Source organism: Phascolarctos cinereus, unplaced genomic scaffold (assembly GCF_003287225.1).
Source record: "Phascolarctos cinereus isolate Bilbo 61053 unplaced genomic scaffold, phaCin_HiC Scaffold_726;HRSCAF=1367, whole genome shotgun sequence".
Classification (NCBI taxonomy): domain Eukaryota; kingdom Metazoa; phylum Chordata; class Mammalia; order Diprotodontia; family Phascolarctidae; genus Phascolarctos; species Phascolarctos cinereus.
The window spans coordinates 182691570-183268285 of NW_027556098.1; the positions used below are offsets into that span (position 1 = coordinate 182691570).

The 576716-nt window shown below is 36.8% G+C and overlaps 1 protein-coding gene across 1 annotated transcript; it reads left to right on the top strand.

The window, feature by feature from the left end:
- Positions 1-53489: 53489 nt before the first annotated feature.
- Positions 53490-279307, top strand: SATB2 (SATB homeobox 2). The gene is made up of 11 exons (XM_020993640.2): positions 53490-55036; positions 56332-56559; positions 79756-79932; positions 140602-140728; positions 142285-142408; positions 154755-154857; positions 176079-176551; positions 201040-201252; positions 206710-206865; positions 233750-233947; positions 276135-279307. The coding sequence occupies exons 2-11, from the start codon at positions 56391-56393 to the stop codon at positions 276594-276596; spliced, it is 2202 nt and encodes a 733-aa protein (XP_020849299.1). The 5' UTR covers positions 53490-55036; positions 56332-56390; the 3' UTR covers positions 276597-279307.
- The last annotated feature ends 297409 nt before the right edge of the window (positions 279308-576716 follow it).

Consider the following 576716-nt stretch of genomic DNA (forward strand, 5'->3'; position numbering starts at 1 on the left):
TGATGGACTGCTATAGGGATATTTAATTTTTTTTTATTTACATTGTCATTTAGGTTTACAAAGTTAATGAAATTCAGTAAGCATTTATTAAGTGCTTACTGTGTGCTAGGGTACTGAACACATAAAACAACAACAAAAAAATGTTCCTGCTCTTAAGGAGTTTACAATCTACTGGGGGAAGCAACATATACACATATAAGTAAAAACAAAATATTTGCAAGATAGTTTTATGTTCATCGACATATATATATATATACACACGCATATATATATGTACATGTATATATATATATATATATATATATACACACGCATATATATATGTACATGTATATATATATATATATATATATATATAGTTTTTTTGCTCTTCACAACAACCCTTCCACTTCATAGAGAGAGTATCATAGTTGTTTCATTCTTATTAGGAAACTAAGGCTCAGAGAAATTAAATGACTTATCCAAGGTTATGCAGCAAACTATTTGAATCAAGACTCAAAGGTAGGTTTTTATGACTTTAATTCCAGTGCTTTCCAAGGTTTCCTCTACAGCAGTTCTTGAACTGGGGTCCATAATTTCGATTTTTAAAATATTTTGATAACTGCATTTCAATACAGCTGGTTTCCTTTTAATTCCTATTTATTTTACTTTATGAACTGAAAAAAATTATTGTATAATTTCTGAGAGGGGGTCCCTAGGCTTCAATAGACTGGGGAAGTAGGGCCATGTCATGAAAAGGGTTAAAAATCCTTAGTCTAAGGTTCCAGTCTATCCATCTCCCCTACTATCTACTCATTGTGATTACAAGGGCTTTAGGCTACCCACAAAGCATTCCAATTTGGAAGCATTAGTAGATTGACCCTTACTCTTTGTAACTTACTAATACTAAGACATCTTTCCAAACAAGTTGTTTAGCTCTGAGTTGGGTTCCAAAACCACAAAGTGGGAATGTTCATAACAATCATGCCTAAAATTTGTTTAAAACAGTACCAAAGTTTCCATACTTCATATTTCATCAACCAATCAATCAACTAGCATTTATTAAGCATCTTTAATGTGTCAGGCACTGTGTCATTCAATACTATCTCTTTGCTGCCTATGGTTTACTTTTCATCACCTTTACCCACTCAATCTGAGTTTCTGTGGCTTGGCCCCATGTTGCTGATGCTAAGCACTGATTCAAGGAGGCAGGAATGGGAGGAAGAATTGGATGTGTTGGTAGGAGGGGTAAACTCAACCTTGATATTCTCAATCAATCTCTATTACCAAAGTAGGCTCGCTTGGGATGCACATGTTTTTAAGATGAACAAGAGTGTCACAGTTTAACATGCATCCAATCATTATATGTGTGTGGCCAGACCCCAGCTGTCAACAAGGTTCACAATCTCTGCACAGGGAAGCAGCTGGAGTCAGGGCAGAGGAGCTCACAAGAGCAAGGATAGCCAAGCGATTGCCCTGGCAGGCAGCCTACTGAATTTCTCCTCTCTGCTCTGCAAGCTTAGTGAATAAAAGGGAAGGAACTCAAGGGCTGGCTATGTCAATGAAAGATAATGCTGTTAGGAGTTAGGGATCTTAGATGGGCTCCTATGGGACACGCTTAATATTAGGCATTAGGGATGGGGGAAAGAAGAATCAACTAATAACAGGGATAAGGAAAAAGACCGTAACTGAGGAGAATGAAATCCTCTCCCAGGAAAGAGGGGCAAGAGGCTAAATCAAAATTCAATAAAGCAAAAAACAAAAAGCCAGGCTGTGCCAGTCTTAGAGTTTCTTGAAGGGACCAAAATCCAAGGAGAGACAAAAGCCAGAGATCCAATACAGAAGCAGAGGCTTGGGCTGGGAAGCCAGTTCCAGATAAAGTGGCAGGACATAGGAATAGACAGGGAATTAGTTTACTGTTTACCTGATTCAATGTTTCAGACCTTAGACTTCTTTTTTTAATAATGGTGTGTATTCTGACAGTTCACTAGGTTGATGTGTCTCCTGCTGATTCAATCATAGCAATAACCCAATAGGCTCTGAAAGAATGTTCAGTCATGGAGGGGCCTGCTCTGCTAGACTAGCCCTGTCTTCCTCTAGAAGTTTGCATAAGGAAATGATTGTAGAAGCTAGGCTATTTCTATCCTCCCCTCCACCCCCCCCCCAATGCTGGTGGATGGTTTGAGGTTGTGTCAGTTTTAGTTCAGATCCATCCTGTGATTTTACTGATATAAGGAATTAGAATAAGAACCTTCCAATAAGGAAACTCCCTCTATCAATGAAGACTGCTAACTATTCCACACTTTATAGTCTTAAGATAGTCTCCTGGGACACAAGGAGGTAAGTGAAAGAGTCAGTCACACAGCCAATATGTCAAAGGCTGGAAGTGAACCCAAGTCTTCTTAATTTCTGTAATTGTTTCTCTATCCATTAGCCATCCTGCCTCTCCAGAGCCTGTATCTGTACAATATAAAATAAATAGAGATTTAATCATCATCTAGTTATTCTATAATTTAGGTCTCAAAATGGACTTTTTTGAGTAGCCATCCAATGATGATAATACCATCCCCAAAATCTACCTTAGAACCTGAATATCAATTTTGGATGAGAATACTGATCATATTTGATTCCATTTGCCGATGGAATTTGCTCATTCATTGTCATCTGGTCATCTCTTATGCAATAAACACTTTTAAGGTACATACAGTTGTGGAAGGCTGGATATAGATAAAGGTCTTTGGTGGAAAATGGAAAGAGTATTGGATATGGAGTCAGGGGTATGCTGGTAAATGTTTAATATCTAGCTCTGAGAAAAGGCATGATATACTTGTAACTTCAATGTGTATTATTAACATTTTCTCCTTCACTTTATTAAGACTAGACAACCAATAAAAAAGTAAATGAAGCCTGGACTAGGTCCTCAAGGATAGATGCATAGATATTCAGTAATTCTCTTATTATCTTTGCTTCACTTTGTGTTATATAAACAGTGGAAGTGATAGAATCATTAAGTCCTACTATTTAAAGTCTCATTATTGGAGTTTCAGGGGTGCCTGAAAGACTTTCATGGGACAGGTATTGCAATACAATCTATGGCAGTGAATGATCCCTGGGCACAGCTATCCCTGCCCTGTAGACCCACAGACATGTTGTATAGGTGGCTTCCTGAACACTCAATGAGCAAAGGCGAAAAGTCACCATTTGTGAGTTAATTCAAGACTTCCACAATGCATTCCTCTATTTTTTGATGGGTAGGGTTGGGGTTTGGTCTGGTAATTGTTTTAACATTAGTGATCTATGTGAAAAAGAAGAGGTTGTTGGATTTTTTTGAAATGTGTCATTTCTCACTACTCATTGGTATAAATAAATTCTATTGAAACCATTTTTCAAATGAGTAATCCTTCCAAAGATTTTCCCTTAGAATGCATTTTGCTATTGATATTTTAGTTCAAAATATGTTGTGTCTTAATTCTTTGTTAAGTGCTCAGCAGAGCATGCACAGTATGTAAGATGTAAGTTGGAAGTTTCTCTGGAAAGGAGTGTCTGGAATGGAACTGGTGGTTTAGTAATGTCAATCTAGTTAAGGGGTGGGGGAAGGTAATCCAAAGAATGTTTTGTGTTTTCTGAAGAGATTAAAGTTACAAGGGCATTGTTTTTTTCCTACTGAATTCATAGATGTTGCTATTAAAAGACATAGAATAAGTGTATTACAAATATTTACATCCCAAGGGACAATTCAAAAAGATTCTAAACATGGAAAATTTATGGAGGAATCCAAAAAGCAAATTAATATGCCAGAATTTGGATTCTAGCTTGGATTTTGGACCTGCTTTCCCAGATTACAAAGGAATTTTGGTAAGGGCCTCCTTAGAAAACATATATGATTAGTTTGAATGAGTGGAGTAACTGGAAACCTTTACAGTTGTGTCAGATTTAAATGCCTGTAAGTTTAGGATTAAGATGTTAGATATGCTCTGTCCTCAAACCTTTTTTGCTATAATTACTAGGTAAATTATTAGTGAATCCATCTATTGATCCAGCCCTAATCTCTCTCCTGAGTTTCAGTGCCTCGTGCCCAACTGCTTGTTGGACAATTCCCTATAGAAAACTCAGTACATCCAAAATGGAATTCATTGTCTTCCCCCTTAAACTCATACTTCTCCTAAACTTCCATATGATAATGGAACTCAAGGCAATGAAATTCAAGAAATATTTATTGAGTTCCTGCTAAGTTGTGGGTACTGTGCTAGTCCTGAGGATACAGAGAAAAAAAAAAAGGAAACAGTCCCTGCCATAAAGATGCTTACCTCATTGTATCAGCTTCTTTATTTGTAAAATGTGTGAGGCCTTTCTCACTCTAAATCCATGTTGTTATGTTATTATATTTAGTCATTTTCAGTCATGTGCAACTCTTTGTGGCCCCATTTGGGATTTTCTTGGCAAAAATACTGGAGCAGTTTGCCATGTTCTTCTCCCATACATTTTATGGTTGAGTATCTAAAGCCAGATTTGAACTCAAGTCTTTCTGACACCAGGCCAGGCACTCTATCCACTGCACCACTTAGCTGCCCTCTAAATCCATGATCCTCTTGAAAGTTTCTTAGAGTATGTTATATAGATCACTCCTTTGACATTAATGCACTCTACTTCCTATCACATGCTATATCTGCACCTACCATAGTAAACCTACTGGAATAATCTATAAATGTAGATGGCTTTGTTTTATATAGATTGAAAAGAAAATAATGCATATTTTATTTATTTTCTTGTCTCTGTACTTTGAGGGGAAAGCTCAGCTATTCTTCAAGACTCACCCTCACTTTCAATGAACTCTTCAGTGATCAATCCTCTCAGAAATGCCTCTTCCTCCCTCACCCAAGTGGCATAGCTTGTATCATATTTATGCCTTAAATTGGGAAGTAATTGGTTATGTTGACATCTCATCTCTCCTTCTTGATTGTAAATACTTTGAAGTCAGTGACAATGTCTCATACTTCCTTGTATTCCTTCCAGTTCCTAGCATAGAGCATCATGTATCAGCAATAATTATTGAATTAATTAATGTGAATGGCAAACTTTTGAGAGATTTTAAGTTGACTTTAAACCGGGTTGTTGATGAGTATTCTTTATCTAATCTCCACCTTTCGAAAGTCAAGATATATATGTGTCTGTATGTGTGTGTGCGTGTGTGTGTCTGTATACAAGTCAAGATGTATACATGTATATATGTATGTGGGTATATGTTCCCAATTGACTGGTCTTATCAGTCAAAGAAGGAAGTTGGTTTTCTGATAGGATTCGTTCTTTATCAAATCATGTTAATATTATCTCAAGCCTGAGATCTTCTACATGGTTGTGGAAAACTTGTTCTCCTGAGTTCCCAGGCAATAAAGCACATGGCAGTAAAGTGGGAAAAAAATGCCATAAATGATTTCTATTGTTGAAAAATATAAATACCTACATCAAAGACATGACTGTAAAAGGCCGATTTCATAAGCCATTCTCAAAAAACTTTGTCACTTTATCATCATAGGTCATAGATACATTTATGCATGTTATTTAACAAAAGCCCTTAAATAACCCCAAGACAATTCCTGAGCATGTTTCTACAAATACCATATCCATGACTTCCTTCTTCTGCTCTTTTCTTCCTATTAACACTTTGTTATCGTTCCCTACCATCTCCACCTTCAATAGTCTTTTATGAAGAGATGTCCTTTCTCTTTGCCAAAGCTTCCAAGAAAAAGGAATTACTATTAGTCACAGTCTATACTCTGCCTTGGTCAGATCACACCTAGTTCTGGACCCCACATTTTTTGGAAGGATATGAATAAATTGATAGAGTATATCCAAAGGAGAGCCATCAGGATGATGAAGGATTTAGAGTTCATCCCATCTGAGGACTGATTTCAAGAAGTGAGGATGTTTAGGACATAGAAAAGAAAATAGAGTGGAGTTCAGGATGGCTGTCTTCAGGAATTTGGAGAGCCATCCTGAAGAAGACTTCTTCTCTTTGACCGCCTGAGGGTAAAACAAAGTAATAACCGAAAACTGCAAGAGGCAAATTTAGATTTGATGTCATGAAAAACTCTCCTACTTGAGCTGTCCAAAAATCAAATCAGCTGCTTTAAGCAGTGGTGGGTTCTCCTATAATGGAGATCTTCCAGCAAAGGCTAGAGGCCCCTTTTTTCAAGATGGGTTGGATTAAGTGACTTCTAAGGCCCCTCCCAAATCTGAAATTCTGTGATTCTGTGAAGTCAAGGTAAGGACATAAATGCAAAATAGGTAGGGGACTTTCTCTAGAAAGACAAGATGATTATTTACTTGACAAACTCAAGTGAAGGGATTTTTGTTTTGTTTTGTTTTGCTTTAAGGATGAGAAAACCCGGATATAGTCGTAGGCAGAAGGGAAGGAGCCTGTAGATCAGTAAAGATTGAAGAGAAGAAGTGAATGAATAATAATAGAAGTTGTCTCACAAAAGAAAGGCATCAAGTCAGTTAATGAAATCAGAACAAATGGCCTCTCTTTTCTTCATAAAGCAGGAGCCAAGGTTTTCTTCTTGGGGGGAAGGAAGTGAGGAGGTGGCATGGTAGTCTTGAAGAGAGACCAATTTTGAGACAGCCACTGTGAAGAATGTAATAGTTAGGGAAGAATAAAATTATTGCATGCAGCAGTGAAGGCTCAATTGAGATTAGATAATAAAGTTACAGTGGAAAGCCATCAACCCATCAATTGTTTGATTCTCTAGAAATATTGTTCCTCTGACAAACACAAGCCAAAAGGCAAATGTTGGGTGTAGCAGGATTGACGTTTGGTAAGTTATGAGCTTCCACAGGACAAGTCATCAAGAGATTCGAAGTTAGAGGACAGTGAATAGGGGAGCTCTCTGGGTCAGGACCATAAAGAGAGGAAAGTAGAGCCAGAGGCCAGGTGATGTACTGGAGAGCCATGAGAGGTATGTGTTGGAGTGGGAGGGGAGGAGGCTGGCCAGTGGAAAGGGAGGCACTGAAGATGTTTGAGAGAAAGGAAATGATTGTAGGACCTAGCTAGAGTGCCTTATTGAGGGTTAGGGATACATTTTTTTTAACTAAAGGGAAGGAAAAGGAAGTAGGTAAAAATGACAAGAAGATTTGATCAATGAAAAAAGGGAACTGAGGAAGCTCATGCCAGATGCCCTTAATCTTCTTAGTGAAGTCAGGGTTTAGACTACCTAATTAAGTTTTTTGCTGGTGGGGAAAGTGGATGAAAGTCAAAGTTTGTAACAGTCACTATAGGGAATGAGATAGGAAGTCAATAATGGTAAAGTAAAATAGTTGTCAGGTAGCACTGAGGACCTAGCTGGCTTAGGGTCACATATATCATAACATATGTCGCACCTTGATCTTACCACCATCTAATAGAACATTAGGACAAATACACAAGGAACTATACTACAAATCTCAACTTGTATTTGTGTAGTACCTTATGGCTTGTAAACCACTTTTCTCCCAACAATTCTATGAGGCAGGAGTACAAGTATTATTACTCATTTTACAGATAAAGAAAACTGAGGATCTAAGAGGCTAAAAGACTAATCTGTAGCATTGCTGTTCAAAGTGTGTGTCAGAGACAGTACTCAAGCTCAGGTCTTCTGACTTGTTCTTTCTGCTAAACTCACTATCTTTACCATAATACTGGTAGGTACACAAGAGAGATATGATCAAAGTCCCTCATGAGGCCCAAAGGAGAAAAGTCATTACAAACTGAAGGAATAAAAGAAAGCTTCTTTCTCCACCTTGTTCCAGTAGCCTTCCCCTCCCCCCCGTGGAAAATACCTGCACCATGTAACCCATTCCTCTGATTGGTGAATTCCTCCTGGAATCTCCATTTTAAGGAAGGGCTCAGATAAACCACGTTCATTCCTTCATTTCTCTCTAGGTTCTATTCAGTGCCTCTCCCGACTTCTTTTTCCATCTAGTGTGTAGGTACCTTTTCCCCTCCAATTCATTTATGCTTTTTAGCTTCCTTCTATATCTTGGCTTTTCCCAGTTAGAATGTAAATTCCTTGATTCTTTTCACTTGAACGTGTATTCTCAGGGTTTAGCACTGTGGCTGACAGTGATAAGCACTTACTAAAATGTTTGTGTCTTTGAGTTGAGAGGATGAAGGGGTATATTAGCAGTTTAAAAAATGGGTTGGAATCTTTTTTAGATAAATCATGGAGGTCTTTGAAATGATGGGTAAGTTTTCATTTTATTGATTAGGTAATGAGAAGATATTTAAGATTTTCAAGCAAAAAGAGATAAAAATCTCCTGCCTCTGTGCCTTTCATGATGGCATACACACACACACACACACACACACACACACACACATCCCTGCCTAGAAGACATTCCTTTCTCTTTCAGAGATTTCACTTTCAGATTTAAAAAAAAAATCTCCTTCAAGGATCTGCTCAAGTGCTACCTCCTATGTTTAAGCCAAGTCTGTAGCCTCATATGTTCCAATCCTCCCACTAGAAAGTGTTCTCTCCCTTCTCATTGCTTTTCTTGGAGCTCTCTTCCTCTATCATTCCCTACCTTATATTAAATTGATCTGGATGTGTGCCACATCCCCTCCACCAGTCTCAGTAGAATATAAACTCATTGAAGTAGGGACTATGCAATTAAAAAAAATCTTTGTATCCCTAATGCCCATTCTAGTGCCTTGTAGATAGCAGTCATTTGAAAAATGTGGAATTGAATTGATCAGATCTAGGCCTTAGGATGATCAGAATCACAAAATATTGAAGCTGGAAAGAGACCTTAAAATAATTTAATCCAATACCTTTCATTTTTATATATGAGGAAACTTGATCAGACAGGTTTAGTGACTTTCCCAAGGTCACAGAGCCAGAAAGTACCAGCTGGCGGCTGGTAGTTTATAGGATAGTTTGAAGGAAGGGAGAGACTGGAAGCAGGGAGACAAGTTAAAAGGCCAATGCCATAGTCTAGGCAAGAGGTAATGAGGGTCTGAAACAAATTAAAGGGAGAGGTTCCATCTGTAAATCAATTTTTTATAATGCTACACACATTAGCATTTTTCCAGGAATGGAAGTTAATATGATTAGTCTCTAATTTCTAGGCCCACCCCCTCCATCTCCCTAAAAAAAAAAATCCTTATTGCCACTGACTTTTTTCCAGTTGGTGACTGACTACATTTGTGTTCTATAAGTTATCCATAATCATTGCTATTGGGTTTTGCCATTTTCTTTTGTTCTTTATAAATCCTAATACTGAAATTATCAAGATCTATGGATTCAAACATATCTAAACTTCAATATCTAATCTTAGAGGCCATATCCTTCAGTTGCTGTGATCTGTTTTTTAGGTGCTCTAATGATAGGCATATGACAACAGACAAAGCATTTGGAGGCCCCATGGCACCGTCAGATTTGGTGTCAAATGAACCTGATTTTGAATATCAGTTCTGCTACTAATGCTGTGTGACCCTGGGCAAATCATTTATTCTCTCTGGGCCTCCATTTCCACATCTGTAAAATGAAGAGTCTGAACTAAAATACCTTTAAAATCCCTCCCTGCTTTAAATCTAGGACCCGCTAGGGAAGACCCCCCTCAGAAACTAGGCTTGAGTCTCTCTCCTTCCCTCTCATTCAGCCCTCCTCACACTTCTCTCTCTCTCTCTCTCTCTCTCTCTCTCTCTCTCTCTCTCTCTCTCTCTCTCTCTCTCTCTCTCTCTCTCTCCCCCCTCCCTCCCTCCCTCCTGATCTTCCTTTATTTCAGTCTGAAGAAACACCATATCAGAAATCACCAGATTCATTTCTTATATCAGCTCTTAGTGACTTCATCCTTGTAAACATGGACTCAGTTGGTCACTTAATGAATACTGTTCTATTAAAATGATTTGAACTATGCTATTGATTAGGTTGCCCACACAGCCTTTTTTCTTTCCATTGCCGGTCACTTTTGTATAGTTGACTAATAAGCAGATTGGGCAATAAGCATAGTAAAGAGAGTTGCTTAAAGGGGGAGAGTCCTTAATAAAAACAAAAGGAGGAGACATGGCTGTCTGTAGTCTCTTGTTTGTGTCCTTGTAATTTTTATAGGTTTGAGGGTGGAGAAAGCTTGTGCTTTATGGAATATAATCAGCTGGGCAAAGTCCATCCTGTACTGGGGCTTCCTTTTGGAAGCTGATCAGAGGTGTGTTTTTCATTATGCCATATTGGATTTTCTCATTCGAGAGTATAATTACCAAGCCCAGCCCTCAAACCACTGCACAAACATCACATGCTTCTCACACACATTTTTTCCTTTCAAACTGGCACTCACAAGCCCACCAGGGCCCTGCCCACAGTAGGGTTAGTTTAAAATTCTTTTCAAACTCAGTTGTAACATGACATAAATCCACAATCCAAGTATTATCAGCTGTTAAATCAATAGGATTATTATTATATTACAGATAATTAGGTGCATTTAATGTATGATATTTATTATATTAGTCCATGAGTCAGATTCTCCCAGCTTATAAACGGCTCCCTGGGCGTTGGGTACTTTGGAAAACTGCATTAGTTAACTCTTTCAAATCAAAAATATATTTAGTACAGAAGTCAGCAAGCAGCCTTTGAAGAATGGAAGACTATAATTAAGTACACACAATATATACGCATATAATCCTCTTTTTCTATTGTTCTTTGTACAGTGAAATATTTTGTTGGTATTTATTAAATTCCTATTAAAATTATAATAAAAAGAATGGGAGGCCAGTTTGCTTCAGGGTTTGAACCCTTAAATTTATGATGAAAACTGAAGTTTGGATATGGAGGAGAGATTCCATTTAGAACTTGATCAAGAAGCATTATGTACAGTAAGTAGAGAGATGACAACAGGAAGATCTACATTCAAGTCCTGACTACACTTACAAGCCATGGGACATTGGGCAGTTACTTAGCTTCTAGTTTTCAAGATTATATATTGCAGAGCTAATGTACATTGGAAGAGGGGGTTGTTTTTCGTTTTGTGTTTTTTCTTTTGAGTTCCCTACTCCTGAGAAGTCACAGGTCTAGTTAAACAAAACAAAACTTGGCAAAATTAGAGATCCACTTTCTCCTCTCCCACTTTGTCCCCCCACCCCTGCATAGGACAAGGAGAAGCTGGGAGACACCTGCTTCCTGCCAGTCCACCAAAATCAACCACACCGTCATCTACAAGACTGGGAGTCATTTCCCAGTGAAATTCTATGAGCTCTTTCTCTTCTCCCTGAAGGCTTGAGGATAAGGTAACTTCGACTGATCAATTCTAGTCCAGTCTGAAGTCTACGGACTTCTTGTTGAATCTCCAGAAAGTAGACCTTAGTGGCCTGAAAGAGTTAACACAATTTTTAAAAGTGGTTTCCAGGCTGCAGTTGATGCACTTAGGAGGGTGTGGCTCATTTTTAAGGTCTACAGGAGAGAACATGGGTCTGTGACAATGATTCTCTGGCCTCCACGATCTGAAGGCCAGGTTTGTTATATTTCACCCTACTTCCAGGGTTTTCCAGTACCTAGGAAGGGAATCTCTCATCTTTACCAATGGTTCAAGCTCCCATTGATCGTGTTCTACCTGACCCAGTTCTAGGCAACCAAGTACCTTGCCTATATTAATCCACTTGGTAGATTAGCTTTTAGATAGAAGCATTTACTTCAAAGGTATAAGGAAAGCAAATATGTCTCCTCACCCAGTGCCTCAGGGGCATACTTTCCCCTACATCACCTGAGTCTCTGGGGAGAAGAAGGAGATTAGATTCCCAGTTCAACTCAGTTCCTATATAACATTATTTCCTCCAAAATTCCAAGTCCAAAGCCTCGAAGAGGCTTGTGTCTCAGGGCCCTAGATTGTTAGAGCTTTCCTTCTGGGCTGATTGCAACATCCAGCCTGGAATGCTAGGCTCCAAGATCCTGGTGGCTTGAGATCTTAGGTAAGGGACTGGAAGTCCTTTACGTAGAACCGAAAAACGAGCAACCTAACAAACCAAAACAAAATCCAAAGCCCATCTCTAATTGTTGCAGGGCCTAAGGAGAAGGGAAAGTCCCTGTTTCCTCTGTAATCCCCTCCCTTAGTTTACGGCTTGGTGCTGAAAGAGAAAGCAACTACGCCTTAACGAGGCAAATTAAAGAGCCAGCAGCTCTGACTAAGCAGACAATGGAAAGAGGCTGCTCCTAACATTATAAGAGGCTAATGCAGAAAGTCTTCTCCCAGAAGCAGGCTCCTAACATCTCCCACATGGGTGTGTGACATACATCTGGACATATACCAAAGCCAGGGTACAGGTCAAACTGAAGTAGTAGTAATAATAATAATAATGATAATGATAGTAATAATAATAATAATACCTCAAAGTTTGACTTCTGCTAACAGGATACAAAAGCCAGAAGGTACAAGGTTAAAGTGAGTCGAGGCTGCCTAGAACGTGTTCTTTTCCTTCAGCTCCAATAGCCTCATTCCTACCTACTATCATTTGCTCTAAGTGATTCACACTGATCAATTAAAACAAAATCATCCAAGAGAGCAGAAGCGAAGGTAATGAGTCAACATGTACTCAAATGTATTTCCAGCTCTGGACCCTTAATTCTGTGTCTCAGACCTCTGCTCAGGCAACAGTGCTCTGGAAGATTTGTCTTCAGGCTGCTAGGTTGTACAGTGGTTGGAAGGCTGAACCTGGAGTCAGGGAAACCTATGTTCAAATCCCACCTTAGACACTTACTATCTGTGTGACCTTGGGCAAATCACTTAATTTCAGTCTGCCTCAGTTTCCTCCTATGTAAAGTGAGAATAATAATAGCACTCATAGGGTCTTTGTAAGAAACAAAAGAATTAACATAGGTAAAGTGTTTCTCAAATCTTAAAGCAATATATAAATGCTAGCTATCATTATTATCAATCAGCAAGCATTTATTAAGCACCTACTATGTTCTAGGCACTCTGCCAGTTGCTGGAGATATAAGGACAAAAATGAATATATATGTGTTATGTATGTATGTTACACACACCCATATATCATTACAGAAAATCACAAGTTTAACTGAATAAATGTAAGAAATTTTGTTTGGCATAATGCCCAGAAGAAATTTTTTTTTCTTTTCTTGGTGTGCCAGACTGGTCTGTCAGTCCAAGACTAGGCTAAATTCTTCCCATGCCTTTTGTGTTATTCTCACCACTCCTGTTTTAATTGTTTTTGAAAACACAGGAACATTATAAAGAAACAAGAAACCATTTACAACTGAAGCTAATTGACTGATTCTTCTCTCCTTTTGCAGCTTGGGATAAAAAAAAACTGAGAAGGCTAGCAAACTTGGACACCAATGCCTGGGGGAGATAAATAGCCTCATCAGAATTTCAGCTTAAAAATTCCATGCCAAAATAGGAATATTCTCAGTTAGGAGTTAGAAGTAGAACCTGTTGCCAGTAGTCTTGATCCTACCAGACTTAACTAGCTGAATTAGAGTGAATGCTGCTACATCTCCCACCCACTGACCTATTATCACCTCTTCTTCCCCATTACTTGCTGTTTTCCAAGTCCTGCTGTCATTGGCTCTATCCTCCCAAGGGTTTTTTATGCTCCCACACCCCTTTGCCATCACTACTTTACCCAAATAAATTGATAGAGCACAGTCCCACAGTTAGTAAGTGACAAGCCACTCCCTCATCACTACTCCACGATGCCCATCCTCTCTTTCTAATACTTTCCCTTCTTCCTTCACAAGGCCAAAGTGTCAGCCAATATTATCACAGCAGAGCCAGGGATAAGCTAAACAGCAGCTTGCTGCTTGCCTTCCCCTGCTTAGCCAAAACTCGTGCCTCTGCTCTGCGATTTGGGATTTCAGCCAAGAGACAAGTTTCTCTGCTTCTTCTCCTGTCAGCTTGCCCCTGCCTCTACTTAGGGAGAGCTTGGAATGAGAAGGAAAAGGAAGACGGAGAAAAGAGGAGCCTCCTTAAACTCTCTTTGTCATGAAGTTTTATTTTTTTAAAGACTTTCTATATTTCTTTTCTTACAATACTGATTTTTTTTCCCTTCATCAATTTTTTTTTGTTTTTAAGTTGGGCATATTGAAATAGGATACTGTGGGTGAGGCTACTGTTGACCATTGCCTAATTTACTTTGGTAGCAAGGACTATGGCAACTAGTGTCATGCAATCAAACACATCAGCCATAGCTCCGAGGCCTCCATAGCTTCCCTTTTGGCTCTGCCCCTCACGGGTCATGGCACAGCATCTTCTTGTATTTAAGAGATTTGAATCCAATCAGGCTTTTGGATCTCACAGCCACTTCTTAGTAAGAAACTCTGTTCCAAGTGGGTTCTTGAATTTCAATGCCACCACTCACCAAGAAACTCCACCCTTTGACCTGTTTTGAAGACATTCAACTTTTGAGGCCATTCACAAATGCCTGCTGCCTACTGTTCTTTAGTCATATTAGAAATGAGTCAAACCAAATTCTTCAAAGCCACCTGAGGAAGCGTCTCTTACCAGCCTGTGAATGCTCCCCAGACCAGACAGCCACCATCTTTTGTCTAAAGAAAAGCAAAAACCTGAGAGCTCAAATCCTTCTCTCTGTCACTCTTGTGGAGAGATAGCAGGTTTTTACAGCCTAGAGCACTTCCATTCATGGAAAACCCTTCCAGAAGGTGGACCTCTAGCCAGTAGATGGGACTTAGGAACTCAGGGCTTTTCAGGTGGTCTCTGAATCTCAAGGCAGTTGGGACTGGGCTTTGTCAGCCAACTAGAGCAGAGGCTAATTCTTTCCTCTAGGCAACCCCACCTCAATCTCTACTCTCAGCTCACCCTGCATTCATTCATTGCTTTCTGTTGGGCCTGGCTCACAATCAAATTGGGTTCAGCCTTTCTATCAAGGACTTAGCATTAAAAATGGCTAATGGGTGAGAATCAGGTTAGCTTTGTACTCGGTTGCCATTCTGGTGTTCTTATTCATTTGTACCAAAATCCATTCTATGCCATCCCATACCACTTACCCATGGCATCTCTCCACACAGATGTTTTGTGGACCCACCCTCTCTTGTGCCCACCCCAACCTTCTCTTCCTGCAAATGTGATCAGTAAGCTCCCAACCAGCACTTTCTGCCCCAGTCAGTTAAGGAAAAAGGATTACAGAAATAAATCTCTAAAATCGCTTAGAATTTTGGGCTTCATTTTCTTAGTTTTCTTCTTTACACAATTCCAACAGCCATCTAGGCCTGTACCCAAATGAGCATCTTCTCTGTTGTTGTTGTTGTTGTTGTTGTTGTGTCTTTTCAGTCATGTCCAACTCTTTGTGACCCCATTTGGGGTTTTCTTGGCAAAGATGCTGATGTGGTTTACCATTTCCTTCTCCAGCTCATTTTACAAATGAGGAAACTGAAGTAAGCAGGGATAAATGACTTGCCCATTTAGTTAGCTAGCGAGTGCCTGAGACCAGATTTGAACTCAAGAAGAGTCTTTCTGATTCTAACCCCAGGGCTCTATCTGCCACCTAATAGTAGCCTTCCATCCATGACTTGAAGATTTCTAGTGAGAGGGAGCCCAGTACCTCTTTAGGCAACTCTTTGCTTGTTGGGATCATTCCAATCATTGCGATAACTCGAAAAGATTTTCCTGACATCAATCTTATTACTGTGTTTCTGCAATTTCTAATTACTGCTTCTGGTTCTTGCCTCTCATGCTAACAGAACAAGTGGAATTCCTCTTCCGTTTATCATGACTCTTTTCTCGCCCTCAAAAATCTTCTCTTCTCCAGATAAAATATTCCTATTTCCTTCAACCAATAGTTCTATTGCAGATGCTCAAGGCCCTATCACTCTCTGGACTCTCTCAGATTATAGTAATCCTTTTAACATATTTAGAGGTGAACATAGTTCTCCAGGTGTGTTCTGCCCAAGACAGAGTACAGCAGATCTTTTACTTCCCTAGCCCTGGACACTACACCTCTCCTAATGCAATTCTGAGATTATATTAGCTTTTTTTTTTTTGCTTCATACTGTTGATCCATATTGAACTTGTAGTCCATTTAATCTCTAAGGCCTTTCTTTTTTTTTTAAGAAAATCTATCTAGTCATACTTCCCAGTCTTGTAATTTTGATGGGTTTTTTTTATCCAAATGGGAATCTCTCTCTCTCTCTCTCTCTCTCTCTCTCTCTCTCTCTCTCTCTCTCTCTCTCTCTTTAATATATTCTTATTACATATTATGAATTTATTATAAATGTATATGTGTTTGTGTATATACATACATACATACATACAAAAATATGCCTTTTACATGTCATCTTCTTGGATTTGGCCCAATGTTTGTTCTATCTAGGCTATTTAGATCTTATTAGACACTGATAATGATGTGAAAAATGAATGTTTTCACTGGTGGTGCCTAGGCCTGGAATATCCCCCCTCCTCATCCCTAGTTTCTCTAGCTTTAAGTCTCATATACGTCCCAATTTCTAGAAGAAGCCTTTCCCAGTCCTCCTTAATCTTAGTGCCTTCCCTCTGAGACTATCCTCAATTTATCTTGTGAATGCATATGTGTACATATACATATGCATATACATATACATATACATATACATATACATATACATATACATATACATATACATATACATATACATATACATATACATATACATATACATATACATATACATATACATATACATATACATATACATATACATATACATATACATATATTGTTTGTACATGCGTAGTTGCATGTTGTCTCCTCCTTTAGACTGTGAATTCCTTGAAAGCAGGATTGTTTGTTATTGTTTTGGAGTTGTTTGTTTATATTTTGTGTTGGTTCTTTTTTTTTAAATTGCCTTGTAAATCACGCTATACAAGTTGTTCCAAAAATCTTAGTTTAAATTTAAACTTTATTAACTACTTAAGCTATTTTTTAAGCTATTAAAGCTAAAAAAAAAGACAATAAGACTTCTGGGACACCCTAAACTCAAAGAAATGAATCCAAAGAGGCCTGATTATTAAACTGATTATTGATCTAGAGGGAGGTCACCAGGAACACATCTGAAGGCTCGTCCTCATCTCTGTCCCCTTCAACAATTTTTGTCAACGACTTGCTTATCAAATATGGCAGCAACAAAACTCAGAGGACTCACTCACACTGTGATAACAAAATGAAAATTTGGAATCATTTCGACAATACTGAATTGAGGTTAAAAACATCAGTTAGTCAAGTACAGGATGAGAGAAGATCTGGAATTCAAGCAGGTCATGTGGAAAATACCTGGTTGATTGTAAGTTCAACATGAGACATCAGGGTGAGTTAATTGCTTTTAAAAAATGTAATGTCATTTGAGACTGTAATGCCACAGAAGCAAAGTATCCAAGCAAGAGAGGCCAATGTCCAAATGTAGATTTTACTCATCAGATCTTATCTGCAATAGTGTTTTCAGTTTGGGCGCCATATTTTAAGAGGGAGATTGAGAAACTGGATTGTGTGTAGAGAAGAGTGATCAGAATGGAGAAGGATGTGGAAATTATGCCATACAAGAAAGAGTAAAAGAAACTAGATATCCAGTTATACTTACCAGCTGTGTGACTGTGAGCAAGCCACTTAGCTTCTGTCTGCCCCAGGTTCTTCAAAATGGGGATAACAGCACCTACTTCACCAGGTTGTGGTGAGGATCAAATGAGATAGTATTTATAAGGGTTTTAGCACAGTGCCTGGAATGTAGTAGGTGCTTAATAAATGTTTGTTTCCTTCCTGTTGTTTAGAGAATAGAAAACTAAAAGAACATAACACTGATTCCAATCTCCTCTTATTGTCATTGTTCAGTTGGTCCAACTCTCTGTGATGCCATTTGGAGTTTTCTTTCTTTCTTTCTTTCTTTCTTTCTTTCTTTCTTTCTTTCTTTCTTTCTTTCTTCTTCTTTTCTTTCTCTCTCTCTCTCTTTCTCTCTCTCTCTCGTTCTCTCTTTCTTTCTTTCTTTCTTTCTTTCTTTCTTTCTTTCTTTCTTTCTCTCTTTTCTTCCTTCCTTCCTTCCTTCCTTCCTTCCTTCCTTCCTTCCTTCCTTCCTTCCTTCCTTCCTTCCTTCCTTCCTTTCTTTCTCTCTTTCTTTCTCTCTTTCATTAGGCAATGGGGTTAAGTGACTTGCCCAGGGTCACACAGCTAGTAAGTGTTATGTGTCTGAGGCCGGATTTGAACTCTGGCCAGTGATCTATCCACTTTGCCACCTAGCTGCCCCTATTTGGAGTTTTCTTGGCAAAGATACTGGAGTGGTTTACCATTTCCTTCTCCAGCTCATTTTATAGATGAGGAGCAGAGGCAAATAGGGTTAAGTGATTTGCCCAGGGTCACAGAGATAGCAAGTGTCTGAGGTCAAACTTGGACTCATGAGGCTGTCTTCCTGACTTCAAGCCCAGCACTCTATCCACTGTTCCACTTAGCTGCCACAAGAAGCCTTTCCCTCCACCCTGCCAATACCTTCACTCTGACACTACCTTCCATTTATAAAGTATATATTTTAAACATGCATAATTATGTATATATTATATCCTTCATTAGAATATGAGCTCCTTGAGGGCAGAGATTGTATTTTTGCCTTTCTTTGTATCCCCATTACTCACCACAGTGCTTGGAACATAGTAAGTGCTTAATAGTAAGTTGTTGACTGACTGACTAACCGATTGCTGTCTTCCACTCTTTGAAAGATTGTCATGTGCAAGAGGGTGTCAATGTAACATACATAATTCCAGAAGACAGAACTAGGAGTGTGTGAAAGTGACAGGGAAATGAGTTTTGGATCAACATGTGGCAGAATTTTCTAACAGTCAGAGGAATCCAACAATAAAAAGTCGCTAGGTTTGCAACTTCAGAATCATCCCCAAATGATCTCCTTCACCTCCCCTCCAATATCTGATCAGTTGACACGTCTCCTCAGTTCCACTTCTACCACATTCTTGAAAACGTTTTCTTCTTTCTAGCCACATGACTACTACCCTAATTCAGTCCTTCATGACCCTTCTCCTGACTATTGCAATAATGTCCTACCTGGGAACCTTCTCCTACCCATCCTCCAAACATATGGCCAAATGACTATTTTTTTTTTTGGCGAGGCAATTGGGGTTAAGTGACTTGCCCGGGGTCACACAGCTAGTAAGTGTCAAGTGTTTGGTCTGAGGCTGCATTTGAACTCAGGTCCTCCTGACTTCAGGGCCGGTCCTCTATCCACTGCACCACCTAGCTGCCCTTCAAATGACTATTCTTAAAGAACAGGTCTGTTACTCTCCTGTTAGAGAATCACCAGCAGCTCCTAATTGCCCCTAAGATTGAATATAAAACTCCTTCTTGTCATTTAAAGTCCTTTACAAGCCAGCACCAGGCTACATTTCCAGACTTAACGCACCTTACTCCCCTTCATTCACTTTCTGTTACAGCAAGCTTTTGTTGTTGTTCAGTCGTGTCTGACTCTTGGTGACCCCATCTGGGGTTTTCTTGGCAAAGATACTGGAGTGGTTTGCCATTTCCTTCTCTGGCTCATTTTACAGATGAGGCAACTGAGGCAAACAAGGGTAACTGACTCCCCCAGGGTCATCCAGCTAGTAAGTATCTTAAGCCAGATTTGAACTCAAGAAGATGAGTTTTCCTGACTTCAAGCCCAGCACTCTATCCACTGTGCCACCTGACTGCCTCTAGAGCAACCTAGCCCAGTTCCATTCCTTGTATAGAGCACTACCCTTCTTTACACCGTTAAACAGGCTGGTCCCTCTGTCTGAAACCCATTCCCTCTTGGATTTCATCTTTTGGAATCTCTTGTTTTCCTCAAGGCTCAGCTCAAGTGCTACCCCTGACCCCAGGCCTATCCAAATCCCTCAGTTGCTAGTACTCTTCTCACTGGAGATTACTTTCTAGTTTCGTTTCTATTTTTTATATTTTATAAGATATGTAAACATATTTCAGATATTTACATGCTTATTATATAAACATTTATATGTTTCTATTTATATGTACTTTGTAAATATCTAAGGTTTACTTGGGTTTTTTTAATTTAATTTTTTCAATGAACAAAAATCTATTTTCTCTTCTTCCTACTTACCTATCCCTCCATTGGAAAAAAATAAAGAAAAATTAATCCCTTGTAACACATAAAAGCAAGGAAAACAAATTGCTGCATTGTCCATGTCCAAAGAATATCTCATTCTGCATCTTTCTGTTCTTCACCTTTCTGAAAGATGTTAGGTAGTATAGCTGATCCTGTGGAATCTTGGTTGGTTATTGTGTTGATCAGAGTTCTTAAGTCTTTCAAAGTTGTTTTTCTTTCTAATACTATTTTTCTTGTATAAATTATTCTCTTGATTTTGCTCACTTTACTCTGTATCAGTTCATACAATTCTTCCCAGGTTTCTCTGAAACTATTATTTCTTACAGCGTCAATTTATAAAAATAATATCTAAATTTAGCTTACTATGTGCCAAGCACTGTGCTAAGAGCTTTATAATTATTATTTTGTTTGATCCTCACAACAACACTGGGAGGTAAGGGCTTTATTATCCCCATTTTACAGGTGAGGAAACTGAGATAAACAGAAATTAAGTGATCTGCCAGGATCAGCTGAGTGTCTGAGGCCAAATTCGAACTCATATCTTCCTGACTCCAGGTTCTGCTCTCCATTTATTGCACTGCCTAGCTACCCCACATACAATACAACAGTATTCCATTATAATCATGTACCATCATTCTCCATTTGATGAGTACTTCCTTAGTTTCTAGTTTTTTTGTCACCACTAAAAAGCTACTATTGATATTTCTGTGCATTTTCCCTTTTCCTCTTTCTTTGATCTCTTTGAGGTGAAGGCCTAGTAGTGGCCATTGCTGGGTCAAAGAATATACATAGTCTAGTACTATGCATGGTTCTAGGGACACAGGGACATAGTTCTAAATTTCAAAGCTTATCTAAGTTGTGTCACATGGAGTTACCAAAGCTATTTCTGGTCAGGGAAGTCAATGAAGGAGCTTTTTAGCTACAAGGAGAGCCCAGCAGAGGGTGCTGGGAATCTACAGCAGGAAAATGTTGGCACAGAACTCTAAACTCCTTGGCAACTGTCCCCAGGGCATGCTGGGAGGCAAGATAGAGGAGGGAAAACTAATGAAGCTACCGTGATAAGAGTCCATTTCCTCAGTTTATGAGTTCAGAGTTTGGGACAGACCAAGAGCTCATAAAAATAATATTCATGCGAATATTAATGGTAGCAACTATGGCTAGTTTTGTGATGGTGAAGCAGGCATGTGCTCATGCAGTATGATTTAAGGACTGCTCACATGGCTATAGAGTTTATAAATCCCTTTCCTTGCAAAATTCTATGAGATTGGAAGTGTACATAATATCCTTATCTTACAGGTAAGGAAACTGAAGCTTGGAGAAAAATAAAGTGGCCCAGTGAGTATCAGAGCCAGGATCCAAAGAAAGGCCTCCTGACCAAATTCAGACCTCTTGTTACTGTATCAGAAAAGGTGATTCCTTTCTGGAAATGTGTGTATGTGTGTATACACACACACACACATACATACAGACAGACATGTATTTCCACTAGCCTGCCATTCCAACATTGGAGATGCAGTCCTTTGAATTAAATCATTGCATTCTCTAGAAATACTCTGTTGAAATTTAAATACTCATCGAGTTGAAATGTAAATGCCCATAAATGAATAAGCAAATGAACAAATAAATGAATGAAAAGGCATTTGTTGTTATTTCCTTATCAGATTACAGCTGTCATTTGTAAGAGCCCCTCTAGAGAATGAAACAAAACCCTAGCACATTTTTTGGGGGGTAAAAAGTGGAAGAAGGAGATTCAGGACATGAATTACTACTCAAATGGAGCTCCATAAAAGGGGCCCTCTTGGTAGCCAAAAGCTAGTAACAGGGAATCAAGAGGAGTGCACAAAAGGGAAATGGAATAGCAGCAAGACAAAACTTCCTGGTAGAAGTAGGCTCAGTAAACCTGGAGTGGGATATACTGTTTTGTTTTCCTAAAGACAGGAAGTACTTTTTTTTTTTTGGTGAAGCAATCGGGGTTAAGTGACTTGCCCAGCGTCACACAGCTAGTAAGTGTTATGTGTCTGAGACTGGATTTGAACTCATGTCCTACTGACTTCAAGGCCAGAGCTCTATCCACTGCACCACCTAGCTGCCCCTAGAAAAAGTATTTTTATAGACAGTATCTTAATTTTACAAAACCTCCTCAGGGAAAGGAAAAATATAGGGAAAGGGGCCACTGTTTTAGTATGATTGTTGGATATCTGACTCTCTGACTGAAGCCATTTTGGTGTAATATTCAGGTAAGAAAACAGGAGGCAATTTACAAAAATTGGAGATGCTATAATCCCACAGAAAGGACCAGTCCAACACATAATAATTAATAATGCAAACAATTAATAATAACTATAACTTATATAGCATTTTTAAGATTAGCAAAGTGCTTAACAAAAAAATTATTTTATCTTTGCAACTACCCCATTTTACAGATGAGGAAAGTGAGGTAGAGAGAAGTGAAGTGACTTATGGAGGGTCACCCTGCTAGTGAGTATCTGAGGTTGGATTTGAACTCAGGTCTTCCTGATTCTAGGTCTACTATCTATTCATTATGCCACCTTGCTGTTTTAACATATGCCAAGGCTCTGGGATCTAGGGACTGGGTCTAGAACTCAGGAATCAGCTCTGTTAAGGGACTCATTCCACTCTAGAGATGATTCCAAGGTTGGATCTAAAATTCTCTAAATGAGCCAGGGTGATTTCAAGAATTGTTGGGAGTTTGGATTTAATCAGAGTCCTCAGACTGAATCAGTAGTACTGTTACTCCCTCTCTGTAAACACTGATCCCTAATTCCCAGCATAGTTTTAAAATTCATTCAAATGGCTTAGTACCTACTTGCCCAAGGCAAGACTAGCTCTGAAGATGCCATAATAGCCTAGGCTTTAGGGGATGGAGTTGGGTAAAGGTGCTCAAATGCTGAGCACATGTGTACACGTGCTGATTTCCAAGAATCAGATCCTAGGCCATGGGGGAATCTGTTAAAAGTACTCAGAGGTCAATTCACTGCTAAAAATTAAGGTTTAGGGGCAGTTAGGTGGTTCATTGGATAGAGCACTGGCCCTAGAATCAGGAGCACCTGCGTTCAAATCTGGCCTCAGACACTGGACACTGTGTGACCCTAGGCAAGTCACTTAACCCCATTTCCTAGCCAAAAAATAAATAAAAATTAAAGTTTATTTATCTTCCCCACATATTTAAAGAAGACAAAGGTGAGGCCTTATAAGTGAAATTTTCTGTATACCTGATGATTTAAAGATTGATAAAAAAAAACTGATCTCACCAACAATAATGACAATACAGTCACAGAAGGTAAGAGCTGACTGGGACCTGAGAAATCTACAGTTATCCCTTCAATATCATAGGAGTGAGGGATGGACTCCCCATTAATCTAGAAAAATCCTCTCTCTGTACCAGAGAAGAAGTCTGACTTTTTTTCTTTTACTTTTATGGGATGTTTGCAGTATCTTATTGTAAAATCTGGGTTAAGTATTTAGTCATAGGCTCTATGTAGGTCAATGTTAAGTAAAAATACTGTATGAAAAAGAAAATTTTAAAAATACTAAATAAACATGAAAATTAAAAATGTGCTGGAGGAAGAGGAGGTGAATGTGCAGAGCTATGCCTCTAGGGGTAGGAGGTGGGAGTAGTAGAAGTGTAGTTGCCTGCAAATAGGTGGCAATTTCTTGTGTTGACTCAAAAGTCGTGATGTGGAAGGGATAACTGTAGTCCAATCCATCACAATGCCTATGAGAAAACAAAGGTCTAGGAAAAGGACCTAACATGCTCAAGGTCACAAGGCTAATAACTATTTAGCACAGATCTCTCAAATGATCTGAAGAAAGAGCCATAATGGACATGACTTCTGTCTCCAAATATCTGAAGTGTTGTCAGGTGGAATGAGCATGGGACCCAGTAGGCAAAAGCAGGATCCAAGGGTAGAGGTTCTAGAGGAGCAGATTCTAGATCCATGTAAGGAAAAATTTCTAACAATTAGAGTTTTTGCATATGGGCTGCTTCAATAGGTAGTGAGCTCCACATTCTGAGAGGTATTCAAGAAGAGGACAGATAATCCTGTAAAGAAGAATCATACTTCAAATAGGGATTGGATGAAATTACTTCTGAGACACCTTTCAACTCTGTGATTCCCTAATTCTATGAAAAATACTTACCCTCACTTGCCATGCTGCCCAAAATTGATACCATTATTATTTTTTACCAAAGTGTTTCTAAATCCAGGATCAGCAAACTATAGCCTGAAGGTTAAGGCCAGTCCTGCCACCTGTTTTTGTACAGCCAGTGAGCTAAGAATGTTTTTTACATTTTAAAATTAAATTAGAAAAAAAAATTCTTAGCTCGTGGGCCCTAGAAAAACAGGCAGCGGGTTTGGTCTGCGGGTTGTAGTTTGCTGACCCCTGTAATCTAGAAACATGAGCATTGCCTAGCCAAGCAAGGTCTGTATTTTATTGTCTGAGGACCAGCCTATCTAAATTTGGATATATTCATTCCCATAAGGCAGGCTATCAAATGATGCTGTTTGTTCACAGAAACTCACTGATTGTTTACTAAGGAATAGAGGTGTTCCATTCTTTTGGTACAGAGCATACTGACCTGGGGAAGCCAGAGCATCCTAAGTGTCTAAGATTCACCAAGGACCACAACAAAAAAGGTATTCGGTTAAATGGAAAAGGCACTGCATTTAAATTCAAATACACCACATGCAAATCCCTGTTTGATCATTTACTGTGTGACCTTGATCAAGTCATTTATTATCTCTCAGCCTCAAGTTCTTGATTTGTCATTTGTCAGAAGGAGATGACCACAGAGGTTTACTGGGAATATCAAATAAAATAATATAAATGCCATCACAAACTATAAAATGCTACATAGATGTAAACTATTACTAATATTATTGTGAAAATAGACATTTTCTGCTTCACAATTTTACTTGAGGCTGGCTCTGGCACTATCCTTACCATGGAGATTAAAAACATCCAGACCCAGTGGGCTGACAGTCCTTTTGGCTGCTTGTTTAAAGATTTTGCTTCTCTAACTTGGCCTTGATTTTTTGTAATGGGCTGCAAGCCATTGTGGTTTGGGTCTGATTACAACAGTTATTTAGGTCATTTCTTCCTGATCTGAGAGGAGGACATTTTAATAGGACTGCTGTAAGTCATTCTAAAATGTATTAGTTCTTAATCACAATTAATGGCGAGAGAGAGGATAAGCTTTGTTCTTGAGTTGGCAAATTCTATCTTTGGTTCTAGTGTATTTTGTGAATGCTTTATGATTTTGTTGTTGTAGTAGTCATTGTTGTTGATGATGACTGTACTTTTCAATGGATTGGAGTGAAAAAAAAGCTTTCTGGTTGTAGCATTTTAAACTAGTATTTTAGAAATAAAGGGATAAGCGGACATAGCAGTCATGTTGTATATGTCACTGAATGGTCATCTTTAAGATTATTGAAACTAGGGGCAGCTAGGTGGCGCAGTGGGTAGAGCACTGGCCCTGAAGTCAGGAGGACCTGAGTTCAAATGCGGACTCAAACCAAACACTTAACACTAGCTGTGTGACCCTGGGCAAGTCACTTAACCCCAATTGCCTTAAAAAAAATTTTTAAAAAGATTATTGAAACTGGTGACATGAGCAGGAAATTAAACCTACTGCTTTAAAGTGGAGGGTTTTTTGTTTTTTTTGTTTTGTTTTTTTCTCTGTTTTTTTTTTTTTAGTGAGGCAATTGGAGTATTAAGTGATAGGCAATTGGAGTGTTAAGTGACTTGCCCAGACTCACACAGCTGGTGAGTGTTATGTGTTGGAGGCTGGATTTGAAGTCAGGTCCTCCTGACTCCAGGGCCAGTGCTCTATCCACTTCGCCACTTAGCTGCCCCTATCGTGGAGGTTTTAACTAATGTCATTCTCTACTTCAGGATCACCTGCTATATGTATGCAGATGAAACACAAAGCTAACTCTTTAAAAGTTTTCTCCCACAAATCAATTTTTTAAAGAAGTAATATTTTATTAGTTTTTTAAAAATATTGTCATCACATGATTACTGTCCTATACTTCCTGTATAACAAGGAAATATATGTTTGCAAAACAAATTAGCACACTGGACAGGCCATCAATGAATACCTCATTATGAATCTATGGTCTATCACCTTTGTCAAAAAAAGGGAGACGCATTATCCCCATTACCAGGTTCTTCAAAACATTGAATCTATAAGACTTCTCCAAATAGACATCTCAGTGAATGTCCATCTAGATGCCGAGTACTGGTAGAGAGCAGTATAACTAGACGAGGGACAAAACTACTTATCATTCCTCCATAACACTCTCCCAGGTTCAGTTTTCCTACCACAGTGGACAAATATAAACTGATGCCAGAAACACTGAGGTATTTTTTTAAAGTCACCATCATCTTTTACTATGGACATATTTGCCAAACTTGCCTGGATTTTACTTCACAGATCTGTGGCTGCTTTATATCCCACCCTTTTCAGCTTTATATCCCCTGAATCTATCCCCTCCTCTTCAGGTCAACAGTCCCTGCCAGGCTTGTCACCCTAAGTAAAATCGAAAAGCAGCTGAAATTTGTCTTTGGTGCCCCTACCTTTCTTTTTCTCTTTTCATACTGTTTTTAATATCCCTTCTCCCACATCTCATTCCCCCTGGTTCTCAGTGCTCTCCTTCCTCAGGCATGTAAATTTAATAAACATTTATTGGTTGGTTGATTGAGCAAAGGGTTTGGGAAGAAGAAGAAGAAGAAGAAGAAGAAGAAGAAGAAGAAGAAGAAGAAGAAGAAGAGAAGAAGAAGAAGAAGAAGAAGGAGAAGAAGGAGAAGGAGAAGAAGAAGGAGAAGAAGGAGGAGAAGAAGGAGAAGGAGAAGAAGAAGAAGAAGAAGGAGAAGGAGAAGAAGAAGAAGAAGAAGTAGAAGAAGAAGAAGAAGAAGGAAGAAGGAGGAGGAGGAGGAGGAGGAGGAGGAAGAGGAGGAGGAGGAGGAGATGATGGTGATTGATGATGAGGAGGAGGAAGAGGATGACAAGGACAACAATATAGAAGAAAGGAGTGATCAAAGAATTAGATGTTGAAGTTTCATAAAAACTAAAAGAGAAGAAAAAATTTCTTAAAGTCCGCTCTTTTTCAGTCAATTCAGTTGTGTCCAACTCTTCATGACCCCCATTGACTACACTGTCCATGGGGTTTTCTTGGCAAAGATATTGGAGTGGTTTGCCATTTTCTTCTTCAGTGGATTAAGTCAAAAAGAGGTTAAGTGACTTGCCCAAGGCCACATGACTAGTATCTGAGGCTGGATTTGAACTCAGGCCTTCCTGACACTAGGCCCAGGGCTCTATTCACTGACCCACCTAGGGGCCTAGTAGACTGGTCAATAGTTTCAATTAATATAGAGAAGTTAAGTAGAGTAAACGCTAAGGAATAGCTACAAGAATGTCACTGGAGACTTTTAAAAGAATAGTTTCATTTAGTGATGTGAAGAGACATTAGTTGTAAGAGGAGTGGGATGAGCAAAAAATATTATGAATGAGTATGAAGGAAATCACTGGATTTTTGAACTGGAAGAAACCATAGAGATCATCCAGTTAAGGGGTTCTTAACCTTCTTTAGTGTAGTGTATCCTTTTGGTAGTTCGGTGATGCCTATGGATCCTTTCTCAGGAAAATGTTTTTTAAATGCTTAAAATAAACTACTCAGCATCATTACAAAGAAAACAAATTATATTGGCATATGACTATCAACAAATTTTAAATAGTTCACGGACCCCAGATTACTAGCTGCTGATTCTAGTCTAATGCCGTCATCTGAAGGGGAAGGAGGAAATGAGAGTTCAGAAGCCAAATTGTGTTAAATAATTTGCTAAAGGCGGCATAGGTAATAAGTAGAGGCACTAGAATTATTTTGACTGCAAATCCAGGACTCTTTCTGCTAGCTAGAAGGCTCAAGAAAAGGAGTTTATAGGGATACTGTAGCCCTGAGCATGTCTGAAGGCAGAAGGAGAGAGGCCCATGTAGAAGCAGTATTTAAAGATAGTGAAGAAAGTGGAGGACAGTTATGGAAGCAATTACTTAAAGGAGGTGAAAACAAAGGAGAGCTAAAGAAGAGGTGAAAAGATTAGTTTTAGAGAATGAAAGGAAGGGAATAAGCATTTATTAAGCACCTATTATGTGCCAGGCACTATGCTAAGTATCCATTGCTACCTAACTTCCTACCTTTAGGGAAGAGAAATAGCTTGTTTTCTCTGAGTTTAGATGGGATCCACAGGCATCACCAAATGCCAAAGGGGTCCATAACGCAAAGAAAGGTTAACTACCCCTGAACTGGATAATCTCTATGGTTTCTTTCAATCAAAAAATTCAGCAATATCTTTCCTTTTATGGTCTATATCCATTCCCAATATTTTTTTTCTATTTCCAGTACAACTAGTGTCTCTTCCTACCACTAAATGAAATTGCTGTCTTAAAGGTCTCCATTCTTGTAGCCATTTCTTAGCCCTTATAGTATTTAACTTCTCCATAATAATTGAAACCATTGGCCCACCTAGACTTTAAAAAAACAAAAACAAAAACAAAAACCTCTCCTCTTTTAGTTCTTATGGCACTGGACCATCTCATAATTCCCTGACCACTCCTTTCTTCTATATTGTCTCAGCATTGGCTTCTTCTTCTTCTTCTTCTTCTTCTTCTTCTTCTTCTTCTTCTTCTTCTTCTTCTTCTTCTTCTTCTTCTTCTTCTTCTTCTTCTTCTTCTTCTTCTTCTTCTTCTTCTTCTTCTTCTTCTTCACAAACACTTTGCTCAATCACCAATTAATAAGCATTTATTAAGTGTAAAAGCTCTGATTCAGTCATTTATCCTCTTTGTACATAATCTCTTAGAGTTCATCTTCTCTCATGGTTTCTAAGAACCATATGAGTTAGAGCTTAGAAGGAAATCACCTAGTCCAACCCTTCCATTTTACAAATAAAGACACTGAGGCCCAGAGAACTAAAGCCAATTGTGTGGGGTTACTCAAGTGGTGAGTAATAAAGTCATGGGTCTTCTGATTCCAAAGGTAGTTTCCTTTTCTATTACACTATGCTTTTTAACATCCCCTCCATGCAGATAGTTCCCAAAGCCAGACCAAGTCTCTCACTTGCACTTCCAGTTCTCTTTCTAGCTATCTATAGGATACTTCAGTTTGGATGTCCTGCTGTCACCTCAAATTCAACATTTCTAAAACTGAAGCCATAGAACCATTCAATTCTTAGAACTGGAAATATAATTCAGGTATATATAATCTAGTCTCAGCTACCTCATTTTTACAGATAAGTAAACTAAAGCACAATACTGCATCAATAATTAATGATAGGGGTGCTACTGGATTTCAAGTCTTCTAATTCCCAGTCTACTTTCCATGTTTGGCACTAATGCATCTTCTGCACCAAGGTAATTCCTTTGCCCTATTACATCATCAATGGAACTATCACTATCTGAGCTTCCCAGGCCACAGCCACCTCCCACTCTTACAAACCTTCTATCTAATTTGTCACCAATCTCTGGCAATTCTTCCTTTGTCACATCTTTCAGCTTTGCTTCCTTTTCTCACTATGCCACTATTACCTTCCTAGTCCAGATCCTCATTAACTCTTACATGAATTCTAACAGATTATCTCTCTATTTCTTGTCTTCCTTTCCTTCAATCTTTTCCTCACACTAGTGCCAGACTATTCTTTCAAAACAACATTTTCTTTAAAAACAAATTTCTTTTTATTAATGCCATTTGTTTTTCCAGGGGCAGCTTAAGCCCAGGCCCTGAAGTTAGGAAGACTTGAATTCAAATCCAGCCTCAGACTCTTACTAGCTGTGTGACCCTGGGCAAGTCACTGAACCTCTGTTTGCCTCAGTTTCCTCATCAATAAAATGAGGATAATAATAACACCTGCCTCTCAAGGTTGATGTGAGGATCAAATGAGATAATAATTGTAAAGCACTTAGCACAGTGCTGGCACATAATAAACACTATGAAATGTTAGTTGTTATTAGTAGTAGTATTATCATATCATCTTCATTTCCAAATATATTCTTCCCCTTTCCCTTCCCTAACAAAACATCCATTATAATTTTTTTTTTTTGGTCTAAGCAATGGGGTTAAGTGACTTGCCCAGGGCCACACAGCTAGTAAGTGTTATGTGTCTGAGGCTAGATTTGAACTCAGGTCCTCCTGAATCCAGGGCCAGTACTCTATCCACCAAACCCCTAGCTGCCCCTATAAATTGTTTAAATAAAGAAAAAGAAAAGCTCAGCAAAACTAACCAACACATTGAATGTCTGATGCTATGTACAGTATAGCCACAGTCCCCTGCCTCTGGGGGCCATCTATCCTGATCTCTATCTTGCCACTGGACCCAGATAGCTCCAGAGGAGAAAGTGAGGCTATTCATCTTGCACAGCCCTCCCTCACTTAAATCCAATCCTCTTGTAAGTCATAACATCATCTTCCTGATATCATGGTCCTCTTCAAGAATGAAGGACAAACAACAATCCTACCTCTGCAATGAAAGGAGGTACATTTTTCTGTCTCCTTTCCTGGATCAAACTTAGTCATCAGAATTACAATTTTACTTTACTTTCTATTCTATTTACATTGCTGGACTTACTGTGCATTTTCTTTTCCTAGATATTCTGTCCATTGCTTTGCTCAGACCGCCCTATATTCTTAGGACTGAAATGAATTACAATTACACAGTAGATGTCTGAGTGTATGAAGCTAGATTTAAACTCAGGTCTTCCTGATTCCAGTCTCAGTGCTATGAGCAATAGAGCCACCAGCCACCTCCATAATGATAACTGACTTTCATAAAGCACTTTCAGATTTGCAAACACTTTACATACATCTTATCATTCAGAACAACTCTACTAGATAAAGGCTACAAGTATTACTGTCCCCATTTAACTGATGAGGAAATTTAGGCTCAGAGCCTTTAAGTGCTAAATTAAGTGGTCACAAAGCTAGCTAGTAACTGCCAAAGGTGGAACTGCAGCCCAGGTCTCTCCTGATTCTAAGTCCCCTACTCTTTCCAGGATGTATTGAAAGAGTCTTTAATGCTCCTCTTTCTACATAATCATGTGACTTTCTGGAAGTGAGTCAGAATAATTTGTAGGTGACTCCCCTTGCCTCTGCTTTCTCTTTGTCTTTGTTTCTGTTCTCTCTTTTTTCCCACCAAATAAGAACATGCATGTTCATAATAAAACAGATAATAGTTTTTCAGGAGTGGAAAGGAAAGAAGAATAGTGTGTTATTGCCTCAGGCAATATATAACCCTATTGGCCTATTATAACTCAGCAATTTTTGCTTTAGTGTATGTACTCCTGACCTTTCACTGGCGTGTTCTTTTCATATTCAATACATTATTTACTGGTATACAATATCACCTCAGTAAGCAAAACAATAGTAGGCATTTGATTTGTGGGCGTGAACAAGATCTGGGAGTTCATTGAAATTTTATTGTCTGGCCTGATGTAAATATGTTGACTGAGCTCATAAAAGGCTAAGCAGTGAATCAAAGTGAGAAACTGACCGAACAGTACCTTAGGTTTTTCCTTTCTTGGTGTTCTAGCTCTGGACCCCAGAATTTCTATCCAGTTCAGTTCCAGCAAATAGTAGCAAAGTATGAGATGAGGTAAGTGAAAGGTAACTTGTCTTTTTGTGTGAACTCTGAGAAATAGAAGGACACCAAGGGAGAACAACACAAATGGGCTTTAAATCATAACCTGTAAAGCTAGAGTGGTTTCCACTCAGTGCTAGCCAGTCAAATCTTTGGTTACTCAAAGTGGATTTTCTTGTTGAAGACCCATGCCCTCAAATGTGTTGTTTCTGGTGAGCAAGATCAGAGCATTAGCTGCTCCCTGGACTACTCTGTGGTTTCCCGGTCTGCTCTTTAATGGGCTAGCCTTACCCTGGAAGAAGCAGAGAAATATAATAGGGAAAGGCTGTTTCAGTTGTGATGATACCTGAAGCCTGCTACCTATCCCTACCTGTTGTGACTGGTTCCTTTTTAAAGAAAGCCAGTTGGTCATTACAAAAAGAAATACTTTCCTCCTCAGTTTTCTAAAAAATTAATATGGTGAATAATAATAGTGACAACTAACATTTATATAGATTTCACTGCATGCCAGGTACTATGCTAAGCACTTCACAATTTTTATCTTATTTGATACTCAAGACAACCCGGGGAGTAAGGACTATTATTATGCCCATTTTACAGGTAAGGAAGGTGAGCCAAACAGAGCTTATATGACCACTTGCCCAGGTCACATCCCTTACAACTGTCAAACGTTGGATTTCAATTTAAGTCTTCCTGAATCCAAAGCCAGTCCTCTATCCACTGTGCCATTTATGACACTGATCAATCTTAAAGAGTTGCTCAGTGTTCTGATGGATGCTAAGAACAAGCTTTGGATTATATTCTGTCTCCCCATAACAGGACAGGAAGGGAATTTAAGCCGTTAACAGGCTGCCCAAGAATTATTATCTACCCTATGCCAAGAAAACAAAACAAAACAAAAAAAAAAAACACATACTACGATTGATCTCCACAATTGGATGACGAAAAGTTATATGTAGCTAAATGTTGCCCTTGCTCCAACCGTGCCAGGGGTGTTTGCTACATGTAATCAGCACTGTGTCCTCAGAAAATGCCTGTCAGCTCATAACTAGCTCACTTTATCCCAGGGAGGGACCCTGACCAAAGGAACAGGAATAGGGGATTTGCTGAGGAAGTTTTGAGGAGGACTAGGCATAAAAAAATTTCACCATTCTGCCAGATACCCAAAAAGCATGACCCTTCAGCTATTTGCTCTAAGGAAACTGAACTGTTTTTCACCACCTGAAGCAAAATGTCCACCTCCTCATCCGTATTTTAGAGTGACCCTTAAGAAGAAGGAAAGTCCATTCATGAAACCTGTGGCCCTATTATCATATGCAACAGGGAAGAAACTCAAAGCAGGAAGCTTCATTCCTCTCATAATTATAAAATAATAGAAAGAAAAACTCTTAATAACCCTTTAGGTTACCCTCATAAAGAATTTACCATAAACAATATTTTATTTTACAAACTTTATGTATGCTAATCTTTAAAAAACCCAGAAAACAAAACAAAACAAAACAAAACAAACAAAAATACATAAGTGCTCTCTTCCCAAGAAAACAATTACAAATTTCCTTTTTGTTAACCACAACCATAACTGAGGATAAGCCTCCACTAGAGTCCAAAAAATCCCCATCCCCTTTACCATAACCACTGTCTACCTACTATCTGACCATTTTTAAAAATTATTTGGGAGATAAGTGGGACTGATGATCAAGATGATAACGTTTTAGCCAGAAAGTCAATTCTCAGGCTGGTCCCAAGTTCCTCTATTCTAGGCGTCACTCATTCAGTCTCTCCAGAAGAAAGGCGGAAACTAGTCCCAAGTGGGGATCCATGATTGGGGTAAAGTGCACCACATGCCATGGAAACACACACCTCCCCTGCTGGGTTGAACCTCCTCTTCATGACAGTGCTCCCAGACTCTTTCCATGATACAGACTCTGAGATGAGTATCTGGCAAGAAGGCAGAATAAGGTCGGAACTTACCATGGTGAGTAGGGTTTTCCTAGATCATGGTGCTAAGCCCAGAGGATTGAGTTAAATGAATAGAAAGCTGTGGAGGGAAAAGATATTTACGTCCTTTTTTTGTTTTGTTTTGTTTTAAGCAAAGTAGGAAAAACAAAATAGCTAATGTGAAGTTGTATTTAGAATACATTATAGTAAATTTTCTGTTATTCAGTCCAGCTCACCCATATAGAGTTTTAAGGGAGAGAAAGTCTGAGGTTTGTTTTTATTCACTTATTTGTAGCTTTGCTGTAGATACTGTTGAATATGTGGTAATTTCAAGGCAGATGTTAAAATTCAGTTTCTCAGGGAAGTTTAGTTGGCATTTTTTAACAGGACTTGGATTAAAAGTCTTTCTCTTCCCCCCTAAAAGGAAAAAACAAACAACAACAACAGCAATAGTTTAATGATTGGGGCTGACTGGAGCCCTGCTTTGAAATTCTCTCCTGAAAACTAGAGACAATTAGAGAAGCTTTAATTTTCTTTATTTCCATGAATCAGCTCTGAAGCATCACAGGTTTGGGATAGAGGAGGCTGTTAGGGACCCCCCAGTTGGTAAGTCCATTTCTTGACCTATCAAGTCTATGCTTGGGAAAGTCACTGTAGTACTCCAATTAAGCTGAGTTTTATGATTGGGTCCAACAGGATTCATGGGGGAATCCATTTGAAAACAATAGGGATAACTCCTTTCCTTTTGCGAATAAAACTGTCTCTTTCTCCCTTCATTTAAGTTTTCCCTGAATGGCTCATTCACTATTTTCTTTTTTTTTTTTTTTTGACAGGAATGAAATTAGATAGAGAAATAAAATGGTCTGAATAGGGGGGAAAGGCCAGTAGAGGATATGAGATGCCCCAATGCCACCCCATAATAACAAGGACTTCTGAGCCTTCAGTCTTATTAGCCAAATGTAATTTTGGCTGATAGGATAAGTATTGCACATCTCAGCCTGAACTGTTTTTTCTTCTTCTACCCTATTCTCAAAGGACTTCAGAGAAGTGGAAATCAATAAATCGATCAGGAACTTGTCTCATACCTACATCAGTAATATCACAGCCCATTTTCTAAAGAATAGTTGTTCATTATGGAGACTGAAGCATCTCCATTTGACAGCTTTATCTGTTTTTACTATAGTACAACAAAAACCAATGAAATCTTTTAGAGTGACTTCATAAATAATATTTTTAAAAAGCTTAAATCCACAAAAGGTTTACATATATATGTCTGTGTATATAATGCTCACATAAATACATATACACATGTACATATATGTACATATGTAGAGACGTATATATATGTATACATACATATATATATATATATACATATACATATATGGAGGAAGGGAGAGGGAAGGAGAGTAAAGGGGGAAAATGTATTTTTGATATTTAAAATTTTAACAATGTATTTTTAAAGAATTTATTAAACACCCACTGTGTGTTTGGTGCACCCTTTACAAGTATTATCTCACTTTGTCCTCACTACAACTTTGGGAGGTAGGTGCTATTGTCATCCCCATTCTACAGATAAAGGAAACTGAAGCATATAAAGTTAAGTGATTTGCTGAGGGTCACACAACTGTTCTGTGCTACAGGATCCATATGAATTCAGGTTTTCCTGATTCCAAGATTATCTCTCTATCCGCTAACCTCTGTTGATCCTTTGCTGCTGGTAGTGATAGGGCAAGGGGAGTCTTTTAGCTATTACCATCTCACATTTATATAGCACTTTAAGATTTACAAAACCCTAGGAAGTTTACCCAAGTATTTTAATTCTCATTTTACATTATAGAATTTAGTAGCAAAGAGTTTGAGAAAATTGCCTAGTCATGAGGCCAATAATAAATAGCAGAGACAGAAAGTGAACCCAAGCCTTCTGACTCCAAGTCCAATGCTGCCTTGCCAGAATACTTTGGGGCAACAGCCTTGTGAGGGAGGGAGGACAAGCATATTGCATCTTAGGTGACAAAGCAGAGGTTCACAGAGAATTTGGTCATTTATCCAAGGTGACATGGCTACTAAATGCTGGAGCTGGAACTCAAACCCAGGTATTCTAACTCCATGACTAGGGATTTATTTGTCTTTCTGCCTTTCCTTGCCAAAAGTCATACTGCTCTTAAGTATCTCAAGTCAGATTTGAACTCAGGTCCTCCTGACTCCAGGGAAGGTGCTCTATCCACTGTGCCGCCTCTCTGCCCAGTGATCTTTTCACTTTGCCATGACATGATTACAAAAATTTAAGTAAGTGTGAGGGATCAATCCAATGGACTTTCTCATAAAAAATTGTTGTGTGAGTTGCCTGTCAAGCCTATTAAATTCTTAGTGCTTCCAAACATTCTCTAAGAATATAAATTGTGAATAGTTACTGATCACATTGGTAGTCAGGGTTTCCTCATTAGGAATTCCCTATACAAGTGAAATTATACATCCAATTTTCTCCTCCCCCCTCCATCCCTGTGATAATAATTGACAATTATATTATGTAGTATATGCAGGGGTGTACTAGAGACTGCTCAATTGTGAAATTTTCAGTGTGATCATTTACACCTTAGAAATAGACAAATGCTACAAATCAGGACTTGATGTATTGTTTTGTTGATTGTCTAGACTTAAAGCAGTAGAGAAAATGCTAATAATACAGATTAAACTTAAAAGTGTGCATTCCCCCCCCCTTTGGAGAGATGGTTGTGAAACATTTGCCAGCCCATGACCATATATCACTTTGAATTCTTGCAAGGTACATTACATTAGAATCCCAAAATTTGTGGCGATAGGTATAATATTAAAACTGATCTTTATACTAGATTATGAACTTTTTTTAACAGGTTAAAAACATCAAGAGGGAAGGAGCTGTCTTAATTTTTTAGTCCTCCTATTCCTCCCCAATCTGTCAAACTCTTCTTTGTGTACAGTATTTGTTTAATAATTGGCAGCTAAATGTATCAGTGTATGTATTAGTGAATATCCCAGCAGCAGAACTATCCTTTCAAATCATTCCCCATTAGTGATGATAGATTTGTTCTCATCTTGAATTTTCTTGCAAAGGCCCCTTTGGTCACCCAGGGAATCCTCTGGGATCAACAGAACACCTTACCACACAATAGTGATATGGTCTATGTATATAGAGTAAAACTGATGGCCACAGAGATCTAGCATAAGCCCTTGTCATTGTTAGCACTGTCTTTTCAGTGCCTAGGCTGGTCAACCATACATTTGGGATGAAAATGTATATAAATCATATAAAGCTAAAAATTGAAAGCTTCTGAATCCATCTATGGTTTATGCTGTCATCAGGAAAGAGAATTTATTTGTGCAGCTACTGGGATAAGAGTGGCATTTGTGCAGACAGCAATACATTTGGGGCTATAACTTAGTATGAGTATGATATCGCGTTAGAAGTGCTGCATTTGAAATTAAGGGACCTCATTTTGAATCTTTGCCTTGTGAGTTACTGCCTATAGCATTTAGAGCAAATCATGTCATCTTTTTAAGCCTCAGTTTCCTCATGTTTAAACTGTGAGATTTGGACTAAATTACCTCTAAGCTTCCTTCCACTTTTAAATCGATGATGACCCCAAAACTTTGGTTCCAGTTTTAAATCTATGATCTTAAGGCTTGCTTATGTGATAAAAACAACAACAACAACAACAAAAAAACTAGTTCATAGTTTAATGAGCGCTTATAACAATATATGTTTGTGGAAATAATAATCTGTGGAAAATGTCATGATACAGGACTGAACAGCAGGAAGAATACTGAACTAGGAGTCCATAGATCTGGATTTGAATCCTTCCTCAGACACTGACTGGGAAACCACTGATGAATCATTCAAAGCCCCCCTTTCCTCTTGTGAAATGGGTCTAATACTTGTGCTATCTATTTGACTCAGTTGTTATGAGGAAAGTGTTTTCACAAATTTAGGTCACTATGTAAATGTGTTATTAGTAGTAGTAAAAATGAAAATATCTCCCCGACTATAGATATAAAACACAAGTTGAGGGACAGAAAGCAGTTCTCAACCAGAGAGATCTTTTTCTTCTTTGGATGTAGCCAGGGAAGATGGTCTACTGATTTATTCTGCCCTTGGCTGTCTTTTTTGAAGAATCAAATTTCGTATTATTACATTTGGCCCACAGTCCTAGCCTAAGTCTTTTTGAATCCTTCCTCTGTTATACAGTGCTGCTTCGACTATCCCTTTCACTTTGTATCATCTGCAAACACGATGAGCACTCTATTTTTGCCTTTGTCCAAGACCATTTCTGGGGTAACAGTCTCAGATTTGGAGCTGGAAGGGTCCTTATATGCTTTCTAACCCAACGTCCTCTTTTTACCGATGAGGAAACTAAGGCACAGGGAGGTGGTGACTTGCCTAAGGTCATATAAGCAGTAAATGACAGAGAGGGAATCTGAACGCAGATTCTCTTCTACCTTCCACCACAACATTCAGCCTCCAAAAGCTGTGGTGAGGATTCTCACTCACTCTCATTCAGATGCAGGTTGGACTAGTGTCTCCGATGTTCCTTCCAATTCTGAAATTCTTTGAGTCTTTGCGTTCATTTTTCTCTTAGCTTTTCCTCTTTTACAAGTATTGTCTTTCTTTGGCAAGAGAGGATCCTAGAGTTTTCCCTTTTTCGAGGGGTTTCTAAGACAGGACTTGTTCTAGGAGGCAGGTAAGGTGCCCTGTGGCCCTATGCTTTCCGGTTGGCCGAAGTAGTGTAACTGATGACAGTGGACCCCTGGATGAAGGTTAGGGAGCTTGGCTCCGGCCTCTTCCTATTTCTTTGAGGCTGGGGGCAATGAGGTAACAGTGCCTTGTTATGCTTCCCCCTAGAGAAAGCCAGGGGTAGTGTCGGTGGCGGTTACCCAAGTAGCAGAACCGCCCGCCCGCCTGGCTAGCTCCCTCCCTCCCTCCCAAAGTCTCCCCGGGCTCAGCCGGTGCGATCAAGAAGCTGCTGCAGGCAGAGCGCACCATCCAACCACTCCGCCTTTGCAAGGAGCCTTTTCCTGCACAATGCAATTAGATCCGAATAAACATTCGAAACAGTCACTTTGTAAACAAAGTGCACAATAGCTCCCCAGTGTTCTGCTGCTCAGGGGTGAAAAGGGGAGCAGTGAGGAAGAAAGGAGGGGTGCAGTGTGGGGAAGGAGAAGGGGAAGGGAACGAGAGTCAGGTTGCTGCCTGAACACTCGCGGAGACAAGAGGGCTCCCTTAAGTTTCTAATGAAGTAGAAGGCTGTCCCTGGAGATTAAGTTCACATTCTCTGTAACTCAGTTACCCACCATGCCAATTCTGGGTAAGAAGAGGTTTGTGTAAGGCCCACAATCGTGTGTATACAGTACAGATCCCCATTCTTGACACCTCAGTCACCTATAGATACTCTGACTTCTGGTCCTTGCTAGTATCTGATTCTAGCTCGGGGTATGAGTTGACATCCCAACCACCTTGAACGTCCACTATGTAGTAACAGTTTTCTTGGAGTTCCTAGAAGTCAGTCTACTTCTCTTTGCAGAAAGACCAGATATCCAGGGAATAGAAAAGATCCCCTCCTATCCTATCCCCGGTCTCCACTGGGCCGCAGCTGTAAGAGCCTTGGCTCGTTTCAGCTAGGTGAAGATGCGCCTGGAGTCAGAGACCTGGGGACAGAAGAGCTCTAGTTCGTCGGGTGTCTTGAGTAAAGCATGTGACCCCCGTCGAACACCTACTTGCACAGACGCCTGTGACCACGCAGCAAGGCCCACCTCAGGCGTGTGCGGAGTGTTATTTGTGGGGCTCACGCAAGTCCAGGACTGGAGACCTTTGCAAGTGGCGTGAGTCCCGAGGAAATGAAAAACCGACCGTTGAAGAATAAACCATTCGAAAGGGAAAACACAAGCAGGACCTCCTTTAAGCTCACGCACAATTAAAGCCACAGTCTATGAAACAAGGACATGAGCTTAAAAAAGGAGGGGAACATAAAGGGGTCCTTGTTTTCTGATAAAGCAGGCAGGTCTATAGGTGCGTCTTTTTTGTCTTCGTCCCGCCTGCTCTGTGGTTTTCTCAGGAGCCGCGTGAGAAGTAAGGACAAAGTGCCGTCCGTTTTTGTGAGTAGGGCTCCAGGGTAGGGAAGGCCTTGATCACAGTGATCAGACTCGGGGCCCAGCTAGTACAGTCTAGTGCCTCATAATATCACCTGAGAGGGAAAGAAGGACCCAGGCCTAAATTCTGGGGTCGTTTGGCCAGGCTAGGAAGAACGGGCGGTGGCCACCCTCAACCTCAATCTGAAAAAAGAATTCGTTTTCCTCTCACTTATTAGGGCCGCCTATACTTTGGTGAAAAGGACACAGATGTGACCTACACTGCCTCTCAGGACATAGAGTAGTGCTGGGGTACCAGGATCGGGTTAGTTGGTGGTCGGGAGGAGCTCCCTGACACAGTCTGGGAGGTGAGACAGAAACGTGGAAGAGATTCATCGACTCTTTACCTTTCTTCTTCTTAAAGAACAATTCGGGGCAAGAAGAGAGAGAGGCCACTATTTTTTAGGTTATTTTTTTTTGTTCTTTCCTAAACATCACTACCTGTCCTAGCAGGAGTAAAGGACAGCCGGTTAGTTTCCTTCGCATTGGCTGAACAGGTTCTCAGGCTGATCTGAGCCAGGCATTCTGAAGTACGTCGAACCCATTTTATTTTTCAAAGGTGTATCCCTATCTACATCCAGGATAGTTTCTTCTTGGGTGCTTTATCCCATTCCATCCCTACATTCCCCACCTTTTTTTCCCACATATTCAAGTGATTTTGTGTTTCGACAGTCACTCGGATCAAGACTTCCCAAACTTTTCCCCCCTCCTTCGTTGGAGGTGGTACAATACCTCCCACCCCTACCCCCCCCCCCTTTTTTTGCGGAAAATGTGGGTAATGTATGTGAAACGCAACTAATTCACTGTGTCTAGCAGCGCTACAGACATCACAGGGGGAGGGGGCTTATTTAAAGAATTTGGTGTTTCTCTCTGAAGTTACCGAGGTGCCCATTAAAAATAGGAGCTTGTCTTGTTTACATCTGAGATGCTGGATCTCCGGGTCTGAGGTCTCCCAGAGAGAGAACACCTTGTTAACAGAGCTGCAGAAGCTACAAGTTGTCACCCGGATGCACTGATGTGGTGAGTACCTATGGGGTTATTATATACCACCCTTATTTATGCTCCAGCATGTGACCCATCATCTCTAAATGGCTTATTGCGAGTGGCAGGAATCTCTATATTGGCAAGGCGGGCTAATTAGGTGGCTATTACTGTCTAAGCTTTCAAGAAGGCAGAAGAAGCAGACAGGTAATCTATCTCCTCTCCTCTCCTCTTCTTTTTCTCTCCTGTGCTCTCCTCTCTCCTCCTTTTCTTCTCTCTCTCTCTCTCTCTCTCTCTCTCTCTCTCTCTCTCTCTCTCTCTCTCTCTCTCTCTCTTTCTTCAAAGATAGGGGTTTGTGACAGGGATCCTGGGTGATATCTGTGTTTCTTGTTTAGGAGGGGCAGGGAGAGAGAAGGAGGATCATCATCTTCTAAATGATCAACAATATTTCACTTATATTATATCTGGGGAGAAGAGGGTGCTATGAGACAAGCAGAAAGATGGCTGGTTGGCGTCTTACTGGGAAAGTGGTCATTTGGGAAGTTTATTTGAAAGACATCTCAGATGGCAACTTACTTTTTTCCCTGATGGAGAAAAGGCTGCAAGTGTCATTTTGGTTTATGAGTTTCTGTGTCTTTTTTTTGGGGTGTGGGAAGGAAGTAGCCGATTTCCAGGTATTTGATCTTGTACTTTTAAATTATAGAATGATCCGAGTTTATTGAGTCATGTAAGTATTTCCTTTGATTTTTTCTTAGAGGAGGGGAGGACGATACATATTGATAGTCACAGTTCGAAGAGCACTGAATTCCGCGAAATAAAATCCTGCAGTTGGGAGGAAGCTTTGGCGATGTTTATGGGTCCCCGCTTTACCTCTTCATCACCCCCTCCCCCTGAAACTACTTCTATGAAATTTACCAGATTCCAACCTTAAGGCAAGGGGAAAAAAAGTGTTTCATATACAAAACGATCGGAGTATTTGCAGATAATTGCGAATGTCAAATACTGCCGTGTGATGACAAAGTGCAGAGATCCCTGGAGCTCGAAGTCTTAAGGGCCAGGGGCCAGCGCTCCGGGCAGGACCTCCTTTGGCCACCTAAAGCCTGTCGGGAGTCAGGGAGCCGCTGCAGGAGGGATGGAGAAGGCAAAGGCCATGGGTGGGGGTGGGGCGGGTAGCAAGGAGGAGAGAGAAATTAAAAAGCAATTGTAGACAACTCTTTTAGCCCCTGGAGCTTCTCCAACCACTGAACAGTTTAGTATTCATTTTATCCACACTTGATCGTAGAGAAGGAAAGGGGGATAGGTTTACAGGAATCACCCACTCACACCTACATGCTCACTCACTCACTCACTCAGTTGGGAACCAGATATTAATAAATGTACAGACCTTTAGGGCCCCATACTTAACTGAGGAGGCTAGAACAGCACCTTCCTTTCTTCACACTTCCAGTTAAGAAGAGCTTCAGAGTTCTTGGAACTATTCTCTAGTGGCCACTTAAAAGACTGGCGTTTCTTTCTTCACACCCCACCTCCCCTCAAAATGGAATGATCTTGAGATGCTTTCTGCCTTAAGCACTAGGCATTATTAAGCATTATTCTAGTAGTTTTATGAATAAGAACAAAGATGGGGGGAGGGGGAAATCTGACCTTTTCCCTCCTTGGGTTTTCTGAGAGAATATTGGGAACCTTCTGGGAATTGTTCTGCAGTCTCACAAAAGCAAACCCCTCAAAATTCAAAATAAACAGTAGAAGGCAGGCCCCCATCTGCTGAGAATACTGATCAAGGAGCATCTATGAGGCAGTTGGTTGAGAAGGAAACAACTGTTTCTCGATTTTACAGAAAGTGAGTCTGTGGCTCCCCCTCCCCACTTTTAAGATTACAAACCTGTTAAAAATTGAAGGGGGTGGGGCTTAATCCTTGGGAAGTGCTAAAAGGATATCCAGGTGAGAGGTGGAGAGATATAACCTCCCTCACAACCCTAGCAGTATTATGTAAGGACCTAGTAGGGTCTTTGCTTCTGTCTGTTGGTGGAGTGAATCTGAAGGAGATGGACTGGCACACAAATACCTTTTTGCGTGAGGGCCAGGAAGAGATACCATCTTAGCCCAGTTCTACAGGGGCCTCTGCCAATTGGGCCTCCCATATAGAGGCCCTCTAGCGAAATCATTCAGTGAGCACTCATCAGTCAGCCACTGACAGATCCACTTTCTTTTTGAAGGATTTATTCAGGATGGGATGCATGTTTTGCTCAGACTCCAGAAGGTCAGGGAAGGGGTGGGTAAGTGTGTATTGGTATTGACAAAAGAATTGTAAATGCTCTGAGAAAGTTCATGTGTATATTTCATAGGCTTGCACTCCTCTCCCCATTCCACCTTTCTTCTTCCTCATCGAATGCATACATGTCTATATGTTAAGTTATTGGATGGAAACCCTTAAAATTTTACCCTATAGTTGTCTGGGGTTTTCTGTAAGGATAAAAGTTTTTTTTAAAAAACTGCCAGTCTACAGTACCAGGTACTTTGGGGGGTCTGGGGGAGATGAGGTGGGATGGAGAAGAGGAGGAAGAAAAAAGAAAAAGGAATTGTCTCTTCAAATTACCCCAATATTTCTTACTTTCTATTGCACTTGAATTTGAGGAAACCAAGACCAAAAAGGCTAGAAACCAGAATGTCTCCAGCAGGGGAAGCCCTGGCAAGCAGGATTATAAGGAGCCTGGTTTCTTTGAGCAGGATAAACAGTCTTTCTCTACTTGCCCACATCCTTTTAAACAATTTGCTACTATAGCCTCAGTCTTTGTATGGTAAGATTTGCCGGGACAAACATAAGCAAAGTTCAGGGGCAAGATACCTCACTTTAAAGGAGGCAGTCACCTGGTCAGCTCAGTGGCAAAACAGTCAAGGAGTCAGCCATTCGGGCTTCAAGTCTTATTAGGGTTGTTGTAAACTTTTAGTGTCTGTCCTGGAGCCTGAGTGGGACTCAGGCCCCAAACATGTAAGATCTGATTCTGTTTGACTTTCCAAATCAAAGTGCATTGATTGGGCCCAAAGAGTTCATGGTGCATAAATACTTTAATTAAACCTGCAGTAAACAGACAAATCACTTCTCACTCTTCCATAGAGAAGTTGGGCAGGTCTCCCTGTGTCTGGCTGCAGATCTTGAAGCTGTTTAGTAAAAAAAAAAAGTGAAAAAGAAAAAAAAAAGGAAAGCAGGGAGGAGGGAAAGACAGAGACAGAGAGAGAAAGAGAAGGGGAGCTTGTTACATGGGGGGAAAACCATTATTTCAGCCCAGATAAACTAAAAGGAAAAAAAAAACACCTTCCCTGTGAACTCCAGGTGATGATGTCAGAAAGGTGTTGAATTTATCAAGCTTTGTTTCTTCTCTCAGTATGTGCTTATGTCACCTTTCATCTTCCAATATACTTCTAAAAAAGGAAGGCAAGGATGACTCCACATTGGGACAATTTCTCTGGGTGTGCTTGAAGAATTGCTGAGATAGTAAAATCTCAGAGCATTTCTTGATACTCTTGGGCTGCCAGTTTGAGTATCAATTTCTCTAGTCACCTCCCCTCTTTCCCTCCCCCTCCCCAGTCTCTAACTCCTCCTTTACCAGTTCCAGTTATTTTTAGCACTAGCTCAGATCCTCAGGTTGTTCTTGGCTGTGGGGTGCCTTATAGTCATCGCCCTTTGGTTACCCCACGTATATTCCTGATGCTGCTTCTTTGTTGCTAGCCAAGAAGCCCTGCCTTGGCTACAGTGGAGCTCTCTGATTGAGGTGCTGGGGAAGAAAGAAGTTCTGGCATTATGAGGCAAGGAAGCAAATCATGAAAGGAAACTTTGGTTCCCCTGGGGTAGGCAAAAATGAGTGTTAGATCTCAGTGGCTTCAAAATCGCCACCTTCTCCGCCTATTCCCTCCGCTGCCTCCGTCGAGCCCCCCCCCCCGCCCAAGTTATGAAAGTTGGGGGGGAGAGAAAATTAATCAAGGCTGTGAAAAAGTGGTTAGGGAAAGTGTTTTGATGGGGCTCGCCTTCTTGAAAGTTGAAGGGAAAACAGAAGCTTGAACTACTCCCACGTCATCAGAGTGACTTTAAAAGTGGTGGTACTGTGGAAGCGGGTTCATATGAACAGTGCCAACAACTCCACAAACCAGTGTTCCTGGAGATACAATTTCTCAGCAGACCTAATTTCCTCAGTGGGTCTCGTAGCCTGAACCCAAATCTTCTAAAAATGATAGCAGTGATTTCAGGTTAAGAAGTATAAAAGAATGAAAAGAAACCCAATGGGTTTTTCAATCGTCAGTGTCTCAAACTCTTTATAATATGAAGTTGATATGGCTCAGGAAATAATGTATTCATTCATACATATATATCACATACATTCATGTACACACATTACATGTATCATATACACACACACAGATATTATATAAATATGTGACATATTGTATATATGTGTGCTTTCCCGAATGAGGCCAGTTTTCCATTCGTTTACATATTTGGATTCGATTTTTAAAATTGAGTGCTTAACATATGAGTCTAACATATCTGTTTCAGAAATATTACTCTTCATTTCTCTCTTGTATTTCACTAGTGGGGTCCTAATTTAGTAACCACTGACTTGTTCAGGTGTGGCAAAGATTTAACATATTTTTATCCCCCAAACCTGTCGTCCTCCATCTTACCCAGCAGAATGTAAGGGAAATAAAGACCAAATTGCATACATTCTTTAAAAGACGTTTTGCCACTAACGTTTGGCAAAAATTGAGTTTTGATTTCATTTCAGTTTTTATGCAAAATTCCACCGGAACTTACTAATCAGACATTTGAAATGGTTATAGATAAGAATATGTTTAAATAGGGAGATTGAGGCAAGATGCCCAGGTGGGAAAAAAATGCATGAAAAGTTTTAAAGATTGTCAGAAAAGGGAAAATTATTTTAAAACAAACATCTAGAATTTATTAGATCATGGAAAGCTTAACTTGACACTGCACAATCTCCTTATAGGGCTGAAATTGACCAACCAAAATGTAGTAAAGTATCTTTCTATTAGCAAGTGCATTTTATAGCTATCCCCGATGGGCAAATCTAGTCGTTTTTCTATGTATGTTATGTAAACATGACAACTTTATACGAACCCCTATATGTTGTTCATTTCATTATTTCTGAATTGTGTTTTTAATGATTTTCCTTCCCAGAAACGCCAAAGAAACACTTTCCTACATTTCCCGACATATCTGGACCCAATATAAAGGAGACACTGATCTTTTCAAATTTTTTTTTCCTCTCAAGGGCTTTCTTAGAAAGTTACTTCTGCGCACGCACAAACGCGTGCGTTTACCAAATTTCGAAAATCCTGCCTCAGAAAACAAAGAGAGAACAAGTTGGAGAGCTCGTACTCAATTAACAAACGAACGCTAATTTCTTAGCTTTATTGGGCTACTCGTAAAAAGTTGTGATAAAAAAACAACAAACAACTTTTAACTGATTATCTAGGAATGGGAATCTCTCTGCTTGTTTCTAGCTAGTATTCTGAGCACAGTCACCAAAGTCCCTTCATTTTTTATCCAAGGGCAGAAGGTGTACGGGAAGTGAGGGTTCGTGGTAGAAACTTTTCTATCACATCCTTTCCATTTAAAAGAAAGAGAAAAACCTTGAAGGCTCCAGAACCGTGTACACACACACACACACACCACACACACACACACACACACACACACGTGTGTATATGTGTATATACGTAGAACATATATATATATATTATGTTATATATATATATACACACACACACACACACACACACACATAGATACATATAATTTTTAAAGCAACGAAAAATATGGCTTCGGGGCCAAAATGCCTTGCTATGGTCGAGGTGTCAGCAAAAAAAGGCGTAGTTTTGCGGTGGAGATACAGTAAAGCCGAGTGCCAACAGAAAGGGTCGGGCCGCGCTGGTTTTTTGCTCCATGGAGCTAAGGTCTTCAGTGAAGACTCCGGGCCTCATAAACCAGTAGACAACTTGTCCTTAGCTTTCCTGGTCCCGGCCAGGTGCGGACAAGCGAGCGTGAGACTGCCAGCGGGCAGGAGTGAGCTTGAGACTCCTATTTGCATCTGCTTTTGGACCAACCACAAAATTGAAGGGCACGTTACATTTTATTAGCAGCAGGAATATTTTTATTTTCTTTTGTGCCGAGAGCGTATTTGGAAGGATATGCAGGGCGGCACTCTTTTGCGCTCTCTCCAAGCATTTTGTCGTTCTTGTAGTGGAGAACTGTCAGTCTTAAATTTCCCTTTAATGGACTATCTTATTAAAAATTAAACACCTCAAGACCTGGCCACAGCCGTGTTCTACTCCTGGCTCTCGTGCTTTTTCTTCCCCCGGTAGCCTAGAGCTCTGAGGGAACAAAGCAAAGCGAGACATCAAGGCCCAACTCCTCAACCCCAGGGGGCAGAAGAGGAGCCTGGCCCCTGCCTCAACTCCACGCTGGAAAAGTGCAGCAGTGTGTGGGTTGGAGCTAGGACCAGGTTGCAATCAGGTTTCCCTCCGTCAACACCTCCTCTCCCTTCCCCAGTCTCTCAAACACGGACATTTTGAGGGGTTTTGGAGAGGGTCATTTTAATAAAAGAATAATAAAGAAGAGGATGGGTGACGAGACGAATAAGAGAGATATGAAAGGAAAAGGAAAGAAAGGAAAGCAAGAGAAGGAAGAAGCAAGGGAAGACAAAAGAGAAAGAGAGAAAGGAGGAGGAAAAAGGAGAGGTCCAGAGAGAAGAACGAAGGAGAATGAAGGAGTAAAGGACAGAGGGAGAGAGAGAGCGAGCGAGCGAGCGAGAGAGAGAGAGAGAGAGAGGGAGAGAGAGAGAGACACTCATTGTATCTCGGGCAGACAGGTAGGGCCTGGCTCGTACTTTTTGCTCTCTTTCCCTTCTCTCCTAGTGCCGCTACCCTTTCCTTTCCTGCTCCCACCTTCCTGGGTCTTGTGTAAAGCCAAGCTAGGTCAGGTATAGGAATGTGAAGAACCCCTCGCCCGCCCCCTCCCTTCCCTAAATGAATGCTTTAGAGGACAAAAGGATTGCAGAATTGCCGACATTCGTTAATAAAGGATTAGAAAGAAGGGTGGGTCATTAGATGGGGGTCTCGTAGCCTCGAATTTCCACCAGTCTTGGTGAATTAGATTTTGTCTGCGTGCCTGCGCGAGTATGTGCAGGGGTTAAGATACTGAGGAGCCCTTCTTTCTGTTAGCTAGGGCAGAACCTACTGCTGCTTCTGTTGCATCGTTTTGCGGGATTGGCCCCAGAGCCATTAACCGAGGCGAATCTTTCAGCTAGCTGAAAAAGTCAGGTGAGGTCTGCAGGCGATGTTGGCCCAGGACTGGGTACTATCTGGCTCAGAGCTGACTCTGTGCCGCTTTCCCCCATTATAGCCCACGCGGTGGCGCTGTTTGGAGACGGAGCCACCTCGGGCACAAGGAGCAGGGCCTGGTCATCTAGGGGCGAAAGAGAAGTGAAGTCTTGGCCGGGGGGCAGAGTGCAAGGACCCACGCTAGGCTGCGGGGTTTAGGCGCGTCAGCAGCTGCAGAAAGGACTGAGCGTGCGATTCAGTTGCACGAAAATGCTTTTTCGGAGGAGAAACATAATACCCGGGCTTCTCCCAACTCAAACCCTGGTTGATTCAGAGAAAGAGAGAGAGAGAGGAGTGGAGCCTCATTTTTTGGTGTTTTGTCTTCCCCTTCCCATTGGTTCTCTCCCCCTCCCCCGCCCCATTTACTTACAAATAGACCCGATTTACAGAAATGCATTCTCTCCAGCATCTTTAGCAGATGCCGATGTAGCAGTTAAGCTGCTTATTCTTAAAAAATGAAATGAACTAGGGACCAAGCTCTGGGTGATTAGTTCTCTGAATCTGGAGTTCTCTCCGGAATCTTCTTCCTTTACCCCAGTCTTTCACATCTACTAAGAAAGACGTAGAAATTCTCAGCCCTTTTCTCCAAAGCTTATTTTCTTCCTTATACGTTTACCTGGTATACTCGAACCTCCCATATCTTTCTTCCAGTTCCTTGGTCCCTGACACTGCGAGTTTTTGAAGACCAGCCTTCCAGTTTTCTCGTTTGTCATGCCTCCCCACTTCTCTATTTTTCTTAGGTTCATTTCTTCTCCCCCACTTCCATCTCCTTTGTTTTGTTCACTGTCTATATCAAAATGCCACCCAAACCTAACTCCTACCCCGTCCTCCTCTGTCCGCGCCCCGGAAGCAGCTAGTCACAGCTGATACATAAACTTTATCTCTGAAGCAGAGGATATTTAGCTATCTACTCTTTTAGCACCCCTCCCCTCAAACCTCCTTTCACCTTGTTCCATCATAGTAGCATAAGATTCTTTTTTTTTTTTTCCTTTTGCTTGCCCCTTTAGAAGTTTGTCTGGCTCCTGTCATCAACACGGGATCCGTGCTGATAATGAAATCCGTGGGCTCTCTGACCTTTTTCTTGGGTTCCCTGAGGATCTTTTCCCCACCCCCTCCACCTACCCCATCGGATCTCAGGTTCTCCACCACCCTCCGGTGCAACTTGGGAAACCAGTTCTTGTCCAGTCTTTTTTCCCCTTCCTTTTTCTAAAGTGGACACGCCTGCCAAGGCCCAGTGCGGGCCGTCGGCTCAGCCTGAGAGGATCTCGAAAGATATGTGCCAAGCTCAGATTCATTTCTTTTCCCTTCCGGCCCACCCTCCGAGACAGTAATGTCGAACACAGAGAAGCTGTAGTAACTCTTTCCAAAGAAGTGAGCAGGAAGAAGAGGGCACTAGGAGCAGAAGTTGAGGGCCGCATTTGTGAGAAAACATTTCTTCCATTTAATTCTTCCTTCTCCGAGTGCTAAGTTTTCGCAAGAAGAGAAGGACCTATTCCCATTCCCATTCCCGTTCTTATGAGCATTCAAATACAATCTGATCTTACTCTTCTGGCATGCTTTCCACACACGTAGTTGGGTCAGGAAAGATCGGACACGGGCTCCAGGGATGTCTTAACTAATCACATAAAACAGAAAAAAGGTTTCCCGGTCAGCCGGGGCATGTCTGTGAGTCTGGGAATGGGTTGCTTAGATTTCTCAAGGAGTCAAGAAGGTGGCACGAAGTTGCGCAGTCTTTCTAGACAGGACCTCTTGAGCAGCCCGAAGCATCATCACCAAAAGAAAGATTATTTATCAGAGGACTGAACATCGAGAAAACCCTGCCCCAAGAGAAAGAGGGACATTGGGCAGAGTTAATAGAAAACAGAGGGTTAAAATAGAAATACAGAGGGTTAAATAGAAAATCGGTTAATAGAAAAATTCTGTCGCTGAGTCGAAGGCAAAAAGCAAATGGAGAAAAGAGAAGAAAGAGAAAATAAAAATAACATTTAAAAAACAACAAAAGTAAATGTGTTTGAGTTCAGGTACCAGATAAATAAGAAATCTGAGTCTAATTAGTAAGGGATAGTCGACTGCTGTACGTTTTCTTGTTGACCAAATGACCAAAAAACTTTTCCCTCCGGGAGGGAAAAAAAAGGGGGGGGGGAAATTCTGATAAGCACCAGATAATTATCGGAGAGAGCATTCTGAAAGGGAAAAAAGTGATCCCCAAATGTGGGAATTTGATTTTATATGCTTCTGAACCTGATAACACAAGATCATGGAATTTAAAGCAGTATAAATGCATTTCGGATAAATGTATTAAAAAGACATAATTAAAACCAAACCCTTTCTCTGATTTTGTTGGAAAATCTTTAGAAGTAAATCACTATGGATTAGAAAAAGAAACCAAGCAAAAGAATAATCATCCTCCATTCGTCCACTGCTTTAAAAAAGTGGAAAATTATAGTGTAACATAAAATGTTATTTGAAAATTTTTATTGTAAAAATTAAATACGATGAAAATGATGGGTTGCTTCAGTTGAAATAAGGTCAATATGAAAATTATGCACTGAAAAGCGTATGTAATTTGAAACAGAAATGGCCTTTATTAGGAAAAGAAAAAAGAAAACCAGGAAAATACAAAACTTTCTAGAATTCTCATTTTAAATCGAAAGTGTAAAAATTATTAAGCAATATATATTAATTATAAACTTTTTTCCTATAGTGGTAAGTACTCTTCCGAGTTTTTTTGTTATGCTTTGACTTATTGCCCTGTGCAAATCCAAAGTTTAAAATATTTTGAGATTTCTCCCCAAAGAGCTAAATTGAGCAAATAACTTAAAAAAATCTTAATAGTGAGAAAACTAACAGATTAAAATGTTGTAAAATAATAAAAAAAAAAAAAAAACAAATTGTAATCTACATTTAGTTGTATGCTTTATTTAAATCACCCTGCTCCTGGATTTAATCATTTAGAATCATTGGTTTCCAGGAAAACTTTATAAAATATTTACACTTTATAAAATATTAACCGATTAACAATACGGTTGCGTTATTTATAGAAGTTTAACCAGTACTGTAATCGTGCTGTCGACATAACTCTCTTAGGCTAGCAAGGAGATCTCATTCGAGAAATGTAAATGAAGATCTTCCGACAGTGGTGTTTATAAAATAGCTCATTAATGGTTTTGGATTGAATCGTTCCAACCATCCGCATCATCAGTTATAATAATAGTGACGAATCAGACAGGAAAGATTCTGGCTAAATCATTTGCATTTTTTTTTCCAGAAGTACTGAAGTCCTAATATCACCAATTCTTCTAAGTTTCTGGACATTGATCTGGAGGATTTCGTAGATCAGCAGCAAGGTAAGAAAAGAAACAGTATATTATTATTATTCATTATTAAGGCATTAGCGAGAAATAAGTTTTAGAATTTGAACGGTACAAAGTTTTACTTTTTTGTTCAATTTCTTTGATTCAATTTCCGACGTGATATTACAGGGGAAAAAATAAATTGGTTGCCCAACTTAATTTCTTTGCAGCCAGTAAGTTAAACTTTTAAAGTACTAACTCGGGTTGATGTAATTCAGCCAATCTGCTTTCACCGACTCCAAATTCTGCATGCCCTTTACCCAACTGACTCAACTGTATGGAGACTAAGGTGTTGGGGGAAAGGGGCAAGAGAGTGGCATGGCTTAAAAAAAAATGTATCGCAGCTCATTTCTTTCCTGACAATCCTTTCGCTGGGGCCCTAAACCCAACTCTTTCGTTGGGCTATTGGAGGTTCTCTCCTCCGAGGCACCGGCCAGATGTGCTGGGGGCCAAGGCTACGGAGTAGGCGCTTCCACGGAGACCTTTCTTTCTCCAACAAAATTTCTCCCCTTTCACCGTTTCATGTCTTGGGGGAACCACAGCAAGCTCCGCTGCCGTGTTGGGCACAGCGTGTGGAAACGTAGCCCCCTCTTTCTAAGTTCTGAGATTCCTATTCCTCCCCCTCTCAGCCAGCCTAGCCCGGCTTTCCAGAGGTGCCGGCTCGAGTGCGTTTCCCTAAACAAAACTTGGTTTGGCCCTCTGGCGCCGCCATACAGGCAATGCTTCTTAAGGGGGACCGTCTGTTTTGGGAACCACAGGCTTCAGGGAGCCCTGGGGGAGAGGTAGACGTGTGGGGGAGAAAGAGAAAGAGAGTGGGAGGAAGTCAGGCTGGGAGGGGAGGGTGGAGAGAAAGCTTTGAAGGATGCAAAGGCTCTCTCAGCCCGCTTCTCTGGAGGGAGGGGAAGCCCCCCCCCCGGGCATCTCCCAGCTCTTCCCCTTTCCTCCCCATCCCCCTCCCTTCTTCTTCCCCCCCCCCCACGGTGTGGCGCGTGTGCCCGGCCGGCTTCTTGCAGGGGCCGGGACCCCTTCGCCCACGTGCCCACTCTTTAAGGAAGCCCGGGCCGGAGGACCAGGCCCGCGGAGACAATAGCAATGGCCCGGAGCGTCTGCCCGGGTTGGGGCTCGCTCCACCTTAAATTGGGGCTGCGGCTGAAGCCGCCGCCGCGGCTGCCACGGCGGGGACACGGACCTCTCCCGAGAAAGGGAGCTAGAAAGGAAAAGTTTGGGGTGCAGTTGGGTGTTTTCGGGGACCGACCCCAGGTTGTTCCCGTCCCCTCGTTCCATCTCCGCCCAGGCTCTTCCCTGCCCCGTCCCAGTGGCTCTTCTTCAGCCAGAGAGGCGCCTAGAACCCCGTGCTGTCTACACTCGCCTCCCCCGAACCCTCCTAGTACCCGGGCCCGATCCTCCCTAAGGAAGCCCGAGTAGTCCAGGGGCTGGCTGTGGCCGCGGGGAGCGCGGTGGTAGGGAGTCGGGAGAGAAAGAAGGGAGACAGACCCGCCGCCTACTCCTGCAGTGCTACACTGGCTTAGCCACGATCCCCGGTCACCCACCCTTAAGCGCCGTCGCTGCACTCTCTTCATAGCCTCCCCCAGACCTGTTCCACCGCCCCTACTGATGCTCTCCTCTCCGGCCGCCTCTCGCCGCGGCCCGGCCAGAGAGCTGAGGGAGCTTCCGAAGCAGCGCCCAGCGCTTAACGAGAACACCTCGCCGCCTTGTCACCCGCTATTGTTCTCGGACACTTTGCTATTTCCCGTATAAAGCGTGAACGTTCATACGTGTCTATCTCGGGGACTGGATCCTTAGCTGGCCCCTGACGGCATGCTCCGGGCTGAGGGAAGATCCCCAAACACACAGGGAAAAGTTACTCGCAGGGGCGGAGGAAGGGGTTGGCGGGCGGGAGGACTGGGTAGGTGGGAGCTGGAGGGGAGTGAGGGGAGGGGGAGGGTAGGGTGAGGGAGGAGGTGATCGCCCTCCTATCTCCAAAGTCGAAAGTACTAAGCGCAGTTGACAGAAAAGGAAGCTGCGAAAAAGACGCGGGCTGGTCTGGGGCTCCTCGGGCCGAGGTGAGGGGCTCGGCGCCGGCGCTGCTGCGGCTGCTGCTGTCGCTGCTGTCGCTGCTGTCGCCGCCTCCACTTCCCGCAATCCTGGAGAGGCGGCCTCTGCTGTGGAGCGCGGCGGCGGCGGCGGCGGCGGATCCGAACACCGGAGAGCAGCGCTCGCTTCACTAGTCCTGGGTCATCCCCTACCACCGTCCTTGGCTCCCCCCCCATCCGTGTCTCTGTTGTCTATCCCCTTCTACTCCTTCAGCGGCGGTGGTGCCACCCCTCTCTTCACTTCCCTCCCTTTCCTACCCCTCCCTGGGCTGCCCTGAGCCTCTTCACCCTCCAGCTCCCATAGACTCCAGCTTTACCCTCCTCCTCTACCCCCTCCCTTCCCACCCTTCCTACACGTACCCCCACCCCCCGCTTCTGCAGCCACGGTGCATTTGGGTCGCTCCGAAATGTAAGATTGATTGATGTTTAATTTCCTGCCAGGCAGGTACCCCCTCCCTCCCTCTATCCCTCTCCCGAAACCTCCCCAGTCCCCCTCCCTGCCCCTGCCCCCACTCACTTCCCTCCCTCATTGCGGTGGAGGAGTCTGGATTGGAGTTTTTGGTCAGCTTTTTTTTTTTGGGGGGGGTGCTTGATCCCGAAATATCCCAGAGACTTTTTTTTTTCCCTTCTAAATTATTATTTTGAAGGAGCTAGATCTGGGGACTGAAAGGAAGGGGGGGGGGGAAGGAAATCGGAAACCAAGGACAACCCAAAAGGACTCACTTTGCCTGATGACTCAACGCAACTAATAATCATCTCCCTCTCAGAGTGTCTCTCTCTGTGGCGTGTCAGTGAGTCCGGCTGGGGCTGCTGCTGCTGCTGCTGCTGCTGGCGGCGGCAGAGGAGGGAGAGACTGAAAGTGACATATCTGGGGCTGCTGCTTTAGTCTCTCCCTTTCTCGCCCCCCCCCACTTTTTTCCTTGATTGTAGCACCCGCTCCAGCTGCTGCTGCTACTGCTTTTCCTCTCCAGAATAGCAGCCCCTTTAGCAGCAGCAGCGGCCGTCGCGGTCTCTCGATTTACCCTGCTCTTTCTCTGTATGTATTGGTTTCCTTCCTGAAGGTGTGAAAAAGCCTGTTTTCCCCCTTGCCTTCGTCTTTCTTCACCCTCCCCTTTTCCCTCCCCCAACCTCTCCGCCACGAGCTCTATTGCCCCTTTGGTAGAGCCCTTCCTTCTTCTCCTCCTTCTCTCCTCCCTCCCCCCCCAATCATCATCAACATCACCATCATCACAATCATCTCACAAGAAGAAGACATCCTGACCCAGGACCTTAAAACATTAGGACTGGAGGAAGAGGAAAAGGCAAGGAAACAGAAAGGAAGAAAACAAGAACATTAAAAAAGGAAACAAGAAACTTTCCACCCTGGATTCTCTACTTTTGATCCATGGACAGAGCTCAGCTCAGCCAAGTTACAGACAGACTATAAGCAGTAAGTACAGAAGATAAGACACTCATACTGTATAACCATCTTTTATGAGTTACGATAAAACACTCTGGGTCAGATATAGTTTCATTCTTGACTCCCCCCTCCTTCCTTTTCCTTCTAGTAGCTGAATTAATTGGGAATGAATCGGTCCTGTCCTCAGTCATCTCTCCTACTCTTTCCCACCCTCACCTGGTTTCCAAAATCTTTATCGATGCGGCTTTATCAACCGGTGAAATCCTCCTGCGAGTGTTTCTCGCGCAGTTTGTTGTGTTTTTACTACTTTGTGAAGTTAGCTGGCAAACGTGAACGCCGTTTAATTAAGAGCATTTTCCCCTTCTTTCCACCCACCCCAAGGCCTCCTCCCTACCCTGCCCCAATAATTGGTGCGACCTGCAGGTTCTGTGATGAGAATGTTGGAAGTGAAAAAGCCCCAGGAAAACTTTCTGAAGCGTTTTCTGAATATGAATTTTATGCAGTTTGACATTTCATCAATGAATCAAAATGATTTTTGACCTTGTACTGTGGTGTGGATCCCTTTCCCCCTTAAATTCTGGGTTAGACGAAGATAAAAATGTTGCAAAATAATAATTGCCGTCTCTCCCTCTCTGTAATAGAGATTACTCTGGTAAATACCCAGAAGCACTTTGAATGCTGATTACTGTTATTATAGATTTGGGTCTTTGCAAAGTTATTTGTGTATTTGTATCTGTTTTGTTTTTTCTTCCTTCTAAAATGATTCTGAAAAAGATAAAGGGGAGTTTTAAAGGATGCTGTGTGCCCTCACGTTCGTGCAGCATGGCCACGCAGCACCGAATGCATCCTTCGTTTGGTGAACCGGGTTATTTGATAGATGTGCGAATGTGTGTGCACACCCCTCCCCCCTTTCAGTGTGTGTAGAGTTTTTCCCGAAGTTCAGATCTTCTCCCGCCCTCACCCCGAGCACGGTCAGATTGTCACGCCCAGGAATGATTTATGCCAACGAAGTTCAAATGAATGGGCCACTTCTGGGAGCCTGGAGCTTGCCCGTGCCCCAGCCGCACAGTTGCGAAGTCCTAGGGAGCCGGGCTAGTTTAGGGGTAAAAACACAAGCTTCCAATCCACTTCTGCCTGACAAGTGCAAGTTTGTGTGCTGTATGCACTCTGCAGCTTGGACTTTATTTGGCTAACGCGGGAGGAGGAAGTTTGTATTTATTTTGTAAAGCAATGTATAACTGGCTTGAACATCTATCACGTGTGTGAGCAGTTTTTCCCTCTTTTTTTCCCCCCTCTTTCCCTCCTCCTCCTCCTCTTCCCTTTAGGTCCTTGCTCATTTTATTGCGATCTGCCTGTGGGAACTTTGTCTCCGAGTCAAAGTAGCATGGAACGGAGAAGCGAGAGTCCCTGTCTAAGGGATAGCCCAGATAGAAGGAGCGGCAGCCCTGATGTCAAAGGTCCTCCTCCCGTGAAGGTGGCCAGGCTCGAACAGAATGGCAGTCCCATGGGAGCCAGAGGGAGGCCCAATGGCTCCGTGACCAAGTCAGTGGGAGGTAACCATCCAATAGTATTAACGTTCACATAACAGACTGGCAGCAAAGTGATAATGGCATCAGGGTGTCAGGGTTCATGTTGATTAAGCTTTTCTTCTTGGTGTAGGATTACAGGAAGTGGATTCCAGATTGTTAAATAATGCTCCACTTGCCTCTCATCAGCAAGTAGCAGCTTCATCTGTATAGTTAAGACAGAAAGTGGTTTACCCAGAGGGTGGCATTTTTTGGGCACTTGCCACTGTGTGCTGAGGTGTTGGCAGGTTTATGTCACAGCCAGCTAACTGTTTCTAGCTTTTCCTAGAGAGCATTTTTTAGCGATTTTACTCTTTTCTTGAGCCTAAAAGGGTCTACAGGAGAGAATAAGTTTAGATGTGTTTGCTTTCACATTCTGGTCAGTAATGATCAATCTAATGTACTCCACAGCCTCGTTTTGTATCTGTGCCAGTGCTTCAAGGTAGAATAATCTCATCATTACTCTTCTTTGAGCATCTGAAAGTTAAAAAAATGAATCACAGAAAATTTGTGTTGTATTTCATTTTGGCTTTCTGGATACTTATTGCTACCTTTTCCCATATGCCAATAGTTACTTGGGGGGAGGGGGAGAAAGAAGGATTGAAGCTTTTAAAATAATGAATTTGTAACTTAGTTATAGACTGTATCATAGCCTTTAAAATTAATGGAGTGTGGGCATCAAGCACGTTCATTCATTCATTCATTCCTGAAATTTTCATTTGAAGAAAAATCTATGGTAGTATTTTGCTTGTAAGCATAGTTCCTTTGCAACTGAATGGAAAAAGTAGCCTGAAAAAAGCCAGATAGACTAGGGCCTATCTATGTTAAGGAGGGTTTTAGTAGGAAATTGCATATTTTTCATGTATTTTTTATTTCTACGATGTTGTGTCTTGTTTTTAGATGTCAAATTCTGCTTGGCTTGAAACTTTGAGTACTTTAGGATATAGCTTACTATAATCAGTTTCATTTTTCCCTTTTTTCCTTAGTCAATAATTCAAACAAAATAATTATTGTCTGATCTTTAGGGGGGATGTTAGAAGATGTAACCTGATGGGAAAGATTGAAGTTTTTTTTTCTTTGTTGTAGGTGGGCAGATTGTGTGTTTCTAAGTGAATAATTTGTCAGCTCTTTTTTTTAAGTGAATAAGTTGTAAACATGTGTAAAAGAACTTGTTATTTATTTTACCATCAAACCCCCTTCCTCATTACTCTATTGTGGAAGTGTAGCACTTTAGACAGTTACCTAGCTTAATTGCCCTCCCATGTGGGAGGTATTTACTCCCTAAATTTCTGTAGCTTAGCCACAGACTGAGAATTTTAGTGATTTGAAAATTTACTTCAATAAACTAAGAAGAAATCTTTATGGCTTCTTATTTTCAGTAGCATTAAATTAATGGCCAGTGTCATAGAGAAGGAGGGAGTAACTTGGCTACGAGTCTCCTAAAATATTCTAGTGAGACTATATTTGAAAAAAAAGGTCTCAATTCTTCACTGTTGCATAGTGATAGCTCATTATTAATTTGATTTGAAAATGTTTGTAATATACCAGTAAGCTTAGAAAATAATAAGTAACCTTTTTGAGACATAATGAAATCCCAGAGGCCTTGTGATTAAGGAAATAATGGGAATATGAAAGTTTTTTATTTCCCTTATAAGAAAACAATGACAAAACATTTTTTAGGCTATAAATTTTGTTTTATTTTTATAGCTCTACTTTGTAAGAAGAAATATAAGGGGATTTTGTGATTACATTAGTGGTTCAGATTGAAGCTGACCTATTTAAAGGAGAAGAATTTCATTCAATTTTACATTAACACCATCATGCTTAAAATTAAGGATTGAAAAATAACCTAATAGTATGTACTCTTTATAATATGACATGTAAGCTTGATTTAAACTGAAGTTTTAATGTCTGGGGAAAGATGTTAGTTATGTTTTACCAAGCTGTTCTTGTGCTTCGTCATTTTCCCAGACTTTTATAATACTCTATATTTACTAATGCTTCGGAAAACAAAATAGAAAAATGAATTTACTTGTTTAAATTTAAAATATCTACAATAATCATTGTTAAACTAGTTAAATTATACATTTGGTAGGATGACAATTAAGATTTTTTAAAAAATATAGCTCTCAGCAAAAATAGCACAAAATATTTCCAGTTATATTCCAAAATGCTATTTTAAATTGTTGCCTTTTATTCAAAATAGCCAAGCTTTTTCAAGGTTGTATATACTGAAGAGGATTTGCAATCACTTATTTTGTAGATTTCAATTCATATGAGGTTCCAAAGTAAGCACTATTATAGTAATACTTGTGGCCTTATCAAACACTGATCAGATCTATAAATTGGAGAACAACATAATTAAATTACATTTTAAACAATTTTTGGCACATATTTAAAGCTGTATTTTTTAAAGTATGCAAATGTTCATATGCAATTTAAAATATTCTGTCTCCAGGTGTTTTTATATAATCACCTCAATAATTAAAAAACCTTTATAACTTGAACCCTGGTATTAAAGGATAAAGAATACTCTTCTGCCACCCCATCTCCTTTTACTTTAGCTTTCTTCCAGAAGTATTATCAATTTATATTACTTCAGAAATGCATATTATAGATATTTCTTCAGTGATCATTTCTACCCTGTGAAGACAGATATAATCAAAAAGTGCAAAAAGAGAGTGAGATGTCTTCTTTTAGGGAAACAAGTATTTAATGAACTTTAATGGGCTTTAAAAAATTCTCACACAAAAGAGGAAATATTAAAATAAATTGAATTAGAAATGGTTATTTCTGTTGTTGATTTTGACAAGGACTGAGGTGGAAAAGCACACCCATTTTTTATTGCGAAGAGAAAATTCTAGTTGGTGTTTTTTAATCGTTTAGTTTTTTGGAGTGACTTTTATGAAAATTTAATGAATGTAAAGGAAATATTATTATGGTGACCATAGTAAATTAGTTTCAGTAATAGATACATAATTAGTATCTTTAAGGTTTTTTTTATAGGTAGTTTAAAAGTTTGATGTTTACAGTGTGGCTAATGTCAGCAGGATATACTAGAAAGTAGATCAGTTTTTCTTTGTGTAGTCCAACACTTTCTAGGATGTTTCAGCAGTTATCTAAAAAGACTGTTTTAAAGCATGTTTGTAATAAAATATAAGTGCTCAGATGTGTATGACTGGCAGGTTTTATAGAGGGTCTTCGGAAAAAAGGCTAATATCCCTTTAAAAAACATATGAAGCCTGGGAGAGAGTTTAGAGCAAGCAAGAGCACTGTGGTGTTGACAGCTTTATATCCCTGTTGGGTAACATTCACTTACTAGAATTGGCGTCCCCTCACAGTTAGTAATTCACTCCATAAGGATTTTGGAAAAAGGGATGATTAATAGTTAGGATATTCATATTTGTGAAATCATTGATTAAAACTTGTGAATCTGAATTTTTTAAAGGAGAAGATTATTAAGGATTTTGAAAATAAGAGTTTAAGGATCCCTTAACATATATTACCATATGCACCAAAAACATCCTGCTGTAAGTAATGCTTCAGTATGGCAAATTAGGATAGAAATGTATAGCAATGCTAATGAAATATTAGGGAGAAAGCAGCAAAACATTGTGCTCCCCCCCCCAGATTGGATTAGTAGGCCAACTAGAGTTTTAATAATTCTTGTTTTTCATTCCATTATTACTGCAACTCTTTTCATTTTTAATGATTGATTTAAGGAAAAAAATGACTTTCATATGGACTTATTTAAACTGTATGGACAGTACTTGAATGCTCCAAATTATTTAATTATTCAAAAGAGGTTTTAAACATAAGATATCTTTTTGACCTTGTTCAGTTTCATATCTTTCATGAGTTTTTTGGTTCAGTTTTCAAAGAAAATATATTGATGTCTATTTTGGTGTAGGGTGTGAGTGTTATGACTTTTGTTTTCTTGAATTAGGATTTAATATGCTTCTCAAAAAAATTTATTTTGTTAAAGGATTGTCTGTCCAAATGACTATTTCATAGGTAGTTTCTCCAAAATGGATGAGCTATCCTTCTCTGATACCAGGCAGCCATAACTGTCTTGTTGTAGGGAAAAAGAATTGTTATATAGCATGTACTGATGTGTTCAAATAGAAAAGCAAATGTGATCAAGATTGTTCGGCAGGATCTCATTTAGAGTTGAATGTTGTCTGCAACAACAGTTAGTTTAATTGTCTACATGTGGAACATATCCGTATAAGTAGATAGAGTAAGGATTAAAGTAATAGATGTTACACATCCATCAGGTTAGGTATAGTAAATATAATAACTATTCTAGTGAGAAGTTTCCCTTTATGAAATGATTGTGTGTATGAAAGTTTGTAAGTTACTTGGTAGATTGGAAATATATTATCATTTTTATCCAGGCTTGGACAAAACTCATTAAATTAATTTTAATAAAAAGATGACCATAATATTTATTTCTCTTTATGATAAAATTCAGTGTCATTTCCTAGAAAGAGAAAAGAGTCTTTTGAAAAAGGTCTCTTCCTTCTCCTATTCTAGCTTTATTTTAGACCTCTTAAATAGAATCATCTTAGCCTGTGGGGTCATGTAGCATAGCCTCTATTTTTTTGCTGAGATAGAAAAATAGCCCTAAGTGTTTTCAGTCTTTGGTCTGTTATTAAAATAAAGACATATTTGGTTAAAAAATATGTGCAATTGAACATACATATTAAACAGAATATAGGGTATCCACCCATTCAGTGTCCTAGGCATAATTTGATGTTTAAAGTATCTTTGGAACTTTTGAATTCCATCTTGAGAAACCCACTGACCATTATATATTTGTGTTTTCAAGACCATGTATGGTGAAATTTAAAAAAAAATCTATTTAGCAATCATTTGAGACATATCTTATGCTCACAGAAAATGACCATTTTATTTAGCATGTGGACAGCAATGAGTAAGCCCAGGACAGTTGGGATATCCAGTGGTAATTAATTCTTTTTTCCCTTTATGAGGATTCGTGCCATTTAAATCAATAAGAAAGAAAGGCAACTTTATTGACATTTATTGGGCAATTAAGTTAGCATGTTATTGATATTAGTTAAGTTCAAGTAATTCTACAGACTGTCACTGTTAGATGCATCTAAGAAGGTGGAAAGCAATGGGGAATTTAGCAGGAAAATTATGCTATGCATTGATAAATTTATTCTCATGTTTGTTTGTCTTTAATGTGAAATGTCAGGGCATAGCCATCCTCAGTTTATAGAGAATTTATAAAAGTTTTTTTCCCCCCTGCTTGAACCACTCTTTCCTTCTGACACCTTTCTATTCCAATTTAACTTGCTACTAAAAATACACCAAGAAGCAAAAATATCTATAAAACCATAGGTTAGTGTACTTGCTCTAGAATTGGATGACCTTAGCTCAAATCTCTCCTACCCTACTTGCTATTTATGGGACCTTTGGCAATTGTCTTAATCTCTCTGGTGTTCAGTCCTCACCTTAGTAAAATTTGTGTGTGTGTGTGTGTGTGTGTGTGTGTGTGTTGTGGGAGAGTGGAATAGATGGTCTCTGAAGTCTTTGTACCTTTGATCCTATAGCCATCGACATACTGTGTATACAGTATTAATCGTTCAGTTTATTTTTCATATCAGCAGCCTAAGTTTGTGCTTAGTTATTTATAGTATTCAATACAATAGAAAATATTTAATTTCATTTTTGCTAGTAAATGGAACTTTCTCCCCACCTTTGTAACAATGTGCCAGAGTCTGGTAATATTCATTTTTTTCCTCCTTCCCCCCCCCCCATAAATGCTGAGATACAATGGCATTTTGGAGCATATTTGAAGATGGAGTATGTGACAAAAGTTGTGTGTGTAACAGTTTGTCAGTGAAAAGTGACAAGTGGTAAATGACAAATGAAACGCTGGCACTGCTACTCTTTATTTTGATAAAAATGTCTCAATTTGCTGTGATATAATACTGTTTCATATTATTTCATGAGTAGTGTTAGATGCATAAGTAGAATTTAAATTTTGTGAACGGAAAATTAGCAGCCCAGTTATCTTTTCAGAAGCTTTGGCAGCAAGTTTTTCCCAATCCCTTATCTCCACCCCCAGAGGATAAGAACAGCAGTGAAATATTGGACCTGACCCATATATTTTTTAACTCCTTATCCTTCTTTCTTTTTAGACTAAAAAAAATCACTTCTGAAATAACTGAAAATGGTTACAAATAGGACACCTTTCAGTTTAGCTTAAAATAAGTTAGAAAGTTTGCCCTTTAGTTTAAATTCTTTTATAAATATTTCCCTTTAAAGTAAATTCTAACTTGGATTGTATTAGTTCTTTCTTAATAGTAGCAACCACTGCAGTTCCTTAGTAATTTAGAGTGCTTATAAAGAAACTTATGAAAAATAGATCTTTTGTTGTTGTTAAAGTTTCTAAAACATTTAAGGATATTAAAATCATCTTTTCATATGTAATGGGTTTATGATCTGACCACATAACTGAAATGATATGAATACTCCAAAGTAAAGTGAATGCTGTAAGTACAACATAGTTGAGACAAAAAAGAGTCAAATCTTTAAGGATTTTGGGGGAAAACACTTTACATCCCCAAACATATTGTTTTCCTTTTTATATTTCATAATGGCTTCTTTTCCAAGTAGTACATATTTCCTATTTAGCATTAAATGTTAAATATTGCAAAGTATTGCAAATGCACTTCTAATAAAAGAACTTATACAAAATTTTGTTGACATCATAAGACTTGTCACTTTTTAGTTTTTTTAAATCAAAATTGGCACTAAGTGACAAAATTTATTTCATTTAAAAATTAACATTTAAACCTCAACAAAAGTAACGAAAAGAAGCTGGTCTAACCAAGTGTAAGTGAAAGATAGAGCTGATGATGGCTTTCTATTTGTGCAGATCTTTTTACTTTGAGGGGAAAAAAGAGACATAATTGGAGCCGATAAAGGTTGGGCTTTTCTCAGTTATTTTACTATAGCATTCAATTCATATAATGTAATTGGGATATCTTCAAAAGCAGAAATAAAACTTATCTTTTGGTGACAGTTTTTTTTCTTTTAAATTTGTGTCTATTCCTAAAATTAAAATTACTTGAAGTTGTAATTACCTGTTTGTCAAAAAAAAAGCAGTAAGAATGGGGTTGTGAAAACCAACTACCTGAATACCTGTTAATAACCTATCAATCAACAAACATTCATTAGGTGTCTACTATTTGACAGGCACTATGCAGTTATATCCTAACCAGATATAAAATATAGGAAGGGTCATTTAGATGTCATAGTGGGGACTCAAATGTATTCATTAAAATACAGTGTAGAAAACAAAGCATTAAAATTGGCATCTGTGAGAACAGTGATGCTAATAAAAGGTCAACTGCAATGACAAGAGCTCTGTGCTGAAACTAATCAGGCAATTACTAAAATGGAAGTCAAACTAACAGTTTTTTTAAAATTGTAGCACAGCATATGGTTATACACAATCTTAATTTTAAAAAGTGTAATAAGGTATTTGAAATAGCACCATCAAAGATAAGAAATTAAGAAGCAGAATAAAAGGCAATACTTTCAAGCCACTATGTACCTGAAATTAATGCCTTTTTATACCTTAGTAATTGTATAGTGTCCACTAAGGACTGCTCAGTCACTGAAATATGCTTAGCTAGTTCAGTGTCTTCCTTTTTTCCACTGAAGACTTATGCAGAGATGGGGGAAAATGCCTAGAGATTCTGCTGAGAATAAACGTTTTCCAAAGCTTTAAAATCTGGCAGAGGTGATTAGTAGGAATATTTTTATAGCAATTTGAATTTGATCACATTAACCACAGATACATTTTTCTTTCTTTTAAAAGGTAATTTTTGCTTTTTGGCTTTTCTTTGTGCTTGGAAGCAAATGTATTAGGCTACTTTTAACTAACTATGATCAATATTTTGTTGCTTTTAAGGTTTTTTTTTTGTACTCAAAACTTGGTTAGTCTGCATTTTTTCAATGTGATTTTCAGAATGTGCAAAACATATACCATTTCACAAACTCAAAAGGAATATCAAAGGAGACACAGTTAAAATTATTTTCATATCTAGTGATTGAACTGTGTGTTAAAATAAATAATATTTTCTTCAAACGATGTTTCCATTATTCATAATGTTACAGTGGGCAAAATTTAACATTTTAAATAGTTATTAGGCAAATATGTGCCCATTTTAAAATTCCTTGAATTAGATGACATTATTCCAACTTACCAAGAACTTGCTTTTGTCATAATCCAAAGATGCTATCAGTGCAATATGATAAATGTCTCTTTAAGTGTCGTAGTAAAAGAAAATGACTTGTATTCTGAGGCAGTGGATAGTTTATGTTGTTTTGGACCCATTTCCCAAGCAGTGATCGAAAACAGATTACAATAACAATTATACAGTCAGAAGATGCAATATCCATTTCTGTTTTAATTGAGTGAAAGAATAATAAAAACATCGTTAAGAAAAATGAGGTGGACCTGTCACACAATGTACAAATTTTTAGACTCAGAGAAGATGCAGAGTAACTGGAGTGCTTTTAGTTTACTTTATCACATTTATTAGCTAAAATTGGTTTGGTAGAAAAGAACATTCAGCTCTGACTCTTTATAAAGGTCACTGAAGGAGTCCATGAGAACTGATTGTTAATGAGACATTAAAAGTGGCTATTAGTCTTGCCTTTTCGTTCAGATTTGGAGAACAGTTTACCTTTTCTTGTTCACCTATCATTTCTACAACCCCCTTTTTTTTTGTTTTTGTTTAATTTGAGGTAGTGATAGGAAGCTTACCCAGCTAGGTAATTCCAGGTTTACCCCATGTTGACTGAAGTAGGAGCTTTGCCGCTATGACACAAACATTGTAACTCAAGAGAGGCCTAGCTAGCTATGAATGTAGCGCTCCTTCACCTTCTAGCCACACCTTCTGACCCAATTGAAGGAGAACACTGGAGTAAAAGGGTTTTATTGACTGAACAGGGGCTATACACTTCTTTTTCTTCAGCATGTACATGCTTGGGGGTGATTGGGAGATGAGGGGAGGGAAATTGAAGCCTTTCGTTTTACATATCAGGATAACTCTACTTGTCACACGAGACATAGCAGGCTCTGAGCTCGATCAGCAATAATTTGGACCATTAAGTTGATAATCTCTAACATTTCTGGGCTTCTTGCTGACACTCCCCAGAGGTGTCCTTTCAACAGCTTATTAGGGAACAGGAATGGAACAAGAAGGAGGAAAGAAAATCAGTGGCCAGTTTTCCACTTTTCTAGATCTTGAGTTTCTTAAATTATTCACACAGACTCTGAGTTATTAGGAGCTTGGGAAGTAACACAAGACAACATGGTAATGTGAAGACATTATGGCATGAAATAATTTTCAGTTTTGTAATAGCTGATACCCAAATTTGGACTCAGTTGGAAAACAGGTGTACAGTAAAAATTCCTTTTGCTTGTCAGTGAACCCCTTTTTTTTGGCCCAGCAGTTTAAGACTTTTCATGGATACTGCATGAAACGACTGAAAGAAGTAAAGGAAGAAGCTAGAGTTGACAATTTTTGGTAGAGACCTCAAAATCTCAGGACTGATTAAAGCATGTCTCTCTGTATTGTTCCCAGAAAGAGGTCCCCAGTGCCTACTTCTACCCCCAAACATACAACATAGCAACAGTCCTTGTTGTTATATCCCAGTGTGGCTATTTCAATACCGGAAGACTAGTTAATACTGCTTTCATTAAAATACTTTTGTTAGTGAAGTTTTTTTAACTTTAAAATTTACATGACATAGCACCATTGACTAACGCTACAAAAGGTATGCCCCATAAGTGGTTCCGTTTTTCAGGTCATCATAATTTAACCATAAATGTTAATTTTGGGTGAAACTTGACTTGTAGTTTCTTCACCCTGGAGGGAAATTTTTTTTTGTTGAATAATTTTTAAAAAGGTTGTTTTTTTCATATGTACATAAGATTGCCCTCCTGAGTAAACAAATTATAGTCTACGGCTACCTTAAAATACCATTTTAATACAAAGTGGGAAAATTTCAGTAATTTTCCATGAATGAGTTCATATTGTAAACTAGTGCTTTTAATTAAAAGAAATCCATTTGGTTCTTTAATCTTAGGAAAACAGCTGAGGTGCTTGCATGGTTTTTCAGGTACTTTTGCTGTAACTACTGTCATAATTTGAATTTCTTATTTTTTCACCCAGTAATAATTGATTCTTTGTTGTTGTTGTTGTTTAATTGATACCCAAGGAATTTATATAGTAAAAATTATTTGACAGAATTGCATTTGGTGAATTCCTTGAGCTCCTGACAAGCCGTTCCTCTAGTTTTTTTTTTTGTTGTTGTTGTCGTTGTTGGAAACTGGGTATATGGGGCAAATTCAGATTATTTTATATGCTGAGTTTCCATATTGACTTCAATAGGATGGAAGAAATTGATCTATTAGGAATCAGAATATATTGGTATATTATGAATTATTTTGAACTATAAAACTTCTGTGTCATCTGTTTAAAAACAAACAACTTCTGAAACCCTTATGTAGATGAGAGCAAGGAGGGAGGACAGTTTAAGGGAGGGTCAGTGGGGTTGTGAATAGAGCAACTATACCAGCTTTGCCTAAGTTACAGGGCAGTGATGTTGCATTCAAGTCTCAGTGGTATAAAGAAATAATTTACCTTTTTGATTTATCAGGCCGGGCATTAGAAGACCAAAAGTCATCCTTGGGTGAAGGTAGCCCCCCCCCAAAAAAAAGGAATTATAATCTCACTAGAAATTTAATGTACCTCAAGACCTAGGAGAAGACAGTTTAGAAGGATGAACAAATTGTCCCTGGTTTTACTTTACTACAAATCAATCACTAAACAATAATATAGTGTAAGATTGCTATAGATGGATGTCTCTTCAGCCCCTTACCCCTACTGTCTGACTCCTCCCCTCAAAATAAATCTCTGTTCACAGTCTCAGACTTCAAGTCGGTGTCTGAAACAGGCTTTTACAACTAACTTAATAAAGACCTAAAGAGTAGGATTAAAAAAAAATCATTGAAAGACTGCCAGTGCTGTCACAAATGTCCATTAGTTTTGGCTTTGAAAAGTATAGGAACTGTAGGGAAAAATGCTGTGACTTTACCAAGCTTTTTAGCTGCTATGAGCTATTTGGGGTAGGCCAAATAGGTTTGTGATGGACACTATGCATTCTTCTGTTTAATGTATAGAATTCCAATTAACACTAGCTCGGTGTATAAATGTAACTCTTTTCACACTGTTCCAAGTAGTTAGTCAAAAACAAGCCACAAAGTAATTCCCCAGGCCCCCAATAAAAAGATTTACAGCAAAATGATTCTCAGCCCCATAATGGGACTGTTGTAGGTTTGTGTTTGATATTTATAAGGCTGAAATATAGTCCACATACCCAAACCCAGCATTTATTGTAAACAAGTTAACTGCCAACAGCTTATATTATGTCAAACACAATTATGTTGAAGATTGATGCATAACTTGAAAGTAAGTTTGGGAGAAACTGATAGTTATTACCTACTAAGGACTCTCTGAGTCCCAATTTTTCCTTTGATACAGTCACGTGGTAAAGCCAACTTTCTTACAGTCAGTTGCTCTTTAGCATAAATAATATTGCCATGTTTATTCTCCAAAAATGGGGAATTCTTGTCTATTTCATTTTATCATTTGTATACCGGATTTGTATTTTAAAATTATGTCCCATAGGCACTTTATGCATAGAATTCTTTGGCTGAATCTATATAGCGAATTAAACAAAATGGCATTAAGATAACATGGCTGTTTCACCATAATGGATACTGAAAAGGCATTTTGGACCACCTTAGGGCATAGTAAACATATGTCAGCCTGAAAATAAATCTTTCATGTCCACAAATTATTTTTAAAACGAAATTTCAGAATTTCATTTCAGCATTTCACAGTGGTCATACTAAAGTGTGAGTCATTTTGAAACTGTAGCTTCCTATACATACATATATGTATATGTGTATATATACTATTATTTTATTAAAAGATTAAAGAACCGTAGAATGTCAGGAATTTGAAAGAAATGAGATAATTCTTTGATCATTGCAGAGTCTCAGGTTCAGAAATACTCAAAGTTTGAGAAAGACTGTTCTCCAGCTGGTGCTCTTTCAATGAGGACTTAGTACATTTTTTCTCCTTGGAATAAGGACTTGCCCTCCTGTTTGTTCTTAGCCTAAAAAATTGCCTCTGTGTTGGTGGAGTGTTTCAAATTTAGTAGCAAAAAGTAGTATTCCTCTTTGTTGCCAGTGGTGTTGAAAGCTATACTATTAAGTCAACTTAGGATAAAAATAGAATTTTAAGGATTTTGTGTAACATTAATTTTTTTCACTGGTGTGTTTCTCTATTTGTTTATTTCTTAAAGAATAATATTTCCACTGTCCCCAGGAAAATAATCCTACTGAAGAAAAAAGACGTTTTAGAATCAAAGTAGAGAGGGACATTTGACTTTTTCCACAAGAATGTTTGATTCTTATTTTTAGTCAGATGCTGTTTTTTATTAATCTTTTTTCTTTTTATTAATCTAAGAACATACCATTAATGGTATAATTGAATATATAAATATGGTGATTTTGGTTATATTCTTCTTGTAGGGATACTTGTATTTCTGTTTCCTTACTTTTGTAAGCAGTACTTTTTTTTTAATTGAACCAGTCCCAGTTACAATAGTAATACCTCAATGATTGAAAACCAGAGATGCCAATATTCCCTAAAGGAAGTGGAGAATATTTATACAGTAATTTTGTTCTTACCTCCCTTTTCCTCTTCTTCCTCTATCTATATCCCCTGTAAATATTTGCCTTTTTGAGAGCTTGATTTAGGATTATCTTTCTATGTATTGATTTCTGATGCAAAACTCAGAATCCACACCTGTTCAGAATGTCTGCAAGAATGGCTTTAATGGTCCTTTTGTTTAAAGGTTTGTGAATCTTGCTTTCATTTTGTAGTGATAGTCCTCTAGAAATCTATTAAGTATCAATACATTATCTGTTGTTTATACATCTAATCAGAGATATGATTTTTTTTCTTATAGGAGGCATTCTCTTGCATTGACTGTTGCTGTGAAAACTTCATTTTCTACTTTTTTATTTGATAAAAATCTCTTTACTACAGTATGATTTCCTTTGGGATTTTGTACGAGCATTTGATCTCAATTTTTAATAATTTTGGTGGGATTAGCTCCCAGAAGAAAACATACTTGTGCTATGTTATATTCCCACTAGGAGACTGGGTAGCCTTAAAACCTTGTCTTGCTCAGAACTGAGAACTTGGTGGTTTTTTCTTTTTTTTTTTTTTATTAATTCCTTTTCAGAGAACCCAAGTACTGCGGATCTTTCCATAATACCACAATGTTGAAATTAATCAAGCTGTTTGTGAAATTGTTTAAATTAGCTGAAATAATACCCAGGCAGACCCGAAACCTGGACTTAGAACAAATTAACTTTAATCTGAAGGCACTTGTTATGGGCTTTTACTCTAATTGTGGTATTTATTGGTGGTAAACAAACAACCCGCAGTGGATGGAGGGAAAAAATAGGGACCTCCATTAGCTTCATCATTTGCTTGGTGTCACTTTTATTACTTTTTTTCTTTGAACCTATACTGTCCAATCGTATTTGCAGAATGAACAAGGAGCAGAAGTCCTGTCATTAAAGGATAAGATTATAGATCTTTGTATTTTAATTATTCAAGAATTGCAATGTATCCCTCCACATTGTTGAAGGAAAGAATCCCAATTATTTTTGAACTAGAGATTTTTAAACAGCTGTTTGAGATTTACATTTTATGTTGACTTCCAAATAACATTCTGCTATTTTCCTTTGTCCACCTTCCATTTACTAGACTTGAAGTTAGGAGGTTTGTATTAGTATAGTGCATAAATAAAGTTGGATGGAGTTGCTGGTGTAACTGTCATTGACTTCAGGTTCTCTACAAGCACAAATCCAGTGCACAATATATGCCGTGGCATCCTGCATCAATGCAATGTCATGCCTTAGAGATGATAAGTCAAATCTTGTTCGCCAACAGTGATCATGTATGGGCCTGTGATCTGTCAGCCTTTCATCAGAGAAGATGGAGAAAATTCCTCCATTTAGTTGACCTGCTGATCCATTTGTATTGCCTAGAAGCATATTAGGGTCAAAGTGCTTTGTACATCAGAAGTGTTCCACATGTGTAAAGACAATTGAAGAATTGTGAAAGAAAAGCAAAATTGATTAGTGCTTGAAGTAATGGATTTCTTCAGGCAGCCACCTGAAGTCAGGATGGATATCTAACTAAATTTTAACATGCTTGTTATAAGCATCAATTTAGGAATGGGAAAGGATTGTTATTATTTTTATCCATCCTGATTAGAAGCCTGTATGCAATGTTGTGGTGCATTGGAGATTTCAGGGCATCTAGGGTCAATGTCACATTTTTTTGCTGAAGAGACTTGTGAGTTAGATTATTAGGTCAGGTTGGACATGGCAAAGTAGTTAAGACTTGACTTTGATTATTAGTTAAAAAACCCCCCAATAACTATGAAGGACTTTTTCTTTCTACAGTGACTAGACTTTATTTGGTCATTTCTAGGCCCAACTTAATGAAATTTCAATTTTCAATGTGGGCAAGCCACACTGAAAATAACCTTAGGAGAATTGTATATGGTCTAATCTTCAACCCTCCAGACTATGCTTGATTCCTTTTCAGGTCATTTTTAACCACTGGGATCTCAGAAACTGGATTGACATATGTCAAAGGATCAAAAAATACAGGGGAGGATGTTAGAGGGGGGCAAGGAGTTGAATGCCAAATAGATGATTTTATATTTGATCCTGGTGGTGATGGGGAGTCATTGAAGTCATTGGGGGGGGAACAGAGACGGGGACATGGACAGACCTGTGCTTTAGGAAAACCACTTTGACAGTTGATTGGAGGATGAATTGGAGTGGAGAGAGACTTGTGTCAGGCAGACTGACCAACAGGCTGTATACTTCAGGCTAAAGTGATGAGGGCCTGCACCAGGGTGATGATAGCTTCACAGGAGATAAGGGGACATGAATCAGAGATGTTACAAAGATAACAAAGGGTCCAAGCTTTGGCTTCTTTTTTCCTCCCACAATAATGATAGCAGTAGGTCTAGTGGTAGGGGAGAGGGCAGTATAAGGACAACAGTAAAATCTGTTGATATACATCATTTGTAGGTCAGATTGCCTTGACAGTGAAATTTTGCCTGAAATTTTGACAATTGCATATTCCCTTGTGAAATTTCCACTTTTTCAAATGCAAATCCCTTTGCTTTGACTAAGTGTCTATTAGATGTATACCCCACCCCTTAGTATGAATGAATTCTTTAAAATTGCTTTCTACCCTAATACCTAATACCTAACGGAGGTATTAGGACCCAATTAGGACCTTGCCTAAGCTTAGTTTCATACCCTAGAAGGAATTTTTTTTCATGTAAGTTTATTGTTTTCTGACTCCAAACTCCGACTAATATCACTAATACCATGAAATATTTCTATGTTAGATCTTCACTTTTATATTTGTATTCCTAGCAGTTGTTATCACAGTTCTTGGAAAATAGTATTTAACAATTTTTTTTTCATTCATTCATTCATAGTTCAGCATTATGGTTTAAAGGCTAGATTCATGTGGGTTGCTCCAGGGAACCTATCATTTATAACCCCCCCCCTTTTTTTTTCTACTGGAAGATGTGTTCCAAGCAACTAATGTACAAACTTTTGGAAGGGAATTTACTTGTAAAGTTGAGAGGTCCAGGGGTGGGGGAGGGAGGTTTTGTAGTACAGAATGACCTTGATTCATAGAGTTCTTTTAAATCCCGTTTCTCAGTGGAATTGTTCTTCAATGTACATAGCCAGAGATTGTATTCAATGTATAGTGCTGGGAAATGGGTTTGACAGTGAATGTTGGCAAGATGTTTCTATTCCTATCTTTATGTGTGTGTATGGAAAAGTTGTCTAGCAGAGTTTGTTGACTATTCTTTTTCTAGTAAATCTGCAAGAGAAAAAGTTTCTTTCTAGAGCACAGAATTATCTGAAAGTACCTATCTTATTTTACTAGTTGATTTCTTAAGATAGAATTAGTTTTAGTATTTCTGGCAGTAGTTTCCCATATTTTATTTATTTTGCTGCTTTAATGTCCTTAGCACTTTATCCCAGGTTGAGTTCTATTTTCAGAGGACAGATATGAAAACCCCTGCCCCAAAGCCTTTGTAATCTGCAGCCAACACTAGGAGTACACAAGGTGAAAGGCCCAGATATGATGCAGGCAGCAGAGAGTGGGAGCTAGTCCTTGTAACTGCAGTTCTTCAGGAAACAGATGGGTTTTTAGGAGTTTTTCAGAAAAAGGGAGGAGAAATGCTAGATGCCTATCATTTTGAAAGGCTGGACCCCTATCATTTAGGAGGCAGTTCTAAGAATAAAGAGTGGCTCAGAAGATTGTACAAAGTCATTAGTGGGTGAAAGAAGGAAAAGTAGCTCTATTCTAGACCATATTTGCAACAGACTTTATCCTGTATATCCTGTCCTTTTCCTCCTTTACTGAACACTGAAAAATTGCTAGTTTTTTTTGACATTAATAAGTAACCTTTTAGCTAACGTTTACATATCAGATTTTAAAGTGGTACTTATGTAGTTATTCCCCCCCCCAAAAAATGCCAAATGTTGGACTTTTGTGTTTTCAAATTTTGGACATCTGTCCGTCATCCCGGGTAAGGCTGTCCATTCACTCTATCCCTTTCCAGAGCATTAACGTGGGAAGTTGGTGGGGGTGAGGGTAGCTACGGGGTAATTCCTGCATCATATTTTTCTGAAGAATAGATAGCATAATTAAAATGCTTCATAAAAGCTTTTTTAAAAGATATTTTAGAAGTGATGACTTTAATACTTTGATCCCGCAGATGACAAATTAGCCATTTCAATGAATGTGCCAGAACATTGCCCCCCCACACCAAGTTATCCTTTCCCTAACCTCAGCCTTATATTGTCAAAGTTAACCTTCATAATATTATAAAGGGGCCATCTCCAAAATCACTTGCCTATTCACTGCTGTGCAAACTATGCAAACTTGGCTTAAGAATTTTCGTTTAGAGGAAAAACACTGGAAAATTTAGGTTAATCTAGTCATAGATAGGAAGAACAGACTGCATTCATTTTAGGATAGAGACAGTCATAGATTTAGACCTTTAAAGGAGCTCAGAGGACACCTCATCTAACTCCCTTATGTTATAGGTGAAGAAATGGAGGCCCAGAGCATGGCTATGTGACTTGCCTAAGGTTGCACAGGTAGTAACTAGCACAGGTGGGATTTTAACGCATGTCCTCTGATTCCAAATCTAAAATACTTTCAATTAGATGATTCTTATGGACTTTTTTCTGTTTTGCTTTTCGGATTTACTCAGTAGTGTTGGACTCATATATGATGTTTCTCAGCCCACAGAGGTGTAGAAGAGAGGAAGAGAAATAATTGGGATTACTATAAGTGTAGTCATATTCATATTTTCAGGTATCCTTTATGGAGGGAGGTATTCTGTTGAAACACTTTGTTGATATTTGTATGTTGGTAGTCAGCTTTTAATATGGTGCTATCAATGCCACTCCCCTTTTGCCATAGAGCAAATTGTATAAGGTTTTTTTTTTTTTGGTGAGGCAATTGGGGTTAAGTGACTTGCCCAGGATCACACAGCTAGTAAGTGTCATGTGTCTGAAGTCACATTTGAACTCAGATCCTCCTGACTCCTAAGCTGGAGCTTTATCTACTGTGCCACCTAGCTGCTGCCCCCCCCCCAAATTGTATAAGCTAAGCAGTTTTTCTCACAGCATTAATGAGTGAGGCCACTCATATATTATCAGTCTTATTCTTAGACTCATTTTCAAGCTTATGATATGAGTTGTAATAAGAATTTTGGTATGTGTAGTGTGCTGAGAATTATACAGTATACCACAGTGATCTGTCCGTGGTAGACTTTAAATATCAGACTACATGCCTTACTGTGTTTTAGATTAGCCCTGGGAAATGTCTGACTTAATCTCATTTTCTTCATCTCTAAAATGGGTATAATAATGACCTGCTTCATAAGATTGTTTCAGGGATAACACAAAACTCTGGTAAATACTTTGCAAAGAAACAAACAAACTAAACTTTAAGAAAGTTGGCTTTGATACTTTGATAATACAAATGACAAATTGATCTTCACCAATAATGGAACAAACATGATTATTAGTAAAAATAAGTATTCATTTTAAAGGGGATTCCATGTTTATTATGCTTCTATGACAATGAAATTTACAATTTGTTCCAACTGCAAGAACATTTATTTTTTAGCAAATGTTTTGAGCCTATCCTTTAAATTTAACTCCCTCAGTTGTAAGGAGCTTAGCAAGATTTATAATCAAAGGGTTCAGAGTTCTCTAATTGATCATCTGAATATAGGCTTGAGCTATAATTTTAAAAATGCAGAAAGTTGTATGCTGTAGAGTTGCCATATTGGAAAGCTGACTTTCTTTTATCTCCTAAAACATTTCCTTTTAACTCTTGCTGTGATTATATTTTCATTTACTTCTTCCATGTTTGCTTATTTTAATTTAAAATTTTAAAATATTTTCTCAAGAATGGTGAGTTTCATGCTGTGCTTGTGCTCGTAATTTAATATTTTTCTACTTAGGGTAGGCAGAATACTTGAGTCTCTGTCTCTCTCTGACTGTTTCTCTCTCTCCCTCCCTCCCCTCTTCTCCCTCTCTCCCTCCCTCTTCTATTTTCTTTTTATAGTTTGTTCCAAGGGGATTTCTTATAAAGGATTTTTGAGTCTACCTCTCTACTTCCTTTCCCCCTAATCTTGTGTTTCAGTGTTATCCATTTCCCTTGTGGTAGTATTCAGTAATTGCATTTCTTTCTACCTTTGTAAAGATTGCATTCTACTATAAAACTTTTATTTTTACATCATATACCAGTTAAAAACATCTTTCTTAGGGATTAACAAAGGTCAATTGTAATTCCTTTTATGTAACCCTTTCATACAAGGGGCTTCAGTTATTTTAAATATATTAGTTCAGAAATTATCTCTAAATCCATGAGATGAATGGCAAGTGTCATCACCACCCTCTTATAAAAAAAGAAACTAAGGCATAGCAAGGTAAAAGTAACTTACTCCAAATCTCATGCTTACTTCTGTCAGAGCCAATCCTGACCAAGAGCTTATGACGTCGTTATCATTTCATAGTACATGGAAAGCATGCTGGATTTGGGGCCATAGGACCTGTTTCAAATCCTAGCTTGTGGCCTTAGACAAGTAACATAACCTGTCTGAGACTCAGTTTCTTCATTTATAAAATGTGAAAAGGTGGTCTTTAAGGTCCCTTTCCAGCTGAAAATTTATTATCCTATGATATTTATCAGTTGTATGATAATGTGTAAGTCACAGCCTTTCAGAGCCTCAGTCTTTTCATCAGGAAAGGGGGTGTAATAATACTTGTACTTCTTCACAAATTTATTAGGAAGAAATCACTCTGAAAATCTTACAAGCACTATATACATATAAAGTGTTATCTTGTTTTGTCATTGTACAGCTAGTATTTATTAGACACTTATGTATTCATGGAGCTGTCTTAACCTTTGGCAGCAACTAGCTAATGCTTCCATGAAATTATCACCAAGAACACTGATCTGAAATATCTCAAAAATATCATTGGGCTTGAAGCCACCATCACAGCTAGCTCTTTGAAAATAATATCCCATATAGATAGTGTATATGTGTGCATTGGTTATTAATTTCATGTACATTTTCATTTAATTTCTAGTGCTTCAGAAAAACAGGGCTTCAAGATTTTTAGTTATCCACAGAATTAAGGCCTAGCCACTGAACATGTTATAAAGTTCACAGAAATGAATTCTTTAAAATTATTTATCTGTTATTTCTGACTGTCTCTTAATTATTGACATCAAGAATGAGAAATAGATTTATAATTTTGAAACCAATGTATACTGAGGTGTTGGCAGTGAAATAACTTATGGCACTAAAAACTCTATGGCACCACTGTACATATTGTGTGTTCTTGAATCATTAGGAATCAATAGGCTTTCTTCAATTCAACAAATATTAAGTGTCTATTGTGTGCATGGCACTGTGCTAAGTGATGTAAAAGGATCATATATGTATTTTTTTATCTGAGAGGTGACCTGTTTGTTTCATTGTCATGAATAATACCTCCTTTCATGTCTTATCTATCTAAACTAGAAATGCTACACATGGGACATATCTATTCAACAAGTTGGAGGTACTGTCTGATTTTTAAGACTTCCAGGTAGTGTACCTTTGTATCTCTCAGGTTGTCTTGTTTTTTTCTTTGTCTTGATATAAAGATAGCAAACTGACCCATGTCCTTTTCTGGTTGTACAAGTCCTCATTGTCATTTATATGGTTTCTCTTTCTGAAGATGTCATTGCTAAAGTGCTAAAGCCTATAATTATGGCCAGTTGATTTTTCTGAGATTGTGGCATTCATTGATTTGCCATTCTTTTGCAGAATCTTGGTGTTAATGAGGGTTGTTGTTGTTCTGTGGTAGTTAATAAATTTGGACTTTTTGAAAGTGCTTGGTTTGGCCAATGTGACTAACTGTATTGGCTATCTAATTGCTAGCCAAGCTTATATAGAAAATAATTCATCACCAGAAAGTTGGCCTGCCAGGTAATTCAGATTTTTGTCCATGAGATTCCATGAAATAGAGCTAGGAGTTAAGAAGTTTACGTAAGGAGATGTTGCATGACAGTCAAGCTCTATTGTGAATAGTAGAGGAAAGTTTCTTAATTTTTGCTCAGGAAATTTTTATACTCCTTTGGTTAGCTCTTGAAAGTTTGTGGATTTGAATAATTGTGGAGTAATTACATTCTCTCATATATTCTAATAATCACACCCAGTTAAAACAACAATGCATTTAATACCACATCATTTAACCAATTAAAAGTTCTTGTTTTTCTTAAAAAAAAAGAAATCAATCTGCTTTTTTTCTGTCTTCATCCAAAGTTATCTCTGTGTGTATGCAGACACTGTAGAGACTAATGCTATATTGCTGTTCTTAAAAATTAACCTTCAGCAGTAAGTCATTGGTATGGTGTGACTTGTTAGACTGTTGTATAGACTTAGTGATAAAGATCATGATATTTTAATGATAACAATTCTTAATGAGTATTATTACCATTAATAATTATTATGTTTAATAACTATACCCAATACTTATTAGCTTTAATAATAATAATTATCACATGGAAACTAGTTGAACCATTTTATTATCTTTCGAACAAAAATCTGAATCGGTTTCACTATAATTTCCAGCATGTTGTCTTCTACCCTCTGGCTTTCAGAAGAACAGAATAAGTCAGTAGATTCCTTATTAGGGATGTTAGAGGAAGAAACCTTCAAAATCACCCTGATTATATGCATTTACATGTGACTTAGACTTATAGGTGCTTTACAAAACAAGTCATTTTCAGAAGGTAGCCTTTCCCATCTGTCCTACCTTCTGAGTTCACAAATGACACAAATAAATGCATACATAAGTGCACATTCACATTCTCTCTGTCTCTTCTTCCTTTCTTCCCTTTACCTTCTTCACCCTTCCAACTTTGTATTATTTTGCTGCCACCGGCAAATAGATAAAGCCAAAACACCAGTGATATATCAATGATATATCAATATGTTTCATGATATATTAATAACAGTGGATCCTGTAAGAAAATATCAGCATTCATTACCTCTCTGTGGGTATAGCCTTGATCTTCTAATGTCTCTGCTGAGTTTAGATTTAAAAGCCCCTCTGACTTTACACTAAAAAGCAGGTTTTTTAAAAAAAAATTAAAAACCTCAAGTGAATTACACATTGCTTAACATTTCACACTTTAATACAAAGCAGAGAAACATTTCAATGACAACAGATTTCCAATTAGCCTCTAAAAGCCAAAAAAAGAGATTCCCTTTTCAGCTGCACCTGGTGTTGACAGTGCATTTTCTCAAAATATTTTGTAAGTATATGCTAATTTTAACATAAGTTCAATATAAGATAAAAACATCTAGGGTCAGGGGCTTGAAGGAACTTCTTTTATGTCAACTAATGACCAAATAGTTCATGGAAGGAATGATGGAAGGGACCTTAAAGGTCATTTAGTTTAGCAAAGGAAACAGGTCAGAGAGGTTATCTTGCTAAGGTTATACAGACAGTAAGTGACAGTGTTAGAATTTGAATCCAAATCCTCAACCTGAATCCATTACTCTTCCTTCTTCGAGGTTTGATGAGAATAATAAAAATAATTAAAAGGAACCTTTTTCCAGATTCTTACTAGATTGTAAGATCTGTGAAGGTACAAATTGTGTTTCATCCAAACTTTGCATCTGGAACAGTGCTCCATACATAATAGTTATTTGATAGATGTTGAATGGAATTTTATTTTTAATACTTTTTTTTTTTGCTTTTTTGCACATTCAGCAGAACAGTGCTGGTTCTGAAATAATAGAATAGCTGTGGTCGATGTTTTAGAGTTACATTTATTTTTAACTGGGCTTCTAGGCAAAAGTAAGCCTGAGCCAAAAATATTAATGTTGAACAATAAGTAGTTTCAAATTATAGAAAATCAGAGACCCTAAAGATCTTTCTGCTAACATTAACTTATAGTCCTACAGTAAGTATACCAATGATTTGTCCAATCTAGTTTTAAATGAAGTAATAGGGTTTGTACCACAATCTTTAGGCTAATATGCTGCAGTCTGCTAGTAATGATGGGGAAAACTCTCTCTCTCTCTCTCTCTCTCTCTCTCTCTCTCTCTCTCTCTCTCTCTCTCTCTCTCTCTCTCTCTCTCTCCTCTCTCCCTCTCTCTCTCTCTCTCTCTCTCTCTCTCTCTCTCTCTCTCTCTCTCTCTCTCTCTCTCTCTCCCTCCTTCCCTCCCTCCCTCCCTCCCTCCCTCTCTCTTCACACAGATTTCCATTAGGCTGATGCATCCAGGAGGCATGTTTAATCTAAACCATTTTCAAGCACAGATGAGTGACTTTTATAACTGTCTCTCCCTCATCATTGTTGCTGATATTTACTTTGTAATGTTTTTGTTTTGCTTTTGAATTTTTAAAAATCCATCCAGGTTTGATGATTCCTGTTTTTTGCGTGGTGGAGCAGTTGGACAGCTCTCTTGAATATGACAACAGAGAAGAACATGCAGAGTTTGTACTGGTTCGAAAAGACGTGCTCTTCAGCCAGCTGGTGGAGACAGCACTCTTGGCCCTTGGGTATTCCCACAGTTCTGCAGCTCAGGCACAAGGTATTCAAATACTCTTCTCTTTCTTCATGCTCTGTGTGTTTATTTGAGAAGCTAAGTTTCCCTGAAATCATCTTCTGTGAAGGGGATGAGGAATGATTTGTAGTTTTACTCTCTGGAGAAATAGCTAATATAACCTTTTTTTTTTCTCATTTGGTCACTGGAAAGCCTTATGCCTTTTGCTTGTTCTGCAAAGCATTAGATTAGAACCTTCTAGAGGTGCCAGTAGTCTTTCTGGAGTCCCCCATCCACCTTTTCTAAAACTGTTCTGGTATCTAAGTCCTAAGATCTTTTGCTTAACACTCATCAAAACTGCTAAAAGGTCAGACCGCCTAGAAGGTTAGGGAGCTATTGCTATATGATGTGACCGAGTTAGGCTTTCTCTTTCCTTTGGGTTCATGACCTCTAAGTTTTACGGACAGATTTTTTAGTAATAATGATAACAATAATAAAAACATGTACCCTTATTCTTTTTTTGTTTTTAAAAAAGACAACAGCTCTATGCATAAAAAGCACTTTGCAAACTTTAGCATGCTACATAAATGCCAATTACTCTGTGCTCGCTACTTTTATGATGATTTCATTTTACCTCTAATGAAAATGACATACTTCAGCATGTACTACTATTCTATGGACCCCTCCTCTAGAAGCAATCCTGTAACTCCATTGTTTCATTCTGTAGCCTGGGTCATTGTTCTACAATGCCACAGAATATAAAACAAACAAAACTATTAGGAGAAGGCTGAAAAAGTTGTCCCACTGAAATGGTTATCCTTATGTAGCAACAGAAATGCCTGAATGACAATTTTATGAGGGCTGTTATATTATAGAGAAGAGGTCAAAGTATTACTTTTACTTTATATTTGTATCGCTTTCCCTGTGTTCAGAGATTTTTGTTGTCATTTTGATTGATTCCTCTTCACAATATTCTTTTGAGCTTGGTCAGTAATATTTCCATTTACTGGTAGGGGAGCAGTAAGAAGCTAAGATACAAAGCTATATGGTAACTAAGAAATAGAGACTGAAACTCCTGAGTCATGGATTTTTTATTTCTGTAAATAAATCACAGACTTTAGAACATGTTTTAATTATTTTAACTGCTACTTAGTCATTCCGATATGCCACCTTCCTTCCCCCTTGCTCTAAACCAAAGATTAAAGAACCCTAGTCAAAAACTGATGTGTTCTCCATATTGGAAGAGAGCACCAGTGGAGTCTGAATTCAAGTGGTCTGCAAGCTTGGGTCCAGTAATGCTAGCTTAATCCTAGAACAAACTACTTTAAAAGCAGCATGATAAAGGATGATTCATTTCCTTCCTCTGACTACTTTCCTTCTTGTGAGAGGGATTCAGTATTTGATCCCCAGCAAATTGCATACAGGGCGACACTGCTTTTATTTCATGCTTTGCACTTAAATGCAATAAAAGAAGGGTTTACCCCCTTCTTTTTTTCTTAAACTCTTCATGCCATTTCAGGGACATTTTTCTTTCAATGTAAAGGTCATCGTATCCCACTGTTTCCATCCTGTTGTGCCAGCTTCCTGTTTGACAGCACTATCCATCTCAGTTAGCACGGCTGCTCAACATGTTGTGAGCTAACATGTGGAACACAGAGCATTAAGTGGCCAAGATTTGATTTTTGGCACCCAGTGAAGAAAAGGGCTTCACTGGCAACTTAGAACAAGGTAGCTGTCTGCTGAGCCTGGTTCTGTAGACTACAACCTCTACTCTTTGGAGCAATGGAGAGGCACTTTAACAATATTTTATGTAGTGGGAGTGAAAAAAAAAACATAACAGCAAATAATGGCTTCTCTAACAAGAGGCTATTTCATTTTTGAACACCGAGTCAAGAACTCAGCAAGTGAAAAAATCAAATATCTATATGTTCTATCTTTTTCCCCCCTTTCTGAATCAGTACCCTATATAATACTACAGATGGAGATACTTTATTCTGTAGGCAAGAAAAAGTTTTTTTTTTCTCCTTTATTTGACCTCTTTTACTAGGTCCTGCATTTCAGTACACTAGACACTATTGCCTTGGAAATATATGGCTGAATGAAATGTAATATTCTTTTTCTCTTTAAAGTAGGCTATAGATCTTAATCTTCCTTAAGTGAGTAAAACTATAGTGGATTACTTCAATATTAATTTATTAAATCTTAATTTCATCCAGATAATTGAAACATGCTACTTGCTCTATAATTTTAATAGGACAAACAGCACGAGTATTTTAAGAATTTATTTAAAATGTTGCACATATAATGCTGGATTACATATGTATGTGTGTATGTGTATATATATATACATATATATTTAAAGCTAGATAGTCTTTTTGTATATTGACTGTGAGAAGCAGCACAACACATATATGATTGTAAGCATAGGCATGCTACTAAGCAAATGTAAAGTTTCAGTCATAATATTTTATAGCAAGTATCTCTTTTTTTTTTAAATGCTTAAGCAATTGTCCCTATATGAATGGGGCAGCTAGGTAGTTCAGTGGATAGATCACTAGACCTGGAATCAGGAAGATCTGAGTTCAAATCCAGCCTTAGACACTTACTAGCTGTCTGACCTTAGGAAAAACACAACTCCTGTTGCCTCAGTTTCCTCATCTGTAAAATGGGAATAATAACAGCACTCTGCTTCCTAGGGTTGTCATGAGGATCAAGTGAGATAATAATGGTAAAGATCTTAGCACAGTGCCTAGCACATAGTAAGGGTTATATAAATGTTAAAAATAATTATAATAATTATTATTAGAATGCTGATTGCCTATTAATAGCCAGAGAATATGAGAACTGCCCCAAGTTTCTGAGCTGGAAAACATTTAAAAATCACCATTTGAATTTTGAGAGAACAGTTAATTGTTGGAACAAAAGCAAACAGACTCATGTCACTACCTATCTGAGTCTATTCTAAAAATGGGAAATTTTGTCAATAAAAGAATGAGTAGGAGGAATTTTTAAGAATAGTACCTGACAAAGGATTTAAGAGGATCTTTTATGGAAAAATGGTGCAGAATTTAATTGCTTGGGTAGGGAGTTACTTTATGAATAAGTTTCTGTGATTGAAAATTAGACCTAGTATTTTAAGCATTTGAAGTATACTATCCACTCACAGAAATCAGCTCATTTAGATGGGAGAGTCTTCCTTTGAAAAATCTATTTATTGCTAAAAGATATAATTAACAAAATGTCACCCAGAAAAAAGTCATAGTTACTTAACCTAGTTGAACAGTTACCATGTAGGCAAATTAAATATGAAATATTAATTATTACACAGATATGGATAAGGAGTATAGATACTGCTGTCATAGAAGCTGGCTTTTGAATTATTCCTGTTTCCCTGGTCCCCACCTCTTAACCTCACCCTACTGCCATGATGCCAGTGCCTGTAATTCCATAGTATGTGATTAACAAGTCGTCTGACCAGCTGTTTATGTTTTTGCCAAGAACAGGATGATGACAGACTTCTTGCTTATCTCGGGAAAGATACCATTTGAGGAAGCATATAATATCTTGTTATCCACTGAAGCCTGAATCTAGAGATTCATAGGAAGTTCTAATGATTTGAAGGATAAGCAACCTGTGGCAGTGCTGCCCCTCAGTGGTATCTGCAGCGATGGCTGCCAGCTAATGACCACTTCCCCACCATAGATGGGCACTTTCTTTTCTTTCTTCTTATACCCTATCACCTCATTTGTTCTTCTCATTTTCTTTTGCTTTCTACCTTTTTTTCTCTTTTATTTCTGTCCTAGGCTTGTCAGAGGCATTCATAGGTCCCCGTAGTGATGATCAACCACTTGGAGGTTGTTGACTCATATTTTAGATATCTTCAGGTCCTAGAATACAGATAACAGAGGTTTAGGAGGCTTTCAGACTTTCTGCTTTCACCAGACTATCTGCCGTGTTTCTGGTGTGCAAAACTGACTTCTTATGTAAGTGGACTTTTAGTCATTTCTTTTAGTTTCTGTAGGTGATCATGGCTCTTTGTTTCTACTCAGAAAGTTGTAAATGTTCTTAGTTAATTAGATGGTACAGTGCATATAACATGTATGTACAATAAGTATTTTATTTAAATATTATTTTAAAACATTTCTTCACCTACAATGACTAAATATAGTGTCTTGGTGCATATTACTGATGTTTTATGGATAATTAAAAAATATTATATGTAGGCATTTTTGAAAGAAATAATATCTGAAGCCTGGAATGTTTTAACTACAGGACTGAGTAATTGAATATTTAGTATGAGTAATGACTTAGAACTAGGTTAGACACTTCCAGAAATCCAGTTGAAAAACAAAGGGGTTGTTTTAAAAAGTTTTGAATAGTTGATCAACAGGGACTTCCTCCTTATTTTCCTGATGGCTGTTAACTCTTCCTCTTCCTTGTGAGTCCATCTGCTTGGTTGCTTCTGTAATTGTTAAAATTAATTGTTTAAATTAAAGAGAATAGCAAATATAAGTGCCAACTTATAATAGTACTAGTACTTTAATTATTGGCTGATAGATAAAACATTTCCACTTACCTTCATTCAGAAGGATAAATATTAAGGAAAAAAACCCATTTATTTATTTATTACTTTGTTTTTGTGAGGCAATTGGGGTTAAGTGACTTGCTCCAGGTCACACAAGTACTAAGTGTCAAATGTCTAAGGTGGATTTGAACTCAGGTCCTCCTGACTCCAAGGCTGGAGCTCTATCCACTGTGCTACCTAGCTGCCCCTAAAACAAATTTTGAACCAAAATTTTCTTTTAAAAAATACAGTCACATTCAGGGGGAAAATATATGCCTGGTACTGTGTTTTGAGGTAAGATGAACATATATTTTCTTGAGTCATAAAGCAAATCTCAGCAATAAGAATATTTTCCCCTATCAATCAATTCATTAACAAGCTTTTATTTAGTGCCTATTATATGTCAGGCACTATGGTAGCCTAGGGGATGCAAATACAAGGAATGAAACAATTCTTTTTAACAACAAACTTACATTCTTATGTGGAAGATAAATAGATAAATAAGTCAACATAGAATAAACAAAAAGAATAAATACAAATTTTAAGTGGTTAAATAAAAGGATTTGGGAAGCCAATCTAAAAAGGCTTCTGTAGAGGAAGGAGGCTTTATGTAAAAAGGCTTCATGTTGGAAAAAGAGAGGGATTCTATGAGGCAATTAAATGAGGTGGAAAGGAGAAAGGAGTATATGCCAGGCATGGGGAATAGCCAGTGCCAATGTACAGAGATGGAAGGTGGAGTGTCATGTGTGAGGAATTGAGAGAAGGCCAGTTTAGAAAGCAAGATGGGGATTTACTGAGGCTGAAAAGATAGATTGGGTTCAAATTATGAAGGGCTTTCATAGTTAAACAGAAGAATTCCTATTTTATCCTAGAGGAAATAGGGTGCACTGGAATTGGAAAAGGAAAGCAGCATAGATAGATCTATGTTTAAGGAAAATCACTAACAGCAGTGTGTAGAATGGATTAGAGTAGGGAGAAATCTGAGCCAAGAAGACCCTTCAGTAGGCTCTTACAATAATCCAGGTAAGAGGTGATGAGTGTCTGAACTAAAGTGAAAGCTGGCTAAGTAGAGGGAAAAGGTATGAGAGATGAAGTGGTAGAAACAGCAAGATTTGGCAACTTATTGGATTCTTTGGGGTGAAGAAAAGAGAGGAGTCCAGAATAATTCTGGGGCTATGAACCTGGGAGATTAAAAGTATAGTGGTGTCTTTTAGAGAAATAGGGGAATCTAGAAGAGGAGAGGGTTAGGGCAGCAGGAGGAAGGAAGAGAGGGAAAGAAGGACAGGAGTTCAGTTTTGAGCATGTTAAATTTGAGATGTTTTCAGGACATTCAGTTTGAAATGTCCAATAGACAATCAATGATGCAGGACTAATGCTTAAGGGACATTACCTGTGAGTCACCTGCATAGAGATGAAAGTTAAATTGTGAACACTGCTGAAGGGAGAGGTAGGGAGAGAGAAATTTCAGTTGAGTGAGGTCAGAAGTCAGATTGCAAAGGGTTGAAGAGTGAGTGAGAGAGGAAAGGAGGTAGAGGTAGCAAGTTTAGACCGTTTTTCAAGAAGTTTGACTGTGAAAGTGAGGAGAGATATAGGCAATAGCTTGAGGGGATGGTAGGCCCTAGTGTAGGTTTTTTAAGGATGGAGAGGATGGGAGTATTTGAAGGCTGTAGAGAAGGAACCAGTAGTTAGGGAAAGGTTGAAGGTGAGAGGTGGAGATAGAGGGAAGGGATAACTGAGGAACCAAAGGCACTTGTAGAGGGTTTGGCCTTGTCAAGTAGAAGTGCCACCTCCTTCATTATCAGAGACTAGGGGAAAGAAAGGAGGAATGAGTGAGAAATGATGTCAAGGGATTTGAGTTGGAAAGAACGGGAGAAGAGGGAGCTCATCTCAAATGATCTTAATTTTCTCAGTAAATTAAGAGGCAAGGTCCTCAGCTGAGAGATGGGAAAGGGGGAAGGCATGGGAGGCTTGATGAAGGAAGAGAAGGTTTATAATAGCTTCTATAAGAAGTGAGATAGAGAATCAGTTAGGAAGGAATTAAAAAAAAACTGCTGCAGTGAGGGTCTACTTGAAGTTGGATAGAATGAATTCATATCTGGTTGCCCCAACTGTGTGATTTCCTCCAGCTCTATTCAGTAGCAGATGAATAGGAGTGGAAGAAGCAGATGGCGGGAGTAATCCAGAACTGAGGTTTGCTGATAGATAAGACATAATAGGACAGGGGGATGAAGAATAGGAGAACAGAGGAGATTGTAAAGTTGAAATGACTAACAATAGGGTCCAGATTAGAAGGAGAGGAAATGAAGTTGGAGCGGGGGCAATGACCAGAGAAAATACTGAAGAGAGGAGGGTTTGAAGGTCACAGTGAGGGCAAAATATAGTTTTATGAGACATGGGGAGAGATCAAATAAGAGAAGGTTATGATCAGATGGAAGAAGGTAAATTTCTGATTCGGGAAGTGGAATACTTGTGGCTAATGGTGAGATCTAGTGTGTTAACTTTCCTATATGTGGCTGAGGTAGAGTAAAAGGTAATAGGATTTAAGATGTCTGTGAAATTGGGAGCTTAGGGATTTAGACAAGAGCTTCAGTGTGTGATTATTGAAGTCTCATAGTAGAAGTCAGGAGGTGAAGTACAGTGGGAGACAATGGGGCAGGTGTTAAATGCCCTAAGAAAGTTAGCATTTGGGATGCATATTTGTGGTTGAAACACCTTGAATAACTTTGACCATGTCACACTACCTGTCTACTATCTGCCCATCACTTACACGTAATAGTAAGATTGTACTCCTTTGTCATCCATCTTCCCTCCATTTATCTATTCCTTTTTCTCATCTTCCTTCCCTTCCCCCCCAATCATTGTATAAATCTCTTAGTGAAACTGATACTGATTCTGTCCTTTGTGCAACCAGAATTTCAAGGTCATTCATCATTGCCACAGAGACTATTTAACCTCTATTGTCTCTCAATTCTTTGCTTTGCTAAATGAGCCTGTTTACTTCCTCATTTATCTATTTCACCAATTCAGGCCCTTAATGCTTTCTTTATAAAATTCCTCCTCCTCTAGGAAGTCTTCCCTGACCATGTGAAAGTGATTATTTCTGTCTTTGCTTCTAATTCTAGCAAGCAGTCCATATTTTCAACATTTCATAATGACAACTCCTTATGCTTGTAAATAATATGATTATTTATTCTTAGCTTATATTCCTACAATATCCTCTCAATAGAGTACATTTTAAGTTTGCTTGGGTTTCTCTCTCTCTCTCTCTCTCTCTCTCTGTATGTGTGTGTGTGTGTGTGTGTGTGTGTGTGTGTGTGTGTGTGTTTGAGAGAGAGAAAGAGAGAGAGAGAATCTGTCTTAAGCTTCTAGAAGGCAAGGATTGTGTGTGATTTGTAGGGTATTCAGCACAGTTAGGCATAGTGAGTATATGAGAGATAAAATTTGAAAATGAGTATACTGATGTATTTAATTTCTCTGATGATATACAAAGAGAGACATGATTTCCCAGGTAACCTAATACTCAGATTATTCAATAAAACTTTTATAGCTTAAAAACTGGTACCTTGAAGCAAAGAGGACTCATTTATGTTTAAAATGTTCTTTATTTTCATACCTCATACTAAGATTAGTTATAACACTAAACTTAAGGGTAATTTTTTTTCCAATGGTAGTCCTTAGAACAATTTTTTAGTTTATTTTGGAAGTTTGAATGATGGATGGAAAATAGTTTTCAGCTTTTATGAGCATGCAACCTGAGGGCTTAGCTATGAACGAATCTTAGATTCATTTAGGAGAAGCTGTGACTCTGTCTCAGCCTGAAAGTATTGAATGTCCTAGTGGCTAGCTATCAACATATTTCCTGCCCCCCCCATTATGGGGTACTGATTTTGGATTAAACATTTCTTTTATTACTGAAAAATGCTTGACCTTTATCCTCCTATGATCTTAAGATCTAGACCACTAGTCAGGAAGTGTGGGTTCCATTGCCAGCCAACCGAGGTTTTGTTTGACCTAGGGGGAAGCCATTTTCACCTCTCTCCCCAGTCATTTTCTCCAGCTGTAAAATAGTACTAACTATACTTAGCTCTAGACTGATCCTACTGTTAAAAACCATTCTGTTTTTAGGGCCCATGCATTCTTTCAGGCCACAAAGGTAGCATTTAGTACCTTGGAAAAATGAATACATTATCAAATGTGACCAGTATACTTCCTTTCATCAGTAGGATCAGATCCATAGTCTGAAAAATATTTTGAGCCCTTTGGAAGGAAGCTACTACACAAATATAACATTTTAAAATATAATTTTCATGAATCTGCTTTTTCTCCAACGAGAGTGTTGTTTTTCTCACATATGGGGTCTCATCAAATTTATAAAAATTCTTATTTTTTGAAAAAAATATATATTAGTTTGCTTTAAAAGTTACAACTTTTCCCAGGTAATTTACCATCATGCTTAAAATGGACAATGATGGGTAAGCATGCAACAATAACCTTTGAAATGACAAATTATAATTATTTTCAAAATACTTCTGAATCCTGTCATCATATAGGTTGTTAGCAAAAGCTCTGCTTATCAGTTTAGCTTTATTAGGTTTTGTAATTGTGCTTATAGACATGTAATAAATTCATAGTCTAAGAATCTTTCAGGAGAATCTTGTATAGAAAAAAAAACAGAAGAACTTAGAAAGAATAGGGAAAACCTAAATAAGAAAGGGGGGGGCATACTACTATAGCATTGAGGAAATTTATATAAAAGAAAGATTACATTTTTTGGTCCTTTAGTATGATAGCATTAAAAAAGTATTAAAGTATTAAAAATATTAAAGGCACTGTAAAACTTACTTGAAAGTAATTTCAGAGAAAAAAATAGCTTTCATTTTATTTTTCACTGCTTAGGTGAAAACACTTCCAGTTTAAATTAACATGTCTCCTTAAATTTATTTTCTTCTAAATTTTCTTTTTTTTGGATTCAATAATGTTTATAATTCAGTTGATGATATACATGTAAAAAAGATACCTTATCTCTAAAATGGGACTAATAATAACACCTGCCTCCCAGAGTTGTTTGGATCAAATGAAATAAGGTATATAAAGTGCTTTGCAAACCTTAAAGTGCTAGCTACTATTTTAGAAGTGATCATGTCTACCTCTTTTGCGATTGGATCAGTGCTTTCCTTTCTACACTGCATCCCCACCTTCCCATCAGTTATGACATTTGTTTGTTGTCATGTTCTCCTTCCCGTAAAATAAATTCCCCAAGGTCAGGGCCTGCATTGTATTTAACCTTGTATCAATCAGTGATGGAGCATTTATTAAGTAACTACTATGTGTCAGTCACTGGGCTAAGCACTGAGGATACAAAGACAAAAAAAAAAAAAAGGAAACAATTCCTGCCTTCAAGGAGCTCATTAAGGTCTATAACAGTGCTTTGCACATAATCAGTGTTCAATAAATATTTATTGAATGACATAAAAACCAATGAAGTATGCTAGTAATCTAAATTAGTGGTTTCTACCAATTTTGCTCCTTTTTTGGTTTGTTTAAAAACAACGTGGTGTTTGGAACCAAAACATTTTTTTTCCATGCTCTGAAAGATTGAGGGGACTTTAAAGTGATTTTTAAAGACCATTTTCCCAATTAGAAATGTTTAAGAGGCTTTAAAATGAATTCAAGCCACCCACATTTGGGAGACTCTTACCAGTTCTGTCCTTAAAAGGACAACATTGGAAACAAGGTGCATATTTATAAATTTGAAAGCTTGGAAGAAAGTCCTAATGAACAAGCTGCCTTTAAAAAACAATTCTGTTGCTCTGACAAGGTATAAGAGAGTTGAAAGAGCTGTTCAGTATTTTTAATGTACCAACCTTTGTCAAAGCTCCAGTGGCCATGTTTTAAAATAATGTCTACAAACCTTTAATGATTCCCTTTTTTACTCTGTTTAGCTTTGTAGTCACAGAAGACCAGAAATCCCAGTTTCAACTAATACAAAAGTAATATCTATGCCTTTCTCTTGCCTTTACCCATTTCTGGAGATGAACATATGTACTAACTTGACACACTCAGAAAAATAAGACCATGATGTAAATGTACTGTTATCTCTCCTACTCTATCTGCCCTCTCCACCTCTATCCCTTCTTTCATTTTTCATGAAGGTCAGGGGGAAATGTTCTTGGCCCTTAAAGGAACTGTTCATCAGAGTTCCAAGTGATGGTATTCATGTTACAGGATCTAGATTTTTTTTTTAAAGAGCTCACTATTAAATATTTATTTTCATTCAGTACTTAAAGTTATAGTTTCATTTAAAAAATAAATATTTGCATTGGCAATGGGGGAAATAAAGTGGATTTTAATGATTTTATTATATGATTTCTGTTGAACTTATTAACTTGTAAACTAAGAACTTCTTTGCTATTCGGTTTAACAAACATCTATTAAGTGCCTACTCAGTACAGAGCACATTGCTTTTTGTGTTAATTCATAGATAATAGAGATAAAAAGGACAGAGCTACTTGTTTCAAGATTCTAAGCTGTTTATGCTTCAGGGTGATCTGTACTGTATTCTGTCTGTCCTAATTTTGTAAAAGCACATTTATCAAAAAGCTCATAAGTCCTTAAGAGAGCTTGTTACCCTTTTGAGTAGCTTTAAAAAATTTTTAAGACTCTCTTTGTAAAAACACAGAGCTTAAGATGTTTAGTGTAACACATTCACATTCTAACTCTCAACTGAATAAATACATAATGGCCAGGGCACTGTTTCTAGTTGCCAAGCATTTTGTAATATTAGATGGCTTGGCTGAAGTGCCATATTTCTAATTTTTCCATTTTTATTCCAAAATAGGTTTCTATCCATTGTTCTTCATGTGCATTTATATTTGTTATTTTTAGATTTTAAAAATATGTTTAACTCAAATGCTTTCAAGAACTTTGGACTGTACACATTTTATTGGTGTGGAACTAATGCCCATATTTTCATACCTGCTATATTCAATTTTTAATGTGCCAAGTGAATAATATATCAGTCTTGGAATTGTTCATTTATCCAAGTAAGATCAGCCAATTGACAGTTTATTAATTAAATATTTGAACAACTTAAAAATGTGTAGTGCTTAGTAGGGCTCTGAACATTTAAGTCACTGCTTTTCATGTGTCTGAATGGAGGTGAAAGAGAAAAGTACACTGGTATTTGTATGAAAAGAGTGTCCTGGTCACATTTGGGCACCATGGTTTTGTTCCCTAGGTGCCTTCGAGATTTCACATGTCTTTGATGGTGATTTAAACCCCAGTGCTTGGAAATGTGCTGAATTTGGATGGTTACTTTTAGAGCTCCATTGTGACCCTGTCACATCTCACCAGAACCCAAATGCCTTGTGTTTATTTAAAAGCCATAGTTGGTAAAATTTAGAACAAGTCACCAAGAGAAAACGTAGATTTTTTCCCCTGTGTCTGTCTGTCTGTTTGACCTTCTTTTATATGAACAAATATCACCCAGGACATAATAGCAAATCTGTGCTGCTGTTTTACAAACCTTTTACTCCGTTTGTAAAGGATTGCTTGCAGGAGATATGCAAATAGCTAGAACCCTATGTCTCACACAGCTTACAGTTTCACACTCTTCAGAGAAATACTTTTTACATATTCTTCTGTCAGTTTTATAAATCAAAGAATGAGATGCTGAAAAGCTTACGGCAAATTTCAAACCTCTGCCCTCAGTGATTTGGCTGTAAGCAGCCCAATAATCTTCTAGATAAAAGCAGCACTCAGTATAGTAGGAGCCAAGCTAAAAGTTCAGTCTGTTCTTGATCACAACCTCAAACTGGTTTTTACCAACTTCAGTTGGTAATTCTTCTGGAGTCTGGAGGGTCCCAAGCCCATGGTAATAAATAATAATTTTAGATTTCTTGTTTTATCGTTATGAATATAATGGTTTCTTGAAAAATGATGAAGAAAGCCTTTAAATTTTGAAAAGAACCTGTTTTGTATATCTGTATAATATAAAGGCTACATAATATTCATATGTATATGCATATCAAATATATACTTTGGGGGAAAAATACTCTGTGGTCATTAATCCTTGGAGCACTCCTTGAAGAGATGTGGCAATAAATATTTTTATTTCTACATGTAGAAAAATTAAAGCAGAGGAATTTTTTTTTCCCACATATCTGATGGAGACCTTAAATCTCTGATTCTCTACAAAGTATTCTTATTTGTTGGGATGCAGGAGGGAATGGAGAAATACATATTCATACAGTAATTATGTGCCCAGAACTGTGCTAAGTGCTTTACAAATATCATAAAACATATGATCCTCACAACAATCCCATGAGGGTAGGTTGTATTATTATCTTCATTTTATAGTTGAGGAAACCGAAGAAAATAGAGGTTAAGTGACTAAGTGTTTTGAGGCTGTTTTTAACTCAGGTCTTGACTCCAAGCTCCATGGTGGTTTTGGGAAGATAGGGCTATTAATGTGTGCTTTATATCTCTGTGTATACAATTAACACTCAATAATGTTATATTACCATACTACATATTTAGAAATCATACATTTGTTAACTTTTGACTTCTAGAACATTTCCCTGAAACCATAAGTAAGGGGGGTAAACAGGTTTTGAAGCATTGCAGGAAATAGCTATCAGAAAATCTGTGTACTTTATTTTAGAAGAGAAGTATTAGGCCATTGTTAGACCCCTCACCCCAACACCTTTGTGTCAAATTAGGCAACTGATTAGAGGCAGGCATAAACCACTGACAACAGCAGGAAGCAACAATTGACTAGCTATCAGGGGAGGGAAGTAACAGAGGTCTGGAACTATTTATCGTAAAGGCAAATAGACATATAACCCCTCAGCGCCTAAGTTCATAGCTTCATAGATTTAGAGTTATTAGAGACTTTAAAGTTCATTAAATTCAGTTTCTTCTGCCTCCATTTTACAGATGAGGAACTTGATGCCCAGAAGTATTAAGTGACTAGTAAGTAAGAGATCCAGAACTCAAACTCAGGTCCTGGAGCTCTAAATCCTGTATTCTTCCAACCATACTACAATGCCCACTCATATCATTCAATAAAATTCTACCAACCTGTGAAGAAAATGCTTTACAAACTGTCAAGTGCTACAAAAGTATGGGTGGTTTTTAAAATTTTAATTAAATTCAGTTAAACAACTATTGGTTTAAAAAAAGCTTATTAGTAATAAATTACAGCACAATAAATTGTTTAAAAAAGATAACTCCCCCTAAGCTACTAAAGAAAAGATTAATTTATGTTTAATATATTCTGTTTAAGAATACAGGTGTATTTTTTAAAAAAGGTTTGTACTCCAAATATTTAATATTTAAGCACCAAATATTTAAGCACCTAAAGGATAAGCTTCATTCATTTAGAAAATTTACTTATGTGTTAACGCCTTGTTCTTGGTGAGGTTGGATTTATGAGGCTTTGCTGAAAGTATTTCAGATTAAACTACTGTTTAGTTTGAAGGCAGTAAACCTAACTTTTTGTGTGATGGAATGTGATAATGTGAATGTGTATTTATCTCAAATAAGTAAAAGGAGTATATTCAGTTGTATTGCATAACCAAAATTCCTGTCAATTTTGGAGTCAAAGCTTTTTCTCCAAGACCAAAATTTGAATCAGTAATAATTATTTTGTAGTAAATAATAATTTTGTGATTTTAGAGGGGCTTGGTATCAATTTTTGAATTAAATAATAGATTTGTCACCATTTTAAATTACAAAATTGAAGTACATGGGATCTACATGTACTTTATATAGATATAGTATTTTTTGTTGTTGTTTAAAAAAAAAACCCAAACAAGTAGGATTAGACCTGATTTTATATGACTGATCTGCTACTTTCTACCTTCTAAGTGTGTACCTGCTATCTTGATTTGGAATTGTTGGAACATATATGAATGCTAATGAAGGAGGCCGTTTAAGTGATAATGAATATTTGTAGGGCACTAGTAAATATATCCAGTGCTACAATTCACTGTGATGATGATCTGCCTCAATTGAAGTAGTAAATATTTTTATCCTTTGAAAATAAGCTCATTTTAAATTAGGTTCATTCTAGGGTAAATGACTAGTTCTTTCAGGAGTTCTTCCTGGGCATTGACTATTTTTCTTATGTAGATTGGTATTATAGGATTACACTTTTAAAATTAGGAGAAGGCTAATGACATTGTGTCATTCAAGATGTTTTGGTTAATTGCTTTCACATTTTGTTCTTATAATAGATTTGTACTTACTCACATTTTGGCCTTTTTTTTCTTTTAAAGAAAAAGTCCAGCCATACAGATCATTGTGTGGGTAGCTCCCGAATGCTTACTAGCTTCATATTAACAGCCTTGTGCTAAAGGTGTCCTGTGGCCCCAGAATCAATGACTTATGGCAGTTTGTCTGTATGAAAAAAACAACCCAAATCCATGTCTAGCAGGATGTAGATTTTTATGCCAGAGGTTATGTGGGACTCTGGCTTGTATTAAAATCAGTCAAGTATTGGTCAGTCATGGGATATTGGATGTAGAGTTGGGCAGGACCTCTGAGTCCATCTAGTCCAAACTCCCCCTCTTTTTTTTTTCCTACAGAGAAGAAAAACGAGACCCAGTGTGGTTAAGTGACTTGTCCAATGTTACTGAGATAGTAAATAGCAGCGGCAAGATTTGAATTCAGGTTCTCTGACTCTGACACCTGATTACTCTACTCCATCTATTAAAATACGGGTCCACTCAGTGCTTCGTGCTTGTTCTATAAAAGAGTAACAGCAGAATTAAATGTATCCATGTTTACAGTTTAAACGTAAATAAGAAAGCTATATTTATATCAAAGGCTAAATTATTTTTCTATTTTATTAAAAGGCATTTCCAGTCATGAATAAGGGTAGGATAATAAGTATTGGCCGAAATTCTTGGCAGTTATTAATTTAATTAGGTAAATTAAAAGAATTGGCCTGGTTTTGTTGTAAATCCAGAAAGATTAAAATTAAAATTCTCCTTGGGAGAAAATTGTTTCCCCAAAGGTATTATTTAATATTCAGTACGGTATAGTTAACCATGTTGTCCTCAGGTGCACTAAAGGAGTTAATTCATCAGATATGAAAGTACTGTCAAGCACTGTATCTTTTCTCTTGCTCCTCACATAGGATTGACTCAATAATGTCCAGTCACCTTGTTATTTTCTTTTTATTTTAACCTCTGTTATTTTCAATGTTAGTTCAGGCATCCCTTAATAAATAACCTCATAAGGTATTAAATTTTATTTGTTTCTCATGATTAGTTATAAATACAGTTGGTCATTGTCAAGAATCTAATTTAAACATTAGGAATTTGTATAATGCTTGACCCCAAAGGAACACACTAAAATAAGATGCTAAACAATTTTTTGCCCCCTACCCCCTCCTACTACTACCATAGCAATCTGAGTTCATTCTGTTTAACCTGAAATATTTTAATGTGTCTGGAAAAATGAGATAATTTGATTTCATATATAAGTGCATAAAGGATTATAAATTATGTTTTCTAAAATACCTATGACACTAAACCACCAAATGAACAGATAAAACTGATTTGTTCTCTGACAAATCAAGATATATGGCAATGTTTTCATTACAAATGCCATTTGTGTGGATGGAGTAGCTGAATACGTTGCAATATGACACAAACCGTTTTCATTGCCTTTCATATGGGGTGTCCTGAGGTGATTTATAACCTGCATTAAAAGAAAAAAAAGGAGCTCTTGCAAACTAAAGCCTGTGTCACACTGTTTTAAGTCAGAGGGTACCTATCTCTCTTGCAAATTGTTTTTTTTTTTTAAATAAACTACTCTTTGGGAACAAGTTCTTTTATCCCATTGAAGTGAATGAATCTTTTCAAGCGACAGGGATATTATCTGTTAAATTATTTCTTCCTGCATTTAAATGTTGGGTTTTTTTTTGGGGGGGGGAAGATGTGTTGATTTTTTTTCTAGAATAGTGTTTCCTGACACAGTGTATATTATAGATAAGTAAAGTGTCTAAACTCTTGGCTGAAAATTGCTAAATTATATAGGCATATAATACACATGCATATATTTTTTGAAAGGCTGGTGTAGCAGAGTGGATGGAAAACTTTCGTCAGAATAGGAAGACATGGATTCGAGTCTAACCTCTAACACATACAGTCTGTCTGACTCTGGGCAAATCACTTGAACCCTCAGTGTTCCAGACAGCTTTTTGAGACTATATCTTGTAGAATAGTTGTTGATCTGCTTTGCTCTGGGGCTTTTGATCATGGGGAGTACCCTATAACAATGAAATCATCAGATGGCTATTAATAACTGATGTTTATATTGTGCTTTAAAGAATTTGCAAAGTACACCATATATGTTCTTATTTGATCCTGTATTTTGCAATGTATTCTTCCCTCTCCTAGAGAGCCATCCGTCTGTTATTACAAAAATGCAGTTTATCAAAACTAACCACCATATCAAGAAAGTCTGACATTATATTCAGTGTTCCATACCCATACTGCCTCATGCCACTTCTCCCCTGACTCCAGAAGCAAGGGGATATGCCTTTTCTTTGGGACCAAATTTGGCTATCATCATTTTGGAGCATTTAGTTTCACTTATTTGTTTTTTTTTTTTAACATTTATATTGTATATATTGTTTTCCTAGTTTTCTAGTTTTTCATACTTTATTTTGTATCACTTCATATGAATCTTTTCATACTTTTTATATTTATCAGATTCATTATTTCTTACAACATAATAGTATGCCATTATATCCATGAACCACAGTTTGTTTAGCCGTTCCTTAATTGTGCTCTGCTGCATTTTTATCGTTAGGAGTAGGGAGGAGTATTTTATTCACTGTTATTTTTGCTTAACAAAATCATCAATGTGCTATATATATATATATGTATGTATATGTGTGTGTGTATAATTTTCACACTTATGTTGAAATCATCCTTTTATTTTGGTAGCGTCATTCAGACTGTTATGTTGATCAATATGAAATCTTGAAATTCAGAACTACTATAAATAAAATAATGTCATGACACTATTAAAAATGAACATGTCTTACCCTGGCACTTTGGTGACCAGTGGGAGAATATGTCCCCGTTCAGACCAACATCATCTTACTGAAGTGTTATGGTGCCTTCAACCTTTGAACCAAAACACTGAGGGTTTGTCTATTCATGTACTTTTTTCCTGTTCACATAAATGAAAATAAGTTAAACTGTATTTTCTCTTGTTCATCAAGAATGTTTTTTTTCAGTTTATAGGTTTAAAGAGGTAAAAACCTTTTTGGTAATACAAATTTTGTAGACTGGTAAATTTGCCACTGACCTGGTAACTAAGATACTTTGTTCTGTAGAGTCACTTATGTGCAGCAACATTAGATGCTTATTTGTTTACTGGGCGGGAAAATATTTTCTCGATCTGAGGAATGTAGGGATATGAAAATACTGAATTTGAATATTGTGAGTTTAAGCATAGCTAAAAAAAGTCCTGTGAACTTGTGGTATTATATGGATTGTATGGATTGAATAAAAAAAGAATGACTGTAATGTAAAGAATTATATTAACTGAGATTTAACAAACTGTAATTATAGATCAAGTCCCATATATACATGTATAGGTATGTAGGTGTGTATGTATGTGTATATACACAGCAGACATACTTTGTATGTGTACCTGGCAACATGGTGCAGTGTGAAGTGTTTTGGATTGGGGGTCAGAATACCTGGATTCTAGCTTGCTAGAAAACTGGGTAACTCTGGCCAAGTCAGTTAACCTTTTTGTTTGATGATATTTTAAAAAAGGGCATTGTAGCAAATAATAATAGCCAGCAATCATATAGTTCTTTTAGGTTTGCAAAGTCCTTTACATTGGTTATCTCATTAGATTTACCTGTAAGTTCCCTTACACCCCTGAAATTTTATAGTTTTATGGAAAAATCAAAAGTGTTGCCTTTTAAACAATGAAGGTGTTTCATATATAATGTCAATAGGATGTATATTTTTGAAGTTTTTTTTCTAAGTCTGGTGATAGGTTTTTGAATGACTCAACAACACTCATTTGCCTAGTTCTCTTTATTTAATGATACCTAATCATAAAATAAAATGGCCCAGGATTAGAAATAGAATATTTGATTTTGGAATGTATTTTTCTCAGAGCAAACTGATGTGGGCCAGTAGGAATTAAGTCCATCTCTTTGTTTTTTACTGAAATGAATGTCCTTGCCTTGGGAGTCTTCTCCAACAAGGCAAATAGCAGTCTATCCATGTCATCCTGAAGGACTTCTGTCCATGTTTTCCCAAAAAGTTCACCACAGTGAGGGTGCACAAACATACTAGCTGTCTTCCTTACTATTTCCTGACATTGTGAGGGCAATAGTGAAATACTCTAGTGCACTGTCTTGTCATCCCTTATGCTTCTATCAATCTATGTTCCCATCTATTCTCACACCTACTATTTATTGTTCCATTGCCCTCTCCTTGATACTCCTGGTTAATTCTTTTGGGATGGTTGTGTTGCCTTTTAGCTTTTTTTCTTTGCGTAGTAGTAACTAATTTTTATTACTGCTTTAAGTAGTACTTTTTGTAACATATATTTTTTTAAAATAGTGTATTACAAAGACTAAATTTAAAAAGTTATAAAAACTTGTCACTTTTTATTTGTGATACACCCAAATGCAACAGTTCATTTTGGGAATATAAATAAAGCAGTTTCTTATATGGGAAGTGAAAGTGACTAATCTAGTTAAATATATAATGGAATACAAATTTGATGTAAATGTCAATTGCTATTTTTATTAATCTCCAGTTTACATTAAAAAACATATCAATATGTTTTTCCATGGAGTTATTTAGGCTGTGACTATTTTTACTAATTTTTTCACCACATCCATTCATGTTTTTAAGCACTCTGTTGGTTAAAGAAAGAATGCTTAACTTATGATAGTTAATCTTATTTGAAGTCCAGATCCATGGACCCTAGCATAAAATTGTGTATTAATTAGGCTGTGTTTCTAAGGCTGCAATGATCAGTTCTTTTTCCTTTACTATCATGCTGTGCAGAAGCCTTGTATCATTATATAAATTTATTATATTTTTAAATAGCCTGAATTCTGAGATTTCTGACATAATTTATCAATGTTCCAAGACTTCACAAAATCTGATTTCATTGGTGGGGGCTTTCCTTTCACTGGTACTGATAAAAACCTCTCTATATCTTTACTAGATTGTTTCATGAATTGCCATACTAAGAACTTAACAGTGCTAGTCTTCAGAGTACAAAAGTAGTCTGCCCTGGTAACTTGTGTAAATATAGTACCATCATGAGCCACAGTGGGGCTGAGACTGGTACTCTTTACTAGATAAAATTCAGGACAGAGATTTGATGTTACTGTGTATTGGAAACTAAGCTTTTTATAACCAGGACACCCTTTCTCCTGTATTTTTCTTCCTCTTCTCCAAGCCTGGGCTCTAGTCTAACACTGACAGGCAATAGGAATATCTGGAGGTGCCCTTCTCCAGATGTAACTTGACTGGTTACATGGCTTACATGATGTGAGAGTTGTCAACTCTGTTCCTTCTAGTAACCTAAAGAACCTCTAGGCCTTATCATCTGCTCTGACACTTTCTCCTAAACTCCTCCAGGCTTTACTATTCCCCCTGCCTCTAGGCCTTGTAGTCTCCTGGCATTGTCATCTGACCTACTTATGTAACCTAAAGACCCCTGGGCCTTCCCTTCCACACACTTGCCAAAATTTTTTTACTAATTAGACCATGAACTCTCTGAGAGAAAGGTCTGTCTCACTTTTTTCTGTTTGTATCCCTAGCACTTAGTGCCTGGCACAAAGTAGGTGCTTAATACATGGTTATTGACTGACTGATTAGTACTTACCAAGTACTTTTCATTCATTTCATTTCCCATGGACTTGAAGCCTTCCCAGTTTGAGGTTATATCTGCCAGAAATTACCCTATGCTACCTAGCATAGCCTTTGAGAACCTATGCTTAGTTAAGGCACTGAATTAGGACTGTAGTGGAGGTATTGAATTGCATTTAAAAACTTTATGCTGTTTTATGAATGTGCTAGTTGGATATATATATATATATTTTTTTTACCTTATTTGGTTTTAAAAAGTAACTCCTGGTCTTATTATGTTGCTTTGCTTAGTTGTGTAACTATCTGGAAGGAGAAAAAACAATCTACAATAACTTTTCCTCAGATAAATTATAAGCCTACGAAATAAATTCATCTTGGATGCAGGATAATTTTAGAGGAATGGACAGCCAGTAGAATTTCTTCACTAAAATCATCTGGCTGGAAATTGTGCAATATATTTTAATTAACTAACTTTAGTTACTGAGTTAAAAATCAAACAAATCTCAAGTTTTCACTGATTGTGCAAACAAGGCAGATGTCCTCTACTAAAAGTATGGGATTTGAAGTCAGAAGATTAGTAATGGCAACAACAACAGACCTCTAGGCTAATACAAGGTTTATGAAACAATTTACATATCTTTTCTCATTTGATCCTTACAATAGCATAAGTCTTCTCATCTCCATTTTACAAATGAGTAAACTGATGCTCAGAGAGGATAAGTGATGTTGGTATGGTAACAGCTAGCAACCTAGTCTATTAAGTACTTTTCTCCTTTCCTATCTACAGTTTTTCTCTCCTATATATAGCTCATAGGAGAAGGTCCAAAGAGAGTTTCCATAGGGTGTGAAATATCTTATTCTAGGCATAGTTGAACAGAATAGACAACTCCTAAGAATTTGGTAACCTAGTTCTCTTCCGACTCAGTTTCTCTTCTACTTCCTAGCTGTATGATGATGGATGGATCATTTGATCTTTCTCAGCTTGGATTCTTTCATCTGTCAAATGGGGATTATAATTCCATTATTTGTCTTCCAGTATTATTATGGGGATCAAATAAGACAGTATATGTGAAGTGCTTTATAAACCGTAAAATTGGTTTTGTCCTTCATTCTCAAAGAGGATCAAAATGACATCACTATGCTAAAGTCAAGTTTCGTTGTGTCTGACTGTGGCTGATCTGACCAGTAAGAGCTTGGGAATGCTCTATTACAGGTCGGGTACAAATGGTCCATGTGAACATTTGGGGTGGATTCTCCAAATGTGTGCATCCTGCATTTCCTTTGAGCTGTTTCAATTCTGCTTTGCTCAAAGAGCATAGCACCTTCTTTGATGTGGGCACACCATGCTGTGTGGTCCTGTGCCAGTGTCTCCTGTGTCACACAATCAAATTGTAAAGTGCTGTTATCTCCAAATATCAAGATAGTCAGGTAGTCAAGTGTACCATTTATACTACTATTTAAAAAAAATCTTATTTCAATGTCTTAAGTATCTTGACTAACCAGAATATAGCTTTTTCTCTTCCTACAAAATGCTTTTTTCCCATCCCTAAAGATCTTTTCTGGATTTTTCAAGTGGTTTCAATTATGGAATTGCCATTAAAAAAAATCTGAAGGATTACTGAGTTAGAGGAAGTGAGAAAGGTTTACTTTGGATATATTGACAAACAGTTTTAGACCATTTGGATCATTACAGAGTTAGGTTTTATGGGAAGCACGTTTTGTAGTGTTGATTCTCCATTCCATCATTCCCCTACTTGAAGTATCATAAATGGATTAGTTTGATGAATATGTTAATATTGTTGCATCCCATAATGTGTTGCTAAAGCAGTATCATTTATATGTGGTAGCAAATAGGCACTGTGACAGTTTCGTGATGAAACAGCTCTGAGACAGTAACTTGATTGGATCCCAAGTCTATTAAATACTCTTTTCCTCTCCTCTCTACAACTTTTCTCTCCTATATGTAGCTCATAGGAGAGGGTCCAAGGAGAGTTTGCATAGGGCGTGAAATATCTTCTTCTAGGCATAGTCAAACAGAATAGACAACTCCCAAGAATTTGAATGTGTATTATTTACTTAATTTTAAATTTGTGAATAAATTTTACATTCCCAGATAATTTCTCTCCTGTTAGCCTTGGACCTTCTGGCCTATATTCCTTCCCATTGTCAACTGGTATGTGTTAATTTTACTGGTAGTATGTAGATAATGTTAGCTCATTTTGGTAGATGGCTAAGAAAAAAATGTAATGAGGAAGGTAAACCAGAAGCAAAAAGAGGGATACATATTCCATAGGCAACTACAATAATAAACTGATATTTTGGATTATTAGAATAATAATTGAGCTGTATTTAAATGAAAGGCATTTTTTTTCCCAGCAGTGTATATGCTTACTTATTTCTATCCATTCAGTTTCCACAAAGATTTTTCATTTCCGTTTAGATTTTTACTAGCATTTTGAAATAGGTCAGTGGATCTGTGATCTCATTTACGTGGGTACTACCTCAGCTACCTACCACTCATAAGCCATTAATGTCTTCTGATTCTGGGGTACTTCTTGTCCTTATCGTTCCAGGAATCTTCTATGGAGGATTTACCAAAAGAAGGTAGAAACCTTCTGTTAGGCCTCTTTTGACATTTGTGGGTACCAGTACTATATTTGGACCTTTCATCTATTATTCCTAGCTATTGCCATATGACCAGCCTACATACTTTTTTTCAATCCAAGATGATATATTTTACTCTACCTCTGGCATGAAAGTCAGCATTGATAATATGCTGAAACCTATTATAACCATGTGTCTCTACATTGCCCTTTGGCTGGCCCACAATGTTAATTCTTCAGAGATTGTGGCTCTTGATGATTCAGATATATAACAAGTCCTCCTTAGATGTCTCATTACAGCATGGAGGTAACCTTGGATTTCTAATGCTATGCTAGTGGGATATAATCCTTGGAAGGTTCTACCAAGTTAAAAAGGCTTCAGATATTCTTAGGTGACAGACTCTTGAAGTTGAAGTGGTCCAATGAAGTACTGAGACATTGATTGCTAGTAGGTTGGTTACTAAGTAGTTTTAGGGCCATGGCAAACCTTCTTAGAAATGTTGTATCTGTCCCAAAAAAATCAAATATGATAGAATACTATTTATTTGTCTAACTTGGACTAAAATAAAATATTCTAATTCAATTCATTTCATTGAACAATTACTGAGTACCTACTATGTGCCAGGTACATTTCTAGACACTGGGAGGAACGGTGATGAAAACAATGCAGTTCTGGTCCATTGGGAGCCTGAATTCCCAGAATGCTGGAGGAAAACAGCATGTATAAATACGTATATAAAATGCACACATGTAGAATAAATACAAAATAACTATTTTTGTGTGTGGGTAAGCAGTAACAACTAGGTAAAATAGGAAAGGCTTTTTATAGATGAGGCAGCCTAGAGCTGTGCTTTTAAGGAGGCTGAGGATTCTACAATTTAGAGTTAAGGAGAAAATGTATTCCAGGCATAGGACAGAGGTGGGATATGAAGGATGTCACATACAGAGAAGTGTAGGTAGGCCATTTTAACTGGAACAGAGAGTTTTCCTGTACTCTTGTGCCCCTAGATGCTAAGCCCCAAACACCCATTGCTGTGCACATCTAGTCCATTGGCCACTACTCCTCAACTCATGGAAGTAGTAATAGAGGTAAGATGTAGTATAAGAACTGGTGGCATTGGAAGGAGGAGCTAAAGGCATTGTGGAAAGAGGACTGTACTGCTTGTTACTGGCAGCAAAGCAGGCTGGGAAGAAAACCAGAGGAAGGGAGTGGGGCTGGGATCTGGGTACGTACCAAAAGCTATGAGGAATATGGCATGATAGCTCAAGGTGAAGGAATAAGACTAGGTCAGTGGTGCCAAAATCCTGGAACTCCCATTTCCAGCCACTGCCCAGAATGCTTTAAATGACTGGGAAATCCAAATGGATAGAAGCCAAATAGGTGAGGCTCCATTTTACTGCATAGCTATTAAGTACTTTGTCGATCAAATGATGTATTACTCTCTCTCTTCTCTCTCTCTCTCTCTCTCTCTCTCTCTCTCTCTCTCTATCTATATATATATATATGTGTATGTATATATGTTACTCTATATAGAAGTATCTATATCCTTTCAAATAAATTACTTATATTTGAAAGTATTAGTATGCATATATTTTATCCTAATGTATATGTGAATGATTAATATAAATTATTAGTAGAAAATACTGTAGCAGTAACATTCTTAGTTTTAGAAATCATGCTATAGAACTGTAGAATACTTTAAATCATTTATGCCTCCAGTTACTAGAAAACAATTTCTGCAGAATTCTATAATACTGTAGTACTTATAATTTTTATTAATTATGCATTTCATAATGTATTTAGTATTATAAGGAGTTATTTATAAACATCTATTCTATTGATGTAAACAATTGAAATATGTTTTCCATAGTGGTCAGTAGTTATGAATGTTTGTGATGCCACATATAATATGGGCAAAAATGGGAAACATAGCTTTAATTTTGGGCCCCCAATTTTTTTTTGTATTTAAAATCATGTTTTCTCTTTATTTGTGTTATTACTTTTATCTCCTTTACCGTCTTTAAATTATTCAAATCAGTTATATTGTACTTGGTCTACAGATTGACATCTTTCATTCTTTCCCATTTTAAAAAAATCTCCATTTGTGTTTCCTTAGCATTGTTCAGTGAACTCGATTGCTCTAGATGAAGAATTTGATGCTTAGAGAGTAACCAGTTCCCTGTTAACACTTTCTCTTGGATTAGCCCCATTCTTACATAGTCTCCTCTGTCCTCTGGTGTGACAGTTGTTTTGCTGGCCTTATTTTTGTGAAACCTTGCTTACACCTGCATTCACTGAGTTGCTGTTTCATTTAGAGTTGATGAGGGAGAAGAATGCTGGCTGGCTGCAGTGTTCTCCTGAATGGAAGCCACCCAGTCCTTCAAAGCAAAAGGCACATGCACACTGTGGCATGTGACAGGGGAGGATGGTGCATGTTTTCTTGAGTGAGTGCTTTGACACACTGTGTAACAGCCCATTATCACTTGTGGTAGTGTCAAAACAATATAGCAGCCTGAACTGTAGCCCAGCTTACTTGATTTTTCCCCCTGCTGTCTGTCACACACAGTATCTTACAACTCATTACTGTTTTGGCTTGGACTCCAGGGGATCAGAGAGATCTATATTCAAAGTAGTAAAGGTTGAAGTGTCTATTAAGAACTTCTAAGCTCTATTTTTTTTTAACATGAAAAGCTATTTAGGTAGCAGAGAAATGAGAATGTACTTAAGAAAAGTCTGAACTTTTTGTTATAGTTGATTCCTTCATAATTTGGTTTCAGATTTAGAATTTTATTTTTATAAATATTTTACAGCAACTAATGAACTTAGTACACTTTTCACTGTAATTGTGATATTGTTCTCTGGGTGAGCCCTGGCCAAGCTGAATGAATTATAGCAAAGGAAATAAGAAAAGTGGAAAGCAATCTATTTGAAAAAAACTCTTTTAGTGTGATAAACTGAAATGTTGTAAAAATGGATGCATTTAAAATAAATACATTAGGCTATCCTTTGACCATGACCATTTGTATTCAGTTGTACTTGGATTTCATAAAGTGAGAGAAGCTTGAGGAAAATGATTTACTCTTAATCTAGCATGTGCCTGTTATACTAGCATTTATTTAGAGTGTGTCTATACTCAGATACTTCTAGATAATTAGGCAAATCACATTATGTATTTATATAGCTCTACTCTGGAGTACTCTTGCTAAACAAAGACAAGCTTCATTCTTTGATATGTAACCTTTATTCCAACTAGGGTTCCCTTTTATAGTGAGCACTTTAGATAGTGTGTCCTTAAAATCTTAGTGCTACATCCCATATTTTTGATTTCACAGTTATTCAGCAGGCAGTGAAAGAATTGGCCTAGGTTCACAAAATCCCATGATCTTCTGATCCTACTTATTAATAAATATTTTTCCTATCTGGAAACATTATGCTGCAAGCATGTGTAAGAGAAGTCAAACCATTACAACTACTGCCTCCCTTCAGACTTATCTTCCCCCTTCCCCCTGCTTTTAGCTCAGCCACCATCTAGGAATCAACCCTTGTAAAGATATGACTTGGTAACTACCTTTGCTGGTGCCACAGTATATAATTCTCGCAGCTTCAGTAGTCACTGCCATTAAATACAGGAAAAAGAAGTTTTCAGCACCAAATCCTTTACCTTGTCAAATGGTTTAACCTCATAAATGGTTTTTTTTTAATCAATAGAAATAAGAATAAAGATGCTGCATTATTGTGCCCCCCATCGGAATATGAGCTCTTTAGAACAGGGACTGTCTTGCCTTTCTCTTTGCCTTCACAGTATTTTGCATAGTGCCTTGCACTTTAATAAATGCTTTTTTTCATTCATTCATTCAGTCCATCATTCTTTGCTTGGGAGGTAGAAAGGTATAAAATGGAATCTTTGCTGCGTTTGAGGAGCTTATGGTATAGTCAAGGGATAATAAGGCTAACATACAAATGAAACAATCAGAAAGCAAGAAAGATAGTGTAATAATAATAACAACTAGCATTTATATAGTACTTTTAAGTTTGTAAAGTATTATATATATGTAATTTCATTTGGCCCTTACAACCACCCTGTGAAGTTGTTGCTATTATTATCTCCATTTTATAGATGAGGAAACTGAAGCTTGGAAAAGTTAAATAACTTACTCGGGGCCATATAGTTAGGATGTGTATGAGGCAAAATTTGAACTCAGCTCTTCCTAATTGCAAGTGAAATGTTCTATCCTCTGTGCCGTAGACTAAGGGTACTAAGTATTTAGTAAGGTGGAAATACACAAGGGCTTGAGGCATAGTGGAAAGAGTGCTGGATTCAAAGTCAGGAGATCTGGGTTAGAATCCTGCCCAGATTCTTGCAAGCTCTGTGACCCTAGGCCCTTTTTCCCTTCTATGAAATGGGGATAGTGAGACTTGCTTACCAATTCACAAGGCTATCATATCTGACATCATATTCTATATCCCTTTCCTTAGGTCCTACTTTTCTATCAAGCAGAGAGAAAATGTGTTTCATTATCCACTAACCCATATTGGTCATTTACATTCCTTCCTATCACCAAAGCAGTAGTTTCAATTGATTATGCTTGTCTCTCCCCAGCCCTTGTTCATCAAGCTAATTCTCACTTAACTCTTAAAACCCAAGGAATTTCCCTAGATTCTACCTTATTGAAATGTGTAATCACAATGTTCCTTCACACCATGTCCCACCCCCGTTCCCGTACCCAGCTTTCCATCAAATTTTGAGTTTATTTTTGTTTCCTGGTTAGAAAGTGCATTTACCTTTGATCAGCACAGCTAAAATAAGAGTTTTGGTTTGCCTGTCTAAATATCCATTTGAATTTTGTAATTTACTTTCAGCATGTCTTTTACATGTTAGTTGGCATCCATCTGTGTTATGTCTTTCATATAGGAATCAACCATATTTTTGTAGTGGTCTTTGAATCCTACCTAGGATAACAGTCTGTGCAATTGTCATTTGAGTACAGCATTGGTTTTTGTCTTATTTGCTTGTCTCCTCACCTATTTATTTTGAGAATAAAATTATTTTTTTCCATTTTCCCAACTCCCATCCCTCATTTCCCCCTTCTGCTTGGAAAAAGGCAACTATTACTGCTAGCACAGACTTTGCTAAGCAGCATGTACTTTGTCCTTGCCAGGACAAACAAAGGATTAAATTAAAAGAGAAGCCAGCTGCTTGCCACTGGCTAGGGGAGAGGAAGAGAGAGAGAGAGAGAGAGAGAGAGAAGAGAGAGAGAGAGAGAGAGAGAGAGAGAGAGAGAGAGAGAGAGAGAGAGAGAGAGGAGGGAGAGGAGAGGGAGAGAGGTAGGGGGAGGGAGGGAGGGAGAGAGAGAGAGAGAGAGAGAGAGAGAGAGAGAGAGAGAGAGAGAGAGAGAGAGAGAGATGGGAGGAGGGACTGGATGCCTATAACTTTCTTCCTCCTTATTTTTGTCTCACTTCTGCCTCCCTTGGTCTGGATGCACATGGTTTTTGATGTCTTTACTTCTTATCCATACTAATTATCTTTCTCTACTTAATTTATCCAATGTATTTTGGATTCTGTGTGGGGGCATATAGATAGGTAGTTGGGGATTCTGTAGTTGTCTGGTTCTTCCTCTAACTTTATGCATGGAAAGAAAGAAAATTCCAAAAGTAAATATTGTACTTCATTTCTTTTTCTCACAAGCAAACATAAATACTTAAAGTATTCTTTCACTTAAGTATGTGAATAATTGCCAAAGAAGAGAAACTTTCAGATTCTAATTGTTATTATTACTGAGTGAGATACTCTTCTCTAGTAAATGGGAGTGTGAACTTCAGATGCTCATAGCCAAGAGTGACAATACAGTAGAACATTGATATTTACATACATAACTTTGGATTCTCCCCATTCTTCCCTTGTTTGGGGATGAAAATATCAGTGAGAAGAAAGGGGAGGTGGGACCTACATTTTTTGTTGGTAAGTAAATAGACCAAATGTTTAATAAGTGACAATTATAGTGATAAATTTGAATACATGTAGTTAAGATAGACAGATTTTGTGTTACGTTTTATGTGAGGAGGAGGGGAGGGGACTTGTTATTCCAAGTAAGAAGAAAACCATGGAAGGAAATCTCAAGTTGGGGAATGAAGGAACAGCAAGGAGACTTTTGTAGTTAGATTGAAGAGGAAGGTATGAAAGGATAGGAAGGATTTGGAGATAAAGTAATATTGTCAGAATGCTGAGGTCATTTGACCTCTTCAGAAGAAAAGAATTACACCAATTTAAGAAATATTATATATAAGTATTACTCGCTGGAATTCTTAATGAAGAGTCTTCAGCTTTCCAAGATTACTTAGAGACTCTTAAGAAATGGGTGTTACCTGCTGAATGTAAGAAGCAGTGAAGATTTACATATTTTTTTTCAATTTTTTTTTAATTTAGTGGGAGGGGAGAGTTTAATTTTTAACTAAATAACAAGTAGGCAGTTTATTGTGTTGTTCTCTTTCTTAAACTTAATGACTGCATATTTATAGTAGGAAAATTCATTATAGTATATAATTTTATGATAGGCATGTGATGTCATCACTGTTGTACATTGCATTAAAAAAAGAATGACCACCAAGAGCAGCCAGTTCAAAGAATAATAGAATGTTCATTCTTTCTGAATGATAGTGTAAAATACTGCATTTGTGCTTAAAATGACTGAAACGTGAAATAGAAAACGTCATTCAGAAGGCTGCAGTTATAATTTTAGGAGAAGGTAAAGGATTTGTAAAAATGTAAAGCTCTGATATTTTGTTTTTCTTATGAAAAGAACTAATATCAGAGGTATCTACTAGAAATGCTGAACCCTTAGGAAATACAAAATCTGTGTTAGTCACATGTAAAGAGGACAAAGGCTTTGCTGGAATGGTAGGGATAGGAAGGGAAGGGTAGAGAATAAGCATTTGTATAGTGCCTACTATGTACCAGGCATTATACTAGGTGCTTTTTTTAAAATAACAAATGTTATCTCATTTGGTCTTCACAAGAATTCTACAAGGTAGGTGTTATTATTATCCTTATTTTGTAAGAGATGGAGGTAAACACAGATTAAATGAGTTATCCAGAATCACACAGCTAGTGAGTGTCTGGAGGCTGGATTTGAACTCAGGCTTTCTTTGACTCTAGTCTTTGACTGTGCCACCCAGCTACCTCCATAAAAGTAATTGAGGAGGGCATGATACTAGTAACTGGGAGGATCAGAACAGGCCTTGGTAGGAGGGGGCACTTGAGCTAAGCCTTGAAAGAAGGTAGAGATTCCATGAGAAAGAGGTGAGGAGCTAGTCCATTCACGTATAGAAACAACTTGTTCAGAGGCACAGAGATGTTTGATAGGAGGTAGTTTGTGGGAAATAACAAGAAACAAAAGGTTTTGTATTTTATCAATAGGGAGCCTCTAGAGCTCTTGAATAGAGAAGTGATATAGTCAGACCTGTGAATAAGCAAGATTACTTAGGTTGCTGAATTAGAGAATGGAGAGAAAGGAGGCAAGATCCATCAGGAGGCTATATCAGTTGTCCAGGAACAAGGAAGTTAGGAAGAATGGTAGGCTTTGTTGGAAAGATAAGGAGTTCTGCATTAAATATGGTGAGACTGAGATGCCTCTGTAATATCTAATTGGATATCTCCAATATTGAGGTTGTAGGACTGGAACTCAGAAGAGAAGACTGGGTATATAAATATGGGAGAAAGTAATTGAAGCCATGGGACTAAGTGAGATTACCAGGAGAGAAAGTGTCGAGGAAGAAGGGAAGATGGTTTAGAACAGAGCCCAGGGATTATACCTATGTTTAAGGGAACTGTTAAGAACTGTTAAGAAAACCCAAAGAAGTTTAAAAAAGGCTGATCAAATAATGTGAAAAGCCCAGAGACATGACAAATAATACTTACTGAAGGCCTAAGCAGTTTGTAACATCTTCTCTGGTGTGAAGCCTGGGGGATGAAAAGCTAGAAGAACACTGGCCTGAATCAGAAGCAGCAGTTAGAAGGAGAAGAGTTTCCTGGAATGGCAGCAAAAGAAGCCAGACATCAAGCAGATGTGATAAGGGAAGGGTGGAGGGACAATATAGGTAATTGGCTGCAGAGACACTGCTTTAGGGTAACAGAATGTCAGTCAAGGTGGAGCTGTCTATGACTGACAGCTGTGAAGGTGGACCTGAAGCAACTGGTAGCCATAGGGCAGAGAGAGCTGTCTGTGTCACTGCCTAGTATTTAGGGAGCTGCCAGTAATACTGTTCTATAGTAATCTGGGGCATCCTTCTTTCTAGACTCAGTGAAGGATTGGCTTAGTACTGTAGGAAACGGGTTCTAACCGTAACATAGGCATCCTTAGAATATGAATTCTCTACCTTTTCTCTCCATCCCTAGGATTTGCTCAGTTTTCTTCACTTCTATGATAGTTAAAGGGAGGGAGATATTTCCCATCTGTTATGAAGAATGGTCTTATTGAATGTTTTCCTTGTTTTGTTGGTATTTTTCTAGTCTGTGAGTGGACTCTACCCTCTATGGGGGCTTGAGCAGAGGATTATTTTCCTTCTCTCACCTTAAACTTAAGCTTTCAGAGGCATAGGGATGTGAGATAGGAGATTGTGTATGGGGAACAGCAAGGAACAGAGGGTTTTGTATTTTATCGATAGGGAGCCCCTGAAGTTTCTTAAACAGGCAAGTGACATGGTCAGACCCATGAACTGGGAATGTTACTTGGGTAGCTGTGGAATCCCCAGGATCATCAAATGTGAGACCTCATTATTTGCAATACATGACCAGTGTCAAGTCTCCAATGAAATTAACATGTTTTGAATGGAGAACAGTGATGTTTTACAATGTGACTCAAAATTTCATCATAGGTGATATTTACTTCCTCCTATTCATGACAAAGTTAATTTCAGAGACTGAGAATCCTGTTCAAGTTCACCAAGTCACTTCTTCAAATCAAAATTTAAGGAGTCTTTGGAAAACTTTAGGAAGGAAAGGGAAAACAACCTGACTAAAATATAATTAAGCAAAGGTTTCTTTTTTTAGTTATTTCAATCCCTCTAATAACTTCAGCTGCTAAACTAACACCAAAAAAAGAAAGGTTGTTAGTAATGTCCATAAGAAGTTGTTTGCACAAGTTATTAATGGCTCCTTGGCCTAAAAAGGGGGTGGGAGAGGTAGAAAGAAGGGAAGTAAAGAGAGCTTGATTTACGTAAACCTTCACAGTGATTCTTTGCAGACTTGTAATTAAATCCAGACTTAGAAGCAATGTCATTACATTGTGAAGATGAGCTGGAAGCTCTTTTGAAGTTAAATTTCTTAATGTTACCCCCTGCAGTAGAAAGGGCTGTCACACTGGGACCAATCTTTAAAAACAAAACAATGCCAAACAGTAAATGCATGCTCCAACAAAGATTTCTTCATGGAGATTCTGACATTCTTTGCAGGTGTTGCTAAGGCACGGTGGGAAAGAAAAATCTCATTTTGATTTTTAAAAGCAAGGTATTTAGAAATGTGAAATAGGCAGAGCTGGAGGGTACAAATTAATTTAGCAGTTATAATTGTGTTAGTTCATTGCCTTGTCCATGAAAAATAGCCATTCCTGAGGGAGGTAGCATCATTGTGCAGTGACTTAAGGAGAATGTTGCTGTATGGAAAATGCTCTCAAGTTTACAAATTATCTAAATTCATCTTTCTAACTATTATTTATCTATTTTTTGCATCAATACATTTTCTCTAAAGTATTTTTATGGATATGCTGTATATTCCTGCTGCATCTCAATTTTCAAATAAATGCAAATTTCTCTAGTAAAATTCATACAGTTGTAGTAAAATTGCAGCTTCACTGTGCTTAGGAGACTGATGGTGAAGGCTAAAAAGCTCAAATTAAATCTTTGAGGTATAGGATAAAATTTCAGAATCCTAGAATTGGAAAGGGGTAATTGTAGCTCATCTAGTCTAAAAGGCCAGCTCAGAAATTCCCTTTATAGTATTCCTGATAGCTCCAACCTCTTCATGAATGCCTTCAATGATAAGGATCTCACTGCTTTGGAGGGCAGACTGTTTTTTTGTTCGAATGTTCTTCATCATATTGAGCCAGTTGTTGCTGGTTTTGCTTTCTAGAACAATAGGAAAACTCTAAATTCTTTCTTACTTCATAACCCTTCATATAGCTGAAGACTGCTCTAACATATAAACCATCTTTTTTTTAAAAAATTACCTTGTAATATAGTTATGTATATACTTGTACTCTTCAGTTTTCCACCTTGTAGACATGAATATTATTAGACTTAGATACATTGTTGAAATCAAGATCCATTGTGAATAATACCTTCCTTTCAAATATATTAAGCTTTTTTTTTTTTTTGGCTAGGCAATGGGGTTAAGTGACTTGCCCAGGGTCACACAGCTAGAAAGTGTTATGTGTCTGAGACTGGAGTTGAGCTCAGGTCCTCCTGAATCCAGGGCTAGTGCTCTATCCACTGCACCACCTAGCTGCCCCTTATCTTAAGCTTTAATAACTTAAAACTGCACCAAGACTTTTGAAACACCCTGTATTAGCTTAGCAACTCTTCTAAAAGGAAATGAAGTTTTTTTGAAATGATTTAGTAAACCCATGCTGACTTCTAGTGATCACCTCTTTATTTTTCTAAGTCCTCACAGAATTACGTGTTAATGATATTCTAGGAATTTGCCAGGTATCTGTATCTATGTACAATTTACTTGTCTGTGGCTTCACGTTTTCTTGGAAATCAAGACGTTATCTCATCTTGAGTTTTCTGGAAGCTCTTAAAACTTCTTAGATATGTCTGACTGGTTTTCTAGCCACATCTTCAAGTTCTTTCAATTCTTTGGATTATAATTCTTCTGGGTTTGGATATATGAACCCAAATAAAGTTGTTAACTATTCTTTTACTGGCCTGTCTTCTACTTGAGGCCTCAATTCTCCTTCTCCCTCCTTTAAAAAAATCTTCTACTTCACCCAGGCTGGAAAAGCAGGGACTACTTATGGCTGATATGCTGTGATCAGCATAGACGCTTTGGAGTGCTCCATTTCCAATCTCTCACCTGCCAGGTCTGTCCTCTGTAGTAAGCGTCAAGGATACAAAGAAAGGTAAATGACAATCCTTGCTCTCAAGGAGCTTACAATCTAACAGACCATCTCAAGGGGAGACAACATACAAACAATATATACAGATACTCTACATACATAGCAAATTAGAAATAATCAACAGAGAAGTCATTAGCCTTAAGGGAGATCAGGAAAGGCTTCCTGTAGAAGGTGGGATTTTATTTGGGACTTGAAGGAACCCAGGGAAACCAGGAGGCAGAAATGAGGAGGGGGAACATTCCAAGCGTGGGAGATAGCCACTGAAAAATACCTGGTCAAGCAATGCAATCTTGTTTAAAGTAAATCAATGAAGTCCAATGTCACTGGATCAAATAATATATGGAGGTGGTGTAAGGTATAAGAAGACTAGAAAGGTGGAGGAGGGAAGGTTTCAAAGGTTTTTGAAAGCCAAACAGGATTTTATATTTGACCTTGGTGGTGATAGTGAGCCCCTGGAGTTTACTGAGTTGGGGATGGTGGTGGTAATATGATTAGGCCAATCTGTGTAGTTCATCCCTTCTCAAGTAATCTGGTAAGCTCTCTCATCCCCGCTCCTGGAGGCTCAATTTATTAATTAGGAACTTAGTGTAGGTATCTGATCATCTTGGCCCACTGTGGTTTGGAAGTCCTGAGCTCAAGAGACCCATTAGCTTCAGTCTCCCCCGTAGCTGAGATTACAGTTGTGTGATACCATGCCTGACTCCTCACTTCACTCTTAATAATGATAGTTCTACTTTTCTACTGTGAAGATTGGCCTTTCTGGAAAAGACAGAAGCAAATCAGGAGTTCACCCCTGCTAAATTGTTAGTATGTTATCATATTTCTCAAGCAATGGTCCTATTTCCTTTTCTGTTTTCTTTTTGTTTCTGCTATACTTTGAACTATCCCTGTTGTTTTTTAAAAATTGCTTTTGTCCTTAGCGTATTTTGAAAACCTTAGCCTTCTTTCTGCTTTTGTAGTTTTGTGCTACTCCTTTGTATTTGTTCTAAAGTACATGCCCTTCTTTACATTTTTCGTGTGTTATTTTAAAATAAACTTACCATGATTCTCTTAGGACCTAGGCCATCTTTTTAGTTTCTTTAGATATTTTTAGATTTTAGATATTCTTTAGATATTTAGATATTCTTTTTGTTATTTAAAATATGAGCCTTCTACCTCTCTTGAACTATATATATATTTCCCTTTCAGATTTTTAAGCCTCATTCTTTCTGGAAACTTACAGAATTTGGCTTTCCTAAATAGGTCCGACTATGCCTAGTATTCCCTTTTCTTTGCAGTTACAATTCTAAAATAATACTGTATTCTCTCAAGATTCTCCTCTTCCTAATTTCCCTCTTATTGTGGAGATCATCACCATCCTCCCAGTCACCCAGGCTTGTTGAAACCTAGATGTCACCCTCAACCCCTTTCTCTCTTATCCCCCATATCCAGTCATCTGACAAGTCCCGTGTCTTTACCATGTCACTAATTCTCCTGTATTCCCCTTTCTGTCCTCTGACACTGCCCAACACTGGGGCAGATCCTCATCATCTCACACTGGAGTATTGCAGTAGCAGCTGCCTCAAATCTCTCTCCACTCCAGTCCATCTTCCACTCAGCTATCGAACTGATCTTCCTAAAGCTGAAGTCTAAACCTATCCCCTTTTCCCCCTTATTCAATAGATTCCAATGGCTTCCTATTACCTCTAGCATCAAATATTAAATACTGTTTCTTTTTAGTTTTGTAAAGCCCTCCAATAAGTGGGCCTCTTCCTACCTTTCCAGTATCTTTACACCTTACACTGCATACCCCCTACCTTCATGCACTCTTGAGTCCAGTGACACTTAGCCTCCTTACCCTTGCTAATATAGGGCGTTCCATTTGCCAACTCCAGGTATTTTCACTGGCTGCCCTTCCATGTCTGGATCTGTCTTCTTCCTCATCTCTGTATTCTATCTTCCCTGTCTTCCTTCAGATCTCACCTAAAGTCTTATCTTTTGCAAAAAGTCTTTCTCTGTTCCCTTAATGATAGTGCCTTCCTTCTTATGACTGCCTCCAATTTATTTTCATACAGCTTATTTATACATAGTTGTTTATAATTTGTCTCCCTCATTAGACTATGAACTTCTTGAGAACAGGAACTGTCGTGTGCTGTGCTTAGCACGGTGTCTGGCACATAGTAACATGCTTAACTAACTGATTAACTTCTCTATCACTAACCAATTCTTTTTGGTTGGTGAGAATTAAACATAAGGTAGCAGTTCCTTTACTGCTTTCCTATAAATATTCTGGATTTTGGGAGAGTGAGTTGATATTTTTTCTTGTAAAATCTCCATTTATAGTAAAATCTGTCTTACACTTTTCTAAGAACAGGAGGAAATGTTATAGTAGGAAGTATAAAATGAGTTTAACAAATTAACTAAGATGTTGTTTGCCATACTTTGATACCAGTAGTACATGAACACTTTGAGTATAGAAACTGTAACTTTTTATCTTTGCATTCCCATTCCCCAGCACAGTGCCTTATCCATAGAGGAGAGAGAAGGGAGGGAATAGGCATTTATATAGCACCTACTATGTGCTATTTATGTATCATCTACTATACCTATATAATGGGTGCTTAATACTTTTTTTTTTGTTGAAATCAGCAGAATTGAAGAATAATTGAGAGTATTGAAAGTGATGAGTCAGATAATGAATAGAATTTCAGTTTAGTTGTATATAACAATTGTTTGCTACTGGGGATGCACAGACAAAAACTAAACAGTCCTTGCCCCTCAAGAAGCTTACAGTCTATTGGAAATATTCTCCTTATCCAGGAGAGTCTCCAAGGAGGAGAGGGTTTCTCTTAGCTATTGGTTTGCTTTGGCTCTCAAATAAGAAGGGGTGGCACACACATTCACACTTTATTTAGGAACATATTTATTCTCTAGGAAGTAGTTTGATAAATATGCAATAGAGGTATTAACCCAAATTTGATGGATCTGGAAAAATAAGGAAATTATGGGAAGAGATAAATTATAATTATGTAAATTAAGGGTTTCACTATGTTTTAACTTACTTGCTTTGTTATATGTCTTACATTGTTTCCCTCCCATTTATTGTTGTATGACAATTATAACAAATAATTTGCTAGCATAACTCATAAAATAGTTATGCAATAAAGAATTAACAAAATTTATTGTTTTACAATAGGAAGTCTGTAATTAACATGATGTTAGATGTGTCTCCAAAATTCTTTATTTTTGAAACGTGAACCAAAATCTTATTGACTTTATGTTAAAGATATTGAGAGTACTCTACATTCAGCCATGGTAATGAAAGCATGAAACAGTGCATGTAATAATAAGCTTAAAAAAAAGGTCTATAAAAATTCTTTGAAAGGTATTTGTTCTGAGAGCTTTTGGAAGACAGAATGAGAAATAGGCAAATTAAGCCTCACTTTTTATCATAAATAACCAAATTACAATATTTTGTGAGCATTTAACTAATTTGCATTTAGTCAAGGTCTAGAAAGATTGGGGAGGACATTGGGGAGCCATTTTTGTTTAATTTGAAAAAAAGTTCTAAAAAAAAGGAAAACCTCATTTCTTTCTACTTATCTCCCTGCATGTCTTCCTCTCCCCAATTTTCCTTTCTTTCCTTCCCTGGTCAGTCACCTCTTGGTATTGTACCTTTCCTTTAATGCTGCAGTCTTTTAGGTGAAATTTTTACCTTTCCTTTGACAAAAACATGGTTTCTACTTCTGAAGCATTTTATCAAGCTTCTCCTATATAATGTGGGAGTCAGAGAAGCACAGATCCAGTACTGGAAGGAATTCAGGCACCATCTGGTCCAAGTTCCTCATTTTACAGGTGAGGAAACTGAGGCCAAGGGAAATTAAGTGACTTTACCAAGATCACAGAGGTAATAAGCATCGGGGATAAGATCTGAATCTAGATTCTCTGATTGTAGAGCAGGAGGTCCTAACCATTTTTTGTGTCATTATTCTTAAATGCATAAAATATACATATATTCTTATTTTTAAATACATAAAATATACATAGGATTATAAAGGAAACCAATTATATTGAAATACAGTTATTGGGATTTTTTTTTTAATTCGTAGGTCCCAGGTTAAGAATCCATGCTCTAGAGTCTGTTCATGTACCACTATTCTAGTGTAGCCAGGCAGCTAGGTGGTGCAATAGATAGAGTGCCGGGCCTGAGGTAAGGAAGACCTGAGAAAAGCCTCTGTCAGATACTACCTGTGTGACCCTGGGCAGATCACCTAACCTTTGTTTGCCTCAGTTTCCTCATCTGTAAATTGGAGATGATAATAGGGTTGTTGTGAGGATCAAGTGAGATAGTATTTGCAAAGCTCTTAGCACAGTACTTGGCACATAGCAGGCATTATATAAATGTCTTTTCATTATTATTGTTATTGTTATTACCACTACTCTACAACACTGCCTCCCTTGTGACACACTGTCATGATACAATAGCATTATTGATTTAATTTTTAGACTTGCTTCAATCCAATGCAACAAACATTTATTAAACCCCTATTATTTGGGTGGCAATATGATAGGCTCTTGGGGATACAAAGACAAAGAAAATATATGATTTCTGCCCTCAAAGAGTATACAGTCTTATAGAGGCAAACTGTGCACAGATAAGCAAATACAAAATAAATACTTGGTTAATGCAAAGCAATTTCAGGAAATGGGGGGCAATGACGACTTCCATCAAGCAAGGCTGATGGTTTATTTCAGGATAGTTCTGTGTCTTTAATGGTACAAGTACAACAATCTTGTTTGAACTGAGAACAACCCTAGTTCAGGGTACATTCTGTGGTATTCTATTTGCCAATTCACATTCAGTCCATGCATTTATAATTACTCAACAGTTTCCATGCATTGAGTCACTGCAGAAAAGCTACTTCTCTGTAGAACCTCATTAAGATTTCAGCTGTTAACAGATTTTATTTTATAGCTCCAGCTTTCATGATATTTTAATAGGAGATTTGGGGTGGGGTATGTTATGTGTGTGGTATTATTTACAAGTATTAGTTCTGAGCTTTTTTGCTGTGTTACTGTCATAATTGTTTCAGGGGTACAATGAAAGTGAGGAAACATTTGAGTGGTCAGTTAACCCAACTGGAATAATATGAAACCTTGCGGGAAGAAGAAAGTAGGATAAAATAGTGCCTTTATGTTGATTTTTTTTGTTATTCTTGTAAAAGCATAAATATACTTATATGTATAAAACAATATTCCTACAAATATTCCATTTGTTCTTTTGGAATAAAGACACATACAGAGTTCTGTAGCTATATCCACAGTATTCATATTTATTAAATGAATATACTTTCTTTATACTAACAACATGGTAAATGAATAATTTCTGGCTTAAACGATACATTTTTTCTTCTGTGGTTGCAACCAAAATTATACAGAGTCCCCATGTGAAATTATAGCTTGCATTGCTCTTCCCCATGGTATTTTTAAACTTTCTTCTAAGTAATGTGTACCATTTTAATTAAGGCAAGTGACAATTAACTTGGAGTTGTTGGTTATGTCAATTAGAGGTGCCACTTATATTCTGTCTTCTCAACATTAACATAACATTTTAGACGGTCCATGGCATGAAACTGAGTTAAATCACTGAAGACAGGCCATTGTCATGACTTGGGTTCATGTGGGTGTCCTGGGGGTGTAAGGGTCTTATCTCTGCTTGCACACAATATTATTTAGGTTATTTCTTTGGAGTGCTTGTTTATCATGTGTTTTTTGTCCTATTCCATGGTTGTCCTTAGTATTTTCTGTACTAGACTCTTAACTCCTGGAAAGTGGTATCTCCCTTGATTTATAAAACAGCGAATGGAGACATTAATACACTTCTGTTGCTGCTGTTTCCTCTTCTGTGAGTTAACCTTATCCTGCACCAGTCTTGCCTTATTTTACAGAGTTTCCACACATATATAACACACGTTCTTCTATGCTCATTTATAATTTGGTTTCTAGTTTCCACATATATGTGTCTTGTTTTTCCCAGCCAGAAAACAGAATCTGTTCGCCTTTTCTCCATTCACCACACAGCTTGGCTCATTGCCACATATATATGCATATATGTACATATACAATATATACATATAAGTATATGTATGTGTGTATATATAACATATATATGTATGTATATATAACATATATATGTGTATACACACACACACACACACACACACACACATATATATATATATTTGTTGTTCAGTCATTTTTGAGTCATGTCTGATTCTTTGTTACCTCATCTGGGGTTTTCTTGGTGGAGATGCTGATGTGGTTTGCCATTTCCTTCTCCAGCTCATTTTATAGGTGAGGAAAATGAAGCAAACAGACTTAAGTGACTTACCCAAGGTCACACAACTAGTAATTTCTGGTCTTTATTTAAACTCTGGTCTTTCTGATTCCAGGTATCTATGTATGTATATAGTTAGGACTGCATGAATTGTAAATAACAAAATAGTCTTGTATTTGTACTGCCAGGTTAAGACTATTTTGATTCTTGTTGTTCATGCGTTTCAGTGGTGTCCAACTTTTTGTGTCCCCATTTTGGGGTTTTCTTGCAAAGATATTGGAGTGGTTTGCCATTTCCTTCTCTAGCTCGTTTTGTAGATAAAGAAACTAAGGCAAACAGGGTCAAATGAACTAGTCACAGGGTCACACAACTAGTAAGCATTTGAGGTTGGATTTGAACTTATGAAGATGAGTGTCTGATTCCAAGGCCAGTGTTCTATCCACTGGGCCACTTACCTAGCTGCTCCATTTTAATTCTAACTTAAGTCATTATTGAGGTTTTGTTTTTGTTTGTTTGTTTGTTTGATTGATTGTGTTTTGCTTGTGAGTTTTCTTCAGTATGGTGGCATTGTTGATAGAGTGAAAGGCCCTGGAGTAAGGGAGCCCTGAGTGAAATCCAGCCTCAGACACTAACTGTGTGACCTAGGGCAAGTGCTAGGTACATAGTAGATACTGTATTAAATGCTAACTATTCTTATTTCTATTTTTCTTATTATTATAAGAGCTTCTGCTTTAAAGTCATTTCTCATCACAATGTAGGCATTTCGAGTAGAAATAAAATGCTTATATCAGAAACTTAGACCAGTACAGTTGACTGAAGATGCCATTTGTTTTAAAGTGGCCTTTGGAATTTTGTTTAATCATTTTAGGTTGCTTTTGAGGGGAAAGGCCAGTGCTTTAAAAAAATCTAAACTCATAAATTAACAATTTGTTTTACTGCTTTTCACTTAAATATGTTTTTTTTAAAATGATGCTTCTTTTCAATTTTAAAGAGTTCAATTTGGTGATTATAACTAACCTGCAATTGGGCTAAATTTGTCTTCTGAGCAGTGTAGCTGTTAATGCACTTCATCTTCCCCTATTCAGCCAGTCATTGAGGAAAGTGTCCAACCCTCCTGTTCCTGAGGAGAAATGCGAAAGTATGACACTGGATCACCCAAAGTTAAAAGAATTCATGTAATAACAACAATATTTATTTGCTTTGTTGTTTAAAGAGTTCATAGAACTGGGAATGGTGGGAGTTAAAGAAAGTTTAAGACAGGGGTTGCAAAGCATTACTATTCAATAACTTAGTTCCTTTTTTTTGCTGATCATAGTATATATCATTTTACATCTAAAAGAATGAAATTTAAGTTCAGTAATCATATAGAGCCCAACTCCATTTTCTGTGTAGCTTTCAAATTTTACTATCTTAAAAAGGATACAAATTTGCCAGAAATGGATTAAATATCTGAATAGGATGAAATGACATCTATAGCATTGACGGCTCACACCCTTTTAAGCAGTCAAATTGGAATAAAAAAAATATATATGTATATCTATATATGTACACATATATAATTAGCTAATAAAGTCAAAGAATCTCTAGATACTTTTATTTTTGCATTTGTATTATTTAAAAATGTGGGGTTGCCATGTTTTATATAGTATTTCTATTTTTAGCTCATTATGATTAAAATTATTTTGGTGGGAAATCTTAGGATTTTTTTCATTCTCTCAATAATTAGGTTTCTATCCTCTCAAAATTGCTTTTCTTCAAGATGTGTTGTTACTTTGAATCTGTGCTGTTATCCATACTGCCTCCACCCCCTCCCCAGCTTCTACCAGGTCATCTCTTTTCTATCCTCCAAAAAAAAATAGTCAGAAAAGCCAATTTTTTTTTTCCTGAGAAAATTTCTTGAACTGATCACAGATGGTTCCTTTCATCTTTGAATTGTCTAGATAGGAACTTCCTGTCTGTACAGTTTTCCACAGACCTTATTTGCCAATATGCTCACCACCAATGTGATTTTAGTTATATATGTTTTATATATAAATATATATGGATATACATGCACAGCACACATATATTTAGTATTAATCTATTACTGTTGTTCTGCCTCATCTGCATCAGTGTGGGATATTTGAGATCAGAAACCCCTAGAGGAGAGTCCCATCTCTTTAAATTATTCTGGTTAGCAGTTATCATAGTACTATCTACAAGTAAGGGCTAGGTATATAATCCTTGGTAACTAAACATGTGAAATAATATTTTTTCTCAATTCCTCACAATATAATAGAATCATAGAATGTTTGAGCTGGAAGAGACCCTGCATACACACACACACACACACACACTCTCTCTCTCTTCTCTCTCTCTCTCTCTCTCCAGGTATACTCAACTTTTGTTATGTTACTGACCTCTTTGGCAATCTGGCAAAGCCAAAGTAGTTATTTTCAGAATGTTTTTAAATAAAAGAAACACAGAGGATTACAAAAGAAACCAATTATATTGAAATGTAGTTATCAAAATATATTTTTTTAAAAAAATTCTTAGATCTCCTGCTTATGAACTTAGGGTTAATGTTGTCAACCTAGTGATTTTACAGAGAAGGAAAGTGAAGCAAGACTTAAGACATGAAGTGTTTCATTCAGGGTGCTTTGGTGGCAAAGGTGCAAGTGGAACCTCAGGCATTCTGACTTGGGATCAAGAACTCTTTTTACTCTCACACAGCTTCTCTTTGGGCTGTTATTTAACATTATACTGTAGTCTGGGATGTGCTAGTAGATGTTTTACAACCAGCCAGTTCTTGGGAAGGAGGAGTTGTAGGCAAAACATGCTTTTTAGTTTAATTTCCATTGTTAACATTTTCCTCATCACTTTAGTCTAGATGAGGAACAAAATAAATCAGTCCCTGATTTGTAATATTTGCTAATTTCTCAGGTGTAAATGCTCACATTGAAAATTTAACAATTGGCTTTCAAGAACAAGTTCGAGCTGTCTCCAGAACACACCTTTATAGTACTTAGTAGGTCCTCTTTTCCTCAAATGTGTATGTCTGTAATTAGCTTTTTTTTCATAGAAGGCAAGGGAACTAAGTTAAAATTAATTTCCAGTAACACTTTAAGAGTATTATGAGGGTATATTTCTATTAAAAAGGATGTCCCCTGTATATCTGTTACAATAATTTGGTTTTACTGTGCAGTCCTTTTTCTAACACCTATTTTGGTGGTGTGTTACTGCTGTGTCAGTAAAAATCTATCTAGGAAGATGGCTCGTACAAAAAGCACGAAACTAAAGAATTGAAGGAAAATACATATGCCATCAACTCTTCGGCTCTCTCCCTCTGAGGTTTTATGTATGTTGTGCTTCAAAAACCAAATAAAAATGAGTTTCAAAATAAAAAAGATGAGGGCGGCTGCAATCTGCTCAATTTTATGCAGATTAGGTATGGCCCTCAGGCTCTTGTCAAGTTGCTAATATGGCCTTCAGCTGGGCAAAGTCTGAGCCCATTCTTGGTTATAATTTAATTGTACTTTTTAGGCTTAAGGTACAATGGAGTTTATTTCCTCCTTAATCACCAAGAGTCAAATTGCACACAAAGGTAGGTTCCCTTTTTGCAGGTGAGGGAGATCAGAGCCAGGCATTCATTACTCCGTTTTCCATTCTGCTCTCTCTTCCCCTCTTCGCCTCCCACTTTCTTTTGGACTAGCCTTTAAAGAAAGTTGGGATTTCTAGAAATTCGTCTTGGGGGACCTCTGTTGTCACTGTATCTACTTGTGAGGGAATTTATCCCTACTGTTAATATGCAAAATGTTATGTTTTTGTTTGTTTTACCCAATCATAGGACTTTCTGGGAGATTATAAGGGAATGTGTACCTTGAAATTACATAGAAAGAATGTGGGTATTTGAGTTTTTTGTTCTTGGTAATTATTTTGCTGAATCGGTCCAACAGTTACTCTAGATAATTTTCAGAGTAGAGTAGATGATGCATTAGATAATGATAGGTAAAATAAATAGGGAATTATTAGCCATGATTTTATGGCTATACTCTAAAAATATTAAATATCTGTATGAAAAGAAATATTTTATGGATAGAAAGGAAAAGCATCTAAGTGGCACAATAAGTAAGAATGTTATGTTTGGAGTCAGAAAGACCCGAATTCATATCCTGCTTCAGACTGCCTCAGGTGTGTAACTCTGGGCAAGTCACTTAACCTCAGTCAGCCTCAGTTTCCTTATCTGTAAATGAGGAAAATAAGAGCACCTACCTTATAGGGCAATTGTAAGGATTAAATAACAGCACATACAATACTTTGCAAACATTAAAGTGCTATACTAAATGCCATTGTTATTGTTATTATTATTATTCCTATGCAAGATAAAGATTAGTCAATAAGCATTTATTAAACACCTACTATGTTTCAGGCACTCTGCTAAGAGCTGGGAATACAAAGAAGGAAAAGAAATACAGTCCTTGTCCTCAAGGAGCTTACAATCTAACAGATGAAGGCAAAGCAAAAAAAAAAAAAAGGAAGCTGAAAAGCAGGAAGGGAAGGGAGGCAAGAAGGGAAGGCCTGGGGCGAGATGAAGTCCAGAAGAGCACAGCTGGTAGGAAATGAAGAGAGATGGGTGTCCTGGGCACCCTACTGAAGTGGAGGTTCTGGGAGAAACTCTTCACTCCTAGCCCTCTAATGGGAGGGACCGTGTGTGTATTCTGGATGAGGCATATATTCCAGGGCTGATGTGATCCTGAAGAATGCAGAAGTTCCTGAGGCACCATAGAGAAGGCCAGAAAAAGTACATCTGGCTAGGAAATGAAGATCAGGCCCCACAACTAGTTTGTATCTATCTCCAGACATTGGGCAAACAAAATAAAATGGTTAACACAGACTTAAGAATCTAAGTCGGTCATCTAAATGTGGCCCAAACTAGAAGCAGAAAATATGGCATGGCTAATATCTCTTTTGAATAAAGGCTAAATTTACTTTCTGTTGCATATGTATCCGTATTACCAAGGAAAGTACCATATCTTGAGTTTTCACACTCTGGCATGGTTAGAGAGGAATCCTAGAGAGAAGTAACTATGAATGTTTCATAAAAATTTCCTTCACGAGTTCCCAAGATAATGACTTCAGAAGTCTATTTCGTGTGAGAATAAAAGGCATGTTTCTTTTAACATTAAACTTATATTCAGTCACTGGTATCCTGCAAAAGATAAAAAGAGTAGGCCAAATCATTAATAGTGTTTTTAGAACCGTACAATGACCACACCAAAAGAGTTAGGATTAATTAACATGAATCAACCTGAAGGGAGGCTTCTAGTGGAGTGTCCTGTTTGGGGGATTTAGATTTCACTATGGCTCATTTCTGTTTGGAATTTTTGTCCCTGATTTAGAAAAAGGCATGCTTATCAAATTTGTGATAAGCTGGTAAGGGTAGCAGATATTTTGGATGTCAGAATTGAGGTCTGAAGAGATTTTCCAGCTTCTACTTTTCCTTCTCCCCATTTCTCCTACCAACTTTCATACCACTTGTGGATTAGTCATCCCTGTGTGTTGACTTGGTCATGTCACTCATCTCTTGATTTCTTTTTGAGGAAAGTTCAGAATCCTTAGCCTTGTTTTCAGTGTTCTCCATAATTTGGTGCTGCTCTACCTTTTAATTTTTTTTTCACATTGTTCCCTTTTTTTCCCCGCTGATCTGAAGTATTCATGGTCTTCCTTCTGCTTTCCCAACTATGTGATTTTTTTTCCCCCATGCTTTTGTCTTTACCTAAACATGCCCTCTATCTACTTCTCTGCGTTTTAAATTCCTACCTAAGTCCAACTAAAAATGACACCTCCTCCAGGAAGACTTTCTTGATCACCTCAATCAGTAATGAACTCTCCTCTCTGTTGGACCTTACATACCTTCTTAAATACTTTATTAGAGTTCTTTTGTATCTCTCATATCTCCCTATTGGAGTTAAACTCCCATGAGGACAGAGATTGCCTTATCTCAACTACCTCAGTACCTAGCAAACTACTGCATACCACATTAAGTGATTAATGCATACTGGACTAAATTTAATAAAGTAAAATTTAATAGGGATAAATGTAAAGTCTTATACTCGAGTTCAAATTGAAAGCAATACGGTATAGTATAAAATGTTTTGGACCTTCAATCAGGAGAGACCTGAGGCTTCTCCATGACATTTAATAATAACTGTGTGACCACAGGCAAGCCACAATTATTCTGTGCCTCAGTGTCTCCATCTAAAAAATGGGTATCATGGTATCTGTGTAGTAACTGCATCTAACTAGAGTTATTTTAAGGCAGTGCATATGAAATGCCTTGTAAATCCTAAAGAATTTGTCAGCTGTTTTCAAATATTTTATTGCATAAATAAAAGACCTAGAGATTATAACTAGACAACTGTTCATGCTGAATAATAGTTCAAATGAAAAATAAAAACCTGGGCATACAAGCTCCATATGACTTAGCAGTGTGATATGGCAACCCCAAATGCTAATATGATCTTAGGCTCGATCAGCTAGAATCATAGTGCCCAGGATGAAGAAGTTTTAGGCCTGTAGTACTTTACCTTCGTCAGACTATATCTTGAGTATTATGTTTAGTTCTGGGAGCCGCATTTTAGTAAAGGGTAGATAAGTTGGAGAGTGACCAAGGTGGTGAAGGGGGACTCAAAAACATGTTATGTAATGAACAGTTGTAGCAAACAGGGATTTAGACTTGAAGAAGAGAAAACTTGGGAACACTAGCTGACTTCAGATGTTTTAATATCTTTGTGATACCCAGAAGAAGGATTCCACTTGCTTTGCTTGGACTGAAATGGCAAAAGGAAGCACTATGGCTGTGAAAGTCTCAGAGAAGCAGATTTCAGCTCCATATGAGGAAAAACTTCCTAGGAAATAGAACTTTCCAAAAGCATAATGGTTTGCCTTGGGAGGTAGGGTTTCTGTACTGGATGTCTTTAAGCAGGGAATGGATGACCATTATTGGGAACTATGTAGATGGGATTTCTGCCCTGCACAGAAATTGCACTAGATCATTTCTGAGGACCCTTCCTGTTCTGGGAGTATATCATTCCCTCTTATACCCCCTTCAAGAAAAAGTAAAATGATACAGTAGAAATGTGTTTGGTTTCTTGAAGAATTCATATAAAAAGTTATTTGAGAGGTTATGTACCCACAGCCTTTTGCTGCCCAATTTTAAATAGAATTTGGCGAAATAATAAACATTAAAAATGATGTGATGATGACATTTTTAAAAGTTAGATAATTTTCACTGGCGGAAGGATGTGTCTAGAAAATGATCATGTTTTACACTAATTATTTGTGCTGGCTTGAAATACAACCACCTTTGAAAGGTATGACAAATTTGTGAGTGTTCTCTGGTCTCTTAACTGATGTAGATTATATAGTATATTAGAAAGTTTTGCTTAATCAGGAATTGGAAATGCTTTTGTTCTGTTACCAATTTCGCCAGTGCATCTTAATCTTATATATTATTGGGGGCAGGGAGAAAGGGAGGGTCACCTAGCTGTTTTGTCATAGTGCATATTTGATTGGCTGGTTGTAAAACTATCACAACAATAAAACAATACTGAGATAGATACAACTGAGGATGAAGAGGAAGACATACAAACCTCTCTTACTTAATGTGTTTTTTCCATCATTTTATAAGATTTAACATAAATATAGGCAATTCAATTCATTCAGAATTTATTAAGCACTTCCCATGTGTCAAGTAATATTACAGAGATTAAATTTAAATAGCCCCTGCCCTTAATCTTTTTTTACAAGTGAATATTTTTATGTCTCTACCAATAATTTGGTAAAATGTGTGCATAGTGTTTGTTTCTTTTAAAGAACATTTGAAATGGAAAGACCTGTGGCAGAAACTTTTGCAAAATTTGATTCTTTAGGCTTGTATACCTGAACATATGTACAATCTCTGTTTCTTTCTTTTCCTTTTAGAAGACCTATGGGGAAAAAATGACAGCTGTTTTATATGGGATTTGCAATGAAACATCATTCATGGTGTTAGTTTTATTTTGGAATTAAATCAAGACTCTAGGGGTTAAAGATAAAGACATAAGGTACCAGATTCCTTTAGGAGACAGAGTTGGAAAAAGGCTCCTGCCCCTATCTCTCAGGGATCAGAATATGAAATCTTGTGACACCACTGATTCCCCCTCCTGCTTTTTTTTTTTTAAGCTCTGAGAAAATGTAAACCTAAAGGGGGAGGAAGAGGTATCAATGTACGACTTCTATTTATTGTAATAATTGTGAATTGTTGCTTCCTTGTGAATTGTCTAGGACTAAAATGTTGTGGTAGACCACATTCACTGACTGAATGCATAATTTGGATAATAGATTTAAAGCTGGAAGGGATCTTAGAAACCGTTTGCATTGTTTTCCAACCTAAGCCTTCTCAAATGTATAATCGAGGGGAGAAAATCACTGGATTTCTAATAAAAGGAACGTTTTGTTTTTGCTTGAATAAACCAATGTTCATTCATCTTGGTGAAATTAAATATGGAAGATAAAAAAAAGTTAGTTCCTTTTTGTAAGCCTTGTTCTTTTCCATTTTGTCCCACATATATAGCTAGATGAAAGACACTTCTACAGAGGATGTATCCATTTATTAGATTCATAGTTATAGCTGCATAATTAATTTCGTTACCTTGATGCTATAGAAGCAGAAAATTGATCTGGTCATAGGCAATCTGACCTAAAGGTTGTATGACTTTTTTTTTTCTTAAGCATAAAAGTCTCTTCAAAACAAATGTGTTACTTAGGTTATAATTAGCTAAGACAGTAACGAACTCCAATCTTGTATTCATTCACATAAATTTAGTCTGCTAAGCCTGACAGGGTAGCTAGGTGGCACAGTGAACAGAATGCCAGGCCTGGAGGGAGGAAGACTCATTTTCCTGAGTGCAAATCTGGCCTCAGACGTTTACTAGCTAGATATGTGACCCTGGGCAAGTCACTTATCCCTGTTGGCCTCAATTTCCTCATCTATAAAATGAACTGGAGAAGGAAATGGCAAACCACTGCAGTATCTTTGCCAGGAAAACCTCAAATGGAGTCACAAAAAGTTGAACATGGCTTAAATGACCAAGGGTCTACAGGAAGCAACTTTTGTCCTTTTAGCTAGCATTGTTGTTCAGCAGAATGTTACATTAAAAAAAAAAGCAACGACAACAACAACCCTGATTTGAGTAGCATTCATTGCATTTTTTTGCTTGCTTGGTATTCCATTGCATGTTGCTTTGCTTAGTTAACTGACACATCATCAACTCCTCCAAATTTAGAAATTGTTTACTATTTTTTAAAAGCTTAAAAATGAAATTACCTCAGGTAACAAAAGCTGGCTGCATACTATTTTTGAAAAAAATGTAACTGAATGAAAGAAAAAAAAATCAATACACCAAATGAATATTGACATTATTTCTCTCATTTTTGAAGGCGTGACATTTTTTTTTAAATAAGGATAACCAATTCCTTGAAGATGAGGTACATATTTTTGTGGATTTTTTTTAAGCCATTCCACATTTAAGTGATATAATTGTTTCAGCAGATATATTGAAGTAACATAGTGGTCAATGAATGGGACTTATGCTTTTCTCTAGCCTAAAGAAAAGTGGCTTTTCACTTTTTGTTGATTTTATTTTATTTTCAACTTTATTTTCACCTCCTTTACCCTGAGAAAATTTTGCTAATCATGAATGGATGTCACAGTCATAATCACCTTTTTTTTTTTTTAGGTAGCCACCACAGGCTCATGGTGCTGTGCTGGGATTGTATAAATCAAATTAACAAGACATGACCCCTGCTCTCTAGTAGCTTATAGTCTAAAACAGATGGTAAATAGTTTTGAAAGTTTACTGACCCATAAAACACTGTCATTCATAATTTTTACCTATCTTTTAACCCAGGTTAAATCTTTTTCATGCCACTTCAATTATGGACTTAAAATAATTTACACCTCTACCCTCTACTCCTGGAAAATAAACATCTCAGACTTAAACATGCACAACTTCCTTATTCTTTCTGCTTACTTTGAATCATAACATCAGGGAACTTTTCAAGGGAAACTTCTCTCAAGGAAACAACTGTGTGGCAAATTATCACAGAGCCCAAACACTGGCTCTGTGATGTTCTTAGCCTCTTCATCTTCTACTTCATATCATGCAGATGTAGGGGGACATAATTTTTCAGCTTTGGAGCCTTCCAGATCATCTCCAGATGTTAGAAATAGACATCATAAGACTAGGGCAGGTCTCAGCAGATGACCTGGCTTTATTTTTCATCTTTGTGGCAACTACATAGCCAGTTATGCCTCAAAAATCTCTGTGTTGCTAGTTAATTTATCAGAGGTTTCTCCTGGAAGGTAGGCTGTGTGTCTCTGGAGACAAACCGGGGCAAACCACTAGGACATGGAAGTTTTCTAGCATGTTGCATTTTTAATCAATTCAGAGAAAGGTTTAGTGTCTTTAAAATTAGACCTGCTTAAGCCATTCATTTGTTTAGTTCAAAAGATACCACACACTAGGTTCTTATACAGAGAAGAACACTGTGCTAGATGGAAAAAAGATAGATAATTAAGCTGGGCATGATCTTTGCTCTCATGGAGTTCAAGGTCGACAGGGCCTTTTCATCTTGTTCCTTTATAGCTTATATAATACGAGAGAGATGAGTTTTACAGTTTCATGCAGTATCTTTTTTGAATATAAAATAAAGAAAAAATGCTTCATATTCAAGACCCACATTTGATAGAGAAAGAGATAGAGGAAGCAAAGGGAGTACACTGGAAGTATGTAGCATTTGGGAACTTGGTAAATATTGACCCCTAAGGAGTGACATTTTTCTTGTGGTCATAGAGCTGGAAGTGGTCTTAAGAAGTCTTCTAGGCCAGTCACTTGTAACCAAAAACTTGGGGAAAATGATCAGCATCATGTTAAAATCTAAGCAAGTGATTGCTTATCCCTTCAACCTACAGGAGAAGCTTATCTGCTGTACATTCTGAAAGGTTTGACATTTTTAGGGTTCTTTATTCATTTCACTTATTGAGTATCCCCACAAAAGAAATGAGAAAATAGGATAGGAAAATGTGAAACACAGTATCAGCTTAAATACATTAGAACCTAGACAGTAAAGGAGCTGCCAGGTGTTCAAGTTTTTTTCCTTTTTCCCAGGATATTTTTTAAGGGCCCCTTTTGTTCACAATCACCAAAAGAAAAGCATTGGCATTTTGTAATTGTTATTATCACATTTTGCTTCTCAGTATTACAGCTTCTCAAAAAATCACTGTGACATCAGTTGAGTTGAAAAATGAAAAAAAATATAAAATGCAAATTAAGTATACTTTTTGCCTTCATGTCCAATAGCAGCAGTTTCTTTAACACTCAGCATGCTATTGTAGCATAGCCTGTCACCCTACCTTATAGAAGTAGAATATACCAAGAGGAGGACTACAATATATAAATTTCACAATCTGTGTAGTAGATGGAATTCACAATTGTGGTGAATACAGTGATCATGTGTCCTCTGAACACTGAGCTCCTAAAGAAAATACTGTTGGAAAGTTTCAGCCACTACGTGTAATTGCCATGAAGAAATGAAAAGCAACTGTATTTTAAAATTCCCATTGATAGTTCTTAGCCTCCGAGAACACTGGCATAATTTGAGTTATGAAGGGCATCTGCTAAAATGCAGTGTAGCATGTTTGTTAGTAAACTTTTTGCTATAATTCTGATTACTTTTAGTTTAATGTTTTCCGTGCAAAATAATGGAAGGAAAATCCTTTGTATCAATATATTTTTCAATATGAAGGGAAAACTAAATCATCTTTATCCTTTCCCTTCCAAAAATTAGTCCATTAGCAAAGCTTGTGTCAGGTATTCTGTGCATTTTGGGACGTAGAATATGAAAATATGTGCTAGATGAAATATTTTTTACCCTATGGTAGTAGGTTGATGAATAAAATTTTGGAAAGAATAGAACTTAAGTAATTTTGTGCAAGGCTATAGTCTTCATTTGTTATATTTCATTTTAAACAACAATCTTATGAAATAAATAAGTGAACATCAGCCATGTTTTTTCCATATCCTGACCAATATTTTGGCTGTTTTTCAAAAGAATTGGAATTTTGAAAATTAAATAAAGGTTTCTGAAATACCAACTTCAGAAAGTTTTATTTAATTTGGGAAATTCTGTTCTTTTTTTTCCAGAGTCTTTATTAATTTAGCCTTGTTACTTAGTGCTTATATTAAATAATCTAATAAAAGTCTGGGTTATAACATAACGTTTCCCAAATGTGAAGCAGCATCTATTACATGAGACAAAATCTTTACATGGTAAGATGTAAAAGCCATGTATAGAGTTACAGGCACCAAAATGGTACTGTATATATGTGTGTGTATGTATATACACACACACATATACACATATACATACGTTGTATGTAAATGTATATATACTTATACATATATGCGTAATATACATACACATACATGTGTATATCTAATTACATATGTATGTGTATATATATATATATATATATATCAATTAGAAGACTTTAGATTCAGTCAAGAAGCAGTCAACTCTGAAAAAAACATGAAAGCTTGATTGTGCAGCTCCATGTCATCACTATTTTTTTATCCTGACAGGTTTAAAATTTGCTGTTCAGCTTCATGACCTTCGTGACCTTTCAGGTGGTCATTTCCCTTGCAGTAAGAGAGGTCTGGGTTATAAAGGAATAAAAATAAGTGCTCTTATCAACACAAAAAGTTCCTTTATTATATACAGGGACAGAAAAGTCCTCAAACATCTAACATTGCCTTTAAACTGTTTGGCTTCCCTTTGTGAATAATTCCTCACATGGTACATGTACAGTTGTCTACTGGGACAGGATATTATTCATTCAGAAGGTGTGGGTGTATTTGTTGATTTTAGATAATGTTTACATCACAATAAAATATCATAATTTATTCTTGCCTTTCTCTGAATTATTTATTATGGTATAGAGTTTGGTGGTTGGTTTTTTTTTAGGAGGGTATTATTATAACATAGGATTAGGAGAATTGTTACTAACTTGCCAATATGTCAATGAGCAGCTTCCCTGAAAACGATGTGGGTTTTATTCATTAGGATTCGTAAAGTTCCTTGTATCATATAAAACACTGAAGAGTGTTATTTCATTTTCCATCCACCTCCATACCAATATAAGCCACTTAAAATATATTGAGCCCTGAGAATTAACCTAGAGTGTATTGAAGAATTTGGTTAATTATAATAAGTAGTATTAAAATGGAAAATATGTGCACTCAGAAACACATTCATTGTTACTACTTTCTCTTTCTTCCTTGAAAAGTCATTCCCAACACTGGTTTAACAATAATAACTACAAATTATGCCTTTATGCTTCTATGGTTTGATGATATACTACAGTCAGGCCACAGGTTAGAAACACAGGCTGAGTTATTATATACTGCTGGGTAGTGATTTCCTGTGAACTGATTTATGGATAAATAATTCTATGTTCTTATTATATAGGACAGACAGTTTTTAATTTCTTTAACAAAGCACAGCTGAACAACAGAAAATTATGTGCTCCAGCATAGGGACAAGACCACTCTGAAGAGGATAAACAGATGCAATCAGTGTCACAAGGGTCTACCCTTCTTACAAGGGGCCTCATCAGCAGTTGGTGTATTGTGGAAATAATGCAGTGAACTGGGAGTCCCAAGGCTTAGTTATTCTGAGACCGGAGTTTTTATTGACAAGCATTTGTAGAGATCTTTACCAGGGAGTTATGAAATATATAAACACAAGCTTTTGGATATTAATGCTATTGTTTCATTTCCCTGGGCTAAGTTTTCATTGTGCTATCAAAATCAGTGTTAAAATGCACCTGGATTAAAGGGAAATTATTTGTAAAATGACATTTTTACACAGTAACAAGAAATGCTGCTAATAACTACCTTTGCTGATCTCTATATCCTTAACTTGAAAAATAGGCCTGTGAGTTTTGTTTTGAGATACACGATAGACTTCCTTTATCAAGAGCCTTTCTGCCTGTGCCACTTTTCTGCTAGTCAATCCATTTATAAAACTCTTTTTTTAGCCTAATCGGTCCATGCTTTATTAACAAAGAGGATGTTTCTTATCTTTGTATCGTGGGTGACAGAAGAAAGTTCCTAGGGTGAATGGTTAAAAAGTGAGAAGATGGAACTTGAAGCTCCCCAACGCCCCTTTCAGCTCTAAAATTCCAATTCTACTAATCTCTTGGTGCCTCAGTTTTCCCATATATTAAAAGAGTAATGATTACATATCTAAGGGTCATGAGGATCACTTTAAATATGTGATATAGGAAAATTCTTTGAAGAGAAGAGTAAATGCAGCATAGAAAGGCAAGATAGTTTCCCCATTGATTTGAAGAGAAAAATGCAAAATCTCTTGTGTAAAACTCAAACACTGCTCTCCCATTTTCTATGCCAGTCAAGTTGAGGATCCAAGTGAATGGAATAGGTACTGTGCATGCACTACCCTAATTTGAAGATCATCATGGTTGTCCAGCTACAAAAGAAAGAATGAACAGTTGTAGAATTACAAGAATTTAAATTAAAAAACATTTTTAATGCAGGTTAGAGACCTGTCTGCACTTTATTGAGCATTGGCTCTTGATTTAGAGGACCTGCATTCCAATTCTGCCTCTCATACTTACTACCTGTGTGAGCTTGGTCAGGTCAGTCTCCTCAACTGTAAAGTACTAGACTAAAATCCAAAGCTTCTTCCAAATCTAGAACTGTTTGTTATCTGTGATCCTGTAGGAACTTTGTCTGATCAAGTTTTCAGGTTCCTTTGTCACTGGCTTTGGCACTTGTAGCTCACGGTTAATCTTGCTCTCTATAGCTATTGAAAACAATTTAAATTCAACTTAAAATAGGCTGCTTTCCCCCCAGCATGCTGCAGAGCTTCAGTAAGATCAGTTCTATCAAGCAGAAAGTTCAACATTATCCACGGTTTTAAGTCAGTTCCTGAAAGCAAAAGCTCAAGTTTAATAATTTGTAGTAGTTAGGTTTATTATTTATCAAAGCAAACAGTATATATAAACACACAGATGTGTGTATAGTGTAGTAAAAAGAGCACTAGGCTAGGAGTTAGAAATCCCAAATGTCAACTCTGCTTCTGATTTATGTGACTTTAGGCAAATGTCTTTACTTCTCTGGGCATCAGTTTCCTTATCTGAAAATGAGAGGTGTTGGAGTAAATAATCTGAGTTCTCCTGCAGGGACAATATTTTATTAGTGTCTAGGCTATGTGGTTAGCACAGATCAACTACTTTACTATAGGGCATGTTCCTTGAGGGCAAAGACTGAATTTGTTGATATTAATCATAGTGACTTTCAAAACTGTATTGAATGAATGCATGAAAGCAATTGGTCAGACCTCTTTTTAGATTATTATTTCTTGCTTGGAGTCATTATGTTTTAAAAGTTCAAGACTTTAGGACAAAATCAGACTTTACATATACACACATATTATGTATGTTCAAGGCACTTATACACATATACCCCTCGATCTCTTTCTGTATATGTATGTATACATATGCGTATATGTATACATACATACATACATACATATATGGAAGTTCCTTGAAAAATGTTAAAACTGAATAAATTAAAAGTTCAGAGGCATAGGAAAGTTCTTGAGAGCAGGGAATATATATAACATGTATATATGTATGTATGCATTATCCCCTGCAAACCCTAAAACAGTGTAATATATTATGGACACTCAAAAATAATTGAATATATAATATTTACTGGATGATAAAAGCTCTTTCACCTTTTGGTTAAATTATATGTGGATTTTAATTCATCCTCAGAAAGTGGTATTAAATAAAAAAACCAAAAGGCTAATTAATGTCTAACAGTTAAAATGAACCAGTTATCATTATTTTTGCATGTAAGAGGTTGATTGTAATAACTTATAGCCATTTAGTCAAATATTTAGTTTCTTGGGGTAAAAATCACTCAGATAAGCACAATTATTTTTTAACATAAATATCAGCCATGTAACTGACAGATATTTAAGATATGGCTGGGTACTTGATTTTTTTGAAAGTTTTTGTCTGAACATATGTGATTTTAATTTATGTTGTACTAAATTAAGGTGATTAAAAACTATTTTGTTGAACTTCAGCTCCTAAACTGAGCTCTGTAATGTGGAATCAAAGATTTCAAACAGTACCTATCCACCTATCATAGTACCCAGCACATAGGAACTTAATAAATATTTAATGATGGTGATAAATTCCTGTTAGAAACAATAAAGTTGATCAAGGAGTTTTGTTTATGTGTGAACTAGTAACAATTTGAAAGGTCATACTTCTTAAGTATTTCTTCATAAGCACAGATTATGATCATTCCCATATTTTAGTCAAAGTAACCAGGAGAATGATGGCACTTTTATTAGAAATGAGGAAGTCACCAGGCTGACTTGATTTGGGGTGGTGGATGAGTTCAGTTTTGAAAGTGTGTAATTGGAGGACCTGGCAAAACATTCAGAAGGAAATATCTATTTGGAAGTTGGGAATGTGTGACTAGGGCTCAGGAATGAAGTCAGGACCTCTTTCTGACTTTGAGTTTCTACATAGAGGCCATCCATGAAATGTAGATATTGATGTGATCTTGGAATGAGAAAAGATGGTTGAGGAGGCCAGAATCTTAGGGAATGCCAACTGAAGGGGTGGGGAATCTGCAGCCTCAAAGCCACGTGTGTCCTTCTAGGTCCTTGGGTGCAGCCTTTTGACTGAGTCTAAGTTTTACAGAATCCTTTTATTAAGGGGATTTGTTCTGTGAAGTTTGTATTCAGTCAAAGGGCCACACTTGAGGATCTAAAGGTCCACATGTGGCCTTGAGGCTTATTCAGTTATGGGTTGGACTAGATTTCATCTCAGTTCCTTTCCCACTCTTAGGTTCTTTGATCCCATGCGGTAGAGGCGGAGAGAGAAGGCTTTTGAATATGGTTCCTCTGAAATCATTGGTGATGACCTTTGAGAGAGTAGTTTCAGAAGTAGAATGCACAGAAATTAGACAGTAGGGAACAAAACAGGGAGTGGAGATCAAGGAGTGGAAATGATGAATGTAAACTAAGGGTTTGGCAGCAGAAAGTTAGGAAAGAAAAAATGGTAGTTTGTGCAGAAGGTTCTGTAGAAAGGAATTTTAAAACGTTTTAGAATAGCAGAAACTTGAGCATGTTAGGCAGAAGAGAAAGGACTAGTGAAGAGGGAAAGATTGAAGATGCTGGAAACAGAGGGGATAATTGATGTTGGACCTTTTATTATACTTTTCTAAAGAAACCAGGAGGTCCTTGAAAGGTAAATGAGTGAATTAAGGAGGAATAGTTAATGAACCCATAAAAAGTCCTTGAGTAAACATCTTTTGAAAGACTTCATCTTCTCTTTAAACAGTAATAAATTCCCCAGACTAAAACTTAATTAGTATTTCAAATAATGTGTTATTAAAGTGTATGAAATGAAGGAGAATTCTAAAATATAACTCTATAAAAAGGATTTGCACATGTAGATTAGGTAAAAAACATTCAGAGGGAAAAAAAATCTGTTCAAATAAGCAAGTACAAGCTGGACAACATTACTGCATTGACCTAAGATCCTTTACCTATAGACTACTCTAAAACCAAGGCTCCTAACCACTACGTCGATAAGTGCAAAATGTTATGGGGGGGAAATGCACATACCACGTGAAGTTGCTTGAGAAAATAACATGTGTCAGCAGCTTCATTCCAAGATGTAAAGAACCTGAGGCAGGTGTTCTATGTGAAGACATTAAGTTTTGTGTGTGTGTGTGTGTGCAGCCAAAACAGTGTCCTTAAGAAGATAGGGAATCAGTCTAAGTAAAAGTCAAAATTTCCTGTAAGGTAATTTGCATGTTATTTCTCATAGAGCTTTGCAGTCTGATTTTTAGTACAAAGGATCATTTCCACTGTGGAATTCATTCTTAGTAACTGAAATAACCTTAGTAATCATCCCTCCCTTTCTTCTCCTTTCCCTCCAATACTGTCAGTAGCACATATTTGCAGATGTAATTCTCTTTTTGTGCTGTCTGTAATTGAATGGGAAAAAAAAGGCTTTTTAAATGGGATCAATTTAAATGCATCTTATGGGCTATCTGTGGGATGCATACTAACTTTAAAAAAAAGACATTTAAAACTGAGGAGTGGTTTTAAAAATAGGTATGTATGTATTCTTTGAAATGTTTTGTGTTATCTTTTTAGGGGGGCTTGTTTTTGACTTTGAGATAACTTATAAGAATAAAAGCAACTAAACCATGTCTCACTGTGTGACTGGCTGGTGGACTCTTGATGTTCACTTCTTGGCTGATGTATGTTGTGTGCTATGCACTTTTCATTGTCATGAGAGAGAATGTTAAGAAAACTATCCCCACAAGAAAAACAGCTTTTCTTGGCAAGGGAAATATGTCTTAAGGAGCCAGAACTAGAGACATACGGTGATATGAATGAGATCTGTGTTACTTTGCTGAATCTGAGTCCAGGCACTATTTATACTGCAGCATATTCAGCACCAGATTGTTAAATCTTAATACTGAAACAGTGCATTATTTTAATATTTTTGTTCTGTTTATTCCCTGTTTTCAAGCATTATGTCAAGCATTACACATTCATTTATTCAGTCTTGGACAGGCCCTATCCTTTCCAGAAAGTTCATTTCCTATTATTGCAGTATTGCCCAGTAGCTTGATATTTATGCAATGTGATGTTCTATTAAATCTATTTCAGTATTCAGGTGCCTTCTATCTTTGATAATGAAAACTTAGGTTTAGTAGTTTATAGAGCTGCATTTATAATGACATCACTTGTGATATTAAACCACTCAATTGGCTTATTTCTAATCTATCAATGAAACTTAATTGTAGCATAGAATAAGTAGTTTCTAATAAAATTGTGACCATCAGATTGGTGTTTCATATGAATAAAAAAGCTGTCTTGTCTGGAGAAAAGAAGTGCTATATCTTTAACTTCATCAGTACTACATGAACGCCAACCATCATGAATTGGCCATGACAGTATCATCTCAATAATAATCTCACATTTTCTTCTCTCCCTTTAAAACCAACCCCCCCAAAATAAACAAACAACTTTTAGACTCTTTCATGAAGGTAGTTTCTGTTATGAGGGTTTCTAAATGGGGGGAGGAAAGGGGCAAGGAAGGGAACACACATTTATTAAGCACCTACTGCATACCAGGCACAGTGCTAAACACTTTACAAATGCTATTTCATTTGATCTGATTTGATGAATAGTGTAAAATATGTAAAAATTTTATTAAATCTACCTCAGAGACAATAGAATAGACCTTGGAGATCATCTAGTTTAATCTTCTCATTTTTTCAAATGAGGAAACAGGTCCATGGTGATGAAATACTTGCTCATGTTTGGTCACACAGATTGTCAGTGGCAGAGCTAAGCTTCACACTCAGGGCCTCTGCCTCCAGATCCAGCTTTTTTGCCCATGCACCATATTATTTCTTCTGTTGGCATGTGTTTACAGTCTCCTTTAGGAAACATGCAGAGAAAGGGTGCTATTGTCACTACAAAGAGCTTGGGTATAAAAAGGAACTCGATGGCAACTCTGCTATTTTTTGATCTGTGGTCAAGTATTGTGCTGCTGCTTTTTGCCAAGGAAAGCAAACCCTCTGGCTGGTGAAATACAGATCTGGAAGTGAACTCTAACTACTTCATCAATTCCAAATGCTATTCTCACTGGGAATCACACCACAGTCAGGATGTAACTGCGTGCTAAGCCCACACACAGGAATTTTTCTTGTTCAATTCAAAACCAAATCTTGTATTTACTTAATTTTTTTTTTTTGGTCTGTGAAATCAGTAGTCCAGAATATTTAGTGTTGGTCTTAAGTTAGAAGGGGAAGGGCAGGAAGACTTTTTATTTTTAATATCTTTTTAGTTTTCTAATCAATTAGACAAACAGGAAAAAACATTAAGAACAGTGATTGCAAACCTCATCTTTTATCCTTACCTTCCTGTAGAGGTGGGCTCAGTTGTCAGGAAGAAAGAAATTGCTTATTTTCTGTGATATAAAAATATCTCTGAATCAGTCCTTGAATGGTAACTATTGTATGACTTCCATAACATTGAAAAGGTTTAATAAATAGCAGATGAATGTTTATTATCTTTTTCTTTCCTGCTCAGGAATAATCAAACTAGGGAGGTGGAATCCTCTCCCCCTCAGTTATGTGACTGATGCACCAGATGCGACAGTAGCCGACATGCTACAAGACGTCTATCATGTTGTGACATTGAAAATCCAATTACAAAGGTGGGTGTCTCTGAACATCTGTCCTTTCCTATTCTCTGAGCTGCTCTGTCGATCATAGCATTTCTACAGAGATTAGCACATCCTGTCTTCATTAATTTCAGGGCTTTTGATGAAATGAAAAGGAAAATGAAGGGAAGAAGGTGCTTCATCAAGCATCTTTACAGTTTACATTCCAATTGTTTTATATTTTGTTTTGTGAAGCACTGCAGTGGGAGCCTGGAGGAAGCTTGATCAATCATTGAAGATCTTCAGCCCTGAAAGGGAACTTCCATAACCTCTAATTTAATGGGTCTTCCAGGCCTGATTAAATGCTTAGCACATTGTATTTGGAAAATAAACATCTCTCCTTTTTGCAGGATTTGGATTTTGAAGGGTCTACACTGTATTTTTACAGTATGCTTAGAATGACTGGCTGAGAGCTTGAGACTTTTTCCTTTGTCTGTAGGAAAGAGGAGGAAAACTATTTCTCTGACTTGAATTGGCAATTACTTCCTTTTTTCTGACATCCTGAACAACTATGCAGCTAAACTTATTCTGTATTTTGCCATATTGCCTTAGTGCTGTATCTTTTCAGTAGATCCATCCTTTTCCCTTTTAGATATTTCTGGTAATATCACCCTCAGTGACATCACCTGCCATTTACTAATGATTTGTGTTTGTTTGTGTTTTTTTGTCCCATTGGCATGGGGGGGTTAAATTGGGTTCATGAAAAGCAAGTAGTATAGTGGATGAATGCTGAAGTTGGAAATCAAGAGCTGTGGACACTAGTATATGCTCTGCCAATTATTAGAGGGACCTTAGGCAAGTCACAAATACTTCTGAGCCTCAGTTTCCTTAATCTATAAAAAGAGGTCAGTAATATTTGAACAACTTTCTTAAACACAGTTTATGTAAGACCCAGATGAGATAATATAAGTCACATGCTCTGCAACTACAAACATCAAATAAATATGCAAGTAGACTATTAACATGGGCTTAGCAACCCCGTTTTTTGTAGGAATGTTCTGATGCTACTTACCTCAACAGACACCCTGTGAATGTGTAACTAGAGTCTTCAAATTGTACTAGAGGGGGTGAGGATTTAAGAATTTCTGTAAACTTTCTTACACTGTATTCAATAATTCAAAATGACAAAAATCCTGTTCCATATGTTTTGGCCCATATAGCCATCTCATTTTTCATCTCCAGATTAATTAAAATATCTTTTCCCTCCTCCTTTCCCTCCTTCCCCATCCTAAAAGTTGCATTGCCTAATGTCTAAAGTGACTGCTTTTCCCAGGCATTTGTGTGGCCTGATTTAAACAGACCGCACTGGTCTCCATCAAACCCCAGAGGAAGCAGCTTCGTACACATGTTACATCATTTAAGTAGAACTGGATCCCATTCTTGGCATATATGGTCATTCTCCTATTCCCGGCAAGGTCAATTCCTAACAACAGTTCACCTTGAAGGAAAAGTCTCAGTCCAAGAGGACTATGAAGGTCTTTTGTTAAGAAAACAAGTCGTTGTGCAGTAGACATTTCTGTTTCACTTATTCTTCCCCTCGTGTTTTTCAGTTGTTCAAAGTTGGAAGATCTGCCAGCAGAGCAGTGGAACCATGCCACAGTCCGCAATGCCTTAAAGGAGCTACTCAAAGAGATGAATCAGAGCACGTTAGCCAAAGAATGCCCGCTCTCCCAGGTCAGTATTGAAAGTTACTGCTCTGAGCAATGTAGAAAATTGATGAGGGTTTTCCCCCTTCTGTCTTCCTCGATGCCCCTAGTTTTCGGTTTTGGAATGAAATCTTATTTTCTGTTTGGTCACATTCTATCTTGTATTTCACTTTTATTTATGGGGCCCTGATAGGTCATAAGCAGGACCCTTAGGAATGGTGGCATGGTAAAGTAATGGATCAGCCATTTGTAGTCCTTGTCTCTCAAATATATGTATTTTTAAAATCTTAGCCTTTTCCCAGTGGGCAGACATGATTTTTCTACTTTACATTTCTGAAGATAACTTCTCCATATGAAAATATAGTAATAGCTATTAGTTGTTTCAGTCATATCCTACTTTTTGTGACCCCGTTTGGGGTTTTCTTGGCAAAGATATTGGAATGGTTTGCCATTTCCTTCTGCAGCTCATTATGAAGAAACTGAGGCAAACAGGATTAAGTAATTAGCCCAGGGGTACACAGCTAGTAAGTGTCTTAGGTCAGATTTAAACTCAAGTCTTCTTGAATCCAGGCCTAGCATTCTATCTACTGTGCCCCCTAGCTGCTTAATTTTTAGTCAACTATTTATAACCTAACTCCTGCTATTTCTGCTAGTTTTTTTAAAACCCACATACACATACATACATATGAATGGTTAGTTAATATTGTTCGGAGAGGGAGTGAAATAAAACCTTTTTCATTTTCATAGTCTGCACTTGCTCTAGGCAACATTTTTCTATGGCAGCTCAAGATGGGTGCAGTTGGAACAGGAATGTATTTTTATTATGTTGGCACTTTTAGAAAGCCATTTTTGATATTCTGTTTTCTAATGGTATTTTCAGAACTTGGTTTAGCCAATGACCTAGCTCCATTGGAGGCATTATGACATAGGGGAGTTTAACTCAGGAGTCATAGGACCTGACTTTAAATCCTGCCTCTGAAGCTTATGACCTGTGTGACCTTAAACAGGTTGCTTTGCTTCCCTGGGCTTCAATTTACTCTTCTGTAAAATGAATGTATTGGACTATATGGTCTCTGAGGTGCCTTCTAGCTTTAGAGCTATGTTAGTACAAACTGTTGAGCTTAAGAATTGAAGGGTAGGTCAGCTAGGTGGTGAAGTGAATAGAGCACTGGTTCCGGAGTCAGGAGAACTTGAGTTTAAATCTGATCACTTAGCCCCAAATGACTCCCCCAAAACAGAAAAAAAGAAGGGAGCCCGAGAAACCTGATTATATCATAAGATGAATATTTTGATTCTGAAGAATCCATCAGAAAAGATACCATAGATGTCTACTCAATATTTTACATGTGTGTCCTAAAGTTAATTTTAGAATCTGGATCCTTTGAGGTAAAATATGCTCACCCCACAGTGCTATATGAGAAGGCCCTCGTAATTTAAAGTTGTTCCCTGTTTCTAAAAAGTCTGGATGGAGCCTCTTTGGGTGTCTTGAAGAACCCAACTACCAGTCAAAAAGCCTGTATTTCTAGTATTTTTCTCTTTTACAGATTTGTATGCTTATCAAATCACACACAAAATAAACATTTAAAGTTATTGTAACAAATTGGGGCCAGATAAAGAATAAATTTGGGGTAAATTTTCAAACTTACCCTAAATCTCAATATGTCTTTTTTAAATATGGGCACAGGAAATTGCCATCATAAATTATGTTGTTCCTTGTGCAAGTTAGGGAGGTGCCTTTCACCTGTCTCCCAAATCAAAGAGAGCCTCAATTAAATGTGGGCAAACACCTGAACTGCACACAAATGAATCAGCTTTTTTAGGCAGTACACTTAGAACATATGGAAATTTTAGTGTAGACCTTGACTTCAGTTGTCACTGTTAATTGTAAATCTGGATGTCTGTGTCTAATGTCCACATAATGACCCCAACAATGTTTTGGAAGTGAGAAAAACATTGAGAGCAATGATTTAATGGTTACCAAACATCACATTTTTATTCAAAACAGAAGATTCTGCCACATTAACACAATCAAGTGGTTTTGACTCTTGCTTGATTTAAGCTTATACTCATTATCTGATTATCTGGTGCTTGGAGCTGATTGACACATGTGGTAAAACCACAGGGACAGCTCTTTAAAAAGCAGATTGATAACTTTGTAAATACATTACACAAATTTAATCACCTATCTAGTCACCTTGAGCACTCTACTTAGCTCCTCAAAGTTCCATGGCTTATTCAGAATCTAGGAGGTGGAACTATGCATCAGTTTGTTCAAACATAAATGTTGTATAAAGCTTTTATTACTGTATTGAGCTCTATAAGAAAAAAAGGGCTAAATATTTGAATCAGTAGCTTTGTGTAGATATAACCTTTGTCAAAGGAAGGGACCAAAAAAAAAAGGTAATTTGACTGAGGTTGGGTTACTCAAGCAAGGACAGGCATACCTTACATAAAATTGCTCTGACCCACAACCTTCAATAATGTGTCTAATACATCTTTACTTCCCAACTATATTGTTCTTCAGCCAATCCAGAGCAACCAGCGCAGTTTGAATATTTGCTCTTCATTTGTTATGGATCAGAGAAACAATAAACTGGTTAGACAAATAGCTCACTTATAAGGTCTGTGCCCTTATTAGGAGTAGCAAAGAAGCATTAACTTAATTGTTATACCTAACTGCTTCTAAATGTAAAGCATAAAAGTACAGAAAAAAGTCATGAGAACATTTACATTTTTAACTAAACTTCTGTAAGTTCAAAGTTATTGCCACTTTGATTGATTCACTCTTCCAGTTTTTTTAAAAGAATGAATGAAAAAGGGTTTACTAAAGGCTTCTGTGCCAAGTGCTATGTGAAATGCTTAGAATAGAAATAGAAAAATAAGACAGCTGCTGCTCTTAAGGAACTCACCCTTCAAGTGGTACAGTGTGAATGGCAAGGCCCCAGAATCCTTAGGCCAGTGGAGTGTCTGTCTGATGGGAGCTGTTCACTACCATTGGGAAGTGGGAGGTGGTCCTAATGGTTGGAGTGTAGAGGGGATTCTGGATTCACTCCAGCAGGAGTGGGGATTGGGTGGGTGGAAGTGTCATTGTGAAATTATAAGAGAGATGGACATGAAGCCTCTCCTGATTGCCCTAGTGGCCAGTGCCCCCCCCCCATTTACTTTGTATTTATTTGCCTTGGACGCGTTTATTTATATTCACATTTTCTACCTCCAACAGAATGTAAGCTGCTTGAAGGCAGAGATCACTTCATTGTTTCATCTTCTGAGTACCCATCATGGTACCTGACACACAGTTAGTTCTTAATAAATCTTTTCTGATTGATAAAAAAAAAAGAGAAAATATAAGAGGGAGGAGATTTCCAGGAAAATTGGGGATAGATTCTGGGGTGAGATGGGGTGATCACCCCTCTTGGCATAACCTGTGGTTGGTTGAAGCCTTTCAAGTACCTTTGTGGGGTCTGGGGCAGTCTGCAGTGGAAGAAGTGGGGAAGAGGAAGGGAGGCTGACTTTGACTGGTTCTTGCTGCAGGCCTGTGATGGGGAGTGGGAATGTGGGTCTTGCCTGGCACTACCTCAGGGGGTTCAATTATGTGTATAATGCATGCATGATGATGGATGCATGATATGATAAGCATATATGTACACACATGATCATGTATATATAGATTCATGTCTATAGTTGTTTTTTTAAAGCCACTGATTGTATATATCACTCTATTTGCTAGCTAGATATCAACATAGGGTTTAGCAGATTCCTGGTGAGGAAAGAATTGGCATCTCACTCCACGTATATTGTTGAATTCTGTGATTCTTGTCCTTTGGCCAACATCCTCTCTATTTTGCTGTTTGTATTCCCAAACCTCAGGCATACATTTAATGATGATTACAACATCTTAGGTTTGTTAGCCATCCAAGCAGTCTTAGTCTCACCCTCCAGAGCAATCCTGTTATAATATCCTTGCTTTATAAACATCAATTTAAATCCTTTATAGTAAAATTTTGGCTTCCCAGGAAGATATTTTCCATTTATGGCCATGACTCTGGATATTAGTGCCATACCCTACTACTGCAATACTGTTTCATCTGCAATCATGTTTTTGGAAGATCACTACTATTAAGTGAAGTATGCCTGTAGTGATGTTAATAATAACAATAATTTCATATATATATATATATATATATATATATACATATGTATATATATATCAGAAGTCTAATACTTCTGTAACTGAAACAAGAAAGTATAATTTCAAGATTAAAATTTATTCATATATAAGTTAAATGCACCACACCATATCTTCTTATTGGACAATTTTTCAATATGTCATCGATGTTTAAAACAACAGTGACTGCTACATTCTTTCCTAAAAAACCTGTACCAAATCTGTATTAATATATGCCATTTCTCAAATTGGCTAACTATGTAAAGAATGATTCCATGTTAATTGACTTGGTTTTCTGATATACTTGAATGGGCGATTATAAATGGATTTTCATAGCTATCCCTGTGGTATTCAACCAAGGTTTTTTGATAGTTTAACTTGACATATTTTTCTGTGGTTGTAAAGATTATAGTTCCTGCTCAATAAGGGACATAGCTTGATGGCAGCTGATGGTAAAATGACCTGGGTGGATGACTGGATGGGATATGAAGCACAGTCTGGTTTGGGGCCAGTTTGTTGTAGTAAGTTTGCAATCACTCAAGGCCACTTGACCCCAGGATAGTGGTTCTAAGGCTGAGCATGTTAACTTGTCAACGGACTTGGATCAGAGACTAGGGGCAACTAAATAACCCACCTTTTTATGCCAGTTCTTGAATTGATCAGACTGAAACTAATACACATCAGAAATGATCATCCTCACCCCCCTTTTTCATGGAGGTACTTTCCTAATGTCTAAATAGGAAATTGAGCAATTTAACTATTGGCACCAGGTAGTTTCTTTCAAGATTAGAGAACTTGAGCAGTAATATTGCTTATGAAAGGTAGGCCTGTAGTATCTGTTTTCTCAGGTTTGTGGAATTCCTATTTACATAATACTGATAGAGAGAAGGCAGAGAAGGGTGCTATAATCTTGGTTTAATGCTTTTGTAATTTTCCCTCAACTGAGGTTAAACTTGAATTACAACTACCAATCTCCAGGGCTAATTATACTCTGTAGGTTCATATCTATTCTTCCTCTACCCTTGCCCCACAATACAATTGTCATTAACAGTAATCAAAACCAAAATCACCAATATGATATAGGTAAAGTTGGTCTAGGACAAACAGTAAAAACACCTTTGAAGGAGAAAATAAGATGGTACAACAAAATGACAACATGTAAACTATGGGGTCTGCATGTGAGAAAGGATATTGGGGAAGTTTATAGTCAGGGCACCAGTCTAGTTCTGCCTCATAATTAGACTTTATTGATTTTTATGTGTATATAAATATATATATAAATATAAATATATATATATAAATATATATAAATATATAAATATATTATAAATATATATATATATAAATATAAAATATATATATAAATATATATATAAATATATATATGAGCCTCAATAATTTTTAAAGCACCAGCTGGCAACAACTTCATTCTCTGTGTGCTAGTTACTTGTGTACCTGCCTTTTTTCTAGTCCCTAAATTATCATAGGGTCCCATAAAGCTCAGGGTATAGGGCAGTCTCCTTGATTTTCTAGGGGCAGCTCTGCCTACTAGAAGTTGATCTGTGTGATAATTCAGTGTTAACCTATAATACATTACAGGGACTTTTCTAGAAAATGGATTCCTATCTGGTTTAGTCTTAAAAGAATGAACTCTGCTTGTCTGTGGCTCCTACCCAAATGCATACACCACTTACTCATCCCTTCTTTGATCCGGAAAACAATATTTGAAGAAATCAGTTCTTTAGCCTGGAACTGATGGGGTTTTATATCACAATATATTAAAGTTTCAGACATTGCAAAGTTCTTTCCAGATTTCTGGTATGATGAACTGTTGGCCAGTAAGTGTAAGAGAGGAAAAGCTATCATGAGGAGGGAAAAGCTTTACCTTTTGTGTTCCTCTTCAACAGTAAGTCTTAGGATAATTATTTCTTTTATCCCATTCAATATAAAACCTAGCAGGTATCACCAAAAACACTTAAATCTGGCCTGTGTGAAACCAAAATAGATCCATTAGCTTGGTCATTAAAGTCAAACTACTAATCAAGTCAATGGAAAGCAAATCAGATAAATATCCTTCTTTAGGCAAAGAAGATGATTGCCTAAATGTTTTTATTTTTAACTAATTTTTCTCACTGGATATAGAACTAAAAGGAACTTTAAGCTACCCACCCACTTTATCAAAGAGGAACCTGGGTCCCTGAGAACAAAAATGACATACTCGAGAACAAAAATGACCTACTCAAGACTGAACTCTGGTACCAGAGCCAGGATTTGAACTAATTGCTCCTCACTCTGGACTGAGACCACATTGCCACCACCACCCCTCCCCCATTTTGTGTCCCATGGACAGTCTAAAACTATATGTTGTATGGAACACCTAAGTTCACATGTGTAGCTGAGTTCAGTTATCCTTTTATTAGCCAGTTACCTGTGATATTTAAAATCTGTTTTACCACATGAGAATATTGCATTTTGTTCCTCAATACCCCTACCTCATCCTGAAGAACACATCATTCTGAAGCAGGTCTGCACAACTTGTGGCCCACTGACTGCTTACAGCCTGCCAGGGCATGCCAAAGGATTTCAAGCAGCCTTTGAAAAATGTAAAGGCAAACATCATCTACATTTTTCATGAGAAGCCTGAAATCCTTTGGTGTGCCCGAGGACGGGTAAGCAGTCATGGGCTGCAGGTTGCACAGGCCTACCTTCTCTACAGACAGTTCTTTCCTAGGTTATCAAACTGCTAATAAAGACACAGGGACTGAGACTGTTAACAACTTCAAACTTCTAATTTCTTGGATTCAAATTTAAAAAATTTAGAATTCCACTTTTATGATACATACATGTTGAGGTAAAAAAGACAGGTGAAGGCTACTTATTGGCATTGTATGAATTTGCTGCAAAATCATAATTTATCCAAATCAATTTTTAAAAATGTTACCAAACATGAAATACCATCTCAGTCCCTTGCCCCCCATGCTCCCTTTCCTATCGGCAACAAATTAGGAAGCAGTCTCCTCTGAACCAAACAGCAGAATAAATTTTGGTTTATATTGTATGTATATGTATCAAATTCTCCACATACAGAGGTATAAAAGGGGAGCATTCTGTACCTATTTTTTCCTGCCAGTGATGACCAACTTGTTAGCCCAGGAGTGCCTTTACTTGCCTAGATGGAAATTCACATTACTACTAATGGGAAATAAAATAATTTACTTTGCTCTAAAATTATTATTTCAAACAAACAAACAAAAACCCTAGCTATATTATGTACTTCCATATTTAGATGCCCTTAGCATAAAGTTGCTATTCAAACCAATAATAGCTTTCAAGCTAAAGTTTGGGAGGTTGTTGGGGGAAGGTAATCTGATTATTTTCTTTATTTCTTTATTGGTAAGAATTCTTCTTTCCAAATATGTCATACAAACAATTGTAACTTTAGTTTTTCATTTTGGCTGTTCCTATAAACTTTGAAAATTGTCGTTAGGTCACATAATTTAATCTAATTCTAAACTTCCTTATTATGATTTGTCTACAGGTAATCTGGGGTTATAATTTTACATTGTTATGTGTGCCATCTAATCTCTAACTTTCAATGAAGCTACTACACTGTTGGCTGTAGAAACTGCTGTTTCTGATGAAGTTAGTAACACCTCCCTTACTTAATGAATACTTCCATCTTAACCTTCAGAAACATCCAAAATAATGTGACCTAGAGCAGGGGTGGGGAACCTGCGGCCTTGAGGCCACATGTAGATTTCTAGGTCCTTGGGTGCAGCCTTTTGACTGAGTCTGAGATATACAGAACAAATCCTGTTATTAAGGGAATTTGTCTTGTGAAGTTTGGATTTAGTTAAAGGGATGCACTTGAGGACCTAGAGGGCCACATGTGGCTTAGAGACAGCAAGTTCCTTACACCTAGCCTAGTACATACGATAGATGCCTGGTAATTCTATTTGACTTTGGACAGGATGCTTCATTTTCTGTTTGTGTACTCACTTTTAAAAGAGATATCACCCCTCACTGTCAAAAGGGCTATACATCCTGTCAGTCAGTAAATATTCATTGAATAAACTAATTTGTTTTTTTGTTTGTTTATTTGTTTTGTATTTTGCTAAGCAGTGGGGTTAAGTGACTTGCCCAAGGTCATATAGCTAATGAGTGCTGAATTTGAACTCAGGTCCTCCTGACTCCAGGGTTGGTGCTCTATCCACTGTGGCCACCTAGCTGCCCCTGAATAAACTAATTTGTAAAGTAATTTGAGGTCATTAGAGGAAAGTTCTATTTACATATGAAAATTTATTTCATTAATTATTAATGGTAGAGTCATCATTTGCTACAGTCATCACTGTAAATGTTTTGTAGGGTGGCTATATTATCTTTGGTAGATCCCTCCCCTTTGTGTGTGTGCATGCGTATGTATGTATGTAATATAGTTATATGCATATATTAATTATAATTATATGTCTATGTAGTTTACATATATATTACATACACACATAGACCTAATTTTTTCTTTGAAACTGGATCTGCCAATCTTGCTTATGTTGAAAGTACAGAGGCCATTCATGGACTCTATCCTACTATTGATTGGTATGAGAATTTTGATCTCCATTTCTGACCTAGGCCAGTTTGTCCCTCCTCGGTTACCTGATCTCCACCTCCCCCCATAGGGGCTTATCATATTGGTATTGGTCTTAGTATGAACATATGATTGACTTTAATCCAAGTGCAGCTCAGAATTCCCAAGCTCAAACAATCCACCATCCTCAGGCTCCAGGTAGTATGCATAACATATGTGTCCTACCACATTGATTATATATGGAGACAAGAGAAGGTCTGTGGCTACTATCTGAAAATGAGTGTCAGAGAAAAACAATGTACTAAGGGACGCTGAAACCTTGAATCCTGGACCTCTAAAGAATAGAATTTGACATGAGGTCTTTCTATCTTGGATCCTTCAAAGGTGGCTTGGTTACTGAAGTTTTTAAAAGAAAAATTCCCATTTTCAACATTAAGATTATTCTACAGATGGACCCCTGGATGCTTTTATGGTAAGGTTCCATTGGATTGGATTCAAGTCATGAAAAAAATGTACAATGTGTTTTAGGGCCAATTTATATATATTTTTACCTAATTATATGGCAGAAAAGGATCTTGAAAGTCATTTCACATGTCCCTGTATTTTCATGATATCTAAAGTTTCCCAAATATGTCTATGTAATTTTTAAAGCTCTCCTGAAAAGAAGCTACTATGGCCCTTTTTTGGGAAATTCTTTCTATCATCTCAAAAAAACCTCATTATCAGGAAAATTTTCTTCATGTTTAATCTAATTCCTTTACTCTGCACTTTAAATCTTTTTCTTTTTGTTCTGTGCTAGCAGAGATGGAAACCAGCTTATTATCAATCTATGAATAATAAGCTGGGAAAATGAACAAGGCCTATTGTTGTACCTCTTTCTTTTAAACAAAGCATGTAAAATTTCTCCAGTACTGGAACTTTGATAATGGACCAGTCAGAAAAATGCTCATTTTCTTCCATATACAGCCATTGATATTAATTAAAGGCCAGAGCCAGAAGGAAGCAGGGGTGATCCACAAATAGAAGGAAAGGTAGATCGTGGAGATCCAGGGTGATTTGGATTTGAGGCTTAGAACAGTGGCTTCAAGTGAAGCCTGAGGCATCTCCTGTTTTGGGTAGCTTTGTAGTCTGACTGGCCACATAGTGAGCTCAGTGGTCTTGCTACTCAACCATGACTCCTGATGAAGGTCTGTGTCCTTTCCTGCTTGCCAGGTGGCCACGTTCACCCAGATGAAGTGACCAAACAGAAGAGTCACCAAGGCTTTTGCACTATCACATGCATGGATTTGTAGAGACTTTGTCTACTTTTAGACAGCTTTCAGATGAAAATTTTAATAATGCTATTTCTACAATGTGAAGTGTCTTCAATTCCCTTTCACCTATCTACTTATTCTGAAATGATCCCTTATTGATCTTTATATGTCCTTGTTATCTCCCCCATCAGAATGTAAGCTTATTATGACTAGGGATTGTTTCAGTCTTTGTACTTGTAAGTGCCTTGCCCAGTATATATTTAATAAATCCTTGTTGATTGATTTTCCTATATCAGAACAGTACATCAGAAGAGGACTCATAAACTCCTAGAATATTAGTCCAGAAAGGGTGCTTGATCTAGTCCAATTGCACTCACTTTTTGAAACTAATGCCCAGAGACAGATAATGACTCTGCAGTGTCATATAGCAAGTTCTGAAATAGAATTCAAATCCACAGACTACTGGATCAGGGTTTCTTTCCAGTGTGCTATGCTTGGTCTAAGCTTAGAAATAGGGGAATGGTAAGGTGAAGAGGGCTGTGAGGCAACTTTACCAGCCTGCTTAATGATCTGCAAAGGAGAGTACTGCCTCTTGGATGCTGAGGATTAATGCTTTGAGGGAAGGAGGGACATCACTGAGTTGTTAGGTGATATTAACACTTTGTTTTAGGCTGGACTCTTCAAATTCTGGGATGAACAGATCCACTCATCATGCTTTCTTTCCTTTGATAAAGACTTACATTGTAGAAATTGGTGTCAGGGGATGTATTCTCTGCATTCCACCTAAAAGGCAGTAGCAACACAGGGCTGGTAGTTATCTGCTGTGTTGAAAGGGGCAAAAAATACTTTTTGTAAATGGAACTAGTTTTTGTGGGCTCTTTTAAAGGACTGATTTTAAAGTACAGCATCAGAAAAGACAAGGAAGAAAAGAAAAGCCTCAGAACGTTGTGAATTCTGGGAAAAGTGGGAGTCACTCGAGGTTGTACTGGAGTAAGTCCGTGGGCCAAGGATGGAGTTAGCGGAAGCCCAGAGAAGATGTAAGGTCTTAGAACACAATGCCAGATAGACTGAGAGACACAAGTTTGATCTTGCAAAGGGGTAGTATTTTGAATGTCAGCTTACAGGGAACTGCTGGAGTTTGAATCTCCTGGTAAATCACTTGCCATTGTCTTGATTTATTGCCATCCCCTTTATTCCTAGCACTATGTAGAAATGTCATCAGACGTTCTGATGTTTTTGTTTTCTGAACTCATACATGTCTGTGGATGATTTTTCTGAAAGATATGATTTCAAGAAAAGATATAAAAGCTTTACATGGTTCATTTGACTTCCTGGTTTGTTTACGTCCACACACGATTGACAAAAATACTACAGCTCTGGTAGAATAAAAAAACAAAAACAAAAACACCAAACTAAAACACACGCACAAAACACCAAGCCAATCACGTGTAAAATTGAAAACTGGCACAAACCTTTCTCTCTGTTCAAATACACATGCCCCTAATGCATCCATGCTAACTGCATATATTTCTCTAAAGGAAAAATTTCCTTTTAAATATACAACTATTATTTTATTTTGTCAATTCAGGTCTCAGATTCAGGTTATGTTTGTCTTCTCTTCCTAAGTACCATAAAGCAATGGTTACAAATAAGTTGATAGACAAAATGGAAAATTTTGGGAGTGGGAGAAGAATGGGTGGGCATGGTAGAGGCAAGGGAACTGAGAAATCTGAAAGTTTCAGCTTGAATGGTTGAAACCATACAGTATTATGTTTAGTTTACTTTGCTCTAAATAGTACTGTTAACTTTTTCATTTGGTGAATTTTCACCCAAGTGCTAATCACACGTTTCTATAAATTATATTAATTTAACTTATTTGCCTAACTGTTGTTCTGCAGTGAGTAGCACGAATGTTCTCAGATTCTTGGCTGTGTGGTCTTGTTGCAGTTGGAAGCGGAACAGAAAACATCTGAAAAGCATTATTTGGATTATACATGCTGGAGCATCTCATCTTACCTTTAGGATCTGCTTCCTAAATCACAATTATTCTCACCCATTGTGTTTAATCTTTGTGTCTGTCCCCCTGTATGAGACTGCTTCTTAATAGGCTTTTTGGAAAAAAGACATTATTCAAATATAAACTGAGAGATTCCCCTAAGTTTAGAGGCATTCCTCCTTTCTTTTTACTTTAGGAATGAACTCAGTTAATTGTGCCTGACAAAAAGAAATAGAAAATAAAGTTGATTTTTTTTTTGACAAGAGTATTTTAGATTAGGACACAAGGAATGTTTGGTGTGAGCAATGTAGTGTGCCCTTCAGTGTCACTGAAAGATTTTTGGGAGATGTTTTAGAAATTTTTTTTTCTCTTTTCTAGAGCATGATTTCATCCATTGTAAATAGCACATATTATGCCAATGTGTCAGCAACCAAGTGCCAGGAGTTTGGGAGATGGTATAAAAAGTACAAGAAGATTAAAGGTAATTCACCTTAATTGTTTTTAAAGTTTCTTCTTGAATCTTTCTTAGGCAAATGCATTGTTGATTCTTTGGAATTAGTACTAATATTAAGCCCCTAGTAGTTTAAAAATATAGCACCACACATGTAATTTCTCATAAAAAGAGGATATTTAAATCTTTCTGTAATGTGGTCTAAATTCAGTTCTTTAAAATTAGTGTGTGAGAATGAAAAGTAATTTAAAGAAAATGCTTTTGTTGCATTGTATATGGCTGATAGTTTACACAGAATGGTCACCTGTCAAAAGACTCAAGCCTATATCTGTATCTCTATCTATGTAGAAAATACATAGGTAGATATATAAATAGATGTATATCTATGTGATTATATAATGAAATGATATATTATTACATATAGTATTTTTAAAAGTATAACTGGTATAGAAAATATTTTACTAGATTTTGTTCAAGAATACTATATATTTGTCTTTTTGGGCTGAAGGAGTACTTATTTAAATAATGCTGGATTTATTGGAATGATCATGATGTTATTATATCAAATAGAATTTGGTCAGGTGGTAGTACCATATTTATTTACAAGTAATTATAAAGTGAATTTTGATCTCTCCCCCAAATACCTTTTTTGCACATGTTGTTGAAGTACCAGGCCCTTTAAAATACTATTTTATTTTAAAATTTCCCTTATAGAATTTTAGGGTGGTATTAGAAAATGCTAATGAGCACATATATAATAATAATGTGTTTAAGTTAATTTCCCTGCATCTTGAGAGATCTAATTTTTTAAGATAACATTCTGATGCTAAAATGAATGTTTTCCACGTTGTATATATTTAGTGCTTATTAGTCCCTTCCCCATTATATGTAAGTGTAAATACTGCCTTATCACCAGTTAACTAACCCTCTGTGCCAGAGCAAATACCAATTTATAGTGGTGAGTAGAAACAATTGATAAATTGGTTTTACAACCTGGAGATTTTCTTTGGAAAGACAAGCTTGAAAAATAATTCTTGTAGGATAGTAAACATTTTTGTACCTATTTACAAAGTTATCTTTTAAGAAGTGCAATACTGTGGAAATATTTTTAATTGTATGAAAAGAATAATACCTTTCTATTTGAACTATATTTATGAAGAAAGTCAAGGTGTTGACCTACATATGGGAAATTAAATGCTCTGAAATTGAATTGATATATTTCTTTTCAACCTATTCTAAAATCGTTAGGACTCTTTTCTGGTTTGAGTACTTTCTATGTGGTATTATTAATATTGACCCTTGTGCAGCATACAATGAATAGTTCCTTCTCATTATAAAACATTATTGTGTGGTTCACAAGTGTTTCTTTTCATAAATGTCTCCAAGTTTGTTTTTTTTTTTAAAGGGAAATTTTTTTAAAGTGCTTGAACATATCCTCTTGGCTAAAAATCAAAAGAGTTATGTAGTTTCAAGGTCATTTGGTAGATCATATTTACTTGCTGTTATAAGCAAATTGCATCAAGCTTCCTATTTCAATAGACCAGGGTGTAATGCCAGTCTTAGAGGGACTGGAAGCCCTTCACTGTAGGGTTCTTATAGTTGCCACTACAGATTCCAAGTGTTTTTTTTTTGTGCATCTTCCACTTTCTTCCTTTCTTTCTTAGAGCATTCAATTCTTTAAGCTCCACCTGTCTCTTTTTAGTTAGTAAGTGCACAGTTAAAACTTTAAGTGCAGTAAAATCAGAATGAGACCTTGATTTCAATCAAGGGGTCAAGGATCCAAACCTAAAGAGTTTGCCTGACACTGGGTACACATACTGTTCAAAGTGATGTAGCTAGTCCTTGATGTTTCACAGTGTGTATGTGTGTGACATATACACGTTTATGTGTGTGTGTGTGTGTGTGTGTGTGTGTGTGTGTGTGTGTGTGTGTGAGAGAGAGAGAGAGAGAGAATATGAAAGAGAATGAGAGAGTAGGAGGAGAAAAGGGAAGGTTAAGGTATGTGTGAAGTAAACACAAGCTGCCATAAAACAGTTCAAGTGGTGTTGATTCATCAACCAAAGGAGTGGGAGGAAAAATAAAGAATTCATGACAGGTATAGTGATATATGGAAAATAAACATCCAGAGTACTTCATTTAAATAACTTGCAACTCTCATAAAAGAATTGTTGCATTTATTTTTTGGTATATGTGGTTCAGTACAATCTCTATTGTGTAGTTAATTTTTTCAGTCCAGGTTCACACATTTCACATGTGAAAGAGATGATTTAGTTAATACATTGGTAGTTCATATATGCTTTTTTTGTTTGTTTTTCAAAATTTATAAGAGGTCCATGATTTTCCAAGTCTGGAAAACAGTTCTAAAAAAAAAAAGGCAAACAGAAATCTGCCTGGGAATACAAAGGGCTGTGCTCTTTTCTGTGCTCTTTTCTCCATTCCCATCCCCAAGCAGCCAGTTTCTATGTACAGTGGAAGATATACAACATAGAAGAGAGTTTCAAAATAACCTTAGTGATGTCACAAGCTAAATGCAGTGTACAGTGTTAAATATGTTTCCTATTATCTGCTAATGTCTGTTTTAATAAAACAGTGGGAACTAAATGGTTGCTTCTTAATCAAAACCATGATTTCCTAAATGTAAGCTATGTGATTCCGTTACAAATTGCCACATATAGATCTCTTAGGTCAAGCTTTTTTTCCTTTCTCATAGAAATAAATAAACAGTAAAATAATTATATACTCTGAAAGATCAAAGTAAATATGACTAAAACCCAGCAAAAATAAAAGTCTATTGGAAGGAGGAAAAAAGCATCAGATTGCAGATTCTATACCTAATGCTTAAATAAATATGAGAAAGTGAATAATCAATAATTTGATATCATTAACAACAGATGTAAAAACTATATACAAATGGAACTGTATGAAATTTGAAGTAAACATTCTCAGTATGCATTTTGTTGGACTTACTGTAAATATAGCTTAACTATTTACACTTATTCTTTAAAAAGTCCTAAGTTAGTTTTGCTTAGTATGTTAACTTTCTTTTCTGTAATGATCACATTAGGATAGATTGTTTTCTCTTTAATTTCAGAGACAGTTATGGTTTACCCAGGGGTATTGGAGTTACTATTAATACTTTTTAAAAAATGAATAGGCTGCTTGTATGTTTCTATCTCTAATTCTGTAAGCCAGCTACCTAGTTGTTTTGTATGTCAGAATATTGTGGAGGGTGATACAGTGGTTAAGAAATTGCTCCTTATTATTCTACACACAGTACTACAATGTCAGTCCCCATATAGCTGGCTGTTTTGCAAGCTCATAATTTTGAGTTTATTGTTTTCCTGTAGAAAATATGGCAATGATTGTTTAATTGTTGAGAGTTTTGCTCCCAATCCCAAGTGTTATTTTTTAGTGTTGGTTGACTTGATATAATCTATCGTGAAATTGAAATATTTAGATTTTTGAAATATTATTTTTAAGATGTATGCCCTATATAATAATTTTTAGTTTTAAGGAATTTGATCAATCAAGATGAAAGAGCAAATCTTTTAAAGAATTGCCTCCCTTTATACCTCTTCTCACCATAGCATGAACTTGGTTTGTATGTACACTTATTTTATCCTATTTACTATTATACACTTTTAATGATGTAGTTTACAAACACTATTGTGGCCTAATTCTATGAAGTAACCAGACTATTAGCTGGCAAACATTTTATTAAACTCCTTCTGCATGCCACATTCTGTGCTAGGTGCCGGACAGGAGTGTGTCCCAGCAAAGAAATGCTCATATAGAATACTTCCAAATGAGGTTCAAAAGAAAAATTAATGATTTAATGGAACCTACTTAGTTTATACTTAAAATTTTTTTCTTCTACTACTACTGAGCATAAAGCAGGTTGTTTTGTAATTTTTGAGCAGTTTAGAATCTTAAATTCAATCTCATGTATAGCCCATGAATTAGTAATTCAGAGGTCATTGGCAGTTCATCTGAATGTTGTTGAAGCTGTCAAAAAATTATTTGTCACATAATACTGTTTCTAGATGTAGTGGACTAAGCGATGCCCTCCTCAAAGTTAGGGTAAAATGCATGATCACTTTATTGCCATCTTTTTTTCCCCTCTCATTATTTTGTAAGATAAATCTCTGGTTGTTAACTGTCACATTTGTGCATTTGAGTTTATTTGCAAAATGGGGAAGCTGGGGTGATTTTCAAAAGCCAGTGTTACTTACCATGACTGCTTTATTCCAGTAATCAGTGTTTTATCTGACCCCGTCTGATCCAGTCTTGTAAGATCAAACGTCCAGGCCAGCGAGCAGACAGTAAACAAAGCCCATGAAGGGTTTTGGTAAACATGAAGATTAGATGTTGAATGGAAATTAAACTCCTTGAACTATTCCTCTGCACTAAAGTGGTTAAGTGGGTCGTGATTAAAAGAAATAAGTAATTATGATCATTATAGTTGAAATGATATAAAGTTACCACATTTAAAGCACCTCTTGTACCCTAAAATGATTCTGTCATTTATAAAGTAGTAGCTCAATATTGTAAAGAAAATTCAGTGTTTCCTCTGGCTTAGGCCGCAAGAAGTTGAGGCCTTTAAATGGTAGAACAATCACTTTAATATCATTACAATCCTGTCTGAATGGCCTTGGGTACCAGGTAGGACAATCACTTTACTATCATTACAATACTGTCTGAATGGCCTTGTTTCAGATCCTGTTCTGACCAGATTAAAATAATGAAGTGTTTTTCCCCCTATGCTTGGACATAAGAAGGCTTAGGTTCTATCTGTACAGGTGCTTCTTTGGTCAGAATATTGTCATTCACAACAGACCAAAGAAGCAGGAAACAACATTGTATGTTTATGTAATCTTTGTGTCTAAGTATTTTAAAAGGGAAACCTGGCCACCTGATCACATTGCGTTTTGTCAAAGATGCATTACGGAAACACCCTTCTAGTAGACTGGTAGAAAGAACTAAATGAAACACCAGCTGCCTGCCTATCCTTGAAGCTCAGTTGGCAAGAAATACTCAGACCCAGAGAGTCCAGAGGGAGGGCAGGTATAGTTGTGATACATACTCAATTGGTAGCCCATCCTTGTGAAGGCAGCCAAGTTAGTCATTTAAAACATGCCAGTGATTTGCTAGTGATCAGTTTTATCTGGTTCCCTACCGTACCATCCCTAAAGAAGAGGCCATGTGAATCTGCTGTGAAAAGTTATGAAAAGTATGTTACAATAGGGTTTATTCTCTTTGTAGTAATCTTGTTCTTTTTTTTTCATTCTTGGAGCGTGCGTGAGTGTGTGTGTGTGTGTGTGTGTGTGTGTGTGTGTGTGTGTGTGTGTCCATCTCTCTGTCTGTCTATTTACATACCCCTTCCCTTAGATCAACCCAGACAGGTTTGGGACCTGAAATGTGTGACCTTGATATATGTTCTATTATCCATAAAATGAGGATGTATACTTTACCTCTCAGAGCTATTGTGATGAGTTTTATGAAATTAAAAAAAAACATTAAGCACTATGTAGAAATGGCCTGGACAGGTAAAAGGGCGAAAAAAACATCCTTCAGAATGTTTGATTGATCGGGCTATTAAGATTTAAGGTTCCTTGGTCAACACTCTAGTACTCTTGAATGAGTTCTGGTGAGGGCTTTTAGAATCTTAGGAGGGTCTGAATTGGATCAGTACTAAAGAACAAACCAAAGGGTCTTGTTACAAGGCCTAGAAAGTCTTGAAGGTCTGTTATATTTCAGAGGCATGTAGTGGCTCAATGGATAGCATACTGAGTCTCGAGTCAGGAAAATCTGAGTTCAAATGCTGCCTAAGATACTTATTAGCTATGTGACCTTAGGAAAGTTATTTCATCTCTTTATACCTCAGTTTCCTTAAACTCTAAAGTAGAAATAATAATAATAGCACCTGGCTCACAGGGTTGTTGTGAGAATCAGAGATACTTGCAAAGCACTTAGGACACTACCTGGCAGCATAGCAGGTGCATAACAAGCAGTTGCTCCCTTCCCCCTCCTCTTAAATTATCAAAGTAGCTCAGAGGGATAGCTGATGTTTCAGAACCACTGTAGAAGGAGATGTCTAGATTAAACTCAGGTTTCCCATAAATTCTGGTCCTAACCCAAATATTTGGGGGGCAGATTTAGGGCACCCAAAGACCTCAAGGCTGTCCTGTGGTACAAGTTTAAAGGTTTTAACTATTTCTACTTCATGCTTCTCCACCTTTTCCCATTCCCAACCCCCCCCGCCTGCCCAAACCAAAGCTACAAAAAATTTTAAATCCTCTACACCTTTTGATTGTCAGATATAGCAACAGAAATGCTCTTCAGACATTAAATACACCCCCCCAATAAATACTAATATTATTCTTTGTTTTTAGATTAATTTAGGTATGAACATATTCACTTAGCATGGGTTCTTATTTACACATATGATAAATTGTAGCAGTAATCCAATGTTCATATTTGACCTTTGAGTACAGGGTGCTGCTAACTACATTCTGTTAACTGCAGAAAATATTTCCTAAAGTAGTGAACATTACAGCAATACCGGAAGGAGATAAAGAGGTTCTAAGAGAGATCATTTGTTATTAACTAGTCTGTTGGATTAACACACATTTACTGGTAGTATGACAACTCTACTTTGGTGACAGCTTTACATTTTTATTAAATGCTTGTCAGGGTTTGCTTATGATATTTGAGTTCAGCTCAAGAATGGCATTAACACCTAAAACTAGAATAATGACCTTTCATATTCAAGTCCCATAGGGTCTCATTCTATTTCTATTTCTCAGTAAAATTGAAATAATTTGCATTTTTAAACAAAACGTGAGATTTTAATTAGTATATAGATACAATGTGGATTAATGCCCATTTGATTAACTTTTGTTTCCAAGCCTATATGGGAGAATTACATAACTAGCACACTAACAAAGGGAGAATTCTGCTGGATGTGTGTTAGGATTCCTTGATGCTTTGGAGAGATTGTGGACACCCCATTCGTGGATGTATTGCTATATGGATGTATAGCTCATACATAACGAATTCACAATGTCTCATCCATGTTACCCCCAAATCTTTCCCAGAGGGTCTACTCAACTTATTGGAAATCTTCCTCTTTTTCTCTTAGTATCTCATTGTTTTCTCTTGTGTTCTCAAAATTCAAGTGTGATTCCTTATTATATAATGAAGCACATTATTCCCCTCCTCTATTGAGAACACAGCTTCATAATTAAAATGGAAACCAACTTAAAAATATAATTAGCCATGTAAGTATTTGCATTACACATGATTTTCTCGAATATTCCTAATGAGTAAAGAAAGTAAACTGGCAATAGAGAACAATTTGAAAGTAAAAAGTGTAATAGTATTACAAAGAGGAGAATTGAGAATATTATGCTGGTAAAGTGGGAAAATATTCATTTTTTTGTCCACGCGGCAAAATAGTTTGAAGTTTTTATTACCAAATTGGCAGAGGTATCTCAAACTAAATTGCTTTATAGTCGAGGTATGTGTTTCTGTTGAGTTTAAATGATGGAAAAAAGATGCTGATAATAAGAGGAAAACACCTAAGAAAACTAGTCATGTGGTATGATCACAATGCCCACTGGTACGGCTTTGGTTCTAGGGCTGGAAGCATTTCCCTTACAAGGCTTGTTTTATTAGGGAATTATAACTTGGCTCTGACTATTCAGCCTGAGGCAGAGCCTTTCCAAGCTAGTCTCAACCCAGAAACAAATTTTCTTTAACAAATTTAGAGGGTGAAAAAAAAAAGAAACACAAAAAACTCTTTAGGTTTGGGAGTCCTAAAAGACACCCATATGCCAAACTTCGTTTTCTTTTGCCCTCCAGTCACTTCAAACTGCTTACATTTTCTTTAATTATATTTAGTGAGACCTTTTGGTAATAGTTTTTTTTTTTAATGATGTTGGTTTGATGTCTGAGAAAAAAAGATGCTGCATGTGAGTCTAAGATTTCATATTAGAAATTGATTTTTCCCCCTATATTATCTCCCTACATGAAAACAAATAGGAGTTTTTCTTCAATAATTGGGTCTTTTTGGCATTAGGACTGTGAGGTGTTGTTCTAGTATGTCAGTATGTCTAGTATGTCTAAGAGTATGTCATTTTTTCGGTAAAATAAGTTTTTAGTATCAGCAGTGGGGTTGTGGTGGTACAATTGGGTGAACAGAGCTGTTACTCATATTCTCCCCAACTCTTGGTTATTCCTTCCCTTGAGTGTGATTTTCTTCACCAGCCACTTCCTGGCTTCGTCTTCCTTTGGAAGAATGACTTTCTTTTCAGATTTAGCCCCTGGACACAATGAGAAGGAAGATGACAAAGGCCCCTCCACCTCAATACTACCTTAATAAGGCCTCCTAAAAATACACATATAGGTTAGTAGTGATTGCTAACAGTTTTTTTTTCCCACAAATTACTAGCTTAAGAAACAAAATAAATGTTTAAATATAGAAATGTAAGCAAAGTCTTAAAAAGCAGAATAAGTTTCTTTGTGTCCTCCAGGAAGGTGTTACGTTCCTGCCCTTTCCAAAGAGAGAGGAAAGAAAAGGGAAGAGAAGACAAGGAAAGACAAGGTGTCAGTTGTCCTGAACAGTTCCAGCAATACAGTCCAGTCTCCTGTCTTGTAAATAATTTGGTTGCATGACTAGGGTTCTGAAATCTCTATACCTACTTTCACCATGGCTCCTTTTGAAGCTTCTGCTCCAGGCACCCACACCACTCATCCCATAATGCTTCTTGGCTTCTCATGGTCACTCCTTAGTTTGGGAAGGGCTAGCTCATCAGTCAAAATTAGGCTCTCTCAGTGTCAAAGTGAAGACAAATCTTGGGGGTTGAGGAGGGGAATAACAAGGAAAAGGATTTCTGCAAATCTGCAGGCAATCATCTTCAGAGCCCCATTACAAGTGAATTGAACGCACTGAAAGGGGCTGGTTGAGCACTGTCTTTGCTCAGTGTTGACTTTCAGCATTTGATAGCTATGATCCTTCTTCAGTGTTTTAAGAGTTTGTTTCTTTGAAATTACTCTTGGCCTTGTCTATCTTAGGCAAATTGTTCTTTTTATTCTGGTTTGACTTTATAGCTTTCAAAGAAACGCATTATGTTTGCAAACACACACACATATGTAAAATAATAGCAAAGGCTGTCTGATGCATGATCAGAATAATGAAATTTTAGACTTACAAGGCACTTCAGATAATATGTAGTTCAACTTAAGGTCTTGGAAGGTAAGGATATGCCTGAGTCCACAGGGCTAGGCAAAACTAGGATTAGAACCCAGATCTGCCAACTCCCAGTAAACTGTTCTTTCTACGTAATCATTCTTCCCCTTTAATATGTTCTTTAAATCACATCATACCTCTATTTGCAAGCTAGTTTTTTTTTTAATATACAATTTTTTTAGCAAATTCAACAAGGAAAGATTGAGATTAATATACACATAGTCAGTATTACTTCCTACTGATGAGGACTAAAATAAATTTCTGAAATATATGACTAACCAACCAGAAATTGAAGCTATGCTATGGAATTACATCAGCTAGAAGCTTTGGTCAGATGTTTTATGCTCATTTACATGGGCCAGACATCTGGATCATTTGGAACAAATGGCAATCTGTTTTTTCATAGGCACTGTTCAAATGGGAAATCTAGTCAAATTGCTGAGTCAGTAGTCCTGACTCTTTTGATGGTGATGTAAAAAAAAAATTCACATTTTTCCCATAACCTTGCATTGTTCATTGACATATCTTCCAGAATATACTACATTGAGTTCTTCCAGGAAGCCATACATTAACCTTTATTGCTTTTATTACCTTCTAGATGTATGTGAGCATGTATATACAGTATGTACACATATCAATCATAGATATGAGGAAATTAGCCTTTTTGCAGATTGGGCAGAATTTATCAGCCTGTGAACCTATTGGCTAAAAACTGTTCAGGATTGTATCCTCATCAGATTCAGGTACATAGTTGTTTGCTTGTTGTCTCCCCCTTTAGACAACGAGCTCGTTGTGTCTTTTACCATTCTTTGTGTCCCCAGTGCTTAGCACAGTGTCTAGCATATGGTAGGTACTTAATAGATGTTTATTGATGGACTGACACTCTGAAATTCCATTCAGTTATGTTCAACAACCATTTGTTAAGTTGATACCTGGACTTTTGATAAATACAATGAGCAAAACAGTGAACACTATTAGAGGATATTTGTGAGACTTTCTGGTTTTGTAATAGGATTTTGTTGAATTTGAAGACCAGGATAGGAGATTTACTTCCTTTTCTATTTAGTGTAATTCTCTTTAAGTGTTATCCATGTGCCAACTAGTGTACTCACATTTTAGATTCCTTCTCTGTATATGAGCTACAGTATATCTTTATCTGACTCTCTCTCTTTAGACACATGTGCACATAAATCAGGCAGTCATTACTTTCTCTGTGCCAAACAAAGTTACTATGCCTTCTGGTCTTGGCTCCACTAATAACCAGCTGGGCAAGTCACTTAATCTCTCTCAGCCTTAGTGTCTTCATTGCAAGATGGAGATTTTGCTCCAAAATATTTTTCCAACCTACCTCTCAGATAGTTGTGAAATCAGGCAGTCAATAAATATTTAGTAAGCACCCACTATGTGCCAGGCACTATGTTTAGCACTGGAAGTACAAAAAAAATGACAGTCCCTGCCCTTAAGTAGCTTATAATCTTATGGGGGAAGACAACACATAAAAGCAAACTGAAAAGGGGGGTGGGTCAGAGAAGATACTGGGAAGATTCCAGTTGAAAGAAATGCAGCTGGGTGGGCAATGAAGAGATGATTGGCCTGGGAGCCATCTTTAAATGGAGGCTTTGGTATGAGTTCTTTGTTCTTATTAGTATCCTCTGATTGGACAGTACTCAGGGTATTAACTAAATGCAAGTTGTTTTTGTAAACTCAAGAGATAATAGATTCACCATGTCTTATTAGTTGGAGTATTGGGATTATTTTTGACTTTTCCTTACCTCTCATGTGCAGTCATTTACCTTAGCCTATCAATTCCAGCCCTACAATATCTGTACCTTCCATTATTCTCATTGCTATCACCCTTATATATGCTTTCATTCTCACCTGAATTATTGCTTCAGCCTCCTAAATGGACTACATGCTCTTCCCACTTCAGTTCATTCTTCTTACCACTTCCATAGTGATTTTTGTTAACCAATAACATGGTTATGTCACTCATCTGCTTAGAAATATTCAGAGGATCTTTACTGCCTTCCAAATTAAAGTTCATGCTCCCTTGCCTGGAATTTCAAGGTATTTTACAACCCAGTGCCAAACTACCTTTCCAGCCTTATGAATCAGTTTGTTGTTTTTCAGTCATTCGGTTACATCCAACTCTTCCTGATCCCATGGACCTTAACACACCAGGTCCCATACTGTTCACAGGATTTTCTTGACAAAGATATTAAAGTGGCTGACTATTTCCTTCTCCACTGGATCACCTTTTGTTAGAACACACCGCTATGATCTGTCCATCTTGGGTAACCCTGCACGACATAGCCCACAGTTTCATTGAGTTGTGCAAGCCCTTCTGCCACAATAAGGCAGTGATCCTGGAGGGGTATCAATAAGTTAACCATCATTTATTAGGTGCCTATTATGTGTTTCATAGTAATCCCTTTTCTTCAAGTCCAGAAAATTGGAAAACTGTTTTCCATATGTGTTCTCATACCTTTGTGCCTTTTTGCATAGCCTGTTTCTTATGTTGATAATATTGTTCCTCCTGTTTTTTCACCTATTGGATTCTTTCCCATTTTTAAAAGCCCAACTCCATACTAGTTCTTTTCTGATACCTTTCCTATTACCCTTGATTGATGATGACCTTTCTCTTTATAATTCCCACAATTTTTTGGATGGGTGGGGTTAACTTTCTGATGCACTTAATATGTAAGATTGCAAATTATAGCTACTGTATCTCAGTTTTTATCTTATTCTCCTACCAGATGTAACCTTCTCAAAGGTATAATAGGGATACCATATCTTATCTAAACATTATAACTTTCCAGTGCTTAATGCAATAGTCTGTACGTAGTAATTATTTGATAAATATTTATTGTGTTCTGTAGTTGTTGTGTGGTATAGCTAATAATATTAGTGAAACCTTTAGTACCAATTTATGATGATTCATTTAAATTTTCATAAGCACCTTAAAGGATATAGGAAATGTTTTTATTAAAGACATTCCCTAAATTTTCCTTCACCAAAACCATTGTATTCTCTTTCCTCTCTATTAAAAAAAATAAACTTTATTAAAGATACTTCCTCTTCATTCAGAAAGAAGTGTTTTTGAAAATTGAAAACAATTACATTTCAGAGGAAATGTGAAAAACCACAGTGTAAATATTTTCATAAAAACCTAGGGTTCTAATCTTAACATAGCTAGTTAAGGATCATTTTTAGTCTATTAATTAATAACTGATGCTTTTACCCATTAATGTCTTGGCCTTATGAAATTCTAGGTACAAGACAGTTATGATCCTCCATAAAGCTTTTCTTTCCATTGATAATTTTAGGCTTTTATAGTGGACCATATCTCAGTGGGAAGAGTTTTAGCTTTGCAGTCAGGAGATGGGTGTTTGAATTTTGGCTTGGATATTTACTAGCTACCTCAGCTTGGGCAAGTCCCATAGCTTGTCTAAGGATGTGTCTTCTCATCTCTAAAAGGGCTATGATAATCATACTACCCATTTTGGAGGTTGTTGTGAGGGAAGTGATCTGTGAAAAGCTGAAAACACTTTGGACATGTGAATTGCTGCTATGGGAATATCTTCAAATCTTTGTGGGTTTTTTTTTCTTTTCTTTTTGGTGAGGCAGTTGGAGTTAAGTGATTTGCCCAGGGCCACATAGCTAGTAAGTGTCAAGTGTCTGAGGTGGGATTTGAACTCAGATTCTTCTGACTCCAAGGCCTGAGCTGTACCCTCTGTGCCACCTAGCTACTCCAGGAAACATCCTTGGAGAAAGGTGCTTTAAGTCCTTTGCAAAGGTGTTCAAATGAGGAGGCAAGTATTGCAGGGAGAAATTGTCTTGTGAAGACTACTACCTCCACTTTCGCCCAACCTGATTGCTTGCTGAAGAGCTGGGAGCTAGATATATTGTTGAGGTGATGGTACCAAGAAGCAGGGTTCAACAAGTAACCTACCTCTGGATCCTAAATCTAGACATTCAGATTTAGGTATTTGAAAAGGAAAATTCTTAATTCTTAACTTTCAAGTTTCATGAAAGATAATCTCTGGTTTGCTTGTTAATCAGCAGTAACTTTGAGCCAATCAGGATAACATACACAGGAACCTAGAGGGGAGAAAATATATTTGGTTTGGATCACTTGTTTTTAGGGTCTAGGAATCATCCAGTCTAAATGAGGAGTCATTCATTTAGTCCAGAATTGGCTGGAGGATTCTTTATGGCTTTTAAAACAATCTGCTGTTCAACTGACACTTCACTCTTTCCTCCTTTCCTGCAGATATTTGGTGCCCTATAGACACAATTCTAATACTCATGGCATAGATCAACTAAGCATCTATTGTTTGTAGATCAGTGAGACTGTAAAAATTCAATATAAAGGATATTCTTTCTGTCCTCATAGAGCTATGTGGTCTTATAGGAAAATGGGATATGTATGTAAATAACTAGTAATAAAAATAATTTATGACAGAGGCATAAAAGAGATGTAAACAAAGTACTTATTGATGTAGAGGGATCCTTATTGCACACCCCAGATGATCATAGAAGGCTTCTCAGGGACTTTTTAAGTCAACTTTTCATCAACTTTGTACTTATCTTGTAGATACTGATTTAGGAATACATTGTTTTTTTCCATTAGACTGGAAGCTCCTTAAAGGGAGAGACTATTCTTGCTCTTTTTTTGGAGGGAAGGGAAGGCATTCCTAGTGCTTATTAAATTCAGAGGACATAATAAATGCTTGTTGACTTTATTGAGTTCATGTTTGAGGTGGTGTTTGTGCTGAGCCTTTTAAAAAACTTGAGATAGTGAGGGAGTACATTCCAGTTATGAGAGATAGACAGTCTGGGCAAAGGCATAGAAATGGGCAATAGAATATTGTAAATGAGAAGTTTTTGTTTTTGTTTTTAATCAGGCTATAAACATTTACTAAGTGCCTACTATGTATCAGGCACTGTGCTAAGTGCTAGAGACACAAAGAAAGGAAAAAGACAGTCCTTGCTCATTGGAGCTCCCAATGTAATACAGAAAGATAGTACATAAAAAAGAAGCTGAAAAGTAGAGGGAAGAAGGGGAGAAGGAGAGAGAACCCTGCTCCAGGGGTATGTTGAAATTTTTCAGCCAGTTGTTGCCTTGGACTTCCTCTGTAAATGGAGGATCTGATAAGAGGTTTCCTATATGTACCCTTCATGCTCTCTAGTCATCATCATCAAATAATCATAATAATAGCTAACATTTATATGGCACTTACTATATGTTGGGCACTATGCTAAACTCTTTACAATTATTACCTCTTTTGGTCCTCACAGCAATCCTAGGAGGTAGATGCTATTATTATCATCACTCTACAGAGGAGAAAACTGAGTCAAACAAAAGTTAAGTGACTTGCCCTGGCTCACACAGCTAGTAAGCGAGACTAGATTTGAAATCAAGTCTTCCTAACTCTAGGCCTTGCACTCTATCTACTGTTTCACCTAGGGTGCCCCAGAGGCTTAGGGTATTGAGCTATGAGTTTTAGAGTTGGTTCCATCTTACATGAAGATGAGTTTCTAGAGCCAGTGATGAAATCCAGGAAAGCAGCCAGGTGGGAAGTGATGAGCAGTTTGAGTAGGGCCATCCTCAGTAGATTAGAGGGTGAGGCAGAATGGAAATGAATAGCATGGCTGTGGTTTCTGATGATATCAAAATTCTAAATAGGCACTCACCAAACATTGAGTTGGCCTCAGTGTGGTCATAAAGCAGGCCTACTATGGATGGTTAGCATGAGGAAAAATCTCAGATATGGTAATTTTTCTTATTCATTCCCTACCAATAATGTTGATTTAGCATAAATTCCAGGAGTAGTCCATTTCATAGTTTGATTGAATTCTACTTGTCTGCAGCTTAGTGTTGGAATAAGTGGGAACAGTTTCTTGGTGATGATCACCATTTGGTAACTGAGCTGTCAGTTGACAGTGGTTGACATGGTTCATCATTTCTTCTGATAAGTTGGATTCTGTCCTCTCTAGTCCTGCTGCCAGGAAGTGAAGATTGGACAATAACTTGAGTTCTTCTGGGGATCCTCAGGGATGGATCAAGCATCTTGGAAGTATTCTTCTTGTAGGTCATTCCTACTTCTCTGTATAGTTAGAGCATCAGTTCGGGTTTAATATATTGATTCTGGTTGAACTGGGCGTGCAGTTTCTGAAGCTGTGCCTGGCTGTAGAGTGTCTTCTTCTTAACCTTATTTTCCTTAGTGAAACTGTCGATCAAAACTTGCTTTGGGCTTTGAGGAAGAATCCTCCCTATCAGATTCTATTGAGTTCCCAAGTGAGTCTTATGGGAAGACTAGACTCTTGATAGGTCTTTCATTGGGAAGTTTCTCTTTTCCTGAGCCAGTAAAGAATCATGTACTAGGACACCACCATTGTAAGGCTGGATGGGTCATGACCAGGTGTCCTAATCTGAGTTTGAAAGGGAAGTCTTGAAATGGTTTATAGTTTCCCCAGGGATTGCAATCTTCTTCTACCTGCTCTCAGGTGAAGAGCAGGGAGCTGAGCTGAGTCAAACCAAAGAAGAAGGTCTAGTGGGAAGTTTTGAAAATTATTTTGTGTTTGTATAGAAATATTTATGGATAAAGTTCCAAATGTTTTGACTTTTTACAAGATGATTTTTGTTTGTCCACCTCTCTGAGTCGAGTTTGAGTTGTTAGACCCATGGAAGGCCTCAGAGCTCAAATAATTTGCTCAAGAAGATTGCAGAACCTACTGTTATCTTCTAGTAAAGAGCTCTTCCCAACTCAAGTTTTTTTTTAAGTATTTGAGGAAAGTAAGACAAGCTAAAATAATAATTGCATTTTTTAAATAAACCAATGAGAAATACTAGGTGCTTTGGTCAAAACATCTAAATCAGGCTGGAATTAGCTAGGAAACCCAACTTGTTAATTACTGTAATTACTATACCCTTATGAAGGTCAATAAGACAGGTAGATGTCAATCAATCAACAAGCATTTATTATGGGTCTGCTATGTTCCAGACTGCATACTGTGAATTCAAATACTACAATGAATGAAACAATCCCTACTCCCAAGGAGTTTACAAATGATTAGCCACTTGTATAATTTTAGGAATATGAAATTAACTGTCTAATGTTATTTTGGATAAGATTAAGTGCTCAGTGTGTGAGTATTATAAATTGAAGAAATAAATAATTTCTTATGAAGTTGCCGTGATCTCAGAGGACAAAAATGAAAGATGAAATAGCAGAAACTTTCACTAGATATATGCAAGTTTAAAACTATGACTTTTAAGAGTGAAATGACAACATGAACTTTTTTTATGAAGGTATGAGAAATAATGACAAGCATCAGGGTACATATATGTTCACAAATGAATTTTCTAAATATATTAACAATTTTTCTTTAAATATCTTTAGAATGTTTATCAACCACTAAACAAGCTGTGATGTTTGGTTACATTTACAACATGATTAGCTGAAATGCTTAGTAATAGACTCTTCTAATAAGGGTTAAAAAGTAATTTGCCCCCCACCCTTTAAATTTTTGTTGAAAAAATTTAGTTCACTTTTCTGCCACAGTAATATATTTATTACCCCCGTTGGCTCTGTCTTTGATAATTCAGGATTTTATAGTGTCTCATCCTGAACAGCAACTCTTATTGAATACCTCTATAGTTATAGATTATGAAGGAAATTAGAATGATACAATTTTAGAGCTGCATGGTAATGCTGCATATACACTGACCTTAATATATATCCTAGAATAGAACATGGGGCAGCTAGGTGGCACAGTGAATAAAGGGCTGGATCTGGAGTCAAAGAGACTCATCTTCCAGAGTTCAGAGCTGGCCTCAGAAATATACTGGCTGTGTGACCCTGGGCAAGTCACTTAACCCTGCTTGTCTCAGTTTCCTCATCTGTAAAGTGAGCTGGAGGTGGAAATGGCAAACCGTTACAGTATCTTTGCCAAGAAAACTCCAGATGGGGAGTTGGGTCACAAAGAGTCAGACATTACTGAAAACAACTGAACAGGAATAGAACTAATTTTTTCTTTATATTCTCTTGCCATCTGTTTTTCTTTTGAAAGAAGAGAATTGGGGGAAAACCCTAATCCAGTGAATAGAGGATTTTGGTTAGTTGGATGCTAGTTAATTGAGAATTTACTATGTGTCTAAGAGAGCTACTAATTAGATGTTTAAAAAATTGCATTACAACTGTGAATTGATAGGATGACCCTAAACAATGAACCTCACCCTTTACTACTTATTTCCACAGTAAAACATAGCTAATTTGCTTGCCTAGCAAAGCTTTCATGAGAACTACTGATATGTTTGTAAATGGTTTTGATCCTTTCAGATATGACTGACTGGTAATCACAGGTTACTGTAATAATATAAAATAGAATCAAATTGACTATTACTTTAAAATAATAGATTTCTATTTAAGTTCATAGTAGTTTCTTTTTAATAATTGAATTTATAGATTAAAAAGGAAGGATGGTTATGACAAAGTAATACACATGAATGCAAGGAGGAAGTTGCATTCAGATTTATAGAATAGTAGTCATTAAAAGTATAATAAAAATTATTATATAAACAACTTAGATTACATACAACTCAGGGGAAAACTGTACCTAAGTATGTATGTTTTCCCTGTACACTTTTTATCTTGACACTAGTCACTGATATAACTTGATTTTTTAAAAAATATTCTTGGCTATCCAAAGTGCTCTGAAAATCCTTGAAATAGAATATAGTTTTGAAGCAAATTCACTCTCATTAGTAATTTAAACAAATTCCCACAGACTTTTAACTCTCTAGCTAATCATGTATGTGCTTAGAAGCCTTGAATCATTTGAATGCTTATGAGTCATTCTGAAGCACATTTGTTCTAGTCCCCTGAATGCGGATTCAGAAGACCTCTGTTCAAATCCTACTTTTGTGTTTAGTAGCCAGGTGACCATGGATGGAACTCAAATCGCTGAGCTTAAATGGGAATAATAATATTTGTACTACCTACCTCACAAGGTTGTTATGAAGAATGTACTTTGTGAAACTGAGTGGCTTATAGGAATTTGAGAAATTACTGTAACCTTGAAACCCTATATATGGCATAGCTTTCATGGGCCAGCTGTGGAGATTGAAAGAATCCCTATGTGAACTGGAGTGGTTGTAATATGATGTCTCTTAAGTTACTTGGAATGTCCAGTCAGCAACATAACTTAAGGCCTGTGAAGTCTGATCTGAAACAAAATCTTCTTGGACTCCCTTGAGCCAATCAGAAATACTAAGGGGGCCCCAAACTTAAGTAGGTTCATTAGGGGCCTCTCTTTAGTTAAGATGCTGTAACTAAGAGCAGGGAAGTCAATGAGCCACTTCTCGTATTGTCAAAGGTAGAGGGATACTACGGTCTTATGAACCAGTGAGTTGCTCCTCTGAATAGCCTCACCAGGCATGTATCTTGCTGTACAGTAGAATCACTGTCACTCCCTCACCATGCTACATCTCATGCTCTTGGAACTTGACTATGCTGGTGTGCATAAAGCTAGAAAGGTAATTTATCCCACCTTGCTTTATCTTTGCCTTTTGCCTCCAATTCGACACAAGAAACTTTTATTAGAAACTTTCTGTCCACTATGGAAATTTTTTAAGAATTTAAAATAATTTTAAAATATAATAAAATAATTAACATATTGACAATAGAAAACAACAACAAACCTCTGAACCCTAGTTAAATCACCAAATGCATATATCACTAGAGGTATCTCCAATTTAGGTTTTCTTCTAGTGTTCTGATGCATAGTTGCAGTACATTGTCTTTCTGATAAAGTTTGATGGTTCTAACAAAATTATGAAAAACATTTATAGATATCACAGTGAATCTGAAAATGAAATCCTCAAAATTTTAAAGGAAAAAGGGTTGTTCTAAAACAACCTCTCAAAATGCACATTTATGTAAGTAAAAAGGAAAATGCCATTTGTCTTCAAAAATCATTTAAGGGGAATTACTATCTATTATTGCTTCCACTTATTGAATACTCATGGATCACAAGAAATCACATCCTTATTACTAAGCAAGTTGTTTGCATCGTGGTTACATTCTGGGGAAAAATTATCTGAGAACCTGGATGTGTAGTGGTATGGACACTGGAGTCAATTTTTTGGAGTTCAAATCCTAACACGAGCATTTACTACTTTTATGACCATATGAACCTCAGTTTTCTTATCTGTAAAATGAATATAATAATATTTGAATTACCTCTATCCAGGAATATAATGAAAGTAATTTGTGTTATATATGTATTATTTTATGATAATATGAATTGTTAAAATTATCTGAAATATAAGCTTTAAAAAATCAATCCTATGTTAGCTGAGAGTAGTAAACATTTAAATTTTTAAAAATACTGCAAAGGTTCTGCTGAAGCTTGTATAAAGTAGAAGGTTTTATCACTACAGAATATTTGGAAACCACTTTTCTCTCTTATTGATGGAATATTCTTTGGCTTAGATATGCCATATTAGGAGAGAATAAATGTCATAGAAGATGATTAAGTTGTTGAGAGTTTAAATATTGATTTTAGAAAGTGGTTAGTATTGGGTCAATCAATGTGGGGTTACTAAAAGATTTTTCTCCTAGAACACCAATATTTGAGAATTCCTCAACAAGTCATGTCATTTGAGTAAAAAGAAAAAAAAAGATTGAAACGTCTGCTTTTGAATCTTTTTAAGATTAAACATCATTTATTGCTTTAACTGATCCTGGCTTAGATGAAAATATATGTTGTAGTATTAGGAGGATGGCTCAGGAGAGTGAACACAAAGCTTGGGCTTACTATGTCCTCGGTTCATGATGTCTCTACTTCATTTGCATAATGAGAATAAGAATAGTTTCCCTTTGTAGAATGTGTATAGATTAGCTCAGGGATATCTAGCTCTTTTGAATTTTCATTATGTATGCTGCTGGGTTTGGTTCCAAGAATACTTTGTTCTATATTTAATAAGTATATATTCCTTAACTAAGAGATGGTTGAAAGGTGTTGCTCATAAAAAAGCATAATTGCAAATCTTCAACAGGTTTCTGTTGGATTGTAGACTTTATAGAGGAGTATACTCAACCAAATCATTTTGAAGGGATTAAATTAGAAATTGAACTTTTAAAAAATTTAAAGGAAACTGTTGATTACTTGAGAGGTTTATAAAACACGTCAGCCTCATTCTCTCTGCTACCTCCCAAGCCTTTTATTTTAGCAAGCAAGAGCAACCTATTACTTCCTCCTTTCCAAGAGCTGATGCTTTCATTCACTAAATAGATACCAAAATGATAATCCGTATTAGGATAAATTTAATTGTATGTAGAGATTTTTGAAAAGCTCATTTTTTGTCCTACATTCATATCACAATCTTACTTAAAAAATGAAGAAACACACACAACTCTTTCTTCCTAAAAGCAGTGAGCAATTGAATAGATAGATGAAGATATACTCTGTTTTAGGGAGTTGTTTATGGTGGTGTTCATAGTTTTTATAAAGTAGGTTAACAGTTATTTTGGTAGGAGATATTGTCCTTGTCATTTCCTGATGATCATGAACTGCACTATTGCCTACAAACTCCACAAAGAGAGTAGCTGGTACTTTTAGATAAGAGTAACCCAGGGAGTTGATGGAGCTTTTGAATATGGAAAGAGTTCAGGCTGTGTAGTTGTTGATTTTTCTCTTGGTCATTCAGTAAAATGAATTCCTGAAGTAATTTCAACAAAGTGAAAGCAGTCAATAGTTTTGATTTGGAATCTTTTCTAGTATGTTTTAATTGAAGAGACTTTTGCATGTGGGTAGAAGTTATTTTCACTTACAGTGCACTAAAGGTACTTTCTTCACCTTTGTCTACATTTTTAGGTAGGGAAAAAGAAGTCCATTTGAACATACTCGTGACAAAGGCATAATTCAATATTAGCTATTTTGGTAGCACCTATGTGATTTAAAATAACAAAATTTCATTTTTATCTTTTGACAGTGGAAAGAGTGGAAAGAGAAAACCTTTCAGACTATTGTGTTCTGGGCCAACGTCCAATGCATTTACCAAATATGAACCAGCTGGCAACCTTGGGAAAAACTAACGAACAGTCTCCTCATAGCCAAATTCACCATAGTACTCCAATCCGAAACCAAGTGCCCACATTACAGCCCATCATGAGCCCTGGTCTTCTTTCTCCCCAACTCAGTCCACAACTGGTAAGGCAACAAATAGCAATGGCCCACCTGATAAACCAACAGATAGCTGTCAGCCGACTATTGGCTCACCAACACCCTCAAGCCATCAACCAACAGTTCTTGAATCATCCCCCCATCCCCAGAGCAGTGAAGCCAGAGCCAACAAACTCTTCAGTGGAAGTTTCTCCAGATATCTACCAGCAAGTCAGAGATGAGCTGAAGAGAGCCAGTGTTTCCCAAGCTGTGTTTGCTAGAGTGGCATTCAACCGTACACAGGTATTATTTTCTTTACTTTTATACTTGCATCATAAATGCTAAAGGGGGTACACAACTAGTTCATTCTGTGGTAAGAAAATGCCTGGGAAAAAATCGTGACAGTCTGACATAAGTGCTATAAATCCTTCAATATTAACTGGGTAGATTTTCAGCTCAGTTAAATATCCATAGCTAGTGGCTTCACATTATCCATATGATTATTATATTTAATGGTAATATAACATAAATTCATATTAAACTCATTATTTACACATTTTCCCCAAATAATTTTTAGATGATTTGATAATGAGTTTAATTCAAAGAAGGTTGTGAATATTCCTTTTAATTGCTACATTTCTCTCCACTAAAAGACTCCAAAGGCCTTTAGCAGCATTAGTCTATAGTGATCAGAATTGTAGTTAAGGAAGATTGCAGTCCTCTTAATAATACTATTACAATCCATTCTGGTGAGTTATCCCCAAACTAAAATCAGAAGAATGAATTTAGAATCCAATTTTGTATTTTTTATATTTGTAACATACTTTTGTTTTGCTTCTGTGAGTTATCATTTATGTACATGAAGAAGCATTTCATGGCAAATTAACATTTTATTTCCAGGTTTATTTGAAGCTCTGTTTATATGCTGGCTACATATAAAAGCATGGTTGTATGGTTGTATATCGCTTTGAATTTTAAAAGATAGGTGAATAGATTAGAAATAGGTTTATTAACTGCTTACTATATCCTAGGCATTGTGCTAATCACAAGGGGCACAAATAAAAGCAAGCAAGATATTTCTTGCAACCAAGGATCTTACATTCTAAAATGGGGAAGATAATACATAAAGGGAATCTGTGAATGGGGTGTGAGTATAGAGATTACTGGAAAGAGGCATGAGGGGAAGCTGACTGATCAGAACTGAAGACCAAGTTGCATATTCTAAGGTTTCAGGGGGGATGCAGAGAGAGTAGGAATGATTTTTGGATGATAGCTAGAGGCAGCATAACAAGGAGGTGACCCAGGGAAGCATCCAAGGCTATTTGGAGAGGGGTAGGGGAATTGTGGATAATGGCTATAATGTAGGAAGCATGGTGAGTCAGTGACTGGGGAGTTAAAATACAGTATACAATGCTTTTTATCCAAATAGAATGAGGCAGGACTAAAGACCCTATTGGTATGTTGTTATGGAGTTTGGTCTCCTGAAGGTCTTTCTTAGACTGTGACTTTTGTCCGTTTTTATGGATTAGTGATTTTTTGAGGGGAGGGCATTACCATCTTGAAAATAACAAGTATAAAAGGCTCTGATTGAATCATGGAAACATAGTTTTGTTATTTTCCTTTTTCAATTAAAATTTTAACATGGTTCTACCCAGAAAAATCACTTTCAATCAATGTGAGTTTGACTTCATGGGCTAACCTTGAAAGTATCAAGTGGAAACTAGACAGGAATGTATGTGTATTTCCTTTTAAAATTCTGTTTTTAATTTAGGAGGGTTTTTCATCCCATGAGGATCTTAACCTGTTGTGTATAAAGCTTGACATAATCAAGGTACATGATATTGACAGAGTGACATATTTTGAACTTAAGCAGGAAGTCATTGGGCCTATGACTGAGCTTCACTATCAGGTGTAGTAAGTAGAAATGAGACTATTCAATGCCCTAGGAAACCAAGCTGTGGGGTTTTTTTCTCCTTTTTATGAGAAGTCCAATTAGTAGAATCAGCTATTTATATATGGTGTAATACCTTACAGGAAAAAAAAAAGGCTAGTACAGTACAGAATAGTAACAAATAACTACTGTTTGAAAGGAATCTTTTCCTCATTCTTCAGATAGAAGTGAGAATTAAAAACTATCTTATTATTTTCGATGGACATCAATAGTGTAATCTTTGAATTTAATTGGCTTGCTCTTTAATGAAATATACTTTTAATTCATTGAGAGGTTCAGGAAATAATTCAGTGATGTCCATCATATGTCTAATATCAAGTCTAATATAAAATACTTTGTATATCTTGTTACCCAATAATTCTTATTTCCATAATCCTTTAGATAGTTGCAGAGAAAGGCAAGCTATGGTGTATTAAAAGAATTCGTGCATAATATTCACAATTTAAAAATATAGCATCATAAAATGCTTTCCTGGTTTTTCTTTTCAAAAACAACCTTTTTGAAGGAGCGATTTCTACAAAGATGAAGTATTTAATTAAGCCAAATGCTTCCTTGTAAATCTGACCCATGTCTCTTTAGCTCTCCGAGTTAAATAATGATGTAAAATAATAAATTTAATTAATAGAACTCCCCCCGACAGTCTTTAATGAATTTTAATCAACCAAGTCTCATTTTTAAACAGAAAATCATAAAAATACAGCTTGTTTGAGAAATTGACCCTCCACCTACACTTTAAGGAAATTCTACTGTTGATTCTTTGTGGAGTCAGATGAAGCTAGCTTTTATCAATATGATGGTTTATGGTTTTTTTTTTCTTATATCATCTCCTTTAATTTGATGACACAAATATATACTGTCTAAAAAAAGAAGATAAAAATAAGTAATTTCTGTTTTTGGGAAGGGAAAATTCTTAGAAATATGAAACATCAGGCTTGATTAACAGTGCCTTGGGAGACTAAATTCACATTTCCTGAAAACCACCATACCAGGAAACCAGATCTGTAACATGGGTACAGGATTCATATAATTTCAGTGGCAGTGTCTGGGAGATCATCAGAGCCTTGATCACAGAATGGTTTTAGGCTTCAGATTAGTGCCATTGGGTACCAAAAGAGCATGTGATTTAGAGCTGTATGGGAACTCACTCTTACCACCTTATTTTACAAATGAGGAAAATGAGGAACAGAGAGGTATAATCACTTGCCAAAAGTCACACAGCTAAAAAATAACAGAGCAGGGATTAGAACCTACGTTTATACCATAGTGCTTCAGCAGCAAGTTATTTTATATTCTGGCTTTCCCTCCATTTTCTTTATATTTGTCCTGAATGAAAAATTTACCAACATGTTTTTCTGTTTCTGAAGACTCTAATGCCAGATGAATTTCTGGCATAACAGTTTTCGAAAAATGATAACAGTGTAAAGTTATGATGAACCTATAATACCATGTCATGCACACAAGCAGTAGCTTAATAAAATTTATATATTATATGAATGATAATGTCGCAAGAGTTTATGTCAGGGTGACAAAGTGAGATGATATATTCAATGGTTTCAGTCCAAGTAGTACTCTATGTTCAGAACTCACAGGTCACTGTAATCTATTTTTTAGGGGACTAATGGCATGTCATCTGTTAAGTTCTCCTCTGTGCAAAAGTGTTATTTATGGCAGAAGGAAATGTGGAGTAGCAGAAACCCAAACCAAAAAACATTGTCATCAGCATTATCTTTAATTTCTTCATCCTATTGATCTTTTATAATTCAGGATGACTGTATAAATAGTAGTCTACTTTATTCCACATTGAGTTCGAAGAATGACTTATACTCTTCATCAGAATCAACCAAAAAAATAATTTTCAGACTTCAGATGTTCCTTTTAAAATCCACTCCTAAAAAAGGGCATTGGATCTGGGATAATATGATAGCCACCCAACTTCATTTAAATTTTAAAAAACCTTAATATATCTGAATATCTAATTTTGTGGGAATATTACTAGCTAGATTTTGGAGCGTGTGCACAATGGAAACAAACTTTAAGCAAAATCATATATATTTTTTAAACTAGTTCTGTTAGCAGTGTCCTGTCAGTAATGCCATTGATGAAGTCAATAGGAATAAAGAAACCCAAAGGCCAGTGCTAGCACACTAGGTTGTGGTTGCATTTTAAAATCAACCATTCTGACTTTGCTGCAGCTTGAATTTTTCTATGTTTGATATACTCCCTTTCACAGATCAGAACCATGGACTCCTGGTAATTTATTTGCCTACTTTACCACATTGACACCTTCATAACATCTCAGTTTGAATTATTTGACACCTTGTATTTCTATATAGTTTTTATGAATTATAGTCTTATGACTGTGTGAGGGCTTAATTTTACTGTAGAGTGAGTTTGGGATATACATTAACCCATAATTAAGTATAGCTTCATAAAATATGTATGGTGAAGATTGCTTAATAGATAAACTATTCTATAATTTATTTGAAAATCCAATGACCTACATATTCAAATGCTCAGAAACCCCCTCTTCCTAGCATTGTTTCTCCCCCAGGACCTTCCATCTGAACAAATTTGTTAAATGAAGTAGAGGAAGCTTTGATCCAAACTGTGCTAAATCCATTGAAAAAAATGCCTTGTCACTTGTGAGTCAGAGCAATACAATGTCAGAAAAGGGAAATCTGAGGTGAATTACTCGGGTGATTCTGATATCTTAGTACTATTATAGAATGTCCTTTCTTATCATATCAGTGAAAGCAATTATGTACTTTTTGGTTTTACTTGATAAAATAGTTGCAAACACCTGAATTATGTACAAGAGGATAGTTTTCAAAGTTGTTGCCTCATTCCTTCTTTCAACTTTTACCTCACCCCCCAAAACTTTAGCATATCACAAGTTTAATTGCTATTTTTTGTACTAGATAACCTCACTGGGTGAATTTCTTAATGCTATGATTTCAGTACAAGCACAAGTTTACTATTATTCTGTAACAGTAGAGTCACTAATTTGGAATCTCTCTTTTTCTTTAGTAACTGAAAATAATCACTGAGTTGGCACTAATTATAATAACCTTTGTTGGGTGATTAGGGAAAACATGCTTCCTAGGTCTACTCTGATAGTGTCTTAAAAAGTCCTTCTTCATGCAGCTCCTTTGCCTGACTGTCCTAATTTTGTTACTTTTTTATGGGAACATATTAAAGCTGCTGCTTACTCATCAAAAGCACATATTAAGAGGAACTTAGAGCTAGTATCACAAATACAATTTATAAAATCACACAGCAACTGGAGAATGTTTTCAATGAGTTGGAAAATTGGATATCATGGAAGCTGGCAGTTGTGTTAAAAAGCAAGGAACTTGAATTTCTCATGTAAGATGGCACTAGTTAGACTTTCATAGTTTGCTTACAATTTGTTTGTATCATGCACATGCCCCAAGTTACCAAAGCTTAAGATTTCACCAGGCCTTCCTTGATCAACATCTTGTATTTGAAAATGACACATTAATAGGACCCTTGGGAGGAGTAACATGTGGAAACATATTTAAATCATAGGGGTAAAAAAAAAAGATTTTATGATCCCAGCCTGTCAACTGGAGCTTTTATTTTTCTGGTTCTTTTTTTAAGGAAGATGCCTTTGAACTCTTTTGTTTAGTTATGCAGTCTGCTTAATGCAGTACTGAATCCATTATGTTTGTGAATTATACAGAAAGAGAAAATTTCTTGCATAATTTTCAGACCCCATTACCAAATTATATCTGCTGGTAGATATCACTGATTCTCTATAGTCAATCACATTACAGAGGCCAAGAAAGTCACACAGTAACAGAGATGGATGTATATCCCGGGAGTCTTGACTCCATGGTCCAGTGCTCTGGTTATAAGATCACAGGTGAAAACCTGTATGGAAAAGGAAGTCCATCCATTGAAAGATTGATTCTAAATATGAAATGTTGCAGATCAGGCATGAACATTTTATTGAGTTTCAAAATAAATAATATACAGGCTTTTGACTCCAAAACATTAAATTAATAAAGTGGGAATACATGATACTGCTTGCTTTTGAAAATAGCAAGTTTTCATTTCAGACTCACTGGCTTGAATTCATAGATTAAAAGATTATTATGTTAGTATTAATATCTTCCAGAATAGCAGAGTCTAGGAACTATCACCATCTGATAGCAGGATGGTGATCCAACTGGAGGTTCCATGCTATTTCCTACTGCACTGTTTCCTCACTTGGACACTCTGTTTCCTACTGCCTAAATATGCTTTTACCGTAACTGTGACTTTTACTAATTTACCCCTTTTTTTGGTTATCTCAAATGAGAAGTAGGTGTTAACTGGACTTTGTGACTAAAACAAATGATTATTGAATCATTGAATTTCTACTAGGTATAAGACACTGAGGGAAGTGCAGTTATAAAGAAGATATAATCTCTGCCCTCATGGAGCTTACCACTTAATGGAGAAATAACACACAAACATATACATATATACATGCATATATAGACAGATTACTTAATGCAGACTAGAGCACCAGCACATAAGAAAGTTAAGGAGTGCAGAGGAGGGGGAGAAAACATTAAAACTGAGGAGATCAAGGACGTCTTCATGAAGAAGATAGAAAAGGAGATGTGACTTAAAGAATCAAAAATTTCAACAGAATGGGGTATAAGAGTAAGTGCTTATATTTATAAAGATAAGACCAGAGGCACAAAGGTAGGAGGTGTGTTCAGACACTGGCAAGTAATAAAATTTAACTGGGGTGTGTGTGTGTGTGTGTGTGTGTGTGTGTGTGTGTGTGTGTGTTGGAGGGTAGAATGAGATAAAGTTGGAAAGGTGGTTGGAGCCAGATTGTGGAATGACTTGCCTGGCAGCCTAAGGCATTTGGATTTTATTTAGTAAAGCAATAGGGACGCATTGAAGTTTTTGTTGTTGTTGTTTTTTTTAATTTGAGTGGAGTAGGGAATGATTAGATTTTTGCATTAAGAAGATTAATCTGATAGTGGTATTAGACTGGTTTGGGGTATGGAGAGGGCAGAGGGGGAGCAACTTATTAGGAAGCTATCTATCATGGTAGTCTAGGGTAAAAGATGAAAGTACCTGAACTGTAGTGGTAGCAGTGGGAATGAAAAGAAGGATATAGAATGAAAAAGACATTGGAAAAACAGGAATTAGTGATTGATTTTATACTGTGTATTTTGCATATCAAAATGTTTATATTTATTGATTATTAAATTTACAATGAAAAAGAACATATACAGTTAAAGAAAGGTCAAAATGACAAGTTTTGGATCTGGATGATGAGAATGCTGTTAATAGAAATAGAATTCAAAATAATTATGCAGATTTGAGTAAAATTATGTGTTTGTAAACATGTTAACTTTGAGGCATTGGCAGGGCTTCCAAATGGAAATATTTCCCAGGTAGTTGATAATGCTAATCTGGCACTAAAGAGAGATGGTGGGACTAGACATATAAATTTGTAGGCCAGAGGATTGTTGGATTTAGATTTGAAGGGGAACTTGGGGATCATTTAGCTTAAGCTGCTAATGTTATTTTATTTGCTTAAAAAACAGTAGTAATAAAAAATATCAGGCAGTTTAATACCAAGGAGATAGATCTGCAGTGAGCATTCCCGACAATTACAGACCTAAGCAGACTACTTTGTCCCCTTTGCATCCTCCAAGGACAGAAAGTTGTTGTATTCCCAAGTGTACATTTATGAGACCTAGAGATGTCAAGAAGCAACCTTTACTAAAATAAGACCCAAACATGGAAAATTGCGTGTTCAGAACATTATTGTGGTATTTTGTAGTTTGTAATCTTCTCATCTTCTATTCTGCCATTTCAACAATATCTTAATTATACATTTATCGGATTTCTGAGAGGAAGGCAAAGACATCCTCAGCACTTTGAGACCAAATGTTGACCAGCGATTCTGCAGGAGAGTCAGTTGCACTAGCTGGTATTAACAAAGTTCAAAGTCTCATATACATTCATACATTCAGTTGGCCCTTACCTTCTACCACCGTCACCAGAACACGTCAGGTGACATTGCTCTTCCCTTCTATCTCATATTAAAGCTATTCATTTGATAAGAAGCCAAATTGAAAAGACATAGTGAGAAGATGGGAGCATCTATTGTATAATAACTTCTTTCTAGAAGTTTGACAGTGAAATAAATGCAGAAACAGGGGCACATAAATTAAGGAATTATCTCAGCTGAATAGTATAGTGTAGTGGAATTCTGAGTTTGTTTGTAGGCAGGGGAAAGGAGCCAGTGGAGAGAGAGAAATTATAAATATATTTAAAGTTCTTACCTGTATTAGAGAGAATTTTTATTTCATAGGCCGATAGCCTTAAACACTAAACATGCCCAGATACTTCTGAAGTAGGAAGTTGAATATATTAGTACCAATATAGAAAGAATTTTTTTTTAAAAACCCTGTTCTTTATATTTAGGATCCAACATGATCATCAGGAATGAAAAGATATTGTATGTTGTCCTAGGAAGTTATTGCTACTCTGACTTTTAGGATAAAGGGACACTTGACTTTCCTCTTCAAATTCAGATTTCACAAAAATGGCCAAGATGTCCTTTGTGTATGTGGTTTTATGTTTTTGCCATGAGGAGATTATCAGCTTATTTCTCACAAATCAGGGATTCTCTGTCATGTGATAATGATTTCCTCTGTTAATGATTTATTCAGATTTATACCAACATCATAGGTATGAAAGGTTTCATATTGTACTAATTGGCCAATTTCCCAAATTCTAGGGAGTGTGTGTGTGTGTGTGTGTGTGTGTGTGTGTGTGTGTGTCTGAGGATTATAGTTTTATAATCACATTTTTTAAAAAAGGCAAATCTCTAAAAGTAGGCCTATATTTTTTGGGATATAAGCTAGAATCCTTATAAAAATAAGTAATAATACACTTGTATTTCCTCCCAGCTATTTAAAACATTTTAAAATATTGGGTTTTACTTACATAAAAATATAAAATAAGCAAAGAAATTTCCTAACCTAGTCTACTGGTTCAGTTGATAATTCTGTCCTGGCTTTAAATGTGCATTTAGTAACATTAATGAAATTAATTTAGTCATCAGAAATGCAGATGGGGAAAAATATAATTGAATGTGTTTGAAGATAGTTGTAAGTTCCAATTTATTTGGATGATGAGATCATTTGCTAACACTTTTTGTGTCTAGAATGTCATCACTACAACACAGAACAATTTTAGTGTAAGAGGAATATTCTGTTCTCTTACATCAATAATTACAGAGGCACAGGCAACTTGAATGACTCAGAGGTAGGAACTAGTGGTGAAGAAGGCCTACACAACTCTATTGAATCAATCAGTAAATCAAAGGCATTTTAAATTAGTTGTAAAAAAATCTTGATGGAATCCTGGAAGGAATGAAGGCCATTAGATGAAGCAAAGTTACACATATTGGGTTTAGACCAAGGAACCATAGTCACTCTCTGTGGGGCATGTATAAAAAAGCAAACCAAGGAGCAGACAGATGGTGCAGTGGACAGAGTACCGGTCCTGGAGTCTGGAGGACCTTGAGTTCAAATGCGGCCTCTGACACGTGATACTCACTACTTGTGTGACCTTGGGCAAGTCACTTAACCACAATTGCCTCACCAAAAAAAAAAAAAGCAAACCAATTCAGATTATGGCATTCCAGTGTCAAGCCTGGATATATCCATTCCAGTCAAGCTCATGAGACGGAATCACTTAGGGAAGAAGAGAACAGCCTCTCTCTCCTCCTCTCATCCCCTTGGAACAGAGAACTTTAAAAGATCTGGAAGATTTCAGACTTCCCATTGGCATCCTAGCAGTGCCCCTGGAACATCTGGTGCAGTGTCTATATCATCAGCAAACAGCTAGACACCTGGAGGAAAAGCAGCTTCAGGAGACTGCTAAACAGTGCCAAAATGGAACAAGAATTTCTGAGTTACTCCCTTTGCCACGTGTGTTTGAAGTGTGATCTCACTTTCCCCTGGACTCTATATATACTTGTAGAAAAATGTGTCATGGACTTTTTTTGGGAGGGGCATGTTTAATAACAACTACTTTCCTTACTTTGCTGTCCTTAGTACCCCTAACTAAAAGCTGGCTCGCTAATTGATATCAACTACTATTCAGTTAGGAAGCACACCTATGAAGGTTTCTGAGTACTAGAAGACCATTCTCCAGGCCCTCAAAGTTCTTACTAGTAGTACCAACTACCATCTAGAGACATAACTTGCACCTACCAATGTGGATTGAGAGATTGACTTAAGAGCTTGGGCTCTACTCAGATGTTTTTGTGCTTGCTAACTTGCTAATATTATATTAGAATCGTGGTAAAGTAGATTAAGTGCAGGCAAGAAGGCCCAAGTTCAAAACCTGCCTCAGTCATTTACTAGGTGTAGGACTATGGGAAAAATCATATAACTTCTTTAAACATCTACTTCCTTACCTACAAAATTGGAAAATAATATCGGTAGTATCTACACAGGTTTTTGTGAGGATCAAATGAGATTATATTTATGCATATTTGTATGTATATATAGAAACATATTATATATGTATATAATTTTGTAAATCTTTATTATTATTTTAGGGTAGGCACACTCATTCCTACTCATTGATATTGTGAGTAGAGCAAAGAAAATGTAGATGAGAGGTTTGGAGGTGGAAATGACAAGATTTAGCAAGCGATTAGATTAGTGTCTCAAACTTTTTTTGTTTTAGGATTCTTTTACACTTTTAAAAATTATTGAAGACGCCAAAGAACTTTAACTCATGTGGGTTAAAAGATATAAATAATAATATTTATCATATTATAAAGTATTAGTATTATTATGAAAATACTTTTGACCTCACAGACCCCTTGAAAGGCTCTCAGGGACCCCTCAGGAATCCCCAGACCAAATTTGTGAATTGCTGAATTATATCGTAGGAGGTGAGGGAGACTGAAGAGTTGAGGATGACACTGGAATTTTAAACCTGGGTGATTATAAGAATGCTACTCTCCACTGTAATTGGGAAATTTATAAGGATTGTGGGGAAAGATGATTAGTTTTGTTATAGCTATGTTGAGTTTGAGATGCCTATAGGACATCCAATTTAAAACATTTAGCAGTCAGATAATGATATGTGACTAGATTGCAGGAGAGAGATCAGGGCTGGATATATAGATCTGGGAGTGTTCTTCCTAAAGATGATAATTGAACCCATAGGAGCTTATGGGTTCACCAAGTGAGAGAGAATGTAGAGCAGAGGTTTTTATCTCAGGGTTTGTGAACTGTTAAAAATCATATTTTGATGACTGCATTTCAATATAATGGGTTTTCCTTGTAATCCTATGTTTTTTTATCTTACACATTTAAAAGCATTATTCTGAGAAGGCGTACATAGTCTTCATCAAACTGCCAGGGTGGGGGTGTGGCCGATGATACAAAACAAGTTAAGAAACCTGGGTCTAGAGAGAAAGAAGAAGAGAGCCTATGACAGAACTTTGGGGCACACCCATGGTTAGTAAGTATAACAAATATGATGATCCAGCAAAGGAGACTGGTAAGGATTGTTCAGACAGATAAGATAAGAACCAAAATAGAGTCACCAAAATCCAGAGAGTGGGAGAGTATTTGAGTGTCAGATGCTCTAATACATTGATAAAGGCCCTTCTATAGATGCAAAGATTTTTGGTTTCTTCTTGGGAAGTCTTTTTTTTTTAGGGGGGTGAGGGTGGGGAGAGGGAGCCTTTTGACACAACCAAAACTTATAAAAAAAACTTTATGGGCAAGTAGCCAACTTTTGTTCTATTCAGGAACCTTGAACTTTTTGAATGAAATAGTCCTGGTGCCAGACACTTGATATTTCTGCAAGTTTTCTGGGTGCCCAGACCTGTGGGAACAACTTGTCATGTGGGTCTAAATAACCTGATTGCTTCTTTTTTTTTTTTCTTTTAGGGTGTGAAATGGCTAAGGTTTGATTCCTTGGTCTGTAAGTGACCAGTGTTTTCATGCTTAATGCACGCTTTTTGACTAGTACTTGTAGTTCAAAGGCAGTTGGGATACACAGGGAAGAGGGAAAGAGAAAGAAGATGTAAAAAAGATAGCTTTATTTGTCTCATTATACCTATCACTGGATTAATATAGGCAGATAGAAAATGATAAGCTAGCTTGAAATTTATTCTAAGCAACTTCTTTATGCATCTTTAAGTGTGGCTTTTATAGAAATAGTGCAGCTAAGAGGGCCTAGTGTTTGTTTTTGTTTCAGGAGTGCTTTGTATCCTGAAACCTCTTCATGTTGTTTGCTTGCTTTATAAATCCTGTGTGTAAGGTGGCAAAAGTGAGTTTTCTCTTCATGTACAAGAAGAAAAAAGCTGTCTGTAAGGAAAGTGCTTAATTTAATAAATTATAGATTTGGGGTATATGAAATATTTGTTTCAACAGGAGATTTCATACTGCCCAAAATTTCAGTTTCCATTAACTTAATTGTATTCAATAGACTGAATGAAAAGATCCTGAATACTTTGTGAGTCAGACTTTCAGTACATGCCTAACCAGAGCCTGCTGCTGGCTGCTAGGCAGAGAGGACTTCTACTCTCTAGAAATAGCGAAATTCTTCAGTGTTTGCATGCACCTTTCCTGCGATTGCTTCACTCGCTGTTTGTCTTTAATATGCCTAAGAGTAGTGCTTAAATGTGTATTCATATAGACACATTTGGAGATATGGAGTCTTTAAATTCCATCATGAATCTATTTCTAAAACAACGCATTTGTGTATATTCTGGTTGTACACATATATGCACACACACATTTATACATACAGAGGGCATTGCCTTAGGTACTCCCTCTCCTACATAAAAAAGCTATATGCATCATCTGTCTTTCCTAATAAAGAAATATTGTAATAAAAGGGAGGCCTTATTAAACTAATGCAATAACAACATTTTCTTTGAGGATTTAACACTTCATTTTTAATAATAAAAATCAAATTGTCATTGTTGTGCCCCGTATACATTTTATTCAAATCAGACTAAACACTCTGGCTTTGTGGCTAAGCAAGGCTCTCCAGAGAAAGAAGTATTTTTAGCATTAGACAAATGAGTTTTAGGAGTCAGGTTCATAGCAGAGTTGTAGGCTGTGAATATGCATCCAAGGTGAAACCTGTTTTTTTTTTTTTTGTATTTGATCACAAGAGAAAAATGACTATTAGAGGTATTTAGAAAGGAAAGAGAATGAAGACCGAGAGGGAGATTGTCTACAGCTAAGGGAAGTCAGGTTACTTATTTAGATGGTAGAATGTCCAAGTGTTCTACCGCTGTACAATTTTTTGTTGTCTCAGCTAACCCTGGATTAACCTCTAAAATCTAAGAGATTCAGTTCAGTTTTTGTGTCTGGCCTGGGCCTTTGATATGAACAGGCTTTCTCATGAGAATTCCAGTACTTCTGGCTCTGATCCCAGCTGGACCTAGGAATTTCAAAAGTGCATGAAAATGAAGACTAATGAAAATACATTAGCCACCAAGAACACTGGCGAACCCGGTTAGATGCACTCAGGGAACACACTTTTCTCTTTTTTAAAGTAACTCATTGTCTAAGGATGCTTTGTGGAGGAGTTCAAGTATGAATACTGCAAGAGGTATTTAGTCCACCATTGGAATGAAAAACCGTCACAGTCAGAACAAAGTACTGATTATAGTAGCTCCATATGAAGTATAATTTATATGTAATTCTTTATCGAAAATGAACTAAATAAAAATAATTAAAATGTTCCTTTATTGTATCTGATTTGGTTTACCCTGTATAGTTTGTGGGGGAAAGCCAGTACTTGTGCTTGGCTAGAAAACTGATGGGTTAAGACACTGGGCTCTGGGCTCTACTGTGCTCATCCTTTTGACAGTGATTCTCACACACACACACACACACACACACACACACACACTCTCTCTCTCTCTCTCTCTCTCTCTCTCTCTCTCTCTCTCTCTCTCTCTCTTCCCTGAAGTAAATGGAATTTTTATCTATTAGCCATACTTTGGCCCTTTAGCTATTAGTTTTTCCCTGGCTCCTTAACAACAATAAAAAACTCAGCTTTTTACTTAGTATCTGTTTTTGTACTTGTTTATCTTTGCACATGTTGTGTTTCTTTCTCACCTTAGAATGTAGAATGTAAACTCCTTAAGGTAAGATACTGACTTTTTTCCTCCAGCACTTACCATAGTATCTGGCACTTAGCAGGTGCTTCAAAATATATTATTTAATTGTTTGACTTCTTTGAAAATGTTTACTCTTAATAATATTCTTAAGAAAATACTAAGTCATTAAGTGAGTGAAATTAAAATTAAGCTTTTAATGATACCTTTTTCCATCTGCCCCTTACTGGACATTTTAAATCAGAATCCAAAACTATTACAAGCACCACTGACTATCTTATTCCTTTTGTTGGTGTTGGCTGAAGCATTGCACTTGGTTTATTTCATAAATTTAGTGGAAGGTACATTATCATTAAAATAACAGGTTTAAATGCAGCAAAAGTAGAGTAAAATGATTTAGATTCAGAGGGTCTGGATATGAGGGCCAGTTCATTTACTCTCTACCTCTGGCATTTTGGCAAGTCAGCTTCACTTATCTGGGCCTCAGTTTCCTTATCTGTGAAACTGAGTTTTATCTATGGGATTAAACTAGAAAATCTCAGTGGTCCCTCCCAGCCAAGGGCTATAATACTGTGAAATTTGGTCCATTCGTCAAGCCATTGTAATGAGATTTTGCAGGAGTATAGAGCAGAGGACCCTTAGAAGGAATGATAAGTTTTACTTTCTTCAACTCAGCACTTCCACTGTGTTAACTTTATAAGAGATGCTAACATTTAATCCATAGGGAAAGCTAATGGGATTTGTTCCTGTAGCAGGTTACACTTTTGTGGCCTTATTGACCATAAGAGTTTGAGGAAATGGCAGAATTACTGATATTATGACAAGGTAGTAGTATAGGTGGCATCTGGTGTCAGTGTAGATGGTGTCTGAAAGCCAAAATAGTTTTTCTTTCTCCACAGAGATTTTGTAAAGAGTTGGACATTTAGTTTGGATGAATTATGGTATTTCATATCATGGAAATTTGTTGTCAAATTCAGACCATAACAGATAGAGTTTAATTTGGTGCAAGTATAGAACCCCGAAGTAGAAATTAAGATTTTTAAGTCAATAGAATAATGGTCAGAGTTGTGACTCTCAGATTTTTAAAATAACCTTGTTTTAAGAATACTTTGTAGTCTTGAGTCTATAGATTTGCTTATTTGCTTGTTTGGGTATTGCTTCAATTAAATTATTGTCACAGGAAGTGGCCATTTCCTCCCTAGGTATCTGGGATAGTGTGTTAATATGAAACAATATGTACTTGTGAGAAAAATGAAAATTTTAGTTTAACTACAAATATAAACAAATATGATGTTATGCCATGCACATAGAGGGAACTTTCTGAACAGGACAGTCATTAAGAATTTTATTTTTTTTTAATTCAGAAAATTATTCAGTGTCTCAAATCACTGAATAAAGTGATCAAAATATGATGAGAAAGAACGTTTGCCTTTAAAATTTGCAGTGTGCAAGTATTTTTAAAAAGCTATAATAATAAGGACTCCCCCCTCAATCATCATAACCAGCTGTACATTAAAGTTAAATTTTGGCTTTCTGCAATTTAATAAATAATGTTCAACTTACAAAACTTTTCTCTATGGTAAATGAATATTTGTTGGAATGAGGTGATTTTTATCAAAGGAATGTTATAACAAATGTATATATTACAAAAATGTGTGAACTTTGAAGGTTCTCTTTACTACCTCCCATTTCAACTGCCATAAGCAGAAACATAATTTACAGAAATGAAAACAATCTCCAGCTAGTTTGAGCCTCTCTCTTAATAGAATCACTTAGGTTTGGCTGGACCAGTTTCCTCAGCACACACCTGGTGTATATCACTTTAAAAAATAAATTATGCCTCATTAAATTACAATTAAATGGAATCATGATCATTTGTTTTTCTGGAAGGAAGATGTTTTGCATATTGAAAGCCTAATTTGTTGCAGGTGACAAAAAGGCTGAACAGATTATCTAATATCACTTCATTTTTTTTTTTGAGGGGGGAGAAGTTTTGTTTGCTTGTTGATTTGTGTAAAGTTCAATAACTCAAAATTATAGACACATGAAATATCTTATGTTTTAAAATTTAAAACATTTTGTTATCAAAAACTTGATCATTTTTATTTTCTGTTGATTTAGCTATGATACTTTTTTATTTTCTTTGGACATTTAGGGAAAAGGCAGTTTTTTGATTTTACACTGTTATTCTGTTTGCTCAAGAGGCCCTTAACTCCTTCAATTGGAATAAAATGTTTAAAGATATTCCTTCATAATATTTAACAAACAACATTGACAAAAGCTCTATCCTTACATTTGAGAAAGCCATCATGGTGTTTGGGCTTCGTAAGCAAAATATGTGTAGGTAGGAGAATTGAACTCTAGGTCCTGAGATGCATGGTTAGGGCAAGTCTAATCTGAAATGCACCAGTGATAGTTTTTAATGCTCAGGAGAGTAGGTGGAAGACTCTTAAGAAGCATCTCGAGCACATTAATTTGAAGCCTAAAATTTTTAAGTTGGGAGAGACTTGAAGTATCTAAACCAATCAACTCATTTCACAAATGAAAAAAATCGAGGCCCAGATATGTTAACTAACTTGTCCCATTTCATAAAGCCATCTGAGGTACTTGACAACATTAGATTTTGCATAGGACACATAGGAGTAGCTAACATTTCCATCCTACTTTAGGGTAATAGCCTTAAAGTGATTATTAAATATTTCTATGAAACAATCCCGAGAGGTAGATAGTACAGATAATATCCATAGTTGGCAGATGGAAAAAGTGACACTTTGAGAGTTGTAATCACTTTAAGTGTGAAGTGTCAGAGCTAAGGCTTTAAACACATTTCTGTGATTTGGAATTGGAAGGACTTTAGAAGTCTCTCTGGCTCCACTATTCTACACCATGGCTTTTGAAGCTTGTCAGGGTGAGGTCTGAAAGAAGAGGACCCCAAATAGCAGCTTGAAAAACCTTTAAAATTCCTTATAAAAGTTCTATCAATAAAGAGTTAAAAGATGGCATTGGTGGTGGCAGAGAAGAAGGGATTTTGACGTTGTCAAGTGTTCTTTGAAGGTCTAGGGAGCCACATGTGATCCATCTAGTCTCACTATGAAGATTAAAATGAGCTGTTCACATGGAACATGGGAAATATATATAAAAAAAGAGACACCAGCCTAGACTATCCATTTTTGAAGGACATTTAACCAATATAAGTAATTCGCCTAAGATGGAAACCAAAAAGAGTATAGGAAATTGCTTCAGCTGATAAACAAGTGATATAGCAACCAAAGACAATACTGGCTTGAAGTATAAATTCATTTATAAGAAGGTTGTTGTGAGGCTCAAATAAGATAACATATGCAAAAACAATTTGCAAGTCTTAAAGCACTATTTAAATTATTGTTGTTGTTGCAATTATCTTATAGAGGATGACAGTGAAAGAATATGAGCAGTATTGCCTCATAAAAGGATGCGAAGCAGTATGGGAAAAAAACAAGTTTATATATAGTTTTTTAAAAGATCTAACTAAACAAAATTGTCCCACAGATATTTGACAGTGAAACTTGGAGGACAACAGACAAAAATGGAAAAGATCTGCCAATAATTCCAAAGCAAACTTCTGTATCCATCATATTTGAACTCTATTAACATAGTCTCAGATGTGCTACACAAGGAGGTAGAGATAAAGAAAATAAGAAGAGCAGCTGGACTAGATAGGCATGAATAAATGAATGGATGAATGAATGAAAAAACATTTATTAGGCACTTAACATGAACAAAGCACTATGCTAAGTTATAGGGAGACGATTAAAAAATAAGACATTTCTTGCTCTCAAGGAGTTCACATTGTAATAAAGAGAAACAACTCATATGGGCTTCAGCTACAAATAAGACGGGTAGCTAGGTGGTACAGTCGATAGAGTGCTGGGCCTGGAATCAAGAAGACTCATCTTCCTGAAGACTCATCAAATCTGGCCTCGGGCACTGAGTAGTTAGGCAAGTCACTTAACCCTGTTTGCCTCAGTTTCCTTATCTATAAAATAAGCTGGAGAAGGAAGTGGCAAACCACTTCAGTATCTTTGCCGAGATAACCCCAAATGGGGTCACAAAGACACAACTGAAAAATGCCTGATCAACAGCACCAGTAAGATTAGAAGAACTAAATAAATTGTTAGAGAATACAAAATTGATTTATAGAGCAAAACATCTCTAACACAATGGCTCTTATTAATATGTTAAAATCATATTACTCCTGAAAGATGTAATAACAAAAATAACTTTGCTTGACCTTCTGATTATTAGTATCAAATGAGACATAAAATGGGAAGACCAGTGATGTCAGCAGAGCTAAGCCACTGCCATAGAGAATGTCTAGCCCACAGTTCTATCTAGAAAAAAGGTTTATGTACATGGTAACATTCTCCATATATTTCTGTTGGCACATGACATTGTGTTGATTGCATTAATCCTCAGAACAGTGCAGAGACTATTTTATTACATCTTTAATCATTAAAAAGAGTTTGGCCTAAGGATGTAGGCAGAAAAACAACAATTACTACAATTTGATGAATTGGTTGAACAATGCCTATTGCTAATACCCAAATATGTGGCTGACAACCCATACAAGTGGCTCATCTTCTGTGTATCTCTAGCTCCATCTCCCTCTCCAAACCTGTAAATGGATACTGAGATGGGCCCTGAATTACATAGGAGGAGACTGGGCTAAATAGCCTTTGGAAAATTGTTCAGCTACCTGCTAATAACAACCTTTAAACATCTTCATGAAATGGAGTTTTATTTTTGGAATAACAGTATTCTTCTGGTGGTTCTGAATGGGGGCATGTAATAGAATACTGCAGTAACCAAAGAACTACAGTGGCACTATCCAAAGGGTGTTGAAGAGGTGGGTGGTGGGTGTGAGTTAGTTGAAGCACTTTACCCAAGAAATATCATTCAAGAATGTCAGCAGTGAGGAGGTGGGTCAGCAGTGGCAAGATTGAGGGATACTTGTGGAACAGTATGTATGTTCCTTTGGTTTCCAACCCAGGGCCAAGAAATCTAAAGGAAATCTCCCACCACAGTAGTGTATTTACAGGAGAACATGAACAAAAAATGTTCAAGATTAGAGAATATGGACAGGTTGCAATCCATGTTATATGAGGAATACTTTGTAGAGCTCACAGATCCATCGAAATATCAAAGTTGAAGGAAAAGCTGGTAGAGTTGAAAATGCTGCCTTGTCTTACACATAGGGTTAGCAGATTTTGTAGGGCTGGGGCTTGAAGCTAAATATTCGTACTGTAAACAGTTGAGGTGGGGAGCAGTTCTTATGCAAACATGGCTGAGATAGCAATGCTACTTAAAAAAAAAAGAATAATTCCTTAGCAACACAGGAAATTTAATGTGTTTGGGCTAATATGTTGATTATAGAGAAAAAAATATGTTGCAATAATATAAACAAATATTTTACTTAATATATTAAAAGCAGGAGGAATTATAAAGAATAAGGTGATTTCAATTGCTTTAAATAAATTTAGAGAATACTTTCAGTATTATTTGTGTATAACACATTCTTTAAAAAAATACTTACTTTTATAGTAATTTATTATGTCTCACTTCCACAGACTCCTTCCCTCCTCCTCCCCACTCTGGCCTCTGGTAGATCGTTAAAAAAATAGAAAACTCTTTCAACAAATATTCATAGTCCATTACCTCTTTAGCAGGAGGTGAGTGGTATGTTTCACCTTCAGTCCTCTAGACTTGCAGTTTATCATTGCACCAGAGTTCTAAAGTCTTTTAAATTGTTTTTCTTTGTAATGTTATATAAATTTTTCTCCTAATTTTGCTTTCTTAACTATTTATCAAGTCATTAAAGGTCTTCCCAGTTTCTTCTGAAACTGTCTATTTTGTCATTTCTTATTGCACTCTAATATTCCATTATCTTCTTCTACCATAATTCATTTAGCCATTCCCCAGTAGATGGGCACCCCCTTCTTTTCCATTTTTTTTGGCTACTAAGAAAAACCTATTATATATATTTTTGCACGTATGCATCCTTTTCATATATGAGACCTTCTTTCTGGTTTAAAAGTAAGTGAACTGAAGCTCTGGTTTGACATGTATGCTTAATAAATAAAAATAAACCCCAAGCAACTAGTGCAATGACTTGTACATAGTAATGTTTTAATAAGTATTTGTTAATTGATCTTTACTTATACTTCTTGAATAATTTAATTTTTGTTTAATGTTCCCCATATTCTTATTTTTTCATTTCATATCATTGCTAGAAATAATATAAACACTAATAACTCTCCAGGATTGATCTATGGGGATTTTTAAAAACATTCATTGTATGTCTCTCTTCAACACCCTATGTGCCCTGGCACATACACTTATCCAAAGATGCCCCACAGAGAACTGGTGTTAGACATTCTGTTGCCCTGTGCAAATGTCGTCTCCCATACAATAAACATGTTTCCTAGGCTTACATATCCTTGGCTAATCTGAGGAAGGAGCTGTAATCATCTGTCCCTTGAGAAGGCTATGCTAGTTGCCTGAGATGAGGAAAATACATAATGACCACTTTACTCAATAATTGCAATATGTTTTATTATCATTGATACAAAAATTTAATAAGCCATATCCTAGCTGATTTATGAATTTTTCTTAATTTACAATGTCTTCAGGATTTGCATGCTTTTTTTTCCCTGTATTCTCCACTCATCTCTTCTAAAGAAAAAAAAAAAGGTTTGCTGTATTTAGGTATTAAATGACATTTCCTTTCTCTCAAGCAACATAATCAGACTGTCAGAAATGATACTTTCTTCCTAGTTGATTGATAATCAGAGCTCTAAATGTGATGGTGGCAAATGTTTGTTAGATAAATGACTAATTTGAGGTTTATTTAAAACTGTTTTAATTTTACATAGATTCATTTTCCTTGCTAATTAAGTTCAATTATTTATTATTATTTGTTGTACATTATTTGTATTTTTGTTTTGTTTTTCAATTGAGACTTATGGTTTGGGGAACTTACACTATGATAATTTCCTCCACTGTTGCACGTTGGCACCTCATTTAGTCTTAGAGAATTTCCTGGGACACTGAGAGATTAATGTGACCCATGGTCACATAGCTACAAAGTTTAAGAAGAACTTGGATTAGGTTTTTTGATCCCAGTGTCACCCTTTGAACATTATGCGACATACTCTGTCATGATATTTATTGTATTGTAGATTTTCTCTCCCTTGATGATTTTTCAGCCAGCCAGTTCAACATTCCAATTTATGAGATTAAAAATTTAGATTCAGTTTTTCAGTCATTTTATTAATCATGTCCAACTCTTCATGACTCCACTTGGGGCTTTCTTGGAAAAGATACTAGATTGGTGTGCCATTTCCTTCTCCAGCTCATTTTACAGATGAAGAAACTAAGGCAAACAGGGTTAATTGAATTGCCCACGGTCACACAGCTAGTAAGTGTCTAAGGCCAGATTTGAACTCAGGAAGATGAGTCTTCCTGACTCCAGCTATTTTCTCCACTGTGCCACCTAGATGCCTCTCAGATTTAGATAACATCAATTAAATCTGATTATACTTTCTCAATTTAAAGAGTTAAATAAAAATAAACAAAGTAGTTCATGCACATGTAAAACAAAACACTTTTTAAGCATCCTTTAGCCACAGACTATTGAATGTGTGTAGGGAAAACAATGCCATTATGCCAAAAACAAGACTTAGAATTATTCATAACTGTTTCTGGTTCAATTAAATATCTTTATATATTTTTATTTACATTTATGTCCATGTTCTGATTCTGCTTGTACACCAAAGAAATGTATAGTTAACAATCTTATGAAGCTATGACGTATGGAGCTGGAAAGGGGACCTTAGAAATCATGCAGTTCAAATCATCATTTCCAGGTGAGGAAGCTGAAGCCCTGACTTGCCCAAGCTCACACAGGTGATCTGGAGTAGTGTCAAAGTTTAACCTTGAGTCCTCTTGTCTCCAGATTTAGTATTCTTTCCACTATACAATATTGCTCTCTAGCTAGTTATATTTCTGATTAGACCCTCAATTACATGAGTAAGACAGAAAATAGTATATTCCAGTAGCACTTTAAACTATGAATATTTCTCTGTCACCTTGAAACCCTTACTGATTGAGCACTAGTTGTCATAGAAGCCCTGTCTTCATTTTCTTATATATAAATTTATTTTCCTATGAACTTATCCAGCAGGTCAAACATCAGAGAATATATGTGACTGGAAGATCAGATATATTTAAAAGTCATACAGAATGCAACTACTTATGAATGTTACAGTATGGTTTGCCATAACTGGCCTATGATTTTTAATTAATTGAAAGTAGCAACAAAGATATAGTTTTGAACCTCAGTTTGCTAGTATAAGACAGAAAACATTTTGACAATCTGTCCATTTTCAGTACAAGACATCTACTTTGAAGGTGCATCATAATTTGCCCTCGCTATACTTACCAGAATCATCTCATAAGAGATTTAGTCTTAACAAATATGTCTGAGGTATGTTGATTATTGCCACTAAATATTAAAATTTTATATTCGATTGTAGAGATTATTGTGAGACACAAAGAAGCCAAGTTTTAATAACTTGAGATTTTCTAAAGCATATTAACTCAAACATCCCTAATTTATTTCTTTTTATCTTTGATGATGCTAGAAGTTTGTAGTGAGATGAACTCTGGAGGCAATATAACTTAAAGCAGAATTGACTTCTGATTTTAGAAAGAAAAAACAAGTTATGTAGTACAAGCTTTTCTGGGAACCAGGAGTGCCACTTGCTGCTTCTAAGAGTGTGAAATGAAGTCTGGATTTCCCCAGAACTCATTCACTTACAGGCTATTTTTACATGCATATTCACAAATGTGTGCATGCACACATGGACTTCTATAAATGTTCTTAAGCTTCACAAAATTGTACATTGAGTTCTTTTTCTTATCTCGTGAAGTAAGACCTTTGTCGTCAGTTACATTTTCATGTAAAATATATTCAATCACTTTTCAATAGGACTTCCTCTAGTAAATTTGATAAATTATTTTCTTACTAAGAATCAGTTATGCTAATTCTTCCAAGTCAAGTCAACACATCTCAAAGTATCTTGCAACCCAAGTTATAGATATATTAGGTAGCATATCAGTTGTAATAAGAACTATCTTCATTGCTTCTTTCTTTACTTTGTACATTCGTCCCTTCCTTCCTTCCATTTTTGATTAGTGAAAACTCGTGTCAGCATTCCTATAGCTGCCCGTTGTTTCATTTTGTGTCATAATATATCATATTTTACTCAAATTTAGATGATCTTATAGAATATTGCCTGTAGATCACAGTCATGTGATATTGTGTTTTTAATTCTATTATACATTCCTATTATTTATATCATATTATTATATTATTACTTTTCTATTTGTACCCATATATTAATCATCAGTTAGGGTACTTTTTAGTCTTAGCTTGCTCTTTTCATGCTTTTGTTTATTGTTCTTCACGTAGGTGATCTCAGTGTAACTGCTGACCAGCAGTGATGCTTCCATGTGTTAATTTTCCAAGTAAACTCCAAATATGTGGATTTTTGGAGTAACCTAGATTCCAGTTCTTTGAGACTGTCCCATCTTCAGGCCTGTTTCTTGTTATCCAGACCTGCTTTTACATAATTTCTATGTGAATCTTACTATGGGATATGCCCTTATTTCCATGCATGTCTGAACCATTGATATTTCATTTTAACCTGTACCTGTGATCGAATATTTTAGAAAGAATGTAACATTCACAAAACAATATGCATTTGACTATTTGGTGGCATTTGGTACATGCTAGTATGTGGAAGGATTGTTAGATTTAGAGTCCTAGGACCTAGGTTCAAATCCCAGTTTTTCTACTTACTGGTTGTGTGACCCTGGGCAAGTCATTAAAATTGTCTCAGCCTCAGTTTTTTTCATGAAAATGAAGGAAATATAAAATAAAGGGGTTGGTCTAGACAACTTCTGAGGTCTCTTCCAGCTCTAAATCTTTGATCTTATTTGTTGTTTGATTGTTTCCCTGCTGCTTTTTGAGTTATACTAGATATCCTTAGATTTAACTATCTCATCTTGTTTACTCATGGAAGCAATTGAAGGGTTAACATTTTATTCCTCTTCTATAAGGTCTTACATTTTGCTTTCTGTTACAAATTTACCGACAAGTGACATCCACAGGAAAACAGTGGCCGGTCACACAGATACTCAGCCAAACTTTTTTTTTAATCGATGTAAATCTCCTGTGCCGTTTAAATGTCGGAACTAAATTTACCAAACTTGGCAGATATGTAAAGCTGAACAGGACTGCCAAGTGTTCCCAGTTTCAAGCAGAGATAGTTCTAACAGTTCCTGAAATACTTGTAGGAGGCACCTGGTGGTAATTGCAGTTTCACAATTCTTCCCAAGCGCCTACCTTGCTATCTGGCATCTCTGCACACAGATGATTATTACAGTGATGATAAAGTGTCAGAATAGAACAGTCCCAAAATAAAGCTCAGCCCCCAGAAGATAAACACATTCCCACAAAATATCTCCACTGGAGAACCCTTAGGAATCAGATGGAGGTTCTTGACATCACATCCCAGCTGGTTATAACAAATATATTAACACACACCCACAGAGCTTCTTTAATTTTTTTTTTTTAATTTTGACCAGGGGTTGTTGTCTGAGATTCTGCGTAAGGAAGAAGACCCTAGGACAGCCTCCCAATCTCTGTTGGTAAACCTGAGGGCCATGCAAAATTTCCTCAATCTGCCAGAAGTCGAGAGGGATCGTATCTATCAGGATGAGAGAGAGAGGAGCATGAACCCCAATGTGAGCATGGTATCTTCGGCCTCCAGCAGTCCAAGCTCCTCCAGAACCCCCCAGGTAAGATCCTACTCCCATTATGCTCTTTCATCTTTCCTAGTTGACAGCTTTCTGGCACCAGTAATGCATTTCACTCCTAAAATATGGGGACATGATGAGGCATAGGTTACCATAATTCACTGAATAAATCAATATTTTAATTGGATGAACACAGGTGTATAACAACAATGATTATGCAGTGATGTAATACTTCCTTTCCTTTAGAGGGTTCCTTTAAGATAGAGTTCACTATTCCAACCTCTGTCTTACGTTCTTTTCCCTGACATAGCTGTGAAAGAGGAAGGAAAATAGAGAGGAATACTAGATAGTTGTAGCTCAAAATAATTGGGAATTTTACACAGTGCAATTCAATGATGATCTTCCCTAAGCACAGGAAAAGTTAATTTTGTGAGTCAGGAAGGTAACTATTTGTTATTACTTGAGATTACCTTCTTAGGTTGGCCCATCTATAGGATTCTGTAAGCTTCAGTGACTCATTCATCTTTCTACCCAAAATATATCTTTGTCAATACTATTCTCTGTGAGAACCTTCCAACAAAAATCTGCTTTTGGAAGAAGTCATGTGTGCTCACCAAGGTCAAGGCAATTGCAGAAGTCTGAGGTGAAAGTTCTAATAGAGATCTGAGCCTTTTCCCTCCCATTTCCTACTTTTTTTAGTAATCACATGGCATAGCCATCTTGATTTAGGGTTTCTACGGCATCTATATCATAGGTAAGTTATAATTGTTAAATTGCTTTATGTCACATGGTTTTTGCTCAGTTTTCAAATCTGATTCTGTTTATTAATACTCTAGTTATTGATGGAGCATCCTCTGAGCTAGTTAGGCACAAAGTCAGGCTTTTATTTTATTAAAAATGTTTAAGTTTGTTCAATAACATCTACATCTTGGCATTTTAATATAGTTTACAATGTCTGCACTCTACAAAGATTATGGAACCCTCTATTTAGAGCTGGATTAGGGGACGTCTAGTCTAACAACCTCATTCCACATATAAGGAAACTCAACTTCCAGGAGTTTGTGATTTGCCCAATGTCATACAGCTAATAACTATCAGAAGTGGTATCTGAACCCAGGTCCTCTGACTGCTGCTGTGTTCTGTCATCAATCAATCAACATTAATTAAGCACACACTGTGCCAGATACTGTGCTAAGTGCTGGGGATACAAAAAGAAGCAAAAAACAGCCCCTGCCCTCAAGGAGCCTCCCTTAATGAGGGAAACAATATGAAATATTAAATATATATGTGTGTGTATATGTATACATACACACATATATATGTATGTATGTATGTGTGTATATACACACACACACACACACACACATATATATGTATATATGTATGTATGTATGTATGTATACAAGCAAGCTATATACAAGATAAATAGGAAACCATTAACAGAGGGAAGTCCCCGGAATTAAGAGGGGTTGAAGAAGGTGTCCTGTAGAAAGTGAGATTTTGTTTGGGACTTAAAGAAAGCTATAGAGGTCGGTAGGCAGAGCAGAGGAGGAAGAGTGTTGCAGATGGAGTGTCTTGTTTGTGGAACAACCAGGAGGCCAGTGTCACTGGATACAATGTCACTGAATTAGGGAGTAAGAAGTAAGGAGACTAGAAAGGTAGGAGGGGGCTAGGTTATGAAGGATTCTGAATGCCAAATAGAGCATTTTATATTTGCTCCTGAGGCAATAGGGAGCCACTGGAGTTTATTGGGTGGGGGGGGGTGACATGATCAGACTTGTGTTTTAGGAAAATCACTTTAGTGGATGAATGGAGAATGTATTGCAGCGGAGAGAGACTTGAGGCAGGCAGATCCACTCACAGGCTATTGCAATAATCTAGGTTTGAGGTGATGAGGGCCTGCACCAGAGTGGTGGCAGCATCAGAGGAAAGAAGGGAAGTATTTGATAGATGTTGCAGAGGTAAAATTGACAGGCCTTGGCCACAGCTTGGATATGGAGGATGAGAAATAGTGAGAGATCCGGGAGCCTGAGGGACTGGGAAGATGATGTTTCCCTCTATAGTAATAGGGAAAGTAGGAGGCAGGAAGGGTTTGGGGGGAAAGATAATGAGTTCTGTTTTGGACGTATTGAGTTTAAGATGTTTACTGGATATCCAGTTCAAGATCTCTGAAAGGCAGCTGGAGATGTTAGATTGGAGGTCAGCAGAGAAATTGGGGCAGGAAAAGTAGATTTGAGACTCAATCCATGGGAACTGATGGTATAGAGGGAGAAGAGAAGAGGATAGAGAACAGAACTCTGAGAGACACCTAAGGTTAGAGGGTATGATCTGAAGGAGGATCCAGACAGAGGAAGAGGTGAGATAGGTAAGAGGAAAACCAGGAGCGTTGGTGTCCTGAAAACTTGGAGAGAAGAGAGTATTAAGATAGAGAAAATGATTAGCACTGTCAAGGTTGCAGAGAGGTCAAAGAGAATGAGGATTGAGAAAAGGCCATTGATTTGGCCATTAAGAGGTCATTAGTAACTTTGGAGAGAAGTTTTGGTAGAATAAGTTCGGAAGTCAGATTATAAGGAGGTAAGAAGAGAGAGTGGGGAGGGAAAATGGGGACAGCTGTTGTAGATGGCCTTTTTAAGGAGCATAGCTAAAAAGTGAAGAAAAGATGATAGCAGGGATGAAAGGATCAAGTGAGGGCTTTTTCAGGATAGACATGGGCATATTGTAGGTAGTAGGAAATGATCCAGTAGACGGGGCAACATTGAAAATAAGTGACCAAGTAAGGTTGATGGAGGCAGTCTGTTGGAGATGGGACAAAATGGGAGCACCTGAAGAAGCAGAGCATTTGTCCTTGATAAGGAGCATGGCCACTTCATCCCTTGAGACAGAGATGAAGGAAGAGAGAGTTCCAGAAGGTATTTGAGTGATAGGTGAGAAAGAGGAAAAAGAGAAAGCTCATAGTAAATGGCCTCAATTTTTTTCTGTAAAATATGAGTCAAAGTTCTCAGCATTGCTAATATCAGGATGTTTGCACCTTAGTTAATTATAACTTTTGGTTTTCATGTACAAAAAGATGATTTGAACAAAGGATTCCCATTCTTGATTGCTTTGGAGATGTGTTGCCTGGCATTCGTTTGCATTTTTTGACCTAGTTATTAATTGGAAGAGTTCTCAATTTTTACTGCATTTATTCACTAATACACAGACTCACTATAAACAAATACAGTGTTTTATAAGAAAGTACAATCATATTTTCTTCATTCAGTTATTACAGTGCTTTCCTTTTATTTATTAATATTTTTAACCACATCACTGGTTTGATTATTTTGTATTTACTCTTTTACAGTAATTTTCTAACAGAAATGTATTCTAGGAACATTGTTGAAGACATAGTATCTTTCAAGCGTAAAGCTTTCTGTACTTCCTTAAGTGGAAATAGTTATTTGCTTCCTCCACACAGTTGAAAATTCTAGTTAGAAAATTCCTAGACATAAGTATCCTTTGGAGACCAATTTAATTTCACTGGTTTCTGAGCACTTTTGAAAATAATTTTGACTATCTAAAAGTGTTGTATGAATATAGTCAAACACTATTTGATCATTCTCTTGATACTTTTAATGTCTGAATAAAAGGTGAATAATTATGCTTTCAAAATATTTATACCATTGTCTATTCAGAATAGAATGAAAACTTAGCTTCCACTCTGGAGTGACGGCAAATGGCCTAGAGAAATCACCTTATTAGCATATTTTGAGTCACATTTGCAGAAATGTCCTTTCTATCTCTAAAGCCATGAACCTGTGAGCTTAAGGGTAAGATTTTTTCTTATTATGAAGATGTAGATGGAGAAATCTTTTGGTCTGCCCTTAGGAGGCAGATAGGCTTTTCAATCAGAAAAGAGGAAGTCAAGAGTCATTGGAGCTTTATGAGGGGGTATACTGGACATGATAGATGTCATTCCTGATTAGAAGGTACCACAGAGTTGACAGGGAGGTTGAGGAAAAGGAAATGAATGTAGGACTTGTTGAAAAAATTATATGAGGAAATAGATTTAGTTTATTATTAAAAAGACAAAGGAAGTGAGTTAGACCATTGGTGGTATGGATAAAGTCAGCATTTTCTAATCTAAGTAACTTCCATTGTTTGGCATCAGTTTATGAAATTGTTTAACAGAGATCTCATGGAGGTAAAGGAAGGCATTGATAATGATAATTGTTAATTGCCAGGGCCAGCTTCAAGAAGCCATTATAGGCATTCTCAGGTGGATGTCTCAGTGACCCCCCTAAAAAATCTTTTGTACTTTACATGTTCCTCTAAATTTGTAAATAATCCTATACCATATATCCTTCCAGGCCTAGGCACAGTCCAAACCAATGGATAATTATTCAGTAGGCAGTATAGCAGATTGAAAATGTGAGATACTCCTTTTTTTCCTGTGGTAGGGGAATCACCAAGATGGTTAGGGGTTCTGTGGAGGGAGAGTAGGCTTCCTTCCACAAAGAAAACCCAAGTTTAGATGGTATCTATTATCAGTTCACCAGCCCAGGTCATTGAATATAATTTGTTGCTCAACATGTTAGCCACTGATAGTAGTTCTAAGAAGGCAACAGTTGAGGGTTGTGAAGCCCCCAGCTTGTTGTCACTCCTCATCAAAGCCTTACTGTGAAGGACCTTTATTGAAATGAGAAGCAAAATCTGTATTTGATCTTGTGGATCAAATACAAACATTTTAGGGTTATGCCAGTCCTGAGGAGCACAGATACCTTCTGTATTGTCCTTCATTTGTCTCTGAAGCTGATGGGAAATCATTCGATTAAAACGAGCATGACAGAATACATAAAATCACAATATGAGTTTAAGAAAATGAAAACGGCATGTCAAAGGCATTCTGAAGCCTGGTTTTATGAAATGAAATTTTGTTTCATTTCCACTGATTTCCTAGGTGAAATTAGGTGACTGTCTGGGTAGCATAATGATGATAATGATGAGAAACCATACATACTCAAATGACATACATATAGCTTTAATAAAGAATGAGAGAGACTCAGGGGAGTGCATTAAATTGAGTAATAATTTATTATTTAGAGACCTCTTCCCATTTACTCATTTTTTATGGGAGAATTGGTTCTTCCTTCAAGGTTTGCCATTTTTAGGAGGAAAAGGAGTAACTCAATATGGGTTTTATAGTTTAGTTTTCCAATCAGACTTTAATGATTGCTGATAGCTTAGTTTAGTGCCCAGGCTACCTGTCTTACCTGTGAACCATTCAGTAGACAATGAGTGAGAGGGAGAGTACAATGTTGACAGGGCCCTGAACGTCCTATAGGAATGCACTGCAATTATTTCCAATCACAATTAACCTGATTAGAATAATGGACAGGAAGTGTCCCTCTGTAGCTAATGCAGTTTGGCATCAGCTGACTGAAATCCTTTGATAATTTCTGCACAGATGGCTGGGCTGAAAGCAGCACTTTTTTAATTATTATTTTCATGGTCTCTTGGTAGGCCAAAACCTCGACACCGACAACAGACCTCCCCATTAAGGTGGAAGGCGCCAACGTCAACATCACAGCTGCCATTTATGACGAGATCCAACAGGAGATGAAAAGGGCCAAGGTGTCTCAAGCCCTGTTTGCCAAAGTGGCTGCCAATAAAAGTCAGGTGAGTGGTTTTTAAAAGAGCAAATGCTAGGGCTGGAATTAGACCTTTTTCCTCCTCCCACCAATAAAAATACATCTGTTCCTATAATAATAATAACAATAATAATCCCCAGGGAATCTGTCATGTTATGCCTTTTGTCTTCAGTGTGGCTTACATTATGGTTTGCTTTTACTTTCAACAGAAGACAAAACAGAGTCCAATTTATAATCCAGATTTAAATATTATATCTATATTTGCATGAGTGTATTAAATATACATATATGTAAACTTTTGTTATATATGCATAATATATAATGGAGAATGTAGGGCTACCTTTTGTCATATCTATATATATGTGTATGACATATAGATGACATGCCTTGTCATATACTATATGTAAGCATATGTGTATATGCATATGCCATTTGTCATGTAAATATATGTATACATATATATGACAAAAGGCAGCCCTGCATTTTTTATCCTTTCCAAATTCTCAGATTTGCTCTTCTTCATGTATTTAAACTAAATCTTGAATGAACAAAACAGCATACTTATAAGATTATAGCCAGGTAACATCCCCTCCTTCCTTATTCCCAGCGGAGGAATGACTTACTTTGTTATAATAACCACTTCTCACAAGCCCTAGAGACACCTTGGGATGTCAGGTGTTTCTTTTATGTGTAGTTTTTTTCCATGCAGAAAACATACATGGGGGAGTCCAGAGTAAGTGCTAAAATCCTTAAAGGGAAAAAAATAGCTTATCCAGTAACATTTTTCAGAGTATGGGAAGTGTGGTGAAAGTGGTACTCTAGGGAAAAGGATAGACAGCTGCTTAGTTTTTTGTTGGGTTTTTTTTGTGTGTGTAATTTTTGATGCAGCTCTAGTTGATAGGATATTATCTGTCTAAACTTGTTTAAAGGGGTAGCCTCTGACCCATCCCAGGATCAGTAATATTTAAGATTATGTTTGCTTATGATGGAGGCACTTCTGAAAGATGTATCTTGGAGTAAACACAATTTGATGAAAGCGTATGCCTGAGTCAGGACACTCTTTGTGCTTCAGTTCTTGGCTCTGAGTCTTTCTCTGACCTCGAATGAATAACAGGCCTCTCTAGTCTCCCATTTATTCAGTAGTGGCGTGGAGTTTGTCGACTGCCCTGTCTTTAGTTGGAGACAAAAGCAGTTTATTGAATATTTTTTAGTCAAGAAAGAAGATAATTTAGATTCAATAAGAATATATAACCAGAAACACAAAACTGAAGGAAAACTAACTAAGACATTACAAATAACAACATACTTATAGGACAAGCTTTCTCACATTGTTTTGAGAGTAATATGATATGATTTAGTTTTCAGGTATAATATAGAGGAAGAAATATTAATGGTGTTGATTGAAAAAAAGTAATTTGATTGTGCCAACTCTACATTCTAGTTAGTATTCTCTTAAGATGTTTAGTCTTATCATTGAAATCCATGAATTATAACTTATAAAACATGAAGTCCAGAAATATTATGAAATACATGAAAAGAAAATGCTATCCAAACCTCTTAAGCAGTTAAATGCATAAAATCCCAAGTACCACATGGCAAACTATAATGAGAGTTGGGGCTGCTAAATGAATAAAGCTGTTAAATGCATAATGCCACTTGGCAAAACTACTGTGTGTTTAATGGTTTTCCACTATGTAATAAATGACATATGTGGTCAATGTGCAGTGTGGATAAAAACTACACAATTGATTTTGCAAACGTGTGCCTTATTCTCCACTTCATGTAAATATCAGCATTTTACATAGTTCTCTGAATGCACATTTTTATAAGGAACCTTCAAGAATAACCAAGGACCACAGTCTGTGAAGCTTACTCAGGATGTAGACAATCTTCCTGTGGATTTTATACTCTGAGCCCTGGAAATAAGGAGTCACAAAACCACCCAAAATAATTTCGATAGCTCAGTGATTCTGGTGTCTACCAATTAGTGAAATTTCAGCTTTGCCACTAATTGCTATTTTCCATTAAGAATTAAGGTAGCAACTTTCTTGGAATTTGGGAGAAAAAGACAGTTTCTAGATTTTACTCTGAGTACAAATGAAAGGAAGCTACATTAAAGCAAAGAGGTGTGAAGATACTTTTTCGTGGGGATACCTTTTTAAATTCTCATTTAGGAATTGGAGCCCTAGCACCAATTTCTGAAGATGGTAAGTGGTCAAACTTTTTTAAACAAGATGATACTTTGCAAAATGAACCCAATTTATATTGACGGTTGATGAAAATTGTTTACTCTTATATTTTATTTTTGCTGTTTAGTCATTTTCAGTCACATTTGACTCTTTGTGATCCCATTTGGAATTTTCTTGGCAAAGATACTAGAGTGGTTTGCCATTTACTTCTCCTGCTCATTTTATAAATGGGAAACTAAGGCAGAGTTATGTGACTTGCCCAGGGTCACACAACTGGTAAGTGTCTGAGGCCAGATTTGAATTCACAAGATTGAGTCTTCCTGACTCCAGACTCGGCACTCTATCCACTGTGCCACCTACCTGCCCCTTTATGTTTTATACTTACTCATAAAGTATTGAGCTTTTCCTAAATGAGTTTGGTGAAAACCCAAACACAGTTCATTAAAGGAATCTGTGCCTTGCACAATATATTCTCTGACTTAATTTCTTTTGCTTGTATTATATATCTGATCACTGCAAAACAACATGTTGAATGCCACAGCTAGTAGTTAAGCAGGCCATTATATAGTGAAACTTAAGGGATCTCAACTAGTTTGTCCTGACTTTATGTAAAACTCAGTAAGTGTTTAAGTAGCTAGCATCTATATGGAATTTTAAGGTTTGCAAAGCACTTAATATATGTTCTTATTTGAATCTCAGTTGTTGTGACTATAAATCCCATGCATGGCACTAGATGTTGTCCCTGCTTTCAAGGAGTTTAATTCTACTGGGAGTGGGGGAATGTGTTCTTTCCTTTTAATGATGTGAGCTTGGAGTGTGAAAATAAATGAAGATGAGATAGGCCATGTCATCTTTTCACAAGTTGACTCGGTCCTGTCCCAAAAGTCAGTGGCAGAGAAGCCCTGGATTTGTAGGTGCATGACTCAGTTTCAGATTATCAGTTCACATGCCAACTTACGTTGCCTCTCTGTGCAACATCACCATTTATACTCAGGTTCATGAGGTACAGGGTTGGTTGTAAAGGTGAGAAGTGGAGGGATGGATGATGTGTGGCTGCAGGGGTAATCCTACAGTCAGTAAGTCTTCGTTGTTTGTTGAAAGTAGTGCCTAAGAGTCATGAAGAACAATGGGGTCCACCACAGGGTGATGGAAAGAGCCCCAAATGAGGAATTAGAATATCTTGGTTCTGTTACTCTCTTTATGACTTTGAACAAGTCACTTAATCTTTCAGCCTTTGGTTACTCATTTATCAAAAACTTATCCTAGGTAAATTCTTGGATCTTATCTATTTTTGAATCTTATGATCCTGCCCTGCCCTGTAGTAGCCCCTGCTTAGAGTTGCTGGCTGTGGAAATAAGACTTCCATACTGATCACTATCTTCCTTCCTTTCAGTATGTCTCTCTATTCACAGTTTGGGGGTCAGAAGGAGAGTGCTCTTTTTCTACCTTTTGGGTCCTCCCAAAGGAAGAGACATATGCATTTAGAGTAAGAGGGCTAGGCAACTCACTATCAAGGTCAGATGCCTTCTTTCTCCTGGAAAGAATGGCATATAATACTTTAATATGCAGGAGGCTAGGAAAGTGGAGTAGGGAGGGCCACTGGTAGGAGCTGCAAGGATGAAATGAGTTTGGTTAGGCAAGGAATACCTGAGATTTCTCTTCTCTGCCCCTCCAAGAAAAAAAATATATATTTTCACTCCTTACTCAGTAATTAGAGATCCTTTGGGATTAATAAATTCCTTTTTTAAAATGCAAATGCCCCCAGAAGACATCTGCTTTAAGATGGGAATAAGCTTTAACTTATTAAAATGTGAGTTGTTTTTATCGGGCAAATATAAGGATCATTTTCTAGATTAGTGAGGGAATGAGAATTTTGATTGGATCAGAGCAGAGGGAGGAGGAATTTTGTAGGGAATATCTGCTTGGAGTAGGAGGCTTTGAGCAGCTAGAGACTAGCTTGGAGGATAGGGAGATGGGCAAGAGACAGGTGTAAAATGGATGTTTGACCTTGATAATTTTGCATAGTGCTCAGTTGATAACTGATAGAGCCCTGAGAATCACTTCCAGTTGAAGGCATTGGGACATTTGGGGGAACCTTCAGATCTCGGCTTTACTCAGTTTACCCTTGTCTCCTCAGCTGAGGCTAGTCCCGTCTACCTTCTCCAATTCAGATTTTAAGTTTCCTTTAATCCCCATCCCTCTTTCACTCAGATGATGAAAAGAGAAAAGGAGGAGAAGTCACTGTTTTCTTCATTATTTCCAATGTGGTCCAGCAGAATATTCACTGGAATTTCAGTTTTTGAAGCTCCATCTCTTGTCCCCTGTGAAGACTGAGGGCCTTGTCCACATCTCTTTTGTTAAGTTTTTTTTTTAAATAGGATCATAGACTTAAACTGGAAAGGACTTTATATACTATTAAGTCTCATCTTTTCATTTTAAAAATAAGGAAACTGAGGCACAGAGAGGTTAAGGGACTTGCCCAGGGTCACACAGTTCTGAAGTGTCTGAAGGGGAATTTGAACCCAATCCTTCCTGACTCCAAGTATAGCACCCTCTCGACTATACATACTATACTCCTCCCAGTAATGTCTGTCAAGTCTGTAGTAGTAGGAAGTAATTTCAGAGCACTGGATACAAAAAGGGGGAATTTGATACCACATCTTTATACCACTCAATCATGGAGTATTACAGAATGAACAGCTGATATAATTAAATCATTTTGAAATTAAAAATATACCAAATTATGAAGTCTTATCAAATATTTTATTTAGTCCTTTATACTCTGTAGATAGGCTGAAAAAAACTCAGCCTTTATGGCCCATTCAGACTTCACCTCTTTGATCCTTCCAGGTCTACCACATTTTCTTATACTTATATGTTGCCATTCTTCATAAACTAAGATGACATTTTCAGTCACTGCTCTTTGTGTAACTCAGCTGATGTATCACATCTGTCAGTGATCTGAAGAAATATTAGTACTAGAGGTCTGGATAAGTTGTAATTTTTATTACTATTTTTGCTTTTATGAGAACATTTCTTTAAGATCCTAGGCTATGAGTTTTGTCTAAATTGCTTGACAATATAAGCCAAGTCCACAGAGTTTTGGTTTAATAAAAGTAATAGGGGCAGCTAGGTGGCTCAGTGGATAGAGCACCAGCCCTGAAGTCAGGAGGACCTGAGTTCGAATCCTGCCTCAGACCCAACACTTGACACTTACTAGCTGTGTGACCTTGGGCAAGTCACTTAACCCCAATTGCCTAAAAGCCAAAAAAAAAAGGTAATAGTTAAAATCTTCCCCCTACCCCCTTTTAAAGTCTGGTCACCTTACCTCACGCAGGCTAGAAGTACAAGGACCATTCACAGGCCCAATCCTGTAACTGATAAGTGCAGGAGCATTGACCTCGCTTTCAATCTGGGCCAGATTAACCCTCCTTAGGTACCCTAGTGGCACATCACTGTAGACCTTATAACATGGCAAATGACTAATAGCTTTTTCTGAGGAAATGTGGTATAATCCAAAGAAGACTACATATGGTAGAGGAGATATGGATTGTATAACTGAGACAAATCACTTAGCTTCTCTGAGTATAATTTTCTTATCTGTAAAAATGAGGATAATAGTGTTTGTACCTCACAGGATTGTAGGTAAAGATTAAATGGGATAATGTATTCAAAATACTTCATAAACTTTAAAGCTTAAATATATAAATGTTAGCTCTTGTTATGCTCTTTTCCTGGTGGAGTGAATGTAATTAAAAATATTAATAGTGCTTTTGGTTAGCGAGCTGGCCTCAGAGGCAGGAATATGTGAGTTAAAGTCCCACCTTTGACATGTACTGGCTGTGTGATACTGGGGCAGTCACAACCTATCATTGCTCTAGGCATTTCTCTAAGATACTAAGTTCTATTGGCAGGGGCCTGGTTAAAAAAAAAAAGTATCAAAGTATAAAAAAGTATCAAAGGCCTGGTTTAAAAAAGTATCCATTGGGGCCAATTTTAGAGGGAGCAATGATCTGTAATTAGTTTCTATCATAGACTGGGTTTCTATAGAGCTGCTATCATTTGGAAAAGTATCACATTTAGGACTTTAGATCATAAGTTTTGCATTTAGTTAAAATTAAAATTGACAGTGAAAATATTAGGTTTTTTTGGGAGGTCAGTATTCTATTCTCAGCTTATTGGCTATAATAATAGCTAGCACATATGTGTACATATGTATAAATACATTTGTATATACATATATGTGTGACACTTTAAGATTTACAAATCACTTTACCTACATTATGTCATTTGATCCTCACAACAACCCTGTGATGTAGGTATTATTGTTGTCATTTTAAAGATAAGGAAACTGAGGTCAAGAGTGTGTAAGTGACTTGCCCAGGGTTCTATAGCTAGTAAGTAGCTGATACAGGCTTTGAACTCAAGTCTTCCAGACCCCAAGTCCACCGCTTTGTCAACTGTACCATTTGGTTTCCAGCATTGAACATTTATCTCGTATCCTTCTATTACTACAGTACTTTTGTGAGAGGAGAGGCAGGACATACTGAATAGAAGACTGGCCTTGGAATCACAAAGAGGTGGATTTAAGTCCTGCTTCTGGCTTGTGCTCCTTGTGTGACTAGGGGAAGTTAACTTAACCTCTGTGTGCCTCAGGAACTTTTCAATGTTCATATGTTAGAGAGGAGTTGCTGATCTGAATCACTGAAGGGAATTTCCTTTACTGGGAGTTCCTCATATTAAAGACAAAATCAAAGGTCCAGACCAAAAGCAATTTTAAAATTCTATATATGTTCTTCACTTAAGAAATAAAATAAAGAAATAAAGATGACATAATAACAATTCATATTTATGTTTGTTTTGAGGTTTGCCTAGTTAATGCTTCATCATACTTTGGAGTTCATATTTGGTTTTCAAAGGCTTTTCCAAGGGAGTGGAAGATTTCTGGCAGGTCCTAACAAGCCAAAGAATACCTCCACCAAGGAGTCTTAAAATACTGAAGCATTTGAGGTTAACAAAATACTTTCCTTATAACAACCCTGGGAGATAGTTAGTAGAAGTAGTTTAACCTATTTTATATTACAGAGGAGGAAACTGAGGCTTAAGTTGCTGACACTCACACAACTATGCATTGTTGGAGTAGACTATAGCCCAGATCTTCTAAGTCCACTACTATTTCCACTATTTGCTAATGTCATATGGAAACTTTAAAATACACATTTCTAAGACAAGTTGAAGTCTAATGAATATAAAATCACATTTCTCCAAGGGGAATAACTATCAAGTCAAGTCAACAAGTATTTATTAATTCCTACTATGTATTGGCCACTGTGCTAAGCTCTGGGTTTGCAGAGAAAGGCAGAAATAGTCCTTGCCCAAGGAACTTATAGTCTAATGGCAGGGGAGGGGGGAGAGACAAAGTGCAAACAGCTACATACCTACAACAGAAATGCAAGGCAAAGGAGGTAATCTCAGAGGGAAGGCACTGACATTGATTGAGAAATGGAGGAGGCAGGAAAAGGCTTCTTGCAGAAGGTAGATTTAAGTTGAATCTTGAAAGAAACCACAGTAGCTAGGAAGTGGAGACAAAGAAGGAGATCTAGGTATGGGGGATGGCCAGTGGAAAATGCATAGATTTGGGGATGGGATGTCACATGTGAGGAACAGCAAGAAGACCAGTGTCATTGGATTGTAAGGGTATGTTGAGGGCATCAGATTGTAAAATGAGTGGAAAGGTAGTGAGATGGCAAATTGTGAAGGGCTTTAAAATCCCAGCAGAATTTTATGTTTGATCCTGAAGGTAATAGGGAGCTACCAGAGTTTGAGTGGGAGAGTGACATGGTCAGACCTGGCCTTCAGAATATCATTTTTGTAGCTAACTGGAGGATGTAGATAGGGAAGAAAAGGGAGACACTGGAGGCAGGAAGACTAATAAAGCTATTGTAATAGTCCAAGCATGAGATGATGACCTCAGTAGGTATATAGGAGAGGTATTGCAAATGTAGAAACGACAGACTTGGCAACGGATTGGCTACATGGGGTGAGTAAGTGAGGGGTTGAGGATGACACTTAAGTTGTGGGCCTAGGTAGCTGGGGAGATAGTGGTACTCTCAACAGAGATAGGGAAATTAGGAAAAGGGAAGAATTTATGGGGAAAGATAATGAGTTGAATTTTATACACATTAAGTTTAAGATATCTGTGGGACATCCAATTTGAGATACCCAATAAGCAGTTGGAAATGTATGATTGGAATTCAGGAGAAAAGTTAGTATAAATCAGTCTGGACGAATCAATCTGAGAATCATTTGCATAGAGACAATTGAATCCATAGGAACTAATGAGATCACCAAATGAGATAGTCTGATGGGAAGACATAAGAGAGTCCAGGATGGAACCCTGGGTACATGGACAGTGGGCCTAGATACAGGTCTAGCAAAGTAACTGGAGAAGGAATGCTCAGACAGGAGGAGAACCAAGAGAGATCAGTGTTATTGTGCTTGGGTCTTCCTTTTCCTAAAAAGATCTTCCATGACACTATTAGACTTTAGGGGGAAAAAAATCAACAATTGTAACTTATACTTTCTCATCATCTACTTGATCCTTAATCCCTTGCAGCCCTGTTTCAGTCCACACCACTGGGTAGAAACCATTGTTTCAGAGATTACCAATGTCCAAATCACCAAATTAAATGACTTATTGTCTCTGATCTTTCTGCAACATTTGACAGTGATTATTTATTCCCTCCTTCTTGATTCTTTCTCCTTCCTTCAATGACACCTCTACCAGGGTCTGTTATCCCTGAAAATTCTTCTTTAATTGTCTCTTCTTTCTAATTTTAATTTTCAAGGGACTTAATAGCTGTATTGGGGTATTAGAAGATCTGTCATCCATGTGGAGTAGGGATTAGACTTGGAGTGTTGTTGTTGGCTCCAGAAAGGCAGGGATAGTCTTAGAGAACCTAGCATCACCTTTTTGCCAAGATAAGGCAAACCTTTAAACACTACATAAATGTATATTATTATGTTACCTTTATTTCTTCTTAATCAAGGAGCATTTGCAATCAAGTGGCAAAGAGGTAAATTTAGGCTTTATGTCAGGAAAAGACTTCCTGGCAGTTAAAGCTGTTAAAAAATGGAATGGGTTGCCATGAGAGGTGGTGGGTTCTCTTTCCTTAGAGGTTTTCAGGCAGATACTAGACAGCCACTTGTTGAGTATGTTATAGTGGGGATTCCTTTCATATCTGATTTAGAGTAGATGGTCACTAAGGTTCCTTCTAATGCTCAAATTCTGTAGTTGTACAGTTCCTTCATATGGGCACTGTCCAATCTGTCCTTGACTCTCTTCTCTCTCTGTGTGTTTCTGTCTGTCTCTGGTGTGTCTCTTTCTGACTCTATCTATCTCCATATATACTTTTACCCTTTAGCAATCTCATGCACTCCTACAGGTTCACTCATCCACTCTTACCTCTATATGAACATTTCCCAAATCCCTTCCCTATGACATTATTATTGCTTTTAGTGACAAATTCGGCCTTTCAGTAATCACATATGTTCAAAATCTCACTTTCATCTTTGACTCTACTTTCCATAATCAGCTAAGATCCATGTTTCCCTTTCCATAATCTTCCTCTCCTTCTCATTGGTTCAACCCTAGCTAAGGCCTTCTTTACTTTTCACTCAAAGTACTTTAGTAACCTCCTAGCTAGTTCAACTCTATTTCTACTCCCTCTAATTCACTTTATTGTTGTTGTTCAGTTGTTCCACTTATGTCTGACTCTTTATGACCCCCTTTGAGGTTTTCTTGGCAAAGATACTGGAGTGGTTTGCCATTTTCTTCTCCAACTCATTTTACAGGTGAGGGAACTGAGACAAACAGTGTTAATTAACATGCTTAGAGTCACACAGTTAGCAAGTATCTAAAGCCAGATTTGAACTCAGGTCTTTCCTGACTCTAGGCCCAGCACTCTGTGCACTGTGCTGCCTAGCTGCCCAATTCGCCTTTTTTTACCTGCTGCCAAACAACTACCTCAACACATAGCTCTGTTCTCATCTCTCTCTTGCTCAAAACCCTGTATTGGTTTCCCATTAGAATAAAGTTCACACTTCTTAGTTTGGCATTTAAGGTTCTATACATTCTGTCTCCAGCCTTCCTTTCCAACCTTATGTCATGCTACTCCCATATGCAACAGCTAAAATGGATTATACACTATTTTCTAAATACACCTTTCCTCCTCCATGCCTTTACTTATGCTCATCCTTGTATGCTCCTGAATACCTGGCACAGTATCTCACACCTAGTAGACACTCAAGAAATGTTTGTTGCATTACTATATGTACATACACACACACACACATCTATTTAGTATTCAGGTACAGAAAACTGTTGTTATACTTATTCAATTCAACAGGCATTTTTAAAGCACCTACTATAGTCTGTACATTGGGGAAATGAAGACAACAAGGACCTGTACACAGATAAGTAAGTACAAAGCAATTTAGCAGTTTTAGGAGTGAGAGATCCCTAATAATTGGGGCTCAGGAAAGGCTTTGTATATGATAAAGTACCTGAGGTGAGCCTCAAAAGAATCTAGAGATTCTAAGAGGCAGAGGTGAAGAGGGAGGGAGTGCATTGTAGGCATGGCAGACAGTCTGTGCAAAGACACATAAGAAATACAATGTCAGGTTCAGGAAATAACTAGTGAGCTAGTTTGTCTCAGATGTAGAATACACAAAGGGGAATAATACGAAAAAAGTCTGAAAAGGTAGTTGGAAACCATATTATGGAGGTCTGTAAATGACTCCAAAGTCATGAACCTAAGTAACTGGGATGATGGTGCTGTTCTCACTGGAAACAGGGATGTTTGGAAGAGAGTAAGTTTAGTGGGGAGGATATTGAGCTCCTTTTGAATGGTTAAATTTGAAAAGCTGATGCAGTATCCAAGAGAAAATGTCCAACTCACAGTTGGATATACAGAATTGGAAATCGAGAGAGATTAGAGCTCAACATACAGATCTGGTAAGGATCTGCAGAGAGACAATAACTCAACTCGTGGTAATATTGGCCAAACAGATTGTAGAGAGAATAGAGGGGCGGTTAGGTGGTTCAGTGGATAGAGCACTAGGCTTGGAATCGGGAAGACTCATCTTCATGAGTACAAATGTGACCTCAGGCACTTATTAGCGTTGTGACTTAAGTCACACGATGCAAGTCACTTAACCCTGTTTGCCTCACTTTCCTCATTTGTAAAATAAGCTGGAGAAGGAAATGGCAAACTACTCCATTATCTTTGCAAGGTAACTCCAAATGGAGTAACAAAGAGTTGGACACAGCTGAAACAACTAAACAACAACAAAAGAGAATAGAACAGGTCATAGGACATATGTTTAAGGGTTACCCACCATTAGTGCATGGGAAATGGATTGTGATCTATCAAAAGGAACTGGAGAGCAATTTGACAGATTATAAAACTACTGTCAATAAAGCAGAAAAACAAGAGTATCCAGGAGGAGGGAATTGTTAATAATGTCAGAAACTTAAGAGATATTACATGGTATGAGGATTGAGAAAAAAACTATTGGATTGAAAAAATCAACAAGCATTTAAGTGCTTGCTATGTGCCAGACATAATACTCTGAGCAGGAAAGACAAATATAAGAAGAAAGGTAGTCCTTACCCCGAAGGAGCTTGCATTCTAGTGGGGATAAGAGAACACATAAAAGGAAAAATTTTAAAAAAAGACATGAATGTATTTTTAGAAGGTATGGTAGTATAGAGAGCACTGAAAACATAGCTGACCTGAGCATTTTCCTTAAAATTGAGATTTCAGGAGGAAGCAGACAATTAGAGGAAGGAGTTGCAGGAGTGGAATGAACTTCTAGTGTGAGGCGGCTTCTGTAGCATGATAGAGCAAGTACCGAGAATTAGGAGTGGTATCTAGAGATCAATGGTAGTCTTGGTGCTAGTATTTTGAGTAGAGTTGTGGGGTCAGAAGTCAGATTGAAGGGGTTTAAGAAGTGAGTGGGATGATAGGGTCAAGTGGAAGGTTTTACAAGGATTGGAGACACATGGGAATGTTTATAGACAGCTTAGAATTACACAAATGAGCTGTGAACAATACATTTTGGCACCCAAATTGGGCTTGGTTCTGAAAAAATAAGGCCTCTGTCAAAGCTTGTTATTCATTTCTTTAATTCCCCAAGTATACAATCTATTAGTGGTGTGTAGGTAGTGCAGTAGATAGAAAGTTGGCCCAGAGTCAAGAAGATCTGAGTTCAATTTTGACCTCAGACACTTACTAGCTGTATAACCCTGGGCAAGTCACTTAACCTCTGTTCAACTGTAAAATTAGAATAACAGCACCCACAGCATATGGTTGTTGTGAAGATCAAATGAGATAATAATTGTAAATGTAGTGTATTTTAGTTTGGGGGCTGTCATCCTGGAACAAATCCAAAGTTTATTTTTACAATTTAAAATGCATTGCCACCAAAGATACGCACATATTTACACAATGATTAAAATAAAAGCCAACGAAAGAAGAAAAACACACAAGGCTTTAAAAAAAAGTTAAGCCAAAATACTACTGAAATCAAACAAATCAAAGTTATTCAGAATCTAAACCTATATCTGCAAGCAATGTTGTCTAGCTTAAACTCAGAATTTGTCCTTTAGAATTATAAGGTCTTTATCCCTCTCCCTACCACAAACCCCAACCCAGAAGAAAAAAAATAAGGATGTCTTATACCAGGAGTTAGGATTGACACATGAAATCATGTAGTATGTAGTCAAATCAAACTCTTCCTATCCCTCTCAGTTTGGGTCTCAACCTTCATGGTATTGTAGTTGGGTTCCCCTATCCTTGTTCCTTAATTAATTATAGGAATGTTTCATGCCCCTAAACAATCCTTTGTGGGAGTACCTAATTAGTTGTTAATGAAGATGAATGACAGAGATCAAATGCATTTTTAAAAGCACAGGATGTAAACCATTGCTTTCACGCACTCATTGATGTATTTTATGTACTGGTCTACATACATGCATACATACATACATTTATTATATATATATATGTATATATATATGCATATATATACATATATATACATATATATGTATATGTGTGTGTGTGTGTATATATATATGTGTGTGTGTGTGTATGTGTGTGTGTGTGTATATATCTCCCTTTAAATGTTTCAGTACTACCTAAATCACATTTCTTTGACTGTTCATTCTACTTTGTGATGATTTACCCATTGTTGGGGTCTGAAATATTGCATGCCACTTTTTGAGATATGATTTGAAGAGCTAACAGGGTTGTGAAATTAAAAACAATGGAGTTATACTGGTGGAGGGTTTGGGAAGGAAACTTGTTTTAGATCAAGTACTTTCTACTGCTTTGGCATACAACCTACAGGTGCCTATTGTAACATTTTTTTTTGTTTAAAATATATTTTGATTCTGAACTTAGCCAACATCAAATAAAGTGTTCATTTCCATATACCTAATAGAATAGCAACAGAACATCATATATAAACTTTGGGTTTCTGTTATGTACCCCTTCTTTTATGAATAGACAGATAGACATACACCATCCTGGGCCATCTCTAGTCATCCTGATCGATGTCTGGTCCCTGGACCCAGATGGCTCTGGAGGAGAAAGTGAGGCTGGTAACTTTGCACAGCCTTCTCTCACTTAAATCCAATTCAATTGCAAGTCATGTCATCATCTTCCTGATATCATGGTACTCTTAGAGAACGAAAGACAAACCACTATGTGTTTATGTGTGTGTATGCACACATACACACATATATACACATATATTATGTAAAGTTCAACCTACAGTTTTCAAAACTGTCCTCCATGTCTGTGCCTTCATTATTTTTATTTTCTTTGTATTTTTAAAAAATGTTTCAATGGTTCTCTTTTTCATTACCCATCTCAACCCTTTCTCCTCCTCTTACCTCTTACTTCCATTAGGAAATAACAACAACAAAAAGAAAACAAAGCCTTTGTAACAAATATGCATAGTAAAACAAAGCAAATTCCCATATTATCTGTGTCAAAAACGTCTGTCTTATTCTGCATCTTGAGTCATCATTTCCCCATCAAGATATGAGTAGCATGCTTCATCGTCAGTCCTATGGAATTATAGCTACCTGTTGTATTGATAAATTATCAAGTCTTTTAGAATTGTTTCTTTTTTATAATGTTTTTGTTATTGTGTAAATTATTGCTCAGGTTATATTCATTTCACTCTGCATTAGGTAATACAGTCTTCTCGGATTCCTCTGAAACCATTCCATTCCATTAATAATTTCATTATATTACGTTACCATAATTTATTGCTAGGTAGTGAAGTGAATAGAGAGCTAGGTGTGGAGTCAGGAAGACTCATCTTCCTGAGTTCAAACCTGGCCTCAGACACTCATTAGCTGTGTGACCCTGCACAAGTCACGTAACCTTGTTTGCCCCTGTTTCCTCATCTATAAAATGAGCTGGAGAAGCAAATAGAAAACTACTCCAGTGTCTTTGCCAAGAAACCCCAAATGAGTTGTACCAGATAGCAAACTGTATTATAAGGCAGGAATCATCAAAACAGTCTGGTAGTGGTTAAGAGATAGAGCGGTGGATCAGTGGAATAGATTGGGTACACAATACCTAGTAGTAAATGACTATAGTAATCTGGTGTTTGATATATCCAAAGACCCAAGTTTTTGGGACAAGAACTCACTATTTGACAAAAACTGCTGGGAAAACTGGAAAACAGTATAGCAAAAACCAGGCAGAGACTGATATCTTACACATAATACCAAGATAAGATCTAAATGGGTACAAAATTTAAACATGAAGGGTGATACCATAAATAAATTAGGAAAAGGAATAATTTACCTGTCAGATCTATGGAGAAGGGAAGAATTTATGACCAAATAAGAGATAAAGAGCATTACAAAATTTAGAACAGATAATTTGATTATATTAAATTAAAAAAGTTTTGCACACATACACATAATACAACCAAGATTAGAAGGAAAGCAGAAAGTGGGGACTTTTTTTTTTTTACAGCATGTCTCTGATAAAGGCCTTATTTCTCAAATACATGGAGAACTGACTTAAATTTATAAGAATACAAGTAATTCTTCAAAACGTGTGCTCATTTCCTTTGACCATATACCCATTAGGAAATGACTCTTGTTCTTAAAATTTGAACCTTATTTGTCTTCTATAGCAGAGAAACTTGAAGCAGTGGTTTTTTCCAGTTACCAATTTCTCTTCTAGTTTTAACTGCACTGATTTTGTTGGTGCAAAAACTTTTAAATTTTATATAATTAAAATTCCATTTTATCTTCCGAGATGTTCTTTTCCTTATTTGATCATGAACTATTTTCTTATCCATAGATCAAAAAGGTAATTTCTTGCTTTCTCCTCTAATTTGCTTATGATTTCATATTTTATTAACATTCTCTTTTAATATAATTTTTGCAACTAATATTTTGTCTTGGTACCTAAAGTTGCCACTTTTCTTTATTGACGAAAAGCAGTTCTGATGACAGTATGGTACATAGCATGGGACCTCATCTCTGATACGTAAAGTTAAAGTTAGAATAAAGGTGTTTCATTTATTTTTATTTGGGGCTATTTTCTCTTTCAATTTTTTTAAAAAAGACGTCTTTGGCCTCAATTTTCCTTCTATGGAGAGGCAGCATGGAATAGAAGAAAGAGGGCTGTCCTTAGAGCTGGGAAGACCTGTGTTCGAGGGCTGATACTGATGCACAATAGCAAGCCATTTATCGTCTCAGTGCCTCTTTAAGACTATATGTTTGTCATTAGAAGTAGAGGTGGGTACTGGATCTGTGATTTCATTGGCACAGGAAGCTCCCTGATTCCAATTCCCTCTATCAGTGCAGATCAGCATCTTCTCTGCAGCTCTGCAGTCTGAGAGTTGCCTACAGTTCTGAAAAGTTCAGTGTGTTGCCAGGGGTCACACAGCCACTTTATGAGTTATGCAGAAGTATATAGTTGGTAAGTTATTGACAAGTGGCTTATCTACATTTGTAGAAGTCTTCACACTGAGTGATCCCTACTCTAGTGAAATCAAAGGTCCAGACAAAAAACATCCACAAAAATCCTTCCAGAGCTTAAGTGAGGAAACAAAACTAGGGAGGTGCCTCTTTACATAATAGTAGATGTATTTTTCAGCTATTCCTTTTCCCTATTGTCCAAAAAAGGAGCCTGATCTTAGCCCTTGTGAGGTCCTGCTTGCCTTAAGCTCTATGTCCCTTCAGTCACCAAAAACTGTAGTGTTCTTCTTAAATAAAATCCACATTGCTGTCAATTACAGACTCAATCTTTACAAGCATATCCACTTAAATGTTGAACTGTGAAAGATATGATGAGTATACCAAGATGTAGAGATAACAGAGGGGACAGCAGAAAATTGGTTCCCGTGAAAATATAACGTAAAATTTTATATATGATTTTGAAAAATAAAAAAAAGAAGCAGATCATTTCTAGTTACCACGTTCAAGGTATAAAATAATTAACCTTGAACTGTAACAAAATGCTTAGTATAAAGTTTTTTTACAAAGTTTCAATGACCTCCTTGTCAAGAATTCATTGAAGCCCTTGACAACTCTCCCTGGTAGTTAGCCCTTTATCCATTTCAGCTTTTTTGATTAGGTTATCTTGAATCATTAGGGGGTTTATTTATTTTAATAGACACTTATTGGATTCATGAAAAGAGAATTCGGTGACTAAGAAACAGGAGCTGAATATTATCTGGCTCATTTCACACTTCAGAAGAGTCGCAACCATCTGAAGAGAAATCCTTTCACAGTTACAAAAGTTTGTTTTGGGACTTTGTGTGCTTCCATTTAGAAAGCGATCTGTCTGTGGTTAATAATGTGTTTTTTTCTTTTGAGACACCCATAAAACATTTCTTTTTGGTTACATATGCTGACATTTTCTGCATTGAAGATGTGGGTGAGGAAATGGCCTTTTATATCGATGTTGTGAGGAGTCTTGAATCATTCTCCTTCAGAACTGTTCATTTGCCTACTCATTCATTCACAGCAGTTCCTAGAGAATATCAGTTAAGGGAAAATTACATTTGTTATTTTTATACTTAATTGTATTCAACAAACAAATTCAACAGATAATTACAATGTGCCTACTATGTGTAGAACAGTTGGGTGCTGGGCAAGATGCAGGGATGAATGAGATGTAGATCCTGCTGCTGTGAAGCTAATGATCCATCAGTGAAACAAAGTTAATTTAATCCTATGTTCGGCTTATTTGAAGTAAAGACATACTATGCATCTTTGATGCCTCATGTGTAATTGAGGCATAGCTGTTTACCTTTGTGGAATGCTGACTTTTTGGACTGTAAGAATAATAATAATAATAATAATAATAGTTTCTATTCATATGGGGAAACAGTGTAGTATAATGGATAAAGGGGCGAACTTGGAGTCAGGAAGACCTTGGTTTGTGTCTTGCTTCTGACATGTAATAGCCATGTGACCATGACCAAGTCATCTAACCCTAGGCAGCTTTCTAAGAACATGAGTTACAGAACAGCTGCTGATTTAGGGTGTGCGTTGATGAAAAGTTTCCCACTTCAGTAGTTCCTTAACTAGTGAAACCTTGGCCTGGATCAAATCTGTCCACACACGCACACACACACACACACACACACACACACACACACACACACACACATCCTAACAATTTACAAAATGCTTTTATATTAAGGATCAATGTGGTAATAGAAAATATAAACACTTAAGTAGTAACATCACCATTTTACAGGCAAAGGAAAGGGCTCAGACTGGTTAATAATAAAATAATAAAATGAAATGCACTAAAGGGCACTTGGCCAGGAAGTGTCCCAGCCTTAACTTCTTCCTCTTTGCACTTTCCTTTCTTTGTACTGCCTTCTGCTGTCTCTCAGAGACTTTAATTTCACCTTGTGATTAGTCAGATACTTTGATTTTTGCTCCCTGCATATACCCCAGGAACCAAGTGATCCATAGCAGGTAGGTTAGAGGCCTGAATGTGTATATCTTGTACATATATGTATAGTTATGTGTGTTTATATAGTCAGCTAGATGGTGCAATGGATAGAGCACTGGCCCTCAAGTCAGGAAGACCTGAGTTGGTGTCCTGACTTGGACATTCGGCAGCTGTGTAAGCCTAGGCAAATCACTTACCTTTCACTTGGCCTCAGTTTCCCCATCTATAAAATGTGGATAATAATAGCACTTACCTTCCAGGGTAGTTATGAGAATAAAACAAAACGATATTTGTAAACCATTTGGCAAACCTTAAAATGCTATATAATGCTTGCTACTATGTATTTATATAATGCATTATATGTCATATGTATATTACTTTATATGTTACATCAGTGGGAGTTATTTTCCTAACTTTTTTTTCCTTTAGTCAATAATTTTTCTTCCTTATTCTCATATAAAGTTCTCCACCTCAACTCATCTGATGTGATGTGATGTGATGCATGTGTGTCCCTATTAAAAGAAAGGAAAAGCTATTAACATTTTTCCAGGCCCCTCCCATACTCAAGGTTATATTTTCTACAATCACTGGATCATAGAATTAGAAAGGGACCACAGAGATCTAGTCTAATCCTCTCATTTTACAGGTTTTACCTAGAGAGGTAAAACTTATCCAACTTATTGACTTATCCAGGGTCACAGTGTGAGTAAGTAACAGAATTGGGAGCCGAACCCTGTTCATTGATTCCAGGTTTAGCGATCTTTATTCTATACGACCCTCTTCAGTTTCTTCTGGCAACTGTTTAGTCATCTACTTTTTATAATAGTGTTCATCTGACTCCCAGTGATACTCAAGTGTTTTAAACATTTCAGTTTTGCTCCTAGGAGCTCTATGGGTAGTCATTCTTGATTTTCCATACATAGATTCCATATCATATTTACTTTCATAGAGATTATGCCACTGCTAAGCATATTATCCTTTATGAGTTTTTTTTTCTTTTTACAGTTCTGAAGTAGATATTCCTCTTGAGGGAAAAATATTATCACTATATTCCCAATGAAGATTCTGAGGCACTGAGAGACCCTCAAGCAAATCAGAGAACCTGCTCTTGGAAACTTTACATACATCTAAAAAATCTAGTTTGCCCTATTTTATTTCTTGCTTTGTTCCATAGGCCTACTCAAGTCTCACATTTCCTTACTATTAACCAACTCACCTTCTTGAGTTTAATACTGCTTTTAAAACCTCCCCACATTAGGTCAATTACCTCAGATTATTCTTATTGTCCTCTGCCTAATAATTACCCTTTCTCATTCATTTTTAATCTAAACAAGGTTCCCTCCCCCTTAAAATCCATCAAATAAGTTGTAGCAAAAAAGAACGGAAAAGAAAACCTGATAAAAATAAATTTAAAAAAAAACCTTTAAAAAGTATGTGTTTGGTATTTGTAATATATATGCCTTAGATTGGGAGCTTCTATAGCAGGGGTGGGGAACCTGCAGCTTCAAGGGCATATATGGCTCTCTAGGTCTTCAAGTGCAGTCCTTTGACTGAATCCAAACTTCACAGAACAAATCCCCTTAATAAAAGGATGAGTTCTGTAAAACTTGGATTCAGTTGAAAGGCCCCACACAAGGACCTAGAAGTCCACATGTGGCTTCAGGTTCCCTGCCCTTGTCCTAGAGAGTAACTATCAGGTACCATTGTCTTCACAGTACTTAGTGTATTGTGGGTATTCAATAAATATTCAGTAACAGGGCATTTCAAAATGCACTCAACAAATATTTATGCATTCCTTCATTACCTCTGCTTCTTAGAGTTGCTGTCTTTCTTTAAGACACAGCTCAAGCACTATCTTCTGCATGAAACCTTTCCTGATCTCCTCAATTGCTAGTGCCCTCTCTCCCAAACAACCTTGTTTTTAGCATATATGTGTGTATATACATTTACTTTTACATATATACATGTAATATATAGCTAATGTAAACACATTACATATGTGAATAGAGAATACATTCTGTATGTTTATATGAATATACACATACATATTATCTACAGTTAATATATACATATACTCATATTGCATATATAACATGATAAATATAATTTAGAGAGATGCATATAACACAGCTAATATATATCTATATCACATACTGTATATATACATGTTTAACATATATGTGCATGTATTTGGGACCATTTCCAGTTGCCCTGATCTATGTCTTGCCACTGGACTCAGATGGCGCTGGAGGAGAAAATGAGGTTGGTGACCTTGCACAGGCCTCCCTCACTTAAACTCAATTCGCTTGGAAGCCATGGCATCATCTTCCTGATGTCATGGTTCTCTTTGAGAATGAAAGACAAACAACAGCACATGTACATATATGCAAATAGATGATATACATATAGTTTATATGTATATATATATATAAGCTAAAATGTAGTTATGTCTAGTGCATTTGTATATTATATATGTACATATATTTGTTTTTATTCACTTTACATTTATTCTGTATATGTTTTATACATGCACTTGTTGTCTGCCCCATTAGAATCTATGCTTCTTCAGAGTAGGGATTGTTTCATTCTTTGCATGCATATTCCCAGCACCTTTCACAGTGCTTAAAGACATAATATATGTTCAACAAATGTTGATTGATTGGCTTCAAAGTCAAGAATACCTGAATTTCAGGTCCTGTCTCTAACTCATTTCTAATCCACAGAAGTTGAGTGATCTACAGTAAGCTACAACCTCCCAATGCCTCTCAGCCTATAAAATATAGAACAGTTCCTGGTCTTTATAAGTAGTTTTCTTGTCAGGGAGTATGCCACACCAATGGAATCATAGATCTTGATCAGGAAAAAAAAAAGGTTTTAGGCACAGTGGTAAATCTTAGAGATACAGATACAAAATGAACTTTCCTTTTCCTCAAGGAGCTTACATTCTGATTCTCACAGGAAATCAAGACCTAAGGCTGAAAGAAGAACTGACTTGGTTTGAAGCCAGTACAAAGCTCTGTCTGTAAATCATCAGTTTGTTATATGATGCAGTTCATATTTGGCTTAGGGAAAAAGGGTTACCCATGCTCCTTATGGTGACTTGTTTTGGGACTTTGTGTTTCTACTGAAGAAAGTGAAATACTTTTTCAGAGTTTCATGTATTGATGATGTGGTCTAGTGGAGAGGCTTTTCTACATTAAAAGAATCCTAAGGGAAATGAGAAAGGATCACATTTGAGCACTGTACTTCAATGCAGTATCATTATTAATCAGAACCTATTTGGGGGTGGGGGATTTTCAAGACAAATTCTCTTCATGGTCACACTCCTGAGTTTCCATTTCTAACTTTTAAAGTGCTTTGATATTGTGAAACTTAAGTATTTCATGTTAGTTCAACCCGTATATGAAATAGCTTTTTTACACAAAAGATAAATTGCAGGGTAATTATTAGCTTTATGGCAGGATTACAGTGGGTTCTTTTAAATAACAAGCTCTCTTAGTGAGTTTAAAACACAATTTGAGTTGTGAACATTAGCTTTCTATGGAGTTATTCAGGACTTTCTTGATAGTATAGAGTGGAATATACTTGCAAAAAAGCATTAATAACACAAATGTGAACTAGTCTGTATGTATTTGAAAGCATGAGTGCATTGTTTTCTTTAGAGGGTAGTAGATATTTTTGTTTAAGAAGATGAAATGGTCAAAATGGGATATAAGTAGATATTATTTGCTTATGAATTGAATATTGGGGTACTGTTAATGCATTTAGGTTAGAACTAGAAGTGGAGTAGGATCTTTAATGGATTTTGTGAAATTTCAGATTTTGGAGGAACAATTAAGTTTTAATTGTGATCTTTTTTGGTAGTCCCTAATATGTGCTCCTATATAGTAAGTCAGGTATGTTTCTCTTTTGTGTACTTTGCTTCCACTAGAGGAATAGGAACTTTAGAGGTAGTGATTCAGCATGTTGTAGTGGGGGGAAAAAAAAAGAAAAAAAAACAACACTAGATTGGAGTCCAAAGATGGGTTGTAATCTTAGCTCTGCTGCTTAGAACCTGTGTTTCATAGATTTTAGAGCTGGAAGGGACTCTGGAGAAAATCTAGTGTAACCCACTCATTTTAAAGAGGAAACTGAGGCCCAGAGAGTTTTGGTGACTTGCCCAATAAACCCAATGTTACTCAGTAAATCGACTGTGGCCTCTAGGATAAAATGTAAACTCAACTATTTGGCTCTTAATTGCTTTCACAACTTGCCCTCCTCCTACTAGCTTTATTCTACATTATTCTCCTTTTTATTCTCTACAGTCTAGATAAACCAGACAACTTGTTACCCTTCACATGCTCCTTTCTCTTTGCTTTACCAATAGCCATTCCCCATGTCTGCAAGGTTTTTATCTCTGCCTTATAGAATCCCTTACTTCACCTTAAAGACTTAGCTCAAGCACTAACTTCTTTAAAAATCCTTTCCTGAGTTCCTCAATTGCTAATATCTTCTTTCCTTAAAGGACCTTGTACTTATTTCACATATATTCCCTAACTCCCCTCTCCTACTTGCCATCAGTCACAATAGGATGTAAGCTTCTTGATGGCAGAGTCTGTTTCATTTTTTTCTTAGTATCTATAATGCCTAACAATACCTGACACATAGTAGGTATCTTTAAATTCTTTTTGATTGATTGATCACCTAAATCCACACAGGTAGAATTTGAACCCAGGCCCTATGACTCTATACCTAGTGCTCTTTCCATGTTATCTTTGTACAATCTTGGACAAGTCTCTTAATCTCTCTGGAACTCAGTTTTCTCCTTTTGTAAAATGGCGGGTTTGGGAGGGGAGGGTTTGGCATTGACTGGGTGATCTAAGATCCCATCTACCTCTAAGTTCTATGAATATCCTATGAATCTGATGTTTCTGCTAAAAAGCTGGGGTGCTACTTTGAGTACTAGCCATTTCTTAAGCACTCATAAGTGTGCTTATTTTCTTGTCTGAAGGAAGTATAGTATTAAAAAGTTAACTTGACCATATGTGATATGTAGTTCACCTTTGGCCATAACTTAAAACTAACTCAAGCAGAGAAGAGAGCATTGCAGACGTTTGCACAGACCAGCCTTACAGTGAAAGGCCTATCAAGCTGGCCAAGACTGGACGTTGGATGAACTTCTGCATCAGCGTTTCTGACATGAAAAATAATTCTCCTGGAAGGCTCTGCATAACACACAGGGATCAACAACAACAGCAACAAAAACTACTTGAGATTTTTAACAGAAAAAGGAGATTTGTTTATTAATAATTCATGAGTTCCCATTGAACATGCACGACAGAAACAGTGCTATTCAATAGAGAATACTGTCATCTGTCACTGTTTTATTTGACATTTACACTTTTTTTTTTGCCTGATCCTGCAAAACTTTCTTGGATGGCATGCAAAGATTATATAAATGAAAAAAGGGGAAAAAAAAAATCTCCAAGCCAATCCAGGAGACTTCATTTCTTCTACAGGGGGTTTACAAACTATCATAAAGGTATTATTTTTTTTGGTAGAGCAACAGTATTGGCATTTCCCCCCTGTGTTAACCATCGTGCCAGCTAGTAATAGACTATGTATAAGACACATAAGCATCCCAATGAGTGGGGTGAGGGATGATATGAATAAGCAACTGGAGGGAGGGATGAGAAAAGAGGTAAATGGATAAATTTGTTGAAGATAAACAGAGAATACACAGAGTGAAAAGGGTACATCAGAACGAGGGGGAAACAAATAATGGCTGTTATGAGGAAAACTGACAAAAATAAACTGCTCTTTCAGACACTAAATATTTATAAGTGGCATCAAAGGGAGACCCCACTAGTATAAAACATGGGAATGTAAATCGGGCATTTAGTAGAATGACAAGTTAGAGTTAGGACCACCTTGCAATCTCTTGCTAATATTAGGCTCATGAAAATCTTTCTGCTCTGTAGGTTAGTTATTATTTATAAAAATCACAGAACCAGCTGATACATTCATAAGCTAATTATTGTAGCAGCTGGGTACACATGGTGCAATATGTCTGAGGCTGTGAAGTATCACAGATTTCTTGGGGCCTGCTGTGGTGGGGGTGTGCTGTTGAAGGCTAGATCCCTTAATCTGATCAGCCAAGCAAATACTTTGTAGGGAAACTAGATTAATAACCCTCTAAATACCATGAATGTGCTTCACCTTCAAAACTGGGTTCTCCTAAATGTGCCATTAGCTTAGTACCATCCGGGAATTGAGAAACTTCTCTAGTGTCCTAAGGATAGGGTCTTGTCTGACACTGCCTTGTGCCAGAAATTAATTTGGTTTGCTTATGTCTGCACACATGGTCACACTTGTGTCTAATCTGCTCCCTAATAGCTTCAAGGTCAGGACCTTGCATGTTGCTGGGCAAATTGAGCACTATACTTCTTAAAGACTGATGGCAGAGAGCACACAGTCCATAATGAGGCCTGTAGTGTTGTTCTAAGTGATTGTAATGAGTGCAGATTATAGCAGTGCATATAAATCAAATGCTGCAATGACTGTTGTGTGGACATTCCAAGTTTCATAAGTGGAGATACCACTCAGCTGTCACCTGTCTCATTTCAAGCTGAGGCTTCCCACAATGCAATTCATGCCTCAATCAGAACAGCAGGTGCTGTCTTCCTTAAGGCCTGGATCTTTCAGAACTTCTTCTTTTAACAGATGTAGGTTTTTGTTTTTATTTTCTGTTAAATGATTGGTCTTCATGCTCTAGCATCCCCTGGGAGATGTTAAACATACCTGTTTGAAACATTTGAAAGAGTTCAGTTGGAGACTTATTCAGATCTGTGAAAAGATAGAGAAATAGGAGCTTATTTTTTCCACAGATGGTTTAATTTTCCATTTCAGAAATTCTTTCCTTTGTACAAAGAAGCCCCTGAGAAATCACTTGGGATTAGGAGATTTTTTTTGGAAGGGACAAAAGTTGTGGAGTTTTACTTTTTTATCGACATACACATATATGTACAACACATATGCTTATGCATATATGTATACATATATGTACATGAGTACATAGACACACATGCAAATATACATGTGTGTATATATTATGTATATGTATATATGTATATATGTTTTATGTGTATACATATATGCACATACACACGCACTAGTAAGTATATAATGTTTTTCAAATGCCAGCCATCACCTGACTTTGGGGTTAGCCAAAATATCTATGAAAATACTTGGGAAGTGAAAAATTCCAAGCAGATGATCAGATATCTCCTTTTCATTCTTCCTCACCCTCTCACCACCCTCAGCTCCCAGTTTACTGCAAGAAAAGATCAGGTCTGCGCAAATGTGGCCTCTCACTTGTAAAAACAAGGCAGTGTTGTGTTACAGATTAGTTTATAAATCCCCAGTGGCTTCACAGTTCAGTGCCTACAGCTGCTGCAGATGGGCCTGGGTTTTTGTCTCTTCGCTGTGCTGCAGCCGGCAGTTGAAGGAGAAAATGGAATGATCAGGTTATTAACATGTAGGCCATGAGGAAGAGGCTGCACAATGAGAACAGCTGGTGTTGCTGTCTTGGCTGATGCAGCGGAGATAATCAAATCTTGCCTTTTTTTTTGGGTAAAGGCAGAAGACACAGTGGAGAGTTAGACAAACAACGGCTTATGATATTATATGGGGTTTTTATAATGCATGTCATGAGCTTTCATTGGCTTATGAGTTATGGGATGCATTTTTTCTTTCCTTTTTTTTTTAAAAAGAAGTAAATATAACTTCATGAGTACTAAGGTAATTGTTTTCAAGCTTTATTATTTTGGAAAGGCAAGAACAACAAGGGCACTTTTTGATTTAAAAAAAAATTAGAGCTATAGCTTGGAAATGATGGGCTAGAAAGCTAGTAGGTAAAATATTTTGACATGAGTCAGTAAGCGATGTTGACAGCATCCTCTCTATTATTTTCATATAATCCATCATTATTTGGATTACACTCTTCCTTCCTCATACAGTTGCAATAGACAGAGAACATCCCAACCAAAGCAGGGAAGGGAACCTTCTTGGTCTTCCTCAGGTAGTTGTGACCCTTAGAGAAAGGTACCACTTAAACAGCTCTTGGCTCTGAAGTCACTGACAACTGAACTGTGGTCATCAAAAAAAAAACCAATAACTGAAAAAAGATTTTGCTTTTTAGTCCCTTTTTGAATGCCATTTTTCATTTTATGATATTCTTGGAAATTACAAGAAGACTCCATTCCTCTTAATATTCTTTATATTTGGTTGTATCTGTTCTTCAGAACTTGCCCTTTTGAAATACAAGTTTGGTTTTCTGCCCCTTTCTTATGGTTGAAAGGTTGACTGGATAATTTTGCTGTATTTTTTAACGGTAGTTCACCAACGGTATCTTTTGAGTGTCTTGGTTTATTTTTTCTTATTATTTTGGGTTATTATAGTCTTTTTTGTCTTTTTTTTAGTTACTTTACACAAGGTTTCTGAAGTTCTGTAGGATGTGGAGGAAAATAATTAAGACACTGACTCATGGTGTGTAATAAGCAATTATGGTTTGGGGTTTTCAGAGAGCTTAGGGTATGGCATGAATTATCTATACAGGTAGAGGGAAAGAACTTAGAAATCCTTGAATAGAGCATGCATTTCTTTTGAGATCAAGAACATATCTGATCCTTCTGCCTTTTGGAAGTTAACTCCTGTGACCTTCTCTTTCTAGGGCTGGCTGTGTGAGCTACTCCGCTGGAAGGAAAACCCAAGTCCGGAAAACCGCACCCTCTGGGAAAACCTGTGCACCATCCGCCGCTTCCTGAACCTTCCCCAGCATGAGAGAGATGTGATCTATGAGGAGGAGTCCAGGCATCATCACAGTGAGCGCATGCAGCATGTTGTCCAGCTCACTCCTGAGCCTGTGCAGGTCAGAGCAGTAACTTTCTTACTGAATGAGACTTTGTGTTTGTAGCTGCTGTAAAACGTCCAAGGAGAACCTGGCTCCAACTTCCTTCTGCCTCGTAGGCTGTCAGGCAGAATGTGTGTAGGTATACTAATGCACATTTCATAGGCAGATGTCCTGAGTTCTGAGAATGCCCACCTGTTTATGCATCTGCGCAGAAATAGTGATAGGAAGATTTAGAGCTAGAAGAGACTCAGAGACCAACTGATCCACCTTCTTCTATGTAGTCAGGATTCAAACCCAGATCCCTTGACCCTGAATCCTGCCATCTACTGCCAAACTAGAGTTATTTTTATCTACGATATCACAATCCCAAATCCCTTCACATAGAATGTCATATCTATGCAGAATAGATAATGGTTTTAATTGCAACAGTAGACTTTCATTAATCTAGAAATATCCTCAAGGAATGATTTCGCTAAGACAGGAGAAAGAAGCAGCTACTGGGGGGTCTTAACCTAACTTATTAATGTTCTGCCTAAGTCATCTGATATCTAGGTTTTTGGTGTTTTGTCAAGATCATGATCAAATGGACTTATCTATTTACCAAATCAGGAAATAGCAATTTTTTAATAGTTTGGATTTTTTTGGTTCCTTAATTTCATCTTCTGTGAGAGAAAGGGCATTTATTTCTGAAATAAGTTGATTTACCCCAGAAAGAACTAGTAGGCTGTTCTTAGACCAATATTTCTAGATGAGGGAAGACTTAGCTGACAGATCACCAACCCCCATCTACCACCGAAGAAGAAATTCTAGGGACATCTCCCTTTGGTCCACTTCAGCTCTCAGATATTTGATCCATTAAGGAGAGGGAAAGCAAAAGAAGTGTATAGCTTCACGTGCAGACACTGCTGGGCTCCTGGCAAGAAGGGAAAGATAAGAATGTTGGAATTTCTCACATCACTTCGTTCATCTACATCAGATATAGCTCCTTCCATTGTACCTCTTCTCTCAATACTTCCTTTTCTCTTTCCTCAGGGGTGATCACCTTTACCTTGGTAAAGAGCACCCCCAAAAAAATGGGTCTAATGCAACCCTTCCTAGCCAAGCTGAGTGTTGTTCTGCTTGGCGCTTTCAGGCAATGGTTTGTGAATTTCCAAAAGAAAACTCAGAGCAAATAGTTCTCCCTCTTAGAATCATAGGCACTGAATCTGGAAGGGACTTTAGAGATCATCTAACCGAAGGGTTTCTTAACCTGTGGTCTAGTAATTGTTTTTTAAGATATTTTGATAATGGTATTTCAAGTCACTTTGTTTCTTTTGTGACCCTGTTTTATTTAAGACATTTAAAAAAAAAATTATTCTGAGGAATCCCTAGGCTTCACCAGGCTGTCAGAGAGGTCTGTGACACCACAAAAGGTTAAAAGCCCCTGCTCTATCCCAACCTACTCATTTTACAGATGGGAAAACTGAAATCTAGCAATATTAAGTAACTTATTCAAGTTATGAAACTAGTCACTGGTGTGACTAGGACTAGAAGTCAGGACTACTGATTCCAAATGCAATGTTCTTTTCTACCAGGTATGGATATGATTGATTAAATTTTTTTTTCACAGTGACCTCCAAAGCAATGAGCAAATGCCGAGGTAGTCTTCAGACTTAGTATCCATGAGCTGAGACCTATTCATTATTCTCCTTTCCTAGACTAGACAGGAGCCTCACCCAAATACCAGAACATCTAACCCTAGGATTTTAAATAAGCCACTTGGAGGGTCTTGATAATCAAGGGACCATTGATAGTCTATACTTTGAGGATAGCAAGTCTAGGGCACAATTAAAATCCATGTTGAAATGAGTAGGTACTAAGTGAAACGTAACTTATTCTAGATACCAGTGAACATGTGTTTTATAGAGTAACTATGAAACTCAGATGTTCAGAGAGGCTTTTGAAGCAAGAACAAGGACAGGATATAAGATCTCTAATGAAGACCCCTGAACCACTCCTGTTCACCTTATTCATTGTTTGTTGTTTCTCGTTACTGTGAGCTTCTAAAACTTGTGTTTTGTTTTGTTTTTTAAGTTGCTTTGCTTGAATGAAATAGTGTCAATAGGTGACTGGTGGATCTGTGGGTTTGACTATGTTTTTGATGATATGCCAGCCCTTGTAGACTCCTTTGAAAGTAGGACTAAAAGCATTTTATATGCCTAAGAAAATCATCAGGAATTGATTTGTGTCTGGTAATTTATTTATTTTGTTTTATTTTCAACTCATGCATACCTATGGCTGAGTTATTTAAATTCTTTGAGTCTCAGTTTTCTCATCTGCAAAATGAAGATAATAACATTTGGGCTCTCTGGCTCCTCAGGTTATGATCAAATACTGTGTAAATTGTAAAGAGCAATGTAAAGCTAAACAGCAATTAATTGATAAAAGATTCTATTCAGCACTTAGATCTTGCCCCCAGTGTGATTACAGATAAGGGTTTATATTTTTAATTGATGTCCTTGATAATTTAGCCTGCTTAAAAAGGAAAAAAAATTCACATAACCTTTTTTTTTTCACAATGTCTCTGAGTGATACTGCTGCATTTATATTTGTCAGCAAGTTACAAAGCTGTGGATTAATTATTTATTGCAATCATAATATGAAAAATGAAGAAAAATGAGTGGAACCAGCTGGCACGTAAATATAGCAGAACTCTTGAGACTGTTGAATGTAGTTGGCCTAGCACATGTGATCTGGGGAGGACTATTCTCTGAAAGACCTTTGCCATGTACCTCCACTGTCTGGCTTCACAAGGCCAGGCCATGAGGCTTCTTCCCTCCCTCCTTCCATGCCACCCCCTTGAGGTGATGAGATGGTTCTTGGGTGTTCCTCCAAGGTTTGAAATCACTCTATAGAGTGACATAAAGCTTTTATGTCACATGCAGTCACCCACCAATTGCCGGAAATAAACCCTCTTTATATATATGGTATCAAATTCAGTATATCCCTCTGGTACATTACTTCCAGCTCTCTAAAATGTTAGGAATCACCTTTTATTTCCTATTTCATGGACAAAGTGCTTCAAAAATACTTTGTAAAATAAATATGAGCTATACACTGAGAGTTTATAGTTCAATTTTAGGCAGTATAAACTAAGTGACAAGATATAGTCAAACATCAAGTGAAAAGAATATATTTTCTTTTCATCCCGACAGGTCTGGGGCCTAATTATAACTTGTGGTTTTAAATGTTATGGTGTTATAGTTCTATAATTGTGTTTTCAGTTGTTATTACCACCTGAGGCCCAAAAAGTTAATGAATATCCTTGACATGTGACCAAAAAAACCCAATTGGGTCAAAGTATTCATTATTAGCAACTCTACCTTTCGTTGTGAAAACTCGAGCCGAAACATTAAACCTTGCCTGAAGTCAGGGCTGGAGACTGAAGAACCAAAGAAGGTATTGACTGCTAGTCCTTGCTTTGACCACATTTCTCTCTTAATGTGGTAGAAAGCAAAGGGTCTTGTTCGTGGTATGAATGGGTCACTGAACAGGCTTGACTGGGGGCACTGGCCAAATTGTGCCTGTGCCAGTTGTGCCTTATTGCTTTATTAGGTTTCCATCAGAGTGTTTTTTTTCCGTGAGTTATTTTGTAACCATGTTCATCTTGAGCTTGCAGCTGCTACAGTTTGAAAACTAGGGTTTCTCTTAAAGTCCTTTAGAATGGGTGTCATCAGTGACAGTTACCAATATATTAAATTTGTCCTATCTTAATGTTTGCTGACCAACTTGAGTTGTTCAGGGATTTAAAAACACACGTTTAAATTTCTTGTAATTAGTGTGGAAAGACAATGTGGCATAGTGGATTACGAGTTGGTCTTGGAGTTAGGAAGACCTGTCCCTGGTACTTACTGGCTGTGTGACCCTGGGCAAGTCACCTAACCTCTAAGTGTTCCCTGGCAACCCTTTAAGTGACAGAGTGCATACTAATTGGCTTCCTAGAGTCTATGATTCATTAGGAGATTTCTACACTGGTAAAATCAGAGGCTCAATCAAAATAATTATTGGAGTACGAGAGTTGCTTTTCATTTTATAAAGGTATTTAAGTGGCCAAATAATAGCAATTTGTAAGGATGGGTGGGGGGGCATCCACAAACAACAACAACAATAACAAAACCAAACAGTTTAGTGATTCATCTAAAGCAAATTAAAAAAATAATAAAACATAGCCATACCTGAACTTGTTAAGTATATTCAGTGTCCTGTATAACACTAAATAATTGGAATGGTTGCATTCTTCACTTTTGTCCATGTGATTTGGCATCATGTTGGCATCAGACCCACCTCCAGGATGGGAATGGTATTTCTAATCCTGAAAATCATTTTGCATTTACATTACCTTCTTAAAGCTTCTATCATCCTTATCTGCATCATCAGCATGTCCTAGAAATTGTTTTGTTAATTGTTGTTACAAAAAAAAGGCAAATTACTAATACATAAATGACTAACTAGAAAAGGAAGTTTGCAAATCCAGGCACCTGGTTACTAGGAGACAGATTTCTTCCTTCTTGGATTCATCCCAGGCTCTGTGTTCAAAGCCTGCTATTTGAATGTGGCTCCAGGATTTTGAAATCCCACTCCAGGCCAGTGCACACATGCAAATGAACACTTGCTATTTTAAATGGATGAATGCAGTAGTTATGTTCAGGTGCTTTATCTTCATTTGAGGAGGTTGGAGGAGTGCCTGACCAACAAAGAAACACCACACTAGACTTCTGAATATTTACTAAATTCTGTGTTGATAGAGGAGAGCCAGCCTCAGAGTTAGGAGAACCTGGGTTAAAATTATGCATCATGAATGCAAGTTGTGTGACACTGGATAAGTCACTTAATTTCTTAGGGCCCTAAACATTTTTCTAAGACTCTAAGTTTCAGAGCAGTTGCAAATCTGCATTGATAAGAGGCAGTTGCCTAATTGGGAGTTCCCTACACTGATGAAATCATAGGTTCAAATTCTGCCTATTCTTCTTGCCCCACCTCGTCCTCCAGTAACAAGAACAACAGTAACAAACAATGTGCATCAATTCTTTCAAATTAAAAAAAGCATCCCCCCCCCCCTCCTTTGGGCATTTGGTCTGATTGACTTAAGGTTTTAAATTTGTCATTCCATTGAGATTCAGGAAATTATCAGGGGATACAGAAAGCTTTATTCTTGGGTGGGCTAATCCTAATCCTCTTGCTCACAAAGACTAGGAAACATTAGAAAGGAGCCTTTCCTGGATATCTTCATTTGTTAATGTCCAAATTTTGAAGTAAGAATTTTCTGGTAATTAGAGTAAGTAGCCAAGAAATTAGACTTTTTTTTGTTTGTTTATTGCTTTCATTTTTTTTCTAGGTGTCTTAGGTCGAGTCACTTCATATTTCTATGAAATTTGATCTCCTTTAAAATGTTTTATTGACCTCTTTTGTCTCCCTTCTCCCATTTTCCTGAATGAGCCCTTTCTAGTGATGGTGCTCATTATCTTTTCCTCAAAATCCTTACCTCTTATGAACTTTCCTCTTTCTGTGGAGGACATAATCATCCTTCCATCCACAAAGGTTCACAACCTCACCCCACATTTCCAAGTTTGACAAGTCTCATCAGTTTTCCCTTACCCATATATCTCATGTTCATCCCCTTCTTTCTGCTTCTATGCCTTCATCACCTCTCCCCTGGACTATTGCTTCCTAAGTGGTCTCTCTGTCTCTAGCTGTTGGCAAACCACTTAAAAATGTGAGAACCAATCTTACCTTGAATCTTACTTGGTCATAGTGAATTTTATTCTGAATATATCTCTGTAGACAATTTAGGAGGATTTTTTATAATTCTAAATTGAAATTGGTGTCAGGCCAAGTTTGACCCCATAGGCCGCAGTTTCCTGACTCTGTTCTATTCCCTCCACACAGCTGCCAAAGTAATAATCCCAAAGCATAGATCTGACCATGTCTCTTCCTTGCTTGATACACTCCAGTGGCTCTCTATTATCTCTAGGAAAATAGAAATAATTTTGTCTCTTATTTCTTCATGTTTATAATTTCTGATTTTGTTCTGTTGATCTTATTGCTATACCTAACTTTTCTAGAACCATGTAAAATAATTAGTGAAGAGAGGAACATATTTGCTTTGTCCTATTCATACTGGGAAAATTTCTACATTTTCCCCTTCATTGTAAAAAATGCTAGCTAGTATTTTTAAATATATGTTTTTTGATCATAATAAAGATGGCCCTTTCCATGATTGCTTTTAGTTGTTTTAAAAGTATGAGTGTTATATTTGTATTTTTTTACATTTAAGGGAATAATAATGTAGTTTTTGATATCTTTATTATTTTGAAAATTAGTTATGCTGATTGTTTTTCTAATGCTAAACCATCCTTGCATCTGGGAGTGAATTGAAACCACTCCACAGCTCTGCCAATGGTACATCAGTATATTTACATTGGGTTTACACACAGACCCTTCAACATTAGCATTTCCCATCTTTTATCATTTTTATCAATTTTTATGATGTGAAGTGAAACTGCAAAACTATTTTAATTTGAATTTTTTTAATAGTGATTTGGAGCATGTTTTCATATGCTCATTTATAGTTTGAATATTTTTTTAAAGAACTGCTTATTCGTGTCATTTGTTTGTTAATGTTTTAGGGAAGGGTTCTTGGTCTTATGTATTCAAGTCCCATACCTACATATCTTGAATCTTAGAATTTATCAGTAACATTTGATATAAATATTTTACCCCTTTACTGTTTTTTTTTTAAATTCTGTCTTTATTGATTTTATTCATGCGAAAGCTTTTAAATGTTAGAGAGTCCAAATTATTTTTTTTTGTGAATTTCTCTACGGTTTGTGTATTCAAGACTTTTCCCCCTAGCCATAGCTGTAGAAGGTAACCAATTAATTCCTTTTTTTTAATACAGAGCTATATATATACATATATATATGCATATATATATATATATATATATATATATATATATATATATGGAGAGAGAGAGAGAGAGATTGATATATCTCTCTATATATATTTATGCACACACACGCAGCTTTTATATTCAGGTTTATTTTGAGCTTATTGTGGTAAATGATGTAAGATGCTTATCTAAAGAAAATTTCTGCTAAACTGATTCCCAGTTTTTACATAAGTTTTTGTCTAAAAAGAATCTTTTTCTCTAGTAATCCATATCATTGAGTTTACCAGACACTGGACTACTCTTTTGATTTCTTTTGTTTCTTGCCTATATGGTTTATTCCATGATCTTCTTTTTTTGTTTTTTTAACCAGAACCTATTCATTTGATGATTATTGCTTTACAATATAATTCAAAGCCTGGTTCCATTTGGACTTTTTTCATACTGTCTTTTGAAATTCTAGACCATTTATTCTTTCAAATGTATTTTGTTGTTATTTTTAAAAAAATATATTACCAGTAATTTGATTGGTATTGACCTAAATTTATAAATTAATTTAGGTAATGTTGTCATTTTTATTATGTTGGTATGGTAATACCAATAATAGGGAGTGGATATTCATTTATGTAGTTTCCTTTCTTTCTGTAAAGAGTGATTTGAAGTTGTATTTATGTAATCTTGTGTGAATGTTAGTTGGTTAGCTTCCAGATAATTTATTTATTTTGTATTTCTTTTATATAGAATTCATCTTGTCTTTTCCTCCTACTTTTGTTTAATACTGTATAGAAACATTGATAATTTCATTATCAATGCAAATTATTAATATCACTTGTGAATTAATTTTGTATTTTGCTAACTTACTGAAGCTATTATTGAACACATTTTTTTTCTGATTCTTTGGAGTATTTTAAGTATACAATTATGCCACATGAAATGGAGATAATTTTGTCTCTTCTTTGCTGATAGTTATAACCTTTGATTTTGCTCTGTTATTTTATTGCTATAGCTAGCATTTCTAGAACTGTGTGAAATAATTAGTGAAGAGGGGAAACATACTTCTTTTGCCCTATTCCTACCTGTTTTTTTCCCCCAATGTAAAACAATGCTAGCTATTGTTCTAAAATATGTATTTTTAAAAATCATAATAAATATGGCCCTTTGAGTTGTATTTGCTCAAAGACTTTTTTGATTTTTTTTTGCATCTAGGGGAATAAAAATGGTTTTTGATATCTTTATTATTTTCAAAAAAATAAGTATGCTAATTGTTTTTCTAATGCTGAACAATCCTTACATTTGGACATGAATCTAACTTGGCCGTAGTGAATTACACTCTGAATTTATTTCTGTAGACAACTTACAATGATTTTAAAAAATTAATTTCAAAATTGTAAAAAATAATTTTAATCAATATTCATTCATTAGTGAAATTGGTCTAAGAACTCTTTCTCAGTTTTCTCTCTCCCTTGTTTCAGTCTTACAACCATATTTGTTTCAAAAAGGTAACTTGATAGAGTGCCTTTTGTCTTTAATTTTGAGAATTTTTTTGTAGCTTAAATTTTAATTGTTCTTATATGTCTTATGGAATTCATTTGAAAATCTATCTAATCCAGGTTGTGTTTTTTTTTCCCTTCAAGGATTCATTCATAGCTTACTGGATTTCTTTTTCTGAGATCAGGCAGTTTAAGATTTCTATTTTTTGTTTTGTTTTGTTGATTTGTTGTCTTTTTATCAGTTTCCTTTAAATGTGAGTTTTATCATCTTTTATACATAGTGGTTTCTGATCATTTCTTTTTTATTTCTTCTGTATGTCATAAATTTACCTTGTTCATTTTTTTATTTGGTACTTTTATTTTCTCGGTCTTTTTCTTGATTGGATTAGCTAATTGTTGATTAGTTTTATTATAATAGCACTTAGGTTTTTTTAAATTTCATAATCTTTTCATTTTTTATTTTCTTTAATTTTTAAGGTATCTTTCTGGACTTTTGTAATTTTTTTAGGGTTGCTAACTTTTTTCTGTTCTGTTTAACTTCACACCAAGTTAATTGATTCTCTCTTATTCTAATTTGGTAATATAAGTTATAAGTGACAGAAACTTTTCTCCAAGGAATGCATTAGTTACCTTTCAAAAGTTTTGGTGTGTTGTTTCATTGTTATCATTACCTTTAACAAAATTTTTTAGAGTTTTGATCATTTGTTCTTTGGCTGAATCATTATTTGTAATGTCATTACTTAGTTTCCATTTAGGTTTGTATTTCCTTTAAATTTTCCTTTATATGTTGCTAGTTTTATTATGATTTGATCTATAAAGTATACATTTTTATGTCTTTTCTATACTTATTTATTATAACTTTAAGCATTACTAATTGTGCTATGGTTTATAAAATTGTTGTTATTATGCCTTTTTAACCTTTATTTATGATTCTTTTATACCATGCCAAATGATTATTTTTGTAAGAGTACTATAGGATGCTAAGAAATGTTTATATTCTTTAATATTTCCATTAAGAAGTAGTCATACTGTAGTTAAATTGGGCTTATCCAGTGATTCATTCAGCTCTATATTTTCCTTTTTGTTTATCGTTTTGATGGCTTTTTCCACCTCCAAGAGAAGAATATTAACATAACTAGCTGTAATTGTGTTACTATCACGATGTTGTTTTGTTTGTTTGTTTGTTTTTTGTAATTCACCTAGTTCTTCTTTTAAGAACATAACACTATAGAATTTTGTGCATGTACATTTAATATTGCTAATTTTTCTTAAATCATCTCTGGTGCCTCTAAGCATAACATAGTTTCACTGTCAGTTTTTTATTTACTGCTGCATTGGAGATATGATTGTAAATCCTACTTTTTTAGCATCACTTGAAGCTTAACAGATTTAAAACTGTTGGATTTTGCTCTCTTATATTCTTTTTTCCTTGGAGGATTTAATTCATTCACATTTAGGGTTATAATACTCAAGTTTGTGTTTTCTTCCATTAATCACGTAGAAGAACACACATCTCACCTATTTTAGTTTGTGTCACTTGTTTTGCTTATGCTAATCTGAAGTCAGTCTCTTCTCCAAAGCCCTCCCCCCTCTTTAGCTGTTGCCCCATCCTAATTTCTTGGGTTTGCTCTTCCTTTTGCTTGCTTTGCCCTTCCCTTTCTTAGTTCAGTTAATCCTTCCTCTTCTCCCCCCCATTTGTTCTTCTGTTTTAGTGAAGTTAATTTATAATGCTCCTTTTAAAGAGTGATGTTTTCCTTCTGCCCCTTCCCTTATTCTTTTCTTTCAAAGATTCTGTAGAATTTCTCAGAAAGCTAGTTATCGATGGGAGTTCTTATTGAGATGTAAAGAAAAGTATTCTAAACCCTAGTATGGTTGCACTGAGTCTACTCTATCTTTTTCCTTTTTTCTTATTCCTTTTGATATTATGCTTTGAATTTATAATTCCCTGTTCCACCTTATTTGTACTCTGCCTTACAGATACCCAACCTCTTCCTCCACAGGTGGGTCTTCCAATTCTTTTTTTAAATTTTGCTCCATTATTTTTTTCTTCTATTTCTGTAATTTTTTTAATTTTAACTCTGCGTCTTTATTCTGGAGAAAATCTACTGTTAATAGAATGTCATTGTGGATTTTTTTTTCTGTAATAGTATCTTGTTGGGCTTCTTCATTTCTTCCTTAAAAACCCTAAATTTTCTCCTTTTTCTTTGAAATTTTCTCTTAATTCTTTGATTTTTCTTCTGGACTATTCCTGAAGTTCTTGAAATCGATCTATTATTATTTCAGGGAGCCTTGTAAAATTTTTTGTGATAGTTTCACTTTCCTCAAGGGAACTGGATACATTTTTCTTCTCAAAGTACTTTCCAATAAGGTAATTATCCTCTTCAAATGCTTTTTAATTTCTACTGCTCATTTGGTTTTTGTCTGTCTTACATAATGAGCTGGGTTTTTTTCTATAGGAAATTTGCAACAACAAAAAAAGTACTTGTTAAGAATTTTTTCCTCCAGGAGAGGAGGCTCAGTGCTGTTACTGCATTCCTTTGCTGTTCTAAACTCTTCTAGTCTGTTCCTTGAGACAACAAGGATTAGATTGTGTCCCTTAATAGTGAGGGTATCCAGATGGTACTGATGCAGTAAGATTCTGAATCACCGCTGTAACTAGCGCTATTCTCCACCTTTACCTTTTCCATTCTTCTCCCAGTGTAAGTCTTCACTAGAGTGATTGCAAAGAGAGGAATAGAGGAGTTGGAGAACAGTGCCCCAGAATAAATAGTACTTAGAAGAGCACTTTGAGAAGTCTTTGCTTGTGATTCTCTTCCCCACACCATTAGTCATACTTTATACTCCTGTGACTTGCAGTGGAGAGAATCAGGAAGAAGAGCTGAGTTCAAATTCTGCCTTACACACTCAGCCAAGTTACTTAACTTTTCAGTCTGTTTCTTCATCTGTAAAATGGCGATAATATTAGTACCTACCTCATATATAGTGAAGATCAGATAATATAACATGTGAAGTGTTTTGCAAATTTTAAAGTATCATATAAATGCTATTATTAATTATTATTTTTAATCAATTTCTAGTCTTCCCTTTCCTCCATTAACTTGTTCTCCAGGTCTTTTCCCCAGCAGCTGCCCCCTTTCCTTCTACTATAGTCTTGAAGTTGTCGTTCTGAAGTGTCAGCTTCAACTCATCTTGGTAATGGAGTTTCTCCTGAGAAATTATTAATTCCAGCAGTTAGATGTTTAAAATTGCAGAAGATTGAAGGGTTATGGAACTTCTCGTGAGTTGGTCTTCATTGATTTTTCAGTAAGACAAGTGGCCTTTACCTCATTGTTTTCGTTGGAGTTTTCTGTTTGAGAAGCTTTTTACTTATATTATTTGCTTCTGTTTCTGTCATTTATCTTGGAGAAACCTTTAACTCTGCCACCTAGGTGGCAGATTTGTCACCCGCAAAGCAAGTTTAATATTAAGATTTCCATCACAAAGCAAAATTGAAAAGCTTTTTCTTTTCTTTACGTTCAGTGCTGAGAACAAATAAGATGATGCCAAATCACAGGATGATGATTTCAAGTTCCATTTGAAAGTTTGGCACTGTGCCTTGTTAGAATCAATATGTATTTTATACTGAAAACTATTTTGTACTATGAAGATAATTATGTTTATTTAGCACAGGCTACATGGGAAAGTATTGATGATCAATGAACATTACGTACTGTGATTTTTCACTTAAATCAGAATAGCATTTCGTAAGATAAATCAGTTTTATTAGTTAAAGGTAGTTTTATTCTGCCTCAGATGGTTAAATTTTGCATTATTATTATTATAAGCAATATACTTTCTATGAGTTAGGTAGTCTGGTGGTGTGGAAAATGTGGCGCTAGGATGCTTGCTTTTAATACCAGTTCTGCCACTTATTAATTGATGTAACTTTGGGCAAGTCAGTTAACTTCCTCCATCAAATAGAGATGCTTTAAGGATTGCTTTAAGACTCGAGAGATCCTTGGTATAAAAGCACTTTGTGAACTATAAACCTTACACTTTGTTTTTGTTATCTTGGTTATTATTATAATTATCTTGTGTATCTCTACCCCCCCAAAAATACCCAGAATGAGATGTAAATTTGCCTACTACATGCAAAGCACTGTTTGAAATTATATTAGATGACTTCAGATGACTCCTTCCAGAAGTATTCCTATAACATGGGGGCAAAGTGAACTTTGGTTTCCTAAAAATTTGACCTTCTGCGAGTCATACATTTTTGTTTAAAATAACCTCATGATACTTTACATTATTGACAAAGGTAAAAATTCCTACATTAGACCTCAACTTGTGGCATATTATAATATACTCTTTAAGTCACTGTATTGACCATAGTAGAGGCAGTACGTTTGCTCCAAATCTGATTCAAGAGAGGAAATGTGGTTTAGTGGATAGAGTACTGGTTTTTGAAGTCAGGAAGACCTAGGATCATATAGTGTCTCATATACTTATTAACTTTGTGATCCTGGGCAAGTTACTTAGTCTCTCTGTAAAATGAGGGAATTGGATACAATGATCTCTGAGGTCTCTTTTGGCCCTACTTCTATGATCCTAGTCTTTTCAGTACCTGAGTGTGACCTATAATTGTGTTCTTAGTTATAAAATTACAATGAAAATCAAAAAAACATTTATTGAACACCATTTATTATGTGCCAGGAACTATGCTAAATATTGAAGGTACAAATACAAAGAATGAAAAAAAATACATATTCATAAAGAGCTTGTATTCAAAAGGTGAAGACAAGTTTGTATATAAGTATATGTAGAATAAGTTCAAAATGAATAAATACAAATAAATGCAAAGTAATTAAATACAAAGTAGTTATGTAAGAGGGCACTGCCACTGAGGGGATTAGAAAAGCCTTCAAAAATAAAATGCTACTTGAAAGAAAGAGAGGGTTTTTGTGAAGTGGAGTTGCTGAAGAACTGAATTTTAGTTATGGGGGATGGATGAGGCAAAGGCATAGAAATGAGAGTTGGAGGATGACCAGAAATAAGTCTAGTTTGGCTGGATCACAGAATGTGGGAAGGTAAGCAATGTCCAATTTGGCTAGAAAGATAGATTGGGACCAGATTGTGGAGGGCTTTAATAGGTAGACAGAAAAGTTCATATTACCTAGAGGCAATATGGAGTAAAAATCTGTAGGCAATAAGGTCTGAACTTAAGGAAAATTATTTTGGCAACAGTGTGTAGGATAGATGGGAGTGCTGAAAGACTTGAGGCATAAAGACCAATTAGGAAGCTGTTATAATGATGTAGGCAAAAGCTGATAGAGCCCTGTACTAAGGTGTTATATGTGTGAGAAGAAAGTAGAATAGGCTATGAGAGATAATGTGGAAGTAGAAACTATAAAATTTTGTAACTGACTGGATCTATGAACATGAAAAGAAAGAGTGGAGGTTAATAGGAGTTTTCGAACCTAGAAGACTAGAAGAAAGATGATGTCTTCAGAAGAGAGGTGGAGGATTTGGGAAAGGTAATGAGTCCAGTTTTTGGACATGTTGAGAACAAATAAGATGATGCCAAATCACAGGATGACAATTTCAAGTTCCATTTGAACTTGTCCATATGATTGAGATATCTCCAGAATATATAGCTTGAAATGTCTGATAGACAGTTAGTGATATGGGACTGAAAGGCAGCAGAGAAATGGGTTAATGTATAGATTTGTGAGTTGTCTGCTTAGAGATAATAGTTATAAACCCATTGGAGCTGATGTTATTGAGAATATTGAGGGAGAAGAGAAGGGGACCTATGAAAAATCCTTGGTCAGTACCTGTAGTTAGGGGGCATGATGAACTACCAAAAGAGATGAAGGAGTGGTCAGAAAGATAGGAGGAGAATAGGGAGGGGGAGGGAAGGAGAGAGAGAGAGAGAGAGAGAGAGAGAGAGAGAGAGAGAGAGAGAGAGAGAGAGAGAGAGAGAGAGAGAGAGAGAGAGAGAGAGAGAAAACAGTGTCACAAAGCTGAAAGAGGAGAAGAGGAGAGAGGCTCTAGGAGACGTGTGGTCAGCACTATCAAATACATCAAATAATTTGAGAAGGTAGAGGACTAAGAAAAGGGCATCAGATTTGGCAATTAGGCAATCATTGGTAACTTGGAAAAGTGCAGTTTCAGTTGAGTTGGGGAAGTCCAAGCAATTGTGAAGATAAAACAATCAGTGATGATACAAATGAATAAAATGTCTTCATTTGAATGGAAAGAAATATGGAATAATAGCTTACACTTGCATAACTCCCTATATATTTTTGTGTTTTACATGAGTTATATTATTTCATCCTCACAACAACTCTCTGAAATAGGCAATAGAAGTACTGTTGTCTTCATTTCTCAGATGAAGAAAATAAGGATCAGAGAAGTTGTTGCTTACCCAGTGTCACACAGTAGGAACTAACATAGCTGGAATTTGAACTTGGGCACTTTTACTCCAAGTCCTATTGTAACATGCCACTTCTTTTTTTTTTTTTTGGTATGGATATATTGTGTAATTATTTTGCATTCCCATTATTAAAAGTCAGCAAGATTTTAAGTATATGGTCTGTAATCATGAATAACCTATATTTGGACCAACATAATTAGTAAAATGACAAAATGGAGCCAAAGATATTTTGTTCAGGGTCAGCCAGAAAAGAATGCTGGTGTGATTGAAAGAACACAAGGCTCAAAGTTAAGAGATCCAACTCCATTGGGCCTAGTGCTTAACCTCATTTTTTTTTCCACCATTAGAATTTGAGGGTTAGATTTGATGATCTCTAAGGTCTGTTCCTATTGGTGACATGCTGTGAATCAGGGTTTGTGAGTCAGGCACAAAACCAGAATTCATGGACCAAGTTTCTAACAATCCGGTTTCGTAGTCATGACACTAACCCAAATGTCGTTTTCCCCCCACTAGTACATTTTGTTGTCACTTTTCTTCTGGTGATAATACAAAAGGGAATGATGTTTAAACTTTTGCCTTGATAGTTATTGCTAGTCGTTTTGATTAAAGATTACATGTGTTTATAAATATACAATAGGGGTAGCTAGGTGGTGCAGCCATTTAGAGGGCTGTGCCTGGAGTCAGGAAGGTTCATTTTCTTGAGTTCAGATGTGGTTTTAGATGCTTACTAGCTGTGTGACCTGAGCAAACACTTAGCCCTGTCGGCCTCAGCTTCCTTATCTGCAAAATGAGCTGGAGAAGGCAATGGCAAACCACTCCAGTCTCTTTGCCAGAAAACCTCAAATGGGGACACAGAGAGTCAGATACAACTGAAGCAACTCAATGGCAACAAGTAAACATGCAATCTTTTCTCTTTATCTGCTACTATTAGTTGCTATGTATGAGCTGTTTGGAGAGGGTAGACTCCCTGCATACACACTTATTTCTGTTGTATTTGTTGTATGTTTCATCCATCATTACTCTATTGTTCTTGATATTTTTATGCATCTCTTTTGAAAAATAAAGCAAGAATTGAAATATTTTCATTCTGCTTTATCAGACCATGGTATTTGGAAGTAACACTTTTTTTTTTGGAAGGATCTAGAGTATAATGAGTACCTAGTGCAAAGACTAGTAACACTTTAGGTAAATAAAGATGAGAGTATGGAGCAGGCCAGGGCTAAGAAAAAAGTGGGAATGAGAAGTTGGGAGAGAGAAAGAATATGGAGAAACATGTTAATATACTTAGAAAATGAAAGAACTATAAAAAAAGAATATGTGGCTATGCCCGCTGACCTTTTTTCATACCACCAGCATTAGAATCATGTATCCGGGGAGAGAAGTCAGAGCTTGTCTTTGTTCTTGAGGAGTGTCTTGAGGGATAGCCCATCTGAGCAACGGGGATTGCTGTATTGAATGGGAGAAATGCATAGGGAGCCCTTCTTTTAAGTATTTTTGGTAACAGACTCAAAGGGATCATGAAAGTGAATAAAGCATTAGACTAGGACTAGGAACCTCTCATTTAAGTCTTGACTCCATCACTTGCTAGCCAGGTCACCCTCAGGAAAGTCACTTACTTCTCTGAGCCTCAGTTTTTTCATTTGTAAAATGGACATAATGATATCTGTCCTGCTATTGTGAGGATCAAATGAAATAGTAGATAGGAAACCTACAGAGCATGATACAAAAGCAAGTTAGCAAAATTATTTTTTTTACAATCACTTTTAAAAATACCTGGGATGCTTTTACATTAGGTAGTTGAAATTGCATTTAGGTATCAAGTGAGGGATATTTTTTTCTAGCTGGTTTGTTTGCTGGGCTATATAGGAGTTAGTGGGCTTTTAATATGTCCTTTCCATGTCCTGTTTTTCCTAGATGCAGGACTAGAATGTTTTCAGGATGAATTGGCTAATGTCTGTAAAATGAGTTGAGCTTCTCAGTGGTATGCTGAGATTACCTTAAAATATGTTGCTGTTTTAAAATATTAAAGCTCGCAGAGCTTTTGAGCCTACTCCATAGTGTCCAAAGTGATACAGCACTATGTATGATACTGTAAAGCCTCACACATGCTGATCAGTGAGAATTTTTCAGAAAGAGTTGGTAGGGAATAGACAGTGAATGTGGTTTTCTCTCCTTCCTTGGTTGTGTTCCCCCTCCTCCTCATCCTCTTCCCCTGTCTCCTCTTTCCCCTCCTCCTCTTCCTTGATTCTTCATTTTCCTTTCACTCTTTTGGTGACCTCTCCAAGAAGCAGCCTTGTTCTCTGGCACTTTAATATGGGGCTAATTCATGGTTAATTGCTTGGGCTGAAAAAACCTACTCAGCTGGGAATATGCTAAATCAAGCTGTTGTCCCCAGTGTATCAGACTGTATAAACTGATCCTCATGAGGAGGAAGCCACTGCTATAGAAGAGCACCTGCTATTCAAAGAACAAGTAAAGCCTGCATTTTATGTTCTCTGTAAGTTATCTAACAGATCTATTCTGGCTTATAGGTACATGTTGATTTAAAGGTAATCGATGTCTCTACTGAAGAAACAAAAATGTACATTCCAGGAGGGAAAAAGAGGTTTTCCAAGCCCTGCTATTCTCATCTTTGGTATACATTTTGGCCAGAATAAAGATGTTTATTTCAACTACTTTGATTTGGAATGAGCTACTAAAGATGATCATAAATCTGAGAAATGTTTGCAACTAGAATAGGGCACAGAGATTGCTCAGCAGGCCTATTTTGAGTGTGTGTGTGTGTGTGTGTGTGTGTGTGTGTGTGTGTGTTTTGTTATTTTTAAGAAATAACTAACAAAGAACATAATCTTGACATCTACACTCCACATGAAGTGATACAACTATGTATACCCTTGGGTAGTACAAGTAGGGATCTCATGATAACTGAAATGCTAAAAGTGAAAATAAGTAGATCTTTTAAACAGTGATTCCACTTTAAAAATAAGTAACTCAGATGTAGGCAAATTTGAGCTCATCAAAATGCATCTCTGCTTGGAATTGTGTGTAACTTAATTTTGATATTGGTGCACTTAAAATGAAAAATAAGGGCCAATTTCACACGGAGAATTCATAGTTTAGTCAAGAACCATGTTAGCATATGAATTATGAATTTGTAATTAGTAAGAGACACAGACCAAAAGTGTGCTGTAATTCACATTGTATGTAATTGCTACATAATGGCTCATTTATTTGGTCTTAATGTATCAGGGTTTAAAAACAAATAAAGATGTTACTACATGGACTCTTAGAATGGGAGGAACCTTAGAGACCACCTCATCCGATGCCATCACTGGTGCTTACTTCAGCAGCACATGTGCCAATACTATCTCTTTTCAGATAAGCAAACAGGTATGAAGAGGCAAAAGAATTGCTTCAAGTTACATAACAAGTTAGTGGGAGAGCTGGGAAAGGCCATCAAGGCTCCTGACCTCTGATCTAGTGCTCTTTTCACTGTGTTTTATTGTAGGAAAAGCAAATGAGAACCTGTAGTGGCTGTAAATTTATTTTCTACTTCATGTGAAACAAAATCCTGTAAGACAGCAAAATGTCATTAGTACTCAAAAAGGTACTAAATATCAGATTTTATTAACTTTGAAAAGTGAAAAAACATAATCCTCTTCTAATACTCCCTTGGATTTCTGTTATTTGTTAATTCTCTAAGCATGCTAAAATCCACCAAAAATGTAGTTATAATCAAATTTATGTATAGGAAAAATGTTTTTAGTCATATCAACACGTGTTAAATATCTAATGAATATCCAACACTATGTCAAAATTATGGGAGATACAAAAGAGAAAATCATAATGACCCTTAACTTGGAGAAGCTCAGAGGAGAGAAACATTCTGACTTTTCAAAGGCTACAGGTTATACATGGAAGAGAAGCAGAGTTATCCTATGCAGTTGGATTAAGGTACTGATGATGAATATTCTAACCAAGGCATGCTATATAACTTTATATGTATAGTTCAAATGATTGCCTGGGCTTTGCGTAAATTCACTGATGAGACAACATCTTAAATTTCCTAATACTTAGGCCTTCCTCTATACATTGTTGCTTTGTGGTGTTTGTATTAATTTTTTTTTAATTCAATAAAGTTATAAAGTACCTGCTATGGATTTGAGAGCTCAGTGTTAGAAAAAAGGGTAGGAAGTGTGCATGTATATGTGTATTTATGTATATATACATATATGTATGTAAAAAGAGATAAAAATATGTGTGATATGTGTGTATATGAAATATATGTGATATATGTGGTATATTTTTGATATATGTATATGATATATAGATATATGTGTGTGTTTGAGTGTGTGTATGACATAGTCCACGCCCTCATAGAGGTTACAATCTGTAACAGGGATAAGAAGAAAACATAGATAACTACAATGCAAAACATTATATGGTGAATTGACTGTAGAGGTGAAATATGACATGCTACATAGCTTCATGCAGGAAGTGACATTTGAGATGGCCTTTAAAAGAAGGGTAGAACTTCAAAAGTCAAAGAAAGAAAGGGAAGCTATTCTTGGTAAAGGAAAGACTATGAGAAGAAGTACAGGCCATGTTGGAGGGACAGAGTTATCCAAGTATGAGGAGCTATCTATAATGAATTGTAAATCATGTCATAGGTCATAGTAGGATATGAGGCTGAAAAAGTAGGGTCAAGCCATTTTGCAGAAGGTCTTGAATGCCAGGCTAACAAATTTGAATTTTACCCAGTAGGCTTTACCCAGTGGGAGCGATTGATTTTTTACTTTTATTTTAGTAATTCAAATATTCCTTCATTTAAAAAAAATATGGCCTCTATACTGGGTTGGTGGTTCTTTGTCAGTGAGTATTTTACCAGTTCTTTTTTGTTGCTCTCTAGGCAAACTCTTTTCTAAAAGCATAAAGTATCTGAAAGATATTGCCCCATGGAAGCTTATGGGCATTTCAGAAAATCCAACAAACAGTAACAGATAATGAACTCTGAGTATCAGTCTCTGAGATAACCAATTGAAATTCTTATGATGGATAGTTATTACAATTGCAATGGAAAGCCATTGAGTTTAACTGTTGTAGCCAAAACTACCTACTGTGCCCTCTCAGCTGTTTCTGTTTAGTGTGGAAATCTAATGTAGCTGAAAACTGCTGCTGATTTGTATTAAGTTGAAGTCTGGAACTCCCCCTTCTAATGATAGTAAAGTACTCTTTCAATTAAAGGAGCACTGCCAAAGTTCTGAAATTAATTTATTTTATTATTATTCCATCTGACCCTAGAGATGGGAGATCAGGCAAGCTAGATAGGTTTGACCGCTCCCAGGTCACAAGTTCAGTCTCTGCACAAGTGGATTGTAAATATAATCTTCAGTAAATCATTTGACCCTGAACTTTTTGAGACTGAGTCTCCTTACTGAATTATTCCATGGGTCATTGTGATAACATTGGAGCTAAGGGGAGGTGGGAGAGGTAGGGTAGGGAATGATATACAAATCTTACATTAGTTCAGGCTAGACCAGGGGTTCTTAACCTTTTTTTGTGTGTGTTGTGTTCCTCTTTTGCAGTCTGGTGAAGCATACAGACCTCTTCTCAGAAGAGTTTTTAATTGAATAAGATAAAATACATAAAATTACAAAGAAAGCCAATTATATTGAAATAACTATTTTTAAAATTTCAATATAATTCATTTTTAATATATTTTATTTTTCCCCAATTACATGTTAAAACAATTTTTAACATTTGGGTTTTTTTTTTTGAGTTTTGAATTCCAAATTCTATCCCTCCCTTCTTCTCCTCCCCCCTCCCTAAGACAATTAGCAATCAGATATTGGTTATGCATGTGCAGTCATGTAAAACAAGAAATATTTAATTTTTTTTTCTCATCCAAGTTCATGGACCTTCTGAAATCTATCCACAGACTCCAGGTTAAGAATCCTTTTGCTACACATTGTAAGCAGGTCTGAAAAGTAACACCAAGGCTGGGATATAGCATTTTCTAAATACATAGCATTTTCAAACTATCTTATTTTGAATGAATGGATGAATGACAAAGCATTTGTTTAACACTTATTATATGGTACTCATAGCATTAGGTGCTAGGGATATAAATTTGATTCTTAAAACATTTCTCTGAGGGAGTTACTGTTATTTTGCTCATTTTACAAATGAGAATACTGAGGCTCAGAGAAGTCTTATCTGGTCCAAGATCACACAGCTAGTGAGTGGTAGAGTGAAAGTGAATTCGGGTTTTCCATGTTATTTTAGGTATTAGGACACAAAGCCCTAACTTGTGTCTATGTATAACACTCCACCCTAAACACTGTACATGTTGAGATTACAATGAGAACTTGAGGGAGGGGCCCAGCTGGTAAGGATATTTATTATAAACATAGAAAATATGCAAATACCATTATGTACTCGAATGGTATAAGGATAAACCATAGACTCTTAGGAGAGTTTTGTGTGTTACCTACAATAGCCTCTTAGAGCCTTTTATGTTTAGGGTATAGGAATTTAGGGCCATTGGAAAGAACTAGCCAACTAATTTACTACTTGGGTAACATCAAATAAGTCACTTCTGTTCTCAGAGCCTCACTTTCCTCTAGTGTAAGAATAAAAAATAAAGGGGTTAGACTTTATAGCCTCCAAGGTCCTTTAGACCCAAAGATCCTATGATCTATGAAATGAAAGGTTATATTAGGTGATTTATCTCTGAGGTCCCTTCTCAAAATCTAGTCCTCCAAGCCCTAGTACAGGATGAAATTCACTAGAAGGGCTAAGTGATTACGCTTTCTTCAGCAGCCACTGAGTAGCATCATTTTGTGACAATATAACTGTCATACCTGAAGCATCCATCCCATATTAAAAAAATAAATCAGATACCAAAAGCCATCTAGCATCAGGAATTCAAGACCTGAAAAGTTGGCTGATACCATTTCTCATTTGATTATCAAGAGACTTTTTTAAAAAAATGACTTAAAGTATTACAATTTTGTTTTTACCCTTCATGTGTCTGCTCATGGAACTTAGGATATACTCCTGTTTGTATAATTTTGTGAGTTATCCCCAACTGTATAAACCAAAATTGAGTAATATGGAGCATACTGATTCTGCCATCCCCCAATTACTTGGTGCTTTAATTAATTCAGTAAGAAGAAAACTTGACAGTGTTGGTAAGTGTTCTAAATTTAGAGACTTTCTAGCCCATGATACAAATAAGTTCTTAAGGACTAGTATATAGGATCCTCAGAATTTTATAATAATTTAGTTTAATAAGGTGTTGAAGTATAACCAGGTTATAAAGCTCGTACAATGACTACATTCAATTAAGGTTTACAATATTGTTTTAGCTTTTCATTTCTTTTCACTGTAAATCAGGCTTTCTAGTATGTATATAGATAGGGGCTTAGGACTGTTAGTTATACTGACATTTGATGAATATAAATGTGGGACTAATTTTGAGCTACTAGGATAAGAAAGAATCTAACTTAAGTGCTTTTTTAGTAGATTAGAAATCTTCCCCAAAAGCTACACCCTAGAATGATGATAAAAGCAATCAATCAGCAAGCATTTATCAAGTGCTTACTATGTTCCAAGCTCTGTGCTGGAGATATAAAGAAAAAGCTATAATAGCTCCTGCCTTCAAGTAGTTTACATTCTATTGGGGATGATACAATACATAAATCAGAACATACAAGATAAATACAGAAGTAATGAAAAGATAATGGGACTGGCCGCTGAGCGAGCAGGAAAGGCCTCCTGGAGGATATCTGTTTGATCTAAGTCTTCTTTCTAAAAGTTAGAGGTTGGGGAAAAGAGCATTTCCCTCACAGAACAAAGGCATATAAATAGAAGATGGAATATTGTGAAGAAGGAACAGCAAGCCAGCCAATATAGAGAGGAGTAGAATTAGATAAGTATGAAGTGACCAGGTTGTGAAGAACTTTAAATGCCAAAAGACTTTATCTTTGTTCCTTGAGGTAATAGGTTGCCACTAGAGTTTATTGAGTAGGAGGATGACACAGTCAGACCTTACTTTAGAAAAAAATCATTTGGACACCTGGAGTAGAGGATGGATTGGAAAAGGGAGAGACATGAGGTAGGGAGACTAATCAGAAGGCTATCACAGTAGTTCAGGCAAGAGGTGTTGCCGGCCGGAATCGCACAGTGCCTGTCATATGATAAGTACTTAATAAACGTCCTATTATCTATATGTCTTTGTATCTGTCTATCTAAGCTAGGTTGGTGGAAAGAAGGGGACATATGTGAATGATGTTGTAAGGAAATTGCAAAATGAGCAACCGATTTGGTGTCAGCACAGGAGAGTACTTCAGTTGTCTCCTACATAAGGAGGAGAGAACAAATTTGTTTTTTCTTAGTATTTATAAAACATGTTTTGGCTCAAATGATCAACTAGTTGATGGTACCTTGATAGATATTAATACATAAACTGTTGTTGTTCCATCATTTTTCAGTTTTATCTGAGTCTTTATGGTCCTATTTGGGGTTTTCTTGGCAAAGATACTACAGTAGTTTGCCATTTTCTTCTCCAACATTTTATAGATGAGGAACAGAGGCAAACAGGATTAAGTGACTTGCCCAGGGTCACACAAGCTAGTAAGTGACTGAGGCCAGATTTGAATTCAGGAATATGAGTTCCTGACCCAAGGCCTAGCACACTGTCCACTGTGCCCCCTAGCTGGCCCAATATATAAACTAGCAACCCACTGTTATCTACATTTTATTCACAAGAATCAATCAGCCAGACCAGTTTGGAACTGCTGATTTAAGTATGCTAGGAGATGTATGAGCTGCTTTCCATAGAATTTCTCTATTTAAATATATATGCTATAATGTGCAGTATGTTCTATATGAATACACAGTCTAGTCTACTTTACATATCAATATTCTTCATGCCTAGAATTTTATGTAGTCAGTGCCTATTCTCTATTAATCTTCATTTGCAGCATTTCAAAAGAGTATTCTGAAATGACATGGTACAGATAGGGAGAGTGAGTTGCTTAATGGTCACAGAACTACAAAGACAGAGTTCAAACATAAGACTTTAATACATAGCTTGGGAAGGGGAAGATTAAAAATTAGATTATTTGTTTAGAAAGTTTAAAGTCACTATTTGTGATCATTATATTACTGAAAGGATTACCGGATTTTGCATTTTATTTCCCTCCTCCTCCTCCCTCATGTTTTGAATTAAAATCCAAAGACAGACAGATAGAATGGGATATATGTATATATGTGTATGTATTGGTTTGTCATGTCTTGGAAGTCTCAGTGGCCTCAGTCTGAAGAAGGATCCTGCACTTCCCAAAGACTTATTTTAAATCCTTTGTCCTCTTAGCAGATCATGGGTAATTGCATTTTTATAAAGTCTAGAGAAAATCATTTTGACACACACCTAGTGTTTTTCAGCCATACCAGTCTTCCAATCTTGTACAGCTTTCATGCATTAGGTCTTTGTTTTTGGTTGGTTTGTTTTTTGATTAAGGGTAATTTTGTCATGTATTCAAAGTCTTGAAAAGAAGTACCAAAAAGGAAACCTATCTTTCTCATTACCCCTAAATTCCATCCAGCAGTTGGCATATTTCTCTGTAGAATTAAGAATTTGGCCATATCATGCTTTGGACTAAAAAAGTTACAATCAAATCCCAAAGGAGATTTTTCAAGGACACTAGTCATTTTTAAAAGCATACTTTAATATGCAATGGAATAAATTACTCTCAGTAGCAACACTGTAGAAGAAAGGAGAATGAAAGGAGGAAAGAGCATGCTATGGGGGAAACATACTTACTGACTCATGTGGCACTGTGACTCAATGCTCAATGCATAGCCATTCCAACCAGATGAACAGAGGAAAAGTTCTCTCTACTCTCTTGGCATGGGGATCAAAAAGGTGAGAAGTATTCATTTTATCCTATAGAAAAAATGTTAGAAAAAATGTTAGATAAAAAAAAGAATAATTTTTATTGACCCTTCCTGGACAAGTGGGATATTTTGCAATCTGTTTCATTTAAGAAATGAACTGATTATATCCCCATAAGGAATTGGAGGTTTTAATAATACACAATAAATAAAATCATATCTAATAACTTAACTGGTTTTAGTTGGCACCACCATCTCCTAACTGTACAGTGACTGAAACAAAATAAATAGTTGCAGCCTTTGAAAGCCCAGTTTCTATTTGCTAAATAAACTTGGCTTGCTTTAAATTCCTCAGTGTACAGTCATTAATATAATCCTCTTTGACAGCATTTAATTAAAGTGCTTTTCTCTATTAAATTCATTAAAAGTTTTTTTTAAATGTACAACTGCTTTCCAGATGCTGAATGGCAAGGACCTATAAACTGCATTTTAAATAACTTCTCATTTCTCTTTGTAAAGTGTTTATTAAATTCAATTTAGAAACTGTTAAATATGGCTTGGGAAAGAGAGCCAGCTTTTGGGGAATGTTACCCATCATTTCAGCAGTTATTTAAAAAGCAAATGTTAGTCAGCCTCACCTAAGTGAGCATTTGTAACTCGCAATCATATTTTTACAATGCTCAGTGAACACTGATGACCATATACAAGCTGAAACCAAGTAAAGAAATAATTTCCATCCCAGGGCTAGAGAATTTGCATTGGCTCTCTGCAACTCCTTAGCTTAAACGCATTTGCCTGAAGGGTCAGAGAGGGAGGGCAGGAGGGTTGTGCCTCAGTATTAATACATTATTGACAGCTTAATGTCTTGGCACCTAGTCAGCCCATGAAGTATAATAAACAGGAAGCTGTTGAATGGAAGAGCAATCAATAGCATTTTCAATCAAAACCTTTCAGTTAATTGCTGGTTGACCTCAGAGATTTCCTTTAGGAAGTATTGTCCTTAGCTTAGACCAGAAGGACTACATTGTATGGCAGAATTTCTTTAGGTGACTGTTTGATACCTACTATACAAAAACATTTTGTTCTCTTGTGTGATGAGTAAAGTCACTGACTGGAAGAGCTGGAAGAGACCCGCGGTCATCCAACTCCCACATTTTCCAAATCCCCTCACTCCCTACCTGCTGCTCTCTCTATAATGCCACAAATAATGGACAAATAATTATTCTTTCAGGCAAAGCTTTTGAAGATGCTTATGGGAAGTTATTGACCTCTGGATTCATGCTGGGATTAGGATCCTAACTGGGAATCTAAGATGGAGTTCCCCAAATCTGGAATTCCCTATTTTTGCCTCCTAGTTGGTCCATATATTATACTTTCAGGATAATCTTTCTTCATAGATACAATTATACCACTCCTTTGCTCAAAAATCTTTAGGGATGCCATCTGCCTCCTAAGTCATGTTCATACTCCTTTGTCTGGCATTCAAGACCCTCCTCAGTTTGGCCCCACTCTATCTTTGTAGCCATATTAAAATATTACTACCTTTGATACTAAAGGCAAACTGGTATAATCTGCCTCTATGCTTTTTCTCAAACTATTACCCATGCTTAAATATTTTGCCTGACTCCAAACCTTCCCCATCTCCCTTAATCTGTTCAATAGCTGCCCATCCTTTAAAGCCAATACAAATGCTTCCTCTGTCGAGTACTTTCCTGTTTCCACTGATCAGACCTCCAATAGCACTTTGTTTTGAAACTCTTGTATACATTTTAATCTCATATTACACATCACCATTACCTCTGTTTTCACCTTATCCCCAGTGCATGGTAAACTTCATGGGGCAGGGACTATGTCTTACATAACTTTGCATCTCTCCAAGCACCTAGCACAGTACTCTGCAGTAGGTGCCCACTGAATATTTGAATGGGATTTAAATTTCAACAGATGTTAAGCACCTATGGCATTAAGATATTGTCCTGGGGAGGGACACAGAGAGAGAATTCAAAGATTAGGTGAGTCAAATGAAGTTGGCAAGCATTTATTAAATACCTGCTATGTGCTGGGTACAATGCTAAGCTTTGGTGATACAGAGAAAGAAAAAAAAATCCCCACTCTCAAAGTACTCACAGTTTGATGGGGGAAACAAGGCAGATGACTATGCACAAACAAGACGTATAAAAGGTAATTTGGAGATGTTCTCAGAAGGAAGGCACTAAGATTAAGGAGAACTGGGTTTCTTGTAGAAGATGGGACTTTAGCTGACACTTGAAGGAAGCAAGGAGGCAAAGATAAGGACAGAGAGCCTAGGCATGAAGGATAGCCAGTGAAGGTGCCCAGATTTGGTAGCTGCAGTGTCTTGTGTGATGAAGAGCAAATTGGCCAGTGTCACTGGATTGCAGACTACATGGTGGGGAGTAAGGTGTAAGAAGACTGGAAAGATTAGAAGCGCCAGCCACGAAGGGCTTTGAAAGCCAAACAGAGGATTGCAAATTTGATCCTAAAGGTAGCAGGGAGGCCCTGGAGTCTATTGAAAAGGATATGTGACCTGGTGAGACCTGAACTTTAGAAAGATCGATTTGACAGTTGAGTGGAGGGTGGACTAGAGTAGGGAAACACTGAAGGCAGGAAGACCAATAAAAATGATATTGCAACATTCCAGACATGAGGTCAAAGGGCAGTGTCAGGGGAGAGAAAGGTAAGGAAAGGGATTAGGGCTGGATAAATATATCTGAGAATCATCTGCTTAGAGATGATAATTGGATCCATGGGAGCTGAAGAGGTCACAGTGAGCAATAGTGTAGCAGGAGAAGAGAAGAGGACCCAGCACAGAGCCCTTAGCATATGTGACCTGGAAAAAAAATTCAGCAAAGGATACAGACAAAAAGAGATCAGACAGGTAGGAGGAGAAGCAGGAAAGAGCAGTGTCACAAAAACCTAGAGAGACGAGAATAGAAAGAGAAGGTGTGGGCAGCAGTGTCAAAGACTGCCGAGATGATGAGCAAAGGCCATTAGATTTGTCGGTTAGGAGACCATTGGTAACTTCGGAGTGAACAGTTACACATATACTACACATCCTGACAAAATCTTGGCAACACCATAAAAGCAGACAAGCAGGAAGCCCTAGGGAAGTTTGACTCTAACTTTAGATCATGTACTTTGCTCTATTGGAATGGGGGGTGGGGAGAGAAGTATTGAATGTAGAGAAGCCTACTATAAAATTAGACCAGAAAACAAACCATTTAGATTATTTTCTCTTACTAATCTTTCAACAGTTCTCTACCCAGCCCTGTAACACACTACATGAAGTATGACTTTCATCATTCCAGTTTAAAGAAAAGTTTGGACCTTTTAGGACGTGGTGCAAGATATGCATCTATAATATTTTATGTTCATTCGTATTTCACTTTTCATCTTTTACTATTTAATAATCAGGTTTCAGTTAGTGGGTCCTTATAGATTTTAAAAATTCCGCTCTCTTTGTCTTAGATTGTGTCTCATTCTCTGGCATAGTAGAAAGAGGGTTAGTCTTTGCATTAGAACATGTGAGGCTTTGTCTATAGTAATGCCTGAGGCACTTCTCTCAAGGCCTGTATTCCTCATTCTTGAAATGGAGATGATAATAGTTGAATGACTGATCTCACAGAGTTGTTGTGATTTTGTGAATCTTAAAATCCTATAGAAGTGGGAGACTTGAGTACAGATCCAGCCTCAAACTCTCTCTAGCAGTGTGACCTTGGAGAAGTCACTTAACCTGACTGCCTCAATTTCCTCATCTGTAAAATGGAGATGATAATAGCACCTAGTTCCCAGGGTTTTTGTGTAGATAAAATGAGTTAGTATTTGTAAAGTTCTTTGCAAACATTAAAGCACAATGTAAGTGCTAGCTAGTATGTGTGTATGAAAATGACAGACGTACATAGAATTATGCTCCATTATAATTTGGCTATTTTCAGTGGCATAATGTGTATTTTAAAAGCACTCATGCAGAGTGGGCCATACTTTTACACTTCCATTAAGTATAGTGTTGAGGGGGCCATGTGAACTAAATCCTTCATTTTATATCTCAACTTAAAAGTTTTCGTGTGTTTTCTCCTCTCCATTGTTAACATGGTAGACTTAAGTGGGAATCAGATATTTATACTAATAAATAGGAATACTACATTCTATAATAATTCTATAATACATTAAGTTCCTTGGAAAGCTTTAACTTTTGTCCAGTTAACCATTAGTAAGATAATAATATAGGCCCGTGATCCTTGTAACTTGCTACATGCCTTTGTAATGAATTTTAAACAATAGGTTTCAAACTTAGTTGTAGTCAAGTGACTCTGGAAGGCAAGGGCAGTGGATTGATAGTTCCTGTTTTTGAAGATGTCCTTGAGGAGAGTAGATTTGGCCAGGAAAGTCAGACTCCCTACTTGCAGACTGTGAGGGACTGTGAAGCTTAACTGATAAAAATGCTCCATACATTACAATATTTAGGCTTAACTGGGCACCAGATTGTTTGTACTGCTTAGCAGTTGGTCTTATAGCTTAGAGCTCTAGTAATGTTAGGAAAGGAATCTGGCAGCCCAGTTATCTTATCATGGGCAGACATAGGAGTCTAAGGGCTTAAATAACTACCTCTTGTGCCACCTTGGTCTTGAGCCTGTAGTGGAGGTATACATGGTATTTATAGATGTTAAAAGCTCATTTAGGCCAACATCCTCTTTTGTCAGGTCAGGTAACAGAGGCCCAGAGAAAGAAAATGACTTGCTTTTGGTCACATAGGAGAACCCAGATTTAAACCAAGGTTCTCTAAATCCAATCCTCTTTCCTTTGTGATCTAAACCTTCTTACTGAAACCATGGGCCTTCCCATCATAATGCCTCTTCTCTACAGATACAGACAATAGGCTCACCCTGAGTGTTGTGGTATAGATCAAGGCAAGAATCTTTTATCTTGTAGAATCCTGCCTTCATTCTGCCTTCTGACCACACCACTCAACCTCCATTGGCTGGTCAGAAATAGAGTTGTTTTTAGAAAAAAAAAAAAGGTCTGCATATTATATATTAATGTCATAAGTAAAACATAGTCTAGTAATTTTTATGGTTTTATTTAAAATACTTCATAATTGTGTTTTCATCCTTTGAATTCCTGGTAGGCAATCACTAAATAGTTTTCACTTTTGTTGTTTATTAGTGAAAATAAGTATGGAACAGTGGATAGAAATTTTGACAGAACACCATTCTCTTACCCCAAATAGCTGTATGAGATTCAGTAAGTAAATTTACTTCTCTAGGCCTAAGTCTCCTCATGTAAATTAGAGGGTTGGACTAGATCATCCCTAATACCCCCTCTAGCTCTCTAGCTCTATAATTCTACTAACCATTCTTATTATTTAGCTATTATGGCAAACTCTCATTTAAAGTTGGAGCATGGTGTTTTAATTACTCTAGTTTTCTGATGAATTGAGTTACTATATGTGTCACATATATTACAGACATTTAGAGTTAGAATGAAATGAAATATATAGAATCACACCATTTCAGAGTTGGAAGAAACTTAATTCAACTAAGTCCTGAAAAGGAATGCCCTCTACAGTATAACCAACTAGTGTTATCCCACCTTTGCTTGAAGACCTCCAAGGGGAAGGAGCTCACCACTTCCCAAGGCATGGGAGGGATACCTTTGGTTTTTAGGAAGTCTGACCTTCCATTAAACCCAGATCTGTCTTTTTACGACTTCTGCCTGTTACTCCTAGGGGCCAAGTAGAGCACATCTAATCCTCTTCCAAGTAAAAGCATGTGAAATAATTGAAGATAGCTATTATGTCTCTATCTTCTCTAGGGAGATAGGTGGTTCAGTGGGTAGGGCACCGAACCTGAATTCAGGAAGACCTGGATTCAAATGTGCTTTCACACACTAACTATCTGTGTAACCCTGGACAAGTCGCATCACCTTTGTCTACCTTAGTTTCTTCAACTGTAAAATGGAAATCATAATAGCACCTACCTCACAGGGATGTTTTGAGGTTCCAATAAAATATTTGTACAGAGTTTAGAACAGTGCCTGGCACATAGTAGGTGCTTACTAAATACTTGTTCTTTTCCTTTAAATATCTCTAATCCCTTCACCAGATCCTCATACATCATGAACTAAGGTCTTTCAGGTTTGTAGTCTCTTCTCTGGGTACTTTCTTGCTTTTAAGTGTCCTTTCTAAAATGCAGCACCCGTTACTGAACATAGGGTGTGATCAGGGCCCAGTACAGCAGTCTGATCATCTCCTTTCCCCTCAATGCTTTAATTCTTTTAATGAAGCCCAAGAATAGATTTAATGCTGAAACTCTATTGAACACAGTTTAATTTCTGATGATTCACAAGACCCTTTGGGGCTTTGCAGTAAATCAGAGTGTATCAGAGTCATCATTAATGTAAGCATCTTGAAGACATGTACTATGTTCTCTCACTGAATTATAAACATTGCTTATTATATAGTACTCCAGATTTTTAAGCTATAAATTACAGATTGGTTTAAATCTCTACTTTTTCTATACCTCTGAAATTTATTTTTAAACTCATATATTAGTATATTTCATGAAAATATATTGCAGAATTAAAATTTTTAAAAAGTTAATTAAGCATCCATTAAGTATAAGGCACTATACCTAGCTACTGGAAATACAAAGATAGACATTAACTTAATCCCTGCTTTCAAGAAGTTTGTAAGAATAGAGGTGACATAGGGGATGTGCATAATACATACATATATGTATGTGTGTGTGTGTGTGTATATATATATATGTGTGTGTGTGTATGTGTATATATATATATATATATATATATATATATATATATATATATATATATATATATATATATATATATATATATATATATATATACTAAGAACTAAATCCAACAGAGAAATAGATGGTGAAGAAAACAAAAGAACTAATGAAATTAGGTAATATTTCATTGTGACATCACTCTTTTCAAGAGCTAAACCATAAAGAATTTTTTTTATTCTACTCCCAAAAGACTGCTGTCCTCTGCTTCATTTTCTGTGGAGAAAATCTTCTTTGATAATTTGACTTTATTTACCTAGTTTGACTTTAGGGGTATAATAAAGCTCAATATGTAATTATATATGGTCATACTAAATATGTGTGTGTATTTTTTTTAAACCATGGTAGATGATTATAAAGCACTCCTTGAGATTTGCTTTCTATAAAATGAGCATTTATACTTTTATGTGTTTGATTCACACAGTAGAGTTTTCTAAAGTTCTCGTATTAAGTGCCCTGGTGGTTACATCTATAAAGCAAAAATTAAATTCCAATGAGGTAGTTACTTTATTAGTGAACATTCACCATTTCCCTTAACTATCACAGTCAGGTTGTTCTGACTTCTGAGTGTCCCCACTGTTAAAAAAAAATAATTAAAGAAAACTTAGATTCTTCTGGGACTCTAAAAAGCTCTGTGTTGAGACTCTGTGTCTTTTCTCTACTCAAATAAAATGCCTACTTTAAACACATCCTCTTCTTAGATAATCCAAACCCTTCAGTTAATCTGAGTAGCTAGTGATGCCATTTTTGTCGTCAAAGTTACGGCCTTCATATCTTTGCCTTCCACATTCTACTGGCCTGAGTTTTGTCAAGGAGGACCTCGTTTAGTTTTTGAGCACATTTCTGATAAAATCAGGAAAACAGCTCTTCTTAGTTCAGCACAGACAAGAGACAAACAATGCACCCTATTTTATAACACCCCCCCCAATTTGACATTTGCAGTTGTAGGAGGGATTTGCTACAATCTTTTCAAGTTTTTAAAAGCTACCCTATTATTTAAGTAGTGAAAGATGCAACTTTTTAGTTTATAAATTATCTCTGCTCTTTGGATCGTCATTCCTGGATTTTAATTGGAAGTGAAGTATACCATTTCAGATTAACTAAGAACTTAGAACCTTTCCACACAATTTACCTTGCATCTAATCAGAACTTTTTTCACTTATTTTTTTCTTATATGTTTTTGTGAAAAGGTGTCACATGTTGTGTTTTAGTAGATGTTTACACTTATTCTGGCCCTGTTAAAACCTTCCCTGTGATTTTAAATCAGAACATATAAAGTAGTTGTGCCTCTATTTCTGCTTCTGTAGAATGTAGAACAGTGTTAGTGATACTTATCCACTCCGTGGGGCTGTTTTAAGGAGAGCAAGAGCTACAAAATATGGCAAAAAAATTGCAAATTAAGTCATACCACTGTAGATTTCCATCACTAAACCGATTCATAAAATAATAATGATGTCAAAAAATTATAAAAATGTCAGACTTCAAATTTTATAAAGATTTTTTGAAATAAAAAACATAAATATTTGTTATTATTGCCCCACTTCTGGCTTGACTTGTTTGTTGCTTGTGAGATATGATTAAAAGGGGGCATAAACCCTTATTACCCTGGTATTTTGGAACGTAAAAAAAATATGAATCACTTTTTACAAATGAGTTTTATTTCTTGGGAGATTTCCAACATAGGGTTAATAAATCCAAGAAGTTTGGGAGGAAGTTTGAATAAATATCCTGGCTCCTTGGTACTTATCCAAACTGATCATTATCAAAGTCTGCATTGACATACTATTTGGCTGGGCCTATGAAGTCTGTTTTAATAAATCCATTCTCTATCCTATCTACTTAAAAATTAAAAAGACCCTAAACCTTGTTACAACATTTCTGCCTATTGGATAAAAATTCAGCTGTCCGAAGGAATTTTCTTTCTTCTACTAGTATTGTTTAAAAGAACATATGCAAATATATATTTTCAGTTTCTTTCCTGCTTTTGTTTATTTTTATTTACTTAAGGATGAAAACTGGGAAATTCAGATCTCAATAATTCATCTATAAGTGTACTCATGGAAGAGCAGCTAACATGTATTTATTAGATGCCTCCCATGTGACAGACACTGTCCTAGGTGCTAAGGGCATAAATACAAAGAATGAAAATTCTTGCTCTCAAGGTGCTTTCATGTTCTAGGTCTGCTCATAATGATAGTATATAGGCCTTCAAAAAGCCTTTGAAACTAAGTAACTGGCTGGTTTAATTAGTACAAGGGTGTAATGGGATCATTGCTTTTAAAATGAAAATTTTGCATACTTTGGTAACCATGTCTTTGATCATTTAAATTTCAGCTGGTTGATGCCATTACTAACATCATTTTTCTGGTCCACCCTAACTCTTTAGCTTTTCTGTAACTCCATCTATCAAGCTTATCCATGACTATCCTTAACTCCAAATATTGGTAACTTCAAGAGCAGAATGGCTTAGCCAATAGAGAACCCTGGTCTCTGAGTTCTATCAAAGATAAAATGGCTATGTAACCAAGGACAAGTGAATCAACCTCCCACTGGCCCAGAAAACTCTCTAAAACTATAAAGTATAGACATGTTGCTCATCTGCCTTGGTTGATGACATTTCCATGCCAGGAGTCCCCTAAACCAATAAAGTCATAGGGTAACAACAGCAACAACAAAATAGTGGCTTTATTCCCACATGCATATTTGAAGGCTCTGTGCCATGCCTGTATGACTTTCTGTCATAAAAACAAAAGCAAAACAACCTTTATAAGACTTGTGTTTTTGGGTTATTCAGTTAAGAAAAAAAAAACTGAATCCCTCTAGCTATAGCCAGTTTTGTCAATGCCTATTTTTTTTTTATCCTTTGCCCTTATCATCAGAAAGCTGCATTTTCCATGGGATTTTTATTTATTTTGGTAAAACAGCTAGCCTATATAAGGCCCTAAAAAGCTCAGTAAAAATGTTTAGATGATCATGATAATGAAAGGGAGGTTATAATTGCAATATATTAAATATTTATATGTGAATTACCACATGGATAAGTTCTACCTAGAGGGGCCTTTTTTACCACTCATATTCTAACTTCAATTGAGACATATTGATTCATTTTAAACCTTTTTTTAAAAAAAACTTACCATCATTCATCATAGCTACCTATATAGAAGAAAACAACACAAATTGCCACATTCCTGTGTCCCCAAGTTTAATCTCAATGGCATTAGTTGGTTGATCAGGATACATCATTAAGTTCTTGTATATCTGTAGAAAGAACATTCTGCTAGGTGCTTATGGTCATGCAGAATTTAAATAAGTTTGAGTCCATGTCCTTATGATACTTTTACTCTAGAGACATCATGCAAAGATCTAAGCCCTTGAGAGTTGAGACTCTTTTCATCTGTTTTTCTTCCTGACCACCTAACGCCATGCCTTACATATAGGAGATTAATAGAACATTCCAAAGTATGACCAAACTAGCCTTCTTTTTGTTCCTCACACATGACACTTTATCTCCAAGCCCTGTGCGTTTTTGGTTTTTCTACCCCCCTCTCCTTCCATGCCTGAAATGTATTCCATCCTTCTTCACCTGTGCCTTTCTGAATCCCTACTTTGTTTCAAAGTTCAGGATTGCCCTCTACATAAAACTCTTCCTGTTCCTAAGTTGCAAGTGCGTTCCCCTCAAAACAAAAACAAAAAGCAAAACAATTTCTATTTATGTATTAATTTTATATGTGGTACATGTGTTTTGTGTTTCTATCTGTATAGATGTATTATATATATATGTGTATATATATGTGTATGTGTATATATATATATGTGTATATATATGTGTATGTGTATATATCTATCTATCTATCTATCTATCTATCTATCTATCTATATATATATATATATATCTGTATATATCTTATCCATGGCTATCTTTAACTTCAAATATTGGTTGGTACCTTCAAGAGCAAAGTGGCTTAGCCTATGGTCTCAATTTAAGTTCTGCTGCAAGGTAAAGTGGCTATACAACCATGAATTAACCTCCCAGTGGCCCAGAAAACTCTCTAAGACTATAAATTATGGACAGGTTGCTTGTCTGCATTGGTTGATGGAGTTTATATTAAGATTAGTAGAAATCACCATTAAAATTCTACTTGATGTTTCTTCATGGTATGGAGTGGACTGAGATTATTGAAGTCAGAGAACAAGCTTTGGCAGGTCTTATTGAGCAAAAGTCTGTCTGTTGTTTGAAAATAAGCTTCTTTAAGCTTCAAGAGGTTCATCTCCAGGTCCATTGTCATGTGATGGGTGTTTAATTGATTCTAGTTTGTGGAGACATAGCAAGCTGCTTCCATGGAGAAAATACTGACTACAGAACTCCAGATCCTTGAAATACAAATAAAGCTCCCAAATGTGAAAGGCTATACTAATCAAACCATTTTAAAAATTGATTAATGCATTAATTACAATGTGTATGCCATGTTTCTCTTCTTTGATCTCTATACTCAGTGTGTATTTCTAGAAAGTTATTAAGCTGCGTTGAAAAAGATGTGACAGTAGCATTTTAGTTACACTGTTAAAGGAAAATCAGACTAAGCTAAGGCTGGATGAAACTGAACACACATTTCCATGTCCGGCTTTCTATCGTTTTGCACATTGGTATCGATTTCTCTTGACATGGTCTTCTTTTATTGAGTACTGTCTTTTTTAATCCCCTACCTATAGCAGTATTTGCTAAGAGCAATTGTAAAAGGAAACCAACTTATATTAAACCTGCCTGAAGTCACAATGTAATCTAACACCTGTAGTCTGCAATTTGTCATCACTTCATAGATTTTTTTTTTTTTTAATAACAGATTTTCCCAAGTTTTGACCTTAGGATACAGTATAATCCTTCCTCTTCTCTCACCCTTTCCTACCTCCTCCCCCCTATCCCCAGGCAACAAAGCTAAACACCAATCTTTAATACAGTCTTATTATGTCAGCATGTGAAATTACAACCATAAGGATTAACTCAAGGAAAATAATTCAATTGAAGTTAGAACTAGTGTTGAACTATTTATCTGAGTGAATATGTTTTATAGGTGACAGCATTTTAAATCGAAAAGCAGCCGGGCAGATAGTAATGCCTGATCCAATTTCTCCTGCATGAATCCCACACTCCCTTCTGAAAGTGGCTTAGTTTATGGGAATTTTTTTTTTAACCCTTGGGTTCTGTGTTGAGTTTTGGGAGGAAAACATTGTCATCCTTCGTGGGGGGGGGGTGTTATGGTTCACCATGTAAGACATCTCCAAAAAGGTCAACTTTGAAAATTTGAGTATTTTGAGGATTGATTTTGATTGTTAAAGAATGGAATGGGGTAGAATGAGGAATGATAAAGAGTCTTGGCAAGTCAGACCATTTGCAGACCTTAGAATGACAGTTGTGATCAGCATAGAACAGTTCTGGTATTTATTGCTAGGCCTCATAAAATGGTTAATTGAGAGACTGAAGATAGGACATCACAAGTGATGTAATAAGATGCTGACATTCCTTCTCATCTATGTTGCTATTTTTTTTAAAGACCTGGTTGTTGTTTTCCTAGAAAATTTCCTAAACAGAAGAAATCATAATAGATGTTGGATCTAGTTTTAATTTTGCTAACATCTTTACTGGCCTAGGAAAATAGCGTTACTTACTTTAATGTTGTGCTTTGCTCACAACAGCCCTATGAAGTAGGTAGGGCAAGTATTATTGTCTCCATTTTTCATCTGGAAAAACTGAAGATTAGGGAGATAAAGAGACTTCTTGTCTGCAGTCATATAACTAGCAAATATTGGAGCCAGAATTTGATCCCAGGTTTTCTGACTCCAAGCCCAGGTTTTGTTTGTTATATTTTTCCCACTACTTCATCATAAGTACTATTTTCCCTTCTTAAAAAGATGATAGCAAAATTCCAACTATCTGGGTCAGTAATTCATAAACAATAATTCTTATTCAAGCCATGGGTTGGTCTCCTTGCAGATAGAAAAGGAATACACTTCTTTTCTTAAAATTTCTATTTTGAGAAATAGAAAAAATGATACAAGACAGTGTAACTATTGATATCTAAATTCCATGCAACTTATTTTTGCACAATTAAGTTTTTGAGAAAAAAAAAGATGATAGCTTTTTAAAAAAATAAAACAAATATATTGTATTGAAAACTTGGTAAAACAATTTTTATATCAAATGGTTCTTATTTTTATTCATTGTTATGTTAGGTAAATATATATATCCCCCAAAAGGAAGTAATAATTAGCTCATTTTCAGTATTTTCTCAACAATATCAAAAAATATTCAAATAGAGCAGTCATAAGCAAATACTCCTTGCAATTTAAATGTTTTATTATAATGTTAGAGAAACACAGAGTATTTAAAATAATTTATAATGTATTTAATGTTATTTGACCAAAATTAGCCAGATCCAAAACCCAGGTTGTCTGACTACCAGACTGGTACTCTTTCCATTTACTGCAATACAGAGATGAAGGACATTTCCCTTTGAGGTTAACCATAATAGTTCTATAGTTAGATAAAAAGGGGGTAGAAATGAATGTCATAGGCACTGAGTTGTGCTAAATGCAGCTCTAAAATAGTAGAACAATAACGACCCTCCATATTCTGTTTCTTCCATATTGCCTGTTGATGTATTTACACTGCTGTTCTTGACCTGAATCCAAGTTACTCATCCAAGGGCTTTTTCTTAGAAATAGGATGTGATTAATAGCTAATATTTATATAATGCTTATTATATGTCAGGAACTATGCTAAGTGCTTTATAGTTATTATCTCATTTGACCTTCACAACAATCCTGGGAAGTAGGTGCTATTATTATCCCCATTTTACAAATCAGGAAACTGAGGCAAATGGAGGTTTAAATGACTTGCCCAGGATCACACAGCTAATCAGTGTCTTAGGCTGTATTTGAACTCAGATTTTCATAACTCTAGGCCCAGCACTCTATCCACTGTGCCACTCAGCTACCCTAATTATTTATGTAACTTTATTATAAACCCCCCCAACTTTAAGCATCACCAGTCACCTGCTTTATAATGTCTTGCTTTTTTATTTTAAAAAGACCGTGACCTTTGCTTGAAAGTAATCCAGAGTACCCCCAAAATGGTACAATACATTATATATTTTCCTGAACTTAATCACTTAATATCTTACTTCCTCCCCTGCAGGCTTATATTATATTTTGCACATGGCTCCCAGCTGGTTTTCATTGTGGCCTTGAAAACATGTTTGAGCACTGAGGGCTTTAGGAAGAGTTGCTTTATCTTTTTTGTCAACTTTGGTCATATTAGCATTTCTGTCCATTTTGTTTTTAGAATCACTTGATACCAAAGGCAAACAGTGTATATCTGTACATAAGGGGGGTGTTTTGGTGCAAGCAGGTTTCAAGTTATGTTTTGAATATCTTTGTAGCTTTTTTTTAACCTCATATTCCTCCCATAGAAAACTTACTAGGAAACAGTAATTAATATGTCATGTGGAAGAAGGATTAGATTTTTCCAGCTTAATGCAAGAGGGAAGATAGGAAGTTTCAGAGCAGCAGATTTTAGCTCATTGAAAGGAAACACTTGGTAAGAATTACAGATATTCAATTCAAACATTAATTTCAAGAAGCATTTATTAAGCACCTATAATGTGCAAGGCATTATGTTACCCGAAGGAAAAGCAGGCAGGCCAATCCCTGGGATATGTAGAAGAAAAAGTGATGTATTTGTGTTGTGGGGTAGTGGTAACAAGCTAACTCATACTAGATGAGATGTTCGTTCATTTAGTCGTATCCAACTCTGTGTAACCCCTTGGACTTTGTCTATGAGGTTTTGCTGGCAAAGATGCTGGAGTGGTTTGCCATTTCCTTCTCCAGCTTGTCCTCATTTTACCAGTGAGGAATGGAGGTATATAGGAGTTAAGTAACTTGCCCAGGGTCGCACAGTTATTAAGCGTCTGAGGCCCGATTTAACCTCAGCTCTCTCTGACTCTGGCCCAGGGCTCTATCCACTGTACTACCCAACTGTCCCAAGATGACATAGTTTCTCAAAACTTTTTATCCTCAAGTTTCTAGATGCTTTGTTTCTACTTCATCTCTGTTCTTCAGTCCCTTTCTTTGCCAGAATACCTGCCCCAAACCCTGGGAGCTTTTATAATAGTAATTATAATATGCCTATTAAATTAATTAAGTGTTATAATCAAGATTCAATGGGCAATTTTGGGCATGCTTGAAAACATATATATTACATCTCATAATGTTTCTATGGGAAAATACATTCTGAATACTAAGTAATAAATTTACAAATGTGCTTTGGGAACATACCTCATTTTGTAAGTTGAAATGGCCTGTTCTGTTTCTATGATGTTTCAAAAGATTTTGGGCTGTTGAAAGATAGCTAAATACTCAAAAAAAACCCCATAAAAATGTTTTTCATTTCTTTGTGAATCACTGATTTCCCTTTTAATCAGAAACAAGAAAGATCATTTCTATGTTAATGTCATTCCATATTTTTGGCATTTTGAATTCTCAAAGATGGTAGATTTATCACATTGTCATCCTTGGGCAAAATGTCTTAAAATGCTGTCTAATCCTGGTTTAAAGAATTGCTGACTGACCAAACAAATGTCTAACATGTTTATATATAGTTAATTTCTGTTATGAAGATTCTGTTTTCAAAAAATAAATGACAGGTACAGCATCCCTATTTTCTAATACCTGCTTTGACCATAGCAGGCAGCAGCTGCCTAGGCTAGACTCACTGCAGAAGTTTTTTCATGAGCTATTGACATATATCCTGTCATTTGTTCATGGTCTTTGTCAAAAAAGACTCTTTCAAATATTTTTATTCTTTTTAAAATTTATTTTATTTTTATTTTACTAATTTCAGGTCACAAGGGAGAAAGAGATAGAATACAAACATCTATCATCTAGTCTTATGATGAATAAACCCTATTGTACAAATGTTAGATCAATTTCAAAGTTCAGTTTTATGAAATCTCTTTAAGTCTAACCTGTGGAAAATGGGGGAAAAAAACCCAAAGAACAATCTACTTATTCAATTAAGTGGAACATTTATTCTGATTCCTCACTAGAAAGAGAGGCATAATGTAGAAAATGGAGGTTTTAAATTATCTTCTGTTTTCTAATTAGTGCAATTTTCTAATCACATGCTTAATATTTGTTTCTGGAGCATATATTTTATACAGTGTGCATGTTTAAAAGTGTATGTTAACATTACCATCACAAAATAAAATTCTCACTGGTTGATATGGTGGTTCAGTTATTAGAATGTTCTCTGAGTCCATAGATTATATCAGAAGTATGAATATCTGCATATCACCAAGACTCTCATCTGAGTGGTACAGCCCTTACATGGAGCTGGAGTTTTTTCTGTTGAGTATAATTAGAATGCTGAAGTACCCTAGCTTTCACTTTTTTGCTGATGTTAGCTTGCCAGAGTAGACCACATAAGTTTACTCTTAGTTGAAAGTGGTATAGAGACAGTGCCAGGAACATTCATTTTAATTGGTCAACCTCATATGGGTTTTTAGCAGTAATGTTTTATCACCCAATGTTTTAGAATTCTCTCTTCTACCAGCAGTTTGCATATTATTAAAAATAAGCTTTTGACATTTTTCAGGCTGATTTTGTTGTTATACAGAGTTTCAATCTCTTGCATTTATTGTGTTGTTTTTAGGGAATGAGATTTGCTGAATTTGCACTAAATATTCTATTTAATTCTGAACAAAAGACTGCTATTTTAATTCTCGTGGAAACCCATTTTATTAGCTTGTGGCTTTGGGACTGGGGTAGATGAATAAGCCTTATTTTATTTATTTACTTTTTTAAATTTTTTGTTCTTTAATTGAAGCACCAGCTTTGGAGGCTGAAATATTTTAGCTAGGAAAATGGTGGTATGTAGTGGTGGGGAAAGTGAAGAAAGAATCTATATATTTGTTTTTAATAGAAGTTAGATTTTTTCCCCCCTTTGCTTACTACTTAGGCAAATTGGATTTTCCCCTCTTTTCTAGAAAGTGCTAAGTTAAATACTCAGACTTTTAAAAGTTCACATAAAACATAAAAGAATGCTAGGGTTATTGTTGGAAGGGTGCTTTCTACACTGTAAAATCCCACAGAAATGTATGCTATTGTTAAGTTTTTATAATAATAAAAGATGACCATATTCAAATGATCAAAAAATACTTGTATAATAAGGGTTAACACTTAATGAAACTGTTTGGTGCCTTCTAAATATTTGAATCATAATCTGTCTACAGAATTTACATGCTAACAAAAAAATTTAAGCCCATCTTATTATATAATGATATTATTAATGCTATTATAACTAACAAATGAAAACAGAAAAATATGCTTTTTCTTCCGCTTCATTACCAGTGTTGCTTCAAGGAGTACCAGTGATTTGGCATTCTCTCAGTTTCTTTGCATAAATTGTCATTTGCACAATGGAATTTTAAGTTCAGCAGAAGCTAGATTCCTAACAAAATGAATTTCAGTATTCATTATCTCCATTTTCTAGGTGGTCATTGTCCAAGAGTTTTAAAGTCTTTTATTTTAATTTTTAAGAAATAAGCTTGTGGATGTAAACTAAATGTGAATATCTATTTTTAATTATTAGGTTCTTCATAGACAGCAGTCTCAGCCAGCCAAGGAAAGTTCCCCTCCTAGAGAAGAAGCCCCACCTCCACCTCCTCCTGCTGAGGACAGTTGTGCCAAAAAGCCCAGGTCTCGCACCAAGATCTCCTTAGAGGCCCTGGGAATCCTGCAAAGCTTTATTCATGATGTGGGTCTCTACCCTGACCAGGAGGCTATCCATACCCTTTCTGCTCAGCTGGATCTCCCCAAACACACCATCATCAAATTCTTCCAGAACCAGCGGTACCATGTGAAGCACCATGGGAAATTAAAAGAGCATTTGGGCACTGGGGTTGATGTCGCTGAGTACAAGGATGAAGAGCTGCTGACTGAATCAGAGGAAAATGAGAGTGAAGAAGGCTCGGAGGAAATGTACAAAGTGGAAGCTGAGGAGGAAAGTGCTGACAAAAACAAGCCGGCTGCCCCAGAAATTGACCAGAGATAATGTGAAATCACAACATGGAAAGCAAGACATTGGTCCAAGGATTTTCTGTTTCTATTTTCTTTTTTATTTTATTTTGGTTTTTAGGTTTGTTTTTTCATATTTTTTTAAAAAAAATTTTTCGTTCCCTTTTTGACATTTCTTTGTTGCACGGGATACACGTGCAGACTGAACAAGTTCAGTATTGCCGAATTAGTCATCATCTTGACACAGACACTTGAGTGTTACATTTTTACATTTGACTGAAATAATAATTGTAATCACATAAAACTATGCCTTCATTAGCCTTGCACTTATGGAAGAAATGCAAAGCAAGTTCTCGGAAGAAAAGATCTATAAAACAAATGAAGGAAACTACAAGTGTGTGTGTATATGTATATGTACATATATATATATTTACATATATATATTAAAATTGCATGGGACAGAGAACTTTACAATCTGAAAGAATAGACTGTGAAATGGGTTCTTAAAGACAAGACTTGTTTATGTATTAAAACCACTTCACAATGAGTTGCTTTGGCTTTTTGATAAACTGCCGCCTGCTCTCAGGGTGTGGTGACTATTTTTTTGAATTCCTATTTATTTTCTGTTTGTCCCTGATTTTTTTTTTATTATTCTCTACCTTCCTAGCTGGCAGCTTGATGGTTAATTATTGAGGTATCTATTTAACAAAATAAATCAACACTGCCAAAAACGAGAGAGAAAAGAAAATGAAGCGGAAAAAAAAATCAGGGCACCTTAAGAAGACAAAGTCCAATTACTTTTAAGACACAATGCACACTTAAAATGATTCAACATGTTCCGTTACTCAACTGGTCCTTCCTGTAGTGAACAGATGAACTTTAGTGGAAATCAGAACAATCGAAACTGAACTTCAGTATGGAAAAACTTGTCCACTAGTGAGGTCTTGATAAAATAACATTTTGAGATTGGCTGCATGGAATTCATATTATAAAACCAAGTTTTATCATGGTACTTATTTACCTGTTCTCAGCTTCAGAGCTTAAAATGAGTAAGTCTAATCATTTTTAAATGCTTTATTTTCTCTTTTTTTTAAATGAAAAAAAAAATCCATTTTCTCCCTGTAGAATGGCAAGTGAGAAAACTACAACCTGAGAAATACATTTGGTTAAAAGAAAAGGTGCAGTCGGAGGGCTTCCTCGCTCAGAAACCCAGTCTCTCTCTCTCTCTCTCTCTCTCTCTCTCTCTCTCTCTCTCTCTCTCTCTCTCTCTCCTACAGAGTTATCCCTGGGTAACCGTGGGCTCCCTCCACTTCTGTCAGTGGAACTAAACGTTTCCAGTCACTATGTCACACACAGCAGCCCATTTCCAGTGTTGGCTGGCCCTCCTGAGAGAAACCTTTTGCTAAGCAATTGTGCAGCTCTGAGCAAAGGAAAACAAAGTAAGGAGTTTCAGTACAGTGATCTACTGGTCACTAATGAATACTTCCCCCCATCTCCCCCCCCCCTCGGTGACCTAGCTAGCTAGCACAGAGATTCCATCCGGCCAACAGGACTTCAGCAGGTTGACTGACTCTTCCGTGGAATGAGCAGGCAAGCTCCATTCTCCTAGTATTTCTGGTCTCTTCATCTCTCCCCACCCCAAACCTCAATAACGTTATTCCCACTTCCATTGATAACAATCCCAAGAGGAGACTTCACTTTCAATCCTAGTCTACATGAGTGGAATCCCTGCTTTCAAGTGGCGGGCAGACAGTCATCCCTTGTGCTTTGATCTTTTAAGTTGTGTTCTCATGCAACCTTGTCAAAGACCTCATGCAATATCACTTTGAAAGTTATTTTCTGTTTACTACACAAGCATTGTAATATAACTGTTAATACTATTTATATATTTGAAAGGTATAAAAGGTAGGATAAAAAAAACCTCTATGTGTAGATATTTACTCAGAACTTAACAATATACAGGGAGAAGACATGTTGCAATACAAGCTAATTCTAGCTGCTCAGTAACCTCTGGAGTTTTTAAAGGGACATTTTCCTGTACTTTTTCAAATAAAAATGTTTAGAACTTATCTTGACATGAGTGTCACATACCTTTGCAAAAGGATGGTTGTTTGCTACTAAGCGCTAGTGCTCATCCTTTCTTTTTCTGTAGTATGCTGCAGCTTTGATCCGAAGTTCCAATGGTTGCTGCTTTACGTTCTCCTCAGAGTTACTCCTTCAAAATTGTCTTCTTACACTGTTGCTGAAATCACTACGTACATGTAATGGAAACTGATTTTTGCCAAGCTCTTGCAAGGTGGTTCATCTATTGATGGCATCAGCATTTGGTATCTTTTACACTTCAACCAAAAATTTATTAGGTATTTTTCAATGCTAAGTCTTGCCTTTTATTTTTAATTTCACTGCCAAGTCTGCAGTGGTTCAAAGTGAATCTGTGGGCATTTTAGCCTGTGGTCTTGCCAGAACTTTGCGAATTACAATGCATATATGTCTATTTATTCAATATCTGTCATATAATATCTATTTGGAAAAAGAAACTTTCTCTTGTAGTGCCTCTTGACAAAGCACAATTTTCCGCCTTTTTTGTGAAATAAAAAAAAACAAATTGTGTTTTATTGCAGTATCAACAATGTGAATAAGGATTAACATATTGTAAATGTTCTTTTTTTTCCATGTAAATCAACTTTATCTTTGTTATCACTAAGTGATAATTAATTTTTAACTTATGTGCATTGTTAGGCTGTTAGAATTTTTTGGTTGTTGAAATAAAACGCATTCAATAAATATGACTTAATTTGTCAAGTAATTTACTGGGCCTTACTTTCATTCCCATTGAATTTTTCAAGTGAGCAGACCTGGAGGAGGGTGGGAGTTCTCCCACTTAAGAAACAAAATATGATCAGGACAACCATATTAGCATTTACAGATGTTTAAGTTCTATGCGATGCATGGATTTAATTGCATGTGTGTCCATATATGTGTCTCTGTGTATATAAACACATGCACGCACACTTCCTGTGGCTCAGGGCTCAGAGGACCATTTAGCCAATCATTCCTAAGTATGCAAATCCAACTCAAATGTATAAAGTTATATTTATGAGCTTTCTCCTTTATTTTTCTAGGGAATATTTTCTGTTTATAATTAAAAACCACAAATGACTGCGTGTCAGGAAACTTTTGGAACACATATGCACATGGTTAATGGACATAATAAAAGTCTTTTATATTTATAGACAGGGCATCATAATGTGTGCATGGAGGAATGCCGGAAGGATTGATGTATCTCAAGAAATGTGTGAAAACGATTTTTTAGAAAGTGCTTACAATGGAAAAAACTGCTCAGAAGACTGAAGCTAATATAGTAGGAACAAGTGCCTGATTCAGAATGGGCAAAGCGACAGTGGATTAAAATTTTATTCCGTTTTTCTTTTGATAGTGTAAATTCTCTCTCCCTCTGGCCCGTTTTGCTACATTGGGTGTTTCTTACTACCTCAGTCCATTTCATATGAACCATCTGCTGTATTCTCTAGTTCCCTGTCATTCTCCTGCCACTCCACCAAAAAAAAAAAAGAAAGAAAAGAAGACAACCTTTGTTTTATGACAAACCCATGGATATAAAAACATGGGTTAAGGCCCATCTGTGTTAATAACCCTAAGAATATTAAAAGTCATTCAACACCGGTGGAAATGTCAACATACTTTGACACTGATTGGAAAGTTAAGCAAAATAAGGCTGTGAGAAATTACCCCTCACATAATCAGGTTTAGAAAACTTGGCTTGAATGATTCAGACAAAGCAGAGCAAGACAGCAAAATTAATTCCCACTTGGGTGTATTTACTGGTTTGAGTTAGACTAATCCAAAGTCAGGCCTTCCTCTCCCTCAGATTGTCTATTTAATCTACAAACAGTTCAGCTTCTGCAATGTTGTTGCTTGTCTTTCATTTTCAAAGAAGACCAATGACATCATGGGGTGGTCTTGACTTGTGCCCGAATTTGAGCTGCTGAAATTCTGCTTTGTGCATAGAGGACAGCTTTCCGGCAATATTAAAATGGTAAGGTGATACCTTTTGGCTCATGAGTACATTGGATTTAAGTGAGGTAAAGTTGCACCAAATCTTCAGCCTCACTCTTTTCCAGACTCATCAGAGCCCAGCAGCAAGACAAAAGTCGAGATAACTGTCAGTGTCTTGGGATACAGTAGCATCTTCAATGACTAACCAACGTCTAAGCACTCCACAGCACCTGCTTCAGCAACCTTTGTGGCCAATGGAACAAATTCTTCTCATCTGCCCATTCTTCTGAGGTAAGTACATGCTGGGGTATACTCCCCTCAACTCACAGAAGGTTTTGGGACCCCTCGTTTATCTTCAACCTGGTTTAACCTGTCTGCCAAGATAGTTTACCTGGGTGTGGTTGTGAGCATGCTACAGCTTCTTGGAGCCACAGGTGAGAATTGGGTGAAAGAGCAAAAGGTGGATGAGCAGCCCTGAAGAGGGTTTGGCAGCTTTCATACCAAAGGAACTAGTCCTCCTGGACACCTCATACACCCCAATTTCTGCATGTGAGCTGATCTTACATATGTAAGGGGGAATGGCTAATGAAGGTCTAGACTTAGGAGCACGATTCCTGTGGTGGGGGTGGGTCTGCCTGGTGCCAATCCATATGGAGGTTTGGGGAACCTCCTTCTAGAATTAATTCTTGCCCTTGATCCAGAGCAGGTATTTTGTGATATTTCTCCATCCAATTACTCAAATGTGTCCTAAAATAAATTCCAAGCTCTGAATAATTGAAAGAGCACTAATTTTAAATTCAGAGGAAATGATTTCAAATTCTGGTTCTGCCACTTACTTTGGGCAAGTCCTTCTCTCTGGCTTCAGTTTCTGCATCTATAAAATGAATGGGCTAGACTAAATGATCTGTAAGGTCCCTTCCAGTTCTAAATCTGTGATCATATGATTGTATGATTCCATCAACCAATATGTATTGCATCTTACTAGGTGATTTGGGAGATGCAAAGAATTATAAGTCATATAAATGTAAAAATACAGAAAAGGGAACTCAATATTCTTCTTCCTTAATAAGAACATGCTATATCATGTCCAAGAAGAAAATAGTTCACTTTAATGGCATTTCTAATGAAAATGTCTCCAGATTAGGTAGGCCATAGGCCTGGGATCTTGTCTCAGCTTTGCCCTTTAATACTTCCCATTTTATCTTGGGCAAGACATCCCATTTCTTTGAACATCAGCTTCCGCATTCATAGAATACGCACATATTTACTTCCATGGACTAATGGCCAAGTCATTTCATCCCTTGGATCTTTGGTGTTCTCATCCATAAAATGGGGACAGAAATATATGTCCTGGTTAGCTCATGGAATTATAGTGAGGAATGAATTTAATAATATTTATGAATTTTGCTGTAAAAAATGTAAGGCAATGGTAGAGTTCATTCATGCATTTGACAAACATTTGTTAGCCATGTAGAAGACATGGTGTAAAGTAATGAGAAATTCAGAGATGAATAAAATATAGTCTGCCATCTCAAGGAACTTAGAATCTAGTGGACAGAGGGCCAGGCCTGAAGTCAGGAAGACTCATTTTCCTAAGTTTGGCCTCAGACACTAGCTGTGTGATGTTGGACAAGTCACTTAATCCTATTGGCCTCAGTTCCTCATCTGTAAAATGAGTTGGAGAAGGAAATGGCAAACCACTCCAGTATTTTTGCCAAGAAAACCCCAGGTGGGATGACGAAGAGTCAGACATGACAAAAATGACTCAATGACAAAAACAGCAGTGACTTTACACTCATACAACATGTGCCTTAGTTAATATTTTTATTACTTCTGACCTAGATTGTCATAAAAGACTTCTCTTGGCCTCTCTATTTCTAGAATCTCACCTCTCCCATCTATTTGTCACACAGTTCCAAAAACATCTTCCAAAAGCACAGATCTTGGACAGCTAGGCCCTGGAGTCAGGAGGACCTGAGTTCAAATCCGGCCTCAGACCAAACACTTGACACTAGCTGTGTGACCCTGGGCAAGTCACTTAACCTCAACTGCCTAAAAATAAAAATAATAATAATAATAATAAAAGCACAGATCTGATGATACCACTCCCCTTCTCAAAAATCTTTAGTGGTTCACTGTTACCTCTAGGAAAAATATATAATCCTCAATTTTAAATCCCTCTACTATCTGTCTCCCATCTACTTTTCCAGTCTTATTTCATATTGTTTTACATCAAGATAAACTGCTTTATTAGAATACATACTAATACAATACATATACATACATACCTACATACACATGCAATATTCCATGTCTCTTGCCTCTTTGTTTTTGCACGGGGAATCCTCTTTGTTTGAAATGCTTTTTTTTCATCTTTACCTTTTAGAATCTGTAGATTCCTTCATTACTTAGATCAGGTGACATCTGTTTTAGGCCTTTACTAAGAAGTGGAGTCTCTCCAGTTTTCATTCCCTCAGTTTGTCTCTCTCTGCATGGCTTTGTATGTGTTTGTATGTGCTCTGCTTACATGCAACCCTTGAGTGGAATACAAGCTTCTTTGGGGCAGGTACTGCTTTTTTCCCCCCAATGTTTATATTTCTAACAACTAGCAAGGCCTTACATAAATTGCTGAATTCAATTTAAGTTGGTGGAGACTGGAAAGAGAAGACATTTAGCAGGGTGAAATAAACAACTTGAAAGATGCCAAGTGATTCTTTAAGCAGTTGTATTTATTATACTCACTGACTTTAATGATTTTCTAATGGAATTATCTTAACGGGACAAATTAGAATCTAAGAAAAATCTTTATAAGATTTTTAAAATCAGAAGCCACATGTCTGGCAAAAGGAATGCATCTGATAGCTGGGCTCAATTTTAAATAGGACCTCAAATACTTTTGAATTAGTTTTAAAATTGTAGTTTTTATTTTACCTCATTATTCTTGCTGACTTCTCTGCCTGCCAGACAAGAACAGGAAGGGGAAGTAAAAACTATAAATCTGATCAGTATAGGGGGAAGAGACAGTGCATTAATTCTGATGCAGAAATATTTAGGGCAGATATAATGGATTCTCTGCTCAGTAGGGCAGACAACCAGCATTTGTTAAGTACATACTCCTACACATTGTTTAGTGCTGGGGATACATAGAAAGGTAAACACAATCCCTGCCCTCAAGGGACTTATTCTCTAAAATCAAGAATAATAGAGAACTAGGGAATTTGGTGTAAGTATAGAGGATAAGGGGAGGTTGAGTGCCTGAGAAAGATGGCAGGTTGCTGCCATCCAATTAAGGATGCAGAAAGGTAACATTCTGTCTAGTGTGGACAGAAAAGGTAATGATTCACTTGACTAGTAAGAGTAGATGAAGTGGGAGGAAAAAATGGACAGAATATCACAACACAACCACCCTTGGTATGAGATAGCTTTTTGAGTAAGTCCAAGTAAAATGAATTTCAGTAATAAATTAAGTTCAATGTGAGATGGCTTTACATAACCTTAAAGAGAGGCAGCTTGGCATAATGGATAGAAAGCCAGCCTCAAAGCCAATAAAACTGGATTCAGGTCCTGCCTCTGATACATGCTGGCTATATGACCCTGGGTAAGTCACTTAACCACTCAATACTATAAAATAAAATATACACAACTCTCTAAGACCATAAGTTATGGAGAGCTGCATTGGTAGAGGGAGTTTCCTCACCTGGTTGTTAATTATGTCAATCAAATCATAGGTCTAGTCCCTATTCTAATGTCAATGTGGCATCTGCAATGTGGCATCATTTTGAAGAATCAAATTTATTATTTATTTATTTGTGTGTGTGTGTGTGTGTGTGTGTGTGTGTGTGTGTGTGTGTGTGTATGCCAATTGAAGTTAAGTGACTTGCCCAGCGTCACACAGCTAGTAAGTGTTATGTGTCTGAAATCACATTTGAACTCAGGTCCTTCTGTCTCTAGGGCTGGTGCTCTGTCCACTATGCCACCTAGCTGCCCCAAGAATCAATTTTTTTTAAAAAATCTAATCAGTGAAGCAAAGTTGGAGTCCCAAAGGTGAATTATGAATTCATTTTCACTGTAAGCCTATGGGCTTCACTTCCAGAATCAAGGAATCAACTCTAAATTCTATAATTTGCTTTATACTAAAGTAACTCCTTTGGTGACTTTTAGAAAGATTAAAAAAGTTATCTTGAAAATTGAAAAAATAATCACAAAAATATCTCCATTAGCATTGTAATGGGTAGTGCAGAGTAATGATTAATTAAAGATGTAACCATAACTTATTCATTACCCATTAAAAAGCATATACCCATTTTAACACAAAATAGCTTGGGTTAAGTGAACCATGGGAGAATTGCCTGTAGATATAGCTTGATTCTCCATTTCATGTCTAGGAGAGCCATAGCAACCTGCCCTGGAGGAAAAGAAGATAATTTTTTTTCTGTCTACTTCCCAGATGTACCCCTTTGTTTTTGTCTATTTCAGTCTGAGTATAGGGAGGGAAGGACTTTCTCTGCCAAGGGCTAGATGGCATAGTAGCCATTTCTGATATTTCAGAGCAGCATAATTGCTTCTAAGAAGCTTGAGCCAGCTGCCATCTGAAAATTTTAGAAAATGGCAGTTGCTGAAATGAAGAAGATTTAGGAGGCTTATGGAGTGAACGGGTCCTTGGACTTTTTGACTTCTTTATTCAATATTACTAATATGTTAACACTCTAATGCTTCATTGTATATATGATCCCAATGGCATGGCTTTTCCTTCTAAGGAGCAAATAATTTCAACCCACACTCATTTCTTCCCAAATCTCCCTTGAAGATTCTTCCAATATATTGGGAGGCCTTCATCAAGGTCCACTGAAGTATACAGAGTATCCATTTGAAATCCCTCAGGCTTTCTTATAACCTAACTGGCCCACCCCCATATACATTTCTGAAGATATCTCTTCTACTTTCTTATGCAACCCATACTTGGGATTTTGCTGTGGTCTGGTAATGCCCATTATGGGTCTCTCTTGTTTTTCGGGTGGTCTACAAATCTGATTCTTTGGAGGTTCTTGAATTCCTATATTTGAAGCCACGTAGAATCACTAGAAGAATTTTGATGTTAAAAGAGGGATTTTATTTGTTTCTAAGAGTAGCTTTAAAGTGTTGGGCTATTACAATATAGCTCTCTCTTCTATTCCTATACTAGCCAGGGTCCAACTCATTGCCCTGTTTTCCACCTGCAGGGTCCAGCTAAGGTATAAATATAAATGTATGCATACATGCATTTAAGTATATGTGTGTGTGTGTGTGTGTGTGTGTGTGTGTGTGTGTGTGTGTATGATATAAATATAAACATATATGTAATAATCTTACTGTGTACCAGACACTGGGCTAAGCATTGTACAATTGTATATACATTCTATCTCAATTGGTGCTCGCAGTAACCCTACGAAGTAGGTGCTATTATCATCTTTATTTTATAGTTGAGGAAACCGAGGCAGACAGCAGTTCAGTGACTTGTCCAGAGTCATACAACTCATAGCTGTCTTAGGTTGGATTTTAACTCTGGTCTTTCTGACTGTAGGACCAGATCTCTCTAGCCATTGTGCCACTGAGTCGATTATATGCATACATACATACAAGTATATTATATATAGTCTACTTTTAGAGAAAGCAAATGACTCTGGCATTAGTAATGTCAGTCTTAAAATTCTAGTAGAGACACATTTATTCAGAGATTCATGTCCTATGTTCAAGGCATCTACCTGCCTTATGCATATTTTTAAACAATTTATGTATATGTGTATATATACACATAAGTGTATATATACACACACGCATGTATGTGCATTATATATATAATAAATAAAATACAAACACATGTATAAACATACAGCTGAATAAATGTTCTTCATCAACCTAAATTTTCCTGAGTTATTAGATTCAAGAACTTCTGAGTGATTATCTTTTAGGAAGCAGTGCAGCTTTCTGGGGTTTACAATGATCAGCCCAGTGTAATCTGCAGTGAAGAGCATCTGGATGTCAATACTTAAAAGATCTTTCGTTTCATGGGTATGGTTACTCCCAGTGGAGATTATAAATCCTCCTTCCTCAGCTGAATTTGTGAGTGATTCTTATTCATTCTGTGGTCAACCTCCTGGAGATGATCTTCTATCTATTCATTTCAGCTGGTCCCCAGATGATAATCCAACTCCAGTCCTTTCTACCTTGGAAAAATTTTCTTCCACTGGCCCAGCCTTTGGGAACATAGACTCACCTCCATGCCACAGTGCATTATTAGAATAGGATTTCAGTGGAGGTCAGAAAAAATGAGAAGATGGAAATTATGTGATATATATATAAATACACAAATACACTATACATATATACATATACACACTATATATATAATATACATATATGAGAGAAAGAGAGAAAGAGAGAGAGAGACAGAGAGAAAGAGCAAGTGCGCTAAGGTACCTGTTACATGAATCTCTTAATAAATGTATCTCCATCAGAATTTTAAGTCTGACATTAGTAATCTCATAGTTATTTGATTTCTCTAAAAGTAGAATCAGAAAGTCATTGGTAATTTTGAAAAGGCTACAAGCCAAGACTTAATTAGAGGGAGTGTTGGTACATGATTTTTTGTTTGCAGATGATTGTGCACTCAGTGCACCCTCTGAAGCTGAAATGTAACAAAGTATGGATCGATTCTCTGCTGCTTGTGCTAATTTTGGCCTACCAATCAACACCAAGAAAACCAGGTGCTCCATCAGCCAATACCACATCATCCATATGTGGAACCATTGGCTACAGCAAATGGAGAAGTTTTGAATACCACGGATAAGTTCACTTACCTTGGCAGTATACTTTCCAGGGCTGTATTTCATTGATAATGAGGTTGAAACACACATTGCCAGAGCTAACTCAGTGTTTGTGAGGCTCCAAAGGAAAGTGTAGGAGAGAAGAGGTATTACACTGAAAGTCTACAGAGTCATTGTGCTGACCTCATTATTGTATGCCTGTGAAACCTGGACAGTATACCAGTGCCATGCCAGGAAACTGAATCACTTCCATTTGAATTGTCTTAGGAAAATTCTGAAGATCACCTGGCAGAATGAGATACCAGACACTGAGCTCCTTTCTTAAACTAAACTGCCAGGCATTCAAACTCTACTGCAGAGAGTGCAACTCTGATGGGCTGGCCACGTTGTTTGAATGCCAAACATAAGCTTGCCAAAAAGACTATTTTATGGAGATCTCACACAGTGCAATTGCTCACATGGTGATTAGAAAAAGTAAAACAAGGACCCTCTCAAGATGTCTTTTAAGAACTTTGGAATTGATTGTGTGACATGGGAGATGCTAACACAGGACTACTCAGCATGGCATGCCCACATCAGAGAAGGTGCTGTGTTCTATGAGCAAAGCAGAATTGGAGTAGCTCAAAAGAAATGCAAGATGCAGAAATGTAGAGAATCCACCCCAAATATTCACATGGACAGTATTACTAGACCTGTGGTACAGCCTTCCGAGCTCATGTTGGTTTGATCAGTTACAGTTAGACACAGTGTAACTCGACTGTAACATAGTGATGTCATTTTGGTCCTCTTCAAGAAAGAAGAACAGCAACCAACCAGGCAACGATGACAAAGAGGCCACTATTTCACAAAGCAGCTGATTTCATTCTAGGGGAGCACTAATTGTTAGAAAATCCAGTCTTATATTGAGCCAAAAGCTGCTTCCTTATCACTTCCTCATACTCTAGCTTCTGACCTCTGGGACTACAAAGAATAAGTTGAATCCCTTTGCTCATCATAATCTCTAAAAAGGGTCAAAAACAGCAGTCAATTTCCCCTCTAGCCTTCCCCTCTCCTTGGGCCCTTCCATCAGGGTTGTAGGTACCCTCCATCTCCAAAAGGAAATCTTGCATGCTCTCTTCTTCTGATCCATATCAATTAGTAGTAGTGGACAAGGAGTTGAGGGAGATAGCTTGGGGTAAAAATGAATCTACTGTAAAAAAAAGTATTTATGAAATTAAGGGCATATGAGGAGTGAGAAAAACGATCATAGCTGGTAGGCTATGTGACTCACCATGTGAATATGTGAATGATGGGAAAAGACCCCACTGTTCCTATATGCTGGTTTATTTCAAGGTCCACTGATGCAGAGGCTACAGAAAATAGTGAGACCTACTCCTCTATGCTCTGGGAATCCTTATGGAACTGAATATGGTTGGCCTCCTATTTGTACGCCCCTTTGGTTTCTCATATGATGCATTTTGAGTCAGCTGGAGGGTCTTTAGATTTCCCTCCCTGGACCCTGGCTATGAGAACTATGATATGCAGAGGGAAAGTTTAGGGGGGAAAAAGCAAGGGGGGAAGCTACAGTACATACAAAAGCTAGGTTCTTAGAAGACTGAATAGAAAAACAAAATGTCCTGTGTACAATGGCCGTCATTGACATGATAAGAGCTAAATGAGGATAACGTTTTTGGTGTTTGTTTAAAGTGCACTATCTTTCCATTGGATGGAGAAGGACATAGATCTTAGGATCATAGGTTTTAGAGCTAGAAGGGGCCTTAAATGCTGAGTCTAAGTCCCTTATTTTATGGAAAAGTAAACTTAGGCAAGAGATATTCAATGACTTGCCCAGGGTCGCTTAGTGATATAGTAAGTGTCTGAGATAGCATTTGGACTCCGGTCTTCCTGATTCTAAGTCCTGTATCCTATCCACTACATTATGGCTCCCTAATATGCCATAGAAAGCTGAATCTATTTTGAAAACAATGACTAATAAATGAATGAATGCACGATCTCTTTAGTCATAATCAGACCATCTGGTTAGTCATAACTAGACCAACTAACAAAAGCCAGGTAGAGTAATGCTTGAGTTTCTTTTTCAGTCCTTCGGTCCAGAAAGCTATCTGTTTTAGGGTTAGAAATTCTCAAACTCCTCTATGCCTTGCTGTACAAATTAATTTGAGTCAGAACTAAAGGAAAACAAAGGCTGTAAATTACTCCAACTCTTCTGAAAAGCAATTATGCTTTTTTAAAGTGACTGAAATGGGCCAGTGCTTTGCAGTCAGGAGGACCTGAGTTCATATCCGGTCTCAAACCAGACACTTGACACTTACTAGCTGTGTGACCCTGGGCAAGTCACTTAACCCCAATTGCCTTGCCCACCCCAAAAAAGTGACTAAAATGTCCACATCCCTCAGAAATTCCATTGTTAGGCTTATGCTCTAAGGAGGTCAAACACTGATATAAACTTCATATACACTAAATATTCAAATGAGTACTTTTTTGGTAACAAGGAACTGGAGACAAAGTAAATGCCCATTGATTAGGGAATGACTAAAAAAATTGAGGTATACGAAGATAATAAAATATTATGGCTCTGTAAGAAATGACAGATATGAAGGATTCAGAGAAGCATTTGAAGACTTATGTGTACTGATAGAGTGAAGTAAATAGAACCAGAAAAAAAACAATATGACCATAACATTATAAGTAAAAAGAATAATAATAAGAGCAACAATAACAACAAATTTTATCTGAATGCTATGTAAATATAATGGTCAAACTTGGTCCCAGAAAATACTTGAGAAAATTTACCTCCTCCACCTCATATCAGAGGTTGAGGGGCTATGGAGATGGAATATGAAAATGCCATTTAGGTACAATTGGTGTATTGGTTAATTTTACTGAATTGCTTTTTTAAAAAACTTTTAAAAGGAACAGCTTAATTACTGGATAAGAGGGAAGGACATTAAAGTGTTTTGTCTAAAATGGTGTTAGTAAAAATGAGATGTTTTTAATAGACTAATAAAGGAGACATAATCAATGTTCTCCACCTACTTGGCTTAAATTTTAGCCTTTATTTTGGACATCAGTCATCAGCAAAAGTCTCTAGATTTGATATTGCATTTTGGCTGTCTCTTTCTCTCTCTCTTTTTGTCTGTGGCACTATGGTAGGCATTAAGGGAATATAAAAATGGAGACCTTACGATCCAGTAGCAAAGTTAAACAGCTAACTAATTAACTTTAATACAAATTGTCTACCAAACATTGGAAACACAAAACAATGCTACCATATTGAGAAAAAATAACAAAACAAAACCTAGACAACTCTCATCTGCTTTTTCCATAAACTGGAAGCTTAGTCTAAAGCCTAGACTTGGGGACAGCTTTCTGGGCTCCAGATCTAAATCCTTCATTTCAAGTTAAAATAACCTTTTTTTATAACTTTCTGAACTCTACTAAATTACGGTATCTTAAAGCAAAAAGCAATATTTTCTCTAAACTATTTACCTTACGCAAGTGCCTGTCAGAGAGCAGTGCATACAAAAAGGACTAACTAAATGTTTGTTGAATGAGAGATCTGAGGAGGAAGAGATTGCTTCTGTTTATGAAGATCATGAAAGACTTCATTCACAAAATTAATTGGAACCAGAGCTAGTCCTTGAAGGATGGGAGTTGCTCTCCAGGCACAAGAGAGTATGAGAAAATATGGAAATAAAATAGGGCAAGATGAATTCAGGGAATGGTTATGCAAAGAGGAATCATCTGAAATAAGACTAGGAGAGTAGGCTGAAACCAGACTATAGAGTTCTTTGAATATCAGGCCAAGGAGTTTGGATGCTATTCTGTATGGTTCTGGGAGCCACGGAAAACCTTTTAATAGAAGAGTGAGGTGATCAGAGCTGTGAATTAGGAAGAAGAATCCACCTGCCAGATTGGGAAGGATAGATTAGAGGGAAGAAAGGTTGAAAGTGGAACAAATAGTTTGAAGACTATCATAATCCCCTCTGATATTACTTTCCATCTACTCAGTGTCTATATTGTGTGAACTTAGTTAATTACATGTCGTTTTCCCTCATTAGAATGTGAGCTCCATGAGAGTTGGGAATGTTTTTGCCTTTTTTTGTAGCCCTAGCACTTGGTCCAGTGCCTGGCACTGGTTAATAAATTGATTGATTAATCAGGACCAGGACTGTGGAAATTAATGAAGGCAATGTCAGTGGGAATGTACAGGAGGGCAAGGCTCTAAGAGATATTATGGATGTTGGACCCGACTTGGTAATTGATTAGGTGTGGAAGAGGGGAGTTGAACAGGATTCTGATTTTTTTTGAGCATGAGTGATTTGGGAGATGGTTGGTGTTTCCATTAAAAAAATAAGCAAAAAAAAAATGAAGAAGGCCAGGTTGTATGGGAGAGAACTTGTTTTTGGACATACTAGGGATGTTTTAGAGTTTAGTTCCTACCTTGAGCAGGGGCAAGCTCATAGATTCAGAGTAGAAGGGATTTTAGAGGGCTTCTACTTCAACTCTTTTTAAACAAATTATTTTAAAGTTGAGGAATCTAAGAACTAGGTAGGTTAAATGATTTGCCCAAAATCACACAGATAATAAATGGGACCTGGGACTTGAACTGAGGTCCTCTGACTCTAATCAGTGCTCTTTTCCTTACACCACTACCACCTGAACTGAGAAGTAGCTTGGTGTAGTGCAAAAACCAATGGATGGGGGGTGGAGGTGGGAAGAGGGAGCCCGGACTTAAATCCTGGCTCTGCTATTTACTAACCTTAAACATGTTACTACCCCTGTTCCCTTAGTATTCTCATCCTGTGGTGTCTAAGGTCTTTTCTAATTTTGAGATTATAAAAAAATCTGACCAGATGAGATGGTTCACTAATTTGTCAGACTTTTGTACAAATTAAATAAATCCTCAAGCTCCTGATTCTTTTGTTTTCTCTTTAAAGTCTATCTCCTACTATTAATTAGTTCATTGAAATTATGTGTCAGAAGCACTAAGAAGTTATTATTGTTATTGTTTGGTCATGTCAGATTCTTTGTCATCCCCTGTGAAATTTTCTTGCCAAAGATACTGGAGTGGTTTGCAATTTCCTTCTCCAGTGAATTAAGGCAAAAAGAGATTAAGTGGCTTTCGTAGGGTAACATAGTAGTGAGTGTCTGAGGCTAGATTTGACTGCATCTTCCTGACTCCTCACCCCTAGCTCTAGCTACTGAGACACCCAGCTACCTCTTGTATTAAGAAACATTGGTGGGCAGCTAGGTGGCACAGAGGATAGAGCACCAGCCCTGACGTCAGGAGGACCTGAGTTCAAATGTGGCCTCAGACCAAACACTTGATACTTACTAGCTGTGTGACCCTGGGCAATCATTTAACTCCAATTGCCCAAAAATAATAATAATAAAAGAAATACTGGAGCAATATACAGAAATTTCCATTATTTGGTTAAACAATTCTTGCTGAGATGCCATTTGATTTTGTAATAGCCTAGGCTTTTTCTCTGAAGCCAAGAGCTTCCAGGTTTTTACTGTTTGGTTTGCATGACAATGCAATCGTGTAGTAATAAAGTAATTCTAACAGTAGAAAACAAAACAAAACAAAATTTGTAACTAGCATATGTAAAAGAGCCCATTCATATGTTGGACTCCAGGAATTGAGCAACTTATGAATTGTGGATGCTTTATTATATTGTTGGAAGATGTATTATTCATAACAATATTGTGAGGGAGGCACTATTAATTATTTACATTTTACAGATGAAGAAACTGAGAAACAAGAAGGCTAAATGACTTGTCCAGTGTCACACAACAAAGGAGTGTCTGAGGCAGGATTTCAATTCAGATTTCCCTGACTCCGGGCCCTGTGTTCTTTATCTAGTGTAACCTAGCTGCCTATAGCAGTACCACATGAATACCTTGGCTCCTTCCCCTGACCCTTTCCACATCCCATTTATGCATCTTCTTCCTTTCATTAGGATATAAGCTCCTTAAGAGTATAGATTGACCTTTTTGCTTTTATTAATATCTCTAGTGCTTATTAGCACAATGGCTGCCACATAGCAAGTCCTTAATAAATAAATGCTGTATCTGTCTCTATTTATCTATGAAACAAAGATTCATCTTTTAAATACCAAGATTCTTTTTGGTGATGCTGGATGGTTGTGAATATTGAAACACCAAACTTTTGAAAGAATCGAAGATGGGGGTGAGCCTAAGGTCAATGAGCATATTCATGGTATGCACAAATAGTATGCAGTATATTTCCAATGATAACCTGTGTTTGAGAAACAACCTAAGGGATATCTTTCAGGAAATACATGATTAGAAAAAGAGATTGACCACTCATGTAGAGAGAGCAAAGGATGACACATGACCCACAGAAGGGCTGCACTGGTACCCATGAAATACAAAAAAAGATTTAAAGGAAGGCATCTGGTACAATGGATAGGTTGACTGTGGAGGATCTGTGGGAGAACACAGACAAGGATGACATAGAATAAGAAGGTTTGGATGGGTTGTGATTTTTACTGTTAGAAGAAATAACCCCATTGATGAGATCATAGATCTATTGAAGTATTCATTTTAAATCAACAAACATCTCTTAAAAGTCTCACAGAGATCTCTGTGTTTGCTAAAGGAGCTTGGCTTTGACACCTAGTTGGTACAAATTATCACTAATTACTTACACTGAGCAGCTTAATAGAGGTTAGCAGTGAGTAGGAGGGAAGTGGCCAGGATGGTTTAAAGGCAACATTCCCAGAAGCTCCTGCTCAACCAGGAGTTTAGCATCAAATAGGTGTGGCAGGCTTACAGTTTGCCCTGGTGGTTTCTAGAGGAAGCCACAATGGACTATAATTCCTCTTGAGATGGAAGAGGTAAGGACATTAAGGGTACTGTTCCAGTTACTTGTGGGGTATGTGCTATGTTTGTCTTCCTGCATGAAGCAGCCACTAATTATGTTGAACTATTTCCCTTATGTTACAAATTGAGAAACTAAGGGGCAAAAAAATGTGAGTCTCCGTAGGTGGGGAAGAACTATAAAAATACATGTTATTCCCAAGGAAATCATATAACCTCCCTTTGTCAGGAGAGTTTTTTTTTTCCTTATAAGACATAGTATTGTTTTTACATACATACATTTATATATTATATGCATATATGTGTATATAAAATATATATATATATATATATATATATATATATATATATATATAATGACCTACCTTTTGAAGAGGTTGGCTATCTTTTATAATATATGCTCTAAGGCATAAATACATTTGCACGGGTTCGAATATAGCATTCCTATTTGTATTCCTACAAATATAGTATTGCTACTATTCCTACTTAGGTAATGCCAAATGAATACTGCCTGCAGAAGAGGCAGCCTGGCTCACTAAGTGGAAAGAGGGAGGTATGAAGAGTCCTCCAACACACAAGAGTAGTGACAAGTAGTGGCCAGGTGAATAAAGCACATTGTCTGACATTGTGGGCCTCGGGGCAGCTAGGTGGCACAGTGTATAGAGCACCGATCCTGAAGTCAGAAATACCTGAGTTCAAATCCGACCTCAGACCAAACACTTGACACTTACTAGCTATGTGACCCTGGGCAAGTCACTTAACCCCAATTGCTTAATTAAAAAAGAAGACATTGTGGGCCTCAGTAACTCCTTGTCTTTTGATCCAGTACTCTACTTGTGGCTTCACTGTTTCTTGGCCCTGCTTTAGGCTTTTTTTAAAAATTGATTTTTGTTTGTTTTGCTTTACTGTAAATTGGATCCTTTTAAGGAAGGAACCTCACTCCCTATTGGCTGGGTTGGACAGGACAACATGAGTGCAAAAATGGCCCAACTGTATTTTGAATATTGTTGAAGTAATAAAAATAGCTCCTGAGGCTAAGGCCTTGATGTTAGGCTTAGCATGGAGTGTTTAGGAGATGGAGATGATATCACTCTTTGGACCCAATGCAGAGAAACTCTATTTTGTAGAGAATTTCTCTTTTGCTAAAAATATGTAACTAATTTTACTCTTTAAGTTCTGGTTTTAGCATACCATAGTGCTAGACACCAAGGATACAAAGACCAGAAAACCACAAATGGTGCTTGTCATCAAAAAGCTTACAGTTCACTAGGGGATACAACATATATACAAGTAAATAATACACACTATATGCAAATAGTCTCAGTTGGAAGAGAGTAAAACTGGAAGTACTAGGAAAAGCCTGGTATAGGCGAATAGAGACTTGAGCTGTATCTCAGCAGAAGCCAGGGATTCTTACAGTAGGGAAAGCATTCCCGACAAGGAGGACAGTATGTGCAAAGGCATGGTGACATTATTGTTAAAAGTGCTGGGATTATGCCGTGTAAACTTACTGTTGGTATTCTTTTTAGAGGGAAAGAAGATGGCTCTTTCAAAAGAAATTTACCAGCAATAGTATAAAATCGCTGCCTTTTTCATCTATTCATAGATCTTAGCAGGGACAGATACCTAGAGCAATGTGAATTACCTTTTAGTCAGAACACTGGACTATTTGGTGTTTCCATTCCTCCCCCCTACATGCCAGATGTACAGCTTTTGCCGTATATACTTTCAAACGTGTGCTATTCCTTTGCATAAAGCCTCTTTGGCTACTCCTCAAACCCAGACTACTATACATTTCAAAGAATAGCTAAACATTGCAGCATTTGCAGAAATTCAAGCCTTATCAACATATTGAGCTTTTACTAAGTCATGAATTCTTGATTTGCAGTCTGCGGATGCTCCTACATATTCATAGCTCTCTTTATCCAAAGATCTTCAATATTCATTTACTACTGAGTAGTAGGTATACATTATTCAACTCCATTTACCAAGGGGTAAACTGATGCCTAAACAACAATCCTCTAGAAGGCAAATGGCTACTATCTGCCATCATACTTCCTGGACATGAGAGATTCAAACTTCATTCTATATTTTATTTGAATATCTTTGAGAGAGCTGATGTAAACTTCTATATAATGTAGAGACACAGGATAGGAAACAGAAGAGAAAAATAGTTTTATTTCAAATTGCCTTCTTGAACCCAAGCTTCAGATGCCAAAGGTTAATTGACCAGATTAGGGCCTCCTGAAACTGATGGAACTCAGGTAGATATAATCATTCATTTGATCCAATAACCAATTAGCTGAATGTATTTGCCTGTTAAAAGTTCCACCCCATCCTCCCCCTTTCTTTGTATTAAGCTTTGAAGAAAAACAAAGGTCAATTTCTTAATTCTCTCTTTAATTAATACTTCCTATTCTTTTAATTTTCCATTTACTTAATTTCTTAAGAATTTCATCTCCATCTGTCCCTTGTTCTGACTGAACAGGAATTAAAAACAGTAAAACTATTATTGGACAAGTCCAGGAAATTGTAAGAGAAAAATGGACTTACTACAATTTTGAATGTAGATTATTGCATGTTAGTGACCTGCTTCAAAAGGAAAGCTACTGCAAAGGATTAATAATTCCTAACTCTGTTGATCATGTAGCTTGGGATTCAGTCAGCCTCCCCATTGCCCTTGCCTTAAGGACCAGGTCAGTTTGTGTCAAGGGTAGGAATTGAGGCACTGAGGCCAATTCTCAGATTGAACATTATGGAGACAGAAGATTTGAAGATTATGATTTTTAAATTAAACATACTACTTAGACCTGTATTTAATAATGTGCCCCTATATACCTATGAGAAAGTCTGCCTATTAGTAGGCTGGATCTATAGATCTGGTAGTAATCTGCAGAGAGATGATAACTGAACATAATGTGTGTGTGTGTGTGTGTGTGTGTGTGTGTGTGTGTATGTGTGTATGTGTATATGTATGTATACATACACACATTAGGGAGCTAATAAAGTCACCAAATTCAATAGTATACAGAGAAAAAAGAAGAGAGCCCAGACTAGAGCCTGGGGATTTGTCTACACTTATGGCCTGTCCTATGGGTGATAAACCAACAAAGGAGCCTGAGAGGAAGCCATCATGATGATAGTCACAGTTAGGATGAGAACCAAGTGAGAGCAATGTCATGACAACTCAAAAAGGAGAAAATACCTTGGAAGACAGGAAGGTCAGCAACGTCAAATGCTGCAGGTCAAGTAGTGTGAAGACTGAGAAAAGCCTATTGGTTTTAGCCATCAGGGAATCACTTGCAATTAAAAAAAAAATCAGTTTCAATTGGATGAGGAATAAAGATAAGGAGGAACCTAGGAGACTAGAAGGAGGATGGCGCTCACTGTGGAAATAAAGAAATTCAGAAGAGGGATTGCTTTGTTGGGAAAGACAAAGTAATCCCAATCACTCCATGGTGGCTTATTCTGGGCTACTCAGTTTTTCCAACCAAAAAATGAACTCTGTGTGGGTCTGTGTATGTGTGTGGTGTGGGGATTGAAGGAGATGACGCTGAGGGAGCGTGAATGACTGGGAAGCTGTTTGCTTGTAAAGAAAAGCTATGGAAACCTCTGCTCTGGTCCTGGATCTCTAGTCTGGAATGCAGAGCCTACTACCACTGTGGTGATCCAGAGAGATAGCATTTAGGAACACCGACAGCTGTTGGTGATGAGATTATGAAACTGATGTGAAATTGCAGCTGTTGTTAAGTGCCTGGGTTTAGCTTGTGACTGGCAAGGTTGCAACATGATGCAGCCACAGAAGGCCAGTAATGGGACTGAGCAGGGTGTTGAAAAGGTTGGTGTAGAGTTCTTTAATTGGCTAAGGGGAGAAGGACAGGATATGACCCATCTTCTGGTTTATCACCAACCATTTGGGGTCAAACAGTGGCCCCCATTTTGGAAACTACTGCTTTAAAGGAAGTCACTAGATTCACCTAGAGATGAGATTTGAAGTTGTGGCAATCACTTACGATATTCTCTAGTTTCTAATATTCTAATAACCAAGTCAATAGCTGAACCAACAACACTTGTTTTAACTTTGCATTTTTATACCAGTGCTCCAATAATCAACTAACATGTCTTTTCACTGTATCTTAAAAAAGTAATAGCAATTTCACAGATAACTCCATCCTGAATCCAATGAAGCAGTTTTCAAAAGGTATCTTTTATATGTGCATATATTAATGTAAGAGTAAATATAAGTTTTTATCCATAGCCTGAGATTCAAATAGTATACAGATATCTCTTGTTTTACAGAACATCATAGAATTTAAAGTTAGAAGAGACCCTTGGAGATCATCTAGCTTAACCTTTCTTGCAAACAATAAGGAAACTGAGATATAGAGAGGTTAAATTACTTGTCCAGGGTCCTGAAGATAGGAGGTAGAACCATAGGTTGAGACCTGGAAGGGATCTTAGAAGTAACTGAATCCAACTTCATTATTTTACAAATGAGGAATCTGAGCTCAAAGAGCTTAATAATTTGCCCCAAAACAAATAGGCAGTAATTGATAGAGCCTTTATTTGAATCCAGGTCCTCTGATCCAGATCCAGTACTGTACCACAAGGCCTCTTAGCAGGGATATTGAACCCCCCCAAAAGCTTTGGAAGCCAATAAGTTTGAGTTTAAATGGGAAATTTTAAGGTTCAAAATTCTAAGGTTTAGAAACTTAAATCTCTTGAACAACAAGAATTCTTTAAAGAAAACTTGAGGTAAGATTTTTTTTTAAATGAAGAATTCCCTTGTTTACTCAAATAATTTCTGGTTAAATCTAAATTTGTATATTCATGTATCAAATTTTCCTGAAGAGAAGCACCCCTATAATTACTACCCCCTCTCATCTTTTCTTTAGCCCACACTACATCTTCTGTGCTATATATGTAATAAAATTTTATCTAATTCTTCCCCTCATGTTATTTTATCTTTTGTAGTTTTGATCTTAGGCAAAAAAAAAATCATATTTCCTATGTCTCAGAATGTTAAGTTAGTTCTATTCATATAAGGAGAACTCTTTAGACAATGTCAGAGTCAAATCTCAGACAAAAATTTTGCCCTAAAGTTGTATTGTGTGTGTTCTGTGTGTATTAGAAACACTAAAAGCAATTATTTTCATATGTTAAAATAGATCAAGATAACAACAATACACTCTTCTGTCTTATTCTTTCAGTCCATGTATACACACACTTGATTTAGAGTAAACCAGATGGCTAAAATGAAGATAATTCTAAAAGCCATATATAATAATTGGTGGTTTCTTATGAGACTTTATTAGGGAGTAGGAAGGGAGGCATTTATTGAGTTTACAGAAGTGTTTTTGTTTCCCTGATTCAGTCATTTTTCTCTTTGGGCGGCCAGAGAAAATAAAGAATAAAAGTCTGGATTCTCTCATCAGAACAAACTTGAGATTTTTTTTCCCTTAATGGCCCAAAATTAACATGGCAAGGGACTACAGACACAGTTACAAAATGCCTAAAACCTTGGGTCACTTTGAAGAAATAACATGTCCCAGAAAACAGGCAGCATGATGTAGAAGATAAAGAGCCCAACTTGGGACCAGAAAAACCTGCCCCTGACACATAGCAACTGTATGACCCAAGGCTAGTCATTTAACCTCTTAGTGCTCCAGGCTAGTGGTATAAACTCAAATAGAAATGGGGTCCATGAATCCATATGTAAGGATCCTTGGGGGTTCCTATTGGCTTATGTCTATGTTTTATTATATTTTTGTTTGTTTCATTAAATATTTCCCAATTACATTTTAATCTATTTTTGGTAACATTCAAGAGCATCATGGTCTAGGCAATTCTCCAAGACTATATAATACAAAGAAGGTGATGACCTTCAGGAACCTGAATTCCCTCACAAGGGAGTTTGCTATACCAACGAAATCACAAGTCTAGTATCTATCCCTAAAAAAACCAAAATAAAACTCCAAACCCCCCAAATAGTAGTGTTATCTACATTTCTCGTATCAACCATTTATTAAGTAACTACTTTTAATAAGTACCTATCTTTAATAAGTACCTACTATGTACTTAATACTACTAGGTACCAAGCACAGTCCCAAGGGTTAGGGATACAAAGAAAAACATAAGATCCTTGCTCTCAGGAAGCTCACAGTCTAGTAAGGAAGACAACATGCAAACATCTATGTACAAACAAACTTTATATGAGATAAATTGGAAGTAATCAACAGAAAGGAGGCATTAAGGGGAATAGAGAAAGTCCTCTTAGGCAAGAGTTTAGCTGGGACTTGAAGAAAGATAGGAGGCAGAGATGAAGAGGGAAAGAATTCCAGGATGGGGGACAACCAATGAAAATTGGCTTATGTCTGTGTTTTGTTTGAGGAACAGCCAGAAGGCCAGGGCCATTGGGTCACAGAGTGATGAAGTGGGGTGCATAGGTGACTCCTCACAAAAGTTCAGTTTTGCCTTTAGAAACGATGCTTCAGAATGAGGCTAGAAAGACTCCATGTATTCTAATAATGTCATGGCTTTCTTTGTTTCTTTTGTGTTGAAGGAGGCACAAGTCTTTCCAGGGGATTGAGTGATGGAAAACAACATAAAGAACTTTGAAGAGGTGACTAAAGAGAATAAAATCATTCTTTTTGTTAGTGAAGAAGGAGAATGATGTTTCAATGAATTTGGCCTAAAATTGGCAGAAAGTTAGGCTATATAGCTGATTTCAGTGTTGCAAAATACAGAGAATGGAATAATTGATTTGGGCCTGTAACTGAATATAATGAACAGCAGTACCAGAATACTGATCTTCTAATGTAAATTGATCCATCACAGAGGAGTGCTTAGATCAATATGTGAGGTAGTGATCAGTCCTAAAGCCCTTTGCTGCAAGTCTCCCTGAAGACAGCAGACATCACAGATGACCATCTGGGTAACGAGGGAGATTTTAAAGCTTAAGTGGTTCTCCATGGTATTCCCCATATTACAAACCCCCTTTTCATTCCCACACTCTCCACAGAATAATTTGCTGAAGACATATCTATACAGAGAGGAAATAGAGAAAAAATTTTAAAGCACCAGTAGCTTAAGAAACTGGGCCTGAAGTATCTGAAAAATAGGTATCATAGTATTATTGCTTACAGATTTAGAGTTGGAAAATACTTTAGAGGCTATGTAGTCCCATTTCTCCCCATCCCCAATGTGGAACTTCACATATATAGATGCCACCATTCATTGTAAGAAACTATATAGCTGTCATTCTTGATTGTGATTCAACATAGAGACTAAGTCTCTTAAATTAATGCTAAAGTCAATTAATTTACTTTTTGTCTTTATTCTTATTCGGTCATCTTTTTGTTTTTACCCAGGAAGACTTCAACTGAACATATCACACTTTTTTGGGGAATTTTCATCTGTGGCATTTTAGCAATTAATAATAGTTGGTAAGTGTTGTTTCACTGTTGGCAAAGCACTTAACATACATTGTCTCACTTGATCCTCACATAATCTTGTGAAATAAGTATTACTCATGATATTATACCTATTTTTACAGATGAGGTAACTAAGGTTCTTACAGGAGACTTGCAATTCGGTCAGAGAGCCTCTAAGTATCAGAGGCAGGATTTGCAGTCACTGGATCAGAGATTTTGAGATGGAAGGGACTCGCTAGATAAGGTCATCTAGTCTGAACTCATTTTAGAGTGGAAGGAACTGAAGCAGAATCAGGATTTCAAACCCCAAATCTCTCTTGACTCCAAGTTCAGTACTCTTTCCACTATACCTCTGTATTCCAATTTGTTCTGATAATTCAGGGCTTGCCTTTGGAGTTTGTATACTCTTTATGCCTCCACATATATCCCCAATACCCTTTAGAGAGGGCAAAGGTGTGAGAGAAGACTAAAGAATGCTGTCCCTTACACCAGGGTAACAGGCCTTCTTGCCATTGCCAATAATGTGGAAACATTTTTCTGTGGTTCATATATTGAGATTACCCATTTAACTCTACCTCTGTGCAGTGAAGAGGAGAAAGAAAAATTGGCCTTATCCAAGTTCTTCATGGTTAATGACTTGTAACTCTGCTCCCTCCCCTAGATAGACTTTAAGATTTACCATTTATAGATCTAGGATTTTATTACTCCCTTACCTCTGATACATTTTTTGTATTTTTCCATCTATCCTGAAGGTGTTTTATAAGGAGCTTTAAAAGAGACCCTCTTTGCTAGGCATTATGTTACATGTAAACATAACCCCATTGTTCTGTAGATCTGGCAAGAGCACATGTACATCATTTCCTACTGTGCTGGGCAGGATTATGCACATGAATTGTTGGTACATTCATATCTGTGTGAAAAATGTACATTTCATGTTGCAGTGAATGTGGAATGTCAAAAAAAGGAAAAGCACATAAACCACACAGACAAAACTGCATTGCATTAATGCTAAGGACTTAAATCCACCAAACAAGGAAATTCCAAATTAGGGTTGAGCATTCAGGACCACACACTCCAGCCTCAGCCCACACTGGTAGGACCTTAAAGAATGAATCTGCTTAGGATACCTTCTTAATCTCACTTGGGATATACTGAGACTTAATTTGGAAGTTAAGCCCTGAAATGCTGAGGTGAGAAGAGTGCTCAAACTTTTCAAATGTGCCTACCATATTCATTGCTAAGATAGATCATACTCATCGTTACACTACAGAAAGGGGAATTTGGTTGAAAGATATCTCTACGTTAATTAAAGACTGGTTACTGCAAAAGAAAGAACAGGACACAATTAGGAATGTTCTGTTATGTTGAGATCCTTATACTTTAAAGGATTCAGGAGATAAATACCAAAGCAGGGGCGGAAACAAGAATAGAATGTTGTAGAGAGCAGTAGAAAATGTTGGATTTCCTGCCAGTATGTCAAAAGAGTGAAAAATTACTTCTTTTCATACAACTGCTCTGATTAAAGGATTTAAAGCTGGGAAGAACTTGGAGACTATCTAAGCCTTGTTTTATAGATAAGGCACCTGAGGCTTAAGAGACAGCAAGAATAGTGGATAAAGAGCTAGTTTTGCAACAGTCAGGAAGGCTTGGATTCAAGTCTCCTTTTTTGTCAGTTGTTTTCTTGGCAAAGATATTGGAGTGGCTTGCCATTTCCTTCTCCAGCTCATTTTATGGATAAGGTAACTGAGGCAAGCAGGGTTGTAAAGTGACTTGCCCAGGATCACAGTTTGTAAGTGTCTGAGGCCAGATTTGAACTCGGGAAGATGAATCTTCTGACTTTGAACCCAGCTGCACCACCTAGCTGTCCTAGTGCACACATAGCCCTAGTCAAGTCACTTAATCTCTCATTGTAACAGACAACTCTCTTGGACTGTAAGTTGCAGAGCAGATGCTTATAACCCAACTTACTTATATTTACCTTCTATTGATACTGTACATATTTTGGCAGTCCTTTGCCTGTTGTCTCCCTTATTAGCCTGTGAGCTGTTTGAGGGCAAGAACCTTACTATTGCCCTTTTACATATCTGCAGTGATAGTACATGCTTATTTTTTTTTTTTGACTTGGTGATTTCCTTTAGTAAAGAACTTTCTCTCATTAGAAATTTCCCTTCCAAAATCATTGGTCCCAGCTAAAAAAACAAACAAAACAAACAAACAAAAAACACCTCAGATATAAAATAATAAATTTGGGGTCCAAACCCAGGTCTTCTGACTCCTGTAGTATATATGGAGTGTATATGACTCCTATTGTATATATCAAAGAGAAATTAAGGTAGTAGCTTCTCTTGAAGGATCTGGATTTGATGCCAGAACTTCTTCCTACCTCTGATTTTGGGCAAAGTAACAAGCAACACAATTATAGGCCTCAGTTTCCTCTTCTGTAAAATGAAGGGTTTGGACCATATGACCTTTTGAGGTCCCTTCAAGCTCTAAATCTGTGGTCCCTCTGAGTTCTGAGTCAATCAAAAGAGTCAGAATTCAATAGGAATAATTATAAAGTCCTGTCAAAGGATTACAAAATTAACTGTACAAGCAGAGGAAGGGAGAAGTGAATTAAAAGTAGATCATGGGACAATTCTGTTTGACTGTTGAATGAATTTTAGTTAATAACATAATATGACAGTAAAGAAAATCAATGGAATTTTCAGCTACATTAGTAAGAGCATTAGTGTCTAGACAGAGAGAAGTAATAATCCCATTTGGCTCTATCTTGGTCACACTACACCTAGAACACTATATTTGGTTCTGAAAATAACATTTTAAGAGGGACATCAACAGCTGGGACTTATTGAGGATATGGTGATCAGAATGTTCTCGTTAGACCTAAAATCTTATCCCAGAAAGAATGGCTGTAGGAACTGAGAATGTTTTAGCCTAAAGAAAAGGTGAATTAGTGGGTACCCTCAAACACTTTAAGGAATGTCACATAGAAGAATGAGAAACATTCACAAACTGGTTCCAATTTATTATTTAAATTTGTAATTAATTTTTTCTCAACTGGCAGGCATTTATTTTCTCTCCTCCCCCTCTTCCCGCCTTTCACTGACTTGGTGGTGGTGAGGGGTATTTGTAAGAAATGTATACAGTGTTCTGACATGATATCCTGTTCATATTTTACAATATAGTCAAATTGGCCATTTTTGATCAGAAGAAACCATAGCAAAAGAGGAAACCTTTGATATTTAAAAGGAAAAAACAAGTTGTGAGTAATAGTTGTCTTTTCATGTAGAATCCTCTTTTTTGGGGTGTGTGTGTGTGTGTGTGTGTGTGTGTGTGTGTGTGTGTGTGTGTGTAAGCACAGAATTTTTAAAAAAAATTAATGACCTTATTGTTTTGGATTTATGACCCTCCGTCTTCAGCCTCTCCAATGCCCATCCCATGGCTACCCCTCATAACCTGGAACATACTCCCTCGTTGCCTCTCCCTTTTACAATTCCTAGTCTTCTTCAAAGATCAGCTTCAGTGATACCTTCTGCACAAGGTCTTTCCTGACTCATACAGCTTGGCCTGTCTCCTTCTACCCTAATGCTTCGAGAAATTTTGTATATACTTTACATGTACATGTCTCCTAAAATAGAATGTGAATTCCTTGAAGCCAGTCATTATTTCACTTTTGTTTCATTATCTCTTGCTTCAGCAAAAGGCCTATGGGAGTAAATGCCAATTGATTGTTTGACAATATAATGGAAAGAACCCTGGATTTCTAATCAGAAAATCTGGGTTGAGGCCTTTCTTGGTTCTTCCACTGCGTATGCATTTTGTGACCTTGGATAAAGCATATACCCTCTCTGAGCCTCAGTCTTTTTGTAAACAGGTGATAATATTTGTACTATCTCCTTCACAAAGTGGCTGTGAAGAATGTGCTTTGTAAACTTTAAGGCATTATCCCAATATGAGCTCATATTATTCCTTGTGATTGAGAGGGAAGAACTAGGGCCCATGAATGGGAATTGCATAGAGAAATTTTTCAACTGATTATAAGGAAGAAGGCAGCTAGGTGGTACAGTGGATATGATGAGGTTGGGATCTGGGCCCCAGATCCAAAAAAAACGTTGGACTTTCCCACTTGGCCAAATCTCTGGCATTAGCCTGAGGCTATAATCCCAGCAACTGGCCTTTCATTGTGGCTACACTCAATCTCCCCTCCATTGTCTTGTCTCCCTTTGGCCCCAGGCCACTTCCCACCCTTGGTAATTCTATTACCTCATGTACTACTTGGCCACTCCTAGATCCCTTCCACAGTCTTTACATTAAGATGCTCAGATTCTTAAAATCCAGCCATTGCTTAGATTCTTAAAATTTATCCATTGCTTAGATTCTTATAATCTAGCCACTGCTCAGATTCTTAGAATCGAGCCAATAGCTTACTGATTTCAGACTCCTGAAGAGTCTGCCCAGTATGATGGATGTTCTAATAAACTTTGTCTTTGGCTGAAAGAAGGCTTGGGTTGAATTCTTTTGGACAGGACCCCTGTATTGTGATTTTGGGGTCCCAGGACCCCAGATAGAGTACTGGGTCTACGGTCAGGAAGATGAATCTTCCTGAGTTCAAATCTAGTCTCAGACACTTACTAGCTGTGTGACCCTGGGCAAGTCATTTAACCCTGGTTTGGCTCAGTTTCCTGTTCTATAAAATGAGCTGGAGAAGAAAATGGCAAACCACGCCAGTATCTTTGCCAAGAAAATCCCCAATTGTGGCCACAAAGAGATGGACATGACTGAATAACAAAAAAGTAAGAACTTTACAAGAATCAAAGCTAAATGGAATGAGCTCCCTCCTGAGGGAGCAAAGAGAGCTAATGTGAATTCATGAGTTGCTCCTCATTGTTGACATTAAATCAGAGGCAAGATGACCATTTGTTGGTGATGTTATAGGAGAGATTCAATCAGTAAGTAGAGATAGAATTAGATGATGTCTTTTAAGATCCCTTTCAGCTCGAAGATTCTATAATTTCCCTAATTTGTTTTTCTTTCTTGACTTGCTTGGTCTTAGAGAAAAAAATCTAGCCAGTAAACCCCAAGTTAAGTAGGGTAGCTTTAGGCCATCAAAAATTACCTTCCTTTGGGTAGAACACTCTCAAGTAAGGGGAGAGGAGAGGAGAGGATGAGGGCAAGGACAAAGACCCCTGAGTTGCCCAACTGAAACTGGCCAGCTGGGTCCCCATTCAGGCAGCTCAGATTACTCACAGGTTGTGGTTTGTCTTTCATTCTTGAGGAGGACCATGATATCAGGGAAATGATATGACATGCAATTGACTTTGATTTGAGTGAGTGAGGACTGTGCAAAGTCACCAGCCTCAGTTTCTCCTTCAGAGCCATTTCAGTCCAGTAGCCAGATATTGATCAGGATGACTGGAGTTGGCCCAGGATCCCATCCTATTAAACTGACCAAACTGAAGGTCTACAGAGCCATTGTGCTGACTTCATTGTTGTATGCCTGTGAAACCTGGACAGTATACCAGTGCCATGCTAGAAAACTGAATCATTTCCATTTTAATTGTCTTAGGAAGGTTCTGAAGATCACCTGGCAGGGTAAGATCCCAGACACTGAGCTCCTTTCTCAAACTAAACTGCCAAGCATTCAAACTCTACTGCAGAGAGTGCAACTGTGATGGGATGGCCATGTCGTTTGAATGCCAAACATAAACTTGCCAAAAAAGACTATTTTATGGAGAACTCATGCAGGGCCAGATAGTCAGAAGAAGAGACATAAGAACTCTCTCATGGTCTCTCTTAAGAACATTAGAACTGATTGTGTGCCATGGGAGACACTGGCACAGGATTGCCCACCATGAAGTGCCTTCATGAGAAAAGATGCTGTGCTCAAGGAGCAAAGGAGAATTGGAGTAGCTCAAAAAAAAATTGAGATATGCAAATTTAGAAAATCTACCCCAAATGTTCCCATGGACTATTTGAGTCCTACTTGCGGTAGAGCATTCTGAGTAGTATTGGTCTGATCAGATACACTGTAACTTGACTCTAGTGTAGTGATGTCACTTTGGCCCCTTTCAAGAAGGAAGGCCAACAACCAATTTTTGGCTAATCAATGAAGCCAGCCATAAAGCTTCTAACTAACTGATGGACAAGGCCTTATCTGAACATTGTATCCTCCCAGGAATAAGCGCTACTGTTTCTTGAACACAACAGGCACTTAAATGATTGATGAATCTAAACTTGAAGTGGTGTTTTTTATTAAGGCAGTTCTTCAATTCTAGAAAATATCTGCTACAACACAAAAGGGCAAATGAACAGATTTACCATATTACTACTAATATACACCGTGCCACTAATACATTTTTAATGGGAAAATAGAAGTATTCACTAAAGCAGAGGTTCTTAACCTTTTGTATTATGTACTTCTTTGGCAGTCTAATGAAGATTGTGGACCCTGTCTCAGAATAATGTGCTTTTGAAAAAATACAATTGAAGGAAATGCAAAATTTCAGTTACAGGCTAGTAAAAATAAAATGTTTTTTTTCCCATCCAAGTTCTCAAGACCCTCAGAAATCTACCCATAGATCCCAGGTTACTATCCCATGAGCAAAAGATTACATGTTGGTTTTAAACAATCTAGATTTGGGCAAAAACAAATTTTTTAATAGATAACTTTATTCATGTAGAAAACAAAAGGGAAGGGAAACCAGAATGAAGAAGACTCAGAAGACTGAAATTACCTATCTTTTTAAATTCTATATTTTTAAGTCTTATAATTGTAAAATTGTACATTAGAAAGTGGAAAAACTCCATCCCCTCCTAAGGTGCCCCTTTTTCTAACATACAGCTCTAATTGTTAGGAAGTTTTTCTTTACATCAAGCCTAAACCTATCTCTCTGTCACTTGCAGTCATTGCTCCTGTTTCTGCCTTCTGGGGACCAAAGGAACACGTCTAAACCATTTCCACATGACAGCCCTTCAAATACTTTAAAACTATTGTCATATATCCCCTAAGTCTTCTCTTCTCCTAGACTAAACATTTCTAGTTCCTTCAAATGTTCCTTGGCCTTTACACTATCCTGTCTGACCTCCTCAGGATACATGCCTTCCTAAAATATGGTGACCCCAAACAAAAACTGACCATCAGATATGTTCTGAATAGCAGAACCAGAAACTTTGTTGTTTAGTATTTAATACTAAGAGTTAGTATGGATTCATTGGTAAGAGCTCATGTGAGCTAGAAGGCTTCAAGTTGACCACTTCTCAGTAATATTGTAGGAGGGGTGGGATATCTTGATCATCTATAAATTAGAATAGACAATCTTTGAGGTTCCTTTAACCTCTTGGATTCTATGATTTTGTTGCTTGGTTTTATTACGTGTACACAAAGACAAATGCTTTTTTCTTACTTAACTTGGATTTTAATTTTGTGTTAACACAATAAATAAATAAAAATAGTTAACACAAAATAAATAAATAAATAAACAAACAAACAAACAAATAAATGTAGTTAACTATTTTTATTCTTTACATCCAGTTCCAATCTTTCCTGGGCAGAGAAAACATTGGCCCCATTTTTAGTACTATAGCTTAAGAATGGTGTTGACAAATTAAAAAATCTATAGAAATTAAACTTTAACAGAATTATTTGGAAAATTGGAATTTTAATTCAACACCAAGCTGTCTCAGTCTTCCTCTTTCAAATAATGGTTTGTGTCCTATATAGGAGACCTGGGTTTGATTACTTACTTTAGTAATAGCTCTGGTACTTTGGATACTCAAATATGCTTAAATTCTCTGAGCCTTATTTTTCTCATCTGTAAAATGGGAAAGAGGTAAACCTTTGTAACTTTTACTTTTCCATACCTTTCTTTAAAGAGTATGCAGGTATGCCTGTTTATACCTTATTAATTCTTGATTAAGTTTTGGTGAATGTGACTATTACAAGATGAATCAGTTACTTCAGCACCTCCCCTTGGTGCTTCCTCAGGGGTGAACTTCAGAGACTGTGGCTGTCTCCAAGATGAACTAGTTGACTTGGATTCTTGGGAAGGTAGGCTCATCAGTGGAGTCATGCCTTTGTACTGGCCTATAAAAGTGAACTAACAGACCTACTTCGGATTTTTGGCATCTTTTTTAATTTTTTTAAAGCTTTTCTCTTCTGGCTTTCTAACTGAACTGGGGCTGTGGGAAGGATTTCCTTTCCCTCCTCAAATAATGAATGGGGGAGAAATACAGGTGAGTAGCTGGAGACCAGGGTCTCTCTCCCTTTCCCACTGAAGGCTTCCCCAGATATCATTTGGGGATTTGAAAGGCCCCAATAAAAGCTATTTCCAAGTGAGACTGTTCTTTTCACTCCCTGCCCCAGATGGACCTATGGGCCCTAAGGGAGAGTCTGGGAGCCCTTAATCCAATATGGCTACCAAGCAACACTATATTTTCCCCTATCCACTCCTGTACTATAGCTTGATCTAAACCCCATGGAGCCATTTGGAGGCATCCAGCCATAGATATCAAGAAAGATAGCAGACTTCATCCCACCTTCCTACAAATACTCCTCTCCCATTTTCTCTTCCTACTTAGACCCTCAACTCCATTCCTGAAAGAGAGCCCCAAATTTCTGCACCATTCCAAACTTATGGCCCATTCTCTTCTTTTAAATGCAAGTGGGTCACTCCCTTCAGGCTTGGAGAGCACAAGCATCCCAAGGAATCCTGGTCTTTTTCATTTTCTTTGCAGTTTAACTTTTCCCTATGTTTTAGTTTCCCTGTTTAGGGCATAAGCTATTGAGACCTGAACTGTCCTCTTTTTCTATTGTATCCCCAATGCTTTTTGGGTAGACTTTTCCTGGTCCAAGAGATGGCAATGGCTATGGAAATGGTGGAGCATCCAGGAGAATTACATGGAAGTTCCATGTGCTCACTCTCAAGTGGTGCAGTGGATAGAGCTTATGCTTATTTCTGAAGTCAGAAGGGTCTAATTCATATTCAGCCTCATATACTTAGTAGCTGTATGACCCTGGGTAATAAATCACTTAACCTCTGCCTGTCTTAGTTTTCTCATAAAATGAGGATGATAATGGCCCCCACCACCATGGTTGCTGTGAGGATAAAATGAGATAATATTTATAAGGCATTTTGTAAAACTTAGTGCTATATAAAAGCTGGCTAAAATAAAATTACAAAGTTCCTATTTTCATTATTATTTCACCCACAGGTAAACAATGGAACCTATACTAGATCTTCAGTGTAGATCAAAAAGTATGCAGGATTTGGAATTTGAAGACCAGAGTTCAAATTTTATTTTTTGCTACTTACTTCCTGTCTGGGCAGGCTGCTTAACTTCTCTGGGACTTAGTTTCCCCTTCAGAAAAATGAGGGGGTTGGACTGAATGATCTCTAATGTCTCTCCCATCTAAATCTATAATATGGACTCTTCCATTACAACATGCTACCTCTTCAAAAATGGACTTGCAAAAAAATCTATTGCAATTAGTCTAATTTTCAACTGAATAAGCATTTATTAAGCCGTTATATCCACTATGCTAGGTGCTGGAGAATACAAAGACAAAAATAATGCAACATTTCCCCCAAGGTGCTTCTGTTCTACTTGAGGGAAACATGAGCAACTAAGTAAATGAATCACACACAGACACACATGCAACAATTTCAGGTGAGGCAGAGGCAGAGCACTGTGAATTAATAGAATTAGGAAAGGCCTCTTCTAAGTTGTGGTACTTGATTCAGAGACATTGAGATTGACATGATTTTTTTTCCACAGATGAAAGGATTAGTTTGAATAGCATCCCTCAGACTGTTGCTCCTATGATATTTAATAATAATAGCTCAGCACATATAATCTCGTTTGATCCCTATAATAACTTAGTTGGTGACATGGGGGGGCTATCATCCTTATTTTACAGAAGAGGAAATTGAGATGATTTGTTCATATGAGCTCCTTGTGGGCAGGACCCATGTTTCCACTTTTTTTCTTGTATTCCCAGTGCCTGGCACAAGTGCTTATAAGTATTAGCTTACCTATTATTACTGTTGTTACTGTTGCTGATACCTCATCAATACCCTCAGCAGCCTCTGCTCCTCTGACTGGAGGGTGGAAAGGAAGAATAAAAAATTCCTTCAAAGCCTCCATTTAAATAGGTCTCAGAAGCCCAGTCAACTCTTCATTTTCTACCAGCTGATCTCTCTGAATTTGACTCAACCATCATTATGCCCATGCTCTGGGTCCCTACTCCTCACCCCATCCTGCTTTTTTCAGCGTCCCTTTGTGTTGTCTTCCTGTGAGATCATATGTTTCTTTAGGGCAGGGACTGTTTTTCTTATTTCTATCCCCAGTTCTTAGCACAGTGTATGGCACAGAGTGGTACTCAATAAATACTTATCATATTGTATAAAGTACATGCTTCTTGCCTGACTGACAGTGAGCATATCTAAACTTGGCTTCAAACCCAAATATTCCTTAATCAAAGTCCACAGATCAGTCTATCCATCTCACCATAGATATTTCTGTCAGTACAGAGACTCTGTGACTATCATGTGATGACTATGTAGGCACAATAAAGTGGAAAGTGGATCAGTTTTCTCCATCTACTTCAATTTAAATGGCCCTTGTTTCCCAGCAGGATGCTTTTGTCAAGATAATTAACCCTAACTCCACACTTCACTTTGTCAGGCAGGACAAAGCCTGAGGCAACAAAGGCAATTTAGCAGTTCGTCTGAGGCCACAGACTTAAGTTCTGCTGTGGTTTCAAGGGTATGGCAGTCCTGGACTAGGGTCACTAGATAGCCCTCTTATCTGGAATTCAGGTTATCATTGCAGTTAACAATGTTGGTGCATCAAGCAGCTGGTTCTCCTTTGAAGCCTTGCCTGTAAAGCCATGGTAATCCTAAAAGCAATAATTCTTTGTGTAGACCATAGCTAGTGCTGATCCATCCTGATACTCTGAGTCATCAGGAGACTTAAACTTGGAATTTAGGCCTTGAAGTGAGAGGTGGTTGATGACATTGTGAATTAGTTGTAAAATGTCTTTGAGTGTTTGGCTTACTCTTAAGTGGCTCAGGGAAAGAACAATGTTGTTACAACAACATTGTATTGGCCTTCTTGGCACTTGTCTGAAGTCAACATTTTTGTAGCCTGGATACTATTATTTGGGGAGCCTGAATTCTAATTCTTTTTAGCCATTTCTGGAGATATTTATTACCTCATGTAATCTTGAAAGAACTCACAGGATCTCCTGGAAGACTTTAAGGTTAAAGGCTTAGATAGCAAATATCCTATAGCAAGTCCAATGCAGAATCACAGAATTGGACATCTCAAAGTCGAAAGGGATCTCAGAGGTCATCCATTCTGACCATATTTGAAAAGAATCCTTTCTACATATACCTCACAAATGGTATTCTGTCCTTGCTTGCAATTCTCTGTTGTGGTGGTGGGGGAGCCTTGCCTTTTCCTGAGGGAGTAGATCCACTTTTAGATAGTGTTGTTGGGCAATTTTTCCTTATGTTAAGTCTAAATTTGCCTCTTTGTAACTGCAATTCCTCACTCCTACTTTTGTTTTTGGGGGCGAAGACCAAGTATAATTCCTCTTCAAACACTTGGCTATTTACTGTGGTTCCCCATAAGTCTTTCTTTTTTCCATGCTAAACATTTCCATATCCTTCAATGAGTTTTCTTATGCTATGATCTCGAATCTTTTCACAATTAGTCAACAAACATTTTAAAAGTAATTACTATGTGTTAGGAACTGTGTTAAGTGCTGGGGATATGAAGAAAGGAAAGATAAAAAACAATGATCCCTGCCCTCAAGGAGCTTGCATTATTATTATTTTTAAAATATCATCCCTCCTTCCCACTGTACCACATTTTCAACTAAACAACAACAACAACAACAAAGAGAAAAAGTAAACTCATCATAAATGTGCATTGTTTAGCAAAATAAATGACCACATGAATATGTGTGTATATTTCTATCTTTTAAGTTAATCACTTCTCTGGCAGAAGGCAAGTGGCATCTTTTTCATTCTTTTGGACTTGTGATATTCATTGAATTGATCAGACTTTGAAAATCTTTCATTTTTTTCTTTAACGTTATTGTTGTATAAATTGTTCTAGGTCTGCACACCTCTCTGCCTCATTTGAGAGAGGTCTTTCCAGTTTCTTCTAAAACTTTCATTATTTTTCATGGAAAAATAATATTCTATTGCATTCACATAAAAATCTATATAATCCTTCCCCGATGGATGGACAGTCCCTTAGTTTCCAATTTTTGACTACTATAAAAACAACCACTACAAACAGTTTTGTGCAAATAGATCTATTTCCTCTTTTTTTTTTATCTTTTTGGAGTATAGGCCTGATAGTGACTTAGCTGAGTCAAAGGGTATTTTAGTAACTTTGAGGGCATAGTTTCAAATTAAAGAGCTCTCAATTTAATGGAGGAGATAATATTTAAACAATTATGTTCATACATGATATCTACAGAGTAGATGGAAGATAATCAGGGGTGCCCTCCTCTGGATACTGCCCAACTTACCAATTACCTTCTTAAAGTCTGGTCCCCAGAACTAAACACAATAAATCCTTCAGGTGTGTTCAGAGTCAAAGAGTAGAGTGTGGTTATCACCTCCTGAGTCGTGTGCACTATGCTTTTTGTAATGTAGCTTAAAATTATATGAACATTTCTGGCTGTTATATTACACAATTGACTCATTTTTAGTTCACAATTTATTAAAGCTCTGATGTCCTTTTCAGAAGAAGTATTATCTAGCTGTGTCTCTTTCATCTTGTACTTTTTTTAAACTCACTTGTAAGGTGCTATATTGATCATTACTGAATTCATCTTATTATTTATGTTATTTTCCACTCATTCATTAATCCATTTGGCTCACCGTTCTAGCTAGTCAAGATCTTCTTGATCCTGACTGTCATTCACTGTTAGCTATCACTCCTAGGACTGTTGTCTGGCAATTTGATATATACCATGTACGCTTTTGTCCAAATTGTTGATAAAAAAATGTTAGACTTCGTTCAAAATTGGCATTGAAGCATCAATTCAGTTTCCCAAACTATGGGGTGTACCCTAACCCCAAAGGGTCAGAAGGCACTGATTGGTGATGGTAGGGAGCAGTGAGAGAAATGACAAAAATTACTGGATATTTTCAAGTAAAATTCTCATTTAAAAATAACCATTTTTTTTCTGTAGCAGCTCTCCCTCAAGGCTTGAGCTGTCCCCAAAGACCCTGAGAATTGTATTTCTTCCCAGCTTTAGAAGAGAGGCAGCTAACAGAAGGTCAAGATTGGGGAGCTAGGGATTTTCCCCATGCCATAGGAATTTTGAGGATCTCAGGAGGAGAGAGAAGAATGCAAGGACAGGAAAAGAGGAAGGTGGAAAGGCTTCTTGAGAACCCATGGAGCAGCAGTAGGACCATGATGGTAATGATATCTGAATTTCTCTTCTTCAAACCCACATTTCTACCAGATACATGACAGACGACCTCTAAACAGACAATCACACAGGTACATAACTGTTTGTTGTTGTTGTTGTTGTTTTTAAAATTTTGAGTTCTCTTTTTGGAGCTCTGAGACAAAAAAAGATACAAGAAACCAGTGGCCTTTACCTCTACTCCTTGCCTTATTTCAGCCAGGTACAAGGGGCAATTATTTCTGATCATCTCCTTTAAAAAATCATGTTAAATACTGCATTTGATAGATATGTCTTATGTCTCATAAGAATCTATAGCTGATCCCATTCTTACTTTTCATGATGGCTCTTTGTACCATTTAGCATGTAGGAGAGCTCTGGATGTCACACACAGAAGTGACTTTTCCTAGCACAGGATCTCACCTCCCCACTTCTTACCCCCACCCCCCCAATCATTAGAGAGATGTTTTGTTCTCTAATGGTAGGCATAATCACTTGCCATTTCATTACTACACTTCCAAGGGCAGAATTAACATGGTTTTGGACCATTTAAAAAAATCTGTCTCATTAGATGTGAACCTAATACAGTGATGGAAGGTTACATTTCAAAGAAAACGAAGCATAAAAAAAAAGTCAACAAAATCCAGACTTAAAAGGACATGTATTGTTCAGTATGGTATTATGAAAACAATGTTGTGTGTGTGTGTGTGTGTGTGTGTGTGAGAGAGAGAGAGAGAGAGAGAGAGAGAGAGAGAGAGAGAGAGAGAGAGAGAGAGAGAAATATTGATTGGATATAATCTGCCACTGTTGGGGTAGCTCACAACAGAAATGAGTTGTGTTATTCCTCTGCTTGGTGCACTTGAGTGTGCAAACTCTAAATCAGAAGTTAAAAGTTCCATAATATCTTTCATCTTTTTCTCAACATCACTCATTTTGATGAGTAAAATAAAATTGGTTCTCCCTAAAACCTGCATTAAAAAAATGAATGGTGATCAATGATTATTTGAAATATTCAACAATTAAATTTACATTTTTCCATATTATTGTGAAATACCCTTGCTCTATTGTGCCAAAATGTTCTAAAGGTTATTTAAGCTAAAGGAACAAATAGCAATTCTTCTTAATGATAAGAAAGACAAAGCAAGTTAACTTTATAACAAATATTTTCTCTTGAAGTATGTATAATTGGTGGATATTCTTTAAAAAAAAGAATACTCTCACAAAAATCAGTGCAAGTTCCTTAAATTCATATTCTGACTTAAAATGGTAAAACGATAGCATTTATGAAAAAGTTAGAAATATGAATAATATATTTTAAAATATTTTTATGTTTTATAACTTTAAAAAATACCTGCTCTGAAAACTAAAGGCCTGATTGTTCATTAATTAATCAATCTTCAGAGATAATTCACATTTCCTTTTAGGGACCTAAATATTTCTAAGTATATAGTGAAAGTGTTTTCTGTGGACAAACATGATAGCTTTGCTCTTCATCTGAATAAGAATGATTAATAAACTAGTTTTGTAATAGTATATTGAAACAGGCATCAGATAGCAACAACAACAAATCTTTTGGCTACAGATTAATATAGAATTCTGTGGCTTTTAAAAAATAAATGCAATAAGATATTAATAACATTTTATTTGTATGAAATGGCATTTTTTGCTATAGTTGTTATAAGGCAAAATATTGACCTCAATTAGTTGCTGGAAAAGAATTGTGAACAGCAATATCATTAATGACACCATAATTTGAGAAATTGAGCCACAAAACAAGCCCACTCATTATCTTAATAGTGTGATAATTAATATTTTATTATTTATTTTCCCTTATAGTTTTGTTATAAGCATGAAAATCATATTTATAAATATATATGTTATTCTATTTTATTTAATATTTAAAACTTGGCTGTGATGTGATTGAATTTTTACTTTTACAGTATAGAACATGAATTACAATGATTTGCATAGATTATTTTCCAAAAAGCATGATGAGGAGAAATGTGACATTTTTCTTTTAATGTCACTATATAATGTTTGGGAAGCAAAGTCATTCAATCAGTTCTGAATGCATTTAGCTCTCTAGCCCACATCTCTTGATATTTGCTATAAAAGAATGAAAGAATGTGTCAAATGCTTTACTCAAATTTAGGTTAAACTATTTCTACAATATTTTCCTGATCTATTAGTCTATTAATGCCTTTAAAAAAAGAAATTAAATGAAGTGATTCTTACTACAATAAAAAATGAAAACTTTGAAGATTTAGAGAAGAATTTGAAGACAGAATCAGGACAATAATAAACACGACTAAAACAGTATAAGGAGATATGACAATAAAATGAAACTGAATGTTATAATTAAATTATAATAATCAAGCTTGTCTTTAGAAAAGAGTTGAGAAAAATGTCCCTCATTACTTTTATTAAAAAGTAGGCTACTATAAGTTCAGAAGAGTAGAATATCTTTACTACCATGAGAGACTCATGGCTGGTATATTGGCTAGTTTTAATAATTTTTTTTTTAAATCATTGTTACAAGGAAAATCTAACTTTGAAGGGGAGGAGAAATGTAATCATAAATGAATGCCATGTGAAAGCAAAGGGCAACAACAATTTAAAAAAGAAATTCAAGACTGAAAACTGATTTAATGTGGAGGAGAAAGGAGAGAAGGGCCAAAGTAAAACCAATATTTCAAACATAGAAAAGTATGCAAATAACAGTGTATTAACAAAAATAGTGAAGTCAGCAAAAGGAGCAACTTTAGGAGGAAAAATAACGTGCAATTTTGGATGAATTGGGTCTGAGGTACCAGCATCCAAGGTTGATAGTTTTCACTAGAGAGAGAATGGATGAAATGTACATCCTCTTTGATGATGGGATTTAATGTTAAATGTTAATATTTCCATTTTTTCTTATAAAGTTTAATCAATCAATAAACATTTCAATGAACAAATTGCTGTTTGTTGTCACATTACTTTCATTTCTGAACATTTACCTCTCTTCTCCATCTAATAAGCCATCTCTCATGAAAAAAGAAGAAAGCAAATCAATTCAATGAAGTAAACCAATATATCACCTGAATCTGACAGTATATACAATATTCCATAGCTAGAGTTCCCAGCTTCTGAGGAAAAGAAAAGAGAGGGATACATACTTTTATTTTTGTTTCTTCTGTAGGGCCTAGCTTAATCATTACAACTGAACGGTGTCGTTTCTTTTTATTTTTTTCTGTTTACATGTCAGCAAACATTTACTAATCTCCTACTGTGGTCCAGGTACATAATCCCTAAAGACAGAAATATAAAAGTAAAGCACCCCCTGCCCTCAAGGATCTTACATTCTTCTGGAGCAGAGAGATACAACATGCTCACAGATAAGTAGACTACATAAATATGTGTGTATGTATGTATGAGCGTGTATATATATATATATATATATATATATATATATATATATATATATATATATATATATATATATATATATATTGGCTAGTTTTAATAATTTTTTTTAAATCATTGTTACAAGGAACAATATATATATATATATATACACACGCTTATACATACATACACACATACACACATATACTTAAATATGTATATATCCACACATACATACATATATATGTATAATATAAATACATAATGGCTGGGGGAAGCTAATATCCAGAGGAGTTGTCAAAAGCTTTCTATGGGAAGCATGTGACACTTGAATTGGGCCTTGAAGTGATCTCGGGGTTCCAAAAGAAGCAAATAAGACAACGGTGACTTTCTTCCCTGAAAACTCTAATAGAAAATGGCAGTTGAAGACACATTTTAAAAGTTGGTTAAGAATCAGATGTAGCATATGCATATACTTCAACTTCTTTGTGGATCTGTTCATTCAACGACACTTGAAAATAATTTATTACGCACTAGTGATGTGTGATGAGCTGAACTTGGTGCTGGGGGAAATAGAAAAATAAATAAGACAGAATCTCTGCCCTTATTGAACTTTCAATCAGTTAAAAGGCACATGTAAGGAATGTGTATCTCCAGTAGTATCAGTCAGTGCTTTATATAAACACTTAATTCCCTTAGGAGGTGAAAAACTAATAACTTCTCATCACTTTTCAGTTCTCTTATAACTGTGAAAAGACCTCAGGCACTTCTTCATATCCTAGTTTCTTCAATGTTATTTTATTTTTTATATTATTAAGCTTTTCATTCTCCACAAAGTTCTACTGGCATAACTCCTCATGGTTTGAAGATGACTGGGGGTTCTTGAAGGTCTGCCAATGGAGCATATGCTCTGGCAGGTTCTCCCCTGCAGTGGACAGGTTTTAGGGACAGTCCCAACAACAGACTGTTGGCTATTTGAGGACCAGCCTGGCTGAATACAGAGAGATTCATCACTTTTAGGCTGCGCATGTGGTGATGAATTGTTTGGGCATGTCAACCTATGAACCTTCCCACTCCCACACACCACAATGACCCTCAATATTGTGTAATCCTCTTATGTTTCTGCCATGATGTTGGAGAGGAAAAGGAGGAAGGTTTGCAAAGAATTGTGAAATGTTTAGAATACCTCTAACAACTCATGCTACCACATGTGAGATCCAACAAGTGGACATGTTTCTGAAGGAATTGAATCATATCAGTATTGAATAAAACCAGATGACAGCTAAATGGGAGAATGGGTCCCAGGTTGTCTGTGGAGAGGCCCAGAAAGGAAAAAAAAAGGTGCTTATGTTATATATTTAAAACCAATAAGCATCATTTCATTGGACACATGGTCATCTCTTGTCATAGTCCTTATGATATTTTAATTTATATTTATATAAATTTATAATAGGACAAATATGAAGAGAATAGTAGATTATTTTCCAACAGAATAGCTAGTGTTTGTATAGCCCTTTAAGATGTGCAAAGTGCTTTATATATGTAATTTCACTTGGGTCTCACAACTCTGATAGGGAGGTGATATTATTATCCACATTTTACAGATGAAAAAACTAAGTCTGGGAGAGCTGAAGTGACTTGTCCAGATCAAGGAGCTAGTAAGTGATCGAAGCAGGATTTGAACTATCTTCTTGACCCCAAGTCTAACATTCCATTCACTATGCCACCTAGCTGCCTCTACCTTTCTTAAATTGGCAAGATTTTACACATGTTCCTATTAGTCACTGACATATTGCTGGTTGCAACAAGGTCAGAAATTTTGCAAAGACTTTTGAATGAAATCCAAAATCAAACAAACAAGCTCAGCCTAACTTTTTCCATAGGGGAAAAAAAAACCCTCCAAAAAGTGGGTTAAGAATGCCAATTGACTATATTATAATATTCTTATGGAAGAGATAGAATGTCATTGTTGAGACAGAGAGGGGCTTGTAGTCATGAAGACCTGAATCTGGTCCTGTTTTTGACACTTATTCAGTGTGTGACTATGGATGAATCACTTAATTTGTAAGTGCTCCAGACAATTTGTAAGACAAAATTACAGGTGAGTTCAGTTGCTGAATTACATTGGAAGAAGGAGTCTCCAGATCAGAAGATCCAGTACCAATAAGACCACATATATGGACTGCTCTAACCTCCCAACCACCCCAAAAAAATTCTCATGGGAATGCTATGTGGTTCTGAATCATGGGATACTCCATCTTCAAAGAATGAAAATTGTCGGTTACTCAAGAAGCAAGTAATAAGACACAGAGAAAAGCAACTTGTTACTAATGAAGAATTACATGGGAAAAGTGACCTAAAGGAGAATACCATCAGAGAGGTGTTTGACTGGAAAAGGATTGACTGGTTGAGGAGTGAGAGCATGATATAACTGCTGAAAATCCTGTATGCTCTATGAATATTCACACAATGTTACAAGACCTACAGGAAGCCCCTTGCATGGTGGGCAGCTATCCCTGTGGAGTATTTCCTGGAGGATGCAGAATGAGAAGACACGGATGGTTTGCAACATACACCCTTGGAGGGAGTCCTATATTGATGAGATCACATCTATCATAGCTTCCATGGAACCACTGGGGAAAAAAAAGCAAAAAGCTTTTGACTTATCTTAAGTTGTATTTGATTGCCTTACATGCTCTGCAATTTTCACAGGTTATCTAGATCTTGTGTTTTAGAAAACAGAAACAAAGCTGAGCAGGAAGTCTGATCTGCTCTGGTACCTGACATAGATTGTATAATGGCCCACTGCCCACATTTACACAACATTTCATATTCAAACACTGTGTGAAAAGCTCCCTTAAATGTTCCTAATGATAGGATTTTCAAAGCATATTTACTTTGCTTTTACATTTATTCTGATAGGGAATAACTCTTTGAGACTTCCTATTCCTTAAGCTATTTCACAGTCTTACCCACATGCATGCAATGAGTGTACAACTACCCTTGTATTATGTATTGTGTCTAATGAAATTAGCTTTTTACTTGCCCTCTGGCAATCTTTGGAATTAAGACAATGGCCTCAGTTGTTTATTTCCTGGAGTGATGTTTATGATTAACTAAGAAAAAAGAGAGAGAGAGAGAGAGAGAGAGAGAGAGAGAGAGAGAGAGAGAGAGAGAGAAAGAGAGAGAGAGAGAGAGAGAGAGAGAGAAAAATTCCTTTTCCATCACTCCTAATTTTTCATAATTCCTTACAATTGTTGAATACCTTATCTTTCTTTAATATATCCCATGCAAGATGCTAACTTCATGCTAACATGATTGTACATGTATTTTTGGCCACAGAAAAAGAACTACCGTATCTAAAGAAATTAGCCTCGCCAGCAGTAGGAACTGTTTCTTTATGGAAAAGCTGAAACAGAGCCAGAAAAACCTGGATTCAAGTCTCTCCTAATGATTGTTAGATAAAGCACCAACCTGATTTATTTTGGATAATAGTCTACCCTTTGCCTTAGTGTGTGAAGCAATAAATGCCTTCCACATGTGCTTAGGAAACCATTATTAGTATACTCAAGGACTCTAGAAAATATGAGTAACTACATCTGTGCTAATGTTCTGATGCATTGACCAAACATGTCTTTGGGGGTGACCTTCTTTAAGGGCAGCAACCTATGCTTTTGAATTTGTGGGATGGAGCAAGGCCCTATGAGGCCTTGAATGTCCTGCCTTCAAAGAACTGTACTGGCTTTGGGTCCCAACCACCTGCTGGAATCTAAATGCAGCATCCCAATTTTTTTTTTGGGGGGAGAGTTTTGTTTTGTTTTGCTTTTGGCCCGGAGAGGCTCATGGTATTTAAACACTAGGCTAAAATTGGATGACTCTTGACAGTCCATTCACTAGATGATGGAAGCTTGGTGGGTAGAACCTGGATGATAGAGTTCTTGAGATCATTACCCAAGGATATATTCCAAAAGGTAGCAGAGATGTGTCCTCTGACATACAAATCCAAAGATAGCACTCCACCGCTCAAAAACATTCAGTGGCAACTTATTTCTTCAGGGACAAAATACAAACTTCCTAGCCTGGCATTTGAGGTACTCTATAATGTAACTCAAACCTACCTTTTCAGCTTAATTTTATATTATCTCCCTTTATGTTCTAAGTGCTGGACAACTAGATCAATTCAATGTTCAATATCAATTCATGTAGGCTGTCCCCTATACATGGAATCTCTTCCCCCCTCCTCTGTCCTATCAAAATTTTCTCTCAAGTTTTATTTCAAGTGCCTGATTTCCTTAGTGTTCTTTCCTTCCTCAAATTTTCCTATACCGTTTTATCAGGCTATTGCCATTGTCTACCACACATGCTACCGTGTATTATACATATCAGTACACATCTCATAGCTCCCTTTGATAGAATATAATCTCCTTGAGTGCGCTGTATGGGACATAGACATAGTGTGTGCTTGATGTGTGTTTGCTAATTTAATTTGAATGGAATGTAGGGGTCAAGAGTGATGACACCAATTAGGAGGAATAGTAAAGGGTCAGATAGATAAGGGGTGCTTTGGGTGGGGGAAATGTCTACATCAAATACTTTTTTTTTAAGTTTCATGGTAAGATTAGAACAGCTACTTCCAAATAGACATATTAAAATAGTCGTGCTATGAAGTCTACAACTAGGACTTTTTCCCAGGGCACCAACATCTGGAAAAGGGCATTCTTCCTCTCTGTAGTGGTTCTCTGATGGCCCTGAAGTACCTGACATGACTGTTCCCCTAAATTTGTCACTCTCTTGTCCTTTCCCAGGGCTCACTCCCTGGCATCAATCCGCATTGGTATGATGACATCCAACCAGGGTGGATTGTCCACATTGGCTTGGATTCCCATGGCACATAGAATGCCTAAGATCAGAGATAATAATGGTATACTTGGCAACCTCAGGAACCCTTTATTCTTCCTATTCCATCCAATAATGCTAGAAGTTCTAGGTATAGCTTTGCAATTAGGTTCAGGACACTAACAGAAGGGCAACTGAAACAGCTATTTTTCAGAAAGAGAGACTTGATCAAAGTTCTAACAGTTCAGTATTTTCTTGAAACAGGCAAATCCGTCCAGACATCCTTCTTTTCAGTACTGAGTGCTGCCTCTGTTTTAAACCAAAAATAATACCTTGTGATTGGAAACATTTCAATAACATTATTTGTGCATTTTATTGAAGCCAAGGTTACAATTAATAGCGTCACCAGGAATTTCAGACATTTAAACACAGTCTTTACTCTTCCAGAGCCAACCACATCCCTGGGCAATTATTCATCTATCAAAATGCCTTCAAACCAAGCCCTAAACCAGAGCTGGGATGTTTGTTGTTGGTGGTCCTGCTCAGGATAGACTCTTGAAAAGTACCACAAATAACAGGCAACCTGAACCTGAAACTCAGGGAAGAGCTCCAGGGAGCCCTTCCTCCCCTACGATTATGTAGTAATTTGCTACCTGACTTGTGCCATCTACTACTGCCATCACTGCCAATTTGGTTAGGTCACGCTGTCTCCCTGTCTGAAGCTTGAGCTTGACCTTGAGTATTTAACAATTAAGTGCAGAATTTCCTTTCCCTCAGAATCAACTCTCCCTGTCATATGATTCTTTTAGGGTTTCCATTTCAGTAAGTTTCTGAAAGAGACAGAGACAGACAGAGAAAGAGAAGAGAAAATGATTAGGAAAGAGAGAAAAAGAAATAATGGAGATGGGGGGATAGAGAGAGGAAAAGAGAGAGAGAGAGAGAGAGAGAGGAGAGAGAGAGAGAGAGAGAGAGAGTGAGAGAGAGAGAGAGAGAAGGAAAAAGGTGAGAACAGAGATTGAAAAAAGAGTGCAGAAATGACAAGAAAAATATGAGATGAGCGTGAGAAAGGGTGAGAGGAGAAAAGAGGAGGGGAAGAAGAGGAGAAGGGGGAAAGGAAAGGGAGAGGACAGAAAGATAAAGAGAAAAACACAGTATCTGTGGAATAGAAATCAATAAAAACTAACCAATATGGAGGAAAATCAGCCTATTTCTAAAATATTCAAAAGCTCACCTTGACTGTCATGCTCAAGGTTTCTTAATTTTATTTAAAAATGAGCTTTTTAGTTGTAAGGAGCTTATAAACTCTTCTTCATCTAAGGTGGAACACAGGCTGATGTATATAGGTTTAAATGAGAACAGGAAAAAAGTTTCAGTCTTTGAAGCAAGTTTGCCTTCACGGCTGTGTTTGAGGGAAGTGAGCAGTTGTGGCTAATAACTTTCAAACTATCCACAAATACGGTTGCTATTTAAAATTGGAACCTGTGTCATTGTATCCCTCAGTCTGAAGAGGCTGATTATTTCCTGGTCCCTTTGAGCTATTTCTTTCTGCCTGTTCTCACTGCAAACACAATTTATTGTCTGTTTCTACAAGTTGAAAGAGATTTCTGATATCTTCTTGCCCCACTCCCTGAGGATATCTCATTAATACTATTGCAGAATTCATTCATTTGTCATGTGTATTTTCTTAGGTAGTTTCTTACCTTGGTCAAGTGGATTGTTTCTACTTAGTATAATTACAACAATAATTATTATTATAATTGCTTTAAGGTTTGCAAAGCACTTTGAAAATATTTCATCTTATCCTTACAACAACATCTGGGAGATAGGTGCTATGATCACCTCCATTTTATAGAGGAGAAAACTGAGGCAGACAGGTTAAATGATGTGCTGAAGGTCACACAGTTAATAAGTGTCTGGACAGGATTTTAACTTAGACCCTCCTGACTCTATGGCCAGTGCTCTTTCTACTATACCAATTAGCTAACAAGTCCTGCTCCAGGAGGAAACAGGGTCCCAGCAAGTATCAGAGGTGATTTTCAAATGTGGGCCTGTTCACTCCAAATCCATGGTTATTTCCACCAGACTATGCTGTCTTTTAGTGTTCTCAGCTGTGTGTATTGGGAATACTTGGACTATAGTGCCTACCTCACAGAGAGGTTATGAGGAGAGTATTTTGAAAATCTTAAATCTATACAAGTGTGGGCAACTATTTTTACCCGGGATTGTTGAGAACTCTTCCTTACCCTTAAGGGACCAGTTCAAGTGCCATTTCCTTTCTATCCTGCTTTTCCCATCAGGAATCCTCTTTCTCCACCTTTATTTGGTCATCGTTTGGGCCCTGATTGGCTTAAAATGAATATAAATAACACTTGTTTCTGTTTTGGCCAGAAACTCTGAGCATCTTCCCCTCCCAGATCTATTTTTTTAAGAGGTCATTCTTTGCCTTATTTCTTACTAAGCCTTCATCACTGAATTGGAGCTGCCTCAGTTTAACTGAGATCTGTTAAAGACCTTAGCTTGAAAAGGCCAAAGTTCCCCACTGCATCCCCTGGGCCATCTCCAGTTGTCCTGATTCATGTTTGGCCACTGGACCCAGATGGCTCTGGAGGAGAAAACGAGGCTGGTGACTTTGCACAGCCCTCCTTCATTTAAATCCAATTCACTTGCATGTCATGGCACCACCTCCCTGAAGTCATGGTCCTCTTCCGGAACTAGCAACTGGCTTCCCTTCCCCAACCCTTTCAGCTGAGGACCTTGTAGCATATTTCACTGAGTAAATTGGAGTCATTTGCCATTAGTTCCTTCTTCTCCCTTTTTATTCATTTCACATCACTCAGATGCCTTCCCTCACTTTCTGTTCTTTCAAGAGATGGCCCTTTTCCTTGCCAAGACCAACCCCCTACGTGTACTGTTGATCCAACCCCTACGGTTTTCTCCAGCATATTGCTCCCCATTATTCCCACTCACTTGTTCACCATCAATCTCTCCTTATCTTCAGATTTCCTCCCTGCTGCCAACAAACATATCCAAGTCTCCTCCATCCATAAACAACCACCCCTTGATTCAGCCATCTCTGCTAGTTACTGCCCACATCTCTCCTCACCTTTAAAACCCTCTACACTCAGTGCCTCCATTTCGTCTCTTTTCAGTAATGACTATCTTATTTTTCTATTTGTACCCACAGCACTTAGCATAGTGATTTTGCACATAGTAAGCACTTAATAAATACTTTATTCATTCATCCTTTTATTCAAATGGAGAAAATCATGAAACTGTATCAACTGGGTTTGATACAATTTTTGTTGCTTAATTTTAACTGGGACCTCATTGCAACATGACAAACCCTTTCTGCCTCCCTATCCCACTCATCACAGTGACTTTTTAAAACCTCATTAAACCTTCCATGTCTATTCTTTCACCCACTTCTTTAGCTGAGAACCTTTCCTCATATTTCACTGAGAAAACTGATGTGATTTTTCTGATCTTCCTCTTCTTCCCTCTTCATCATTCAGACAACCCCACAATCCTATTTGTTACCCCTGTTTCACATGAAGAGCTAGCTCTTTTTGCCAAGGGAAACTCGTCTACATGCATAAATGGTCCCATTTCATCCCATCTTCTCCAGAATATTGCCTCCTCTCCTCTGCCCATTCTCTCACATATCTTTAATCTCTTCCTGTCTACTATTTTTCTACTGCTTACAAATACCCATGTGTCTCTTCCATCTTCAAAAAAACCCTCACTTGATCCCACTGATTGCCATTATCTTATATCTCTCCTCCCTTTTGTAGCTAAACTTCTTGATAGGCTGTTTACAGTCGATGTCTACTTCTTTTCCTCTCACTCTTTTCATAACTCTGTAGTCTGACTTCTGACCTCACCATTCAACTGATACTATTCTCCAAAATATTCTTTTCTTTCCAGGTTTTTGTGCTACTACCTTCTCCTGGTTCTTATTTTACCTGTCTGACCACTCTTTCTCAGTCTCCTCTGATGAATCTTCATTCAAGTCATGCTTACTGTGGATAGCCCCCTGGGCCCTCATCTCTTCTACCTCTGTATTGTTTGTCTTGGTGATCTCATCAGCTCTCATGAGTTCAATTATCATCTTTATACAAGTCATTCTTAGATCTATTTAGCTAGCCCTAATTTCTTAAATGACTTCCAATCTGACCTGCACCTCCAACTCTTATTTGAACATTTCAAACTGTAAGTCTAATAGACATCTTAAACATAAAATATCCAAAACTGAACTCATTATCTTTTCTCCCAAATGTTCCTCTCTTCTCAATTTTCTTACTACTGTTGAGGGTACCACCAATTCTCCTAGTTACTCAGTCTCGCAACCTAGGTATCAAACTCAACATGTCATTCCCAATTCATATATCCAATCTGTTGCCCAGTAAAGATGATTCTCCCTTCGTAACATCTCACACATAAGTCCCCTTCTCTCCTCTGATACTGCTACCACCCTTGGGCAGGCTCTTATCATATCACATGTAGAGTATGGCCTTAACCAGATGGTTTGTAACCCTGTCTCAAGTCTTTCTCGGCTCTATTCCATACTCTATTCTGATGTCAAATTGATTTTCTTAAAATATGATCTTTTATTTGCCTTTCTTTGTATAACTAGCATTTAGTGCAATGCCTGGAACACAATAGGTCCTTAATAAATTCTATTTATTTGATTTGACTCTTGTCTAAACCCTTAGCAATCAGACCTATGAGCCTATAATTCAACTGAAACTGTTCTTTTCACACTTATCTGCTATCTCTTTGCTAAATCTAATAACCTTTTCTGAATCCTTATCCTTCTTCACCTTTCTGCTGCTTGTGGCACTACTGATCACCTTTTTCTATTCCTCTTAGATATTCTTTCCTCTCCAGATTTTTGTGACACTGACCTCTCCTGATTCTCCTACTGTCTGACAGTTTCTTTCAGTCTTTGCTAGTTTTTTATTCACTAGTCATGGCTGTCTCCCAAGGTGTTGTCCCGGGCCATCTTTTCTCTCTCTTATTAGCCATGATTCCCATGGATTCCATTGTCATCTTCGTGTAGATGACTCCTAGAATCATATTTCCAGTCCTGGTCTCTTTTTGTAGCTATATTCCAATATTACCAGCTACCTTTTAGATATCTTAAACTGAATATCCAAAACAGAACTCATTCTCTTTCCCTCTAAAACCTACCCTTTTCTCAACTTCCATATTACTGTGGAGCTACTCCCAGTGGTCAGTCTTGCAGACTCAGTATCAACCTTGATTCCTCCTCATTCCTACCGTGTTGTTGCTTCATTTTGTCATTTCTGTTTTCATAACATCTTTTGTACAGCTAGGTCCCAATTAGTGGAAATAATGAATCCTAGAAGTGGTGTAGTATTTAAATATGCAGCATTTTGTAAAATATGTAAAATATGATATTGGTTCTATCACAATATAAATATGAAATGAAAAATTTTAGGATAAGAAAATATACATTTGATTCAAGTTCATTACAAAGTAATAGAGTAGTTATGGAAAGGAAAATTTAAAAAATAAAAAAATTCTGAATATTATAACTAAAGATAAGCCTGCACTGGTGAAATGACAAAATGTCTTTACTGTCATTAAAAGTATTTTAGCAATGTGGACTAAACTATCTTCTCTTTCTTCAAATCTTCATAAATATATATAGTGGTAGGTATAAAGAGCTATATCCATATCTTGGCAAATCTTCATGCTCACATTCTCACACAATAAATCAAGTGCATTTGGATAACCTGGGGAATTATCTAAAATCAGAAATGGTATTGTTGTTCTTACAATTTTTTTAATAACTGAGGTAAAATAACTTGAAGATCAGTTTTCATAAATGGTCATCCATGCTTTCTTATTTGACCACCAAAAAACTGGAAAAGATCCATGGTGGTAGTCTTTGAGAGTCTGAGGATTTTGAAATTAATAATAAGCTCTGTGTGTGTGTGTGTGTGTGTGTGTGTGTGTGTGTGTGTGTGTGTGTGTGTATACAGAGAGATGGGGTATGGGAGGTATACATACATAATTACTTATATGTTGACCACTGCTTCCTCTTTAGAATGTAAGTTGCTGGAGGGCAGAGACTGTTTTTGTCTTTATTTATATTGCCATTACTTAGTACAGACCCTGGCAAATAGTGAAAACTTAATAAATGCTTCTCGAATCACTGACTAAAGGCAGACATAACTTTATTTATTTATTTATTTATTTATTTATTTATTTATTTATTTTTTAGGCAATTGGGGTTAAGTGACTTGCCCAGAGTCACACAGCTAGTAAGTGTCAAGTATTTGGTCTGAGGCCAGATTTGAATTCAGGTCATCCTGACTTCAGAGCCGGTGCTCTATCCACTGCACCATCTAGCTGCCCCCAGAGATAATTTCTTTTCAAACCTTGGATAAAACTTGCTTTTCTTCTCTCCAAATAACTGTCAATTAGGATCATAGATTTAGAACTAGAAAGGACCTTAGAGGTCATCTAGTCCAACCCCTTCATTGATCAGTTAACAGAGGCCAGAGACATTAAACGAGTTGCCCAAAGTCACTGTGGTGTTAAGCAGCAAAACTAAGATTTTGAGCTTGGGATCTTTGAATCTAAATCCAGCATTCTTTTGGGTATATGTCTATCTAATTACTTTTTTTTTTTGGTCTAGATTTACACAGTCTTAGTTGAAAGTCCTTTAGCTAGAAGCTAAGAAATTTGGGTTCTAGGTGTGACCTTAAAAAGTTAGGGAATCTCTAGTAACTCATTTCACCTCATAGAGTAATAGGATTTAGAACTGGAAGGGATCTTGGAGCTTAATTAGGCCAACTCCTCATTTTATATTTGAGGAGATGTAGGTCTTGGAGAAGTTAAGTGACTTGCCCAAGGATACACAGATAATAGGTAAAAGAACATGGATCTGAACACACATTTTGTGACACCACTGTCTTTGGGCGATTTTTCTCTCAAAGCTATCAAGTTGTGTTTTATTAAATGCTTTTGAGCCTTGCTTTTCCTGACCAAAGAAATAACCACACTAGGCTATCTCATTACTGGCCATTCATAGGCCTTTGTGAAACCTTAAATGGTTTTAGCCTAACACTAGATTTGACTTCTGATGGAAATGTTATCCTTTTCAGTTTTCATTAGATAAATCACATGTGCTGGTATTTGAGTATTTGAACAGAGACTCTGAAAGATAGTTATCTTATGGTCCTGCAACCAAATGGAAAGTAAATTTGTTACAAAGAATTAGGATAGCATGCTTTTAAAAAGGCCCATTTTGTGACACCTGAAAAACAAAAAATGGAAAGCTATCTGATAGATAGTACAGTGGATAGAGGGCTGGGCCTGGAGTCAGGAAGACCTGAATTCAAATATGGCCTCAGACACTTACTAGTTGTATAATCCCGGGTAAGTCACTTAACCTGGTTTGCCTCAGTTTCCCCTTTTGTAAAATGAACTGGAGAAGGAAGTGACAAATCACTCCAGTATCTTTGCTAAGAAAATTCCAAATGGGGTCACAAAGAGTTGGACACAACTGAAACAACTGACTAACAATATTTGATAAGGCAAATATTCCTATGTGTCTCAAAGAATGATAAAATTTAACATTACTACAAGAACTTGCCTTGTACTCTTTTAGCAAGTTCATCTACTAGACTTGGATCAAGTCCACAAGCTTAGAGTTTTGTTTTGCTTTGTAAAGCTTTTTCTAATAGCTTCATGGTGGCATTTCCAGTTCCAGGACCAATCAGGACCACGCCTATTGGTTTTAATGCAGCCTTATCATTGTTACAATGATTACAATGAGGAATTTCCCCAAAAAACATTCTGTCCAATTCCAGTAGACATACTGAAGATGCTGGTACATTTCTGCTTCTGGTACTTGGGTGGGTGCTGATTATTGCATAATTGTTAACAAAAGAGCAAATTTAGTCTTTATGTCAGGAAAAACTTCCAAACAATTGTGGTTATTAAAACAAAATTGAATGGGCTGCCTTGGAGATTAGGTTCTCCCTCACTAAAGTTCTCCAGACAGAGGGCTACATTACCACTTTGAGGTATTCTATAGGAGGAGTTATCTGTCTAACATATGCTACATTTTAAATATATGCCTTTAAATAGATGGGGCCACTTAGGCCCTTTCCAAATATGTGACTCCACAACTTTACCCTTTGGCATCTTGCCAAGAGATAGAACAACCAGCTTCTAGTCTTCAGTCACTGGGGTAACTTTAACTTCTATCTCTATTTCTTCATCTGTAAAATGGGAATTATATAGTACCTGCTTATTTAATCAGTGGAACTGCTGTGTGGATGTCAGGTGCATAAGTGCTTTAAAAAGTTAACAAGATTTTATAAAGGTAAGATATTTTCACTAAGGAAGACTTTATCAAGAGAGGCAGTGTGATTTAGTGGACAATGTGGTAGACTTGGAGTAGAGATAAATAGACTTCTAATTCCAGTCCTGATATCTGCTGGTTGTATAACTATATACAAGTCTTTCCAATTCTCTGAACCTCAGTTTCCTCATCTCATCAACTCAAAGGATGTATAGCGCCAGGCAAAAGTGAAAGTGTTATATGAATCCATTATCACTGTCTGTATTTTGAAATCAGTTTCCTCTAAACTCAACAAATAGGAAGAGAGCTTTAAATAAAAGGGTTTTCTATATCCATGGTTGGCTTTTTTTTTTCTTCTTTCTTTTTTATCCAAGGGTAACAATTTCCATTTTCACGGAGCTAACCTTCTAATGGAGGAGATAGAAATATATGCAAGTATATACCAAATAAATACAAAGTGAATAAATACTAATAACTACAAAGTAATTATATACAAAGTAGTTTGGGAGAATTAATCAGAAAATGAAATATAACTCATTTATTCCTCCTGAGAGTACAAGCATGGTGTTAGTGATGCTTCTCTAAAACTGACTTTAAAATATTGTCATATATTTTGTCTCAGAAACACATTGGGAATAGTAACTGATAGGGTTATAATATTTCAAAATGCAAATAGGTTGATGGGCATCTCTGAGGTCATTTCACGATTTATCTGTATCTCCTTGTTAATCCTAAGTAGATTTAATATCTGTTGGACATGAAATTTTCCAGGATCTATTCACTTCTGGGTTAATTCTCTGGTACATATCAGGCCCATATTGGTTACCTTATCTTTCTCTCATTGGCCATATTTCTGAATAGGACTGGACAGCTCTGGAGGCACCAAATTAACTGGAAGAGGTCCAGCCAGCTCTGCAAGGTCTTTGTTCCAGTCCCTGTTTTCATGGTTCACATTCTTACATCATTTACTACCAATAACGAGGCTCGGTGGTTATTTGGTGAAAATAGCCACAGTATGCTTTGGGGTCTTCCAGAGGGTCCCTGAAGATGGGCACTACATGTGCTCAGTCTGGCTGGCTACCTTTTGTTTCAAGATAGCAGTTTCTAGAAGGTCAGGAGTTATCTCCCTGGGCACAATGCTTGCTAAAGTGATTGGCATTAGTGCTACCTGAACATTTGAGTTCCAGGAGTTTCCTGGGGTGGGTTCTGCCCCAGGAAGTACTTTGCCATTGGGAAGGTAAAGGCAGTGTCAGGGTGCATTAGATGGGCAGGGTTCTGCAGGTCTATTCTCCAAAACTGCCTCAAATCTCCAGTCCTTGCAGCTACTACCACCTCCATGAGGAGGGTGTTCAATCATTCAGCACTTTCAGGTGCAATCCTTCCACCTTTTTCGATTACAACACAGAGTTTGAAGATTGAGGAGAAAGTGATTCTTCCTTCAATCAAAAATCAGTTTTGTGAGCCTGGTGGGTAACTAGGGCTCTGTGAGTATTCTTGATGTCTCCACCCCCACCTGGAAGTGAACTATTCAGAAGGAGAGATTTTTTCCATGAATTCTGAATAATTATTTCTGTCTCTCACTTCTTGTCTTCATCTCGACATCTTTTTGTTTCCTTTTCTTCTCCCTCAGTCTCTCAGTCTTTCTTCACAACCCTTCTCTTTGTCTGCCTCCCCACTATACATATATGCTTGTTTGTTTCAATATAGAAGAAAAGTACCTGTGCATTATAATTTCAGGTAGTTGACAATTCATAATTCTTCATACGTCTGTCCCCTTCCCCCTGCCACCCTCTCCCAACTTACTCTTTGGTACTATTTTAGACTAATCCTTTCCATATTGACATCCTGAGTAAAATGATTAAACAGAAAGCAGATAAAATATTTAAGCATCTATTCTGTGCCAGGCATCGTGTGTTAAGATGTACAAATACAAGCAAAATGACTGTACCTGCCCTCAAGGAGCTTACATTCTAATGAAAGAAAAAAAACAAATTAAGGGTAGTTGGAAGGGGAAGGGGGAAGTATCTGAAGGGGCAAGGCGGAAAATTAGTCCTGGAAGTAGAGTGGGGTAGGGGCAGCTGATCAAAATTAGAAATGAGCGTGGCTGGCATGGGATCTACCTCAAATGGAGGTCGGGGGTTGGGGGTAGCAGGGGCAGGACTCATCAGTTCTTAACAGAGGGTTGTTGGGGCAGAGGTGGAAAAGTACTTCTGGGAGTCAGGCAATTCATGGACTAGGAAACAAACTGTCTTAATCTATGGAAGTGTGGATAGTGTTGTTGCTGGCCAAATAGAGAACCAAGGAGTAAATAACTCTAGAGGTGCTTCCATAGTTCTTGAGAATAACTCTGGGTCTTAAAATGATTGCCAGATGGAGGATTTGGACCACTGGTCACAGTCTGTATTATGCTTTTTCAAGACAGCCTGGCCTCTAGAGTACCATCAGTTAAGGGGAATTGCTCAAAGTGACTTGCCCCAGGGCCTGCTGGGCTACTTGAGCCCCATAGCCTTTGAGGCTTTGAGCTGCAGGTGCCCTGTCTGTTGTTGAGCCTGGAGCTAGCCTGCAGTGATGCTGTCACCCTCTTTCAGATCTAATGCTTTATGACAATTGCCTACCTGTAATAGGATAATAGTCTGAAAACCTCTGCAAAATTGATGGGGCACACTCACCCAGAAGAGTGACTTCCAATGGGCTATAATGTGTAATACCCTAGATTCATTTCCCAGTTGAAGCCAGGGTTGTGACCTGTGCAATAGTCACAGGATCCCAGAATTCAAGATCCAGAAGAGACCTTGGATATCATTTAGTCAGACTTCAGCCTAGAAGCTAAAATCCAGATGAGTGATTGGCTCAGCCACTTCCGTGTCATAGAAGTTTTACCCCCTTTGATCCATCTCAGCTGACCTTGAAACATTAAAAAAAAATCTTTTTTTTAAGATGGGTTCTTTTTTATGTTTATTTTTTAATCTTAACATTATTTTTCAGCATTCACTTTTATAAGATTTTGAGTTCCAATTTTTTTCTCTCTCCCTCCTTCCCCTTACACCTTCCTCCTTGCCCTCTTCCCTCCCCAAGACAGCAAGTAATCTGATATAGGTTATAATGTAAAATCATACTAAACACATTTCCACATTAGTCATGTTGTGAAAGAAGAATCAGAACAAAAGGGGAAAACCATGAGAAAGAAAAAAATTTAAAAAAGTGAAATTGGTATGCTTTGATCTGCATTCAGACTCCATAGTTCTTTCTCTGGATGTGGACAGCATTTTTTATCATGAGTCTTTTGGAATTGCCTTTGTATATGATTTGTCATTGTATTGTTGGGAACAGCCAAGTCTATCAAAGTTGATCATCACACAATGTTGCTGTTACTGTGTACGGTGTTCTTCTGGTTCTGCTCAATTCACTTCACTCAGCATTGGTTCATGTAAGTCTTTCCAGGTTTTTCTGAAAGCTGCCTGCTCAAGATCTGTTCTTTATGGCATCAGGTAACAAAGAGTAGGAAGGCTAATTTGGAGAGCTTCCTAGTGGACTCTCTGCAGAAAGTGACCCCACAACATGTCATCTAAGAAATCCTCCAAATTTCAGAGTTGAAACCCTTTGTATAGCTCTGCAATACATGCCCCAGTGCTGTGGATTTAAAGCATGGAATTTGAATCTCTGTGACTAACAGTGCCAGGGAGAAATGTGCTTTCAATAGCCTCAAAAACTTCTAATGCTGTAGAAATAGAAGCAGGGAAAGATCTTATCCTAATAGATATGTGGGTCCAACAAAAATTCAAGAACAGAGCATGCATCTGTCAGGGCCTTCTATCTTGTTTATTTCAAAATAGAACCAGAGTATCTATGTATAAGAATTTCAGGTAGCTGGCAACTAACGTCTCTTCATTATATTCCCAAAACAGCAATTTTAATCACATAGTGTATGCTGTGGTTCCTGATTGGAGGTTATTATATTCTACTGCCTTTTCTGATTCTTCAAGAGGTGACATAGGCTGAACACTTTTACCTGTCTTGTGAGAAGCTACTATTTATCTTAACCAAAGGGAAACAGAAGGCAGTTAGGAAACAACTGGTTTGTACCAGTTCATTAGAACAATTTAACTGTAGACTAGTCTCCCAGGATTATGAGATTTATGCCTAGAAGTGCCTTGACTGATCTTCTAGTCTATCCTTGTTTTATAGATGAAGAAACTGATAACTTACTAGCTGTGTGACCTTGGGCTAGTGAAAGAAAGAAAGAGAAAGAAAGAAAGGAGGGAGGGAAGGACGGAAGGAAGGAAGGAAGGAAGGAAGGAAGGAAGGAAGGAAGGAAGGAAAAAACTGATAGCCAAAGGAGAAGTTTCTTGCCCAAGGAACAACTTCATCTTTAATCTTTCTCACTTTTAATACAAATTTGTTTTCTTTCCCTGTTGTGGCTCTCATTGTCCTAGTACTTCTGGCACCCTAACTACCCTTTACAAATAGTATGACATCAGAGAAAGTTACTTCTGGATTTCAGTTTCCTCATTCATATATTGAGAGGATTTGTTCCTGATGGGGAGGGGGAGACAGGAGCAAGGCAGACGGCAAGATTGCCAGGGTGGATGACCACCTTGCACAGTAATTTCCATCATTTTATGTGTATTATATATGCTTACCAACTCTTCATGCAGTGCCGAGATTTCATTAGTTTAATATCCACAGATGCAGATCATACTTCCTTCACCCTTTCACAGACAGTTTCAAGAATTGCTGTGGCCAAAAATATTCATCCTTGGTGGGTAATCTTATAGTGATGAGCCTTCCAAGACTAAGCTAGGCTCATCCTCAGACAATAGTGTCTGGTCCGTTGTGAGGCCATCCATTGAAACCTTTGCAGTTTGGTAAGATGTGACAGAGTTCAAAGTCTACTGACTTTGCTATCAATAATAAAATGTTACCTCTATGTCACCAGACACTTATTGGAGGGTACACACTAAAGATATATAGCATGGCATGGGAGATAGAGGGCCCTGACTCTACCCTCCCTCTAATGTATTAGCTGTGTGACCAAGGGCACATCACATACCCTTTCAGTGCTCCACCTAACTCTGTAAGACTCTAAATTATTGAGAATTGCTGAGCTGCATCAGCAGAGGGAGTTGCCTGCTGGGAGTTCCTGACAACTATGAAAGAACAGTTCCTAAATGAAACAGAAATATGAAAAATAGGCTTAGAGTTGGGAGGTATTTTACAAAGTACTTAGTCCAACCCCCTCACTTTGCAGATGAGGAAACAGGCTCGGAGGGGTTATGACTTCTCTGTGGTCATTCAAGTAGTAAATAGAAGTGGCAGGACTTGAACCCAAGTCTTCTGGTCCTGGAGTCAGGAAGACACTTCTTCCTGAGTTCAAATTTGGCCTCAGACACTGACTAGCTATGTGTCCCTGAGCAAGACACTTAGCCCTGCTTTCCTCAGTTCCCTCATCTGTAAAATTAGCTGAAGAAGGAAATGGCACACCAGTGGCTTTGCCAAGAAAACCTTAAGTGTGGTCACAAAAAGTCGGGAATGACTGAAATAGCTGAGCAACAATTTCCTGACTCCAAGTTCCACACTTTAAGCACAACGCCATTCTGGATCTCAATACTTTATATGTACCCTAAACAGACTTTGTGCCTTTCATCTAAAGAGTAACCTAGCTAACCTGAGGAGGCCTATTGCTAGTTTAGCTGCTGGGTGATGCATAGCCATGATAGCCACAGATCCTCAGAAAGAGTCTTTATGAAAGTGTTGGTAAGCTTCAATCTGTATTGGTAGTGAAGCCACTGAGAAAAACATATGATACCTAGAATAGATATGAGAACACATTTTATACATAAATTTCATTACTACAAAGCAGGTTTATAATGTTTTTCTCTCATGTGAATCTTACATTTTAAATACTACTTTTAGCTTTACAAACTCTTTGCAATAAGCAATGATATAGTAGAAAGAGTCAGAGATCTGGGATAAAATCCCACCTCTGATGTTTACTCTGTGATCTTGGACAAGTTATTTTATCCCCCTGACCTTGACTTTGCTCATTTGAAAAATAAGAGGTTTGAACTCAATGGCTTCTGAGGTCTCTTCCAACTCTAGCGAATTCTATAAACCCTATGAGGTAAGTAGTACAAATATCTTTATCGTCTTTGTATAGGCATGGAAATGAGACCTAGGGAGGTTAGGCTAGCAATTGAATGGTTTATGTTGTTGTTGTTCAGTCATTTTTCAGTAATGCCCCGTTCTTTGTTACCCCTTTTGGGGTTTTCTTGGCAAAGATACTAGAATGGTTTACCATTTCCTTCTCCAACTCATTTTGCCAAGAAAACCCCAAGTGAGGTCACAGAGAGTCAGAAACAACGGAAATGACTTAATAACAAACCTTTAGCTCATTTTACAGATGAGGAAACTGAGGCAAACAGGGTTAAGTAACTTGCCCAAGGTCACACAGGTAATAAGATTTGAACTGAGGAAGATAAATCTTCCTGACTCTAGGACCAACATTCTATTCACTGTACCACCCAACTGCCTTCATAATTTACACGGTAACTCTCATTTAACCTGATACAACCTAATCCAAGGGACATTTATTAAGCACCTACTAAGTATAAGGCATAGTGTGGTAACATAAACAAATTTTAAAAAGTCCCTGCCCTCAACAAGCTTACATTTTGCTGTGATGAAACTTATGACATTTTTCAATCAGATTGAAATGTTTATTGTATATGTATTTATCCATGCTACATATAATATAGCACTTTGGTAGAGGAAGCATTTTATTTTGAAATGCTAGCTGAATTTAGGAATAAAGTCTGGTGGGATTAGCTTTAGGAAGATGGTCTAAACAACACCCAAGAAGCCCACTGCAGTAGCTGACATATATACCACTCTGGCGCATCTGTGAACTTATCTTGAGAGCTCTCAACTATGGCTAAATGATCCCTAGGCTGCCTTTAGAATAATTAAAAACAAATGGGAAATAGTTCTCTGGTATTATCAACAGCGTATCAACAAAACTTATGTCTTGAAATGTGCATTCAATTTCTAATATTAAAAAAAACATACTTAGAACCATATGGTGGACATTATCACACATCTTTGTGAAATTAGTAGGGGACCTATTTGAATAACCATTTTGTTTAGATCAAACTTATGGGACAGTTTTTTTTTCCCTTACTGTCTCTACTCTCCCCTGCCTCCTATTCCTCCCTACCATCCCCCACAGCAGAGATGAGACAGCATAGAAAGAGCTCTGTGGGTGTGTGGTGTGGTATGTGTGTGTGTATAAATGGGAAAGACACAGTGACTTTTGACAATTGTAGACCTGGCTTGGAAAATAATTATTTGGGAAAACAGACAGGTCAGAAAGATATCAATATCCAGAAAGGATAATAGATTTCCTGGCACATAGTAGCTCTTAAAAAGTACTCATTGAATTGAATGATTATATAATAGACGGAAATGCTTCATTTTGTTTGTTTTTTTGTCTCAAACTTTAAAACAGGGGAGACAGTTGTACTCCTTTGTTTAATCTCTTAGTCATTCCTGCTAAGTGCCCAATCATCATATCCTGGAGCTCCAGGAGAAAGGTTTTTTAAGAATTTTATTCAATCAGCTCTGCATCTTAGGAAAAGTTTCAATGAATCATTTTAATTTTACTGATTTCTCCACTTAGAGTCATCACCTAGACACAAATACTTGGTAAACGAATGGGATATACACAGTTTTTGTTTTTTTCTTAAAACAAACTAAAGGAAGAGACATCAATTTGCTTTGCATTAGAATTCTCTAAGAGTTATAAGAAAAGATGTTGGGCTTTTTTGAAGCATTTTTTCTTACTTATGAAACATGTTTACTATAGTAAAGAGCTGAGTGTTGAATGGTGACTATAATACAGGCATAGTTATAGAACTAGAAAGTACCTCAGAGGCCATTTGGTCCAACAATCATTTCACAAATGGAGAAACTGAGAACCAAGGAAGTTCTGTGCTTTGCACGATACAATATCAGGAGTTATCATGTATTTGAATCCAGATCTGCTGAGCTAGTGTTCTTTCCACTGTACCACAAAGGGTAAAAAACTCCCTGCATGTCTTAACATCACTAGAGCATGAAGTGGCTAGAGCATTGGCAAGAAGTTAGGAAGACCCAAGTGCAAAGCCTGCCTCAGACCCTACTAGCTCTGTGACCTGATGCAAGTCACCTACCTTCTGTTTGGCTTCGTTTCCTCATCTGTAAAATGGAAACCTACCTCACAGGGTTGTTGTGAGGAACAAAGGAGATAATATTTGTGAAGTACTTTGAAGACCTTAAAACACTCTATACGTGCTAGGTATTATTATTTTATATTAGTCACTTCAATATTCCTCCTCCCTCCCTATAAGTTTTATACATGCTTTTTAGTTTTATACTCAACAAATACAAATTTCCTACTGAACTTGAAGACACGTTCATCATTGTTGCTCAGATTTTGGACTGACATTTTTGACATAGTCACAAATAGGATGATTCCTTAAGAAACACATAAGTATTGGGCCATGTATAATATTCTTCTGGTCAATTTCCTTCTTTAGTGGTTGCACCAACATAGCACAAAGAGAGGAGATCAGACCCCAGGTAACCTGATAGTATAAAGAAGTTCACTCCGATTAAAATACTCATTGCTTCTTTCTCCTTTATGCTTAGAACTGGAATGTTCTATACTAGCAGAATGGTGGGAGCTAGTTTCAGTGTGTTACCAGTATCGTCAATGTTTGTTGGAGTAGCATCACTTTCTTCCCTTAAATATCTTGACTCAATATTGCTTTTAAGTGGGCAGAAATACTGGAATGCTTATTCGGCAAAATAGTCCTACATGCTCTGCTCTCACTTGTACAAAATAATGCATTGCCTACCTCATCGTGCTAACAGCTGATTAGAACACAAAGAAATTGCATTTCATCATAAATTATGAAATCTTCATCTTAGATATTAAGAATAAAAGACGGAAGCACTTAACTTCTAAAACGAAAAAAAGGCATGTTCATGTTCAGTTCAGAGTGAAAGGATCATATAAAATAGAGTTCATCAGGTATAAGGGAAATAAAAATGAGGAATAAACATGAAATCTGTGGATTTAGTCTGCCTTGAGTCAAACTGAACAACAACAACAAAACCTCTTAACTGTCAGAGCTGAATCAGCAAATAGCAAAAAAGCCCAAAGGATCAACCCTGTATTTACAACCCACTTGAGGTTTTCACGCGGACAGACTAGTCACTAAGTATAGATTATCCTCCCACTGCTGGTTTGTACAACTTTAAATTTGTCCCCTTCTTTGGTCTGGGCTTTAGGATACACTGGGTTTAGCCTATGCCACTTCAGGGTTTTTAGTTGATGTTTCATCTTTTGTAAAGAGGTAAAGCTTTTTTTTCCCACTCTGTGAGAAGCACTGTGGATGACTCACCTGAGTGGGTAATAAGAAAAGATAACAGGAAGAAGTAGTATGTGGTCTAATAGAGAACTCACTGTCCCCCAAAAGATGGACAGCCCAGATCTGCCACTTTTAAACTCAGATTTTTTTGTGTTAGTTTCTTTAATTGTAAAATCAGGTCATTAATACACAACTTTTCCTTTATTCCCTACTTCAATCAATCAATAAATATGTGCCGGGTATTCTATGGTAGGTGCTACAAGGGTAGAAAGAACAATCCCTGCTCTCAGCTTAGTTGCCAATATATAATCTATCTACCTAAATATAATCATACAAGGCATTAAGGGCCACATAAGTGATGTATTAAGCGCCATGTAAGTTTAGAAGAGGGAGAGGTTAGAAGGATTTTCTAGAAGGTTTCACAGAGGAGGAGAGATTTGAATTCAACTTTAAGGATAGATGGGATTTCACATGAGAAAAGAGAGATATGGACAACAGTATGGACATGGAAAAATGCAAGGCTTATTTGCTAAGCAGTGAATGGATAAATTTGGTTTCCATATGTAGGGAGACCATAATAAATGAAGTTGGAAGGTAAGCTGGGTCTAGGTGGTTGGAGAGCCTCAGGTTTGGTGGAATTCAGTGGGAAATCACTAAAGGGTTTTAAGGACTATGTTGTTTTAGGAAAGTATTCTAATGGTGGCATGCGAGACAGACAAGAGGCAGCTTTCAGTGAAACATTAGATTTGGAATTAGAAGGCCAAAGTTCCCATCCTAACTCTGTTCACTATCTTCTGTGCAACCACAGAGAGGTCACTGAACCTCCCTGAGCCTTAATTTCTTCATTCGAAAAATGGGGATAATAATATTTGTGCAATATTTGAGTGGGAAAAAGCTAACTATAACCTTAAAGGGTTCTATAAATGTGTATCACTATTACCACTGTTGTTGTTACTAATACTACTAGTACTGTTAAAAATGCATCTATGTTGTCATTAATGTGAGTATTATTTCCTTTGATGCATATCAATAACCCATTCATGACTTCTCATTTTGTGAGATTTTGTTCGCAAGTATCTCCTCCAATCTATGCCTTATTATGGCATAGAAATGTCCCTGGGCTCTCAAAAGGTAAACTTTAGCAGGTTCTTTGTTCTTTTTGAGTTATTTCATTCATGTCTGATTCTCCATGACCCTGTTTGGGGTTTCTTGGCAAAGATACTGGAGTGGTTTGCCATTTCCTTCTCCATTTGATTTTACAGAGGCAAATAGGATTAAGTGACTTATCCAAGTTCACACAGGTAGTAAGTGTCTGAGGTGGATTTGAACTCAGGTCCTCCTGATTCCAGGGCAGGCACTCTATCCTCTATGCCACCTAGTTGCCCCAAATGTGTAAAATAGTTCAATAATAATCATAACTGTCATTTATATAATACTATAAGGTTTGCAAAGCACTCAACCCTTTGAGTTGGGTGCTTTTATTATCCACATTTTGTTGATGAATAATACCCTGAGATTAAGTGACCTTCCCAGAGCCACACTCAGTCTAAGGTGGAATTTGAGTCGTAGCTCCAAGTTCAGCAGCAGGTCCACTGTGCTATGCTGTTTCTTAATATAATTAAATCATGTTATAGTAATGACCTTAAAGCCATCACTTATTAGATGAAACTTCCTTAGAGTAAGGACTACTTTTTTGATAGTGACATGCGTTGAAAAGTCTCTAAAGATGATCCACCTTATGGCAAACTCCCATTGCATAGGAAGTAGTGCTGCATTGAAGTTCTTATATATGTTTTCCTTTTAATGGCTTTGAGAAGACAATCTAAAGTGCTGTGACCTTATGTCATTTTTACTGTACTGAGCATTCTGTGTGCTAAATATTGTTTTATTGTAAGGCATTTTTCCTTTGGTTCAAATTCAGTTCTTTATTCACCCTTTGGCTTACATGGCCATCTGTATTATAATTTATTTCCTGTACTATACAGGAATGAGTACTTAACCAGAAAAATTCAAATCTATGAGTGTACACATTGAAAAATGCCTGCTTATTATCTACAAAATCTCGATCAAACACTTCCTGATTGTCTGCAGCATTTTTTTCAGTCTCTCAATGTGAGTCATGTCATCTGGCATGGATCCCTAATTCCACCCTCCACCCCCAAACCGCCCACATAGAAGGCCTTAACCAGGCTATAGCCTGGTTTGTCAGCTCTTATCATCTGACTGACAGAGCCAAGCTCACTTTGCATTGATCGTTATCCCCTTTATATTGCCAAGAAAACAGATGGAATGAAAGAAATAGGAATCAATAAGATTAAAAAGTTAAATCTCATTGGTCTTCCTACAATATATCACCTTCATTCCAAAGCCAACATGTTAAAGTAGGATGAAATCAGACAAATGTGTGGAGATCTTTGCTTTATTGGCGGTCTGCTTTATTCTAGCTTCTCTATTTTTTCTTTTTGTACCACCACCCTCCCCTCTATTTACAATATTTGTCCTGGGCACTTCCCTCCTTCTAGTCACCATTTTTGGGTTACACATTAGGAACCAATTATAAGAGAGTAAAAGGAATGAAAGATACAGGTAGATACAAATAAACAACTGGTGACACTTTCAGCAAGAAAGTTTAGGAGAAAGGTTCATGAGGTTTTCTGAAGGGCTTTCATTATTGTGGACATTAGATTTGGTTGCTTTGTCAGGGTTCTGCATTACCTAAGACATAAGACTGGCCTAATCAGACTTAAGAGAATTGAAGCCTCTCAGAGCTGGAAGGTGTCTCAGAGTCTGTCTAGTGACTAGACTCTAGTCCAACCTGTACTTCAATAAGAAAACCTGCCTACAATGTGTATGACAAGTCATCCAGGCTTTCCTTGTAGGTATCTAGGAAGAAAGGGATTCACTGCTTGCTGAGCCAGCCCATTTTAAGGAGCCAGGTGAAGAGGAAGACTGTGTGCCTAAGAATAGTTCTCTATTGTGTTATTCAAATCATAACCATACATAAGCTCAAGACTCTCTGTTGATTTGGGGAGGAGCTAGAACACCTAATGTTGCACAGACATTTGTATTATTGGTATCAACACAGAAACACATTGTTGCCAGTTCTATGGATGCTTTCTGATCACTCCTCTAACATGATCAGATAGTAAAAATCACTTAGAGCTTTCAATTTGGTATTATTGCTACCTACTCAAGCAAAAAATATATGAAAAAATATATGAAGCCAACAAGAAGTAGAAATTAGTTGTTTATTTCTTAAATTTGCAAAATCTCAGCAAATTCCTAGGAAACAGAGAATCACGCAGTGATTCATTATTTTGTAGGAACAGCCTATCAATTTGCTTCTGAAAAGGAGAGAATGTCCTGCTTCGTGGAGGAAGAAGATAATTAAGTGGGTCGTTCTGCTCCCAATTCCTTTTCAAGAAGTGTTTGCACACATTCCCTCCCCCTACTCCTGGGCCAGACCTTTCATTTAATTGGTATAGGGAACTTCCAGGGAGAAAACTCCCTCTACCAATGTACCAATGTAGTTCAACAACTGCTCTATTGATTGCCTTATAGAGTTTAAGTGGTTTGCCACAGGTCACATAGCCAGTGAGTGTCAGAGGATGGATCTGGATCCAGATCTTCCTGAAATCCTAGGCAACTCTATCCACCAAACTACTGGTGTTAATCGCAAATAGAATAGACTTCATATTGACTTAGAAAACAAATTAACATTTTAATTTATTTTTTTAAACATTTACCAAATACATTATGATCTGGTCATGTGGGCCTGCAGCCTTGAGTTTGACATCCGTGCACTACCCTATACTGCCCACACACAAAATTATTTCAGATGGGGTGTGTGTGTGTGTGTGTGTGTGTGTGTGTGTGTGTGTGTGTGTGTGTGTATGTGTGTGTGTTAAATCCATTATCTCACCTTTACAACTTTTTATTTCATTTTATTGGTCAGGCACCACTTTTGGACCATATATCTTCTGAAGTCTTTTCTGACACCGAGATTCTGTCACGTTTTGATTCAGCCAAAGTGAGCAACTGACAAGATTTTTTACTTTTTACATGGTATGTAACCTAGGGCTTTAAAACAATTATGCATTTATTTGTTGTAATTAAGTTATTTCTTTTGTACATTTCCTGGAAAGTCTTCAATTTTCTTGAGAAATTTCTTAGCCATGGAAACGGTAACTATTATATATCCTTTGTGAAGCTCCTAGAGTAACCAACCTATTCCTAGGATCACTAAGGCCATTCAAACCATCATAAAGCATGTAAAGTCACTTAGCCCAGTTCCATGCAACTATGTGGTCTCCTAGTCTTCCTGTCTTTGAATAATGTCTCTACAAAAATCTCCAGCATTTTGTTCTATGAATCTCCATTCCTTTTATCTCCTTTGGTCTTCACATTGAATCCTACTGTCGTACCACAAATGCCTATGCTTTGAACCCTTTCCTTAGGTTTCCATGGCTCAGCTGTGCACAGTTTAAGGTTGTTCAGGATACTAAAGGGTGGGTAGAGTCCTTGAATGGGTTCATGGACCTTGTCATAAGGAACAATAGGCATGTGAGATAGGAACTGGGAGGTGGTTATCACTGAAATATTCCCTGGATGGCAGATGTTAAGAGGCTTGTACAGGTGGAAGAGTTTTTCATTATTATCCTACTAGGTTTTATGCTGGGTGGTTGAGCTTCCTTAGAAATGCTCACAATGCTCTTATTGCTTGAATCAAGGTTAAATATACAAATACATAGCAATGTCCCTGGCCCCTTAGTTAACTCTTTCTTAGTTCCTCTCTAACAACGTGCCATGTAGAACAATATGATTTTCACAGGATTATAATGGTCAATAGCTAGTGAATTCATGGAAGAATTTCAATTTGGATATTTGAAGAGATTGATTCACAGATTGCCTCTGGTCCTCAGAATGAAAACATATTTTATAAGGGTTAAACAACATGGTCCTTTTTTATAAAAAGCAAGATAATAGTTATAGACTCTAGAGTTTACAAAGAGGTAGAGGAGAAAAAAGTTAAATATTATCAGAGTCAATAAGAGGTAGACACCCTATTTATTAATTTTATATCTGGAATGTGGAGTCCAAGCTAATTAAACAATCTTGGGCAAACAATGACCTCATGAAATCACTGATAATTTTAGGAAAGAGGATTAAGAATGGCTTATACTGACACAATCAGTTTTTTCACCCAGCCTCCTCCAAAGTAAAGTTAGTACTCACAAACAAATAGACCATATGACTGGCAGTTGTATATACAAGCAGACAGGACCCTTAAAGGATCAGAATTAGAGATGCCTTATAGTACACTATGGGGATCATAATTATAATAGGCATTTTCAAAGGACTTTGCAAACATGATCACATTTCAGCTCTGCATCCATTTAATTTAATGAGTATTATTATCCCTATTTACACATAGGGAGGGAGACTGAAGAAGGTTAAATAACTTGCCCATAGTCAAATAGGAAGTATAACAAGGAAGATTTGAACTCAGGCCTTCCCAACTCCATGATCTGCACTTTATCCACTTGTCTAGGATGCCACTGATAACAGACAGCTTGGGAAAGGCCCCATAATGGCCTAAGAACACAAGGTTTAGGCAAAGACACATAGGCCTGTAGTGTGTGTGTGTGTGTGTGTGTGTGTCAGAGTGTCTTAGGAGGCAAATATCCTTTCCCTTCAAGCAGAATGTAAGCTCCTTGAGTGCAGGGGCTGTTTTACTTTTGTATTTGTATTGTTCTGAATGAATTAATGAAATGCTTTCCACTGCGTTTTACCTCTAAGAAGCAAACAGTACTTTACTGGAAAGTATCTCTGTTTCTATTGTATCGACAAGGGTGGTTAGAGAGAATGGTCTCTGATCTCTACTGTCATACTAAAAATTAAGTAAACAAAATACTGAAGAAATTGAATCCAGCATAATAGATGCTCATTTCTCTAAACTATGTTAATAGTAAATTCTCAGAAATTTCTCCAAATGGGTGCTTGAAATGCTTTGTTGTTGAGTTATTTTCAGTTGCATCCAACTCTTCATGACCTCATTTCGGGTTTTCTTGGCAAAGATACTGGAGTGGTTTGCCATTTTCTTTTCCAGCTCATTTTACATATGAGGAAACTGAGGCAAATAGGGTTAAGTGACTTGCCCAGGGTCACTCAGCTAGTAAGTGTCTGAGGATAGGTTTAAATTCGGGAAGATGAATCTTCCTGATTCCAAGCCACGTGCTCTATCGCCTGTGCCACCTATTTTATCCTAATTTTAATTTGTACCTATGTGGTTTGGAACATAAAATTGAAAAATAAGAATTTTAGTCACTATACCAGGTGTTTGCCCTACAGGATCCAAAGCAATCCATTTGACAACATTTTGTCATGGATAATGTTAAAACTAAGTGAACAGAGATGCAATATGATTAAAAACCCCAAATATAGCATCATTTAGTAGAAGCAGTGTCATATCAGTGGTCAAAAGATGTCAGTTCTACTGGGAATGAGCTCTATGACCTTGGACAAGGTACATTCCCATTCTGAGCCTCAGTTTCTTCATCTGTAAAATGAGAGAATTGGACAAGAAGGTTTCCTAAGGTATTGTGTTTGGCATCATGCAGATACTGTCTCAGTTTTTCAATAACACTCAAGCTACATCTCAATGACAGAACTGATTAGAAAATTCAAAACTCATTTTTTCTAAACTCCCCTATAAGTTGCTGTCCTTTCTCAACTATGTCTCCACCCTCCCCATCACTGTACTCCACATACTGAACTGACCAGTTAGTTGACTGAAAAAAGATAGATCCATTTTTAGAATCATGTTTACTTTAGAGAGCTGTATGCTATAAAATGCAGCATAGTGTATGGATAAAGAGCCGGTCTAGAAGTTGGGAAGATCTGGGTTCAAGTGTAGTCATTCAGTCAGTCAACATGCATTGATTCATCACCTGCTCTATACCAGGCACTGTGCTAAAGTGCTAAGGATAAAAAGAAAGGCTAAAACATGGTCATTCCTCTCAAGGAGCTCATATTCTAATAGGAGAGACAGATAATTATGTATTGATGAGGTCAAATATATAAATATATATTGAAGGCAATCTCAGGCAGGAAGGACCAACAGGAGGCAGGGAGGGTGGTGATGCTAGTGGTGCTGATGGGGACCTAAAGAATCTCCTCTAGAAGGCAGGATTAGAGCCAAGTCTTTTTTCAAATTTTTAATTAATTTATTTTGAATTATCAACAATCACTTCCATTAGAGCTGAGTCTTGAGCCAAGCAATGGTAGCCAAGAGTCAGGAGTGAGGAGGCTGAGCATTTCAGGCATGGAGTCCAACCAGTGCAAATGTACAGAGAGGGGAGATACAATGTCAAATATGAGGGAGCTAGAAAGCCAGTATAGCTGGATCATAGAATGATTGGAGGGGAGTAAAGTGAAAGAAGAGTTGAGAAGTGGGATGAGTTCAAGTTTTGAAAGACTTTACAAGCCAAAGAGAGGATGCTATATTTGATGCTGGAGAAAGTAGGGAACCAGTGGTGCAATGCATTGATCACCAGGCCTGGAGTCAGAGGAATCCAAGCTCAAATCAGACCTCAGGCACTTATTAGCTGTCTGACCTTGTGCAAATCACTTAACCCCTGTTGCCTTATCTGCTCCCAGTTTTCAGATCTGTAAGATGGGGATGGTAAATAGAATGCTATCTCCGAGGTTTGTTGTGAGGAGCAAATGAGTATTATTTGTGAAGTGCTTAGCTTAGTGCTGGTGTAGAGTAGGTACTTAATAAATGCTTGTTTTCTCCCTCTCTTCTTTCTTCCTTCTAATGTCTGTTGAGCAGGGTGATGACACAGTCAGACTCATGCTTCAGAAAAATGATGAATAAAAGGAAGTATAAATGGAGAGAACCCCTAGCTCAGTCTCTGATCCATACTAGTGTGGGGTCCTGATTAGAGAAAAGTCATAAAACACAGTAAGAAGTGAAAGCCATAACTTAAAACTCTGTGAAAAGTGGAAGTGTGGACATGGTGACCTGTTAAAAATCATAATTCAGATACTGAGTCATAACTTAGATAATGTGACCAGGCAATAACCATTATATGGACACAGTGACCAGTTCCTGACCAGCACATGTGACCAGCACACAAACCTGTGTTTGGGCATTTGCCCACCAATAACATTGGCTTAATGCCCAAGCTTGAAAATGAACTCATTATTAAGCAGAAACCCAAAATATCCACCAATCAGTTGCAATGTGCTTTATAGCTCCATCTCCCTTTGTTTGATTTCTATAATTGCCACTGAGCTTTCCTGGGGTGGTTATGGGGATCCAATCTGTAGTGTGGCCACCACCCCAGACTGATGACTATCAGACTCTTGGCAGGAATTCGTCATACTGCCACAATGTAAGTAACCAATAGATTAAACCTGTAATCAATCTGGAGCTCCTTGGCCTCTTCCTTTGGTTTTAAACTTGCCTCCCTATGGGTGTGTGTGTGTGTGTGTGTGTGTGTGTGTGTGTGTGTGTGTGTGTGTGTGTGTGTGTGTGATACTGGCCACTCATTTACCCTCCCAGTTGCCCAGGCAACTTTCCAAGGCTACAAATTTCAGGGCAAGTATCTATGCCATGGATCGAAAAAGTTCTTCTCCAGACCTCACTATAACCATGAAATCAGAGATCTGATAAAAAAACAAAATAGAAAAAAAAATCACAACTTAACAATATATATCCCCCCCCAGACAAGTTTTACCTCATTTCTCATGATATTTGTGTGAGGCAAGGGCACCTTATTCTTGATTAATCAAGAAGTGATTATCCCAAACTCTTGATTATATGAAAGCTTGGGGGGTGGTTCTCTTTTTCCTCTTAAATCATCCTTTGGACAGATGACTCTTCATCACATCCTGATGGACATGAAAGGGCTTGAAATTCAACTCAAAATTTCTAAAATCTCTGGGCAGAGGTTTGATGAGTAAATGGAAGGAAGGAAATTGGGTTGAAGATATTGATTAAAATGAGGTTGGTGATGAGGAAAACCTGAGTAAGACTTTTGGGGGTGATTGATCATATGAAAAAGACATGGGGATTTTAATGGATGGTATGCTTAATTTGAGTCAACACTATTAATTGGGTGGGGTGGGGGAGACAAAAAAGAACAACTTCTTCCATCTTCTTTATTTTTTCTGGCTAGATGTCTGATTTCACCAATGTGGGGAATTCCCAGTGTAGAAACTCACCTCCAGTGTTGTGGATCAGAAACTTGCCATCTCTGGATTTTAATCTTAGCAAGTTTCCTGAGGCAATGAGAAATAAATAGCTTGCCCATGGTCATACAATGAGTGAGTTTCAGGGTGGAAAGACTTCCCATTGATCGAATGGGAAATTAAAGAAAATAGTATTTGGGTGCCTCAACAGAGTTATGTGGTGCCTTGCACAGCAGTGTGCTTGAAGGCAGCTAATAAAGAATATGTTATGATATTTATTGATGAGGGTTCAGAAGAAGTATGATGTAATCAAGAGATAACAATTGAGTCCATAAGACCTGAATTCTAATCCTGCTTCTGACACATATAGGCTGTATGACCCTGGACAAATCACTTATTCCTATTGTACAAGAATATAAATATTAGCAAAGTTGTTGATTCACATTTATAGTAGGAATTTCCTCACTGGAAATTCTCTGGCTTCAATGAAATCACAGATCTAAACTCCCGCCCTACAAAAAAAAAAAGGTAAACAATGCTTCAAATTCACCATCCTGTCTTGGGGACTGCAGTAGAGGGTTTGACCAAAAACCTCTCTAGCCATGAATAACACTATGGGTGCAAAGCCAAGCTTGTGGATTGAGTGGGGCTTCTTAATAGCAGTCCCAAGGGACTAGGGGAAAAAGGAGTAACAGAGAAGAAAGAAAAAATAGAATTTCAAAGCAGGGAGTTTTCACGGCCAGGTAATGGTAATCTGGGGTTGCTAAATAAGTAGATAAGCAACAGGTTGGATGATAATAATTATTACTACTAATCTTTATTAACATCGTCTTCCTTTTTATCATCACTAACATTATTTACATGCATATAGCACTTTAGGATTTGCAAAATGCTTTAGAAAAATGTTGTCATTTCATTATCACAACATCTTCACCCCTATTAGGTGGGTCCTAATATTATCCTTATTTTACAAATAAGGAAACTGAGGCTCAGTGGGATTAGTGACTTACCCAGAGTCACAAAGCTAACAAATATTGGAGGCATAATAAGCCCATCAAGTCCAGCATTTTATGCAGTATGCCCCAAACATAGATGTTTGAAAAAGGTAGTCCCAGATTTTTGTCTTCAAACATGGCTTGTGGGTAAATGTAATGAAAGACAAGGGTAGACTTTGAGTAGTTTGCAACATTACAGCAATGAGGTAGCTAGTGGTACAGTGGTGAGTGGTGAACCTGGAGTCAGGAAGATCTGAATTCAAATCTTATCTCCAATACTTTTTTAGACATGTAACCCTGGGCACTCTGCTGCTTCAGTTTCCTCACCTGTAAAAAGAAGATAATTAAAGCACCTACCTCCCAGAATTGATTGTTGTGAGGATCAAATGAGATATCTGCAACGTGCTTTGCAAACGTTAAAGAGCTACGTAAATATTGCTGTTGTTGCTTAGTTGTTTCTTAGTTGTATCCAACTTTTTGTGTCTCCATTTGGAGTTTTTTGGGCAAAGATACTGAAGTGGTTTGCTATTTCCTTCTCCAGCTCACTTTACAGATGAGGAAACTGAGGCAAACAGGATTAAATTATTTTTCCAGGAATCACATAGTAACTGTCTGAGGTCAGATTGTAATTCAGGAAGCCAAGTCCTCCTGACTCTTGGCCCAGCACTCTGTCCACTGCACCACCTAGCTGCCCCATGCACATTTTAGTTATCATTATTATGAAGGCGTTTTTACTCAAAGTCTAGCTATTCTGTCTGCCCACACTGACTTACTTTGCATATTATGCTTATGCCCTGATATGGCAGTAAGATTATTAAGCCTCCATAATGCTTTACTATGTGCCAACCACTGTGCTAAGCACTAAGGATAAAAATACAAGCAGCAAATACAGTACTAAGAAGACTTTTCTTGCCTTCAAGGAACTTATATTCTAATAGTAGAAGAAAACATTAAAAAAAGATGTGCTAGTAAAGGGAAATATCATGGTGTAAAGATTATTGGGAAATGGTATGGAGGCCAGAATATGGACAAGATAAGGAGAAAAGCTGTCAGTCAGGGCCCATGGTGATTGCAGTCAGAATTCAAGGGTCTAGTGGGGAGAATATGGGAGCATTGTTGATGGGGGAGTCTGGAGGACAGAATGAAGTAGCTCATTTCTGTGAGCATCTCTACTACTACCAAGATAGAGTCCTGGCCTGGAATAATGTCATATCGGTAATTAAGTACAGGGAGATTATCACTCAGAATCACAAAGACATGGGGCATGGCCATGGAAACCATTTTTTTTTTTCCTGAAGCCATTTTTGGTCTGGATATAGACCCTACACATTTGTACTTATTGTCTGATATCAGGCAAGACTTGGCACACACAAGTTATTGGTCTAAAGTAGAAAGAACATCCGTATACTATTTTTTGTAACATCTTGGCAAAGCCACCATAAATAACACTCATGTCTGATTTTCCCAGGGAAGAGAATGGGGGCAAATATAGGAAAGATGAACAGCTGCCAGACACCTACATGTTCCTTATTCTGAGTGGGCTTTTTCATTCGGGTAGTCGGATATTCTTCAGTAAATGAGTGTTGCTAGAAGACATTTTCTCACAACTACCAGGAGTGTCAGAGTGGCTGCACGATTCTAAGGTTTTGGGAGTCCTTGAGACATCAACACTCTGCAGAAAACTCAAATTTAGGCTTATTCAAGCATGCATCTGCCTGTATGATCTGGTGTACCCAGAAGTAGCAGATCTAAATTTGAGGCAACCAAAAACCAAGGCCCCTTGGGATGTGAGAAACCCATGCTCCCTTCTAGGTTTAGCTGAAGCACCACTTCTTACAAGAGGCAGTTCCTGTTTCTTCTAGGCGTGAGTGTTCCTGATCTCTGTCCCTCTCCCAATTACTTTATCCTGTATAGATTTTTCATTTACTTCTCCATGTACATGTTTTGTGCCAGCAGAACGTAAGCTCCCTGAGAGCAGGAATAGTTTTATTTCTGCCTTTATTCTTCTATCACAAAGGCAGATAAACACAGTGGATAGAGTAGTTTCAATCTGGCCTCAGACACTTACTAGTTGCATGACCCTGGGCAAATCACTTACCTCTGTTTGCCTCAGTTTCCTCATCTGTAAAATGAGTTGCAGAAGGAAATGGCAAACCACTCCCAGGATCTTTGCCAAGAAAACCCAAAATGGGGTCACAAAGAGTCAGACATGATGGCAAATAACTCAACAACAAACCCTAGCAAAATGCCTGGCATGTAACAGGTGCTTAAAATGCCTTGTTAAATTGAAATCAGAGCTTATCAGCCAAAAGACCATCAACAGCAGCTTCAGGGGCTATTCAGGACCACTTTCCATTGGGCATTTATTTGTCCCTGTGTGAAGAATATGCAGTTTCTAGGTAGAATTAGTCATGTTTTTCAAGGCTACAGGGCAGGACTTCAGCGTTCTTTTCCTTCCCTTTAAAAGTTTGCAAAATAGCCTCCTCTGTGTGACCACACAGCATAAAATGCATAATGATTTGGGCTAAGTTTGTTTCAGTGTCTGTCTGAAGTCACCTCTTAAAGCAAAGGACATTTAAAACCAAGGAACCCATGAAGGCATGGCAAAAATAAAAATACCTGTGGTGAACATGCACGTAAAAGCAAGGCTGAGATGGCCCGCTGTTGTGGGCCAGCAGGGCTATATGAAAGAAGTCTTTGGTAATAATTCAACTGTAATAATATGCCTCATTTAGAATGTATTAGGAATATGCTCCTGATATTGCTGGTTTAGAAAGAAAGAATGCATCAGGAAATTATCTCTTCATTTGAGTTTATTAGGAAATTGTGTATCAATTTACGCTCAATTGCAGTTAAATTACTCTAATTTATTATGTTATACCTTGCGTGACTAGTAAAAATATACACAGTATAAAATGCGGGCTTGCACAAAATGGCTGTGATATATGGATCAGGAGGTTGTGAAGATTCCATGACTGGAGGAAAACTTCCTTCATTTGTGCACCTCTTTAGGATCTAGTGCTGTCTGCCCAGTGTCTTTTCTTTTCTGCTTGCATCTTGTGGGATAAATTGCTTCTGCAGGAATCCTCCAATGTTGCAAGGAAAATGTGCTTTCTTTAAACTCATGCACAGAACATCTTTTCTTTACTATAGGATTGTTCACTTTGTTTATTTTGTGCAGCTGTTTGCAAGAGAAACATAAGGAAGGGTTTTGGAAACAATTGATTTTTTTAAAAAAGGTTGGGAGTTAGCAAAGCTTTGGAGATGTTCTCTAATCTTCTCATTTGAATTTAAAGCAGCTCTGAACAGCCAGTTCATTGTTAGGTGTTCTGATTATGAATGGAGCACCTCTGTGTGAAACTACTAAGTTTCCTCTTACAAGAGCTTCCATGCAGAAAACAATCTTTTCATTTCCCATCTTCTACCTCCCACAGAGGAAAAGAGAAGAAACAAAAGGTCTACTTTATGCAAACCCAAGAATATATGGTTTAATTTCTTGGCTGGATTGTCCAGATCCAGCTGTGATAAGTGATCTCTTAGCCAATTACTCTGGTGTCCATTGATGGTCTACTTTTCTGGAAACTTAAATATGCTAGCTATGTCCTCTGGTCTTAATCACTTTTAAAAATGCATATTGAGCAGGAAATGTAGATGAAAGATAACAAAATAGAAATGTGAAAGTCATTGTTTTGAACTGATGGTTTCAATTTTTTTCAGACTTATCTGTAAATACATATATAAATATGAATATATTCGTACTTTATTGTGTGTGAATAAAGCACTTTCTGGGAATGTTTGAACAAATTTTGGCCAATGAATATAATATAATATAATATTACTGTGTGCCATAGGATGTGATGAGTGTGAAGAATTCAGAGATATATGGGAAGGAGAGTTAAAGAGAGCAGAGTTAGGAGAGCAATAACCACTCAATCAACAATCATTTATTAAATACCCATCAAGGCGCTATCCATCTCCAGAGAAAGCACTGGGAGAACCTGAATGCAGATCAAAGATACTTTCTCTTTATTTTTTAGGGTATTTTTTGTCTGTGTTTTCTTTCACAGAATGACTTACATGGAAATGTGTTTTGCAAGACTACACATGTATAACCTATGTAAAAATTTATTGCCTTCTCAATGGGGAGAGGGAAAGGAGGGAGAGAATTTGGAACTCAAAATTTGGAAAAAAAAAGAATGTTAAAATTGTTTTTACATATAACTGAGAAAAATAAAATATTAAACAAGATTTTTAAAAAATGGGCCAAGTTCTGTGTCAGGTGCTAGAAATACAAAGACAAAAATGAAACATTCCCTAGACACCAGGGCAAAATGGATAGAGGGATAACTTTGGATTCAGGAAAACCTAGGTCTAATTCCTATGTTAGACATATACTACCTTACTACATAGTCAAGTCTATTTCGGTGCCCTGGCGTAATTCTTCTGAGACTATAAGTTGTCAGTCTGTATTGGTGGAGGAAATTTCTTCACTAGGAGTTTCCAACAGTAATGAAATCACTGTTTCTCTAAACCAAATTTAAAAAAAAATCCTAAATCCACTGACTGAGATCACCACATGCCTTGGCAATGCTGATCAAATCTGATCATAAAGGGCTGGAAGGAATAGCCTGATTCTTCTATTGTCCAGTTTGTTGGTCTACCAGAGAGAACACCTGAATGTCTTCTTGTCTTACTTTTTTACTTTTATATTATATCAACATATATAACCATATATGTATAAAACCATATTGCCATCTCAGGGGAGACATTTTCTTAACTTTTCTTAATTTTTTTTCTCATACAATAGATTTCAATTTTCTCTCTAAGGTTCTGGTAAATATGCTAAATTTTCTCATTGTATTTTACAATTTCTAGTCAGCTTTCTATTCCTTGCTAATACTGAAATTTTTTTGACTTGTTAGGATTTTGCTTCATTCCTTACTTTGGAGCTTGAATCTATCATAATTTATATCCCCTAGCTTTCTTACCATTCTGTAACTATTTCCCACATTTCCTAAACAGAATAGTGGTTCTATCTTACCTTATTTGAAAAAGAGAAATTATCATTTTTATTCAATTCATTTTTTCTTTTATAATTGAAAATTTTTACTTTCATTTCTAAATTCTCTCCTTCCCCCCCACTTCCTCCCTTCCTCACTTCATTGAGAAAGTAAGAAATATGATACCCATTATACATATGAAGTTATGGAAAAAAATTCCACATTGCCAAAAATAGACAGAAAAATAAAGAAAAAATGCTTCAGTTTGTAGTGAGGGTCCATTACTTCTGTCCTTTGGTTTTATTTTGGATCATTGTATCGCTCAGAGTAGCTAAGTCTTTTACAGTTGATTACTGTTATAATGTTGCTATTACTATGTTCAATGTTCTCCTACGTCTGCTCACTTCCCTTTGCCTTAGTTCATACAAGCCTTCCCAGGTTTATCTGAAACCATCCCCTTCATCATTTCTTACAACAAGATAATAGTCTATCACAATCACATACCACATTTTATTCAACAAATTGATGGGCATCTCCCTAGTTTTCAAATCTTTGCTACCACAAAGAGCTGCTACAAGTATCTTTGTACATATGGGTCTTTTCCCTTTTTTCTTTGATCTCATTGGGGTACAGACCTAGTAGTAGCATTGCTGGGTCAAAGAGTGTGCATAGTTTCATAGTCCTTTGGGCATAGGTCCAAATTGCTCTCCAGAGGGAAGGACCAGATCACAATTCCACCAACAGTAGTGCATTAATGTGCTTATTTTTTCCACCTCTTCTCCAGCCTTTGTCATTTTACTTTTCTCTCACATTATCCAATCTTATGGCACTCAGTTTAATTTAATAAACATTTATTAAGCATCTATTATATGTAGAACACTAGGAAGAATACAAAGTTTAAATAAGAGATAGTCCCTGAACTTATGAAGTTTAAGGTCTAATAGAGGAATGTGATACATTCAATAAATAACATAAATATAATGCAAAGTAATACAGAAGTACATAAGAAATGAAGAAATGTCAAGTCAAGTCCTATGTGAGGACCAAGAGGAGAAAAGATATTACCAACTGGGAGGATCATGGAAGAGAATTGTATGGGAGAACCTGGAAAGATAAGGTAGCGAGAGATTGTGGGATGATGAATACTAGGTTAAAAAAATTGTTTGAACTTTAACCTTGAAGTTTCAGATATTTTGATGTGGAAATATTGTCATGACAACTAGATGGAGATGTTGTGTAGTCAAATTGCTTCTTACAAATCTGAGATCACCAAGTACAGAATCTTAGGAGCTTTAGGTAGCATACATAATAAGTGGTCAGATTAGGATAAGAAGTCAAAGAATGTGATAGCAGAAATGCAGTTAGAGAAGTAGGAAAGAACCAGGACAACATGGCATCCTGGAAGTCAAAGGAGAATATTCGCATGAATAGTGATCAATTGGTTCAAATAATGCACAAAGGCCAGGATGTAGGAATGATTACTGGATTTATTGATCAGGACATATTTCAGACATTGAACACTATTTTTCCTCTCATGATACCTGCATTATAAGAGTCTTTGTTGTTATTATTGTTCAAGCATTTCAGTCACATCTGACTCTTCATGACTCCATTTAGGATTTTCTTGACAAAGATACTGGAATGGTTTGCCACTTCCTTCTCCAATAACAGTCTTTATCTGCAATAAGGACCTATCATGACTTATTTTTAAAACAAAGTCTGAAATAATCACAATGCTATTTTTTCTGAAATACATATTGACTCTCTCTTGAGTCTTACAAGGCAATCCTAAACTATATTTTACTGAGAAATGCCATTCATTAGCTTTCACTCATTTGAAAGGGTATATAGAAAACAACTTTTCCGATGGTCTTTGCCTTTGGGACTATTCCTACCACAATCTTTCTGTCCCTCTAAAATTCAATTTTTTGGATTTTTTTTCTTCAGGCTCACATTACTCCACTAGTTACCTAGCATTTTGTAGAAAAATAATGCTGCATGGGCCAGATCAGTATGATTATTTCTAGTAGAAAATCTATTGGGAGAGGTTAAGGGATTGACCTAAGGCACAAAGTAAGTTGATCGTAGACTTCTTATTGGACCCCTGTGGGGTTTTTTTTAATGTTATTTTACTTAATGTGGTCATCGCATTCCTCTTGTGGCTAGCTGTTCTATATTCATACTATATTCTTCGCTGTCCAGTTCTGACTCTGTATCAGCATAGAACTATGTGGTGTTTTATGTCTCAGAAATTTTTCTTCACTTTCTGCCTCTGTCTTCCCTCCTCAATTAAAAAGTTTTAAAAATACATATAGCCAAACCATGGTTGTTTTGTCTACATGATGCTAAACATCTGGTTTGATGGATTTTCCCTGAATCAACCAATTGTTCCAGAATCCTATAGACACAGCCATTTATTCAGTTTCTGTTTCTTGTTCTCCCTCCTCTTTATCCCTCCTACCCCAATCAAATATGCATGCATTATGCAGTACTCACAACCAGAAAACCTGGGCATGTTGACAAACATGCTACACAAACACTGAATATTTACAAAGATGGGGAAAGGAGGCTTTCCTTCTCTTTAATTGCCAGGCTACTCAGGGCACATGGCTTTATAGATGTAAATGTTTCACCTAGGACACTGAAGGAACGTATAAGGAAATGGCTCTTGAATCACTTTCTGAAATCTATAATTTAAATTAGTTGATCTCTCAGGTACCCTTCTGGCCTGAAATATTATAATTATTATGAAAGTCTTGCTATTAGAATACCAATAATAATTGGTGACCCACCTTTATATAATATTACAGTTTATAAAATGCTTTATTTATGTTTTTTCATTTTTATGTATCATAATAACCCCTATGTAGTAGGTGATGAAAGTATTGTTGGTTTCATTTTATTGAGTAGGAAACAGACTTGGAAATTTACTCCTTAGCCCTCGCCAGGTAAAACTGGGTAGCAACCAATGACTGAATGGCTACCAAAAAGAGCTTGTGCTGTATTCTAGAGACTTGTTGGTCCATTTTCATTATTTTTATAGTATGATTTATATAAAAGGAATTCTAAAAGGCAATAAAATGCACCACCTTCTCTCTTGTGCTATGAAAATGCAAACATGAAGACAGAACCATATAAGATGAACAAATCTGAACAATAGCTTTGCTAATAGATTATTAACTACCATTCTTTGTTCAAGCCACAGACTATTTTTCTCTGGGGAATTATGTAACCAATTAAGCTAGGTTTTGGTTCACAGAACTTTTTAGTTCTCATGCTCCAAGAAATTATTTGCATTTTCTCTTATTTTCATTTTCATTTTCATTTTTGTTCAGCCTTTCTTTCCTTGACTATTATTAAATCTGGCTTTTTTTTTCTCATCCTTTTATGCCCTTTGTACCACATAGTAGTGTTCTTAGCACATAAGAACTATTTCCTACTAACTTTTCTTACCCTTGCTCCATTTTGACTTATGTCACACCCTCCTAATAATTTGCCTCAAGTACTTGAGCTTCTTATATAGTGAGAGGAAGGATAGAACCTGAATTTCTTTTCGGCTTATAGTCACAGAATAGTCACACTTCTTAAAGTGGAAAGGCACTTTAGAAAAAATGGAGTCCAACCTCTCTATTGAACCAAGAAACAGTCTAAGAGAGCTAAAGTGACTAATCCAAGATCAAATAGCAAATTTATGATACAGCCAGGATTGGAACACAGAACTTTTAAGTCCCAGATCAGAGATACTACAATATACTTATCATAAGCTAGTGAAGTATAGGTGATGACAGAAACCCATGAACTGTTGGAATGGGAACTGAGGATGATATGACAACTCCTGAATGAGCCTCTGTGATTAGGGACATCTTGAAGGTAGTTTTTGACTGACACTAAGGAGTGTTGGGTAAGTAGGTGGGGTTTCGAGACAAAAGTCCATGCCCCTTGACTTTGTCACAAATCATTTTTGAGACAGCTCCCAATTACCATATAATAGAAATTCAGTATAAAAATCTAGTATCCCAAACATAGTGGGTAGGGTTTTAATGGTGACCATGCCAGAATTGATGATGCTTCTTAAGTTTTTTTACAATTAAAGCAAAAAAGATTAAGGAACCACATTTACTGAAGTGGGCTACTTCCCCTTGAGCAGGACATGCCCTCTGGTGTCTTGCGGAAGATTATGAACTTTTCTGGGATGACAATGATTATTGGCATCTGAAAGTAAATGGGATAGACTCTTGTTGAAAAAACCTTCTATGTGGTCCTCAAGTGCCAAAAGCCAATCATCTCTGAAATGGCCCCCATTCCTTGGAGACCAGTCAGGATTTGCTGTGTAATCACAAGGTACACAAACCCCATCAACAGCCAGAGTGCATTCTAGCTCCATGGAAGTTGCCCAGAATTAAAACATCTCAATAATACCTCGAGACCTTCCAAAATGCTGCTACCAATGTAGAAAGGACTAGTAACCTACAATGAAAACTCCTTTTTCATGTACGTGTATGTAGGCCAAACAATCAATAAGTCTCATTAAAATGTTTTCATAGCATTTTGGAAAGTTGTATTCAATGCAATAAACATTTATTAAGCACTTACTCCATGCGAGGTACTGCTCTAGGTATTCAAAGAAAAAAAAAGAGTGTCTTCAGGGAATTTGCATTCCATTGGATGAATACAACATGAATGTAGATAATAAGGGGTAGGATACATTGAGGAGAGTGGGCCACTAACAACTTAAAGGATCAGGAAAGGCTTTAGGATAGGAGCCAACACCTAAACTGACCCTTGGAAGAAGCAAGACATCCTAAGAGAGAGAAGTGACCAGGGAGTGTATTTCAGGGACTTTGAAGGCATAGCTGTAGAAGACAAAATCATTAGTCCAAGGAATAACTAGTAGGTTAGTTTGACTGAAACCATTTATGTGCTGGTAAATGTTAACTACTGGCTGCTGAACTACAAGATCAAGATATTTACGGGGTCATGGGCACATATTTAAGTCCCCAACACAAAGCCAACATTTGGAGTAGAGAGAAAATGTGTGAGTAAGGTACTGGATTCCTTGAAAAAAGTGAGAATAATTTTATGTGTAGTCTGTTACTGTGACAAAGAAATATTCTGTAAAAAAAAGGATCCTTCTCAAATTTATAAGAATGCAAGTTATTCCCCAATTGAAAAATGGTCAAAGGATATGAACAGGCAGTTTTCAGATGAAGAAATTAAAGTTATCTATAGTATTATGAAAAAATGCTCTAGATCACTATTGATTAGAGAAATCCAAATTGAAACAACTCTGAGGTACCACATCATACTTATCATATTGGCTAACACGACAAAACAGGAAAATGATAAATGCTGGAGAAGATGTGGGAAAATTGGAACACTAATGCATTGTTAAGGTGGACTTGTGAACTGATCCAACCATTCTGGAAAGCAATTTGGAGCTATGCAAAAAGGGCTATAAAATTATGCATATCCTTTGACCCAGCAATACCATTTTTAGATCTGTATCCCAAAAATATCATACAAATGGGAAAAGGACCCATACGTACAAAAATATTTATAGCAGCTCTTTTTGTGGTGGTAAAGAATTGGAAATTGAGGGGATGCCCGTAGTTGGGGAATGGCTGAACAAGTTGTGGTATATGAATGTAATAGAATACTATCATGGTATAAGAAATTATGAGCAGGTGGACTTCAGAAAAACCTGGAAAGACTTATATGTACTGATACTGAGTGAAGTGCACAGAACCAGGAGAACACTGTACACTGAACACTGTAAACAGTCACGAAATTATGAGCAGGTGGACTTCAGAAAAACCTGGAAAGACTTATATGTACTGATACTGAGTGAAGTGCACAGAACCAGGAGAACACTGTACACTGAACACTGTAAACAGTCACATTATGTGATGACTAACTTTGACAGACTTATCGCTTCTTAGCAATGCAAGGATCTAAGATAACTCCAAAACAGTCATGATGGAAAATTCTTTCCACATCCAGAAAAAGAACTATGGAGTCTGAATGCAGATCAGATCATATTCATTCTCTCTCTCTCTCTCTCTCTCTCTCTCTCTCTCTCTCTCTCTCTCGTTTGTTTCTTCTTTCTCATGGTTTCTCCCTTCGGTTCTAATTCTTCTTTACAACATGACTAATGTGAAAATAGGTTTAATATGAATTGATCCAATATCAATTTACACACCATCTTGAGGTGAGAGGAGGGGAGAGATAGGGACAAAATTTGGAACTCAAAATCTCATAGAAGTGAATGTTGAAAACTAAAAATAAATAAATAAATTCATTTTTTAAAAAAGAAGGATCCTTCTCCTTCTCTTGGCCCAGCACATTGGGGAGCATAAGAGACAGAGCACTCAGTATTAGAGAGTGTTTTACAGAAGGAACTAGGTTTCTGTTAGGACAGAAAATGGAAAGAGCATGAGGTGAAATTATCTGGGATTAAGGAGTATTTATTAACAAGATAAGAGTTTCAGAGGACATAAAAGAACCAGATAGGAGGCAAAGGAGGCTATTGACTCTAAGGAAAGACTGAGATAGAGATCTGAGTGAGGAGGGAGCCTCACTTCAATAGATGCTGACTCTGAATCATGGGGATAAGGGTAGCAGGAAATGGAAGTTCTCCTGTCAAAGCATGAGAGTGAATCAGTACATTGGGTTTCTCACACTCTGGCTTCCTGGAATGACTGAGCACAAAATCAGTATTGGGGACATGGTATCTGTGGCCTTTTGTTTTTGTTTTTAATTAATTCAATTTAATTTTGGTTCTGAATTCTTTCTTTCCTGCACTCACGGAAAAAGCAAAGTAAATAAAATGTGTTACAAAGATGAAAATTTCCTGCATTAGCCATATCTAAAAATGAGCTAATGGCTCATCTAATTTTTTAAAAAATAAACCAGCTCCTAGTTCTATTAATTAATTCATTTTTTTAAACTTTTCTTTTTGTCAGTCTCTCTTTTGAATTTTAGTATTTCTATTTTGGGGTTTAATTGTTAATTTTTAATTTGTTGGTTTTCTAGTTTTGTTAGTTGCATGCCCAATTTGTTGATATTCTCTTTCCTTTATTTATGAAAGAGTTTGGAGATGTAAAATTTCCCTTAAGTACTCCTTTGTCTGCATTCTGAAAATATTGGTATGCTGTCTCATTGTTGCCATTATCTTTAATGTAATTATTTATTGTTTCTATAATTTGTTCTTTGACCTACCTATTCTTTAGGATTAAATTGTTTAGGTTTGAATTATTTTAAAATCTTTGTTTTAAAGGCCTTTTATTGAATGTAATTTTACTGCATTATGATTGGTAAAAGATGCATTTAATATTTCTGCTTTTCTGCCTATGTGAGTTTTTATGCCCAAATATGTGGTCACTTTTTGTGAATGTGCTGTATACAGCTAACAAACCAGTATGCTCCTTTCTATTTCCACCAAACATTTGTCAGAGGTTCTTATATTTGAATTTCCTAAAATTCTATTCAGGTTCTTAACTTCTTTTAATTTTTTGGTTTGATTTATCTAGTTCTAAGAAGAGCAAATTGAAATTCCCCACTATCATAGTGTTACTATTTTCTTCCTGTAACTCATTTAAATTTCCTCTAAGAATTTAGATACTATGGCACTTGGGGCATAAATGTTTAATATTGATATTAATTCATTGATATTAATTAACTTTGTATCAGCAAAATATTGTTTCTTTGTTTATCTCTTTTAATTAGGTCTATTTTTGCTTTTTCTCTTTCTGAGTTCATGATTGCCCATCCTTGTCTTTTTTTCTTTTGTACTTCAGCTAAAGCATAATAGATTCTGCTCCAGCCTTTTATTTTAATTTTGTATGTATCTTTCTGTTCCAAGTGTGTTACTTGTAAACAATGTATTATTGGATTTGGGTTTCCAAGCCATTCTGTTGTCCTCTTATTTTTCTTATGAGTGAGTTCATCCCATTGATATTTATAGTTATGATGACTGTGTATTTCCCACTATATTCTCTTATGCTAAAATTTCTTTTTTTTCCTTCTGTCCCACTTTAAGATGTTTTGCTTCTGACTTATCTACTCTCCCTAATCTACCCTCCCATACACTTTCTACTCTTCTTTTGCTTCCTTTCTTTCCCATTTCCTTGTTGAGTAACATTAATTTCTATACCCAATTGTGTATTAGTTTTTATTCTCCCCTCCTTGAACTAGTTCAGTTAAGAGTGAGGTTTAATTGTCATCTACTTCCTCCACTGACTTATCCTTGTTGTAAAAACTCCTCTTTGTGCACCCCATTTATGTGAGATACTTTTTTCCCATTCTTTCTTTCCCTTCCCAACTCTCTGAGTGCATTCCTCTTTCTATCCTTTCCATTTGTCTTCTGAGATCATCTAAACACAACACCACACCCAGACCCTCTGTCTAATTATTCTCTCTCTATGACCTCCAGTGATAATAAAGTTCTGAGGGGCTATATGTATTAAGTCCCCATATATTTTATGTAAAATATATGGGGACACAATACACATTGTCACACACACACACACACACACACACATATATGTATGTATATATATATGTATATATATTATATTTGTCACTCATTTTTATGCTTCTCTTGTTCTTCTGTTTCTAAAATTTTATACTATACTCTGGTCTTTTCATCAAGAATGCTTGGAAGTCCTCCATTTCATTAAATGTTAATTTTTTTCCCATGGTGGGAATATATTCAGTTTTGCTGTGTAGCATAAGCCTAGATCCCCCACCCAGGTTTTAATGTTTCACATTTATTCTACTTTTCTCAGTCTTTTGATTTTGTTTTATTATTTTGCTGTTGTTGTTTCATAAAATCATTAGCTTCCTCTGACCAATTGTAATTTTTGAGGAATTATTTTCCTCAGTAAAGTTTTGTACCTATTTTTCCAAGCTATTATTTCTCTTTTTATATCTTTTTTCCCTAGCTCTTGCCTCTTCCTCTTTTCTCACTTTTTATTACTCTTATTTCATTATTAAATTTTCTTAGTTCTTTTTTAATCCTTGTTTTAGCTCTACTGGGAATTCCTGTTCGATGTGTCCAATCTTCATTTTTCTTTGAGGCTCTGTTTGTAGATTATTTTTTGAGTTATCTTTTTTTCTTTTTTACATGTTTATGTCTTAACTTTCCCAGTTAACAAAATAGCTCTCTGTGGTGGGATTTTTTTTGTTTGCTCTTTCTTCTAGCCTCCTTTCTGACTTTGGACTATATGTTAGTGCTAGGTTTTGCAGTCTTTAAGCATTTCTGATCTGAGCATTTGTCTTCTTACATCCTTTTGCTGCTTTCGCATCTCTGGCTAAGGGACTGTCCCTAAAGTGGTGTGGTCTGAGGAGGACATCTGTTCACTGCCCTCCTGTTCTGAGTTCTGCAAGTTCCTGTAGCAACAGCAGCAGCAGCAGTATGTAGTAGTAGTAGTAGTAGTAGTAGTAGTGATGGTGGTGGTGGTGGTGATGGTAGCAATGGGTATATGGGGTGTTCAAGGAGGACTAGAGATTCTGACATGAGGGCTTGCTAAGCCCTTTTGAGGCCTGCTCATCCACCTTTGGGGTCCACCTGTTTCTTAAACTCTCACCTGTGGCTCCAAGAAGCTATAGCATATCAGTGGCCACACCCTAGTAAATCATTGCAGCAGACAGGCTAAACCAGGTTGAGGGTGACTGACAGGCCTCAAACCCATTAGGTGAATTAGGAGGGGCATCTCCCCCACGCATGTGAAGGCTTCTCTCAGTGGAATGGGCAAAGAAGAACAATTTGTCCAAATGGCCATGAAACAGGCTCTGTGGAGCAATTAGAGCTTGGTCAGATATCAAAGCCATCAGGAGACATCTTGACTTTTGTCTTGCCACTGGATTTCGATGACTCTGGAAGAGAGAGTGAGGCTGATGGACAACTTTGCCCAATTTTTCCTAACAAATCTAATTCACATACAAGTCAAGATATTACCCATCATCCACTATTTTACCCCAACATCACGATGTCATTGGTCCTCTTTGAAAATGAAGAATGAATAGCAGCAGCAGCAGCAGCAGCAGTAGTTGTTACTAAAACAATACGCTCTTTTGTTTGGTGTGTTTAAGGGAAAGCAATGTGTCTTAACTGGGGAAACCCAAAGGAAAATCACTGGACAGGCAAGGAGAAGAGGGTCAGTCACTGACCCTTCATACAAAGACCAATAACTTATTCACACTAGGGCCAGTGTGAATAGCAGATAGTAATTAGCAGAGACCAGAATTGGAACCCAGGTCCTCCTTTTCTATACTCAGTGCTCTTTCCACTGTCCCATACCCCTTCTGTGAGGGCCCTATTAGATTTGGAACCTAACTTTAAGAAGCTGACAAGTGCCATCTGTCTCCAGTTCATACAGTGGGATGGATACCCCACTAAGAAAGTACAACAGAAAATCTCTAAGAGAGTAAAGTATCTTCAGTTACATAGTCATGAAGTCAGGCAGGCATATTTTCAATCCATTAATCAAGGTACTGGCACTTACCACTTGAAAGCAGATCAAATTCAGCTCTATCCTAGTGTTTTAATAAATAAAATGGTTTTTTAAAAAATCAATAGAGAAGACCCTCTAGATCTTTCCACAGCTTGTTTTAGCCTGGGTCAGAAGCACTTAAGAAATGGACTCATGAAAAAGTTATTGTAGGTAATTAACCATTCTTACCAAACAAAGCCAATATTGTGTGAGGCAGCATTATTTTGGGGGAACATATGCATATTGTAACATTTCATTAAATCCTTTTTATTTATGTTCTTCACCCCAAAGAGGTTACTGACAGTTGATTTAAAATATGTATCACTTTTGTCCATAAGCATGCATTAACTCACAAAATTCTATTTTGCATGAAGATCAACTCTGAAAAATTAAACACCTGAAAAGTTAGTAACAAAGGATAAAAAGCTTCCTGCGTATATTTTCTTCTTTAGCTTGTGCTTAGTGATGAACTTGTCTAGTTTTAAGCATTCTTTCTACAGTTTTGAATACAGGCACTTTCTCTTCAGATAGCAGGGTGGCATGGTGGATAGCACTGGCCTCAGAGTGAGGAACACTTAGATTCAAGTCTCACTTCTGATTAATAGTGGCTATGTGACCCTGGACTAATCATTTGACCTCTTAGTGCCCCAGGCAATTCACTAAAATTACAAATTACAGAACAGTTGCAAATCAACTTTGGTAGGAGTTTCCTCCCTCCACTAGGTACATGCATTCCTGCTACTGTAAAGTATTTTTTTTATCTCAGTAACCTTACATAAGGGAGATGTTTAAAATTAAGCCTGTTTCTGTTAAATATGATTGGTGTCCCATTGGCATGGCAAAGAAAGAACCTCAATAAATGAAGGATTTTGTCGTGGGTTTGTTGATGATGTTGGGATTGGGACGATAGAAAGGATAAGAGTTGAAGATGGATTGATGAAGAAAAACACTGTGTAGGAAGTGACACTTGAACTGAGCTTTGAGAAAAAAAATAGGAATTATAAGAAGCGAGGTGATAAGGAAGAGATTAGATTTATGGGATGGCCTCTGCAAAGACATGGAAATAGGAAATGTAAAGGTGGGTATCTGGGACCAAAGTAGGCTGATTTGTCAGGACCATTAAAGTATGTGAGACAGAGTAATATGAGTCTGGAAGATAATCTGGAGTACAACTGTGCAGAGCTCTAAATGTCAACCACAAGGGCTTATATTAGATCCCAAAGGCAAGAGGAAACCCTTGAAACTTCTTGAACAGAACAAAGTTATCCCTATGCTTTAGAAATAATCACTTTGGAAGCTGTGCAGAATATGGGGTAGGAACGGACAGAGTAAAGGCCAGAAGAGGCCATTGCAAAAGGTCTGGTGAAGGGGCATGAGGACCTGCATTAGCCAGAGAGCCATATGGATGGAGAAAAGGGACCAACTGTAGTCAGTATTGCGGCAGTAGAATGGACAGGATTTGGCAACTGATTATGTATGGGGAGTGGGAGAAAGGTAAGAGCCCAGTATGACTCTGATGCTACAAAACATAGTGACTAGAAAATTGATGGCATCCTTGTCAGAATAAGACAATTGGGAAGGGAAGAGGATAGATAGTGAGTTCTGTGTTGGACTTGTTGAGTTTGAGATAGCATTGTTACTATATTCTCCAAAGCTTTCTCTTAAGCTATTGTCTAGGACCACACTTTTGAAAGAATCATTCATTCATTCATTTATAAAAAAAAATAGAAGAGAACAAAGCTAGATATGGAATCTTTCATTCTACACTAGAGGATTAAATAAAGCTTTTCTTGATCAATCCATCTTCAAGCCTTGTCCTTTCTATCTTCCCAATAATTCTCCACCCCTCTAGTTCAGGCACTCCTCACCTCTCCCCCGAATGATTGTAATACCTTCTAATTGGTCTCCATGGCTCAAGTCTCTCCCCACTCTAATCATCCATCACTTAGCTGAGAAGGTGATTTTTTTCCCAAAGCACAGATCTGACCATGACACTGACTGACCTGATCAATGACTTTCAGTAGCTCCCTTTTGCTTGCAGGATTGAATATAAACTACATTTGTGCATTTAAAGTTCTTCATAATGTGTCCCTTTCCAACATTTCCAGTCTTCTTAGACTTGACTGATCACCCTTCACTCTGATCCAGATACACTGGTCATCACTGAATGCAGAGCACTCAAGGCAATGGTATTCCCTCTGCTTCCTCACCTCTGACTGATGGTTTCCCTAGCTTCCTTCAAAAGTCAACTCAAATCTCGCCTGTTCAGGGAAGCTTTTCCTAGCCTTCCTAAATGCTGATTGCCTTCTCTTCTCAGGGTACCTTCCATCCTACTCCATAAATATCTTGATTTGTATCTATGTAGTTGTTTACCTATTATTTCTCCCATTAGAAAATAAGCTTTTTTGAGTGCAGAAACTGTGTTTTTCCTTTCTTTGTACTTTCAAATCTTAGCATATCTTTATCATTATGTATGTCTATGCCTATGCCTATGTCTATGTCTATGCTTATGTCTATGTCAATATCTCTCTATATTGTTATTTAATTGTTTCAGTCATGTCTGACTCTCCACGACCCTGTTTGGGGTTTTCTTGGCAAAGATACTGTAGCGGTTTGCCATTTCTTTCCCCAGTTAATTTTACAGATGAGGATACTGAGGAAAACAGGTTAAGAGACTTGTCCAAGGTCACACAGCTAGTGTTTGGAACTGGATTTGACCTCAGGTCTTCCTGACTTCAGGCTTGGGGCTCTATCCACTGTACCACCTAGCTACCACATATCTATCTCTGTACCTATATTTACCTACATCTCATTATCTTTATCTATGTCTATGTATACTTATGTCTACATCTATATCTACATCTATATCTATATAGATTGATCTATATAATATAGATTCTTCCCCATTGCCTAGCCCATAGCAAGTACTTAATTAATATTTTCTGATTGAGCAATTGAATACCAACCATAAAAGCTCATATTTGCATAATGCTTTAAGATTTACAGAGTTCTTTTCCTTAATTTCCAAAGAAGGAAAATGAAGCTTACAGTTTAACTTGTTTTGTCCATAGTTACAAAGCCAAGAAGTAGGGGGACCAGGAGAACAGGCCATGTCTTTTGACTCTAAGTACAATGCTTTTTGCTAGTAGACTACAAGAGTTAGTTTGGCTTCCAAATGCAGCCTAATTGTCCTTACACACTTTAAGGAAGCCAGGCATTACTATTGCTCCCTTTTGTGGAAGGAGACATTGAGACATCAAGTTAAGAACCAAAAGCAGTGTCTCTCCAATTCAAGGACACTATTCTTCATGCTGATTAATTCATAATGAAAAGCACTGAAGTTCTACCAACAAGTTGCCAACTTTAGGCTCAGTTATTGTTTTGCTAAGCAATTATGTAGCTCTTTCAAAGGCTGGAGGCTTAACCAACTTCTTGAATTACCATAGTTCTTCCCAACATTCCTATGAGCCAGGTCAGAATTGTAAATTCTCTTTTACAATTGAGAAAGATGAAACAGAGAACTTGGATACATATGACACTGGTTAGCCAAGTGAAAGAAAAGTGGATGGAAAGAATGAACAGTGAACTGGGCAGGACAACAGATATTCTGGAACCAGTGATCTCCAAATTTTTTTCATTATGCATCCTTATCAAGAAAACATATTTAGTATCCACCCATAATACGTCTCTTTACTTTAAAATCATTATGTGAATCTACCCCATACTAATATTTATGTTTCTTATAAGCCTTTGACAAAAAATAGGAATTACAAAAGGATGAGATAAAGATGATATAAAATGTAGTCCTAGAGGACTACATAGGAAGCCACTGGAGTTTATTGAATAGATGCTTGGCATGGTCAGACTAGTGTGCCATTTAAAAATTTTTGGAGACATAGTTTTGGGTAATTTAATCACTTTATTAATAAGGACAGCATGTTATTAATAAAAGGATGGTCATTTGGCTATCTCTTTTTTTTCTTGTTTTTTAGGCAATTGGGGTTAAGTGACTTGCCCAGGGTCACACAGCTAATGAGTGTCAAGTGTTTGGTCTGAGGCCAGATTTGAACTCAGGTCATCCTGACTTTAAGGCCAGAGCTCTATCCACTGCACCACCTAGCTGCCCCCAGCTATCTCTCGTAGAACAAAGACAATCATGGCTGTGGGATCATAGTTTATATATTCTTGCAATAGGGGCTGATGTCACCCCTGGACAGAGAAAATGACAAAAGGATCTGTCTGCACCCAAGTTTGAGTAGAACACAAAGGGCTTTTCCACCTTAGATTAAATTCCTTGCATGGTTTGGGGGCGTGTCTGACAAAGATCATAGAGTTAATGCAATCTCATTATTAGTAATGTCCTTCAAGAAAACTGAACTTTTCAAAATCAGGAATTTAGGTGAAGGAGAGAACCTCTGAATCTCCTCAAGATATTGGTTATTAATGATCATTTCTCACACTAGTGCTTTAGGAAAATCATTTTGGCAGATCTGTGAAGTATGGATTGGAAACAGGGGAGAGACTTAAGGCAGGGAAAACAATGAGGAGGGGACAGGTGATGAGGGCCTGAATTAGGACAGCAGCTGCATAAATAGAGCAAAAGAGAGATGTGAGAGAGGTTGTGTAAAAACCAGAAGATCTGGCACCTAACTGACTGTGTGGGATTGATGTGGTATAGGCCCTGGCACCCTCTTCCCCAACTTCCCTTTTGAACTTTCCCATGAATTCCAGGAAACTAATCCCTGAACTCAGATCCCTGACATTTACCTGAGGCATTGGTGACTGTCCTTTCATAGTGACTCTGACCTTCAATTCTCTGTTACCTTTAACCCAGCCCATTCCTTCATTGTCTGTTACTTCCATCACCACCACTCCTTAATTCCATCTAGACCCCTTCTGTTACCAAACAGTCACCTCAAGCTACTGGCCTCACTATAAAAGGTCAGTCTTGGCTATCAAATTGCTAAGATTCCTTAAGAATCAGGCCCACTTCTATTGGCTATATAATAAACCTTGTCTCAAACTGAAAGAAGGTTTGACTCAAATTCTTTTGAGGCAGTACCTTCATCTTTTGCCCTTGAATTTTGGGGTTCTCCTGCACCCCTAGACCTCACCACATGACCAGAAAAACTGCCTAATCTCTAGCTCTTCTCCAGCCAAGACTGGAAGGTACATAAGCCTATCGCCTTCTCACCCTGCGGTTGGGGTACCTCTCCAAACACCTAGGAAAGTTAGAAGGTGCTTTTTGGGCCTGACACTCAGGTTCCATTTAGGTTAGATGGTTACGAGGCTGTCTTGCACTTGGGGCCTGATGCTCTCAGGCTCTCTGTCCAGTGGTTTGGTTTGAGGCCATGGACCAGGGCATAACTTTCATGGCATAGAGAATGAGGACAGACATCCTATCCAGAAGCGTATGCCCAATTCTGTCAATTCTCTCAATTCCCTCAGATGCTAGGGAATTGGGAAAACTGCTTTTTGGTTCCCTGGGGCTTACTTGCTCTCTTCCCTCTCTCCTTTATGGAGGGACTCCCCACTCCCACTCCGGTGCTACAGGATCCCCCTTGAAGCTTCATTCAGGGACTTCCCTGAGATTTGCCCCTAGATTAGAACTGGAAAAAGCTCAGTCTCCAAGACCTTGAAAAGGAAAGTTTTGTCCCTGGCCTCTATGTCTAGAGGAACAAAATAAATTGTAAATGTTAGAAAAAAAACCTTAAGATTCTTCTTGTAGTCCCAGCTCTGACCAGGCTAAGGTTATAGTGAAAAGTTAGAACAACTAAAAGCATCTTAGCAGATTCTGGAGGTTTTGGGATTGATCATCAAGGATTTTTGAAGCACCTCCTTACAGCTGTGGTCACTCCCTTCCTTTGAGTCAGTTTGGAGATTTCAAACAGCCTGGGGTTTTTCTGTTAACCCCTCTCATCCCAGATCAGACTAGAATAAGAGAGTTTCACCCTTCCCTCCCACCTTTGAATTCACCCTCCTCCACCTGGCAAAAAGAAGAAGGGGAGAGGAGCAGCAGCTACAGTCTGGGCCCTGCTGGTAATGGCCTTGGGCCCTGGGGCAACCCAGAAAGCATGGAAATATCACTTAGGTTCAGCACATCATGCTCACCAATCCAACCCTGCCCCCTCCCACTCGCCACCCCCCCCCCCCAGCAGCCAGGGGGAGAGAGAGAGAGAGAGAGAGAGAGAGAAGAGAGAGAGAGAGAGAGAGAGAGAGAGAATGAGGATGGGTGGAGGTAAAAAAACTAGCCAGCCTCCAAACTTGGGTAAGCCCACTCTTTCAAAGTTATGATTTTAAGATGTTAATCATGAGATGCTGATTCTCTATGTAAAGTAATTTGGAAATGCATTCAACATAATTGAAGTCACTGGATTGGTAACGTATTTGTTTCAAGTTTCAAACTGATAAACTTTTGAATCAGTTATGTAAAGCAACTTTGGTTATAGCTAAAACAATTTGGCTATCACTTATGAAAACTGTAAGATTGAAGATTATTGTTTTAATGCTAAAACCTAGAGCTGGCAATCAATTACTGTGTGTGGAAAGGAGGGGATGAGATGAAAGCCTCATCCAGATTGGTTCTGCCCATTCAGAGTAGTCCTCAGCTCTAAGGATAGCTGAGGTGAATAGGAGACCCCTTCTTTGGGGTTCCTGTTGAATCCCTTATTGTAAACTTGCCAAAAAGCTTATTTGGGTTATGGAGTTCCTAAATGATAAACTTGGCTTGCTGAGAATTTGCAAGCATATAGAAATTATTTCTAACTATTGGATTTTACGCAAGGAAAAATTTGAATTTGAGATGTAAATCCTAGAAAAGTTTCCCCTAAGCTATGATTAGTGAAACTTGCTGTTTGAGGTAAAAGTTCAGGAGACCATAATGTATTTTATTTTGAATTGTATGTTGGATAATAATCATAATCTACCACTTTAGATAAATTCTACAAACTGTTCAGAGAGAATGTGATACAGGTGGAGGTCTGCATCTGGAAAAGCTGAGAGGACAATTTTAGCCTCAGTCTAACATGGGATCCTCCTGGCTCAGTTTCCCTATTGTGTTCCTTTTAAAAAAATGTTATTCACCTGGATATTCATGAATCTGTCTATGAAGTAGAATTGATAGTGCATGATTGGAAAGTCTATCATACTTGGTTTAAATCTTGTCCCTGCTTTAACCTTTTATAGCAGATTTCTATAGTCAGAGCAAGTGGTCAGCAAAACACATAAGCACAATGCAAGTGTGCGGGATCTTGCTGTTTTGACCTGAATGTGTAGTCATTCTATATCCCAAATTACTGAAATTAAATCAGAAACATCTGTTTGATTTGGGAAAGAGAATTTCAGTGCAATTAACCTATTTGGCCTAATCATTACTTAAATATCCTCCAAAGTCCTTTGTTATCTGGCCAAGGGTAGAAAACTTCTACTTGGAAAAGTGTTGTTACTTCCCAATAGTGTCTGATTCTCCTAAAGGCATGTGAAATCAGAGTGGAAGGTTGGGAAGGTAAACAAGATTAGATAACACTGCAGGTCAGATGTAAATGATTTTAATGGGGCTCTTGCACTTTTACTTCTCCCTATATGTGGGCCCTGCAGACTTGCTTGTCAGATTTGTGCCTTCCAGGCTACCAGCCATTTATGTACAGTTGGTAGCAAACAGTGGGTACCAGCCTATGTCCTCCCACCATTCCCTGGATGCAGCCTGTGCTCAGTTTCAGTCAACTTCCTCCCCAGGACCCCAGTGAGCCAGGGACAGCTCTATGCTCCTTGCCAAGTTTCAGAAGCTGAGACCTTTGCCTTTTATCTCAAAAGAATTTGGGTCCCATTTGTTTGATGGGGTAATGATGAGGTGTAGGCCCTGGAACCCCCTCCCCCTCAACACCTCCTTTGAACTTTCCCTTGAATTCTAGGAACCATTGACAAATAATCCTTTCAACTGTCCTTTCATTGTGGCTCTGACCTTCAATTCTGTTACCTCTAACCCAGCCCAGCTCTTCATTGTCTGTTACCTTCAGTCCACTACCACTCCTTAATTTCATCTACACCCCTTCTGTTACCAAACAGTTGCCCCAACCTATTGGCCACACTTTAAAAACATCAGTCTTGTCTACCAAATTGCTTAGATTCCTTAAGAGTCTGGCTGATTCTATTGATGATACAATAAACTTCATCTCTTATTGAAAGAAGGCTTGAGTTGAATTCTTTTGAGGCAGGACCTACATCTTTTGCCCTTGAATTTTGGGGTTCCCCATCACCCTTAGACCTCAATAGGATGAGAGAAATAAAGAAGTAGAAGATGACACAGATACCTTTAGTGGCTGTTTGATCCTGGGCAAGTCATTTAGCCTCTCTGCCTCAATTTCCTCACCTTAATAGGAGGATAATAGTAGCACCTGGTACCACTGGGTTACACTGAGAATCAAAGGAGATAGTATATGTAAAACACTTTGCAAACCTTAACATGTTATATAGATACTAGATATAAATATACTACACCACCACGATCACCACCACCACCACCACCACTGCCACCACCACCACTACTACTACTATTACTACTACTACTACTACTACTACTACTACTACTACTACTACTACTACTACTAAATACTACTGTTATTGTTGTCATCACGAGCCCATATGACTGGAAAGATCGCAGTACCCTCAACAAAAATATAGAAATTTTAAAGAGGAGCAAGTTTGAGGGAAAAGATAATTTAATGATCGTGATGATGCAGATTATAACCTATCCATGCCAGCTCATACTATGTGACCTATTTCATCTTATCTACAATGAAAATGGTGGTGTGGAAGTCATAGCAGCTACCTGGATTGCAGAACCTATGTGCTAAAAGCCTACCTAGGTAATACTTCACAGTGGTTTCACAACTAAAAGTACAAAAGAGATGGCTATCTCTCTAGGTATCTATGTATCCATACATCCATCCATCTATCTATCTATCATCTATCATGTATCTCTGTATTTATCAATCTTTCTATAGCTTTCTCTATATCCATTATCTACCATCTATGTATCTATCATTCTACCTGTAACTCTATCTATGTATGTCATCTGTCTCTTTATCATCTATCTGTCATCTATTTCTCTGTCATCTGTCTCTATATCTGTCATCCATCTCTTGATCATTTATCATCTATCTCTAAACCTATTATCTATTTCTCTATATCTACCATCTGTCTATCTCTTTCTCTACATATATATCTATTTCTATCTTTGTATCTATATTAATATGTATATTTCTACCTATCTCTATCATGTATTTTTCCATTTATCCACCTAAATCTTCTTTCTAAAGAATCCTACAAATTCTTTTATATGTTCATTGGGTAGGAAAATTGTATTAGGCCACTACCAAGCCTGAGGTAAACACAAATTCTCAACACCTGTAAGGAAATAGAGTTTTGTTGCTATTAGGCATAGAGAAAGCCTTGGTGTAGGAAATCTTTGAATTTTGAGATGACTGAAGTGGTGTTGTTCTTATTTTCCATTCATAGACTCACATCCTCTAGAGCTAAAAGCAGGAGTTATCTGGAGCCAGAGCTGTTTGTTAAATTTTCAGTTTGAGTATTTTATACTTTAGAAATCCATAAACCACAAAACAGGGCTTGATTTATTGTTTTGTTGATTATCTGCACTTAAGTGAGTGATGAAGAAAATGTTAATGATGCAGATTAAACTTAAAATGTAACCTGCATGCATTCCTTTTTCCTGTAGAGACATTTGTTAAACATTTACCAGTATATAACTGACTAAAAGGAAAGAAGAAATTAATATTACTAAACTCCTCATATACTCCAAGCACTGCACTAAACACTGTATAAATATCTCATTTGATTCTCACAATAACCCTTCAGTGCAGGTGCTAATTCTGATTACCATTTTATATTAGAGGAAACTGAAGCAGGCAGAGGTTAAGTGACTTGGCCAGGATCATACAGCTAATAAGTATGGGAGGACATATTTGAACTCAGGTCTTCTGGACTCCAGGCCAAGTACTCTACTCATTGTGCTATCTAGTTGCCTTTGCCTTCTCAGTATTTTCCCAGGCTGTCAGTACTATTCTGGCTATATTATCTTCCCTTCACAATTTCAACCCCTTAATGAACCAGTTAATTTTCTACTGACCATTACGCTCAAATTCCTTGCCCCCTTGTGCTGTTGCTGATCTTGCCTTGCCAATCTCCATTCATGGGTTATTTTTCTGTGTACCACCTTCATGTGCTGATGAATGAAACTGGAAACTAGACTGGGTACACTACAAATTTATATAAACTGATCCTACACCTTCCATGGCACCTCCTGCCATCCACTTAGCTGGAGACATTTTCTCATACTTCACCGAAAAAAAAAATGAGTTCATTTGTTAAGAGTTCTCCTTTTTTCCCTTCTTCACTCACTTCTATGAGATATTACCCTCAGTATTTACTCTTTCATGCTAGTCCCTGCCTTTTGTAAGGAAAGTAAATGTGTGACACTTTTGTGCAGTCTACAAGCCTTGCCTTTTCCATTTCTTATGCATGTGATGCTATATGGCTGCATATTATGAAATACCATAAACTGTGACCCACCCAAATTAAAATTTTGGGTGACCCAAAGGGCGATGAAAGATGCCCAATGGGTATAAGTAAGCTACAGCTTCCTACCAATGATGATTTACTTACAATTAGTGGCACAACAGACATAATGAAAGACACTTAAAATCTGAAGATTAGCTTGGTTGCCCATGTAGCAAGAGCAAGGGATGGCTGATGGACAGTTCAAATGATGAACTGGTCTGGTTGGTTGGGTGGTTGGTTGTTGTCCTTTATTTTTCAAGAGTAGCAAAGTGACATCACCATGTTGGAGTCAAGGTACAGTGTGTCTGACTGGCTGAGCAGCCACAGCTCAGGCACAAATAGTTCTTATGAACATTTGGAGTGGAGGTGTCTCTAAAGTTGCTCATCTCATGTTGCTTTTGAGCTACTGAGATTCTGCTTTGCTCAAACAGCACAGCACCTTCTTTGATGTAGGCATGCCATAGTGGGCAGTTCTTTGCCAGTGTTTCCCATGTCATGCAATTGATTCCAAAGTTCTTCAGAGAGATCTTGAGAATATCCTTGTATTGCTTCTTCTGACCACCATGTGAATGCCTGCCTTGCATGAGTTCTCCATAAAATAGTCTTGGTCTACTTGAAATATTAAAATAAAGGAAGGTTTCCATCTTACTGAGTAGACATTCTATGGAGGCTACAAAAAAGGAAGTGTATAAGAATTGGACAAAATTTGAAAGCTTAGACAGATTTGATCAGTATCAGTAAATAAAATCACCACACAGACAAAGCATAGATTAAGTACATTTTTGCTGTTGTTTTGTCTGAGATCATGATTCCTACTTCTGCCTCTTTTTTTTTTACTGCAGCTGAAGTATAATAGATTCTGCTCCAGTCCTTTACTGTTAACTCTGTGTATCTCTTTCTGTTTCAAGTGTGTCTCTTGTTCATAACATATTGTTGGATTCTGATTTCTAATCCATTCCGCTATCTGCTTCAATTTTATGGGATAGGTTATCTCATTTACATTTATGATTACTAACTATATATTTCCCTCTGTCCTATTTTCTTCTGTTTATTCTTTCTGTCTCTTTATCCTATCCCTTCCCGGAAGTCTGTTTTGCTTCTGATCACTGTCTCCCTTAATCCACCCTCCCTTTTATCACACCCCTCCCCCTTCCATATCTCTTATTTCCTTGACATTCTATTTCCCTACTGGGTAAGATAGATTTCTATACCCATCTGAGCTTGTGTGTGTGTGTGTGTGTGTGTATGCTTACTTATTTCTTTTCTCTTTCAAACAATTCCAATTAGATTGAGGTTCAAGCATTGTGCCCCCCCATTTACTCCTTTGCTATAAAAGCTCTTCCTTGTATGCTTCTTTTATGTGAAAAAAATTTCCCCATTCTACTTCTTCCTTTCCCCTTCTTCAAGGGCATCCCTATTTCTCACCCCTACATTATTTTTTTGGAGATCATCCCAACATAATTGACTCACACCTATCTCCTCTGTCTATGTAGACTTCTTCTAACTGTCCTATTACTGAGAAAGTTCTTAAGAGTTACATGTATCATCTCCCCATGTAGGAATGTAAAAAAGTTTAACTTTATTGAGTCCCTTATGATTACTATTTCGTATTTACCTTTTTATCCTTCTCTTGAGTCTTTTGTTTGAATGTCAGATTTTCTAGTCTGGTCATTTCACCAGAAATGGTTGGAAATCTTCTATTTCATTAAATGTCTTTTTCCTCCTGAAGGACTGTGCTCGGTTTGCTAGGTAGGTTATTCTTAGTTATAATCCTAGCTCCTTTGTCTCTCAGAATATCATATTTCCAGCCCTCTGATCCTTTAACATGGAAGCTGATAAATCTCATGTGATCCAGACTGTGGCTTCATATTTTAATTGTTACTTTCTAGATGTTTGGAATATTTTCTCCTTGATCTGAGAACTTTGGAATTTGGTGATAACATTTCTAGGAGCTTTCATTTTGGGATCTCTTTCAGGACATGATCAGTGGATTGATTCTTTCAATTTCTATTTTATCCTCTGGATCTAAGATAGTACAGTTTTCCTTAATAATTTCTTGAAATATGATTTCTAAGCTCTTTTTTTAAAATCATGGTTTTCAGGTAGTCTTGTAATTCCTAAATTATTTCTCCTGGATCTGTTTCTCAAGTCAGTTATTATTCCAATGAGACATTTCACATTTTCTTCTATTTTTTTTTATTCTTTTGACTTTGTTTTATTGTTTCTTAATGTTTCATGGAGTTGTTAGCTTCCATTTGCCAAATTATAACTTTGAAGAAATTATTTTCTTCTGTGAGGTTTTGTAAGTTTTAATGAGTTTTTAATGAGTTTTTATGAGTTCTATTTTTTGAGTTCTATTCTGTGAATTTTTGTGTCCCTTTCACCATTAGGCAAATTCTTTTTTTCTTTTTTTTCTTTTTTACAGTATTATTTTCTTTAGGATTTTTGTGTTCCTCTTTTACCAAGCTGCTAATTCTTTTCATAACTGTCTTGCATCACTCTTATTTCCTTTCTTAATTTTTTCTCTGCCACTCTTATCTTTTTCTTTAACTCTTCCAGGAATTCTTTCTGCCATTGGGTTCAATTAGCGTTTTTCTTTGAGGCTTTGCTTGTAACTATTTTCACATTATTGTCTTCTAAGTTTATGTCTTGGTCTTCCCTGCCACTGCAGTAGATTTTCATGGTTGAATTCTTTTTTATTTTTTTGTGTGCTCATTTTTTCAACCTGTTTCTTGACTTTGAACTTTATGTTAAAGTTGGTTCTGTTCACCTGGGAATGAAGAGGCACTGTCCCATGTTTTAGGCTTTTTTGTACTGATTTTTTTTCAGAGCTAGCCATGGAGTCTGCGAATTTTTGGTGCTTCCAAGGTGATGTTATCCTGGGAGAGGTGTGATTACTGCTCTCCTGGTCTGTGCTTTGATTTTTATCCAGGAAGGGCCTCTACACTCCTGGAGCCACAAGTGCTAGTGCTCCTTTCTGTCCTGGAACTGTGACCCAGAGCTGCTTCCGGTTAATAGTTGTCAATCAGCACCAGTTGCACCCAGTGCCAGGAAAAGATTTCCTGTAAACTCTTTTCTGACCAGTTGTCCAATCCCTTTATCATCTCTGGGCTGAAAGTTCCCAAAACTACTGTTGCTATTGTGGCTGCCTCTAAGGTTCACTGCTAATGCTCCAGCTTCACTCCAGGCCTTCACTCACCCCAGTGTTACAGGCTTTTCATATGGACCTTTTAAGTTGTCTTGGACTGAAAAAATGTTTCCTTCTGATCTTTTGTTGGCTCTACTACTCCACAATTTGATTTGAGGTGTTATTTTGAAGTTGCTTGGAGGAGAACATTAGGAAAATTTAGCTGGTTCTCAGCCTGTACTCTGTCATCTTGGCCAAAAGAATCTATATATTCAACCTTTACCTCTGCTCATCATCCTCTCAATGAGGCAAGTTTATAACCTTGGTGCTATCTTAGACTGCTGAAACAACGTGGCACCCTGAGGGGGCATAGGAGGCCAGTGTTTGCTAGGTGGCAGTGCAACTACCACCTTGACCACCATTTTCCCTCAGACCATGATGGAGATAGCTAAGAACTCTGATCTCACAAGAAAGAAGAAATGAAAAAGCAAATAAAAAAAGAGAGGAAATGGTATGCTTCAATCTGCATTTAGACTCCATAGTTCTTTTTCTGGACGTGGATAGTTTTTTCTGCCATGAGTCTTTCAGAGTTGTCCTAGATCCTTGCATTGCAGAGAAGATCTAAGTCTGTCAAAGTTAATCATTGCACAGTGTTGTTACCGTGTACAGTGTTCTCCTGGTTCTGCTCACTTCACTCAGCATCAGTTCATGTAAGTCTTTCCAGGTTTTTCTGAAGTCCACCTGTTCATCATTTCTTACAGCACAATAGTATTCCATTACATTCATATACCACAATTTATTCAGCCATTCCCCAATTGATGGGCATTCCTGTTAATTTCCAATTCTTGGCCAAAAAAAAGCTGCTATAAATATTTTACCTTTTTTATGATCTCTTTGGGATACAGACCTAGAAGTGGTATAGCTGTACATTTTTATAGCCCTTTGAACATAATTCCAAACTGCCCTCCAGAATGGTTGGATCAGTTCACAACTCTACCAATGATGCATTAGTGTTCCAATTTTACCACATCTTCTCCAACATTTATCATTTTCCTGTTTTTTATGTTAGCCAGTCTGATATGTATGATGTGGTACCTCAGAGTTGTTTTGATTTTGCATTTCTTTAATCAATAGTGATTTAGAGCATTTTTTCATATTGAGGGGGTACTTGGGTGCTTATGTTTGGATGCTTGTACTTGGACCCCAATTTCTCCCTAGCCTCAGAAACACTATCCCTGACAGTTTGTCTCCAGCCCAAGGACCCTGTGCCTAGCAATTACTCATGAGTGGGCCCCAGCAAAACCCTTATCTCTTTCCCTGGTGCAGTTCCAAACAGCACCTGAAGGATTTATTAGTTTGAACTGGCTTTGCACTGGGTCATAAAGACATTTTTACCCACTGGATTATCTCCTACTGCCCTACCTCATTTTCTACATCCTGGGCTCCTCATTAGCTGTATTCTAGACGTAAGACATATATATATACTTCCCACATCTATCTTGTGAAACAAGACATTGATTGGTGGCAGACTGGACAACTCTCAGTTACCCCTGAACTGTAGTTGACTTAGTGACATAGCAGGCCTAAAACCACACCTCCATGTGGCCCCCCTTGTGGGCTTTTCCCAGTGAACTCTGGGTAAAACGCCTGCGCAGTAGATACAACAAGTGCATATTTCTTTAAGAACTGACCACTCCTTAACCACTCCCTAATTCCACCCTGAATCACCTAGTTAGCATATTTGACACATGTCTTATATTTTGTACTATATAAACTTTAGCTATACTGTTTTAAGATTGCAGTTTCCTTAAGAATCCTTAAACAATAAACTTTTTGGAACTTGGCTTAAAGATTGCTTGAGTTCGTGAATTCATTCCAGATGATCCATTTTGTACTTTGGTTTTTTGAGGGGTCCTAACCTCTCAACCCTCATCAATATGACTATAGATAGCTTTAATTTCTTCATCTGAAAACTGTCTGTTCATATCCTTTGGCCGTTTATCAATTGGGGAATGATTTATATTTTTATAAATTTGACTCAGTTCTCTATATATTTTAGAAATGAGGCCTCTATCAGAGATAATGACTGTAAAAATTGTTTCCCAACTTTCTGCTTTCCTTCTAATCTTGGTTGCATTGACTTTGTGCAAAACCTTTTCAATTTAATGTATTCAAAATTATCCATTTTGCATTTCATAATGTTCACTATTGTTTGGTCATAAATTATTCCATTCTCCATAAATGTGACAGGTAAACTATTCCTCAGCAAGAACTATTAATCAACTGCTAACAAAAGGCAGACAGACACAAGAGTTCTTGGAGTGACAGCACCCCCAGACCACCAGTCTTGCCACTAGCCCAGACATCATCCTTGGAGATGGCTGCTGTGGAGAGAGGGCCAGCTATTCCTGCCAACTGTCAACTGACTGCTACTCACATGGCTGGCAAACCAGCCTAACTGAAGGAGCAAAGCACCTTGAAAGAGGCAAGAAAAAGAATGGGCCAGGTAGGACAATACTTTTACCATCATCTCTCTTCAGAACCTGATAAAGACAGGCAGGACTCCTGACCCAAATGCCTTGAGAATAGCCATTATTTCAGCCCAAGGTCTGTAGCCTGGTAGCTGCTTCTACAATTCTACAATGATTGTAGAATCACATCTATTGAACAGCTAGACAATAAAATCCATGGCATTGTCATATAGTTCAACATCAGAAAATGATGTGGTTTTATCAGTGGAAATGTCATAAAAGAAGAGGCATTATCATCTACTTCACTGCTGTACCCTAAGGACCATTGGACCTTTCTACCTGTCATGCAGATGAAACCTTCCCAATTAGAATGGGAGCTCTTTGAGAGTGGAGGCTATCTACTTTTTTGTACTGTATCCCCAGACCTTAGCAAAGTACTTTGGACATAGTAAGTACTTAATATATAGTACATTCATTCATTCTTACTCATTTTGTATTTCTAAGCAGTCAAGAAACCTTGTCATGTCTATCTCAATAATGTTTCTCCTGTACAATTCATTCTATTTATTCAACTATTGTCTGAATTCCATCCCTCATCTCCTCTTGCCTAGAAGGCAATGGATTTCTAATTGTTCTCTTTGATATGTACTCCCTTCTAAATCATCCTAAAAACAGCCACCAAACTGATTTCCTAAACCCAGATGTGACTTTATCACACATTCCCCCCTCCCCAGTGGCTTCCTATTACTTCACACATTAAATATAAACTCTTTCATCTGGTTTCCTTCAAGTTCCAGTTAAAATCTCATTTTCTACAAGAATCTTTTCCTGATCTTACTTAATAACAGAGCTTTTCTACTGTGTTTATCTTTAATTTATTCTACATATATCTTGTTTGTACATAATTGTTTGCATGTTGTTTCCACCATTGGACTATAAGTTCCTTTAGAGCAGAGACTATCTTTTGCCTTTATTTGCATTCCTAGAACCTAGCACAGTGTACATAATAGGTGCTTAATGAATGCTTATTGACGACTTGCTGACAATTCATTTGGCATTAAAATACATTACAACTTGACTTCTTTCTGCCTTTCCAATATCCTGAAATACTGAGACACTTTACCTTCATAAACTCTATGTTGTAAACATACCAATCTACTCACTTTTTCTCACACAGGATGTTCTATTATGCCTTTGCAATGACATTGTCCCCCTGTGCTTGGAATGCTCTCCCATTTTCACTTCTACCTCCTAGAATCCATGGCTTCCTTTTTGAATTATATCAAGTACTGCTTTCCATAAGAGGTCCGCCAATTGGATATCACCTTCCCTTCTAAGGTTTCTGGCTATGGTCTCTTTTTATTATTTGCTGTGTATCTGTTAATATACAGGCTGTCTCCTCCATTAGAATGTGAATTTCTGGAGTCAATGGACTGCTGTAGCTTTTTCTTTTGTATCTTTAGTACTTAGCACAATTCCTGGAACATTATAAGCTCTTAATGAATTCTTATGTATTGATTGATATACCCCTTAAATTATTGTATAAACCAGTTTATACATAATATCTAATTTATCCTCATAATAACCTTGTGAGGTAGGTGCTATTATTATTCCCATTTCAGAGATGAGGACTAGGGGAGGTGAAATGACTTGCTCAGCATCACAGATCAATAATTATCTGAGGCAGGACTTGAACCAGATCTTCCTAATTCTAAATTCAATCTTCTATCCACTACATGTGCCTCGCATATGCAGAGAAGGTTTTATGTACTAGGAGACAAGAATAGAATTCATACAGAATAACATATGGGAAATAAACAGAAAAAAATATATAGAAAAACTGTCTTTGAGGTGATTGTTGGGGGTGGAATATTTTAAATGTTTCCTGATATATAGATAGGAAAACTGAGGGTCTTTGGAGGTTATTTCCAAATTATGGCCAGTCTCCATGGGAGTTTCTAGAAATAAGATACGAATCTCATTTAAACATTAGATAACATAGCAGTCTTTAAAAAGTCAAGAAATATTTTGAATAATGCCACCAATGAGGAGAGCTATTCATGTAGGAATAATGAAAGGCAACAGAAAGAAAAACCAAATGGCTTATTGGTCCTCCCATGATATTAAAGGAAGCGGGGGAAAACCTTGAGCACTTTAAGGGGATCCTCAATGGAGAATTTTTGGAAATACATGGATAAGAATAAGAAAGCATAGATGGGTTATAAAGTGCATCAACAGAAGGAAGGAAGGCCGAATTAGATGAAATCCATTAAAAATCCATTTATCTAAGTATCAGAAATTTTAAGTAATTCATAAATATTGGGTTTTTTTGTTTATTTTTTAAAGTATGAATAAGAAGATACTAGCAGATATCTAAATTTCTGATTTTAAAAAAGAAAACACTTACAGTTTGTAATCCTTTCCTGTATCCCTTCCCAGAATCATAGTGGATTGTGTAACAATTTCATTAACAAAGTACTTATTAGATTTGAGGTGCCCCACCCAAATATGTAACTGAATTCTTTGTAGCTAAGCTAAACATCATAAGGAAGTCAGAATTTTTTTTCAGAATGTTTTTTTAAATTTATACATACATACGTACATACACACATACATACATACATATATACATATATATGTATATGTATAATCAGCACCTGGAATTGTTTCATAATAAACAAATTAATTATGCTTTGATGCAATAAGATAATTAGTAAATTAAGGAAAACACAGGTAGATTCTTCAATATAAAGCTTAAAACTGTGTTGTTTATCTGGTGTTATTGCTACATTTGAACTCTTTCTGAGTCCAGATCCAGAACTCTATCCAATGTGCCACCTAGCTGAGAGAAAGTAGGGATGGAGAAGAAAGATGTAAAAAATAAAGTGGCAGACAGGACCCCTATTTTAAAAACTACTAAGATTATACTGGGGACAGAACACACATATGAAAAGATCTTAATAACTAAATGTAAACAAATATAATGCAAGTTGGGCAAAGGAAAAACAGAGGGAAAGAGGGATCAGAATGAAGTAGATTGAGAGGCCAGGCATTTTATTCCCAGATCTTGGCTGGAGTCTAATCTCAGCCACTTTTCAGCCATGTCATCTTAGGCATGGATATAACTTCATGTAATAATAATCCTTGCATCACCTATCTATTTCAAGGGATTATTGTGGTGCTAAAGAAAGATAATATATGTGAAAACATTTTAAAAAATAGATTATCAACATTTCCTAAGGAAGTGAATAAATAACCATCATCAAAAGAGTCTAGATATTGTTATAGCCAGAAAATGCTTGATGCTCTTACCAGTTGGCATGCTATGACATCCATGGGAAACCCCCATTTAGAACACAAACTTACTCGTAAAACTTTATGAATGAGGATGATGAAAGCATATTTTCCTGAAATAGCAAGGAGTGAAGGAGGAAAAAAATCCAAAACCTAGCAGGTTTGAAAGAAGCTTAGTAAGAATCTTAATTATGCTTATTCTATGCAATTATGTCAGGACATTGTAAGACTTAAAATTTAAGGTGAAAGATGACAACAAGCACGTTCTCATTGGTGTGGGTATCATGTCTAGCTGTTGAAGCTAGAGGAAACTTTGAAACTATTTTGACTCCCTCATTTAAATCCAATTCACTTGCACATCATAGTATCACCTCCTTGATGTCATGGTCCTCTTCAAGAATGAAGGACAAAGGGGGTGGAGCCAAGATGGTGGAGTAAAAACAGTGACTTGCTTGAGCTCTCCTCCAAAACCCCTCCAAATACCTGTAAAAAATGACTAAACAAATTCTAGAGCAGCAGAACCACAAAAAAGAAAGAGTGAAACAAATTTCCAGCCCAAGACAACCTGGATGGTTGATTGGAAAGGTCTATTGTGCCAGGCTGGGAGAGGAACATAGTCCAGCCTGGGCATGCACGCAAAGACCAGGCCTCAGAGAGGTCTCAGGGGACTGAATCATGGGCAGCTGTGGTGGTTTCCAGACTTCTTAACCCACAAATGCCAAAGATAACTTAGAAGATCAATGGGAAAGGTCTATTGCAACTGGGTGAGAGAAGAGTGTGGTCCAGCCCTGGCCCTAGTTTAGCTCAGGGGGCAGCAGCTGCTGCTTCCAGACCTCAGCCCACAGACAGTAGGGGGATTGAGCAGCTGATCAGTGGGAGATTGTAGGCATCTCTTTGCTGGTGCTGAGGCAGGATTCTCTTGCTTTGCCTGTGCTTAGATCTGGGTCACAGTGCTGGGTGGCAGTCCTGGGGTGAGGAGGGATGCTGGCATGATAAAACTTGTGGTGGTGGTACAGAGTGATTCCTTTTCACAGTTGTAAGGCAGAAAAGAGTGCTTATAGTCACTCATAGACCAGAGCACAGGCCAGGAAAGGAGTAAACACCTCTCCTTTGATCATACAACTTTGGAAGAACTGAAAACTTACAGGTCCCTAGAAGTATCTCTGAAAACAGCTGAACAAACCCTCTGAAGCTTAAAACAGTACACTCTCAACACTGGAAGCAGAGCCCTACCTTAACAAAGAGTTAAAAAGTCAAGTGATTGGCTGGGAACATGAAGAAACACTGCAAAAAAACCTCAGACTATAGAATCTTACTTTGGTGACAAAGAAGATCAAAACATCCAACCAGAAGAAGACAACAAAGTCAAAGCTCCTACATCCAAAGCCTCCAAGACAAATATTAATCAGTCCCATGGAAGAGCTCAAAAAGGATTTTGAAAAACAAGTAAGAAAAGTAGAGGAAAAACTGAGAAGAGAAATGAGAGTGATGCAAGAAAATCACACAAAAAATGAGTCAACAATTTGCTAAAGGAGACCTGAAAAATACTGAAGAAAATAGCACCTCAAAAAACAGATTAGCTCTAATGGCAAAAGAGGCCCAAAAAGCCAGTGAGGAGAAGAATGCCTTAAAAAGCAGAATTGGCCAAATGGAAAAGGAGGTTCAAAAGCTCACAGAAGAAAATAATTTCATAAAAAATTAGAATGGAGTAAATGGAAGCTAATTATTCTATGAGAATTCAAGAAATTATAAAACAAAACTGAAAGAATAAAAAAAAAGACAACTTGAAATATCTCCTTGGAAAAACAACTGACCTTGAAAACAGATTCAGGATAATTTAAAAATTATTGGACTACTTGCAAGCCATGATCAAAAAAAAGAGACTAGACCTCATCTTTCAAGAAATTACCCAGGAAAACTGCCCTTATATTCTAGAACCAGAAGGTAAAATAGAAATTAAAAGTATCCACAAATAATCACCTCCTGAAAGAGATCCCCAAAGTAAAACCCCTAGGGATATTATAGCCAAATTTCAGAATTCCCAGGTCAAGGAGAAAATATTGCACGCAGCCAAAAAGAAACAATTCAAGTATTATGGAAACGCAATCGGGCTAATACAAGATTTTGCAGTTTCTACATTAAGGAACTGGAGGGGTTGGAATATAATATTCCAGAGGTCAAAGGAGACGGGATTACAACCAAGAATTATTTACCCAGCAAAACTGAGTATAATCCTTCAGGGGGAAAAATGGATATTCAGTGCAATAGAGGACTTTCAAGCATTCTTGATGAAAAGACTAGAGCTGAATAGAAAATTTGACTTTCAAATATAAGACTCAAGAGGAGCATGAAAAGGTAAGCAGGAAAGAGAAATCTTAAGGGCCTTATTAAAGTTGAATTGTTTACAATCCTATATGGAAAGATGATATTTGTAACTCATGAGACCTTTCTCAGTGTTAGTGTAGTTGGAGGGAATATACATACATACATACACACATACACACATACATACACATATATACACACATGCATACATACATATATACATACATACACACATATTTGGTGAATGGAATATGAAGGAATGATATCTAAAAAATAAAATTAAGAGGTGAGAGAGGATTGTATTGTGAAAAGCAGAAGGGGAGAGGCAGGTGGGGTAAATCATCTCACATAAAAGAGGTAAGAAAAAGCTTTTATGGTGGAGGGGAAGAGGAGGGAGGTGAGAAGGAATGAGTGAACCTCACTTTCATAGTATTTGGCTTAAGGAGTGAATGACATACACACTCAATTGGATATGGAAATCTATCTTACCCTATAAGAAAATAAGGGAGGGAGAAATTAAGATGAGGGGGATGAGAGAATGGAGGGCAGATTGGGAGAGGGTGTAATCAGCAACAAACACTTCTGAGGGGGGACAGGGTCAAAGAAGAGAATAGAATAAATGGAGGATGGGACAGGATGGAGGGAAATATAGTTAATCCTTCACAACATAACTATTATGGAAGTGTTTTGCATGACTGTACATGTATAACCTATTTCCAATTGCTTGCCTTCTCAGTGACGGTGGGTGGGGAGGAAGAGAGGAAGAGAATTTGGAGCTCAGGGTTTTAAAAATGAATGTTAAAAATTGTTTTTATAAGCAACTGGAAAATAAGATATACAGACGATGGGGTATAGAAATCTATCCTGCCCTGCAAGAAAATAAAAAGGGATAAAGATGGGGGGTGTGATAGAAGGGAGAACAGATTGGGGGAAGGGGTATTCAGAATGCATGCCTTCATGGGTGGGGGGGAGGGGAGAGATGGGGAGAAAATTCGAAACACAAAATCTTGTGGAAGTGAATGGTAAAAACTAAAAATATATTAATAAAAAAGATATTTTAAAAAATCACATAGGAAAGGTTGCATTGCAGTCTGTACTGTAGAGTCCCTGCATCAGTAAAATCATTAGCCCCACCAAAATATTTTAAAAGGTATAAATTAATAATGAGATGATTAAAAAAAAAGAATGAAGGACAAACAACAATAACAACATGAAGAGGTAGCCCTTCTAATTGCCAAGGCAAATCATACATAAGTTATCCCATTCCATCTTCTCCAGCAGATTGCTCTATCATCCCTCTTTCTCAGCAAAGTCTTCCTGTCTACTGGTTGCTTTGTTACTGCCTACAGACATGCTCATGTTTCCCCATCCTAAAAAAATACCCCTACTTCATTCATCCATCATCTCATACCTCTCCTTTTTGTGTGCGATTATACTTTTTATGAAGGTCAGCTATAATTCATGACTTTATCTCCTCCCCCTGACTCTAAAGTCTAGCTTGGAACTTCATCATTCAGTTGAAATGGTTCCCTCCAAAATTACCAGTGATCTCTATAACTCCATATCTAATGACCTTTTCTCAATCTCTTTATCTCTCTTAACTTCTCTGTATCCTTTAACATTGTTGTAACATTGTTGATCCCTATCTTCAGCTTGATGCACTCTTCTTTTTACGGTCTTGACTCACTCCTTTTTTCTGGTTCTTGTCCTACCTGTCTGATTACACCTTCTCAGTTCCCTTTGCTTTATCTGGATCCAAGTCTCATCCAATAACCATGGATTTGACCAACAGTCTGAGCTAGGCCATTTTCATTTCTCTTTAGATGCAACTTCTGTTGGTGATCTCATTGGGTCTTATGGATTCAATTATTGTAGTCTTTTAATGATTCCCTGATCTACTTATCCAGCCGTAACATCTCTCTCTCATCCTCAGTTTCACATCTCTACTTGCTAGATGGTTGTATGGTTTGTCTTTCATTCTCAAAATCTAAATTTTGGTCTTCAAACTCCAAAATAATTTCATTCCAATAGGAATAAGGAAATGTTTTGTCACTGCTCCAATATAATTTGATGTGCTGTGTATAATTTCTTTAGAGGCACCAATTAATTTTCTAACAGTACTGATAAGTATTCTTAAAATAATGATGGATTTTTTTGAAGTATCATTGGAGTTTCTTAGAAGTAATTAGAAGTTTTTAGCAGTAATCATGGATTTTCTGGTAGAAGTGATAGACTTCCTAATAGCAGTGATTTGTTTCTTGGTAATAGTGTTAGTTTCCTGATAGCAGTGATGAGTTTTAGAGTAGTAATTATGTATTTTCTAGGACTAGTGATGAATTTTCTGATACTAGTGATAGAATTTTTAGGGTTAGTTATGTGTTTCAATATGCATAGATGGATGATTACCCACAGTGATTAGATCACAGATCAACTGTTTACTGTACCATAAACTAGGAATTTGTACAGAAGTACTCATATTTTCTTGCCTCATCCTTATTGTGACTGGTGGGATGAATTTAAGAAGCTGTTGATGAGAGTCAGGATGTAGCCTATGACTATAGACCAGAGTGTTTATCCTTATACATTTTAACTTGGCCTATTTAGGGATCAGCATGACCTTGGCTTCATTAGGACCCTGATCTACCATTATCCTATGTTATTGACTGACTTACTAATAACTAATTTACCCAGAGCTCTGCTCCTTCTCAGCTGGTGCGTGCCTAGAATTTCTCAGCTCTCACAAGAGAAAAATTATGCATGCAACTCCAGATAGTGAGTTCATTGCCACTGGATTCCTATCTTTGTGGACTTAGCACTTGTCCTTACAATAGTCATCCTTCCCCTCAATCCTCTTTGCCTCTTGAATGATTTCTCTCTCTCTCTCTCTCATATTATTTTATGTCAGCTAGAATGGCCTCCTAGTACATCAGAGCTAGAAGTGACCTTGGAATTCACTATAAATGTAGATCCTCAAAGTTAATGGATTTTTGGACTACTTCTGCTCCCTTATTTTGCAGATAAAGAACTGAGTTACAGAGATGTAAAGAAACTTGGCCAAAGTCACTAATGCATCTTGCTGGAAGCAAACTGAACCCTAGAACTATGGTTTCCAGTTGATACATTTAATATCCCAATCCTGATCCTTGTTTTTTTGTTACAGTTGGCCTGGCCTTATGGTGAAGGAGGTCTTAGCTCTGGGAAGCTTTAGGTCATGTTCTTACTCTTTCCTTCTCCTTACTGAAATCCAGGGCAGGACAGACAGTTGTGGTAGTAATCTTAGCAACCCTGGGTCCTGAGGACTGAGAGTACCAATTTTGCAGATTGTAATGTTTAGTGACACACAGTGCCAGAAGGAATAGTTATGCAATTGGAAAAGGGAGGGCTACATGTTGAGGAGATAGATGTCTCTTCCTAGGTTGGAATAGGACACCTCTTCTTTCCCAAGCAAAGTAATTTTTTTTTCTTCTTTCTTTCTTTCTTTCTTTCTTTCTTTCTTTCTTTCTTTCTTTCTTTCTTTCTTTCTTTCTTTCTTTCTTTCTTTCTTTCTTTCTTTCTTTCTTTCTTCTGTCTTTCTTTCTTTCTTTCTTTCTTTCTTTCTTTCTTTCTTTCTTTCTTTCTTTCTTTCCTGCAAGGCAATAGGGGTTAAGTGACTTGCTCAGGATCACACAGCCAGTGAGTATTGTGTGTCTGAGGCTGGATTTGAACTCGGGGCCTCCTGACTTCAGGGCTGGTGCTCTATCCATTGTGTCACCTAGCTGTCCCAGTAACTTTCTTCCTAAGGGTGGGTAGCTAACTATTAAAATGAGTAGCTTTCTTACTTTAAGATAAAGCTTAATGGTTTTGGAGCAAATATTGTTGTTCCACTATCAATTCCAATTTATTAAGTACCTATTTGGCATATATATCACTCTACTAGACATTATTATACTTGCCTCTATAAATTGGTTTATTTTTCTCTTTATTGTGACTTGGTTTGCTCCCTCCCTCTCCTGCCTGGTTATACGCACTCAATTACTATAATGGATTTGTGATCTCTTCAGTTTGGAAGTCCTTTCTCTCACCTCAATGATTCAGATTGCAATGCATCCATTCCTGCCCATTCTCAATGAGTCTGGTTCTTACCCCACCTTAAGTTTATTACAGACAATCCTCCCTTTTCCTTCTTCACTTTTTCTTGACATTGTAAGGGTGCCAGCAGAGCACTCTGGCTGTTCAGCTGCATCCTTTTGCCCTCATCATGTGATCATGTAATCTTCTATTCCTATTGTAACATTCCTTGATGATATCTTTTACTTCTGTTCTTCTATAGAGTTTCTCATTGATTATATGTTGCCATCTGCTAATGCCTGTCATGTGACTCTCCATTGCCCCCTAGGTGACACTTACTATTAATTATTTGGAGACTGTTTTTCTGTGTGTCATTGTCATATCACAAAAAATCAACAACTCATCAAGCATTTATTAAGTGCTTGCTATGCATTAGGCACATAGCTAAGAGCTGAGGATATAAATACAAACATAAAGACAGTCCCTGCCCTCAAGAAACTTACATTCTAATAAAAGAAGATACATTAAAAAACAAAAAACAAAAACTAAGAACAAGGTTAGGGTGGAGGTGGGGGGAGATAGGAAGAGATGAAGGTATTGAGAATGGTAGTGAAAGTCCAGAGATTTAGGAGTACAGCCTAGATAGGAATAAAGATAAGCTTACCCTACAAGGTCCCCTTAAAATGGAAGTTCCAGGAAGAACCAGTCAGTCATAGGAAGCAACCCGCAGGGGTGGAGGATACTTACAATGTATGAAGTCTGAGGGTAGAGTGAGCTTCCAGGATAAATAGGTAGAATGTAGGTTATTAGAAAGATGAACCTTTACTTTCTTGGGAAGTTTGCAGTCATTGAAAGAGTTTTACACTTTTTCAAATGCAACCCAAAATATTTCTTTTTGTTGTCCAAATTGGGGTCCAAATGCATAGCCTATCTGTACTGTCTGTTCCAGATAGTCATATTTATGGGTAAGCTCTCTAGGTTCTCTATGCAAATACTCATTGTATTGTGGGCTATAGACATTTTTCATCTGCTGGGTTTTTTGGTGAGTATTGTCAAATCAATCCCCACTGAGCAATCATAGATCTTTTCTAGCTTAACAATAAACATCTTGAAATAATTATAAGGTTTTCCACAAACAGGAATAGCTATCTTGTGGACCTTATTATGGATAAAGATTCTCTATCTAACTTGATTCTATATTGCATCTCTTGCAGCATAGTGGAAACATCTTTGGTAAGCATACATCTCCTTGTTTTGTGCACTTGATCTGTTATATATAATCAATGAGTCATTGAAGAAAATTATTTCTTTTCGTTATATATTACAAAGAAGCTCAAATGCATTTTTTAAATGTCTAGGAGAGACATCTTGGTGTAAAAGAACCCACAAAATAGAATATTGTTCTACTGAGTTATTTATTTTGTAAATAATGAATAATCACAATAGGATTTTAAGTTCTCTATATCTCCTAATTAATTGTGAAATTGTAAAGAGGTGGACCATTATTGAATGTGGACTATAGCTTCAGCATTATAAAAACCTGCTAGTTTTCTACTAGAATGAATAATTTATTCAGAAGTGACATAAAGATTTTGTCTAGATGGGAAAGTAGACTTAAAGACCAACCTTTTTGATATTCTCTTAGTCAATTTTTTGGGTAGGACATTAATAAGGTAAGATTTTTTCCCCCATGCCTTTATTGTCTTTAGCGCCTTCAGATCTCTTTCTATCTTTAGCACTTTAATAACTGTATCACCGCCAATATATAGCTCTCCTCTATATGTATTTTGTCCAATCTAGCTGCTTTCAGTGCCATTTCTATGTCATGGAAAAGAACATCTGGGTTTGTGATGTTAGAGTACACATATTGTGATTTCAATTTTCATTGATGGAGAAAATAAATTTTTATAATTATTTTACTAAATATTCTTCATTTTCTCCTGTTTGTTGTCCTCTTCCCATTTTCATCCTTAAATGCCCTTTCTTGGTTGGATATTTTCCCAAGCATTCTTTAAACTGATTTTATCCTCCACTTCTTCTCTCTGTTTTATGAGATGATTCTCATAAAAATTGGCAATCATCTTTCTTCATAAGAGTTTATAAAGAAGTTGGTGTTCTAAGCCAGTGTTATCTTTGGCAGCTATCTCTTTCTGGTTGGCAAGTAAGTCATATTTGTTGACTAAGGTGCTTAGTGAGCTTTTTTGGTTTGTTGTAGTAATGAATTTATACTAGTGAAACTTTTTGGATAAAATTATTATAGATGACATAAATTTTATTTCTGTTGTCCATTTCCCATTTTTGATTATCAATTACTTGTTTAAATAATTCAGCATTAAGTTGTTTTGATTATATCCCATATTTTTCTCATTGTTATTCTTAAAAATAAAAAAAACATTTTCTTCTAATTTGAAATATTTCCCTACAATTCATACAGATAACATGCCTTTTATTTCTGCTTCTGTGTCTTGTCTGGTGCCCTAAGTGTAGACTGAAGTTTGCACATGAAGACTGGGGGTGAAACCCAAGCACATGATGGTCTCTTGTTGGTGAGTTGCACTGGTTTTTGTTTATCACCAGGAGTCAGTCCCCTGGAGAGTAGAAAATAGGCAAATGAAATGTTACAACTCCCATAATCAGAGGTTCAGAAATGGCCTGGAATAAAGAAAAGAGACATGAGGAAAGAGGAAGAACCTCCATCGCCTTGATCTTTGGACTTTCATGTTTTAAGGGAAGATGTCCGGAATTTTTGAGCCTTCTAGAGAAAACCAAAGGTTAATAGAACTGTCTAAAGAAAGCAAAGCAGTCATCATGGTTCTGTTCACTGTTATTTATTAATCCATTCTTATTAAGTGTTAACTTGAAAATTAACAATGTAGCATATAGGTGTGGAAGCATGTTGGAAAGGCTTAAAATGAATGTTTAAACAATTTGTGGGATTTCAAAATTTTGAATCATTAACTGGACTATGGTTAAAACTGATATTGGCCTTTAGCTAAATTTCCTTCTGTGCAAAGAATTAATTTGTATTTACTTTTTTATCGTGTTTTTGGTAGCCCTTCTTACTAGTATGAGTTCTAATTTTGAGACTTTTGTCTGAGAACAGATATTAACAAGATTTACCATTGACTCTTCCCCACTCTGTCACATCAGAAACACCTTGGTTCTTTTTTTTTTTTATGGAAGAAGCATTAGGGTCTACTGGGGAACTGGTTATGTTTAAAAATAGAATGGTTCTTAGAAAATATTTGTTAATATCTCATTTTTGCTGAATAACTAAGGCATTACACCAGGAAAGGTAAAGTTTTCTTTTTGAACTGAATGCATTTTCTCTTACCAACTGGACTTTTCCAAAGAACTAATTTCAAGATACACTATTAGAGTTTAAAAGAATTGAAAATGCTTGTATTAAAGGAATGCAGCATAATAATTTTTGTATTTATTGGACTCTGAGAAAAAAGGTATGAAATCTTTTTAGTTCAACCTAAAATTAAAATAGCCAAATTAGTTTAGTTTAGTTATAGAGGGATTTAGCCAAATCTCCAAACTTCATGGGGCCCTATAGGCTCTCTTTATAGCAAATGCCACTATGCACTATATGTTGTGGAAAGATTTTGCTGTGACAAACATATTGCTAGAAAGTATTTCTCCATTATAGAGGGATACATTCTAGATGACTTTAGAGGGCCCTTTCATCTCATAGATCTTGTGGTTCTGTGGGCTAAAGGAGCATATTTAATATTCTACCTTTCTATAATGAATTAGCAAGCAAAAATAAATACTCTAAATTCAGTATGAGAAAGAAAAAAATATTCATCTCTCATCTCACTTCTTTTCTCTGTCCCTAGATTTAAAAAAAAATCTTCTTTTTTATTAACTTCATTTTCCACTGATTTTCTTTCAGCTTCAATAGGATAATCCCTCATATCAAATAAGTATAGTCAAGGAAATGAATAAATATGTTGTCTGTGTGTGAAAAAAAAATATACTGCCTTCCAAACATGTGTTCTTTTACTTTTTGGTGGAAAGGAGGGTAATATACTCCATTATCAGATATCTTAAATCAGAACATATCACAGATTTTCCCCCCTTTATATTATTGTTTAAATTGTTCTGGATAGACTTACTTGAATTTGAAATAATTCACACAAGTCTTCCCAAGTCTTATAGACCTTTTTGTTATGTTTTATTTACATGGTGGCGTGGGAATTTAGGTGTTTGGTCCCCATTCTTCCCCTACATCCCCAGTGTAATAGTTGAGAGAGAAATTATCTGTATAATCCTGTGCTAGTCACTTGGTCTCCTTACCTCTCAGTTTTCTCAAGTATAAAATGGAAATAATAATGGGATTTACTTCATGAGGGTATTGTGAGAATCAAATGAGAATATATGTAAAGTCCTTTGCAAATCTTGAATAAATCTATAAAAGTTATCATTATTGTCATCATCGTGGTCATTGTCATCATCATCATCATTATCATCATTTCCTAGTAACTTGGGTCCACAAAACAAGAAAGAAGCAATAGAAAGCCTATGGGATGTTGATTAGTCCTAAGATTGACTCAACTCATATTCCTCACCCTCTTCTGTTTTGACATTTAATACATTTTGGCACAGAAATTCCAAAGATAAGATTTTTTTTATGCTATAGGAAAAGATTTATTAAACTGAACTGACTTGTTATTATACTCTTGGCGTGAAGTTGAATTCTCTGCTCTATTTTGGTTTCCACAGTCCAAAGTACACACTTATGCAAATGTTAAGCTACAAGCCCTTTGAGAGCAGGCACCATGCAATATTCAAATTTTTCATCTTTCTTAGTGTCTAGCAAAGTGCTTAGCACACAGTAGAGGCATTGTGAATGTTTCTTTTTTTTTTTATTATTAACTTATTTATTTATTTTTAGTTTTCAACATTTACTTCCATAAGATTTTGAGTTCCAAATTTTCTCCCCATCTCTCCACTCCCTCTACCCCATAGTGGCATGCAATCTGATATAGGTTCTACATATACATTCATATTGAATCTATTTTCACATTAGTCATGTTGTAAAGAAGAATTAGAACCAATGGGAGAAACCATGTGAAAGAACAAACAAACAAAAAAAAAAGAAAAAAAAGGAGAGATCAAATACTGTGATTAGATCTTCATTCAGACTCCATAGTTCTTTTTCTGAATGTGGAAAGCATTTTCCATTATGAATCCTTTGGAGTTGTCCTGGATCCTTGCATTGCTGAGAGGAGATGAGTCTGCCAAAGTTAGTCATCACATATTGTTGCTGTTACTATGTACAATATTCTCCTGGTTCTGCTTACTTCATTTAGCATTGGTTCATTTAAGTCTTTCCAGGTTTTTCTGAAGTCTGCCTGCTCATCATTTCTTAAAGCACAATAGTATTCCGTTACATTCACATACTACAACTTGTTCAGCCATTCCCCAACTGATAGGCATCTCCTTAATTTCCAATTCTTTGCCACCACAAAAAGAGCTGCTATAAATATTTTTGTACACGTGGGTCCTTTTCCCATTTGTATGATATCTTTGGGATACAGATTTAGAAGTGGTATTGCTGGGTCAAAAGGTATGCACATTTTTGTAGCCCTTTGGGCATAGTTCCAAATTGCTCTCCAGAATGGTTGGATCAGTTCACAACTCCACCAACAATGCTTTAGTGTTCCAGTTTCCCCACATCTTCTCCAACAGTTATCATTTTCCTGTTGTCATGTTGTGAATGTTTCTTGCATTGATGTGAATAATACATAGTCTTAATATAATTATACTTTTTATCATGGAGATTTACAATAAGTCAGATGGACAGATGATCAGAATAGAGTATTTAGTCATGTGTGACTCTTCATGACCCCATTTGGGGTTTTCTTGGCAAAGATACTAGAATGGTTTGCCATTTCCTTCCCCAGCTCATTTTACAGATGAGGAAACTAAGGCAAACAAGGTTAAATGACTTACAGTCACACAGCTAGTGAGTCTCTGAGGCCAGATTTGTATTCACAAAGATGAGTCTTCCTAACTCCAGGCCTGGCATTGTATCCATTGCATGACCTAGCCAAAAGTATACAAGGGGATAAAGATGAAAGAACTTAAAGAAAAATGAGAAATGATGCTGGAGCAATAGACCTAAAATACCATGGACTAAATCCTGGAAACTGTTGAAACGTTGTTGAAATACTTTAAGACTCAAACACTTTTTTCAATTACAAGAACTGGACATTATGATTTTACTTTTGTTCTGTTTTCTTCCTCATCATCACAGGGAGAACATTTTAAGATATGATGTTTCACATTTGACTAATCCAGGATTTGATAAGTCCATGAACTCCCAGGATATTTCTATGCAAGGCCATAAGATTTTAATTTTTTTGATTGAACTATTCAATCAAAAATATTTTCCCCCCTCAACTAAAATAACTGTTTCAACATTAGCTAGACTTTGTCTTTAATTCTACATGGAAAATGAACAAGTTCAAAATAGTCTCTCCCTTCTCTATTCTTGGGTTTCTTCTAACCCTTCCCAGTGGCTCCTAATGTTTCTCAGAAATTCCCATGTACCAAGTAAACATGAAGATATTCTTAGTATATTTAACAGCTATTATCATGGGAGAAGAATGGATTTAATATTAATAAAAATAATTCCCACTCGCTGCTGGAATAAATTAGTTTATTTTTAAAAAGTTTCAAATTGTTGATTATTTATAGAATGCAAAATATTAAAAAAAAAAGAGGGAGAGAAGGAAGAAAAGAACTTTATGTGGATGGTTTTTGGCACAAACAACTCTTTGTCAAAAGAGCTCAGTAATGGTTCTGCTCAAAGACCAAATTTCATAAACTGAAATAATCACACAGTATTTGAGATTTGCTGTGCTTCACTGCTGTAAAACTTTTCAAAATTCAGAGATAAAATCTGCAAGACACTCCCATGAGAGAGGTAAGTAGCCTTTCCCCCTTATTTGTTTAGAGAAAACTCATCAGGTTACTTATCTTTTCCAGGAGGCTATTGATGTCCAGATCAAGAGAAGACCCAAGGAGTCACTAGTTTTTAACTATATTCTCATTACATTTAGACTGGGCTATATAAAGTATCCCAGACATTATCTTTTATTTGAGCTCCTTTCTAACTTTAAAATCCATTGATTATATTTTCATGACAGCATCATCTCTACAAAAAAAGGCCCCAAAGCAATCTAAAATATATGGCAATAGGGAAATGGTTGAATATAACTACAGTAACAGTAACTAACATTTATCAACCATAAACATGAAAAGACTGAAACAATAATATTAACTAACACCCATACATGTATATCTATATACATATATCATATATGTTTATATTATAAATAATACATAGATATATGTGTATACACATATTCATCTAGACCTTTAACTGAATAGAAAAAAAAGTACTCCATGTACAATGAAGACAGTATAGAATGTATATTTATCTCTGTCACACAACAGAAATACTTAAAATACAGATAACCCCCAAGTATATATTGACAAAGACACAAAACATGAATCAATATCCATATCTCCTATTACAGTCTATTAGTAGGTTGATATTTAAAACAGTACAAGAAAATTTCTTATGGAATTTCTGAATAGGCACTTGATCTTCACTTTAGGTCTATACCATCTAGACAGCTCTCTCAAGGTCTATGTCTTCTGGAAAACCAGGTCAGGTCTTGGGTTCATCCTCCTGCCATTTTCTCTGAGAAGAGCATAATTGCCGAAAGCTCTTGCCACCAGTCAGCTCTTCCTGAGGGATTCAAATTGTTCTGACCTTTCACAATCATCAATATCATTATCAGTTTGATCACCCATATTAAGGGAAAGAAATATAATGCAAAAGTAGGATTAGAAGCCCAAGATCCAATCTCAAAATCACCCAGAGGGCACATATGTGTTCCCTGCCATCTGTGAGTAGTCATCACAACTGTTGTCAGTCCCTTGGGGCTGTGACAGCAGAAAGGGGAAAGAGATATATCAAAATAGGATTGGCAACTTAACCAGAAGAACTCAATAGAATTTAAAGGGAGAGACATTTTTTTGTTATTACTCTCCTGAGTATGTGTCATGGAAATATCTCTCTGAGATTTCTGAGAGGGTATAGATAGGGTTAAGATAGGGTCCTTTCCTCCCTCTCTAACAGTGATAGTCTCAGACACTTATGGACAAAATTTGGACTTGCATTACTGGATGGAGTTTGCACACTGGGATTTCCCTACATTGATTAAAGTATAAGTCTGGTTCCCTCATGTTCACTCATGTCAAAAGCCAATAAAAACTTTCCTTGCTTATTTGACAAAATTGTTCTGAAGAAAATACTCTGTATACCTTAGAGTTACATAGAAAAGATAGATTTTATCTTAGAACATCAATGCTGGTAGAGGTAATTTAGTTATAACAGACTCATTTGGACTCCTGGGTGAGGTGAAGCTCAAAACAGTAAAGTGATGTAGAATCATGTGTTTTTCAAATTGCAAGAGACCTTAGAAGTCATACAACCCAATGCATTCCTGAAGAGGAATCCATTCTGCAACATTCCCAATCAATGGTGACTTGAGAAAGCTTCCATTAATAGGAAACTCACCCCTTTTCTGAGGTAGTACATTATACTTTTGGACAGTCATAGTTTTTAGAACTTCATTTGCCTAAGTTCCCATAACTTTGATTAAGACAACATTGGGCTGATCTAACAACGATAATAAAATCATTGCTAGTATTTTCTCCTCCCTCCTCCTCTTAAATTGCCTTATATCATATATTTACTTATATACATGTTTAATCTCCCAAAGGGATAAAGTAAGTCCTATAAATATAGGAATTGGTTTATGTCTTTGTATATCCAACTCTTGGCACAATGCCTTTGTCCATAGTAGGCACTTTAAAAACTTTTTTAAAAAATGAATTGAACTGATGAAAATAGACCAGTTACATGAATTATATGTTTTAATTTTCAATTAGGATTTTCCAGTTCATGAAGTCATTCATGAAATGGTACCTCACATTCTATATTTGAATCTTATGGCTAAATAAAAGAAAAAGAATAGATGAAAGTTTGCTAAATGAAAGTCGTCCTTGTTTATGAACAAGTTTTGTTGGGAAGAAGGGTATATTCAGGAATGTCTACATTCTCTCAACTTTTTGATACCTTCGTGATTGCAAGATTCTATTAATGAATGGATTCTGCAGAAAATGGAATATACTAAGGTCACATGTTCTGTTGTCAAATTCTTCAGTTAGACTCTAAGTTCTGGGAGGGCAGCCACCCTGCCTGATCTAAATTTTGGATATTTCCCAACATCTAATATAGTGATCTACATTTAAGTAGGCTCTTGGATATTTGTTAAATTGAATTGAACTCTTCCATTGCCTTCTTGTCTTGGGAGATTCTTGCCTACGTTTTTCCATAAATTCCCCATAAAGAGCCTAGAGATCTTTTTTTTCTTTTTTTTTTCAGAAATATGCCCTGGCTGGAAGCCATTGCCACAGGCCTTCTCAGACAGCCATTAAAAATACTTATTTGAGAAATCCTTGCTATATATTTCCTTAGGAAAGTCTGTAAATTAGGAAGGAGTAAAAGGAAAAGGGAGAGGCCCTCAGGGGAAAGTATTGGTGCAGAGCTGGGAAATAAGTGGCAGATGTAACATTAGGATGAAGTTTAACTTCCCAAATGTGTTATCCTCATATTATTTTAAACATAACTCACCTTTATTTGAAAGTAAACCAAGTTACCCAAAGTCTATCAGTGTTGTAAAAATAGCAATTGAAGCATCATTTAATAATTTTATAGTTATTCATTGGTAAGTGAATAACAAAATAATAAGCATTAGTGTTTGCTGAGAATTATTGGAATTTTGGATAGGCTAGGAGACCACCCAAACATTTGCCTAGAATGTTAGTGTGCTTAATTTATGCCATTCTTCAGACATGTGCTTATTATTCAAACCTAATGCAAGCCAAGATATTAGTCCAGTCCTTCTTAGGAGGTTCCAGAGTATGGGTGTCAAACTAAAATAGAAACTGGGGTCATACATCCATACATAAGGATCCTTGTGGATTGCCTATTGGCTTGATTGAAAAACATCGTGTTATCTATGTTTTATTGTATTTTTGCTTATTCTGTTAGATATTTCCCAATTACATTTTAATCTGGTAAAGGCAATATTTGGGAGTGCTGTGGGCCACATGTGTTTGACACCTCTGTTACAGAGTATCAAGTTGTTACGAAGACCTCACTGATACTTGACTTTCTATGTAACATTAGCTTCAGATTCTTCGTTTCATGTCACCCGGATTGTTTCTGGGTCCTTTTTTCCTCTTCATCCTATTCAGTCAATGTCAATTTTTTTCTGGTTACTTAAGTGAGGCATGGTTGAACTTCTATGGCTCCCAAAAGTCTACCTGCATGCCACCTGAGACGGCTTCTCAAACTCAACATATCCAAAATAGAAATTAGCATCCATAAACTAACACATCCTGCAGACGTCCCTGTGTATATTGAAATCACCACTATACTTCCAGTTTCCCAGGTTTGCAGCCTTGTAGCTACAGTCATTCTTTCCTCTGACTCATCATTCCTTATTAGTTGCTAGTTCTTGACGATTCTGTCCCCACAGTATCACTCACATTCATTCTCATTCCCTTCTTTACACTCACAGGATCATTACCCCAATTCAGTTTCTCATCACTTCTTTCCTAGGTTATTAAATTAACCTCTTAATTAGCCTCCCTGCTGCAATCTCCCCTTTCTCTCATCTTCCTTTAACCTAGCTGCCAAATTGACATTCCCCAAATCATGTCTCTCCTGAACAAAAATTTCAGTAACTTTAAAATTAAGTACAAACTTCCCAGCCTGGCATTTAAAGCTCTCCACAATCTGGCTACAGCCTAATTTTCCACATTTGTTTCACATTGCTGTCTTTATGAGATAATATTTGTTAAGCACTTAGAACAGTGCCTGGCATGTGTAGTAGGTGCATAATAAATGCTTGTTTCCTTCCCTAACACACACACTTTACATTCCAAGCAATTGTTGTACTCTGGAATCAACATTCCATCACTCACCTCTTTGCCTTTGCACAACCATTCATGCTTGGAATGTGTCTCTCCCCCCAGCTTCCACACTTCTGTGTCTTAGAATCCTTAGCTTCAGTTTCCTACCTTCTACAGGAAGCCTTTCCTGATACCCTTAGTTGTTAGTGATCTCTTCAAATAATATTTTATTTACCTGTTTCCTTGTTGTATCCTCTGGTAGTGTGTAAACTTTTTAAGGACATTCTGCTAATCAACTGATTGGAAAAGGAGACTTCCCTTCTTAATTTCATCAGCTGTTGGTGAATTCTGCCATAACCTTATATCTGTTGGAGGCTAGGAACTGTTGGAAATATGGGCCTCATCCTTAGATCAGCTAAAAAAACTAAACAAAAAAATCATGATTTTGCTTGAAGAAGAGAGAGATTTGTTGAGAACTGTGAGTGAATAGAATATGGGGGAAATTAAATCTATTACTAACATTAATCTGATACATATTGAACTGCTGTAGACATGGTAAATTAAACTATTAGTGAAATGACAAGCACATAAATTTATTGAATGGACATTCTACATAAGGAAAAGAGGCTCCTTAGCAATAACCCTAAATGTATACAGCATACAACATTTCTATAAAGAGGATTATTATAGATGCGCTCTGTTAGGTTCAGTGGGGGAACTTAAATACAAGTCCAGTTTCTAGGGAGAGAGAGACACGCACACAAACAGATGCAGACAGAGACAGAAACAGAGAGAGAGAAAGAGAGAGGGACAGAGACAGAGATACACACAGACACACACACACACAGACACACACACAGAATTACTATTTCTAGTTTAAAGGTCACATGCCTCTAATCCTGTGCCCTCTTAAAATCTAAGGCTATCTCAGCTCAGTCCCTAAGGATGATCCAGTCTCCCATTGAAAACTCTGTCAATGAAGAAGTCAGTTTGGAACAAGGGAAATTTGGGCCCATTATATAAACAGAAAGTCACCCAATTCAATCCAGTCCACGTGATACACTGAAGACTAAAACTCTGAATCAAAGAGAATCTACCCTATCACAAGAGAAAATTGCCCACTCAACATGTGATCCTTCGGAAGAAAACTTCTGTTGTAAGTGGAACTAAAATGAAGGGGGAGTGGGCTCCTTCCATCCCAATAAACCTGGCAAGAGGATTCAGTTGGAACCAATGACAGTACTGAAAGGGGCAGGGCCAAGGACCAGTCTTACAAGGAACTGTTGTTCATTTTCATCTTTTCATTACTGTTTCCAGCACAGAGCCTTAAGTAAACTATACACTTAACAAATGCTTATTAAATTTAATTGTCAAATTGACTAAGTAAACTTCAATTTCCCTCATCTTATGGAATCATGGACTCAAAGTTGCAAGAGATTGTAAAGTTCATACATTCTAGCCTGGTGTAATCTGACTTGCTTTTATTCAATCCATGGTCAATCCTAGTGATTACATACTTTTTGAGTGCTAAGAAGGAATGTGGGTTAGAGGTTAGAGAGCCAGCCATCCAGTTAGGAAGATCTTGTTTCAAGTCCTTCTTTTCTGAGTGCTCAAAAAAAAAATCTGTTAAAATAATCCATTATAAAAATTTGCAGAAGATTGGCAAACTTTTTTGTTCTTGAGTCATTTCAGTCATGTCAAACTCTATGTGACCCCATTAGAGGTTTTCTTGGCAAAGTACTGGAGTGGTTTGCCATTTCCTTCTCCAGATCATTTTAGAGATGAGGAAACTGAAGCAAGCAGGGTCAAGTGACGTGCCCAGAGTTACACATCTAGTAAGTGTCTGAGGTCACATTTGAACTCAGGTCTTCCTGTCTCTAGGCTCAGTGCTCTCTCCACTACACCATCTAGTTGCCCTACATCAGATTTGGAAGACTGTAATTTTAAGTATCTTTTTTTTAATTCTTTTCAAAACTTAAGAAAAAATTATTTTCTAGTCTTCTGGCAACTCTATTGAATCTCTAAGATTTCTTAGGTTACTAGGCATGGTTTCACAGGGCACCTGAGAGATCTTATATTATTTTTATACTAGTACCTTTTTTCTTATTGTAGTCAAATGAATTTTGGGAAGCTTTGCCCTATCCTTGTGCTTCGTTCTACTGGTACCCTTTATGAACTCTGTGTCCTAGTCATATGGAATTACTAGCTATCCCTTAAACTCAACACCCCACATCTAGCCTTCATGAATTTACAGACTGTTTCCTGTGCCTGAAATGTATCCTGTCCTCAATTTTACCTTTTAGTAACCTTGTCTTCCTTCAAGGTTTGGGTCAGATGCCATTCCCTTGATCTTGTTAGTGCCTCCTTCCTTCTTTAATTTACCTTAAGTAAATTACCTTAAGTAATTTACCTTTAAATTACCTTAATTTACTTGTGTTACATCATCCCATCCTCCCGCAGCAAAACAAAAGCTCCTTGAGGGCAAGGAGAGCTGTGTCACTCTTGTCTTTGTATTTTGAGCACCTGGCACAGTGCCTGGCACACAGAAGCTACTTAATAAATGTTGATTGAAGTGAATTATTAAATTTGGTCAGTAGACCTGTCTTCCTCCTTCTAAAAGACAATTTTAAATAGTGTGTATGTCTTTCCTTTCCTCTCTCCTTAAATGTAAAGAAAATTTAGAATTTACATGTGTGCTATGGAATTGAGAATTCTAGAGTTGAGAATTCTAATAGTAACTGCCATTTATACTAATAATAACTTGCATTAAATCCATACAAAAGCAAGATTTACTGTGATATTATGTAATTACCTCACAGTCACACTAAGGTTTTCAGCTTTTTTATGCATTATCTCATTAGAACCTCACTATAACTCTGTGAGTTAAGTACTACATGTGTTAGGAGGTTAATTTTATAGATTAGGAAACTGAGGCTTAGGGAGGCCAAATGATGAGCCCATGGTTACCCAGCTAGAAAGTGTCAGATACACAAGAGTCCAGGTCTTCCTGACTCCATGTCCAGCCCTCTAGCCAGGAAGACACTCCAGTGTGATCCTACCAGAAATCTAGAAAGCCATTAACAAGCAAATAAGTAGAAACACTGGCAATTATTCCAAACTGACATAACTATACAAGTCATTATTAATTGTTGCTAACCCTTGATTTATAATGTGAAAATATGATTCCTTACAATTTTGAAGGTTGAGATGATGCTTTATAAGGTATTAAGTGGCTAACTTAAAAGATAACAATGAAAAAGCCAAGTAGAACACATGTGTTTTATAAAGCGGGTAGATTTAAAATAGAACAAATCATTATTTACCTAATTCTATAATAATTTGCTGTCCCCTCCACCTAGCTTTTTTTAAAAAGTGCTCAGGGACTGACTTAGCAGCCAGATTTCTTCTAACAGGAAATCAACCTGGCATACAACCAACTATTTTAACATACCAATTATCAGTTAAATGGTTTTTAAAAATCAGAGTTACAAATTGTGAGAATTGTGCACTTAAAATTTTAATTTTTTCAGCCTTAATTGTTGGGTTTGGCAGGAAATTATATATTTCTGTGAAATGGTTTTTCTTTCTATAGTATGGTCAGAATGCCATGTACCCATTGAGTAACAATGGATAGGAATCCAACTGTATTCCAAATCTTTCTATAACAACCCAAGATATTGAAATGCGCTCTTTCTCTCCCTCTCTCTCTCTCCTGTTCTTTCTTTAGTCCTATAGGGACTACATTTTTTTTGCAGTTAGATTAATGTGTCTTTAAGTACAGCTGTGAACATTTCACACATTATGAGAAACAAATAACATGTGACTTCTTGGAGGTGTTTTGAATTTCTGGGGGAAACAATCTCTCCTACTTGAAGCTTAAAAGATATACACCCCAATGTGGGTGAATGAGGCAGAGCAGACTTGTTGTTCGAAATCTACCAGTGTGCTGTTATGCACATGCTGTCTCTGCTTTCAAAATGATTAAATGTCTGAAGCTGTGAATTTATGAATCCAAATGGATGAAAGGTAGATATTGGTTATGTTGGCAAATGCCTTAACTTTGTCTCTGATTCAAACTGTTTGATATACAACGTTAAAAAATAAAACAAAACTCTGAATGGTTTGAGGAACCCTTAACAACAGGTTTGAGTCATGGTGCTCTGTAGAATAAAATTGGATTCTCTCTCAGCTACATTTTAAAATTTAATTGAATTTGTATTGATAAGTTTTGTGTTGACAAAAATGCATACTTACAAATTAATGCATAAACAGGCAGTACCCTTCTCCCAGCAAAGTAACTGGAAAACAATTGACTGGAACCACCTAATACATGATTGTGACCTTACACGCCCCTCCCCACTTTTGTGGTTTAATGATGCAGTCAGTCATCTACATTTATGAAGTACATACTATGTGCCAGGCATATGGTACAGAGAAGGGCAAAAACAAGGAAAAAAACTCCAAATAACCTCACGGTACTTGTTCCCTGGGACAGTACATTCAAATTGAGGAGACAACATCTAAATATCTAGTTATGTACAAGACGTACGGAAGCATATGAAGGTAATCTGAAAGTGGAAGGCACTAACTGGGAGAAGCAGGAAAGGTCTCCTGCACAAGAGAGATTTTAACTGAGCCTCAAAGGAATTCAGGAAAACTAAGAGGTAGAGGTGAGGAGACAACTCATTCTAGGTATGGGGGACAGCCAGTGGAAAGATATGGAGGTGAGAGATGTAGCCTTTTGTTCTATGAACTGCAAGAAAGCCAGCATGACACAGGCTGCATCAGAGTATATGGAAGGGAATAAAATTTAAGAAAACTTGAAAGGTATCAAGGAGAGAGTATGAAGAGCCTTAAATGCCAAATATTTGGCATTTTATGTATATTTTTTTCATGAATAGCATGATGATCTGTTATTTTAAAAACATCAAAAGTTTTTCCTTGATACAAATAATGATAGAGGCATCAGACAATTAATTCTCTCTTTACCCTTTGTCTTACTGGGAAATCTTATAGTATTTATTTATAAACAAAGTGAGCTCTTGATTTTAAAAAAATGCTTTTGATCATATTAAATATTTCATTTCTTTTTCTTTGTAGTGTTTTTAATATAAATAAATGTCTTCTCAAAGGCCTTTTCTATATTAATATAATCAGACATTCATTATTTTTTATCATTAAAGTGATTATGCTAGTAGTTTTCCTAATGTTGAGGAATCTTTTAATTCCTACTATTCATTAATCTCAGTCATAATTAATATTTTTGTACCTTCTCTACTAAAACTTAACTTAATTTTTAAAAAAATTCTATAATTCATCTCTTCTTAGTTTAGGTATCTAGACCAAATTTATATCATATTTGGTTAGAAAGTTAGAAAGGTACTATTTTTGATTTTTAGTTCTTTAAATGTGTTTTGTGATTAACTATGTGAACCAATGCTGTTGTTGTTGTTTTCATTGTTATTTCTCTTGGGAATCTATATTTATGGCTTGCTTAGTTTTGTCCTGGTGAGAATGAGTTGTTTAGATTCTCTATTTCCTGTTTTGTTATTTTTTGTCATATTTTAAAAACCTAGCTGTAAGTTTAACTTTTCAGTTTTGTTGGCATCTATTAGAGTTTGGAAGTTTCTGATAATTGTATTTATTTCTTGTGCATTAATTATAAATCCCTTTCTAATTTTTATCTTAATATTCCAGTTTCTCTATTTCTTTGATTATGTTATTGGTTTATCAATTAGATTATCTTTTCAAAAATAGCTTATTGCTTTATTTATAATCTAGCAACTTCCCCCCAATTTTATCCTTTAAGCTTCAACATTTCCATTTTTGTGCTTATTGGTGGATTATTAATTTGTTGGTTTTCTATTTTTTTAAATTGCGTATGGAATTCATGAGACCTTTCTTTTTTGTTTTATTGTTGGCTTTCGTTTTTACAGACATTTACAGATTATTCCCATTTTGTTACGATAAAATAAAACAATTATGTAAAACAAACAATATTGCCTCATCTGAAAATGCCTACAACATCCCACATCTGTAGTGCTCCACCTTTCTTTTTAAAAAAAGAAATCTGTCTTCTCTCCCTTACACCCAACCACATAGGAAAAAAAAAAGGAAAACAAATTCCTTGTAACAAATATGTCTTGTCAAACAAAACAAATTCCATCCTGCTTCTTAAATCTGTCAGGAGATGAGTAGTATATTGTATCATCCAACCTCTGAAGTCATTACAGATGGTCATTGTTTTGATCACAGTGTTGCTGTTGTATAAATTGATCTCCCGCACATTTCATTCTTCATCCATTATATTACATTAATATACCACATCTTATTCAACCATTATTCAGTTGCTGGACATCTCTTAAGTTTTTTTTGTTAATACAATTAATCAGATTTTTCTAATGAAAATTATTTTAACTGTACCTCATAATTTTGATATTTCATTTATTATTCTCTTAATTTAATTACCTATAATTTATCTGATTTACTTTAACTCATTTATTAAGACATTGTTATTTAGCCTCTGATTGTTTGGCATACAAAGCTCTTCATAACCCGGCCTCCTCCTACATTACTCCCCAGTGTGTACTCTTCAATACAGTGCTTTGACCTCTTGGCTTTTCCACAAAAAAATGACACTCCATCTATCAGCTCACGCATTTTCTCTGGCTGTCTCTCATAGCTGGAATGCTTTCCCTCCCCCTTTAAGTCCCATCTACTACTGGAAACCTTCTTAATTCTAGTGCCTTCCTTCTCTTAATTATTTTCTATTTATCCTGGGCTTGCTTCACATATATTTGTTTGCATAATGTTTCTCCCATTACAGTGCAAGTTCCCTGAGGTCAGAGACTGCCTTTCCCTCTTTTTGTATCCCTAGTGATTAGCACAAAGCCTGGCACATAGTAGGCATTTGGAAAATTTTTATTGATTAATTGATTTCATTGATTGCATTGATTACATTTCATAAATATGAATAGAACTTTTACTTATTAAAATTTTTGTTGCATTGTGGTCTGTAGGAAAGAATATTTTTTTTTTAAATAAAGAGCCAAAGGAACAAACTTTTCTTCATCTTAAATCTTTTCTCCTACTCCTTCCATTTTCTGGCTATTACTGAAATTTGGTCCTTCCTCCCTCTCCCCACCCTCCACACCCAATGACACAGCCTCCCTGGCCATGCTTTCTAGTACTGACTGTACTTCATTCACTCCACTTGGTTTACTGGTCAAGGTTGGGGAGTTGGAATACTCCTTGCTCCCCAATGCCACTTTTAGATTTTCCATCTACCTCCATCACTCAGTAACTTCTACTTCTTTGAGGTTCATGCAATTTATATCTATTACCCAATCAAAATTCTGGTAGCTGTTGTCTACAGACCTCCACTTCATTGCCCTTCTTTCTGTAATTAATTCAGTACCTGATTCACAATTTTTTCTCTTTTCCTTAGCTCCTGCCCTCATACTTGGGGACTTCAGCATACATATTGACTCTCCCTCAAATACCTTAACTATTCACTTTCTCAACCTACTAAGTTCCTATGACCTATTCTTTACCTCCCATAAGCCACATACAAATATGGTCATATTATTGATCTTGCCATCACCCACAAATGTACCACCTCCATATTCAATAATTCAGAAGACTCCTCACGTGATCACAATCTATTGGCTTTCTGCTTCTCCCTCTACCTTCCCTTACCAAGTTTTATTCTTTATCCATACCTTAACCTCTAATTCCTTGGCATCTCACTTCTCTCCCAGGTTATCACTTTAGTACTAGTCAATCTCTTCTCTTTTCTCATCTTCACTCCTTGGTAAACCAGTTCTATTCTACACTGTGCTCTTCTCTTGGGCTCCTAACCCTCTTATATAGTGAGTTGTGCCCAGAATAGCCTCAGCTGTGGATCACTCCTACTGTCCATTGCCTTTGCTTCTACACATGTGCTGCTGAATAAAAACAGAGAAAATCACACAACTATTCTGATTGGCCCCACTACAAATCTATATTACGTGAACTCAACTGGGCCACTACTGCTGCTAGATAATCAATCCTTCTGTACTTCCCTTAACAACTCACTATCCCACTCTCCACATTAGCTCTCCCAGACCTTTTCATCTCACCTCAAATCTTTCTCCCCCTCTCTACCCTGTCAGCTGAGTAGGGAAGTGACATTGCTGGACTTGCACTCTCCTTCTCCCACTTCTACCCTCTTACTTATATCACTCATATGTCTTCTACAACTATGCCCTCCTTCACTCTTGTCTTACAAAACAGAGGAAGTTTTACTTCTCAATCCCATTCTATAACTTCTCTTTCATTCCCCATCTATCACTTATTTTCAATCTCTTGGAGTCTGATCATTCTTTTCCTACTGCCTACACACATGCCCATGTCTTTCTCATTTTCAAAAACCCCTCACTTGATCATTCCAACATGTCAACTATCATCCTCTCTCTCTCTCTCTCTCTCTCTCTCTCTCTCTCTCTCTCTCTCTCTCTCTCTCTTAACATGGCTAAAGTCATTGAAAAAGCCATCTATAATTATAATGGATGACCCCACTTTCTCTCTTCTCATGCTCTTCTTAGAACCTTAAAATCTGGCTTCAGAGGGGTGGGGTGGGGGCTGGAGCTAAGATGGTGGAATGAAAGCAGTGACTTGCTTAAGCTCTCCCCCAAGCCCCTCCAAATACTCATAAAAAATGGCTCTAAACAAATTCTGAAGCAGCAGAACCCACAAAAAGACAGAGTGAAACAAATTTCCAGCCCAAGACAACCTGGGTGATTGATCAGAAGGGTGTATCGTGCCAGGCTGGAAGCGCAGCGCAGCACAGTGTGGGCATGCAGGCCCCAGTGAACCTGGAGCAGGCCTCAGAGGAGTGAATCACGGGCAGCTGTGGAGGTTTCCAGACTCCTCAATCCACTAATGCCAAAGACAACTTAGAAGGTCAGTGGGAAAAGTCTGTTTCTCTCAGTGCTGAGAAAGGAAGGCAGGGTCTCAGCTCCATTCCCCAAGAGTGTGGCCCTGGGGGGGGTGCAGCTGCTTCCTGAGCTTCCAGCCTACAGACTGAGGCGGAATCCAGTGGCTGATCAGAGAAAGATTTCAGGGATCTCTTTACCAGTGCTGAGGTAGGAATCTCTTGCTTTGCCCCTGTTTGGATCTGGGTCACTGTTCCGGGCAGCGGTGCTTGGGTGAGGAGGAACGCTGGTGTGATGGAGCTTGTAGTGGCTGTGGAGAGAAACCTCTCCTCACAGTTACAGGACAGAAAGGAATACTTGTGGTCACAGGCAAGGAAAGGAGTAAATACCTTGCCCCTTATCATACCACCTTGGAAGAACTGAAAATTTACAGGTCCCTACAAGTATCTCTGAAAACAGCTGTACAAACCCCTGAAGCTTGAGACAGTACATTCTCCACATTGGAAGCAAACTCTTACCTTAACAAAGAGTTTAAAACTAAAGTAATTGGCTGGGATCATGAGCAAGAAGTGCAAAAAGAGTCAGACTATATTATCTTTGGTGAAAAAGAAGATCAAAATATACAACCAGAAGAAGACAACAAAGTCAAAGCTCCTACATCCAAAGCCTCCAAGAAAAATATGAATCAGTCCCAGGCCTTGGAAGAGCTCAAAAGGGATTTTGAGAAGCAAGTAAGGGAAGTAGAGGAAAAACTGGAAGAGAAATGAGAGTGATGCAAGAAAATCATGGAAAACAAGTCAACAGCTTGCTAAAGGAGACCCAAAAAAATACTGAAGAAATTAACACCTTAAAAAATAGCCTAAACCAAATGGCAAAAGAGATCCAAAAAGCCAATGAGGAGAAAAATGCCCTAAAAAAAAAAATTGGCCAAATGGAAAAGGAAGTCCAAAAGACTACTGAAGAAAATACTTTCTTCAAAATTAGAATAGAGCAATTGGAAGCTAGTGACTTTATGAGAAATCAAGACACTGTAAAACAAATCCAAAAGAATGAAAAATTAGAAAACAATGTGAAATATCTCATTGGAAAAACAACTGACCTGGAAAATAGATCCAGGAGAGAGAATTTAAAAATTATTGGACTATCTGAAAGCCATGATCAAAAAAAGAGCCTAGACATCATCTTTCAAGAAATTAGCAAGGAAAACTGCCCTGATATTAGAACCAGAGGGCAAAATAGAAATTGAAAGAATCCACAGATCTCCTCCTGAAAGAGATCCCCAAAGGAAAACTCCTAGGAATATTAGCCAAATTCCAGAGTTCCCAGGAGAAAAATATTCAAGCTGCCAGAAGGAAACAATTCAAGTACTGTGGAAACACAATCAGGATAACACAAGATTTAGCAGCTTCTACATTAGGGAGCAGGAATATAATCCAGAGGGCAAAGGAGATAGGATTACAACCAAGAATCACCTACCCAGCAAAACTGAGTATAATCCTTCAGGGGAAAAAATGGTCATTCAGTGAAATAGAGGACTTTCAAGCATTCTTGATGAAAAGACCAGAGCTGAATAGAAAATTTGACTTTCAAATACAGGACTCAAGAACATGAAGAGGTAAACAGGAAAGAGAAATCATAAGAGACTTATTAAGATTGAACTGTTTACATTCCTGCATGGAAAGATGATATTTATAACTCATGAGACCTTTGTCAGTATTAGGGTAGTTGGAGGAAAAAAATTATATGGATAGATAGATAGATAGATAGATAGATAGATAGATAGATAGATAGATAGAGGCACAGGGTGAGTTGAAGATTAAGGGGTCATATCTGGAGAATAAAATTAAGGGATGAGGGAGGATTATACTCAGAGAAGAAGAAAGGGAGATGTAGAATGGGATAAATATATCTCACAAAAAAGAAAACAAAAAAGTCTCTTACAGTGGAGGGGAAATGGGGGAAGGTGAGAGGGAATGAGTGAATCTTATTCTCATAGGATTTGGCTTAAGGAGGGAATAACATACACATTCAATTGGGTATGGAAATTTGTCTTACCCTACAAGAAAATAGGGGGAGAAGGGGACAAGAGAGCAGGGGGATGATAGAGAGGAGGGCAGATTGGAAAAGGGTGCAATCAGAAGTAAATATTTCTGAGGAGGAACAGAGTCAAAAGAAAGAATAGAATAAATGGGAGGGAAGAATAGGATTAAGGGAAATAGAGTTAGTTTTTCACAACATGTCTACTGTGGAAGTGTTTTGCATAACTGCACATGTACAACCTATATTGAGTTGCTTGCCTTTTCAATGAGGGTGAGTGGGGAGGGAGGAAGAGAAAAAGTTTGAAACCTAAAGTTTTAAAAACATATGTTTAAAAAAAATGTTTTCACATGCTACCGGGAAATAAGAAATACAGGAAATGGGATACAGAAGTCTACCCTGCCCTACAGGAAAATAGAAGGGGAAGGCAATAAGAGAAGAGGGGAGAGAAAGAAAAGAGGACAGACTAGGGGAAGGGATATTCAGAATGCATGCCATCTTGGGGTGGGGGGAGGGGTGAGACAGGGTGAAAATTTGGAACTCAAAAACTTGTGGAAATGAGTGTTGAAAACTACAAATAAATAAATTTATATTAAAAAAACTGGCATCTGATCTCATTGTTCCACTGAAACTGCTCATTCTAAAGTTACCTATGATCTCTTAATTGCTGAATCCAACGGTTTTTTCTCAATCTTCACTGTCTTCAACTTCTCTGAAGCCTTTGACACAGCTGAAAACCCTCTTTTCCTTGACTCTTTCTTTTCTGGAGGTTTTCAGGACACTGCTTTTTTCTGGTTCTCCTACCTATCAGACTACTCCTTCTCATTCTTCTTTGCTGGATCTTCATCCAGATCATGCATTTTAACCATAGGTACCCTGTAACCATCAGACAGGCTTCTGCCCTGGGCTCTCTTCTCTTCTTTCTGTATACGGCTTCTCTTGGAAATTTTAATAGCTCCTATGGATTTAATTACTAATTTTATGCTAATGATTTGTAAATCTACCTATCCTGCCTTAACCTTTCTGCTGACTTCCAATATTGCATCTTTAATTGCCTTTTAGACATTTTGAACTCGATGTCCAGTAAACATTTTAAACTCAACATGTCTAAAACTGAACTCATATTTTCCCTAAACTGTCCCTTCCAAATTTCTCTATTATTATTGAGGTCACCATCATCTTTCTGATTTCCAATCTTGGTGTCATCATTGAGTCCTTATTATCCTCATTTTCCATATTAAATCTATTGCCAAGGCCTATTGATTTCATTTTTGCAGCATTTCTCCAATATATCCTGATCTTCCCTCTGACATGGTCACTACTCTGATAGGCCCCTATACCTTTCACCTGGACTATTTCAATAGACTGCTGGTAGGTCTGCCTATCTCAAGTCACTCCCCACTCCAATCCATTCTCCATTTAGCCACCAAAGTGATTTCCCTAAATGGCTCTCTAGCACATTCAGGATCAGACACACAGTCCTCAATGTTCAAAGCCCTTCATAAAGTAGCTCTTTCCTTCTTTTCCAATCTTTTTTTTTTTTGGCTAGCAATAGTGTTAAGTGACTTGCCCAGGGTCACAAAGCTAGTAAGCATTATGTGTCTGAGGCTGGATTTGAATTTAGGTTCTCCTGAATCCAGGGCTGATCCTCTATCCACTGAGCCACCTAGCTGCCTCCTCTTTTCCAGTCTTCTTAAACCTTACTTTCTGCTACTATACTCTTTGATCCAGTGTCACTGGACTCCTTGCTGTTCTATAAACTATTCCATTTCTTCCATAAAATGTTTCACAAACACTCCATTTCTCAGGGCATTTTCTCTGGCTGTCCCTGATGCCTGGATGCTCTCCATCCTTATCTTTGTCTGCTGGCTTCTCTGGCTTCCTTTGTGCTGCTGAGTCAATTTTCAGTTATGTCCAACTCTTTGTAACCCCATTTGGGGTTTTCTTGGCAAATATTCTGAGGTAGTTTGCCACTTCCTTCTTCAGCTAACTTTGCAGATGAGGAAATGGAGGCAAGGAGGATTAAATTATTTGCTCTGGGTCACATAGCTAGTAAGTGTCTAAGGCCAGATTTGAACTCAGGAAGAGGAATCTTCCTGACTCCAGGCCTTGCACTCTATCCAGTGAACTACTCAGTTGCCCCTGGCTTCCTTTAAATCCCAACTAAAACCCTATCTTGTACAAGAATCCTTTTCTAACTCATCTTAAGTCCAATGCCACCCCTCTCTTAATTATTTCCTATTTATCTTGTATATATAAACACATCTGTTTGAATGTTGTCTCCTCCAACAGATTTTTTCCCCCTTGAGATCAGGGACTGTCTTTTGCTTCTTTTTGTATCTCTAGCACTTCACAGAGTACCTAGTATGTAGTAGGTATCTAATAAATGTTTGTTGACTGATTGATTGACACAATCATCAGCAAAAGGAAAAACTTCAAAATTCCAATTCAACAGTTTTTCACAGGCCTTTCTATTAATTTTTTCTAATATCCTAATCAAGAATTCATTTGTGGTGTAAAGTAGGGATAGTGAAATTACCTGTAGTTATTTCTTTTTATCTAGTTTCCTTAGTGTATAGTTTTACTGATAGCTTCTCTGAAATCATGATTTGCACTCCAATATTATTTTAGCTTTTGTTGAAAAATAATAAATTTCATTCCAGTTCCCATTTTATTGTACACAATTCCTTATGTTTTAGTAATGTTTTTTATATGTAAAAATAAACATTGGTTGTGCTTTTCAATCCTTTGTATGACCCTGCTCCAATTTTATAGATCTGTAGTCCATTGCAAGTTACAATTATTAAGTATATTTTCCATTTTATCAACAATGTTATTTTTCCATTAAAAAAACCCAAACAATCCCACCCCCAAAAAACAACAACAACAACAACAAAAAACTTGGTAACTATCAATTTTTTGCTTGAGACAATTTGAATCCAGTTTTCCCATCTACCATATTTATTTCTTTCTCCTAGCAGATATTCAGATTCCTGACTTTTGCCTTCACCATCACCACTACCACCACTATCACTACCAGGCAATTAATCCCAGGTACTTGTAATTATTTAATTTGAAGTAATTGATTCCAGTCTCCATGGTCAGACACAGCCATACCCTTTCCACCACATTGTCCTGGCTCAGACCAGCCTTGAATCCCTTAAATATCCTTCTATTAATTTTGTTTATATTTCTTTTGATCAGTGAAAATGAGTGTATGGTTGATGAGTCTCCCTCTACATATTCACACTTAGACACACAGAAATACACATACTACCCACCATCCTCCTAAATTGTGTTTAAATGACTTTCACCTGTAGTGCCTTTTAAAATTCAGTAACTGCTAAATCACTTTACCCCTCCCCTATTGTTTCTTCTTCTCATTTACCTCTATACATTCACCTTTCACAGAAATAGCACAGAATGTTTCTCTGTTTCTTTGATGGTTCTTGGACAGGCTAAGACTTCTAAGGGACAACAGAGCTGACTCTTCCTTGTGGTATATAAAAAATGAGTCATTACCTAACTGTTACATTTTCCATAGGTTTGTTTACTTTTATTAATAATAGGCAGCATATTTGTAGTGTTTAAGGTTTACAATGTATTACGGTGTTTAAGGTTTACAATCATATGACAACTTTGGGAGGTAAATGTTATAACATTTACCAGAGGAGGAAACTGAGATTGAGAAAGATTAAGTGACTTGTCCAGAGTAATACATCTGGGAAGTGTCTGAGACAGGATTCAAACTCAAACATTCTTGAATCTATATCCACTACTTTATCCACTATTATCCACTGTGTCACCTAGATGCCTTGTTTTCTTTTTTTTTTTTCCTGTTGTCTTCTGAGTTTGTATTTCATAGAGTATGGTTATCACTATCTTTATCAAGAAGAATGCTTAGAAGTACTTGATTTTTATTTTGTTAAAAGTCCATTTTGTTTCCATGTAAGACTTTGCTCACCTCCCAAGGATAGTTGATCCTTCAGTGTAAGTTGTTTCCCAATCTCTATTTTTTTGGTATTTACTACATTTTTTTCTTTTCATTTGCTATAATAGTGAATAGTCTTAAGTAATTTGAACTAATTCTAAAATATGTAAAATGCTTTCTCTTAGCAAAGTATGACTTTTTCTGATGCAGAGGCTTTAGAGCAAGTATTCTTAGACATATATATATATATATATATATATATACATATATATATGTATCTCAACATGTATATATATATATATATATACATATATATATATATATATATATATATATATATATATATATATATATATATATATATATATATATATATATATATATATATGTATCTCAACATGTACCTCTTTGGTATCTGGTAAACCCTATGGACCCCTTCTCAGAATAATGTCTTCAAATATATAAAACAAAACATAGAGGATTATAAAGAAAATAAAGTGTATTGAAATATAGCTACGAATTTTTTAAGTTAATGCATCTCAGTTTAAGAATTCTTGCTCTAGAATTTGATGATTACATTTTAGGTTGAATTAAATTGGGGTTTCTCTCTGATTAATTTCTGGGCAGTTTTCTGGTGTGATTTCCTGAAATATATTTTTATGCTGTAATTTGAGATTTAGAAAAAAAAAGCTTTGGGTTTGTATAGATTGGGTTCAACCACAGATTGAAAAAGGTTAAATAGACACACCAAAGGCTAAAGTTACTCCTCATGTTAGTATTTTACTTATCTCCATCCTCTGTTGAGAGTAAAGAGTCCCTGGAGAAACACTGAATAGGCAATAAATGTTGGATAAATCATTTGGGAAGTAAAAATTAGCAGCACATATACATTAGTTTATATGGCTAAAAACATTATGTCAGATATGTAAAAAGGAACAAGTGGAATATGTATTTGGAAAATTTTAGTAATAATGTTTAGCACTCATCTTTTCTATGACTCCATGTTTAACCCTAGCCAAAACACCTAAACAAAAATAAAACTACAAGGATAATAATGGGTTCATGTAGAAAACATGAGATTTTCACTATATTGAGATCTAGTTTTAAGTGTGGAAAACTTGGTAAATTTCAGAGATGAATTAGAGGGATGATTAAAATATTGGTAAATAACAATGAAAAGGAAAATTGTAACTGGAGTGTTAGTTGAGAGAATAGAAAGCTAAAGAGTAAGTTACTGTGAATTTAAATATTGGAAAAAAACCTTTGTTTTTTGGTAAATATACTCCATCGATGACAGCTTTATGTAAGATGGCATGGATCCAATTTGATACAAGTTCCCAGGATCGATGTCCATAAACAATCTCACTCTGCTTGCATTATCATTATGTAACCTTAAATAATATAAACATTTAAGTTTAGCTCATAAATAGGACACTGCACCTGTGCTATGCTGACTTAGCATGATATAGCCAAAGTTAATGTAAACTTGTGAACTTATCCTTAGCATCTTGCCTTCCTTGTCTGTTTCTTTATAAATCAAATGAGCACTGGTCAGTAAGTGTGGAATGTGAAAGTAGAAAGCAGTGCCTGTCTCCACTTGCCATCATCAATAATTAGGTGGATGCTAAAGGAGCTGGTGCTTCTATTCTCACCTGCCTATGTGAGAAGAGTAATTAGGTGGATACCATAGGAGCTGAGTGGTGGATTGATGGAATAGGTTAGATATGTGAGACACAGTAGTCAATGACTACTCTCTGATAAACCCAAAGACCCCAGCTTCTGAGATAAGAACTCATTCTTTGACAAAAAATGCTGGGAAAACTGGAAAAGAGTATGACAGAAACTAGGCACAGACCAACACCTTACAACCTATACCAAAATAAAGTCAAAATGGGTACACAATTTGGATATAAAAGCTGATACTATAAGCAAAAATGAGAGAGCAAGGAATAGTTTACCAGTCAGATTTATGGAGAACAGAAGAATTTATGGCCAAACAAGAGATAGACAGCATTATAAATGCAAAATGGATAATTTTGATTTCATTAAATTGAAAAGTTTTTGCACAAAGCAAATGCAACCAAGATTTGAAGGGAAGCAGAAAACTAGGAAAGAATTTTTACAACCAGTCTCTCTGATAAGGGCTTCGTTTCTAAAATACATAGAGAATTAAGTCAAATTTATAAGAATACAAGTCATTCTTCAATTGATAAATGGTCAAAGGATATGAATACGCAGTTTTCAGATGAAATTTAAAACTATCTATAGTCATATGAAAAAATGCTCTAAATCACTATTGATTAGAGAAATGTAAATCAAAACAACTCTGAAGTACCCACATCATATGTATCATATTGGCTAACATGACAAAACAGGAAAATGATAAATGTTGGAGAAGATGTGGGAAAATTGGAACACTAATGCATTGTTGGTGGAGTTGTGAAATGATCCAACCATTTTGGAGAGCAATTTGGAACTATGCCCAAAGGGCTAGAAAAATGTGCATACCCTTTGACTCAGCAATAGCACTTCTAGGGCTATATCCCAGAGAGATCATACAAATGGGAAAAGGACCCTCATTTACAAATATATTTATATCAGCTCTTTCTGTGGTGGCAAAGAATTGGAAATTGAGGGGATGCTCATCAATTGGGGAATGGCTGAACAAGTTGTGGTATATGAATGTAATGGAATACTATTGTGCTATAAGAAATGATGAGCAAGCAGACTTCAGAAAAACCTGGAATGACTTGTATGGATTGACGGGCTGAGTGAAGTGAACAGAACCAGGAGAACACTGTGCACAATAACAGCCATGTTGTGCAATGACTAACTTTGGTAGACTTAGCTCTTCTCAGCAATGCAAGGATCTAAGATGTCTCCAAAAGTCTCATGATGGAAAATGTTATCCATATCCAGGGAAAGAACTATGGAGTGTGAATGCAGATTGAAGCATACGATTTGTTTTTTTTTCTTCTGTTTTGTTTCCTCTTTCTTGTGGTTCCTCCTATTGGTTCTAATTCTTCCTTACAATATGAGTAATGTGAAAATATTTTTAATAGGAATGTATATGCAGAGCCTATATCAGATTGTGCGCTGTCTTGGGGAGAGAGGTGGGGAGGAATGGGAGAAAAATGTAAAACTCAAAAGCTTACAAAGTGATTATTGAAAACTAAACATAAATTAACAAACAAAAAAACCCATTCAGACATTTTCTCTGGTATGAAGGGAGGGCCAAAAATTTTTACATAGATTTTCTAGATTGTGGGGGCACCATACTCCTAACCCCACCATATGGAAGGGATAACTATCTATCTGTCTGTCTGTCTATCTGTCTGTCTTAGATGGAAAGTAATCTCAGAGCAGAAGGCTCTTGCTTCTTGGGGAAACTAAGAAAAACTTCCTTCAGAAGATGAAATTTGAACTGAATGTTCAAGGAAGACAAGGAAACTATAAAGATTGAGGGAGCTTTGTGGCTCAGTAGATAAGGCACTAGGCCTGGAATTAGGAAGACTTGATTTAAAATATGGCCTCAGAGATTTATTAGTTGTATGACCCTGTGGCAAGCCAATTAATTTCTGCTGGCTTCAGTTTCCTCAATTGTAAAATGGGGATAACAATAGCACTTACCTCCCTGGGTAGTTGTGAAGATCAAATGATATAATATTTGTAAAGTACTTAGCACAGTGCCTGACACATAGTTGGCAATAATTATTTCCTTCCTCTCTATCATTTTTTTTCTGTTCATATTTTTGCTCTGGATTCCTTTTGCTTTCCAGTTTCAGAGTTGCAAACAGGAATAATAATCTTTTGAATTAATTCTCTTTGGTATATATTATTTTTATTTATTTCCAAACTCATATTAGATGAGCTTTGCCTCAATTAATAAAATGCTCCTGAGAAATCTGCAACAATGGAATACGTAGCAAGGAAATAAAGCAGGGTCAAAGACAAAGGATGATAACATGTAAACGAAGTAAACTTTTGAAACTTTAAATAATCTATAATTTCACTGCTGTGGGGTCCTCCTCTGGCCAACAAAGTACTCAACCTCTCTATATGGCCTCATCCCATGTGACTCTTTCCATATCTATAAATGTTTTGTTGAGGTCCTACTCCATATGCTAGAGTATTTTTCTCCTTTTTTTTTAAACTTTAGGTCCCCACCTCAGAAACTCCTTATATTGTAATAGGTCTTCAACACTGCCAAAATTAAATAGTATAATAAAAAGTACTTTTTGGCAATCACCAAAACTACTTGGTACTGGCTAAGAAATAGAGTGGTGGATCAGTGGAATAGGTTAGGTACACAAGAGATAATAGTAAATGACTATAGTACTCTTCTGTTTGATAAATGCAAAGACTTCAGCTGCTGGGATAAGAATTTGCTATTTGACAAAAACTGCTGGGAAAACTGGAAAATAGTATGGCAAAAATTAGGCATGGACCAACATCCCACACTGTATACCAAGATACATTCAAAATAGGTACATGATTTGGACACAAAGGGTGATACCATAAGCAAATTAGGAGATTGAGGTATATTTTACCTGTCAGATCTATGGAGAAGGGAAGAATTTATGCCCAAATAAGAGACAGAGAATATTATCAAATGCAAAGTGGATGATTTTGATTATATGAAGTTTAAAAGGTTTTACACGAACAAAGCCAATGCAACCAAGATTAGAAGAAAAACAGAAAGCTGGAAAACAATTTTTACTGCCGGTATTTCTGGTAAAAGCCTCATATCTCAAATACATACAGAACTGAGTCAAATTTATAAGAATAGAAGTCATTCCCCAATTGACATTTGGTCAAAGGGTATGAACAGGCAGTTTTCAGATGAAGAAATTAAAACCATCTGTAGTCATATGAAAAAATGCTCTAAATCACTGTTAATTAGAGAAATGCAAATTGAAACAGCTCTCAGGTACCACCTCACACCTATCAGATTAGCTAATATAATAGAAAACAAAAATGATAAATACTGTAGAAGATGTGGGGAAATTGGAACACTAATGCATTGTTGGTGGAGTTGTGAACTGATCCAACCATTCTGGAGAATAATTTGGAACTGTGCCCAAAGGGCTATAAAACTGTGCATACTTTTTCTTCCAACAATAACACTAGTAGGTCTGTATCCCAAAGAGATTATAAAAAATGGGAAAAGGAGATGTGGGAAAATTACATTGTTGAGAGAGTTGTAATCCCACTATTTTGGAAAGTGATTTGGAGCTATGCCCACAGGTCTATAAAACTCTGCATACCTGCATATTTCAAAAAAAAAAAAAGAAAAAGGAAAAGGACCTATTTGCACAAAAAAAAATATTTACAGTAGCTCTTTTTGTGGAGGCAAAGAATTGGAAATTGAAGAGATGTCCATCAGTTGAGGAATGGCTGAATAAGTTGTGGGATATGAATGTAATGGAACACTATTGTTCTATAACAAATGATGAACAGGCAGATTTCAGAAAAACCTGGAAGGACTTACATGAACTGATGCTGAGTAAAGTGAACAGAATGAGGAGAACATTGTACACAGTAATAGCAACATTGTGTGATGATCAGCTATGATAGACTTATCTCTTCTCAGCAATACAATAATCTAAGACAATTCCAAAAGGCTCATGACAGAAACATGCCATCCACATCCAGAGAAAAAAAACTGTGGAGTCTGAATGCAGACCAAAGGATACTATTTTCAATTTTTTGTTTTTTTTATCTTTTTTGTAGTTTTTCCCTTTTGTTCTGATTCTTCTTTTACAACATGACAAATGTGGAAATATCATTAATATGATTATACATATATAACCTATATCAGATTGCTCGCTGTCTTAGGAAGGGAAAGAGGAGGGAGGGAGAAGAATTTGGAACTCAAAATCTTTTAAAAGTGAATATTGAAAACTATCTTAACATATAATTAGAAAAATAAAATAATATTAAGTGGAAAAAGGGGGGAAAGTGCTTTTTTGGGGGGATACTTCTAGAACCATCTCTGCTGAAATGAAAGTGAAAGAACTATTTTATAATTTTGAACTGTTATAAAGTAATTCAGGAGGAATTTATTTAGAGTTAGTTTTTAAAAGAAGTAAAAATAGAACTTTGTTCATTATGGGACCATTCTTTGTTTTCTAGGCTTTATTGATGCTTTTTTTTAACACCATAGCTATTTCCAGTAGGACCCTTTCCCACATTGACCCCATCCTTGTAGCAAAGAATAAACAAAAGTGAAAGAAAACATACAAAATGATCATTCTTACCACATATGCAACATTCTCTTTTTGTAATTCATTGCTGTACATCTGGGGACATTTTTGATCTGTGACTCATCCATTATTGCCAGCATTCATATTCCAAAAGATCTATGATTTCATTGGGGATGCTTTCTCTTTCCATTCACAAAATCTGTTCACTTGGGGATCATTTTATGAGTTTTGTATTTGCTTCCCCCTAATTTGTGATATATTAATTCTCTGTTGATAATTCTATGCCTACTTGGCCCAGCTGGTCCTCAAAGGACTTATACATAGTCTACAATTGGGTCTGTACTTGAATGCTCTTAATCTTCATAGGACTAGTCACAGCTTGTGCTCTGCTGATTTATCCCTGTAGAAGCCACAGTCACCTTCATTCTATGATGTGAAAAGGACAATAGTGAAGGATTATTCATAAGAACAAAAGGAAAAAAAACCCAGAACAAAACATCTTCCAAAATGAAAAGGGGTGGCTCTTTAAACTGCTCTTTTTAGGGTTTTGTGAATTTTTGTGATACTGTTAATCAATATAAAAAAGTCCCTAGATCCATTCTAAATGTTTCCCTTGATATGCCCATTAAAGGATTAAGTGCATATTGGGTTTTTGTTTTGTTTTATTTTGTTTTAGAAATATGCTTATGAATAGTACATCTTCTTCTAGAGGAAGCTACCAGACAGTTATGAACAACTACCTGTTGTTTTTTTTTTTTTTACCACTCAATAGGGAGGGAGGAGAGTAGAAAGTCTTGGCATTCTCTGCCATTGTTGTCTGTGAGAAGATAAATCTTGGTAATGCTAAATCTGTAATGCTCCAGGGCCCTGAGAAAAAGTATTAAGTAGCAGCATATAGCCAGCCAAAGATGGAGTCTAAGGTTTAATAAAAATTAAAATTAACAGAGAAAACTCCATGGAAATAGCAGAGACAAGAGGAAAAGAGGAGCTACTCAATATTCTTATCGACATCAAGAGAAAACAATGATGGAGCAAAGTTTTTCCCTCTTTTGATTAAAAGGATAGCAATAGGCAATCTTTCTTTCAATGCAGAGGATGGGGGAAGGAAGAAGCAGAGAACATCTGCTCTAAGGAGTCACTTGAAAGGTAACCATGCAATAGCGTGGGAGAAACATCTGTGCAGTGTGAAGTTGATGACAAGTAGTGCAATGCAGAAAGGCTGATTAGAGGGAGGTGGAGAAGAACTAGAAACAGGTCAAGAAGGAGAAATTGAAGAGACCCTCTTAGTAGACACTCTGCCTGAAATATTATTCCAGGATTTGGAGGAAGTTTCTGAGAGGCTTTTCCCACCTGTCGTTTACCATTTTGGTGGACCTTTAGAAATGGAAGTTTCAAACATATGCTGCTATTTCTGGTTTAGAGTTCACTTCATCTGACACAAGAAAAAAAAAACACAAAAAATGAGTTTCTAATTCAAATGACAAGAAGATGCACCTTCTGAAAATGCATGTGGAGAATTAACAAAAGTATTAAAATATATAATCCTTTGCAGTAGAGTTTCTATTCAAATGTTTAAGCACAATGTCTCTTTCCTTACTTGAGACAAAAGCAGTCATGAACTTAAAAACAATATGCTGATAAGTAGATTTCAATATGGTTGCTTACATTTGTAATTCCAGCTCAATTTATTCCTATCTCCTCAGCAGCTTCGCCTCTTTCCCGACCACCTCCTCTTTATATTTTCTCTTTCGCTGCTAGAATTCAAGCTGTTTGAGGGGAGGACCCATCTGATTTTCTCATATATGTTTTCCTGATGCTTAATGCAGTGCCTGGTAAAAAATGAGGGCTTAGTAATTGCTTGACATGCAATCTCTTATTCTATGAATTTACAAAAATAATCCGAGGAGGAGCTCTTAGGCATAACCAAATTGCCGAAAGTGCTATGATATAAAAAAAGGGTAAGAATGTCTGAGTTAGAGATATTCAGAATCTTTCAAAATATGCAAGTTGTGTGTTTTAAATACTAGCCAAAAGACTCTACTTTTCCACCACTGTGTGGGTGGTAGAAAGGGGAAGGAAAAAATAGAAATTCATAGTGTCTAATGATTTATTAATGAGTTTCATCTTCTTTCTGGAATGTGAGCCACTAATTACATGTATGTATAATCATTTATGGATGGAGGAAGGTTTTTTTCTTTTTGCCATTAGATCAAGAAGTGGACAAATTTCCTAACTGAAAAAGAGGAGGTCAGCAAGTAATGCTTCTTTTACTAATCTTAAGCCTTAACATTTGTAGACAAGCCAGTGAATAGCATGGACCTTCATACTTCCCATATAAGGTCATTATTTTTGATTGATACATGTGAGGCAAATTCTTTGTTGGACTTGAGTTCTGCAGGACTTTGGATAGTGAGGGCACATTAGACTTGAAAGTATTGGAAGGCTAAAAACATCCTATTAGTATGCTACTGTGCTATGATGGGTTGATAGACCAAGAGAAAATACCTTATTACTTCTCCATTAAAAAAGTAACTTGCTCGAGAACAGAGACTTTTTGTTTGCTTTTATATGTAACCACAGTTATTAGCACAGTAGCTCCTGTCTGTCTGTCTGTCTATTTATCTATCTATCTATCTCTCGTAAGGGTTATATGACAGGACCTATTTGGAAATCAGGTGAAGCCTATGGGCCCTTTATCAGAATAATGCTTTTAAATAATATAAGGAAATGTTAAATTTCAATTATATGTTCATGAAAATAAAGATATATTTCTCCCCCATTCAATTTCCCAGATTCCCTGCAACTGTGATCTAGAAAATCGTAGAAACTTTTGCAATTTCCTGTCAAGTAATTTCTACCACTAATAAGATTGTTGTTCAATCATTTCAGTTGTGTTTGAGTCTTCATGACCCCATTTGGGGTTTTCTTGGCAAAGATACTGGGTGGTTTGTAATTTCCTTCACCAGCTTATTTTATAAATGAGGAAACTGAAGCAAACAATGTTAAGTGACTTGTCCAGGATTACATAGTAAGTGTCTGAGGCCAGATTTGAACTCAGGAAGATAGGTCTTTCTTACTCCAGACCCAGCACTCTATCCACTGTGCCACCTAGCTGCACCTATTATCATAGGAAAGTAGATTTAAAACTGAAAAGAGAAGAGGTTATCTAGGGTAGAGTTTAACTAGTGATCTAGATAGCTAGTTAACTAATTAGTCCAAACCCCCTTATTGTATGAATAAAGAAGTACAAAGCTCAGAGAGGTGAAATTATTTACCAAAGGTCACACAGTTGGGAGTTGGCAGAATAGCTTAAAAGCCAGGGCCTTTGACTCTTCTTTTTTTTTAAAAATTAATTTATTTTTAGTTTTCAACATTTACTTCCACAAGATTTTGAGTTCCAAAATTTCTCCCCATGTCATCCCTCACCCCACCCCAGGATGGTGTGCATTCTGAATACCCCTTCCCCTAATCTGACCTCCCTTCTATGACCTGCCCCTCCTTATTCCCTTCCCCTTCTATTTTCCTGTAGGGCAGTATAGATTTCTATGCCCCATTGCCTGTACATCTTATTTCCCAGTTGCATGGGAAAACAATTTTTAACATTTGTTTTTAAAACTTTGGGTTCTAAATTTTTCCCCTTTCTCCCTTCCCACCCACCCTCATTGAGAAGGCAAGTAACTCAATACCGGTTATACACGTGTTGTCACGCAAAACACTTCCATAGTAGTCATGTTGTGAAAACTAACTATATTTCCCTTCATCCTATCCCACCCCCCATTTATTCTATTCTCTCTTTTAACCCTGTCCCTCCTCAGATGTGTTTGCTTCTGATTACCCTCTCCTCCAATCTGACCTCCTTTCTATCATCTCCCTGATTGATTATCCCCTTTCCCCCTGTTTTCCTGTTGGGTAAGATAGATTTCCATACCCAGTTGAGTGTGTGTTATTCCCTCCTTAAGCCAAATCCAATGAGAATAAGATTTACTCATTCCCTCTCACCTTCTCCCACTTCCCCTCCATTGTAAAAGCCTTTTCTTGTCTATTTTATGTGAGATAATTTACCCCATTTTATCTCTCCCTGTCTCTTTCTGCCAGTATAATCCTCTTTTATCTCTTAATTTTATTATCCAGATATCACCCCTTCATTTTCAACTCACCCTGTGTTCTGTATCTCTCTCTCTCTCTCTCTCTCTCTCTCTCTCTCTCTCTCTCTCTCTCTCTCTCTCTCTCTCTCTCTCTCTCTCTCTCTCTCTCTCTCTCTCTCTCTCTCTCTCTCTCTCTCTCTCTACTTATCTATACATATAATTTTTTCCCTCCAACTACCCTCATACTGACAAAGGTCTCATGATTTACAAATATCTTTCCATGTAGGAATGTAAACAGTTCAACCTGACTAAGTCCCTTATGATTTCTCTTTCCTGTTTATGTCTTCATGCTTCTCTTGAGTCTTCTTTTTGAAAGTCAAATTTTCTATTCAGCTCTGGTCTTTTCATCCAGAATGTTTGAAAGTCCTCTATTCCACTGAATATCCATTTTTCCCATTGAAGAATTATGCTCAGTTTTTCTGGGTAGGTTATTCTTGATTGTAATCCTGTCTTCTTTGCCCTCCATGCCCTCTGGTCCCTTAATGTGGAAGCTACTAGATCTTGTGTTACCCTGATTGTGTTTCCACAATACTTCAATTGTTTCCTTCTGGCTGCTTGCAATATTTTTTCCTTGAACTGGGAACTCTGAAATTTGGCTATAATATTTCTAGGGGTTTTCCTTTGGGGATCTCTTTCAGGAGGTGATCAGTGGACTCTTTCAATTTCTATTTTACCCTCTAGTTCTAGAATATCAGGGCAATTTTCCTTGATAATTTATTGAAAGACAATGTCTAGGCTCTTTTTTTTTTGATCATGGTTTTCAGGTAGTCCAACAATTTTTAAGTTATCTCTCCTGGATCTATTTTCAAGGTCAGTTGTTTTTCCAATGAGATATGTCACATTGTCTTTTATTTTTTCATTCTTTTGGTTTTGTTTTACAATGTCTTGATTTCTCACAAAGTCACTAGCATCCATTTGCTTCATTCTAATTTTTAAGGAAACATTTTCTTTAATGAGCTTTTGGACTTCCTTTTCCATTTGGCCAATTCTGCTTTTTAAGACATTCTTCTTCTCATTGGCTTTTAAAATTTTTTTTTATTTTTTGGCTAGGCAATGGGGTTAAGTGACTTGCCCAGGATCACACAGCTAGTAAGCATTATGTGTCTGAGGCTGGATTTGAACTCAGGTCCTCCTGAATCCAGGGCCAGTGCTCTATCCACTGCCCACCTAGCTGCCCCTCTCATTGGCTTTTTGGACTTCTTTTATCATTTAGGTTAGTCTATTTTTTAAGGTGTTATTTTCTTCAATATTTTTTGGGTCTTCTTTAGCAAGCTTTTGAGTTGTTTTTCATGATTTTCTTGCATCACTCTCATTTCTCCTCCCAGTTTTTTGTTTGCTTCTCTTACTTGCTTCTCAAAATCCTTTTTGAACCCTTCCATGGCCTGGGACTGGTTCATATTTTTCTTGGAGGCTTTGGATGTAGAAGCTTTGACTTTGTTGTCTTCTGGTTGTATGTTTTGATTTTCATTCTATGGTCTGACTTTTTTTGCGTGTGCAGTTTGCTCATAATCCCAGCCAATTACTTGAGTTTTAAACTCTTTGTTAAGTTAGGGGTCTGCTTCCAGTGTGGAGAATGTACTGTGTCAAGCTTCAGGTGTTTTGTCAACTGTTTTCAGAGATACTTCTAGGAACCTATACATTTTCAGTTCTTCCAATGTGATACTATCAAGGGCGAGGTGTTTACTCTTTTCCTGGCCTGTGCTCTGGTCTATGAGTGACCAGAAGCATTCTTTGCTGCCTTGGAACTGTGAGGAGGATTTCCTGTATACTACCAGTACAAGCTCCACCATGCTAGTGCTCCTCCTTGCCCCAGGACTGCCACCCAGAACTGTGACCCAGACCCAAGCATGGGCAAAGCAAGAGATTTCCTCCTCAGCACCAGCAAAGAATTCCCTGCAATCCCCCTCTGCTCAACCCCTTGATTCCCCCTCAGTCTGTGGGCCAAGGAGAGCTCAGGAAGCAGCCTCCACTCTGGTGCCATGCTAAGACTGGGGCTGGGACCAAACTTCTCTCTCACTGAGGTCACAGACCTTTCCTGCTGACCTTCTAAGTTGTCTTTGGTGTTTGTGGGTTGAGGAGTCTGGAAACCACCACAGCTACCCTTGATTCAGTCCCCTGAGACCTGCTCCAGGTTGTCTGAGGCCTGGTCTTTGCCTGTATGCCCATGCTGAACTGCACTCCTCTCTCAGCCTGACACAATAGACTTTTCCAATCAACCATCCAGGTTGTCTTGGGCTGGATATTTGTTTCACTCTGTCTTTTCGTGGGTTCTGCTGCTCTAGAATTTGTTTAGAGCCATTTTTACAGGTATTTGGAGGGGTTTGGGGGAGAGCTCAAGCAAGTCACTGTTTTGACTCTGCCATCTTGGCTCTGCCCCTCTGCTTTTGACTCTTCTTACCACTGGAGAATTGATATATATTAGTAAACTTGTCAAAAATTTGCTTCATATAATTTGAAGCTAAAAATCATATGGGAAGACTAGAAGCCTTCTAGGGTGTTAACTGAGGTGATCAGAATAACAAATATTATAGTTCCAGCTCAGCCAACCAAGGTTGGTCAGAAGCTTTTTTGGTGTTTGGCAAATTTTCATTCCAATGAGACCTGGGGCAAAAAATTGCTGCTAGGACAGAGGAAAGCAAGGTAGCAAAACAAAAGATGTAAGGATAGTGACAGAACCAGAATGAAAGGGTAAAGGAAGAGGCAGTGAAACTGTAAGCAAGGTATGTTGAGGAGATTTATGAGCAAAGCAAAAATTTTCACTCAGAGAGTGAAATTTTGGCTCAGAGAGTGGGAGAAGCACCTGAGGCCTTTTAAGCCAGAATGATCAGGATTTAGTTTCCTCTGCCTAATTTCCTTAATGGATTGCCACTGGAGGAAACCTGGGATCCCTTTAACATTTTTCTGAATGGGAGGATGTGATAGCAGGACTGGAGACTGACATATGAACTGTGAGTTATAAGTTTTTTTCATGTTCCTTGTTCTTTGAGGGGGGAGCCTGAAATTGAAGTTATCAGCTGATTCCCATCCCCTAACTCATCCTTTATCATCCTAGTGAAGCCTGTGGACCACCTTTTCAAAATACTGTTTTTAAATGCATAAAAGAAAATATGTAGAATTGCAATGGAAACCAATTATAGTAGTAAAATAAAGATTTAATTTTTTCCCAATACAAATTTATGAATCCACTAAAATCTATTTATGGAACACTGAGGCATCCTGTGAGTCAGATAAGAACCTTTGCTTTAATGATAGGTTCTCATCTGCTTCTAAGTCTCATCTCACTCTACAAATCAGGAATTCTACAATGTACCTTATTCAAAAACTTGTAGTGGTTTCTAATTACCTCCCTCATCAAGGCATAAACTCATATATTTAGAGTTTAAACCCATCTATTTCAACTCTGTCTCATTTTACAGAAAAGAAAAAAAGGAACCCAGGGGAGTTAGGTTACTAGGCCAAGGTAACACATAATTGCTGTGCCTCAAGCTCACAGCTTCTAAGTCCAAATACAGAGCGGTTTCTACTACACCATATTGTTTTGAATTCTTGGGTCCAGACTTATTATGGAGGGGGCAACATGGTGTAATGGAAAAAATTTCTGGTTCTGGATTCAAAAGGCTTGATTTTCCATTCCAGCTCTTTTATTTGCTAACTGTGTTACCTCAGACAAATCATTTCCCCTTTGGTGACCTCAGCTTGCATGTTTCTAAAATGAATGAGCTGGACTGAGTAATTTTTAAGTGCTTTTCTAACTCTGAAATTCTGTGATTCTTAGCATGAGCTTCAAAACCCTTCCCCAGTTATTCATTCATTATCTAATTCCCTTTCTATATGGATACGGTTCATGGGGATCATTGGATTTAAAACCTGAAGGAACCTTTGTAATCCTCTATTTTATTTTGTGATTTTAAAAAACATTCTGAGAAGCGATCCATAGGCTATCACATACTGCCTAAGCATACATGCAAAAAAAGGTTGGAAACCTTGTTTTAAAGCATATGTTCCCAAAGTGAGTGATACCGCCCCCTGGGGGATGCAGGAACAACTTGTGTGTGTGTGTGTGTGTGTGTGTGTGTGTGTGTGTGTGTGTGGTGGGGGAGGAAGTCAGTAGTAGCCTTGAGTGCAATTGGGTGGCGTTGAATAAAAATGAGGGGGAGGTGAAAGTATAAGGAAAGAAGAAAAGATAAGAAATTTTGAAAAACCGTTCATAGATGTTTCATTTGTTATATAGCAGAGTTGAAGTCATAGTGACTACATTGTTTTCCAAATAAACAAACAAAATGCAAGTTATAACTCATCAGTGGTCAAGTCTTCCTGCAGGTCTTAACATGCGAGTGCTGGCAGGCGAGTGTGTTGCACATTATCAGGAAGTCCACCATGTATCGGCATGGATATATGCATGTAATGACTTGTTTACAGTATTATACTGTAACATGACACCATATTGCATCATTAAGATTTCAATGCAGAAAATAACCTACTAATTTACAATAAATTATTAAATTTAAGATGCTATTTTTTTTAAATGAATCAAATTTTTAAAAAAAGTTAAAGGGTTGAAGAAAGTATATTTTCAGGAGGGCACTGAGTAATTTTTTTTAAAGGTGGTCAGTGGGCCAAATAAGTTTGGGAATCTCTGCTTTAAAGTGTAGTTTTACATGAAATCAAGGGAAGAGACTTGATCATTTCTCCAGATTTCCTCTTACCTGGAGTTTCTCTCTAATACAGTTCCCTCATTTTTCTCATAATGAAACTAAGATGTAGAGAGGTTGTGTTACTTGAACCAGGTTACAAAACTTATAAGTGATAGAACTGTGATTCAAATCCACATCTTCTGTCTTCAACCCCAGCCTTCTTTTTCCTGTACATCTTGTGATCAAGTCATTCACTCCAGTTAGTTAACAAGGATTCTCTCTTCATCTATGTCATCTTGCCCAACCTTTTCTTCTCTCCTCTTGGCAAATCTGGTTACTTTGCTCTTTCTAAAAATGTTTGACTCATTTAACTCAGGATCCTTTCCTGACTAATTGACATCACATCATCCCTGCCAGAATCTCCTCAGAGAAGCCTGTGCATTGCTGTTCTCAGTACTAGTATGCGTGTACTCTTTTTGGGTGTTCTTGTCACATAATAAAGGATAAGTGTTGAACTTGTATTCAGGAAAACCCAGGTTCTAAGCTGTCTTAGATACTTGCTGTGTAATCTTGGGCTAAGTAACCTCCCTGAGCTTCACTTTTGTCATCTGTAAAATTGAGATAATAATAGTATCTCTTTGTTGCAAAGATCACATGGTATGATGCAAATAAAGTGCTTTGGAAACTTTAAAGCCTTATGTAAATATAAATTATTATGATGATGTTTCTCTTTTAGATAATTAATGTCTTAAAGTTATGTATCATTTTCTGTTCCATTTGATTCTTCCCCTACGATGGCTGAAAAAATGACCTGGGTAAAGTGTAGGCTCAGTTTTGGCTTTATCAACTGTGTCCCTGTATCTTGTTTAGCAACTTATTGTCAGGACATTGTTTTCCCTCCAAGAGCTAAATTCCTTGTGCAGTTTAAACCCATTTCCTTCTTCTGTCATCACTGGATATGGGGACCAGCTGTATGAGTTCTTTACATAGCTTAAAAGCTATTATTAAACAGCTCCTCACTCTTCTCTCCAAGCTGAATAATCCTGGCTTTGCCTTCTAAATCTAATTTTCTCACTCTTTAATGATCTTGAGGACTCTCCTCTGAACTCTAACCATTTTTTTAAAAGTAAGAGATGAGTTCTGATGCTAATTCAGGGGCCAAAGAGTAACTTCAGAGAGCCTTACCTCATTTCCCGATTGCCCAGGTCCTTTTGAACAATTCCTGGAAGGTCCTTTTTCTAGGCACTGTTTTGGAAATTGTTCCTTGAGGAAGCCAAGTACAGCAGAAGGTGAAAAAAAAAGTTATATTAGCCTTGTAGGTTGAAAGACAATTAGATTAGGCAGCGGATTGAATGTCAAGTTATCTGATTTGGGTTACTGTATCTTCAAGTCTTGTGCTCTAGTTTCTGTGGGGATAGATCATCTTTAGTTGGTTTGAAGTAGTTACTCTGAACAATTGGTTCTCAGTCCTCAAGGCAGCAAAAATGAAACTTTTCCCCAGCTTGTTTTAACAATAAATGTAGGCAGTGCAGGGGATAGAGCTCTGGCCTTGGAGTCAGGAGGACCTGAGTTCAAATTCAACCTCACATACTTGACACTAACTGTGTGATCCTGGACAAGTCAGTTAACCCTGATTGCCTCACCAAAAAGCAAAAACAAACAAACAAAACAAAAACAGAAACAAAAAGCACAATACATATATTTATTCTCAACTGACTTAAATGTTCATAAGACATAATACTGCTGGCCACAAGGTTGGGGGTGGTGGTAGATGGGGCTCAGCATCATCATTTGTGGAGAAAGGAGAAACTTTCAGGAGCAACTGACAGACTCAGAGTAGTAAGATGGTAGAACTTGAAGGTCAGAGAGTCTAGTGGTCTCCAAACTTTTTTTGAGCACACATCCTATCAGTAAAAAAAAGGCATATATTTCCTAATATGTTTATATTTATTCATAAATTATATAAATGCACAGCTATACTAGTAATCATATATGTCCTAAAGCTTATACAAAATATAAGTTTAAAAGGGATGAGATGAAGATGAAATAATATTTGATTCCAGACTCAGTAGGAAACCACTGGACTTTATTGAATTAGTGAAGTGACATAATCATTCTTTAACATTAGGAAAATAACTTTGGCAGCTGTGTGGTGAATGGATTAGTTACAGGAGTTCTCAACCTTTTTTTGTATCCTAGACCCGTTTCGAAGTCTAGTGAAGCCTATGTGCCCCTTCTCAAAATAATGCTTTTTATCCAAGAATTATTAATTTAAGCAAATACTAAGTTTTATTTTATATCTTTTTTTGTATTACATAAGCCCATATTAGGTTTTAAGCCCTCTCAAGGACTAAATGTTTGTCTGTGTCGATCTTTGTATCTTGGCACAGGGCCCAGCCCTGTGCCTACGCTAAAGATGCTTAATGAATGTTGAGTGTTCCTAAAACAAGCTGAAAGTTAGTGAAAATATCTTACCCAAGTTTAAGTTAAATATCTTACCCTGAAATCTATCCATGGATCCCTTGAAGGCTTCCATTTATTCTGTGGACACTTGGATTAGAAAGAAGAGATACTGGAGCTAATTAGGAGGTTTTGAAATAGTAAAGAGTTGGTGAAATGTCCTGAACTAGAGTGGTGACTACAGAGAAGACCACAGATGTAGTTGAGCTAAGAGAATGGTGAATTGATAGAAAGGAACACATGAAAAAAGATGGTGTAGAGGTAGAAACCAGAGATTTGTCAACTGATTGGATGTTTGGGATGAGTGTGAGGACCTTAAGATAACACCAAGGCTGTAAGTTTAAAAGAAAGATAAGATAATGAGGTCTGAGATGTAGACATTACCCATCATGCTCATCCTCTAAAATTCGTACAGTTCTACTCCAAACAAAAAGGGTTAGGGTAGGAATAAAACCAGTCACAACTTCCTTTGAGCTCAATGACACCCATACAAGGGGCACATGCTTCAGCCATCAGGTGATTTGTATATACATATGTATGTATGTACTTGTGTGGGGGTTCTCAGTGGCACCTACTTTTGAAGGTTTTCAGGGAGTAAACAGACTATAATTGCCCTGAAAGGCTGGCACTTGGCTCAGTGTGAAGGGTGGTGGTGGCAGAGGGTAGAGTTAGGACAGTGTTGGGAGATAAGACTAGTTGTTATGTTGGAGACAAGCTCCATGCCTGGCTATCATTGATAAGGTAAGATACAACCTCTTTTGCTACCCTCTGGCTTATCACATACCCCTTGAGGGTAAGATCATGGCATCCTTGGGACTAATTCCTGCCTTTCAGGGGTCCCCGCCTTCTCTTTGTAAACCACTAACCTAGTTTGAAGCTTATGTTTTACAGATGAAGAAACTGAAGCCAGAAATCTCAAGAACATGGATTTAGAGTTCCAAGGGACCTTAAAAGTCATCTTATCTAACCTTTTCATTTTACATATGAGGAAACTGAGGACCAGAGAGGGGAAGTGGTTACCTCTACTTCCATTGGACCATGGTTACATGACCAATAGCAATGGCAAAGCCAACTTAGAATCTATATTGGAGGACCAGTATGAAGCTCTTTCCAAAGTGCTTCGGTGCCTAATGACTGGAAGCAAGAATTTTCTTGTGTGCAGAACATTAGCTCTTTTTAGAAGGAAGCTGCATTACAGTTTACTTCAGTGTTACATAGCTCTCGGCCCTTGGGAGGAATTTGTTCAAGTATTTACAAATATAAGCAATGATCAAAAGCAACAGAATCAAATTTTTTGCTTTTAAATATATTAAAGAATCACTGCTAATTTATATAAAATCGAGTAGTGGAAGATACTGCATGGAAAGATATGCTCCTGGGTCAGTTAGGTGCTGCAGTGGATAGAGCACCAGCCCCGGAGTCAGGAGAGACTGAGTTCAAATCTGACCTCAGACACATACTACTGACTAACTGTGTGACTCTGGGGAAGTCACTTAACCCTAATTGCCTCACACACACACACAAAAAGATATGCTCCCTTTAAAAAATGTCATTTTCAATTGTTGGTTCCCTCAAATTTGTCTATGGGGGATGTTTTTTTTTTCAGTTGCCAATAGCACCTAAACTCAGAAAGGAGAAATAGGATGTGAAATAAGGCCTTTTATAGAGACTGAAGAGACCATGATTTCAAATATTTTCCTTTTATCAATGAGTTGCGGAAAATAAAAGCAACAGATGCTTTGGAAGCCTTTATCTGATCTCCTAATATTCCTCCTCCTTTCTGTCACCTGTGACATGCTTTCTCTGTTGTCTCAGGCCACATCTATAATTCCCACTAATGTCAAATTTGTGAATGTCCCTTTCTTTCATCATTCAGAAACATCTTGAAATTTTATCTTTTCTGAAAAACTTTTCCCATTATTTAAAAAGTGCATTCTTTTCCATGACCTTAATTCTGTGCTCTGTGATATGGCCTGCATCACTATATACTTTCTATCATGCCTTAATTGGCAATGATCTCTTTGTTTTCTCAGCATATCCAGTGTTTATATACATGACATTGACAAAGATGATCCTCTATAATTCTGTTCTCTATTTTACATCACAGACAAGTAGGGAGCGCAGATATTTTCTTACCATATTTCCCACTCACTCTATCTCATATTCATCATCTCCCCATTTCCTATTTCCTACCCCATACTGATTCCTTTCTTGTCATCATTTCTCTGTTGTCCAGGCTAGAGACCCTTGAGTCAACAATGACTCTTCTCTCTTTTTCCTCAATAACCAATCAGTCATCAAGTCCTGCCAATGGTTCCTTTGAAATATCGTATCTCTTGGATTTGTCCTTGTCTCTCTTCCCATTGCTCTCACTGGACTAACTGGATTATCACAATAGCTTTTCCAGTTTCCCATCCTCAAATTTCTCCCCTTATCTAATCCATTTTGCACAGTGCTGCCAAATTAACATTGCTAAGGCACTGCCTCTAGCATACTGCTCCCCTGCTCAAAATAATACATAATGTTCTTAATGCATCAAATATAAATTATTTTTCCTGGCATTCAAAGCCCCCAATAGCTTGGCATTATTGAGGATCAAAGTATTCAAAGCTTCAAAAGACCTTCAAGATTATCTAGTCCATTTTCCTAATTTTATACATTCTGACATTAGCCTAAAGAGATGAAGTGATCTATGAAAGGTCATATTCATGTTCAGTCATTTTCAATCATGTCATATTCTCCCTGTCCCCTAAGAGGTTTTCTTGGCAAAGATACTGGAGTGGTTTGTCATTTCCTTTTACAGCTCATTTTACAGATGGGGAAACTGAGGTAAACAGGGTTAAGTAACAGCTCAACAGTGTCTGAGACTGGATTTGAACTCAGGAAGATGAATCTTTCTGACTTCAGACCTGGCACTCTATCCACTGTACCACTTAGCTGCCCCACTCAAGGTTACACTGTGACAATTAATAATGCTGAATATTTATAGAGTGCTTGAAAGTTTGCAGAATATTCATAGAACACTGTGAGATAGATTATTATCAGCCCCATTTTACATCTGAAATGTATTTACAATTATCTTATTTGATCTTCACAATAACTTTTTTTTTTTAATTTTTAGGCAATTGGGGTTAAGTGACTTGCCCAGGGTCACACAGCTAGTAAGTGTCAAGTGTTTGGTCTGAGGCCAGGTTTGAACTCAGGTCCTCACTACTCCAAGGATGGTGCTCTATTTACTGTGAAACCTAGCTGCCTCCCACAACAACTTTTTGAGATAGGGTTATTATTTCCATTTTATAGATGAGTAAATTGATGCTGAGACAGTTTTCAGTGACTTGTGCAGGGTTAGTTAGCAAATGAAATATTTGAATTCTGGTTTCCCTGACTCCAAAACCAGCACTCTATCCACTCTGCCACACTTACTAGCTATATGACTGGGTGAGGCACTTGACCTCTATGTCTCAATTCTCTCATTTATAAAATGGCAATAATAATAAGATCATATGAGATTATATTCATAATGCACTTTGCATATCTTACAGTGTTATATTAATGCTAGCTATCATTAGATAAGTTAATGGAGATGGGGAAACATTATGACATTATGTTCAAGGTAATAGCTAGTTAGCAATTAGCTAGCTAGTGGCACTGTCTCTACCTGAGTATCAGTTGGAATATTTTTTTTTATGATTGTGATTTATCCAATATACTTTCTCTATTATGTGTGCATATTCATATATGCATTATACACATATCTATGCACATGTATCTATATGTACACATCTATATGTGTATATACATATATATATCTTTGCATGTATACTATACACACATATATACATATATAATTTATCCAGATCTTTAATAATTTAATTACCCTTCATTAGATAATCTAGAGGTCTAGTTAGTTTTGCCTCTTTTGCCTTTCTTTGACTAAAACTGGACTCAAATACCCAAGTATAGATATTGCCTTCTTCGCAAGCATTGTAATGTTTTTGTTGTGTTTTTATTTCTCTTCTCAGTGATGTTAACTAGCGTGGATTTAAATAGGACCCAGCATAGAAATTCTACAGAAGCCTGGGGAAAGGATTAGTTATATGATGGGTAAATAGCAAAATGTGCTAGAAAGCCCACTGTCCGGTGAGTATCAGACAACTTGGCTTCTAATCTCACTCTGCCTGTAACTTGTAGTCTGACACTGGATAAATAATTTGAAATCATCTCAGTTTCCTCATCCATAAATGAGGAAACCTAACTCAACTACAGGTCCTTTAATGTCCCTTCCAGCTCTAGATTTACTCTATGATTGGATTTTTGAGTGCTATTTTGGTAATTCATCAAGAAAGAACTAGAAATGTTCTAGGGAAGGACAGGCTAATTAGTAAAGGAATAGATAAATAGCTACAGCAACAAATACTAGCAGCATATCTACAATCACAACCCACTAACTCTTTTAGCCTTGAAAGATAATTAAGATATTAATCACTTATTTTTATAGAACAAAGTATTTTTCTTATAACTCCATCCAACTAGGTAGCACAGGTAATGTTATTTCCGTTTTTCAGATAAGAAAATTGAGGTTGAGAGGGGAGTTTCACCATATGTTTGAGGTTATGTGGTCAGCGAGTGTTACAAGGGCCAAGTGTCCCCCTGCATCCTGGGCCACCTCTAGTCATCCTGATGGATATCTGGCCACTGGACCCAGATGGCTCTGGAGGAGAAAGTGAGGCTGGTGACTTTGAACAGCCCTTCTTCACTCAAATCAGAGTCAAGTGCAAGTCACGTCATTGTCTACTGTATGTTATGGTCCTCTTCGAGAATGAAAGACAAACCACAGCCATACACAACCACAACAACTAGGACTCAAGTCTGGGACTTTTGGCTCCTATTCCAGTGTTCTTTCCAAAGATAAGTACTGACTGACAAAAATAGGTGTAAATCTTTAAAATGTTAAATGGTAAGACAGATATTGTTAGAATAAACAATGACTCTCACCAGATTCTCAGAACTTTAGAACTAGAGAGAATTTTTAGAATAATAAAGAATATTAATTCATACAGCAGACCCTGAAGTCCATGAACTCATTACCACAAGAGGCTGACAACCTAAAACAGTTAGATGAAATCACAGAAAATGAATGACAGGGTTTTATGGGACACTAGTTAATCTGTGATATAGGTTGTCCTTCATGCTTTTGCTGCTATCAGTCAAGGTTTCCTCTACCTGATGATTAAACAGTTATTTCAATAAAGATAAACTCAGGCCTGTGTGGATCCTTAGTTCAGTCCCCTAGCTCACTGATAGCTGCTTAAGCAGCAGTCTTGGAGCATCTTCCCTCCCCAGCTTCTGTTGCTGCTGAGCACCAGGATAGGAGAACTATGTTACTGATGTTGCCTTGTTTGTGATTAAATCCTAACTTCAGGAAGGATTAAAAAAAAAACTTTTAAAAGTCCATTTAGGTGACCTAAAACACTTCAAATGGTATTAGGAGAATTTAATGTTAAGGATATATAGAATACTTTTTTAAAAATGGGCTGGCATCATTGAGCATGACCATTCCTTCCCATAAGACATGTCTTCGAGCCACGATCACAGGCAGAATGGAGTTGGGCTGGATTAGTCCAGTATGTAGCATTCCTCATGTTATGACCTTGTATCTTTTGAGGTAGTCTGGGAAAAAGAAATACAAAACACCATACCAGTTAAGCATAGTTGGGACTATCCTGTCTCTAACAAATACATGTAGATGGTGCAGTGGATATAGTGCTACTTCTTTTGTCAGGAAGACTTATCTTCCTGAGTTCAAATCTGATCTCATATAGTTGTGTGACCCTGGTAAAGTCACTTAACCCTGTTTACCTCAGTTTCCTCACCTGTAAAATGAGCTGTAGAAGGAAATGACAAACTACTTCAGTATCTTTGCTAAGAAAACCTTAACGGGGTCAAGAAGAATCAGACATGATTAAAAATGACTGAAAAACAATTTCTAACATCCTTACAAAGAGACATCAAGCTTTTATATGGAGACCATGTGGTACAGTGGAGAAAGCACTGGTTCTTTAGTTAGAGAACCTGGTTCAAATCCTACCCTTGATGCTTACTGCCTGTATGACCATGAACAAATGACTTTATCTCAGCAGGCTTCAGTTTACCAATCTGTAAAATGATGGTGTTGGACTAGTTAGCTTCCGGGGTTCCTTCCAGATCTACTTCTATGAACTAGGAAGATTGAATGTGGCTGTGTAGGTGCTTAGTAAATGTTTATTGATTGACTGAATTCCTTGGTCAGACTGTTGTTTAGATGATGCCCTTTGGTAGGCTGAAGCTTCAAATAGGTTTGATATGCTAACTTTCAAAAATTGTTTCAATTTTTACAATCAAAATGATTAATTCGTTAAATTTATCTAATTTTATTGAAATGCCTTTTTATCTGGAGGTTTTGGCTAAACACCTGAGAATGACGTATTTTCAAACTTCATTATTAGCAAGAACGAAGAAAGAAAAGAAATATAGGCAGTTTCTTTGTCTTTTAAGTCTTAATGCAGCTTTCTAGATTCTAATGGCTGCAGGATACCCTTTCTCTCTGAATTTCTCTGTGAATTAAATACTTAAAATGTATTAATCATCATCATGCTCCGTGATCTGGGTAATTAAGATGGGCTGTTGTTAGCATGATGACTTATGGAAGATGAAAGGCCTGTTGGCTTCTGAGTTGAGAAGTCCTCTCTTATTGCTCTGACTTAGGTGTGTCTTTATGGGGTATAACATCTGGTAGACCACTTATAACACATGAGTAAGGGTAATTGTCCATGGCACAGGTGTAGTCTCCTTGGAAAGATCTTATTTCATTCTAATATGGACATGCCTGCTGGTAATTTATGAGGCAGTTTCACTTTATGGTTGTGTTTCCCGTAGAGAATATTGGCTGAACTGTTTTTCTTCACTTTTGCCTCTATTTGTTTTTAATGGAAGGGTTGGCTCTCTACATCTTGCAACTTCCTGATACTCACTGTAGCACACTGAGTAAAAATGTAAGCATTAAAGAAATCATTGGCATATATCAATAAACAAACAATGTAGGAGAGAATGAGCTGGCTCTCTCACTGTGTCTTTCAAAGCTTTCCTCTGTGACATCCCACAGAATAAATACAGCAGTTTTCCTAAATATCATGTTCCAGTACCCACCATCCACCTTCTAATTACCATCTAAACCTGTGCTATCAAACTGTTAGGATATTCCTTCCTTTTTTTCCCCTTAGTAGAAGAAAAGATAGCTGCTTACCAGCGTGTATAAACAGTTTTTATTCATGAATGTGAAGGATAGTACCTATTTCTCCCTTGATTTTTGCTTCCCCAAGATCAGTCACCTCATCCCTTACTACGTACAACTTTGTTCTGTGGAACAGTTCCCATGACTGTCACTGAACTCTTCCTCTGGTGGAAATTGGAGGATAATCTAATGCATGGTAGGTGTCAGCAAATAACTGATAAAGTTCATTAACAGTCCACTGAACTATTTACTAACAGATGACATTAGTTTTACACTTTGCCCTCAATTATTTAGAGTAAAAACAAAGACATTTTCCTTTTCTGCATGTGCTGCATATAACAGCTTTATACCATGTGTTTGAAGAGAAGATATTAAAAATGTAAAGCAAGCAGTAGTGGGTCAGTAGTAGTCTAACTCCGGTAAGAGCTAGGTATTTGGTTTAGATGGCATTTTGTTTTAAATCCTCTACCTTTTTCTATTGACGCAGTGCAGTGCCATAGAAAGAACACTAGACCAGGTCAGAACACATGGTTTTGAACATCAGCGTTGCCATTTAGCAGTTATGTAACAATGGAGAAGTCACAGTCTCTCTGTCTCAGTTTCTTTGTCTCTCAAATAGACCTGTGATAGTTTTACAATCTTTCTTAAAGGCCAATTTGGAGGAGAGTGTCTTAGAAAACCTGAAAGTACAGTATAAAAATGAAGTTTTGCCTACTTCTGAAAAAAAAAAGTCATGGAAGGGAGAATTCATCTTTCCCTTATGGTCCATATTGATAATCAGTCTTTCCCACTTCAGGATGAGTTTCCAAACAATTTGAAGCTGAGAGGACCCTGTCCCTGACATCAGTGCCCACTCTTGGCCTAATGTTAGCCACAGACACCTCTCAGTAGTGAGGTGTAGAGGCAGTTACAGAGTAGATAATGTAACACAGCTGAGCTTTGAGTCAAACCCAGACTACGACACTTTTAAAGCAATGTAACCATGAGCAAGTTAAATACCTCAGCTGATGATCTGTGTGGATAGGGACACAAATCTGACATATGTTTGTGTACATATATAAGGATTCATTTTGTTATTATAATTTTCCTATGAGCAAGAAGAGGTATAGTGTGACAAAGTGGATAGAGAGATGGCCTGAAAGCCAGGACTATCTAGGTTCAAGTCTCACCTCACCTCACCACCATATTAACTGTGTGATCCTGGGCAGTCTTCTACATCATTTTCTAAGGCTATAAATTGCAAAAGACGTATTGACCTGAACTTATGCTTCACCTAAGAGTTCTCTATATCACTGGTCTGGTCCCTATCCCTATGACATAAGTGAAATTGTACAAGATACATGTGATTAAAGGAGATGGTGAGTGTTAAACATCATGAATTAGAGACAACTGAGACCCTTTACTTCCTTCAAATATTTAAAAAAATAGTGGAGAGACACACTCAGAACATGGGGTCAATCCTCTATGACAAACACTTGGAAAGATGTCAGTTGCATAGGAGGAAATAACATGGGAAGATTATAATCTGCATCGATGGAGGAAATCACAGAACCCCTAAGGCATCAGTGTTACTCCTTAGTATCCCTCTATGAAGAGATCTAACATACCTGAATTCATCTAAACTTTTCTGGAACCTTTTTATAGCTTTGTCTTCTTCATTCTCCCAAAAAAAAAAGGTTATGACTTCCACAAGGATGCATTGGCCAGTTAGGGAAGCCCAATAAAGTTTCTAAGGTAAGGAAGAAGAACATTCAGCTAACTAAATATTTTTTTTCTTAATTCAACTATTATGTACACAACATTGTGCTATCTAGGAGGCCAAAATAGAATAAAACATAGTCTCTTCATTCAAGAAGCTTAGGATTCAAAGATGTTTCTTTCTATAACTCAATGCAAATCAGAATGGTTGAGTGCATATCAGAAGTTCAAAGAAAGCTCTATTAGAGATTTAAGAAGGAATAAAGAGAAAGTCTACTTAAGCTGGAAAGTAGGGATGCAGGTAGAAAGGCATCACACAGGAGATGATAACTGAATAAAGCTTTGAAATATGGTCTATCAATCCAATCCAATTTGAAATGTCTTTTAAGTGCCTAGAGTCTCACACACAACACGTGTCAGTGGCAAGACTTGAACCCAGGTTATTCTCATTCTGAGGCTGACTCCCTATTCACTCTACCCTACCCTAAACACACAGTAATTCGAGGCTAAGGGCACTAACATCAACAAGTTAATGTGTAAAGGGGAGAGTACAATACAAGTGTGAGTAATGGCATAAAAAAAGACAAGGTAAAAGAGTTCAAGATGAGGTTAGACAGTAAAGTTCTGCAGGTATATAGATAATATGAAGGAGAATTTATGTAAAGTATAACTGAAAAGGATGGTAATAGTCATTGTATGGAGGGACACGAATATCAGGCCTAGGAGTTTGTTGTAAAGAAATTATGTACTTCATGAACTGAATAGAAACATTTATAACGAATAGTGCTTGGCATAGAGTAAGCACTTAATACATTCTCTTTCTATTTTTTTCATTGTCTCTATCCTTTTTGTCTTTATTTACATCATCTCTTTCTAGTACTATCTCTTCTCCATAGGTATTTGGATGTATTTCATCTTGTTCATCCTACCACATGGGCAGAAAAAGCTATGGCCTCTGTTGGTAAATTAGTGGATCCCAGGATGGAGACCTTTTCAGAAACTCATTCTGGCCCTGGTGTCCTGGTCATTTGTCCACTCACAGCATGTGACAACATAGCTGAAATATTTCCTAATCTCAAGCATGTTGAAAAGAGGATTAATGCTTCACCTACCTGAAACAAATGCAGGGCTTGCATGGTCCCTTATATGATGTGGATTCTTTATTATTGGAGCTCTTGGGAAAAACACAAATATTAGTTATCTTTTCTCCTATTAATTATTATCATGCAGGTTTAAGGGGTCAGAGACTTGGAAGTTAATGCCCCATTAAGTGTGGGAAAAGTAACACCATGCACCTCTTGCAGATGTTATTCTTTCTGGTTGACTGCAGACCAATTGTTTCAACCCCATCTCAGTGTGCTAGCAAAGCGCTGATTTGCATAAGGCATCTCTTTTCATTGTGGGAAGGGTCAGCTTAGAAACCTGCTCTTGACTTAAATGAAGACAAGGAGTCTCCTACCTGTGCATTGGTATACACAATTATGTCTTGTACTTGCTCTTTGTTTGGATTCTAACCTTTGAGGATCTTCTTTTATACTGTGCCCTCTTGCTTTTATCACAGAAAATACGTCTTCGGCTGAATGTGCCATTGGGCGCCTGTACCTTCTCTGGTTTGCCCAAATCAAGATTGCCTTTCAGGCTTGATATGCCCCATTATTTATATTGCCATTTGTGGAGGAGGAATATTGCAGTGGTAGGAGTCAAAACAGCTGGATTCAAGCCCTAGCTCTGCTGCTTACTACTCTGTGCCTCTATTTCCTCAACTATAAAATGAGGAAACTGGACTCAAAGGTGACCTAAAAAAAATGATCTCAAAGGTGCTTCCAACTCCAAATCTATGATCCTATTAACTCAAATTCCTGTGGACTAAGGAAGTTTTCTAAGTAAGCTACAGAATCTTTCTGCTTTTATTCTAGAGAGCTATATCCAAGCAGAAGGTTTCAGTCCTTAACAGCTAGGACCACTGTAATTTCAATCCAGAAAACAATTTCCTTTCTGGAGCTTAAGAAAGATTATTAGAAGCACTGGAAGAATAGCTTAAGTGATCTCCTTTTCACTTAGAACACACCGGATCATTGAGTTTTTCAACTGCTTTCCCCAGATTTTCCACAAACTTGTGGTACTGCTGAGGACAACCACCTCAGAAAGGGAGAATTATGTGGAGGAATAAAAATTATATATATAATCCTCAAAAATGAACTGGTGTGGGGTAGAAGGCAGAAGAAATACTGGTCAGGGAATAATGTGAGTAAATATAATAATTTAGTTCTAAGGAAGTTTTTGCATGCTAATCAGTAAAAGCTGGTAGGAATTATGGTAGAAATTAATAATAAAACCAAGGTGATTTTCTTCAAAATTTGTATACAATGAAATGTTTCCTATAAGATGAGACAAAAAAAAAAGAATTCAGAGGAGCTACTCTTGACATGGAAAATCAATCAATAAGTATTTATTAAGCATTATATATATCAGGATGCACAGAAAAAAGGAAACCACCCATGTCTTTTGAGGAGTTTACGATCCAGTGGAGAGAGACTGCATGTACATATATTGTTGTTCCATTGTTTCAGTCATATCCAACTCTCCATGACCCCATTTGGGGTTTTTGTGGAGAAGATACTGGAGTGGTTTGCCATTTCCTTCTCCAGCTCATTCTACAATGAGGACCCTGAGGCAAACAGGGTTAAGTGACTTGCCCAGGATCACACAGCTAGTGAGTGTCTGAAGCTGTGTTTGAACTCAAGCCTTCCTAATTCCAGTCCAGGGTCTCTATCTACTTCCACGTACATATAAAAGTAGATGGAAAGTAATTTGGGGTGGAGAAGACTTATTTAATAGCTAGAAGGGACAGGAATGACTTCACACGAAAGGTTGCATTTGCGTCTAAGCTTAAAAGAAACTAGGATTCTAACTGGTAGAAGTGAGGAAGGGGTGCATTCCAGGCATGGTAAATAGCTAAAGCAAGGTATGGAGAAAAGAAATGGAAATGGAGTGCAGTGCAGGAAGAGCAGTAAAAGGGTCAGCTTGACTGGATCTTTCAGTGCTTCTTAAACTGTAGGTTGTAACCCCATGTGGTGTTGCAAAAAATTTGGCAACAGTAAAAGATTTCTGAACATGCAACTACCAAAAATTCATTAAAAATCGAATGTGTAATGAATCTGAGGTGTTTCTGGCAGTGCTTGCTCATGTTGCACCTCACGACTTCACTGCAGCCCTGGTTCTGAACACAAAGCATGGGCACTCTGCCCTCGGGCCACATAAGGCCAAGGAACTCTGCCAAAATGGGAAACAGGAAAAAGGGTTGCCATGGTGTGTATTAGGGGTAATGATGTATTTTAAAAAAAAGCCTTTGAAAGGTAGTGTATGATGATAATGTTTTCAATGTCAAAGGAATATTTCTGGGTGGGTGGGTGAATAGTGTAGTGGATAGAATACTAGATTTGAATTTAGAAAGACCCACGTTTGAATTTTACTATGGCTATTTACTAGTTGTACGGCCCTGGATAAGTCAACTCAACCTCTTTGCCTTTTTGTAAATTGTAAATTTTGGAAATGTAAATTTGTATTTTGTAAAATGAGAATAATAATAGCGTCTACCTCAGAGTTATTCTGATAATTGAATGAGGCAACATATAAAGCACTGGCAACACTAAAAGTGCATAGTGGTGATGATGATGATGATGATGATGATGATGATGATGATGATGATGATGATAACAACAATAATAATATAATAATCCTTGAAGTAATAAGAAGCCACTGGAACTTGAGTAGGGGAATGACCTGGTAAGATATGTGTTTTAAGAAAATCATTTTGACAGTTGTGTGGTAGATGGATTGGAGTGAGGAGAGAGTTGAGGAAAGAACTGTCCTAATAGTTCAGGAAAGAAGCCCTGAACTAAATTGGTAACCGTATGATTGGAGAGAAGGGAACGTGTATGAGAGATTCTATGGAGGTAGAAATGAAAGATTTGGAAACTGGCTAGATTTGGGGAGATGAGTGAGGAAAGGAATTGAGGGTAATGTAAAGTGGGTAAAGTGCTGCTATAACATCAAAACTTATAGTTATGTGGTAGGAATATTATTTTATATTGGCCTACATATCTTCCCTTTAAGAGGGCAAGGTAGATATCTTTTAGAGTTGGTTGGTCCGGTGGGTCAGATACATTTTAAAAAAGAAAAACCTAACCTATATGGAATTGGTGTCTTGAGTTTCAGTGGATATTCTGCTGTCCTGTGAGGATACCTTTTTGACCCATCATAGCCACTGCATTGATAAATACAGAGGCAGGAGGTGAAAGTTTTATTATATTTTAATAAGAACTATATACTTTGTTTTTGCTTTTTCGTGAGGCAAGTGGGGTTAAGGGACTTGCCCAGGGTCATACAGCTAGTAAGTGTCAAGTGTCTGAGGCCACATTTGAACTCAGGACTCCAAGGCCAGAGCTCTATCCACTGTGCCTCTTAGCTGCCCCCTGAACTGTATACTTTTAAATCATTTTATAAGTAAGGTTATTTAGTTGCATTTTGTATTCTGCAGCTATTCATTACCTTTCAGACACAAATCTGAGTCACTGGGTTGTTTTGAACCCCTGGCCTGCAATAAGCATTGGACTTGGAGTCCAAGGACCTGAGTTTGAATTTTGGCTCTATCATTTAATACCTTGTGATCTTGGCAAGTCAATTGACTTCTCTGGGTCTTGTTTCTTTTCTCTTCTAAAAAAAATGAGGGACAGTGGATAGAGCACTGGCCCTAAAGTCAAGAGAACCTGAGTTCAAATCCGACCTCAGATTAAACACTTGACACTAGCTGTGTGACCCTTGGCTAGTCACTTAATTCCAATTGCCTAAAAAAAAAGAGAAAAAAAAAAGAAAGAATCAAATAATGAGAGAATTGACCTTATTCATTTTTAAGATCCTTCCAGCTCAAAATCTATCATCCTATAATCCTATTTAGTTCTTTACTCAGTTTCAGTGGATCTTGGTTTCAGTTATCTTCTACTCAGCTGCAGATGAAAGTTGTTGTTATTTTTTTAATACAATCAGACTGAGGAATAAATTAATTGAATAATATTCAAGAGACTTTCTTGCTTATGAATGTCTTCAAACCTATCTCCTCCAGTGTCTTGATAAATATGAATCATGATGTTGTATTGCATTTCAATGCTTTTATTACACTTTAATTTTTGCTAATAGGATAGAGACCTTGGGAAAGTTAATAATTTAACAGTTTCTTACCATCTAGAGGGAAGACATTACTTTTAACTAAAAGATGTTATGATAACATAATAATTATTCTTATTATCACTATTAATAGTAGTAATATTGTTGCTATTATACAGTAACATGGACTGTTTCATGGTTTACCAAGTTCAAAGAATTCATCCTCAAATAGTGATGTCCTATTGGCTGGTCTGTAGAAACAGAAGATGAAAAAATTCAACAGAATTAATCAATACACTGAAAAAATCTGAAAATATATGCATTAACAACACTTGTGGTCCTCTCTGTATGTATGTGTGTGTGTGTGTGTGTGTGTGTGTGTGTGTGTGTGTGTGTAGGGGTGAAGATGTCTTCTTATCTATTCTTTTGAGCCATACTTGTTCTTTATAGTTCTGCAATGTTTACTTAATTTTTTGTGGTTTTTTTCCACTTACATTGTTGTGGTCACTACGTCTATTGTTTTCTTGACTTTGCTTACTTCACTGCATCACTATGGATTTTTCTGTGCTTCTCACAACTTATCACATTCATCATTTCTTATGGTTCAGTAATATTACATTACATTAATGTACCATAATTTATTTAGCCATTCACCAAATACCATTTATGCTTAAACATGAAATATTGACTAAAAGATAAATAAAAAACAAGAATTGTCATAACATTTTCTTAATGGAAGCCAAAACTAAAGAAAAATCAAAATATCACAGTAGACCCATCAACCTTGATAACACTTTCCTACCAATTTACACAATGTCTGTGAAGGAGTTTGGGCATATACATAAACCTAGCAGGAAGGCACATGAGAGAAACACATACGCTGGGGACAACTCACAACTCTGGACTGCTGGCCTTGATGTCTTTCATTTCTTTAATAAATAGTCTGTACCACACATCACCTACTGGGCAACCTTTCTTTTCGGTTAAGTGTTCTCCTTCTGGTTCTCACAGATCTCCTTCTGGAAAAATCCATTTCTCTGATCATTTGGGGCCATCATAGCATTGTCTAGCTCTTTTGTCACACAGCCACTCTTGGCAAGGTGCTAAGAAAATGATACCCTCTCCTTTAGCAATCATAGATAAGCATAGATACTAGAAAAATAGTTGCAAAGCCTCTCATTCTCTTTCTCCTTCCTCATCTTTTAAGGTATAGATAGCAATAAATGGCAACATACGTACTCCTAAGTTAGAAGTTTACCCTCTTTCAGGCTATAGATGTTGCTAAGAGGCCAATAAGCCAAGACAGTTTTTCACTTAGACATATGACTTAGCTCTCTTCAAATGAGATTCTCAACAGTGGTCAAATTTATTCGACTTCAGTAAGCTTGCTCAGTTAACTCAGACTTTCTCCTGCAAAGCAATACCTTTGTTCCATTTAGCATGACTTCCTTCAAAGCAGATGAATAACCTACCTGTCAGCTCAGCTCCTCTTAGCTTCTGTATTTTACAATGGGTGAGATGACTTATGTAGGTTGCAATAAACATTAGTAGGAGATGTACACACATAGATGAAGCCATGGCTCCATCAAAGTATACAATTATATGTTCAAGAGAAAGTTCAGCAGTGGAAGGGGGTTGGCATTCCAGTTTCTTCTAGGCTTGCCTTGGAAAAAGATTATTTTACAAAATTAAATATGTAGTCAATTGTTGTCAAATGGTCTTTTGATGATTTTTTTTTCCTCTCTGACTACATTGGCAGCCTGAAGCTTCTTCAAAGCCTGTAAATTATGGTTTCAGTCTTCTTTCCCACAACTTTGGCTAAGCAATTGAACAGGATTATTTAATAAAAATATTAAACCACAAGTCTATGTCCTATGGAAGTCAGAAAAAATGAAGGCAGTCAGGGTTCATCTGTGTATGACATTCCATTTCTTGAATCGAGATAGGGGTGGGGAACCTATGGCCTCAAGGCCAAATGTGGCCTTCTAGGTCCTCAGGTTTGGCCCTTTGACTGAATGCAAACTTCACAGAATAAGTCTTCTTAATAAAAGAATTTATTCTGTAAAACTTGGACTCATTCAAAAGACTGTACCCAAGGACCTAGGAGGCCACATGTGGCCTCAAGGAAGCAGGTTCCCCACTGCTGGTCTATATCCTTGAAAAAATTGTCCCCCATGCCTGAAATGTATTTCTTCCACATCTATGCCAATTTGACACTTTTGTTTCCTTCAAAATTCAGATCAGATGACACACCCTCTGCAAGACCTTTCCTGACACTTTCGATCCTTAGTGCTCTCTCCCTCTTGAAATGACATCAGATAAATTTTGAATTTTCTTACCTCTCTATGTGCCATATATAACTTCTGCAGAATGTTAGTACCTGGAGAGCTAGGACTGTTTATTTTTTCGGCTTTGTGTCCCCAGTGTCTAACATAGCAGCTGCATACAGTTGCTGCTTTGCTGTTTGTACTTCGTTCTAGAAGAGGACCATGACATCAGCGAGGAAATGCCATAACATGCAATTGAATTTGATTTAAGTGAGGGAGGGGTTGTGCTAAGTACAAAATGTTATTACATTTATTAAGAACCAATCAGGGTCCAAACAATGACCAGGTAGGGCTTGGCCTGGGACCTATTGTTGGCCAATCAATAAGGGATTTGGGTTTAAGGCTGGTCTTTCAGAGAAAAAACAAAAGCAAAAAGAAGTTTCAGAGATTAAAATTTACATTCCCTTTGGGCAGAGCACCTGTATGTAAGAGTGTGATGCTCTAAGTGGAGAGAGGGGAGAAAAAGGAAGGAAGAAAGGAAGGAAGGAAGGAAGGAAGGAAGGAAGGAAGGAAAGAAGGAAGGAAGGAAGGAAGGAAGGAAGGAAGGAAGGAAGGAAGGAAGGAAGGAAGGAAGGAAGGAAGGAAGGAAAGAATGAAGGGAGGAAGGAAGGAAAGAAAGAAAGAAGGAAAGCCGTGTTGCCCAACTGGAAGTTTGGCACATAGTAGATGATTAATGAAACATTTGTTTTGCTTGAATTTAGGCTGCTGATCCTCAGTCTGAAAAAAAAATATAATCCACTCTATCCTAGATAGTATTCATGATAGAGACTCAATTATTTTAAGTATAGTCAATTACCAAAATATGTATTACCCACTAAACTCTAAGATTTTACAGAGTAGAAATCAAATCTAATGTCTCTGCAAACTACTACTTAATATGAATTCTTATTTTTAAGCTTACATAGTACCTTGTATATCTCCAATGGTGAAGATCACAAGTTTGGGAAGGCAGTTATAATATACTAAAAAGAAAACTAGATTGGAGTCACAGAAACTGGCTTCAAGTACTTGTTCTTCTAGAAAATACAGGTAATAATCTGGGTATGTATCACAAATTCCCTGGGCCTTGTTTTATCCATCTGCAAAATAAGGAGGTTGTGAAAATGTCTCCCTCCCTGTCTGCCTCCTAGCTTCCCCGGCTTCCTTCAAATCTCAGCTGTAAATCCCATCATCTGAAAGAAACCTTTCCCTTTAATGCTGGTTCCTTCCCTCTGTGTATCTTATTTGATCCTGTACATATCTTGGTTGTGCCTTGTTGTTTCCATATTGCCTCTCCCATTAGATTGTGAGTTTCTTGAGGGCATGGTCTGTTTCCGCCTTTTTAGTATTTTAGCATGGAGCACATTGCTAGATCACAGTAAATACTTAATACCACTTATTGACATGACTTGGGAAAGTTCCTATACCCACCAAACCACAGATTCTTGATGTGTTAGAAACAACTAGTACAATCAATTTTTCTTAAACAAATAGATAAAAATTCAGAGTCAAATTAAGTAGAAAATTAATTCCCCAATGAAACCATGGGATTATTCACAGTTTTTGATAATTTCCAATTACTGCTATGCTCTAAATTTGGTTATAGATATCTTTTACTTTGGGCATGTCGGTGTCCCATTGGGTAAAGTGCTGGGCCTGGAGCCAGCAAGACTCATCTGCATGAGTTCAAATCTGACTTCAGATACTTCGTTGCTGTGTGACCCTGGGCAGGTCATTTAACCCTGTTTGCCTTACTTTCCTAGTAAAATAAGCTGGAAGAGGGAATGGCAAACCACTCCAGTATCTTTGCCAAGAAAACCCTAAATGGGGTTTCAAAGAGTCAGACATTAATGAAAGGACTGAACAATAACAATCTTTTTCTTTTACCTGCTCTCCTCTTTGGCCCTGCTTATGGCTGTCTCTGGCTGGAATATTCTTCTTAGCTCTAAATCTTCACTTCCCTTACAGAAGTAATCCCAAAGCTCTTCCTGCCAAGAAGTCTTTCTTTTTTATTTCTGCTTGGTTCCAACTTTTCCTTTCTTTGATATCTCCTCAAGTACTGGATTTGTCCCCTTTGGAAATACAGTCTAAGCTTCTTCCCAAATGTTGTTGGGTCTTTTTAGGCAGGAAGGTTCTGGGCACTCAGCTAGATCTTGTGACTTTGAGTGGTTATACCCTTTATTTCTTTTGTGATGTTCAGTGTTAAGTTCCATGTTCAACACAAAAAGAACCCTTAGTGATGCTCTTTACTTGACTGCACAGTTTTTGAAATGAGCATCTTAGATTAGTTTATCAAGATCAGGATGGCCATTCCAATTGATTTGCAATGGAAAGGGACAAAGTAAGAAAGAAGAATATAAAGTCACTTAGAAAACATTGGGAAACAGAAGAATATCAACCAAGACTTATAGTCATTTCCTTACAGAAAACCTTATCAAGTACATTAGGCTACCAGTAATCAATTTGTCCAAAGATGATTTGATTTTATAAATAAATAACCTTTCACTATCTGCCCCTACCATAGAGATATACCCCTCAAATTTCACTCCTCAAAAGCTGTAGGTCTGCTTCAAAGAGCTAACCTGACACTTGACCTGAAAGAAAGTCTGGTATGATTGGTTAAATGTTCAGCTTAAAGTGAGGTAAGCCATGAGTTCCAATTCTACCTTGAACATTGTTTTCCTGGGCAAATCACTTCCCCCCTCTAAACTTCCTTTTCTTTATCTGTTCAGAAAAGATCATAATACCTGTAGTACCTTCTCCACAGCCTCATAAGAGGTTGAAATGAGGTCATGATTCTAAAGTGTTTTGCAAATAACTATATTTTTTATGATTTAGATGCAGTTTTTTAAATCATCTTAGCTTGAAGTATATGAATACATTTCTCTCCCCAACAGTTTCTGTTGCACCAAAGACCTCCTCTCTTGCTGCTTTCCTAGTCAGGTTAACCATGGGATTGATTTTCTAATACAGTTTGATCAGATGTCACAGATCAGATCAGTCACAATGATGTTTGTTCATTTGTGCCACAAACAATCACTTTGGATGACTCATAAATCATCCCCACTGAATGGAGGGGGAAATCACTTTGGTCTAACTATGTGTATTTAGGAGGCTTTTCAACTTTCTAAACCTATGGGATAATAGGGTACTAATTGCATCTTTTTGCTGTTGGGTGGCCATCACTTTTATTGAGTTTTTTAGTTCAAGTTAGTGGGTGGCACATAGGGTTTGAGCATTCCATCACTTTATTGGCTGAGGGGATAATGGGGGAGAGGGGTAGAAGAGGATAAGGATGCAGGATCTACCTCTCAGATGAGATTCCTAAATAAGCTGAAAGGTTTCCCATCCTAGCAACCCTCATGAAAATACATAGAAACACATCTGTCCCTTATTTTTTCAGCTCTCTTTATGGTGAGTCATCCATGTTCTTAAAACTGTACAATTACACATGCTAACAGGGGAAAAAGAAAAGTAGATAATAAACTTGGCAGTGGTAATTTAATGAAACCAAGCACACCAGTGTTTCAGACCAAGAAAGGAGATTCAAGAATTTTTCTAAAGGTATGCATAAAGGTTATATGCACAGCATATTCAAGGAGGAAGGTAAAAGGGGTATTCTTTCAGAGAATGAATGAAGATAACATTGAAAGCAAGAAATTGAACCTACTTCTGGGCGTTTTCTTCTGGTGATAGCAGAACTTGGCAAAGTAATACTTATTTCTGAGAGAATTAGAAAGTAATCTAAAATGTTAAGAACCAGGGAGGGAATCAGGAGAATCATATCTCTGATTCCCAAGGAAATGAAAAAGGGCACACAAAATTACCATGTATAAACCCTGTCTACTGCCTTGGGTTTCTTCCCCAAACTCCCACTACCTTTCTCATTTTGCTGAAGCCAGAATTTTAAAAAAAGAAAACTCTGGAGATAAGAGATCATACAATGTTATTTATATACTGCAAACAAATGAATTCATAAAAGCTATAATGAAAGCAATAGGAGGAGAATATATTATGTGTTTAAGGAGTTATAGATCTAACACTATACAGAAAAAGGAATTGATACAGTGCTGAAATTTTCCTCTTTGGTATCATGTATGTATGTGTATATATATGTATGTATATCTGTATATATCTGTGTATATATGTATATATGCAATATATAGACATGCAATATATATAGACATGCAATATATGCATGTAATATGTATGTGTTTATATATATATATGTATGTATATATGTATATAGTTAAGTGGAGGTACACCTAAATGGGATCATAGACCTTAATAACTAATTTTATCTTTTCAATACTTTAAGGCTCCATTGTTTCTTCAAAATGGGTAATGTCTCCTCCAACATAGATTCCAACCCTTCTTGGCTTTAGAAAATGGTCTTTATGAGTTGTTTTGGTCAAGTAAATTCACTATTGGCTGAACTTTTGATGACAAACATCTTCAAACTTAATTAGCCAAGTTCTATCAAGACTGGCATGACTAGATTCATTCACTAAGTCTTTCAAGCTTGGTAAGATCTTGCAAAGTCTGTGCACTGCTGACTTTTGAGAACTTGGAGTACCCTTAATCCCATGCCATGACATCAGAATAAGACTTGAAAGGAGGAATAACCTGAAAAGGGGAACTTAAAATCTCTTCTTTGAAAGTAGTTTCTATTTTACAACAGATTTTATTTCAAGCTAATTCTTGATTTTCACATGACTAGTCTCCAAAAGATCAATTTTGATTTTTGAAATTCATAATTACAAGTTTTCTTACTCTTTACTTTTAATTTTGAAAAAAAAGCCTTCAAAAATAATTGATAAAAATCAATGGGTCCATGAAGGACTTCTTATTTTTTAAGATGACAAAGTGAGAAGTGATCTCTAAGTCCACCTCAACTTTGTAACCTCAAATCAGCAAGAAATGTTCAAAAAAAGTAATCAAATCACCATTTCTGTTATAAATATCTAAATTAACTACAACGGGCATATGAAGGAAGATGCTATCCAAATCCAGAGAAAAAACTGATAAATAGAAATATGTATAGAATAATTTCACATACAGATATTTAAATATATGCATATTTGTGTCTGATGGTAGCCATCTCTAGGGTGGGGGGAAGAAAGAAAAAAATTCACATGATAACTTTATTACACATTTAAAAAGAACAGCAAATTTTACATGATAGATTTTCAGTTTTATGTGCAATCAGCTTTTATTATACTACATTATAGAAATATTTGTTTTATTTCATAAATTAAAAATAAAATCAATAAACAAATTTAAAAAAAGGAAAAGAAAAAAGGTAGAAAGGCAACAACTTTGCTCAAAAACTAAAGCAAAACAGAAAGTTAAAATTTTAATTTCTTCATGGCTTAGATTCTTATAATCTAGCCACTGGTCAGATTCTTAAAATATAGACACTGGTCAGATTCTTATAATCTAGCCAATAGCTTACTAATGTTCAGACTCCTTAAGAGTCTTCCCAATATGATGGAAGTTCTAATAAACCTTGTCTTTGGCTGAAAAAAAAAAGAATTTCTTCATAAGCACTGCTATCAGTCAGTCACTTAACATTTATTAAGCCCTTATTAAGTACTGTAGACAAATAATTATTAAGCTGCTACTATGGGATGCAAAAATAAGGCAAAAAATAGTCCTTGCTGTCAAAGAACTCAAAATCTAATGGGGGAGATGACATGCAAACAATTATGTGTCATCGAGATATATATAATTGTATATATATATATATATATATATATATATATATATATATGTACACACACACATATACATACATACATATATATGTATACAGGATAATTAATAAACAATTACCAGAGGGAAGGCACTAAGATGCTAATATTTGCTCAGGGTTGACTGTAGCCATGATTTTTGTGACTTCTCAAAGTCACCGTTTGGCAGTGATTCTTCCAGAATCTCCCACTCCTCGGTGTGATAATACAGTAGTCTGGCACTAGTAGTTTGGGTAAGAAAAAGTGCCCAAGCTTGGATGGAAGTGGGGGCCAGCAGTATTGGGTCTCTACTCATGTTACCTAGAACAGAAAAGAAGGGGATGAATCTGGAGAAAGGAGATGTCAGATTTAAAACACAAAAAATACAGTAGTAGAAGAAAAATAGAAGAAAATGGAGAGTCACCAAGGTTGGGAAAACATATCAGTTCCCCAATGCATTAGACCCCCCCACACACACTAGAATGTAAGCAGATTGTGAATAGGGATCATTTCATTCTTCTTATTTTTATCCTTAGGGCTTATTGCAATGCTTGGCATATAGTAAACACTAAATAAATACCTATTGATTGATATAAGCCAAGACAAATTATCTTGAATGTAAAACAAGTAGAAAGGATCCAAATATGACACATTGGCACAAAACAAGATGAAATAAATGTCCTGCATAAACTAGTATAGGAAATAGAGCAAGCCAATTGCCCAGAAGCATTGAAAACAAAGGATAAATAATAAATTAGTAGAATACCCAGAACACTGATCAAAAAGAAACCTCTAATTTAATTCACAAAGAAACATGGATCAGAATTCAGAATGTCACCATTAACCAATTAATACTGTAGACAATCAGGAGAAAGCTCTTTTCAAATTAGAGAAAAAACAGCCTGAATAACCTGATTAGACTGTATTCATAGACTATAAAAGAAAAAATGAAATATGATATCCCAAAAAGGAAAGGAGATGTTTACAACCATTAAATAGTATATCTAGCAAAATTGAACTTAATCATTTTTTTAATACCTCAAAAAGGTAAGGAACTGAAGATGTTCCTTCAAATGAAACCAGAGGTGAGCAGGAGTTTTCTGTCCTTTTTGTAGGCAATCAGGTTAAGTCACTTGCTGAGGGTCATACAGTCATTAAGTACCTGAGGCTGGATTTGAACTCAGGTCCTCCTGATTACAGGGCCATTGCTCTATTCATTGTGCCAACTGCCTGCCCCCATGAGCAGGGTTTTTCTGAGGAAATTGATTAAACAAAAAAAAAGAACATGCGGATAAAGGCAATACCAACGATTTCATAGGTATCAGGAGCTCCTAGGAGAAAAACCTTCCATGTAACTCAAAGTTCTAGAGAGGAGCCTAGAGCACTGAGATGTTGAGGGACTTGCCCAGGGTTCCATGGTCAACATGTACCAGTGGCAGAGCTTGAATCTAGATTTCTCTTCCTCCTTCCCAACCTTCTATCCACTGTGTAACACTTATTTAAGAGGGTAAAAAAGTAATATAAAAAAGGGAAGCAAGTATAGCTTGCAAGGGGAAAAAGTACAAATTAAATCAATAATTATATGAGCTCAGGGCTAGACTTTTACTTTTCTTGAGTACTACTGAGAGATTAAAGAGACCATTTAAGACAAACTTTAAAGAGAGTCAAAGGAACTCAGAGGATGGAAGGAAAAAGAACTGAATTAAACTAATTCTTGGGTTGCAACCTATGTTCTGTCATTATCAAAGTATATTTGTTGGAGGGAGGTAAGAACACTCAGAGGAGGGTCTTTCCAGACAGGGTGCTAGAGGTGCTTTTTCACAGTTATGCATTGTCTGGTGAGCACTAGGAGAGACATGAAAACATTGTCTCTAAGGCCCAGAGGTGGGGAGTGGTAATCACATTCCTCCCACAAAGGTAGACAGCTCTTATGGTACCTTAATGGGATATCTCCTTTCCCCAGGTGTGGGTATGTATGTGATCTTATAGAAGATTCCATAAGAGGTTATTAGGTAATGTAAGGAAATTTCTCCTTTAGTCTGGTGGACAAGCTTCTTAGGACCACGTTTGTTCTCAGGGGAAAGGGAACCTCTTTCCCTTGGGGGAAATTATTGTAAAGGACAGGCAGATGGAAAAAGGGAAGACTAAAGTCCAGAGGGGTAATAGGCTAATGCCAAGATGGGCAGATGGTGAGTGAAAGGACCCAGATTTGGCTAGCATCCCATGAGTTTGGAGACAGAGCTCCTCCCATAAGATTATGCTGCATCCTTCATGAATTATTATTGTTGGGAGTGAAGCTCCCCAGAAGTTCCTTCAAACAAAGAAGAAGGGAAAGATCATAGAGGAGAACTCCATAATTACACTCTTAGCAAGTATAATAGAGGAAGGAATATGCTTTTTTTTTCCTAAAATTCCCACCTTTCTACTATGAAATTCATAGTGAGAATTAAAAAAGAAATTTTAAGCACAAAGACCTTGAGTGAGAGATTAGATACTAGGATATTTTAGTAGGGGAAAGGAATAAGGAAAGGAATGAATTAATTTAACATTTGTTGGAAAGATATACTACAAAGGAATCTTATTCAGGCTAAGATATTGAATGGTTGGGGCTGAAAGATGTGGTACCACACTTTTACCTTGACTAAAGATATTAAGAAATTTGAGCTTGGACAGGGTAACAGGAAGGGAGTGGTCTGTGTGGAGGAAGTAGTGATTAAATTAGTATTAGCAACATTCACTGAAGGGAGATAGTGTAGTTTTTTTTTTTCCTTGTGAATTCATAGTTAATAGAGAGGAATAGCAGGATCTACTATACACAATTGTATGTTAGCAAAATTGAGAATTTCAATGTAGTGAAAGAATTTCTACAAAAACAAGGCAATAGGAACTAGAGATTGTAACAATATAATCTCAGAAAGATAAAGTCATAAATGAACTACCAAAGAGAAGGGCAAATGGTTTTAATGAAATAATTCCATTAATGTTTAAAGAGGAATTAGAACCTGTGCTACAAAAATTATTCTCAATGATCAAGAATAAAGAACTGTATCAAATCCTTTTATGGGATAAATATGGTACTGATAACAGAAAACAAGGAAGGATGAAAGTAAGAAAAAATGTATAGACTGATATCCCTTGCTGATATTGATACAAATATTAAATAAAATTGTAGCAAAGAAACTACAGCAACATATATGTGTATGTATGTGTATGTGTGTGTGTGTGTGTGTGTATATATATATATATATATATATATAGTATATATATATATGTATGTATTTGGTATTGATTTCATATATACATATAGTGTATAATTTCTATGTTTGTATATATGCATATATATTGCATACATATATGAAATTATTCTGTACAACCTAGTTAGATTGCTAACAGGATTTCAATGATCATTCAAGACTGAATAAACATAATTTTAAGCTTTAATCACTAAAAAGTCCACCAAGACTTTTTTGATACTTCATATAATAAAGAGAAGATCCTCATAATGATCTCTATCATGTATAGATATAAACATGGTACTAATTTTTTATATATAGATATGTACAATTCTCATTTATGTTTAGAACCTGAAATACATAGATATGAAAAGACCTTCTTTAATATGATCAGAATCACATATCTAAAGCTAAGAACTATCATCTAAAAAGGAGAAATACTAGAAGCCAAGTTTTTTTCTTTGCATACATGCTATGCCAGTTGGATGGGTTCATCTGTTGTTAGGTTGTGTCAAGATCACTTGGCTACTGAGATGACTCCTTAAGAGTCTCAGTTAATGTCGGGCTTGACTGTGTTGATGGCTAACCTCCTTGACTTTGCTGTTGGGCTGAATCAGTAGATCACTTGCCCTCTGGACTTCTGAAGAACTGGGCTGGCTATGTTACTACAAATGGGCAGCTGATCTTGGACTAGACCAAGTGAGAACTTCTGTTTTTCAGCTGTGACTACCTGTGTTGGGCCAGGAGGTGTGGTCACCTGCTCATTCCTCTGGATACAGTATCTTTGCTACATAGGGCAATACAATGGACTCCCTGAGCTCACTCTTTGGTGGGCACCTACAGTCTTTCAATATCTTGGCATGGCAGAGAGGTATTGTGATCCTTTTAAATTGGAGGATTATAGTTCTCTTTTTGTCTGATGTGCTCTACTATTTGCTTAGCCAAGAAAACAACCCTAAACAGAAGCCTTAGTTCCAAGGCTTATCACTTCCAGGCAGGACCCTGACAGAGGGGTGGGTAGCCTTTCCTGTTTGACAGTTCTTCCCAGTTCTTTATGACTTCAGGGATGATCTAGGAATTTCTTCAGTTATGATGATGAGTCCTGATTTAGTCATGTCATTTCCCTACTCTTTTTTGGAAGCCTAATGTGATTAGTGGCTAAGGACTGAGGTATGAATACAACCTGTGCCCTAAGGACAGGTTAACTGTTTTTGCTGGTTGGATAGATAGAAAGATAGAGCATTTATTATTTACTATGGTGCCAGGAACTGGACTACATTCTGGAAATGCAAATCTAAGCAAAAAAAAAAGATAGACTCTGCCCTCAAGGAACTTCTATTGCAACAGAGGAAAGAACAGAAAAAAAGAGTTAAAAAGGGAGAGGGGAAAGAGGAAACCAAGGCTGAATAGTCCTACAAGTCCAAGCCTGGGCTAGATGTGAAGTGAGCAGGGCTAGTATGTGTGCTTCCTCAAATATAGGGCCTGGGGAGCAACTCACCAATTGGAGAAGGAAATAATGATGTCAAGGCATGCGCAGTATGAAAGGGCCACTTTTGCAATGGCAAGTGTGCTCTCTGATGAGAGCACACCATGCTGGACAGTTCTGTGCCAGTGTCTCCCATTATTATGTATATATTTGGATCATTGTGCCAATTTTGCGTGCCTTTTGTGGGGAGGACATTTTATATAGACGAATACATGTATATATGTTTGTGTGTATTTAAAAAAATTCTATTTATTTTATGGATATAGTAATATAGTTATGAAGGAAAACTTTTTGTATTATGTCTCTTAAAAGCAGCTTCTATATGAGTATACATTAAGAACATTTAAAAATTTACAGTTAAAAGGCATCGCCTTAAAATATACTACTTTAAACTAACTTGAAATCTTGGCAACTCCTTAAATATAGGGCATTCATAGGGTGACATGATCATAGAATTACAGAATGAGATATATCATTGGCCTCTACCCCTGTTTTACAGATAAAGAAACCAAGATATATCGTTGGCCCCTACATCTATTTTATAGATGAAGAAACCAAGGTCTAGAGAAATCAAGTAACTTCACTGGTAAAGCTGGGTTTTGAATCCTGGCTCTCTGAGTCCAGTTCCAGTACTTTTCCTACTACTCTATGCTGCTTCCCCAATCATTTTTAATTGTTTGTATTAGATTGTAATGCATAAAATTCCTTCATTCTTTTTTCCTTTTGCAACATTGCTAAATCCCTTAATTATTATGCCTTGAAAGGTAATGATTAAGGACAAAGTTTGTGCCTGTCAAGAATCACGTCCTGGTTTCACAGACATTTTGAGTGTATGACATACAAGTACCAAAATTAGGTGAACCATGATACCGACCCTCTTATTGTAAATGCCCTAATTTGAGATAATAACGAAATGAGGTAGAGTTCTTTACTTGAGTCCTGAAATTAATCTTTCAATCATTTCTTTTACTTTTTGGTCTGTCATACTGTGATCTTTTTTAGGGTTTAGTATAAGACAAATGACAAATGCAATGTGTCAAATTTTTTGTCAAGCTCCCATTGTGGAGGGAGCACTGTGTTAGAAGAACAGAATTAGAGTTCAGTCAGATAAGACATAGTTCTTATCTTCAAGGAACGTATACTCTAGTAGGGGAACTAGACGAAGAGTAATGCTAATGCAAGATATTACATCATATATACCTTACAAAATGAAAAAAAAAATACTTTGTGAAATCTGAGTCTTACTGACTCTCAGTGACTTGCCTAAACTTCAAGTCCTCTCTATTTTAAGTCTTAAAGCATAGATATATGCACATAGAGGAAGATATGGATTTTGCCTACCCTCACCAGAATTATGTAATGAGAAGTCTTTTCCTAGTTCAGAACAGTAGGATGGCCATAGTTATTTCTGAATCTGCTAATCATTGAAAGTACATGCTATTTGATAGTTATTTACGCTCTTGTTATGTGTTCTACTATGGGTTGGCAACATCTGACCTCTTCTAGCATGCCAACTATTACTCAAAATATTATTATTAAGGTTCCTGCTGTTCATTGACATCCTTCTTACTCAAAGAGGCCCAAAATGACATCATCATGTTGGAGTCAATGTACAGTGTGTCCAACCATGGCCAATCAGACCTATACAAACTTGAAGGCTCTACCACAGGGCAGGCACAAATATTCCATATGAACATTTGGGATGGAGAGGAACATCTTCATATTTTTACATCTCACATTTCTTTGAAACTATGTCAACTCTGTTTTGCTCATAGAGCACAGCACCTTCTCTGATGAGAGCACACCATACTGGACAGTTCTGTGCCAGTGTCTCCCATGTCTCACAATCAATTCCAAAGTTCTTCAGAGAAACCCTGAGAATGTCCTAGTGTTATTTCTTCTGACCTCTATATGAGTGTTTGCCTTGCATGAGTTCTCCATAAAATAGTCTTTTAGGCAGATGTACATTTGGCACTTGAGCAACATGGCCAGCCCATCTGAGTATGCTCCTCATCCTTTAAGAGCTCTGCAAATTCAATTCTATAAGCATTTATTACCTATTACATGTAATATATTATGCTAGGTTGCTCAATGGATAGAGCAGTGAACTTATAGTCAGGAAGATCCGAATTCAAATCTGGCCTCAGACACTTACTAGTTCTGTGAACTGGGCAAGTCACTTGATTGCCCTCTGCTTCAGTGTCCTCATCTGTAAAATGGGAATAATGACAGCACCTACTTCCCAGGAGTGTAATGGGTAAAATTGTAATAGATTGTAATAGATAAAATAATCCTTGTCAAGTACTTTGCAAATCTTGAAGTGCTATGTGAACACTAGCTATCATCATTATTCAGTCCTGAGGCTGCAGAAACATAAAGAAAGCAAGCTTTGCCCATAAGGAGCTTATATCCTCCTGGATAAATAAAACATATACTTGAGTGCTCTATTCGATTTATGATCTCATCGATGTGGGCATTTCTTCCAGTAATACAGATTTCAACCTATCAGTGCCTGTTCATTCTGTGCAACTTTAGGCCCTGTATCATAAGTTGAATACAGAGGATGCACTCAATGTGTTCCTCAAGTTCTCCTGATATCCTGAGGATATCAAGTTGGACAAATAAATATAGCATGTTTCAACCACATACAATATCATTTCAAAAATGGAGGAAAGTCCTAACAGCTAGATTTTTGTGGGATGGAGATGGTGGGGAGGGTGAAGTCATGACAAGAGACTACAGGAAGAGGCATAGTGGCTGAATTTCTAGCTAGAAAATCCCAAAAGACTATTATTGTTATTATTATTATTGTTATTGTTATTATTATTAGACTGGATCTACTTATATCACTAGGCTAGAAGTGCAGTGGCTACTCCTTGGCCTAATACCACTACTGATTGTCAGGGAAGCTTTGACTTTCTCCATTTCTGACCTGTGTGGGTTCTCCCCTCCTTGGTAGCCTAGTGGCTCTCTGATCTTGAAGACTCACCATCCATATTGATGACAGTTATTGTAAGTACTAGAATGTCTTTGTTCACTGTCAGTACTCCTGTGTTGCCCTCAATTTCCCTAGTAGTAGGGATTAAAGACATGTGCCGCCATGCCCAATTTTCAATCAAATCCTCTTTTGGGGTTTTCTTGGCAAAGATACTGAAGTGGTTTGCCTTTCTTTCTCTAGCTCATTTCACAGATGAGGAAATGAGACAAACAGGGCTAAGTGATTTGCCAGGGGTCACACAGCTAGCAAGTGTCTGAGGCCAAATTTCAATTCAGGTCTTCCTGACTCCAGGCCTAGCACTCTATCTACTGTGCCACCTCGCTGCCCTCATACAAATGTCCCAAAAGTCAGCACAGTTTTAAAATACTGAAGCTTAAAACTTTGCAAAGGCTTTGGTGATTGTCTATTCTAAGGGGAGGCATGGCACACACATAACATAGCATACCTGACAGCATACAAATGCTATTAAATCAAACATATGGATATGTTTTAAGTTTACCATTTTTACTTCTTTAAAAAAAAACAAACCAAAATTAAAACTTAGCTCTTTTAAGAGTTTGATTTTAAGTAAAATCCCTAGGAAAAGGTAATTGATTGAAAAAAAATGAGGGAAGCAGGAGTGTTTATTTTATCTAACCCAGAGTGCTATTTATCCTCCTAAAGTTAATAAGAATTACAGCCTTCTCCCCACCCCTAAGCATACACTGCATCCTTTGGCTCCCAAATGCACCATCTTACAAGATATATATCTTGTCATATATCTAAATCACTGTCTAAGTGGCACCTCTTCCAGATTTCCTTCTAAAGTTCTTGACGCACTATACCTGGGAGTGTAGACTATGAAAATAGAAGACATCATGTGACTAGACTTGCTAAACACTGAGGGGGGTCTTTTCACGTTTTACAGACATAGTGTTTCCTCAATGAGAATTTACATATTCAGTGTGGTCATCTCTGGGTACCCCCTGCATGTTCCCTCTATTTTATCATTTGGTACTTTTGACAGCCCCAATAACCACTCCTAAAAGCAATAAAAGCAAATCCTGAAGAATGTCTAAAAAGCATATGAAGGTAGTGTGCTACAACCACCATAGAGTAAAATGGAGGAAAGTACTAACAGCTAGATTTTTGTGGGATGGAGATGGTGGGGAGGGTGAAGTCATGACAAGAGACTACAGGAAGAGGCATAGTGGCTGAATTTCTAGCTAGAAAATCCAAAAAGAATATTATTGTTATTATTATTATTATTGTTGTTGTTATTCAGAAATGTTTTTCAGAAATGTTTAAAGAATCATATATTTAGCTCAGGGCAGCTGGGTGATGTAATAGATAGAGTGCCATGCCTGGCGTCAGGAAGGCCTGAGTTCGAATATGGTCTCAGATACTCATTCTGGACAAGGCTGTTTGCCTTAGTTTCTTCATCTGTAAAATAAGCTGGATAAGGAAATGGCAAACCACTCTAGTATCTTTGCCAAGAAAACCCTGAATGTGTTCATGAAGAGTCAGGCACAACTGAACAATCACAACAGTATTTAGCTCAGACCCAAAGAACTGTTGAGAAAGTTGTCTATTAGAACTAAAAGGGACAGGGAGGATGGAATTTGGGGACAGGGAGAGAAGATTCTTTTAAAAAACAACAACACAAAACCAAAACAGTAATAACACCTAGGTTTTAAAATCCTGCCCAGCACAGGCTTCACAATCCTTCCGATAGCCCAAATACTATAAATTTAGTTGAAGATAACAGAACAGATGGAAAAAACATATGGCTTGTAGGTAGTGTGTGGTGGTTGATATTTGTGGTACATTAGGGGAATTTATTTTATTTTGTCTCTTTCCTTGTGTAACTTTGGGATACTTTACCAAGTGAATTTTATATGGTTCTTTTGACTTTATCCATAATCGAGCTATTAAAATCTCTTCATGATTTGATGTAATATACATGTGTAGTCTTATAAAAACTTTGGGAATCCATAGCCTAACTCTCACTCTCACTGGCATGTAAGACTCCATGTCCCTTTAGGGTCCTAGGGGAACCTTAGGAGTTGGGCTGTATTTCTATTGTTTTTGGCACAAGCTCCAATTCTAGTATGTTTTTCCCAATATCAGTTTTCAGTTTCATTTCATTATTTCTTTTATATCATTAATTGACCCAATGATCATTTACACAAATGACATCATTTAGCTTTTACAAAATGATATTTGCTGACAAGCTATAACAGGAACAGAAATAAAAACATTCCCTTCAAATGGGCAGTACCCTTTCCCCATACTAATTTGGGGATGAAGACTCCACTTAAAGGTGCTGCTACAAAGCATTTGTTTCACTAACTCCCATCACTTCATCTTGGCTGCCTTTGATCCTGGGCTACACTGGACCAAATAGGTTGTTGTCTGGGGGCTAATCTCCTTATTTTGGTTGGCTTTCTGCAAATTTTCACATGGATTTCTACCGTTGAATGTCTTGGGGCTAACTCTTACATATATATATATTTCTAAAAACATCCTTTTGTTGGTTCCCCCTCTCAACTCTAAAAGAAGTTTGATAACACAAGTAAAAGCAAAACTTCATTAAGAAATATTATTATATTGTTGGCTATTTAGCTGTACTCGGAATATCTTATACAGATCTGGCCTAAAGGAAAGCTGCTTCAGGTGAAGGAAACACTTAGGTGTATAAAAATAATTTATTCAGGATCTGGGCAAAACAACAAAAGCAACAACAGCCTGGGAATCAGGTCAGACATTTATTCCCATTTCAAATGGAACTCAGTTCTAGATTTAAAATCTACATCTGGTTATGCCAAGATATCCAAGTAGATCTCAGTTTGTTATTCAAAATTAATGCAGGAAAGGCTATGCTTCAGCCCTCTCAAAATCCTGAAAAAACACGAATGTACTGAAAATGGCAAAAGATATTGTGTCATTATAAAATCTGTCTTTTGGTTTTTAGGCTAGTTAAATGTCCTAGTAAATCCTGAAATACTTCTTAGTTTTTCTGAGTTGTGGTGCAGCATCCTCAGGTATGCACACTGATAATTTGAGATTTTTCAGAAGTCAATATATACATATATCTGCATATACATACATACATATACGCATTCATATATATTCATAATACATATATGTGCCTATGTATATGTATATTATATATCAATCTCTATCTACATACATACATGCTTGTCAAGCCTTAATGAAAAGAAGAAACACATGAACATTTATCTTTGGAAAGGATGAACATTACTGGGAGAAACTATGGATAGAGATGAAAGGATTTGAGAAAAAAGAGGAAATTCTCATTGCTGTCATAAATTTGGTATCTAGGCTCAGTGAGGAAGTATATCTAGAAATTGATTTTGTTTTTGTAGCATACATTGAAAATCTAACTCATAGCCCTTGTGATTTTTTCATCTTCTTCGAAAATTCCAATCAAACCCTATCCTGTTTTATATCCCCTCCCCTCCCCTCCAAGTGTTAACCTGTATCCTGTCTTCATAAAATCTTTTGTTGACATTTAAAGCAGTCTTCACAAATGTATCCTTTCCTAGCTCTCCATTCTTTTTATATATTACTCTCCTACACACATTATACTTGCCTAACTCCATTCCTTGCCCATAATATACCATCTACCATTTGTACACCTTGCATTGGCTGACTCCCATATCTGGAATGTTTTACCTCACCTTTACCTCTTAAAATCTCTAGTTTCCTTCAATACTTGATTAAAACATCAATATGCAGGAGTTCTTTCCTATTGTCCCAGATGCTTGTGCCTTCATCTTTTAGGTTACCTTCTATCGATTCTGCAGGTATCCTATATGTACCTATTTAAATACATATTATCTCACCCATTTGAATCTAAGCTCCTTGAGGGAAGAGACTGTTTTCATTTATCTTATTTCTTTTCACTTTTCTCTTCTAGAGGTGGGAAGAATGAGTTAGAACTAAATAAACTTCTGAGATTTGGAGTTTTTCACTCATCTCCTGAGGCAAGGAGATATCATATGGTTTGGGATGGGATTGTTACTAAAATTAGAGCCTATAAAAATGGAAAGAGAAGACACCAAGAAGAGGAAGGCAACTGTGCCACTCCTCCCCTCCCCGCCATGCATGGACAACAGTAGTAGCAGTAGTGACAGCATCAGTTGTTTACATTCCTTACCCCTATGTCACTAGGGAGGCTGGAGAGGCTAAAGTTTAAGGGCCCTTTTTATCCTGGGTCCTTATTCACATGATACACTGGGGGATATAACTGAAGAAACATACCTTTCTTCAGCTGGGTGTAATTGATACTCATTTCTGTGTGTGTTCTTTGTTTTTATTCTATTCAAGATTGCATTTAACTAATCTTATTTCTCATGCACACCTGTAGTAGACCCTATCCTGTGCATGTCATTGTGCTTCTCCCCCCATTTTTTTTTTAAAGTATAAGGATGCAGAACACCTTTGAGGGCCATTTAGGAAAGATGGACCTAGAATCCCAACTCCTCATTTCAATGTTAGAAAAGTTTCTCTTTCTAACTGGGGGCATAAAAACTAGCTACTCATATATTTCTTAACTACACTTTCAAAGGCAGAATTACTATGAACTTGAACTTTTCAATTTAACCTATCAGTCTCTGAACCTAAACTATAGTGACACCTAGTCACATTCTTGGCATATAGTAAGCACTTAGAATGCTTACTCATTGATTTATTAGTCAATGTTACCCTAGAGAAAAGAATCCTTCTTTGAAAACAACATAACTCTTAATAAGCTGAAGTTGTTGAACAATTAAAGGCAACAAGAGAATGACCCATATTTAATAGCCTTGGTAATAGAGATGCTGACCCAATCAACCTGAGTGGACAACTCAAGACTAATGATTATAAAATTATCTAGAGAGATGATGGTCTTTCATTTCTCTTTCCTCTTCTAATAGTGCATTGTTAACTGGGGCACAGTTAGGGGGAATTCTTTTCTCAGGCCAAGATGAGAGTTGGATTTTTTCCAGGTTAAATTTTCACACAGTTTAGATAATACACTAGGAGGGTTACATAGCCATCGTGTCTAAAAGATAAAAAGAAAGTTTCTGAATACATGAAAATATTTACAGTAGCATTTTCTGCAGTAGTAAAAGACTCAAAAACATGAATGCAAAATGATTGGAGAATGGTTAAAGAAATGATGGTATATGAATGCAATAGAAAATGATTGTATTCTAAGAAAGGATGAATGTGATAACTACAGAAAACACATGGGAAGACATGTGAACTCATAAAAGTAAAGTGAACAAAACCATAAATAATATATACAATGGTGATGCCAATGTAAGTGGAAAGAATGAAAACTTGAAAACAGTCTAAAGATTATGACACTATAATTAGAAAGCTTAGCCCCAAAAAAGAGAGATGAGAAGGCACTATATCCACCCCCCACTTCTTTGCAAAGACTGGCTAATATCATTATAGAACACTGCATATGACTTTGGTTAATATGTTGATGAGTTTTATCGAATTGATTTTTTCCCTTTCTTTTTTATTCTTCATTACAAGAGATGGATCCATTGGAGGAGAAGACTGACAGGATATACTGGTAAATATATATAGTGTAAAAAAAGTTATAAACAACAGTTTAAAAAATAAAACAAAAGAACTGAGGAAATGATTAAGGTTGTGTGCCTTTGAAGGAAAATTTAGATCTGTTAGTTCGCTACGTTGCAAACATTCATATTGCAATCTTATTTTAATGTATGTATCCATATTAATATCTTTAGAAGTGGTAAGTTTCACCATGCCTTTGGCATGGAGATACTAAATGGGACAAAAACTGTTTTGGAGGGAAGGAGGTTCCATAATCTCCCTTGCCAACCTAAGTCAGCTAGAATTTTCCTTTGCTGCAAATATTTTCCTTTTGGTCAGTGAACATAAACCGACTAGTAAACATTAATTAGATAATACAATAGTGATTCCTCAAATTTGGAATTCTACCTTTATATATATATATATATATATATATATATATATATATACACACACACATATATATATATATATATACATATATATATACACACATATATATACACACACATACATATATATACACACATATACATATATATACATACATACTTTTATATATGTATACACACACACACACACACATATATATATTCATCATTATCCCCAGCATCTTTCTCCTTCCTAGAGAGTCATCTGACATAAAAATGGTATTTTTAAAGGCAAAAAAAAAAGAAATAGGGAAAAAATCAGCACAACTGTTCAATACATTGAAATAGTCCAAAAATATGTGCAGTGTGTAACACCTGTGTACCTCATACCTTCATTAAAGGATAGGTTGGGGGTGTCTTCTTCTATCTCTTCATTAGAGTCATTTTTATCTTTACAATTTTGTTATGTTAACTTTTGATTTCTTTGTGCACTTTTTTACATTTATGTCGTTATAGTCATTGCGTATATTGCATTTGCGGTTCTATTTGCTTTACTCTCTACTAGTTCACATAGATCTTTCCCTACTTCTTTGTATTTATTGCACAGATCATTTCTTATGACACAGAAATGTTCTTTTACATTCACGTGCTACAATTTGTTTAGCTATTCTTCAAGTTTTAGGCATCTATTCTTTTCCAATTCTTTTCTATCACAGAAAGTACCACTATAAATATTTTGGAGTACATAGGGACTTTTTACTTATTGATGACTTCCTTGGGGGGCATAAGCCAAGTGACAGAGTCTCTGGTTCAAAGGGAATGAAAATTTAGGCACTTTATTTGCTAAGTTCCAAAATACTTTAAAAATGATAATGACATTTGATAGTTCCACCAATAATATATTAGTGTACTTATAATTTTACAACTCCTCCAATGTTGACTGTTGTTGATTTCTTATCATCTTTGCCAATTTTCAGGGTTTAAGATGAAACCTCAGGATTGTTTTGATTTAAATTTTTCTTGTTAGTGATTTGGATAACTCTTTCAAGTGGTTGTGAATATTTTTCCAATTCTTCTTTTGAGAATTGTTCATTTCATTTAGCCATTTATCTATTGAGGAATGGCTGCTAATTTTATATATATGTACATATGCACATATATACTTACATATATACAAACTCATGTGTATATACACATATGCATGTATACATATATCTTGAATACCAATTCCTTATCAGAGAAATTTGTTACAAAAAATTTTGACCATTTCCCTTCTCATCCTAGATGTATTGATAATGTCTGTGCAGAAGATTTTCAGTTTTATGTAATCAAAGTTATCTACTCATCTTTAGTAATTGCCTCTATCTCTTCTCTGGTTAAGAATACATCTTCAGAAAGCTGTGAGAGGTATATGATCTGCTTCTGTTCTTTATATTATGAGATTTAATATTAATGACACATTCCTTGATAATGCATTATGTAATATGATATAAAATGTTAATATAAGTTTAATTTCTGCCCTGCTGCTTTCTAGTTCTCCTACAAGGTTTATTTTTTTAATCAAATAAGGAGGTTTTTTTCAGGTAATTTATGTTATCCACTTAATCAAACACTGAGTTATTGGGGACCATTGTTTCTGATTCTCTCCTGACTTGTTGGTTCATCTATCTTTATTTTTTAACCAATACCAAATGGTTTTGATGACTTCTGCTTTATACTATATCTTGTGCTCTAGAAGTGCTATTCCTCATTTATCCCTACTTCATTTCATCATTTCCATTAACATTTTAGATGTTTTATTTTTTCTAAATTGATTTTGTTAATATTTCATTAATTTTTAAATTTGGGGGGGGTTATTTTGGTTAATGTTCAGACATTTCAGTTGTGTCTGACTCTTTATGAACCCCTTGGGGTTTTCTTCACAAAGATACTTGAGTCGTTTACTATTTCCTTCTATAGCTCATTTTATAGATGAAGAACTGAGGCAAACAGAGTTAAGTGACTTACACAGGGTCACATAGCTAGGAAGTGTCTGAGGCTGGATTTGAAGTCAGTCCTGACTTCAGTCCTTGAATTCTATCTGCTGTTTCATCCCTTTAGTAATTTGGGATAGCATCAAAAGTGTAAATTAACTTGGATAGTATGTCATTTTTATTATAATGGAATGGTCTAACCATGTGCATTGACTATTCTTCCAGGTATATGTTATTTTTTAAAAAAATTTCTTTGAGGAGCACTTCATAATTGGAACTATACAAAACTTTTGTGTGCTTTAGTAGATTGATCCTCAAATATGTTATGCATTTTGTGGTTATTTGGAATAGAGTTTGTCTTTCAGTTGTTGCTTTTTATGTTTTGTTTTTGTTATATAAAGATGCTGTTGATTTTTGAGAGTTTATTTTGTAGTCTGCAACTTTGCTGAAGCTATTGTCTCAATTAGTATCTTTGCTGATTCTTCAGGATTTTCCAAGTACACCACCATGTCGTCAGTAATAGTTTTTATCTCTTCTTTATTTATCTTTTTCCCTATAATTTCTTTCTCTTGTATTATTGATGTTGCTAGCATTTTCAGAATGATATAAATAATAATGAGAGAGTGGTCATCCTTGCTTCACTCTTGTATTTATTAGAACATTTTGGTTTTAAATAGAGGCTTTTTTATTATGATATTAAAAATATCCCTCTGTGCTTATACTATGAAGACTTTTAGCATAGATGCATATTAATTATTGTCAGAGGTCTTTTCCTGCACATATTGAGATAAAAATGTAGTTTGTGTTTTGGTTTTTGTGGTGATTATTTATGTTAATTCTTTTCCTAATGATAAGCCACCTTTCTATCCTTAGTATAAATCCCACTTGGTTATAATGATTTTTTTTTATAAATAGTTGTAGTTTAACACAAATTTGTTTAAAAATTTTGAGTCAATATTTGTTAATGATATTGGCCTACAGTTTTCCTTCTATTAAAAAAAACTTTCCCTAGTTTAGTTATAAGAACTAGATTTGTTTCGATAAAAGAAATCTGGTAGGGTGAATTCTTTCTCAGTTTTTGAGAATAATTTGTGAAGTATGAGTACTAACTGTTCTTGAAAAGTCTGATAAAATTTAACTGTGAATCCATCAGGAACAAGAGATATTTTTCTTTCTTAGTCCCTCTACAGGAACTGATCTAATCTATTTATTTTCTCTCAGATTGATTTATTTAAGATTTGCCTGTTTTTTTTTTTGGTAGTGTGGTTATTTTATGTTTTTGAAGGTGTTCTATTCCTTTTGTCCTATCAGTTTTGCTTGCATCTAACTGTGTATAATATGATCTGATTATTCTTTTTATTTCTTCTGGTTTTGTTGTCATTTTACCTTGCTCTTTTGCTATTTTGTTGATTTGATTTTCTGTCCTCTTCTTTATAATAGCATTAGCCAAAGGTTTAACAATTTCATTAGTCTTTTCAAAGAATCAGCCTTTAGTTTTATAATTTCTATGTTTTTTCCCATTTATATGTTTCTCTTCTAATTTTTAACATTTTTTCTTTTGTGTTATTTTTGGTTTGTTTGTGTGTTGACTTCCTTATTTTTAAAATGCATATTGAGTTTGTTAATCTTTTCTTTTTATATTTTGTTTGGGCATAGTTGCAGGGATATGATTTTTCCCCTGAGGACTGCCTTATCAGAAACCCAGAAAATTTGGTATATTGTTTTATCATAATTTTCTTTCACATAATTATTAATTTTTCTATTATTTGTTCTTTGGCTCACTCTTTATTTGGGATTTAATTGTTGAGTTTTCATTTGTACCCGTGTTTTTTGTTTGTGCTTCTTGAACCAATGAGTATGTTTATTGCATTATAATCTGTAAAGGATATATATTTATATTTCTTCCTTTTAACATCTATTTGTAATATTTCTGTACCCTAGTATTTGGTCAGTTTTTGTAAAAGTTCTATGTAGTATTAAAAAAAGTGTATCATTTCGCAGTCTCATTTTAACTCCACTTTCTCCAGCAATTTGTTCAGTTCCATATTTTCCTATTTGTTTGTCTTTCTATTAAACATATTCAAAACTGAGAGAGGGAGATTAAAGTTTCCTATTACTATTCTGTTGCTATCCTGTCTTTTTGTAATCCAGTTAATGTTTCCTTTATAAATTTGGATGCTAAGCCTTTTGGAGCATATAAGTTAATAAACTTACAAAATATTATTTATACCATTTTGTTGTGTATGGTTCCTTGCAGCACAATGTAGTTTCCTTATTTATCCCTTTTTTATTTTTTTAATTTTTTTTTTGTCAGCATGATTGTCACTCCTGCTTTTTTGGGTTTACTTGATAAGTACTTAATATTTTCCATAGCCTCAGTTTTATTTTGTGTATGTCTTTGTTTTGCAAATATGCTTCTTATAAGCAACAGATTGTAAGGTTTTGTTTTTCTTACCCAATCTAGCACTCCTTTTCACTTTTTTGGATTGTTTAATCCATTCACATTTAATGTTATTTGTATTAAGTTTATATTTTCATCCACTTGTCTCCAATATTGGATTTTTAAGTTTTAATTTTCCCTTCTGCTATAAACACAGTTTTGTGTCTCTTGTTACTTTAGCCTAATATTTTTTAGAGTTGTCCCTATTCCTACTGAGTCATTTCCCCCTTACTTCTGATCTCTCTTCTCATTTATTACTCAGTTCACTTTGGAATTTTCCTTATTTATTTCTTTTCTTTTCATCTTGTTAATTAATTCTTCCCCTCTTTTTTCCCCTCTCAGTCAAGTAGATTCCCCTTTCTTCCTCTCCTTTGACTAATCTTGGTTATTCAGTTTTAAATTTAATTTTTGTACTCTTTTTCAGAGTAAATTTATCTCACTCTCTTCATCATCTATCCTCTCTATCTACTCTATACTCTCCTTCTCTGATTCATGATCCCTATAATTATCTAGTACTTTTCTATTCTCTTTATCCCTCATGGAATCAAAACTTACAAGTTATTCATTCTGGGCTCTTCCCTTGATGTTGTTTCTGCTACTGCTTTGTAGAGTTTGCCCTTCAGATTTCCCTTTTCTATTGTGCCTTACACACAATACCAATGTACAAATATGAATAAAAAATTGTTTTCAAAGAACAGTATCAATCCCTATATGTAACATAAATGATGCTGTCCCATGGTAGTTCAGCTCACCACTGATCTATGCCCTCACTCTGGTTACCTGTTTTCCATATTTACCTCAAAATCTCCTCCCTGAATCCATGCCCTCCCACTCTTTTAAGTGTCAACTGTTCCCAAGATTTCCAACTCCTTGCTTTCCAAGGTAGGATGTGTGATCTTTTCTAGTTTTCTTCTATCCCAGTTTCATTGATCAGCTCTGTCCCTGATCCTGGCCTCACTTCCTGAAGATGATCTGGTCTGATTCAGCTGATAAATTGATGACTAATTTTCCTCTTGAGTGTACTTGCTACATGTACATGTACAGTACTTTTTATACATATCTAGTTGTTAAACATTTACCCACACAGTCCTAAAAGGCAATAGCATGAGGAAGAAGAGGAAATGAGGAAAGGTTAGAATGAAGAAAGAAGGACCAAGAAATGTCTCTTGCAAAAGTAGTAGTCTCAGAGGAAGCCAGGAAAGTGACATTTGTATGAGAAGATAGCTCAATTGCTGGTGTTCTTTGGGTCTATGAACTTTTGTCTCTCCAAATGGAGAATGTCTGTCCACTTTTTTTATGTTTCATCACATTTTCCTTGATCTCATGGCTTCAGTTCTGGGTTACTAGGGGATTCTTTCTTGATTTGCTTCCATGACACCTGCTTGAGAAGTGTTCTGTATTTCATATTTATTTTGGGCTCTCTAATGTGGATCTAGTATGTCAGTCTGGGCAACAGCTGGTTAAATCAGAACAGATGTGATGTCCCTGAAATGCCAGCTAGGTGCATCTTTCATTTTATGGGGTCCAAAAACCCATAGGTCACATAGGACAGCCTTCTTTTACCATGAGTCTTTGAATATTCATGGTATATGACACTCCAATTCCTAACTTAATTGGGAAGGTCTCCCTCCTCAACTCCATCTCCTCACTTTCCTGGCTCCCTCTGAGACTACTACTTTTGCAAGAGACATTTCTTGGTCCTTCTTTCTTCATTCTAACCTTTCCTCATTTCCTCTTCTTCCTCATGCTATTGCCTTTTAGGATTGTGTGGGTAAATTTTTAATAACTAGCTATGTATAAAAAGTACTGTACAACACATTTTTAGGTTTAATCTGCATTATTCACATTTCTTTCATCATTTTCTTAAGTCTAGAAAATCAACAAAACAATCAAGCCCTGATTTGTACCATTTTCTGTTCAATGAACTCCAGTATCCCCTTTGCCTTCAAGATCAAATATAAAATACTTTGTATAACTTTTAAAACCCTTCATTATCAGCCCCCTAACTACTTTTTCAGTCTTCTTATGCCTTGCTCCCCTCCACATACTCTGAAATTCAGTAATATTGATCTCTTTATTCTTCCTCACATGGGAAAGTCCATCTCACCACTCTGGGCATTTTTATTGGTTGTTCCTCCTCATGCCTGGGATTCTCTTCCTATTCACCTTCACATCACTGCATTTTCATGGATTCCTTCAGGTCCAAGCTGTAGTCTTACTTTTTGAAAGAAGCTTTTCCTGATTCTCCTTAATACTTGTCCTTCCTTCTAAGATTATCTCCAAATTATCATTTATAAATCTTGTTGGTACATAGCTATTTACATGTTGCTTCTGACATTAGTATGTGAGCCCCTTGAGAGCTGGGGTTTTTTTTGCCTTCCTTTGTTTTCCAAGATTTATTCCAGTGCTTCATATGGATTAGATATTTAATAAATGCTTGTTGATTTCACTTGACTTAATCTATCTTTGAACCTACATTCTCCTACCCACCAGGAACAACATCTCTGACCCAAATCTCTATCTGATTTGGAGTTAGAAAGTCCTTTTCAACTTTCATCAGTCCCTGATTTCTAATCTCTACCACTTAAAAATCATTTTTAGGAGTTGCCTCTCATTAAACTGCCAGAGATCTCCTAGATTGAAGACCCTGTAGCTTTTCTTCTTTCTACCCCACCCCCAGCTTTTTAGATGCTCAACCCTCCAACATCCTCTTAGTTTTTCATAAAAATGAAGGTGGGGAAGTCAAGGACAACATGAAAAATGAATTGTAATCATGGGAGAGACATCTTCCCCTTCATGAATCTTTTGTTCCAATTTCTTGCCTTTATTTTACATATATGTGTATGAGTTTCTGTGTGTATGCATTTATGTATATGTATACCGACATACACACACACATACACACAAGTATGCATGTAGACAGTTATGTGCCTTCCAGATAAGTGGTGCAATATAATGGATAGAAATGGCTTAAAGTAAAGAAAACCTTGGTCCAAGTCCTACTTCTGATGAACATTGGTTATGTCATTCTCAAGTGCTTAATCAATCAATGCTCCAGGTAATTCTCTAAGTCTATAAATGATGTTGGCAGTCTTCATTGTAAAGAAATTTTCCATATTGTATTACCTAAGCTATCTAAATCAATCCCTCGGCCCCCCAAAGCCTCCAAACTCAACATTCATTTACACAAATTTATATTTAGCACTTGTGATTCTAAGAATCCTTATATAGATTATAAAAATTACTTAAAAACAAGGACCATGTATTTAACTTTTATGTACCTTAAGTCCTTGTATCAATGTGATATTCTTGGTAGCCACTTAACTCCTTAATTATTAACCATAATAATTTTAACCATACAAGACCATGCAAGAGTCAGACTGATAATATTGATCCAGGACAGGTAAAATTCACTACTTGAGTCAGAAAAAATGGAAGTAAAATTGACTCCGGTGTTAAAATTCAACATAGAATAACTAAAGATATAAAGATTATTATTTGATCATTATTATTACTAGGTTGTTAAAAAAAAACTGTTCTATCCTGGCTCATAATTAGAGTATGATCCTTTTTTTGGTCTCTTATTCCAGTCTTCTCTTGGCATTTCCTTACATCTATGTGAAAACATGGATATTTCTATCTCTATCTATATAGTCTAGTCATTCATTGTCCTATAACCAGCAAGTATGCCTATGTTGGGAGAGGCAGGATCATGTCAATCTTGACAATCTTGTTATTGCACAGATGGATAAAATAATTGCTTTTCATTATTGAATAAATTTATTAGGATGTAATCTCAGACTCCAAATAAAATCACCCTTAGTACAACTCCAATGGTGCATAAGAAGACCAGGCAAATAGATCTTCACCTCTTCTTCACATTCTTTAGACTTCTTCAGCCAAACTTCTATATTTTAAAAGCTTTTTTGTTCCATGCAAGAATGTTACTCTAAAGTCAATGTTATATCCAGACAATTGCGGACTGCAGTTTAATTTATAATAATGTTGATTTCTCTATAATATTTTGAAGTCTCTATTTGTAGTGTAAAGATTTAATCTGTCAGTCCATGAGAGATAATGAGCTTTTGATGTGTAATTCTGGTTTCCAGGTCATGTCTTGATAAGTACTCTGTAGGTGCTAAATGTTTGCAGCTTGTAGTGATATGCTCCACTGTCACATGTTTTGGGGGGGGTTAGGCAATGGAGTTAAGTAACTTGCCGAGAGTTACACAGCTAGTAAGTGTCAAGTGTCTGAGGTCAGATTTGAACTCAGAGCCTCAGATCCTCCTGACTCCAGGACTGGTACGGTATCCACTGTGCCATCTAGCTGCCCCCACTTTTATTTTCTTGCATCATCTTTCTTGATCCTGAAGTCTCGGTTCCCAAGAGGATAAACCACTTTATAATTTCTAGTGGTAAATACCTAATCTTAAATGACCCTCATAAATCTCTTCTTTTCTATAAACATCTTTACTACTCAGTAATTTGTTTGAAGCATCTTTGTTGATGTGTTGCTTAAGTTCATGTAGCTGTGCCTACAGAGGGCCTTTTGATTCCAATCTTGGATCATTTTTCTTTCTTTTTTTTTTTAAATCTTTTTTGAAGAGGTAATCAGGATTAAGTGACTTGCCCAGGGTCACACAGCTAGTAAGTGTCAAGCATCTGAAGCTGGATTTGGACTCAGGTCCTCCTGACTTCAAGGCCTGAGCTTTATCCATTGTGCCACCTAGCTGCCCCTTCTTGGATCCTTTTTTTCAATTAGACCTTACATAGCATAAATGCTCTGTTGTTGAGTACTCTTGATGAATTTCTGTTTGACAGAATCCACTCCCCTATGCCATGATGAGGGTTGGAAAGGACTTGTTTCTTAATTATACAAATTTTTATTTTTGTTTAATTTATGTTTCTCTTAGCTAACAAGCAGCTAGCATGAGACTGTTCACTGCTTCAGGGCAGAGATCAGATTTGTTGCTGTGCTTGAAATTCTCTTTATCAGATAGTTCTGCTGCTCACATACAGTGAATACCCATGACATTTCATTGGACATAATTCCTATGCTAACTATTCCGGGGCAACACAGTAGATACAGCACTGGGCTAGGAATCAGGAAGACTTATATTCTTGAGTTCAAATCCAGCCTCAGACACATACTAGTTATGTGACCTTGATCAAGTTACTTAACCCTGCTTGCCTCAGTTTCCTCATCTGTAAAATGAGCAAGAGAAGCAAATGGCAAATTAATCCAGTTTTTCTGTCAAGAAATCCTTAAATGGGGTTGCAGAGACTCAGACATGACTGAAAAAACAACTCAACAACAATGTCTTTATTCAGGTAGAGCCCTGATTTGTTTATCTCATCTCATTAATGTTCTCAAGGCTATACATTGGGTTTTAATAGAAATACCATTAAGCCTGTATATAATAGTAAATCAACATGGCAAAAGTTTCAAAATCTTGCATATATATGTATGTGTGTATACATATACATATATACACATATATGTGTATATACATGTGTGTGAGTGAATTTGAAGAGGAAAGGAATGGTATGGACCTATGATTTCAATGGTGCAGGCAAACCCCAATGTGGGAAGCTTTTTTTTATGAATGTAGGTGGCCAATTCAACTCTAATTTATATTGTTGGAGCTTTTCCTATGGACACTAGGACATTAAGTGACTTTACTATGGTCATATAACCAGTGTGTCTCAGATGTAGGACTTGAACCCAAGTCTTCTGCCTCCAAGGGCTGTCCTCTATACACTACATCATGTTTGCATAGGGATGCATGACAAAATTCTTTTTACTGTAATACTAATTGAAGAGGCGTGAATGAGGATGGTTTTGCATCTGGTTGAATAATAACTGCAAAGCACTTAGCAAAGGGTCTGGTACATGGTGAGTGCTTAATATACTTACTCTCCCTCCCCTCCTTACACCCCTTTACTCCTCATCCTAAGCATCATCTTAAGAGATTAGTGGAATAAATCTGGAAACAAGCACACATTCTTGTATACTTCGCCAGCCATGTAACTTCACTTAAGAGTTGCCAAGAAAATTGGAGAGGAAAGAGAAAAATCCTCTCCTTAAAGGGACTCTATAGAAAATCAAGGATCAGTATTGTGAGTGCCTCTACTAGATTAGGCTTGCTCCATTGCTGAGTAATTAAGATACAGGCAAGACTTTAGGAGTGTGTCAATTCTGTGGAGTTTCTCTTTATATGCTTTGGAACTGAAAAGAGGAGAAAAATTAAGTCTCTTATAAGATGAAACAATATTACTTAGGAAGAGCAAGTCCTTATTTTACTCTGGACAGGTCTGTCTAGCCCTAAGGTTTGCTTATGCTAAAAACAGCAGGAAGCCAATCTACCGGTGATGAGCTTGTAAATGGAGAATAATGAATGGATTCAGCCCTCATTTTCCATGACTCTGGATAATTTTTACATTTTCAGAGAGACTTACAAGAGGATACTATTTTGAAAAATTACTCAAGAATAAAGATACCCCATTAGGAAAACATTTTTCATTTTTTCCAAAGACCTCTGTCTTCCATTCCCCAGTTTGTACGCGCAGTTGGGGGAGGGGAGTTAATAATATTACGTGATATATATGTTTCTGAGGAGAGAGCATACCTCAAAGCACATGAGTGAGGGCGATCTCAAAGGAAATACGTTTTCTAAGTGTGGTCTTGTTATTGAGATTTTGAGTAGAAGGTGGGGAGGCTAGTAGGGGGGAGAAGAGTAGTCTTTGTGTCTTTACGGGTTCATTTCATCAGACACTTCTGAGGAAAAACCAGTTGCTGTTTTCAGAAATTTGGAATTGGAAAAAAATGTACGTGGTATCTTCCCTGTTCTTTAAAAAAATGTTCTAGAACAACTCATAAATGATTCAGATGAACTTTGATAAGCTAAAGTCAGTGCCAGGAATAGGTGTGGTGAGATGAAAATGGGAAATATAATTCTACAATTTCCCTGCCCCACCCTCATAGGCAAATGATTTAGTAGCAATCCATTTCAGGTTTCTAGAATATATAACGAACATTGCTGTCATTGGGAAGGTTAAGGTGTGTTCACAAGGACTGCCATTGCAATGGTGTGGCTTGTAAATAAAAGAATTCTAGAAAATCAATGAAATTGTGATCCTATGAAGCCCTGCATTGTATGAATTATTTTATTTTCACACACAAGAAGGAATTCTTAGGAACAAACTTGATAGCTACATATTAGTAGATTAAAGAATTCTAAACTAATTGGAGATTTCTAAGTGTTCCTCAATTATTTGAGGGATATTAATTTTTGTGGTATTCCCATTTCTTTATTATAAATGATTCGTGCTTTACAATCTCTTGATCTTAGTGAATGTGTTTTCTGGAATGCCTTGGGGGAAAAAAAAAGTGCCTGAGAAGATAAATAATTCTTAGAAAGAGTCCATCTGAGGTCACTAATATTTTGTCCTATGGTGATAGTTATGACATTGCACCTCTGATTTCATGTTTCAAAGTCCACATGACTAAGCTCTGCTTTGAATGCTTTCCCAACCTAGTTGACTAACAGAAACTGGGTTTATGTTGTTAAGGTTGGAATTCTTTCCACCCAAGTTGGAGCATGAGGCTTTGATTGCTTGTTAGGTATCGTAAATCTGAACCTATGTCTTAGGTGTAGACTACTAGATCACTTTGCTTATGAGGTAACCTATAAAGGAAAAATTGTCTCTAAACAGTCAGAACTGTAGAAAGACTATAGGAAGTGAGATTTGGTTTCTAGTTCCAACTCATTATTTACTTGGATTTTTAATTTTTATAATAGCAAGCATTCTGTTAAGATGTGGAATTAATGTCTCCTATCCCAAATTACATTGTAATTTATGTATTGTGTTGATTTTTTAAAAAATAATTTACATGACGTAAACTTAACTCCCCTTCCCCTGCCAAAGAGAGGCTGTGAAAGGCTTTCTGAGGCTAGGGACTGTTTTATTTTTTGTCTTCATAGTAACAGACCCTAAAACGAATGGTTACAATCTTCACCAATAGAGGAAGAATGCACCCTGGGGAAAAATGGTTGTTTTGAAATATTACAAAAGTAAAAGAATACTTTATAAGAATCCAAAAGTAAAAGATATGGTTTCTAGTCAAGATGTTTGCAATCTAATTAGAGAGATAGAAATAACACATAATACTGAGTGAATAATATCCTGCATAATGTAAATTGTTTCTGTCACATAGTAAGCACTTAATAAATGCAACTTGTTGATTGTTGTATAGATTGTAATTTAAACGAGATATTGTATATAAGGCACTTTGTAAACTTTTAATCACAGTATAAATCCCACCTATTGTTATTATTACTAGACCTTTTGAACCAGACAGAATAAAGACAAAGTATAATGCAATTAAATACAAGGTAGAAGGAGACAGAGGTCACTAGCAGTTGATGGTATTAGGGAAGGCTTCATGTAGAAGATGGATGTTTGTGTGCATATCAAAGGAAGAGACACTCTATAAGGTGGAAGTGAGGGCGGAGTATATTGAAGATATGGGGAATGATCCAGTGCAAATATATTGAGGGAAGAGTGGGAATGTCATTTGGGGAGCTAAAGTCTAGCCAAACTGACTTACTTCCGATTCAGAATGACTTTCCATCTTCTAAACATTCCTTCTGTTTTCTTCATCTTATGTTATTTGAACTTCCCTTGCTTTATACTATAATCTCTAGCCAGTTAGAGAATTTTTTGCTTTTTGACATTATTAAATTTAACCAGATTATGTCTTGGAGTTCGAAGAGCAAGGCGTTTTTTTTTTTCCTGGAAGCAATCCATGCATTCTGTTAATTGGTTCTTTGTTTTATATATCCAAAAATTATTGACAGTGTTATTGTACTGTATTCTGCATTGCATTGTTCAGTTTTAAAAAAACCATTACATTCTTCCTAGAGATCTATGATCCTTAAGTTGTCTACGCATATACTCTCTTTAAGGTCATTGCTTTGACTTATGTAGAGTTTATCTGTTTGTTTTTTTAACCACTGTTGCCCTCTACTTCTTTTCTCCTAGATAGTGTTTTTGTATTCCATGTTGTTAATCACTCATGGATTCAATTTTGTTTCCTTTTCTGTTAACTGAATTTTTGTATTTTGCTCTATATTCTAAACAACATTCATTCCTAATTCTTTTGTTTTGGATACAATTTTTGCTTTATCTGTTTCATTTCTCTTTGAAATGTTTCTAGAGTCACTCATTGTTTCCTGCTCTCTCAGATGTTCACAAAGTTTGATATTTCATCAGCAATGGACTTACTTTCTTATATCTGGTTATTTTTGGTAAGAGGGTATAATCTCTTTGAAATTTCCTTTGAAATTTGGGAACCTTTGTTGGTTTATCTGCTGTGTTTTAGTCTTTTAATGAGCATGTTCCTCTTGAAATCTTTAGTGTTTTAGCACTAAAAAAGAAAAAAAAACATTTTCCTGTCATCTATTTTCTGATTCCTCTCCATTTGATTGTGGGTACCCTTAAAGATTGGATTGCAAACCTGCCTTAGCCTCCTTATGTATTGGGGGATTTAGGATTTGCTGTCCTATGGCCCTCTTTTGAGTAACGTTTGGAGAAAGGTCCCACCTGTGTTTCAGTCTTTTTTCCTTTAGACCTGGTTGAGCACTGTTATCCTTCATCCCAATTCTTCATGCGTTCCTACTTTACTTCTTTGAAAGGACCAATAAGCATCCACTCTTTTTGAGAAGGGATGGAGAGGCCTTTTCAGTCAAATCTCTGCAATACTGGGGATCTCTAACCTAAGGTCAGGTCCAGTCAAAAAGAAGCACAATTTCACCTCCTTCCACGCCACCTCCCCACCCAAAGCCTGCTTTGTCTACTTACTTTATCTGGGCCAAGTCAGTGTCTGCCACCTCTTTCATGAGTAAGGAATGGGCAAGGAGTCAAGTTTATTGGCAGAGCCTCTGAATCAAGGTGATTCTAAAATGAACTCGATTGTGTGTCCCTTCTGGGAGCATGAAGGTTGGTGGGGGAGGGGTATTAAGTGAGCCCTTTAAAAACTAAAATTCTTCATTCTTAAATCATAAGGATTTTGTCTAATTCTGATAATTCTTTTCTTTTGAATTCAATAACAACGATTATACATATGTCTTTACTACATATGGAACCTCTTCTAAATGGGTCTGAAGAAAGTGGCCAATGTATTACTTTGCTGATTGTATGATCTAGAAGTACTCATGTTATATCTATTTTGTATCTATTCAGGATTTTCTTATATTTGTACGTGCTGTTTACTCCCTCTTGGATATAAGCTCTTTAAAGGTAAAAGATGCTTCTTTTTTTTTTTATGCCTAGCACCTAGCACAGTGTCTGATATGTTGTTCAGAGGTATTTAATAAGTATTTGATGATGAATGAATTGATAGATGCAGACAAAGGGAACAAATAGCAGTAAAGAATAATGTACTGTACAAGCTATATTTAAAAAGTATTAGGCATTTTAATCTCTGTGGTCTCTGCTGGGATTTTAACAGTATTTAGTGGCTTCCTCTCTCATGTGAAAGATATTTCAATGATGGACCAGAATTAACCCATCCATAAATAGGTTTCCTACATGTTGCTCAGATATTTAGTCTGGCCTAGATACTGGTCCTAAGAATTAGTCCTGACTAAAGACCAGGTATTAACTAATATCCTTCTCAAAGAAGAACAGTTAGAAGTTAATGAGCTCAGGCTTAATTTGTATCCTATCCAAGGCTAATTACTTATTTTAAGAAAAATGTTCTGTTTGGTTTAAGCTATTATTATGCAGTAAATAAAAAATGTATTTAGATTCCATAGCTATGTTTGGATTTTCCTGTCTGGTTTTTGATGCTGTTACTAGTATTTTCTCTACATTGTGAAACTGTATATCTCAAAATAGTACTAAAAACCTTTCCTGATTTACCCTGTACACCTAGAACTTTCCCTCTTTCCAAAAGTTACTTAGCGCTTTCCACAATCTACCTTGCCTCACAGCTATTTACATATCTATGTGAATATTTACATAGTGTTTTATACTAGATTGTAAGCTCCATTTCAAAAGGTAATTTAAAAACTATTTTATATCCACTATGCTATTTAGGGCAGTACTTCATTCATAATAGGCACATGGTAAAGATTTGTGGAATGAATGAAATTACTGTATTGAAATCCCATGCAGTACAAGGCACAAGGAGAAAGCTTTCTCTCTTTCCCTCTCTCTCTCTCCCTGTCTCCATCCCTCTCTCTCTCTCTTTTCCCTATAGGTACATTATCTATATCAAAATCAAAGTAGGGTTAGACATATAATATGCATGATGTAGGGAAAGGAATAAGCATTTATTAAGCACCACCAGGAGGGGCTTAATAAATTTTCTATTTCTAACTTACTTTTGTTTCTTACTCTAATTCTGTTTCTAATGCCATTTCTATTCCTGTCGTTTTACCTAACCCTACACACACACACACACACACACACACACACACACACACACACACACACACTTAAATACACTCTATTCAAATGAATGAGACAAAACTGAATATTTTATTTAAAATATGAAATTATGTTCCTCCAACTTTCCATAAAGTCAGTTGGGTGAAGGAAGGAAATATCTGTTCAAGCTCCAAGGAATGGCTTCTACAGGCCAATTTGCTCATGTTGTTTAAGTATTCTTTTATGTAAATTTTTTTTTCCATTTGAATAGTTGCATCACTAAATTTCAAATATTAAACAAAAATATCTTAAGAAGTTAAATGTTAAAGTTTGTGTGCTTACCACCACACACATAGGACATGCTAGTAACCCTACTTTGATTTTGATATAGATAATATACCTATAGGGAAAAGAGAGAGAGAGAGGGATGGAGACAGGGAGAGAGAGAGAGGGAAAGAGAGAAAGCTTTCTCCTTGTGCCTTGTACTGCATGGGATTTCAATACAGTAATTTCATTCATTCCACAAATCTTTACCATGTGCCTATTATGAATGAATATAAATAGAGAAAAGAAAAAAATCATAAACTTAAATACAAAGTAAGAAAAGAAAAGGAATTGTCCCTGGAGTCAAGAAGATTTGAGTTCCAATCCTGATTCAGACAGCTAGATTACTAGCTGTGTGACCCTGGATAAGTCATTTAACCTCTGTTTCCCTTCTGTTAAATAGGGACAATAATAGCACCTGCCACCCAAGGTTGGGAAGGAGGAAATGAGATGTTTGTAAAGAGCTTTGTAAACCTCAAAACACTACACAAATGTTCGCAATTAGTTATTATTAGTAATAGTAGTAGTAGTAGTAGTACTAATAGTTAAAATAGTAGCAATATTAGTATCTCTGCATACCTTGATCTATATGAGTTGAATCTTAATTCCTCAAATAATAAGTAAAAAAGCATTAGTATAAATTACTAGTAGAAGCAGTGCTGGCTGCCTGCAGAGTCAGAAGACCTGGACCCCACTATTGTCTCTGTTGTGTAACCTTACTCAAGTCACAAATCCCAATCCGGGCTTCATTCTCTGCATCGTTTAAGAACAGTTTTGCCTAGATGATATGTAAACCCTTCTGGATTTAAAGTGTTGTGTCTTTACAGCTTGAACTCAGTATCAGTCAGCTATTCCTGTGCTATTAATTAAAGACTTAAGATCTTATTCAAATGAAGAAAGTTGTATTCCTCATCATTACATAACACATAGAAGCTTAATTTGTGGATCACATATTTCAAGAGTTTTTAATAATATATAGAATCCTTTAGCAAATTGCTTTGGAATACCATACCACAGAGACCAAATGACAGGTCACTCTAAAAAGAGGAGAAAGGAATACCATTGGATTTTCAAAGGAGTGAAGGCATAGATACAGACACTGTTGGAAGGCTACTAGAAAAGTACTATAAGTGTGTGATTGTGCTCATTTCTGCTTCTACTGTTAAAGCCTATGAACTCCTTCACAAAATAACATTCTCAAATGTATAAATAAAACATATAAGATTACAAAGAAACCAATTATATTGCAATAAAGTAATCAAAATGTTAAAAACAACAAAAATGGATCCTAGGTTAAGAACTCCTGTGATAATTTTTCTACCATTTTTATTTTAGCTTTAGCCAGCCCTTATAAACAGACATGCACCTAGAAAATGGGCTTTTAAAAAATGCACAAATGAAATTTGTGACAATATGTGGGTCTTAGTGGGACACCTTCTGCAAGAAGTTTTTATGTGAGGTTTCCTTATCTTTGAAAGACAGCAAGTTGTCCTGGGTGGGGGAGAATCCAGTGATAAAAATTTTAGCTTATCACATCTAACCTTTTCTAACTTTTTAATTTTCTTTTTTTATCATGTAAATATTTGGGAACCAGATAAATTTTTTTTTACAGTTTTGTTACTTAGAAAAAATAATTAAATATGATTTTATATTCAGATTGATAGAAAAAATTACTAGACACAAATAAAATTTCAACATTAACAGCTCACAACCTTTGAATTTGGAGGCAAGCTGGGCAAGCCAGTCTCCCATTGTATTTCCTTCAGAATTTAAAAGTTTTAAATCAACTGCAGGAGTTATCCTCTGTCATTCCATGAATGCAATAGGAACATATTGAAAATTACGAGTAAAAATTAAACGTAAGAGTTGCAGTGCTTAAGCAAAATCTATTCTCTTGTGCAGAAAAATTGGTAGGAAATCCTGATGATTGTATATTATATGCAAGTAAAAATTTTAAAATCTATCACTGAAGTAAAGGATATTAACATAATGAGATAACATTTGAATCAGTGATCTCAATATTTGTGCTAGAATGGCCAATAGGACAACTGTAGAAAATGTGAAGAATTTGCATTGTTATTCTAGTAACTTCACCACCATGCTTCAGCTACGCTCTTCTTCTATTCCTACGGCCTCCTCCTTTCTCTGAGGTGAGTTCTCACCAGACTATTCATTTTGAAGAAGGGCTCAGATCAGCCATTCTTCATCCTCCAGACTTCATTACTATGTTCCTGGATAGTACTGCCCCACTTCCCTACTTTTTTAGTTTTTTCTTATATTTTGTCTTACTCCATTAGAATGTAATCTTTTTGCAGGCTGGAACTGCATTTCTTTTTGCTTGTATCTATGTTCCCAGTGCTTAGCAGAGTGCCTAACACATAGCCAGTACTTGCTGACTTGACATAGTACCTGAACCAATGTCTCATTTTTTTAGGCAAATGGGGTTAAGTGACTTGCCCAAGGTCACACAACTAGTAAGTGTCAAGTATTTGGTCTGAGGTCAGATTTGAACTCAGGTCCTCCTGACTTCAGGGCCAGTGCTCTATCCTGTGCCACCCAGCTGCCCCGCCAATGTCTCATTCTTCTTAATAGACATTCCTATTTTTATAGAACTTTCCATATGTTTATTTGAATGCTAATAGAACAAGACTATTCGATCAATATATTATATTTCCTCATTTTCTTACATACATACTAAATTCACCAGAAGAGAATGACCTCAAGCCCATGCCAAATGAAGATCAGTACTAGGAACTAGAGATAATTAGTTTTAAAAGAGAAGACTGGTGGTCAGGGGGAACATGATAACTCTCTTAAGTACTTGAAAGCCTCTCATGTAGAAAAAGGATTATGCTTTGAATTGTTTAAATCCCTTTTTTTTAAACCAAACTAAAGGCATAGACAACATTTTTTTTCAAAATTGCAGATGACACATATGTGGGAGGGAAAACTAACTCACTGGATGTGGTAGAGTCGATTATAGAAGATTGTGATAGGTTAGAATATTGATCTGCATCTAATAACATGAAAATTTCTTGACTTAATAGTATTTTCTTTTTTCTAATTACATGTAAAGATAATTTTCAACATTTGGAGTTCCAATTTTTTCTCCATCTCTTTCCCCATTCCCCAAGATGGTGAGCAATTTGATGTAGGCTATACACGTTAAATTATATTAAACATATTTCCACATTAGTTATGTTGTGAAATAAGAATCAGAACAAAAGAGAAAAAAATGAGAAAAAAACAACAAAAGAGAAAATAGTATGCTTCTGTCTGCATTCAGACCCCATAGTTCTTTCTCTTGATGTGGATAGGATTTTCCATCATGAGTCTTTTGGAACTGTCTTAGATCATTGTATTGTTGAGAAGAGCCAAGTCTTTCAAAATTGATCATTGCACAGTGTTGCTGTTAATATGTGCAGTGTTCTCCTGGTTCTACTCACTTCACTCAGCATCAGTTCATCTAAGTCTTTTGAGGTTTTTCTGAAATCCAGCAGCTCATGATTTATTATAGAACAATAGTATTCCATTATATTTATATACCACAAATTGTTCAGCCATTCCCCAGTTGATGGACATTCCCTCAATTTCCAATTCTTTGCCACCCCAGAAAGAGTTGCTATAAATATTTTTGTACTTGTGGGTCCTTTCCTATTTCTATGTGATCTCCTGGGGATAGAGACCTAATAGTGGCATTGAAGAGTCTAAGGGTATACACAGTTATATAGCACTTTGGGCATATTTCCAAATTGTTCTCCAGAATGTTTATATCAGTTCACAACTCCACCAACAATGCATTAGTGTTCCACTTTTCCCATATCTTCTCCAACATTTGTTATTTTTCTTTTTTGTGATATTAGCCAATCTGATCAGTGTGAAGTGGTACCTCAGAGTTTAATTTGCCTTTTTCTAATTAATAGCGATTTAGACCTTTTTTTATATGACTATAGATGGGTTTAATTTCTTCATCTGAAAACTGCCTGTTCATATCTTTTGACTATTTATCAATTGGGGAATGACTCTTATTTTTATAAATTTGATTCAATTTTCTACATATTTTAGAAATGAAGCCTTTATCAGAAACACTGGCTGTAAAAATTGTTTCCCAGCTTTCTGCTTCCCTTCTAATTTTGGTTGCATTGGCTTTGTTTGTGCAAGAAAATTAATTTAGTGTAATCAAAGTTGGTCACAGTACAACATGGCTGTTACTGTGTACAATGTTCTCCTGGTTCTTCTCACTTCACTCAGCATCAGTCCATATAAGTGTTTCCAGGTTTTTCTGAAGTCTGCCTGCTCATCATTTCTTATAGCACAATAGTATTCCATTATATTCATATACCACAACTTGCTCAGCCATTCCCCAACTGATGGGCATCCTCTCAATTTCCAGTTCTTTGCCACCACAGAAAGAGCTGCTATAAATATTTTTGTACGTGTGGGTCCTTTTCCCATTTGTATGATCTCTTTGGGATATAGCCCTAGAAGTGCTGTTGCTGGGTCAACCAATTGTTGTTTATAAAGAATCATTTTCTTCAGTCAAATTTTGTCCTTCCTTTGTCAAACTGTTGACTTCCTCTTGCATACCTCTGCTTTATTTTCCCAATTTTTCTTCTCCCTCTCTTATTTGACTTTTAAAATCCTTTTTGCACTCTTCCAAGAAACCTTTTTTGGGCTTGAAATCAATTGATATTCCCCTTTGAGGTTTAGGATGTAGGTATATTGACAATGTTGTCCTCTTCTGAGTTTGTGTTTTGAGCTTCCCTATCACCATAGTAATTTTTTATGGTCAAGGTTCTTTTCTGCTTCTTGCTCATTTTTTTTTTTTGCTTATTTTATGGCTTTTAAAGTTGAGCTGTTCTGTCCTGCACAGAGTTCACTTTCCCAAGCTTCTTGTGCTGGGGGCCAGTGGCCTTGTCACTGGCTTTGTGTACTGGGACCTCAGGTGCTGGCAGCTCACTCGCTGTGTTGTAGTGGCCTGGCCTAGTAGCTCCTGTTGTTGCCTGGTTTCCAGGACTAGCAATTTGCCTTGTGCACTGGGTCTGGAGACCTCATCACTGACCTACTGAGCCAGGACCAAGGAGCCTTGGTTGCTGATCTGTGCTGTGGCTAAGAGCCTCCTTCTAGCTTTCCCAGAAACCATCCGCACTGGACTCTGCTACCTTTTTACACAGGTGAGGCAGATCTTTCCTAAAGTCCTTCTAAATTATCGTAAGCTAGAAAATTGTTTCACTCTATCTTTTTGTAAGTTCTGTCACTTCAGAATCTGTTTAGAGTCTTCATTTAATATTGTTTTGGAGGGAAACTGGGGAGAGCTCAGGAAACTTCCTGGCTTCTCTCCATCATCTTGGCCCATGAAATTTAATTAACAAGCCTTATGTACAAGATGGGGCAAGTATAGGACTTCATCTAAGAATGATTTCAAAATTTCAGTTGACTGAAAGGCCACAGGGATCAACAATATGATGTCAACCAAGAGAGCCAATATGATTTTAGACTGCTTGAATAGTCATAATGTTCAAGTCTGTGAAGGTCAGTTCGGCAAAATTTTGAAAGAAAATAAATAAACATAAAAATTAAAAGGTTGAATATATCTGTGTTTGCACAAATAGATGGAGAAAAAGACTGGCAATCGAAGACCTATGTGGAAGCAAATCAATATTCCAGAAATGACAGAGATTCTCCAAGTTGCTCTCTGGATTCTCTTCACCATGCCCCAGAAACCTCACCATTCTGGAAGGTCTTTCCAGCCATGTCTTCATTGTTCCTAGGCTAACTTCAGACTTTCTCTACTGTGCCCTTATGTCAGGTACTTCTCCCCCCTCTCTTACCATTCCAAGCAGAGATTCAGATTCCTTTTATGTGTTGTGTTTCTCTGTTAGAATGTAAGTTCCTTGAGGGCAGGGACTATCTTTCTTTCTTCTTATATTTATGTTCCCAGGGCTTAGCTCAGTGACTGGCACAGAGTAATTGATTAATAAATGCTTGTCAAGTGAATAACAAAGAAGATGAAAGTTTGTGAATTTTAGCCTAAATGAAGTCAGAAGCTCAACCCCTTCTGTTAAATTACATTTTGCAATAACATTAAAAATAATAATGTTAGTATGCATAAAACACTTTAAGATTTGCAAAGTACTTTGCAAAAATTAACTCATTTGATCTTACATACATGGATTCTAATAAAAATTCAATTATTTTCAGATTACATATTGTGAGTCCTTATAGTAGAACTTTACATTTCATATTTTGCAAATTATTTGTGCTTAAAACAATATATATATTTATACATATATATAGCATATATAATGCATATTTGTAGTGCTTTCTATGTGTATGTGCAGTGTCATCATTTTTATAGCTACATTTTTATGTTTGAAGAGAAAAAATCAGGAGATGAGTAGATCAAACTGATTCAACAGTATGCAGAACAACCATAATAATACAGCATACACATGAAACCAGTTCCAAGAGTTTGATAAACATGGACCCATCAATCATCCCATCATCCCTAAGAAACAGGGAGAGGTGGGAATAATAATTTAATTATTTTTGTGGGTAAAGCAACTTAGTTGAAGAGAAGTGAATTGACCATTATCCAACACAATCCAACAGGTGTTTATTAAGTAACTACTTTATGCAAGGGACTGTACTAGACTTTAGGGATGCGAAGACAAAGGAAAACAGTCTCTGCCTTAAGGGACCTCCATTTTATTAGGTCATGATCACAAAGGGCTCTGTTCTCCCTCGAACCACAGAATCTCTTTTCTGTTCCTTCAGTCCCTGTTGTGTTCAAAACAGCTGGAAGTGTGCATTCCAAAAATAAGAAGCATGTAATGTAATAGGCATGACAAAGATTAAAAAATAGACCATTTGACTTCTCAGTCTAGATCCAGGATACACTACTACTGTCCCCATTCCAACTTAAAATGCACTCCTCCCCCACTTCCCCAATACCCAACCCACTATAGAGACCTAATGCCCAACTTGAAGGGATATCATTTAAGGGGAATTTGAATATTCCTTGAAATGAAGGATTTTAGTTTTCCTGCTTTATATTAATAGGTAAAACTATTTTGTTCCCAGGCAAAAGTGTAGCAAAGCAACAACAAAGACAGAGCAAAAGAAACCAATTAAAAGGTAATTGTTTGTTGTTTGTCCTTCGTTCTCAAAGAAGATAATGACATAGGGAAGGTGATGCCATGACTTACAAATGAATTGGATTTAAGTGAGGGAGGGCTATGCAAAGTCACCAGTCTCACTTTCTCCTCTGAAGCCATCTGGGTCCAATGGCAAGATATAGAACAGGATGACTAAAGATGGTCCTGGATGCAGTAGGAGATCTTGACCTTTTTAAGCTAAAGTCTTTTCCAGGTCTCAGTTTGTCTGAGGCAACACCCATTCAATGATTAAGGCTAGATAAGAAATGAGTCAAAGAATGCCTGTTTTACCTAGTCAAAAAATGAAAACAAAAAACCAAAAGACAAAATCAGTCTGGGAAGGGAAGAACCTCAGGCTTTTTGGGCAAAACAGAAACAAATGTTATTTATAATCCTGAGCCATCATAGCCCAAACACTGACCAAGTGAGGCTTGGGCTGGGACCTATTGTTGGCCAATCAGTGAAAGCCAGAATGATTTGGGTTTAAGGCATAGTCCTTGAAATAGAATATCTAGCAGTAAACCCAAAGATATCTCCCAGGATTTTAGTGATCAAAATTTATATTCTTTTGGGCAGAGTACCTGCAAGTAAGGATACCATTCCCTATGTGAACAGAGGGAGAGGAGGGAAGGAGAACAGGGAGTGAAGGAAGGAAGGTGGGAAAGAAGTAAGAATGGTAGAAAGGAAAGCAGACAGGAAGGAAGGGGAAGCATTGCCCAACTGGAACTGGCCAGTTGGGTCACCCACTGGGGCAGCTACCCCTACTCACAGATCATTGTCCTTCGTTCTCACAGAGGACCATGACATCAGGAAGGTGATGTCATGACTTGCAAGTGAATTGGATTTAAGTCAGGGAGGGCTGTACAAAGTCACCAGCCTCACTCTCTTCTCAGGAGCCATCTGGGTCTGGTGGCAAGTTACCATGGAATCAAATCTCCAACGTTCAGCTCAAAACAGAAAGAAGGGATTTCAGTTCTATCAAAACAAAAGGAAATAAAAAAAATGAGAGAGAAACCGTTGCTGTCCACATGACTTGATAAACCTGTCACTGGAATTGTAAACACAGTATTGCCAAGGGATTTTGTACTTTTACAGCTGCTCTTTGATAATGCAAGAGAAAAAGGAATCCTTTATAGCCCATGATTATCTGCTTACAGTTTATTAAAGGCATAAACTTGGGGAAATAAAAGGACTATATGTTGTTGTCCTTGAAAAAAATTTCGTATCTCAAAGTATTCCACTCAAGAAAGATTTTATGAAATTAACAAGAGTACATCCTAGAATCAAAACAAGTATTCACCTCGGAAGTGGAAACTATCAACTTTTCAAGATGATCAAGGAATACCAATTATTTTTTTTTCTTTGTAGTAATGGGGATGAAAATAAATGTATATTGCCAGCTATTATGAACTTCGTAATCAATGTTGAGATTATACGACAATAAATACTTTATGCTATCAGTTTTCTTGGTTAACATTTCAACAGTGTGTATGGCTTTAGTACGCTGATAACATCTATTATAAGTTGATGAGCATAAGCATGCTAATTAATAATTATTACATTCTGCTTATTCTTAGGAACTTGTCAGATTTTATGTTCCTTGAGTTTATTTTAGATCATATTTTAAAAGTTTACTGTACTTAAACTAAATAAGAGGAAAAAAAATGAACAGAAAAAAATGATTGATCAGTAAAGTACTCTGGATCATAGGTTTAGAGCTGGAAGGGACTTTAGATATCATATATTTTAACTTCCTCATTTTCCAGATGAGTGGCTTGAGGCCTAAAGAGGTGACATGATTTCCTTAAAATCATGCAGATCTCTAACTTCAAATCTAGTACTCTTTCTATTGCACAAAATAAAATTATATGCTCAGGGATCACTTCTGTTTTGGTGTCATAATTTTAAATTGTAGTCTGTGTTTTGTTCCTGTTTAAAGTTTTGGGATATAGTTTCTGTAAGTTGAAAAACCATGAAATAAAAAAAGGAATATTTCCTTGTATTTTCCATTGTTCACCACATTTAAAAAAGAGAGAGAAAGAGAAAAAGAGATTTGGCTTTGACACATCATGTAAAACCTCAGAATGCTCATACATGAATCCTCCACAATGTACAATTATCACAAAGAGATAAGTAAAAGTAAATAAAACAGTTACTGTGATTGGTAGTTCCTGTAACTTTATACTTTAATTATTCCTAATTCATTAAAACAAAGGACTAGTCTATGCTTTGTAAGTTAGTCATGACATTGGCCAACCTTTTTAATCTGAGTTTTTAGATAGACAGCTCAGCCATCTACCATGGACTTATTACGAACCAAGCTGTGTGCTAAGTGCTATTAGCTAACATTTTGTAGGGCATGTAGGTTTGCAAAGTGGTTTACAAGTTACCTCATTTGAAATTTGCCTTCAATTATGTGGTTGCCACAATTACTTTTTCTTTTTTCCCTTTTGATTATATTTACTTTATGTCACTTTGTATAGATATTCCCTTATTTCTGTAAATTCTCTTTCATAATTTTTTATATTTAATCATTAATAAGCATAAACATTTTAACATGCAAAGAAGAATGAGTATTGAGTAAGAAACTGAACTTCTGTACAATTTTTAAAAGAAATACACATATGCATACATGTATGCACATATACACATACATATATATATATATAAAACAAGACAGTAGAACAATTGTCCTATTTTTTTTGTAGCCCCACCTGCACTCCTTTGTGTTATCTTCTACGCATTAAAAATATTTTATATGCATTGTCCTTTATGGCACATTCATTTTCCCTACCATTTACTCATGTAGGATTTTTTAGTCATTCCCCAATCTTGGGGCACAGGATGTGTTTTTAAATTTTTTTGCTATTACAAATAGTGAGGCTTGTGAGTATTTTTACACAGATAGATCCTTTCTTGCTGCCAAAGGGATCAAACGCATGAGTAATTTTGTAACTTTCCTTTAAGCCCCAATTGTTTTCCAAAATATTTTAATTAATTCCCAGTTCCACCAGCAGAATGTCTACTTTCCTGAATTACCACCAACTATGATTTTTCAAAATTTTTAAACTCTTTATCAGTTTGATGATTGTAAGACTATATCTCAGTTATTTTAATTTGCACTTCTTTAAGTAGTAGTTATTTTGATCACTTTCAAATGATGGTTGTTGATAATTTGCATTGTATGTTAATATCCTAATATCTAATTCATTGGAAAATGCTCTTAATCTTATGGGTTTCTGTCAATTCTCCCTAAATTTGAAGTGTGTCTCAGAATGCTTCATTAGAGGAGAACAGAGGAAAGCATTCTGCTTTATATATGTAGATCTCTTTAAAACACACACACACACACACACATTCTTTTCATTTGTCCCTTAAAATCACTTTGACATAATGCTCATGTGTGAAATAGGAAAGTGTGGGAATTTAGGGCATCTAAGGACAGAGTAACATGAGGTGAGGTAATGTAGGACAGCAGAAAAAAAATGCTGGATTTAATTCAGAAGACTTGGCTTCATATCATGGCTTTACCCATATAACCTTGGGTAAGTCACAGTCTTTCTGGGCTTGTTTCCTCATTTGTAAGATGAGAAGGTTGAGCTAGATAATCTCTAAAGTCCCTTCTACCCTATGATACACCAGAGGTTTTTAACTTCAGGATCTACAGACGCATGAAGGGTGTGTGGATATATTTGAGGGGGTCTATAAACTATTGGTTACGCATTACAAGTTATTCTGAGGAGTCCATCACACACATAAACACACACACTCCCATGCATATACATAAATGTTAAAACTCCCTCAATGTACTAAATTTAACTGCATAACATATATAAGAAGATAGTGCTCTGCCCTTAATGAATCAGAGAACTTAATGGTGTTAAACTCCTTAGAGTTGGGGTAGATAGAAGAAAAAGGCTGTTCTGGGCGAGGATCCAAGTAAATATGAGAGAAGAAAATTGTGGTATCGGAATTTGGTTAAGCCTGAAATGTTTGTAAAGTGCTTTGCAAACATTAAAACACTACATACTTGTTAGTTGTTATCATTAATAAAAATGAGCATGAGTGAAGATAAGAAAATGTATTTTTCTTAGAACCAGGAAGACTCATGTAACATTTCCTCCATAGATTGTGTGTGGAATAGCAAAGTTGAAAGAGTAAAACTCTGATTCTCTTGTCTTGAATTCTGCTGAATGACTCCTATTTCCCATGAAATGTGCCCAGTCCTAAAGACCATACTTTCTTTCCTTTTCTCTTTCCCCCTCACTCTTTTCATTCTGTTACTTCTCTTTCCCATAAAACCAACACTTCAGTGAAATACCAGAGAAAGACTTCAGAGGAAAATATACCTCAGAATAAGAGAATATTGAGCTAACAAACAGGGAGGTACAGAAGGCAGCCTATGTGGATCAGTGATACTACTGCCACTACCTGAACTGCTACCTCTCCTCAGGTAAGGACACCCCTGTACTACACTATGTCTGAGAACCCTTGAAGTAGCAGCACCCCCAGACTACTGGCCCTGTTCCAGCCTACTCCCCATAATTTAGGTGAGGAAATTCTAGTAAATCAGTCCATAAGCATTATGAGAAAAGGACCAGTAATTCTGCCATATCAACATCAATTGATAGCCAACTCCTAAGGATGGGCAGATAAGCCTAAGAGATCTGGAAGTAAGAAGACATTCATCTGCTCACCCACCCCTCCCCACTACAGGTCCTATTTCCACCCCAGCCCTGAGAAGCCCTCATTCAGTGGAGAAATCCTTTTGATACAATGATCTGACAATTGCTTCTACAAGGATTTCAGATCTTGCATACTCAAAACTCCTGAAGACCCAGAAAAGGAAGTTGTTACCAAAAGTCCTTGGCACTGTCAAATGGCTCTATGTCAGGAAATACTAGGGCTTTACCAATGGAAGTGACTTTAAAGAATATGCAATACCACTTGCTTTCTCAAACTCAAACCCTAAGAATCATTGAATCTCTCCATCTGCCTTGCAACTGGAACCTTATATGTATATCCCATTATAATCCCTGTTAGAATCACAATTAGAATGTGAGCTCTTTGAAAGCAGGGAATGTCTTTTCTGCTTGTGTTTCCAAATTCTTAGCACAGTGCTTGGAATATAATTAATTCTATTCTTTCCATTCCTTTTATTCATTCTGTTGAGACTCTATATCTTTTCATTACCTTCTGTTACATTATATTACATAATAGAAGGGGGAAAAAAACAACATCTCACTGCATTGTAGTTCAGGAAAGGCACCAAAATTACCTCCTTCACAGTCCTATATTTCCAAAAGGTATGCCAGCAAAGCTCAAGCCTCAGGTTCTACTAAGCTGGAAACACCCCAAGTATGGACAGGTGATAGAATGGGTGTCAATCGTGAAGATCGACTCACTCAATTTGGGGATGGTCATCACTAGGCAATGGAAATTTTTGGCCATATCAAAGCATTAAATTCTGTAATAAGGTCCAGAGATGCTGCTGCCTGTACCAGGTGTAGATACTATATACACTGATGAAATGACAGAGTTTTTGAAGGTCAAGTATATTTGGGAATGTAAGGCAATTATAATACCCCATCTTAGATAAAAACACATTAAGTATTAAATGTTTACTAGGCTAGAGTTTCTTATATCAGTCTTTGTTTTCTGTGAAAGGCTTGCAAATTCAGTTTAGATTGCTATTATCCATTTTCTCTGTAGCTTTTCTAATTATTTAGCTTTTCTATTCCCTAGGCTTAACAGAATTAGTGATCAGAAGCTGAGCTGTTAACAAGGCAGCATCACTCAATGGGTTCTGTGCAGGCTGGGAGGTCAGGGACTTAGCATCTCTAATCATGGATGTGCTATTGACATTTTTAGTAATGTTGGGTAAGTAAGTCACTTAAGCCCTCTGGGCCCACTGGGAATAATAATGCTGCCCTATTTCACTTAACCCCTATAATAATGTTGAACTATATGGCTCAGTTTCTCCTACCGTTTAATAGCAACATATTAAGCTTTAATACCTAGCTTCTTCATAGACATGCTATGCATATTTATACTTGAAGTATTATCTCAGCTCCTTTAAGGTATTCAGATTTTTATTAGTATAGTGCAGATCCAATACAAAATTACATAACACAATGCATGACATTTTGGTTTACATGCATAAACATGCTTTATCTCTGGACAGATTTTATTAGAATAACATCTAAACTTAAATTGAGCTCAATGTTTAGCAGCATGCCAGACTGGGATGCTCTAGGGGATGCAATATTTGCATTGGATTTTTCGCTTAAAGTTGTCTTTATTCTGAGTGTTTGTTTTTCTTGTAAATGAAAATCATGTCCCTATTTTTTGGGGGTGTGTGTGGATAGAATGACTTAATTTTGGTGCTTGTAGGGAAGGGAGAAAAATATTTTTTAATTTTTTTTTTGTCCATTGGTAACACACCATATCTGGAGAAATGTTTGAAAAGGAAAGAGTTTTATGTTGTTTTACCCCAAGGTTGCTTTCAAGAGAATATCCTTTACTATTTTCTGGTCTTGTTCTGTTATGGGCTAGCCAGAGGGCGTCTTTGTTTTTCTTAGCATAGGAACCTGAATTTAGATGCATATCCAAAATTATACATAGAAACCAAATGTGCACATGATAAATATTGCTCTTTTGGCTTCTACATACTAGATAACATTTAGTAACTTAGACCTTAGTACATTTTTTAGAAGATATGCTAGTGTACTTAATTAACCTATAATGAAGTATGAAATGCAAATGAATACTTTCATTCTCACTTCCAATCTCCAGAGATGTTTTTTCTTCTTCTCTGCTACTTCCAGTTCCCCTTTATATGTTGTATTGTCTTCCTCCATTAGAATGTAAAATTCTTGGATGTCATGGACTGTCTTGCTTACTTATTTTTAGTTCCTCTGCACTTAGCAGAGTAACTGGCACATGGTAAGTTGTAATAGTTTATATGCAGATTTTTCTATCTATTTACTTGGATACTTTTGTTGACTTGTAAATTTGGGTAATTGCCCTATCACTAGAGAATATCAATGAAAAAACTATTGTTTTAAGTTCATTGACTGGAACTCACCCAAAACAAATCACACATTTCAAGTCAACAATTTATTAATCTATTGACCAAAAAGAATAAAAGCCATGGTGTGATACAATTGAAAGAGATCTCACTGGTGTTTGGAGTCAGAAGATCTGGGCTCATGTCCTAATGCCACTACTGACTAGTTATTTGATCCTGGAAAAGTCACTATACCTCTCTGAGTTTCTTTCATCTATGAAGTGAGAGGGTTGTACTTCTATAGTCCCAGCTCTTAGTATTATCTATGATCCTATATTCACTGTTCCTTAACATTTCATTTCCCACCTGATGATTCCCCTCCCAAAGCATTATTTAAGCATTTAAAGATATTTTTTAGTTCCATCTCTGTAAGATAGGCAAATGAACAAACAGGGAAGTTTGTATCATTTGGAAGATGAGACTTAGAGTAAAGATTGGAACATAGGGGCTTTTATTTCCTAGCTCAATCAACATGCATTTATTAAATGCCAGGTACTGGACTAAGCACTGGGGCTACAAAGAAAGACAAAAGCAATCCCTGCTAGTCTACATGCTAATAAAGCAAACAATTTATGAATATCTAAATATACACGTGATATATACAGAATATACAAAAGTAATCTGAAAGGGGAAGGCATTTGCAGCTGGAGGTGAGGAAAGAGGACCGGGAAAGATCTCAGAAGGTGGATCTAACTGGGAGCCAGAGAAACTCAGAAGACATGGGAGGGCAGAGCCTTACAGGCATGGGGCATGATTCAAGAGATGGAATGTCATGCTTTAGCAAAGGGGCAAGTGTAGCTGGACCATAGAGCATGTGAAGGGCATAAGGTATAAGAGGGCTGGAATGGTAGAGAAAGGTAAAACTTATTAAGAGAATTAAAGGTGTAACAGAAGAATTTGTGTTTGATCTTGATGTAATAGGGAACCACTAGAGCTCTTAGTCATCTAATCAAATAACATATTAAAGTGCCTACTATGCACCAGCCACTGTGGTAAGCATTGGGATTACAAAGAAAGACAAAAGAAAGTCCCTGCTCTCAAGGAGTTCACAGTTTAACGGGGCAGGGGACAACATGCAAACAACTTTGTACACACAAGATGTATACATAGTAAATTGGGGGTAATTTCAGAAGGAAGGCCCTAAGATTAAGAAAGAACGGGAAAGGATCTTTGAAAAATATGGGATTTTAGCTAAGACTTGAAAGAAATAGAGAATCCAGGAGATGGAGATGAGGAGGGAGAGCATTCCAGGCATGGTGGACAGCCAGCAAAATTGCCAAGAAGAAGATGGGGTGTGCAAGGAATAGCAAAGAGCCAGTGTCACAAGTTTACAATGTGTGAAAGGGAGTAAAGTGTAAGAGTATTGGAACACAAGGAAGGGGCCAGGTTGTAAAGGGCTTAGAAAGCTAATCAGAGAATTTTAAATTTGATCCTTGAGGCAATAGTGAGCCATTACACTTTCTGGAACGGGGAAAGGTGATACAGTCAGACCTGCATTTTAAGAAGATTGATTTGATAGCTGAATGGAAGATAAATTAGAGTGAGGAGAGATGACTTACTCTTTAGAAAAATCACGCCATAGTTTGTCCTCCAACATTATTTCTTCTCATGTCACAGAATGCTTGTGATACTGTGCCAGGTACAGTTGTACAGATGCACTATTTTATATTCATAGTTCACCTGTGCACCACACCCTTTCATATGTAATGGAGAGAGCTCTCAATATTCGCATATCTCATTGTAACACTTTGAAAACAAATGTGAAGGCTGCTAAGTAACACCAAGCTATAATTATGTTTTCTTTCTTAATTTTGACAGATACTAAAAATTCATACTAGAATCATGGTCAGACTCAACAATGCTGGATTAATATAACCCTCTTTTCTTTTTCTTCTTCCAAAGAACAGCTGCAAGGAATGACCACCTTTGTCTAGCATGCCTGAAAAAAGTCTGCTGCTAATTACCAGAGTAATCGTACTGAACCCAGATGTTGGCAGGAAAAATGGAGCTCATCCTTGGAAGGCAGTGCCTGTAATGTAAGTTGGGCTTATTGTGTCAGGTTTGCCAAATATTTATATATAGCAAGACCCAATTATATCTGTTTTTATTTTTTACACAAAATGAAAATCTAAAAATGAAGCATCTGCTACTTTTCAGGGGGTGAGATGTGACAAACAATGGAATGAGAATATGCTTCAGCATAAGACTTCTATCATACCATTGTTGTGGGGTGCTACAACTGACATTTAGAGTGTCTGACAAAAAAAAGGAATGCTATCTATGTTTTCATGATTTGCTTTGTGGACTTAAAAACATTTTACCACAATTTCCTCACCTTTAAAAAAGTGATGATAGTTAACATTTTCCTCAGTTTTATATGCAACTCAGTGGCTACTGTTTCTAAATTTTGCTGTGAATCATTGCATTTTTATTGAGCAACAATGATATTCAAGGCATCATGGAGACAGAATGAAATGTAAGGTCTTAGTCCTGCCATAAAGTATATTACAGACCTATAGTGGATAAAAGAAATAAATAATCATATGGAATACATCCTCATGACAATATTTGGGATTTATATAACACTTTAAAGTTTACAAAATAATTTATATATATATATATATATATATATATATATATGTTATCTCACTTGGTAGTCATGATAACTTTCTGAGGTAGGTAATCCAGGTACTAAAATTCCATTTTATAGAAAATAAACCTCTATAATGATAACAGAAAAATACAGGCATGATTCTGTGTCATGGTATATTTAAGAGATCAAAGCATTGGTCTTGGAATTGGAATACCCAAATTCGTACCTTGGATCTGACACTTCTATCCATATTACTCTGGTAGTCCCATAACTATTATATCTCCATTTCCATCATCATCATTATCACAATCAATAACACTTATAAAGGGAAGGGTTTTATAAATATGATCTTATTTGATCCTCACAACAACCCTCAGAGTTAGGGCTATTGGAGAAGGTAATGGGGTGACTAACTATGATACAGGGTTGTTGTGAAAAAAATGCTTTATAATTCCTAAATGGAGTATCTCAAGGTACTGCATGAATAATTACTAATTGAGTGTCCTACAGAAAACTGGTGCCATGAGTTCATTTGTTCAAAACAAGTACAAGAGACATCATTGAGCCAGAGAGAATTCAGATTGTTCCTCCCTAGCCATCTTCCTTTAATAATGGCCTGTTGCTGAGGGACCTCCTATGTTGGGGCCACATTCTCATGGTAGATGAGAACTCACTGAATTATGCTGGTCCCTGACTCATGAACATGTTTCACTCTATCTTCTAATAGGGCCATTTAGTATCTCCCCCAGATCCTTGCCCTGTGAACAGTATTCAAATCAACACCATCACTATTATAATAGGGTCATAGGGTCCCAGCTTTTTAATTGGAAGGAAGCTCAAAAACCATTGAATCTCTCCTTTCTCCATTTTGTATATGAGGAAACTGAGGCACAGAGAAATTAAGTGACTTCTTCAGCATTGCATAGTAAGTGTCTGAGGCAGGATTTGGTTCTATTTCCTGTCCCTGAAACCTCCCAAATTAAAATACCCTCCCTAGGCTCAACTACCCTCTGTGGATTAGCTGCCCCATTAGAATTTGATAGCAGACAATCTTTTGAAATTGTATCCCTAGCACTCTTATTAGAGTCTAACACATAGTAAGTTCTTTTTGGAAAATGTTTGTTTTTAACACTTTTAAAATTTTGAGTTCTGAATTCTCTCATTCTCCCACCCCTCCCCCACCCATTGAGAAGAAAAGCAAAATTATATCAATTGTGTGTATGAAATCATGCAAAACATATTTCCCTACTAGCCATATCACAAAAAAGTGAGAAAATTATACTTCAGTCTGCAGAGTTCATCAGTTCTCTCTCTGGAGGTGGAGAACATTTTTCGTCATGAATCCTTTAATTGTCTTAGATCATTGTATTGATCACATAGCCAGATGTTTCATTGTTGCTCTTCTCACTTCACTTTTTTTCTGATTCCTATAGGTTTTCCCATATTATTTTTTAAAATACCCCCCCCATTATTTCTTATAGCACAATAGTGTTCTGTCAAAATCATATGTGAGTTGTTTAGCCATTCACTAATTAATGGGCATCCTCACAACTTCCAATTCTTTACTACCACGGAAAGAGCTGCTATAAATATTTTTGTGCATATAAGTCCTCTTCCTTTTTCTTTACTCTCTTGTAGTGGTATTGCTGGGTCAAAGGGTATACAAAGTTTTATATCCCTTTGGGCATAGTTCTAGATGATTCTTCAGAATGATTGGACTAGTTCACAATTCCACCAACAGTGCATTAATGCACCTATTTTTCCTCATCCCCTCCAACATTTGTCATTTCTCATTTTCTCTGAGGTGGTACCTGACAGCTGTTTTAATTTGCCTTTCTCTAACAAACAGTGATTTTGAGTATTTTTATGTGACTATAGATGTATTTGATTTCTTCTGAAAACTGCATGTTTATATACTTTTACCATTTATGAATTGGAGAATGCTTATTTTTTATAAATTTGACTCAATTCCCTGTGTATTTGAGATATGAGGCCTTTATCATGCTCTTAATTTTTTCTATTTCTTCATTGTCTATGATACTTTTTTTAGCAAAATGTAGTTTCCCTGATTATATCTTTTGGTTAGATCTATTTTTGCTTTTGCTTAGTCTGGGATCAGCACATCTAGGTGGCTCAATGTTTAGAGTGTTGGGCTTAAAATCAGGAAGACTCATCTTCCTGAGTTCAAATCTAGCCTCAGACACTTACTAGCCAAGTGACTAGGCAAGTCACTTAACCCTGTTTGCCTCAGGTCCTCATCTATAAAATAAGCTGGAGAAGAAAATATCTTTGCCAAGAAAACCCCAAATGGGGTCACAGAGAGTTGGGCACAACTGAAATGAGTGAACAACAACATAGTCTGAGACCGTGACTGCCTTTTTTTTAACTTTAGCTAAAGCATAATAGATTGTATTCCAACCCTTTATTTTCTACCTCTTTGTGTCTTTATGTTTCAAGTGTACTTCTTGTAAACAAAAAAAAAATTGGATTCTGGTTTCTAATACATTCTCTTCTCTGCTTCTGTTTTATGAGCAAGCTCATCCCATTCACATTTACAGTTATAATTACTAACTATATTTCCCTCCATCTTATTTTCTTCTGTTTATCCTCTTTTTTTCCTTCTGACCACTGCATCTCTTAATTCACCCTCCCTTTTTATTATCTCTTCTCTCTTCCACCCCCCCCATGTCTCTTATCCCCTTCTCCTCCTATTTCCTCATTGGATAAGATAGATTTCTATACCCAACTGTATGCATATATTCTTCCCTCTTTAAACCAATTTTGATGTGACTGAGGGAGGGTCAAGCATTGCCTGCCACCAACCCACATTTTCCACCTCACTATAAAAACCCTTCAGTGTCTACCTTTTTTTTAATGTGAAAAATTTTCCCTGTTCTACCTTTTTCTTCTCCCTCCTCCTAGTGCATCCCTTTTTTCATATTTTTCAAGTTCACCTCAGTATAACTGACTCATATCCACACCTTCTATCTATGTAGACTCCCTCTAACTGCCCTAATAATAATAAAGTTCTTAGGAATTACACATATCATGTTCCCATATTAGAACATGAACACTTTGACTGTATTGAGTCTTTTAAACTCTTTCATGTTTACCTTTTTGTGCTTCTCTTAAGTCTTCTGTTTGTCAAATTTCCTATTCAGCTCTAATCTTTCCATCAGAAATGCTTAGAAGTCCTCTATTTCATTAAATATCCATTCTTTCCCTCAAAGGATTATACTCAGTTTTGCTGGGTAGTTGAATGTTGCTTATAATCCTAGCTTCTTTGCCTTCTGGAATATCATATTTCAAACCCTGTGCTCCTTTAACATGGAAGCTGCTAAATCTTGTGTGATCTTAACTGTGGTTCTATGATATTTTAATTGTTTATGACTGATCGAAATGTTTTCTCTTTGACCTAGGAGCTCTGGAATTTGGCTATAATATTCCTGGCACTTTTCATTTTAGGATCTCTTGCAGGAGGTGATAAGTGGATTTTTTCAATTTCTATTTTACCCTCTGAATAAGATATCAGGGCAGTTTTCTTTGATAATTTCTTGAAACATGATGTCTTTTTTAAAATTTTGGCTTTCAGGTAGTCCAATAATTCCTAAATTATCTTTGGTAGATCTATATTCCAGGTCAGTTGCTTTTTCCAATGAAATAGTTCACATTTTCTTCTATTTTGTTTTTTATTTGAATTTGTCTTATTGTTTCTTGATGTCTTATGGAGCCACTAGGTTCTAATTGTTCAATTATAATTTTTAAGGAATTATTCTCTTCAGTGAGCTATTGTACTTTTTCATTTAACCAATTCTGTTTTTAAGGAGTTCCTTTCTTCAGTGAATTTTTTAACCTATTTTAATTTGGCCAATTTGACTTTTCAAGGAGTTCTTTTTATCATAAATTGTTTTCTTTATTATTTCTCTCTCTGTCTCTCTCTCTCTTTCTCACCAACTGTTAATCTATTAATTCTCTTTTCATAATTTTCTTGAATTTCCCCCCAGTTTTTCCTCTACCACTATTATCTCTTCATTAACTTTTCCAGGAATTTTTATTGGTCTTGAGTCTAATTAGCACTTCTTTTTGAGGTTTTGTTTGTGTATTTTTTCACATTGTTGTCTTCCAAATTTATGTTTTGGTCTTCCCTGCCACTGTGGTAACTTTTTATGGTCAAGTTCTTCTTTGTTGTTGTTGTTTGCTCATTTTCCCAGTCTATTTCTTGACTTTGAACTGTATATTAAAGATGGGCTTTGCTCACCTGGTAGTGGGGAGGCACTGTTCCAAGTTTTAGGCTTTTTTGTACTGCTGTTTTCAGAGCTTATTCTCGAAGTCTGCATATTTCTGGTGTTTCCAAGGTAGTGTGATTTAGTGTGATGCTTGGTCATTGCTTTACTGGTCTGCATTCTGTCTTTGCTAGGTCCTCTGTTCTCTTGCTACCACAAACAATAGTGCTCTTCTCCAACTTAGAACTGCTACCAGGGCCTCTGTTCCTTTTGAGCCACCACAAATATACTTCTCCACCTTGGAACTGTGACCCAGAACTAGATTCAGGTAATATAGTTGTCAAGTAATGCCAATATCAACCACTGTCAGCCAAAGATCCTCTGTAATCTTTAAATAATTTTTTTAATTTTTAATTTATGGAATAAAACAAACATTTCCATAGCATAATACAGCAAAAAAGATAGTTGCATATGAGACTAAATTTGCTATGTACAACTTGCTATTCCTTTCAAAATTATCATGTAAATTTCTTGTTTTCATTCCCTCTCTCCATAGCCCCCACCCTAGAAATGGCCACCATTAGATACAAATAGGTAAAATATTCTATATATATTTTATTTGTCAGTTCTTTTTCTGGATGCAGATAGTGTGTTCCTTCATATTTCCTTTATAGTTAATTTGAGTATTTATAATAGTCAAAAGAAGTTATAAATTCTTAATATTTTTCCATGCATTCATTTATGGGAGAAGTAGCATATACTGCATCTTAAAGTTTAGATATGTTTTGGACAGGTAGAGAGAAGCTGAAGGAAGATGGCATTTCAAGCATGTAAGTATTCTGGACAAAAGTACAGAGTAAAAGAAAAGGACATATTTAAGAGTAAGTAAGTATATGCAAATGGCTAAAGTAAAGGTTTTATGTACTGGAATATGGGAAATCAAATTGGACATTGCCCTGGATGTATGAAGTGTTTATCAAATTTTCTTAAATTAAATCATCTGAATAGTAAATAATGGCTAATATTGGAGGGCCTTGAAAGCCATACTAAGGAATTTGGACTTTGTTTTTTAGGCAATTAGGAATCATTAAAGTATTTCAGTTAGTGATATAATGAAAACTGTATATTAGCAAAATTAGTGTAGGGTGACATGAAGTATATATTAGAGGCATGAGAGGTCAAAGAAATTCAGAAAACTATCTTAGCAATCTAGGGAAAGTGATGAAGACCTGAACCAGGGTCAATTATTATATAAAAGAAGAGAAGGATTTGAGAGATATTTTAAAGAAGTAAGTAAATGAGCTTGGTGACTCATTGGATGTGGGTATGTGTGTGGGGGGGAGGGCAGCTGAAGAAGAGTGGATATCTTTCATGAAAAAGCCTAGCCCTGTTATGAGAGATGCTGAGCCAAAAGGCAGAGAGCTAGCTGAATTGCCTTCTCATCTACAATCCTTTTCCTAAGTTCTGACTTTCGTATTATTTCAGCTACTCCCTAGACTTAAGCTATCTTTTTGGCCACTTCTTCCTAGAAGTATTGTCTCTCCCTATTGGATTTATAAACTCTGCAAAGGCAGTGCCTAGCTTTATATGCCTAGTATGTGTGCCTGACACATAGTAGGTGTTTAATACATGATAATTTTCTTCATTTATACCCAGCAGCTTTCATATTGGTGTCTGACCCAGGGGAACCACGTTTGCTAGCATGACTTAGGTTTCAGCTTGGGGGAAGGAGGAGATTGGTGGTCTCTCTATGAAATGGATGAGGCTTCATGACTCAATGATTTTTCTGTTTACTGTAGAGCTAACAAGAATCTCAGCAATAGTATGAATTCATTTGGCAACATGTTCAAAGGAAATGAATTGAACACTATTGATATAGGAAAAATCAACGGAAGCAATCAGGATAAAAAAAATAAATTAGACACTTCCTGTCTTCAAAGAACTTACAGTTCGGTAAGAGAAGTGACTTCTACACAAATCATTACGCTAAAAATTAGAATATCATAAGCACATAGGGAAAGTCTCTGAGAGATCAGAATGGAGAGAGGTCATATCATGGATCACATGTAAGTTACTTGAAGGCATATACATACATACATATATATATACATATATATATACACACACACATACACATGCACACATATACACATACATACATATGTACACATATATGTAACGTGCATGCACACACATATATACATAGATATAGATATATCACAAGATATGATCTCTGCATCCCTTAATCTCTTTGTGAGACTTTACTATACAGTAATTACTATACATTAATTTAATATATAGTAATTATTTCCAGTCAAGGAGAAGGACTTATAAAGGAGGCATTCTATGAGTTATGCCTCACAGGAAAGGAAGGATTTAAATGGGAAGAGATGGAGAGACATGACACTCTGAGACCTTGAGACTGAGTGAATAGAAATCCAACTGTGTAGCATAGTTGATAGTAGGCGGGACTTGGAATCAGGGTGACATGGGTTCAAATCTTGCCACATACACTTAGAAATTGTGTGATTCTGGGCAAGTCATTTTCTACACTTTAGTTTCCTTATTTATAAAATGTGGGGATTGGGTTCATTAACTTCTAATATCCTTTCCAAGTCTAGATCCCTGATCTTGCTGTGATAGCACCATCAATAGGAATTAAGTAATTAAAGAGGGAGGTGCCTCATGGGAGATGATTAATTTAGTTTTGGCAAGTTTGAGGGAGGTGGTGATGTGGCATCTTTAAATAAATATGCAACAGGCAGCTAGATTTCCAGATATGGAGTTGGGAAGTGAGGTCAGGCTGTAGATACAGATTTGAACAATACACAAATTGAAATAATTTAAGCCACTGGATTGAAGAAGGGCAACAAGAGAGAAATCACAGAGGGGAAAATGCACAAAAACATAAAGGCTGAATCTTGGGGAATATGAACTTTTGTGGAGGGAATGAGAGGAGGATGAACCAGAGAGGAAGAGAAAGATGGAGTAATGTTACAGAAATAGGAATTTTAAGGAAAGAGTAGAAGAGGGAGTTTTAAAGAGGAAAAAGTCAAACACTTCAAAACTTAATGCTAAATTAAAATGAATGAAGTCTAAAAATATTATTTGATTTATAAATTAAAGAAAGGAAAGAAGGAGATAAGTATTTATTAAGCACCTACTGCGTACCTGGCACCATGTTAAGTGTCTGTGCTACAAACAATATTTCATTTAATCCTCACAACAACCCTAAGAGGTAGGTATTATTATTATCCCCATTTTATAGCTGAAGAAACTGATGCATTCAGAGGTGATGTGACTTACCCAGGGTCACACAGCTAATATACATCAGAAGTTGCATTTAAACTCAAGTCTTCTTGATTTCAGGTTGGCATTCTGTCCTCTGTACTATTGTTGACTTTCTAGAGTGTAATTTTAATAAGGATAATTAAGGTGAAAGCCAGCTTTTAAGAAGTGAAGGAGGGAATGAGTGGCAGTGAAAAAGAGGCAATGGGTGAATACAACACTTAAAAAAATATTTAACAGTGAAAGGAAAGAAATAAATTGGGTGGAGAGTTTAGGGAAGCATGGGAGGGTGAATTGTAGAGCAGAATCAACTGAACTTTACAAGATGGGGTAATGAATACATAAGTAAAGGGAAAAAAAGCCAAGAACTTGAGGGATGGGTGAAATTAAGGATGGTTGGAGGTGGGAATGACATAAATTGTAGGTTCAAGATCCTGTAAGAGTTCCATCCTCAAGTATGATGGAACTGCCATATTTGGGTTCTAATGTCTCAGTATGAGATAGACTATGTAAGAAAGGAGAGATGGAATTTAAGAATGTGAAATTAGGAAGCATCACTATACTAGGTTATATATCCACACAAATCTACATACTGGAGGTGACAGGTTTTAAAGCACTGTGATATTAATTTTTAAGATAGCTCAAAAAGGAAAAGATGCCTAAAGGATAGAAAAAAAAATCTAGATTGTATTATTACCCAAAAAGTCATCTAAGTCAGAATCAGCACCTACTAATGCATATAATTTTATGTATAAAATAATTATGAAAATGGTCTGCAGACATACTAGGAGTATCTTCAATGAAAATATATTTTAACAATAGTCAGGCTGTCAGACAATTTTCTAGAACAAATCACTTTTAAGTTGTTGACTGAGAATTGTAGAGAATATATAATTCTATTTTGTTGTTGCTGTTGATTTTTTAAATTTTTTAATTAATTTATTTTTAGTTTTCGACAATCACTTCTATAGCTTTTGAATTTAAAATTTTCCCCCTTCCTTCTCCACTTTCCTCCTCAAGACGGCATGCAATCTGATATAAGTTCTACATATACATTCCTATTAAACATATTTTCATTTTAGTCATGTTGTAAAGAAGAATTAAAACCAATAGGAGGAACCACAAGAAAAAAAGAAACAGAACAAAACGGAAGGAAAAAAAAGTGCAAATAGTATGCTTCTATCTGCATTCCAACTCCATAGCTCTTTCTTTGGTTGTGGATAGCATTTTCCTTCATGAGACTTTTGGAGATGTCTTAGATCCTTGCTTTGCTGAGAAGAGCTAAGTCTCTCAAAGTTAGTTATCACACAAGGTGGTTGTTACTGTGTACAATGCTCTCCTGGTTCTGCTCAGTTCACTTAGCATTAGTCCATACAAGTCTTTCCAGGTTTTCCTGAAGTCCTCTTGCTCATTATTTCTTATAGCCCAATAGTACTCCATTATATTCAAATACCACAACTTGTTCAGCCATTCCTCAATTGATGGGCATCCCCTCAATTTCCAATTCTTTTCCACCACAGAAAAAACTGTATACATATTTTTGTACATGTGGGTGTTGTTGATTTTTCAAATGATAAAGTCAAATGTAACCTTCAAACCTTTGCTCCAATAAGGTGTTCCCACTGACATATTTAGAGCATATCAGATTCCTTGATAGATGCAAGTACAGGCATAACATTATTCAATAAGCCTTCTCTTATCAGTGTCAAGTGAGGCCCAAATAAAGAGATGTATTTGCTAAAACATTCATCCCAGAGGATGGTTTGCGCAGAATGCAAGTAGAAGAGAGATTCTTTACATCATGAAGTTCTGAAGGTGCTCTTGTTTGACATTATGCTTAATCCACGAAGCCCAAGGCTCTAAAGGCCCCTCAATGATATCTATGGCCACTCCAAAAAGACTGGTCTAATAATCCAAACTGAAAAAGAGATGAAAAATGAGTATTATTCAGAATGTAACACACAGTTGAATGAGTAGCCTCTATTTAGTCCATCTGTACATAAAACTCAGTCAGATTTGTGATGAGCGATTTAACTTTACTTCCATATAGAACTGAATTGGAGAAAAAGAATGGGCTATAGTCCATTTGTGAAATCAATTAGGGCTTTCAACAATCCCAGGCTGCCCTGTGACACCATAACTCATCATTTTAGCACCTGTATTTTCCTAATGATGCAATATGGTCATAAATCATGAAATGGTACAATTTGAAGAATCAAAATTTCAGAGGACTCACAGGCACTGAACAAAAAGTAGGTTAATGCTGCATGTATGTTATATAATATATATATATATATATATATATATATATATATATATATATATATATATGTGTGTGTGTGTGTGTGTGTGTATATATGTGTATATATCTATATATATATGTATATGTATATTATATTCCAGTAAATGTATGATTAGAAAATTAGATAGGTTAATCATGTAATGATGATAAGGGAGAACAAATAGATATCTTTGGATTGTTGGAAGTTCTAGAAGAAAACATTAAGTGTTTTAGAGGACTTAGGAAAGGACATGGATAAGAATATATATTAAGAAGTTATGTATAGGTTGGGATTTGAACTAATAAAGGGAATATTCACATTAGTGAGATCACAGATCCATCTAACTTTCAATTGTATGTAAATAAGAACAAATAAACTCTGAGTGAGGACCTACAGGGGCCACCTGCGCATAAAATGTGTGTATGTAAATATATAGCTTTCACACTGATGTGCAGTGATATGTTTTAGGAGAAGCCACTCCTTTGTGCAGGCCAGTTAAAGAAAATCTATAGACCCACTGGCTTCAATTTTCTTTTCTTTTCTTTTCCTCACCTTTCTTCCAGAGGAATCTTCAGAGTTTGGTTGGTGTGATTGGGAGGGTCAAGGACAGTAGGTGGAAACTGGTCCCCTCCCCTTCTTCTCAATCACTGATGGCTTCCTTTTAGTGAAGATCACAGAAAATGTACTGTATATGCTTGACCCCTCATGATCAGAGACAGGCATACCAGGGCCTCAAATTACTAGTTGCCTTTTGCTTTCTTTCTCCTCATTTTTAAAAGAAGGGGCCAGGATATGGGTACATTACTAGTATCAAATATGTCAATATCTGATATAGTAAGGGAATATCAGGAGTTTTAGAGAGGTAATGACATAGACCCACATATTCTCAACTATGTGGCAGCTATAAAGACCATTTCCTAGGCAAAATAATTCCAGAATCAATGAGACAACAAAATAATATGTCCTTATATCCAATAGGATGATGTAACCAACCATCTTAAAGAAAGGCTCACCATCTTGTAAGTCCATTAAATTGATCCAGAAAGTCCCCTAATCCCATCCCTACCCCTTGAGATGGTTCTCTTCTAGGTGGGTAAGGCATTACTACACAAATATTTTGAATCTTATGAGTGTGTGTTTTGTTCTTGATTTATTTGATCTTTAGCCCTAGGAATTCTTAAGAATAAAGTGTTACCTTAGCAAAACCAAAATATATATTTTAGTGGGATAATGAATGAAGAGAAAGTCATGAAAATTGTACATTAGGGAACATGATCACTACTTTTCCAGTAAGTTATAGAAGATTTCTTGGAGAAACTGAACTATATATGTTTATACAGGAACAAAAATGTGTGCACAAATGTGCATATCTTGGCTTTACAAGTCATTTCATACCTCAGAGATTACGTGAATACTTTGATAAATCATTACACATGTCAAAAATGTCTTTGCTTGGGACAGAGTCATCCTTGTGAATGCTGAAATTATGATTGGAATCTGATCAAGGGTTTGGGAAGTGCATGGGACTCTCTTAATCTTCCCTTGTTCCTTTTTGGTAATATATATGGTAGGTAAACCAACACATGATCATTCCTTATCACCAAAATAAATGAATAAACAATAAATGTAAAACTAGTTGCTATTCTTGATAGGGAAGCCATATTGAATGTTAACCAAATGTTCACTACAGCTCAGATTTTCTTGGGTTATACCATAGCTAGTCATCATGATTATTTTATGCAAGCACATAAGCACAAAGATTATAGTATTGTATAGTTTACAAGAAATTTCAGACAATTTATGTTACTTAAGATAAATAAGTTAAGATATAAATCTTAAACGCTATATAGATACTATTTCCACCAATATCACTACCATTGCTGCTGCTGCTGCTGCTGCTACTACTACTACTACTGCTACTACTACTACTACTACTACTACTACTACTACTGCTATCAGTACTATGACTACTACTAATTTGAACCTCACATTAAGCTTGAGGTAGACAGAGCAGGAATCATGATATGCCTCTTATAGATGGAAAAACTGAAAAGAAGGGACTTACCCAAGCTTACAAATATAGCAAGTCACAGAGCCGAGATTTTAACACAGGTCTTTTGACTTCAAGTCATTTTCCCTCCTCTACAGCATTTAGGTTCTCTTTGAAGAAATAAGATGTATAATGAGAAAGGTAGCATAGATACACCGAAGAAGTTTTCAGAACTGCATTAACAGAAGCAGTAAGTTTCATGGATAAGTAAGTTTCAGTTCATTTTAAGGCATATGGCTTCGAGAAGGTGACATTCTTGGCATTTTGATAAATAGTGTTCTCAGGTTATAATGTTTCTGAAATACCTATATAGTATGTATATATAGTATATGTTTACATATGCATGCAGATATAAAAATACAATATATGTATGTATAACTTGTATCATGCATATGCACATAAACAAATACTATGTATACATGTACATATGTGTATATATGTATACACATGTGTGTATGTGTATCCTGATTTTGAGCAGTCAAATTACTCCATAGAGCTAAAAAGTTGAAGTTTGTAGTTACTTTTGTTGTTGCTTCTAGTCATAGTCAGAACCAGCAGCTTGGAATACCCTGGTACCTTGTCTTTATTCAGGTATTCTTACCTACCCAGTATGGATTGGAACTCTTAAGCTTTTTGGATTATTAGTATTGAACGGTTATTAGGTAATAGCCTCTAGTGCAATGCTTCTTGTCATAACACGATGAAAAGTGATCAAGAAGAGTGCTTTGTTTTTTGGGCTTGGTGAATAAAGACATATATTTCAATTTTCCCACAGGGAATTCTCTGCTGATACTTTAATTTGTGCATGAGTTAAATGTGCAAAGGAAAACATGGTGATAAATTGGAAGAGAATTTTATTAATCTTTAATATGATGAACGGAAACTTAGCTGTATGGTTCCTCTTTACGTTAGTGGGTATCATGGGATAAATAATCATATATTTAGAATTGATAGGGACCTTAGAGGTCATTTAGTCCAACTTCTTTATTGTACAGAGGAGAATTTTGAGGTCCTGAGCAGCTAACTTTGTTGTCCGTAGTCAAATAGCAGGGTTGGCATTTGAACCTGTATCCAAATCCAACATATATTTTTGTTTGATTGTTTTTGTTTGCTTTTATTTCTTTTGGTTATTGTTTTGGGGTTTTTTTTTTTTGCTCATTATTTAAGTGGAAATTGGACTAGTTGGCATTTGAAGTCATTTCAAATTCCATAATTTTGTAATTTTGAGATTCTGTTATAGATTATGAGATTATCAGAATGCTTTCTATATTTCAGGAAAATCAAGAACTGAATGATCAGAGTTAAAAATCTCCATTTGATTCGATCTTGTCATTTCTACCTCAACAACATCACTCATGTTTATTCTTTTCTCCATCCATGCAGCTGTCACCCTAGTTCTCTCATAACCATGGTTTGGGCATGTTGGCCTGCTTGCTTTTCTTCATGTATGATATTCTGATTCCCATCCTTCCATGTCTGGAATGCCCTCTCTCGTCCTTTCAGGAATCAGCTCAAGTGCTATTTTGTGCAAGGGGCCAGGTACTGGTCCCACCAGATGTTTGTATCTTCCCCTCTAAAGTTACCTTATATCTACATCATAGGTAGTCTGTATGCAAATAAATCTGTCCCACTTTTTGTCAACAGACAATTTGATGGTGCACAAGACTGAATGCTGGAGCTGGATGCAAGAAGATCTAAATTTAAGTTCTATCTCAGACACTTATTAGCTCTGTTACCCTGAATATTTCACTTAAGCTTAGTTTGCCTCAGTTTTGATACCGGTAAAATGAGAAGAATCATATCATCTACCTCCCAGTGTTGTCAGTTTGAGATGGTATTTTTTTAACGTGACACAATAGCAGATACTTAATGTTTCCTTTCTTCCTTCTTTCCATCTATAGAGGTATACATGTACATGCTTTCTCCACATTGTTATTGCCTTGAGAAGAGCCTCTCTTCTCTCTCCTCTCCTCTCCTCTCTTCTTGTCTTCTCTCTCTCTCTCCTCTCTCTCTCTCTCTCTCTCTCTCTCTCTCCTTCTGCCTCTCCTTCTCTCCCATTCCCTTTATCCCCTCTTCCTTCCTCCCTCTCTCCTTCACCTCTCCCTTTCCCCCCAGCTCTCTTTCCCCCTCCCCTTTTCTCTCTGCCCCTTTCCTTCTCACCCTCTTTCCCCTCCCCCTTGCCCACCTCATCTTTTCAAACTTTGGAGGTTACTGTGTGTATGTGTGCACTACTGTGACCCTTTGATATTTAGAAGCTATCCCTCATTAGGAAGGCAGCTGGTGGTGTGGTGGATAGAGTGTGTGGTCTAGGAAAATCTGCATTCAAATTCAGCCTGAGACATTTATTAGCCATATGACCTCAGGCAAATCACTTAACTGCTGCCTACCTCAGTTTCCTCAACAGTAAAATAGGGCTAATAATAGCACCTACCTGGCAGGGTCATTGTGAGGATTAGCTAATATTTATATAAAAGCCTTTAATACAGTAACTGGCATAAAGCTGCAGCTATATAAATGCTTCTTCCTTTTTCTTCCCCTTCCCTAGTCTTTATTCTATAATGCTATAGTCATAGAAATTAGAACTGGAAAGAGACATTAGTGATCACCTTAGCCTAATCCATTCATTTTTCAAATGCAAAAACTGAGGCCCACAGATGGGAAACAATTTGCACAGGGTAGCAAAATGAGATTTAAACAGAGAAGAACAAGAAAATGACTAATATTTCTATGTTTTATTTCTGTTTTATAATACAATCCTATACAAGTTTTGTCTTGTTTTGTTCATTTTTGGTCAAGACCTATGTTTTCATCCATTTAGGGAACTTCTTAAAAAGATCAGCAGACTTCTAAATGAGTCTTTCAGAGTTGCTTCAAATGCACTGGCTTTGTGACCTTAGACTAGTCACTTACCCTCTTATTGTTTCAGATGACTGTTTAAGACTATAAGTTACAAAACAAACACTGTTCCGGACCTATAGAAGTTCCTCCCTGGGAGCTCCATTCACTAATGAAATCATGGATCCAGTTAGAAACAAAATGCTGACATACTGAAATGGTCCCCTTTCAATTTCTCTAACAATTGCTTTATCTTAATCCCTCTTTTTGTTGCTAGCCCAGATGAGCATTGGATAGGCTGTTTTATTTAGCACATCTCTCAGAGTTACTGAAGTGTCAGAATTCACCAGGTATGCTGCTGGAGGCACCAGCTGTACTGCAGGAGTGATGGCCAAAACATCTGGGACATTATTCAGTATGAAAGGGGCTGAATATGGGAACGTATTTATGTTACAGACGTGTACATATCCTTTGATGCAACCTCAAGCTTGTGTGGCTTTAGGGTTCTTCCCTCATTTTCAAATACCACAAGGTTTCACTTGAAATTTCTTTGTCCTGTAAAACTTTTAAACCAAATTGTCTTTGAGTTTTTCTATTCTCGGTTCTGGGAAGAAGGCTGCAATAATTGGAGGTTTTAATTTGAGGACCAAATTAAGGACCACAGAGTATGACTTCAGTGATCTGCTGGGTTCACATAATCAAGAAATCCTGGCATTGAGCTGCATTCCTTTCTCTTACCCCCTTCCCCCCCCCCCCAGCTTCTTTTCTTGGGTCTGCAGGACAAGGCGGATTTTTTTTTTTATTTTATTTAAAATTTTTTTTTCCATATGCTTTTGAGTTGAAAATTTTTTCTCCCTTTTTCTCCCACCCTCCAAACAGCGCACAGTCTGACATAGGCTTTACATTTACATACCCATTAAACATATTTTCACATTAGTGAAGTTGTAAGTAAAAATTAAAACGAATAGGAGGAACCATCAGAAAGATGAAACAAAACTCAACAGAAGGTAAAAATAAGTGATAGCGATTCGACTTCCATAGTTCTTTCTTTGGATGTGGACAGCATTTTCCATCCCAGGCCTCTGGAGATGTCTTAGATCCTCGTAATGCTGAGAAGGGTTCAGTTTAACAATTCTTAGTCATTGCATAACGTGGCTGTATTGTGTACAAAGTCCTCTTGGTTCTGCTCACTTCACTCAGCATCAGACCATATAAGTCTTTCCAGGTTTTTCTGAAGTCAGCCTGTTCATCATTTCTTATAGCACAATAGTATTCCATTACCTTCATATACCACAACTTGCTCAGCCATTCCCCAATTGATGGGCATCCTCTCAATTTCCAATTCTTTGCCACCACAAAAAGAGCTGCTATGAATATTTTTGTACATGTGGGTCCTTTTCCCATTTGTTTGATCTCTTTGGGATATAGCCCTAGAAGTGCTATTGCTGGATCAAAGGGTATGCACATTTTTGTAGCCCTTTGGGCATAGTTCCAAATTGTTCTCCAAAATGGTTGGATCATTTCACAACTCCACCAACAATGTATTAGTGTTCCAATTTTCCCACATCTCTCCAACATTTATCATTTTCCTGTTTTGTCATGTTGGCCAATCTGATAGGTGTGATGTGGTACCTCAGAGTTGTTTTGATTTGCATTTCTCTAATCAATAACGATTTAGAGCATTTTTTCATATGACTATAGATGGCTTTAATTTCTTCATCTGAGAACTGTCTGTTCATATCCTTTGACCATTTATCAATTGGGGAATGGCTTGTGTTCTTATAAATTTGTCTTAATTCTCTATATATTTTAGAAATGAGGCCTTTATCAGAAGACTGGTTGTAAAAATTCTTTCCCAATTTTCTACCTTCCTTCTAATCTTAGTTGCATTGGCTTTGTTTGTGCAAAAACTTTTCAATTTAATGTAATCAAAATTATCCATTTTGCTTTTCATAATGTTCTCTATCTCCTGTTTGGTCATGAATTCTTCTGTTCTCCATAGATCTGATAGGTAAACTATTCCTTGTTCTCCCAGTTTACTTATGGTATCAGCCTTTATATCTAAGTCCTGAACCCATTTTGACTTTATTTTGGTATATGGTGTGAGATTTGGGTCTATGCCTAGTTTCTGCCATACTCTTTTCCAGTTTTCCCAGCAGTTTTTTTCAAAGAGTGGGTTCTTATCCCAGAAGCTGGGGTCTTTGGGTTTATCAAATAATAGATTACTATAGTCATTGACTACTGTGTCTTGCATATTTAACCTATTCCACTGATCCACCTCCCTATTTCTTAGCCAGTACCAAGCAGTTTTGATGATTGCTGCTTTATAATACAATTTAAGATCTGGAATTGCTAGGCCACCTTCCCCTGCATTTCTTTTCATTAGTTCCTTTGATATTCTGGACCTTTTGTTTTTCCAAATGAATCTTGTTATTATTTTTTCTAACTCTATAAAATAATTTTGGTAGTTTGATTGGTATGGCACTGAATAAGTAAATTAGCTTAGGTAAGATTGTCATTTTTATTATATTAGCTCGGCCTACCCATGAGCAACTGATGTTTTTCCAATTATTTAGATCTGATTTTATTTGTGTGAAAAGTGTTTTGTAATTGTGTTCATAGAGTTCCTGGGTTTGTTTCGGAGGTAGACTCCTAAATATTTTATAATGTCTACAGTAAGTTTAAATGGGATTTCTCTTTCTATCTCTTGCTGTTGGGCTTTGTTGGTAATATATAGAAATGCTGATGATTTATGTGGGTTTATTTTATAGCCTGCAACTTTGCTAAAGTTGTTTATTATTTCAAGTAGTTTTTTACTTGATTCTCTAGGATTCTCTAAGTATATCATCATGTCATCTGCAAAGAGTGATAGCTTTGTTTCTTCTTTGCCTATTCTAATGCCTTCAATTTCTTTTTCTTCTCTTATTGCTAAAGCTAATTTCCAGTACAATATTGAATAACAGTGGTGATAATGGACATCCTTGTTTCACCCCGATCTTATTGGAAATGCTTCTAGCCTGTCCCCATTACATATAATGCTTGCTGAAGGTTTTAGATATATGCTATTTATTATTTTAAGGAAGACTCCATTTATACCTATGTTTTCTAGTGTTTTTAATAGGAATGGGTGTTGTATTTTATCAAAAGCTTTTTCTGCATCTATTGAGATGATCATGTGGTTTCTGTTGGTTTTGTTGTTGATATGCTCAATGATGCTGATAGTTTTCCTAATATTGAACCAACCCTGCATTCCTGGTATAAATCCTACCTGGTCATAGTGTATTATTCTTGTGATAAGTTGCTGCAATCTACTTGCTATATTTTGTTTAAAATTTTTGCATCTATATTCATTAGAGAAATTGGTCTATAATTTTCTTTCTCTATTTTGACTCTTCCTGGTTTAGGTATCAACACCATATTTGTATCATAAAAGAATTTGGTAAGACTCCTTCTTCACCTATTTTCCCAAATAGTCTATATAGTATTGGAATTAATTGTTCTTTAAATGTTTGATAGAATTGCATGTAAATCCATCTGGCCCTGGAGATTTTTTCCTAGGGAGTTCATCAATGGCTTGTTCAATTTCTTTTTCTGAGATGGGGTTATTTAAGTATTTTACTTCCTCTTCGGTTAATCTGGGCAATTTATATTTTTGTAAATATGTATCCATTTCACTAAGATTGTCAAATTTGTTGGCATATAGTTGGGCAAAATAATTCCTAATTATTGTTTTAATTTCCTCTTCCTTGGTGGTAGCTTCGCCCTTTTCATTCTTGATACTAGTAATTTGGTTTTCTTCTTTCTTTTTTTTAATTAAATTAATCAAAGGCTTATCTATTTTATTGTTTTTTCATAAAACCAGCTCTTAGTTTTATTTATTAGTTCAATAGTTTTCTTAATTTCAATTTTCTTAATTTTTCCTTTGGTTTTCAATATTTCTAATTTTGGTGTTTAGTTGAGGATTTTTAATTTGTTCTTTTTCTAGTTTTTTTTTAGTTGTATGCCCAATTCATTAATCTCCTCTTTTTCTATTTTATTTATGTAAGCATTTAGAGATATAAAACTTCCCCTAAGAACTGCTTTCTGCATCCCATAGGTTTTGGTATGTTGTCTCATTATTGTCATTCTCTTGAATGAAATTATTGATTGTTTCTATGATTTGTTGTTTGACCCAATCATTTTTTAGGATTAGATTATTTAGTTTCCAATTATTTTTTAGTCTATCTTTCCATGGCCCTTTATTACATATAATTTTTATTGCATCATGATCTGAAAAGGATGCATTTAATATTTCTGCCTTTCTGCATTGGATTGTGAGGTTTTTATGCCCTAGTACATGGTCAATTTTTGTGTATGTGCCATGTACTGCCGAGAAAAAAGTATATTCCTTTCTATCCCCATTCAGTTTTCTCCAGAGGTCTATCATACCTAACTTTTCTAATGTTCTATTCACCTCCTTAACTTCTTTCTTGTTTATTTTGTGGTTAGACTTATCTAGTGCAAGAGGGGAGGTTCAGGTCCCCCACTAGTATAGTTTTGCTGTCTATTTCTTCCTGTAACTCCCTGAACTTCTCCTGTAAGAATTTGGATGCTATACCATTTGGTGCATATATATTTAGTAATGATATTACTTCATTGTCTATGGTGCCTTTTAGCAGGATGTAGTTTCCTTCCTTATCTCTTTTGATTAGATCTATTTTTGCTTTTGCTTTGTCTGAGATCAGGATTGCTACCCCTGCTTTTTTACTTCAGCTGACGCATAATATATTCTGCTCCAGCCTTTTACCTTTACCCTGTATGTGTCACTCTTTTTCAAATGTGTTTCCTGTAAACAACATATTGTAGGATTATGGTTTTTAATCCATTCTGCAATCCGTTTCCGTTTTATGGGAGAGTTCATCCCATTCACATTCACAGTTATGATTACTATCTGTGTCTTTTTCTCCATCCTTTTTCCCCCATTTATGCTTTTCTTTCTCCTTTTTCCTTTCTCCCCTTCACTAGTGTTTTGCTTTTGACCACCGCCTCCTTCAGTCCCTTCCCCCTTTTATTATCCCTTTCCCTTTTCTTCCCCTTTAGTCTTACTGCTTTCCCTCCCTTCTTTCCCCCCTTTCTTTCCCCTCCCTTTTCTTTCCCCTTTTCCCTCCTACTGCCTATAGGGCAAGTTAGATTTCTATACCTAACTGATTATATTATGCCCTTCTTGAGCCAAATCTGATGAGAGTAAGGTTCAAACAATGCTCCCCCCCCTTCTTCCCTCTGCTGTGATAGGATTTTGTGTCTTTTCCTATAATGTAATTTACCCTTGTCTGCCTCCTCCTTTCTCAGTACCTTTTCTAAGATTAGATTGATCCACTTATTTGGATCCATTTAACTTGATTAGATTTTTTTTTATCATTACATCAAAGTCAACTAATATCCACCCTCTTTATGTATACTCCTTTAACAAGGTGTAATAACAATACAGTTCTCAAGGGTTGCAAGTCTCATATTCCCTTGTAGGGGTTTAAACAGCCCCCCCCCTTATTAACAACATATTGTATCCTTCTGTCCCATTTACCTTTTTAAGTCCTTCTTGAGTCCTGTACTTGAAGATCAAATTTTTTGTTGAGCTCTGGTCTTTTTATCAGGAAAGTTTGGAAGTCTCCTATTTCGTTGAATATCCACCTCCTCCCTTGAAAAATGATGCTCATTTTTGCTGGGTAATTGATCCTTGGCTGCATTCCAAGCTCCTTTGCCTTACGGAATATCATGTTCCATGCCCTGCGGTCTTTTAATGTAGAAGCTGCAAGGTCCTGTGTAATCCTGACTGTGGTTCCATGATATTTAAATTCTTTCTTTCTGGCTGCTTGCAGCACCTTCTCTTTCATCTGGTAATTTTGGAATTTTGCTATTATATTTCTTGGCGTTGTCAATTTGGGATCTCTTTCAGGTGGTGATCGGTGGATTCTTTCTATGGTTATTTTCCCTTCTGGTTCTAGGACTTCTGGGCAGTTTTCCTTTATGATTTCCTGAAAGATACTGTCCAGGCTCTTTTTTTCATCATGATTTTCAGGTAGTCCAATAATTTTTAAATTGTCTCTCCTGAGTCGATTTTCCAGGTCGGTTGTTTTACTGATGAGGTATTTTACATTTTCATCTATTTTTTCATTTTTTTGTTTCTGTTTGACTGATTCTTGCTCTCTCATAGAGACATTAGTTTCCATTTGTCCAATTCTAGTTTTTAACAGATTGTTTTCTTCTGTTAGTTTTTGTACTTCCTTCTTCAACTGGCCAATTGTGTTTTTTAGGGACTTGTTTCCTTCAGCATACTCTTCTGTTAGATTTTGTACTTCCTTCTTCAACTGGCCAATTGTGTTTTTTAGGGACTTGTTTTCTTCAGTGTACTCTTCTGTTAGTTTTTGTCCTTCCTTCTTCAATTGGCCAATTGTGTTTTTTAGGGACTTGTTTTCTTCAGTGTATTTTTTTTCCAACTGGCCAATTGTATTTTTGAAGGACTCTTTTACCTCTCTCATTTGACTATTAAAATCCTTCTTGAGCTCTTCTAAGAAGGCTTTTTGGGCTTCAGACCAGTTCATATTCCCTTTTGTTGTTGCAGATGTGGGTTTGTTGACAATGTTGTCCTCTTCAGAATTTCTGTCTTGATCTTCACTCTTCTCATAATATGAATCTATGGTACGTTTCTTTTTACTCATGGTGTTTCTTTATTCCCTGGCCTTTAAAGAGATTGAGCTCTCCTGCTGGGGAACAGAGGGTACTGACCCAAGCTTCTTGTGTTGGGAGCCTAGGTCTTGGTCACTGGCTTTGTGTTCTGGGGCCTCTTATGCTGGGAATTGGAGGCTGTAGGTTTCTGGCAGCTTACCTTGTGTTGGGCTGGAATCAGCAAGGCTGGAACTTTCAGGCAATTCTAGGTTGCCTGCTTTTCCTTTCCTTTAGCTTTCTTCAGCTCCTTTTAGATGGCTGCTGCAGGATGTTTATCTGCCTGGGGCCCCCTGCAGTGTTGTCTCCCTCGTTTCTGCTAATGCACCGGGAGATTCCTTTGCAGTGGAGTGAGGCTCCTGGTGGTTTTTTGAGCTGGTTTCCGCTGGTTCCCCTGCCCTCACTGAGGCACTCGGAGGTCCAGGTGTTGGTGTTTGCCTGCTCTACCACCTGGGCTTCAAGATTTCTTCACAATTGGGGGCTTCAGGGCTCCTACAGCTCACCTGGTGTTGGGTTGGAATCAGCAAGACCGGGGCTTTAGGAAGCCTTTAGTTTGTTTTCTTCACCTCCATTCAGATGAATGCCACAGGGTACTTATCTGCCTGGGGCCCCTTGTTTTTGCTGAGGCACTGAGAGATCTGTTTGCTGGGCTACTGCACTGCTGCTCCTTGTCTTTTTTCTAGTTCAGGTGTTCCAGGGTTTTTTTTACCTGGGCTGATATTTTCTGGGTTTGCAGAGGTTGATAGGGGAGAGTGAGAGCGACTACCTTTTCACTCCGCCATCTTGGCTCCCGGAAGCGGAACCAAGGCGGACTTTCTTTGAAATGAAAGATGTGGCAGCAGATCTTCAGCTTTATGGACAGAATCTTCTAAGGTTGGATTACAAACAGGATTTTGAAATGGAATCAATAGCAACTAAAGAAAATACTGGTACAAATCTTTATTCTGGGTGGAGAGTGATTGTTATGGAGAATAGAAACCTTCTGCAATGATGGGAATATTGAAATTTAAGATTAAAAGTGTGTGTATAAAGATCATCGACCAATCTTAACAATACTGCTATGAACCAGTGCTTTAACCTTTGGACATAAGGAAAAGAATGTCATTAAAACAAGGTAGGAGGAAATAAACGAGAGTAATTTTGTTTTAATTTAATCCTTAGAACATACATTTTTCCATGGTGACTTTGGACTCTCCTGTCATATCCCGTAACGGATTAGTTGCCAAGTTTGTCTGTTATTCCCTCACAACATGTTTGCCTGTATGACTTTCTCACAGCTCACAGGACCACCAATGTAGTGCTGGCCCTCACCACCTCTTATCTGGGCTATATTTTATTACCTTTCAAATTGCTCTGCATGCTTTCAGTTTCTGCCTTCTCTAATCCATCATCCACATAATTGCCAAAATAATCTTCCTAAAACACAGATCTAATCATTTCACTGGTTTATCAAAGACCTTCAATGATTCCCTATTGCCTCTTAAATAAAATAAAATAAAATAAAATAAAAACTATTTTCTCCCTCTCATTTGAAGGCCTTTGCAATCTGACTGCAACCCACATTTCCACGCTTATTTCACATTATCTTCCACAATGTATTTTATTTTATAGCCATATTAGACTACTTACTGTTCTGAATATACAACATTCCATTTTCATAGGTTGTTCAAAATGCCTAGAATTCACTTCTCCCTTTTAGAATACCTAGCTTCCTTAAAAGTTAACTCAGGGACTACCTCTTACAGAAAACTTTCCATGATCCCCTGTTAATGCTCTACCTCCTGAAATTACTGAATTACCATGGATTTGCTCTGTATATACTTTGAATCTATCTATCTATCTGTCCGTCTATCTTTTATTTCCAGTAGAATATAAGTTCCTCAAGGACAAGCACTATTTCATTTGTGTTTTACCCCATAGTGCTAGGAGTGTTCCATTCATAAACTTATTAAGGGATTAATTGAATTAAATTGGAAACCAAATGTATGTCTAAAGAGCCCAACTGCCTATATGTAGTCTTTAGGATATTGTTCTAGTAGTTTCATGTAATTAAGAAAATGTACTTACTTTGTAATTTATTTGTGGCTTTCTTCTGTTATTGTGACTGCAGGGAAAAAAATTAAAGTATTTGCAGAAATTGATTCTATTCTTTCTGCAAGTTACAATTTCTCTGAGAGAAGAAAGACAGACTCTAACCCATTGTCTTATTTCTTCTTTTTGGTCAAGTGTAGGATCTTGGGAGAATGGTCTCTGAGGATTTCTTTTAACATAATCTTACCCACTCAAAAACCTAATTTTTCATTATTCCCTTTGGTGTTGTGGAGGACTTGTTGCTCCAAACCTGGGCTAGTTCTTTGTCCCCATTTTCTTCTATTTTGTCATCCCAGACTTGGCCAGCTAACTTCTTTGGTTATTATTTTATTGCAATCTCTTTCCTTTGCTCTTGCTCTCCCCTTCTCTCTCTCCTTCCCTCCCTCTTTTCCTCTCCCCCCCTTTCTCTTTCTTTCTCTTCCCTCCGTTCTTCCCTTCCTCCTGAATTTCTCTTACTCAGATTCCTCCATAGAAAAGGGGACATGGGTTTCTAACATCTTTCCCTAAGTCTGCTTAGACAGAAATTAAGACAGTATTACCCTTTGCTTTTTTTTTCCTAAGGAATATTTCTTCTAGTAATAGTAGGGAGGCAGTTAAGTGGTACAGTTGATTGAGTGCAGAGCCTGGAATCAGGAAGACTCATCTTCCCAAGTTTAAATCTGGCTGTGGATATTGACTGGCTGTATGACTGTGGGCAAGTCACTTAGCCCAGTTTGTCTCAGTTTCCTTATGTGTAAAATGAATTGGAGAAGGATGGCAAACTATTCCAGTATCTTTGCCAAGAAACTCCAAAAAGGATAAAGAAGAGTCAGAGATCACTGAAAATGACTAAACAACAGCAGTGAGGGACACAAAGGAGTTAAAAGTAGCCACTACATGAGAAAAATATTACAAAATTACAGAAATCTCTAAAATTATCAAATTAACTACAAAGGACCTATGAAGGAAGACACTATCTGCAACCAGAGAAAGAAATGATAAATAGAAGTATGTATACAATGATTTTACATATATATACATATTTGTGTCTAATGATAGCTATCTCTAGGGCAGGGCTGGGGATGGGGAGGGAGGGAAGAAAGAAAGGAGAGAAAAGGAATAAAATTACATGATAACTTTATTATACATTTAAAAGGAATAGCCAATTGTACCTAATAGATTTGCATTTTCATGTGCAATTATATTTTTTCTCTATTCTACTATGTTATGGAAATGCTTATTTCATTTCTTAACTTCAGAATAAAATAAAATAAATCACTGATCTACACACAAATATTTCTTAACTGACCTTTTTCTTACTAGAGTCATCATCTATACTTTCATTTGGTTTTAATCCTCATTCAAGTTCATGATAGCCTAGACCGAGGAGTGTGTGTGTGTGTGTGTGTGTGTGTGTGTGTGTGTGTGTGTGTGTGCATGTGTTTGTGTGTGAGAGAGTGAATATATATATATATATATATATATATGTATCCACACATCCACACATATATACATACATACACATACATATATACATACACACATACACAAGCATATATACACATGCTTTCTCTCTGTATGTATGTGTATACATATGAGGAAATACTAGATTTCATAGCTCCTTTAGAATTTGATTCTAAATATGATTCTAGGAGTAGGGCTTTTGCTTTGTGGAAACTAGAATCACCTATCTGGAAAATAGAAAAAAAAATATCATAGGAAAAGAAGTAGAAATAGTATTCTGGTTAAAAAAATTAAAGTAAAGGAGCACAGCCTGTGAACTCTCTAGGTCATTGAGCTTGAATTCTATGCCTAACAAAATTTTATGGTGTACTATTAAAAAATGGTTAGCAAATATTTAGAAAAGGAAGTAGTGATCACAAATAATCAGCATGATTTTATTAAGAACATATCATATATACACTGAAAACCCCAGATAATCAGTAAAGAACATAATTTAGATGGTTCATAGTTTCTACAAGTAAGTAGGATTAAAAGTGAATTAAAAAATAACAATATTTTATATAGTATTTATAAAACAAAGAGAATAAATAACAACAGAAACTTGAATAAAATAACTACAAAATTCCTATATATCTGAGAACTACTTTATCTAGATATATGAATATGAGTACTAAACACTTTATAGGAAAAATGCAAACAAATAATCAGAGAGATATCTACTGTTCATGGTTGGGCTGTGTCATTATGATAAAAATAATAATGCTAACCATATGAAACTACAATTTTTGTACTGTGCCAATCAAATTGCTGAGAGAATTCTCATAGAACTAGAAAAATAATAATCTTCATTTGGAAGAACAAGAGGTGGAATACATCAAGGGAAATAATGAGAAAAGACACAAAGGAAGGGGGCATATTGTCTGAATTCTATATTATAAAGCATCAAAATTAGTTTTTATTGTTGAAAAATAGAGAACTAGGTTAGTAGAATAAAATAAATAATCAAGAAACAGAAATATTTTTTTAAAAATCCAGTGTTTGATAAACTGAGGTAAGTAAATTACTAGGGGAAGTGTTGACTACCCATTTTGCTAAGAACTGCCTGAAAAACTAGAAAGGAGTTTGCCAAAAATTACGTGTAAATCAATAGTATATGGCACATAGTCAAATAAGTTTAAAGTGGATATTTGACCCGAATAGAAAAAGGTCATACTGTTACAAAAAATTTATTGTCATTCATAATGGCTTCAAGGAGAATTCCTAACTAAATATGGGATAGGGGAGATGAAAAAAAAGATAAAAATAGATAAGTGTGGAATGGGCTGTCTCAACAGGTAGTATGTTTCCCATTAGGTCAGTGGGTGTTGCAGTGGATAGAATTCTGACCATAGAGTCTGGAAGAGCTGAGTTTTAATCCAGTCTCAAACTTAACCTCTGCTGTCTCAGTTTCCTTACTTTTAAAATGAGCCTAACCCATAAGGTGGTTTAAGGATCAGGTGAGATGTTTGTGAAGGGTTTAGCACAGTGCAAGGCACACAGTCAGCAATTAATAAATGCTTGTTTCCTTCCTTCCATTATAGAAGGCTAAAGATTCATTGGGAAAGTTGTTGAGGGGATTACTGTTTTACTATGGAGTGCGCTGGTCTGATGAGGTTCTTTCTAATGCTGAAATTGTCTAATTTTGTGTAATGAAAAGAACATGGGACTAAAATTGAGAACCTTGGGAAGTAGGCCCAGCTATGTCATCAACTACATATGAACCTGAAAAGTCACTTCATCTCTCTGGGCCTATTTCTTAATTTTCCTTTCAAAAAAAGAGGTAGTTTGAGTAAACAATTTTTGACATCCCTTCCAGCTCTAAATATACGGTCTTATATTTTATCTGAGAAAACTTTCCTGATTCCTTCTAGCCAAAAAAGAATATTTTCTTCTTTTGAATAATTGCATATTTCTCTTACTGCGTTTACACAACTATTCATGTACAATGATCATGTGGATTATTTGTGCCTGACCTGTGGTAAAACCTTCTGAGCTCATATTGCTCTGATCAGCCACAGTTGGACACACTGTATCTTGACCCCCAACATTAGTGACACCATTTTTGTCCTCTGAGCGTGAGGAACAACAACCGTTTGTGTATATGTCTCATCTGCCTCTTGGATTATAGCTCCAGGAGGCTAGAAGCCAGGCATCATTCACCTTTTACATCTTCCTTGATCTTTACCCATCTTAGTCACTTACGATATGGTTGTTAAATGAGTTTGGAATAATGAAAAAAAGATGACTGAAGTTTTGACATCAGTGTATCTCAGATGTGCATGTGTATACATGTTGAAAAGTCTATTTCTCTAGCTTTCCTTGCTTCCTTTTTTTTTTTCTAGAGTAAACTACATGCTCTAAACCTTAAGAACAGAGAACCCAGATAAAGTCTAGTACAGTCTGTGGAGATGGAGTTGAAGTTTTAAATGGGCCAAAGGTCTAATGGAAAGAACATTGGGCTTGGAGTCCAGGCTATGTCAGTTACTTCTTAGTTTTTTAGCCAGCCATTCATGGTTTTCATCTACAATATGGGACAATAAAATTTGTACTTCCTATTTCACTGGATTGTTATCAGAAAGTGTTTTGCTTTATGGACTTCAATGGGAGGTATTGGAGAACTGTCTCCTGGAACAATTTAAATTAAACAGCCCATTGGTTGAACTGCACTTGGTTGTGGCCTTGATATTTTCATAAGGGGACCAAACAATTAAAATTACATCTTCCTTTTGGGGGATGGGAAGGATTTCATCAATTTATAGAAAGGGTGGGAGACAGAGTTTATAGTACTTAATCTTTGAAATTAGAGTTCACAGAATCACAGACTATCAGAGCTGGAAGGTGCCTCAGAGGATGCCCTGCTCAATTCATCATTCGTGAGAATTCCCTACCTACCTGACCAGTGGTGGGTAGCTTCTGCTCAAAGCATCCTGTGACCTAGTAATTCCTGAAGCAACCTATTCCACTTTAGCATGGCTGTAATTATTAGGATGTTTTTATTTGTGGTTCCCTAGTTTTTTCTTTCCTAAATCTGTCTTTGAAACTTCAATAATCAACAATCAAAAAACCAACCACAGTTCAAACAATGAAAAAAAAAAATGATGAGCAGTTGGTTGCTGCACTCCCTTCTCCTACAAGTAGTTGACAAGATGGTAAGCTTAAAAATAGTTATAATACTTTCCTTAAGGCAAGAAGATAGAACAACAGATTTTACCTCAAATAAAGGTGGGGAAAAAGTACAATGTATCAAGTACATTTATCTTCAGGCTAAAAGTGATTAAAGAAAATTGGTTAAGAGGGAATTGAAACCCAAGATAATGGAAGAGTTGGTAAGAGAGCATCTAGTTTTTTAAAATGAATTTATGTGTCTTGGACTGGAAAAAATTAAATCCTGATGTATTGTGGAGTGGAAGGAGGGGGATCTGGTGGATGTAATTGCTGAACCTATGTCAGTAATATTCGAGGAATCATGGAAAAGGGGAAAAGTGTCATGGGACTCAAGACAGACTCACAGGGTTCTAATTTTCAATGTAAGAAAAAAAAGGTAGCGTCTATAGCCTAAAGATTAGTGATATTAATTTTGATTCCTTGAATTATTCTAGAACATATTTTAAATACTTGGTTTGTAAGAATTTAAGGAAAGTGATTTTCACAAAGAACAAACACTGATGCTTTACCAGAATCTCTCTCTGTCTCTGTCTCTCCCTCTGTCTTTCTCTCTATCTCTCTCCTCTCTCTCTTCTTTCTTTCTCTCCCCCCTTTCTCTCCACTATATATGTATATATGTGTATATGTGTGTATGTATGTGTGTATATACATATATGTATACACACACACACACACACACACACACATATATATATATATATATATATATATATATATATATATATATATATATATATATATATATATATACACACACACACACACACTTGAATCTGTCTACAATATCTACCCTTACAGAATGTGAAATCCTTGAGAGCTGTGACTGTTTCATTTTGTTATTGCATCCCAGGGGCCATGGGGTATAGCACATAGTGGTAATTTAATAAATGCTTGGTGATTGTTATAAGCAATGTCAATAGCTTTTTTTCCTTCTGTTTCTTAGTTGTCATAAATAAATTGGCTAAAGAAGTTGGTCAGAGTGGTATTAATTGGATGCACCAAATATTTTTATTCTTAGTTGTATTTTGATTTTTGTTTTAACAAATGATCTGACTAAACACAGATAGCTGATTGAGAAATGACTCCCACATCAGTAAAGAAGCATTTCCTATCCATTAAAATTGAATGTATTTCATTCTATGTGACACTATTGAGTGCTTGCCATGATTAGTACTTTAAGATTCTTTTCTTGAAGTACTTGTAGTGAGCCATCTTTCCATTTAATGGCAATATTGTTTTGTTTAATGGTTTTCTTCATAGAAGAAATGGTCAAGCTTGTTATGATACATATTCTCCAGCAGAATGTCTACCTGTTGTTCTTTATAAGGGACCTTGCGTTTAGAACACTGACAGCTGAGTTAATGTTTACAGATAGCCTACAAACTGGGTGTGATTTGAGATCACGTATCACTTTTTCAGCCACTTGGTACACAATTGTTCTTATGTTGTCTCCTCTGTTAAACTGTGATCTCCCTGAGGGGAGAACTTGTATTTGTCTTTCTATTCCCAGAACTTAGCATAATATATAGTAAGTTTAGAGTATAGCATAGCACATAGTAAGTGCTTAATAAATGCTTATTGACTGACTGATTTTGCCCCTGTCAATGCAGACTGCAAAAAGTACATGTACAAAGACTGGGTCCTGTTTTGTATGCATCTTTGTGTCATTCATGATTTGCCATGGCCAAAGCATTAATCACAAAGTGGCCATTCTATTGGTAATGAGTCTTTCTGTGATTACATAGGCCGATCTCCAGAAAGCAGAGACTGTTGTCTTGATTATACTCAAAATCTTTTCTGTTTGATAGAACCTCTCGGCTTTATAGCCACCTGGCACGGACTTCAAGAACTCAGAGTCCCCTTCATACCATGATGAGGAATCAGGTTAGGACTTAGTGGAAGGGAGCAAAAAACAGCAGGAAAAATTTAGGGGAAAATATTCATTTCACTTCTCTTGGTAAGGGTGAGTGCCCCAGAAAATAAGAATTCCCCTTGAAATCTAATGGGAAGGAAAAAAAATCAAAACATCATTCAGATATCTCTGACAATTTAAAACAATGTAGATAAATATTTTCCATTTCTGGTTTCTTACCAGGATGGGAACCAAATGTACCAAACTACCACTGGAGAAGCTATGTTTGTGGTAGCTCTGGCCTGAAGCAGAGGTAGAAGTGCCAGAAATCTCATAGAAAATCCTGTTTTTGGCTAGCTTTTAGGCTCAGTTTGGCACATTCAAATGGTTTGGATAAGATTCAGAAAAGCATTTGAACTCTTGGTTTCACTAGCACACGGTGAATGTGAACTCTGAACTTTCTGAGATCTAGCTAACCTTACTTGTCTTTGTCTTCTCATTGTTTGCAGCTCATCTGGCAGAAGAGGACCATTTTTAAGCACAAGCTGCTGGCTCTCTGTATTCTGACTCAGGTCCCTTTCCCCATCCAATTCCATCTGGGCAGCTTTGCAAAGCTTGGTAATCCTCCACATGTTTTAGATGCTTCGTGCATATTGAAAAGAACTTTTTCATTCATTCTGCAAAATTACTCGAGATATTGGTTATTCTTTTTTTGGGGAAAGGTGCTTGGAACTTTGACTCTATGTAAGAATTATCTTCCTCATAATTAGGGTTGTCTCAAAGTGGGGTGGGCTGCCTCAATAGGAAGTGAGGTCCCTATTACAGAAGGTCTTGAAGTGTAGGTTTATTTAGAATGCTGTTGAAAGGGAGCCTGGACCTAAAACCTTTCCGTCCTTCACGGAGTGGTATGTTGGTCTGTCTGACAGGATTATTTCACAACTGGGTTCTTTATGTCTTGTTAAGTTGGTGGAAGAAAAGATTCAGAGCTCAAATCTAGCCTCCATTAATATTCATAGTCATAGATTTAGAGCTGAATATTATATGTATTATATATTATATGGCAACTAGTCTAACATTCTTGCTTTACAAGTGAGGAAAATGAGGTTTAGGAGGGTGAGTTGCTCACAGTCACATAGGAAATGAATGACAGAAGAATTTAAACCCAGGTCCTCTGACTCCAAAGCTAGTATGTTTTCTACTGTGGTGAGCTGCCTGTGAAAGACTCTTGTATTGAAAGCTCATATTCACATCTCCAAAGGCCTCGTGTTGGAAAATGCTATCCACATCCAAAGAAAGAACTATGGAATTTGAACACAGATCGAAGCATACTATGTGCTATTTTTTTTTCTTTTGTTGTGTTTTGTTTCCTCTTTCTGGTGGTTCCTCCTATTGGTTCTAATTCTTACCTGGAACACCACTAATGTGAAAATATGTTTAATAGGAATGTATATGTATAGTTTATATCAGATTGTGCACTGTCTTGAGGAGGAAGGTGGGGAAGGAAGGGGAGAAAAATTTAAAACTCAAAAACTTAGGGAAGTGATTGTTGATAATTCAAAATAAATTAATTAAAATTAAAAAAAACATATTCATACATTCAACAAGCACTTACTAAGGGTCTACTAAGTACAAGTCACTCTTCTGGCTTCTGGGGATACAAAATTAAAAACAAAGCTATCTGAAGGAGCTGAGATTCTACAGGGGAAAGCAACATGGAGATGTGATGTTAGTACAAAATATATACCAAGTATATGCAAAGCAATTTGGAGAGAAAGGCTAAAAGAGGGATGGTACTTATAATAGCATTGTATGGCAAAACAGACAGGGAAGTAGGTTCCCTTTTCCACACCCCCACCAGTCTTTGGAGGTCTTCAAGCAGTGACTGAATGACTACTTATTGGGTATGGTTAAGTGGTGATGCATGAGTTGGACTAAATGGCTGGTAGGTCCCTCTCAGCTTTCTAATTATGTGATCCTGGGTCATGTAAAGTAAAATATGTACTGACTTTCAAGAAGGGGAAGGGAACAAGCTCTGCGAACTGTAGGCTGGTGAACCCAATTTTGATTTGTGGTAAAATTCTGCACTAGAGATGGTTGTCAAACATTAAGAAAGGGATACGTTGATTACAAAGAGCCATTATGGTTTCATCCAAACATGGTCACATCCTTTTCTTCTTGCTGGAATCCCTGCCTCAAGTTTCTCTCTACTCCAATTCATCCTTCACTCAGCTGCCAAGGTGGTTTTTCTAAAGCATAGGTCTAACCGCCACCCCCAATCCCAATGAATTCCAATGGCATACCCTATTATCTCCAGATCAAATCTGTTTTGCTTTTTAAATCCTTCATAACTTGGCCCTTTCCTACCTTTCAAGCCTTTTTATATGTTACCTCCCTCCATAAGCTTTATGACCAAACTACATTTGCAGTTCCTCCAATAAAATGTTCCATTTCCATTTTCCACACCTTTTTACTGGCTGTTTTCTATGTACAAGAATGTCTGCAAGTGATTGAAGGACTAGAACAAGGATACAGAATTAAACTGGTTCAGTTTGGCCCTGGAAGGAAGAACCAGAAGCAATGGTCAGAACTTGTGAAGATGCAAGTTATGGTTTGGTGTCATGAAAAATTTACTAGCAATTAGAGCTGTCTAAAAGTACAGTTAAGGGGAGTCAAGGTGGTGGAGTAAAAAGGTAGTCACTCTCATTCTCCCCTATCAACCTCTGAAAACCCAGAAAATATCACCCCAGAAAAAAACAAAACAAAACCCTGGAACAGCTGAGCTAGAAGAAAGAGGGGAACAGCAGTGCAGCAGTCCAGCAAATGGGTCTCCCAGTGCTTCAGCAAAAATAAGGGAAGCAGCACCACAAAGGTCCCCAGGCAGATAAGCACCCTAGAGCATTCATCTGAAAGGAGCTGAAGAAAGCAACCTTGAGTCTTCCTGAAGTCCCAGCCTTGCTGATTCCAGCCCAACACCACATAAGCTGTTAGAACCCTACAGCCTCCAACTGTCAACCAGGAGAAAATTCTGAAGCCCAGGTGGTAGAGCAGGCAAACACCAACACCTGGACTTCTGGGAGCCTCAATGAGAGTGGGGGAACTGGTGGAAACCAGCTCAGAAAACCACCAGGTGCCTCAGCACTCTACTGCAAAGGAATCTCCCAGTGCATTAGTAGAAATGAGGGAGGCAGCATTGCAAGGGGCCCCAGGCAGATAAACATCCTGCAGCACTCACCTAAAAGGAGCTGAAGAAAGCTAAAGAAAAGGAAAAGCAGGCAACCTAAAATTGCCTGAAAGTTCCAGCCTTGCTGATTCCAGCCCAACATGAGGTAAGTTGCCAAAACCCTACAGCCTCCAATTGCCAACATAAGAGGCCCCAGCACACAAAGCCAGTGACCAAGACCTAGGCTCCCAACACAAAAAGCGTGGGTCAGTGCCCTCTGTTCCCCAGCAGGAGAGCTCAACTCTTTAAAGGCCAGGGAATAAAGAAACCATGAGTAAAAAGAAACGTACCATAGATTCATATTATGAGAAGAGTGAAGATCAAGACAGAAATTCTGAAGAGGACAACATTGTCAACAAACCCACATCTGCAACATCAAAAGGGAATATGAACTGGTCTGAAGCCCAAAAAGCCTTCTTAGAAGAGCTCAAGAAGGATTTTAGAAGTCTAATGAGAGAGGTAAAAGAGTCCTTCAAAAATACAATTGGCCAGTTGGAAAAAAAATACACTGAAGAAAACAAGTACCCAAAAAACACAATTGGCAAACTGGAAAAAAAAAGTACACTGAAGAAAACAAATCCCTTAAAAATACAATTGGCCAATTGAAGAAGGAAGTACAAAAACTAACAGAAGAAAACAATCTGTTAAAAACTAGAATTGGACAAATGGAAACTAATGTCTCTATGAGAGAGCAAGAATCAGTCAAACAGAAACAAAAAAATTAAAAAATAGATGAAAACATAAAATACCTCATCGGTAAAACAACTGACCTGGAAAATCTATCCAGGAGAGAAAATTTAAAAATTATTGGACTACCTGAAAATCATGATGAAAAAAAGAGCCTGGACAGTATCTTTCAGGAAATCATAAAGGAAAACTGCCCTGAAGTCCTAGAACCAGAAGGTAAAATAACCATAGAAAGAATACACCTCACCACCTGAAAGAGATCCCAAATTGACAATGCCAAGAATATAATAGCAAAATTCCAAAATTACCAGATGAAAGAGAAGGTGCTGCAAGCAGCCAGAAAGAAACAATTTAAATATCATGGAACCACAGTCAGGATTACACAGAACCTTTCGTCTTCTACATTAAAAGACCGCAAAGTGTGGAACATGATATTCTGTAAGGCAAAGGAGCTTGGATTGCAGCCAAGGATCAACTACCCTGCAAAAATGAGCATGATTTTTCAAGGGAGGAGATGGATATTCAATGAAATAGGGGACTTCCAAACCTTCCTCATAAAAAGACCAGAGCTCAACAAAAATTTGATCTTCAAGTACAAGATTCAAGAAAGATATAAAAAGGTAAATGGGACAGAAAGATACAAAATGTTGTCAATGAGTGGACTGTTTACATCCCTACAAGAGAAGATGACACTTGCAACTCTTGAGAACTGTATTGTTATTACACCATGTTAAAGGAGTATACATAAAGGGGGTGGATATTAGTTGACTTTGATGTAATGATAAAAAAAAATCTAATCAAGTGGGTTAAATGGATCCAAGTAAGTGGATTAGTCTGATCTTAGAAAATGTACTGAGAAAGGAGGAGGCAGACAAGGGTAAATTACATTACAGGAAAAGACAGACAATCCTATTACAGCAGGGGGAAAGAAGGGAGGGGGGTGAGCATTGTTTGAACCTTACTCTCATCAGATTTGGCTCAAGAAGGGAATAACACAATCATTCAGGTATAGAAAGCTAACTTGCCACATAGGCAGTAGTAGGGAAAAGGGGGAAAAAAAAGGGAAAGGGATAATAGAAGGGAGGAGAGACTGAAGGAGGGGGTGGTCAAAAGCAAAACAGTGGGGGGGGAGAAAGGAGAAAAAAAGCATAAATGGGGGGGAAGGATGGAGAAAAAAGACACAGAAACTTATCATAACTGTGAAAGTTGAATTGTTATCTTTTTTTTCCTCTTCTGTTGAGTTTTGTTTCCTCTTTCTGATGGTTCCCTTATTGGTTTTAGTTTTTACTTACAACTTCACAGATGTGAAAATATGTTGAATAGGAATGTAAATGTATGGCCTATATCAGATTGTGTGCCGTATTGGGGAGGGTGGTGGCATGGAGGGGGGAGAAAAATTTTAAACTCAAAAGCATATAGAAGTGATTGTTGGTAAATCAAAATAAATTAATAAAATAAAGGTACAGTTGTCTGCCTTGAGAGTTGGTGAATTCCTCCTTAGAGGAATTCAAGCAGAAGCTAGATGACTGCTTGTTGTATGCTGCAGAGGAGAGATTTGAAACATGGGGACTTCAGTGCCCCCAAACGTGGCCTGAACCAGATTACAGTGCAATTGGGAAGTATTTAACAATATAAATAAAAATACAATAAACTATACATAACATTACATTTAAAAACTAAGTCAACATGTAACTGGCAGAGCTCCTTATGTGCAGATTAGTGCCTACTCCTCTTCCCCAATTATCATCTATTTGAGGTTGACACCACTGATGCAGAGCATTAGTGGCTGGACTAAATAGATGCTGAGAATTTCATATTCTGTGATTATGCTGGTATTGGGTTTCCTTCACCCAGAGTAGATTAGAACTCCATTATAAATTAGTAGATAAAATTAGCTTGTTATCTGCTGCTAAGACAGGTTACTATGTTAGAAGCAGGGATTTGACCCTAGGTCTTCCTAATTCTGTGTCTAGCACAAGAGCGGGGAGCCTGTGGCCCCAAGGACACATGTGGTGCAGGGGCCTCAGGTTCCCCACCCCTCGTCTAGCATGATATTGATTATTTCATGTTGTTTTCTCTTTAACTATAGTAAAAGCCTGATATAATGCAACCATCCCCAAAGGAGTATATTAGTCCTGCCCCTTTATCATTATTTTAAAAGAGTTCACTGCCTCAGTAACATAAGATGAATTGAGATAATATATGTGAACAGTTTTGTAGCCATAAAGCATTATATACATTTAAACTATTATCAATATAAGTAATTATATCTTAACATCACCCAGCAGCCACTATCGTGTCTATGCACCAAAATCTACAGTATCATTTATAAGGGTTCCTAGAACACGTTTTTCTTTACATTTGAGTTTACTCTAAATAATTCATTCAGTTTTTTAAACATTTGCATCCCATACTCATAACAGTAATATATTGTAGAAAGCATTACTTCTATCATGTTAGCTCTAAGTAAGGCCACATTTCTCACCCCAGCCCATGAGGATGTTATTACATTTTTGGTGAAAATCCTTTAGGACTTGTGCATGCTTTTATACAGTGTGTGTCAAATCACTGTGTCCCATCATTGAGTCTGATTGGACAAGTAGATCAGTTCTTTTTTATTTGTTTTGTTTTTAATATGGTTATTTGTCTCTTAGTATTTCCTTGGGAACAGAGTTTGGGACCATACTTGTGACTTCAATGGTGTAAAGAACTCCTGAATTAGAAAACTAATTACTAATACTGGTAAGCAGCATCTTTGCAAATTGTGGCCTGAGAGAGTTGCCTGGAGCACTGAGAAATTAAGTAACTTGCCTGGGTTCTCACAACCAGTACATGTGAGAAGCAAGATTTAAATCCAGGCCTTCCCAATTTTCAGGCCAGCTCTTTATTCACTTTGTCATACTGCCTCCCTTTGTCACATTAATAATTATGACATATCCTGCCATTTAAGTCTGAATTCAGGTTTTCACAAAAACCTGCAGAGAAAAGACCTTCAGGAAGAAGGAAGAAAGAACTCTCCCCAGACTTTAGATACAGCAGAGGTATGGCTTTCCTCTTGCCTGGCTCTCTTGGGTACCAAATTATATTCCAATTGGCTAGGAGAGAAATATATTGAAGCAGCAAATATGGCTACTCCAGCCATAAGTTCATCATCATCTTCTACACTTCCAACCCTGATTCTCAATCTTTCATTGGCTCCTTATTGCTTTTAGGATAAAATACTAAATCCTTAGCTTGATTTTTACAACATTCTGCAATTTGTTAACCTTTCCTTTCTTACTTTGTATGACACCTCACTCACTCTCCATATTATCACTATGTGCCTGCTTATTAGACCTTGTACACAACACTCCATCTACTGGGGTTCCACACTTCTGAAATATTACCCATTCTTACTTCCTCCCCCTTTTTCTTTTTAAGTGAGGCAATTGAGATTAAGTGACTTGCCCAAGGTCACACAGCTAGTACATGTCAAGTGTTTGGTCTGAGGCTGGATTTGAACTCAGGTCCTCCTGACTTCAGGGCCGGTGCTGTATCCACTGTGCCACCTAGCTGCCCCCTTACTTCCCCTTCTTACAATCTTTCTTCACTTTAAGGTAAAGCCTAGACTTTCCCTCCTATGTAAGGTAAAAACCTTGACCCTCCAATCCAATTGTAAGCATTCTCTCAGGTATTACTTTGAATATGAGTGTATTTGTTAACTTTTGCACTTGGAATATGCCTCACTCCCTTCATCCTCGGTAGAATACAATATTTTATAAGGAAGGGACTATTTCATTTCTGCCTTTGCATCCCTGTCACCCCTCTCAGTCATCTGCATGTAGTAGGCCTTTATCCATGTTTGTTAAATTTAATAGGATTGAACTGAACTGAATTATTGAATATCCCTCTCGTTCACTCTAAGTTCCTGCTAAATTGGCTTATTTGCTAATGCCCAGCCTTAACACTGTCTCTCCACAGCATACCTCTGCACAGGCTATCTCCTATGCCTGTAATGTTCTTTCCTTATGTCCAACTATCAGATTCCCTGGCTTCATTCAAGGTTCAGATGATATGTCACCTCTATGTCATATCCTTGCTCTCCAATTCTATTCCTGCTCTAGGATCCCAGGCTTATGATTGTTGAACCTTCCCTTTATTTTTCCAAGGCCCTGACCCTTCCTATTACTTCCTCACCATCATTATTCTATGCCACTTCCCATTTGTCCTCCACCCTTGACCTTCCTAACTCCAAATTGGAGAAACCATCATATTCTTGTATAGGATCTGATAAACAATCAACCCTTTGACTCGAATTACCATTCATTTTGACTTCCCTGTTGAAAACACCCTCCTCTATACGCTCTGTCTTTCCTTATTAGAAGATAAACTCCTTGTGGGCAGGAACTCTGGCATTTGCTTGTATTTGTATCTTCAGTATTTAGCACAGTGTTTAGAACTTGATAATGCATGCTATTTCATTGATTTCATTCCCTCATTCACTCATTTTCATTCATTCATAGGAAATTGTTCCTAATCTCCCTAGTCATTAGTGTTTTCATTCTTACTCCAATTGCCTTGGGTATGCTTATCTGTTAACACATTGTATCCTCCTACCCCACTCAACCTTACCCCCTCCCCCAAGTAGAATATAATGTTTCTGAGGTAGAAACTTTCTCCCTTGCTTATATTTATATCCCCAGGAGTTATCACAGTGCCCGGTATGTAGTAAATTCTTAATAAATGCTTCTATCATTGGAGTGAATTTTAAAATTCAAATTTAAAGAACCTCAGTGTTAATTAAAATTCTATTTATATAAATGAGGTTATTGGCCTTATAGGTTATCCTTTATGTATTCAAATATACAAGAAACTAAAATCATTATTATATACGGTATTTATGATCCTAGGGTTAGACCTGAAAGTGTCTTTGGAAATCATGTAGCTCTAATCCTACTCCCCTCCAACTTCAATTTAGAAATGAAAAAAAAATGAAGCTTAAAGAGGTTAATTGACTTGTCCAAGGTCACACAGGCATTGAGTAGCAGAGGCTAGTTTTGAATCTAGGTCTTTCACCTTTAACTCCAATATTCTTTCTATTGTATCACACTACTTATTACTGTAGGAGGTTAGATACCTTAGTAGAATGAAACTCTTCATGGGCAGAGACTGTTTCACTTTTGTTTTTGTTGTCATTGGTCAGTCTTTCAGATGTGTGTGACTATTTTTGAGTTTCCTTGGCAAAGATATTTGGAGTGGTTTGCCATTTCCTTTTCTAGTGTGTCCCCATTTTACAGATGAGGAACTGAGGCAAATAGGGGTTAAGTGACTTGCCCCCGGTTACATAGCTAGTAAGTGCCTAAAGCTGAATCTGAACTCAGACCTTTCTGACCCCAGACCTGGTGCTCTATCCACTGTACCATTTAGCTGCCATTTGCATTTTTATCCCCAGCTTATTGATTGATTAAATAAATGATTGAACGACACAAGCAACTGAGGTCTATTTTATTTTTGTTATATAGGTACAGCTCCATGGATGCACTCCAGTAGCACAGTGAAGGTTTATTTGAAAAGGACATTGGATCAAGAATGTAGAGATTTGAGTTTGAAAGAGTTCTAACAATTAACATCTTTCAGACTCAGCCTCTTCATTATCCTTTTCTTCCTCATTTTCCTCAGTACCATAAATAGACTGGATTGAAAGTTTACTACTACTACCACCATTACCACCTCCTCTTGGTAGTTTCTACTGCTACTATTTCTACTGCTATTATTTCTACTGCCACTACTACTACTACTACTACTACTACTACTCCTACTCCTACTCCTACTCCTACTCCTCTACTCCTACTCCTATTCCTACTACTACTACTAAAGTTAGAATTTATATAGAGATTTAAGATTTGCAAAGCTCTTAACAGAGTTTGTCTAATTCAATCTTTGTAACAACCCTTTGTAACAATCCTTACATGCTTTATTATCCTTATTTTACAAATGAGGAAATTGAGGCTGAGAGAGGTTAAGGAAATTATCCAGGATCAAACTGCTAGTAAAAGTCTGAGGCAGAATCCAAAACTCTATCTTCCTGACTCCAAGTTCAATGCACTATTCACTCTATCACCTAACTTCCTCTATGGTATCTTCCAGGTCTAAATCCTGTTATTTTAGGGACTATTTCCTAGTAATGTTGCCAGCAGCACTAATGCTTTGACAGCAACAAGTGGTCTAGGACATCTGGTAGAAATTCTAGCTCACTGGTATCTTTCCATTTCAGATTTTGTTAGTAGTAGTTCTCAAGTCAAATATTTGTCTAATGACTAACACAGACAAAGAATCATAGTGCTAGGTCATGTAGTAAGGGCTCCAACGTGTGATTTGTGGGTCAGATGTAATTTGCTTGATCTCAGATTGTTTTTCTTTTGTTGTTGTTGTTGTTCAATTGTTTCAGTCATGTCTGACTCTTTGTGACCCCATCTGGGGTTTTCTTAGCAAAGATACTGGAGTGGTTTGCCATTTCCTTCTCCTGCTAATTTTACAAATGAAGAAACTGAGGTAAACAAAGTTAAGTGACTTGCCCAGGGTCACATAGCTAGTAAGTATCTGAGGCCAGATTTGAACTCAGAGAGATGAATCTTTCTGACTCCAGAACTGGAACTCTATCCACTGCACCACCTAACTGCTCCTGATCTCAGATTTTAGCCTGCCTTTAAAAATTAGCCCTCCGTCAGGTCCCTCCACAAAAAAAATTTTACTTAATTTATTAGCACTAAATGGATAGTAGGATCTAAACACTTGTCTTATATAATTGGCTGCTATGTTGCAAGGTGTAACATTATTAGGCTTCAATCAGTTAGAAAGTATAATTGAAGCTAAGCATAATGATATGTCTGAATTCATTTACATTCCCTCCTCATGGATTCCTGATCATATGCCCCACTCTTCCTGAACACAGGTATCCTTAATGTAGTCCATCCCACTTTCTCCAACCAAGCCACACATAAGCTACCATAGCAGACCATTAAAGAATGTTGGGGGAAATTTCTGTTCTTAAGCAAAAGCCCTCTTATGTGAGTTTTTGGAGGTGACATAGATTGAGGTAGGGGTGGGGGCAGGTTGGCTTTCCTTCTTGGGCTTTACCTCTGACTCACTTAGAGAAAGCCAAAAGCTGCCCAACTTGCTTATTCAGTTCTTAGACCCTATGTAAGGGACAGCAGTGCTCTCCATATGGCCACTCAGAACATGCCTGTTGACATTGGCAGGTACCCAGATGTCACAATGTCTTGCACCAGGATGTCAGGACTACAGAGATTCAGAAATCAATGAAACAGTCCTTGTAGTGCTTTTAATCTCTGGAAAATGACTGCTACACAAAGATGATCCTATTCTTTAATGGTATCACAGGAACAGTCCTGGTTTAGTTTAAATCAAAGATTAATTGCATTAATTTAACTAATTCAAGGACAGGGACTATTTCACAATTTTCTAAATTTCCCTAGTCTTCCTGACATACTTATATTCTTGTATTCTAAGTCAAGGAATTAATGAACATAACATTTGATGTAAGCTAAACCAAAACCATTTCTGAAATATAATATGTGACATATCAGTGCTCCTCTTTGTTCTGTAATACTCAGTCAAAAGGCTACACCCAAGGACCTAGAAGGTCCACATGTGGTCTCAAGACCTCAGGTTCCCCACACCTGGGCTACACACATATAGTCTCTCTCTCTCTCTCTCTCTCTCTCTCTCTCTCTCTCTCTCTGTCTCTCTCTCTCTGTCTCTCTCTCTCTCTCTCTCTTTCTCTGCCTCTCTCTCTACACACACATACATACACACACAGGTAATATACTCATGTTCTGCTTTTACCCCCATTCATGTTGGCTTGGCTACTGCTTTTTTTCCTTTCTGCTAGATAATCCAGTGCCTTTACCTAGGTATTTTATCAGATCCTCTTGCCTAGTAGATGCCTAATGTGATCATCAAAGGAAATTTCGTTGCTGCAACCATTGGCAACATCTACGAAGCAGGGTGCTAGTAGAGATTAAGCCTATTTGTCAGTCATTATAATGCTACTTGATATTTCTGCCAGAAATCTCTTTTCCAAGAGTTTTCCAAGAGTTACGTGTTCCATCCACGTGTTCCATCCTAGCCATTACTGATCATCTATAAAAAGAGGAATGGATAAAGAACTTAATCAAATTCAGCTTTCTTTTTTTGGGGGGAGAGTTTTTAGAAGGTGAAACTAGTCAAACTGAGGGAGAAAGGGGGTAAATAGATCTCAATTTATAAACATCCACTGACATATCATTTTTGTACCACCAACTATCTCATTACAATGATGAGCGTTTATGTCTTTGTAGATTTTCTCTGTAAATAAAAATGCTACAAAAGAGACATGTAGGATGCTATGGATTTTGTGATCAAAGAGCACCTATCTATCCTCTTTATTTATTTATCTATCTGTCTATCTATCTATCTATCTACTTATTTTTGTGAGGCAATCGGGGTTAAGTGCCTTGTCCAGAGTCACACCACTAGAGAGTGTTACGTGTCTGAGGCTGTATTTGAGCCCAGGTCTTCCTGACTCCAGGGCTGGTGCTCTATCCACTGTGCCACCTAGCTGTCCCCCATCTTCCTTATTTTTTTGTGACTTCTCAGTAACCCCTATGTAATCTAAGGAGTTGTATAAATGTTTCACAAATAAGCCTGCCAAGTTTGGGGCACCTTCCTGATACTCTCTGATGCTGCCATAAAATCTGATTACTTTGGGTGCAGACTCATGTATTTTTCACTTATTTTTTTCCATCAAAGCATCACACTATAATTATGGTGCTGAAATTTGGATGAACTTTGATATTGATGGAGCTCATCAGGGAACACTTTTGAGGATGATAAGCTCAATGACTCACAATAACTAAAGTATTTATTAACCAGAGATAATTTGTTCATTGTGTTTTCTAAATGTGGCCTAAATTTGTTAGATTATGCTTATACTGCTGACATATAGCACTTTCAAGTTTACAAAGTGCTTTACATATTTTCTCATTTTAGCCATACAATAACACCTTGAGGTAGGTACTATAGATATTTTTTCTCATTTTATAGAAGAGGAAGTTGAGGCGCAGATAAATTAAATGACTTGCTCATGGCAATATAGCCAATAGGGATCTGAAAATGAAGTCTGATTTTGGTGATTCATTCTGATGACATAATCTGAGAGTTAGAAGGGGCTTCAAATCAGTCAACTAGCATTTATTAAGTATCTACTGTGTTGAGGACTAGCACATCTGCTGTGAAGGCTTGCCCATCACTTTTCAGGTCTGTTCATCCACTTTTGGTATCCATCTGTCATCCAACTCTCCCATGGTTACAAGAAGTTGTAGTACGCATAGAGGCCACACCTAGGTAAAACCATCTCGGCAGACAAGCTAAACCAGGATGAGGGTAACCTGGTAGAGGAGAACAATTTAGGTGGATGGAGTGTGGATGAGAACAATTTATTCCAATGGCCATGAAGGTGTCTGAAGAAGGTACTGTGGAGCACTTAGAGTTTGGTCAGGCATTGAAGATATCAAGGTCATCCACTGTATCCTGGGTCATCACCAGTCATCTTGACTTTTTTCCCGACATTGGACTTTGATGACTATGGAAGAGAGTGAGGCTGATGACTTTGTGCAACTCTGGCTTCACTTAAGTTAAATTCACCCACAAGTCAGAGAATGATGCATTATGTCACTGGTACTCTTCAAAAACAAAGGATAAACAACATGTTGCAGGCACTGTGCTAAGTGATCACTTTGGTCAGCAAGTGCTAGTCTACTGATCTAGTCTCCTCACATTTGCCAGAGACTCTTCTGGACTGTAGGAGATCAGAGAGATATCATTTCATCAGGTGCCCCCACTGAGCTGTTCTCTCCTTGCTTGCAGGGCTTCTTTCCTACCTACATATAAACCTTACTGCCTGTGGGGAGATGTCATTTCTTCTTGCTTCTTCCATCTGTCTGCTTACATGGAGAGGATAGAAACACTATTCCAGTAGCTTTTCCCTTTTATTCCCCTAGACTGAACATCCTAACAACCTGAAAGAATGCCATCCTGTACCTAAATCTTTAATGATGTTAATAGCACTCATTAACGATTAACAAACTCCCACCTTGCCATTACCTACCCATCCAAGTCATCATGAACCCTGACTATCTTTATAGAAACCTTTTCCTCCATCCCCCACTATTCACTCCTGTGTTCCCATTTCCTTCAGCTCAGCTTTTCTAATGTCATACTCTAAACCTATCTACACCTTCCACTGTGCTATCTAGAATGTGCACTCTCTTGGTAACAAACTTGTTTTTACCTTCAGCATTTTCCTTTTCCGTTCCTTTCATCTTTTAGCCCTCACTCAGACTTGGCTTCCCACTTCCAGGCTTCCCTAGCCACTCACTCCACCACTGGCCTCACTTTAACTCTTTCTTATAACTCATTGGTTGAAGGTAGAATACTCCCCATCCATATGGCCACTGCTAAGGTCTCCCTCTACTTCCATTACTTGGTAATCTTTCCTTTTCTGAGGTTCACTCAGTCTGGATCTACCACCCAATCAAAGTTCTGGTTGCTGGTGTCTAACAACCTCCAAGAAACTCTTTCAAGACTGGTTCCCAGTCTTTGTCTCCTCCTCAGTTCCTGCTCTTTTGCTAGGGTGCAACTCTCTCTCTCTCTCTCTCTCTCTCTCTCTCTCTCTCCATATATATATATATATATATATATATATATATATATATATATATATATACATATGCATATTTACTCTCTATAAAGCTCTTTCCATTCAATTCCCCAACTTACTTATTTCACATAAGCCACTCCTCCACCTCAACTTAGCTACACACTGAGATAGTCATATACTTGATCTTGCCATCACCCACAAATACTCCATTTCTATATTTATGAACTCTGAATTTCCCTTATCTGATTGCAACCTACAGGCATTCAACCTCTCTCTCTCTCTGCCTTGCAAACTGAAACCCTGTTCTTACATCCTAATCATGGCCTTCAATCCCTTGAGCCCTCAATTCTTTTCCAGGTCATCACCCCTTCCTTACTGCCACCTCCCTTCCTCATTATCAGCCCTTAATGAATCAATTCAACTTTATACCATCTTCTTGTAAATCCTTTGCACCCTTATCCTTCTGCCTATTCCTACACTCCTTCCTGCTCATGTACTGCCAATCAAATATGGAGAAAATTATGAAAATGTGATGATGGTATCTGTTACAAATTTATATAACATAATCTCAACAGGGCCTTCACTTCAGAAAGGCAGTCTTTTATGCCTCCATGACTTATTTACTATAGTATTCCGCACCTTTCCATTCCTCTCCAAACTTCCCTTAGATTTCCCTCCTGCCACCCTCTTAGCTAAGAATATTGCCTTATATTTCACTGAAAAAAATTGAGGCCATTCATTGAGAACTTTCTCTTCTCCCCTTCTTATCCTCCACTCACAGAGCCCAGATGCCCTTTGCCATGATCTCTTCCTTTACCTGTTTCACACAAGTAGATGGCCCTTCTCCTTGACCGGGTAAACCCATCCACATGCATGAGAGATTCCATTCCTTCTTTTTCCAAAAGATTGCCCTTTCTATCACACCTCTCTCCCTTATCTTCAATCTCTTCCTGTTTAATGGCTAATTTCCTACTGCCTGAAAACATGCCTGTGTCTCCCTCATCCTCCAAAAATGCTCACTTGATCTTTCTACTTCACTAGCTATCATCCTATATCTCTCCTCCTTTTTGTGACAACACCTTGGGAAGGCCATCTCCAATAAATGACTCAACTTTTTTCCTCTCATTGTTTGTTAACTTTCTGTAGTCTAACCTCTGAGCTCATCCTTCAACCAAAACTGCTCTCTCCAAAGTTACCAATGATTTCTTTATGGTCTTTTCTCAGTTCTCATACTTCTTGAGCCCTCTAAAGCCTTTGCCATACTCATTAACTCTTCTCTTTGACATGTTCTTCTCTCCAGGTTTTCATCACACTATTTGCTGGGTTCTTCTTCTACCTTTCTCACCACTCCTCAGTCTGCTTTGCTGGATCTCCATTCAGGTCACTTATACTAACCATGAGTGTTTCACAGTGCTATATGTCCTGGCCCCACTTCTCTTCTCCCTCTGTTCTCTCTAACTTTTTCTCCTCCTCATCTCCAATGGATTCAACTGCAATCTCTATGCTGATGATTCTCACATCTAATCATCTAGCCCTAACTTGTTGCTACCCTCCAGTTTTACATCTCCAGATGCCTATTGGACATTTCAATTTGGATGTCCCACGGATATCTTAAATTTGATATACCTCAAACTGAACTTAATTATCTTTCCCTAAAAAACATTCCCTTTTCTTAACTTCTTATTATTATCAAGGGTACCATCAATCTCTCGGACACCCAGAGTTACAACTTAGATATGTAGCCCAACTGCATGCTCTCTCTCAATACACTCTTACATCTAATGTATTGCCAAAGCCTGTTGATTTTACCTTGATCACATCTCTCACATACTCCCCTCTCTCTCTTCTGACACTGCTGTCACCTTGGTGAAGGCTTTTATCACCTCATGACTAGACTATTGCAATAGCCTACTGGTTGGTCTCCCTGCCATAAATTTCTCCCTACTCCATCTGTCCAAGTGATTTTCCTTAAGTGTGGGTCTGATTGAGTCTTCCTCCCTCCCATTCAATAAGCTGCAGTTGCTCCTTATCATCTCCAGAATCAAATGTAACATCTTCCATTTGGCATTCAAAACTTTTTATCACTTGCTCCTCCTTTCTATTCTTTTTACACCTCACCCCACTCTTTCCCCCAGCCATGTTCTCTGAGATCAGATGACACTGGCCTCCTTGCTGTTACATCTTGTGACTCCAGGTATTTTCACTAGCTATCTCGCTTACATGGGATGTTCACTCTCTCCTCATTTCCACCTCTCTGCTTCCCTGGCTTCAAATTTGAAAATCATACTTTCTACAGGAAGCCTGTCCCAATCCCTTTCATTCTATTTCTCTAATTTATCCCATATCATTTTTTATGTAGTTGCTTACATATTGTCTCCTACACCAAACTGTGAGTTCCTTGAGAGTAGGTTCTGTTTTTCCCCCCACAGTGATTAGAACAGTATAGATTCCTAATAAATATATGCTGACACAAATAAAATCAATGTAGCCAATGTTAGAAAGAAAGCAGAAAATTGAGGGAAAACTTCATAGAGTCTCTGATAAAGGTCTCATATTTCAAATATATAGACAACTTTGTCAAATTCATAAGAATATATCATTCCTCAATTAATAATTGGTCAAAGATATGAAGAGGCAGTTTTTTGATGAATTAAAACTACAGTCATATGAAAAATACTCTAAATCATTATTAATTAGAGAAATGCAAATTAAAACAACTTTGAGATATCATCTCACATCAATCAGATTGGCTAAAATGAGAGAAGGGGAAAATGATAACTGTTGGAGGGGACATGGAAAAATTGAGACATTAGTACACTGTTAGTAGAACTGTGAACTGATTCAAATATTTTGGAGAGCAATCTGGAAATATGCCTAAAGAATTATAAAACTGTGTTTTTGATCCAGTAGTACCACTATTAGGTCTGTTTCCTAAAGTGATCAAGAAAGAAGGAAATGAAATTGTATGTTCTAAAATATTCATAGCAGCTCTCTTTATAGTGGCAAAGAACTATAAATTGAGGGGATATCCATCAATTGAGGAATGGCTAAACAAGTTGTGGTATGTGATTGTGATGGAATCCTACTGTGCTATAAGAAATGATGAGCTGGATGTTTTTAGAAGAACATGGAATATCACATGAAAAATGAAAAGTCAAGTGAGAAGAACCAAGAGAACATTGTATACAGTAACAGTAATATTTTTGAAGAAAAATAGTGAATAATCAAGTTATTCTGAGTACTATAAATACTCAAATCAACTATAAAGGACCTATGAAGGAAGACGTTATCCACCTCCAGAGAAAGCATTGATAAATAGAAGTACACAGTATAGATTTGCATATATTTGTAAATATGCACCAAATGGTGGTCTTCTCTAGTGCAAAATGTGGTGGGAGGGAGGGAGACAAGTTTGGAACTAAAAATGAAAAAAATAAAATAAAATAAAATTCATACACACATATACTGACTAATTTAACCTAGCATATATGTGAAAAAATGTCCTCTTTACCACCTATCCTATCATGTAATAGCTTGCCTGAAGACCTCCAGTGGGGAAAACTGAGTACCTCTCAAGGCAGGCTATTCCACAAAGGATATCTCTAATTGTTACTATTTCACCTGAAATCAAGCCCAAATTTACCTCCTTGAAACTCTGACCCAATGTGGTATAGTGGGCACTGGACTTGGAATTAGGGGGAAAAATATAACAGTTCAAATTCTTCCTTGGATATTTACCACCTCTGTTACTGAGGATAAAGTCACTTAATTCTTCTATTCTCCCACCCCATACCTGGAATTTTCTTTTTCTTGACCTCTCTGGCTTCCTCTAAGTCTCAGGCCAAATATTACTTTCTATAGGAAGACTTTCCCAATCCCCTAAATACTACTGCCTTCCCTGTTTTTATTATTTTAAATATACATGTATGTAACCTGTTTGTTCATAGATTCTTGTACCCCATTTTTGACAAATAGTAGGTTCTTATAAATATTTATTGGTTGACATACTGACAGAAGGTTGAACTCAATGACTCCTCAGAAACACATTGAGCATAGTAACAAATTTAGTGGAGGTGGGATTCTGTGCACTCAGTTTTCCTATTTTGAACCTCCTTCCCTTTCACCAATGGGAGCTTACTGCTTTCTCCATTTTTTTTTATGGAAGCATGCACTAAAAAGCATTAAAAAATAGCTCATTTTATCCTCACTAGAACTCTGGGAGGTAGGTACTTGAGGCAGTTGGAGTTTCTTCAGCTAATACTATGTATAATACTACATATAACCCTAATACTATATATAATACTAACACTATATATAATAGTATAATACTATACTAATGAAACCACAAGCCTAGTTCCTATTGCCATCCAGTTGATATCAGAGAGAACGAGAAAGATAATTGAAGTCCTCAAGGCTTATTTTTGATGTATCCCAAATATCTCACCTCTTCTTTCTAAGGCAGCTAGGTGGCACACTGACTAGAGTGCCAAGCCTGGAGTCAGGAAGACTCATCTTTCTAAGTTCAAATCTGACCTCAGACACTTACTAGCTGTGTGATCCTGGGCAAGTCACTTAACTATATTTGCCTCAGTTTTCTCATCTGTAAAATGAGTTGTAGGAGGAAATGACAAACCACTCCTTTATCTTTGCCAGGAAAACTCCAAATGAGATCACAAAGACTCAGAGATGACTAAAAAAACCAACTGACTGACTTCTTTATGTGTATATGATCTTTAGTATATTCTAATGGCAATATCACTGTTGTTCCAGCCTCTATTGATGATTCAAATTCTTTGAATTACAGATGCATCCTAGCATAGTGAACAGACAGTTGAGTGTAGAGTCATAAAGACCTGGTTTCAAGTCCTGCCTCTGATACATATTGACTGTGTGACCCTAGGTGACTCATTAACCTCTTCTTGCTCTAGGCAACTCTTTCACACTATCCATAGCACAAAAAGTTCCAATCAACTTTGCTAAGGGTATTTCCTCATCTTGGAGTTCCCTAAATCAATGACATCACAAGTTCATTCCTTAATCCTTTTCCACACAGCTAGTGTCAGTCCAAGTATTTAAATCTGGATTTTTTTTTAAAGTGAAACCTTTAATGCATTTCCCACTTCCTACAGGAAGCAGATGTGGAACTCCAGATGAGTACACACACCCTACAGAAGTGAGCAATCCTTATATTCCTATTTTGGACTGCAGGTACATCCTAGCTGACTTTCATAGGTAGAAGTCAGCACAGGTCACAGACTTCCTGAAACTCCCACCACATGTTCCCCTACCTAAGTTTCAAGCATGAGCACTCTAAGTAAAGCTTAACCTTTGTCTTCCTTCCAGCCTCTTTAATCAAGCAATCATTTTCACTCAATTTTAGCCAGTTCTTGAAGCTCCTGACCCAGAGTTACTTTCCCTTCAATTTCCTTATATGGAAATCTAATCATTTTTTACTTCTTACAATCCCCCCTCTTTCTTTTTCTCAGTTTTTATGTTTCCATACCTTTCAAACTTCTCTAGGGCGAGAGCACAAGCACAAAAGCAAGTCTCCAATTGGTCTTGTTCCTAAATCTGGATTTTCTAATTGTGGTCTAAGTGCCTTCTGCCTTATATTTTGTAATGGTGAAATTCTTCTCCTGGATGGGAAAGGACTTTTTTGGAGAAAGAGTGGCTAGGGGGATCGGGGGCAGGAAGCAGAGTAGAACTATTTCATATCCCTTGACTTTTCTATCCATGTAGGTAGTTACCCAGTTTGCCTTCACATAAAGATATTTTTCCATCAAGAGCCTGGGTTGAACATAGCAGAAGGTCCAGGCCCCTCCAGAATGTTCAGTAAGGACACTCCAATGAGGAGGCTTTCAGCAACTTCTCAAGGGATCCCATAGCTACCCAAGAGCATCACTTTGCTTGTTAGTGCACATGCCTTTTCTTGACTTCATTTGAGGTGCCCTATTGCCCTTAATCTCAGTGCTACCTAACTGGCTGTGTGTGGCAAGGCACATGGACAAGCCTACAAGAGATCTATAGTCTTCACCAGGGTGCCCATATTTTGCTCTTCAGTTTTTCCCCTCGTCTAATGAGATTATCATATCTTTGGAATTTGTAAGGCATTTAAGGATTTCTGCTTTATATGGCATTCCTCTTCTTCCTTCAAGAACCATTTGGACTTGTTAAAAGTAGTTTGTGTCTTAATTATTTCATGCTCTTATTTTTATTATGCAAAATTATTCAGAATAAAACATGCATCTCCCCAAAAAAGGTAACATGTGGACAGTGTTGCAAAACTCCAGGTGGGAGCTGTGACTGTCATATAAAAATGACATATGTAAAAATTATAAAATATACAACTGAAGTGTCTGAAGGAGAAAGGTGTCATTTTGGGGAGATTTATTCTCTAAGTCATAAGAAAAAAAAAGGGAAATGCTCCCACCTGTTCCTATGAGAGGTTCTCACTGCATTGCTGTGTTTAACAGCAATTTGTGTGCTGTATTACAAACAGCTTAAATGAAAAAAACAAAGATGAGCTCTTGCCTTCTGGTGAAGAGACCAGTTAAAAAAAATGATGTGCCGTTCCAGCATTGAATGAGTTCAGTGAGCTATTTAAGAAGCTTCAGAACCAAAATAAAGCTTAGGGATCTCACATGAAGAGGGCAGAGACTTCTCTGGTAGAGCAGAGGTGATGTTGTGGAGTGAACAGAAAGCCAGTTTTGTCATGAGGAAGACCTGATTTTGATTCCTACTCCTGAAAGATACTTCTGGCTGTGTAATTTGACTAGTTGTGTAATCTCTCAGCAGCCCGGATAAATCTTTGACTTAGTAAATTATGAAGTGGCCAATGCGCATTAATCCCCTGGGAATTCCCTACAGGGATGAAATTGCAGGCCTGAACAAACAATAACAAAATACTTGAATGAATTGTATATGTGGGCTATCTGATTTTAATAGAGATAGCTATTTTTAAAATTAATTTTGTAAAAAGCCCAGTCTTTTTAGAGAATAACAAAATCAGCTGTATTTGAATGGTTTCATTTTAGAAGGCAAAATCTTTCCATCGATGTAAAGTCATTCATGTGGCCCTAGAACCGGTCCTAGAAATACTGCAACTGATCTTTCCATTTTGAAGTAGGAATAGATGAAAAAGCTTTCTGACAGAAGAAAGTTTTTCTGAAGATGTGCATTGGGTTGGTTCAGGAAGTATGCAGGGAAGAGTAACAACAGCAACAATTAAAAAACATGGCACCTGGCTCCCAAGTAGACAGCTCCCGGTTGGAACACAAAATCACTTCTTATTACTAAGCTGGCAATAAGGGCTTCTCATTGACACGTCTCCCTCATAGATGCAAAGAGTGCTCAGACCTTTTTTCAGTACTAGGAGGGCTCTTCCTGTGCACATGGTTAATCATGTTTAACAGCAAAGAAACACATTGTAAAGTGTACTTGACTCTGAAGATATGTTTCCATGTGGCAAAGGGGCTGATTTACTTTTTCCAGAAAATAGAACCATAGACCAACAGTGTGATTTAATCATGAGAGGGCTGATCATGGAGTCAGGAAGTCCAGGGTTCAAGTCCTGTCTCTGACACATAATAAAAGTTAGCATTTATATAGTAGTTACTTATGTAGTAGGGAGGCTAGGTGGCACATTAGGCTTGAAATCAGGAAGACTCATCTTAACCTCGTTTGCCTCAGTTACTCATCTGTAAAATGACCTGGAGGAGGAAATGGCAAATTACTCCAGTATCTTTGCCAAGAAAACCCTATAGGGTCATGAAAAGTCATACATGACTGAAATGGCTCAACAACAACACTGCATATACAAAAATATTTATAATAGCTCCTTTTGTGGTGGCAAAGAATTGGAAAGTAAGGAGATGCCAATCAATTGGGGAATGGCTGAACCAGTTGTGGTATATGAATGTAATGGAACACTATTTCACAAGAAATGATGAGCAGGTGGGTTTCAGAAAAACCTGGAAGGACTTAAATGAAATGATGCAAAGAGAAATGAGCAGAACCAGGAGAACATTGTACACAGTAACAACATTGTGTGGTGATCAGTTATACAGACTTAGCTCTTCTCAGAAATACAATGATCCAAGACAATTTTAAAAGATTTGTGATGAAAAATGCTATCCACATCCAGTGAAAGAGCTATGGAATCTGAATTCACATATTATTTTCACTTTTTTTCTCTCTTGTTTTTCTTTTCAAAAGGGGTTTTCTCTTTTGTTTTAATTCTTCTTTCACAACATGACCAATGAGGAAATATGTTTAACATGATTGTACATGTATTGCCTATATTAGATTGCTTACTATCTTGGGGGATGGAGGAAGGGGAGGAAGGGAGAAAAAAAATTGGAACTCAAAATCTTGTCAAAGTGAATGTTGAAAATGAAGATAAATAAATAAATATTTATTTTTAAAAAGATTCTCACTCAGGTAGGGATGGACTAGAAAGCCTTCAGGTTCCTTCCAGTTTGGATATTCTGTGTTTCTCTGAAATCTGGGTCAGACTGCTGACCTTGGGCAAATCTTTTAACTTTTCTGACACACTTTTATCATCTTTAAAATGATGGAATTATTTAGATGAGATGGGCTTAATTTCTTCTTCCAGCTCTTTGAAACTGTGATTATATGAAAATATACTTGATCTACTTCACATGTTTTCCTGTAGCCCATTCTCCTTACAGATGCATCTCACAGAAAAAGGCAGAAAATGATGATCACTCCCAAGGCCCTGAGAGCTTCATCCACAGCTGTCTTGGTAGCCAAATTTACTCTGTCCTGATTGAATTCTCCAGGTTTGCTGATGGCTGGCTACTGATGCTGTTTCTTTATTTTCCTAGTCTGGCACAATAAAGTCTATTTATTGGAGAGGTAAGGGAACAAAGGAATAACATTTTAACTTATTCAGAGGTCCCTGCACTCACTTCTGAAATGAAGGTCCTAATTAATGAGTGTAGGAGACAAGGAAGCCCAGCTGTTTGTTCGAGTTGAGAAACTTATCACAAATGCTTCCCCTTCCCCTGCCGTGGGGGTGTCAAGAAAAAAAAAGGCCACATTTTTATAAGTGATTTTTACTTCAATCCGCTCCCCCCAATTTGTGTGCAGTGTATTTCAACAGAATTTAATATGCTTATTTCTGATTTATTTGCACTTAACTCATCAAGATATTTTGTAAGAGCTTTTTGATGTCTAAAAGGCCTTAGGAGTTTTTGAAGTCCCTAAGTCTTTGAAGAAGGGTGTTAAGTTTCTACTAAAGTTTCAAAGTTCCATTCCAGAATGACAAATTCAGTTTTGAATTCATAATGCACAGTTTGGCCAAGCTCGTCGTTGTCCCCTTAGAATGTCCCTCATTGTGTGGATTTTTGACTGGAAGATGCACCAACGAGGGGTTGGAGCAAGCCACCAGATGCCCATGGCTCATTCTCATCTAAAACATTGCTCTTTCTTACACAGACTCCTATTTCTGCTTGAAAAGTATCAACATCTGGCAAGTCTGGAGGAGAGTTTTAAAATGGGTACCATGAAAAATATTATTACTGATTTTCACAAATTTCATTGGCAGTAAATGTCTGCTTAGGTGTCCAATATAAGCACCCATAATTTTCTCATCAGTCAGGCGCTACCATTTTCTTTCAGAACATTTTTTAAGGGAAAGATGTAGGTCAACTTTGGCCAACTATTTAAATCCCTACTCTCTTGCCTGCAAAAAAAAAATAGACTTTGTCCCTTGGAATGGTCTTGTAAAAATACACAAGACAGTTCAATTCCACATTCCCACAAATTCCAAATTGGATACTGAAGAAAAGAATGATTTTTCACAGTGTCTTCCTGTAAGGACTTTCATGGGCAGAATTTATCCCAGTGCCTCTGTCCTTCTAAAAGAGTATATGTGTGTATGTGTGTGTGTATGTTTGTATGTATGTATGTATGTATGTATGTATGTATGTATGTATGTGTGTATGTATGTATATGTATATGTGTGTGTGTGTGTGTATTTATATATTCTGATAGGTTTTAGAACTTTAGTGGTGAAGGTGGCTGAAACTAGTTATAGGTCGTGAAGATGTATAATCACAGACAGGAAAAAAGACAACATCTTTTGAAAAAGCAAAGGGTAGTAGCACATTCAACTTTACCCTTTAAAGGATTGTAGCATCTTAGTGTATAAAAGTCTTCAAACAGTGGACATTCTGATGTTCTAAGAAACAATTACCTTATGACCCATTTAATGCTAAATGATTCCTTATATTCTTGAGCAGGCTTAAATTTCCCCATAGGTAAAATGGTGATAGTATTAGCAGCTACATAATGGGGTTGTTTTGATGATCAAATGAGAAAATGAATGTAAAGTATTTTTCAAACCTTAAAATGCTATATGTAAATATCAATCATAATCATTACCATTATATCCATAATGAATTATAAAGCATATATTATATCATAGAATTTTGAACTAGCAGAGGCCTTTGGGACTGTCTAATATAAGAAGATTTAAATGACTTATTTAGGATCATGTATGTAATAACAAAAGGAAGATTTGAAACTGTCTTCAAACTTCCTCACTGCATCACGATGTTTATATCTTATGTCTTTCTGATATAGTAAGATAATAGCCAATTCAGTTTATTTCAATTAATGGAGCAATTGTAAAGTGTATATTATATTTAGAACCACCCTTCTGGGTACTGGGGCCCTTGGGCTAGGTGATCAATAAATACTTCTTGACCTACTGGTATTAACTTGGTCCAGGAAGTCTTCTACTTCTAATCTTATCTCTCAACCAGGAGTTTAAAGTGAGGGAGATGTAACTCAAATACAGGGATGGGGAACGTGCAGCCTCAAGGCCACTTATGGCCTTCCAGGTCCTGAAGTGCAGCCCTTTGATGTGGCTGGGCGACACTTGGGACCCAGAGGGACACATGTGGCCTGAAGGGTGCAGGTTCCCCACCCCTGCTCAAATATGATAATTAAGCCTCTTTATTCTGGCGAAAGTAATTATAGATATCAGAACTAAAAAAAAAAATTGATGTCACATCTTTGAAACAAACCATTGTAAACTGCTAAATGTGTCCATTGTAATAGAAATTTCTTAATTTTCTCTTGTTTTGTTAAATAAATGTTTCTTTGAGATTTTTTCAAAAAGGATAAAGTAATGTATTTTCATTTGTAAGCAAGTAAAAATAGGACTTTTTTAAAAAGGAAAATGTTATAGTTAAAGTAGATTTATTGGTGTAAGCCTAGCCCCTAGTGGACAGGAGTCTCTGGTACAAACCCACTCACTGGCTTAGTTAGGCACCTCTTGGAACAGCTGCCTGAAACTTTAAGGGTTTCTAAATGAAGCAGTCCTTTAAGAGATCTGTTAGAAATGGCAGCATTCTAACAGTGTCTATAAAAGATTTTAATGAACTCTTTTAATGTTTTGCTACATGACTACATGATATTTTCAAAGTTCTAAAGAGGAATTTTGCCCCCCTCCTATATTATGAGCATCCAATGGTGAGAGAATACAAACATTTTTTTCAAGCCAGACTAAGATTCAATTCATAGTTTTCCAGTGGACAGTTATTTCGTATTTTGCCTCCTACCTTCCTATGAATGAAATGGAAATTTTATTTTCAGCGTCAAGAACCGCATTTACATGTAAAAATATGGTTATAGTATTTGCTCTTTATAAGAATATCTATATCATAAATTTATTACAGATTAGAAAATAGACACAAAAGTAAACAAACAAATAAGGCTTATTCATATACAAGTAGTGAATGTTGTTTTTTGACAAACGCCAGTCAAAATTTTCCAGTATCTTTTATAGTACAGAATCTATTTCAGGGGGGTGGGTGTAGCTGTTACACTCATTCTATTGCACTTGCTTGTTTATTTATTTTGTTATTTGTTTTAAAATACTTTTATTATTTATTATTTTATTGTTTATTATTATTGCTATTTATTATACTTTATTATTCTGAGAGCCCATAATTAATTACTTGCAAATGATTTCACCTCTCTTGGCTTCAGTTTCTTCATCTGTAAATGAGCTAGAACTCTACTGTTCCTTCCAGCTCAAAGTTTTACAATTCTAGATAGAGCCTGAAGATCAGGATCTGGGCTCCAGCTTTGTCACTTTATTGCTGACTAATTCACACAACCTTTCTAAGCCTCTATTTCTTTTAGCATAAAATAAGGCTGATGATACTTTCATGCCTTACCTCACAGATTTGTTGCAAGGACAATTCTTTGTAAATTGAAAAATGCTATCTAAATGTGAGCTTTCAACATCAAATCAGGTAAATACTACTCTGTAAAGTCCTAAGAGAGGTTCTGTACAAAGAGAATGAGAAAAGCATTTTCTTTGGGAAACCCAAGGGATTGAGGAATTATAATCTAAAAAAAAATCAAGTGATACAGGGACACATAGAAATCATCAAACACTTGTTCAGTGGGTACTCATTGAAAAAATGCCTAAACTAAGGTCTTCTATGATAAACTGAGAGCTGTAATATGGAGATCAAAGGAATGTTCCTTTATGTTTTTGCATGACGGAAAACAAATACAGAAGCATGTAGTCAAGAAGATATAAATTCAAGACCATGATTCACTTTGTGACATGAACAGGCCACTTAATGTCTTTGGGTTCCCAGATGATTGACTAAAACTGTATATTACAGTCTTTGTAGATAAGCATCATTGGAGAAAGTTTCCTTGTCACTGATGAAATCACAAGTATGGGGAAAATGATAATAAATAATATTTTATACTTGATTCATGTTTTAAAGTTTACAAAGAGCTTTACAAATGATATATCATTTGAGCCTCCAAATAACCTTATAAGAAAGGTATCAAAAGTATTCTAATCCCCATTTTATAGATGAGCAACTGAAGCTCAGAGAATTTGTGCCTTACCCATTGCTACGTGGCTAGTAAGGAGCAAAGGTGAAATTTGAACCCAGATTTTCCTAATTCTAAGACCTACAGTCTATTTTGTCAGGCTGCCTGCTTCCCCAGTAAAATAGCAATAGGGGATAACATAAGGTCCCTTGGGGCTTCTGCAATATTTTCTGTTGCATGTAAATAAAATGGCACAATGCCTTTAGGATAGAAAATCTTTATAAAAATGCAAAATTGTTTGTAAACACTTTTCTCAATGAACATTAAAGTAGGCTCACAAAACAATAATTATCAAAGTCAAGAATGATGGCTTCTTCATTATTATGTTTGTCCTCCTGAGGAAATGAGAGATTTTCATCTATGTGATCTGGTGTAGAGAAAACAGAAATCCTCTGAGGAAATAAGAAAAAAAAAGGTACCTCATAAGGTCTGTTTTACATCCTGAAAGAGAGAATAAGTCTCAATGACTATTAAATAGCTGAACTAAGACAATAAAGAAGGATGTACACTGTGATATGACCATTCTTTCCTACTGTGAGAGCTACTGAAAAATCTGTCACACCCTGGGGTCAGTAAAGAATCCTGCACTTAGTCTGAATTATGAGCCCCTGGAGGATAACAAGGTGTTAAATGCAGGGAGCAGTCACAAGGAATTATACCAAGCAAACTTAGTATCCTTGTTTGACAAAGTAAATGATTTTGAAAAGGAGGAACTTGGTAGGTTTGATATGAATCATCAGTTGCCAGAGTTTTGAAATTATCTTAAATATGAGGTCTTACCAGGATATGCTCAGTGGTAAACCAATAAAACATGGTGTAGATCAGGAATTGGCAGTCTCTTGTGGCTCTTGTGGAGGTCCTAGGGAGGGCATGGCAGCATTTTGAGTGCTTGGAACACTTTCATCAATTTTCCTGAAAAAGATCTGGGGGTTTTGCTGGATTTCAAAGTCAATACGATTCAACAGTGTTATATGGCGATTCAAGAACAGTAATGTAATCTTGGGTCATGTCAAGGGAGGTATGATTCCCAGGAATAAAGAGAACATGATCATTCTGCTGTACTCATCATTCAATCAGTCAATAGGCATTTATTGAGTGCTTACTGTGTGCCAGATACTGTGCTAAAATGCTAGCCATATGAAGAAATACAAAAAGCCCTCCCCACTCTCAAGGATCTTGTGAGCTAATCAATCAATTGAGTATTTATTATTAAATGCCTACTAAGTGTCAAACATTGTGGCAGGCCCTAGGGATACAAATATAATGAATGAAATTACCCTACTAAGAGGTAGCTCAAACAAATTAGCATGTATTCAGTACCTACTTTGTTCCAGGTACTGTGCTAGGTGTTCCCATTCAATTTTCTCCAGAGGTCTATCATATCTAACTTTTCTAAGATTCTATTCACCTCCCTGACTTCTTTCTTATTTATTTTATGATTAGATTTATGTAGTTCTGAGAGGGGTAAATTGAGGTCCCCACTAGGCACTACGGATACAAATGAAACAAACTGAAACATTCTCTACTTGTAAGGAGCTGAAATAAGCTAGACATAAATGAAACAGTCCCTGCCTTCAAAAAGCTTATTTTATTATAAGTTGGGAGGGATGGAGAGGGCAACCTATACATACGCAAGTATATACAAAATACAAAGTTGGTAAAAGATAGCCTTAGAGGGGAAGGCAGGCCTGGAGGGATTAGGAACGATCTTTCATGAAGTTTACACTGAGCCAAAAAAGGACTGTTTGCGTGCTGTCCTCTATACATTCTGTATTCTCTTGACCTTTGCTTTTGTGTATGCTATTCTCTAGTCCTAAAAAAAAAAACAGAACCAAAAACTTGTTCCCTTATACTGCATGTTCAACATTAAAATAGTTTGTTCCATCTCCATCACATGGTTACCTTGACCTCTTGAGGATGTTTCTACCCTCAGGTATACCCAAAGATTGGTGAGCCACTTTCTAGAACTAGAACATTTTGAGAAGCCCCAAACAAATTTCTGATTCTCTGGTCTATTTGACCTACATAGAAACCACTCTACCTATAGATACCCTCTCTGCCCTTACTTTACTCCTCTCCTAGCACCTAGTACAATATCTGCCCCATAGAAAGCACTTAATAAATGTCCTATTCATGTGTGTGTGTTTTTTTAATCTATCCATCTAAGAAACATTTATTAAGTGCCTACTGTCTTCTAGGCTGTGTCAGTGGCTGGGGATTTGAAGAAAACACCAAAATATCCTCTGTCTTCAATGAAGGAACATTCTAATGGAGGGAAATAGTATTTGTCCAATAAGCAAATATACAAGAAATAATCTCCAAATAAATACAAATTGACCTCAGTTGTTGGGAGAGGTTTAGAAGGAGGGGGCTATGGTTCAGAAACAACTGGGAAAATCCAGGAAAGCCCCTTGAAGGAGCTGGAACCTGAGGAGCTCCTTGAAGGAATTCTGAGTCTTAGGGGTTCTAAGATATGCAGGTTATGAGAGAGAAGATTCTAGGATGAGATCCTGTCTTTGAAAGACACAAAAGTGAAAGAATGAATATGGCTAGTTTGGATGGAACATGGAGAGGGAATAATGCATAATCACTGGCTTTTTTTAAGTTCCAACTTATCTTCTACAGGAAGTCTTTCCCAGCCCTTCCTAATTCTAGTGCCTTACCTCTCTTTAATATCTCTTTTTTATTCCATGTATAGAGCTTGTTTAACATAATAATAATAATAATAATAATAATAATAATAATAATAATAATAACAAACATTTATGTTGCACTTACTGTATTCCAGGATTGCGCTAAGTGCTTTACAATTATTATCCCATTTGATCCTTTCAGCAACCCTGAAAAGTAGGTGTTATTTTTGCCCTTTTTTATAGATGAGGAAACTGAGGCAAACAGAGGTTAAGTGACTTGCCTAGGGTCACACAGCTGGTAAGTATCTGAGTTCATATTTGAACTCATGTTTTCCTGACTTCAGGTCCATCACTCTATCAATGTACTAACTAGTAGCTTGTTTCGTACACATTTATTTGCTTCTTTTCCCTCCCCCATCAGATTGTAAGCTTCTTGAGGGCAGGGACTGTCTTCTGCTTCTTTTTGGATCCCTAGTACTTAGCACAATAACTGGTACATAGCAGGTATTTATAAATGCTTACTGACTGACTGGAAGGTAGGGTAGAGATATCTCATGAAAGGCTTTTAATGCCAAAAAAAGAGTGCATTTTTGTCCTTGAGGCAAGAAGGAGCCACTGAAGCTGCTTCTTCCGGGAAATGGCTTTACAAAAGTTAAACTTTAGGAAACAGGATTGCAGATTTAAAACTGGAGGGGAGGTCAGAAAAATTCTAGTCTAATCCCTTCATTTTGCAGATATGGAAATTGAAGACTTCCCCCCAGCCCATCCTGAGATTAAGTGATTGGTTGAAACATACCAGGTAGGAAACAAAAGGTATGATTTTGAACCCAGTGCTTCTCTCCACTGTACCCAGTGATTTCTATCAACTTGGCTGCTATGGGGTAGGATGGTTTGCAAGAGATAAGGCAGGATGCAGAAAGACCATTTAGGATACTTAAGCAATATTCCCCATGATAGGTAATGAGGGCCCTGAACAAGGTGGTTGTAGTGTGAGTAGAGGGAAGGGTCCAGAAGCTAAAGACATTGGAAAGGTAGAATCAACTAGCTTTAATTACACCTTGGATATGGGGCTTGAGTGAGCAGAAATGAAAGAGATTGTTAAAATGGAAAATGAGTAACTGGAAGAATAGTGGTACCCTTGATAGAAAAACAGAATATGCAGGAAAATTGGGCTTAAATAGCAAATGTAATGAATTGTCTTTTTTTTTTTAAAGGCAATTGGGGTTAAGTGACTTGCCCAGGGTCACACAGTTAGTGAGTGTCAAGTGTTTAGTCTGAGGCCAGATTTGAACTCAGGTCCTCCTGAGGTCAGGGCCGGTGCTCCATCCACTGCACCACCTAGCTGCCCCTTGAATTGTCTTTTAAGTGTACTGAGTTGAAGGTGTTTATGGAATACTTGTGTGGAGATTCTTGGTTCAATTGTGTAATTCTTTGAGACATTATCTTGCTATAGAGAAGTGAAAGTTTGGTACTGTAGGTGAAATGTAAACTTTCTGAGGTCGGGATTGTGTCTTATTTTTGCCCTTTGTATTCCCAGTGCCTGGAAGTTCATTCATAGAAGTAAATAGCCTGCAATACACAGTTAAAGAGAAACTTTAGAGAAGAATAAGAATAAATTATGTCATTTGTGGAATATACAATAGGAAACGAGTATGGGGTAATCAAATGCTGAGAGATGGCACGCAGCTATCCTGAGCGTTCTACTGATACTCTGTTGGATCAAGGAAAAATTGCATAAGACTTCCACTTCCATGTTGGGTGGACCCCTAGTGGCAAGTTTCTGGAAGGGAATGGACATAGGAAGGGCAGGCATGGATAAGTTATAATATGCATTTATTGGAGGGAGCATTTGTGATTGATGAGATCACAGCTTCATTTGAGTATGTCAATATTTACAGCTCCCAGAACAGTACCTGACACTAAGTGTTTTGAGCCTGTGCAGTCTTCTGTATCTATACCTTCATAGGTGCATAAATTAGGTTTCTCTCCAATGTTTCTCTGTCTTCTTTCTAAAAGAAGTGTATTTAGAAAGGAAAAAAAAAGTATCATCATTATTTTAAGGATTTGGATTTTAAAGCAAAGGAATAGAACATACTTATAGAATGTCTCCATAGGAATATAAATTTGAAGATGATTCCCAGGATTTAGGAATGAAAATCAACACAAATAAATTTAGTATTACTAGCATTAGTTTTCCACCATTATATAGTGGGTTGATTTTATTTATTAAAATAAGAGGAAATGTATAAAATGTGCTACCAGATTTTACCTAATAGGAGTATAAACTCTCGTGTGAGTTTCACTAAGTGATTAATATTTAACAATTCAGAGATATATTAATCAGCTCTTTAGTTGTATTTTCCCTTCTTTTTTCCTACACCAACCTAGTCCTTCTGCCTGTACATCCTATAAAGGTGCTATAACAGAGATCCCATGTAAATTAGTTTTGATCCTCAGATTTCTTCCATTGTATCAGCTCCTGACCATAACATGATAGTTTAGAAATAAGGAAAAGGAGGCAAAATCCATTATTTTAAAATAACGAAGTACCTTTGTGCTGCCATAACCCCAGAATGGCACTGGGTCATAGTGCATAGAAGATTTAATTTGAAGTCAGGTAGACCTGGGTTGAAGTGCTGCCTCTGACAATTACAAGCTATGTGACCATTGGCAAGTCATGTAACTTCTTAATTACCCCAGAACTCTATAACACTTTAAGTTACAGACAAATTTTCAATCTGAATCAGTGGAGGAATTGTCCACAATTAAAATTTTGAACACTAAGGAAATCACACATCCAGGCATTAAACTACGCCCCCCACACACACTTATGGTAATTGAGCCTATGTATTCTGTCTCTAAGCCCAGGGGAGGGAAATACATTGAAGAATATTTGTGCAAAGATATATAGAAATAGGAATAGAAGTAGTATTGGCATTAGTGAATATTACAGTCTACCACTAGAAAGAGGAAAGAGACGAGAAATAAATAGTACAAAAGCATGATATATAAATGATGGGGGACTTCAATTATCTGCACATCTGCTGGGGATACTATTACTACTGAAAGAGAGATGCAAATTAATTTAATTAGAACAGTTAATAATGCCCTAATGATAATTTCATGTTTCAAAATTTAATCTTTTCAAAAGGAATCAACCAGAGAGAAATTAGGCATTAAATTTCTAATCCGTATAAAGAGGGCAGAAAATGATGAGAATGTGAGGCAAGAGGGAGTGACCACTTTAGCTTGGAATTTGTGATAAAGGAGAAGAAATCAAGGAATGTATGCCTTCAATTTGGGGAGAGCAGATGAGAGAGAGTTCAGAGAAAGGTAGAATCCGATTGATCAATGTTCTACCATATAGGGGAAATTAACCTAAAAGGATAGGAAGTTGTCAAGAATAAAAATCTGAAGACAGGAAGACAAACAATCTAATGTGGAGGAAAAGAGGGACTTGCCAGAAAAGACTGATGAGGATGAACAGGTAACTAATCAGTCAACTGAGGCTGAAAAGTATAGAAGTCAGAGCAGTTAACAGAGAAGGAATAGAAAATTGTACCACAGCCATCTAAAAATTAATAATCATTTAATGAATTTAACCAGATTACGAATAGTGCCAGGAATGGCCTCTCCTCATCAAATCAAATCCAGAAGATTAGGTTCAGTTCTGGCCATTATATATTGTGAAAGACATCAATAACCCAAAGAGTATTATGTGGAAGACAAACAAAATGATGAAAGGCCTCAAGTCCTTGCCAGATGAGAATCACTTGAAGGAACTGGAGAGATTTCTGCCTGGAGAAGAGAGATTTGGAAGGACATGTGAACCATCTTCGACTATTTGACTGGCTTTGCTTCCCTCAGAAGTCAAAACTAATAGCAATGGGTAGAAGTCATTAAAAAACAAAACAAAACAAAACAAATTTATGCTTGTTTCAAAGAAAAAACTTCTTTATAATTTGAGATGCCCAAAAGAGGAATGGTATTTATCAGGAGGGGTCCATTTCTTCTCACTGGAGGCCTTCAAGCAAAAGCTGTCAAGTGGTATGATAGAGTGGATGGATTGAACTAGGGGTTTTCTAAAGTCTGTTCCACATTCTATGGAATTCCATATTCTATGATTTGAAAGCCTTTCATTATTTGAGAGCAATAATGTATATTAGAGTACACTCTAAATACTATCCATGAAATAAATATACTCCTGATTTTAGAGAGTAATTTTCATAATTCAACATTCATTTAACAACAGCTATAGCCAAGGCATTTGAAGAAGCATGGTATCGTGGACAGTGGTCCAGATCAGGAAGTGGTCAGAGTCAGGAAGACCTGGGTTCGAATCTTATCCTTGATATAAATTGTTTACGTAATCATGGACAATCAGTCAGTTGGTCAATACATGTTTATTAAGCACTAGTTTTGTGCCAGGAAACAGTAGAGGAAGGACATGTTCTCCTTGGGAACTACACCTCACAAGAGTTTGCGTGGAGAACTGCAGATGATGACGTTACAGAGCTGAGAGAGAGGGTACAGAGATGTAGCACAGCTTTAGCAATATGGCTGGTAGGAAATTGGCCACAAATTCTCCATCTTCTGTTCTGCCCATTTTTCTCACAGCTTTTCAAACTGGAAGAGAACAAAGAGGAAGATGATGCAGGCCTGATGCTACCCAGTAGCTTTATCTAATGCTGCCACTTCTAACAGGTACCTTTTCCTTTTCCTTGCCAGGAAGTAATATCTATAAATGGCCTCTCTGCAATGGTTCTTAGCCCATTCATTAAAGTCCTGATTACTACGTCAGTGCTTTGTAGATTCATTGCTGAGATACGATGCCTATAAGATTCTAATATCCTAAAGTCCAATCCCAAGACAAATTGGTCATATTCCTTTGCTCTCCTCCTCTTTATTTTACTGTGCTATTAATACTATGCACATAATACTACAGTATTATGCAATGACCCTTTTGCTGTTCTTGTTGCTGAGTCTTTTCAGTCATGTTTGACTCTCTGTGACCCCATTTGGGGTTTTCTTGGCAGAGATACTGGAGTGATTTTGCCATTTCCTTCTCCAGCTCATTTTATAGATGAGGAAACTGAGGCAAACAGGGATAAGTGACTTGTCCAGGTCCAAACATCTAGTAAGTGTCTGAGGCTGGATTTGGACTCAAGAAGATAAGTCTTCCTGACTCCAGTCCCAGCACTTTATCCACTGTGCCACTTGGCTGCCCATGATGGCACTTAGGCAAAAAGAATAGTATTTGCAAACCTGTTTTTTTTCCCCCCATTTTACAAGCTTAAAGTGCTGGGCTGACAGACTGGGCCAAGATAACTCACAAACTACATTCCCTGGATGCTTGGGAGGTTGCAATTTGGGAAATGGGTGGTGAGAGTTTTTGCCTTTTGATTTATATTTCTTGTTAAATGTCTTGAAATCTATTTTAAGCAAATGTCCTTTCACATTGCCATGATGTCACTTGATAAATTTTAGCTAGTTAGGAGGTTCAGAGAAAAAGAAGGGATGGTTTGCAGGGGTGGAATAGCTAGTAACACCAAAGAAGTTCCAGGCATCTGATGTAGTGGTGATAGTAGCCTATAACTTAAAACCTTTTACCTGACTCTTGTCATATACTCTCAGCATGCTCCGAGCACTAACTTTTGACAGGGTTCCTTAGAATGTAACATAAAGCATAAAAGGGGAAGAAAAGAAAGTTACATGATAACTTCATTATATATTTAAAAGCAATAGCAAGTTGTACATAATAGATTTGCAGTTTCATGGGCAATCATCTTTTTTTCCATTCTACTATGTTAGAGAAATGCTTATTTTATTTCTTAAGTTCAGATTAAAATAACTTTTTTTTACAAAAAGAATGGAATGTGAGACATTAGAAGGTTCTATCAGCGTGTGGACTCCTTTGCCTGTTTTTGGAATATGAAAGAGGTGAGAAAAGATTACTGAAGCCTGAAAGAGGAGAAAAAACAAAACAAAACACAGGACTTGAAATAGTTTGCTGAATGAACCTAAAGGATCATTTTTCATATTAATATATTCCTTTTTATAGTATAGCATTGAAATCTGGCTATTTTCTCTCCCCTCTAAGTTCTGCAGATGATATACCTGGAGAGCCAAGCAGAAAAAGAATAACACAATTGGATTCTGACAAACTTGGGCTCTTCAAGCACCTACTAGAGGCTAAGAGATAGCAAGATATAGTTGACTTCTCATTGGATTCAAGTAAGTAGTCTCACAAGCAATGCCTGAATACAGTACAAGGGATATTTGCTAAATAGAACGTGGGCTTGTTGTATTAAGTGGTAAATGGATTCTTCAGATTTCTTTATACCCTCCACTTGTTGGAAAGGCTGAAGGAGGCCTTTGAGAATGCTGGAGTTTATTGACAAAAGAATATCATTTATAATCAAAAACATTTAACACTGTAGTATTTAAGATTATTTAACCTGGAATTCAATAAAAGGCAAAACATCTCCTTTGTTTATGTGACATTATACATGAGATTTCATGTATGTCCAAGAAGAAATTTTAAAACCTAGATTTCACATCAACATTATTGATTCTCTTTGAGAAAATTTGATATACCAAGTTCATATATATGTAACCCAAGGCTCAGAAGTAAGATTCTGGGATTATGTACAATGGGTTCAATCTTGAGAGATTTTCACATAATTATACTATTTGTTTCACCACTCTATCCCCTGCCAATGAACACACAAAGTGCAACCAATGGAATTATTCAAATTTTGCTCCTGTAGAATTTTCACAAGAGAATGAAAAGAAGCTCAGCTCTGATACATGTATTCTGGGTAATTTTGCTTTGTTGTTCAGTCATTCTAGTCGTGTCACTCTTTGTGACCCCATTTGGGGTTTTCTTCACAAAGATACTAGTTTGCCATTTTCTTCTCCAGCTCATTTTACAGCTTTATTTAGGGATAAATGACTTGCCCAGGGTCACACAGCTAGTAAATATATGAGGTCAGATTTGAACTCAGGAAGAGTCTTCTTGACTCCAGGCCTGGCACTGTATCTACTGCACCATGCAGCTGCCTTAGATAGGGAATAGAGTCTCATTAAGAATGAAAAAAAAATCATATTCTCTCATAAAGAATACAAATGACTCACAAGTCCATAAATATAAAAGTCAAAATGAAGTTATTATGTACCTACTATATTCTGAGACTATGTCTTTCCCTTTTTTGGAGTGTTTTGACCTTTTATAAGGAGTTATATAGTCTTCTAAAATTTTTGTACCTTTCTAGGCGTGCTTAGTAGAAGGTAGAATAACTTTGATTCCCAGAGAAAGCAAGCAAACCTTTCTTTTGGTACGACTCACACAGAACTCTCTACAAATCTATTCAATTTTCCAGACTACTATTACTGCCCTGACCAGACTCATAGTTCTTCCATAGCAAAGAGAAAGCATTTGGTGTTGGTAGAGATTTAATTCTCCTACTTTGGTGTTTCACAGTGCACATGAGCCATAGCATCTAAGAAGGACAATATGGAATTAACAATTCCATATTATAACTGTTCCATGCTGTTTTTTGTCTCTGGTTTTTATTTAGTCTAGGGGTTTCTTTGTTCAAATCATTGGATCATAGATTTAGAGGTGGTCAAGAACCAAATAATCCAAAGCTCTCATTTTACAGAATAGGAAACTGAGGCCCAGAGAGTTTAATTGACTTGTCTAAGGTTACACAGATAGTTGCAGAAGCATAATTTAAACCCATTTCTCTGACTCCTAAATATATTGCTTTTTCTACTGAAAAATGCTCACTATGTTGTCAGATCTCTTCTTTTTGGTCTTCTTTATTTGCTACCAGTGGCTAAATGGTTCCCTGGAGAGGACTTGGAAATGAACATACCATCTTCCAGGGAGAGTTAGGTGGTACAGTGGATAGAGCACTGGACCAAAAACCTCAGACATTTACTCTGTGATCCTGGACAAGTCACTTAATCTTTGCCTCAGTTTTCTCAACTGTAAAATGGGATAATTACAGTACCTACCTTCCTGGGTTGTTGGGATAACATTTGTAAAATACTTAGTATAGTGCCTTACACATAGTAGCCACTATGTTTCTTTTCTTCCTTCCTTCCTTCCTTCCTCCCTCAAGGAAACCAGTTTCTATGTATTTGTGGTTAACCTTTCTCTTAAGTCTCTCTACAGATCTTCAACTTTCAATCAAGTAACAAGTATTTATTAAATATCTACTTTGTTTTAGGTACCATGCTAATGCCTGCGTATACAAAGACAAAAGTGAAACAGCCACCTGCCCTCAAGAAATTCCTAAGAACTTCCAGTTTTTGTTACGGCACCATGGCCCCTTTTAAAGGCTAAGTGTGAGAATATAGTTCTGCTACAGTAACTATTGGTAAGTCAATGGCCTACCACCAATCAAATATTATCAGTGTAGGGTTAATGGGTAGCCACCACCTAGGACCAGGCAAGGAATTCATACATTATCAATAAGACATCATCAATGTCAGAACCAATGGTCATGTCAATGGGGAAATAAATATTCAGGACAATACCTGATTCTACCCTTTAAACATAGTGTGGAAATTTTAGATGATAAATTTATTGAAGATAGGGACATGTCTTCAAAATCAATATAAACAAAGTACTTATATGGTATCATTTATATGCTATAAATATGGCTTCATTTTGGACTAGAAAAAATGTAGAAAATGATGGTTTCAATTAACATTTGATTTTAAATTTCATCATGAGCAAGGTTGTTAAAAAAAGGTAATGCATTCATATCATGTGCTTTGTTCTTACCTTTTTATTTATAAAATTTACATAAAATTGGATCATAAGATCACAGTTTTCAACCTTGAGGACAGCATGGAGGCTCTCTAACCCAGTCTCCTCCTTTTACAAATGAAGCCAGGACATGGAAAGACTTTTTCAAGGTCACACAAATAAGAAGTGGCTAAGGCAGGATTCAAACATAGGTAATTCTAGATCCTATTTAAATTTAGCCTGTCAAAGATATTGTATAGAGGATTCATGGCATAGAAATTAAGCTGTTTCATCTGAAAGTGACTTCTAACATGGATATGTTAATATCTATATGATAATATCCAATGAGATCTCTATTATTATGGAATGGAACCTCTGCATCACATACCATTCAACAAATATGTGTGATGGCTTGAGAGGGAATTTATTACAATGTTTACTTGATCCTTCTTTGTACCCCTTGCTCCCTCCCCTCCTAGTGCCCTGCATAGTATGCAAAATGTATGTATTTCATTATCAGCAGCAAAAGTACCAAATCTTTTGCCATCCTTCTGTGGTGGAGAGAATTGCCAGCATAGATTTGCTTGTACACTGTGAGAATGTTCAGAAAGATTAAGGACTGTGAAGAAAGCCATATGTACAGAAAAAGTATTTTTGTTTAGAAAGGGCAATAACATAGTTGCCACATGATTTTATTTTTGCTGATTGTTCTTTAGCTCTTAACTGGAACCTGTCTCCAACTTAGAAAAGCAAACATCCCTTGTTGAAAAATGCATGCAGAACACATTTTGCAAACTATTTCCATTTAGACAGGACCAACTCCAGTTCCTCTAGGGACAAACTCTTTGTGGTTGAGGGTCAGATAACACAGAAAGGGATGGGGGATGGCTTTGGCTCCTCTGGAAAAAAAAATGAAGACCATGAAGATTTAATCCTTTGTAAAAATTGATTCAATTAGCTGTCTGATTAAATTAATCTAGTTTCTACACTGGCAAAAACAAGGGCACTGATTGGTCATTATTTGGAAATAAGGAAAAGTTGGAATAAAAAGGGAGAAATAAAATTAGAGGAACTACAAGTAGACTGTCTGCTATCCAGAAGCTGCTGAAATGGTAGTTCTTAGAGCCTCATCACAGTGAATTGCTCAGATACCTCTGTATTGGTGGTGAACTTTAGCCAGGGGGTAGATATTTTCTTTAGGGGCCATGCCTTTGGATTCTTAGAAGAACAGAACAGACATTATTTGTGTACATCAAATAGATACTTCATGTGTGTATTCTGTTATTTTTATGAAGTCAGTTCACATAACTATTTCATGTTAGGGAATTAGGTGGGAGCATCTTTCTCATAAATTCCACTGTTTGTGGAAATTTTTTTTTAATCATCCTATAATGGACCACAGACAGGCAGCTAAGTGGCAGGGTGGTTAGAGTGCCAAGCCTAGAGTCAGACTCATCTTTGTGATTTTAAACCTGGCCTCAGACACTTATTAGCTGTGTGACCCTGGGCAAGTCACTTAACCCTATTAGCCTCAGTTTCCTCATCTGTAAAATGAGCAGGAGCAGGGAATGGAAAACCACTCCAGTATCTGTGCCAAAAATACTCCAAAAAGGAGTCACAAAGACTTGGACACAACCCAAACGACTGAGCAACAGCACGAATGGACCATGGCAAGCAATGTATCTATTTGTCTTGTTCTTCCTAACTATATGCATTTTGCTGTATAATTTGTTATGTAGACTTGTTACCTTCCCCTTTGGAGATACATTTACTGCAAATGGAGATTGTTTCATTCTGTGTACTTTTATCCCCAGCTTCCAGTACAGTGCCCATAATGTAGTAAAGCCTTAATAAATACTTGTTGATGGACCAAATATCCAGCCCTAAAGTCCAAGGAGACTTTTGAAAAAGATGTTGCTTGAAGAATGTTGCTTGAGGGAAACTGATTTGAAAAGCTAACTAATAATGGAAAAATACAATTTCTCAGAATGATTTCCCCTTACAGTAAATTTTGGAGCTAGGAAAGTTGTTTGAGAATGTAAAAAGTAAATTCCTGACCTGTTGTTAGGATTAAGATCGGAAAACTCTAACACCGGGGACTATTTCTCTGCAGCCTGAATCACCTAACTTTCTCTCCAATGATATTAAATATAATTTTTAGGGGATTAACATTTGAAAAATGATAGTTATATATATAGATGCTGAAGAGATGTGTTAGGAATATGTTAATTATGGTAAAGTGATTTGAAGACAAGACCCACCTGTTTTGTAGGTAGCCAGACACAGACGCATTTAAAATGTGGCAATAGTAAGGGAAAAGACATGATGATGAGATAGATTGAAGTACTGCTGGGCATTGTTAAGTAAAAATTAAATGCTTGAAAGGATGAGTGGGGGGGTCATTTACTTTTATGACCTTTGGGTGCATTGAACTTCATGATCCATTTGGTATCATTTTATGAATTTGACAAAATTTTGCAAAATTGAGTCACTCTGTGAAATTTTACAAAGTGATTTTTGTAAACATTAATTCTGTGCTGAAATAATAAGTACAGGACAAAATGTACTCAGTAGGCTTTTAGGAATGAATGGAAATGAGAGAAGGGGCTTTCAGTCATGTATGATTATGGTGAGTTTTCAAATGAGAAAACAAAAAAAAATCATCTCTCTATAACTTGGGAAGGGAATTCAAAACTTGGAACCAATGTTGGAAAAACTAGAACTATAGAACAAAGTGCTTCTGATGGTTCTGAGTTATATCACACGTCTAAATGGTGGTTCTTTTTATGTGTAACATCTATATAGAGATATGTACCAGGTCATTTCTTTTCCTCTTCAACTATCTTACTCATCACCCAAAAGGAGGAGTAGTTGATCATCCATGGCCTCCTCATAGCAAATCAAGTAAGCATCCCCACTAAAGCAGCCACATACAATTGAGATACTGGAGCCTTAAGTAGGATTTTTGTGCTTGGCACAAGTACCACTGATCATGCCTAGAATATTTGCATGCAATAAGTTCTTGGAGTGGGGAGGATACTGCCCTGTGCTAGAGAGATAGAGATTCTGGGAAACTGCTGCAAGGATAGCAGAAATATACATGCATACCCAGAAACCGCT

Coding starts and splice junctions, on each gene's coding strand:
- SATB2 (XM_020993640.2), top strand. CDS start 56,391: ATGGAACGGAGAAGCGAGAGTCCCTGTCTAAGGGATAGCCCAGATAGA. Junction 56,560..79,755: donor CGTGACCAAGTCAGTGGGAG/GTAACCATCCAA, acceptor AAATCCATCCAG/GTTTGATGATTCCTGTTTTT. Junction 142,409..154,754: donor AAGAATGCCCGCTCTCCCAG/GTCAGTATTGAA, acceptor TCTCTTTTCTAG/AGCATGATTTCATCCATTGT.